Raw genomic sequence first — 542,097 nt, forward strand, 5'->3', positions numbered from 1 at the left:
TCCAGGGTAAGATAAGCTCTATGGAAATGATGTTGCCTCAAATCAAGAGAGGGAACAGCCCTGAGCAACGCTTTCTTTCATTCTTTGCCCATTCCTTCAGTGTTACCATAGCCACTTAGGGAGAGAAGAGGGAACGTGCAAAGCTGTTGTCAAGATGTCAGATATGAAGCCCCTCAGCCCCACACCAATATTAGGTGGAGAAGGAGGGACAGGTGTTTCAGATGTAATACCAGTATGGGAGCAAAGTTTGCTCCCACTGCTTAGCACTCAGACATGCAAGGTGATGTTTGCCCACTAGTGCCTTGCACTTTTCCTGCTGCAAGAGGTAATGGCAATAAAATTGGAGGCAGTAAAGGGACAGAGTTGCAGACAGACCGGTGCTTTGATTACTTCCTCATAGCTGCTTGTCCTCTGCAGCACCGCTTTATTACCAGACGGGCAAACCAAGACGACTGAAAAGCAATACAAAAATCAGCTATATCCTTGTATGACAAACATTGTCTGTGCTGTTATCAAACATCCTGTTTTGTACGAATCTGTTCATGAGAACCATGGGAGAGAAAAATAAGGAAGGAAACCGTCACACTTGCTGTTCCAAGGCAGCTCTTAGCCAGTGCCCAGCCAGTCTCAGGACTGCAGTGCTTCTCTGCAGGGGTAATGGGACCTAACAGAGCCCTCCAATAGACTGGGACAGTTCTCAGGTCCATGCTTTTTACCATGATCCTTTCCTTAGCTTTTATACTGACCTCTGTAAATCTTTACATGATTGCCAGATACTCGTGCAAGAGGTTTGTGTTCCCCAACTCCTGTGGTCTGCTCTGCATGGGCTCCCCCCCACAGCCTCCCATCAGTTCCAGATAAGCGCTGGTGCTGCTGAGAAACACCTGGGAAGCAAAGCCACCTTATGCCTGAAGGCTGGGAGGAGTAGAGCATGCACTTCTTCAGCATCCTTTTGTGTCAGCCAGGCCTGGGGATACCAGTGGCAGAACAAGGAGGAGAGGAGCGAGTGGACACAGTATACACCACAGGCCGAGAGCCTTACAGTCCAGATCTTGCAAGCCCATGATGTGCACTGAAGCCTTTCTGCCTAGACTGTCTGGCAATAATCTTGCATTTTAAATCCTGTTAGACACAAGTAAGCTGCAGGACAGTAATCCAGGGAAGAGTCAGTGCAAAACCCTCCAACGTCAGGCATTATAAACCTCCCCAATCCTCTGCGCTTCCTACCACATCTGTATGCCAAGAACTGTCTCTTGTTAAGCACCTTACATTCATGCCCCACAGGCTATCTACAGCCTGTTGTCCTGAACGAGGAGCAGCCTTTCTTTATGAGTGTGTATGAGGCCAAGTACAAATGAGGCCCAGGACCTGCCAGGCTTGCTGTTGTCAAACAAATAATCACTGTGATGCAGTTTTTAGAGGGTTTGGAAACAGAAGGAGAGTTGCAGGACAGCTACTGGTGACTGGTCCTGGATTGGCACATCCTTTGCTCTTTAGAGCTGCTCACAGAGGAACCTGACTGAATGGGGATAAATGTGAAATTCTCGGTCTGCTGGAGGGATTTCTGGGGCTTCCAGTGGCTGAGGGGAGAAGGCAAAAAGCACGTGTAATGTCAATTTGAATACGGAAAAAAAATGTAAAATAATCACCTTAGGTGAGATATATACAAATGTCTTGTGCTATCGGAAGGTATGATACAAAAGATTAATGAAATAGATGTTCGTGGTCTGAGTTTCTTTTGCACTAGTTATTCTCCTAGTCCTGCTTGCTGCATATTTTCCTTGACACAATCAGGAGGAAAACAGCTAATCTGATACAAACTCATTGTATCAGAAGTCATCTCTGCTTTAAAACGTGTGTCATATGACTAAACACCCTACTCCTGGTACAATGCACCCCACAGTAAAATTGGATGGAGCTCATCTTCAAATGCCCTGCCAAAAATACTCCTAACAAAGGGCAACAAGAAAACATAATTCAAATGAGGGACATCTGTTCTCAAATGTTTGCAGATAATGACTGGATCAAGTGTCTGCATAAAGGATAATTATTTTCTGCAGATGGTTTGATCTGGTATTTTAAACATCGTAAAAAAAATGTTGTCCTAGCCACTTAGTGAAGTACGTGGGGTTTTGCTGCAAAAGACCTTTTTCCTATCCTCTGCTACATTTTCTAAATGCAAAGATAAGTAAAACTATAAACAATTAAATCATAAAATGTAGGTATTAAAGAAAAATAATCAGTTTGAACACAGACAACATACATTTTAAACTTCCGGTCTTCTATTTCTTATATTACACTGCTGGATACCCAAATAATTCTCAGGGTGACGTTTTTTTACAGGAGAATGGCAACAGAAAGTAGTTGTGTGTTGTGCGAAGGGATCTCCGGCAGATTTCAGGAGGAAGGTCAGTTCCAAAAATGACAGCACAATATGATTTGTAATACGTATTAATGCTACTGCCTGTCCTCAAGACAGAGGGATACAAACCAACTGTGAGCAAAATGTTCCTATCAAATCAGCCCTGTGACACCCCCTTGCAGTGCATTACTAGCCCCAGAATAATGCTACTTTTTTGAAACTGATCCTTGCAGAAAGAGTGGGGCCATGGGTGGGTGCCTGTGGAATGAAGGATCCTGGCGACCCCCACACTCAATGCACCATAGGGCTGGAAGGACATGGTGGGGTGGAGGAAGCAGGGCAGGAAAGGAGGATGATGGCTCAAACAGCCTCTGAAGCATGATCCTTCCCTCAGAAAGCTGGTGACTGCAGGGAGTCCAATGATGTAATGATCACTCTTCCATGACACAAAGTTTATAATTAATGTACATCCCCAAAGCATGCAATCACCCCCAGGAGATCTGCGCCTGTAAACATCTAAGCACCTAAGCAGGTGCTGCTGCTCAGGTGAAATCAGTGAAGACGACCCCTGCCCAGTCTCACACAACCTTTGGAAATGCTGCACCTCAGTGGTTTGCGTGGACAGGTTTCCGCTTTGCCTCTTTAAAATAGTTAGGATGGTTTACACCTCACAGAGGTGTGGTGTCAGGCTGTCTGTGGGTATGGGTACAGTCGGGTGTCTTCTGGCCTCATGGAGCTAGTAGTTGGTTGGTTATTTTGCAACTAGAGGAAACCGAAAAATGAAAGATTTTGAGTAAAAAAGGAGATTCTGAAGCACAAGGTGCAAACAGTAGCAGAAGGGCAAGTGAGGAGGCAACTAGCTTGCGTCCAATGTCCAGGACTCCAGGACTCTCCCAGGGTGCCAGAAGTGCTCAGAGGAACAGTGATTTCCATGCGGGAGTGGCTTGGGACATTGCCTGGTGGAGCTCCAGGCTTTGGTCAGCCTTACAAATCGACACATTTTGCCTTGCACAGGGAAAGGGGTGGATAAAAACACCCCAGTGCCAGTGCCACCTCTGGAGCCTTGCCATGGAGTGTTCCCCAGGGAGCCCGTGGTGTAGCGAGAACCGAAGGGCCAAGGCCCAGTCCCAGATAGTAGAATCCCCCAGGAGGGGGAGGAATAACCTTGGACCAATTAATACCAAAAATGCTGGCAAATGAAACTCTCTAAGACTCATTTTGGAGCTTTAGAAATTAAGTATCCTTTACCAGGCCTGGGCAACACCAGGGAGTGTTCCCCATCAATCACGTACAACCAGCCAAGAGCCAGTTACAGAATATATTTCCCACTTATATCCATAAGTACAAATTTTCCAAGAAATCTTATGCATAATCTGTTACTTTCCAAGGCCTGATTTTAATGTTATTATGAAACTTTGCAACAGTCAAAACTCTTGCTAATTTGGGGCTGGGTCTAGCTCTGCCTGACCTTGCCTTTGAGATAAATACTGCAAACAGAGGGGATCACAGAAGACACATCTGTTCGGCACAGATGATGCTGAACACAAGACGTTATCGTATTCAAAGAATGAACAATGTCTGGAAAAACACTGTTTTAAAGAAAACATGCTGTCAGAAGGACATTCTGTCTAACTTCCAGAGAATGCAAGGTGAAACTTAACTCTTTAGATTAAATAAATACACTTTTTGTAATCGTAACTTACAGTATCAGTGCAAACCACCCCAGCGCCCCTCAGGGGCGTGACACGGAGCATCCCCCAGGGAGCCCCGAAGCGCGGAGGCCCAGTCCCAGCCGGTGCAATCCCCCAGGAGGGGGCGAATAACGCCGGGCCAGCACCCTGCGGGATTGGGCGCGCCGGGACGCCCTCAGGCACTGACCGGACTACATCTCCCAGCGTGCCCTGGGCGGGGAGGCGGGGTCGCTTCCGGGTTGGCGGCCGCCCGCACCGTGTGTTTACTTCCGGCCGCCCCAGTGCGCGAGTGTCAGGCGGCGCGGGGAGCCGGTGGCCGCCCCGCCCGCGTCTCGCAGACGGAGACGGAGGCGGTGGCGGCGGCGGAGGAGGAGGGAGCCCGCGAGCGACCGAACAGCCCGGCCCCTATGAGCGGGCGCTGAGCGGCGAGCCGGCGGCCGAGGGAGCTTCCTGGCGCGGCGGGACCAGCCATGGACTGGCTGATGGGGTGAGTGGGGCGGCGCGGGTGCCGAGCGGCCCTGCCCGCGGCGGTGCGGGCCCGTCCTGGGGTGACAGCGGGAGGGAGCGCCGGAGAGCGCAGCGGCGGCTTCTCTGGGTGTAGCCAGAGCGGAGAAAGAGGCGCAGGGGAGCCCTCGCCTCGTCCCGAGCGGTCGCTCTCTGAAAAAGTAACTTTTCCTTCCTTTTTCGGGTGGTCCAGGCGTTGCAGGTCCCCGTGCTTTCCGTCAGTACAGCGTAGGACTAATACCTTTGCAACAGAACATTACTTTAAACCGAAAGGCTGGCCGGGGTTTAAATGTCTTGCTTTAGAGAGAAAGAAGAGACCTCGGCAGAGATTAAAGCCAAATCAGAGCCACGACAGGGGGCTTGGACAGCCTGGGATTAATAGTGCTAATTACATCGGGACAGAAGGCAGAAAGCGCTTTGCTGCTGGTTTTAGGTCTGAAAACCTCGATGCAGGAGAGGGAGATGCAGCTGATGGAAGTGACCTGATATGCTACCAGCATCCTAGGCAAGATAAACTTGGTTACTTCTTGCATGAATTATGCTGGTGACCTGCACTCAGGTGAACTGTGAACAATTATGCTTCAAAACCGCATGAGCATTAGGTTTATGTTTCTGCAAAAGCCCTATTGGAGTGATAACTTCCTGCCCTTCGTTTCTTCACAGTAGCTTGATCTGGTTCCTGAATTGTGATCTTTAACATTTAAGTTGCCTCTTTGTCTAATGCCAATAAACTATTTTGTCACAGTTGCTAGGTGTGGTGTTTTAGAAAGGTTACTTGTGTCCGTTTTGCCTTTAGTCAAAGTACAGCATGTGTTACTTATCTTCAAACTAGACGTGGTTGACTCTTGGGCCAGTTGTCAAAACAAGATATATTTTACTATAAGTTTGACGTATCAATCTGATGGAGTGAGTACTGAATCTGTGGGGCGGGTACTGATGCTTGGGTTTTTGTCCAGCAGGCTGGGCAGTGGAAATGCAGTTTTTGTGGCGTGTGAAGGGCTCTGTATGCCATGTACTGCAACCTTTGTGGCTCAAAATGCTTCACTTATTCAGTTGTACTTATTTTGTGTGAGTTATGTTGTAAAGCAGAAAAAGTTTATCAAGGTTTAGTTTAGCCACATTCCTGTTATGTTTAAATGGTGATTTTCTCATGAAAAATATTTTGGACTGTTTGAAGTTTCTGTGGAAAAAATGGCATTTATTCTGTACAATTTTATCTGGGGGGTTGGGTCTGTCCATGTGTCGAAAAAGGCTTGCCTAGTTTCCCCTTTGGCATGGGCATGGATCCCGAGTCATTTTGTATGTTACTCCTTGTTCTATAGCTGTTTCCTGATACGTTTCTCATCTGACCAAGCCCAGTATTGTCCCACTGGTGTTCTTAATGTTTTCTCCTTTAAAACTCTAAAAGTTCTATTTGTCTGAATTTGGGGGTGAAGGGGTACGGGTGCAGGTTATGGCAGGAAGGAAGAGCATTGTTATTTTGAAGGGAGAAAGGGTAGAAGGCCTGAGGGACCCTTCCTTATCCTGCCCAACTTATGGCTGCTGTTACCAAGTATGTATCTAAGTGGAAACATCCTTTTGGCTGTTTGAGAAAGAAACGGAAGGATGTTTGCCTTCCAGGGCAGGATTTTGGGTAATGTCACTTGCTTAGCCTTTCTTTCAGTGCAGACTTCAGCTTTTTGGGCTCCTTATGTGCCAAGGAAAGGCCTGCAGAAATAGTAGGAAAACAGGTCTCTCTCAGTTAACATGTCAGTTTGCCACGATGCCCCTGGAGAGCAAATGATGTTGATCTGCTCCTCGGTGTTGTCACTCTTTCCAGAATAAGTGTCACCACTAAGAAAAGTGCTGTGATCTTTCTTGTTCCTAAATGCTTTGGGAACCTGCTGGTTTGCAGTTGCAGCTTTCCATGAGCTTCTTGTATGTCTCATGTAATGGGTTATGCTTTCTTGATGTGTTGATGTGAGAAATGCACTCTGTGTTTTAACTTTGTTTTACTAAGAAATTAACCTTCAAGTGCAAGTATATTAAATTAGGCAGCAGTTAACAATTGCTTCTGTTCTAGATCTTCTACCCTTCAAGCTCGTGTTGCCTTTATCGGATAGATGATTTAGAGTGAGATTTGCTTTATTCCTTGCTGGTCCTCCCATTCACTTGTGGTCTCTTGGAATGTGAGGGAAGGGTAAGTTCTAATCACACCACAAAGGCAGCAGCCCGAGTGTCTCTGATCGCCTCAGAGTGCTTAATATACAACAAACAGAAGCTGAAGCTTATAAACAATAGTGAATTTATTAAGGATTAACAAACAACTATAGGCTTACATGGTCACACAGCAAACCTCTGGGTGCTGCCTTCTGTTCAGTCAAGTGCTTCAAAAATCCAGTTAAGTACTAGAGAAGAAAGCTAAAAAAAAAATGAGCTGTTGGCATGTTACAGTACTCAGTGAAGCACCAAAGTAAACCCAAATTCTTTTCTGTGGTTGGTTGGTATCTTGCCCTTTTACTGAATGTAACCTTAATACTAATACAAGTGAAACACTATTGTTCCTTCAGTGCATTCTCTTAAATAAATAAATAAAAAAGCTTCTTTATTGTACATAGGATATGTTTTCAGTTCAACTTTGACTAGAGATCGGTGCTATCTCATTGCTTTGCTCACCAACATCTGAAAGATATCTAGATTACCCTCTTTGGAAGAGATTCCAAACTTATGTGTTATGAATAGCATTGATCTGCTCTTGAAGTTCAAAGTAGCAATAAAGACATTGTTCCTTCAGTTATGAGACTTGCTTTTTAATTTATTTTAGAAATCATGGTTAGAAAGGAGTAAAATGTATTAATGGTAATGGTAAAACTGACATGGTGTCAGTTATTTTTAATCTTCAGCTGTGATGTCTGATGCTGCAACATATTTTTTTTCTAGTAGAGAAGGATTCTTTTCTGTAGGCTTTTTCTTTTCGTGAACTGTTATGTAAAAAGGGGAGAGATAAACAAATTATTTTACCAGTTACCAAAACCACAAAATAATCTAGGGCTACATCTGTACTGTGAACTCTGTAGTTTGGCAAGTTAATAGACGATGCCAATTGCACCTAAGAAAACTGCAACAGTTTTAATGCAGTTGTGATAGCAAACCACCTGTGCAGATGCACCTTAAACTAGGAAACCCCCCTACCTTTGCAAAAATGAGCTTGAGAGCTTCATAGAGACTATTTGAAAAGCCTTCAACATGTAAGCCAGCCCTGTAAAAATGCACTCTTAGTGAAGGAAATGGGGCGAGGGTGAGAGAGCTTTTCATTTTTTCCTTTGCAAGAAAGCTTCTGTTTCTGTAAACTGAGAGCATTCCCTCTCAACTCTTACTTGAGTGCTTCTGTGCACAAGAAAAACTCTGCATCCTCAAGAAGTTAAATGTTGCCTCTAAACTCTTCAATGAAGATTATTTTCTGGTGAATGCATATTGCTATTTTCTCTACATCAGAGGGCTGTGTTATTCCAGGATCAGTGTAAGCAGCTCTTGTACTTGCGAGCTGCAGTGTCCACTCCTTTCACAGGCACTTCTGGTACCACTAAAATGTTAGTGCCCCTGTCCATGTGGCTTGGCTTTGCTGTGGCACTAAGGAGGTGTTTTGTTTGTTTGTTTGTTTTTCTGAGGGAAGACAGCAGCACCTAGCAGCTTGTTAAAATTTTTTTTTTTTCCGGTTTTAAAACTTCTTTTAAGTAATAAAACTTTTTTTTTTTCTTCTGGACAGCAGGGAGTCTAGCTCTTGTGAGGGGATTTGTAACAGTAAGAAATAAGTTGTGGGAGCGTGCTAACTTTAGAGAAGTGTATCTTCTCTCTGCCTTTCTGTGCCTTAGAGTGACTTGTGAAAAGATGAAGAGCTCCTCTCCCAGACTTGGAGTGTAAGTGGAGTAAATGAGAAGGGGCTGTGTGCAATAGGGATTCCTTCTGTCTTTCGTTTTTAAGCTATAGGTCATATTATCCATATTGTCATATCATCCACTGCTCAATTTTTTGTTCCTTCATATGCTGCCCTGGTGGCTTGGAAAGGATGGCCTAAAAATGATTGAAGGCTATCCTTTTCTCATATCTCACATCTTCAGCCTTGAGAACAATTAGGAAAGCAATGGCCTAGAAAGACCAGGAAAATACAGATGGCAGAAAAAGGAAGCAAACTCCTGATCAAAATATTTGTCTCTGAAAACAGCACAAGATAGGTTCTGTCTAGTCAGGTGCGCTTTGATCTGCAAGACAGAGCAAGTGGCTACAGCTGAAACTGGAGATTGTCTAATCCAGTGTAATAGCCTTCACACTTGCAATGTTTAAGGAATGCCAGTTAATCCACTACAAACACCACACGTATGTGCTGCCTTGCATAGTCTCTATCTGACCAAAATAGGTAGGTGGAAAGTATGCTGCATTGAGACAGCACAGTAACTAATCAAATTCAGTCTTTTTGATTAGCTACTATACTGATTATTTTTAAGAAATGGTGCAGGAGAGCTTCTTGAGGTCTGCATGCTGCAGTTTGTCTAGTACAGAAGACCTGTGTGTCATGCATTTATTTTATTTAGCTATAACTGTCAGGAGCTTAAAATAAAGCTAGCAGGTTTTCTGCATGTTTTGGATGTAGGATTTTGCCCCATTGTTGTCCCAAGCAGTGATTTTGAAGGCTAGAAGAAAAGTAACACGTGCTGCTGTTTTGTTGTCTTCCGTTCTGCACTTATGGAAGTGTCTTTAAGAAATTTCCTCGTGACACCTTAAGACACTGTTCAGTTCAAGATACAGTATGGTGAAATATGGGTAACATTGTTATCCAGAGAAGTCCTAGACTTGGGCTAGAATAGCTGAGGACTAGATGTGAAAAAAGCACACTAGTGTTCTAGTTATGAGTCAGTGAAAATACAGGATGCTAATTTTCCAGGTGTTACACTAAATCTATTGCTTTTGAGCTGGGTGCATTATCATAAAATCATAGACTATCTCAAGTTGGAAGGGACCCATAAAGATCATCAAATCCGTTAATTGTAAGGAATGTGTCTTATAGTGGAAACTGAGAAATCATGCGGCATGCTTAGCTATCAGCTGGGCTGCTGCATACATAATACAGTTGAACTCTGCCTTACATACAAGGTAGCTAATGACTTTTATTCTAGGTACTGTTTGAAATTTCCTAATTATAGCAAATATTTCCATAAAAAGAAAGAAGAACTGAAGTTCTTCAGCTACCGTAACTAAGGAATGCTTTCCCCTTTCTTCCATTTAGTCATCTTCAGGGAAGAGTCTCCTGCCTTTGTAAGGCAGTCTTCCCCCTAGAAACTCTGCCCCAACCTCTCATCTTTCACAGCTTGTGTGGTGTGTATAATTTGTTCTGTTTTTTAACTGACCTCACAACAGGTGTTTCCCTTGCATTACATTCCCTGCAAGTTCTTGGCTTCACAGGCAGTTTTCCCTGCTTTGAGGGAGCTGAAAATAACTCGGAACCAGTAAACCAGACATGACCAGTCCTGTTGGACAGGAAATATTCACGTGTTCCTTATTTATTTCCATTTATAGATGTAACATTACCTATAGGGTCCCAGGTTGTTCTCCCGAGATAAATATAGGTCTGTCTGCAAGCCACTTGCACTCCATTCGAAGCTTATTTGCGCAATGTCAATATTATTTAATACACTCACCAGACATGAGTGGTACCTCTGCTAAACTATAAGCTAGCTGTGAAAACAACTAATCTAAAATAGTCTGTGCGTAAAAGAATATCTCCATTAAATATTAACTTGTAGTATTCATTAGTATGGTAGTGGAAAGGTGCTGTTAGTTTGAAATGTGAGTTTCCAGGGCTATCATAATTGTAGAAAAGGAGTCGGGACTGGATGAGAGCAATTTAAACTTTTCAGGCATGTTGTTCCCTTATGTGTCTCTGGTTCTGAAAGTACTTGGTTATATTATGGCTTTTCTGCTGTAATGCAAACCAAACTAAAAAATAACTGCAGAGCCTTGCTCCCTGAAGTGTCCTGCTATAGATATTTATTGTTTTCTTGGGAGAAAAATCCCCAAAATCTTGCATTTTGAAACCTGCATTACTTTAGCAAACCACAGAATTTGTATCAGTGAGGCAGTTACTTTCCTTTGGTCAGTACAATGCATGTGAATTCTGGTTTGTTCTTACAAGAACATTCTCTTTCCAAGAAGGGTTTTATTGAGGGACAATAAGAGTAGATCAATCTCCAGGTCCCTAAGGTAAACTGAACTATTACTTTCCTTAGAAAAAGAGTTGAGCATTCTAGAAGAGTAGCAATATTCCTTTCTTTTGTCTCTTCTCCTTTGTGTCAGCATGAGCATTCAGGAAAGCTGATGTTTTAAGATACTAATCTGACTGAAAACTAATGTGTTTTTTTTTTTTTTACCCTTTTTCCTCTTTTAAGGTTAATTTTCAGCTAAATGAGTTTCTGCAGCCTGTTTGTATAGCTATGTGAATAATATTAAAAACACTGTGAAGCTAGTGAGAACATAAATCTTAGGAAACACTCTTTTTTGGTGGCAGCAAGGACTTAAATCAATTTAATGTAATCATGTAGTAATATGATTATTAGTGGTAGTTACTCTACAAATAATTAGCAGTTTTCTGATGGTACATCCTTCTGCTTGAACTGTTTGGAAGAACTGCAGAATGTCTGAAAACAGGAGATGCTCTGACTAGGCTGATATCTTGGAGCAGGTAATGGCCTCAGAGTTGCAGTTGCTGTCTTCCTGTATTATTCAGTTTATGGCTAAGCTATACTCGTAGTGAAATGGGTATTTATGAAAAACTCAGAATTTATAATTTGCATTCAATCGTTTCTCATCTACCTGAGAGAAGTCCTGGCTCTGTCATGGTGTGAATGTGAAGGTAGGTGGTGTTTTAGATGTCTGGCTGAATACAGCAGTCTGATTCAAGAGAGTTTTCTGGAAGCTTGGTTCACACATGATGGCCTACATAGCTTTGACATATTTCACTGGCAGTTTCCATCTGTTACATCTACTGGATTTGGACAGAGAGCAAGCATACTTGAAGGAGTAAAATTGATAAGAGACTGCAATTTTTAGATAGCTGTGTATACAAGTTTGAACTTGGTTTTGTCAGATCTGCATATTCTGCAATCATTGCTGACCTATTAACTTTAATGTGGGTTTCTGGTAGTGGAATACTACTGAAATATTCTTGTGTGTTATTTGTAGCCTGTGTTTAACCTTCTACAATCAGTGGTAAGGTTGTGAAGTCGTACTTGCTAGGTTCAGTTTTTTAACGACCTGCTTACCAGTTTTCCACTGATCTTGTGCTGTAGTGTAAAAAAAAAAAGTGTGCCCTTTACTGTACTAAGCTTTATAATGAATAAATGTGATTTTGTAAAAATTATTTTTGTAATCATATTCTTTATAATATTACTGGACACTATTACATCAGTGAGGACACTTAAGGAAGAACTGTTGCTTCACAACTTTGTTCCAGTATTTCAAACAGTTGTACTCTAGGAGTTTCCTTGCTCCTGAGACAGTGCACAATAATTTTGAATTATTTAGTTTTGGAGTTAGAGCGATGAGTATAACTGTAAGTGGCTGAACAGCAGTACTAAAATTTTAACATTTGGAGGGGAAAAATCGGCAATTTTGTCTGAAGTTAGTTTTCTTTTATTCTACCAGCCAAGAGAAACTGGTCAGGGTGCATGTTCTTCACACAGTTCACAGAGCTCTGTTTCTGACTGCAGAAAAGCAGAATCAAACAGACATTTAAAATGCAAAAAGGCCAAAACAAAACCCCAAACAAACAAAAGCCCAACTCCGAATTTGGATACAATTTTCAAGGCCCTGAAGAATGTCAGAAATTAAACTGGAATCAAGACAGGAATGACTGTCATAGATCCTTCTTACTCTGAACATTCAATGAGTAAATCCATTGAGCTAGAATGTAAGCATGTAGAAAACTATTTTTAAATGATCCGGGTCTGGTAACTCGAACTCTTCAGAATACAGCTGCATGCTCCTTCCCCTACCTTTTTCTTCACTGTTTGGGTTAGAAAGGTGTTAATGGAATATTTTTATCATCAGTGTTCAGTGATTGGATCACTACTGTTCCTTCTGTACCCTGAAACATATAGAGTTGTGACTTTTCCCTGAGAAGTCTCCTAGCATTTATACATAAAGCACTGAATTTTTGTGAAACAGATTGCATAGAGGTGACCTTGAGACAGTTGTGGGTTTTTTTAACCGCTTCATTTTTACAACCTTAATGTGCCTTCAGTCTGGAATTAGAGAACTTTTTTTTTGTGTGGCTCTTTGTAGAGCAGCAGGGAGTTGTTCAGGAAAGGCTTTGTTCTGTACAGTGTATCTTAACAGGTTATGCAAAACTGGGTAGAGGTGTTTTGTGTCGGCTTTATGGATGGGCTCAAGTTACAGAGTTAACTCTGTGGTTTCAGGTTTGTGTCAAGTGTGATAAATGATCTTTCTTGTCAATCAGTCTTCTGTCTCATACCCCATTATTGCTAGAATGACATCTATGATTGTCATGTCTCATGAAGCATTAGTTTGTAGAGAGTACTAATAACTTTTATTGGAGAAACAAATATACTTGGGGAAGAAAGAAAAAGCTTTTGGTCATACTTGTACCTCTTGGTTATGTTAATAGACTGTATCAAACAAAACCATGTTAGTATTATAGCTCTGTGTCAACTGGGTAAATCTCACTTGCTGATTTAGCAAGCAGATCATACCTTTCTAAGGAGCTGACCAGCCTACATTAAAAACACTACCTTTATTTAAGGTTATTTGAATCTCTTCCAGGAAAGGAAAGAGATTAGAAACGGGAGTATTTTCTGGTGCTGGTATAGGGTATCCACATCCTCAGATATACCTAATTCCCTGTGATGTCTCCTTTTCCTTTGTTCCATGGACCAGCTTTTCTGGGTTCACTTATAGTTCCTGGTTGGAGTGCATGTGCTAACCTGCAGTTCTAACATATTTATGGATCTAGTCTGTGTCTCCTTTTTGTTGTGGCCAGATAGTGCCATTTTCTGAATTAGCTGATTTTTGAGGTTTGGAAGAAGACTAACTGATGAGAGCTGAACAGAAGAAATAAGGAAGGGAATGCTTCAGCCTAATGACTATAGCTGTTTTTCTGTTCAGTTCTAGCCTTCATCTTGTAAGGTAGAGTGTCTTTTGGATGTCCATCTGCTGCTTGATGTTTTGGGTGTTTAGAAGTACTGTTTCTTCTGCACAGTATTCCTGGAAGGGCATGAAATAGTAGTTGGTGTTATTGTGTCCTTTCCTCACTTGATTATTGTGGTGCTGTTGGCTGAGCAGTTCTGGAAGACTAACCTGAAAATTCAGGTTTTTTTTAGATGTATTTATTAGTGTTTCTTATAAGGCATATGATAGGCTTTTACCACATGGTCTGGCATAAAACACAGTTTTTAGCTTTGAGTTACAGGTGAAAATGCTGAATTTGGTGATTTGAGTTCTTATAGCTTGAGTGTCTGTAATGAAGTTCTCTCTCCTGCCCCACCCTACTGAATACGAAGGTATTGGCCTGAGTCGCTTGGGCATGTTGAGGCTTGAGTTGGTGGAGTAAAATGCTATGAAAACTCATCTCTGAGTTTCTGTGAGAGAATTCTGGGAGATACTGTGTTAATGCTTGTAATACATAGCTAGATATTTAGGTGTAAGTTCATAGGCAATATGGTTAGTTTACTAGGTAGCTTTCCTGTTTTCACACAGTACTAGGAGGTGGTGGTTTTTATTTGCTTTTTTTTTTTTTTTCTTTAAATGTTTGTTTTCCAGGCTTGTTTCAGGGCAGGATGTGCTCAGTCATCCACTAGAATGTAGGCAGCTGTTGCTGTATGTAGTGTAACTTTCCAGGTGGGCAAAATATTTACATGTTCAGACTTGTATTTTCTCATTACTGTTGATAGAATCGGTGCTTTTGTTTTAAATCAACTTCATCTTGGGTTTAAGTGGAATGAAAACTTACTAGGTTGACTGGTTGGGAATACTTGAAATTAGAAGTTTTGTTAGTGGAGAAATATTTTCTGTAGTTCATGAAACACATGCAATATAATTATCCACTACCTTGCAGGACAAAATCACTTGCTGGTTTGTTTTTCAGTAAAAAAGTGTGTAGTCTCTTTTCTAAGTAAATAAGAAATATTCTTGCTTAGTAGATGTATTGAATTCCCATGTTCAAACATTCTGTCCCGAAACATGGGCTCTTTTAATTTTCTAGTTGGCAAAAATTCATTGAGAAGGAAGTAACTTTATTATAAAGACATTAATTTCAACACGTTGGTCCTACTTGTTCAGGGTGTGTCGGCTATCTGCAGTATTTCTGAGCTAAGCGAAAAATGCAAAAGTGTTAAATATTTCTGTGGGCATTATGATTTAAGCTGACATGGAGGTTGCTTAACTTCTGAATTATAACTTCCATGGAGGTTTTAATGTGTTTTAATAGATACAATTAAAATTCACTCTAATAACTTGATTTGACTTCCTGTGTAGAAAGGTGCTCTTGCAATGACAAACAGAAAAAATTAAACTTTTTTGGAAACAAACCTGAGAGTGCATGAGAGATCACCAAGTTGATGGTCCCCGGTGCTAAGAGCAGACATTGCTGTTAAAGTAAGCAGATAGAATTTGAGCGAGGAGGAAACGGGTACAGGAAGAAGGATGGTGCTTATACATGTAATAAAACTTTGCTAGCATGTACATAATCAACTCCTATCTGGGCGTAATAAAAGAGTAATAATTATTTTCCATTATTACTAGGACTGTGGTATTTTTACAAAATACCACACACAATTGTATCTATGTAGCATGACTTCTTGTAATTGAACTGTAGCTGTCAAAACAATCGCATGAAGAACTTGGATCTAGGGTTTTCCAGTACATGCTTGACCTAAAGGAGTAATTTATCATTCATCCAGATAATTTTCTATGGCCTGATTCATCGTGTGCACAGTTTGCAAATTGATGCCTGCAATATGCTACCCATGTACCACAGTGTGCTCTATGTGTGACTTCTCAGTAGCCTGTGGCTGCAAATATTATTGCCTGCCCTTAATCTTTGTCAATAGTTCTTGTCCTGTGGTTTGGATGTAATATTTTCTTCTACTTGTGGACTTAACGTACAAAAGGTGCGGTGTGAATGTGATTTTTTTTTTTGAGTCTATGACTTTACAGACAAAGGTTTTACTCCTAGTAAAAATGAGTGTATGTAGTTTGATGGTATCACAAGTCAGGCCCAAAGATTCTACTGATTAGTCTCAAAGGCTTAGACGGAGAAACACTCTCTTCTCAATGAAGTGAGATTTGAATTTGAGAGCACTTAACTACTACCTCAGTGAGCCCCTTCTGGACTACACCGTACCTGAGTGGGAAAGAACCTTTACTTTCTGGAGGGCTTGAGTTGATAGTGCAATGGAAAAGAAATCTGATTAGGCCTAGATGTGCAATCTTGTGCAAAGTTCTGTCCTCTTCATTTCATTTAATTTGAAACTAGATTTTAATAACCGCTCCATGTTTGCTGCTCTTATGTCAACCAAGTATTCTGGAAGTCAAACTAGACATCTGTTAAATGAGCAATGAAAAGTTTTCATTGCTAAGGCTTGGAGGAAGTCAAAGGCTGATGTAATGAGGGAGTCAGACTACATGTACAAACCAATCCACCCAGAGCATTTTGTTCCTAGCAAAGTGAAATGTGAAGATTACTCGTTTTGCCCTGTTCCTCTTAATTCTGTGATCCACTATCCAAATCTTATACTTTTTAAAAAACGGCACAGGAAGTTTTACTATTACTAGCTGGATGGAGGGAAAGTTCATTTCACCTGCTTGGTATTGGTGACCAATTGAGGAAGCAGATCTGGTCTGTATTAACTAAAAGAAGAGGTGTGGTGCATACTAGCTTTGGTATGTTTTGGACGAAAAATACTGCATCATTACGAAAGGATGTTGCCAAGATGAAGTTTGTCAGAGTCTAACTGAAATGGACTGTCCCCTTATCCTTTTGCTAGGATATGCCCGAGTATATGGATATTTTACATGCGAGAAAAAAGGCAGGACCAAACAGCTGTGGGAACAACTAATCCAAACTGTATCCATGTTCCCAATGGAAGTAATAATGTGGCTGCTTACAGTAACTATTCCTGTGTCTTGTTTCCTTAAGATCCCTGGAGACTACCGATGTGAGTGGAGGGCCCAGGACATGGAGTAAAAATATTGTGAGATAAACCTGTCCAAAAAGGAGTCTAATCTCCAAGGAAGACAATGGTTATCATATAGCCAGGGACTACTAATTAACTCAGGGTTCCTAAAACAAATATTATTCTTGACTGACAGCCAGCTAATAACATGAAATTTACTTACTTTTTAATCTCATTTTGGATTTGTTTCTTTGCACCAGCTTTTTTGCAATTAATAATAAAGTAATAAAATGGGAATGCATCACAGCAGGCACTGTCTTAGACCTCCAAAGAAAGAATGAATTCTCCAATATACTCTTGTAACGAAATCAAGTCCAGAAGAACTTCATATTAACTAGGTTTCAATAATTCCATCATGTGGAAAAGCAAGAGCGACTTCAGAAAGGGGGGTGGTATCAGGCAAAAGTGGGTTTAGAGACAATTCACTTGCTGGCATACTTCTACCATAGAGAACAATTTTGTCTTCTTGCTTAACAATATAAGGTTGGAACATTAATAACTGGTAAGAATTTTTCTGTACAGCCCATAGATGAGGTATGGGGTTTATATGGTATGATTCAGTAAGGTAAATAATACAGTTCTGTAAAGATTAACCACATTAGCAAGAGTACTAGGTGGGTTGATACTGGTTTTCATTCCATGCATCAAAGCCAAGCAGTCAGAGTCAGGAAGAAATTTCTCTTGCGATATGATGTTGGGCAATTAGCTGCTTTCCAGACATTCATAGAGTCTTCAGAATCACTTCAGTGTTGACTGTTTTCAGAAATGGAATATTTGTCTTGGTAGGCTGTTTTTTTTGCATTATGCATGGTCTGGTGATGCAGAGGTAGATATTCAGAACATATTAAACTTTACTGTGCTATGATGTTAATAGTTTCTTCTTTTTACAAACACCTCCCTTTTCAGTATACAGGAAGATAAAATATGTCAAAAATCTGATTGTTATAGAGGGACAAAAATGCAACTTCCTTCTAAAATAACTTGTAATCCAATATCTGTTTCTTCTTAGTAAAGTGCTAAATTTATTAGTTGATGATTCAGTTTTAACTTTGGAAAACTTGAGGAGGTACTAATGGAATGCTTTTCCTCCTGATTTTTAAGTCGGGGCTATTTGTGCATTTGCTGCTCTGTAAGTGTCTCACAGATTAAGAAATTGATATGCCTTCTTGCTTGTTTCAGAGTAATAGTTTTTGGACTAAAGTCAGCTTTTTTTTTAGATATATTATGCATGAAGTCAACTGTATTGTTAATTTCATTATTGTATTTGTTTAGAGGCCCTGAATTACAGCATCTGGCTCCTAAGGATGAAAAAGTCATTCTTGTTCAGGTATCTGCTGTTCCCTATAGTTGAAATATTGCCTTTGAGACTGTGACTGTCATTGGACATATGCTAATCCTTGCAGTAACTTTTAATGATATTGATAATAGAATGATAATGAGGGGAAAAGATTCATATGGTTCTCAGGGTAGAAGATTTGAAATTCCATATAATTAAAAGTATCTCAGGATGTTAGTATTGAATCATGGTGGTGCTTCTCCGTTATTACTAGTTTTCTAGAGGTGGAATACACCAGCTTTTTTGTTCCTTCCCCAAAAGGAAGTAAGAATTAAGGTGGAGTCTATTTTGACATCGACTAGAATAGAATTTAAGAATATAATTTAAATTGAGAAACAAGATCACTTGACTGTATATATGAGTTGTATTACTGATCTTCTGTAGTAGATCAACATACTTTTCTTAATTTTATGTTTCTCAAAAACAAGTATCTACTTGGATAGAGGTTGTGTTTTCAGAGATGCCAGATTGTTCGTTGGCTGTGGTCTTGAATCTGGAGTGTTTCCTGAATAATTTAAATACTTAAAACTTGCATATTCCTCTTGGCTACTCTGAGTGGAAGTTTCTGAAGTTTTAATAAACTTTTGTCACAGTCTGAAGAGTTGGTTTCAGTCTGTGGTAATTCGTGATTTCTTCCCCCTGCCCCCCAGCATTGCAGTATAATGTTAATGTGAAACATGGTTTGCTAATTACAATCATTCCATAGAAATTACTGTAGCATCCGGAAATATGAAACAAAAAGATCATGGATTGAAGGTACCTTCCCTAAATGCAGTTGCCACTTAAAACTGTGTAAACACTACGATGAATTTTCTCTACCCCAAATTGCTAATGGTGAGAATCTTTGATAGAAAAGATTACTGATTAGTTTTTTTGGTCTCATTAGGTCAGTGCTTTATTTGTTGGTGGTTTTTCTGTGGGGTTTTTTTTTTGTATATGCACAAGAGAGATCTTGCTGTGTCATCTAAATACACTGTGTTTTTATGGGTAGTAAAATGCTTATTTAATAATCTTAGCTTTATTTTATTTATGTAGTATAAATACAGGAGGAAAGTCTTGATTGGGAGACATAAATAGCAGCTAAGTATGTAGATGGAGAAAATATTATTCTGTTGAGTACTAAAGGAGTACTATATAAGCAAGCCACTTAAAGCAGCTGATAAGTTGAATGCTACCTCTGATTTGTTGGTGCCATGCTGAGAATAAATCAGGTTTGTGTAGTGACTGGAAATGGTCTTTTTATGTTGCTTTGAACCGTTTTTACTTTAGGCTTTTGAAAACCCACTGCTCTTCCCTGGCTTTGTTCTTTAGTAGGTTTTAAATGAAATTGTACAGAAACTTTGCATACACATTATTGTATATATAGATCTTAGGAGAATTTGCATTCCTTTCATGAACTCAGTTCAAAAGATAAAATATGACAGTGTCCAGTACTGCCAGTTTTGAGTTTTGTACCTCAGCTCTTCCTGGTGAGATTCTATTTCCTTAAAAATACAGTAGAACTTGACTTGTTTGGGTATTATATTCGCCAAAATCTCTTGAGAAAAGATTGTGTTTTATCATCTAAAGCATGACCTCATCATATGCCAAGGGAGCAAATGAGGCTGTAGCAGCTCTTGTGAGCTTTTATTATGAAAAGTTGTGTAGATTTTAAGTGCTGTGTCTTCTTGGTCCTTTGCTACACACTGTAGCAGCAGCATGTTTGTAACCTCCATGACAGATGAAACAGTATCATAAACAGTATGATACATCTTGTGGAAAGAAAAGCTATCTCAAGTTTTAGCATGGCTATGTCAAATGAGATTTCCTGTTTATAGGAGAGAACTGCTGCTTTCTATTACTCCAGTTTGTCCCTTCAGTAAGTTTACCGAGGGCAGTATTCTTCTTGCTGCACCTTGAAATATTATAAACCAGAGCTGATGTTTGCATGAACTAGGAATGTTACTGAAGACTGATTATCTTAAAAAAAAAAAAAAAAGCCCAAGCAAGTAATAATGTTGGTATTTTATATTGGTCTGTGTTAGACTACAGCTGTGAGTTTCTCAGTGTTTTGGGTGTTGCAGTAAATAAATTTGTGTTCAAAAATTGGAATGATTGTCCATATGCCACAGCAGCCTCTGCTTGCTTTAATTCTTATTACTGCACCTGTGAAGCGAGATATTTTTACCCAGTATCTGACAAGTGAATATGATTTTCTTTCATGTGTGTCATTGTCATAGCTTCTTTGTCAGAGCTTGATATTGTGAGAACAAAAGAAAGCTGGGGACCTTAGCGCGAATGTTAGAGAGGGATTAAGAGGGCCTTGTAGCTATGGAGTTAAGCTGGGCTTGTGTTTTCACTGCCAATGACATCTTGATTTATGCATAGTGGGGATGTTTTTAAACTCAGAAGCAGTAGCAAATAAGACAGTTTGCTTCTAGCCTATGTTTCCTGCAGGGCTTCTTGGCTTTGCCTTCTGGTTAGACAACAGTGTTCAGAGCATAATATTGTTGTTCCATCCTCCCTATTGCTGTTTATTTGTTTTGCTGGTTATGTAAAGCTCTGGGCTTGAATCTGTTCTCCTCTTGCCCAAGTCTTCCTTGAAGATGTAAGTTAGGAATGTGCATGCAAAAAATCTCTTGTGCACATCCTGTTTTCAGATCGTGTTATTTCCTTCTGTCTTGTGCTCCTGCTGAGAATGTGGCTTGAAGGATGGCTTGTACTTGGATCTGAGCAAGTTGGTGAATGCTAAGGATAGAAGTGCCTATGTTCATAAATGGTGTAAAAATTGAATGATTAGCAAGGTTGTTATAACTAATGGATGAATTTCTAGCTTTTTAGAAGTATTTTGTGATGATGCAGATATGAGTCTAAATTGTGGTTCAAGTATTTTTTTTGTTCCTCAAGATGCATATTAAGAAAAAAAGTAGTCTGATAGCAGTTTGAATATTCATACTGTCCTTATGGAACAGTGTAGCCACAGATGAACTTGCACAAGTACTGAAAGCAGCAGCCTGGAACAGAAATATAAACTTCTCCCTTCCTTCTGCTTTATTTATTGCAAATGTGCGGATTGCTGAGATAAGCAGGTCTGAGATGGGTTATCAATAACCTAAGTGTTAACTACAGTGAAAACAAGCCTTCTGTCAATTACCAAGCATTACCAAGCGGCTGCTTGCTGGTCACTTGCTAAAAGGTAACATAATTTCTGGTTCTAACAATGTAACAGCCTATTCATGGCACACAGAAATACCGTTTTCAACGTATCCTCACTAGAAATATATTGATATGATTTTCCTTATGTGTTTAATACAAAGCAGAATGACTGGTGCACATAAAGTATTACAAAAGGAGGAGCTTTCAGAATGTATCAAAGAAGTTTAAGATGATGACTGATATTCACATCTAGCGCTGTCTCAGTGGTCTTTGGTATTAAACCGCTAATACAAGGATAGTCCCATTTAGTGAAATTTTATTGCTTCATCTTCTTTTATAGGCTATTGTAAAACAACCTCTTAACCTAATATATTTACAGTGTTGATAATAAATATAATATGCCTTCATATGTATAAAAGAACATGTGAGTGCAGCAACTTTCCTGTTCCTTTTTAGTGCCGTAAAATAATAAGACTGTTTTGCTACACATACAGGGAATTTAACCACAATTCTGCAGTATAGATTTCATAATTTAGCCTTTCCGCGGTGTTTGTCACTCATTTCTAATAGTGTACCTAGACTTTGTGTCGTACCGCATAGAAACTGTGGTATGTCTTATATTTGAGCTATGTTAAAATTTAGGTAAGTTTTTATTTTAACGGTGATTGAAGGTGGACATAGTTATATGGCAAATGCATAGATTTTTTTGTTTAATTTTCTTAATTTTTTTCCTATTAGAATTCCCCCCCCCCCCCATTTCTCCTGTTGAGAATATTTTGCATCATTATACAAGATAAATGGTGCTAATGTTTGTTTTGTCATATAATGAATAAATCTGGTTTGGAAAGTTCCCCTCTCTAATTCCTATCTTTAAGTCTTTGTTATGGTTCTAGTTAGTAGATATTAGCATATGTATCAAAATGCAGAATGTGCAAGTACTATTTGGAAAATTAAATGCTAGGTTTAGCTTGTCATTTTGTATCATTTGGGTTTATTTTGAACAAAATATCACCACACTGAAGTATGAAAACTATAAAATTACGGTATAAAATCAGCATCAATGAAATTCTGTTTTATACATGGCTTTTCCTCTCCTAGTATTCAAGCAGCTGGGCAAAAAAACCCAAGCAATATAACAAATGTGTTTGTGCTCTTCATGACTGAGACTGGGGAAGGTAAATGTATTATCAATGTGGAGTTGAAGATGTAAAAGCATTAAAGTCCTTTCATAGTCTTGAGAAAGAGGAAATGGGGTGGAGGAAATGGTGAAGAGGAGAATTTTCCTCTTGAGGCAAAAGCAAGCATGTGTGTTTTGCCATTTGCAACAATGAGCCAACCCAGCATAAATGTTGACACCACTAGGTCTGTAATAACCACAACTGTAGGGCCCGAAGAATAGGTTGCAGCCCCTGTCAGCTCTGGCTACATTTGGATTTGTGCCCAATGACTTCTGTTGTGACCCTTCCTCTGTTTTTGAAAACTCCAGTTCTGGAGAAGTGAGAAGAGAGGTATTGGCTGCTGTGAAACCTTAATTCTGTTAGGCTTGGAATAAATATCTCGTGTTTGGTGCCTTGTTCTGATCACTATGCTCTACATCTCTTGATTTTGTTTTTTTTCTTATTTCATAATATATAAATCATAGAATCCTAGGAGGGACCTTAAAGATTATCTAGTTCCAACACCCATGGCATAGGCAGGGATACCTTCCACTGGACAAGGTTGCTCAAAGCCCTTTCATCGCGGCCTTGAATGCATCCACAGCTTCTCTGGACAACCTGTTTCAGTGCCTCACCACCGTCCCAGTAAAAATCTTCTTTCCAATATCTAATCTAAACCTCCCCTTTCAGCTTAAAACCATTACCCTTCATCCTATCACGACACAATCTGATAAAGAGCCCCCTCCCCAGCTTTCCTGTAGGCCCCTTGTAAATACTGGAAGGCTGCTATAAGTTAGGGTTACTGATCCTTTTTAGGCTAAATGAGACCAATTCTCAACTCTCTCTGTGTATATATGTGACCTTTTCTCTAGAAGAGGATTTTAGCAACAACTGAAGGACGTGTAAAGGCAACCTTGAAGACTTTTCTGTGGAACTGACCTTAAAATGTACAAATCTGGAAAGAGTGACAGATCTTTATAAATAGCACCACAGTATCCCATAACAAAAATCTTGATATCACACAAAGACTATGTATTTTATGTCATAGTACCCTGAGCACTTTGGGCCAACTGGACTGTTTTGATGTTTCTCACTACTCCAGCTGTTTATTCCCTTTTCTTTTCCCAGGTCAGGTGCTTGAGGGATCTCATTAGGAATTGGATCCAGCTAGTAATGTGACTTAAAACTAATGGAAAGAAAACAGCATTTTGGTTTAACTAGGATCAGTTCCTGACCCAATATACTGTTGCACAAATACCTCTGCATAGGAGAGGCCCAGAGGGAGGATTGAGAGACCAGGAATGATGGAGGGGGAGCAGAATCATTTACATTCAGCTGGTCATCATTTACATAGTGGTGGTAGTGACAGTTTGCAGGTATTTGTGAAACAGTGACATTGGATGCTGTGGTTTCTCACAGTCTTATGTACTAGACAAGATTAAACACTTTCTATAAAGCAGACTAAAAAAAAAATAATCAATTTTCAGTTAAGTAATATGCCCTCTGAGAAATAAGTAATTGTTCAAATGTCTGTAGAGTTATTCCTGCCATTTGATACAACTGTGCATTCAGAAATGTCACTGTGACCAGAATATGCTTCTTTTTGGAGGAAGAAAAGTAACTTCAAATCTGATGACAGAGTGCAATGAGTCAGGATGGTAAAAGCAGACTGCCCTGGTGAACAGAAGAGTAGAGGACCAGGGCAATTGCAGAAGCAAGCTGTCTGTTGGCTTGCCAGCTATCCTGTTTTAATTGCTGCAGATCTCGTAAGGGCTTGTGGTGATGGTGTATACAAACATATGCAAATTTTAGGGGAAATGCGATTAGGTTGCTATGTTTTAATAGATGCTTTAGCACACTTTCTGTAAATGTAGTTTTTAGGTGAGATTTAGCCTTTCTAACTTGATTAACATTGTTGGAAAAATACTTCGTACAGCTTATTTTCTGCTAAGATTAGACTAGCTCTTTTATATTCATGTTGCTTTGCTACAGCACAGTGAATGCAAATCAGATGCATCCTGTATAGTTTCTTTTGTATTCTGTCACCCTTTATGGTAACAGCCAGCAAAAAGCTCAACCCCAAGTCAAGTGGGAGGTGTCCATGCTCATGACAGGGATGTTGGAACCAGATGATCTTTAAGGTCTATTCCAAACCATTCTACGATTCTATGTCTCTTTGCTAGTTTTTAGTGATGACATACACAGCACCCCAGCTACGGAGTGTTATCCTGGGGTCAGAAATGGATTCGTTTTGTGGGAAGTCAGGTGTAGCCTTCTGTTAAAGGACTGAATTTTATACAACAAATTGTCCGTTGCTGGATGCAGCTGTTATGCATTAAATCTTGTTTATTGAATATGCAATTATAGAATAGTAATGATAATTGTCCTCCCTGTCTCTTAGTGCCACAAACTCGTGCTGGTCAGGGGACCAAAGAGAAGTTGGGAAGTAGGATGTGTGTCATATTCTATCTGTTGCCACATATTCCCAGACAGATGTTTTGTGATGTGAAAACTGAGCATGTAATTTACAAAACAATAGTACACTTTAATACGAAATGACATGAAGTTCTTGACTAAAATAAATTATAATGGAACATTCTTACTTTGCTTTCTTTGGAAGTTGTACTTTCTGTGTTGAGTCGCTGAACATGACTGTAATGTTCTTCAACCTAAAGTTACCTGATGTTCAGAGTACATTCATTCTTGTGACTCAGCAACTCAGCTCTTAAAACTTCTGATTTATTGCACTTTTTCCCAGTAATATTTGTGCTTCTATGATACAAGGGGCAGTGTGTCAGTGCACTTGTTACAGGACCAAGCATGCTGTGCTTGGACACAGTGCTTTAGAGATTTCCAGCATATTGTGAAATGCAGCTATGTAGGTTTATCAGGAACAGCTGTTTTTGTTCTGTAGATAGATCCATCTGGGGTGGAGGGGTGAGAGAGAGCATGTGCTGGTGGCTTTTAGAGATTAGGTGGTGTCAGTTTTGTTTGGAGAGTATATCAAGTTTTAGCAGAGCTACTGTAACAGAGATAGGAGGTGAAAAAGGACGATGAAAAAACATAAGCTCTTCTAATCTTTGTGTCCAAAGAAGCCTTCAGGATTTGGTTTTCTGCATGTGGCTTTAATTGCAGCCTTGATTAGAGGAGTACCTAACACTTCCTACTTCAGTAAAGATCTGGCTGAGCTTTTACAGATGACATTTGGACGTACAAGGCCTAGATGAGGAGTCTGAGCAGCTGTGTCCTTGTGCGGGCAGGAGGGAGGCTGGCTGGTTTATTGGATTACCACTTGTCAGATCATGGCAATGCATGCTGCTTAAGTCTTTTGGGGTAGGGAGGGAGTGTTGAAGAAGGGATGGCTTATTTTAGGTTAACTGATTTAGACAGCAGTCCATTTTTGTGTTCCTTTTAAGCTGAGAAATGTTGGAACTTTTCACAAAAGGGTAACGTTCAGTCTTCAAAATGTTCACATCTGGTGTTGTGGTATTTTGTGGGCAGAAGCTTCATGGCAGGTGTGAACTGGGCAGATGACCTACAGCAACTTGATCAGTTTCTGTGACTTTTGTTTAACTTCAGGGAGTAGTGGGTGAGTGCTTGCTTTTGATGCTATTCCTACTCTCTTGCTTCTCTGCTCATCTGTTTTCCAAAGCTTGTGCAGATTAAGGGTTGACAGTAAGAATTGTTTGGCTTACTGCTTCCTTTTGTATTAAATGGTAACTGTGAAGTCTTTACACAATGAGACAGCAATGGAAGGTTTCTGGATTTAATTTTTGGGTTGGAACCTCATATTTGCAGAAAGTGGTATGAGTTTTGTGGGATTGTTAGCACTTTGTAGACTAATGTGGACTTATTACTATGCTCAGGTCTTCTGTCATTTGCTTAATGTATGAAGCAAATGCTGTGCTCTCCAACTGCGCAGAATGGACTTGAGAATAATGCTTTTCAAACAAGTGCCATATTTTAGTTAATTATGTTTGGAAGGACAGCCTTGCTCCTGCATGTCAAATTGTAGTTATCTACTGTCCCTTGCTGTGCTTGGAGAACTCCTAGTTACTACACAGGAATGGATTACTCTTTCTTACAAAGGAAAGCCCCATGTCTTTTGCAGCTTAGACCCTGCTGTTAAAACACTGGCTGATCTGAGAAGTGGGAGAATGATAGATGTATTTTGAGACCATAAGTTAGACATAAAAGGCAAGTCAGCATATATAATCTTTTCAGAGGAAAACATGCAGGGTGGACATAGAACAACTGTGTTGGAAATGAGTAAGAGCTTGTCCTCTGCATCTACTGTCTATGACTGTGACAGACAGCTTGGTGTCCAGAGTTTTGTAAGTGTTACAACTGGAGTACTACTTCTTGTCTTTAAGCATAGTGGGTGCTTGCTTGAAAATGCTTTAAAGTAGTGTGCACCCTTGGAGCACAGTGATACAAATAGGCTTATTGAAGCTGTGGTGCCACTGAGGAAAAGGTGAGTAAGATCTTCCTGAATCTCTTTGAGATACTGCACCAACAATTTTTGTCTGCACTCAGTGAGTGGGGGCAAGAACTTTGTAGGATAAAGGAGGGAGTTAATGGGGAACAGAGAGATACAGGCATGCCTTTTAATGCTGATGATAACAAACTGATCATCATTTGTAGAAAATAATTAATAAATCATCTATAACTGCATAGTCCCAGATACAGACATAAAACTGAAAAGTTTTGGAAGCTGTTAGGAAGGAGTTTGTAGAGGATCGCTTAGTGAAGAAGCTTATAGCACTTGGATGATTCTTTCATTTAACAAAATACTTCTTTGAAAATTGGAAGAAACAATTTGAACAAGTGATCTGTGTGAATTTGAGCAAAAAAGATGGGCTATATACAGTTCTCAGCAGTTTCCTAAAATCAAGACTTTAAAGTTCTGTAGTTTCATTGTAAACTTTACAGGTTCTTCTTCTCCTCACCGTAGCACTCTACTCAGTGTAAACTGGGTCCTTTTACAGTGGTAATGAACTTGGCAGGAGAAGAGCCCTTTGCCTGCTGCCAGGATAAAGCAAATAAACAAATAAGAAAAACAAAAGAAGATCCCTCCCTGTCCTCTCGGCGGGTTGCAGGAGCGGCTGGCACCGCTGGCCATGCGGGCGGAAGGGTGGAATGTCCTGCCATGCATTCCACACAGATGGCCTGGACCCCAGCCACCCCAGCAAAGCAGAAAATGCCATGCTCTTGGCCATGCCGCTTGTGATTTAATGGAACTGAAGCTAACTTTAAAAAGTAGTGCATCATCAATTAAAACTGTTTTCCTGTGTTTCCAAAAATTACACAATAGTTTTAATCTCCTTGTTTGTTCAGGAGAAGCTGAATTCTTCCATCAGACACACAGACATTAGTGGGCTCTTCATCTTAAAGATAACATCTTTTGGTTTTGGGGCCTGTTGCTGCTAAAAGAGTCCCAGAATCCCCATCTGAAGAGAGCAAAAGCATCACCTGGAGAGATTATAATCTCTTCTGATTGTCAGCAAAATATTGGCTTTCTGCTTTAAAGAAAGGTGAAATAATGCTTCTTGTGTAGCAGATACCAGTGTTATTGCTCAGGAGCATTTGGGACAGCTGGTTGTACTTCCACACTCATTTGTATATATACTTGCGATGATCAGTACTAACTCTAGATAAAAGTGAATACGACTTGTAGTACTTCTGCCGGAACTTGCAAACACTGACTTGCACAAACTCTGAACTGTAGTCTCAGTTTTTATGTATTAAGATTGAGTGCAGAAGAAACGTGCTGCTTCTTGCAAGACTGGGTACACATCTGAGCTATCTTGCATTTTGCTGTCTATAACACTGACTACAATAACAGCTTCTTACCATTTATCAGATCTGCACATAGCATGAGAGAGGAATGACACTTTCCTGTATTTTACCTATTATTGTTTGGTCAGTCACCATTAAGGAAGCAAGACACTGTAACTTTAATAAAATAATGATGCTATGTAGTTATTTAGCAGGCAAAATCTGACGCCATTAAGGAAGTAGAACACCGTGTCCTTAATTGAAGGATGTGATAATTATGTTTTGTAGCTGTGCAGTAGTTAAAACCTGATTAGTGTCATGTATGTTTTTAGAATCTGGAGAAAGAATAACTAATGTTGTGGGATTAAATAATTTTAGGAAGAATATGGCAAATTACTCTGCCGAATTCTACAAGTGCAGCCTTTACACTGTGAAAAGCAGAGTAGTAGTTCAGTGCCTCCTCATGTTTGGTAATAAATTGTTCCTTACAACTGATGGAAGTATAAAAGCTGGGGTATGACTTCCACTAAGCCTTTAATGACTGGGGTGACAGCGATGTTTAGAAAGCTAAGTAGTCTGTTTCCAGCAAAATATTTCAGGAATGCCTATGCAAATCTGTATTTTAGAATAACAAACCACAAATCAGATTGTCTTACTAGGGCTGCCAGTTGACATGACATAGTTGAAGGCCAATGCTACTCAGCCATTGAAAGCCTTTAAAACAGGGACACACCTAGTGTGCGGGTACCTATTCTCTGCATGCCCTCAGTGCAAGAGTGTGGAGGGAACGGTCAATTCTTAATGAATTCTTTGGTTTGCAAGATTGCATCGTGGCCTGATGCACTGTTTCATGGGGACTGTGCTGCTGTGAAAGAACATAACTGTAAGCTGGAGGTATTTCCATGTGATGGAAACGGGCAGCAATTGTGCGTTGCTTTCCCAGTATTTGTATTTCAACCTGCAGATCTTGAATTCTAACTGATAACATTTTACAAACCTTGACAAGACTAGAGGTTGTACAGATAAGTTTGCTTCGCTTTTACATGAGCATGGTTTAATTGTAAAAGTTTCGTGCTAATGTTGGCTATGACTACACTAGGCCTCTAATTTACTATGAAATGTTTTTTCCTCAGTTTAATATTGCTTTCAGATACAAACAAGAGGACAGATTACTTGCAGTGCCAGATAGTTTTTTCATCAGCCAAGTACATATCTATCTTTTTGATTTTTTTTCTTATGTTTTTCATAATGTCTGTTTTTCTAGGGTGTCTATAGACAGTTACCAAAAGCAAATCAATGCTGGAGAATTATAAGAGAAATGTACTGCCTGGAGCCACTGATTCTAGTATCACCTTCTGGCTAACAACAATTAAAGGAAAAAAAATACATTAGTTACTTGAAAAGGTCAGCGGCCCCTATTTTAATAAGCCTTGTAGCTTTTTTTCCAGTGTTCTCAGCACTCCTTGGCTTGCTCGCTCAAGAGAGAAACCTGGAAGTACATTCTGCATCTGTGTTGTGAATGGCTATTTCTTCATTAGCTAGTGTTCTTCACCAGGGTTTATCATTATGGTGCTGTGAATTCTGTTAACTAGTGAATTTTGGATTCTCTTTAGTTTAACTTTTCTTCTTGATGATGAATCAGTTTATTTCTGGCCTCCAGTTGCTTGGAGGAATGTCTATACATCTATTCCACCAATACCCTCCAGAAGAAACTAGTCTCTGAGCTCTCTTCTTTGGGATGGACCTGATGGCTGTGGGCATGGTAGCTGACAGCTTCAAACCATGGTGATGTCCACTGAGCAGATGAAGCTGCTGCCACCAGTGCAAGCTTCAGCCAGCAGGCCTTGGAAGACCAGCAGTAGTGGGGCTGTCTGATTACTTCAAGGAAATCCTCAAGGAGTAGGGATTTTTCATTTTTTTTGTGTGACAGTTTAGCAAGTGTTACTTGATATTTTTTGGCACAAGCAAATTTCTGAACTTTGCTTTTAAAGGTAAAAGAAATGGAAAAACATACTATCCATAAACACAAATGTGACAGCATGCACTGCAGCCCTCACTGGAAAAGAAGAGCACATGTACCATGGTATATAATATTCCATTCTATTAATGGCTGGGAGATGTTTCTGCACCAGTGTACATGTGTATTTGAGGAAACACAGGCTGTTCCAAAATATACCATAGTTTTCAATATTGTGTTGTGTAATAGTTTACCAGTTCATTTTCTTGACAAGCCTAGTGGTCTTAAGTTCTTGAAATAACTTGCCCATGTAACTAAACAAAAGATGAAGTAATTTGCAACAGTATTTTCATCAGGGTTTTCTTATAAAGATGTATAAAATAAGTAGTAACGAAGTAACATGAACTATTAAAGTTTGGGATTTGGCTTTTTTTTCTAATTCTTAAGTGCAGGATCTCTCTTTCAACCATGTTCTTAAATAACTGAAAATTAAAAAAAGGATAAATATTTCATATTCAAAACATACACTATCTCCAAAGTAATTTCCAAAGCACTTTGATCCTCGGATAAAAAAATGGGAAGGTGAGACATGGATTAATGCTGCTAAAAAAGAAGAATGCCTTTTTGTCACAACCTTAAATAGCTGTTCTTCCATCCCCTCATCCTCAGTAGCTATTTGATTGGCTTTACATATTATAATGTGTCAGGGACAGAGAGCACTATGAAAGAGAAATGGGGAGCACTGTTGGTGCCAGAGTGCTCTCTGATTTGCAGGCAGGACTCTGGCAAGCTGTGGCCTGTCTGTTTTTGGGGAATTACTGAGTAAGAAAACGTAAGGAAGTATTTTGTAGAATATTGGACAGTATTCACTTCATTCAGCATAACTAAAAAACCCCAATAAACACTGGTGCACCTGGGAGTCATCGAATTCATGACTCTACAGGCTGAATTAGATACAAAGCAGGTATCTCACAGGTGGCACAAAATGTAATCTGCATTTGGTCATGCTGAGCAGGTACCATAGACCTATCACAGAGAAATTAGTGTGAAAAGTTATCTAGATAGCCAGCTTCACTGAATCCATGAGGAACCATTTCTGATGATAAAAATACTTCTAAACTTGCTCCTTGCAAGTAAATCTCCTTATATTATTTCAGAGGAAGAGAGGAAGAGAATTCTGCCCCTTTGATTATAAGTATTTGCTGGGAGAATTTACTAAGAAATGATGGTGAATATGAAGTAAAATACTCTTTTTAGAAGCAGAGCCGCTCCTGTTCTGACTAACTGGATTTCAGATTTTCTTGCGGTGGCTAGAGAGTGCTAGTTTAGGGCTCTAAGAGATCTGGATTTTTACTTTGAATTTTGCCATGAGTATGCTAGGTCTTTCACTTACTAGCTCTGAAATGGTTAAGTCCCAGATAAGTCATTGAGATTTGCTGATAAAGCTAATTTTTAAAATACTTGGACATGGTTATATCCTTGAGATATTTAGTGTGCGTCTTTTTAAGATAATAAGAGCTTATATTGGTTGAGTGTATTTAAACATCTGGATACGCAGAAGGACAAATGAGATTTTTTTCTTTTGTTCCCCCCCTCCCCCCGAGTATTACACAAACTATGGTACCAGAAAATGCAGCATGTCATTAATGTTAGTAAAGTGATGCTACCAGTAACTCTAGACTGTGGTTGAATTTCATACTGTGTCTGCCTTCCCCAGTGTTAAGACTGGGCAGCATAGGTTGCAGTTTCTTTCCAGGGAATCATTATGGATATAGTCGTTTATACGAGCTTTGCTCTATCCTGTTGATTTTGGTGAAACTTTGGTTCTAAAGTGGTTGCTTGCACACCACCCAAGTAATAAACCTACACTTACCGTTGTAGCGGCATTGTTGTAGGTCTGAGGAAGAAGCAGTCGTCAGAAGAATAACGTAATTTTCAGGTGCTAGAAAGAATCTTGCAAATTACATCAAAACTATGTTTTAAAAGTGGCTGTTCGGTGTACATTCTATAATCTTCAGTCCAACAGGTAAATTTTGTTTGGGTAACACCCTAATTTGCAGAAGCAATGTAGTACGCTGCAGTGAAGAATGCTATCACTGTTGGATTCCAGCCAAATGCAAACCATTTGAAGAAACAAGCTGAAATTTCTGTATTGTCCAGATATATTTGTGTGGGTTTCTGGAAAATTATATTTTAAAAATGGAATCTTTTCCCTGAAATAGTGTGGCTTAGGAAAAAGTCAGGTTTTTGCTATTAAAGAAGCTTATATTTTGATTAATTGGATAATAAGAAATCACTGTAGCCTGTGAAATAAGTGATAGTGAAAAGAAAGTTTTGAAACACAATGATTTCGGTTCAGCTTGGCTTGTTTATACACTTAAAAAAGTAAGCAAGAGTTGGCAATAGAGTTACTGTTGTATATTTTTTCCAAATTATCCGTGAAACACTACCAGGAATTTAAGATACATCTGGCATTACAATAAGCTGAATGAGTTCTGGCAGCATTTACGATTGAAAGCTCTAAGAAGTGTTTTGAGTACTTAATTTTTCAGGGTAGAGAAATCTCTTCCTTGCACTACATTTTCAATGGAGTCTCTGAAGAAGGCAGTGATGCAGCAGGTTTGTCAAATGCATACTTTACCATCGTGGATGGATTTTTTTTTTTCCCTAGAATATCTGCAGGCCTGAGTCAGAGAAGGAAATGTAACACTCTCAGGTCCTGTGGCTTCAGCTTAGATTTCCATCTATGTTGTTGCTCAGGCTTTGAGTTTCTTGTTGTTTTGCTGGTGACATAACTATGAACACATTTTTCTATAATAATGTTTTCACGGTAATCTGGGACATGCTTGTCTGAAAAGATGGTTATAACAGCAAACGTCAGATCTAAAATTAGTCTTAAGTGACTTATGTTTATCTTCAGAAAATGTAGTACCCTAGTTTTCATTAGATACATCTCATCTTCACTGTCAACTCTTAAATCTGTAATGCATTTGCCTGAGAGATAAGACATGATTTCAATGTGTTGCACATGACTGAGGGTCTTCAAGGGCGATTTCCCTCTGCTGTGGGCTACTGCATCTTCACAACCATCTACTGCAGTCCCTGAGAAGGTAATTCTTTGAAAGATTCCAATATCTAAAGAAGTGGTTTCTATCAGAAAGGAAAGTGATTTTGGGATGAGAACTTTCAAGAGGAAGACCACCACTAATATTAAGGATCTGAACTATTAATTTGTCTCTTCCTGACCTATAGATGAATTGCGCTTCAGTTTTTTCATTTAAAGCCGTCTTTCTGCTTGTCAAGTAGGAATACCACCTGGTGTACAAGGTGCTTCTCATTAGATGTGAGATTTCTGTGAGAGAACAGAGTCCTTTGTGAGGAGGAAACTCTTCTCTCACCTTTTGCTTTACTGCTGCTGTCTTTAAGCAGCTGCCCTAAATTGACAGCTATGCAGAGCTGTATAGCTTCTTAAGCTTAGCAAGTTATAAATGGTATTCCTCATAATGCCCTTGGGAGGTGAATATTGTTTTTCCCAGGCATGCACAGAGAAGATGGAGTGTGTTGTGGTTTCGGTCTCTCAGTGACATATTTCCAAAGGAGCATTGCGCAGCCTCCAGCAAACCAAGAAGATATATGTTCACATGAAGGATGCTGCTGCCGCTATCGCAAGTATAATTCTGGAAGTGTAATGACAATGAGAGGAAGTGGAGGACTTCCTGCATTAGTTTTTGTGGCCGGGCCTTTTTGTTTTAGGGGCTCTCTAAATTGCAGCTGTGTTACACAACTGATAAAAGTTGTTAGGCTCAGATAAGCCTCTTGAGATGCAAACAGTATATCTTTTTGTGCTGCATGCGTCGTTGAATTTTGCGTCGTTGAATTTTTATTAACCTGGAAATAAGAACAACAGTAATAATGACAGAGTATGCTACTTGTCTCTCTATTTTACCGTAGGTCTATTGTTTTCCCATGACATATATTAGTGCTAGGCTTAAAATACTGTTTACCCATTTGGGAAAAACTTCCACAGTAAACTTAAGTACCTAGAATGTGAGTAAAGGGTCTGAGTAAGGTGGGAGAAAGAAAAGGCTGATGAGGTCCTTTAACATAGTGGTGAGATATCCCTAAGCAAGAAAGGGAGAAATACTACATGGGAAAGGATTCATTGTATTTGAAAAAAAGCTCAGGATATATGTGATGTGCTGAGGAAAGATACTTTAAGTCCTTTCTGAAACATCCAAACTACTTTATCCGATTTCTTGATTTTTGGATTGCACTTAAAGCTGTACTGGATAAGACTACTTGATTAATGATTGTATCTGCCTCTTGCACTATGGATTTATGAATTGAATCGATGAAATGTTACTAAATGTATTTTTTTTATGATTTTGGTGGTGACTCGTGAAGTGTAAATCTTGTCCACCTGTTTGTTTTGTTTTACAATATCTTTACAGTGGCTTTAGTGAGTGTTTTTCTATCTACTCAAAACTCAACTTAGTGTTTGTTTCTTTTTCTACTTGCAAGTTTTCCCGTGAGACCATTTTTCTGTTTTTTTTATTAAAGTATTCGACCTTGATGAACTTTACTTACAGGGTTGAAGGGTGATTTTGAGGACAGTATGTGAGGCATTTATTTAATGCATAAGGATAAATGAAGGCTATTTCTCTTCTGCCTTTGACCTCTGTGCTTTTGTAGGGGTGTGGTTTTGCACACTATATGTCGCAGAGGAAGTGCTTTGGGAACTGCAGGGTTAGGAGAGTTTTTTTTTTATATATATATCTATGAATGAGAAGTATTACTGTACTGGTCAGCTGGTCAGCGAGAGAGCTTTTCAGAAAGAGTAAATCATACCAGATCTAATTAGCTCAACCTTGTTTGATGCTGATTATTCTTGTTTTGGCTTTTTTTTTTTGAGTAATCATAAGGATCACTTCTGAAATAATTTTCAGAATAAAATATACTGTAGCCATATTGGGGTGGGGGAGGAACCATACGTTAAAATGAGTTGTCGCTTCTGGGTATTTTTAATCAGAGAAAAGAATACCTTAAGAAAACCAACTTGATTTTCCTGTCATTGTGCTCTCCTGCACTCTCCTGCAGGTGTGGATATCCTGTATTAAACCAGGCAAAATAGAACAGTACTGGTTCCCAGCAACCCGAAGGGTGTGTTTGCCTCCAATAACTGCAGTATGTTTAACATCATGTATTCAAAGATAATTGACAAGTCCTCTACTTCCAATGCAGATAAGATAGATTAGGTCATTCTCTGTTAAGCATATTATGCTGAAATAGCTAATTAGCTAGACACAAAAGATTTTATGATGAGATAACTGATCTTGTGTTTTAAGTTACTGTAAAAAAAAAAAAAAGGTAGAAGAATCTTTTAAAGCAGAGACCAAAGGCAACAATGGCAGTCGCGCTATAAAAGCTGGTCCATTATGCAACATTAGGTTGAAAAGCAGCAAGGAGAAACTGAGCTTCTAGAGTCCAGCTGCATCTCTGTGTGGAGTGCTGTAGGTATACAGGAAATTATTAATATAAATGTAATTAGAAAGGAATGCTTAAATTTTCCAAATGCATAAGAAGGCTGCACATTTTTTTATATTTATTGCAGGCTACATGTTCACCTTTTTATGTGCGTGTTGATGTCTTTCTCTACAGGTTACCTAGTGAACCAAAATATAGAATTCCTTTTCTTAAAGAGTCTTACTCAGGAGTTGCCCCTTCCTCATAGCCTGTATTGGGTGGGAGAACTAAGTTTACTATCTGTTCTTCTTTGGCAGGCTTTAAGGTTTAAATTGTTTTATCTAAGTAGATGTGAAAGTTCAAAACATGGACTAGTCTGCCTGTTGAACTGCATGCGTCGAATTCTTCTGTAACATTGGCAGAGGACAGTGTTCCAGAATGTCAGTCTTCTCGAGCTTCATAGAAAAGATCTCAAAGGTCAGATAAACATGCTAATTAAGAAGAAAAATGTTTTCTTTCCATTCTTTCATATATCAGTAGTAAATTCAGAAATACTTTCCATTAATTTGGATTTATTACATCAGTATTACTTTACAAGGAAGTGACTGACTGAAACCACTAGTTAGTACTTTACCCAAATAGTTTTCTTTTACAAAGCCTCTTTTGATTGGCTGTTTTAAATTGTAGTAGTCAAATTCTGTCACAGTATTACAAGCAAGGGTTTGGGTTGTTTTAACATAACCTCCTTTGCTGGAATAGTGTTTGATTCATATATTCCTTTTTTTTTATAGCCAAGAGCTGCAGACACCATAAGCATAACTGCACCTTGCATAAAATGTCAGGCGAGGGGTATGAGTCAGAATACTGGCAAGGGAATTTTTCAATGTCTTTGGTTACTAAATGTATGAAACTGATGTAATGCATAAAAAGACTCCTCAGTGAGGCTCATGTAGTTTGTCATTGCAGTCCACACTCTAGCCTGACTTCCTTTTAAACATACATAAGAGGCATACATGGATTAAAGGTCACGGTATGTGTATTACTGTCAGAGTGCATCATTATGGCAAATTGATGCATTTTGTTCTGTGCCTGGAGTCTCTCTGGGCTGTAATTTCTGTGAAAGGAGGAGGTGAATAAACTTGTTCGTTATATTATTGTAAGGTGAAACAAGCATGAATTTCATGTAGTTCTGAGCTTTTTCATGCTCTGGGTGAATTATCTGCCCTGAACACTCTTCTTGTAATCATATAATTTGCACATAGTTCTCTGTATAGCCTGGTATCCTGGACCCAGCTTTATTCTTATTACGTTTTGCTGTTTTAACTATTCATGATGTAGAGGACGTGCTGAAAAGTGCATTTAGAATATGCTTCTGTTGATAGCCAGGTCTCTGCTGTGGTTTCTTGCAGAGATCTTAGGAATTTAACAAATTTTTATTCGCTAGGATTTTAAATTGAATCGAAGTTGTGGATTTCAAAAATTATATGCTAGTTCCTGCTAGCCCTTTCATGCAATGGATGCTTTTCTTACACTTGCAGAAAAAGTGGTTCAGCAAGCATAATATCTCCCAGCCAAAGAAACTAAGCATATGGTAGCTGAAGTAAGAGGATGATAAAGCATAGCGAGACTGCCAAGTATAAAGATACTGCTATAGTGACAAAGCTTGTGGCAGCACTCAGGGCTTGCAGAGGGATAATCTTACTGCCATGCTTTTGATTTCTAAGAAAGAAATTGCTGGAAGCATGATGCAGTTCTATCTCAACAAGACTGACTTGGACTAGGCTAGCTGTGTTGTTGCTTCCACTTCTGCAGGAACTGTTGGCTGCTTCTGTTTTTTTAAAGGATATATATATATATAGCCGTTCCAAAAAAAAAAAAAAAATTACTAAAGATGCTTCTTTTCTCAGCTTCAGTGTGTTGCTTTAGGTCTGTGGTAGTGTAGTGTACCTTTCCGTAAGTGAAATGTGGTCTGTCCTTGAGTGCAGTGATTAGTGCTGCAAGTAAACTAATCCAAATCACTACATCTGATTTGTGCACACAAGCATAGCGGAGGCAAAGTAGAGGGGCAAAAGGAGATCATGCACTTTATTGTTGATAATACACAAATAGGCTTTTGGCCTCGTGTCTATACGTGTTTTGTTATTGACAATTTTGGTCCTGCTACGGAAAATGAGATATACTTCTGCATTTTGGAATAAATACAGTTTGAGTGAGTTGTTGTTTTTTTTCTTTTTTTTTTTTTTTTCATTTTTGTAAGGACCTTATGGTTTCATCTTGAAGACCACAGTGTGGAAAAGTGAAGTAAATTAGTTCATGTTATGTCATGGTATATATTTAATCTTTTCTGTTTAAAATCTATAAATGTAGTGTTTAAAATGTATAGTTTTAAATTTCTGTTTAAAATCTATAAGTTAAATTTATTTTTTTTTCAGGTGATAGCCATCAGCAGTGAAAAGTATAGAGGACTTCATAGAAGCTGTGAACCTTTTTTTTTCCGCAGTAAAAGGCTTCACGGGCTTCCCCACTAATTTGTTTTGGGTTTTTTTTCGGGGGGTGTTTATTTTGTATTAAAAGAGGCAACCAGGATCTGCCTTTAGCAACCTAGGATGTGTTTAATTATTTAAAAGAGAAAGTCTGTCCTTCCCACAGAAGCATTGTGTGAAGTGACAGGTCATTCAGAGTTTGAGCTAGTATAGCTTAGCGAACAGGAAGAATAAATTTTCAGTGTTACTTAAGAGAAGTACTTCTTTTAATGTGTGGCAGTTAAAATGCTCTAAGAAATAAGATTTGAATGTTGCCATGCAGCATCGGGTTTCCTTGCTGGGTAAGTTATCGCTCTTTTTTTATTCCTGCTATGATCATTTCTGAAAATTTGGCTCTGATAATTGTGCGTGATGTGATGGTCATTGCCTTTTCAGGGAAGGGGACCTGACTGCCAGCCTAGCCATGATCTCTCTCTGCACTTGCTCCATGCTAGAGCTCCCATGGCAGCTGGTGCACCATGGTGAGATTGGAGCGTTCTGGATGATTTTGAGAGAGTGGAGTTAATCTCAGTCTATGGAAACTTGCTGACTTGCACACAATATCTGCACAGTAACTTTGAAAATCTCCCGGGGACTGCTGCCAGTTGGGGATTTGCAGCTAAGATACAGGCTCCCCCAGTCCCTGGGCATAAGAAAAGTGACGTGCTTCTGAAGTGATGGACTTCCCTCTATCTTGAGGAGCATGCTTATATCTTTTCCACAGGTCCAGGGACCCTGCATTCCACCAGTTCAAACTTGTGCTCCTTGATGTTCCAAGCCAATGTGTTGTTCAGGCAAATTATTTACGTTGCTGAAAGTATGCCACTTTCAGTTTTTATGCAGTATTTCAATCCCGAAGTTATTCAGAGTTTCAGGTTGTTGTCAATGTCTGAATATCAAGTGGAGCAACTGATTGCAGATGGAAACGTTACAGGGTTTATATTGGAGAAAGTAATGCGATTACTTTTGATTAGTTGTTGTGATTAGTAACATGATTACTGAATGTAATAAACTACAAATTATAGTATATTTGTTAATTCAAAGTATTGAATCAATATGGGTAGATGTTCTTTAGTATCTTGGATTTACTGTACAAGAAAATCTCATGACACTGCTGTATGCCTGGTGTACTGCAGGTGACAAAGGAAAATTTTAAATTAGTTTTCCTGGGATTGTTTTTGAGCACCTCACTTTCTATTCTTTTTTATTTGTTTATATGCTCTTATGTTGCTAAAAACAAGAGCTGTGTCTACAGTGCTTTACTGCTGCAACTTGATTTCTGGAGTCTGTATGGACTGGTATGGTATTATAGTATACACTTAAAAACATATCTGCTGTGTTTGTAGCCCTCATGGGGAAGAAGAAGCAGGAAAAAAAACATGATGGAGCAGAACCTTAATGTTGTAAAGCCTTACAGAGAAGAGGGAAGACCAAGGAAAAACGAGGTACATAAATGAAGCAGAAAACCACAGTAGAATGGTGTAAAAGTTGCTACAATTTTCACGTGCAGGCTCTTCTTTCAGTAGAGGGCAGCACTGGTTCCACTTTCTTCTGAAGTCTGGTAGATACATAGGCAGCAGACGGTTGTTCTATGCTGTTCTCAACACAAGCTTTTAGCAGTGGTTGAATGCAGACATTGAGTAGAGTTTGTTTGTAATAGGCTGGATGAGGTTTATGAATAGCTTTCAGAATATCTATGTAAAATTACAGTGAATCTAGTATCACAAAATGAAGTTTGGTTAGTTATTTATGTGTTCATAATGGCAGGGTTGACATATTCTTTGCTTGTCTCCCTACTGTCCCACTAAACCTGCCTGTGATTCCCTGTTATTCTGCTTATGGACAGAATAAGTCCAGCATGCAGAAACTAGTAAACATGTTGAAAGCGAGACCTGCTTTGGAGTGCTGTGGGTACTATCTGCTGGTTCGATGCAGGATAACTCGTCTATTGCCACAAAATAAACCCAGCTTTTCATTTGACTGGTAATCACCCACTGCTTGTTCTACTACTGGGGCAGAATGCATCAAAGAGGCTATCTTACTGTATAACTGATGTCGAAGTGTAAATGTCAAACGTTATTAATTGTAAGCCCAGCTTGAAGTTCTTTTCCCTCTGGAGCCTATTTGTAAATTATAGGCATCTTCCACAAGGTGGAGCTTTAAAGCTCTACAGCTTGGAATTTTCTCCCTTGACTAATAACAGAAAGATGAATGGAGCTTATGAAATCTCTTTAAACGAGTATAAAACGACCATTTAAATGCTTTTCAAGAACGTGGGTGGGTCTTAGAAAAAAAAATTAGACTCAACAGATATTTGGGACTCTTTAATATGTCTGAGTCACTGAAATTAAAATTATAAAAGAGGAAAGGAGAGATTGGAACAAATAGTTCTCATTACTTATTTATTCTTTTGGAGTTACTCTTCCTTTGCTTCCAAATTGACTTAAAAGGTAGGCAGAACGAGATACAGAAAAGCATTATCAAAATGCTTACTAAATCTTCATTAATTGGGAGGAGTAGGTTGTTTTTTTTTTTTTTTAGAATAGTCCTACCCTAAGAGGACAAAACTTTAGATAACAGCTATAACATAAAAGAAAGGCAGAAAGCATTTTCCTTTCTTTTGTGCAGCTGTCTTTTCAAGAATGAAGTATGAATGCCCTCTCTCTAGAAAAGAACCTTTTCCTATTTTCACTTTGTGTGTCAGAAGTTGCATTTTGCTGAATTCTGGAAAAATGCTACCAGTATTTCAGGCCATGTTTCAGTAATAGGTTATCTTGAGCTTCCCACGTTTATTTGAGTATCCAAACTGTGTACTCTATTGCCATCTTGGTGGAAATCCCCTGCTCTTAATTTTGTTGGAATGGAATTCATCATCTGCTCACTGTGTTGCTACTGGTAAGACAATTTTATACATCAGCTAGCAGAGACGTGTGTGGACATGAGCTGGTACTGTGAAGGCAAAAACTGGGAAACAGCTTAGCTGGAGAGGGGGAAGAAGGTCTGGATTGGGGGTAGCAGCAGGGAAGGAGGAACTGAAGTCTTGAGTGTGTTTCCTTTCCTCAAGCTAGCTTTTTCTGATGGTAACAAATGTTAGTAATGTATGTTTGCGACATCTCTTTATATGAAAGAAAATTTGAGGATAGAAGCAGTTTAATGAGAACTGTTTACAAGTACTCTTCTTCTTGCCTTTCTTCATTAAACTCTCATGTTACTCCCAGTATGTTTAGACCAAGAGACTTTATTAGTATTTTCTGCAGGGTCTATGTTGTCACTTTGTGCTTGACTTCAGGAGTTGCAGTTGAAGATTATGAAACATTTTCTCAAACTAAATTATTTGTGCTGTGCCTTTCGTGCTTTGCAGGTGGTGTGCTAGTAAGCCAGAGATAAAAATTGTTTATGGTTTTTCATTTTGTGGTTCAGGAGTCTCCCTAGGTTAACAAGTAGGACTTTAAGAACTTGGAACAGAAATTCCATATCAGAAATCCACTTTCTCCCTTTCTATTGTTGCCACCCCCCTATCTGATGGTTCTCTCCAGTTTTAGGTACAGAAAATAGCATATGGCAAATGCAGTAAAAAGAAGGTATTTTTTATGCCTTATTACAATGAACTAAGAGTCTCTGCACAGACTCACTACTACTGATTTCTAGGCTTCATGTAGGCCAGTGGCTGAACCACCCTGTAATGCTTCTGCATCTTACTGAATCTGCTGCAGATCCAGGTTAAGAGCTCTTCTTTAAACTTCAGTTTCCCTCTAATGCTATTGTAGCTATGACATGTTAAGAACTGTCTCAAGTTATTTTTCCTTTGGATCAACCTCCGATTTTTCTTTGTGTATCCCTGACATGCAATCCGATTAAGTATCAATCATATCGTCACTAACTCAGTAGATATCTGTTTGTACAGAAGATGTGGTAGGCCATTTGGACAGTTTTATGAGGAGCCCTTCCCTGTAATATAACATTAGGTTAGATTTTGAACCACAACCTCAGAGTAGATATCTGGCTTGCACAAAAAAAAATAAAGTAATACGAGCAGGGTTTTGTAGTGAGCTTGAAATCATGGCGTTTTTTTTCAGAGATCTTATGGGACATGCGGCTGTGTATGGGCAAGAATTCTTGCCCTTCCCTCCTACTGCTTCTGCCAACGTGAATGTCCAGTTTCCAAGAACTCTCAAAGTACTCAACCCTTCCTGTTTCCTAGCACTAGCAGAAAATACCTTGCTTTTCTGAAAGCAACGGCAGTATTAATTACTCTAAAATATTATAGATGCAAGCTGTTGCATAATACTTAAGTTCCTCAACAGTGAGTGGTTCTATAGCTGTTGGTTCCAAACTCCAGTTATGGTTTGTAAAGTTGGGTAAAGAATTACTCATTTCCAGAGAGTTTAACGGTGAATGGAGATGAAAATAATAAAGTAAAGGAAACTGAGAGTGTATTTACTAAGAATAATTTTTTTTTTGTATTACACAGACCAATGCCCTATTGATAATAAGTCCTCAACAGACCATTTGGAGGCATTGCTGTTGGTACCTGAATACAGTTGTCTCTGAGCAAAGATTTTTCTTAGCACTTACTAGCCAAAAGATCTGAGTTGCTATATTTAAATTTTGGTGTGAAGATACCAAAATAGCAACCGAAACCAGATGCTTCCAAGGAACACACATGGAAGGGGGCTAAGTGTCGAGAATGGAATAGGCAGTTGGTGACTATTTAGCTGGATTCCCTTATGGTCCTTTTTCTCTGCAAGTCCTGTTTTCAGAATAGAAGGTGAAAGAAATGTAGCATAGCCATTTATTTAGCTTTGAATCAGTGCAAAAAATCCCCGTGCAGCTTACAAACAGAAGAGCGATACAGTGAGTTTTTAAGATGATAGTAGAAAATGTCATGACTGGGAAGATAGATGCTGTTTATGATAAAGCTGCCTGTGGCTTCAGCTCTTTTCAAGTTTGCTAATGTATAGGATTACTGTCCGTTCTTCTGTATGATTATCTTGCATTATTTTTCTTGCTGCTGGTAGACCTAGACGCTCATAACAGAGAGACTTGCAATATAAACTTTACCCTTTTGTTCCTGCTCTTAGTGTGCTCTTGTCCTGGGCTATTGAGAGTTGTTCCTGCTGAATTCCAGCATAACTCTTTGCTATGACGAAGGGGAATGGTCATTACACCGTAAGTGCTAGACTGATCTTAGCTTTAAAACCAGAATTGAAATGGAGTATGAAGAAGTAATGCTTAAGTTCCAATGCAGCAGCCTTTTGTATTTCCCACTACTGTGCCAAAACCAGTTAGTGCTAAATCGTTTGTCTGTTCATTCAGCTCTAAGTATGTTACAGCTTAGCTGTAACTGCTGGACCAGCCGTATGCTCTTCCATCGGACTTGAAAAGAAACAACATATAGAATTCAACAGATAAAGCAGCCTTTAATAATAATAATAATACACGTTCTTCATATTTGTTAGTTTGCTTTGTTAGCATATCCTAACAGATTATGAAATATCTTTTCGGCAGCTACTGCAGTTGTTATCTTTTGTTTTCTACTTTCTTGCAGTCATTTTTCTCCCTTAACCTTCTTTGTACACTTAAAACTCTGGCTTTTTCCCCTAGGTTTTCTTCAAAGCATGACTAATTGCATGAGTTCTAATAGGATTATTATATATCTTTTTTCATTCCACACTGTCATACTCTTAGAAAGCTTTGCAGACACCTGCTGGCTGGAAAGCAAGCAGGGAAAGGTCAGTGTGAAGGCTCAGTGCAGAGAGTGTTATTGGATGGCATGGCTTCAGATCAGAGCCCAAATGTCTCGCACTATACATGCTGGATTTCAGTCTGCTTTCTGTGACTTATTCTCACAAGTGTCTAGCTTTTATTGAGTGTCTGGTTAGTAAAGCATTGACTTAAGTAAAGAGAATGCATATTTTCAGTGGTGAAGGATTGAGTGTCTTGTGTCATAATGGTTTACTGTGTCACCTTATGTTGCATTAACTTTATAGCTGATGGACTTAATTTTCTGTGATTTGAGTACCTAGATTATTCACTAGCTTATTTTAGCTAAGATTTATAGGTGGTCTGTAACTGATTTCAGTTTTTAGCGACATAATTTTTGGATCAGCTTTTCAGTTCGTGGAGCTGAGTGGTGTCCTAGTAGTAGCCAGCCATTGGTTGTGGATGTGTAAACTGGATTGAAATAACTTCTGATGGAGGTACATCTTTTTTTTTTTATCTGTTAAGCAACTAAAGAAGGGAGGAGATAAAACAGGAACTTAAAACTAGTTCATCAGCAACAGCTATTGCACAGTAAATGACTGTAAATCACACAGTAGACATTTCATAAGAGCAGATAAATCTCAAGTAGACAATCCCAAATGTTTCTGGGAGGAGCAGTGGATATCATCATGCAGTTAGTATATTACCCTAACAAGCAAATAGATCACACCCCTCAAGTGAAGGGAGTTATCTGAAAAGAGTTTGAACTATTTGAAATTAGTTATGAATCTTTCATAGTTGGTTTCTAACACCATACCAATGTTAAGGAGAAAACAAAAATATAGTATACGTGATAAAAATCTGGCCAGGGTACCAAATATAGCTTGTTTATAGCATTTGGTTTTCAAACTACCCCCTAAAGGAATGGTTACCTTTCTTCAAGTTACTTCTTGTATGATTTTAGGTCAAAATGAGACCAAGAATACCTTCTCACGGGTATTGTTAAGAGAAATGTAAATGTTGAAAGGGACAGAAGGAGATAATCGACTAACTTAAAGTCAGTGGTAAACCCTAAAGAACAAGCATTTGACTGAAAAAACTCCATCACAAGTGTGGTAGTGCCAGTGCAGTACATAATATTGCCCCTAGATTGTCTTGCTTTTCCCACCAAGGAAGATGCTTTTTTTTTTTTAATCAACCTTCATAGATCAAGGCCATGTTTTGCTTAATTTTCCCATCACTGCATTGTTCTGAACAGTACCTTTGAGATGCTGGATTTTTGAAGTTCTTCCTAAAACTGAGAAGCTTTCTGTGCTACTGGAGCTTCTCTGTAATTTTTGCTTTCCTGGTTGAGTTGGATTTCACTGCAATTTGTTCTTTCTCTTGCATTTCATTTCCTAAATTAATCTTTCTAGCCAAGAGCTACGTTGTCTTCCTAATAGCTCTAGTCTTTATATAGGGAACTGGCCCTGCTTGCTGCATTTGATTTCAGAATAGTTTATGCCTAAATATATTCTACTCTGAAGCATCTAGCTTTATTTTAGATTTAAACCCTTTTGTTTCTTGGAAGTGGTTTCATTTATATGTATAATAAATCAAGTAATCTAATAGCTTTTGATGTGAATAGGTTTAAAGGAATCCTAAATAAACCTTAGTAAAACTTAGGAAACCCTTACTCAGTGAAGCTTCAGTTGGAAATAGGAGGGTTTTTTGTGTTTTTCTGCTTACTTTGGCAAAATTTTGACTTTTTCAAACAAGACATATTTACCCTTCTCTGAAGCCTGTATACGAATGTATAGTGTTGGTGATAACACTGTTGGTCTTTAAGACGGACTAGTTAATGGGCAGAGTCATAGTTTGAAAATAGTTCATTGTAAGGTGATAGTCCTAATTGAATTTTTGAGCATGTAAATGACTTGCTGTTGTGTTTCAGAAATCTCTCACAGATGACAGAGATCGAAGGAACTGAAATCTCTTGCCCACCTTTTTCTTCTGCATCTGTTTGTCAAAATAGCATCTGCTTTACGCAGTAAACAGCGAGGCTCTGGTCATCCATTACAGCGTTAAGACCCCTTTCCCTTGTCCTTTTATTGGCTTTCTGCAGCTTTGTAGGGAGTAGATTGTATAAAGCTGTTAAAAGATTTAAGACAAATTTGTTTGAGGACAAAGAGGACATTGAAGAAAACTGCAGAGAGGGATTGAAGGGTTTTTGCAGTGCAACAGAGGCTTGTCTGTGCAAGACTCGGCCTGCCTCTAAGTTGAGAAGCCTGCCAAGAAAAGAGTCTCCAAGACCCTGTTCCCTTCATCTGAAGTCTGCCATCTGGACAGAGGATGGCTAGAGGGTTCCTGGAACATATAGAAAGGAATCTTGAGGGCTGAAAATAAATGCCAGCGGAGACAGGAAGTGTCTGAGACATCGAGGGTTGGAGGAGGGGAGCTGCTTAGCATCTCTGCCCTGTAGGTCACAGTACTGGTAAGGGTGAGCAGCAGATAAGGAGAGCTTCTGTCCTTCCCTCAGAGGTGCACAGCCTTTTTTCCAAGGCCTAAGCCCCTGTCCGTGTACCGCTTTCTGTGTGTGAGGGCGTTTTAGCTGTTTGCTACTGGGGGTCATTTTAGTGATTTGAATCTTATTCTCTTGTAGGAAGGGGTGCATAAATTTGTGGCTCTTGGCTTACTAAGGATTTTTGAAATAGAAAATGTTTATAGAAAGACTGGTGCCAGCTGGTCTTAAGTTTTGTCTTGATGCTGCTGTGTTTGAGTTGTTGTGAAGCCATGTGTTACTTGAGCATGGTTGTTGATGGGGTCTGTTGTAGTCAGGGTAGATGATGTTCTGAGTGGACTATGCTGCTCTCCGTGAATTTTCGCATGTTGTGAAGCCAGTGAATATTTTATTCCTTTGGTGTGCTTTAGTAGGTGTTATATTACTGGAGAACAATATTTTTCCTTTCTGGGTTATGACCAGCCAACTGAAAAAGCCAACCATATCCTGGGCCGCATCAAAAGAAGCGTGGCCAGCAGGTCAAGGGAGGTGATTCTTCCCCTCTACTCTGCTCTCATGAGACTCTATCTGGAGTAATACATCGAGTTCCGGAATCCCCAACATGAGAAGAATGGGTCCAGAGGGAGGCTACAGAGGCAATCGGAGGGCTGGAGTGCCTCTGCTATGAGGACAGGATGAGAAAGTTGGGATTGTTCAGCCTGGAGAAGTCTCTGCGGAGACCTTATAGCTGCTTTCCAGTGCCTGATGGAGGCATACGAGAAAGCTGGGGAGGGACAAGGGCATGTAGTGATAGGACAAGGGGGAATTACTTTAAACCTGAGGGGGAAGGTTTAGGAAGACGTTAGGAAGAAATTCTTCACAATGCGAGTGGTGAGACACCAGCATAGGTTGCCCAGTGAAGTTGTGGATGCCCCCTTCCTGAAAGTGTTCTAAGCCAGGTTGGATGGAGCCTTGAGCAGCCTGATCCAATGGAAGGCGTCCCTGCCTGCGGCAGAGGGTTGGAACAAGATGATCTTTAAGGTCTCTTCCAACCATTCTATGATTCTATGAGGGTGGCACTGTCTTTGTATGCTTCTCAGAATGGAAATACAACTGATTGTACCACCCATCTTTTCTTCCTGCAAGAGCCTCTTGAATCTTGAGAGAAGTCTTGCAATGAAAATTCTCTGTATTGCCTATGGTGCCTTTAACCAGCCAGATAATGGTGAATATTTCTGCTCTGTGTGCTGTCCTGTAAGTACTAAGTTGAATCAAGGTAAGTTTTCACTTCTCAAGATATTTCAAGGAATGTAGTCATGAAGCAGATCCTTCCTGTTAGTGAGCTTTTCAATACGTACAGTAAGCAAGATTGTACAAGATTCCTTTTCTAAAGAATGCTCTTAGAAGGCCAAGACATTGATTCTACGGAATGTTAGACTACTGTATGCATAACACCTATTTTCTTTCACTTAATCCTTCTGAAAAATGAAGGTTATCCTCAAATGCTTACTGTATATCCCATGTGAAGGTGTTGGTACATTTCTTATTCCTGGCCTTGGAAGTGGAGTGCGTGTTAAGTGGCAGCACTCACTGGCTTGCTAGAATGGAGCAGTAGCAAAAGGCCTTTCCTGGGTGAGAGGAGATTTCCAGATTTTTTATCAGGTATATGCACTGGCAGCTTTCTTGGGGAGATTACCACAGATAGTTTATGATTTGATTAAAATTTAATGAGGTAATGAGGTCATGATACCTAAGAGTAGAAGGCGGAGGTTTGGAATGAGGATTGTGTCAATAAAGTAACAGGAATTTTCAGATTCCTCACTGTACTTGTTTGGTGAATTAGCCTCTTAGCCTCATGTTTTAATATAGTTCCCTGGTAGGATTATGTAGCCATCATATATAACATATATATAACTGACGCAAATCTTAGTCTAGAAATTCTAATTTACGTGTTAATCATAACTCCAAATCTGAAAACAGTATGATTACTGTAAACTCCTTGCAATGGAAAAAGCAGATCCTTCCACAGCAACGTCTCTACTGCTGGAAGGTTTGTCTTGTTGCTGTTTCCCTCTAAATAACTCAATATATCATCATTTACAGTGTATTAGCAAGAACTGTCATAATTTCAGAGGCTTCACACACAGCGACCATTTGGATCTGTGATTAGGGGAAGTGCAGGTTATCTGTGCTCGGGGTAAATTGTTCTCCAGCTGTGGTATTTATTTCAGACTCCCTAGCACAAAGTATGACTGCTTAGTGTTGTGAAGTAAAATACAAATTAACAAGTTTAAATGCATCTTGCTTTTGAGGAAGAGATGAAAATAGTGGATAACATGATCTCTGTGCCAGGTCATTACCTTACATATAGTTGATTAGCAGTAAGCTGGATTCTCTGTAATTTCTCAAATTTCCTTAGTGCTTTCATAGAGCAGTAGCTTGCCAGAACTACTTTGTTGATGTTTAAATGAGTCATCACTGATTTTTTACTAAAAGTAAGTCGTGCTTTTTCCTATTGTACATATATTTTGTCGTGGTAAAGGCCAGGATTTAAAGTTAATGTTGGTTCTGCAGCAGTAATATCAGAAATGTTGTAACCTTTCTTGGCTTGTGGCATATGTGAAAAGAGCACAGTGCAATATGACAATGTGCAGAGAGCAAATCTTTCTTTAGACAGGAGGAAAGCACACAGAAGTGCTTTAGAATAATCCTGGCTTCTCAGAAACTTGTTGAGTTTATGGCAGTGTTTTTCACTGTTCTGTCACAAGGAAATATACAGAAGAGACCTTTTAAACAGAATCTTTTTGCACTGTATAGAGAAGGACAAAACCAGCTTAAAGAGTGACAAGTGTTTCTAATATACTTAGTCAAAACTCCCTGCAGTCACTTTTCCTCTCTGAGCACTTGCTGTTGTGCTTTCATGGAGTTTGCAAAATCTGTCATAGAGATTTAGAGGTGCAAAGTGATGGAATTTGATAAAATACCTGCAGGTGAAAGGTGGAATTATGTAAAAAGATTCTTGTAGAAATGCTTGTATATGCTTTCCTTGCAGGACATTATTGCTTGATGCCTGACCCATAGGATGAACCATCTCTGTCATGGATTCTCTGCAATAGCAGAGTTGCTTGTCAGTGATACACATAAGGGAAGCAATTTTTTGTGTGATTGTGCCAAAATATATGCACTAGTAGGTGGAAGAGAAGAAAAGGCAGCCTTGAAAATAAGCGTGATTCTGTTGTGAGTGTGTGGAAAACTTTGTAGTATGTGGACTTAAATTTAAATTTGTTATTAATAGTATGAAATATTAATAAAGAATATAATTTAATAAAATCTGTATTAACAGATGTCCAAGTGTCGTAGTGACATTTCCTAAATCTGATCATAAGTATAAAATATAAGTTGCTTTTTAGGAAATGGGGTAAACTGGAAGAGGCAGAAATGGTAAAGGGTTGAGGCAAAGGGACTCTGGCCTTGAATTTAAAGTGTTTTATGGGTGTTTCAATAATCATTTGAGACTTGCAACTTCAGAGGTAGGGATAATCCATCTCACTTGATTATCCAAATTCTTCGGTATGTAGCATTACTTTAATGCATTCTATGAGGAAAATGAATTGCTAAAAGAAAAAAATAAATGTTTTCAACCTGCAACAAAGCTTTATAAAACCTGTTCTGCCTGGTATAGGACCAAAACTGGCTTGTGGACTGGTAATGATGCATAGAAAACTGCAGAGCCTCGGTTTATTTACTACCTACAAAGAATAAAGCTTTTTATCACTTAAACTTGAACTGGCTATGTTTTCAAAGGTTAACAGCAGAAGTACAGTAACATTACTTTGTAGCTTTCACTGTCCTGAGCTGAGCTTTACCTTATTTTATGGCAGTGTAATGAGTTCTGTTTCTGAAGCAAGCAGATAATCCATTGTTGTACTAGGATGTGGAGAGCCTGATGGTATATATCAACAGAGTATAATTTTAATTGAGTTAGAAGGAACAAACAGAACAGGTATGATTTTTTTGAACGATCTATATGTTTTAAACATATAGATCATCATGATAAATAACTATGTTTTAAAATAAGAAACAGGGTTTCTGCTGTATGTGCAAGGTGATTTATAGGGTAAAGTATGATGCTCATTTGATGCTCTGAATGGGACTGTAAACAGCTGTTCTGGGAATTCAGCAATCAGCTCAATATCTGTTCTGGTGAGTCCCTAGGTCAGAATTTAGTCAGAAATGGAGAGCTCTGCTAACCTTTTTGAAGATTTTTCTTAAGAAATTTGGAGTAGCAGTAAAAAAAAAGAGGTGAAGGGTACAAGTTGGAGCAAAAGGCAGGTCAAAGCTGATGAAGCCATGCCCAGTTAAGTTTGCTTTGTACTGCTTCTTCATAGGCCGTTTCAGTTGCCAGATGGGGACCGAAAAAAACTGAAGGATCCTGTGCTTGATGCAGGAGCTTGAAGTATAGATGAGAAGAGTGCAATGTAAAGGTTAAGTACAATCACAGAGTGAGTATGTGTGCAAATTACAGATAAGGAGAAAGCTGGATAAGTAGGGGAGGAAATGCCATCTCTACCGGAGGTGGAAGGCAGTTAGAGATTTCCTTCTTCCATCTGCCGGAGCTGAACCTGGCAGTGCTCTGCCTAGCTTGCTTGTCTAGGCTAGCAGAGCAAATGCCATTGTAAAGATGCTCACATCTGGTACTGAAACTGAGCGTGATAGCAGTACCTGCTCAGGTTGCAGTGGTCTGCCATGGATCCAGAACTGCAGACTTATGTACGCTTCCAGGATTGGAAGATGATAGTTTTGCAATATAGAAATTACTTGTTAATGTTCTATAGGAAACAGTTGTATGATACCTATTCCTTTTTTATGAAAGAAAGAGAATAGTATGATAACTAGCACTGGAAAGAATGGTTTACAATATACGCAACAAGGCTGCTTTAAGGCCTGCAGTTGTCAGTTGTTGTGTGTTGAAGCTTGAGTACTTGACGTTGCATGCTGAAGATTGCTTTAGTATACATGTTTTTGGATATGTACCATGCAGCTAAAATACCAGGGGCGGAGGGGAACTTTATTTATTTAACTGGTGATATCACTTCAAATGTGCTCTGACTGTGTGCTTTTTATAGTTTTGATCATTGAACCAGAAGCAGTTTTAGGAGAGCCTGTACTGCGTGTTAGTATTTGATTGGTTTTGCTTTTAGATGTGATAGATATAGGTGCTGCTTTTTCATACTTTTAAAATTATGTGACTGCAAAGATACAGACAGACATTTTTTCCTAATTGGTTCTTTACTTTTTTTAAGGTAGATAAATGAGATTTATTTATAGTATAAATGAGTGTTAACATTTCTTGGTAGATAAGCTTGCTCTCTTTAAACATCTGACAGAAAATGGTGTCAGCTGGGCAAGGGCATAGTGTGAGAATGGCCCATTATGAGCTACTCAAGCTACTGGAGAGTTTAAATTCTTACTCAGCAACACACTGTACTATTTGACCCTAAGCAATTTAATCCATTTTTGTCTCATTTCACTGTCTAAAATTGGAGACTCCCTCACACTGCAGAGATGTAAATGGCTTGGATAATGATGTGATAACTGACCTTTGAAAATTGTCTGCTAATTGTATAGGTTTTGCTTGCATCCTGTTCACAGCACTGTAGGCAAGACTGGTTTTATGGTGGTGGCTTAGTAACTTTAAGTAAAATTACATGAGCTTGGGGTTAAAAAACCAAGCAAAATAAAGAGGATAATGTCGTCATTGACAAGTATAAAGCATTAGATAAATAGATATTACAGAACAGCATGTAAGGAGAATCCCCTTTCTCAGTTTGCTGTGCAGGCGTTCTTTTGTTTGTTTTTTTTTTTTTTTTTTTCCCCCATCTGCCATGAATCTAAGATGTTGTTTGGAGTGGGTGTAATAATTGGCCTTTGAATAAATTATTCCGAATCATGAATCTGTGGTTGTGACCCCAAAAAGTGTGCTTTATGCACCCAAGATTTAGGTTCAGTCCTTGGTGTCTAAGCTGAAATCCTATAAAAAGGGCATGTGCATAGAGGTAATGACTCAAACAGGTACCCAGACTCCTCTTGAAAATAAGTTCCAAATCTCTGTGATTGTCTGGCCTGTGTTTCACCCACTGCGGTTAATGACGCTGTGCTGTAGTAGAAGTATATGTGTAAGAAGAACTAGACAGGTTAAAACATATGACTGTAGTCATAGTATTCCCTTTAAATCCTGGAAGAAGTAAAGATGGAATCTATGAAGAAGAGAAGTGTAGCACAAGTGCCCTCTTAAGCAAGCTAGATCATAGAATCACCAGGTTGGAAAAGACCTCTTGGATCATCATCAAGTCCAACCATTCCTATCTGCTACTAAACCGTGTCCTTGAGCACCTCATCTACCTGTCTTTTAAATACCTCCAGGGATGGTGACTCAACCACCTCCCTGGGCAGCCTGTTCCAGGGCCTGATGAGCCTTTCTGTGAAATTTTTTTTTTCTGATATCCAGTCTGAACCTCCCCTGGTGCAGCTTGAGGCCATTCCCCCTCGTCCTGTCCCCTGTCACTTGGGAGGAGAGGCCAGCACAGTCCTCTCTACAACCTCCTTTCAGGTAGTTGTAGAGAGCAGTAAGGTCTCCCCTCAGCCTTCTCTGCTCCAGGCTAAACAACCCCAGTTCCCTCAGCCACTCCCCTTAAGGCTTGTTCTCCAACCCTTCTCCAGCTTTGTTGCTCCTCTAAATAAGTTAGTAGAAGAGAATTCTTGTGAGGAAAGTGTGGGTTTATGAGATATGTACTCTTAGATATGCTTAAAGGAAAAAAAAAGAGTATTTGACAGTCATATGTGCATGTGAGGGTGTGTATTGGGGGGCTAAACCAATAATGGATAAAATCTTCTAGGAAGGTTCAGGAGCCTTTCAAATGAAAGAGTGATACCAACTGAAAACCATGATGGTTTTTCAGGCAACTCTAACCTGTCATATGGAGTTTTGAGACTTCATTAATCTGGCAGTCAGTTTGTCAAATTAGCACTGAGTTGCTTCTTGTTTATTCAAGTTTTCAGCCAAAAACTTGTTCTCTCATCTAACGCGGGTCTTGCAGCCTGATCAGTTACTCCTCTTAAGTTGTTCTTCTGCGTAGTGGCACAATAGAAGTGTAAAAATTCTGGTGGTAGCTTACAAATTCTGGTTTTAATGTTGAGTTACTCCATCTTTTGCCAGGAAGATGTTGTTTCATTCCCAAAATAGGATTATTTTGCTTCGTTCTCCCAGATTATCAGTTGGCTAGTGAAGAAGTATATTGCTATATCTGTGTAGGCACTTAAGATCAATTTTCTAGGCTGAACACTTTCAGGACATTAGACTGCATGTGGGGATGGGATAAATTATGAAAATAAAGTGTTAGGGATTGCCTTGGATTATAGGTTTTTCCACTGGGTAAGCTAGATGGACTACTTTTGAATGAACTAGAATTGTGGTCAGGCAGCAAAGCTTGGATGAAATTTACTGGTGGGGGGTACAATTTTTGAATTCGATTTTCCTACTTGAGAGCGTAGCATATAAAGTAAGAATCTAGTAATGACGCTTTGTCTATGATTTTGCTGTGAGAGCTGAGCTCTCTGTTCAACAAAAATCTTTAGAGACTAAAGTCTGCGTGTGTGCATGGATGAGAGACAGAAGGGCAGATTCTTTCACATAAAAGTTATTTTGAAAGGCATGAAGTGTAAGCAGCAAGGTTTGAATTGAGAGCCAAGAACTTTGAATTGTTGCTTTGCTATACATGAGTATAGCAAACACACAGTCACTTCAAACTGTAGACTTTGTTATCTTAGTTTCTGGCTGTCCAAGTGCTTCCCAAAGTGTTGTCATTACCATTTTAGACTTTTGGAGAAGGTGATACCAAAGTACAAAATGTGAGCTAAACAGTAGATGTAGCAGATTCTTCATTCCTAGCCTTACACCATTTAAGTATTGGGGAGGCTAGGATTTATAGCTAACAGCTATCTAATACTGAAAGTCCAGTATTCTGGTATTACTAGATTTTTACTTCACATTCACTGCTTTGCCTTGGCTAATATTATACCATGAAAATGCAACAGTACAGACTGCATATCTTATCCTCTGTAATGCATAAAGACAGAAAATCTAAGGTCTTGCAAAAACATGAGTAGCAGCAGCTGAAGTCCAATTTGGCAAGGGCTACATTGGGATCACCTATAAAGCCAGTGTTCTGGTGATTTATGTTACTGTTTTTGCCATTGACACACAGTATTTTTTCACTTTGCATTTAATTTCAGAGAAGCTGTTTCATTATGTCCATTAGTTTAGAAGTACAGAATAATCTGCAAAAATAATAATGTAGTTATTTGTTTTGAGATAGTAAATTAATTTTGTTCTCTCTGAAGTTATATAAAACATGTCTGTGCAAATGCAGAATAATTTTTATGATCAGAATTTATTCTGAAATGTTTAATTTTCTGCTTCTCTCCTGTTTTCATACCAGTCAGCAACAGATAGATTAGTTTAAAGCTTCTGATTATAGTCTTTGTGTAATATCTGTTCAGCTTTATAGGTTTTTAACTAATCTTTGGTGTCCCTCACCCCAACTACTCATAAGCCCCATTTCCCACACATAATCCCTTTGGTCGAAACCGACTATATTCAATGTCTGCAGAGATGTCTTTTTAGGTTTGTACTGGATACTGAACTGCAGAGAGTTGAACACTGTTTCCCTTCCCAAGTAAGCATTTTTGCACAGATCTTTCAGACCCATCTGAATTAGGAACTGCAAGAGAACAACATGGTGGCTTGCAGAATTGTCTTCTTTTGCAGATGTAAATGTTAAACTTCTTAAACTTTAAAGCTATTTACTTGTAATAATTGGCAATAAGAATCTGCAGTCTGAACTTGGAACTTAAGTGTATTTCCTTTATGCTAGTGGAAGAGGAGCATTCTAGAGTCCCATCAGTACATGGAGTGGCAAGGACAGTAATGGCAGAGATGAATGAATGTTTGAGGACGTTGGTGAAGATGTGCAAGAGGAAGCTCATAATCACATTTAAAAAGATAGAGAGTAGTAAGAGCCTGACACTGTAAATAAAATAAATAAATTTTTCAAATAAAAAATATTTTAGTGACCAAGCACAGTCATTGTCTATCTTACTGCATATTGTACTCACTAACCTATAGAAGACATGCAGTCTGTCTTGTAAAACTAATTTGTTCTGTATTTGACCAAAATTACAGCCCTTTTAAAATATTGAAAGACTTTTGTTTCGTCTAGCAAAGGAGAGAAAGAAAAAGTTCTACTTCTGGAGTGCCATTCTGAACTGGAATCTGGGTAGTACTTCATTACTAACAAACTCAGTGTAGATTAAAACTTTTTATTTTAGTAGAAACACACCTTAGTGTGACACCACTTAGCTAAATTTCAGAGAAAAAAAAAAGGAAAGCAGTGCAGTAGAAAACTACTACTTCTTTCTGCTTGTTTTATAGGCTTTATGGATTCATACATGCCTGGTCGTGTATAGTTAATTTTAGCTAAAGTCTTTTTCTGAGAAATTTCTCTCCCGTTCTCCCTCTGTGATGCTTCCAGACTTCTCCTGGATTGTATCATTAGCTAAATTTTGCAGCAGAGACTTTTTATACTGACTGGGACTTATTGGGTGGGGCATTTTGGTAAGGCGTACAGTTCTTTCCTGTTCTTGGACTGAGGGGCAGTGCCTGCTGTAAATTACCTGCTTGCTGCTCTTGCCAAGAACATCAATCTTCTCTTAATATTTGTGTTACTTTAGGAGCCTTCCTTTGAGATGGACAAAGTTTTGGGTGTTGATCTGAATGGGTGTCTTCATGCTCTACAGCTCCATTCTATAAATAACTGTTGTCCACGTGGCTGGTCGTAATGCAGATCTGCATGAAGGAGAGCAGCTTTCACCTGTCACTGAAAAATTTATTTTGCCACAGCACTTTGTTAATCCTGTGTAAGGAACTCTCTTTAGCGCTGAAAATAACTTAGATTCTCTCTAGCTGCTTCTGTTTTTAAAAACTATAAATCATTTAGGTTAAGTTAGAAATAATGCAAATGAGCACTGTGAAATCTGATACTAAACTTGCATCACATTAAGTCTTTTGGACAGCCCTTCCAAAGAGTGATATATCCATGTTCATTTGCTCCAAATCTATCTTCAGGAAACTGCCCAAAGTGGGGGATCAAAGCAGGCAGTGTGCCAAAGATTTGTGTTTCAGACAGTCTGGCACACCATGAAAGATTGGTCTTTCTTGTACTAAGCTGTGGGCAGATGTCCATTAAGAATGAATAGGCAAAATTTATATAAAGGCCTTGTAAAATGTTGTGTGGTTTTGGTGGTGGTGGGTTTTTTTTCTTGTCATGTCCTGTCCCTGTCTGTTCCATCCGCTCCCCAATGCACACACTTGAGAAGTTTTGTGTGGGTGTGTATTTCTTCCTACATTTATAAACCTTGGCTTTTGCCCTTGTCCGGTAGAGACTGCTCACCCACCCTTTTCCGTTTCCAGGCGGATTGCTTTTCTGTTATTTCAGTTCTGCAACTTTCTCCAACGTTGTCCTGTTTTGCTTATTATGAAGTGCTTGCAGTAACCCTTTCAGTGCTGCTGTCATCTTTGCCTTAAATGAGAACTGGCTGTTGTATTAATTAAGAGATTATTTTTTAAAAAGCAAACTAAATGCTTCTAATGTGTTAGAAGTTTGTTTGTAAATGGGGAATGTGATATGGCTTTCATTTGTGTATTGAACATTAGTGTCCCCACACAGGGTTTTTCCTTCTTTTCAATACTAAGCCAAAATCACCAGTGAAATGGGATTTCTTTACACCTTTAACAAAGACATCTCTTAAGCTCTGAAGCTGAGGCAGCACCATCTTCATGTGCAGAATGAATCATCAGAATTTGGGGAAAACACTTATTTGCAGCTGGGTCTCAGGGTCTATTTTCCTGTTCTTCTTGTCCTCTTTTACTTTTTCATTCCCTGTCCAGCAATGATTGACAGTTAAGCTCCTTGTTTCTCTAATATCTGTGTTTAAATTAAGCCTAAGTTAGCCAAGTCATTAAGTAGAAATAAGGTAAACCTGACTGTACCCACTGTTTGGAGCCCTGTGTGATACAAAGCCTGTACCCACACCAGAAGAGCAGACACAAATTTGTTTCTTGTTTCAGTGTTTTTTGTTTCAGTATTTCATTATTTATCTTGGGGAATTAACTTGTCCCACCCTTAAGTGCATGTTATCTTGCAAGACAGTAGAAAACAAGTTTAAGCAGTAGGTTAGTGGGTATTTCCCAGAGGAAAAGGAGTAAATTGTTCCCTACAATAGTGGAATAAATTCAAGTAGATCCTCAAACATTTGAGGGAATAGGTCAAAGATACACGTATAACACTAAATGCTGTAGAAGTAACCTTAACGCTTGTGAAGAAGCTATGCCTTTGGAAAATAGGGTACATATGGGCACACTGTCTCATCTTCCCTGACCAGATGTGGAGAACTGAGATTGATAGTGTTTCTTTTTATATGTAGAAAGGGGTTACATTCATAAGCAAAACTCCCCTGGATGAATAATTATGCTCTGAATGTACTGTAAGTCTTTCCAGGTAGTAGTGAACTAGCCATTCCCTTCTGTACCCAGCTTTTTACCTAACAGTATGTTTCCTTGTTAAGTGAAGGTTTTTTTTGTTTAACAGTAATTGAAACAGAGATTTCTTAACAGCTGTTTTCAAAGTACGGAGCGGCTAGGAGAGGGCTGAAAATCATTGATACTAATCTCTGTTATCTAAAGAACTTTAAGCTAATGTCCGGAATAACTGGGCCAAATGGTCCTGTTGCAATTCGCCACAGAAGCAGAGCAGTGACTGGATGAACATTTAGCCTGGAAGCAAATAATCCAGGCTAAAGTTTATGGATTCTGCTTGGGGAAAGGAATAAAAGAGATGCGGTCTGTAAAAATGCTTCATTTGACAGAAGGGATCTTAAGGAGATGTAAAGATGTTTTCCTGATTCCCATGTGTTTTTACCACAGTAATGATGATTCAGCTTGTGTATGCTCTCTGGAATGCGTACGTATAGGGATTCCTTTAGGAGCAGCTAATTGAAAATACTGTAGGAGATAATGTGTATAGCATATTGCCTCACCGCAGAGTTGCCTACTGCAGTGAGTTTGTCTTTATTTTAATGTTGACTAAAAATAAGTGGTGTTTTATCTTTGCTAACCAAACACATTTCTCCAGAAGACCTCTCTGAAGCAGGAATTCATTGGTTCTGATGCAGTTGTGTTGGCAAGTAGGCTTTTGCTGTATTTCTTGTGGTAAGTTCTTTTGTCCATGATAGCAGTTTAAAATTGCATCATCAACGTGGCTGGCTCTGCCTCTGATTGGACAGTTTATATTTAGTTGCTGGTTTCCTATAATAGTTTTCAGATGGAGAAGTTAAAGAACGCATACTCTTGTGCTGCTGTAATCCCTGAAAGAGTATGGGGAAGTGAAAAAGAAAAAAAAAAGTGTTCATGTCTTTTGACAGAAATATTTTTTTTTTAAAAAAAAGCAGCTGCTTGCAGCAACAGAAGGCTGAAACTTATTTTTAAGAAATTAGGTAGCCAGTAAAAGCAAAATGCTTAGAAAATCTGTGGACATATCGCTTGCATTTTGCATCTAGAAAGGAGCTTAAAAAAATGTGGAAAGGTCTACTTTCTTTAGATTACAGAATTTGTGATTGTCAAGTTTACAATGGTACTTGATTGCTGTTAAGTAATGGTCACCAGGCACCACCTCAGGATAGCTCCTGTGTTCCATATGGCTGGTGGACTTCCAATGCAAAACAGTAGCTAACCAAAAAAACCCAATGTTGTTTGCTTTTAAGTATATTGTCAGATGCATCTGAGCCTGGGTTTAAGACCACCTCTCAGGAAACATTCCCCTAAGAGTCTTTGCTTCCAGGAAGAAAACTGAGTTCAAATTTTCATTTCATTCTGGTTTGCAGATTGTTTAGAAATGATCTTTACGTAAAATTTTTGTTTTATTAGACTTAACTATTTTTTCTTCTCAGTTTTATTAATGAAATAAATGATCCAGGTTTTCCTTGATAAGGTTTCAAGAGTGTGTGTCTCTGCCTGGTGCTGATAGGTAGCTGCCTGCAGGGACCTAATTTCTAGGTCATCTGTAGCTGTAGAGAATCTTCACTCACTCCTGAGGGACAGCAGGGCTTGGCTATAGCAGCTGGAATAATTGGCCCCTGGTGCCAGCCAGCACGTAGGTAGGATCTTTGTAAAAGTTGATGGTTGAGAAGAACACAAAGTATAATTGTTTCCCATTATGTATATGATAAAAGCAGAGTGCTGGTACTACTGTGATGCTAATGCATTGGACCTATTTGCAGTCCTGGCCAGTATAACTTATTTTGGGGAAAAAAAAACGTATTGCATGATGTAGTCTGGTTTGACTTGAGCTAAGTTGCTTCCCAATCACAGAAATGAAAGAGACCTATAGAAGTCACCTAGTCAGATGCCAGCTCTGGATCAAGATGGACAGAAAGGCCTGCAATAATGTAGACTCTGTATTCCCTTCCTGTTCTTATAAAACAAACAAACCCATCTAATTCTAACCCGATTTATTTCTTGCATAGTTTCAAGTCCTTTTGTGATAGAACAGGAAGAACATTTTGTTTCCTTTCTCTTTACAGCTGTGTCCTACATTCTTGGAAGGTGTTTCCCTCCCTGACTTCTCTTATCTGTGAGGTAGATAATATTCTTCTTGGTGCTTACTGGACTCCAGCTAATTCTACATGTGTCTTTGAGAAGGGTGCTAAGGGTTGGGTACAGTACTCCAGATCAGGCCTGATAGATGCTGGGAATTACTTTCTGTCTTAGATATTTGTACAGCTTTGTCTCATTGCCTCACTGCCTTTTATAAATGGTTCGTTGTAACCCTTTTTTTCCTCTCAACACTTGTGATCCAGTTAGTCCCTACAGGTCTACTTGGTTACATCTAACTCTATAAACCCAGGCACTTAGGAAGAAATTAAGCAATTATCCTATTTTTCTTTAGGCTGTTTTTCTGTAACTGTTGAATTTTCAGATGACATATCTGAAAGAACAGTGTAAAGATGGGGTCAAGATGAAAAATCAGCTTCACAAACATGCTGTCTTTAGACATTTAGATACAGAATAGACCATTAGATACAGAATAATGTACTCAAGCCAGCCATTGCTTCCCTCTGACATAGGGAATATTTTATCTTTATATGTGGCTAATGTAAGTTTACCCATTGGCCTAGTTTTACCTAGACTACAAGTGACTGTCATTTCAATATTCATTGTTAATATTTTGTGTGTTGTTTGTTAGTTGAATCAGTGTTGATTTGCTCACCGAGAGTAAATGATCAACAATTTGGAGTATTTTTTGCTCTGTGTGATTCACTCTTCTGGTCCAGACATAAAGCTGTGCAGCTGCTTGGTTCATGGCTATCAGGGAATAGTAGGGTGAACAGGAAGGGAAGGAAAACAGCCTCATTTGAGACAGTGTGATTGTGTGATTTATGCAGGGCAGCCTGCCCAAGACCAGCCTGATAGAGGATATCATTTTTCTCTGCAGCGTTCAGGCATGACTTCAGATCTGCCCTTTTTTTAACTTTCTACAAGGCAAATAACCCTTCTAGCCAGTAATTGTGTGTTCCTTTCCACATGTATAGGTTCCAACTTCATATTGGGGAGGGGAGAGAAGGGGAAAAAGCCTGAGTATTCTTGTTTAGTTGCCTTGTGCTCTAAGGGTAGTACTGAATACTATCTGCTGTGATAGTCACAGCAGAACTAGTGAGAACGGAGGAAGAGATCTGAAGCTGCTTTCAGACTTAAGTGGAAGAAGAGTGGTTCGGCAATAAAATATAGCTTTCTGGAAGATTTATTTTTGCACGTGCAAGGAGGAGTTAAGGTATTCTATAAAAAAACTCTCTGTGAATTTTTGCTGCTTTTTCTTGGTGGGCTCCAAGATATTGTCAGACGTGTATTGAGGAGATTTTACACCTCCAGATTCTTGTTTGGCTGCAGGCAGCTTCCTCTGGGCTTCCTGCAAAGTGGCTTTGGTGGCAGTTTTGCATTGTTCCTCACTGATGACTCAGAGAAACAGGAAAGTGATCCCGTGGTGAGCAAAACACGCAACCACCAAACAGGTACCTGCATTCTGGTCTAGCAGAGGACAAACCACCTCATTCTGGATTTTTTCCTACGGTTCTTATCTGCAAGGATGAGACTCAAGAGGAATGGTTCATATACGCTGAATGGGTAAGAAAGAGCCTGTATCCTCCTTTGAATCTTCATCACAAGAGCTGTGATAGGGTACATGAAATAATGACCACGTCTTTTCTCTTGCAGAAGGATTGCAGCATATGAAATATGCAGCTTATTTAGCATGCTTTCTTCTGCAATTTGTTAGATTTGCTTTTAAAGTATGTGCATTTGGTGGGGGTGGGTTAGAGTTGTCTGTGTGTTAAAACAAAGTGGATCTGCTCAGTAAAACCACCAAAGCAGTAGGAATTGTGTGATTCCCAGAGGTGCCTGTGATAATTATTTTAAGCATTCGCCAGCAAACACCCCATGCTTTTGATATGAACATGAGCTAAAATCATTAAATGTGATGCTCCCTGGTAGGGAATACAAATGACTTTAAATTTAGTCAGTCTAAAAGATTAATTTAAGTAGTTTCAAGTACTTAAAACTACTGAGTTACTTCACTAGTTTTGCGAGTTTAAAAATAATGATTTTTTTTCTCTCCACCTTGCTGTTAAAACCTCTCAGTTACAGCAAATGTACCATTACTGTAAAGAAGATAACTAGCTAGATATTTCTTGTTTAGAGAAGCTTTCTGTAGTAATTAAAAATAGTTTTCAAGTGAGTTTTTTTTGTAATTGGAATTTCACTGAAGTAGATTCTTGTATGTCTTCATACGATGGAAGTTTTATTTCTCAGCAGAGCATACATGAACTGAAGAGGACTTGTATTTCTGCGGCACTGGTAACTGTTTTAGTACCAAACAAGGTGACTTTACAAATGAAGAAAGTTGTTCATCTTGGAGTGTCATTTTCCTTTGCTGCTTTTAACCTTCTGTACTGACTAAACATTGTGATAAGTGCTTCGTGGTGTAGTTGGCTTAATGCTGCATTCCTGAAAAGTCCAGATATATTTCAGAGTACAAGTGTGCAGACTACCTCAAAACCGCCTAGTTCTTTTAAAGTCATGCTTCATTGCACAATTGTTTTGCAGTCTCTGCACAGAAGGGGTATATAGCAGTACAAGCAGATCAGAGCGGAAATACTTTGGTAGTGTTGTTCAGCCAGTCTGCACTGTCTTTGCCTGCACTGGCTTGCACGGTGCCACTTAGATGAGGGTGCTTTGTTTTGCCAACATTTGGTTTAAAAAAAAAAAGTTAGGTTTCATTTTAATGTTGAAGTAGATGGTTGCTAACATCTTCCTGGCTTATCCTTAACTCCTTTTTGTAACTGTAGTAATTCCATTGTCTTGACTGCATGCAAAATTAAACATAAATGAAAGTTACTGTCTTACAGTATTTGATTTTAAGCTGTAAAATGAATTTGTCACTCAGTGGGATTGAGTTTGTAGTAGGTAGAAGTTAAGAATATATAAGCATTAACTTATGTTTTTTGGCAAAGGTTTTTGACCCTTTGAGACATTGTCTTAATTTAGAGGCAATTAAGAAATTGTGCTGAAATGCAAAACATAGTAGATATTGTTTATGTTAAAGTATTTTTTAGATTTGAGTTACTGAAGAACTATGTCTGATTTGAAGATTATTAAAAATGAATGCATGGTATAGAACTTCAGGGAAATAAGTTGTGCAGTATAACACTGTGTATCTGTTCTGCCTTGTTATAACTTGCAAGATGCTGCATAATGATTTTAAGGAATTTCACTTGTCATGGCCCAGTGTTGTATTACAGTGAGTAAAACCAGTGGTGCCCAAATGCTTGAAAAAGAAGCTACCACTGCGAGTTTGTGGGAGATGCCAGTATTATCTGACACGCTGATGTGCTTTGCTCTGTTAAACAACAGGTGCTGAGGAGTGAATTCATCTAATTAAATTCCTTTTATGTTTATCTCTTGCCTAGATGGTTTAATAATGCAAAGTAATGGGAAAAGAGCTTTAAGTATGTTTTCCTGTTTAGCCTAAACTTTTGGCATGTCAGCAGAAAGGCTTATTTTGATCTTTAGTGTTTTTTGTTTGCGACAGCATGTTCCAGCTGTCAGGTAGAATGACAGCTTGTTGCACGGGTCACTTGAGGAGAGGAGAGTGCGTTGAGGTGAAATGTAGGGCAAACAGGGACATTGCTGCAGCAGGTAGCTACAGAGCGAAGACACAGTAACTCTGGGATTGCTGTTCAGTGTGTTACATGAAAACTGGGCTTCTTTTATTTACCAAAAGAACAAAACAGTGGTGGCTTGTACAGCTAAGCGTGAGTGTCTTAAGATAATTGGCATGTTCAGAGATGTAGCTGCAGAGTATGGCAATAAACTTCCCAAGTATACTCTGAATCAGACAAGGTGATGTTCTGCTAAATGCTGAAAAATAAAACATAGAAGTTGTGCATCAAGAGCAATGTGAAGGAATTCTTTACATTAAAAGTCACTTTGTGTGGCACTTTCCTACTGTACTGAATCTTATTTTATAAACTGGAGCTATTGGATTTGCAGGAAGTTCATACTGCGGGATGTAATGTAGCATCTGTGAGGGAGAACAAGAATTCTGTTTAAACCCTCAATTTTTAAAATGAAAGTGCAACTTCTTATTCTCCTTCCATACTGTATCCAGATGTTCTTGAAAGGTAAATAAACCATGCCTAAGTCGTTAAGTTATTGCATGTTGGTTTATCAAGCTCTTGTTTTAGACAGTGCTGGTGTTGTGAATGGAGAAGCCCAGTCTTTAGGATACGGGGATTATGTGAGGACCTTTGTCTTTCACATAAAGATGCTCACTTTTCCTTTGAATAGTTCTGTCTTTGACATCGCTAAGCACTCCCCAGAACTGCAGATATTTGAACCAGTTTTCAGGAAAAATCGTGTTTCTTGTTTTTAATTTTGCTTCTAAAGATGGAACTGCAGCATCATCACAATAATTAGTTTTTTCTTTGGGTATGATTTGGTCACGCTAGGACTGCACTTCTAAGCTCATAGCGGAGGAGGAAGACTGCAAGGAGAGCTAACATATGTTTTCAAACCTATTGCCAGCAAAAAGCTCAGTCTGCCTAGCCTTTCTCCTGTCCATTGTACCTCAGTTGATACTAGTGTGAAAATTGTATGCATCTAAAATCCAGAGTTTCACTTAGAAACACTGATTTATAGGTATTCTTTGAGCAGGTCTCACCGGACATGGGCATGTTTGCTCTTGCTTTTTAAAGTGGATAATGGTTACACGTTTATGGAGACGGTGGGATCTGGTGCTGAGGTTCATCAAGGAGCTCTGATTTAGGAGACCTACCTTACCTTGCTGAGACTGAGGTAGTAATCTTACCTGCCTGCATGTCTTTGATATTAAGTCAGCTTTGCTATTATGTGCTAACCTGCAATGTGCTGGTTATATTTCTTTGCATCGCAAAGTTTTTTTTTCTACGTGATCTCTTCTGAAGGTCATCTTAACTTGGAAGGTACCCGTTTATTTGCTTGGTGCTGTGTTTATTGACAGTAAAAAACGCACTGGCACTGTAATCGTTTCAGCATAGTTTCTTCTCTTTGCAAATGCTACTTTTTTGTCTCGTCCCTTTTGCATTTGGAATTACTCATAGTCAGTATAAGTCTGTGCACTCTGGTAAGGTGTTAAATAACAAATATTGTTTATTACATATTCATTTCCTCTTTTTCTCCTAATGACTTAAGTTTAAGGAAGGGTATAAATCCAAGCGTGCATTTCACAACATATGACCTCAGCCCACACGAAACAAATATGCAGCTTGAACTTTGGTGTGATTTAAGCTTCCTGTGCCTATGCATTCCTTTGTAGTAGTGCAGACAGAACTGTGCCTCTGCTGGTTTGCCTTCACAATGGCCATGCCCACTTTAGGAAAGCTTTGCTGCAGCGTTAAATAGATCATGCAATTGAAGAAGTGAAGAGCTCCTTTGGACAGCTGGCAACTTGCTGACCTTGCTTCAAATATCATAGGATGTACTGATAAACAGTCTACTAGGTAAAATTGCACCCAAATTGGGCTTGGTCAGTGAGCCATATGATGCCTCATCCCTCTTCTGCTTGGCATTGCAATTTTGACAAGGCTATGCAGCATATACTTGGCCTGCAGTATTTTCTGAACCAGTGCAGGTTCAGAAACAACTGCCTAAAGATGCCTGTTAAAACTGAGCAATGATCTCTGCATAGCAGCCATCCTAACCTCATGGTCGTGGAAACTGAGGAGCCTATACAAGATTTTAGTTGTTGAAACAAATATGTAGCACAAAGTAAAATGTTTAAATATTGATGAAATTATTTTTATCTCCTCATTTCTGTACCTGACTGTACTGTTGTCTAGCATGTTTTCCTGGGACATCTTCAAGTGCCAAAGGAACCTAACTAGATTGTACATTCAGAAGTATGACAGGGCTGAAAGCTTTGAAAATGCAGTGTTTTCAACTAGCATCTCATGTCAGTGCCTTTGTTGAGGAGTGCTTGCTCGATCTTCTTGAAAAGTTTGTGTGCAACTTGAGTGATGTCAACTTGAGTGATGTCAATGTTTCAACTGAGGATTCAAATAGTTGGACGTGTCCAATCTCCTGCTCAGCGCTGCCCTGGGTCCTTCTGAAAACGGTCTGTTCTGCACAGAGATACTTTTTTTTTTTTTCTGCATTCATCTTGGGAATGTGTGTACATGCAGGTGATTATCTATGATCAAAGGCCAAAGTAAACGATGTCTTGAAACAAATTTAAGCTGGACAGGGCAAAATATTTGGGAATATCTTAGTGATTAATGGATGCTCAACCAATGCTGATAAAATATTGTTGGCCCCAAGATCTGTTTCCTCTGCTCCAAGCCACTGCTTTAAACTAATGAGTCTTGATTTTGAGCCAAGCACTGAAATTGAAGAAGAAATTATTTTTCTTGTGTGCTTCGATCTTGTACTTACACAAAGCAAGCCAAGGAGAAAAAGTAATATCATCTGTTTTGCCCAAAAAAGCAGAAATTGGAAAGGACATAATAAATCTGCTTTAGAGGACTTTTTTATTAAGTACTGTTGCATCTGCAGGAAAAATAGCATTAAAGGATGTGACAAACAACTCATGAAAGCCTGTTGAAATGGCTCATCTGGCAGACAGAAGTAGTATGAACACCCAAATATCTTATCTGAGGAGAAGCAGCTGCTTGAACTGCCAAATTACCACAGTTTCTATTATGAAAAAAAAAGGGAACATCTAAGGGTAGCAATGCAGACTGTTATCCTTGGAAAGCACAGCACGGAATTATCAAATTAAGGCAAAAAATGTAGATTATCCACCTCGTTTTTGTTGGATTGGGAATCCATTTTTGAAGAGTCTTCTTTAGAATGCTTTTATACTGTCAGAAAATGTAAGCCAAGATGAAATATGCCAGGACTGCTGACTGAACGCTGCCTGATTGAGGTGATCTTAGTACTTTCTTGGTCAGCTATAGCCCTTTGTGCTTATTTGTATCTTAGTTATAGGTTTGCTCTTCCATTTGCTGAAGCTGACAGTGATTTTCATTCAGTATGCTTCATTACAAAGTGAGGCATGTCACTAAAATGCCCTTTATTTTGTTCTTTTTTTGGAGCATGAGGATTACTGCAGTGCATGCAGGGATGACATTTCAGTAGTGCGTTTGGATGTAGGCCGAGATCTGTGGATGTTTTGACTGCTGAGTGTGTGTAGCGGGACAGCAGCCTCTGAGGACTAGCAAAATGTGGCAAATATTGACAAACAGCAGAAGTTTCCTTTACTTTTCTCCAATTGTCCTACCCCACTCTCCTGCATCTCATGTTTGCTGTCATGTTACTGCTTGGTGACATGGGCTGAAGTCTTATCCTGATCATTCAGCTAACACCTATACCCACACGCAGCAAGCAGTGGAGCCAGGAAGAGCTGCTTGGGTTTTGTGACCACTGTTGCATGCTCTGTGCCTTGGAGGTTCATTGTTGCAATTACTGGTTGTTGTGTCCTTCCCAGTGCTCTGCCTGAGAAAGACCCCTCTTACCTTCCTGTTGGCTTTGCTGTAGGAACTGTGTTGAGGGGTATGGAGCCATCAAAAGCTGGAGAACAACAGTGATGATGAATGCAGAGACCTTGAAAGTGAGCAGTAGGGCTGACCCTCATCTCATGCTCTGGTGACAAGAATTTAACATTTGCAGTAATTCCATCACATTTTGGCATTATTTATGTATCCTAAGCAGCCCTGCTACTGTCTGCCTTGCATGACAAGGTGACAATATGTTTGCCAAGTAGAGGGAAATGGAAACATGGTGCAAAATGCTGAACCGCTTCTAGAATTGTAATTCTGAGTATTTTGAGTTAACCATCACCACCTTCAGGAATGGAACTTCTTTTGCAGAGTTTGTGGGTATCATTTTTGTAACTTCTGTCCTCTCTATTCAGTCTAGCTGTTCCAGTGGCATTTATCCTACAGCATGAGATTTATAATCCTACGTGTGTTTCCTTTGGGAGTTTTTTGCATGTGTGAACAGAAAAGAGTAGCTTAAGCATTTTTATGTTCATTAACAGTGTATGTGTAAAGATCTAAACTGTAAGCCTTACATGGGGAAAGTATTATAAGCATAATGCTTCTCAATAGAAGATTTCATTATAACTTGCTCTGTGAGTCATTGTTGTTATATTAATAGAGCTGTTCCCAAATATGGATTTGGAACTGGGCCTTCTTTGTGGTGAATGTTGCAAATGCATACAGAAAATGCTTACAGAAAATAAGTATTTAAATACAAAATGTTTTTTGGGGGGTAACCTCATGATCAGCCAGATAATCAGGTCAGTGAGGCATACAGTATAGAATGATCTTGTAATGTAATTCTGAAAGTGTAGTTCTTTATAGCAGATGATATTCGAGTTGGAAAAACTTTTGTTGTTTTTATGTGCAAAACTGGTTAAGAAAAAAAAATTAAGAAAAAATATTAAGAAAATATTAAGAAATAAAAATATTATTTTAGTACATACTCTTAAAACTGACCTGATCAGTTAGTTTCCTACCCTTTGGGAATATTTAAATCAAAAAATAACCTGTAGGAATAGATGTTTATTCTCATACCTTATCTATGTGCAGCAAACAGCAACTCTGTACAATACTTTATTAGTCTCTACCAGAGGCAAAGATTTAATTCAGAACTCCAGAATGTGCTGTTGCATGTCTTAGATGTTTGTGTATGCTTCTCTCCCTCCTTCTTTACCCCTCTCCCCACTCTCCTCTTTTTGTTTCCCCTCCCCCCCCCCCTTCACTTACTTACTGGAAATGTCTTACTTCTTGATATAAAACAATGTTGTGGCACAAGCTCCCAGAAACTGTCATCCTTGCTCTTACACAGAATCTCGGGCAGTGATAAATGCTCATATTAGGATTTGAGAATTACCAAGATGTTGTTCTGTTAACAATGTGGGGCCAGAACAGGGAACAACAGAACACTTCAGACACTTTTTACTTTTTTTTTTTGGCACCTTCTATGCAACCTCCCTCCCCACAGGTAAACAGCTTTGTGGAGTGTGCAGTGTGATCAGGGTTTATAATGAGGCTAGTATACACGAAGGATACGAGCTGCCCACTAAAAGTAGCCATATAATTTTTCTGTTGTACGCCAGAAATAGTAGTGCCCCAATTTATAGCTCATTAATAATAATTAGGGGCAGTAAATAAAGTCACTACAAACTTTTACACCAGTTACTGTGAATTGCAGATTCAGTAGTTCGGTATGATATAAAGAGTTTATTTTTGCTTCTTCCCCTTAAGATGCTCTGAGGACTAGAGCTTTTTAGTGGGATATTACTGTGAAAGCATAATGAACAAATGCATAAAACATAGCCATTCTAAAAGCTTATTTTAGTGAATTCAAGCTTACCATTAAAATAGAATAGGAGCTTGTCTTCTTCCCTTATCTGCTGTCAAACCATGCCTACAATAATGATGATGTAAAATAAGGTTTCTTTCCTCATAGCTATATTGAGAGAACTATTGATTATGGTCCACTCTACAGCTAAGAAAAAAAAAATCATTAACAGGTTCTACTTTATTTTTCTATCTTCCTTTTCCAAATCTCTGTCCTACCAGTGATGCAGGATGAACCACCACTTTGCTCAGTGTTGCTTGCTCAGCTAAAAGAAAATGTGAATTCTTTAACTTATTCTGTATGGGAGAGAACAGCAGCAATGCTGATGGATGCTAAAGATAATAAAGTGTCATGCATTGGCAGGAAAGATCCTAATGCTGAGTGTTAGGTAGCTGACAAGACCATGCTGATTTTATGTGCATGTCAGATTTTATTGGTTTGGGAGCTTTATGGCAGTCATGCAGCTGTGTTACTCAAAGGTGTTGAGCCTGTTCTTTTTGAAGTCTTTGCTTTACCGTTCAGTTCTAATTACAAGCAAATTCTTGATTAATTGCCCTCGGAAGACTGCTATGTTACTCTAATAATTTTTTCATTATAATCTGATTTTGTGGAACTTGTTGCGGGATTTTTGTAATGAGTGATGGCTCAGAATACTGAAAAAGAACTACACTGACTATGTATTTAAGTATTTTTATGGTGTTAAATGCTGTGTTTTGTAATATGCTCTGGACTCTCACTGCACTTAAGGTTGTTAAAAAACCCTTTTTTTTTTTTTTAGCTCTAAAAGACTGTGCAGTCTGACCTCAACAAGCTTAAATTAAGGTAGCTGTTCAGGAACTGAAATAAATCAGATTTTTTGCAGATTCAGTCCATCTCTTTACCAAAATAATTTGATTTCTCAGTGATGGGAACATGGCTTTTTGCAAGAGATTGACTCCTATCCAATTCAGCACTTGTTGGATGGTCTTTTCATGCTTGGAGACTCCTGGAATGATCAGAGTTTCCAGTGTGTGGGGAAGAGAGGGAACCTGGCAGAAAATACATGTCAGGGTACACATGTGGACTACACTGGCAGGAACTGGAAGACGTTATGTGTGCTATGATGGAAGAATGTGATATAGGCATATTATACAGATTTATGTTGGAGGCACATGTTTTTACCAAGATGTCATGTGATGAAAAACTTTCAAAAAGCCCTAAGCCTAAATTCAATTTGAAATGTGTTACAAAGAATAATCTCATGCAAATTTTTGCATGTTAAAAGTAAGCTGGGGCATCCCATATAAAAAAAAAAAAGGCAAACTTGGTACTCGCTCTGAAGACAGTCATGACTGTATTCCTTCAGTGTCTTCTGTGTCATCCACAGCTGCTCCCATGGTTCAGTTTTTTGGGTTTTTGCCTGAGCCTTGTTTTTTTTCCTCCACTGTGAAGGGCAGTTAGAAAGGACTTCTACAGGGCTTATAAAACAGGTTCTTTGTTATGTAGGTGGTCACAGAAACTTTCAGACTGTGGCTAGTGAAAAAAAACCGCTGTCATATAGAAATGTAACTTTTGGATTTAATAAGTTATTTTAGGAATTTTTTTTCCTAGCTCAAACACAAGTAGCTTCAAACGAGCATCTCAGTTTTTTTCAGTGGAGAGCTTTCTTTGTGTTCATTCTGTTTTATTTCTCTGTAATAGTTTTTAATATGAGTTCAGGGAATACATAAGATCAACAAGATCTGTCCTTCCAGACATACAAGTTACAATTATGAAGCGACTGACATTCGTAGAAAGCCCACATACTCTTCTGTCCCCCTCAGCTAACAACAATATTGCTACGTAGCTTAAGGTTTCTGAAGTGGAAGTGTAGAATGTGTGCTCTGGGGAGCTGTGTTGGCACTTGAAACAGTGTAGTGTGATTTAGAAAATAGAGATAAAAATGTCTAACCACTTTATAAGGAGCTTAAGAACAAATCAGCTTGTACAGTTACAGAAAAAGGTGCATTTCTTTGCATTTGTTGCCTTTACGTAAAGGTAAATGAAGTCTGTGCAAGGGTCTAACCACCTGAAAACTCAGGTAAAAACAACTGACTTAAATTTATGGGTGAGTCTGTGTGAATTATAAATACATTTGAAAACAGCAGCACCAGAGTGAGTAAACATTACTAATCCCAGCCATCCTGTCGCTTAGGGTAGAATAATTACTGGTCTGCATTTGAAGAACGAATCTTAGTGTTGCCAAACTCCACCTTTTTCCTCCCCAGTCTGTATGTGGGAGAGTCTTTAAGAATCTATTTCCTGTTTCCCAGACAAGGGAGGAGAGAAATGTGTTTTCTCCTTGTTCTGAAAAACAAAAGACAGGCAGTGAATATGTACCCTGCATCAGCTGCCAGCCTAAGTGTCAGTGTGCAAACAGCTGAAGGCTACAGTGAGTTCCTTACCTCGACTCTCGGCAAAACACTACTGCAGTTTGTTTCATCTGGACTTGATGAGCGAAACTGGCTGAAAGGTGATAACAAAGAGCTGGACAAGTAATTTTTATTATATCAACTTGACCCAGTTTTTGAAATATAGAAAAATTTTTAGTATCTCCCCCTTTTCCTTACAGAATTTCTTCCCAAAGCCCTTATTTTCAGTTTCATGGATCTGTTTATTGCTTTGAAGACCGAGTTTTGCAGGAACAGAGGACACAGTGGCAAGGAACGAATGCATGCTTTAGCGACTTACAAAGTAACTGTAGCCCTTTCCAGGCGCTATGTTAATTAATGCGTAACAGCAGTAAAAATGTACTTGAAAGGGAATCAGCGTAGGTGTGGCAGCTTTATTTCTCTAAGACCAAGTCTATTTGTTAGATTCTGATGGCTATTACAATTGTGTGTGAACAAGAGTAGCTCCAGCTTTTTCCCACTATAAACTTAGAATGTTATTCATAGTTGTGCATCCTGATTTAAAAGGTGTTTTAAAGTCAACTCCACTGGTACAGGTTATAAAAATAAATCTTACTTTTTGCAGAGGCTGCTTAAAACAATTTAAAGTTCATGTCTCCTCTTTATGCTCTCCTTTTAAGGAAAGAAACCAATACTTTTGCCCTCTGTGAGGGAAGTTTGCAGCCAATAATGCAGTGCATGGTCAATAGTGGAATCACAGTGCTCGGATACAGGCCAAGCAGTAGTGCATCACTGTGTATTAGAAAGGTCTAGGAATACGTAACAGCTCTCCTAAAGTGGTTCAAGAACGAAAAGAAAGGGTTTGGGGCTTTCAGAAAATGCCTGTGGAATTATCAGTTCCCTTTCCTGTGCCGCTGAGGAAAGGTGTTACGTTGTGTCTAAGTTTGCTGCTTTTGCTCTGTCCATCAGCTTGCACTCTGACTGCAGTGTTTCTGAAAGGCATTTGATGGGAGGGAGAGAATTTCTTACTGTTTCAGAGAAAAGTGGACTGAATAAACAAATTGAGCTTTTGATATTTCACATGTATTGAAAATATAGAGTAAGTTTCAACTTCACTGCCACGATGCTGCTAATAGGAAATAATAGGTGTGAATTTCCAGTTATGTATGTGCGAGATAGTGTATCAAAATAAATCTCCCCTGTAGTATGAGAAAGTATGATAATAACCAGGCAGTTTCTGCATTACCAACTATATTGCAATACAAGTTAAGTATTTTTCTTGTCATGTTCTTGAAAAATGAGGCAGTTTGTTCCCCTTTTAGTACATACTGGAATATGGAAATGCAATTTCAAATAGATCAATCTCTGAGGATTGAAAAAAGATTTATAAACCAGGTGTTTCTTTAAGAGCATGCTTCATCTTATCCTAAGGAAAGTAATTCCCTTTTTGCCCAAAATCCATACTTCAAGCTTCATACACCCTTCAAGACTCAGACATAATGCTCAGGTTTGATTTTCTTTATTGTTATTGTTTAGTGATCCTTCAAAAGGTGGTCAGCAAACTACAAAATTGGGAGGAAATTATTGCCTACTGGTAGTCTACATCTGTGGTCCTTGAGTTGCTCTCTGACACATGAGTGTGTGCCAAACAGTTCCACTTGGATTGCCTCTCTGGTCTCGAGTCCAACTCCCCTCTTTCCAAGTGTTTTCCTGTGTTCTGGAGCACTTCTGACTTCCTCCTACAGCAGTATTTAACACCACGTCCTGGCAACCTGGAACAATGAAACAAGTGTATTTTTTCTCTGTATACAGTCTCAATCAGTCTTATTCATGGCAACTGGCATGGTTACACACGCTAGGCATAACTGTCTGCAAGCACACGTGTGAAGCTGTTAGCATAAGCATGCTGTTCAACTGTACAGCTAAGCCACTATAGTGGCAAACCTCCCATGAAAGGGACTCTCTGTCCCTAGCTGGATTTCTGCTGTTTGTTAAATATGCATGGACTCTGAAATTCCTCCATGGAATGGAGGTTAAACTAGCTGGTTAAACTAGCTGAAAACGAATGCTATGAAAATGCACCATTTCCAGTTGGTTTGGCCATGGAGGAATGAATGGGAATAATCTTCTCTGAAGAAAGTAGCTGATAGAGTGGTTTAGCTGTGTCACCAAAAGATGCCTTCGGAGGATTTCAGAAGATCCTAGCAGCTTTTTATATTGGTAGACTACTAAAGACGACTTGAGAGAGGGGTTGATTGATGACCTTTATTTGTTGACGGTGTAAGCGTTGTTTAAGTATCAGTTTATTGTAAATGTCTAAATGTGTCTTTAGAAATAAAAAAAATTCAGTTTGACATTCAGATACTCTTAAAACTTGTATTTAGTATATCTTTTCTATATCCATTCAGCCAATTTTTAAACAATGTTTTAGCTTTTAGCTTATCTAATATTTGTATTCCTACAGAGCAGCCATTTTTTTCCTTCATGGAAATGCTAGGCTGTTTGTGAAGGGTTACACAAGTAGGACAAACACCAATCTGCTGATCTTTTTGTCATTGCCAGTCTGTTTCTTGTTTTGTTTTTTTTTTTTTTTTTTTCTAAGCAACAATCTGCTAATAGAAGTTGAGGTACAAAAGCAGATGTGTACAGTACAGGAGGACAATCTGGCTTCCTTTGTGGTACAGTGAGAGAGCATAGGCTTTCTAGTTCTCTTGAAAGTTGATATCTGGAATTAGAAATGAGGCAGTAAAGGAAGACCCAGAGAGGATAAACTGCAGCTTTTTCTTTCGGTGTTGAAGCTGGGAAATGTCTGCAAGTTCTGACTTGCATAATGGCAATCTGTTAAGTCTTGGGTTTCTCATCCATCAAGCAACCCAACAATCCTTGTAGTATAGTATATGGAGCGTATTTATGGAGAAGGTGAGGGTGGGTGATGTTTTTCAGTGAGTTCAGGTATGGATGGATATTTTTTCTGTTGAGTTCTGTGCGTTAATAGGAACACTGTTAAAGCGACACAAAGGACAGTATTGAGGGAGTCGGGGTGGCGCAGTTTGTTTTGGAGTTTTTCATTGACACTGAATATGTTCCTTGCAAAGGATGGGAGGAGGCATTTAAGGTATAAGGGGGGGAGAATGAGGAGGGTGTTGGAGACAGTGGGCAGTAAAGTGGAACTGAGCAGCTTTCCACAGTAACGGTTTTATAAGCAGATGATAAGACATATTCATTCAGGTTTTAGACTGTATCATCTCCCCCACCCCTTTCTACACAGTCCCTTGGTTCAGATAATTTGTCTCAAATCAGTACTGCTCTTTGCTCAAGGGTATTCAAGGATTACAGTGGAAGCAACACAGTGATAAGGATTTATGTGGAAGAGGACGTAACGCCTTGGCCACGTGCTCTCCATTTGTTTCTTACAACTTAATTTTGAATTATCACGCTGTGGCTTCCCCGCCCCCTGATTGTGAGTGAGAAAGTGAAGAAAATGCATTACAAGAAAAACAAGGTCCTTTTTTCCTCCTTGAGTTTTTTAATCAAAGGTGTAGCACAACCGTTGTGGGATGAAATGATCTTAATTGTTACAAAGCTGGTTAAATATTTATAAAACAAGGCCTACATTATATTTGTAGCTCTTCTGTATGGAGAATGTAAATAAATTGATTTTATGGATCTTTCATTATTTGAGCATGGAAAGAGTACTAGAGTTCTTTCTGTTGCCTTAGGATGCAATATTATTTAAATTTCTGAGTGTTAGAAACTTCAATATTTTTGACTTGCAGCTTTATTAAATTTTTTTAATTAATTTTTTTTGGAAATGAAGATCCATATAAAGTTGTGTGTGCTTGTTCATCCCTATGAAGATTTTGAGACCAGTTCCAGATCTTTTGATCAGTTGTGTTTATATCCTCTTGGTAGGAACTTGGATCCTTTCTAAACTGGAAAGACAGAAAAGACCTATGGTATTTAAAGGCTGTAAAAAGATTTCTAATACTGAGACATGAGATTCTTTTTTCAGTTTCACATAAGGTCAAGATATAAATATGATACCTAACTAATGAAGTTTTTTAAAGAAAGGGGGAAAGAAGAAATCAATAATCTAAGGGTAACAATCATGATTGGAAACATACATGGATGTTGAAGCTTGGAGGTTTCAACTATTCAAAGGATTTGCATTTAACAATGAACGTTGAACCAAATTACTGAGTGACATAATTGATTTCTTTCTTGTCAGATATACAAGTTAAAACCAGATGCTTTTCTGGAAGGTGTGCTTTAGGTTAATTAAGCTTTGGGTTCGCTACAGGGGTAACTAGATGGAAGACAGACAAGAACTGCTGAGGACTGATTCTGTCCTCGGAGCCTACCACTTTGGTTACTGTGGTGTGCTGGTATACAGCGTATCCTGAGCATCTTGGATCTGGTAGCTCATTCTGTGGCCGGTGCCTAATTGCTCCTGGTTCCTGGAGGGCCCCTGGAAGGGAGCTCTGGACAGGGGCAGCCACCCTGCCTTGGCTGCTGTCTCATGTTGACTTGCAAACGGGAGGTAGGTGGCTACGTTGTGCCCTCACGTGCAGTGCCTTTGATTTGTGCAATCCCAGTAAATCAGGCTTTTCAGGGAAGTGTTGGATAGGTACTGTGGTATACAAGCCTAGCCTGCCACTGGAGGAAACGTGTGAATCACCCAGTGGAAAAACGGGGCGTTACCCGTGTATGTTTTGTCTCAGCTCCAAATGTCTCCTAGCGTTGGTTGGAGTATGAAGGAAGGTTTTTGAGAGTACACCTGCACTGGAAGAAAGTGTAGTTATAGGCAAAATGTGTTTTTACCAGTATAGCTTGTTTGACTTGGACAGCTCAGAGGCATGGGTGAAAGGTGGCTTCTAAACTGTGTGCACAAAGCACAGGTTTCATGGAAGTGCTGGATCTTCAGTAGCAACTGCTCTTTGCTGATGCGCTGTATTTGTGTAGGCAAAATATCTTCTCGGATCAAAGAAGCGCACGTTTTCATTGTGAAACAATTAGAATATGTAAGCTATGAAAACCATGCTGAGGACACAACTGTTTAGTTTATCTACAAGGTTAAAATAGATGAAGTCAGCCCCAGGAAGGGTGTGCAATGCTGATTGTACCTAACTGGCCAAACTTGTCTCTGTGTAAATTTTAAGCTGTGATAAGTATTACATGTTTTGTCTTGTCTTTAAAACTACTGTCCCCCAACAAACCATTATTAGTGAACAAAAAGCAATAGTCCCATGAGGCAAAAGATAAGAGGAGCTGTGCATAACCTGCATGTTGCCAACAGCTGAATTTATGCCGATTTATTCCTTCTCCAACTGCTTATTTAAAAGACAGAGTTTTATCTGAGGAGGCTTGTTTCTTTGAAGGACTTAATGAATCCTCAGGTGGTGAAGTACAGTTTCTTGTCCCTTTTCTTTTCACTTAGGAAGGAGTCATTAAGCGCCCGCCATGCCCTAGGTCTTCCCTCCTCCTTTAGGCAGACCAGAAGGACTGCATGGGCTGCAGCGCTGTTGAGAGAGGCCTGGGATTACAGGGCAATGGGTGTCTGTTACTGCTCAGCTGATTGATAGCCAGGCCTCACTTCCCAGTGGTATTATTTCTGTATCTACTTTGTTTTGACATGCACCCAAATTGTGATGGATAAGGATATTGACTTCAATTAGGTGGATTTTTACCAGTTTCCTTATAAATTTGGTCATAAGGAAAGGCAAGCAGAAAGATACTTCGCTGAAGAATAGTTAGTCAGCAGATGCATAAGCAGCAGTGCTAGCAGTATAGCTTTGATCAGGTTCCAAATATGCATGAACAGTTGCACATGCAAACAAAATGAAGCTTAATTAGTGGAGTAAAATATTTTATTACTTTCAGAAACAGTAATAGCATTTTGTTTTGAATGTTGTCTCATGAAAAACAACTGTACATTTTTATGACGAAACGATTTGTTTCAGAGTTTGCATTTAACTGGCCATGTGTTCATTGTACAAATGTAGAACATGTATTGTGAAGAAAATTAAGATCGTCTTCTGCCTTGTAGAGCTAAAATACCACGTCCTCATCCCCTCTGCCCCATGGCCCTCTGTATTGTATTGAGTGCAGTTCTGAAAAAGGTTAAGATCCAACTTCTTGATTTCCAATTTAATATAGCAGTTGAACACACACCAATTCTTTTGAAGCTGATCAGTTTTATATGCAACTCAAACAGCCTGATTGGGTTGGGAAGGTTGGAACTTGATCCTTAACAGCATTCACACATTCTTTTAGACTTAGCACTCAGCATGTATAAGAGCAAACAGGAGCAGAATCTATATTCTGTATTTGGCAGTCCTCCAGCCAAAGAAATGAAAAACTTAATTCTGAAGTATAATCAGAAGCTTGAATACATAACATAAATTGATATACCAAGGTTAGCTTTTGAGCGCTTAGTTTCTTAGCTCTTCTGTGTCTTCTTTTAACATGACTGTTACTCAGGTGTGGTTACCCTGAGCTGGCTTACTCCTTGATAGAGATATGCATGCGAGTAAAATGATAGAAGCCTGCATTGGTTCAGGAGAATTTTGCATGGCTCATACTTCTGGCCAACCTATGGAAGAACTTGTAAAGTTCAGATGATACTTTCAGTAATCTGCTATATTTTGTTCCCAGTGCTTCTGGTTAATTAGAAATGCATCCTGATTCTTCTTTTGTCATGTGTGCATCTATCCATTTTATGAGAACATCAGGAGAAACTCCTTGACAACCCCTTTTTCTGTTGAGTACACATTTAGAAGTTAATTCTTTTACTGAATTTTTAAGGATGTTTTGGAATCAGCATGCCAGTTATTTTTATTCCTGCTTTACGGTCTTGTCTTACAGAAAGTTAGGGCAACTGTGGTAAAGACAAGGGAAGAATAATAGTGAAGATAGCTGAAGGAGGAAAGTTAATACCTGTTTAACACTAACAAAAATAAAGCTACAGAAATGAAAAAATTGTTCCTTTAATAAAGTAAAAACAATGAAAAGATTTATGGTGCTGCCCTTGTGTGGGTGTGTATGTGTTTATGTAATGTGGGAAAAATTTTCTAACAAAGTAAGAATAGTGGGTAAATGGGTACTACCCACTCTGGGTAGTGTCCTAGTTGTGATGCAATTCTCAGCAAAATGTTCTATAATTGTACAGGGAAGTTGCTATTTGCATAGTGGAACACAATGTATTTTCCCTAGTTTCAAACCATTTTTAGAGCAGAATGTCAGAAGAGAAATGTTCATTTATTATGTATTGGAGCACACTTGCTTGATGCAAATAACGTACCTTCAAAATCCAGAAGTAGTTCAAGATGCAGAATGAATATATATGCTAGCATTTGTTTTCAACTCCACAATAAGAAACCTAGAAGAACGCTAAACTACATGAAGTAATGTGTATCACTGAATTACAATAAAATTTGATACTTAAGATTTGATATATACTTACATTGCTTTAGAGAGGGGCTCAATTTCACTTGCAGCTCAGAGAAAGTAGTGGCAGAGTTGGACTTCTGAGAGATCTGGAGTTGTTCTTGCCATGTTCTGGTATCACACAGTATTTGTTTCTGACAGTCGCCTGCCTGTGCACCGTTGTGGTGCAGCTTCAGGACCTTTCCCGAGTCATAAAGAGGTTTTCATCAAGCATCTGAAAAAGATGCCTTTGCCATGTTCACGGTAATGGTGTTTCTCAGTAGCTAAGTAGGAATTACGATAGTATGACATTATCACCCACTGATCCTAGTCTCAGTACATATTGATATGGACAAAGTCAGTAATAAAAATACCTGTGTCCTGCAAAGCATAATCTAGCCATACTTTGGAAAGCAATTCTGATATAAGTGAACCTTTTCATTATGTTTGTATGCTTTCAGGAGGGGCTTTTTAAAAAAACTGCTTTCCAATATTCTAGGCCTAAAAAGAAAACCTCTGATGGTTTGAGTTAATTCAAGTATTTATGTACAGAGATGTGATGTAGGCTTTCTTATTTCTAGCGTGATTTCACTCAATGACTAGCTTAACTTGCTTTTGAAGACATGTTAGTTAGAAACAATGAATGTGATAGAAAACCAACAACCCTATGTCAACAAGCTTTTTTCAATCCACTGGTTCCTTATTGAACTATACCAGTGTGCTTCCAGCATATGTTAGTACAGTGTCTGAAAAAATATATGGTAATCTTAATCTTAAATTGTGTTATCGTGCTGTTTTTTTATCTAAATCTGTACAGAATTTGTAGGAGAGGGTTGAGCTCAAGATCATAGGATCATGTTGGGCTTTGTAAGATGCTTGAAGTTTTCTACTATCAAAATGTGAAATTCAAATCAAATGGGTAAGTGAATACTCTTAAGCAATATCCTTTATCAGAAAATCAAAGCATGAAAACTGGCTATATTTTTAAACGAATTTTAGGAAAGTTACAAGCAGGTTACTAATGTGATGGAGTTTTATGTGGCTGTGCGTGCGTAAGTCTGTCCCACATGCAGCAGAGCTCTCACACAGGCAAGACTGGAAGCACAGTGAAGCCCCAAGACAGCACTGCTCTGAGAATATTGTAGGTTCTTGTGTGTAACATCTTAAATATAACCAAGTGCCAAGAAGTGTCCTGTAAATTGTCAATTTTTTTTTCCAGTGAATTTACAAATCTGTTAGGTTTGATCACTCCTCAAAGGCAAGATCCTCATGCTTTTACTTCTGTGCCAGTTTGAAATGCAGCCATGTAACTTCAGCAGAGGCAAATGCCTGTGACAAACTACTTGTTAGTGTCTTTCTGTAGCCTTGTGTCCATCGCTGCTGTGCACCTTGACATCCACACTGACCTGACCAAACAGGTTTTACTTCAGTGCTGTGAAGTGCTCTGGGCTGAGCTGGCACAATGCAAACAGTATTTGCACAGCTTTGCAAGGCTTAATGACTGCTGGAATTTTTTTTCACATTTCATAAATTAGAACTATTTCAAGTTTTAAGTTAGATAATTTATGGCATCATTTGCATGGCAGAAGTTATTGGCATCCTGTCCCTGTGATCTGTGCTGAGTCTGTGAAAGAAATCAAATTAGCTGGTATGAAGCATGCATGTTTTGAGTTGTATGTGGAATGCAAATGTATACTGGTCTGGGTGTGAACCAAGTTAATTTTGTGACTACCGGATTTTGTGGTCCTCTTTAGCAGTAGTAGCTAAAGAATTATTCTGTAAGTGCCAGGAATTACAATGAATAGTTTTCCCTGTTTAATCTTACATAATGTAAACTCTGTGTGTTATATTTTGTAATGCACACTTGGAGAAAAATCTCCTAGAATAAATTTCACGCTTATTTCATTAATTGTCTTTCCCTCATGCTGTCATCTAAATGTGACATTGCCAGATAAAATCATTTGCTGTACTGAAATGAAGACATTCTTAGCACCAAGAAAGAGGGAAGCTTGTATTTCCTTAGTGGCTCTGCATCTGTCTGGAAAAAGTCTGCAAGTTCACTGCCAACATTTCTTTTTCCTTCTATGCCTTTCCCACCCAACATAGATAGTCCTGATCAATAACAGCGCTGACACAGATACTCTCCTTTCCTGTGCTGGTTGCACCTTTCACTCCTTAGTCTAGAGTTTTGTGCCAATTTGCAATTAGGGTTTTGTTTTCCATGCTGTATTTACCCAAGCCTGTGAAAACAGTAGCTGTGTTGTAGGACTTAACAGGGAGAGTTCTGTATATATGTAGCAAGTAGCTCTGAATATGTTAAACAGTCTTTGGGGAGAACTTCTTAGACAAATTTTAGAAGTTTTACCTCTTTATATGAAGCTTGAGGTCCTGTGTATTTGGAGGAGGGAAGGAGAAGAACAGAAGTCTTTAATTTTAGTTTTTCTGTACAAAATGCATACTGTACTAATGTTTCCCTGGAGTGCAGCCTAGTTAAACTTCAAAATTAGGGCAAGAAAAAAACGGATTGGTAAAATGTGAGATGAAATTCTCACTTGTATTATCTCTTGTAAGGAACTAATAGCAGCTGCAGTGGTGTAAATTGAGCATGTCAGTCTTTACAGTACACACCCCATGCAGCCTGTCAGCAGGTACTCTGCTTAATAAGACTTATTTCTCTGACTTGATCTGAGAGGAGTGTGTCGAGAGACATCCTTTTGGGCACTCACAATGATAACTGCATTAGCTTCACTGGCACATCTTTACTTGTTTGTGTTTACTTATGTCCTCATCCTTCAGTTGAAGGAACGTTTTTTCAGCCTTTTGCCCAGCAATGTTTGTCTATATAGAAGACAGTTTTGTGAGAGTGTTAGATTCAAGGTGCTTACTTGTAAATATTTTCCAGTTTATGGTTCCTATATATAGTGGTGGCAAGCATATTGTTTTGCAGACTAGAAAGAGGAAAACTCTGCCTCCTAAGGCTGTGTTGTCATGAGGTTTTATTTTTTTGGAATGAACTAAGAAAGAAGGGTACTGTATAGGGACAGCTTCATTTGTCACTGAAATAGGGTGCTGTATAATCATATACAACACCTTAGTACAGAAAGCAAAGAGCCTTTTCAGTTGGAAGGAGGGGGATCTTTAAGCAGAATGCAGTAATCTCGGAACTTGCCTGGGATCCAGAATAATAACTTTTAAAACCAGAATTTTTGTAACAGTAGTAGGTTTTTCAGGGATACTGCAAACTGAGTTCTGAATCTGATGTTTCTCTCCACCTCCATGGCAGTTCATTGACTCAGAATCTACTTGCCACACTTGCCTGAAACAGCTGCTCACGAAACAAGTGTCCTGCCAGGTATTTTGCAGAGACCTTCTCTCACTTGAGATGAATGGGCTGACTAAGGAGGGCTGATTCAAATGCAGGTGATAAAAATCAACTCTGCAGTCTATTTCACATCACCTCTCCATATAGAGTCGAATCTCATTCTTTCTAATAGTTCTTGGGTACTTGTTCAATGCTTGTAGAGTCAAATAGCTCCTGCTGAGCTGCTGCTTCCTTCAACACATTCGTGTTTGTCAGCTCTCATCTATACACACTTCTTTGTGAACCTTTCTTGACATTTCTGGAAAATACAGTATTTTTTTGGTTGGGTTTTTTTTTTTAGTAAAGTGATACTTGATGAACTCTTGGTTCTTCTCGTTTTGTGCATCCTTTCTAAGATGCTGCAATATAAACTCTTAAGAGCTCCTGGAGAAGCTTTACTAGTATTTTGAGGTATTTTGTTTCTCATGTTATGGATTAGATGAGAATATCACATACCATTTTTTTCTCTCTGCCTATTGCAGAAAAAACCCTCACAGTATTGATGAAGCCAAAGATGTTGAACTGTTGTTACCAGAGTTCTCAAAAAAAAGCAGCAAATGCAGGCACCTTATCACTTACAAATATGCTGCTTTTCAGCTCAATCTTATGCATAAGCTTCCTGCAACATGTGTGGCCACTGTTGATAAGGCTGGTATCACAACACTCTGTGTGGTCAGGAAGACTGATTTCTCCTGCTGTTATCTCAAGAGCAGAGCTGAAGGTATACCCCTGAAATCTTTTATTTCTCCCTTTGCTATGACTACCTCCAAACTATGTTTTGATACCAAGACACCTTTTGCTTCAGTCTGTCTTCTGTCCCAAATCCATGCCTTTACTGTCTGTATGGGGTGGAGGTGCTCATGTCATCTTTGCTGCTGTGTGAGGATGACAAAAATGAGAGCAAATATGATCTCTGTGTAAATACTGCTTAGAGGATAAAATATATGCTAAAAGATAAAATATTTTCTTTGCTGATTTTAAGTGGTTCCAGAAACCTGGGGATGCGCTGGGAGGTAACTGGGAAGGGGACTTGGCTAGGTGGTACCAGAGCACAGTAAAGTTAAAGAAAGGGCTAATTAGCTAGCAAAATTGAAATGTATGTCAGACAGGGACACATAATAAACTTCAGTTTAATTTAAAACAGAACTTTACAATCTGATGTTACAAGGCCTCATTTCTGTATATATAAATGCTGAATTGTACCTTAATCAAAGTAATAGTTACGATTTTTTTTTTCCTGATTGTTTGTCTGGGTTGATATGACTTGCTGTCTTTGTCTCTTTGCCAAACCTCTGGGTGCTAGTATACATATCTGCGGTGGCTGCTTTGCATGTAATTTTTATGGAACCCTAAGAAGGACAAATAAATTTGTAATTGTATAACTGCTGCTTATAACATCATTATAAATACAAAGCATTATTCATTGGATTTATAAATATCATTCCTTGGTTTGTTAGTTGGAATCAATGTAGAAAACCTTCTGTCAGTGTACCTATAGTAATGTGTCAGTGGTGGGAAATGGGGCTCCCCTCTTCCCAGCATCCAGTTTTGTGCCTTTACTCTCTGCTGATGGTGATACTGTTTTGCTGTGTAGGATCAGCAGAAGTCATAAAGCTGTTGATAGGTCCATTCACAGATATTTCTGTTAATGTTTTAGCCATGATTTCAATATACAGTGTTGTGATCTTTCAGGCCTGGTTGGTGGGTAAGGGATATGCTAGAAGCAGTATGTCACTGCACACCTGTGCTGTGGTCTGATCCAACAGTTGTTACATACAGAGGCTGTTAAGGAAGCAAGTGAAAAAGAAGCTACTGGTGGATTTAAATAGGCAGGATATCAGATGGCTGTAAGACACACCCTTGAGGAAGTGCTTATATGCATCCTTCAGAATATGCATATATAGAGAGATCAGACCAGCTTCTCTGTTCAAATAAAGACATGGCTTCTAGATGGAGTACTGCTGTTTCTGGATGCAGCAGCTGTCAAGTAAGCCCATTGGTGTTTGCACATATGCTCTAAATCTTGTTAAGTTCTGAGAATCCATACTGCATGTGTGTTTTGAAATACATAGGCTGATGCCATATAAATAACCTGTATGTGCTTAGCTAATGCTACCTATAATAACCTTGTTTCATTGTTATTATTTTGGAACATTAAAATTGACTTTGAGATGCTAGGCTTTCCCACAACTTGTATAAAACCTAGCACTACAGGTAAGCTGTAGCATGCAGTTGTTCCAAAAGAGGGTATTGCTTGAATGAAGAAAAGGGTGGAAAGTGTGCTGTGGAGATATATGGCTGAGGAAAAGGAAGTCCAGTTTGGTGCAGAAGCTAACAGAATAGAGAAATGGGTCATTTATCTGGGTCAAAGCAAAAAGATAACAGGTTTAAAAATTTTATTTCAGTTGATCTATCAGTTTTAACACCAAAGCATCAGTTCCTAACCTGTGTGAGATCATTGAAAGTCGGTCTCTGAACAGCGAATGTTAAGCCATCAGAGTCACAGAGGGGCCAGCTTTCCTAATACAACTGTAACACTGCAGAGGTGTATTTATTTTGGTTTGACCCTTGGATTTTTCTTTAATTTACTTTGGATAGAGAGACTTTTATTAAAACATAAGCTGCTTTATATCACAGAGTTGTTGGTTTTAGGGTGGCTTTTTAATAAACAAAATTCTCTCTGTGCTGATTTCACTGCTGAACGAAATGAGGGCAACTGCCCTCTTGGCAGGTGTCCTTTCTCCCTTTGCCAAGGCTGTTGCTCATTAATGTTACTGTGACAAGTCAGTGTTACTTGGGGGAAAAGATTGAGGGAGTATCAGGTTTTTCAAGGATTGGATTATCTTCTGTATGAAGCACTGGACTGCAGAGTGGAAAACTGAGCTGTGTTCAACTGCAGGCTTCCTGTGTGCTATCAGTGAAGTCATTAAAACTCCGCCTTAAATGGATTGCTTGGAGAGTGGGAATAAAAGTACCTCCTGCTTCACAAGGGTGTGGAGGTCAGTTTGGAGGTGCGACTGAAAGACAGTGCGTAACTGACAAACATCACTGCCTGAGTAGGTGTTTGGGACTGAGAGTAGCACATTATTCTTCCAAGTTGTGTCACATGGCTGTGGTTTCTTGGGTTTGTGCAAACGGCAGCCACGTTCCCACCCGCTTTGACCAAGTGATGCTGGGTTGGTGACAGCTGCAATGGCATTATTTATTAGGTTTAATTCAAAAAATGTATTGGCCTTCTGTTTACAGGGGAAGTTGCCTGTTTAGTAAATGAACTGGAGAGCTTGGCAATACCTGCCTGAGGAACTGCCCCTTCCTACTGCAGATGGTGTTGCAGGTGTACATAAATGGCAAAACCACTGTTTTCTCAAAGATGTCATGGGTCAGGTTTTAGCATGTCAGAATAAGTGATGTCCTCAGGGATGGCTTTGTGTTCTAGGTCATATTAAGCCACACCTATCACATTTTTTGTTATGATTTGGGTCTAAATGCTACATGAGCAAGCCATGGGCACAGCTGCCTGTCCAAAAGGGGGGTATGGAGTGGTAGTTAAGTGATATGGCAAAGGAGCTAGACACACAGTGTCTTTCTAAGGTCTGTTGGGAAAACTCATGGTAAAGTGGTTTTCTCTGTGTAAAACTGCTGGTGTGCCACAAAGCTTACATCTAAGGATGCTGCTTCATCACTCCTCCTCTGAGGATCATTACCCAAGTGCCTGCTCTTAACTCTGGTCATAATGGCAGGGGTCTCTTGCTGTTTATGGTTTGACTCTTCTTTACCCTTTGTCTGTTTGAAACTCACTGCTGAAGGTTTTGATGTTGTTGCTGGGCTGATGTTCACTATGTAAAACTGTTTCTGGCAGAAGGTGTCTATCTCTGCTCTTGGACTAGCCCAGGCCCTTGTTTGTCAGAGTCCTGAGAGTGCAAAGCAAAGCCTTGTTTATGAAAGGCCTTGCTATTCCCATTTCTCACCAGGAGTCCAGTGTGGCCCCTTTAGGGATGGAGCCTGCCCTGCAACAGCAGCATGTTTGCTCCATGTCTTGCGGCATCACTGTCCTTCAACCAAAAGCCAAAACAACCAACCGCACTCTTCCTGGTTCGGTATGCCATTAGCATTACTAACAAAGTGGAATCTTTACAGGTATTTTTCAAGCGTGTAGTGATTTGTCTTCAGTGATAGTGCGATAATGATGGCTTCAGCCAGGTATTGAGCAAACTGGTGTTTTTTTCCTGGATAGTGCTAAGTGTCTTTACGTCCAGCACTTAAAGATCTTTTAAGAATTAAATTCCTTATTTGTTCCTCAAATAATTCATAACAAGATCAGAAAGAAACCAGGTTAATTTTGACATTAGATTTTGTTTTACAAGTAATCATTCCAAGTTATCATAACCATATTTGTGAAATGTGATGTAGGTGAGTAGAGGCAGAGAGTGTTTGCTTTAGCTGTCACCTCTCTGCTGCCTTGACTCTTAATGCTGAAGATAGCTGTTGTCCATGAAGCTTCTGTGTATTGAGAGGACTAAAGCAAATATTTAAAAAAATGATGCTGTTTTATCCTAATTGAGATAGGAATATTTAATTATTTAATTTTTTAATATTTAATTATTTAATAATTGAGATAGCCCTACAGTATTAGAAAGTAATCAGGAAGAGCCTTGTTTAACATTTAACGTTGAAAAATTCTGAGAAGTTCCTTCTCTGTTCCTCAAATAATTCATGGCAAGATCAGAAAGTAACCAGGTTAATTTTGGCTTTGGATTCTGTTTTATTCAATCGGTGGCCGCCCAGAGCAGCGGAGGGGGGTTTGGCACCGGGGCGGTGCTCGCTCGGGGTCCCGGTGCCGCTGCCCTGCCCGGGGAGGTGCTGGGGCGGTGCTGGGGCGGCGGGGGCGGCCCCGGGCGGGGCGGAGAGAGCCCTGGCCGAGTGGCGGCAGCTCCCGCCGTGTTCCCCGCGCCCTACCATGGTCGGGGATCACTGCAGCCTCCCCGGTGAACGGCCCGTCCTCGCCCAGAGCCCCAAACCCGGGCTGAGCTGCAAGATGGTCCTGCAGGCGGTGGGCAAAGTGCTGCGGTAAGGACGGCGGGACGGGGAATGCGAGAGGGGAGCCGGAGGGAGGCTGCTCCGAGCTCCTTCCGGATCCCGTGGGGCGATCGGGGAGGGTGGAAAGTGAAATAGCACTCGCCGCTTGGAGAGAAACATCGGTCCGCCCGAAATTCGCGGTCAAGTTCTGTTTGTGCTTCCCGAGAACTAAATTTCTGGGGCGGGAGCAGACGGCGAAGGTCCTGATTTTCCCGAATAAGGAGTCTGACCAAGACGCTACATATGCTTTGGCATGTTTTCTACAGAAATGTCGTAAGATGAGTGGAAAAAGTTGCTCATGTAGCTCAGAAGGACTCGAGTGAACACTGAGACGTATGTGACTACTGAGACCAAAACCAGACTCTTTGGCAAAGGATGCGCAGTAATTTGATTCAGAGGAATTTTGACCTATTCTGGTTTGCAAGGGAAAACGTCACCACAAATATTAGGATTAGCAGCCTTGCTCTTTAACAACTGCAGCTTTTTGTTTTGGTGAAGCATGTTCAGATATTTTTCTGGGTTCTGTGAAGAATGGTAGTGCTGCTCCAAAAAGGAGCCTTGTTCCTCCAGCTTAACTTTATTTGGCAAGCTTTCCCTTGTCCCTGTTTCCTACTATTGGTTGCCAGTTGTTAAATGTTTGTCAACAGAAACATCCCTCTCTTCCTCTGTTGACTCATATCTCCTCTCTCCCCAGGCGAGTTTAGGAGAGCCATTTATTAAAGCAGAGCGTTCTGATCATAAAGTGGCTGAGCTCTGGCTGTGACTTAAACTAGAGAAGTTCACTGGGCTTAAAGAGAACTGCCTAGAGTTGCTCTTAAAGAAATGCTCTATTGCAGTACTTTTTGGTTCCCACCCATTAAAAATACTTTCCTGTAGAAAACATTAGTTTAAGGAGTTCAGGTTTCTTTTTCAAATTTTAAGAAGCTTAACATCCCTTCTTTGTCTTTTTTTGGGTCGTGGGGTGGTGGTGGGGTGATGTCTATAATTCAGTATGGTGTTACACAGCTGGTCATATAATAAAATCCTTTGGCCATCAGCTTGCTATTCATGCTGTGAACTCTTTGAAGTTTTTGGTAGCTGTTCTGTTGGCAGCGCTCCCAGATGTAAATAGATGGGTGCCTCTGTAGGGAAGAGTTGCCAAACCTTTTGTTCAGCATCTGTGGCAGCTTATTTTAAAGTATAGGTAACTTCCTGTGACTTACCAATGAAACATATATTTTTGATTTGTTCAGTGCATGCTTTTGGAAAAGTATAACATTAACCTTGTCCTTTCTTCTCCAACTGGAGCGTGTGCAGAAACTGTGCATAATTTTATTTACTTTTTCCCCCCCTGAGTTTTATTTTCTGCGTATACTATAAAACTGTTGTGAAAGCAGGAAAAAGTTGTTGTCATATATGAAATACTTTGGGCTCCAGAATTAATCATGTAGCTTTACTTTCCTGAGCTGTAACTAGATGCCTACTCACTTAGGCTAAAAAAGGTTGCCTTTGGTGACAACCGTGGTGGGGTTTCTTTGAGCATAGGTATCCATAGCTGAGCTCTGTCCTCTTTATTGTTGGTTGAGAGAAACAGGGAGCTTAAAGATGTGGTTGAATGCAGAGGTGCCATGCTAGCTTGACAGAGTGAACAGCTCACTTCTTAGCACTTATGTTGTAGTCGTATGAGATGAATCCCACAATACTGTAATGGTTTACCATGTGTTTCAGAGTAAGTGTAGAACAAAGGATATCAAATACCACTTTTAAAGCCCCCCCCCCCAACACTACTGATTGCATTTTCCATAGTCTACACGGAAGATGCATCGATTACTTTGGATGAAGTAATTTTTCTTCTGTTGATCAGGCCTACAAATGACTTGGTGATGAGAATAAAGGATATCTTGCTTGTGCATAGCCTGGCATTAGGAATAGCCTGCTGCATTTTAGGTTTTTTCTCTGGCATAACTGGGAACCATCATCAAGTTCCCTCCTTGCCAAGGACTTGTAGAAAATAACAATGGACAAGAGATAGAGTGCCCATCTTTTCTCTAAATTGTCATCAACTTCTTTCTCTCCCTGGTTGTGAATTATAAAGCTCACTTGTTCTAGAATGATACTTAATCAGTATGGTTTTTCTCCGTAGCAAATTTGTCGTACGTTATTCACATGAGTGGTACTTACAAAATAGCTCAGTCTTATGAAGCTTTTAATGTGCATGCTGTTTTCATTAGTTGGTGGGTCTGAGTCCTCCTGGCTGCTGAGTCCAAGTAGTGTCCGTGTCACTAATAATAATGGCTGCCAAATGAAAAATCAGTAGAGGAAGGAAACAGGGAGTGAAGTGTGAGGAAGCAGAAAGGCCTGAGAAGTAGAAGCAGCAGTCCTGAGAACCCGAGGAGAGTTTAAAAGAGCGTGGGGAAAGACAACTAAACCAGAAAGGAGGGAAAATGTAACAAAAGCAACAGATGTGCTCTCAGCCTTTCTAATTAATTTTTTATGAAAGCTACTGTTAGGTTTATTACTCTTCTAAATTATTAGTGATTCAACTATGAACAACTCTAGAGATGCTTGTATCTTTCATCATAAGGGTTAGTAAACTGTGTTTAATACTTCAGGGACCAAGACTACACATGTATAATGATTTTAAAAAATTAAAATACCATTAGAGAAGTGTCATCTCCCCTTTAAAGTAATAATTGCATAGCTGAGATGAAGTTATATGTATTCCTTAGCACAGTGTTAAATTAGGGCTTTTGTTCCACTTCAGATGTTTTTGAAATATGGTAATCTTATTTTTCTCCTCTCCTGTAACTGTGTAATTATTTAGTCCATGGTTAGGGAGTGAACAAAAGCAAAATGGATGCAGTTTTTCTAGGTTTCTTTTTTGTTGTAGTTTTTGTTTTCTACAAGATAGTGATTCTACAGAGAGATAGAAAGGAAAGGGAAAAAATGCAATGTAAAAGAGTGGAATGTAGTTCTGCTTTGAAATATTAATTGATTAATTGTTTGAACTTTTTGTGAAGCAACTGATCACTGGTAGCTTCTTTGGAGAGATGTCCTTCTCACTGCCCTTGAGCAGCATGAGTGGAAGGTGGACTCCAGTACATGAGAGATCTCCCCTCTTTGGTCCTAGTGGATAACTGAGCTGGCTGTAAGCATTCCTCAGAGCCACATGCTGCTGGCTTCAGGACACAGTGTTCACTGACTGCCAGTGCTTGAATCGCAACTCAGATGCATCAGCATGGCTCAGAACTGCACCACGTTTGCTGTGCTGTGGCGCTCTGGGTCCTGCGCAGGAGGTTTTCAGAGCAGCATTATCATTATCCTCATGGAGCATTATCATTATCAGTGCACTTCTTTTGAAGTCTCCAGTGAAATGGAGTCCCTCTGGGATAGCTGACCAATAATCAGTGATGTGGTGTCAGGAAAGAGGAATGATGGGGGCTACAGAGTTGTGATGTCACTGTGTAGTGACTTTAGATACAAAGTATGGTGCAGTTTATATGTACACATAGTCCAGGATGAGTGTGGGAATGGATAACTTAAAACTCTTCTTTCTTGTAAGAGCCTCCTTTCTTACAGCGATGAGCAGGGATTGCTTTGGATACCAACCAAAAAATCAAAACAACCAACCCCATTCTTCCTGGGTCTGTGTGCCATTGGCATTAGTAACAAAGTGGAATTTTTACAAGTATTTTTCAAGAGTGTATTGATTTGTCTTCACTGATAGTGCAATATGATGGCTTCAGCTAGGTATTAGCAGGCTCACATTGGTGTCCTGGGTAGTGCTAAGTGTATTTACATCCAGCACTTAGAGATTTTTGAAGAAATAAATTCCATACCTGTTCCTGAAATAATTCATAACAAAATCAGAAAGAATCCAGGTTAATTTTGACATTAGATTGTGTTTTGCAAGTAATCATTCAAAGTTGTCATTACTGTATTAATGAAACGGGATGTAGGTGGGTAGAAGCAGAGCATGGTTGATGTAGCTGTCTCTTCTCTACTGCCTTGACTCTTAATGCTGAAGATTGCTGTTGTCCATGAAGCTTGTTTGTATTGAGAGGACTGAAGTAAATATTTAAAAAATCAATGCTGTTTTATCCTGATTTAGATAGGAATATTTTTTAATAATTTAATCAGGCCTACAGTATTAGAAAGTAATTAGGAGGAGCCTTGTTTAACATTAGCTAATCTGATTAATGCAGAAGTCTGAGGACAGGCAGAAGAGCAGGGAGGGCAGTGTGCAGGGAAGGGGCTTATAGGCAAAATGCTCTTCAGAACCACATCAGTTATTTTTATCCTGTTCTTTTTCTTTCTCCCTCCCGCAACTTTCCAGTGTACCAAAATAGTTTAAAATGTCTATGTTCAGGGAAACTGACATCACTAATTGTTGCACTCTGCCTTGCTGTAACAGGAGCTGATTCCTTGTTCAGTAACAGCCTTTCAGAACTCTCACTCAACTACTTGGAAAGGACTGGTGATGCTATGGGGTACTAACATCTGGTGCTCTGTCAGAGTGTGACAAGGCAGGAGAGGCAGCTCTTATGTGTGTATGAAAGCATAGGTGTGCTTGTGGAGATTATTCTTTGACATGGGTGTCCTGTCCAAAGAACAGCGTAGGTTGCAGTGGAGGTAGGCCTGAGTGGCATTGCCAGCCTGGTGGAATCATTGGGCTGAGATGTCCTTCCAGAGAGGTGGCTCTTCCAGCTTGTGCACGCGGGTGTTTCCCAACATGCTCGGGTAGCAAAGTCTCTTCTGATCGTGGCTGCAAAACTTGTAGTGCTTTCCTTCACATTCAGCCCCACTAGGAGTTGTTTGATGCTTCTGACAAAGCCATGTAACAATTTGGTCTCCTGGAGCTCAGGACTTGAAGCTGTGCTCTTGAAAGATGTTGTGTCTTGCTGGCAGCCCACTGAGCTGTGCACTCCTCCATTTCTTCGGGATAGTGATCTATTTGTTCACTTCTGTGTACTACAAGAGTGTCATGACCCTGGTGAGTTTATTAAAGTAGGTGAACCATGTGCAGTATATTAACTTAATGAAGAAGTCCGTGTCTTTCTTCAGAGGTGTTTACTACATTAAGCTATATTTTTTTTTTCAATGTATTCTACAGTCTGTGAAGCAATAGCCAGAGGGGGAGGACTGCTAAAATTCTTCTGTGTGTTGAAATAACTCTGTAAGGTGTCTCCAGAGCTAGTATAGGAAGGGCACCTGCCCCTGTGTTTAACACCATTTTCTTCTGTGTGAGAGGAAAAAGTATGCTGCTTTTTTGGTTTTTTTTTTTTTTTTTTTCTGAAGATCTCTTGTGGACACTCTAAGAACAACAGATTTGATTGAAATTTCAAACTTCTAAAATTCCTTGCCTTTCTTTTATCTTGTTTCCTTTTTATGCATCTGTTTCACTGTAGGATTTACTCCAGGTTTTGGCTGCTTGTTTGTGCCTCGAAGATGATTATGATTTATGTAAGTGCAAAGTATCAGTATGCAATATATGTCCTTCTGGGAATTCACTACGAATCCTGCTTTGCCTCTTTGCTTCCTGTGTTGTAATAGCCCATTTTTCTGGTGCTACCCTTTATGGAGAAAGTATGTATTTCACATTTAATTTCTATCCATTGTTCTCTAGTGTTTCAAACCATCTGTGCATCCCAAAGTCTTTACCATGTAGATTTATAGGCAAAAAAATCCTGTAGAAGAGCTTTTCTCTTTCTGCCGTTGATGATCTTTGATGAAGATGTGTGGGTGTTAGGAATGTGGTCTCCCATCAGTTGTTGCCCTGTCTCTAATACGGCTAAGACAAAATGTATCTGTTCCCCAATTGTACATCTTTCCCTGTGACCACACCAAAACTGATAATGTTCTTTTATTGTTCTTTTTTTAATCGTTTCTCTTAATCCTGGATTCTGTGAGGCTTAACAGAATCTTAACTAAAACCTCAGCAAATTACTTTTAGAGAAGATGAGATTTTTGCTTTTCTTCTAAGAGCTGCGGGCACAGAAAGAGAAGGGTATTGGATGTATGGCTTAACCCTTTCTTCCGGTTTTCTGAAGAAAAAACCCACTTCTTGGAGTCCATTAGCACTGGAGCTACATTATTTGAGCTTGTCAGAAAATGCTGCTTTAATTTTCCAGGTTCATTTCTGTCTGTTGCTGAAATAAGTTTAGAAGTGTTCTTGCTCAGACAGCAGGGACTGGTGATGGCACATGCTCCCCAGGTGAAAGGAACATTGTGGATGTCTGTGTAATTCCTTTTATTTTTAAAAAAGAAGGAATCAGCAGTGAGCACAGCTGTCCTCAGAATAGCAGGTAGTGACAGAATATTAAAAAATTTTAAGACAGGTTAATACCTGAAAAAAACCCTAATTTTGGCGCACCATACGAAGGACAGGAGTTAATGAAGAAAGAAGGCTTGGGTTTCTTCATGGTGATCTGCGAAAATTCACGCAGAGGAGAGGTGACATTAGGTGCACCATTCACACTTTAGATGCCCAGATCTGCTTTTCAGTCCAATGTGACCACAGATCCCAGATTTGGTACACCAGAGCCTTAGAGGGACAAGTGATGACAATCAGCAGGGTACATTTGGCAAGAAGTGATAAATCAGGTTTTGCTGATTCTTCATTTTATAAAGTCCTCGATTTTCATGTGACTGCCTTATTTCTAAAGTACAAACCTGTGCAGAGGAAAAGATAAAGCTGGGCTCCTGGGAACACCATCTGTATGAGACAGAGGGGAGGGAAACTGTATCCTGTCTCAACTGAAGTATTTATTTTTCTCTTATTTTTCAGTATTCAAAGCTTTTTTTGTGTGTGTAGACATCATTCAAATATACAAAAAGTTTTGTCACATAGTTTGTTGGGTTCTTTTGACCCACACCTTTCAGTTGTCAAGGTAATTAATCTGTTAAGTGATTTCAGTTACAGGCTTTCAGAGAAGAATTCCTATTTATTTTTGAAGTGGAGACTTAAATACTGAGAAGTAACTGGGTCACCCAACAGTGGTAGTAAACTACCCTCTCTCAAAAGACTTCTCTCGCCTGGTTAGGGACCATCTTTCATTTCTTCACAGTGAAACTACTAGTGCAGCTGTGCACAAGTGGTATGTTTCATCTCTGCAAAACCAGTATGAACTTTTGGTCGCAGCCAGGAATTGAAACGGGGCTTCTCAGGCGAGTGATGCAGGCTAGGTTTGGAGAGAGCTGGACATAACCATGGCTTGTTTAGAAGTGTCATATTGGGGTGCAAAAGCTAGTGTGAAATCATGACTTCACACCGTGTTTTGAGGATTAATTGCAAATCCACACAAACAGTTAAAGATGCTGCTTGTAATTTGCACATGCTACCCAGGGAATGAAACAAATTCAGCACACAACTCTACATCTAATTCTTATATTTCTTATTTAGAAATTACTAGAATGTGTTACTTCCGTAAGACATTTCTTAGCTTCTTAATTAAAAGAATGAATATATATTTCAGCAAGTCCTTGGCGATAACTCTGGTATCTGTGTTTTGGGTGTTTTCTCATTACTAATGGATCAGTATGTGTCTGTAAAGGTGCCTCTACTTAAGCTTCTTAGTCTCCCTTGGTGTATCCTGAAAAATAACAAATTAGGGTGGGAATTGCTGCTGTCTCATGAGCTAATTAACAGTGTCTAATCTAACTGTACCAGTAATTAAACTATTATGCACTCTACTGTCTTTTTTCATTGTCATTCACAGATTCTATACTTTGACCCATGATTCCACAGTGTCTGTATTTTAGGTAGATTTTTTTTCCTCTGTGGTACAAAAAGCTGTTTTCTAGGAAATACTGAAACAATTGTGTGCTATTGATGACAAAACCAAATGAATAGCACTACATCATTTTGTCACAAAGTTTAAAAATTAACTACGTAGTTAGATCAGTGGATGTTTTGCACATATAATTTCTTAATGAAAGTTACCTAATTAAGATAATGCTTTGATTCCTTTAACCTTCTGATGTGTGAAAGCAGACAAGGGGGGCTGGGAGTATTCGTTAGAGCTTGGTGTTGTTCGCCTTGAAGACCTTGGAAGTTGATATTGAAGGAGCCAGCTAGCAGCAGTTAACTCTGTTATCCTGTGAGGAGACAGTTTGTGCCTTCTAACTATGGATTTCAGTTTTTTTGTTCAACAAAGTAGTTCATACTAAGACCGACAGGCACCATTTCTCATCGTGGGACCCTGATCTAAGCCATGCCAGGAGAGATGGAACTTCCCCAAATGATCTTTGCTCTAAATTAAAGCCAAAATATTAAGATAAGAAAGGTCAAGGTTTGGTCCTCAAAGCTGCCATTGAGAAAACACTGACCTTGACCCACAGTCATTTCTAGTAAATAAATATCTTTCTAATTAAAATGCTGTGGTTAATATAAAATATGAGACGTGTGGAGCTTGATACAGTGGATGGACATTTCAGGTGGAGCTTCTTCACCACTGGTATTTCTTTGCCCAGCCTGTTCAATAACTGACTGGGTAGGTAATGGAATTCCTCACAGCTGTGTCTCTCAGTGCAACAAGATGTACATGTATGTGCTAGTACAAATGCTTTAAAAGTGAGTTTACAGGTGCAGGCATGCAGAATTGCTTATGCATAGTGAAAACAACTTCTTTTTTTTTCCCCATGCTATCTATCTAATAGAGTTGATACTGTTTACTGAAGTTCCTAGAAAAAGCTGTGATGTTTGAAGTATCTATATCTGTTTCTATGTACACTCTCAGTTCTAGTATGCCCTAGCACTTTTCTGTCCTGTTTAAACTACACTTTTTAGATGTAAACCAGACTCTGTTTATGTGAAGGATTTAGCTGTTCAAGTCCTGCCTACTTTGTGATTACATATAGGTTGCATTTTCAAAGATGGTACTGTAGTTGCAAGGTAGGTGACTTGTTTTCACTCTCTTCCCAACAAAACTGACTTATCCTTTCGATGCAAGGCATTCTCTGTGCCTAAATAGTTATAGTTTTCCCAGTCTTGCCAGAAATAAAAAAAAAGACAGTCCTTTGCTGTTTCTTGCCTCTGGGGAGCTGAGGAGAGACAACTACAACAGAGCTCAGCTGCAAGCTGACATGTTGCACCATGTTGAAAAATGTTTATCTAATGAGAGCGCAGACTGTCAGAGTGAGTATTCTCATTAACTGTTTGGGGACTGTCACACAGTCTATATTGCCTTGTTTCATACTGGACAGTATAATCATAAAATATATTTTAAACATTTTTGTAGACTTTTAAGAGTTCTGAGTTGTAAAATTCAGATTACAAGTACATTAGACATTATATGTGCCTGTCCTCCAAAACACAATATTGCAGGTGAGGTGGGGAGCTTGGCCTACGTATCTGATGTATTTCCTTTGTTGCAGGTTTTCTTTAGGCTACAGTACTACTTAAAACTAGTTAGTATTTCTTTGTACAATGAAAAACATTTATCTAACAATAGAGCTTCCAAGGAAAAAGGCAGTGAGGAAACGAAAACCAGGTTTTACACAGGTAAAAAGGCAAACCTGTGTGCACCCTGGTAGTCTCTGAGCAAAGTAGGCTGTCTGCATTTGTATGTTTTGGTCTATATAGCAAGAATTCTGACTGCTGAAACCCAGTTTCCATGGTGAAATAATTCCAAGCAATCAAAGCACAGTTCTATCCTGAAAAGTAGCTCTATGCAAGCTGTGTTGTGAAATCCCACAGTTGTGACGCCATGAGGTTTCCAAATCAGTTTTGGTTGGTTTAGAAATAAAAAGATAGCTTTACAAACTGCTAGCTCTACGAACTTCATAAGGGTCGGAAGATAACAAACATGGTCTAGAGTAGTTTATGTGCTCTGGTGCTGAACTCCCTTTCCACGAACGTGGACCAAAGCGTACTGCACCTACTCTTCTAGAAAGATAAGAGGGCTGCATCAGAATAAACAGGAGGAGCAGTTGCTGTCAGAACTTGAATTTAATCATGATGCAGAAGTCAAAATAACTCTTAAGTGTGTTCCAGTAGAAGATTGCTGGATAGTATATAAACAAAAAAAACCACTGCTTAAGTTAATAGACTTGTCTGAAAAAACATGGGGAATAGGTATGTGAAGTACATTCCTGTGTTTTCAGTAAAGTAGATTTACATTTTCTTTTAATTTGTAGAGTTTAAAAACCTTTCCAGAGAGATACAGACATTTTTTCCAATTATGTTCTTTTTGCTTTTCATTTGTTCCTTGCAAGCATATTTTTCTGGTCTCCAAAATTTCAAATCATGTGTGGGAAAAACACTATCCTCAATATTGTAATAATAAGCCTGACGGGCCTATACTTGCCTTCCCTGATATGAAAAAGGTGTTAAAAGCTACCCCAAAACCTACTCACTTTCAAGTCTTGGTGCAGATGACTTGTTCTCATGGCTCTGTCGTGTGGGAGATCTCCCCACTGCAATGTGCAGCATCTGATAAGAGCACTGGGCTCAGCAGCTCTGCCGTTGTCTTCTCTCAGTTGATAGCTGCTTTTCTCTTTTGCCTGTGTGTTTTAATTAAAGAATTTAAGGGATACTGTAGATCTCTGCCTTGGACTGAATTATTTTCCAGTATAGAGAAAAAACTGTTTACCTCTGCTGCCTTCAGAAGGTCCTTAGGGAGACAGATAAGATATAAATATTTACATATGCAAGTATCGTGGCTAGGTGAAACGAACGCTGTTCATACTGTCTAGCTGTAGTAGGGGAGTATATTTAGCAGTGGAGTATCATGAGGAAGCGTTTATGTTGCTAGAATACAAATGACATTTTTCCTCTGAGAGGTAAGGATACTGGAAGAACCTGTCCAATCCAAACCATTCTGTTATTCTATACAGGAGCATCCTTATCTTGGTATTGTGTCATACCTGAAGGGTTTGGAGTGAGCACAGCTGGGGCTAAGAGGAGCTTCATGTTAACAGGACAAATGCTAGAACACAACTCCAGCTGATGAACTGATGAATGGCTGGGCAGAAACGCCACAGAGTGTTAACATGGCACAGTCTCTCTTGTTCCTTTTGTGCCCTCCACCAGGGTCTGCTCCGAGGATGCCGTTCTAAGGGTGGAGGAATTGCAAGCAGGACAGGATATACTCTGAGACACACTCACAAGCAGGGATTCGCTCTCTTTCTGCTCAGTTTTTGCCTTCGTCAGACAGCCAGTTTGCCTACAGCTGAAGACTTGACAACAACAAAAACAAACCCAAGAACCACCACCCCGTGTCTGTCACAGGCTCAGGACTTGGGCACCCTATGATGCAGGGTTCTGCGTGTTGTATAAATTAATTATTGCAACACTGTTAATCTATGACCTACTGAATCTCTTACCACAGGTCTAGTTTGGCTCCACCTAGAGCTCTTGAAAATAAACATTAGGAAAGATTTGTGTCCTTTTTCTTTCCTAATACCCAGATTACTAAAAGTCTGGACTGTAGCAAATTACTTAGTAAAAGAATCTTGCTGAGGCCTCATGTTGGCGTCTCCGTTGGGAAATGAGGGCTTTATGGCACAGAGGCAAAAGAGAACATTTCAAAATTAGGAACAGGGTATTTGCTTGGGTAACGTAATGTTCTGTGTTTTTACTAGTGAATGGTTCCTTTAAAATTGCATCACTAGCTCCTAGAAAGAAATAATCTGTTAGTCTCCCATCTGACATCCCATCCCTTGTGTTCCTAAGGCTCTGTCCCACTCAGCCCCTCCCAAGTGTGTTGACTGGAGGGGTACCTGAACCAGTGCAGTGATTATATGGACAGAAGACCCTCCCCAAAGACAACTAGAGAGGCTGGATACCTCCTCTCAGTCTGAGGGAGGAGTTCTGGCGGTAATGCCCAGAGAAGAAGGGAAAATCTAGTCCAGCATGTTTTACCACAAAAATGCACTCCGCACATTTTTGTAGCATTAACTGAACTGTTTGCATGTCTGGCCTTGCCTCTGTAGCCATTCTTCCCAGAGCTGCATGGAGGATGATGGGGGATCCTAAGCCGAATAGAAGAAGCAGCAGCAGTGGTACCTGGCCACTAGCAAATACCTGGGAATTTCAGGCAATTAATATGCAGCTGATACACCACTATGGACAAACAGTATGTCAAACACTGAGCTAACACTGGGAGGTGACGTGCAAGGGGAGAGAGAAGGATGGAGAGAAGTAGAATCATAGAACAATTTAAGTTGGAAAAGACCTTTAAGGTCATCAAGTCAAATTGTTAACCTAACAATGCTAATTCCATCACTAAACGATGTCCTTAAGTGCCACATCTACACATATTTTAAACACCTCCAGGGATGATGACTCAACCGCTTCCCTGGGCAAGCCTGTTCCAGTGCTTGACAACCAGTTCCAATGAGACCCTTTTCCTAATATCTAATCTAAACTTTCCCTGGTGCAACTTGAGGTCATTTCCCCTCATTTTATCACTTGTTAATTGGGAGAAGAGACTAGCGCCCACCTTGCTACGATCCTCTTTCAGGTAGTTGTAAAGAGCAATACAATCTCCACGCAGCCTCCTTTTCTCCCGACTAAACTCTGGTTCCCTCAGCTGCTCCTCATGAGACTTGCACTCCCAACCCTTCACTGGTAGATGGATGGGGACTTCTACAAAAGGGAATGGAAAGGCCCGATGTACCGGAGACAGAGATGTAGTGTGTGTGGGTGCCCCATGTTCTCTTTGCCCTGCCAGCAGCACCAGCTGGAACTCAGTTTGGAATGTTTTGGGCTTTCTGTTGAGGAGCAGCATTATGAAATAATGTTATGGCACTTGTCACCCTTAACATGCCTGCCATGCCTTGGCACCACTGTTTACAGCAGAGCATCCGGAGGCCAAACAAAGATTCCCTTTTAAGGCAAAGAATTGCTATGAGAATCCAGAAGAAAAAGTTTCCCTGGCATGTAGGGTACATTCTTCTTTCCTCCTCCTCTTAAATAAACTATTAGTAACTTTTAAAAACAGAACAAAAATGAAGAAGCATGGCCAGAAATGCTGCCAAAGACATTTCATTCTGTGCAGCCCCCTTAGATCTGCACAGCAGCTGAGCCCTGGAGCTAACCCTGGGCAGGAGAGGGGAAGAAAGAAACTGAGGTCTTGAGGTCTGTTAGAGACCTGGGGCAAGAGGAAATCAGAATGGAGGTGGTCTTAAAAAGCCTAGTCTTCTTCCTTTCCCTAGGCCCTGGAGAACCACTCTGACCGCAGCAATCCATGAACAATTGTACTGTATGCTGTATTGGGATTTGAGCTTGCTTTCCAAAACCTTACGATGCTTCCCTTCCTGTGCTGATGTTCTTTTCTATTCTTTCCCGATTCTGAATGTGTATATGTACATCTAGGGTTTATGTTCTGGGTATGCTGTCACATGGCACTTTCACCTGAGGATTCAGCGATGATCGGGGTTAAAACAGGACATGGGATTGCAGAAAAGTCTCCACAGAGGTGGTAATCTTGTATGGTGTTAAAGAAAGAGGAAAAAATAAATACCATTCCTTGCTTTTTCTCAAAGGAAGGGGACTATACTGATGTTCAAATGAAACTTGTTATTCCCCTTTTCTTGATTGCTATACAAATAAAGACATTGAATTACCAAGAAGTAGTTTTTTTTTTTTAAAGCTGCTAGTGCCTCTAAGCTTCCCGTCCTTGTACTTAACTGCAAGGAAAAGACTGTGGGATGCTGGGGTAGAAAACTGGACAGTCTTCAGGTTTGTTCCTGTCCTGTAAAAACTGGCATAACTTGCTTCATTGTTCTTGGTGAGAGTTTGTCACTATGAGTCATAAAATTTAGGTCATAAAACTGTTTCCTTCTTGCTGTGAATGGGTTCAGGGCTTCCATACTTATGCAGATCATTTCTAACTAGAAATTAACTGATAACTTTCCAGTAAAAGTGTCACAGAAGAAAAAAGAAAAGTAACAAGGACATCTGTGAGCAGCTGAACTGATTTTCCTTACAAAACTGTAGGCTTCCATAGATGGCTGAAATCTTTGAATTTTTCCCTTCTGTAAAGGAGTACATCAGAGGGAGAGAGCTTGCATATTTAAATTTTTTACCTTGGTGTGTTTTATTCTCTCTTCTATTCCACTCTTAGAATGGTTTGGGTTGGAAGGGACCTTAAAGCCCGTAGAGTTCCAACCTCCCTGCCATGGGCAGGGACACCTCCCACTAGACCAGGCTGGTCGAAGCCCCATCCAGCGGGGACTTGAACACTTCCAGGGATGGGGCAGCCGTTCCCTCTCATTCTATCACTGGATGCCCTTGTAAACAGTCCCTCCCCAGCTTTCAGGTACTGAAAGGTTGCTATAAAGTCTCCCCAGAGCCTTCTCTTCTCCAGGCTGAACAAACCCAACTCTTTCAGCCTGTCCTCATAGCTGAGGTGTTCCAGCAGTCCAGTAGTCTTTGTAGCCCTCCTCTGGACCTGTTTCAACAGTTCCATATCCTTCTTATGTTTGAGATTCCAGAACTGGATGCATTACTCCAGATGGGTCTCACGGGAGCAAAGTAGATGGGGAGAACCACCTCCCTTAACCTGCTGGCCATGCTTCTTTTGATACACCCGAAGATATGGTTGGCCTTCTGAGCTGCAGGCACGTGTTGCCAGCTTATGTCAAGCTTCTCATCAGCTAGCACCCTGAATTCCTTTTCTGCAGGGCTGCTCTCAGTCATGTTGTTCTCCCAGCCTGTACTGAAACCACAGATTGCCCTAACCTAGGTGTAGGACCTTGCACTTGGCCTTGTTGAACCTCACAAAGTTCACACAGGCCTAGCTTGTCCAGGTCCCTCTGGATGACATCCTGTCCTTTCTGTTGTGATAACTGTACCATTCACTTGGTGTCATCCACAGACTTGCTGAGGGTACACTTGATCTCACTGTCTGTATCACAGATGAAAATACTGAACAGCACTGGTCCCAATACAGACCCTTGAGGGACACCACTTGTTGCGGATCTCCATCTAGGCATTGACTACTCTCTGAATGCGACCATCTGACCAATTCCTTATCCACTGAACAGTTCGCCCATCAAATCCTTATCTCCAGCTTTAAGGGAAAGGAAGTTGTGGGGGACCATGTCAGAGGCTTTACAGAAATGCAGATGGATTACGTGCAGTGCTTTTCCCGTGTCCACTGATATGGTCACCGCATCATAGAAAACCACTACGTTGGTCAGGCAGCACTTGCCCTTGATGAACCCATGCTGGCTGTCTCAAATCATGTCCCTGTCCTCCATGTGCTTTAGCATTGCTTCTCATATCCCATTTGACTCCTTACCCAAAGAAGGGGAGAAAAGCTAAAATGGAAATACGCAGTATATCTTCTAATTGTAAACGCTTATTCACTGGAAAATATAAAAACATGAAAGTGTTCATAAAGATTGGTTTAAGAGATGCTGTTAAAATGTTGGCTTATTGCCCTTCTAATTCTGTGTTGGCTTATGTTTTAAGATGCTAACCCCCATCCTCAGATTACCAAGAAAGATGGCTTTGGCAAGAATACCTCACTCTGTAATGCTTCATCAGTGGAGGATATTTTAAAACATGACACTTGAAAAAGAAAGGAAAAAATTACAGGATGCAAATTAAAGGCCAAGATAGGTTGATATATCCAGCAGTTCAGTAGGGTAGGGGTACACCTGAGTGAGGTGGAATACGGTGTTGCTGTTGGAGACTGAAAGTTTTCCACATAAATGTTTTGGTTGGGAGTGCACCATTTCAACCCCAAAATATTCCAGATTATGAACTACACAAGTTATAAGGTGCAAGCTAGGTTACTTGAAAGTAAACTCCAAAACCTCAAGTGACTTTTTAAATATTATCTGATAACATTTCTGTGGGCATTTTATTTTTTGATCTTCCTTAAAATATATTTTTCTTTTTGTGCTGCTTTTCGATGTGTTGCAATGAACCGTGAGGCTTTTACTGTCCTGTTGCCAACACTGACAGAACACATCGCAGCTGGATTGTCAAAGTCAAGATGTGCTCTGTTCTAAATTTGCTAGGATTATATCACTTAACTTCAGGGAAGAACTAGGGTCAGTTTCTAAAAAAATTAAATATTATTAATCATGGAATAAGCATCTTCGTCCAGTAGGGTTCATAATCTGTGGCAGTTTTGTTCTCGCAGATTTGAGATGGCTTGAGAGTTTCGAGGTTTGCAAACAGGGAGACAAATTTGCTATGTAAAGCCTGTTGGATCTGTTCTGTCAATTTTCAAATGGAAATCAGTGTGTTTGAGGCTGGTCTGGAGTCTGAAACTGATGTGTGATCCAGAGAGCGCAAAGTGTTAGGAGTTTTTGCCTGCAGGTCTGCTCCTCATCACTACAGGTTTTTTTCCTGTGCTTTTTTAGCTTTCTGAAATCATTCTTTTATCTGGTACTAAAACCACTTCAATACGTGATGTTAAAAAGAGGAAAGCTACTGGTTACTTGTAGTTAAAAAAGAAAAAACGAACAGCTACTTACCCCAAGGATAGTTGGGTGTGAAGGACAGGAGATGGTGATTGAAGTATCATTGTTTCCTCAAAGAGACATCTGTTTCAGATGCAGTGTAAGAAACTGCACAGCTTGCTGGAGATAGCAAGAAATTGTTATAGCTGTACTGGTTCCCACTGGTAAAAAGAATCCTGAACTGGCAGAGACAATCTTAAACTACATGATCAGTTTAGGGAAGTTTGATGTTTAATTAATAGTATTCCCTCTGTATGATCAGCCTTGTAATCGGATTCTCATGACCAGAACTGCGGATGCCTGGTACTATTCCAAAAGGGTGTGAACTACATCAGGTTATGAAGCGTCCACGTAGTGGGCAAGGCATCTTTCATACTTCTTCAGTTCAGTCAGATAGCTTTGCATGTGTTTCTTTCCAAACAAACCGTATCAGTTAGAACTGAGGCATACCTTTTGTAGTTTAGGCTTTACAGCCAGTTTCTGCTATGAAATAGGAATAATACTTATCTCGTATGGTTTTAAAACTAAATTAATACCTGGATGGTGCTATGAAGATTCTCCAAAAGTGTGGGGTGTTTTTAAAATCAAGAAACTACTGGGCATCTGATCAAGAAGGAAATGAGAGAGAGGTATTAGAAGAGTATCTTTGTTAACTGAGGTGGGATAAGAAAACAAGCTCGGAAATTGGCAGTTTAACTTGATCTTAACAGAGCAGTTAGACCAGGGAATAAAGTCAGCACAGCCCTGTGGGCCTGTCACTTGGTGGAGTGTCTTATACATCTCTTTCTCCAGTGAAGTCTAGGCAAAATTCCAGCTGCTGTGTTTTCTCAGGTGAACACAAGTCTGAGTATGGAAGCCCTGCTACAAGCATTAGTGAATGTAGTGGCTTTGACTGGAGATAGTTTGTTGAACTTTCTTCTAAGATGTTAGACAAGTGAGCTCTCTTCTGCTGTCTTCTATCACTTTGCCCTCTTTGAAAGTGCAGTGACTTGGTCTGTGGCATCACATTCCATTGAGTGCCTAAAACCGAACAAACACAAACCTGTACTGGGGGTTATTTAAAAAATTAGTTTGTACTCTGGTTTGCCTGTCAATAAAAACTTCAGAGTGCCATCTCCTTGGATTCCCTAAAGATGTTTCTTTCCTTAATAAGTGGTTAAGCATCAATAGACAGCTTTTGGTCTAACCTCTTGATAGACCTTTACCAAACTGTTGTAGAACAGTTATTCCTCCAGCTGCTTTGGTGATACAGTTGATCTGATAGCGATGTGTTAAGACACATTTACCAGAATTCTCTTATTTTTTTAAGAGAGACACAGGTAAACAGGAATCAGGACTTCAATTTGTTTCAGGGTGCCTATAGCAGTGTTTTGAAAGGTATTGCCTTTTTTATGGTCTTACATTTAGTTATGCTTTTCTGACAGTAATCATCTACAGGTCATGGATTTTGGTGTTTCCTAAATAGAACAGTGAAACTATACTGTTCTTTCACTGAAAGCAGACAGAATGAGCTGTTGCTGAATGTGCTGCTTTATGTTTAGTGCTATAGTTTTCACTTACTAAGGGTGTTCTGAGGCATCTCAGAAATGACTACACATAATTTTTTGTATTTGTGTACTTTAAACATTAAAAATTGAGGAAGGTATCTTGAATGGGAACAGCTCACAACAAGCAAAATAATGTACACTTTGCACTTTTGGAGTTGGTTTCGAGTAAGTGATCTTTTACAAATCTTTGAAACAGCAGTGAACTTTGAGGCAGGGGAGAGCAGAAGAATGGAAGCTGACTTCTAAACCTAGGCTATTTGGTAATTCTCATAATTGTGAAGGTATGAGCTTTGGTTTATCTAGAATGTAGGGTTCTTATTTACTGCTTTTTTAATCATGTATAATCATGTTTCTAAAACTGTTTTCTCTGTGCTGTCGTATGCTCTAGCTTTGTAAGTCTGTAAAGAAAATGCTTTAGTATTGACTAGTGTTGACAGTTTCCAAACTAAACCCACAATTTTACAGCCTAGACTGAGCTTGACTCAGTTACAAGTAAGTCTGAGTTTATAACCTAAGTTCTGCTTAATAGAGGGAAGATGTGTGGTCCAGTTTAAAACTCCACATTTTAAGACTGGAAATTTTTCTAATTTATACTTTCAATATTCAGGCCGTGTGGTATCCCAGCTGCGCTCCATGCAGGTCATGAGAATCTGCTGGTAGAAGCAATTTCTGTGGCCTTCATTTAGCTCTCAGCAGCTGTAAAAGGTTAAAAATACTGCACATAGTGATTTGATGTTTAAATTTTGGTAGTGTGAATAAATCTTTTGGTAACAGTGATTATGGGCATTTTGCAGGTTCAGTGATGATACCCATGAGTCAGGTTCTTTTTTAAACTGAGCCAAAGCTTTGGAAAGGTGCAGAGCATGGGGTCCTTCAGGAAGCTTCTGTGCGAAATGCTCCAGTTCCAGCACAAGGCAGTTGTGGAAAAGACTTAAGAAAACCTGTTGAAAAGATGCAGTGGCTGCATTTACTGATCTAACAGAGAACTGACATTTGTGTGGAAATGAGGGGGTTTGAGTTTTGTAAAAGGACAATATGTAGTCGTTTGCATTAGCAAACTTGTGAAATATATTTAGTGTTGATTTTTTATTTCTTTTCTTGAAATGGGGAGAAGATGCTGAAGTGGGAATGAGATACACCCTATCTATTTCCATTCAACAGAAGGCTTGCCTCAGCCATGTATGTCTGGCTTCCTTCTGTGGTTTCCCTCCACAGACAGGCTCTATGACAGACTGTCTTTGACCTCTTCGTCTCTCTCTCCCCTCCTCCACCTCTCAGAAGACTGCTTTTAGCTGACGTGGCACAGCCCTAACCTGGGACATTCAGTCCTCAAGTAAAGCAAAGACACAAACTCTGTTCTCTCCAAACTACTTCTCACTGATAACTTTTCTCCCCAAGTGTGGTTAATAACATTTGTCAAGATAGTCTCTGAAGCTGAAGGTGTTTTCTGTATGAGTTACTGGAACTATAATTTTCTTAAAAAATCAACTATCCTTGAACTCCTGAATCCTGCCCCTCACAAACGAAACCCAAAAACCACTAAATCCAACCAGCTGAAAAAAACTCTAAAGAGTGTATTCAGAATATAGACCTTGCAATTGTCTGTTAGAGGCCCAGCAGGTGTGAAGGTGCTGTATGGAGCGTGCCAGGCTTGGTTTCAGCAGCATAGGAGTAAGGCAGCCTGTGCTAGGAATTAAGCAAATCAGTGGCCTGGAGTGGTGTTTTTTTCAGCTCAGGGCCAAGTGCATCGTTTCTGAATTTATGCCGTTGACTCTCAGGGTAAGGTAGCGTCAAGTCTTAACATGTTATTCCTGCAAAAGGAAGAGGACAAACATTGCTTTATCTGCCATAAAGTCAGGTTACAGACTATTGAACAAGACTATTGTTTTATGCTATTACTTTTTCCTTGAATATCATCTCAAGTTCTCTGCAACTCTGAAGTCTCAGGCCCAAGCATAAATTAAGTATACCTTTCTTAGCTTCTTTAAATCCCTCTAAGGCCCTCCTATGGTTCTTGGTTTCATGGACTTTTCTTTCTTATCTGCATCTTATTTTTACATTCAAGTGAGATCTGTCAAGTGTAAGGGTTTGAAGATAGGAATGCTTAGCTGACAACCAGGAGCTGTTGGTCTAACAGAGTAACCCCTCTGTATTAAGGGCCTTGCACTGAGGAACATCTGACTTTGCATGACCTAAAACATCTGTTTGTGAAACAGGTACAAGAATTAGTCCACGTTAATTCATTAAATAAATGCAAGGGACAAATCTTGGAGGTTTCATTTGAACTGGAATGCACTGCAGTGGAAAAAGGAGACGGTGAGAAATGTGCTGGAGTGGCTATGTGCCAAGTTCATCTTTGTGTATATTGGTTTTAATTTATTCTCATACTGCATTTGTATTCTTTAAAGATTAGTTCTGTGTCAGTCATCTTCTTTCTAACTATGAAATCCCCCTTTCTCATTAACATATGGAAATGAGGTGTGACCATCTTTTTCCTATCAGAGATGCTTTTTGCACACCTATGATTTGCAAATATATTGTGACTGTATAAGTGTTATTGTGCTGCTGTCACTAAGTTTTCCTTAATTTTTCCTTGATTATAGCCTTCCTGATGTTTTAAAGACTCCTCAGTCTTAAAATACTGGTTAGGGAGAAGTTGCAAGACTCAGTGAAAGCTCAAGATAGTAAACAGTGGCAGTGCTGGTGACTGACTTGGTAGTAAGTTATGGTGTTCCTTTCTTCTGGAGAGTGAATCTTGATCACCCAGCTGCAGTCCTGACAATGTGGACGATGAGTCATTCTGAAGATGTGTTTTAATGAACACCAGTAAGGAGCTCATAAAGAGAGAAACCTGAATAATCATACTTTCTTTGGGGAGGCACAGACACTTCAAACACTATTTGAGGAAAGATGTGCATCCCAACCTCACAGCAAAAATCAAGTCTGCATATATCTTGGTGAGGGGCACAGTTAGGAGATTAAAGTTAAGAGCCAGAGTGTGAGGTCGGTTTCTTTTGGATGGGATCTGGATGAGTTTCAACAGAAAACTTAATGCAGTCATCTGTACAGGCACGCTTGTCTTAGCTTTACAGATCCCTAAAAACCTCTTTAACCAAGAAAACCTGACATTAAAAAATCCTGGCGTATCCTCCTTGTATTTCTGCGATAGTGCACATCAAGTATTGTCTTCTGCACCTGTCCTTAACCATTAAATACATCTTCTGTCTCTGGTTTGGTGGATTTTTTTAACTGTAGAAATATATAGATATGCAGCTTTTTGACCACATAGCCTAAAAGACGAAAGTGCTGACTCGCCATCCTTCCTCAGAAGTCCTTAGTGAACCCTTGGGCCAGGAATATGGGTTGGGTTGATAGTCTGGTTTGAGGATGTTGAAAAAAGAGTAGGAGGAAAACTCTACTGATTACAACAGACACTGTAGAAATGGGAGATCACAGTATGCCATGGACATAAATTAATTTTAGGGAATGTGGTTTGTCTGCTTTTATAAATCCAAATGGAAGGTTGTTTCATAATGCATTGGATTTTAAAGGATTTTCAGGAAAACAAACTATGATCTTTCTCACAAGTATCTCAGGAACTGAGAAAGCAGGTGTTCTTGTAGGCAGTTATCAGTGGTTCTGGCTGGAGTCATGGATGCTCACTTTCAGAAGGCTCCTAGTATCTCAGAGGATGTAGGGCTAGAGAAGAAAGAGATGCTGTAGCACTGAATAAGCAGTGCCAGCACATTGTGTGGAAAGAGCATTTTTCCAACTGAGAGCTATCTTTTTGCAGCAGTCTGCTTTTGGTGTTTCCCAAACACTCTTTTTGCAGGTGACAGTTAACTGTATGATGCAGTAGACTGTTAGTTTACTTGCATTAGAATAGCTCCTTCAGACACAGTGCCATCCATTCTGCTGTCATGTCTGTTCACAGGTGTAAAGAGACTAGTTCGCCCAGTAATTTGCAGTCTAATCTGATAAAAGGGGTCATGGAGATGGAGCAGTTCAGTCTCAAGTTTCTTAATACCATTCAAAACTTCCAGTGCTACTCGAAAAAAGTGACTGAGTTCAAATACGCTTTTTAAGAAACTATCATTTGCTTTAATAACAAAAGAATTAAGCTAAGGGGTGAGAAGGCAGGGGGAGCAGTGTAAACACAAGTACAGGAGTTTGGATAAAACAGCTTCTTTCAGGTATCTGTAGCTGTTCATCAACAGTAAAGGTAACCTTTCTCCTCTTTTTAATCTTTTGCAGGAAGTCCAAGGGAAAGCCAAATGGTAAAAAGCCAGCACCTGAAGAGAAGAAACTTTACCTAGAGCCAGAGTACACAAAATCCAGAATTACGGACTTCGAATTTAAGGAGCTAGTGATGTTACCACGAGAAATAGATCTCAACGAGTGGCTAGCCAGCAACAGTGAGTATTGCAATTATACAGCTCTGAGCTGTCCACACCAGGAAGGCATTTGTTCACTCAATTTCTTTTACTGTTTTCAGGGCTTAGAAAAACATTTGATGAGTATTTATGCTTACTGCATAATGCATGTCATTATACCTTAAATAGTAATTAAGTTGTCACATACAAACCAACTGTGCTCAGCAGCATGAAAGCCTTGATGTGTTTCCTCCTTCCCGCTTCCTCACAGTGGCACTGAGGGCATTGAAATTTTTGATGCTGTTTTGAGGGCCATCAGATTCCCTTTGACCATTTGCTAAAGTGACTGGTTCAGCACATTCCTGACTGCAGCTGTTCGTCTTCCAGAGGCATTGTAAAAATCGTAGTTAATATATTAAGAATTGTATATAAAGCAAGTTATACTTAAAGCCAGTGTTTTCAATGGATTTCTTCTCCGCTCTCCTTCCAAGCTTTGGTGGAATTACTGTGAATTTAAACTGTAGTCAGGCCAGAACTCAGAAATATGACTGGCTACTGTGACTGAATGCTGTATGTGTGCATCTCAGTTCTGATTTACAGTACTTTCCTGTGCTGCTTCTTCATCTGCCAGCCCTAACCTGCAGCTATAACCCAGTCTTGTTTACATTTTCAACAGTATGTGGTAGTAACAAGAAACTACTTTAAATGGCACACTGGGAAATTTTATAGAGACTCATTAAGAAAAAGTGAGGTGCCCCCTGAGGGGTATTAAGAGGTTAAATTATCTCAGGAGATTTTTGAAAAGTAGAAATGTACTAGTTTTCATGCTGTTATTTTTTCTAAGGAGATAGGTCATGAGAACTATTAATGCTAAGAACTATTAATTTCAAGTCTGACTTGAAATTATACAAAGAGTATAGCAAATTGTTTGCTGTCAGCTTGTAGTAGAGTTTTCTACTGTCAAGGTGAGGCTGATGATGGAGACACTTCCCAGTCTTGCTGCTTAGTGAGTAATAAGACCTGATGCATCATGGTGCTTTCATCTTAAATCAAAACAAGAGCTTTCATTCTATATACTTCTTTGCTTTGCAGTTCATCATTATACTCATTTAACTAAATCATGTTTAAATTTGTATGCAAGCTCAAGACTCTTATGTCTCTTCACTTGCTCTATTTAAATAATTGTCTGGAGGATAACCAGTGTTTGAAAAGATTTAATTCTGAATTCCTTTCCTTTGTGTTTATTTTTCAGCAACAACCTTCTTTCATCACATCAACTTACAGTATAGTACAATCTCAGAATTCTGTACAGGAGAGTCATGTCAAACCATGGCAGTGTGCAATACGTAAGTCGATACTTAAAATTACAGGCTTTCCGTGAAGTGTTCAGAGTGGCTTGGCGGGGGGAGGACGTCGGTTTTAGATGATATCGGGCACATGTTTTACAGCAGGTCTCTGCGTAGTGAGGATGTGGCAGCTGTTACCCTCTTCTCTTCCCTCAGCAGTGAAGGAAGGTGGTGGAAATCTGTTTTTGTGGAGGACTAGAAGGACAAGAATCTGATGGTTCTAAGCTGGTTTTATAAGGTCAGATCAAAGTGATAAATTACCACATATGTAGCTTGCAGGGAGAGGAGAAGAAGAGCAAGACAAAATTGTCCTTACTGGTAGTAGTGCCTGGATTCCATAGAAGGCTGGGAAGGATAAACGAATTGCGAAAACCTCAGAGGGCGCATTTGATAGCTGGAATGCTGACTGAGCATCAGGCTGCTGACGGATAACCTCTAGCCTGACATGAGCCACTGGCTTTCTGCCTGAGCCCTTGGGCACAGAAGACTCAAGTGGCAGCTTTGCAAGAGTAAGGAAAACGTTTTGGTTTGGCACTTTCCCCCGGTAGGACTTCACAGTAGACTTCTTTAACATTGACTAGCTGTCACTTATGAAAGAAAGCTTTGTAGTTCTACTGTGTACGGTGAATATAAGAAATAGTTACCATAAACTCCTTCTCTTGATTAGCACAGTCCAGCATGATGGAATATGAGATCCAGTTGAGTATGAATAAGCCTGTTGTGTTGTGGGTTTTTTTCTCCAGCACATGTGTTGATCTTTTCTTCCCTCCTCTTTCATTTCCTGGGTTTAATTTAGTTGAGAAGGATTTTAAAGCGGAAGACTGAGTAGTTAATGTTAATAGTACATCAAACAAACATCCCAGAGAATGTATGCAACAGAATCAGAGCAATTTATTCTATCTCTGACAATAATTATGTAGTGCTTGGAAAGGAATCCTTGCTTAATGCACTGAGCTGTCTTGTACACTTGAAATGAATATCAGAAGCTTTCTTTGAAAGCACTGTGAAGAATGCAAAGTGTGTTTCTGCAGGTAGAAGTTTGAAAGATAACTGTCATTAGAGAATTAAAGGCTGTGCTAGGGACTTTGAAAGCAGGCTGAAACAGAAAGTAATAAATCTGTTTTGGACCCAGATTTTATCAAAGGGAGACAGCATGTCTCTAAACGAGAAATGGTGATCAGTAAGGTGAGTATTTAGTTGACTCTTGCTGCCAAGCTTTATCCTGTTTTAATCCCTGGTGTAGCACTGGTTGTCCAAAGAACTGAGTTTAGCTGTTTATCCACTTGGCTGATGGGAAATGGTGGCTAAAAGGAAGGGGGTAGTAGGGAACCTCTGCAAGCGTTGTTCCATTCTACTCTAGTTAGTCTTAAACAAAAGTTCTGTGTAAGCAGTTTATGCTACAGAATAAAGAAAGGAAGTCCCTGTAGGCGTCTCCACCTGTAGGCATCTCCACCTGTAGCCTATATTTTTAGGGGTGAGGACTGATAGGAGAACGTTCCTATCCATTGTTTTGAAAAACTGAAAAATTGTGCTATTTGGAAATAGCAGGAACCATGTCTGCACTTGGGTGAAGCACTTGAAACAGCTTGTGTTTAGCTAAACTGTAACAACTTAAGTCTTCCTGTACTTGTGGGCAGATGACTGATTCATGTTTGCAAACTGTAAGCTGTGTATTTCATTCTTCTATCAAGTGTGCGGGTCTTTAAAAAAAAAACACAGAGGTGAGATTGTCTGCCTACACACCTCAGTACAGTTCAGCTTTGAAGGCCCTGTTCATAATCGTGTTCTTCAGATATCTCTATGACAATTTTTTATAATCCTTATGTTCCACCTTTCCTCACTTCCCCTTTGGAAGAGATATGCCTAAATGAAACATGGAGAACTACCTCAAAGATGCTAATTTGTTCATATTTACTTATGAATGTGACAAAGCTGTATGTCAGTTCCCCCTCTTTTTTTTTTTTTTTTCTGAAATCTTACCCTGATGAAGTAAGGTAAGGACATGCTTAATGTGTTGGAGAAACACCATGATTTACTGTGCTTCTGACCTGTCTCCATAGATCAAGAGTATCACCTAAACATTGCAGTCAGCAAACTCGAGGTTTGATATTCTATGGCTGTGATGTGTTTGTTCAGGTACTTCGGAATAAACTAGCATCCGTCTATATTATATTGCCACAGAATTACAGTACCTTGGAATAGGGTGCAGTTTGCAGCTTTTTTCAGTGCTGATTTCTTAAGTAGTAGTTCAGTATGAACATCTGTGTTCTGTTCCTCTCTTATTTTTCCTGCCCAGTTTTCTGAGGCATGTTTTGGATCACATCATTCTGGTCATATTTAAGACAGGCTTTTTGTATTTAATGGGTAGATGTTGAATTAACTATTAAGAACAGGTTGCTTGTTAAGTTATTTTGCATTCAAATGCACTGAAAATACTCAGAATCCTAAGTTTAGAGGATTTGCTGCCAAAATAAAAACCAGTTGCGGTTAAATATTTGATGTAAGGTTATAACATCTCAGAAAAGCTCCAGCCAGCTGACAGACTGCAGACAGATGTAGCTTTCAGCCCTCTGTCAGATATGTGAGATAGTACAGCCATCTGCACACAATGAGGAAGGGAATTTCTGCTTAGGGTTACTAAGAGACATCTGACCAAAACTTAGATAGAAGCGTTTGTTGGCAAGGTGAGATAATGCCAAGAGGAATACCAGAATGGCTAGTTATTCTCAAAATTTAATGAGGGTGGCATGAAGGTAACTTTGGGAATTGCTCAATTTTTCTCATTTGTATGTTTATCACTTACTGTAAAGCAGGTACTGTATTCTTAACGTGGGTGTTTAGAGTTTCAATTTAGTTATGTTTTATAGCTTTAGTTTAGTTCAATATAATTATGTTTTATAGTACACAAACTAGCTGTAAAGCACCATGAGCTGTAAACTGGTTTTCTAGCTGACAGTTGGGCAAAACTTTAAAAGTGCTGAAGTATGTGAATTAACTAAGAGTTTGTATAAGTGCTGTTCATGATGCTGATATTACTAAACTCCTGAGACAGAAATCAAGGATGGATGCAAATTTCTAGGCAGCGCACAGATGAGAGTGAAAGGTCTTATTTTGGTCTAGTGAAACTCCTTAATTCATAATTCCTTATCACTCATTTTTTCTAATCTTGTAATCTCCTTTGTCTTGTCTACCTTACCCTTAGTGTCTCTGCATATGGAGGGCATTTCCTTTTAGAAATCTTAACTCAAACTTGCAATGTTTTGTGTTTTCTTATATTTAAGTTCCTTGAGCTTTATGCTTCTAAGTGGTGGCTCCTTCCCCACCTCCCTGCCCCACCTAAATGTTGCTTTGCCCCTATCAAACCATCAAATTTATTCCAAGTTGTTGACAAGCGCTATATTACTGCTCTTGCATTTGATACAATTTGCTGTCCTGCTTTCTTCATAACCCATCTTTGGTATTTCTAGCAGGACCGTCTCTCCTTCCTTTTCAGACCAGACAATTTCCACAGCATTTGCCTTTCCCTCCTTCCAAAAGAGTTTCTTACATACCAATGTAACTTCTGTTCTGCTTTGGCTTCTGTCGTGAGCACAAGCCCAGGATGTTTTACAGGAAAAGGGATAAAATATGTGCGTGTATTAAAATGCAGCACCATGACTTCATATATGTTATGCATTATTATTATTTACATCATAGGCTTTTCTCTGTTAAACCCATAATTATTTCTCCCTGGGATTTAGAATGGAGCCATAAATTCCTCATGCTCTTCATGCTGGGGAAGTTGAAGTCTGTCAGAATTTTACATAGGAACTAAAATAATCAAAATCTGTATCATGTGAGCACTTTTTGAGAAGTTCCTTTAAGTGTTGTCGTCTTGTCCTTTCTGCTTCTCATCTGTTGCCTAATTTGGGACTGTGCTGTCACAGTGCCAGAGGTGGAATGCAGTTAGGCTTCTGCGCCCAACTGAGCCCTTCGATGGCCCCAACCTGCTTCCTATCTTGTTAACAGAGATAACTCCAGCACAGGTGGGAGCTGTGTGCCAGGTGTGAGGTGAGCTCTCTTCCTCCAAGACCTGTGAAGAATCTGTTCACAGCACTTGAAACATGAGGAGGATGCAGTTCTTATCAAAAGGACAATCCTTGTGGTTGTTCTTAATGATTCATCTTTTAAATTCCTATTTTGCATAATTAGCCTAATTTTCAAGGAAAGGCAAAAAGAGTATGCAGTGGGATGTTACAGCACATGTATTCACTTATATTTTCATGCAAGTGAACTTGTATGGTTGTCGAACTGTTTCTTTTAAGTAAAATCCAATTATTCAGATTCATTTTTGCGCCTAAGGCAACTCCTAAACTATGCTTTCTATCTTGCCATTGAGGATTTCTGTGGCATGAGAAAAGTGCTGAGATACAGACAGTCTAGTCTGCTCTTGGCAACAGGCATTGTCTTAAGACCCAATATCAGTCTGGGTTGCCTAGAACTGTCTTGCTTCAGCTTCTTATAGCAGGACTAGACAAACGAGGTGGCTTGTGTTAGTGCACTACGTTGTAGAATTCCTATATGTGGATTGTATAAAAGAAGCAGGCATGAAAATCAGTCTACGCCTAAGGCCTCAAATGCTACTTGTGATGCCTGACATAGCTCTGCAAAGAGCTTTAGACTCCTGCTGTTTTCATCCCCTTGGTCATGTTTTTATACCCTTTTGCAGTCAATCCTGCTCTGTCCAGTACATAACAGTGACCAAGCCCCACATGCTGAAAATGAGGTGACACATTAAGTGTCTGCAGAAGTAGTTTTCAGATGCCCTTTCTGTCTCAAAGTCTGACCTGCTCATTTCTGCAGGTTTGTCTTGTTTTCATACAGCTTGAGGCTTGGAACAGTGCCATGTCTTCACCTCATTGTCCTCAGGTCCCTGAGAATCTTTCAGGGCAGTGAAGACACATTGTAAATTAAAACATTTCATTTGCTCTTATTTTTCTTGAGTTGCTTCAGAACTGTTCTGCTGGTCAGAATGCATAAAACTTCAGTTTCCAAGTGGCATACATAGATCCTAGCAGTTCAGTGCAGTCTAGTCCTGTTAGTCACAGAAAAAACATGCAATCTTTATCTTCCATGCCAAAAAAAAGTGACCACAGTTGGCTAAATGTCACACTGAAGTGGTCTTTTGTCTGGCGCTACAATGAGGCTTGTTTAATGTTTTGTATGAGGAATGTCAGCTAACAGATCATTAGCCATCAGCAGCAGAGTTGGAGCTGAACTGACAGGCAAAAACTGATACCCTGGTTTTATGTGCTTATGTGTTGAGGTGTCCTTCTAGCCAAGTTCTGATGCTCCAACCTTGCTTCCAAAGGTAGTTAGCAGATTTCACCTATGCTGTGTTCTGGGAATAACAATAGAGTGGATTTCTTATCAGTGGCATAATAATATAGGACTGCACTTGGAGTTTAGACTGTTTAAAAGAGGAGTTCAGGAACTGGAACTCAAAACACCTCTAATGTGATGTAGCCAAGAAAAAAAAAAACTTGAATCATAGAATGGGTTGGGTTGGAAGGGACCGTAATGATCATCCGGTTCCAACCCCCCTGCCATGGGCAGGGACAACCTCCCCCCAGACCAAGCTGCTCAAGGCCCATCCAGCCTGGCCTTGAACACTTCTGGGACGGTTGCATCCACAACTTCCCTGGGCAACCTGTGCCAGTGCCTCACCATTGAAAAGTGATTTGCCAGATTCCTTATCTGTAAAACATTTCTCACTATGTGTGCCTAACATGATAGATAGCTGCTCCTGTTAACAGTTAGAGGTGCATAATTAACCATGCATTAATAATAATAAAAAAAGGAACAAACATTCCGTGCTTTTGTAGCCTGCAGATTCTCCCTCAAGTGAGGGATGGCTGTAGATAATCAAGATGATTATGGCTAACTGCCGGAATTACAGTTGTTTTGAAGAACGAGGCAATATGCTAATGTCTCTTGTTCCTTAAGATCCAACAGATTAATCATTGGTGGCAGTCAAATGTAATTTCAGATGTTTTGTGGCGTCTGCAACTGAAGAAACAGAGTTCTAAGTCACATTGGTAGGAATACATAGAAGAGTCTTGAAAACTTTCCCCAGATTGGATTTGGAACAGCATCCCTAGTGCTTAAAAACACTGCAAGCACTGGAGAGCACCAGTCTGAAAAAGCTGGTGTTTTGGAGCCACCTTCTGTCTGTTTAATAATATTACACTACAAACTAAATTTCTGTTCTGTGATGTTAAGCATCAGAAGATGACCAGTTTATCACTGTGCAATGTTGCTGCCCTTTAAAAACAGTTATATAATGCTTTCCTGTACAGTCCTGTAGGCTGTAAATAAACTCTCAGTCTGTTGTGGATAGGGAGTTATCACTGCCTCAGCAGAGGTCTTCTCCATGGAGACTTGTCAGCAGGCTTTCTGTGCTTAGTACTATTACCAAATTGCTAGGGAGGAAGAAAACTGGCTAACAGAAATTCAAGGGTTTTGAAAGAAGACATACCCCAAAATTAATTTCTTCTGTAGGAGCTATGATGTATTTTGGTAATGTTGCAGCTGGTTCATGTTATTTAGACACTCACCTCTTAAAGGAGTTGATAATGTGGTGATACTGTTGATTCTTTCCACAGACAGTACTACTGGTATGATGAGCGGGGAAAGAAGATCAAGTGCACTGCTCCTCAGTATGTCGACTTTGTCATGAGTTCAGTGCAGAAACTAGTGACAGATGAGGACGTCTTTCCAACGAAATACGGTAAGTCTGCTTTTGGACACTGGCTCTTTCCAGATGCCATAAATAAGGTGAAAGTTTGCATATGGTTGGTGGGCTTACTCACTAAAAGCAGCTGGTTTCTTGCACTCCTTCAACAGATTATTGGGGAACTAGGACATCACAAGGTAGGAAACGTTAAGCTAGTAGCCTTTGCCTACAAGCCTCTTAATTCGGAAAGAGGCAGTGTCTACTAAGCCAGCTGCGGTTGACTTTTTTGTTGTTTTTAATATGCTTGTTCAAGGGCAATGAGGGCCTTTCATGCAAGTGATCTGTCCATGTGGCCAAGATGCACTTTAGGACAGAAACATACATTGTATTGTGCATCATGCACAGGGTGGCAGGTGTTGCTTTTTTGCTTGCCTCAGTTTTAGCATTGCCAGTTGTCCAATAATCATTTTTACTAGGTAGGCACAGTACTGCTCCAGCAAGCACAATTTCATCTGCACCTGACAGAAGGCACACGGTATTTCCTTTCATTTCTTTTCTCATCTGATAGAATTTCAGTGATTAAAGTAGGGAGGTCGTTACACATTAATCAAACTGCTGCACACTACCAAGGCCCCTGTATTAGGTTAGGGCAAAAATAATTGCCATTTTTAGTCATCAACTTTAAAAGCACTGTATCTCAACTCAGAATAAAATTTAATAATTGAAATAAGAACCACTAGAATCTACACATTTTTGCCAACTAGAAGCAAATCTATTTATTCCAGTAGTGTAGAATTCTGGAGTCTTGGAACTGATGAATTCTTTGAAGCTGCTGCTTCGTTGTGGAAAACCTTCTCTTGCAGAAGTTGTCAAGATGCTTGAAAATGTGGTAATCAGTGGGAGAGAGATCTGGTGAATAAGCTGGGTGAGGTAGTTTCATAGTCCAGTTCGTGCGAGTTCTGTAGAGTCATTTGTGAGAGTGTTGGTTGGATGTTTTCATGGAAAAGAATTGTTCGATTGACCAAAGTTAGACATAAACATTGCAGTTCTGGGTCAGCATTTTGTCAATTACTTGGCAGGATTCAAGAAGTTGTAGTGAATGATTTCACTTGCTCACCACCAAACCATGACCATAACCTTCTTATGATGCAGCTTTGGTTTGGGGAAGTGTTTTGGTGCTTCACCTTGGTATGGGCACTGCACAGAACGCCATCAGTTGTTGTATAGAATCCACTTTGTCATATGCTGTAATTGCGATCAAGAAATGGATTGTTTTTGTTGTGCAAAAGAAGCACAGAACAGTTTTTGTAATGGTGACTTTTTTTAAATTTTTGTTCAACTCCTGTGGCACCTATTTGTTGAGCTTTTTTGATTTTCCAGTTTGGTGCAAATGCAGAACAACTGTTGACTGGCCAACATTTAGTTCTTCTGCAACATCTTGAGTTGTTTTGTGTGAATCTGCTTTAGTTACAGCCCTTAATTGATTGTTGTCTGTCACAGGAGCACACTGCGACCCTCCTTATTTTCAAGGTTTTCTTTTCCGTTACGAAACTTTTGGAATGGATGTGGAGCTGTACATCCATTAATGGTCCCCATGCCAAATGCTTCGTTGATATTGCAGCAGTTTTCGCTGCTGCATGTCCCCTTTTGTACTCATAATACAAAATTGCTTGAATTTTCTTTTTTTAATCTTTAATTTGACAGTGTAAAATAGAAAAGAATAAACAGTGTAAACAAAACCACTAGGACAAATAGGTAAAGTTTCAAAATAAATAGATATTTCAAACTTTAAAGTGGAGTACTACATGAACACAGTTAAATGATTGTTTAATAGAAAATAAGCATCAGAGTTTACAATGACAAAGTGGCAGTTATTTTTGCACCAACCTAATACCTTAGCTTCCGCTTCAGGATCTGTGAATTAGTCTCCCAAGCATTATGTACTTCCAGGGGAAAAATCTGCTACTCCTGGACAAACTAGATAAGCATCCAGAAGAACCTCCCATCATTTTTTCAGCCAGAAACAAAAATGTGTTGTGGTTTTAAAGAATGATTACACTTGCTTCCTGATTTTTTTTGAACCCCTAGGGTTTAAAACTTAGGTTCAAATGAAAGTGCTTAAAACCTACTTAGATTCTTCCCCTGAATTTCTGTAAAAGAAACCAAGATGAGAGCATGATACAGGGCCCACAGGCTGTCTGCTGTATAAGGTAGGCTGAGTTGTCCTCTGCCACAGTTCAGCCTGTACAAATGTTGCTACTTGGGCTGAAGATGAGCAGCTGGAGTTATCATGGTGTTTCTTGCATCTTCCTTTCAGGCAAGGAATTCCCAAACTCATTTGAGTCTCTAGTGAAGAAGATCTGCAAGTACCTGTTCCATGTGCTGGCCCATATCTACTCCTCACACTTTAAGGAGACTTTAGCACTGGAGCTGCACGGACATTTAAACACGCTCTACACACACTTTATCCTATTCATCAGGGAGTTCAACCTCGTGGACCCTAAAGAGACCACCGTCATGGACGACCTCACAGAGGTCCTCTGCAGCAGCAGTGGGAGCAGCAGTAATGGGAGTGGCAATGGGAGCAGCAACAGCGCAGAAGCACAGAACCACGTGAAGGAGAGATGAGCCCCCCTGCAGGATCAAAACTAACATTAAAAACAATATTATATATTCTCTGTGTATGTGTATGTATATGTTCAGATATACATACAGACATATACAGCAATGAAAGAAATTCTGCTGCCACCACAGGACGTGTAGTCATACAGGACTGTATGGAGTTTTGGTTTAATGCACCACATGGCGAGAAGTTGCACCAGTTTTATTTTATTTTCTGTCCACTCCTCCTTTCACCTATTCAGACGGATGATGAGTGCTGTTTTTAGAAAAGAGCCAAGCTTGAGTGGGGCAACTCTTGGTTTTTTTGTTTGGTTTTTTTTGTTTGTTTGTTTGTTCGGTTGGTTGGTTGGTTTATTGATTTTCTCTCTTTGGTCTTGAGTGCAAGCCCTTTGTCTTTCTAGGACGGTGGTCCTGCCATTTAAAAATTATCTATTCTATTGTAAGAAGTGACTTTTACTTTGAAGTGGCTTAAAATGCAGATTTGTTTGGGTTTTTTTTGGGGATGGGGTGGGGTGGTTTTTTGGTTTGATTTTTACATAGACTGCCCCTTACCTTGCCAAAAACTCCCCAGTTGAGTGCATCTTGCCCTTTGTTAGCTTGGAATGGGAAGAAACTCCTGGCTTGACTGAAGTAGCAACTAGAGGCTTGCTACGTGTTGAAAGTGGGCATGATTCTCCAGTTGTCCCATCTACCTGTTCACAACATGTGAACATGCAAGAGGGTCCGCAGGCCTTTCTGCTTATTGCTCCTACAACATATATACTCTTTTCTCTGCTCTTCCACCTCCTTTTTTCCCAGGCGCACCTCTACAAGTAAAGAGAGTAAGATTACTGGAGTCCAAAACCCATGTGAAAGAGCCACCATCGTTTGCTTCCCATTGAACAGAGGCCCAGGGAGGGAGGAGAAGGGTACATTGAGTCAGTCACTGCCTGTGCTAGAAAGATGGCTGTTGGCATAAAATTATATTGTTGGCTTATTTTAGTTCATCTGTTCTATAATAATAAAAACAAATCTATCAGCCATAAGCTTTGGTTTTGTGTTTGCAGCATCAGAAGTCAGTGGAATACACCCATACAGCTTCCCTTTTACCACTGAATGTTGTTGCCCCTGCTGTCAACCGGCTTTGTAAATAATTGTTTGTATTCCACCCTGTTATCTTATGTTTACAATCAATTCCTTGGATTTTCTGGTGGTGCTAGGAACCTCCTTCCCCAGGTAATCCGAAGATAAGCAAGCACTCAAAAAATAAGCAACACATGGAAAGGAAGAAGTTTCTTCATACTTGAATTCTGCAAATGCAGTGGTCTCCTGGATGTTTGAGGAAATATTATATCACACTATCTGTGGATACAGTATTGTATCAATATAGTGTCTGGACAGTGATAATATTCTTTCCTTCACATTTCTACTGAATTCTTACAGTCAACACTTCCAACTGAGAAAATGCCAAATTTGCTTGCAATTGTGCTTCTATCAAATCTGTGGCAGTGTCTGAGAATTGCTTGTTACTAGTTTTAGTCATTATCCTGAGGTATAGACATCATTAATAAGTGACCTGGCATCAATCCTAGAAACTTTTCTTTAATGAGATCTGCAATTGTAGTAAAAGTCAATAGAGAGAAGAAAAGGAAAGCAAGTGCAAAGAAAAAGGAGAAGGGGAAGCATGAGCAGGAAAGGAGGGCAAAAACCAAAAAGCATCAGCAAGAAAAAGGCTTGTGAAGAAGTGTGCAAGAGCAACAACGGGTAAAGTAAGGAAAATGTGCAAGTGAGAAAAAAAAGAGCAAAAAGGGACAAGCACAGGAGAAGGGAAGTGGAGGAACGAGTAAGGGAAAACGACCTCAAACTTTGTGAGCCCAGACTTGTCCAATGTTTGTTTCCAGATTGTGGGTTCCTTGTGAACCTGCAGGCAAATGCGCTGGAGTCGCAGTGACCTGCTCATCTGAGTGCTGTTAACACAGGCTCTTGAAGAGCACTCCTTCCTCACCACTCCTCCTGCTATGGTCTCCATAGCCAGACAGATATTCCCATTCAGTCTCCATTCACGTACTGATGTGACCCTTTGCACCACAGTTCCCCACACTAATGTCTGAAGGGAAAACCGGAGGTCAGCAGCAGTGGTGCCGTTCATAAGGCTGCTGTCCTACTTGCAACAAAAGCATACAGCGGAGTTTAAAGTAAGAAAGTAATAGCAAGGACAACCACACAAATGCCAGTATTTCTGGTGGTCTGCTTGCAAAGATGCATTTGCAATCTTAATTCTAAAATATCATTTAGAAATGATAGATGTTTGGGAAAGGTTTGACTTGAACAGGAGGCAGTTCAGCTCTCTCTGAAACAACTCTTTAAGTTTCAGATCACAACACAGTGACTGTAGTTCAGCTTCCCAGGAGAACTGACAACCTTGTACAAAGTCTGAGAACCATTTGTTGATGCAAAGCAGCAAACCTTTATTCAGCTACCAGGAGAACAGTGAAGTACCATGTTACCCATGCTTGCTGTTGTTCATGGCAGCTGTCCCAGGTTTATTCTGCGGACATCGGATATTCCTGAGACCACAGGCACTTCATCTAGCAGGGTAATATTTTATATTTTTACAGTACAAATAATTAATCCATCTTCAGTGTAGCTGCTCTTGTTAGTTTTAGCAGTGGCAATAAGGAAAAAAACACTGAAATTGTGCCAAAACTAATGTTCTTGTTAGGAGTAAATGCTACTGTAAAGCTCAGGATAAAGGCATATTTTAGAGGTCACTGAATTATGGTGTAGTTACACCAGATACAGAAGTGCTACTAAGTCTTCAAACTCTGTGTGGCTGATGCCATTGAAGCCTGTCACTGACTATCTGCACTATAAGCACTGAACCTGAATCTCCCTGTGTCTAAAAGGCAGGCTTAGGTCTTCTAATATGGAGGAAATTATCATACTGCTGCTTTGAATGTGTTTTGTAAATTGCTTAAAGTGGCGTCAGAACAATAGAGGCAGCTTAATAATGCTGCATTCAAACATCACCACTCCCCACCTTAAAGATCATGAGGGACTGTACCGTGGTTTAAGGGTTGCTAAATAAATAGAAGTAAATAAAAAACACAGAACGCCCCAGAGAAAATGATTGAACACTGCTAGAAGACACCTCCTGAACTATCTACACCCCTCATCATACATGCCTTTGCAGGCCTTACCTTGCTTGGCTCTCGGCTTTACGTGTGCCACTGCAGAAGCTCTAACCAATGTTCAGGCCTAAAACAATGGCAATGAGCACAAGCTGTCAGAGGGCTACAGTCTTTCCCTTAAACCCAACAACAGCCACATGGATGTTTTGTGGGATTGCATTTGTGATAGTTGGTGCTCTGGAGACAAATGATGTGCTGAAGAGCTGAGGTTGCATAAATTGATAGCAATGGGGTGAAATGTTACAGCAAGCTGAAACTTCTCTCCGCCTCCTCTCTTTGTCATTATCAGTAAGGCTTTGAAGATGCAGTGCCCTTAGGGAATCCCAGCATAAGCTCCCTTAAGTGAAAACAGGAGGAAAATAGATTTCATCATACATGCCATCTGGAATAAATACCAGCAGCGGGTAAGCAGGCACCAAGGTCAGTAGCTTCTCTCTGCTACATGGGCTGCCTCTGGCTGTTCGTGGGAACAGGACACATGAACAGTGCCACCAAGTCTTTCACACAGCCACATTTAGCTTTGACCTCAAAGCAACAGAGCTGCATAGAGATCATAGGACCCACTTCGCCCTAACCCTAAGAAAGGTCCTGAAGTGGTAAGCTGTAAATCAAGTCAGCTGTCTTCTACTTGAGCTTAGTAAAATTGGAGCCATGCCATCCTTTCTTGCCTGAGGAAGGAAAGATAACTTCTTGCAGGAAGTTATCAAGTCTGAGATCCTGGAGAGCCCACTCATTTTAGATATGAACATCAACCTTTTTTAATCACGAATTTTAAGAAAATTGTCCTTGTTTCTCATAGAACGCTTTCCTGATGAAAAGGTTTGAGGAGGGAGAAAGATGTGTTCTAGCTTTGAGGTACCTCCAGTTCTGGCCAACCATGCACATACTGAGGTGCTCCTGGAAGGGATCAGAGGCTAAACGTGGGTGCTGTCAGGTAACAATTAGCTCCTGTACCTGAGCAGAAAACTTAGACTGTCACCAGAAAAAGTAATCCCACAAAAGAACAAGCCAACTTTATGAGCACTTTCTAAGTATGCTGATCTCATACAAAGCCATGCTTCACCAAACAAGCCCTTACTCACATCTGTCATGTAACTTGTCCCAGCCAATCCTTAGCTCACCATTTCAGCTGTTAACAAAGACTCAAACCCAGAAATACTCTTCCGTCATCTAAACTCAGGACAGAAGAACAGGTTGTAGTTTTATTCTGTTTGAACTTACTGAAACCAATGTTTCACATCTCCAGCACAAATGGCAACTATCAGACAGTTTAAATCTATCGCCTGGGCAGTATTTATAGCCCAGAGTTCAGTATGGCTAAGTCATCCATGCTGCTGTGGCAATTCTAGTGCCTAAATACAAGCTCAGTTCCTGAAGGATTTAAAGACAGATCTGGTATCTTTACATGATATAGCTGTATGCAGTACAGACAATTCCCAATATTCCCAATGGACGAAGAGAAAAAACACCAAACAGCTGGCAGCCCTGCTCAGTGTGCTAATGGTGTCTCCATTCTTCTCATGGACAGAAGAACTGTTCTGGTTGTGACAGCTGACATGAACAATAAGACTTTTCAAAGCTAGTTTAGCATGTGACTTGGAGAAAACAGAAATTGTTGTGGTCAGGCACTCAGATGAGAGAAAATTCAGAGAGCTTCGTCTATCCTAAATAAATTTAAAAGAAAAAGGACTAGCCTCGGTTCTGTGTGTGTCATCATCTTGCAGTTCTTTTCATTATATCTGAAATAGGTGTTAAAATACTCTTGACACTTTTTCATACACCAGCACAGATAGTTAACATTCTCTCACAAAGTGCCGCAACTCACTTACATAAAACTTCTTCTTTTAACAGTCTCTGAGATAATTCAAAAGAAAGGGTACAAAGAGCCTGGGCTAGACAGCCTTTCTGCTCAGTGGAGAGCAACCCTCTGCATTATTAGCTCAGATAGATACAGAAAGGTCAAATGCCATCTCACAAAGGATGTCTACTTCTGTGAAACCACTCCTTCATCTGACATCAGTAAGGTTTAGAAGACAGTTGCCCTGAAGCAAGTGCTGCCCTCAAGGACTGCAAAAGGAAAACAAACCGGTCCCTGGCTCCAGTCACTAATTTAGCCACAACACTGAACCAATGAAATGGCCCAGGATTCCCTGAGAAGGGCTTTCATGCAGATGTACAAGGAGTTGAAGGTGAATCCTCAGTCTAATAAAGAAAAGCGGAGCTGTGCAGCTCTGTAGCACTGCATATTCATTGGACTCCAACAAGGCCACACAGTGGCTGCAGAGTACCATTCTGCTACTTTCTGCATGGACTGAATTGCTTCAGGAGGGACTTGCACTTGAAAGCTCTATTTCCAAGCAGATGATATTTCCTATATCCCATATCCCCCCTCCTACCCCCGCTCCCTTAATTGTACTTGACTGAGTATCAAACACAAAAACTGGCTTCCATAGAATTCATTCTCAAAAATCATCCCAAGGAATATTCTTTCTGTTACTAAGCATCAAAGCTTACAGAGTAGCTTGGCTAGAAGAGCTAACTCTCTCATATAAAGCCCGGTAGACGATGAAATAGCTATTAATACAGAAATTTGTCTCAATTTTCTGTCTTGACCAGCCTGGGGTGTTTGGTTTCATTGCAAGCTAATACTAGAGTCTTGACTGTCTCTGTCATGACAGAGTGCAGAGAGGCAGACAGTATGTCTGGTTTTGGATGACTAAATGTAAGATAATTTTACTTTGCAAGGTGGAACTACATTGATTTTTATAGTCTTCTGTAACAAATTTGGGGACAGTGGTACTGCAGACAACCAGAATAATTACATCTGCTTATTAAAAGAATTTACTTTTATGAATAAGGAGAACCCTGTGCTTGGCTCCACTTAAGAAGGATAATCCAGAACAGAGCTGGAAATTGACATTGTGTAATCCAAGATTTTTAGTCATGTGAAATATACATAAAACCTGTAACAGAAAGAACTCTTAATCCTTTTCAGCCAGGTTTACTGGCATTCAACAATTCAACAGTAGACAGCAGGAAGGTAGTCAGGCACAGCAAACCAGCATTTGATAGCTTCCTGCTGCCAAACAGAAATCACAGTTTAAAGCTCAGACACTTGGGAAAACCAGATGACAAGGAAGCTGGACAGGTAAGGCTCCTTCCATGTGAGATTTTAAACTACAAAGCCACTACTTCAGTTCAGGGCTTAAGCCATATCAGTTCAAGCTCACATAAAGCTCAGCGCTGAGGCACCTCAGAGGACTACACAGTGTCACCTAAATCACAGAACCTGTCTCCTTGCAATTGCAAGCAATTCCGCAATGGACATTCAGCACAGAGATCCAGGGCACATTTGTATCCTGCACTCCCAGCCCCGAACTCCCCATTGCACACTGTGATGGACTGAAGGTCAAGAGCCACACTTTTGACATGCTGCAGGAAGGCACAGGAGATGCTCAGGGACTGATCAGTACCTGCCCTTCTCCAAATCAAGCAGAGCAGAGTCTGAATCTCCTTGTAGAGCTGCTACTGGGCTACCTAGTAAAGGGAACTGTGCTGTGTTGTGCATGCAGATAAAGTAGCTCAAGTGGGGCCACCGAAGAGGGAATGTGCATTTTGCAGACCTTCAGAGGAAGGCATCCTGAGATAGGCTGCAGCTGCTCTTTGCCACTCACAGTCTCATTGATCTGTTTTGAGTATAGGAGCCAAATCACAACCGCCAGGAACCTGTGGGTGCTGGTAGGTCTGGATAGGAGATGAGTGCTGGTTTTGTGGACTCCCGCTGGCGCCTGGCTGAGGGTTGGTTTGATGTCTTTACAAACTTGGCCTGCCACATGGATGTTCATGGACCATTGTGTGGAAATCAAGTACCCTGGAATTGCCATCCTGCTGCCTACATCAAACCACTAGGCTGAATTTATTAACAAGATGGCAACCCTCTGTAGGAAGTTCATCTTGTGCCATCACCACTGCTTAAATGTGAAAGCACAACAAATACTCCAATCCATCAAGGAATTTTGATTGGATTAGAAACCCTCTGTGTTTCATTATAATCTCATTGCTGAAGGCAAGAAGCAAAACTACAGCTGGAGAAGGGAGATTAAAAACCCCATTATAACAGTTTAATTATCTGTTATTACTGGATTAACATTTATTTCTGATCCAGGTGCTCCTCATGCAAATAGCTCAGGTGGCTTATAAGATTGTTGTTCTATTTTGCAGTGAAAGATTTCTGACCCATGAATTGAAAATGGGCTTTTTTTTTTAAAGCCAGATATCCAAAATGAAGAAAGGTTAAGCTAGACTCCATCTGTCTGTCCCTTTTTCTTGCTTACCCTAAAGTTTTGAACTGCTGGCTGATTTCAATGAACCTGTAAGACAGGTTGGAGTCTCAATGCAATTAGAAAGTTTTTACAATTTTGCAGAAACAACCAGCCGTTGGAAGTGAAGAGAGAGACTGTAAATAAACCCTTAAGTTTCCTCAGCAAGGAAATAATTGCAACTTACTACATGCCAAAGAACCTGCACAAGAACACAGACGCTCACAGAAGTCCCTAAACAAAAAAGGACAGAATTGCTCAGAACTGACCACAAATAAATGTGGGCACTTGTTGCACTGCTTGCACAAGTGGGACAGTCTGTGTGATCCAGAGTTCCCCTGCTCTCAGTTTGCAGATACCATGCTGGATCTTAGTGCTGTACTACAAGAGAGAGAAGGAATGCCCCAAAACCTTCTCTTTCATTATCAAAGAAAAATGTAACATTTGCATCTGAAACTCTAAAGCAATGTGCTGAAAGAAACTGTCTTTAGGGACAGGCCACCAAGGTGGTTTGCAGACCAGGTTGAGATTTATATTCAAGTTCCAGCCCAAGCCACAGAGTTTGTGCAAGTAACTGAATCGCCGAATTGCTCTTCATCTCAACTCCTGACTCTGCATAATGTGGATAACAGATATTTTTTTTCCTTCTCCTCATTCATCACACCTACAAGGACAAAGCTGTCCCTTGCTGCACTATCCAAGAATGTAATGGAAGAGACTCGTAGCTTTCACGTGCTACTGAAAGAAGCCTCAATAATGTTCCACAGTATTTACCTGTCCAGGCTCCTGTGATACCAGGCTCTACTTCTACAAGGTTACACACAGTCCTTCCCTTCATGCAAACAGACTCTGATGCTTAGCTCTGATCCTGTCACACTGAGACTGAATGCTGTCATGTCTCCGCAAAGCTACATAGAAGCTACACAGCCCAGAGAGAGGCATATCCACACCTCTCATCCTCTCCTGCCTCTGCACAGCACAACTGACAGCAGGCACATGATACAGCTTGTAGAAGACTTTAGGAAGTGAAAAGACAGTGTCTCTGCTACACAGTTCCCTGCGAGGAAGGTCCTGTGTTCTAGACATTGTTCTCCTTACTAGCTAATCAGCTGGACACTGTACAAGGCCCAGCAGAAAGCACCATAGCATAACTGATCCCCAGCTGCTTCCCATAACATCTAATGGGTGACACCACGTTTGACATTTCTGCAGGATTTCTGTGTGCTTCAAAGGGTCATCTTGTTCCTCCACCCCTCTCTTGTGGAGAGAAGAACAGCAGCAGCTCTGCTTCACAGGCAGACTGGGAAGTTTACCTTCATGCAAAACACATCAGTAACATGGAAAACACACATTCTGTACTTGCAGGTGACATCAGGACAATTGGTTCTACTCATTACCACTCAAGCCTCAAGGGCTGCAATAACCTTTCATACCAGACATAGCCAGTGCTGATCTACAGATTCTGTCTGACTCCATTCTACTGCAGCCCATCTCCCCAAGAGATGGAGCAGGCAAGTCCAAGCAGAAACTGCACGTGAACACAGCCTGGGGCAAACCAAACAGAGACCAAGCACAAACTACACATACGGCTCCACATATAGTTAGCTCTTTCTATTAAAGGACAGTATAAATTCAGGGGACAAAAGCTGTCTATCCCCTTTTCCTGAATTAGATTGTTTGGCAGCAATCCCCTTCATTCATCCTCTTCATGAGGCCTTGGGCAGCCTGATCTACTGGGACATATCCCTGCCCATGGCAGGGGGGATGGAACTAGATGATCTTTAAGGTCCCTTCCAACCCAAACTATTCTATGGTTCTATGATTCTGGCTTACAGATTCTATCAGGCTCTCCTTTTTTTCCCCCATTTTTCTAAAGCAAATTTGCAATGTAACTCCACTGAAACTGGAGATCAGGTTTCTATCTGCTTTCACACCTCTATGATCCTGCAGCCCACGTACTTGCAAACGTATCTGGTAGAATAACTTTTAGAACTACTTTTTTAATGGCTTGTAACTGGCCCTTCGTAAGGTCACTTAATGAAAACCAAACCCCACAACATGATGAATATCTAGAGCTAATATGTCAAACAATTAAAACTGCACTTCTTAGTTTAAAATGCTCCAGTGTAAAATGCTCAGGGTAGACCGTGATATAAACTGAGCTGCAGTTTACTGGTTTAAAGCAGGCCCACCTTTATTTATGGCACTCTTCATTTCATGATCAGAAGGGAACACTGCAAGCCGCTGCTCTGAACTCCCAGGTATCATAAGTCACAATAGTCCCAAAGACTCCTGTATTTTAAAACATTGCTGAGGGTATTCTTCCTGAGCAATATCATTTCATTCTCTGCTTCCTGTTGACAGCTAAGCCAAAATCCAAACATTTTCCCTTGAACTATTTGATAATCTAGTACTCTGAACTGAGCTGAGCACACAACATAGCAAAAGAGAAGACAGCAAGGCAGAAGTAGAATCTGGAACCAGAATTATTACTATTTCAGAGTCGATTTACAACTAGTTTAACCCAACGAGGCCAATGGCCTTGTACGGATTTCTGTCAGCTGAAGCAAGAGCTATCAATCTGTCTTGAAATATATCTTACTGTTCCCTTTCTGTGTCTTAATACCATTTCCACATTAATTTGACCAACTAAATCTACTCTGTCTTTTCTAATGCATAAATCACCGTCCTCTTCTAAATATCAAGCAGTACAAATATGAATTCCTCCTTCCCTCCATGTTGACTTCTATCTCAATTGGTTGAATTGACACACAGCACCCTACCAAGGCAGCGGCTACAGGAAAGTGTGCTGCTACTTAAAATGACTACCTCTTCCTAGGACAGGGCACACAGTCTCCATGTGCCCCTTGAAAGGATGGCCTAGCCCTGGCCTAAGACTGTAGGTTTTTCCAATCTCTTTTAAACCATCACCCTGCCAGATGCATTTCCCCAGTATAAGAGAGGTGCGGTATGCTGTGTGGGAATGCACTCCGCAGAACACACTGAGTCAGGGGAACTTGTCTGCACACTGGTAAGAAGAGGCTGCAGAGACAAGTACTGCATTCCTGCTGCATTGCAGGATCGAGGCCAAGCCAGAGTGTGGCTTGGTTGGGTATTGCACAGGCATGGCAAGATCTATACTCAAGTCAAACTCTCTTTGTAATCGTCCTCTTCTCCCTCACTGACTTGTGGATCAGGCAAACCTGAGTTCAGGGCTTCATTCAGCTCCTACAAGCACTACAGTAACATGGGATTTTTAGAGAGTTTGAGGGTTGCTTAACTATGCTCCCACAGAACAGCAGGAAAAAGTCAAGTCAGCACTTAAAAAATCTCAGCCACACTACCTGAGCTAACTACTGAACTACTTCCTTGCAAGGTGCTGCAAGTTCAAAGTTGTTGGAAATCCAAATAGTTCTTTCACACCACCTGATACATAAACAAGGACTGGTGTACCATTACCACCCTCAATGATTCAACTCAAGTGGAGATACCGTGTGGTAAGTACACAGAGTGCTATGCAGCGGGACAGCTTGTAGTCACGCCACCTTAAACCCTAATGGGGTGGGAGGAACCTTCATCAGAGAGAGAACTTGCTAGTTCTGTCTTTACCCAAGTGCCTCCCTGTTTGTGACCAGGATGCAAACCTTACGTATGCCAGGATTTTATAGGGAACAAGAAGTAGAAAATGACCATCTTCTCAGACTTGCAAATACCCCTACTGACCCACACTCCCGTTTGGTCTAGGATTCTTATTTTAAATTATCTTAGGGTAAAGTGAAAGATTGATTAAAATTTACACAACCAAGAAGATACACACAACCAAGCCAAGAAGTATGTCTGTGCTATCTCAAATAGTACACAGAAACGTCAGCTCCTGGGAACTCTGAAGCAGTAGTGAATGAATTGCTCCTGTCTGCATCACACAGTGATATTTGAAGCACCTGCAGATAAGCTGGTTGGGTGTTGGATCCAGTTGAGCTGCATTACCCTGGAGCTGTGCCAGCTAACACAGCTCAACCATTTCCCGCACACAAACTAGCTCACTTACAACAAGCTCGGGCACCTCTACGCAGAGTGTTGTTTCCAGCCTCTCAGCAGACACGTGTCTGCACTCTCCGCTTTTGGCACCTATGGGAAAAGCAGCAAGCTGCCTCTTCCTACTACAAGAAAAAGAGTTACTAGACTCACCACAAGGTTTACTATCAGAAGTTCAGGCTTGCTTCTTCATTGCTTAGTGCAGCAATAAGAAATAAGAGATATTTTGCAATGTTTATTTAGGTAACAGGAGCATTTAAAAGCTGTATCAAGGCCAATGCCAAACATCTTTCCCAGATTTAATTCGTAATTCTCCTGCTGAAGGCCTTACAGACCAGCTGACAAGCCAGCTGAAGGACACAACATACAGAGGATTGATAGAAACAAAAAGGTTTAAGTGGCCTGGCCAAAGTCACCAAGCTTAAGAGTTTTAGGCAAAAAACCCAGCTCTTCCACAGACCTTCTTCTTCAACTGTGATATCTGACGAAGCAGAAGCGCAGAATACGCGCACTGCAAACACTGTCCTTAAAATAAGAAGTACAAACTTATTAACATCCTTTTATCAGAAACATAATGAGCACAATCCCCCTCTCTATGAAAGGTCCTGGCTCTCCAGCTCCATCCCCACAGAGGTCCCACACTCCTGCAGGCATGTTTCTGGGGCTGGCACGGAGGCTGCTGTCCCCAGAGCTCCAGCACTCAATCACACTGCTATGCCCCATCCCTGGAGGTGTTCAAGGCCAGGTTGGATGGGGCCTTGGGCAACCTGATCTAGTGGGATGTCCCTGCCCATGGCAGGGGGATTGGACCTAGATGATCTTTAAGGTTCCTTCCAACCCTTAACTATTCTATGATTCTATAACAGGATGAAGCCTCAAGGGCTGCTCCTACTTCCTACTCTTACTGCCAGATCAGAAGTCATCTCATTGATGTATGCCTGCTCTAGATGCAGAGGACAGTGCAGAGGACAGTATCAACTCAGTCAGACACTGCTGAGTCATTATTTGTAAAAGAATGATAGGAAAAGCAGAGAATCAGGGAAAGCAGGTAAAATGCAGCATAACCAGTATAACAGCTGAGGAAAAATTGAGGGGGTGAATAACGTAATCTTGTGCTAGAAAGTCACCTATGTGACATGCCATGTTAACATCAATGTACAGAAGCAGGGTTACCCTGGTAAGCAAAACACATGCTAAGCAGGGCAGTAGAATAACCAAAGCTGAAGAACCTGGCTTCCCAGAGTAGTCAGCGCCAGCACACCATGTGTGAGCGTAGCAAGTCTGCCCTACCTGTGCTCTCCCACACCTGCTCCCATGCCACTCTGCAGCTCAGCACCAGGATGGCAGCCTCCACAGGTCATCCTTCCCAGTGCAGAGATCCATCGCTTCGTGGGTGAAAAACGCAGTTGCAGAAGAAAACAATGCATAGGGAGCTTAACAGAATGGCAAACAGATCCCACATTGGCCAGGTCTCACCACCATCACAGTGTGGCTGAAGCAACACTTGAGTCTCAAATTGAGCACTGACCCTTCCACTGCTGGCTGAGCACCAAGACCTAGCAACCTATATTGAAACTAAACGCAGAAACAAGGACACAGCAGCAAGGACCTTTACCTCCTTTTTTAAAATGCAATTCTTAAAACAGGCCTCTGCCAGATGTGGCTGCTGTGGCCCTCCATGGCTCTGTTACACCCAAGAGTAGTGCTGCTACCACCAGGAAAACCACCATCTTTGATGTCAGGTAGAAAGCACAGAGTCTATTTTATAGCTGTAACTCACGAACTATTTAGCCCCCTTTCCACACTTACCAGGTTATACAACCAACAGAAGGCAAAGGGATGAGAAGGGAAGAGAGTTGTGTGCTTTTCTTCTCAAATACCTGCTCGCACAACCTCAGCAGAGCAAGAGGAATCCTTCTCTACTGCTCTTATCTAGCTCAATTAAGATTTCAGTCATCCGCTCTGTAAAGAGCTATTGTGCCAAGTATCTGTCAAATAAGCACCTCCACACTGAATGGTTAAGGTTAATTGCTATTTGAATTTACATTTGGATTCCCTGTAGGAGAATAAACTTCAGAAATTTAAGACCAGGGCCTACTAAGCCACACCATGTCCCACAGACCCCTGTGCTGCGTCCAGGTCTCCTCTCCACAGGGTCACTACAGAGACATTTCTGAGCTATCTTGGTGCAAGCAAAAGAAAATTCTGACTCTCACACATATATGCAATATATGTTATACAAGTATAACAGCATCTGAATAGATCTCACTGGCATATCTCTATTAGGAGCCAGCAACTTCAGGGACCCATGGCAAACTTGTGTTTGAGATAAAAGTCAGTTTCCCTTTCAATGCCCACTTTCTGCTCCTCCAGTGCTGTAAATCAGAAATAGTCCAACGAAATTACTTACTACTTGTACCACAGTTTTAACAGTGATCCTCAAGCAAAGGAGGTGCTGCTGCCTTTGTCAGCTTCATTATCTCTGCAGTGGTAAGGAAGGGGAGTTGCCCACTGCCACACAGCAAGCAAAAGCCAAAGCCAGGACACATTGCAGCCCTGACCCAGTCCTCTCTTCACTATCCAATGCAGAGGCCCTGCTGCAGAAAGATATCACAGCCTACCAAAACACTGGCCTAGAGCTCAGAAACAGGGACTAGAGTTTGGAACCAGACTTCAAGTCCCAAGGCTATTTTTAAAGCTTTTCTGTAAACACAAGCTCTACCAGTATACCCCCATTTCTGCTCTCATTGTGCAAATCAGTGCTAAAACTGAAGGCTCTTGGGCAGAGAGAAAAAACTTCCTATACTGCATTTGTGTACAAGAGTATAGATTAGGAACCCCATGTGAACTGGAGCTCATGAACGCTCCCATAAATTGATGGGCTGTCTCAGTCAGGAGTCCATGGCTTTTCACATATCTTCAAAGCATCCCTAACATATGTAGTTCCAATGCCTTCCCTGATGCATTCGTGCACCTAATTGTGAGACACATGATTCAATAAACTACATCAGAACCATGGAAGTAATTTGCTTCAGACAAGAGAGAAATCACTATTCCAGAGTACTATTTATATAAACAACAAGATTTGACTGAGCCAATTGTCGCGAACAGCATAGTACTGGAACCTAATTCCAGGTAACTCCAGTGTGCACGCCCTGCTAATGAGTCAGGAGTGCCTTGTTCCAGCTTAGTTCTATCAATTCTGAAACCTGATTTTACTTTAAGAACAACGATGCCCCACAGAGGAACTATCCAGAACAGACACTGCAATTTGAAGCCACTTCCTCAATCTGAATATTTTTCAAGAGCAAGTGAGACTTTACTATAAACACAGCTGCTTTATTCTGACAGTTCTTCTAGCTGGAAGTTCTTCCTATACCAAGGCTTGCTATTTCCCTAGAACAACCTGTTGCCTTCAGTTCTGGAGAGCATGGAGAGAAATGTGCCATGCTACCAGAGCTGGACCTGTACTGCCTTCTAGTCTCAGGTATATCCATACAAGAGATAATACTTAGCAGGAGTAAAAAAGCAAAATAAATTTCTCTTCTCTCCCCAGCTGCCGTTTCTGGAACAGGCTGTCCAGAGAAGTTGTGTAGTGTCCACTTCCCAGACACTGAGAACTCATCTGGACAGTGAGGAATCTGTTTTGAGTAGGTCTCCAGGGATCCCTTCCAGCTTCAACTGTTGTGTGGTTCCATGATCCACATGTAGACCCCTCTGCCAGACACAGGTCCTGACTACACCAGCTACTGAAACATTCAGCCTGACTGCAAGTAAATTCCTTCTGCTAATGCTGTTGATGAAAGCTTGTGTCTTCCCTGACCTTGAAGCTGCATTATCTGCTTTGGCTGCGAGAAGTCGATAATAGCTCCTGACAATGGCAAGAGTCAGCTCTGAGCCGGTGGAACAGGAAATCCCATTTCTCAAGCCCTTCAAAGCCTGCCAGCCTGCCTGGCACAGTTTCTCTCAGCAGCACTCAGTGAGATTACAGCACTAAAAATAACCCACACAGTAAGTCGTGCATTTAGAAGAAGAAAGGACTTGCCCTCAACGTGGGTTTCCCTTCCACTAGTGGCCTCAAGTATCCCCAGACAGTTGAACTGCTAGGGTTTTGTTCTCCAAGTTAAACAGGAGCTGCAGCTGTTGAAAAGGTTTTAAATAAAGTAAGGAGATTAAAGGGTACAACAAAGAGCTAAGACACTCCACTTTTTAAACAAGCATCTCCCACCCCTCTCTGTTGTTTTCTATAATAAGAAACTTGGAGCTAAATCTGCCTCCTTACCAAACACTCTGCCCTTCTGTCACAAGCTCATACACTCTTGGTTGTACACAGCTGCAATGAAACAAAGGTAGGGAGACCAGTCCTGCAGACTTCCATGCAGAAAACAATCCCTGTAGGCATTATGTTACAGTATTTAAGATGTCTGCCTGTTGGGTGAAATGCACTGTCAGAATCAGCAGGAAAAAAGGCATCCCTCCTAGCAGTAGGCACAAGGATTAGCACTACTTATAGGCCTCAGTGGAAGTTTCCCTTTCTTTACAAACAATAATTTGTAGGCAAGGCCTATACCTAGTATGAACCATTAAAACTCAGTCATTTGTATCTGACTACTTCCATTAAAGCCAGCATGACTACTGAGGAAATTTTCATGGATCACTTGCATGGCTTGGACAATTTGCATTAGTGCTCTCAAACACAGCTGACTCCTTTCTCAGCTCTCAGACTGCACACTGATATGTGGCAATGAGAATTACCTTCGTGGCTATGGGCTCAGCTGCTCATTTGTTGCCTATACACAAGCTGTTGCTTACATAGCACGTGTCAGGTACTGGCTCAATTAACAACAGTTCACCTTGAGCACAAATACATTTTTCATGTATGCGTGTATCTAAACAAAATTAGCACTCACATGCATGCAGAAAAACTATAGCATCTTAAGCACTTGCCTTGTCTTCATGTTACACTCAGAAGGTTGGATGATGTGTTCTTTAACCCACCCACAGAAAATCAGACAGATGAATGTTAAGCTAGTAAATTTTTTACGTACTGAGTCGAGGAGCTGTGCTCTCCAAGAGAACCAAAGAATTGCAGAGCTCAGAATCACATCAAATGAGGGGGACATCATGTCACAGCTCATGGCATCTAAGTAGCCATCAGCTGGTAATGGGTTTGGATGAGGACAATAGCCACCACCTGACAGCAGAGATAATCCAACTACCTCAACCACAGAGACATACCAAAATCCTCTGCTGTATTTGCTGCTTGCCTATGGATTAAGCTACAAAATAGGAAGGGTGTTTTGCAAGACAGTTTAAATATAAACTCAATTCACTCAGAAGCAGTCACTCCTGTGCAGTACAGTGAGAATACAACGCTAGGTAGATAGGGACTGTTACAACATGGCCAACAAGAAAGCAGAAAAAATGTTGGTAGGCCCCAAGCACGAGGTCCTTCACTTTGCAAACTCATTATTTTCTCCTTACAGCTTTGGGAGACCATGCTTAGCAACGCTGGGGACCCTAACTGTGCATACTACTGGAGACATAAAAAGCTGAGATAAGTTTATGAACGTCTGAAAACATAGGGAGAGAAAGAAACACGTCTAGAAGCAGCATGCACCTGCAGCCACATGCTGTTAAGTCCCATTTCCTGTATCTACACTCCAGCCCAGCACATACTTTCATTTTCAGAGCTGCAAATAATACACAGCTAGTTCCCAGTGTTAGAGGCCAAATCCTGCAACACTGGTGATTTTCCTCATCTTTTCATCTTTGTTAGGTTGTCCACTCTCCTCAGGCTCCTGCTCTTCCCTGTCCTCTGGTTTTAGCAGACCAATACATACCCTAAAGGCCTTAAAAACACTCTGGCTTTTTCCTAGATAAAAGTGTGTTTTGTATGAATAACATGCATGATCTTGAAGCAACTGCACTCCTGCCCCTTTACCCCTCCATCACAAACACCTTTGGGACTTCCACTGCATCTGTGTCTCTCCTGCACCCACAGGGGATGGATGCCATCTGCAGCATGAGCCTTCACACTCTACCACTGCAGCAGGTACTAACACTACACCACCCCCCTGAGACACTGCCTGCCAGAACCACAGCCTCCAAGGACACCGACACCTCCAAGGACACAGACTCCAAGGACACTCCAGGTGGCCAAGAAGGCCAATGGCATCTTGGCTTGTATCAGAAATGGGGTCACCAGCAGGTCCAGGGAGGTGATTCTCCCTCTGTACTCAGCACTGGTGAGACCGCACCTTGAATACTGTGTTCAGTTCTGGGCCCCTCACCACAAGAAGGATGTTGAGGCTCTGGAGCGTGTCCAGAGAAGAGCAACAAAGCTGGTGAGGGGGCTGGAGAACAAGTCTTACAAGGAGCGGCTGAGAGAGCTGGGGTTGTTTAGCCTGGAGAAGAGGAGGCTGAGGGGAGACCTTATTGCTCTCTACAACTACCTGAAAGGAGGTTGTGGAGAGGAGGGAGCTGGCCTCTTCTCCCAAGTGACAGGGGACAGGACTAGAGGGAATGGCCTGAAGCTCCGTCAGGGGAGGTTCAGGTTGGATATCAGAAAAAAATTCTTCACAGTAAGAGTCATTGGGTACTGGCACAGGCTGCCCAGGGAGGTGGTCGAGTCACCTTCCCTGGAGGTGTTTAAGGAACGGGTGGATGAAGTGCTTAGGGACATGGTTTAGGGAGTGTTAGGAATGGTCGGACTCGATGATCCAATGGGTCCTTTCCAACCTTGTGATTCTGTGATTCTGTGACTGCTACAGCTGTGAGTCCCATTCCCTGCTGAGAACTTACTGCAGCAGGGATGCCCTTGTGAGGCATGGCCTCTGTCACCCCTGTCTGTCATGTGCACTACTCCTACACAGTCCTCCAGAGGCTGTGGAAGGTGCCACAGGCCACAAGCATCCCCGTGATGCCCCTGGAAGATGACAGCTACCACAATGCCCCTAGCGCCTCTAATGTACCTGTTTCCCCCCAGTGTACGTGCCCTCCCTGCACACCACTAACTGCAAGACTGCTCAGTGGGAGAGGTTGCCGCCTGCAAGCCTGGGAAACAAACCCTTGGGGATCAATGCCAGCTGCACCCTGCAGAGACGGGCTACTGCCTTAAACGGTGGCCACCCCAACAAGGAGGTGGTGAGGTGGCAACTGGTCCCCTTGCTTTCTGCAACACGGTGTGCAAAAGGACACCACACCTTGCCCTGGTGGGAAAGCAGCTGCCGGGACCATTCGTCATGCTGGGAGGCCTCGTGGGCCGTGCTGATGGGTCCCCAGGCACAGCCCTGCTGACCTTGCAGGAGCTCCTGGGGCAGCACCATGGAACCCTCCAGACGGCACTTTGCCACGATGCCCTCCATTCACCCAGTGACAGCGCTACCCCAGCACGGCCCTGCCAGACCCTCACTCTCCCATGGGCCTCCCCGCTCCGTGCCGGGCTATGCCCCAGGAGCATCCTCTGCACTTGCTCTCTGTCACCAGCAACTCCCCAACGCTTGTGTTTGATGGCTGCGGTGACTCAGCCCTGGGCAGCAGCTGTCCCTCGCTGACTCCTGTTTGGGCAGCTCTGCTGGGGCTTCCACCGTGCAGGCTGGGAAGGGACTCTGCTGCAGGCGGCTGAGGTGCAGGGAGGGCAGTGTCGGGTCCCAAATACCTGTAGGGCTGGTGCCACAGACCTGCTGCGGGCTGGGGCTCGCCACGCTTACCCCAGCTCAGGGCACGGACCAGCCAAACCTCCGAGTCCAAGAGGTGAACTGCCAGCCTCTCAGGGTAACCTGGAAGAAGTTACAAATCCAATGTAAAGGTGAACACCCAAAAGCTGAGCGATGTGTGACAGGCCAGCAGCCACACAAACCAATAGACCACATCGGAAAAAATCCCCAAACCCAGCACAAGCCAGGGACATACCTGATGAGCTTTTTCAAATGTATGTGACTTGGAGTGTTTCAGGCGGGGAAGGTGGAGAAATCCTTCCTATGCTTAATCTGGAAGCAATGTGAGAATCTCAGGTTAGAGAATGACCGCAAGCAGCAACAGTTAATGGTACAGTGGTTTCCATCCAGATCAGATTCAGGCTGTGTGCGATTGCTCTGTGATTTGGATTAACTTTTTTCAACACGTTACTGTGGAATACCAGGCGTACAGGGTCGAACCGTTCTTGATCCTTGCCTGTATGTGGCAAGTCTGTGCTGTGAGGGTGGAGCACGCTGGCCACAGCGCCATGGAACCCAGCGCTGTAGGAGACAGGGTCAATTCCATGACCAGGAGGATGCTGCCTTGCACACCAGCCATCTTCAGCTCCTCTGGTGTAGGAAGCCACATCACAGTACTTAACTGGTCTGGCAGTGGCAAGAAGTAGTTCACTTTCATGCACATAAACAGGACACTCAACAGCTAGTATCTTTACTGAATGAATTTATTGGTTTTTGAACTAAAGTTGCTCACAGTTATTTAACAAGGGATACATCAGATTTTTTTGTCCATTTTAAACCATTAAATAATGTCAGTTTGTGTCTGTATATGTGTGTGTGTGCGTGTGTGTGTCTTCAAAGTACAAAATAGGAAGGATAACAAGAGGTATTGCTTTCATTTATTCTTATATCTTGTGTAAGTAATCCCCTTCCTGCTTGTACCACATGGTTTTCGCTGATATAGGTATTTTTAAATTATTATTATTATTTTGTATTGAAATCCCAGCCTTTTGTAGAGGTACAATGTAACAGAAGCATCAAAATCTATACACAAGGGAAGAGAAAAGAGGGAAAAGAAGGACGGAGGTGATGGGAGGGGAGCTCGGAGGAGAAGTAGAGAGAGGGCGGAGGCAGGAAAGACAACGAAAGCAAAAGAGACTAATTTACAGCAATGTCATGCAATTAAAACTGCCCCCCTCTCCTGCACCCTTGCCTCCCCCCCTCCCCAGCCATCACCCCTGGTGTCTGACATGCACACAGCAATACAAGAGAGAAAAGTTTTTAAGAGTAGGGAAAAATAAATAAATAAATAGAACAAAACCAAAAAAATAAATCCCTCCCATTTGGGAGAATGGGGAAAGAGGCAAAAGCCAAAGGACTTTGCCCCAGTTGTGTCTTTAAAAATTCTTTTAATCTTCAAACCTATGTACAAGTAAAACTGGTCCAAGAAGGGGAAAAATGATTAAAAAAAACAACAACGACAACAACAACAAAAAATAACTCATCCAACATTATCATTAAAAAAAAAATAATCTTGCAATACAACATACACCCATAGGAACCCAACGAGCAGCAATCGAAGGTCATAAAAGAGCTGAACACTAATGCTAAGCCTACATTCTTAAAATCTCAGTCAAGAAGTACTTCTCACTGTGTTTTGTCTTCCACGTCTAAAACCACGGTTTTTTTTTTTTTGTTTGTTTAACCTTTGAGCTTGGGCCAGAATAAGTTACACTTGGTCACATAACTTGAGGAGGAGGAAAAAAGGCAGCGATTCTTCTTTCTCAAAGTCACAAGATGAACACTTACAGGGTTTCTGTGTCTTTTTTCCCCCTCCTCCCCAAAATAAATAAGAATCAGTGTTGCCTCTACACAGTTATTAAACAGAAGATATATCTAACAGCTTATTTTTTTAAATATATATATATGTATATATAAATAACCAAGACCTAATAACCGAAACACAAAAAAAAAAGGTCCCCATCCACCCAATCCCACCCTCCTCCCCTTCAAACCAAACCAAACTGAACCAAAAACTTTATAAAAATATCTTGCAGTAATTTTTAAAGTTTACAGTAGCTTTGTGATTAAGTCTCCCATTGCCCTGACTCCACCTTGTCTTGCTCTGATGAACTAAGTGCCAGTGATTTGCACACACACACACAGAGGAAATAAAACCCAAGATAAGTCTCTTTTGTTCCTCCTCTTCATCTTCTTTTTTTTTTTTTTTTTTTTTTAGAAAAAAAATCACTCAAGTCAATAAATGAAACTGGTAACTTAAAGAAATAATAATACTGATATCAATGCAGCACTAGCAACACAATAATTGCCTCTAAATGCAGGGTGTGGTGGAGGATCCAGCTGGTCGAAGAAGGTCCCAGCGCGGTGGCACAGTGGCAGGGAGTTGACAGGTGGGGAGGAAGGTGTTGAAGGAGGAGTAGCAGTAGCAGCAGCAGCAACTGTGCCTGGTGGCGGGAGAGACAGTCCTTGGCAGAGTCTTGTCCCTCTGCTTTGCTACCAGAAGTTGCCTTTTCCCTAAGTTTTAATCTTTTGTTTGTATGTGTTTACTCATTGAACCCCCTCTCCCTCCTAAGTTTACTCCTTTCGCCTTCCAGCAGGTCAAAAAGGAAAATGATACAGTATAACGAAACCAATTGTTTTGCATATACATATATATGTATGCATGTATGTATATTTATATATAAATATGCACACATAAATACATGTATATATATATAAAGGGGGCAAAAGAAAAGGAAAAGGTGGTGGGGAGAAAAAGAAGGTTAAGAAAAATCCCATAATGAAGCTCCCCAATATTGTCTTGGTTCAACGCTTAGTTTTGAGCTGCTCCTGGCTGGTTTCTGATGAGAATGCGCTCTGGATTCATGAAACACTGCTCTCCCGCTACACCCATCTCCTTCCCCACACCCTCCCCTCTGAGTTCACCTGCATGGAGAGAAGTTGCCAAGGGTAAAGGTTTCACTCCAACAATTTGCAACATCCTTTCAGCCCAGACTCTGCAATCCCACAACTGAGCAGATCTCTCTTGTGGAGCACAGAAAAAAGAAAAAGAGAGGAAAAAAAAATATGGCGTGCACTGGGGAGGTGTCTGGGGAGAAGTGGGGGAGAAACCCACTTCCTGAAGGGAGAGGGGAGGCTGGGAACCTCAAACAGGACTGGTCCTTGGACAGTCTACATCGGTTGCCTTCCGTCAACAAGTGTCCGCAGAGCACAGAAGGTGAAGCCGTGGCTGACATGTTAACTTTTCGGGATAATTCCTGGTAGCAGAGCGGAAACAAGTGGTGTCGTCAGAAACACAGAGAGAGCATGAACAGAACAAGAAACAAAACAAAAGAAAACAAAAAAAGAATAAAAATAGTAATAAACCCAAAAAATCAGGAAGGAGAAAAAAAGCAAAACATTCAAAAAAAGGGAGAAAAAAAAACAATTGAAAAAAAATCACAACCCAAGATCTGGTGAACTGGGTTTGTCATCTGTGCTACCTTTTCTTTTCTTTCTTTTCTTTTCATTCTTTCATTCATTTGTTTTTGTGTTTGTTTCTGAGATATATATTATATATCATATATAAATATATATATGTATATATATACAGTCATTCCTTCATACAAAATTTGTCTATAGACAGTTTTGTACTGTTGTGGCAAGGTATATACATCCTTCTAGTTTAGAGGCTAGCTTGCTAAGGAATATTCTTTCATTCTTTCTTGGTTTTTTTTTTTTTTTCTAAGTTATTTAATTTTTCATGTGTTTATTTAAGGTTGGTCTTGTAGGCCGACTGATGAGACCATCTTTGCCTTGTCTTTGCCAGCAGGGTACTTATTGTCTCCTCTAGACCCATAGTCATTAGAACTGGAATCGCTCCGCTTGCTGTTTGCGCTATGCTTGGTTGGCGTGCCGGGGGGATGGCTCACCTGCCCGTTCTTCTCGTCTGAAAAAAGTTGTTTAATTACGTCAAAGAAGTTACTCAATGGGCTGCCTGGGTACACAAAACAGAGGAGACAAAAAAAGAAAGAAAGAAAGAAAGAAAGAAAGAAAGAAAGAAAGAAAGAAAGAAAGAAAGAAAGAAAGAAAGAAAGAAAGAAAGAAAAATGAGAGGGAAAGAGAGAAAAAGAGGAGAGAAAGAGAGAGAACAAACAAACAAATGAACAATGGGGTTTTTAACAAGAAGAACATGATGAGGAGATCCAGAGCCACGTGCTTGGGGGTGTGTGGGGGATGAAGACAATGAGGAGGAAGAGTGTTTAGGATGGAACACCTACAGAAATAAAGAGGCTGGGAGCATAAAGCACCTAGGGGGAAGGTCCTAGTTTTCTGCTGAGTTGGGGAGCATTGCCGCCTCACCTAGCAGGAGGACACAGAACTCTGTGGCTGAAATAGTTGTCTATTAATTGGAGTCACTTGGCCACTTTGCAAACATCAGTGAATATAAGACTGGGTACAGGCAAATCGCATCACTGCTGCTGTACAAACAGGTATTTATATGTGGTTGCCAACTGTTGCACTGCTTTGCAGCCTTGTGAATTTCTGGATGCATCAGGCATTAGGCTTTCTTTGCCCTCATTTTCATTATGAGTATCTCCTTGCTCTTCTTTCAGTCACTAAGTCTGAAGCACCTGAGTGCTCCAAGGGCATTTGAAAAATGAGCTAGGGCTGACATGAGCATTGCCATTTGCATGTGTGGTTTGTACTTGCAAGATTCTAAGCACCTTCAGATCCTTCTTACAATAGGTACCTGGAAATGAAGATGCTGAATGCATCATGGAAGCAGTTACACATCTAACTAATTCTGGGACCTACCAGGGTCAAGAACTACTTCCTCATTATCCTGAATTTATGTTTTCTCTACAATGCAGCCTCCACGGCATTGACATTCAGTGGAGGTAGGAGCCAGAGAGGGGTGTGGGGTAGCATGCCAGTAGAACACGTATCTCAGTAAGTCAGCCACTAGAGCAGGTGACAGTATTAACACAGGTTGGGCACTGTGCACACACAAATGTTTCATGCCATTTGGACCTCCAGGCAGCAGAGTTGCATGCTGTTAATCCAGTCCAACATCAGGGGATGTGTGGAAGACCATACTCGAGGAAGGGCTCTGGGATGCTACTGAGGGAAAGGGACCAGCTACTACTGGAAAGGTAGCCTTTTTTTTGGCATTTATAATCCTGTTAATTTTCTTGGATTGGGTGATTAACCTTAATCAGACACAGAAGGGGGTCATACTAAATTCTCTGAACATGGATATTGAAGGGGTTTTTAATCTAACATACACCATGAAGGTGATGACTGTTCATGATCATTAAAAACCTCATGATACTTCTCTCAATATTGGGACTGTTGGCTCCGTTTTTCTAACAAATTCAAATAATATATAACCTAGGTAATTTCATTTTTTCAGCTCCCAGAAAGAAGTAGGCTCCTTGTATCTGCCTTCCAATGCTGTGGTATGCGGTGAAGAATAGAACCTTTCATCCCCGAGATGGGAACATTCAGTCAGGAGCAAAGAGGTTTCTATAAAGAAAAGATTGCTATTTATCCACAGTTGGTGGACACCGGTGGCTTTGTAATATTATATTTCCCTTCATTCTCATTACAAACAAGCAAACCAGTTACTACAGCAGGCGAACACTTTCTGTGCACAGCAACTTGTCTGAAGAGCTTGTTGAGTACTTTCTTATTCTCTAATGGAAAGTGCTAGATGAACATCAATTGTGCTTACACAAAGAAAGAGGAAATATGTAATGTTTGTAGTATATGACCCCTGAGTATGTTACTCTTTTTTTTTTCCTGACACTGCTAACCAGGTAGTTGCTATTTTCTTCTGCATGTTGACAGGCATTTAGAAAAATCAAATAGCTGGTATACACAGTGGAGGATCTCAATCTTATTAATCTAATTTCCCGTCTTCTACTCGCTGCTTAGTAGTTAGCTTACTGCTGGCCCTGGTTCTGTCTGCGAATTCAGTTACACCAATGCCAAAAGCAAATGGCTTTTAGTCTCTGGAAGGGCATCGTTCACCTAAGTGACTGAAACCTTAGAGATGGGCCCAAACGAACAGCCAGGTAAAGCATGTATTTCAATTTCTGGCTAAGATGAGAAGGGCTATCAAACTGTTAGTCATTCTGGGATCAGACCTCTGTGAGCTCCACCTGCTTCCTTCCACATGCATCCAAATGCTTTGGAAGGGGGATATCTGTTCCACATCTACGACTTCTATTTCAGACATCTCCCTAAGCCTTCATAAAAGTTTTTGAAGTTCATGGGCATATGCTCTGCTCAGACTAATTTCTGCTTCTTTTAGGTGTATCCTCTTTTTCAAGGAAAAGAAAGAAAAAAAGAAGGCAAACACTCAGCCTTGAATGTAGGAATGAGGGCAGATCTAGTTCTCATGTGGCTTTGGACCTCTCATCTTCATAAGCAAATGGAGTCAGCAGAGAGAATGAAAGAGAGCACTGAAAAAAATGCTGGAGAGGGAAAGACTGCTAGGTTGGGAGAAAAGGGCAGGGGAATATCTCTAGTTATTCAGCTGAGCAGTTACTCAACAAGCATAGAGGAAAAGAAGAGGGCTGAGTAAGCAGGGCTCTGCAGGAATCGGGGAAGATTTTTGTTTTCATGTAGACAGGAACAGTAGACAAAGTACAATTTGCAAGAATGGAGCAATAAAACATTTTTGAAATTATATTTATATACCTTGTATTTACTGAGTCCTGATACAGTATTTTTAATCATCCTATTAAAATATGCAGCCCCTGTTTAATCCACCCTTTCTCCTCCCCATGCTCTACAAGTTTTCAAGTGCCTTGAGATTTATTAAAGCAAAAGTATTTAACAGCCTGCTCTTCTTTGCTTGTATCACTACTGGATTCCTCATAATCAGCATTTTCAGGTAAAATTTTAATGGAAGGTAAGAAATCCTTAGGGATGTTTAAAGAGAGCTACTGAAAAATAAAATAGGCCATTTCACTAACCTCTGTCTTTTGTAGTAACTACACTTGTAACTAAATACTAGGTAATAATGGTCTCCTATCCTGCAGTCAATAAAGACCCGATACCACACCAAACAATACAGACAACCATTGCATCGATGTTGTCTACACAACAGCTTGTTAGCCCACTCTTAGGCTGGTTTAGATACTGGTCTTTGGATAGACAGAGTCCTCATATTTTTCTCTGGAGATATGTAAACCTTGGTCAGCTATGCTGGAAGCATTAAAATGGTATGTGATGTTGCTCCTCTTAGTTCTCAATTACCCTTGGGTCTCCACATTCAGTAAAACAAGACTTGAAAATGCAAGTGATGATGGATTAGAATACAATTTTCAGCAATATTCCACTCCTGGCTTTCAGTGCAATATGTGTGTGATAGGCCCTTACACCTTTAAGTCCAACTAGAGGCCTCAAAAAGGCTGCCTCTCTCATTTCAGAAAGTGAGGTGACATCCCATTTCCTCTGGACAGGGATGAAGGTTTGGCTCATTGATTCTTCAAAACTTCCCTGGTGTTTCATGCACCTGTAACTAAGGTTTTCATTCCTCTTGAGAGTAAATGTTCATCAACACATAGCAAAGAAGGTATGAAGGGTAGCAAGGGTGAGAAACCATGAGAAGGATCAGAGGCAGGAGGGAAGGTTCAGAACATTAGGTTTATATCTGTTAGGAGGAGATGAATATGTGCATTTTTGAGTTAGACCAAGGAGCTGTATGCTGCAAGATAGGGAAGGGGAATGGGTTGAAAACAAGCACTGAAGTTTACGAATGGGTCATGTGTTGAAGGGATGCTAGAGAATGTATTTATGGAGAAGGCACTGGTTTATGGCACCTGTGTGCAGCACTGCCAAGGCCAAAGATCATGAAAGAAGTCAAAACTGTGAATGCATTAAAGGCACTAAAAGGAAGAAACAGGGCTGGAGATCAAAACAAAAATGTAAAAGGAAGCTGGGCACGTGGCTTGTATCAGCTCTCACAGTCCTCAGTACTTCATCTGCTTTTCTTAGGAAGCCTGACATTCACCTAACCCCAGTGGTGTCAGGTTTGAGAAACAAAGTGGACGTGGAGCACACAGGTAGAAGAGGGAAGACGAAATGAGGTGATTCACTTCAGGCACCAGAAGTGACACCAGGAAAGGATGCACCTTGTAAAGACCCTGCTCTGACCTTGTGAAAACTCTGCCCTGACCTTGCGATGACCCTGAGAGTCCTCCATAGAAAGTAAAAGGAGATGGTGAACAAGCATTTTCAGGACAAGCCTGGAGGCTTCAGTCGCTGATTAGAGTCTGCTGTTTTGCAACATTTTAAGACAGTCAGATAAGGACTTGGTTGGCTTCTCATTGAAGCAAATAGCAACATTCCCATTGACTTAATTGAGGCAAACCCTGAGGCACTCCCTTCTGTGAAACCATCTCTCTCAAGTCTATATATTTTTAAAGCACTAATCCTTGAGGTGCTGAACACAAAGTTGCACAAAACAAATATGCCATCTGTGCGATCATCCTCTCCCTTTCCTTTCTGTATAGCCTGAGAAATGTGGAATTCCTGCATTTTTTGCTTAGGCTTTCGGAGAAAATGAATGGGAAAAGATAGATCTCCACTGGAAAAAGACACACCCTTTGACAATGTGACTTCCCATGTTGCTTCCATTGTTGCTTTCTCACCTTTTCTGTCTTCTGCCTGCCTCTGATACTGAGGTTTTCTGCCTGTACTGATTCCTTTCTCTTTACCCTTTTCTTTTTCATCCCTAGCTTTCTCTGTATTTCAATAGCAGCTGTGGTTTCAGTGAACCATGTACGAAAAATCCAACTCCTTTCACATAATGTATTGAAACACTCTCTTGATGGGTGATAATCCATTCCCTTTCAAACCCATCTTGCTTCTTCGACAGAGTTCTAGTCTTCTTTGTTAAGACTAGGCTTTTTTTGCCTATTTACTTGGCTTCTGTTGGCAAGGTCCCTTCTGCCTTTGAAAACAGATTTAGAATACAGAATCCGCTCTACAGAACCCGGAGATATATATATATGTAACTATATATACAGAACCACTGAAGAAGGGTACAGAAAGAATATTTTGCTTGTTTAATGGCTGGATGTATGAGGCTTCCCTCTAGCCTGGAGAAAGGTGACAGAAAGGCCATTGCAATGTTTTGCTGGAGGCTATCACATGGAACTTCCTCCTAGTCTATGAACCTATCCTAGGCCACTTGAAGTGAGCTGAAGAAACTGCAGAAGTCCCAAGATGTGAACTTTCTAAAAATACAGGACATAGAAAACATTTCAAGAGAGCTGGATGTGTTTTTTACTCAATTTAGAAATTGTCACAACAGACTGACCAAAATAAGTTTTCCCATATATTTTTTCCCCCAGTTAAGTTACAGTTGTTTTGACTTCATTTCGGTTTAGGGCTAGAAAATTAAGACAGTTCACAGAACAACTGCAGTTTCCTAGCAGGACACCTGAATTGCAACTGGGAAAGGTGACCTGCCAAGGTAACAACAAAGCTTATTTTCCAACGAGTCTCTAGACTCTGCCAGTAAAAATGCCAATTAAAAACAGTATTTGCAGAAACAGACTGCTGGTAGGAACCACTCAGACTATCACACACTGTTAGCACAGGTGTCTGTGCTACCAGCACAAAGTGGGAACTTTCAGTTGCTACACACCTGGGAAGATCTGAACAACCAACCTGACGTTTAAATGCTCTATAACCCATCCTTGTTCTTATTCCCCTAAAACATTCCATCTCCTTGGCAGGAGGGTGGCCCAAGGAGATTGTCACCAGGCAGATGCATCCAGATGGCCATTCTCCTCTATCTTGCACATTTTTTTTTTCTCTAGCTCTCATACACACACAAAAAAGCTGAGACCCAGTTCAGCCATTCCTGTCACAGACAATATGACAGAGAGGTAGCTCTTGGGTAAGAAGACAGAGAATGGTGAACACAGGCAGCAAAGACCCAAGTAGGTAAAGAATCAGAAAACAAATGTGTCTATTACTGATGAATAACTCTGGCCAGTCTAGCACCACCACATAACATTCAAAAAAGGAGATGATGACAGAGAAGGGGGAATCATACATTTGTTTGGACAGCTGGTGGCACTGAAAGAACAGACAAGATAGTGGTGGGATGAAGAGATGCCAGACTCTGTTGTGGAATCATGCTGTTCTGGCACATTGGTTGGTAAAGGACTCAGCCCAAGAATTCTTTGCATCTGCCTTTCCTTTTACAAAGATCTGCCTGCACAACTATGCACTGAGAGGGGAAGGTGATGACCTATGCTTGCAAAGCCACTGCAGATGACAGTATTGCTGCTACCCATTCTCTTCAGAGACTTCTGCTGCTGCTTAATTCCAATTTTTTTCCCTACAAAAATATCAGAAATGTATTGGCACTTAATAATATGGTTTTGTCCTTTCCTGCCAGATGAATGTTCAAGTTTGATCTTATGCATTTAAGCTCTTTGGTCTGTTAATAAGGAGAGAAATGACTTGTGTATGCTGGTGAAATGCTGCCTCCTCATTTCCCCTGAATCAATCCCTTCAAAATCTTTACTTAATATTTTGATTTAATGTTTGGATTTAATATTCTGGGGAGGCCATCTCAAATTTAGCTTAGTACAGCCAAGCAAATACTCACATGGAGTATCCGGAAGCACTGCTTGCCATAAATAAAGTACTGCGATCTTAATTAAGAGAGAGGTAATCTGTGTTTTCTGCATTTGATATTTATAGAATCACAGAATGGTTTGAGTTGGAAGGGACCTTAAAGACCAATATTATTACAGAGAAAGAGGAAAAGATCTTGTATTGGACAGTAAAAATCTAGCCATAGGTATCAAAGCATGATTTGATGTATACCAATGTTCCAGACATCTGGATTCATCTTTAGTGCCAAGTTGCCAGTTTTGTTGCTACCTTCTTCTACAGAGCAAAAACATGAGTTATGAATTGGAAAAGAAATATCTTCCCAACACAACACTTGAATGAAGAGCTATGACAGTATCAGGAGAGTCAGCCATCCATTTGGACAGCAAAGAATACCAGTGGAATAGGCAAGAATAACTGGGAAACCTGGCTTGAACTCTTTGGCAAATGTGACTTATCTTACTTATTGTGAGCTGCTCATTATGAATCTGATCTTTCAGGTGGGTTGTCTTCCTTTTATCTCTAATTTGGGTCACAACTTAGAGAGAAGAATCAGCTGTGCTTAGAAAGACCAGTAGCCAGCACATGTTTTCAGAAATGCTAATAAAAAAATTACCGTTCTGACTACCTCACAGCGTAAAAGTGGTGAGAAGAATCTTTCAGCTGGGAAGGCATTTTTTCTGCAGGTTTCAGCATCAGTGGTCCTGTCATCAGTTACGACTTTATGAATTCAGATTACCAACATCCTCTTCCATCAAACAGATACTTTGTGAGGGGCAGAATTCCTCTAATTAATGCCAATATGGATCAGGATCACTTCCACGGCACCAAACCCAGATGCTAGTAACACCAACAGTCTCTAAATTAGCACTCAGAAAGCTACGTGCTGCAAGTGCAACCCAAATGTGATGTAATGTACTGTAACCAGTTTTAAACTACAAAACGTCTCCTAATGTCTCAAATAGCCTGGGATGCTATTGACATGGGCTTGCATCTGTATGAATCAAACTGATTACAAGAAGCTGTGAAGAGAAGTCTCTACTGCAGTGCAATCACTCTGTGTGCGTGGACAAAGACTGGCTATATGGGACAGGCCAGACGGCTCTTAATAGGAAGCTATGTTAGGTCCTAAACACTGGAAACAAGGGATTGAGTGAGATACATTGGAAAGATAGGAAAGGCAACTAGATTTGCTTTGCTTCTGCTTTGATTAGATAATTTTGGTGATAGCCAATGTTACACACAAGGATCCGTAAAGCTTTTGGTTTAACTCTGGTGCCAAGAATCAAGGTTTTGAATCATAAGCAGCAATACAGGGTGTTTAAGAATAAACATGAAGTGTTCCGGCCACCTTGTTGTCACACGGTTATGGTCTAAGACTCAGCAGGAATGTATGTTTGTGCAGTGACCAACATGATAGCACGAATTTACCATACTAATTATATGTACTAACATTTTCCTTCTCTTATCCTCACCCAGTTGCATGGAAGTGCCACTGATGTAACTGAAGACTTTCCTGAGAGTCATGCGGGATGAAAAGCAACAAGTAAAGATTGTCTTACTTGGACATAAAATTCAGCCCTAGACAGCCACAGTGTGGTGACTGCAAACAGGCTCCCTGGTAAGTGTTGATCAGAAGGTAAAGTCAAGAATAAGGCAGGCTATTCAGAGCTTTCTGCTGGCAGCCAGCACCCTGGTGAAACATATTAACTAAGGACTCAAAAAAAATGGGGATGGCTGGAAAGAGAAGCTAACAAAGGCTACATGTCAGCTTTACTACTGAGTCAACTACCCATGGAAATTCTCAGTTCACTATTTAAAGAACATGAACTTGTTAAAATCTGTGAAGATAGACTCTTTTCTGAACAAGGACCACTGACATGGCACTGTGAGCTTCTGTGTGGTGAATACCAATGGCTCCAGATCCAATGTGCTCAATCTACAATGATACTTCCTTTCTGATCCCCAGCTTTGTCGTTGACTCTGTAGGGCTTTCCAGTTTGTATATTATTTAGACTTTTTTTTTTTTTTAATGTAAAGTCTCTGCAGAACCTATGAGAACCTCATTGTCAATCATACAACTTATTCTTCAGTGAGATAGACAAAAATACCAGGTCAGATGGTAGTAAATAATTCTCTCAATCCTACCTCAAAAGAAACAGAATACGGCTAATTCTTTTATAGCCATGTTGATTTTATAAGGCTTAATGGCAGCACATAAAGGGGTAAAGCTTATTTGTCACTAAACTGATTGGGCTCTTTCTATAAGTTAAATTTAATCTTATAAACAGATACGAAAGACTTCATGGAAACCAGTTTAGTCTTTCTGAAAATAGAATGACCCATTCACCTGCTGAAATGGGTGGAAATGCAAAATGAAATATTCCACCTCAATGTGATTATCAACTTTATTATAAGCCAAGTTATCTTCTTCTGCTGTGAAATATTAAGAGTTGGCAGCAGTTTTCTAGTGTGCACAGGTAGGGTTAATACAGCAGCTCTTATGTCATTTGGATACTGGCAGCTCCTCTGACATACTTCAGCTGTTCGACATTAACTCATTTTTCAATGCCAATGGCTATATGCAAAATCATTTCTCAGATTGATGACCAATGCAAGCAGAAGATGAGATAACATTTAAAGGATTAAATAAATTTGCCTTGCTGTTAATTATGACATTCAATGGTTTATAGTGGGTGAAAAGATATTCCTCATTCCCACCAGAGCTTTCACATGGCTGAGCCAGGCACAAAGCATCTAATTAGCTTTTCCTGCTTCAGTGTCAACCTTCTGGCAAAAACTCGACAACCAGTGTTCACTCTCAGAATATGGAACAATGACGAGGCCAAAAAGACACATAGTATAGTTGTTCTTACTCTATTTGATGCTACTAGGTGAACATTATGGCAACTTCACAGGGAGTTCCCTCTCCTCGAAGTCACAGAGGACATTTTGCTCAGAACTGGCTGAATGCTGGCATAATTCTCTTTCACTTCCCTGTCTAAACTGTTGGTGAGTTCTCTGGCACATGAAATAGCTCTTCACTCATACAGGAAGGTGGAATTCAGTGTGGGGCAGCCACCACTGCTTATGTTGTGCATACGTGTGATTTAAAGGTAGCAGCTCCATTAAACCCCTATAACCCATCCTTTCTCTTCTCTGGATCTAGCTATGTGCTCTGTCTGTGTGCTAGCTGCCACAAAATAGTCTCCCTACTGGCCTTCACTTCATCCTCTTCATTCCTTGTTGGATTGATGCTGACCCTGTGACAGCTGGAGGACCTGTCTGAGCTGAGAGTGAGCAGTAAATGCCCTTTATGTAGAGAACGCAGAGTACTGGCTGGTTATCTGTATAGATCAATTAATTTGCAAGCAATTAGCAGAATCAGCATTTCAATATTCTCATATGATGTGAATGCCAGATCCAGGCAAGATACAAAGGCTTGAGGAAGAAGATGGATTTGCTGTTTGATGCTTCAAGAAGAAGCTGGAGGTCTGCCCAAAACTTGAATGACTCTTCATGAGGAAAAGAAAACAGTATAACCCAGAAAACTAAAATAAGAAATCAAGCGAGCTCCTTTCAGAGCAAAGGAAGAACTCCCACCAGCAAAGCTGCAACATAAGGGAAAGAGATCATCTGAAATACAGGAAATGGGCCAAATTCTGCCTCAGTCATGCACACATAAACCTCCAACATGACAATTTTCCTTTGTTGTTACAAGCTTCACAACAACTCCAGAACAACTTGCCTCCGTTTACAAAGAGATGATGCAGGAGTTACAGGTCCGGCTGGACAGCAGTACTAGCTCAGTGATCACTTCCTCAACAGCTTGTGTTCCCTTTCACAGAGATATCAGAACTCAACCTAGACACTAGAAAGGAAATACAAAGAGAACAGAGTTCTCTTGCACAGAACCTTTCTGGACAAGATATAAGTAACAGGACAAAAACCTCTCACTTTACAGTAATTGGGAATTTCCACTATTGTATTTGGAGGATTCACTAGGGGCGCAAAGAAAGAAAGTTAGGATTCACTAGGTAAAGAAAGAAAGAATACAGTCCATATCTGCATATAGGGGAAAGAAGACAAGTTAACCAAAATTCATGAAACCTCAAGCAAGTTGAGCTCCACGTTTTGCAGGAAACTTTTATTTCCCCTCATTCCTAGCAAAATTTTGAATCTCCAGTAGGTTCCCGGCTTGTCCAGCTACAGACACAACATCCTTCCCCAAGACCAGAGTGGAGCTGTGACAATTTACACTTGCAAAGTGTCTGACAGATAATATGCAGTGTGTCTTAAGGAAGACTGAAGAGGATCTTACCCCAAGGATATCCAGGGAAGAAGGGAGAGGATGCAAAAGAGAACTAAATAGCAGCAGTCCTCTCTCAATAAATAGCAAGAAACCAAGGGAGATAGCAGCTAGCAGGGCAGCATTCAGCTTCACCGCAGAAAAGGGACTGAAGAATTGTGAATAAAAGGCAGTAAGTAAACAACAGAGGGAAAAAAAAAACAGGAAAGAAAAAGAAAAACACTGGCCTGGGTTACAGTGAGGGAGGGAATTGTAAGTGCAACACCACACGTTTGTGCTATGAAGGGTAAAGCCGTGGTGGAGCCTGTGCATCTGTGCATGGATGGGGAGGAACAGAATAAGGGGTATATGCTTGTGTCCACCAGGTAAGTGAAAGACGCAGTGGGCTGTTAAGGGGTAGGTAGCCTTGAAAAGAGCATGGGAGAGCAGGGATAGGGAAGGGGAACAGGTGAAAGGGACAGGACGGCGCGTTATTATGTTGCTCAGCGGGGGCTGGGGAAGGAGAAAAGGCAGAAGGGAAGGAAGTTCTTACCACATTTGGAAAGTCTGCCAGTCATCAACTCCATACAGTTAGTGGTGTCTGGATCATAGAATGGAAAGAGGAGGGAGGGAGGGAAAAACATAAAAAAGGGTTTCCATACCTCCGTGCATAAAGTAGAAACTTAGCACATTATTACCTGAAGCAGGAAACATATACACATCTTGGTCTTAGCACAACCCAGGCCAAATTCTGCCACCCACTGTATGCCAGTGCAAACCTGGCCCTGTGACTGAGTGGATGCTGCTTCTGTCTCGCTGCTTCCACTTACCTCTTTATCATAGTACTTATGAGATATGAGTATTTATAAGTATTTATGAGATGTGGGAAAAATTCTGCCACCACTTCAGCAAACTAAAAGCCTTGAATACATTGTTTCACCTGGCCAGATTTGCAATTTACCCTGCAACAGCCAGGAAAAGACCAGACAGCTGATACATGTACATCAAAAACCTGGTGAGATGAAGGAAATGCAGCTTTTTCTATTGGACATGGAATGAGAAAGCTACTTACATAGCTCAAAACCACTGTTTAGACCCTAAAGGATAATGTCCAAGCCCTCAACATAACTCCAAGTCTCTGATTCACGTGTAGTCTCTTACTCCTCTTGCTTTCAATGCCACTATTCACAGACAATAGAATTACTTCTGGAAAGGATGGCAGAATTTGGCCTGGAGACATTACTGTCCAGTTTGGGTATAGCTCCCATTGCCACAGCCCTGAGTGCTTCTTACTCAGGTGCAATAAGCAGAAGGACCTCCGTATGTCAGCTTTAGAGAAGAAAGGACCAGTGGTACTGGACACTTCCATGTGGAATCTGCTGGCTGTCAGCCAAAACTGCTGCTGTCAGCCAGGATTCCCTTGTGTTTGGAATCTAAATCATTGTGTCCATGAGTGCTGGGCAATGTGGAACACCCACTCGCTGCTGAGCAAGTGGCTCAAAGTTAAAGCACTCAGTTCAGTGTCAGATCTTCTCTTGCCTGGCCTCTCAATGGACACTCCAGTATTTAAGAAATAGGCTTCCTGGAAACAGGCACACATATGATGAAAATTCCTAACTGCTAGGAAGCTCTATCTACTCCCTATCTGCTGAAAAGTCTGCAGGAGAGAGGGAAGGAGAGGGAAGTATAATTTCTTGGTATTCCTCCCCTTAAATACCAAGAAAAGTAATTTCAAAAAAGGGGGAAGGGGTGCTGGATATGCTTGAGTAAGCTGAATCCATGCTAGAAGAACACGGATATGTATGTTTTCTGATGCAGGCAGGCCTGCGCTGCATAGATCATCTGGAAAAGCCTGGACAAGAGAGGGGGGTTGCTGCAGAGAGGGCAGGCAGTTGGTCCAGTGACACTGGTCAAAGCAGCCAAGCAGTAGTTCTATGCTCTCCATCCCCAGGGTTAGAGGTGGGATGGCAGAGGTCAACGGGTGATGATACTCACGGAAGGTCTCTCAGAAAAGCACAAGACTGAGAGAAAGAGAAGGAGGTGAAGGAGAAGAGAGGATTCAAGAACTGGAAAAAGGCATCAGAGCTATCAGAAAGGCCAGGAGTTTACTGGTCGTAGACATCCTTTGGCTTGTCTGACTGAGTGAAGGCAGATCAAATTCCCAAAATACATTTCTCCTTGAAGATGCCTAACAGGTTTAAGAAGTGCCTACAGCTGATGATTAAGCCAATGACCAGAAGTCACAGTCACAAATTTGCATCACTTATTTTCTTAAAGAACTTCACAGTATAGAATCATAGTATCATAGAATGGTTTGGGTTGGAAGGGATCTTGAAGACCATCTAGTTCCAGCCCCCCTGCCATGGGCAGGGACATCACCCACTGTATCAGGCTGCTCAAAGCCTCATCCAACCTGATCTTGAACACCAGCAGGGATGGGGCATTCATGATGTCTCTGCGCAACCAATTCCTCAACGTCCTCACATTTAAAAAAATCTCCCTAGTATCTAACCTAAATCTTCCCTCTTTCAGCTCAAAACCATTACCACTTGTCCTGTCCCTGCACTCCCTGATAATGAGTCCCTCCCCAGTTATTCTATATGCCCCCCCTTTAAGTACTGGAAGGCTGCAATAAGGTCCCATCAGAACCTTCTCTTCTCCAGGCTAAATGAGCCAAAGTCTCTCAGCCTGTCCTCATATGGGAGGTGCTCCAGTCCTCTGATCATCTTTGTAACCCTCCTCTGGACTTGCTCTAACAGATCCTTGCTGTTCCTGTGCTGATATGTCCAGAACTGAATGTAGTACTTAGAGAAGTTTGTCATCTCATGTCTTTTATTTGTTCCTGTCCAGCCCCCTCTGAGTTTTAATGCAGTGTAGTAGAGATCTACAGTTGCAGAGCTTAGAGCATTCACTCAATGATTAGCAGAATTCATGCTTTGAAAGAAACACATAAGAGCAAGGAAAGTCTCAAATATGACCTACAGATTGTTTCTGACTCCCACCTTTGACACCTGGGATTTTCCCCTCAAGTGTATCCAGACTAAGTGGCCACACAGTAACTAACTAGCAGTCTGGAAACAAAGAAAGTAGTACTTGGATTATGTAGAGGAAGTGAAGATTGTAATTGGTTTACTAAGATTCACCTGAAATTGTTATTACTGTTTCCTTGTTAATTTTAACAAATTAAAAATAATCATGTCTCCTGAAATAAATACTTCAAAATGCTGTCTTTCTTTTCTAAGTCATTTGCAGTCAGCATAGCTCTTTTTAGTATTTCATTTAAAGCCAATTGTGTAACATGGCTACATATATTAATCATGTGATTAGAATACAAACTGGCAGATCTATAAAAGGAAAAAAGGACTGTAACACAGGCTTCTTGATAGCATAATGTCTTGGACTCTGTACCTCATTTTGCCCCTAAAAACCTAAATTTGAAGGATATAGAACTGGTTTTGAAGGACAAGAAAAAATAGAAACACTATTTTGAAACATAAAACCATGGAAAAATGTCAAAGGAACACTAATAAAACCTCTAATTTATCTTTCTTAAAACGTTTATGCACAACTATAATTTGCATTCTTTACATTGCCATGGCCAGTCCCAGGAACTGCACAGGAATTTATTTTTATTTTTAATCTCTTTCCAAGACACCATCAGATTGTTTTTCCCCTACACCTAAGGCATATCAAACATGAGCACACCAGAAGCAGCAGCTCCTAGCGCATCTCTTGAAAGACTAACAGAGTTAATAAGCCTTCAGCTTCTCTGTTATAATAATTACTTTTATACGTCTTTCATTTCCATCATGTTGTAATATCTGCTTTACTAAATATTCTATGTGATAAAATATTTCATCATTTTAAAGTAGAATTCTTTTCTAATTAGAAAGCCTTAGATTCTCAGCAGTCAACTTCTGCTGACGGATAGTAATTCACAACCCAGTGACTGTGGGATCCAGGTGTTATGTGAGGTGAATAAAAGCAGGGTCCAGCCTTTTGCTGTCTAAGAAGTGTTGATGTGTCATGTACCTGCATTTTTAATGTGTGCTGCTTTTTAATTGAAGCATAGTGGCAGAGTCAGTTCTCAGTCCTTCTGATGATAAGGCAATTCCTTATTTCATAGAGGTTGCTGGCACTCAGTCACACTTTGGATTTGACTGATATTCTTTAATAAATGACATCCATTTAATAAATGACTGCTGATTTTTCTTTCCTGATTTTCTTTTTTCTCTAATTTCTGTGTTTCTATCTTACACAAGTTTGACAACCAAGCCACCTGATTTGTAATGTGTCCAACATCTCTCAGACTGAGAGTTGTCCCAGCCCAGGAAATCTCACCCAAACAGCCGCTCCTCTGAGATCTCCAAATCCAGTGCTGGGTCCCAAAAAGCATTGAGCATCTCCTGCCAGATGCTCATAGTCCTCAATAAACATTTCCATTAAGGGATATGATGTCAAGGGTGCTGCCAGCTTCTTTCGTCTGTCCAAGGCAGTTGTCATTTACATTGGAATTCCCCAGTGTTTAGGTGCTTATTTGAAATGCGTTGCTCTCCTATCAAAACTCTGGAGAGCTTGGACTTTGTTCTACATGCTTTATTTCAGGACCACTCAGTGAATTTTAAAGAGATCTATTCAGTAACAATACTAAAGCCGTTTAGCAAAAAATAGTGCTCTGCCAATCCAACTGGCCATTACACAGCACTTTTTGGATGTAGGAACTAAGATAGCAAGGTGAACTGATTGCCCCAGATGCTACAAAAGCGGTAAGACTTAAAGGATCATGTAAGAATGCAGGAAACAAGATAAACCTTGGACCTCAATGAGCCCTGGATAAAATTGACTTGTGGTCCAACTCTGGCATTTGTACAGCACAGCTGGAAGTTTACCTTGCAAAGCGTCTCATTTGCTCCTTGCACTATTTTTTCTCTTGATGTGAAAATCCTTAGCACATTTGGAAATTCTAAGTTTCTTACTTACTTTTCGTAGCAAATTAGCCAACCTACAGCTCTTGTGAGCCATAAAGACAAAACCCCAGAATTCACGTATCAATACAGTAGCAAAGTTTGCTGAGTGACATGAACACATTTTGTTTTTTGAGATGTGCACCAGCACAATAACAGAGTTTGGGTGCACATACAGAAGATACACACAATGAGCAAGAATTTGCACTGGACATGAAGTTGGATATGGTCTCTAAACACTTGTTTATACTGATGAAAGGCATTTCCAGCAGTGATGCTGAAATGCTCTTTACTTTGAGATGCCAATGGTTAAAATCTGACATGAAGCCAATAAATAGAATAAAGAAACAGAAAACCTATTACAAAGAAGTTATAAAGGCTACTTCAGTACTGCTGATTGCCCAGAGCATGGGAAAATGGGTAAAAATAAGAATATGCAGCTCCCCATGCTTAAACCCAAAGCGGGAAGAAAATATTAGGAAAATAAAAATTGATACCTTGTGAATGACCACAGATGGTTTTCACATGTCCCTATTCACCAGCTGTTTCTACTACTTTTCTTTGCAAGGCATTGGAGGATAAGAGATTATGATTTAATGCAAAGAGTACTGGGTTGAAACAAAGGCACAAAGGCACAAGGCGATCCTTTTATCCCACCAAAGGGCAGTACTACCCAGGGATTACCTAAGCAGAGATTCTGAGTATAAGGCTCTAGGACAGAGCCATACATGGAAAAAAGTCAAGGCCAGCTGCTCTCATACACAGCAATCTTGATCCAAAACAGACTGTCCTTCCACGTCCTCACTGGGTTTAACGGATTTTGTGAAACCAGTAACAAGAACAGCTATTCTGGTGCAGGTCAAAGGCCAAACCCTTTTGGTGTTTTGTCTCCATCATCAGCCACACATAAATAAAGCGTGTAATTGCAGGCCAAGCATACAGAACACTTCCTCCTAACACTACCTCACTCTCTTGCCTCTTTCAGGTCACAGATTTCCTGACCCTGCTGTGGTTTCTCTTTTTAACAATCCTCATGAAGACGTCTCTTCCAGGAACTTGTCCAGCCTCCCTCAGAGTAAGAAGTACTCAGAGGAAGATTAGCATTTGCAAGCTCCTCACGTTTAGAGCCTGCTTCAGCAAGGAGTTCCACAGGTCTAACACTACATGAAGACACACCTTCCAGTATTTTTTTTGGTACATGGCTTCCACCAGTTTTATATGATGACCTCTAGTTTTCTCATTGGGAATGAAAAATGAACAATCAATCCCTAGCTACTTGTTCTATGCCAGCCACGGGTCTGTAGACCTGGTATTGTCTCAGCAGTTACAGCAGAGAGGATTTAATGTCCTGAAACATTAAGGGAGAAGGCTGATGTGTTGCACTATATTTGGGCAGCTGAACAGTGGATTTCAGAAGTATTACATTAGCTTTTAGGATAGATTTCATTTATTTACACACTTATTCATGTAAAGGAGGGAAGCAATTTCCCTGCTTCAGAGTATGTCAGAAGAAATAAGCACAGCCAGTCTTACAAAGGAAAAAATGGAAGTGAATGGAGGGGAGGGATGTCCAGGGGGAGGGTGCTCAAGTGTGACACAGAAACATATCTGCCTAGATCACATACATATCAGGCTCACATACACACACAGAGAGATGCATGGGCAACACAACATCTACAAATACTGTTGTGAGCTGGAGGAAATGAGAAAGAAAAAAGTGTGTTCTGAAACCCAGGCAAGCCGGCTTAGTGGGCTCGCATGCTGCATAACAGATCAAAGAGGGGCGGGAGAATGACAATCAGTGCCATATGCTTATTAGGTTTTGCTGTTCTGCTTTATACTGTGCTCATAGAATCTTCCTCTTCTGCAAGTCTCACTTTACACGCATGCACCTTTCACAGAAGGTTTTCGTCATCCCACCTGTAATGGCATTTGAACTAAAAGGCAGGGGAGACAACTACACAGAGGATATGTCTGTGCACAATGAGCTAGGAACATCTCCAGTGCTGGGCAAGTACTGCTGGTCAGAGCTAGCAGTATCCTTAAAACCATGGAGGGGAAGAGTCAAAGTGAACTGTGAGCTCTTTCTGTTGCAGCAGTGGACTGCCTACAGAGAATTCGTAAGCCATGAACCCAAATAGAAGTCCAACCACAATGCCCGTGAGGTGTTCAGAGGTGGCAATATGGGAGAGGAAAAAAAACACACAAGAATTTGCCTTGTTTCTAATAAGAAATGCCAAGTAATTCCATGGCAATTTCTAGGAAGCTCTGGCATGCATCTTCCCAACCACAGCCACCAAGCGAAGCAAGGTGCTGAACTTGAACTCTTGCTGTCCTTTTATTTCCCCTTACTATCTCAGTGGCTGGGGATGTGAACCACATGACCTCTCTACTGTGATGCACAGGTTGTTTCTTCTTGGTAACAATCATTTTTTTTCCTTTCCTTTTCTCTTTTCCCTGTATTCTGTTCCAACCTAACTTTTTCAGGTTGGATTACTTGCCTTTTTCAAGACTTGCATACTCCTGATCAGGTCAGGTGATATGATACAGGATACCTTGGCACTCTGTCTCTTGTGAGCTGTCTTGCCTGGACAACTCCCTGACTGAGGGAATTATTACTTTTATGTTTCAAGACACCTTTCATTTTAGTTTTGGTCCATTTGGAGTTATTTGTTCAACTTTGGTGTTAAAGATCAGGCTGGGTTTTCACTGCTAGAACAACATGCTCTCATGTAGCTTTAGGCAGTAGAAAGAGATTCTGTGTCTACAATACTATTTTTCTGTGTTCCAGAACCAGATCAAAACTGTAAGTCAGATGATACATTTCTCACAGTACAGTTTGCCTTAAACATCTCCCTGAGCCTTAGTCAGATGAATGGTTTTTATTCCTGCTGTAATATGACTTCCTTTAGGAGATATCCTACTTGACACAAAAGTGTGCAACAGCGTCCAAATCTTTCTAGAAAGCCTCAGTAGCAAGTGCATGTTAAGGTGAAGAAGTTAAGAGATATCACCATGTTATTTATTTTTTAACAGTTTTTTTCTCACCAGAAAGAAAGGGTATGCTTCTCTCCCTAAGAAACAAGGAATGCTTGAACACTGTTCACACAGCAGAGGTAATATGAACTATGCTATTCTATCCAATTCCCCTCACTCCCACTTGGCTCTAGCATTTCCCCAGAGGAAGAGCTGGCAGAAAATTCTGGCTGCTTCCTAGAGTTTTATTTAGTTTCAGAAGTCCAAACAGCAAAAACCTGAATCAACCCTAGTTCTAGTATTCTCACCTTTCTTATTTCCTAACAGAATAACCGATGTGCAATCCAGCACGAAGAAGGTCAGGCAGCGCCGGAGGAGAAAAGCAAAGTGAAAATCAGTATTTCCTAAACTGAGTATGGAGTATACTTCTCTGTCATGCAGTGAGCATACAATCCTTTGGATTGAGTTATTTTATCTCCAGCCACGCTGTTAGACCAGAAGGATGTAACACGTATGTGCAATGAGCCAAGGACACCTGGTATTTTACTGCAAGGTGCAATGCCGACTTCATTTCTCCACTTTTGTCTTGGCTGGTTCACACAAAGGTCATGTATAGAATTTGGCTTTTATGTATAATATTTAGTTAATACCTTTTCATGATCATGCAATAGGAAAATTCTTCCCACTCCTCCTGCCTCTTTGTCTTCTTCCTGCATCCTTTGCTCTCTGCCTTGTTCCTATTCCTTCCCTGTGCCTGTACATTCCTTCTGCTTCTCCCATTTTTCGTTCCTTGAAGCACTTCTGATAGCTAAACTTCCTTATTTTTTCAGTTTTCACCTTCTTGCTTTGTTCTGTCCTTTTAAAGGATAGAAGAGTTAAGGCTGATATGTTATGTATGTGTGTGTTCAGAGAGAACATTTGCTACATAATGGTGGGATGAGGCCAGTTTCTGTATTATCAATTCAGACTGCCTGCAGAATCAGATTGATGTCATTGCACAGGGTCACACACATAAGGCTTTCTTTACCACGAGTAGTTGAAATTTACTTTAAAAATAGATAAAATATACTTCCTGCAGAACCTTAGTATATGAGTTGTGCTATCACAGTACTGGGCCAAGAATTTGACCACACTACTGGAAACTATTAGCCACTTTCTGACCATCTGAAAATGCTGCTGCTAATGGCTAAGTTAAAAGCAGCTCTCAGTTTTGTTCTGTGACTGTCTATAGTCAGATGTTTCTAAAGCATGCCTCAAGGATTTGAAAATGGGGTCTCTTCTACAGTATGTCCCTGTTCTGGAAGATTTTGGAGTTGGAGAAGATTTAGAAGATCTGTTTATGATGTGGCTTTTGATGGAGAAGTGGGCAAATGGCTCTTTGGGTGGGAAGAGGGCAGAAGCTGTTCAACTGGGGAATGCACTGGGAGCACTGGAGTGGGAATGAGAGAAGGAGGAGTAGGGTGGGTGCAAGGAGTTACTGCTCTGTCTGAATGGAGCTTGTTTTTTGCTGTTATCGAGGGATGGTGTCCCTCAGCCTCCTAGTATGGAGAGGCATTTCACCTTCCTCTCCCTGCTGAAGGTGCTGAACAGTAGAAACTACTTACCTGATAACTGCTGCACTGAAGGCTGGTCATGTGTGCTTAACAACTGTGCCTGAATGGTTTCTACTACCCTCTTAAAACGACGGCTTGGACCTGTGAGGAGAGAAGAGGCACAAATAGCTGTGACAGGAGTGGGAGGCAAATCCTCATAAAACACAAGCTGGAGGGGAAGGATCACAAGCAGCTCCCCTTCAGTCATGTCTCCAAGAGCGTACTGACAGTCTATCTACCCTTCAGCCAAAGGCATGACATTGAGGAACTAGTATGTACTCCCCCAGCAACAGAGGCTGAGGTGTGCTGGACCTAATAGGAGGAAGCATGGCTTATGGCCTCCTTTTGTAAATACAGGAAAAACTCTGTTTGTTTCAACCCCTGCGGGGACCATATGACCAATGAGAAGAAAAGAGTGCATGTTTCACTCAGAAGGAAGAAATCAGTGGCTTCATAGTGCCCAGCTGAGACACAGAGACTTTAGAGTAAAAAAAAGGAGATAGGACAGGGAAGATAATTCAAATCTGATGCACGGAGCAGCCCTACTAATCATGGTGGTGGCAACTTCACCTCTTTGTGAATCTTCTTCCTTCCCAGCATTTCTATCACACCATTTTTCTTCCCGATATCCTCCCTGGCCCTGTCTGAACTTTCCCCCGAGGTCAAGACAGTTATATTCTTTCATCTGGCTTGCACCTATTTTACAGCTTTGCCATGGTTACCTGATAAAAGTGTGAAAGTGACAGAATAGATCCCATTCTCCTTCTGCGCTTCTCCCCCTTCTGTGTATGTTATGTCCACCTGGAACTTCACTGGCTTCTGGAAGACAGCAGGACCTCCTGTGGACTTATATTCTGCACGGAAACTTGTCTGTGAGATGACACTGTGACTGAGGCTTGGAATCTGGAAAAGGCCAGTGGAAGGGGATAGTAGAACCAGAGCAAAAGGTAACAAAATTGCAAAATTTGATTTAGAACAATATACATTTCCACAGTTGGTAATATTTGCTGGATTTGCTTCTGGATTTGGTTTTGTAATGTTCTTGTGAAATTGGTAAAGAGTGTAGGTTGCTTCATACTGCAGAAGAGCGCACTGCTCCTTACAGACTGACCTGAATTTAAAGGCTGCATATCAGTGGAATACCCAGTGTGCTTACATGATGTGCACATGATGCACAACTTCATACATTCAGTTTTTCTTTCCCTGCTCATCTACCAGTTTTGAGAAATGCCTTTTGCTGAGTAAAAACTGATATTAAAGAAGAGTGCACAAAACTCAGTGGGATATAAGACTGGATATAAAAACCACCTGAACAGCCTGCTCTGATGTCATAGCTGATCTTGTTTTCAGTAGGAGAACTCATGAAGTCCTTTCCAACCTCAATTGTTTGGTGATTCTAGGATATCAAATAGACATCACAGCGCAGAGCAAACACAAAGAGAAGTGCCTGGGACATCCACAGGGAAAGCATGACTACAAATAACTTAACCAAACCACAACCCCTATCAATATGTAAAAGGGCTTTGAGAAGTTTTCTGGTATCATCCAATATCTGGATCTTCAGACCTGTGCTAAAATTTCATAACTGCTTAATTTTGAAGTGGTTACCATTCACAGTTCCCACCAAAATCTAACATACTGGCATTCTATTTATGGCTTCGCAAAAGACCAGGTAAAAAAATAAAAAATCACTTCGAAATCTGGCCTGTAATTTGGGAGGAAAAATGAAGATGAGTTCATCGAAAAGCTGACCTTAAGGACTTACTTAGCAGGCTGTGACAATGCATTTAACAAGGCATCCAGTCACCAGAGGAAATTACCCTTCTTTCAGCCAGACAGCATTGAAGAGGAGATTTATAGTAACAAATGTGGATGTGAGACAGGATTTTTGTCTGACTAAAGTGGCAGAGCACATACCCAGCAGAGGGAGACCCAATCTGATGCCCAGATGGCTACTGCAAGATTAGTTTGACAAAGCAGCAAACCACTGTCTTGATACCTTGATACTGCGAGACCACTGTGCTCTAACTGCAGTGACTTTCCTCACAACCTGCATATCCTGCCAAGAAGGCTGAAATCTTTTCTCACCTAAGAGAGCATTATCTAGAGTTAGAAATTCAGTCAGAGTCTAGTGGAGGCCTGAATCATAGAATCACCACGTTGGAAAGTACCCACTGGATCATCAAGTCCAACCATTCCCAACACTCCCTTAAACCATGTCCCTAAGCACTTCATCAACCCGCTCCTTAAACACCTCCAGGGAAGGTGACTCAACCACCCCCCTGGGCAGCCTGTTCCAGTGCCCAATGACTCTTTCTGTGAAGAATTTTTTTCTGATATCCAGCCTGAACCTCCCCTGGCGGAGCTTCAGGCCATTCCCTCTTGTCCTGTCCTCAGTCACCTGGGAGAAGAGGCCAGCTCCATCCTCTCCACAACCTCCTTTCAGGTAGTTGTAGGGAGCAATAAGGTCTCCCCTCAGCCTCCTCTTCTCCAGGCTAAACAACCCCAGCTCTCTCAGCCACTCCTCATAAGACTTGTTCTCCAGGCCCCTCACCAGCTGTGTTGCTCCTCTGGACACGCTCCAGAGCCTCAACATCCTTCTTGTGGTGAGGGGCCCAGAACTGAACACAGTACTCAAGGTGTGGTCTCACCAGTGCCGAGTACAGAGAGAGAATCACCTCCCTGGACCTGCTGGTCATGCCATTTCTGATACAAGCCAAGATGCCATTGGCCTTCTTGGCCACCTGGGCACACTGCTGGCTCATGTTCAGCCGGCTGTCAACCATTACCCCCAGGTCTTTCTCCTCTGTACAGCTCTCCAGCCACTCTTCCCCCAGTCTGTAGCACTGCATAGGGTTGTTGTGCCCCAAGTGCAGGACCCGGCATTTGGCCTTGTTGAACCTCATGCCATTGCTCTCAGCCCAGCGGTCCAGCCTGTTCAGATCCCTTTGCAGAGCCTCCCTACCCTCCAGCATCCGCAAACTTGCTGAGGGTGCACTCAATGCCTTCATCCAGGTCATTGATAAAGACATTGAACCGGGCTGGACCCAGTACCGAGCCCTGAGGAACCCCACTTGTGACTGGCCTCCAGCTGGAGTTAACTCCATTTACCACCACTCTCTGGGCCCGGCCACCCAACCAGTTTTAAACCCAGGAGAGTGTGCGCCCATCCAGGCCAGAGGCAGACAGTTTCTGAAGCAGAATCAACAGGTCACATAAATTAAATCCACAGAGGATACATTGAAGGAGCAGAGACCCTGCCCGATAACATGGCAAAAGGAGTCCTGGAACTGACTAGTGAGCAATGCGTCTAAGAGGCAGCTGGGGTGACTTACCGAGAGGAAAGCATGAACAATATCAGCCTTAATGGAGCTTAGTGGTTTGTCCTTAATGACCACAAAAATCTGCTCTTCTTTCTCCAGGTTAATGAAGTTACCGAACCAGGATTTTTTGGCAAGCCTGATGTCATGAAAAGAAGGAGATGGTTAAGAATATTGAGCACTATTCTTTACTAGAAAAAATATAAAAAACACACAAGGAAGTTTCAGTAACACCCCAGATGTGATATTATTACTAATAGTAAGTGGAAAACAGTGTCAGAGAACATCCAGAACAACATTTCACTTAGTGCAATCTGTTAAAATGATGGACCACACAGTGTTAGCCTAGCAGTATGCGCGAAAAAAAATGACAACTAGTACTGTATATATAAAGTGCGTATAAGCCAGGAGACACATTTCTGGCTTGTCTCCAGGGATCTCTCAATTTCTTGTGACAATATGTGGATGCTGGTAACACAGGAGTTTAAGTTCCTTCCCACTCAATTTCAACCCCCTTGGTGTTCCAGGACTTGGGAAATTTCTTTTCTGAAGGTGTCCTCTTGGTCACCTTCAGGACCAATCACAGGATCTTGCTTTTTAAAGCAAACTGTAGGTTTCACTGGACCTCCAATCTGTCAGTGAGTGAAATCTACTCTTACGCAGAGGGCCAGGACAAAGACTGTCCCATTCATTAGTCCCATTTGGGGTGTCTATATAATCAGTGAACTCTGGTTATCCTATAAAGGAATGAATTTTCTGTATGAAGAGAGAAGATATCTACACAATGCAAAACACAGTTCAGGCTTTCCACTGACAGCAGTTCAGCTTTCACAGTTCCTTTCAGCATCAGATGATGGTTTGATCACAAAATGAAGTTGCTGTGTTTTTTTTCATATCTATCAGCAAATATTTGATCTTGCTTATTGTCTCACCATCTCAATACACTTTGTTGACATTCCCTCTTAAGTTAAACAAGATAAGGGAAAAATGCGGGACCTGAGTGTTGGACACTACCCAGAAGCTGGAGTACGGAGCACCTCTGACAAGTGTGGTTTTGAGGGAGAGAAGCTGCTGTCAGCCATGAGACAACTAAAGAATTGACAGACCGACCTAAACCCAGAGAATATTCTACTGAAATCAGATGTATTCTAGTAGGGAAGAATTTAGCATGAAAAAGTAAAACACAAAAAGACCTGCCACCAAGAGACTGCAGGTCTTTTCTTCTACAGGATACTTTATAATGCCATGACAAGTCCAATTTGTGAAATGGCAAGCAATAGTCTTTCACTGGTTTGGGCAGACATTCACCACTCAGTGGAAGAGTACAACCTCTCCAGACAAGGAAAGCCATCTGCAAAAAGGATTACTCTACATCAGCTTTCCAGCAAAGCATTGAACATCTGGAGAGAGTTATTAGTAGATTCACTTTCCACAGAAAACACACACACTGAGGCAGATTGAGGAAAGTCAGAGACGAGGAGAAAGAGGAGCGAACTAGGAAACTAATTGGAAGTCTAGATTTTCAGAATAAAGAACAATGCTTGACCTCAGCAGCATCCAGCAATTTACACTCATTCCTCATTCTAGAGTGCTCCATGGATCACACAACTGTCATCTCACTGCCCATTTAATGCACACAGTAGAAAACTCACAACTGAAAGATAGCACAGCTGTGCAAATAATAATTTGCTTCTACCTACTGCAGGCAACGAAAAGTAAGAGTACAGAAAGATTCATTTGCAATTTCGTAAACCAGTGCCCCCCACTCAATTAAAGTGGGCTGGAAAATCATCACTCCCTAAAATATTCATAGGCAGCTATAACTAAGCCAGTGAGCCAGAGATTAGCACAGGGAGCAGTAAAGAGAAAGGGCTCCTCATTTAAACGGGTCGTTAAGGAGCCAGGGTTAGAGTGTGAAAGGAAATTACATACTAATTAGCTCATGTGTCTCATACACACCATAACAACTCCACAAGCCCCTGGAGAGCTGGGGCAATAGCTCCCTGCATGTAAAGGGTCTATGCTCATTAGTAAATTAGCACCTGGTTATCCATCTAAAACGGCTGGTTGTCTTAGGCTTGTAAGCATCGTAATCTAAACCAGGGCTGTCTTTATGGACTCCAGGGGCCCAATGTATGTCATGCATGGAAGCTGGGCCTGGAAAAAGTGTGCTTATTCAGTTGCATGTCTGCTGTGTTAAAAGATGGCTTTTCCGTTTTGCATTTTCATTAATGGTTGTGTTGGTCCTTCATTTATAGACCCCAACAATGACTGGTTAAAAGGGCCTCAGAACATAGGGAGTTTTTCTCCTGTTCAGCTTGGAAACTTGGCCTGGAGTCTCCAGAACCCAGCTAGGCTTTTTTCTTCAGCAAGGTCACCACCAGTAATACAGACTCCAGAAGATTCACTGACAGGTTGGGCTACACTCCAGCTTGTAAATCACTGGAAGTCACTAAATAATTTTGCTGTTGTCACTGGAATAGATGCCAGTGGACTTTCCTATTTCTGGAATGAACAGAATCAAGACATAGCATGCATGCATGGCTTTTCTCTCTGAAATCAGCAGAACTAGCTGTGGTCATACCCTCAGGGAAAAGGCCTGAAGAAGAGGATGCAGCTTTGGAGCAGAACGACATAATTAAGGTTTCCTTCCTCTTAGAGGGTGTTAAGTGCTACTAACTTGATTTAAAATGGGTATGAATCATGAATCGTCAGCATACTAAATGAGAGCATCTCACAAGATCAGGCTGTAAGCACTAAAAAATGTACTAAAATTAACAATCTTCTCTTTTTGTGGCAAACCTCCTAAGAGGGAGGGAGATAGAAGATATGTGTGGCAGGCTGAGTACATAGATTACTCTAGGGATTCAAATCAGATGTCCAGCAAATAGATTAGCATGAAAATGGAGGATGCTGCTTTATCACTTCACACCAAATTTCTCACTGCTATCATGTTGCTCCTCATCCTACTTTTGGAGTGTCTGACTCCATCACCTTCTGGGCAGCCCCACTGTCTTCTCTATTTGTCTCCGAGTGCATGGATCTGTAAACTCCATAGGTTTACCTGCTTGGCACAAATAACAGCATTTCTACTCAAGCAAATGCAGCTTTTCAGGTTTAAAGCAGCTGGAGATATGTTTCTTTAAATGCCATCCCTAACACATTTTCTAGGACTTTTTCATATGAGAAAGAATAGCATCACCCAGACAAGTCAAAGCGTACAACCTCATCATCACGTTTGTTAAATGAATGGCAGTTGTTAAAGAATGCTGTACCAGAACAAGGACCTGTATTTTTATTGCTCAGCCCACGAGGTCAATACAGCTCTTGATAAGGATATCTTATTTCTTAAACAAAGGAAGAAAATACCAGAAAAAATAAGGAATGTGGAAGTGGGCACTGAGCAACAAGACATCTATTGTTAAAATGTAATCCAGTTCATTATTTTTTATGACTTTTATTATGTTTACTGCAGGGTGCAGTCCAATTGAACTCATTAATTTGGCAATTACACAGAAAAAGAAAAAAAGGGCCTTAGGGTTTGACATGCATCCAAATTGCCTCAAATGACAGGCGCTACTTCTCTATACCAGCTTTGAAGCAGAGAAGGCAATAAATTAACAGAAAAACTTCCACCAACAGACCTGTACGAAAGGAAGGGAAGGAAGGAAAAGATGAAACTTAATTCTGAAGGTTTTCTGCTTCAACGACCTTAAAAATATTTGAGATGAGTATCATATATTTTTTTGATAAATAGGTTTTCTTATTATGAAATTCTCTCATGTCTCCCTATTAGTAAATGCTCCAGACATGTTGAAAACACAATTTATTCCATTTTTCTTCCTGGATTTCTCTCACTAACCTTTACTGTTCCCTACTTCTCCTTCTCCTGATGCCTTTATCCTTCCGCAGCGCTAGGTATAGAGCACCCATCTTATACCAGATAAATGGCAGGTCTGGGAAAAGTTGTTAAGGCAATACTATTGTCACCAATTACAAAACTTTGGGCCTAGAATTTCCATCTTTGACTCATGAATATTTTACACAAGTATCTTGACAAAAGGCCAAATTGTCTTGTTGGCAGGGTAAGTCTATGGGCATTGGGTGCACAAACACAAGCTGTGAAAATAAAAAGGAATAATTTGGCATCTGTTGCATATATTAGGAAGTGTTTGGAACAGCATTCTCTGGCAGGGACTTCCAAACCTGCCATGCAGTGACGCACATTTGTGTAGCGAAATGGTTGAAATGTACACTTTCAGGATTTAGTCTGGTGAATATGGAATAGCTTCTGCATGTTCCCCCAATGCTGCTGCCAAGAATTAACACTGTGTTTATTATTGCAGCCAAAGTTTCCTCTGAATTATCTTAGAGGCTTCTGCATGTCATCCTGAGGATGTAAACTCTACTGTACTAAGAGGAAGACTTCTTAGTGCATAGTTAGTGCCAGTATAAGCCATTGATTATCACCTCCTCTCCCCAAGAGTCATCTGCTTGACAACCAGATGAAAGAAGAGAGAAGGAACATGTTATAAACCTAGTAAATTCAGCAAGTCATGAGAAAATGAGGTGGTTACTGGAAGACCGTTTAATCATCTGCTGACTCCACTGCCATTACTGAGGTGTAGATTTTATCCAGGGTCTTTAGCAGAAGAACCATTTCACATCTCCATCCCACTCACAGGAGAAGAAGTTACAGTCATATACTGATCCAGAACAGGAATATGCCATCCAGTGACATTCAGGCAAGGAAAAGACATTGGTATGTGGTGGAAAAAGTAGTGTACTGCCAAATTACTTACTCTGGGGATGACTCCGGGGTTAAATTTGACATCTCCTCTGGTGTAGGTACTGCCCATGCACGCACGGCCGAAGAGAGGGAGGGAGAAAAAAATTTGATGATTCAGTATAGCTTCCATTCCCTTCTTGCACTCCAATGAAAGAAATCTGGCATTACACCCTCTTGCATTTGCCCACTTCCTCTGTAGACTAGTTCTGACATTTGAACATTGGTCATATGTCTCTAGATCACTGTATCTAATCAAGTGATGCATTTGAAGGCTCTCCCAACCCTTCCTTAACTCATAACGTAGTCTTGCACTGGTTTCAGTGGTTTCTGGTTCAGGCCCAAACACCATGCCACTCTGACAGCTTTACAATTGCTTCAAAGCCCAGTTGTATGCAGCTCAGTCACCACAGCCATTCTCTGCACTTCTTTGACCACCTCAGAGACAAGGTCTGACTATCACAGTTCAAAATCTAACTCTTCCATGGCTGCAATCCTCCCTTCCTGTAACTGCACACGCCACAACCCTGTAAAACCACAGGGTGCTGGGACAGATACTGATGACATCTGAGGATAATGAATGTGACTTTGGGAACCCTTTGCCCGAATGCAAAAAGCCACCTAGAGCTTGAATAAGAAAATTTTGCACATCTCAGTGCTCTAGAGACTCTGAAAACTGAAACAGGTCAGTGGATACGAAACCACTGGTTGTATTAAGTAGATTAACAGCAGTTACCAAAGGAGGTAAAAAAAGCATTAACTAAGATTAAACAAAGCGTGCTTCAGAAGACAATGTCAGCCTATTGTCACTGGCTATCTTTTTTTTTTTCAGCAGAAGGCTCAGCCTGTGGCTACAGAAAGGCAGCAGAGTACAGCCACAGGGAAAATGGCAGAGCTCTCGGTTCGCTGACAAAATGAGTGGAAAAGCTGAAGATAAAATTTTCATGTGTTCTCAGAGTCACAACAGGGATAGTAAAAGCTGTACGGCTAGAGTGTGAAGAGGGCTTAGGAGATGGTGTTGGAATGACACAGCCTACTCACACATGCATTGGTTAGGGCTGGCTGGTGCTATTGCTCTCATTTTAAATACCAATATTCACTCCTAAGTACATTAAATTTGCAGAGCTACAGACAGGTGTCAACCTGCTGCTGACTGGCTGCCCAAGTTAAAAATACTGCATACATCTAGGTGAGTACTCACCTTGCAATTTCCGGCGATGGAAACGAGGAGACCCCAGGAAACTATTCTTGATTGAGTTGAGTCGTGTCCTCCATGGCATTCCTCCAATGCTGGGGCTGGATGGTGGTGTTGGGTTGGGTGTGCCTGCTGGGCTCTCCTTTGGCGTATGGACAGGTGTCCCCTTGGGGGTAGGGAGGGGACTTCCCCTTGGAGAGGGGTGAGGGGTGACCTGTATGATGGGGATAGATTTGGTGCTTGGGTCAGTACTAGAAGGGAGCAATCTAACAGGAGACATAGGGTTGATCTGCAGTTTAGGAACAGCCAGCTGTGGGTTAAAGCTGGCAACAGGTGAGCGGCCCTGAGCATTCTGCACAGGGGTGTTCTGGGAAGAGGGGGCGCTGGTATTGCTGGTAGGGAGTGGGTTGGATTTAGTAGACTGGAGCGGTTTTTCGGCCAATTTGCTCTTGGATGGCAAAGTCTGCGTCTTTGGGTTGGGCTGAAGTGCTGGCTTTGGTTGGAGTACATGTCCAGGCCTGGAGGCGTTCCTACAAGCATCAGGGTCCAAGGAAACTTGGGGTCGGGGAGAGAAAGGGAGGTCGGAGGTCTGAGGGGGGATGAAGAACTTTCTGATAGGCTACGAGACAGACATAGAGTGTCCATGCACATCAAAAACAGTGAAATACGCATAGAGCGGGCGAGCAGAGAAAGGAAAGTCAGAAAAAAATCCATCCGAGTCACAAAGATGCACCATGTCACAAGGAGACACAAGTGATGGAGGTGAAGGGGCAGTGGGGGGGAGGGATTTTGCAAAGAAACAAAAACGAACAAACAAACAAAAAAACAAAAAAAAGACATGCAGTTAGCTGGGAACACAGCATAATTAACAACAGCAGCAGCGGCAGCAGCAAGAACAACAGTGTCATAACAGGCTTCATCGTATTAACCAACCACATGTCAGCAAAGGAAAACAACAGAAAAAAAAAACAAATAAAGGAAAAGTAAAAAAAACCAACCAAAATGAAAGAAAGTAACCAAGAAAAAAGAAGAGAGAAATGTTGTCTCTCTGGGATTGTTCTGATTGCCCTGCAGTGAGAGAAGCACAATGCTGTAGGGAGGTGAGGAAGGGGAAGAAGAACCACTGAAACCACAGACAGATTGAGATGTGCCAAGAATGGGACCACCTCTCTCAGCTCCAAGTGCCCATATGCAAAGCCAGCAGAGAGATGAAATTCAAAACAGGTGTGTGATACATACGGAGTGGTAGGTGATACACACAGGTTACTGCACACACCAGTCAGAACCTCTTTCCTTCCTCTTTAACCCCGACTTTGGCTACTGTGCCCCCTCTTGCGGGCACCCATTGAGGAAAGAGGGGGAAAATGCAGAGAGATGCCATGTGGGCATCCACTCTTCTCCTGTGGCTTGGAAGGTTAAACTGCTCAGCATTCACTTGAAGGCTTCTAAGCAGACACCACCACAAGAAAAACAGGAACTCAGGCTGGTGTTTGATTTGTAAAGAGCTACAGTAAAAACTTCAGAGAGGCCTGGCAAATTTGTTTATCTGGGAAGAGATGATACTTCCCACCAGACTTTATGCTTCTCCTGCAACATCCCTCATCACATTGAAGGACAGCTTGTTAATTGGAATTTCTGTCATAAAGTCACAGCAATACTTGCCATTAAGTCCCAGTTCTGTGGGGGTGGGATGAACCATTGTTTTGTAAGATACAGTTTAAAAATAAAAACACAACCAAAGCTCATAATCCATCACTGCATTATCAAAATGGGATTATGATTTTTTTTTTCCCAAACAAGAACATTTACACCTTGGAGGCATTTGGGGAAACCATCCATATGTCGACAGCAAACAGCCATACACAGACTTGGGGGCACAGAAGTCTGTTAAAGGGATACTAGCAAGCTTAAAATGACATTTAAAACAAAATGAATATTCTAATAAAACACTGCTAATAACCTGTCAGAACTGTAAAAATAGAAATCACTACTCAAGATCTTTAGTTTTGGTCTGCACTCAGATTTTGATTTCTATAAATCATTGTCTATTATAAATTATTTATCACCATTGTTATTATCCATTCTTAACACATAAAAGCTGTAATCAAGCACTGTCCAGACATACAATGTGCAGATAACCATGCCTCAAATCTCAGTCCCAGTTAAGCACACTCACTAATGAGTTTACTTTCTGGGTTTGATGGATTAGCACAATGTTGCCTGTTTAAAATAATGCAATTCCTACAAGTGTTTGCATAAAAGTTTTGTTATTACTTTAAAGAACTTACGGTTAAGCCACTAAAATGAAAAGAAAATCACCACATCAAAACATTTGGTTTATTAGTAGGATGGTAAAGTAACTTCTCATCACCAATGAGAAAAGAAGGGGAAAAGATGAGGAAAGTGGTTAATTTGTGGAAGTCACTATCATCATCTGACTATTAACCATTTGCAAATGACAACAATGGATAAAAGTCAAAGACTGTTGATTGCAAATATTTCCTTGCAGTTTTTGTATCTTCTGTGTGTATGACAGTTTGTGAAACAAATTTGAAAGAAATCAAATTCAACTCCTACTTAAGCCATTAAGAATCTGAAGGGTAATTAAGAATCTTAAGTACTGCATTTTTAATAATGAAATAAAGAACAAGATTAGGTCCGCATTTCAGCTGGTGCAATGGAGAACACCATTATCAAGACAATGGGCATTTATCATGGCCAGCAGGACTCAGCACTGGTGAGGCTGTACCTCAAATACTGTGTTCAGTTTTGGGCCCCTCACTACAAGAAAGACATAGAGTTGCTGGAGTGTGTTCAGAAAAGGGCCACAAAGCTGGTGAAGAATCTGGTGCACAAGTCTTATGAGGACCGGCCGAGGGAACTGGGGTTGTTTTGACTGGAGAAAAGGAGGCTGAGGGGAGACTCTTATAGCTCTCTACAACTACCTGAAAGGAGATTGTAGCAAGGTGGGTGTTGATCTCTTCTCCCAAGTAGCAAGTGAAAGGATGAGAGGAAATGGCCTCAAGTTGTGCCACAGAAAGTTTAGATTGGATATTAGGAAAAATTTCTTCACTGAAAGGGTTGTCAAGCACTGAAACAGGCTGCCCAGGGAAGCTGTGGAGTCACCATCCCTGAAGGTGTTTGAAAGTTGTATAGATGTGGTGCTTAGGTAGATGGTTTAGTGGTAGAATTGGCAGTGCTAGGTTAAGGGTTGGACCCAATGATATTAAAGGTCTTCTCTTCTCTTCTCTTCTCTTCTCTTCTCTTCTCTTCTCTTCTCTTCTCTTCTCTTCTCTTCTCTTCTCTTCTCTTCTCTTCTCTTCTCTTCTCTTCTCTTAACAATCCCAACTCTCTCTGCCTCACTTTATAGGGAAGGTGTTCCAGACCTTTGATCATTTTAGTGGCCCTCCTCTGGAACTGTTGAACAGGTCCATGTCTCTCCTGTGTTGAGGGCTCCAGTGCTGGACTCAGTGTTCCAGGTTTGGTCCCACCAGAGCAGAGTAGAGGGGCAGAATTGCCTTCCTCAACCTGCTGGCCATACTTCTTTCAACGCAGCCCAGGATATGGTTGGCCTTCTGGACTTCTCATTCACTGGGACCCCCAGGTCCTTTTCTGTAGGGCTACTCTCAATCTCTTCATTCCCCAGACTGTACTGACACTGAGGGTTGCCTTGACTCAGGTGCAGGACCTTGCACTTTGCCTTGTTGAACATCATGAGGTTTTCACAAGCCCACTTCTCCAGCTTGGCAAGGTCCCTCTGGATGGCAGCCTGTCCTTCAGGGGCGTCAACCTCATTGCTCAGCCTGGTGTCATAACCTGGACTGCCATAGCCCTACCGGCATCTTGATGAAGTCTAGACTTCTATAAGGACTGTAACTTGAAGTGACTAAGCTGACACTTAGGAACACTTACACTTGTCCTTAAATAAGTTACCAAGGAGAGGGATGCCTCTGTCATTGCACTTAGAAACTGTAATAACTTTGGAACAGATGTATTATCAAGCATATTTTGTACTAGCTGAGTATCAGTATTAGTTGAGCAATGGTACTTAGTTGACTGGATGTTGAACAGGAGCACATGAATGCATACATGAATACTTATAGGAGTTTGAGTGTTCTTTTCTCATCTTAATTAGTCAACTTCTTAGTTTCCTTTTAAATATGCTAGCCCTCAAATTTGTATAATTTATTTTCTCTGACTTTCTAATACAAGCTGTTCTGAAGCAAACAGAATCAAGCTGGTTGTAACTGGCATGGTTTGGTGCTCTACTGTGACCTGATTGAAAGTAGCTGTCAAATGGTTTCTGATATTTGGTCTGAAACCATGCTATATACAGACCTCAGCTGGATATGGCAGTGCTTAGTCATAGCAGTGTTATTCTATGTGCTTATGAGACTGAAAAAGGGCAGGGAGATGGTGAGATCCCTGTTAACAGTGCAGGAAAAGTATATGAGAAATTATCTGCTTGCATTTTTAAATAACATTTCCCTCACTACCCATGAAAATTTACAAGCTGCCAAGGAAAAACAAAACATCCCAGCTAAGAGCTACAGCTTTGCAGCAACAGATGTTGAAAAGCATCAAGCATGTCTGTGAGTGAGTTGGACCAACAGATCTTAAAGCAGGACCACTTACCCTTGGACTGCTGAGAGGACTGGTGGAGAGTCCAGATGATGCTCCGCTGATTGACCGAGACCTGAATGGACACAATAAGGAAAATAGCCCTCAGAAAACTTGGACAAGTAATAATCCTGAACACCAGCCACTGCAGGCACAGGCATGAAGAGAGGAGGAGGAGGAGGAGGGAGGCTGTCTCTGGAAAAACACATGACTCTCCTTCCACTACTGTCACATTTTTCAGCTGTCCCACCCTCAAAACAAAGAAATGCTCTTGCTCAGGGAGGATATCTATTTTCATTAAGGGAGCTGCTACCTTCTTTTTGGTCATTAAGGCACATGGAAGCTACTATGTCTGACCTGTGCAAGCAGAACTGCTGAATTAAAAAAGAACTATCAAGACATTCATGTTGGTGCTGAGAATTCTCTTCTGTGCAGCGCTAGTAGACACAGAATGAGACATCTCTGTCACAAGCAACATGAAAAAACACCATATGTAGAAGGCAAAGGTAGGGGAGTCTTCCAGATACTAAGAAAAAAGACAAGTCTCCTTCACCCAGGCACATAATCATTTCCTATGTGATGACTTCCCATTGAAATCAAAGCTTACATTGGCTTAACCCTTTCCAGCTTCTCATTGATAGATGTCACATCTTTGCTCTCCAGTAAGATTACTTACTGTTGCATTAAACGATAATGAGTTCTGCTGTTGTTTATGACTTTACTGATATCAAGATAAAAGCCCACATTCCCTCAGAAAGAGGCCAGCCAAGGGAGAATAAACTGTCCTTCTATTTGCTGACAAGGTCACCTGCACTGTAATGCTTTTATGCTCTCCAGCAAAGGCCACCTATGAAAAAAGTCAGCTGTAGACAATAAAGCATACAAATGTGCTATGCTAAACACGCTGAAGGGGCAGACATGCCAAATACACAAACATTTCATCAGCAGAAGTTTCCAGGGGGAGGGCTGACAACAGAAAGAAAAACCCTCCTTGTGACTGTAAACGAGTAAGTCCCAGATGCAGCTCCTTTCTTTCCTTTTTAAACAGAAAGCAAGCTGTCTTGTAGACTGAAACATCTTATAGGATAGGACTGGGCTAAGAACCTAGTTGTTCAACAACCACCATGCAACATGTCAATATAGCAAACCTACCAATGTTACACATATATTAAGAACAATGAAAGCAATTACTTGCCTTCAGGTAACAAACATGAAACGGTAAAATTCTGTAGATGCTTGGAAAACAGAGTGCACGTGTGTATGTGTATCCATATGTGTCTATGACTGTGTGTACATGTATATATTTAAAATTCATATAGGTCAGGTAATTAATGTCAGCTTATACAAGAGAGAATATAAACCAAAATTATACCATGAACTATCGAGTTTACTCTTTTCTACTACTATAGAAAAATAAAATTAAAAAATCAGTTTCTAAAGTGTTGTCCCAGACATATATTAGTTAATAAATTGGAGTGGTAGAATTAATAAAAAATATGTGAACTGCAAAAGAGGAAATATTTCCAAGGAAAGAGTAAGCTACAACTGAACACAAAGACAGTTTCTACTTTTTCTATTTGTACCCTCTGTAGAAACTAGTCATTGATTGTTTTCTTTGGACAAACTGCAGTTTGCCCATCATTGTAAGTAGGTGAAACCCAGAAGACCAGTCTCAGCATGCTGTTTTTTGCCAGACTTAATCTAAATTTGTACAATAAAATTTGGGGATGCTCATTCTATGCAGAAATTCCCCACTTATATTTCAACTTGTATCCTCCTGCAGACTGCCCATCACAGTACAACAGTCAAAAACTAGAAGCTCAGTCTTAGCATTCTTTTGACCGAGATTAAACCTAATTTGTACCATCACGATATGGGACACTCAGAAAGGTTTATGCAAAGCAGTTTTAAAGGGAGAGGCATCTGTTCCACTTTTGAAAGGCTGTTTTATGCGTCTCTCCTATAATTGAAGTAGCTGAGTGCCACACAGATGTGTCATGCATATGGGAAGGCCATGAGTCCTTGCATGAGTCATCAGAAGATTCTTCCAAACCATAAATTGCAAAAGGAGCCTACAGATTATCTTGGGCAAATGTGGAAGGCATTTAGGTGCTCAGAGATGCAGTTAAGCACCTGCTTGGGAGTTAAAACTTCCACTAGGAGCTGTTCCCACCAACTCTTAATTGTGGTGGGAAAGTCCTCTCTGACACTCACCTGAATTCCAGGATACATGATTAAAAGTCACAATCTGCTATTTCCTCTTTGCAATCAGGTGTTTCCACAGTTCCTGACACCCTTGCCTCGTAATTTTTTACAAAAATGATTGTATGCATGGAGGCCAAAATATTGCAGGCCCCACCTCCCACCTCCCATTCCTTATTAGAAGCAATATTTGAAAAAGAGTTGTTGTGTACTGTGTTTTTATCCAGCCTTGGAGCCTGAGGTAGGGGACAGAAGAGAGAGTTAGTGTGAAATCCTCCTGGAAATGCATTCAGTACCCACATGATTCTATCAAACAAGCTTTATTTCTGCTGCTCATTTACATGCAAAACATGTAAGAAGTAGGCCTTATAGCAAGTTTTAGTTTGTCCACACTGGAAATTGCATATAGAAGCAGTGAAAAGAGCTTTAAGAAACTCGGGTTAATGTTTAGTGTTGGGGTTAAAAGAGAGCTGTACATTTTCAAAACTATTTCCTTTTACAAGAAAGTGCTGGTATGGGATATGATACCCAGCCTGAGAACTGTCTTGCACCTTCTCCAATTTAATAAATCTCCCATAATTTACCTTTATGAATGGGATATGGTTCCCAAGCTGGCTAGAAAACTCAGTACAGTGGCAGGTTCTATACTCCAGTACAAAAATGCTAACAAGCAAGATTGACAGATTTGTCCCTCCCATCAAGATCATCACAGCTGGGAAATGCTAGAATTCAGCTTCTTAAGAAAGGCCCACTTGAACTGCTCCTGTATCTCAGAGTCAGGTGGACAGAACTGGGACAGGGCCAAAAAGAAAGTAACGAAAACATTGCATTATACTGAAATGCTGTAATGAAAGAACAGAGAAAATTTAGATTTTTATCCTTCCAAACAGAAACTGAAAGTATGAGGCCCTACAGGCAGTACATTAATATGGCAAGCCCTGGATGATCTGATATGTCGAAAGAGGAGAGAAATACGACATCATCTTATCTCTGTGGCTATTTTATTTAGTGGGAAACATCTATTAGTGAATATTCTCCTATGAGTGTCTACAGGCATTAAATGTCACTAGAAGTATTAAAGCTATAGTTATTCCTATAACTTAATACTAAATGCAACGATCTAGGGAACTACGAACACTGTGTACATCTCACTTTGCGCTATGTTTTGCATTGCTGTAAGCTTGGACACTAACTCAATGGAAGCTAACAAAATGTTGTTGAAAATACAAGCAGGAAAGTTAATGCAGTTTCTCAGTTAAAGAGCATTCCCTCAAACAAAATTGCCAGTTTTAGAGACCCAAGAAGAGACTCTTTAGTCCCTTCCAAAGTGACAGAGTTGTTTTGCCAAGGTCAGTGGGAGGAATTAAATAAAAAAAGCATAAGGGAGCTAGACCCAAGATTTAGGAGGGGAAGATGTAGAGGGCTTTCCAAACACATAGTGGGCACTGAGACCACTGCAAGCCACTCCTCCCAGCTCACAGTCTGAAAATAATCTGGAGATCTCTGAGCTGTGAAAGAGCCAAGGATTGAAAAGAAATGTGCATGTGTGGGCTGTAGTTTGTAGATGAGATGATCTCTATTTTATTCAATTTATTTGAGACTTCAAAGTGTCAAAGTTAAAAGGTGCTTTGTTTTGAAGGAACTTTTACTCTTTTTAGCCAGCTGCTGTCAAAGCAGAAGCCATGTGAGGCCAAATTCATGTTAGACCAGGGATCTCTTACTGGTGAAACTGAGGAGCTGGAATGCAGTTTCCATCTGGTTTCACAGAAATGCAGAATTTCTTGAGAGTTGTAAGAGGTGAAGGTCTGAAGCCTCACCCTTCTGAGGTGTAGGCAGAGAGAAATACAAGAAGGAAAAGCACAGCTGACCTAGTAACCATACTACACATATAGAACAAACATATATAGCCCTTCACTCAGATCAATTTTCCAGTTGTTTAAACAGCACATCTGATAGTATACACCACTAGAGTCTAAAGGCTTCACAGCCAGCATCAAACATTTGGCATTTGTTTCTTCTTTGAACAGCTATCTCACAGACATTTTTCTTACAACAGAAGGGAATCTGGTACCTTGTTGCAGTCCCAGCAGAACTTGCTTTCATAGCACAGTTTTACCAGGATGCTGAATGCAGCCTCTTAGCTGGTCAAGCTGGAGACATGCTTCCAAGAAGGGGAGGCTGCAGCATGCATGCAGCGTGCAGTAATGCATAAGATTGGTGAAATGCCTTAGAAATTCAGAATTGGTTTGATTCCATGTATAGTTTTGAAACTCATTTCCAAAATATCCAGCCAACCTCTTATTTGCTTCAATTTGATAGTCCTCTTTGCATGCTCACTCAAATAAAACAAAAAAATTCTAAACTGCATTTCAGGGTATGAGACCCCTGAAAATGACCTGAATTAATATGCAATACTTCAGCAGTGAGGCAAATGTTGTGTGTTATAACATTTCATCACTATTACTCTTGGGTGTCCAAAAGATACAAACAGTTCCTCCTCGTTCCCAGATCTAGAGAATATGAATAGAGTATATTTCATGCTCCACTGTCTTACACTCCCAACTATGCAAATAGTATTAACTATAACACCTCCTACTGGGAATAATTATGCTTAATTCAGAAGGTCTACTAATGGTACTAACTGCTTACTTTGTACTTGAAGCTTTACAAAGAGTACAGAGAAAGGACCACAGGTGTTGGTAACAGACCTCTTCTCCCTTTCAGCACATGCACAGGGTGATGTTAAAGACCACCACTCGCCTTAAATGGCTAATAATACTAAAGTTCCATTTATAAATGGTTTAGAAAGAATTAATAAATAGTAAAGCACGCTACAAACATGAGAAGCAAATGTTATTGGTGTTAATTTTCCCAGTACCTTCTCAATAAGTTTTTGCTGTAGTCTGTAGTGATCAATTGCAGCGTTTTTATTAAATAATCTATTAATAAAATACTCTTCTTCTGTTAAGTATTTGTAAATGGAACTTTAATTTGAAGCATGACTGCATTCCTAGTTGTAACTATATCCTCTTTATTGAAAACAAAGAGCTTTGAAGACATATCTGTCTCTAGGGCCACCTGTTCACCTCTTAAAAAAACATATGCTAAAAAGAGAGGCAACACCTAGCATTTTTTAATAACATAGATGGGATTCAGCTTAATCTTAAAAAAAAGAAGAATCAAAAAAAGATAAATTAGGATTAAAATTAACTTGAGGGTACAAAACAGACACAAAAAGCGCTAAAGAGAGAAGGAGGTTTCATTCTCATAAGTTTTCCTAGCACCTGCACAGTGTCTGAGGATAGTTCTCTGTGCCCACAGACATTGAAACAGAGAGACAAACAAGGACAGAAAGACCTCCAAATTAAAGTATATGGAGTGTGACTCCAACATAAAAGCACACAAACACACACAAAAGCACCAAAATTGCTTCTTCCCACATCTCTCTCTCTCTCTCCTGCTGTAAAGCCTCGTTCACTGAAGTATATCAGTCTGTATTGTCTTTGTAAAGTGCAAATGAAAAGTTTCTCTACAAGATACAATAGATCTCACAACAGGAATAATCCAAAACTAGAGCTTACCCCAATGGATCAGCACTCGCCATCCTCGGAAAGAGAAAATGAAGAGAGAGGGAGAGAGAGAAAGAAAGAGAGAGGGATGTGGAGGCAGGTGGAGAGAAGAGTAGGAAAAGCAGAGTGAAATACTGTTCGGAGAACTGAACGGTCATAATTGTTGCCACCGGTGCCTATGTCTTCAGAGACCAGGATCACTAGGGGGACAGTTTAATTTACCAGAAAATAATTTTTGTCCTGCTCACAATACTGCAGATGCATCCAGCTTTGGCACTGGGGAATATGGAAAGGGATATAATAAGCTGTAAAAAAGATTCCCAGCCAAATCCCAATAAAAGCAGTCAGCAGAGCAATAGGATTGATACTTCATGCTGCATTTCTTTTCTGCCTCTTACATAAGGCACAGTTAAATCAGACTGTTATCAAGGAAATTGTTCTTTTTGTCCCCAGTTTGCTCAGTGTCGTGTCCCTCTGTCCCCCAAGCTGGCCTGGTAAGTAGTACTTTTTTGCCACGAATGAACTGTGAAACGTATTGGTTATTAAAGCATGCATTTCTGAGCCAGCTTGGGAGCCCAGGGTACAAGATCGTAGCTCAAGCTGTGAATCTGCTTTGATACTCGTTTATTAGTCATGATGGTCTTATAGTTAGGAATTCAGATCAGCTAGAACATACCAGCTTAGCAACCCAGCACTTATCTCTGTGGATGCCATCTTGTGCTCCAGGATCTCATTTTTCATTTAAAATAAATTCAGTCTCTTGGTCTTAAAGGTTGCAAAGAAAATCTTTCAAATGTGAATGAAGAATAAATCAATGCTGTGTAAGAAACAGCAGCTCTAAAAGCAGAATGAATCTTTGGCACATTTGACTTTAAAGCCTAGTGACAATCAAAACTTCTGTATTCCTAACGTTTCACTACTAACCCAAGCATTAAAAATCAGAAAGAATAGTCAGTTATTAAGTTTCCAGAGGTGCAGGTAAGCAAACTCAGGAAAATGTCACCACCTCTTCACATCAACAAAGATTAGAAATAATAAAAAAAAAAAATATGGTGTGTTATTAAGCCAAATTATTTTCAAGTTGGATGTAGAGGTTTTTTTTACCTCTGTCTCATTCTCTCCATTTTCGATAACTGGCTCCCAAGCTGCCAGAGCTACCTCTGGCTGGGTTAGGAAAATCCATTCTCCACAAGATGGTCACCAACAGAAATACCAGATTTAATAAATGCCCAGTAGATTTCACAGTTTACTGCTCAGTGCAACTAGCCATGCTTTGGGTTACATCAACATCGCAAATGCTGGGCTGGGTAATGCAAGGCAGTTTTGAGAAAAGTTAAAATTAAAATATCATTAGAATAGAAAGAAAAAGCTGTTGTGCTATGCATTGGTAGAGAAGTTGAGAGAAGCATTACAGCAAGTTCTTTTTTATGTGTTTGAGTGACACTCCATTAGTATTTCGGCCTGGAGCGCAAATTTGAGTAAAATCTAATTCACACATACACAAATACATATATGTGTTTGTATTTAGGGACAAACACTGTCCTCAATTGTACCCATACAAATCTATCTACAGTGATGTAACTGAGAAGAGCAAATTAACACCCACTGTTTATTGGAATATGTTTGTGTATTTATACAGAAAATACACCCATATTTGCACATGCAGTATATTAAAATGTAAATAGAATGGGTGTAAGAAGATTAATTTTTCTTTCAAGTCATTTTCCCAACAGGGAAGACACTGAAGAGGTTAATAAAGAGAATGGAAAGCAAATTGACAATGGGGAAAAGGAAGAGGGAAATGAGGTTTAAAAAAAATGAACAACCCCAGGACAAAATAGACCCAGAAGCGCAGACAAGTGCATTCCCTACAATACTGAAGCAAGTGAACTACGGAGCTGCAGCAACCCAGATACAGAGGAGGAGAAGTACTGAAAGAGGGGGTGAAAGAGAAAGTCAGAAAGAAAGAAAAAAGAGAAAGGGACAGTGGCCTCAGCTACTAAGACAACCATGTGCATCTAGAGGGAAGGGACCCTTAAAGATGCAGTATTCCTTTAAAAAAAGACATCATCAAGTTGGATAGTTAAACACTGGTAAAAAATTTAATGGCCCATGATTAGCTGGCACCATTTTACTAGGGTTCTCTTTGCTGCCTATGCCTTTCTTTCATTTGGCTGTGCACAGATACAGGTTCCAAGTCCTCTCACTTTACCACCATTGATATCCTTCATCCTAGCTCTTTGAAGCGGGAGAGAGGTAAGACCATAGTGAATGTGATCCTCCAAAACTCAGCCCAGTTCTTCAAGGAGAAGGATCCTGAGTGATCCTTGTGTGGTGCTCTAACCTCTTCAAGTACTTTGAAAAATATCACCTTTGAGAGGGAACACAAAATGCCCATGGGTATTAAAGAAATTCCCTCAGCAGTTACGGAAAGGTCATTTCCTCTGCTCTGAACACAGCTGTAGCAGCTCCTAGAGAAAAACAGGGGGACAATGAACGGTGCTGGGAACATCTGCTAGAAGACCCTTCTCCTGTTACAGATAAAATTTCTGCACTTCTCTTACTAGACTTGACCTTCAGTTACTGTGGAAAAGCTCATCTTTGGAGAAGTTTCAGACTAACTTTTAATGCAAGAAATGCCACATGTTCAAGAACAGAACTTACGTATAAGGGGAATCAGGGAAAGGAACAGGAATTTCCATGTCAGTGGGTAACAGTCCAGGAAAGCCTAGACACTTAAGACTGTATAACCATTGCTTATTCAAGGCTGTGAGAATTAAAAGGCTTTTAACAGTTTGGGTCCAATGCTTGTTCCTATCTTGGCATCTTAAAGAGGGTGCTTTACACACCACATGAGGCACAATCTCTCCTGCAAGATGCATGATGTTCTTCATTGTGGCAAGTTCAAGGCTTGAAACACTGACCACAAAGGACTGCCTTAGCCTGCAAAAGATGAAAACAGGGGCTGTCTGCCACACATCTTACAAGTCTCCTGAGGCTTACGGACCACATTTATCTTTAAATAGAAAGGTTTCTATTAAAAGGCCAAATGGAAAGATGAATGGTTTGCCAAGTCCATAGGTTCCTTTAGAGAACATACAGCTTCCCCCTTTTTGAATCATATATAGAACACTCCTAAACTTTGGGTAAGCTAAGTGATTGTCCAAAATGTATAAGGATTACATTTTGAAGAATTATCCATTGAGATGCCAGCTTTTAACATTAGACAAAAATTCTCTTCTTCTGAGACCAAAATTTTAGGACAACATGTTCACTAAGAACTTTCCCAGAAGTCTAAAATTAATTTTCTCTTCATGGGCCCACAAGTCCATTTACACTCTCTAAATCCGGTAGCCTGCATATCTTCAAAGCTGGGAGTTTCCCTTTTTGTTATTCTTCACCATCTGTCACTTGAACGACTAGATTGGAATCACCCTCCAAAAACTCTATCTTCAATTATCTTTTCCTTTTGTGTTCTCTGGTGCAGACAAGGTAGTCTTAAGGAGTTTGTCTGTTACCTACAGGCACTTAACATTTTGCTCTGTCAGACAGGATTTCCAAAGTTTCCTACCGCTGTTTTCACTGACTGAGTTGTGCTGCTGTTTCTAGTGCTGGGAGTGGAGCACTCTGGGCTTTCCTACTGTTTTATATTCCAATCCTTCCCAAAGTAGTCTTAGCAAATATGTCTTCTACCCTGAGAATCTTCACTCTTGGTAGAACTGAACTAGAAGCAGCAGCAGGATCAAGTTTTAGTGGGGAAAACATTGGTACAGGCATAGGCTCTATTGGGGATAGGCTCAAAAAAATGGCACTGCACAAAAAATATACGTAGTGTGGGACTGTCAATATCCCACTCTCTTTGCTTCTCTCTAAAGAGAGAACAGCTATGTCCCCACATGGAGAAGGTAAGTACTGCATCTTTAAGGTCTCAGCAGTGAGGTAGAGGAGAAGAACATATTGTCAGTATTTATACCTTTCTTCTTTGTTGAATTTGGGATTGGCTTCAGAGATATCCAGGCTTTTACTGAACATTGTTTTACTATGGCAGGAACAAAGCGAGAAAACAGAGTTACTAGTGTGGACATTTATAAAAGAGTCACCTGAAGCAATGCTGGACACCCAGCCCCCCAACCCATCCTCCCATTTTTAAGCAGTACTCTGAAAAACCTTTCTTTTACTTTCCAGCTATGGCTCAAGCCTACACAGTGCTGAAGTCCATTATCTCCTCTTGACTTCTGAGGTCTAAGATGACTTCTCCCATAAATACTTGTAAGCCTTGCTCTCCTTTATCCAATTGAAATGCCAGGTACCACCTACTTTGTCATATGGTTCAGGGAAAATAAAACATGCCTGAAGGCACAAATTGCGAAGTGTTCATTACTCAGACTTTTCTAGATGACCTTAACACTAAGCACAATCTGGGAAAAGGTTAAAATCAGACCGCAGAGCCTCTCGGAGGAACAGCAATCCATTTCGTATTCTAGGGTCCATTTGTAGGGTCCATTACCACTTACTCCCAACTCTCTTCTCTGCATTCACTGTACAAAGAAATGTTCTCCTTTATCATCTTGGGGCTGAATCCCTGAAGCCTAGAAGCAAAATTCCCTATGCTTTGCTAAAGGGGCAGTTCTCTGTAATATGTTTCACTGGTAATACTCTTCACCGTTTCACAGAACGCTGCTTCCTACTGTTAGCTGATCTTTCATGCAAGCCATCCACTGGACTCCTACAGCAGAGCTGCTGAAAATTTCTGGCATATTCCCAAGAGATTCTGCCTCCCATGGAACTCTTCCTAATCCATGTGATTTTGGCACAAGGGACAAATCAGCTGGTGTTAAACTAAGCTCAGAACCTACCTCTTTTCTTTTGATATTTCAAGGAAATAGCAGATAACCTGAGACGTGTAGAGACCACAACAGCAGAAGCAATTAAGACATTATTACGAACCTGTTTAGTTGGTAACTAGTAGGGAAAACCAAGAATTAACAAAATTTAGTCACCAATTTTAGGGTGGGTGGTGTCTGTGCATACTAACTTTACCATATACAAAGACCCAATGGGAAACACTGGAAGAGGTCAGCACAAGCATTTCAAGCTCAACAAGCAGCCTTTGTGCTGAGTTCCCCTCCTCCATTATCCAAAACTAAGTCACTTCAGGACTACATGTCACCTAGTATTTTGTTTTGTCACCTAATAATATGTTTTTCGTTTCATACTTTCTCAGCCTGTAGGGTTGAAGGCTGCCAAGTTTCAAATCTTGATGGAAAGGTACACCCTTAAACAAGCCAAGACCAGACACTTTTAGGGTCCCCACATGATTTCCAAAAGCACAGTTCATCACACAGACAAATAAACCAGAGGTTATAACATAAATCTCCTTTATGCAAGCAAACATCTCTTTACTATAGGGAAAGAAGACAATAGGACTATATCACAGGACACATGGGTGTGTTCTGCCCACTGGTTAGAAGAGTATCTCTGCCAGCTTAAGAAAGAAGCTCTGTGTTTCTGGACGTTTATACAAGTCATCCGTGTCTAAACAGGAGGCCTGTTTCCCTGGTCTACCTCCCTGTCTTCCTAGTATTGCAGGATAAAAGCACTGAATAGTCATCTGCTGAGGCAAAAAATGACATTCTTAAAAAAAAAATCCACCTCTGGGATCTAAGCCCCATTGCTGTAAAATCCACTGTCAGTGGGTCATTTAATGGACTATAATATGCAACTAGCCATTAAAAATCCCTCACTCTTGGTGGAAGGCACTTGTCATTTTGTTACTGACTGCTCTGACAGCTGGTGCCCCATCAGCAATGCATGGTCCCCAGACAATCCCCATGCAGTGTTGTTCATTAATGAAGCCAGTTCATGTTATAAGCGACTGTGCTGCCAGCGACAAAAAATGTGCCATTGTCATCTGTGGATGTGGATGGTATGAATTATGAAAGCTCACACATGGAGTAAAATAACATCTTCCCTTTAACCCCTTCCAAAACAAACACTGCCAAGCCCATAATAATGGTGTTACTGCATCCCTTTCTCTACCCTTAATCACACCTTTACATCCAGTCCTGCATTGTGGTATGCATTGCCCTGTATCTCTTCCACGTGTGGCAGGTTTTGCTTCCTCCTTAAGCTAAAGCTCTTCTTTACTGATATGTAGGTTGGATATGTCTCTGCTCTGAACTCATCTCAGACCTTTTGACTTCAATTGTTCCCTCGTACAGAACTGAGTGAGACATTTAAAAGCAAAAGAAATATTTTGGATAGCAAGATACAGCTTTGCCCCTTCAGGCTTTGGAATCCAAAGTCAAAGCTGGAGCTGGAAGAGGTTTCAGCTCCCAGAAAACTTTGTGATCAATCTAAAACCTCCTATTTGCTCTGCCCAATCATCCATTTACTGTAATCAGCTGCTGAGTACTGTACACAGGCAGTTTTGGGGTGGGGGAAAGTGATTATCCTCTGCCTGGTTCTGGGAGCTTCATGGCCCATGCATCTACCAGGTACCAGATTAAATACTGTAAGCTGAATAAGTAGTGAGCAACTGTTTGCCAGTGTTGCCTTCATTCTTATAATCTTGAGGCTAATGAGGAACACTGAGCATACCCTGTCCAGAACATTTCCTTCACCCTGTCCTCACATCAGAGCAAACCATATTCAAGAGAGGTTTCCAAGCTACACTAGAATGAAAAATCTTTATGGCAGTGTATCTCAAGGCCACATAGCCAGTTTTAAACAAATTCTAGCAGATTCCGGAAATGACTACTTTTTCCTTGCTGTATATAGAACTGTAACAAATGCCAGCAAAACATTAAAGCAATTTTAGGGACCTGAAATTATTTTATATTCTTCATCCAGTTCTCAGTGAGCAAAGGAAGTTTCTGGGCATAGTAGGCTCTTTCTGAGCACATCTTAACAGCTGAACAAAAAAATCATGTCATGAAGCTACAGCATCACCAGCATACATACATGTGAAATGTTCTTTTTTATTGATTGATTTATGCAAGTCTGATTCCAAATGCATGTGCTTCCCTTAGGCTAGTCATAGGGTCTGAGGAAGCAGTTTCTGTGGTTCATATAAGTGGACTTCCACAGTTCACTTACTTTCCCAGAACCTGCCTTGAAGAGACACTATTTTCCTCTGCTGTTTCTCCACAAGACTGACATTTTCTTTGATAGAAAAGAGGCAATATTATACATATTCCTTCACTTTACAGGCATGTGGTAATTTATGAGATCAGATGCATGCTGGCTCTGACAGCACCTTTTAGAGGCATCTACAGATGCCTGGACAGGGCTTTCCAGATTCAAGCTGTTCTGATGACATGGAAGGTGGGGCTAATATTTAAATTTGGGTGCCCAAAAGCTAGGCACCTAATCCAAGACTGTCATCTAGATTCCTGCTGTAAGCTATGGAGACACAGAGGAACAACCAGAGGGTAATTTATCCCACCTAAGATTGCTGGAACAGAGGACATATGTATTTGAGACTTCCCAAAGCCCTTGTCTGTCCCCATTGCCTAGAGTGACAGCCTGTATCACAAGCTCAGACTGAATTCTCAACAATTAAAAGGAGGTGAGATGAATCTTGCCCAGAGGTTTCCTGAGCAATAGTTGCAAGCAAACAGAACTTTAAGCCCCTGGAAGGACTTCCGGTCCTGCATGCGTAAGTGCTGCTGGCTGCCAGATCATGTTGCAGATGTGCTTGGAAGTTGTAATGAATGCTGGTGCAAATAGAAAAGCTCTACAGCTCCTTTGTATGTATAATATAAAAGAGGGTAGCAAACCCAGACAGGCAGGGCTCCTGGGTAAAGGAAAGACCCACCTCTGTCCATGTTGTGCCATTTCAATAGCTCTGCGAGCAGGGACTGGGGAGCCGCCATCTGTCACACTGAGAACCTCCATCGACTTCCTTTCTGGCCGTCGCTTCCCATGCCTGTTCAGCATTGGGGAGTCCACACGCTTCCTGGGGGGATCTTTATGAAAAGAAAATGCTGTCAGCTGAATTCTGCTCTGACTTACCTCATACAAGTTGGTTAAACCCTCTCTCAACACTATCACACCTCCCCTACAGAGACAGATATCTTTCTGATGGAGATGAACATGTGTAGTCTTTCCCTTCTTCCAAATCTGCAAACATTAAGACATAACTTGCAATCCATCTACAGAGAGAATGAGCACTGATGCTTCCTTGAATGCAGTGTAAAATAAAGGTACAACTATAGCATAGCTTGCCGAAATTACCTTACAAAGGTGGTAACAGTAATAAGAAGACGACAACATGGGCTCTCGCACAAGCTGTTAGCCAGAACATAAGCCACCTAGGGTCCTGTACATGTACTCAGATTGCTAGAGCTTGCCTTCAATGCCCCTGCTAGCTAGAATAAACGTGACATAGGGACATGAGCACACTCTGAAGTCAAAATTGCATTCTCCTCTGAAAACATACCTCCTTTTTTTTTGGATCTTTAAGATTAGATTTCGAGTTTCATCCACTCCTTTATATTTTTCCACCTTCAGCATTACAAATTAAACATATAAGCCTACCCGAGATGAATCTCCAACGAGAGATACTCAAATTTATCTGAGGTCATCATACAGCTTTTACTATTACAGTAACTGAAGTGCTTTACGCTTTTTATTGTGTAACATTTCTATGAGGTATTGAAGTGCTACTTTCAATTTGCAGAGTGAAAACTGAGGTTTAAGAATGAGATATTTAAAGGCAATTCATTTCTAAAGGTGCTGACAAGCACTTACAGAGTTTTTGAGGAGCACCTAAGTTACTCTGAAAAGACTCTTTGGATACCAAACAGCATTGCAGAAGGTGACTTGCCTTGCCAAACCATACACACTTCCACGGTGAAACAGGGAACCAAATGCAGATATGCTGAGATGTTTTATAACTAACACCTCTTATGGCATCAAAACAGTAAAAAGCAGGAAGGCAGAAAAAAAAAACCAGAAGGATTTTTTTTCCTTTGGCTGGGCTGTTTCAGTTCCCTGCCTCTACTTATAGACACATTTTTACTTTTATTGGAGAGTGACCACTTGTAAAAGAAGGCATTCTTCACCTGTGCAGTTAGAAAGAAGCTTACAGTGCCCAGCCTCTAAGGCTTCTTCCTGTGCCAGGATTCCTTTGTGAAACCACAGATATGGTATTTGACAATTATACCTCCACTGCCTAGTCTCATAGTAGTATCATAGTATCATAGTATAGTTAGGGTTGGAAGGGACCTTAAAGATCATCTAGTTCCAACACCCTGTGCCATGGGCAGGGACATCCCACTAAATCAGGCTGGCCAAGGCCCCATTCAATCTGGCCTTGAACACCTCCAGGGATGGGGCATCCACAACCTCCCTGGGCAACCTGTGCCAGTGTCTCATCACTCCCACAGTGAAGAAATTCTTCCTAATGTCTAGTTTAAATCTGCCCCTCTCCATTTTATACCCATTCCTCCTGGACCTACCCTCTCAAGCCTTTACAAACAGCCCCTCTCCAGCTTTCCTGTAGGCCCCCTTCAGGCCCTAGAAGGTCGCTATAAGATCTCCTCTGAGCCTTCTCTTCTCCAGGCTGAACTGGCCCAACTCTCTCAGCCAGTCCTCGTAGCGAAGGTGCTCCAGCCCTCCAACCATCTCTGTAGCCCTCCTCTGGACGCGTTCCAACAGATCCATATCCTTCTTACATTGAGGATTCCAGAACTGGACACATTATTCCAGCTGAGGTCACACAAGAGAGGAATAGAGGTGCAGAATCACTTCCTTTGACCTGCTGGCCATGCTTCTTTTGATGCAGCCCAGGATACGCTTGGCCTCCTGGGCTGTGAGCGCATACTGCAGGCTCATAGAATCATAGAATCACCAGGTTGGAAAGGACCCACTGGATCATCGAGTCCAACCATTCCTAACACTCCCTAAACCATGCCCCTAAGCACTTCATCCACCCGCTCCTTAAACATCTCCAGGGAAGGTGACTTGATCACCTCCCTGGGCAGCCTGTTCCAGTGCCCAGTGACTCTTTCCGTGAAATTTTTTTTTTTTCTGATATCCAGCCTGAACCTCCCCTGGCGGAGCTTCAGGCCATTCCCCCTTGTCCTGTCCTCAGTCACCTGGGAGAAAAGGCCAGCTCCATCCTCTCCACAACCTCCTTTCAGGTAGTTGTAGAGAGTAATAAGGTCTCCCCTCAGCCTCCTCTTCTCCAGGCTAAACAACCCCAGCTCTCTCAGCCACTCCTCATAAGACTTGTCCTCCAGCCCCCTCACCAGCTTTGTTGCTCTTCTCTGGACACGCTCCAGAGCCTCAACATCCTTCTTGTGGTGAGGGGCCCAGAACTGAACACAGTACTCAAGGTGTGGTCTCACCAGTGCCGAGTACAGAGGGAGGATCACCTCCCTGGACCTGCTGGTCACACCATTTCTGATACAAGCCAAGATGCCATTGGCCTTCTTGGCCACCTGAGCACACTGCTGGCTCATGTTCAGTCGGCTGTCAACCATTACCCCCAGGTTCTTCTCCTCTGTACAGCTTTCCAGCCACTCTTCCCCCAGTCTGTAGCACTGCATAGGGTTGTTGTGCCCCAAGTGCAGGACCAGGCGTTTGGCCTTGTTAAACCTCATGCCATTGGCCTCAGCCCAGCAGTCCAGCCTGTTCAGATCCCTTTGCAGAGCCTCCCTACCCTCCAGCAGATCCACACTTCCGAGCTTTTCATCGACCAGCGTCCTCATGTCCTTCTCTGCAGGGCTGCTCTCAAGCACGTCACCCCCTATCGTGTAGTGAAAACGGGAATTGCCCCAACCCAGATGCAGGACCTTACACTTGGTCTTGTTGAACCTCATGAGCTTCTCAGAGCCCCACTTCTCCGGTCTGTCCAGGTCACTCTGGATGACATCCCGTCCTTCCGGTGTGACAACTACACCATTCAGCTTTATGTCATCTGCAAACTTGCTGAGGGTGCACTCAATCTCACTGTCAATATCATTGATGAAGATATTAAACAGCACTGGTCCCAGTACGGACCTCTGAGGGACACCACTTGTGACGGATCTCCATCTGAACTTTGAGCCATTGACCACTACTCTCTGAATACGACCATCCAGCCAGTTTCTTATCCACCTTACCATCCACCTATCAAATCCATATCTTTCCAATTTAGAGAGAAGACTGTTGTGGGGGACTGAGTCAAAGGCTTTACAGAAGTCTAGATAGATCACATCCGTCGGTTTACTTGTGTCTATTACCCCATCACAGAAAGCCACCAAGTTGGTCAGGCAGGACTTGCCCCTGGTGAAGCCATGATGGCTGCCGTTAATCACCTCCCTGCTCTCCATGTGCTTTAGCATAGCTTCTAGGAGGATCCATTCCATGATCTTCCCAGGCACAGAGGTGAGGCTGACAGGTCAGTAGTTCTCAGGGTCATCTTTTATACCCTTTTCAAAAATGGGCACAATGTTACCCTTCTTCCAGTCACCAGGGACTCCTCCTGACTGCCATGGCTTTTCAAATATCATGGAGAGTGGCTTGGCAACCACATCTGCCAATTCCCTCAGGACTCTGGCATGCATCTCATCAGGCCCCGTGGACTTATATATGTTCAGGTTCCTCAGGTGTTCATGAACCTGATCCTCCTCTACTGTGGGAGGGGGTCTAGTCCCCTGGTCACCATCTTGCTGTCCCATGACCCAGGAGGGGCGAGGAGAGCAGTTATCAATGAAGACTGAGGCAAAACCTTGTTGAGTACCTCAGCCTTTTCCTCATCTGTTGATACATGATCCCCATTTCCAGTCATCAGCGGGGGTACGTTCTCTTTGATCTTCCTCTTTCAACTGATGTACCTGTAAAAGCCCTTCTTGTTGGTCTTTACTTCCCTTGCCAAGTTCAGGTCCAGCTGTGCCTTGGCCTTCCTGGCTTCATCCCTACACAACCAGGCAACGTCCCAGGTTATTTGTCCCTGCTTGCACTGCCTGTGCAGTTCCCTCTTCTTTTTTTAGTTTAACCAGCAGGTCTCGACTCAGCCATGCCAGACTCTTCCCTTTCCTGCCTGATTTTCTACATGCCGGGACTGAACGTTCTTGCACCCTGTGGAAAGCTTCCTCAAATATTTTCCAGCTCTGCTCTGCTACTTTGTCTCGGAGGACCAAGTCCCAGGGGGTCTTACCGAGTAATTCCTTAAAGAGCTGGAAGTCTGCTTTCTTGAAATTTAGTGTCCTGACTATACTCCTCAACTATCCCATATCCCTCTGGATCTGGAAGTCCACCAGTGCACGATCACTGCAGCCCAGGCTGCCACTGATCCTAATGTCACTGATGAGTTGACTTGTATTTGTGACCATAAGGTCCAGTATTGCATCTCTTTGGCTGGGGGTCTCTATCAGCTGGACTAAGAAATTATCCTCGATGCACTCCAGGAGTCTCCTGGATTGCCTACAGCTTGCTGTGCTACTTCTACAGCATATGTCTGGGTGGTTGAAGTCCCCGAGCAGCATGAGAGCTTGCAAGCGCAAAGCCTCCTGTGGCTGAGGGAAGAAGGCTTCATCAGTTGCCTCACCTTGATCGGGTGGCCTGTAGTATACACCAATTACAAGGTTCCCGTTGATTCTTCCACCATTAATTTTTACCCACAACCTTTCAACCTGTTCATGGCTATTCTTCAATGACAGCTCTTCACATTCTATCTCTTTCCTGAGATAGAAGGCAATGCCTCCACTCCTCCTTCCCGGTCTGTCTCTCCTGAACAGCCTGTAGCCATCAATAGCCACGTTCCAGTCACGGGACTCATCCCACCACATTTCCGTGATGGCAACCAGATCATAGCTTTCAAGTAGCACAGTAGCTTCCAGCTCCTCCTGCTTGTTACCCAAGCTTTGTGCGTTAGTGTAAAGGCACTTCAGCTGGGCTGCTGGTTGCATCACCTTTCCAGTGGACCTCCTTTTGCCTATAAGGTGTTTTGGAGAAGTCTCCTCCCTAACACCTGACCCTTGGCACCTGTCCTTCCCCCTTTTGTTAAGGGCTAGCTTGGTGTTAACCCCCTTCCCCTTTGTATGTAGTTTAAAGCCCTATCTACAAGCACTGCAAGTTCCCAGGCAAAGATCCTCCTCCCCCTCTGAGAAAGGTGGCTCCCATCCAAAGCCTGTAACCCCAGTGCCATGCAGACCATCCCATCATCAGAAAACTCAAAGTTATTGTTGTGACACCAGCCACAGAGCCATGTATCAATGGACTGGATCCATCTGAGCTGTTATATGTCACCATCTGTTACTGGGAGGAGGGAAGAAAAAATAACCTGGGCCCCTGATTCCCTCAGTAGCCATCCCAAGGCCTTAAAATCACTTTTAACCTTCCTTGGGCTCCTTACAGCTGCTTCATGGCCTCCCACATGGAGCAGCAGTAACGAGTAATAGTCAGCTGTTCTCACCAGGCTGGGAAGTTTCTTGGTTACATCCCTTACCCAGGCTCCTGGGACGCAGCAGACTTCCCTGTGAGTGGGGTCTGCTCGACATATCAGACCCTCTGTCCCCTTCAATAGAGAGTCTCCTGCAACTATGACTCTCCTATTGGTCCTTGTGCCGGTCGTCGCAATGGCGTGTTTACATTGTTTTGGTCTCTAACCCTGCTCTGATGTGGGTGCATCTTCCTCTATGTTTTCCTCTGGTCTGTCCTCCACATTGAGAGCCTCAAAGCTGTTGTGGAGCAGCACCTGAGGTGGTGTGGGCAAGGAGGGGGTTGATTTTCTGCCCCATCGGTGGACTTGCTTCCACTCCCTATCTCCTTTTGAGCCTTCACCCACAATCTTAGATGGGGAAGATGCCTGATCCTTTTCTTCCTGGGCTCTTACCTGTGTATGTCTTCTTCTCTTTTGCTTTGGAGCTGAGGGTGTGATCCCATCGGTCTATTACCATCTCACAGTCCCTGATGCTACTCAGGCTCTCTACTTCCTCCTTCAGCTCTGCTACCAGGCGGAGGAGGAAGTCTACCTGTTTGCATCTTAACGCACCTTAGTCTGATGGTATTATTTTTATTATCCTGCTCTCCTCACACCCCTCATCTATTTATTGTTTCTTCTTTCTCTCACATCATGTTTTTTTAGCATAAGATCCCTTTAAGGCAGAGCTTATTCTTGAAACAATGAGTATGAACAAAGATGCCTTAAACGCAAGTGGGCTAGTGACAACAACTGACCCCATCACTGATTCTTTGTAGCCACAGTTATAATGTTCCGGCTAAAAAATAATTTGAAAAAGCACTCCATTTCAAAACTCCATCCAGTAATAAAAACACAGTAGAAAATACTAGTAGGGATAGCAACCTTCAGATTAGGAAAAATGTATAGTGCATAAGGCTGAGGCAAAGCCAAATGGAGATACACCTAACAAATCAGTTACACTGGATGACTTCAGCTGCACACACGTAAGTGGTCAAAAGTAAGTAGGGACAAAGTTTAAACATTTGACATTCAAACTCCAGCATCTTCAAACAAGTTCAAAGAATGAGAAAAGATTAATCCCACAGGACAACTGCTGGTATCAGAAGAGTAACTAAAGCCAAGCAATATGCAGAATAACAATGTAATTATGTTTTGTATCTACAACAGAGCTGATATCTGTTTGCAGAGGGATATCAGGCATTAGAAAGGAAGGTGGAAGAATGCAGTTTAAAACAAAAGAAAAAGAAAGAAAACGGAAGAAGGCAGCTTATGTGAAAAGAATGGAGATGAATAAGCTCAGACTGCATCAATATTAGTTAATAATAAGAGTCTAGACAAGAAAGATGGAAAAAGTCATGAAAAACATTTTATCAGAGGAGGAAAAAGTCATGAAAAACAAATCAGAAGAGCCCACAAGAAAGGGGACTTTGTGATAGGAGTCTGTTACAGACCACCCAGCCAAGAAGAAGCTGCTGATGAACTCTTCTATAAACAGCTGGGGACAGTCTCTAAATCTCTGCCTCTTGTCCTTGTGGGAGACTTTAACTTTCCGGATGTCTGCTGGGAGTACAATACAGCAGAAAGGAAACAGTCTAGGAGGTTCCTGGAGTGCATCGAAGACAACTTCCTTGCACAACTGGTTAGCGAACCAACAAGGGAGGGTGCCTTCCTAGACCTGCTGTTTGTGAATAGAGAAGGTCTTGTTGGGGATTTGACGGTTGGAGGACGCCTGGGATTAAGTGATCATGAGATGATAGGGTTTCCAGTTCTAGGTGGGATTAAGAAGGGGGTTAGCAAAACAGTCACATTAAACTTCCAGAGGGCAGACTTTGGCCTGTTCAGAAGGTTGATTAGCAAAGTCCCGTGGGAAACAGTCCTCCAGGGCAAGGGAGCCCATGAGGGTTGGGCGCTCTTGAAAAATGAAATCCTAGCAGCTCAAGAGCAGGCCATCCCTGTGTTCCGGAAAAGGAGCCGGCGGGGGGAAAAGCCAGCTTGGTGGAGCAGGGAGATCTCAAGATGCGTCAATAAGAAGAAGAAGCTCTATGTGCTCTGGAGGAAAGGACAGGCATCTTGGGTGGACTACAGGGACGAAGTGAGATCGTGCAGGGAAAAAATCAGGAGGGCCAAGGCCCGACTAGAATTAAAACTCGATAAGTCTGTGAAAGACAACAAAAAGTCTTTCTACAAGTACATTAACAGGAAAAGGAGGACGAGGGAGAATATCCAGTCTCTAGTGGATGCAGAAGGAATAACAGTGACAGGGGATAAGGACAAGGCTGAGGTACTTAATGCCTTCTTCGCCTCAGTCTTTAATAGCAAAGAAAGTTGTTCCTTCTGTTTACAAATCCAAGAGTTAGAGGGGCAGATTGAGGCTCCCGTGATCCAAGAGGAGGCGGTTAGAGACTTGCTTGCCCAGCTAGACTCCCCCAAGTCTATGGGGCCGGATGGGATCCACCCAAGAGTATTGAAGGAGCTGGTGGATGTCCTTTCCAAACCCCTATCCATCATCTTCCAGAGGTCCTGGCTGACTGGGGAAGTTCCACTGGACTGGAGGCTGGCTGATGTTGTGCCCATATACAAGAAGGGTTGCAGAGAGGATCCGGGGAACTACAGGCCTGTCAGTCTCACCTCAGTGCCAGGGAAAGTCATGGAACAGGTAATCTTGAGTGCTATCATGAAGCACATGCAAGAGAACCGGGTGATCAGGCCCAGTCAACATGGGTTTACAAAAGGCAGATCTTGCCAAACTAACCTGATCACCTTCTATGACAAAATCACTCGACTACTGGATGGGGGAAAGGCTGTGGATGTAGTCTTCTTGGACTTCAGTAAAGCCTTTGACACAGTTTCTCACAGCATTCTGCTGCAGAAACTGTCAGCCCCTGGCCTGGACAGGCGCACACTCTCCTGGGTTGAAAACTGGTTGGATGGCCGGGCCCAGGGAGTGGTGGTCAACGGAGTTAACTCCAGCTGGAGGCCATTCACAAGTGGAGTTCCTCAGGGCTCAGTACTGGGTCCAGCTCTGTTCAATGTCTTTATCAATGACCTGGATGAAGGCATCGAGTGCACCCTCAGCAAGTTTGCAGATGACACTAAGCTGGGAGGAAGTGTCGATCTGCTGGAGGGTAGGGAGGCTCTGCAAAGGGATCTGAACAGGCTGGACTGCTGGGCCGACACCAATGGGATGAGGTTTAACAAGGCCAAATGCCGGGTCCTGCACTTGGGGCACAACAACCCTATGCAGCGCTACAGACTGGGGGAAGAATGGCTGGAGAGTTGCACGGAAGAGAAGGACCTGGGGGTGCTGGTTGACAGCCGACTGAACATGAGCCAGCAGTGAGCCCAGGTGGCCAAGAAGGCCAATGGCATCTTGGCTTGTATCAGAAATGGGGTCACCAGCAGGTCCAGGGAGGTGATTCTCCCTCTGTACTCAGCACTGGTGAGACCGCACCTTGAGTACTGTGTTCAGTTCTGGACCCCTCACCACAAGAAGGATGTTGAGGCTCTGGAGCGTGTCCAGAGAAGAGCAACAAAGCTGGTGAGGGGGCTGGAGAACAAGTCTTATGAGGAGCGGCTGAGAGAGCTGGGGTTGTTTAGCCTGGAGAAGAGGAGGCTGAGGGGAGACCTTATTACTCTCTACAACTACCTGAAAGGAGGTTGTGGAGAGGATGGAGCTGGCCTTTTCTCCCAGGTGACTGAGGACAGGACAAGGGGGAATGGCCTGAAGCTCCGCCAGGGGAGGTTCAGGTTGGATATCAGAAAAAAATTCTTCACAGTAAGAGTCATTGGGTACTGGAACAGGCTGCCCAGGGAGGTGGTCGAGTCGCCTTCCTTGGAGGTGTTTAAGGAACGGGTTGATGAAGTGCTTAGGGACATGGTTTAGGGAGTGTTAGGAATGGTTGGACTCGATGATCCAATGGGTCCTTTCCAACTTTGTGATTCTGTGATTCTGTGATTCTGTGATTTTAAAAAAGCAATTTAACCCATTCATGTTCAAAACAGAGAACTTTAGTAAAGAAATTCAGCTGAGTGACACTTAAAAAAGTGACAGGCCAAATATAAGGTGGACATTAAAAGACAGTGAAGAAGACATGTGAAGAGAAATTAACTGAAGAGTCAAATAACAGTGTTTTGTACAGCCATCAGAAACAGAATGCTTGAGAGAAGGACAGTAGCCAGAGGGACCAGGAGGGAATCAGCAGAACAATTAAGAAGGAAAAGGATATTGCTAACAAGCTAAATGGTTCTTTTATAGCAGTCCTTTCTGCTCAAGATGCTGGAAGATATTGATTTCCAATCTACATTTTAAATGATCAAAGAGAGAGACTATCAAAAAAGAGCAGGTGGAGAAACACACCAATACATTCAACAACAGCAGTTCACAGAAGTCAGAAGTTTGATGGAAAATAAATCCAGAAGGTTAAATGAACATGATTGGGCTTCTAATAAAAGTATTTGATTCCTCTTTACGATCCTACGATCCTATATTATACACGGCTGACGACAGCACATATTGTACATATTTTTTAACAGGGTATGAGTAAGAAATGACATTGCGCTGAGTCTGTCATCACTGTCAAGTCTAAAGATACTAAATACACAGCCATCCTGCCAAAAAAAACTACAGTGGTGTCATATAAAAGCGGAGGAAGAGTTTGCAAAAGCACAGTATCTAAAAATAGGAAAAATTCCAGTGTTTCTCCTTCTTTTCTTGACTCTAAATATTTTACATGGGAAAAACCAATCAAGTACTAGTCTGGATCTGTGATAGTTTTGAGGACCCCTTTTCCTTGTATTTCACATCAGAAAAGTGAAACCATCCCTAAGGACTTTTACAGAGGAAGAGAGATCATATAGGTAAAGATCCACTTAATAAAGGCATTCATCTGGAATGTGGAAAATAAAGGTTCCACTTCTGAGTTTGGATGAGGCACCTCTATCCTATATGGCTATTTTGGCCCATTCTCTTGTTCTCTGTTTTATTAATTAACTCCACCCCACAAAAGGCTATTCCTCAAGGAGACATTAATTGACATTCACTCATTTTACTGAGAAGTTTCTCATTTTTATGTTTTCAAGTCAAGAAACTGGAGCTGGAATTGAAAGAAGGTGGCCCTTCCCTGGCCCTTTGAGAAATCTTCATGTAGCCGAAACAGACAGAAGGGGCACCAGAAGACAGCGCTAATCTGTCTGTTTTCACTTGCATCCATTCTTTCTGAGACCTAACAGGCAAAGAAAGAGACAAAACCAAAATACTCAGAGATGCACTTTTTTTTTTTTTTTGTCAAGAGCTTTAGCAATGCACAACTGTCATAAATGTCAGTTCTTCAAGCTGCCATATTAAATCTGTTACTTTTTCCCTGCTCTTCACTGTTCGTGCAAGGCCACTGCCGATGGCTAATGATGAGATACTCATCAGAAGCATGACTCCTCTAAATTAAATCTTGCCCTGTGTTATCAGAGATACTGCTGGAAACAGGGGAGGTGGAAACTTCCCATGGAAGAGGAAATACAACTTACAAACACCTGAAGAAAAATGCTCAAAGAGCCTAAACTGTGCCAATCAGACACAATGATACATTCAGAGTAGTGTTTCCCTGTTGGGGAACATTTTCACTCCTTGTACAAAAAAAAATTAAATAAAAAATGTGGAGCATAATATTTCATAATTCAGCATAATTCAGTGGAGCATAATTCAAACCATGACAATAGTTTGGTATGTGGGGATGTATTTAGGGCACACATACACATTCACTTACATTCTAGAGTCACCTTGCTTCTTTTCTTGTGACAAAAGCATTTCTAAAACAAGATGATGGTGTCCTTACATGGCAGGATAATCTGTTTGAGTCAAAAGCTGATTAGTATAGTGCTAGATGACAAACTGCATTGAGCAAGGCACTTTTGACCACAGAACCTGCAGCTGGCACATCTACCCATCTTCCATGCTAACGTTCTCTGTAGCTCCATCCAGGTAAGAGTTTAAAAACTGCCATCTCTTCTCCTATGGAAGAGATTTACCTGTGAAATTATGGGGCCTGAAGCCTGGAAACTGGATAAGGTAATAACTCAATGGAGTATCAACAAACTTACAGTTCAGTGTAACACTACCCTGTAGGCCTGGGAGATTCCTGGCTTTCCAGAGAAAGTAAAGAGCACTTTGTTTCCAGCCGTCAAAGTGCTGAAATAAGATACCTGAAAATCATAGTACTACTATGTAAAAATGCTATTTCAGGTCATTGATTGAAGTGACTAATCCCTTATTAGTTAAACTTTTGTCACTCTGCACACCAAGAGTCATGTAGGACTTTCTCCTTAGGAAAGCATTTTTCCTATTATCTAGATTAGTGAAGTCCTTGCTGATCTGAAGTAACTCTTCAGGAATAAAGTAATATCACAAGAGCTTTATAAGATATATAATATCACTTCCTATTAAGCTTTTAAAATCTTTCTAAGATAGTCTAAAAACATGGCAGTTTGATGTATGTACTATAAATAGGTAAGTGATGTTATTAAGTGATGTTACTTTCAACAGTGTATATATTTACCTATAGAAGTGACAATGCAATGCTACAGTCTCTTACTAGCTTAAGTCCAGAAGCAGTATTACTGCAATACTGCACATAGAATCATAGACTAGTTTGGGTTGGAAGGGACCTTAAAGATCATCTAGAAAATTCTGCCACTGGACTACACTGCTTATAAACCTCATCTGCTTGCATAAAGTCAGCTTGTGGGCCCACATGATTTTTTTTAACATCTGGTTCAAGAACAAGTTGGATGCTTCTGCACTGTGAGACAGACATCCTGAAAAATGAAGTCAGGGTTTGGTTATATATTAAAAAAAAGAGAAGTGAAGAGAAACTAGTTTAGACAGATTCATGGTGACAGAGGTCATATCTGTAGTACCTATTTCATTTCTAGGGGGAAGATCCTCATCTTCATGACTAGGATACCGTTCCTTCCGGTCAAGCAGAAGAAAATAAATCATCTTCTCTTGATTTTCTCTGAAAAAAAAGAAAAAATCTGTAAATTTGAAGAGAAAGAAGCATCAACATGTAGATAAACCCTTCTTATCAAGCAAACGGTTTCGGTTATTCTAAAAAGGCTGGAAACAGCCATGTACCTGCCAGCTATACACACAAGCCACAGAGTTTTTTAGAAACTTGCTGTCTCCAACAAGCACCTAGTGAGAAAATGAAATGACTCCCATGTAACACCCAGAAGAGAGGCATAGAACAGATGAGGTAATGTGTCCACAGGAAGTCCAAACCAAGAGTGGCAGCAAGACTGGAGTCCGGATCCTCTAAGTGCACTTTCCACTATGTGCCCCTCTTAACACCTCAGGAAATACACAGGCATAAGCTTGAAATAAATACAAATTTGCCAACAAAGGCACCTCCAACACAAATAACAGCAATGATACCTCCTCATCCAGACTGCATGACCCATCTTTTCATGAAGTGACCTTGCCTGACGGCAAGGGAAGAGACAGCATCATGTCTCCATTGCTGGTCAGGCTGTGAGCTCCTGACACATGGTGCAAGAAAGGCTCAGTGCTTGTTCCCAACACCTCACTAGCAAATGAGCAGCCAGATGGTGAGAAGATGTTGCTGGTCCCCCTCTGCGAGCAACATGTTCAAGCAATCTCTAATTCTCCCCAGGTTTATAACCATCCCAGCCCATGAACACCCACTGATATGAAGACTGAGCAAGTGCTTACTCTTCTGACAACAAGTCCTGTAAGAGTTTATTTCGGTCACGGAAGCAGCCTAATGAATGCATGCTATCTAACACGTCTGGATCAATATCCTCCAAGGAAGGGAGAGAACGAATCTGCACCTTTCGAGGGATTGGTTGCTCTGGTTCTGGCTCATTCTTACCCCCTCTGCAGAGGAAAGAAAATGAGAGAGAGAAAAGGGGCAGGGAAAGAAGGAGAGAAAAGAAATATGAGTCACAAATGAACCCGTACTCTGAAACACAGCCTGCAGCAACAGATGAAAATAGCTTGTTAAATTCCCACTGAGACACCAGAGCTCACACCCAGACAGATATTCTTTTCAGTAGAAAACGCCGTGTAGGCTGAGTGACCAGCACCTTCTGGATTTTGGTCTTTAATGAGAAATGTCTGTGTTCGGTCAGAAAGACAGTAGGAACTTCACTTACCAATGCCCTCATAGTTTAAGCAGATGTTCAGCATCCTAATGCCAAACATTTATAAAACACTCTGCCGTTCTAGAGATCCTGTCTCATCAGCAGGCAGACCACAGGGTATCAGGCTGAAAAGTGCAAGCTGAATGATTCTCTTTCAAAGAAGGAGCTGTGAACAAACAATCGCTGTTTTTCACCAATTTTGATTATAACTGGCATCACAGCTTATTTCTTTCTTTAAAGCTTCCAATGCAATTAAGAGACCTCAGTGTTCAGGTCTCCACTTCAGATACTTCAAAGGTTTTCTGGGGAAACCAGGTTCTCTATTTACTTGACCAAATATGACAATATCTGCTTCTATTCAGACATGAAAATTTGAAAATTGTGGCCCGAGGTCAGCAGCAGACCTAGGAACACACCATTAGAAGTAGAGCACATTAGTCTTTTAAAAGTAGTTAACACAAGCTCTCTGCATAATCATCTAATCCCATTCACTAGCCTCAGGAAATACTATTATTTACTGCAATTAAAGGCCCTGACTGTAAGAAACAGGTCAGGTGTCATGGTGTCTATAACTGACTCAATGATATATATTGCAGGCATGCTGAATGTCCTCTGATTTTGTTTAGGCAGGCAGGAAGCAATTTATGTAAACTCTACCCATCCAAAGAGGTGGGTTTAAAGGTGGTGGTATTTTGGTTGGAGAAACTGTCTATCCTGAATCTTCCTTGGATGATTCCAGTCTTCCAACGCATGCTTTGTGTGATGTTGGGGTTTTCCTACTCTGTGGGTGAGGTCCTCCCTCCCCTTATGTGATGTAAATGTGTGGCTGTTGGGTCCAGCTTCTCAGGGTGGGCAACAGGAATTGGGAATATTTAAACTGCATCAGATGTCAGCATTTGCTGTTTACAGGGCTGTGCTTGGGCAAGAGATTCTTCCTTTTGATGTTGGCAGAAACAGGGTGAACAGAACTTGTGAATTTAATCACACAGCTTAAAATACTCTGGGCTCACATGTTAGCTATCCAAGTACCTACACAGAAAAAGGACCTGCATTTAAAATGCCCCTAATTTTTCTTGGCTAGGTTAGAAAGCAACTCTGGTGGGATCATACATATCAGCTCAAAGTCTCAGAGAATTTACCAAAAATAAAGCCAATGCAGATTATCTCCTCCAAGGTAAGAAGGCAATACTAAGTCACCACAGGCAGGGCTCTGTTGCTAGGACAGCACAGTGACATGCTACGCCATAATGAAAGGAGATTGCTAGGTGCTACTTGCAATTTATTTTTAAGCAAGTTGAAAAGCAGTTGTGAGGCATCTGCTTTGTTAACCATGTTTGTGGGCCATCACTTGCAGAAAGACTCCTTGGAAATTTTCATTTTATCTCCTCTTGAAGCAGTGAAAATGTGCTCAGCCTTTCCTGGATACATGTTACAGAGTCAGACTCTGGTGTGTGTTACATGGATCATGGCAACACAGGTCTGATCCCACATCTCTTACACTCAAACATCCCTCACTCAGTTGTACTCAGTTTAGGAGTCTGGAAGCAGAATATACAGGACAGAGAAAGAATCTGCTCCTTGGGAGTATTCTTGTGTGTCAAACCAGTAAAACACAGCTTCTAAAAACCCCTTCTTAGAGTCTTGCAGAAGTGTCTATGCCTTCTGCAATAAAAGTATGGTCTTGAATCTAAGGGCTAGATTAAAAAATCCTTCTTCAACTACAGAAGCATCCTATTCCTTGAGTGTTCTTTCTTTAAGAGGTAGCTACTCCTGCTTCACAGTATCAGGATCTAGCCCTCAGCAAGTAATAAGAAATGATTAGACCATAACCTTTGATTATTAAAGCCAGTGATGACCTTGTCATTTCGATAAATTCTTGCAGGATGGACAATAACTGCGTGGTTTTGGCTTTTAATGATCTGCAGTTCACTTTTAAAAAGTATTGACTTAATTGATTAGTCATTACATTACAAGCAGATGTCCTTAAGGTAATTTAAAGAGATTAGAAAAGAATTACTGTGTTTGAAAATTTCCAGAAAAACTGCATTTCTTACTAGTTGCCCTAGTCTACAGAAGGTATCACCTGAAAGCTTCTGTATCAATCAGTGTAGGAGCCATTTCTAGAGAGCACAGCTTGCCATCTTCCGTGTAAAAAAAAGTGGCTTTTCCTTATGTCCTGCATCTGGTCAGCCTCAGACACAGTCAGGAATTTTCACACCTCCTCCTCAGTTACAAGTAAAGAGGTAAAGAGGTGCCTCATCATCTGCCAGTGCAATTCAGTCTTCAGGAAATGAAAATCATCGGGTCTGGGCTATGACTGGCATGATTGTATTGCCTGTTCCATTCTCAGTCTGGTAAAGAGTGACAAATTCGTTGCATTTCAGCCCACATAGACATCAAACAATGTCACACAATGAATACTGCAGCTCACGTCTATTTTTTAAAAGCCCATATGAATGTAATTGCTGCTTCAAACCCATATGCTTTTGTGAGGATCAGTGCATTTAATGGCTGTGATTCCAGACCAGCGCAGGCTTTTTCAGCCTATCTCTAAGATTCCCTCATGAATCTCAACAAGATGCACATTTGCATCCCTGCAAAGCAAAGTAGAACGACTACAGTTTTCATTTTACTGATTTTTAGTAAATTTAGTACCTTTGCAATTAGGGCAATAACTCAGTGTTATAAGAGCATGTATTTACTATAATAGCTAATTTTATTTGCCCTCTTGCTTTATTTAAAAAATGTGAAAATAACTACTATTTGCTGATTTACGATAACTTATGCTTGAGGTAAAAATAAAGATTTCAATTAAAAAGGCTTAAAAAACCCTCACTGAATTAATTTGGGTGGAGACCAAGAAGAACTGGAGGTTGGTGATGAAAGGTTTATCTTTGGTTTCTTTTTCCCTTTTTTCCGGATTGTGAATCACGACTTCAAATTTCAAGACCTTTTCATCTGCCTAGTCTACAATTAAATCTATTTCTCACTTTTGCTTAATATTTGAAGAATTAAGTGAAATCACTTACATCTTTTGAGTATAAATTTCAGGTCAGTAACCTATAAGAATTAAGATTTTACGTAGAATAATAGTGTGACATGAAATAAAGAAAAAGTGAAAGACGTGAGCAAAAAAGACAGAGAGTAACACACTTTTAACCCCTCCTTCTCTGTCAGCATTAATATTTCCAGGCAAAATCAATGCAAACAGACTGCAAAACATTACCAGATGGAAGTAGTTGAGTTTTGGAGGTGGCAGGGTTATTAACAGGCTAAATTTAGCCAAAGGAGGTTAACCTCCTTAGGTTAATCCATGGCCACTACAGAGAAAATGAGAAAGAGACTCATTAAAAAAGCTATTTTGAGCAGAAACTTCATTTTAGGTGATCTGAACGGACTTCTGGAAGAGTCTTTCTCTTTCTGCATTGACTACACTGGGAGACTACAGGAGACTTGCTTTTGCAAAACTCAGTTTCTACTTCTGAAAATAGCTTTAGAAGCTACTTCCATTGAGGTAAAAAAATATTTGCTGTGTCAGTCATCAGAGAGTCTGATCTTCATTGAGAAGTACAGGTCAATTTTCAAATGCTTATTTCTGCAGAGAAGAAAAATCTTCAAATCCTGAACTAGAACAAAGTCATGATATAACATTTGCCTAATTGTGCATTTGACTGTGGGACAATAGTCCTCCGACAGGTGAAAACTTCCAGGCAAAAATCTTGAGGAGGGTAAGAATAATAATATAAGTGATCAATGACATTTCAGTTTATATCCTATTCCAGTTCTAATCAAAGCACAGTGAAAGTCAGTTGATTTCACTCCATGAAGAAACAAAGGGGATCAGCTGTCCAGTCTGATGTAAACAGCATTTACTTCTGGAATTGCTAGCAAGACATTATAGGAGCGGTATTCCAGAGACTACAATTTGAGATTTCCTCCCTACATTGTCCTACGTTTATCCATGAGAGTTTTTTTAAAAATACCCTCAGCAAACAACACTCCAGTCCTTCTTTGATTTAAAAAGGTGCCATGTGAATTGGTAACTGTAGAGAACATGAAAAAGCCATGGGCAGAGTGCTGCCACCATTTCTGGTGAACATGCTCTTCAACAAACTGCTGAATGTCCTCAGGTCCCACCCAGGTCAGATTATAGAGAAGTGAACAATGCCCATAAGATAGAATTAAAGAAAACAAAACAAATCAAGTAAAAGTTGCATTTTTTTCCTGCTAACAGGATTAAATACCCATTTGTATCATCCTCAAGTATTTCCCAAGAGCAATATGAAAGCAGGACTTTCCTTATCACCCACCTGGGGAACCTGTAGGTACGCTGACGCCAAGAAGTGTGTATCAAAGCATCATTCCTTTGTTTACTATGTGAAATATTCTCCCTAGTTTGATTAGGTTATCATCAGCTTTAAAAAAATGTTATTTATTTATGTTTCCCGCAATACTATAAAGGCTACACAAAGTGCAAGGTCACTTTCAAATGCCATCAATCTTCTTTATACCCAAACCACTAGACAGACACATACGTTTCTCACAGACCTGTTTCACTGTCAAGGCTGCTGCTTCTAATCAAGTCACAGAACTACTCTCACATCAACAGGTTACAAGGTCAGAAGGAGCTTCTTTGCTTTCTGTGAAGGAGTAGGGACTATGAGGCAGAAAAGCTCTTGTTCACAGGTGCTTACTTATCAATATCATCATTTTTGTTTCTACTTAAGAGAAAAGCCAAGATGCGAGGAAGGAACAAACAAAAGCTTTCTTGTCAAGAAGGTATTACAAGGGATTGTCTGTAGCACTTGGATAGCAACTAAATACGACTGTTAGTTGGGGTTTTTTGCTGTTCACTTGCAGGTATCTTTTTAACACAGTGAGATGCTGGAATGAACGTCTTATTTCAAACAACTGTTAGCAACTGTACAAAAAGTTCCTGGCTTGACTTATATATATGAAATTATGTGAGTAGCAAAGGGTAAAAAAACCCCAAAACTTTAGATGCCTTTCTATCCTCTGCCGATTTCTCCACCTGTTTGAAAGCTGCTTTCAAACTCCAGTTTCTCTCCTCAGAGATCATTAGTATATCAGCTCCTGTAATTGAACCAATAACGAATATATGTGAAAGTGAAGTAAAAAAGTGTTACTTACATATACCATATGTGTTTCTGAATATGTTCTAGCTGTAAAGGAAAAGAAAACAAGGAATTAGTGCTGTAAAACAGAATAGTAACTCCACAAGACATCCTTATCCAAGTCTTACTTAAGTTCAGTCCAACGTTCTAGAGATGGGTCTGCACAAACAATAGGTACTTTATGCTGCATAAAGTGCATGTTTATCCTCACACACTCCACTTGAAATGAGACTATGTCCAGACATAAGGAATTGGTCAGGAGCAAATCCCAGGAAAATGTGTAAGTACAATGTTTTGCAGGCAAGTATTTTAACTATTTAAGTTTTTTCCTTCCTAAGCCTTTCCCCTCTATAACCTAACTGAAGGTAACAAACGGCTCCTCTTTTTATGTGCACAGTAGCAGATTCTTCACACCTGAAGCTCATTTCTAGATTTGTTTTGGAAAAAAACAGAGGGAGAGAGAGGGAAATAGAAACAGATTCAAAAAGATAACATGAATAAACAAAATAAATTGTGCATATGTGATAAGACCTTCTCTCAGGACACATTCTTGATTGACTTCACATTTGTCATTAAAATCTAAAGACCAAGTAGAATGAGGTCCTATATCGAAATAACACCATTTATTGTTCCAGTAACTGAACACCAGGCTGCAAATTAATTTTACTTCCCTCTTTCCTGTTTCACACATGAGCATTTTACAATGTAATGAAGGACGAAACAGAAAGCTGATCAAAGCTGAATGGTGGCCTTGTCCACCTACCGAAGGCAGATTCCAGCAAATGTTACACAATGACCATGCTTTCTACAAACACAATGAAAAGAAAGTAACACAGTTTTCCCAAGAGAAACTCTCAACAGTAGAGAGAACAAACTGTTCATATGACATACTTACAGCAGAATCTTCCTAATCTGTTTTTTTTTTTTGAAGCATCATCACAGCAGAAAAGAACTTTGCATAGATGCCCAGAGATTATTCATTATGTGGAGAATATTTCTTATATTCTTCTTTATGAAGCACTTTTGTACATGCAGAACAATATGCACACTCACTGCACACAGGCTTCCATTTGTGCAACATGCAGGTGAGAGGCAGGGGAGAGCCAGAAGGAAATTCAAGTATTAACAGTTACAAGATGAAATCACAGACCCATTAAACCGGTCAGGAAGAATGGAGAGAGCTGTCCTGCTCTTATTACTTTCCACTTCAATTCCAAACAAATAAGAATCAGAGAGAGGAAAAAAAAAAAAAAAAAGAGAAAAGGACAAACAAAAAAATCTCAGAGATGGAAAGTAGGTGTTTGCTACAGACAGCAAGGAATCAGAGACCTCTGTGCTATTGAACAACAGCTCCGTGCCTGGGAAACCACGAAGATCTGAGGTCAGCTCTATATGAGACCATTTTTTAAGTAAGACAGGGCTTTTCCTGAAAACAAAGAAACAAGGGAATGCAGCTTAGGAAAGCATGACAGGAGGCTGGAGAGTTCAGTATGACAAACAGCCTTCTTTAAAATTGAGACTGTTTCAACACTGCAATCAGAGGTGCAGCTGGTACTTGCATACCTAGCTGTCTTCTAAGCAGCCCACATGCTGGGAACACCAATGGCACCAGCACACCCACCCATGGGCCCTGGCAGACTTGCACAGCTTCCAGCTGTGGCCTCAGCTCTGCCATAATAATCCCACTTCATCACAATTCCCTTGCATTAGGTAGCCCTTTCATCCCTGAACTATTAAAGAAAGGTGGCGTATTCCCAACATAATGCAATCTTCCACGACCAGTTTAGCTCAAGGAGGTAGGATAAACATTATAGGTCTTCCCCTATTAGCCTGAAGATGCAGTCCTTGTCCTTGTGATTCTTTGCAAGCTGAGGTACAAACACAGAACATTGCAAGAGCCTATTTTGTACAGTTTTGATGGGACAGGTTTTAGCATGGTTACATGTCAGGTCCATAGTACTGAGTGGATCTGCTAAGGAGTGTACTGTACCTCCTCTGCTTGGTAAAACCACACTATGAGAAGCATATCTACTCGTTATTTCATGTACACCACATAGAGTGGGTGAGACATTAATGATTTCAGACAAGATGCAGATGATACAGCTAAGCTATGTCCAAGCCTGTTTCATGCTTGCTTCTCCTGCTGCATATTGTCTCCATGGGTCACATTGTTCTTTTGTGCCGTGATACAGAGAAATGCTGTAGTGAACCAGACAACAGCACTTCATTTTCTGAGTCAGAGAGGGGGAAGAAAGGAGGCTCACTAGTTCATGTCTTAGTCACAGAACCTCTGGGCTCCTTCAGAGAAGACGTCAAAGAGGGATGCTGATCAACCTCCTTCAAACTAATAAACTCACAGCATTTTTCTAAAAGAGCAGCCCATAGCACCCTTATATATACTCAAAGATGTACGAGAGCTCTCATAGCTGCTGTTTACCTACACATCTGCCATTCAATCCACGACACAACTATTGCTGTGAAGTACACTGGGATATCCCAGATATGAAAAGTATTCTATGAAACCAATTTCTATTCTGATTCAAACGTAATTGCATTGAAATGCCATTACAAGTGTGCTTGCTGCTGCCAACATCTTCACTGCTTTTTTAAAGGTAATTAATTAATGCTTTATTGCTTTTTATCTGTATTAAAGTGACAGAAGGGTTATGGGAGGGCGATTGGTTTTGACAGGGAGAAATCTGTATGCTTTTTACTATGCAATGCAGGGGAGGGAGATACACAGTGGGAGCTAATCTCACTCCTTCTGCTTTCATTTAAACACAATGTTTAAAGGCATTTAAGTGATGAAGGCATTTAACAACCCTTCCCAGAGGGTTCTTTTTGCTGTTTGCATGAGTTTTCCAGATTTAATGCCATTTTATGGTAGTTGTAAAAACACTGCTTCCTAATATCTCCTAGCCACCGCAGGCAATTGTCTCATGACGTCATCTCTGAAACAGCAAAACATGCTCAGATCTGTTGCACATGTGCAGTCAGAGAAGAGACTTCTGCAAGCTAAAATGCTGTAAGGGAAGGAGAGGGGAAATTCCTTTATCATGGTTTTATGTAAAATTAATTCCAATATACATTAAACTGGTATACCGAAGTATACAGATGAGAGACCCATTGTGATACAGAGCTGTACAAGCACATAAAAAAAATGAGGTCTCCTCCCCCAGGGAGCTTACATCTGAATTCTACGGCAACAGATGGAGACAGGCAGGCAGGTGGAAGACAGCACTGTCTATATCCTCAGCACTGATCTCGACAGAGTGGTTGCCAAGCTAAAAAGTTCTGACCTGAAAAAAAACTTTCTTGAAGTCTGTGGATACAGATGAGGGCTTCTGAGCTTGAACTCACAGCAAATTTCAAACTTCTCTGTCCAGAAAGGGAACAGTATAGAACTCATCTGTACACTAAATTGACCCACACCTCAGAAGAATCTTCATCATTCAGAAGATTCTCTAGTTTGAGCTTTAACCCTACTGTATAATGTCAAGATAAAGGCCATGCCTGTCCAAAGGATTCAAGGTTGCAGTGCAAACAGCACTGGTAGAAACATGACCTGTGTCAGTAGTAGCAACCATACTATAACAGCCTCCAAGGACCTTGACAAGGGCAAGGTATCACTGTGCTACATGCACGGTGCATGAATAGGCCCTTGGCAGCCAAAAGCTTACAGCCTACATACATCAACTGGAAAATTACCTCCATTCTATAGCTGATAAAGTGAGATAAGTTAAATGATGTAATACGCACCTTACCATATGACCTTCTAGAAAAACGCAGAAGGAATCAGGTGAGATTACCCTTGTTCATTTTTTTAGCATACATTAGATGCTATGGTCAATCACTAGCATACATTAGATCCAAGAAAAAACAAAATGAAACAGAAAGCAGATAGGAGATTCTGAAAACGTGTGTAATTTAAGTTGGATAATATCCAGGGCCAGGTATTTCAGACTATGTGGACACCCAACATATAAGACAAGTCATTCTACTCCGGAATAAAACGTCAACACTGGAACAATAACAGCTTTATCAGAGTAGCTTATTCTGCAATATCTGCTCTGATCCACCTTGCCCTACAGACAAGGTTTTGATAATGCTTATCTATCTTTAAAAGAAGAGTGGACCAAAAGCTGTTTACTCTTCCCCCCTTTGCCTTTGTGTTTCTGTAGAAGAAAATATCAGCTGAGAATGCAAATGGATTCCACTACAGGAGCTGTAATTCTCTGCTGTAGAGACGTTGAATCACTGGAAACCTTCAAGGAAAAGAATATTCCATTTCCAAAGAGCATATAACTAAGAAAAACCTCATTCTTTTTCATAAACCTTCTGAAGCTTAAAATTAGTTCTCTTTTTTTCCTCCTGACACTACTCCTACTTCAGCTGTCCCAGAACCCTGCTAATATGCCTGAAATGCTTCTTCTAACTTCTAACCTGCTTTCATGAAAGTCCCTTTGATAAACATGTTTTTCTGCCAGTATCTTCCTCTAGTTTAAATAATGCTTCTCTTCCTAATAATTACCTCTAATTAATATGCAGATGACCAGTACAACCTCTGTTAGACATCACCTTGTAGACTACATGATGCTTTTTCAGGCTGTGCTGTTCAGACAGGCTCTCTGAAACGCTGACCACCTCAGTATTCATTCTTCATTTGATTTCAAATTTCATGAATACGGTTGGTCAGAAATATCACTACCAGCAGCTAGGATCAACTTTGGCAGTCTACTGAAAGGAAAACATGGATTCCTTTACTTTAAAGCATGTTTAGTAAAAGAGGCCTAGTAAAGGAAAGCAGTCAAGGACATCCCACTAACCATATCTGAGGCTATGTGATATATTTCCACTAAGAAATATTGAAGTCCTCTTTCCATAAATTAATCATATACAAAGAAAGATAATGCCTATCTCTTAAAGCAGAAAAGGGCCAGCAACAATAATCTCCTTTCCATTAATCCTCTCAAGCCCTAACACTGAAGCTGAATGATGACAGTTAAACGTGAATGCTAGTTGTTTTTGTTGATCATTTTAACAGATGTACTGGGGAACGTATGGGCATGCTGTGAAATGGCAATTACTTCAGGAAGGGAAATATAGTTGCATGGGAAGGGAAAGGGGAAAAGGAAAGGGGAAAAGGAAAGAGGAAAAGAAAAGGGGAATAGGGAAAGGAAAGGAAAGGAAAGGAAAGGAAAGGAAAGGAAAGGAAAGGAAAGGAAAGGAAAGGAAAGGAAAGGAAAGGAAAGGAAAGGAAAAAGGGGAAAGGAAGAGGAAGAAGAAAAAGGAAGAGGAAGAGGGATGCAAGTCAGAAAATAGGAACAAAGCAGAGAGGGAAAGGGAAAAACGAAAGAAAAAAAATTCTAGTGACCTTATATTTGACTATATTTTTGTGCTGAATTCATCATCGAGATATTGAGAAAACGGTCAGTAATGGTTACAATAACATCTGTACTTATTGTACCCAAGCCGCAATTTCACTCAGATCTTTGTATGAATATCAGATTGATTCAAGTGATTTATTTTCTAGGAATAGATGTTGCCAAATAAACTCATATTTATACGCGTTTTCACAGGACACAGCTAAAATGGGATTCAGATCTCTCCTCAGAATGAACTATGTATTTCCAGTTCCTGTGCAGTAAACAAGAAGCTCCTTTCTGCCTGGCAATCTAAGCAACCGGCATGCTAACAGCATGAAAGTGCGACAGTAGCAGAGACAGCAAACTGAGAGATCCTAAAATAATGAAAATGAGATTGCAGCTAATAATAAAGAGCTATTGTTTTTTCCTCCTGGCTCTCAGCTCTTCAATATGTTATATTTCAAATTCTAATTCAGAATTCATGGGTCAGTGTTTGCCAATAACTATGCAATCTGTTTTTTTTTTTTTCCCTCCCTAAGGAAATTAAAGCTTAATTTTGATCAAGAAAAGGAGGTGAGGAGGGGTGTCCCTCTGGGACCTTAGTTTACCTTAACTGTTTTCTCACTTATGCGTGTACATTCTCTGCTGTATTGCACAATTCAAAACATTTAGGGAATATGCTTTTTGGAAAAGTTCTGAATAATTTTAAGAAGATCTAATATCCAATGATGTGCTCCCTGGCATATCCAAATCAATAGCACTAAGATATTTGAGAGAAGAAAAAACAACAGAAAAACCATTACATTTACATTAAGGAAAGGAAACTAAAGAGAGTGGCATGGTGACTTTCCCGGTCATAGAGAACAGGTGTTTCATGTCTCAGGGTATGGCCCTAAACTCTGCAGTGTTCTTTCCATGAAAATATTCTTTCTTTCTTTAAAAATCTGTCTAAAAAAGGCTTTTAAAAGTGTTTATAGTTTTTTTCCTCCCAATCAGTTGCTACTTACGCACTGCAAACATGATGGCTACCGGGTTTGCAAAAACAGGGATACTAGTAATAGCATAAAGAACTTTTCACATACGTCACTGAATAAGAGCATGACCTGGTTTCGTAAAGAATGAAATTAAACCCCAGCTGCAGCTGCCAGGTAGTACTGTAAAGAGAACTGTGAGAAGAGTTTCAGTTCACTTCTTAGCAGACAGGTGTCTGCATCCCAAAAGCAGCATCACAGCTGGCACAGGCTGATGCTGTTGTTAGCAGTCTCGGCAGAGAGGCCAAGCAGTGATCTGAGAGTTTATTTATAAATATTTCAGCAGACTGAAGAACCAGGAGGAGTTTTAAATTTACATTCTTTTATACATACTCCCACTCAGAATCTGTGAGCTTAGTAAATCTGTATAAAATCGTCACCACAGCCTGACAATAGAATTTACAAGGGCAATCTACTCATAAAGGCAGAAGCCTCTACTGACAAGCAGGCTATCTTGTTTTCCAAAATGATTTTAATTGCTAATTTTTTTTTTATTCCTCAAAATGTTAACACAGTATTAATGAAGGAGACGATCACTACACATTGCTCACCCTTGCAGAGTCTCTGTTGTAGTGATGGGGTGCATCCTAGATGCAAAGACTCAGTGCTGAATGTCAGGAGCTCAACACTGTGGGCCTAATCATGCTCAGGAGCACAGGGCACAAGATGAAAGAGCAGACTGGAAGACACTTGCTCTGAAGGCTGCTAGAGGATAATGCAGAGCAAATGCAGGACAGAATACAATGCACATTGCATAGCATGAAATGAGAAGCCATCACTTTTGTCAGAAATGTGAGAAAAACATACTCTGATTAATAGAAAGCCTCATAAAACAGTCCTAATAGGTTCGACCTTCAGTGATATCTCATCCCCGACAAACTGCTGTACCAGCGAGGAGAGCTAGACAACTCAGACTCCAAAATGTGCTAATGGGTCAGTAGCACTGAGAAGACATTGTAAGGGTATTTCTTCTAAATGCCCACTGCCACATCATGAAGCTAGAGAAAACACATAAAGGAAATCTGCACTAATGATTGAACACAGAAGGTAGCTAACTTCTTCCTGGAGACTTCACCAACTCCACTCATTCTTTGCTCAGGAGGAAACGCACAGGACTGGTAGTAAATCAAAGTTACCTTAGTTATTCAACTGTTAACTGCAACAAGGGGACAAATAAAGCCTTGCTCACATAACTCGCAGCAAATGCCTTCTTACCGTGAGGCGTTTCGAGGCATCCACTTCAATCATCCCCCGCAAAAGGTTCTGACAGTCCGGGGGGATAAAATGTGGCATGTGGAACACTCCACGTTTCACCTTCTCCAACAGTTGCCGCAAGTTGTCATCATCGAAAGGCAGGGCACCCTGCAGAGATGTGACAGTGTGGCGGATGGAAGAAAAAGGCAAAAGGAGAAAAGCCAGGACAAATATGGTCAAAGAATGGAAAGATGAAGTCAACTCATAATGAATTATTACAATAAGTGAAAAGACCCTTTTTATCCATCGAAAACAAAGAATTTCTTAGTGCTGCTGTTTTTTCTCCAACATAAGAAACAAAATGGAGGATACAGGTTTTTTTTAATTAGACAACTACCAGTATAAAACGTAATACAAAATATAAAATTGCTTTTCCAGGCAAAATTCACCAAAGATGTATGGATTCGCTTAAATTCAGCTCAAGCTTTTGATCTGGTATTCCTCCTGGGCATACTTTCACAGCAGCAATGTTTATCGTCTCCTTGTTTTTAATCTTTCTGAGACACATTTATTGCAGCCATTGAAAAGGAGGTGGACAGCATTTGAGAGACTTTCAGTCTTTCCGATGGACCAGTGAAATAACACAGCTGAAAGAAACCCTAACCCACATTAGCCTTCATAAGCAGCAGACGTTCTACCTGTTTAATATACTCCATCCAGCTCCCATGTTGTGGTCAGGCCACCAGTTCCTATTGCTTCCCTACTGTAGTTTGCTCACATGAATGGCTTGAGATTTTTTTAGCTGAAATTGCATTTTGAGTAGATTGTCAGCTTTCCACAAAAAGCAACAAAAGACCTATCCTTGCAGCAAGGACAGAAAGGAAGAAAAGAAGTTGAAATCCTTAGGATAACTCCACTGACTGAAGCCAATACCCTTTTATAGCAAGTCCACACATTCCTAGATATTCTCACTTCCTTCTTTCACCACCTAATTCTAGTAGGTGCCCAGATTCCTTGATTTCCAGGATGGTTTGTGGGAAGCTGCAAGCTGTCAGCTGCTGTGATGATGAAGCTTTAAGTTGTCAACTCTGGCACTGCTCTTACTACAGAGAGTAGGGCATCTGTATAAGCAACCCTGTGTCTATGGTTTATGGAGACCAACAGTTCCATTTACAGAAGCCTGACAAAGCCCACGTGATGGCAAGCGCTACTGGGCACTATTTACTGTTGTTTGTCCATTCAAGTGGCCTTGAAGAGAGAGGGCCTCCCTGTCTTCTGTAACCAGTCTCCCGAGTTACCTACTTTTTTTCCTAACCATTCCAGACTTAAAGGAAAATCAATTCTGATAGTTCAGTAATTTGGCTAACACAATTTAAGCCATGATGAAGTCAGCAAGGCTGCTTTGTGGCATTTCTTGAAGGTAACAACTACAGCTCTTTTATTGCTACCACCTGCTACTATAGTTTGAGACTTTTTGTAGGGTTTGTCTTGACAAAATTAACTGGAGAGCTCTGCCCTCTCCTTCCATGATATTTCAATCATTTTGCGGGCTCATGTTTAAATGTAGGAACAAGTGAAGATACAGCAACAGAGAGATACCAATTCTTGCCAAAGAATCCCCCTGAAAATGAAAAGCCCACTTCTACAATTCCTAACCATCTTGACACATTCTTTTTTCGATTCTTACAAACTCAAGAACTTATAGTAAGAACTCATTATACAGTTCTATTTTATGAGCCACGAAAATAGCTGCTAGGTGCAATAGTTGATGCTATCCAATGAGACATTTTAGTTCTTCATTAGTAACATCATGATAAAAAATTTGAAACTTCAAAAACATCAGTGAATTGTAATAACTAAACAGAAAAGGGAAAGATTGGTTAAGCTGAATTAAAGCATCATACTGAGATCACTTCAAGGTATTTTGATTCAGGCCATTAAGAAAAATCAGCATATATTTTGAAACAAAACACCTTTATAATATTCAAGTATTTTAACTAAAAATGATGTGCAGAATCTAATTCTGATTGTACACTGCAAAAATGCTTTTGTTAAAATAAAACATTTAAATGAAGTCATTAGGTTTACTAATAAATGTACAAGGACATCAGAATGTGACTTTGAGCTTGTTATTTTTATAAGTGTAGATGATCATCTGAACTATTATAGATATAAAAAACCATTACAGATATAATTACACAGATAAATAAATATAAAATATAAAATATTATAGATATACATGAACCTTAACATGCACATAAAATCTATTCTAGTGTACATCTGCACATGCTATACGATTACATGAACATAAACTATATTATCCTACAGTATACCATGGAAATAAATGCCAAGCCTATGTGCCTTCAGCTGGACATCCAACTATTGTATGTTTACGGGTATCACACAACCACTGCAAATCAGAATAAATACTACGGAGAATTAAAACTTTGACCAAAAGAAGGATAAGTTACAAAATACCAATTTTGAATACTAAAGAAAGTATTACTGAGATAGACAGAAACTAATTTAAACTTTGTACCACTGGCTCAGTTTTATACTCCCAAATGTACCAAATTAAAATGTAGCTCTATACTTACACGAAAGGAAATTATCGTACTCAAATCATCTCTTGATAAAACACTGCAGTCAATATATGCATATACCTACTGAAACACACATACGCATGTGTGAAAAAAACAAACACTTCCTAAACTCTGCCATATTTTGGTCCTGTATAGGATAACTTATATGACACTCCCTGTATCCTGCAGTTGAAACACCGCACATCTTTTCCAGTCAAAAAAAGTGCTGCAACATCATAACACAGGAAAGAGCATTTACGGAGACAAATTTTTGACACTTGCCTATGCACTCTTGTGCAGGTAGGCAGCATTTCAAAGAAAAATGAAGTATTCCTCATGCTCTTCCTTTGGGACTGATGTAGAAATAAGAGGAAAAGGATGCAACTGAGAGATACTAAAATAGAAGAACTAAAAAAACCCCAATCTGTACATGATCTCAATAGAACCGCCATTAAATACAGCAGCATTTTTTGATTTTTCATTTTTAAGGGATAGCTCGAGGAAGATGACTCACCACTAGCAATGCAAATAAAATGACTCCACAGCTCCAGACGTCTGCTTTCCTTCCATCATATTTTTCTCCCTGCGCAGCAATGACAAAGAGGTTCAAAAGACCGCTTGCTAGCAAATGAATTACTTATCCTTGAAGACCAAAAGAAGGGAGAATGGGAAACCCCACTTTTCAATTCAGCCACCTGCTTACCACGGTGGCCTTCCCAACCAGGAGACCAGGACACAATCCCCTAACTGATTTTTTTATGAATGTCAGTTTACAGTCTTAGCTGGGATTTGTGAGAACATGTTCAGAACTGGAGAGGAGGGCAGGAATGGTCAACAATTCACAAATGATTAAACCTGGCACTTAAATAGTGTCAGATGTGCATTAAGGATGTCAAGAATGTGTTTTTCTCTTCCCTGGTTCTTCAGGCAGCTTGTCACCAGTTGCATTATGTATGAACCCATAGTACTGTCTGGACATTGTCTTCTCTATGCTTCTTTCTTGGCTTTACGTTAAAGATATGCTTTAAAAGAGGGGAATCTTGTCCACTGAATATTGGATACTTATTTTCAGAGAACAAAGGCAGAGCAGAGGGAAAGGACAGTTCAATTGTTTAACTGAAACCAACATTGCTGACAGCCACCCCCAGATTTTCTACTGAAATAACAGCTACAACAGAGACAGGAAAGCGTAGAGGACTGCCCTCCCTGAGTAGAAACATCAAGTTAAATGAGGCTACTGTATTTCTGCCTGATCACACTGCACGAAGTATCATTTCCCTCATATAGTTAATATGGCTTGATTTGGGACTGAGCCAAACAAACAAAATTGTAGTTCTGCTCCTTGTGTTCTTTCTAACTCTATCTGTCTTGGACAAATCTCCTGTACAAAGGGTCTACCTACATACTTGCAATGAATGACACTTCAAAAAATATATTTACACACAGTGATGTTAACCAACTTACCCGGATGACTTCAGGGCAAGCATAATGTGGTGATCTGAAACACAAAATAAAATCAAATGAGCATGTTACAGTCTGATATTCATGGATCAACTGCATATTCACTTCGTTTAGCAGAATCATAATTGCCTCACTTACACACAATGCATGCATGCAAATCCAGCAGTTTTTTCCTTACCTCAATGAGAACACATTTCTAAGAAATTCAGAAAATGGTCAAGAACTAGCGTAATTCATCATTCCATGGCCCTACTACGATTTTCTTAAAAGTGAGGAATAAAGAGAACACCATGTGTATTCTGTAACTACATACAATTCCAGCCCTCTAATTCCACCCTTTAACGGAGATTTCTATCTGATTAGGAGGAAGGACTCACGCTGGCTAGCCTTTTATGAGAAAAAAGACAGAATAATGTTTTCAGACCAAACACATGCATCCCTAAATCTCCTCTGCTAAGATTGCTCTCAATTACTCCACCAGTCATAAAAGCTGCCAATACATGATTTCAACACACATTTTTTTTCTTTTAAAAAACTAAAAAGGATGGACAGTAGCACTATCACCTAGTGAGCTAATATATTCTTTTTGCATCCTCCTACCCATATATCTCTGGTTTGATTCCTGTCTGAGAATAGTTAATTACTCCAACTTGCCACGTAATCATTTTTATTCCTAAAGATTATAGCCATGGCTATTTATTTTACAGCCCTCACTAAAGTAACCTGACAAGTAAAAAGGAGGCAAACTGTCTGAGATCTGTGTGCAAATCCTGCTATTGTTTATACTGACACTTCCCAGCAGTCCCTGAGCCTGTCTTCATTTGTGCATTTGTTTCTTGTGACAAATGCAATCATGGCTGGGCAATACCTGTCTCACAAAGTAATGAGCAAAACAGAAGCACAGTGAGGTTAGCTTTGTGCCAAGATGCTGCATTAATGCCCAGTGAGACAGCTCATTAATTGGATTTCCATACACACTACACTTTTCATATGGCAAAATATCACCCCATGGGCATGGAACACCCTGATTTGGTATCACAGCTTTTGGCAGATCATAATAAACTCAGGGTACACTTGGGACTGCAGTTACCTTGACAGTGAGGCTTAAGCAAGGAGAGAGAAATGCAGTTTATCCCTTGAAAATTCTAGGAAAGGTGGAATTCAGAAATTTAGTACACAGTTTCATACACCTCCCACCTCCACTTCAAAGGTTATCACAGGGATTCTAATGAGGTCTATCTGCTCAGTACCATCTTAATTTAGACTGGATTTCATAAAGCTCTGTTTGAGAGTCAAAACAGTAATGCAAACCATAGCCTTCCCTCAGAGAGCTGGCCAGAGTTGGCCCTTGGGAGAACAAAAAAGAATGGAGTCATGCCTAGTGGGCAGGGCAGACTACCTAGGCTCTCTTGGCAGCTCTGTTTCTGGCAGTCATATGGACATTAACAATGTTACTGAACATTTTTAAAAGCTGGAGCTGGCCACAGCTTGAAAAAGGTGACCAGAACCTCACCATGAGTCTAGTCTTCTGACCAAAACAAGAGCAACGCCACCACAGCGTTCGTTCCTCACAGAAGTTTGCATGACTGAATTCTCTGGGATTTGTACAAGGCTTTAACCTTTTAGGGCAAAAGCTTCTATAACAACAAAAAGCGTGATAGCAACAATAATGAAATAAAGTTGAATTAGTAAATAATGTTAATAAAATTGTGGCTCTTTGACTAAGCGAGGCTCATCTGGTGGACTTGCAGCATATTGCTGGCCACTGCTGGAAAGAAAGTGAGGCCAGAGTAAGACGCTGAATTGCTTGATGTTATGTATGTGTTTCCAGTCACCCAATGTGTATTGTTCCCTGTGAATTTGCTTCTTTATAGCAATCCAACAGCTACTCTACACTTGTCTTTTTTAACACCCTAAAGTCTTAACAACTAAACAGCTACTCCACTGGACTAATGCATGATTTTACAACCTTTTAGAAGATAAGTTACATTATTTTTGCCAGTATGCTTGACTAGGGTGGTGTCTTTTTTTTTTTTTTCCTACATAAAATCAGTGTAGAGTGTACAGGCTATCCCTATTTGTGTACACACAAATCAGAATTAAGTAGTAGCACCAGAATTGGGACTGCAACCCAGGACTGTACAACACAGCCTACTGTCACCAGTGCCAGATTCCTTAGACAGAGTTGTGGAAGAGGGCAGTATGGGAGCTGTAGGAAAGGCAGTAATGGAATTATAATTTGGGTAAAAAAGCCATGCTAGCAAAAAGAATCTAGGAATTATATCAGATCATGGACATTCACTCATTTTAGTCACCCCGGAATAGAAAGACCAGTTCTAATGTGTTCTATATAAGTGAGTCCTATCAGGTTTACTGGTAAATGTACCAGGAGTAACAAAGGAGAGAATCTAGGTAACTAGATCTAGGTAACTGTTGAGCTCTTGTCAATTAGCGTGTCTGAGTTCCTCACCTTGCATGCATTTAACTTCTGTCAGGTGCTGTGCTACCATTGCCTCCCCTGCAGAAGATGAGTCCTGAAGACATGCAGGACATTAAATGGCTGCTACAGAGGGTGTCTGTGCCTGGGGTAGAAACTTAAGCCAGACTTCTCAAATCCTGCATAGTATCCTGTACAGTTCAGCATCATCCTTCAGCACAATACTTTCTGGGTGGCCACGCCATCTTGGGTGCACTGAAATAGTCAATATCTCAATTTGCAGAGTACTTCTGATTTTTTATTTGTATGACTCCAACAAAGATTTCAGAACTCTTAGTCATGGATGCTGAGCAATGTAATCACCTGGGAAGTCTTCTGTGCTAACATCCTTAAAAAGAAGAATGTAAGTGTTGTGAAGAACCAAAGATAGGTACGCATCTATTTGTGTCCTACCAGCAAATGGATTTAAAGCATTTACCTCCTTGAGGTCAGCTGGAGTGCAGTGGAATCTGATAAGTGTCTTACACTGCTGAAATTCCACTAAAATCTAGGAGAATGAGTGGAGATCATGCTACAATAAAACCTTTGAATAAGTTAGATTGATTTGATCATTCAACAGGTGCACTGCAACTGCCCAGAGAGCACAAGGTTTTGGCATAGCCATTCTGAATTCTTGCCAGCACATACTAGCTAGATATCTTGGCTAACAGCTCTAAAAGGGATCCTCTGGCCAGCCAGAAGCCATAGAAAACCCATTTCCATGCTGCCAATCACAGAACAACTTCAAGTGTTTTATAGAGAAAAGTCAAATTTAATAAAAAAATCTATTTATCTTTCTACAGACACGAATATTTCTTTAGCTCTTAAAACTAATTATCCAATATACACGTATCAAGAGCAACATTCCCTGTCATCATTCAGCTACATCTCCCTGCAGCAAAAGCCACAATCTGCCCTTGATAAAAAATAAATTTATTGCTCAGCAAGATCAAGAAGCAGTTGCTGCCTGGGGATACTGCTTTTTAAAAAGCCACCGACATCGGCAGAGTTTATTTCAAGGGTGATGTGTGTTTTCCCAGGCTAGTCTGCCTGGGGTAGGAAGGGCTCTCTGAATGGTCATTCACAGCTATGACTCTAGGACACAGTAATCTTAAGGATCTTGGGGACCTTAGCAAAGCATTTATGTGGATTTCAAACAGTGGATATAAGCCAGAGTGCAATGGTGAAATCTAGGACAGCCCTGGGCAGGTAAGTCAGGCACTCAGAAAGAAATGTGTAAATCCTTGATGTATCTATCCTGAATTTCGTCTGAAGAACTAGAAAAGTAGTTCTTGGTCTGTGCATATCAAGATACGGTGCGGCTACAGTACATCTGAGGCAAGCAGGGCCTATCTTCAGTGCAGATGTGATGTGGCTGCAACCTACAGGTCTCATTATGTAGGTACAAGAGATCTGCACTGTGCACACACAAATCGACTACCCACATAAGGCTTATGTGGGGTAATAAAGTAACAGCTTTTCCTGAGGAGTTGGTTTATCAAGAAGTACATAGAAAACTGTGATTCTCCTCCACAGTGTGACAAATTATGTGTTACATTGTCTGATGGGTTCCCAAGTCCCATCACAGATGAATGTCTATGCCTGGGTCCTTTGGTCCCACACTTCAAGATGGTACTATTTGGGGAAAACAAAAAAGCTTCTTTTGGGTGCCATTCTTTAGGCCTCAAAGCTGGTGGCAGACTTTTGGCAGAGAGGGAGGAACAAGAAGTCTCCTTTGCTCTGGTCTTCTTATGCATGAAGTTACCTTGATGCAGGAGGTTGTACAGGTGCACTGAAGTTCTCCCATGTCTGGTTGTTTTTGCTGTTGCTTGGATGCTAGAGTCCGTTCCTCCTCACCTGTTAATCACCATGTGCAGGCTGGCTTTCACAGACAGCAGTTACTCACTAATGCAAAAGGCTACCTAAGCTTTCCTCCCATGCTGGGTAGCAAAGTGCTAAGACGAAGCGGAACGCTAGAGGAGTTGCAAAATAGATGAAGGGAATTCTTCAGAAGAACATATATTAGAGCACCCTGAGAGGAGAAAGTGATGGCTGCAGATCACACAGGAAAGTAAGACAGGGAGAGACTGAAGAAATGGTTCCAGTAGAAATGGATAGTTAAGGCTGCAGTGAAGGCAGTAGCTGTAGGTAAGGCTGCAATTAAGATAGTAGCTGTAGTTAAACCTATGTGCTATTTTACCATTACAGCTTCATCTCAGTCACTTAGCTTTATATGAGAAAACTCAGTATCTAGCCCTCAGTCTTCTTACAGCTGTGTACTGCTTGAGAGCAATGATATTTTTGGGAAATCTGCAAAACAGGTCATTCATTAATATATAAGTTCAAATTATTAAGACTTGAAATCATTAAGAAATCTTATTTTAAAAAATGAAAAAGACCCCTGTATTAAAAGGCATAAAGATTGCAAAGTTGAGAAATCAAAAGTTAAGAATTGCTAAAATAAAGCTTCAAGAGGTTACAGTGTACTCTGCGGGTAAGTCAGGGTGCGGCAGTGTTGGTGTGGTGTTGTCCCCAATGCTTCTATTTCACTTGGGGCCTAAGCTGGAAAGTCTGTAGCAATGAGAGGAAAGTTTGTGCATGGGCTGAAACATTTCCACTAAGTCTAGCATAAATTAAATGGGTTTTTTTTTCCATAAAAAAGGAAAATTTCTAGTATCCTTTACTAAAAAGGGAAAAGTTGAATATTTGTTTGCATTCTCTAGACAGGTTTATGAAACTGCAGTTTGCATTTATTAGCAGAAACTCTAAATCTAGAGCATCGTGATCAAAATTCTACCTGTATTTGCAACACTTCACAGAAGATTTTTTTTCTACCTGAAATTGATACTATGAGCTGCCCTGTCTGGATTTAACACAACATAACAAACCAAACCAAAGTGAGAGCAAACCCAACGGGAAACAGATCTGGGACTGACAACAACTGACCAGGACAACCAGGGAGCGGAAACTAGAGCCAATACAGATGTAAAGGACTCGAAGCTAGATGATATCTGCTAGTACTTCTAACATAAGCACAGTGCATCAGTTGTTACGGTTAGAGCCAGTAATCAAGTCTTAATGAGAATATGTGCCTTTTTTTTTGGATAGATCTAGGCAATCTATGGGTCTGCATAGATTCTGCTGAGAGCAGAAAAACTGACTGTGCTGGAACTGGAAGTTGCTCTTTTCCTCCATTATGTCACCGACGGGCACAAGGCTCTCTTCTCACTCTCAATAAAATCATAATCAGCATCACTCTTCCCACATGCACACAGCTTTCTGGATCAGGCCAGGGGTTCCATATGAGGACACCAATATGGGGGAACTGCTGCATACAGCAGTTGTGGGACTGTCAGCAGTGGTGTCAGTGTCCATACGAACTGCCTCTTCAAAGACTGGGTCTCATGCTGGTGTGAGCTACATTTACACGTCCTACCCTGCCCTGGCTTTTGGTTGGGATAGATTTGGAGACAGGCAGCACACAGACAAGCAGTGCCGTGGGTTCTCAGTTACCTGGCAGCTTGCAGCCATCTCCATCCAGTAGAACTCAGTGTTCTAGGGCTATGTTGAGTGAAATGGAAAGAAGTGAAGAGACGGCAACAATTTACTTTGCCAGGTTTTTGCAAGAAGCAATGGCAAATTAGGAATGATCTTTAAAAGCTCCCAACAACAGTAACTCGAAAGTATTCTCTTTCAATACTTTACTTTAGCCATAAGATCTCTTAGCTTAAGAAAAGGGAATAAGGTCTAGGGAATGCCCCAACCCTTCCTACTTTTCCAAGACTCCTATAGAAATGACTGCAATTTATGTTCAGAGCAACTTGGGCACCGCAATGATGCAGAACTGAAGCAGAGAAAGGAAATGCATCTTGTCAAGACCACCCCAAATGCCTTCATCAGAGACAGAAATCAAGCTCAGATCACCTGGGTCTCAATTGTAAGGTTTAATCATAAGGCACTCACTCTTCTTGCCTAGTGGCAGTTCAGGATGGATTGGACAATATCTACCATTCTGAAACAGTGAGAGGCAGCATGCTGGGAACAACTGATGTGAAAAGAGAGTGGAGTGTCTCTGCATGCCATTGCCTGGATGGGTAAAAGGACGAAGAGCCGAAGAGATCTAAAATAACAGAAGCAGCATTCTATCACATCTTCCACTTCCTTCCTTGTCTGCTGTTTGTTCCGAGACATCCTCTGCTCTTGGAGGAATGCAGAGACTCTCTGTGTTACTTCAGCATTTCAGAGACCATCTCTCCATGAGACTGCCTGGCTGTGTAATTTCTGCAGTAAGCAGAATTATTCCTGCAGACCCTGCACACAGCTACTCTTCCCCTCAAGAGTCTAAAGACATGTCATAAGACCACAGCTTATTCCTCTGTGCTGTGTATATGCAAGATTGCAAAATACACGTTTTCAGTAATGGGGATTCATTACAATCAAGGCCCAATGCGTAGTCTGTCAGTGACAACTTACGTCAGTGAAACAGCAAGTCCACCTTTCCTCCCTCTCCTAAAGAAACACAACTGGATTGAACTTGTATTGTTTTCTCCAGGTAGTCATCAGTGCTACAGAAAACCATGCAGATCTAAGGAGAAGCTCCCAAAACCACTGACTCTGAGGTATGCAATACAACATACTTCAGGTTACATGATTATCTTTGTGAGGTCAGTCAAAGTTCTGTGGTGACTTAAAACCTACCCAAACTCTGGACTAAACTTAGCAGTTCACTTGTGACAGCAAAAACTTTTGACTGCACTCTAACCGCTATGTTGTAGTGACAAAGTTAGCTGCACAACACGGCTGAACCCCATCTGATCCTCCCACTCTGACTAACAGAAATACCTGGAGACTCCTTGTGTGACTGTCAGTGAATATGTTACAGTTTCATCTCATTATCAGTGTTCACAGCACAGATAAAACCATTCTGGAAATTAACTTCTGGGTGCACAGAGGAACATCTCATTAAAACTCTGTATCTCAGGCATGACTCACTCTGTTATGTTCCTTTTCATGCTGGCTGAAAGTACCAACTACACAAGCAGGTAAAACTGCTGCCTTGAAAAGCTCTGAGGTTGGTTACTGTGTGTGCTCCAAGGGAAAGGGTGTATAAATGGGTTGACTTTCTTTGTGAACAGTGTGGTATATTGTTATATACTCCCTACTTCCTTCCTCCCTTCACCCTCCAAACCAGAGAGATCACAAGACACCAGTATCAGCCATGCTGGGCTCCATGCCAAGAAAACTAATGAAGTGGTGTAATAGCTCACATGGAGGCCTAGTGATTGGCACCACACTTAAAATGCATCTGCAAGGCAGGAGATCATAGCTTTGCTGCTGTGTGCTGTTTATTACAGGCACGTCTCTTCCGTTCCATTGATTTCTTTATTAGTGCGTTTTAAGGCCGCTGTGTGGGGGCTGGCTCTGCTTGAAGCATGGAGGTTTGAATTCCAGCACAGCTTAGGGAAAGGAAGTCTCCCTTTTGAGACTCTAGACCTGGATGACAGATCCTGGTGCTAACAAGAACAGGAACCCTACTGAGAAGTTCCTGAGGAGTTCGAAAAATCCCACAGAGCAATGTGAGACTGGGTTGGTTTGGAAGGAGGGGAATTACACCTAAAGAATATAGAGGCTTTGTGGTAACCGCAGGGAGGACTTAATTTCCTAATCTAGAGCGGAGGTTTTAAAGCACATGCAAGCAACAGATATGCAGACTCATAGTTCCTTGCTTTTCATCTGTACTGTTAAGAAGTCAGATGTGGACTTAACATGGACAGGAAGGAATGGGTGGGTCTCGGTGTACTCATCAACCATCATTTGATCATATCATAGACTTTGAATAATTTTGCCATCTGTTATTCATGACTTGGAAAGCAGAATCATCCAACTGAGATGTCAGTGTCCGCTCTGTACACAGAATCAGGATGGCTGCACACCTACTCTGAATTGTCTTGGCTCAGAGCACAGACTGAAAAAGCATGGACTGTAAGTGGCTGAGGATGGGGCTGGGCTGGAGTCATCAGATTCACACAACCAAAGGCCAGGAAGAGTAAGTCTGTATGGGAGGAGATGGAAATCTGCTGCAACTGTCTGCAAATTCAGTTGCTGAGCTCACTGTTTTAACAAATTCAGACACAGCTAAAAGCTGGCGTAGCGGTGCCAGGGTGCAGCAGCTCGATGCAGCTGCTGCCCTTGCCACAGCTCACTGCGACAGCTCCCTGCACAGTCACCACAGACCCAAGCCATAGCTATGGCAGGTTTAGGGGAAATGGTACAGTGGTGTCCCTAGAGGCAAGGGTGATGAGAGGGCACTGTCCCTGGAAAGCACATCCTGTTCTTGGCCAGGCATCCAGGCTTTGCCCAGCTGTTAGGCTGTCTCTCTTGGAAAATCCTAGGAAGTTCTTGCTGGCAACTGAACTGCCATGGAAAAGTTTTTAGATTGCCCCTGAAATATTCCTCTAGGCAGCTTCCTTGTATTCATGCCCCACTTGTAATTGCAAAGGACCCTGCTGTCTCCCTGTCAATACTGGATGTAAGACGACACGAAGCAGTGTGGAACATGAACACGAAGAGCCACAAGCAGGCAGCCTAATCAGGACATGCAAATTCCATTTCAGAAGCCCTAGGTTCTTTTTTTCCCACCTCCTAATATTTTAAAGCCTCTATTTAAGACCAACCAATATTGCTGTTTTCAGTTCCTAGAAGTATCATGGCTAATGAAAGGAAACACACACTAGCATATGCAGATAATCCAAACCTGAAAGCCTTGATTTTTATATCCATATGTGACACTTACAGAGGCCTGCTTTTCACTGTGAAGCATTTTAAAAATCCTTTAAGGTACCTTATATACTACATGCATCATATTAATTTATTATCTTACTGGGAGATAACAATGCACAGTCTAAGTCTACAGATCTTTACTGAAACCCTCACTATAGACAACTTTTACATCTGGAATCTGTCACTGATTTTTGCAACATGTTCTGAGACACTCACCCACAACTGGTTTCTAACAAGCTGTCCCCAACCTGCAGTGATGCCATCCCGAAGTCTGCTATCCGGATGTTGTTCTTTTCATCCAGCAGTAGGTTTTCTGGTTTTAAGTCCCTGTGACTGTAAAGAGAGGATAAAAATGTGAGTTAGATTATCCATGACAGCCTTCTTACTCCAAATCTTGTTCTTTATCCAGGAGAGCATCCAATCTCTTATATTTTAATTGATTTAATGTTTTTTCCTGTCCTAGGCAGGAGAACACGCTTATCCAAGATGCAATCTTTGCAATACTCTAGACTGTATCGCAAATGCCCACTTCTGATTAATGTGAGGCTTAAGCCTGCAGTACCCCGATAGGAAATGAACATCTTCAACTTCCAGTGATACAAACATAATCTGAGGGAGAGATGGGAGACAAAATGAATGACATTTAGAGAAAAAAATCCATTGTTAGTGTAAATGTTACTGCAAAAAGCCTCTATGAGACATACGGCTTCAAAATAATTTTGGGTAGTTAGTTCTGATGGAGAAATCACTTCAACACAGTACTGCTTACAACTAATGGTAGCAGCAGTGGGGAGGAAAAGAGAGGATTCCCTTCTTTCCATCAAAGCTCAATTCTCTTATTATTGGGCAACCCGGGTAAAGCCAAGAAGCCATAGTCTTCAGGATGGCAACTCCTGCTTTAAGTAAAAGTTACCATATATTGACTAATTTATTAATCTCCATTACCCACAGTCAACACCACTGTGCACCCGTATCTGCTTGTTAGTACTCAAGTCCTTTTGTACAACTGTTACATTCACCCGATTTCATACCCAAACACAAAAATCTTGACAAAATTTGTGATGACTTTGCTTTTTTTAATTTTTATTTGCAGCTTTTGATGAGTGACATAGATGAGAGAAGCACTTTAGACAGACTAAAGAGGCAGCTCTTTTCTTCTTTTTGCTTATAAGTAGGCAAAACGAGTCTTTGATGTCTTGCCAACAAAAGACTCACAGACAAGCTCTCAAACCTTGCAGGCAGAATGGCCAGGTTTGGTGCCCAGTCAGACCTGTGGGAAACAGCCAGCTGGCAACACATGCAAATAACAGTCAGGCAAATAACAGTCATTTGCAACAACAGTTTGCTGAAACCACTTACCCTAACCATACACTGAACTCAGCAAAAGAACCAGCATTACGATAGTCCAGTCCAGTGACACCCATAATGGAAGGCAGCCATATCTCATGCCATTTCCTCTTTAATTTTTTAAGATATTCCTTTAGCACTTCTCATGCACACAAGTGTAATTCTACCTCTATACCACTGTAAAGAAGCACAGACTAACCGCTCAAAGGAACATGAGAGACACGGTAATGTCTTGGAAATTATCACCTCTGATCTGAAGAGAAGTCAGGAATGATCAGTTAGAGACAAATGTAAATAATGCAGGTCAGTTCTATGCAAAACTAGAGCCTGTAGAAATAGGACACCTGGGAAGTGTAACAGGTATTTCCAAACTTCCAACAAAATAGCGCGCATTAAAAGCAGATACTGGCCATTTACCTTATCACTGAATTTTCCGCCTCACTTTTTAAAGAGCATGGAATTTGGTCTCCAATCTTGTGTAACCATGATGAACAGCACTGTGCCTTGAATACTGTGTTCAATTTTGGGCCCTTCACTACAGGAAAGACATTGAGTTGCTTGAGCGTGTTCAGAAAAGCGCAACAAAGCTGCTGAAGCATCTGGAGTATGAGCCTTATGAGGAGCAGCTGAGGGAACTGGGGTTGTTCTGTCTAGAGAAGAGGAGGCTTAGGTGAGACCTTATCGTTCTCTGAAACTAATTGAAAAGAGGTTGTAGCGAGGCAGGTGCCGGTCTCCTCTTTCAAGTAACAAGTGATAGGACAGGAGGAAATGGCCTCAGGTTGCACCAGGGAAGGGTCGAATAGGATGTTAGGAAATATTACTTCACCAAAAGGGTTGTTGACCACTGGAACAGGCTGCCCAGGGAAGTGGTTGAGTCATCATCCATGGAGGTGTTTAAAAGATGAGGAGATGTGGTACTTAGGGACATGGTTTAGTGGTGGACTTGGCAGCGTGAGGTTTACACCTGGACTGGAGGATCTTAAGGCCTTTTCCAGCCAAATCTATCCTGTGAAATTATGCATGTTAAAGTGGTCTTGTTAAGCATAGGCAAACAGTCCAGTAGATAATGGAACTGCATTTGTGCATATTTTCATCTTACAAAGCAAAAGGTGCTTTATCAAATCTACCTTTCTCATAGAAATCAAAAATTAGTCATTAAATGGAGACAGAAGATTTATTAGCATATAATAATTCTCAAGATAGTCAAATCCACTTAAAAAAGCAAGAGATGAGTGACAATGAAATATTTCAGAGGCAGCAAATGACCAGTTAATGGCTATGAAAAGAATGCCTGAATGCCATCATCAAGGACAGCAGTGCTGGACAAATACAAGCCTGTTAATATCTGCCAAATCTGAACGTGCTCCAGCTCCAGCAGTTAAATGGAGTGAAGAGCCTGCAGTCCTAATGCAAGCTAGATAAGCTGGACACTAATGAGACATTAGTGTGTGATTTAATCTTTCCTCCAGCAGACAGCCTGGACAGTTCTTATTTTACAACTGGTTTCATTAACGGGGTGCTGGGAAGACCACATTCAACTGGGGAGATGCACTGCAGTTCTCCTGTCTAAGGACTAGGACTCTAGTCTGTTTGATGCCATGAAACAAGAAATCTCCCCATACCTCAACCATAGTTGAGTGTCCTTCTACTGTGCATGGATTTTCAGTGGCTATTCTTGTTTTTCAGTCTTGGCAAATGCTCTTGGTTGACTGCTGAACAGATACAAGCTGCAGAAGCTGAGGTTGCTGCTGTCTGTGTCTGTTCAGCTGACATTTGTGCACTGGCTAATATCGTTCATACAGTCTATAACAAAAATTGAAATTCCTTGCTTACCCTAAAATTGTGTCATTTTTTTACAAGGGAACTTGAAAGAACAGTCAAGGCACAGCATGACCTAAACACAGGACATTCACAAGTGTTTCTCCAGCCTGGATGTGTGCCCACTACAAAACATCTCAGGTTATTTTAGGAAAATGGTGCAGCTAAAGGAAAAGTACAAATGTTCCCCTTCCATTCCCCAAAGTTAGTGGCCTTGGCAGATCTACCACAGGCCCTGGCTGGAGAAAAATCTACACGAACATCGAACCAGCCCCTCTCCCAGACCACTGAGAGGCAGTGAAAGAGAAGGGACACCACCTTGAAAATGAGTACAGTATTCACTGGTGGCAAGAAGTCTCATTCTCCTTATTTCATCCTGCTTTCCTGTGAGGATCCAGAACACAGACAGTTTCAGGCCTGGGATTTTAGGGAGGATCAAGTGGGAAATAAAGTGAGAAATATATTCATGTCTTGTTTTGTAAAGCCACTGCAAGAGAGAGAGGGAAAAGTGAGTGCCACTATCCACATTCCAGACATGGAGTAATCATCACCTCAGTGTGCTAAGCAGTGCTTTTCCATTACCCTACAGGAGCTAATGGCATTTTTTAGGCAGAGGTCCTGATCCATCTCCTAGAGCACTTTGAAAGCCTTAAGTTGTGAACTCAGGATTCATGAGACTGGGATAGTATGAGAGAAAGGAAGTCTGGAATGGCAACAGACCTCACAGCTTTTTTTTTTTTATTTTTTTTCTCCAGACACTCACCAAAATAAAACCAAGAAAAATTATCAGCTCTTCACTACAGCCCACTGAGCAGAGAGGAGAGCATGGACTCTGTCAAGAACCGTTGCACCTATTGCTGATTGGACTCTAAAACACAAGAACTGCATATGACAGTTTCGCATCTCTCTGACCGTTCTCCATCCGTCTTCCAACACAGTCCTAGTGCCCATTAAGAATGGTTAGCACAGGAAATTTCATGGTAGCCTGAGTATTGTTTTGCTATTGTGGCAGCGCTCCCCTCAGAGACCAGGGTGCAAGTGGGATCAGGCAATGCTTGCACACGCAACTACGAGAGAATTTTATGCCCCAGTGAAAATTTTTTTCTAGTTGGAACATTTCTCTGCAATCCATCTCTGGACCACTCTGAATTTGCCGAGGCAGCATCCTGGGGATAGAAGTCAGGCCAGGACCCTATAAGAGAGTGGTAGAACCAGTACCACTGCCACTGCAATGAGACTTCCTCTTTGCATTTGCATTTCCTATCTTTGTATCACCAGCTTTTCAAATGCCAGAAGGAAGGGAGAAGAACATACGGGAACAGGGAAGGCTTGTTATAATTTACCTAAGAGCCCAGCAGCCCGGACAGCCTCATGTATACATATTTGGAAAGAATTCTCTTGTGCCAAAATGAAACAGAACAAAACCAAAGCAAAAATCCCACTGTATGTGGTAATTACTCTGCATTAATGGAACATTGCAGAGTAAATGCATTTAATTTGGTCTCATTCCAGCTGATCTCTCTAGCTCTCCATGTCTAATATGACTGCATCAACTCCTATCTCTGCAGGTGAATACAGGACTTGTTCCCCTTTTGTTGTTTAAAGGCTCTAAAGCTGTAGGGGCTTTATCACATGGCTGGAAAATCAGAAGAGAAGAAAACAGCTTCTTCAGTGACAAGCACAGCAAACTCTCCTATACAGCCCTGAATATGCTGAGAAATAATATGAAAGATGAATGCTACGCAGCAGCAGAAGTCAGTGTAACCCTGATCAGGGGTGGCCACAGACTGCCCAGGGCTCCTCAATCAAGACAATGGAGTGATAAGTTAGCTGCAGGAGCCTGCATACAGCAGGCTTTTGAAGGGAGAGCGTGTGAGTGAAAGAGAGCCATCAAACAAGCAGGAGAGGGGAAGCACGCACTGACAGACCTCTCTACAATATCCTTCTTTTACAGATTACAAGAAAGGCTTTACAATTCCCTTGCAGCACAAGATGGATACAGAGAGAAGTCTGCAAGAAATATCCCATGGAAATGGGTACAGTTCTTGGAGGCGGTGCGCAGAAAATGAAAGGCACACATGCATTAACATGTTTCAGCATCCCACTTACACAATAGCCATGCTTGCTTGCTGGTTGCTCCCAGTGATACTATTCAGGCTGCTCCTCTAGCTCCCTCCATTGCCTTTCTAGTCTGTTCTCCTGCTCTGGCAATATCCCTGTATTTTTACTGCAGGCAATTGCAGCATACATAAAGAAGAGAAGCAAAACATTCTCTCCTGGTTACTCAGGGCTGGCAGAAGATTTTTGGCATAGGGACAGACTCCAGATCTTGGATTCAAAGGAGCTATTTCACCTGGCACGAGGCGACGAACTAGCACATTATTTTAAAGTGATTTTTGAGCTGAAACATTCATAACAGTTTCTATGACAACTCATGGTAGGTCACAGATTTCTAACCCAAGAAACCTCCTAATTGGAGTAGTTGCAGGTCATTTGTACTAATCAAATTGTTGGCTACTTTGCAAACGCTTTTCTTACTGACCCCAAAATCCCAGAAGGGCCAGATGACAGAATAATTGTTCTGCAGTATGTCTTTTAAAAGTGCCTGGTGTGATGCAAATAATTTATCAGTAATAATGAATACTATGAGAAGCAATATTTTTAATCTCTGAGCAGAAAAAGCCTTTCATGTTATTTTCTCTTGCTTCTGCAAATCAGAGCCTAACATGTAACTTGTATCTACCTACAGAAGAATCTTTGTTTAGAGCTGTGGTTGCTATGCTCCAATTCAGTAAGTTTTCCCAGAATTTTGCAGAACAAATAAATATAGTTATAGCTGGGAAAAAGGACAACATCTACAAAGATATCAGGAGCTCTGAAGAAGAGTTTGCATGCATAAAACCTTTCTTGCTTTTTAATAATTACTTCCATTGATCTATCAAAATATCTCTTCCCGACCAACCTTGCCACCAAACATATATTCATGTATTTCAAAGCCAGAACAGACTGTCATGTCTAAACACCACTTTTATACTTGCCGGAGAATGTTACCTGGTTATGTTTACAGAAAGATCATGCCAATTTTGAGTTTCCAGTGGCTTATATAAAGAAGTAAACTTACAAAAATACATGTCCTCTGACTTTAGCTGAGCTATTAACTATGCCTTTGGCATTGCAGCTGCTGTACTAGATGGGTTTTCTCTGGTTCCCTGTACAAACAAAATCTGAAAATTCCTCACTGTTTTGGAGTAAGACTCCATCACAGATCTGAAACTCCTAGTTTCAGGAAGTGATTGCTGAGTGTCAGCTCTCAACAGGGAAAAAGGCACCTTCCTCGCTTCTGATGGTCTGAAAGAAAACTCGAAAATCCTAAAGACTTAAAGACCAGAAAGAAAATCCTAACCAAACAGAAGCCAACCTTATTAAATCTCACAATTTCTAGACCAGTTTCACATTTGGAGCCTTGCACCATAATTTTAAAAGTGTCCACCTGCTGCAGTCTTAAGTGTCTCACAGACCATCCCTGCAGAACACTGTGGTACATGCCCTATGAACGAAGCAAGGCAGAACAGGAGTCATTAGGAGGGTGGCACTATCTGACAGATCATGGCGTCTGGCATTCTTCCATGCTCTGTTTCTTGAAGACTTCCCAACTTTCTCCCTAAAAGCATGCTTCCTTTTCTGACAGTGCTCTACAGCTTCTGCCTGCAAGCATATACCAGAGATTTTGGCACTACTGCTGCGAAATCTTGAAGTGCTATTTCATAAGGAGCTGTTTCCCTTACTGCACTGATGGAAAGAACACAACGTAAAGTCAAACAAAGCTCTTATTCATTGCCTCAGATTTATAAGTCACACATCCCCGTGCCTACGCATGCACACACAGACACACTTCAGCAAGAGCCTTGTGTGTACTCAAGCAGGCACAGCCCCAGGCAATGAAAGGAGAAAGGGCCCTCATAATTGTCATTTATCAATATTCATAAAGAACCTGCCTTAACCCCCCTTCTTGCATGCTCGGGAAAAAAACACAAAATGAAACCCAACCAAAATAAAAATAAAATGAAATAATCATCTTGCTTCTCATTACCGCAGGGGATTTCCTCTCAATGTCACCACTGCCCTGTGCAGTAATTGGCATTATCTGTTATCTCTGAAGCCGTAATAAGGTTTGCCACAGGGCATTTTCTGTAATCATATTTTTATTTGTCAGCTTGTGAGATACAGACACCAAATACGAGCTTGACCAAAGCAAAACCCCAACACACACAAAATATGCACACCACCAATCCCAGCTCTCGCTGGTGATGTCACACCCAGCCAATGAGGTGCACGCCAGCTCCCCTCACCCAGCTCCCACCCTCTGTTGGCGCTGCAGCATTCTCTCACTGGAGATAAAAGAGACTCTTCCAGAGGAAAGCAAGGATTTGCGACCTGCCCCAGTACGTGCTCCTACATTGTTTCCAATAGAAAATACAGCCAGCACTGAATTACCTGAGAGCTCTCCCACAGTACAGAGTCAGGGTATTCAAAAGGGACTATTGATTTGGCGCATGCAGCTGAGACACCTTACAGGCCCTGAATTTAGCAGAGCAGACCCCCAGCACTAAGTGAATGGCAGCTTAGGAGAGAAACATCAGTTATGTCCAAAGAAAACTTCCTAGGCTTCCTTGTCTTATACTGATGTCCAAGGAACCCCAGGTTCCTCTGCCATTTCTTGCACCACTGCTGAGTGCGTCTGCGCTGGGCACTGCAGTGTGGTGCAGAGCCCTCAGAGCGAGCACAGAGGAAGAGCTGGATGCAGAAGCAATAATGCTGCATCACTGAGCTAACCTCCCTGCTTGCCAGCTCAGGCAAAGCAGCAAGGTAACACAAATACACTGTTTGCAGGCTCCCGCATAAAACCTCTGCATGGTGTTCACACTGTAGTTGCCTGTGTGTCCCTAGCACGGCACAGTGCTACGTACACAGAAGAGTCCTTAAAGAACACTTTAGGTTACCTATAACCTTTCCCCAATGGCTGACCTGTACCATAAAATCCTGTAAGTGACTGCACCTCGGACTGAGGTACATCAAATCTTCCCCCACTGCTCCTATTAAATAAAATAAGAAGAGAAAGCACATTCTTCTTTAAAACAATACAAAGCCAGACTCAAGTTCCAAGCCTATTCTGTTTCCTTGTCTGAGCCACTTGTTTGAAAACACCTCCCAGACACAGGCGATCTCTCCACACCGTAGCAGCAGAAGCCTTTCAGTGATGGGAGGATTGAGCAATCCTTTCTGATTCTTTGATCTGAGAATCCTGGTGCATCAATACATTTTGAGCAGTGAAGGCTGAATGTGGTTACATACTGCTGTGAAAGTCAGCCACAAATGTTTTGCAGTGTTTTGGGAGGTACAGGAAGGAGATGGGACAATGATATGGGTCTGGGGACACCAGGCTATCAATCAACTCTGCCAGTAGGTTAGAGGCACAGACATTTAGTCATTAACCAAAGCAGAAGCCTTCATTTTTCAGCGTGGTCATAACTGGATAACCTGGCTGATGAGATGATTTATCATTTCACTGCCCCATGACAGGACAAGGTCAGGCTTCATTGCTTAGGAAAGCACATTAACTTTTATACATACACACATGCAAAACACATCTATTTATGCATGCTCTGATTTTCAAAAAGGATTTAATGATAACTGTCCAAAATACAACACAGAGTCTAATATAACACAGACTACACAAGTCTCAGAGTGACCGGTAGGGAGGGAGAGCTTATGATTTACTGCTGACTTATTCCGCACTAGATGCTAGTTGAGTGGGAGCTGGCAAAGAGACAAGGGATTTACTTCTAAACAAGACTACTGCCCACAATCCAATATGTTTACCAGAGGAAAATGGATTTCTCAAGAGAGACACACTCTTTGCCTTGGAAATTCCATGTACTGTTAAACCTGCAGAGATGCTTGTCTGTCTGACAGCCTCACCACAATCCTCACCCAGTATATTAAAGGCTGCCATGACACGAGGTATCCATCACAAGCCCGAAGGACTAGTATGTATGTGTATACATGCATGCTTTCACAGAAACTTCTGTCCCGACAGAGATTGGTATTTCTCTGGAATATTTATTTGGAAGAGTAAATAATTTCTCTTTGGTTGTACTTAAACATTTTTGAGTCTTCTTGGATTGGGACTCATAAGCATTTAGCCAAGCAGGGAATGGAAACACATTTTGCATGCAAGTGGTTAGGCTGCCAAGTGTACACAAAAAATAACAGCTGTACAACTGACCAAGGATTATGCTGATTATAAGAAGGTCAAGATCACTCAACCAAGTTGATTAGCAGAGAGGAAAAATTGTGGAATTCACAGAACAAAACTTGTCAGAGGTCTCTGCCAACAGAGAAAACTTCTCTCGAGCTCGGACATGCAACCTACTCTAGGCATCTCTGGCAGTTTCTCTGACTACTGTGCCAGGGAGGCATTGTCCTCAGGACCTTCTCACCCAGATGCACCACCTCTGAAATGCCTCTTCTGCTAACAGTATATTCTTCCTAATATAACCTCAGGAAAGACTCTTATTTCGCTTTCCATTTACTAGACGTGTTCTCTTTCAGATTAATACTTCCCATAGAAATGAGTCAGAGAGGTAGAGGCAGAGGGCTAGAAGAGCAAGTTAAGTATTTAGGCATCCATTTTCACTGATATCATTTATGCTGTGGATGTTCGATTTGCAATTTCTCAGCACAAAACTAGAGGTACAGAAAATCACTGTATGGTTACTGAGAAGTAACCAGGTACCACAGTATCTATCACTGACCCTTGGACCACTGGAGGGGGGAACCTACGGCTGCCTGTGGCTATGGAGAAGCAGCCACACAGACATAATGTAAATGGTGTCCCCCAGCCAACCTAGCTGCGAGGAACTGAATTTCTGAGAAACAACCAGGCAGTTATGGGTCAGCAGCTATACAGAAACTCTGTGCTCTGACTGGTTTAAACAACTTGACTTCAGCATAATTACCTAAACTTGCTTAAGATGAAGGAGAAACTGGTCCAATTTAAAACATCATCTGAAAGCAAATGTTAAACAACACTAGATGGTTAAATTACTTGATGGAGCTAGTGAGTATCAATAGCAGTCAGATCAAGGAAATTTTCCCCACTGGAAAGAATAAAATTAAAGGCAACAGTGACTCAAATGCCCAGAAGGGACTTGGTGAAAGTTGCCAAAAGCCAGCAGGTTTCCAAAAACTGAAGGAAGCCACAAAATGACTTTGCTGTATTCATAATGGTCCCAAGTTTCTTCAGGGATTCATTTTGATATAGTGTATGTAATTTTCAGTTATTAGCAAGTGTATTTGCTAATAATATGGAATGATGGAAATTAAACTGCTTTTCCTTGGCGTTTTTGGTTTTCCTGGTTAAAGCATTCCCTGTGAAGGAATTCTTCACCAATGAGAAATGATGGACAAGCCCCTCCATGAAAAGTCTGTCTGTGACTGGTGCACTGTACCATAACAGCCAAGAATTAAAAAATACATCAGAACTTACTGCAATGCTTTTAGAACCTAACATCAGTTGTAAATAGTAATAGTAACTAAATGTAGTAAAATAGTAAAATTACCAGTATTACTAAAAATATGAAGTAAAAGTATCAAGAAATAATGTCCCTTTATTCTGTGCTTTTGTGTAACAGGTAGCTCCTGTAGGAAAGGGCTATACTCACCATATTGAATGACTATGGCAGAAGTCTAAAGCAGAGATGATTTGACGGAAGAACTTCCTGGCTTCTTTTGGTGTCAGTCTTCCCTTTTTTACGAGATAGTCGAAGAGCTCCCCACCTGACACATGTTCTAGCACCAAATACCTAGAAAATAACAAAGCCAGGATTTTGTAAGCACATTATCACCCCACCCTCCACCCAGCCCTCTCCCAGATATATACAAACTCCTCTATTTACATATGGTCAAGGAGAACACTTCTAGAAAGAACAATGCAAGAGAATCAGAATTTTAAAATCAGGAATGGTTAATATTTTTAAGAGGGGTTCTGCAGACTTCAGACAAGCCACTGTTGAATTCAATGTTTGTTATAATACTGAAAGATAATGTGGAAGCCAAAAATGACACAAAAGACCAGGAGAGTTAAAAAAAAGAATAATTGAATATAGGCTTTCACAACAGCTCTTAAAGCTACTGTGGAGTCAGACTGTGTACTAGGAAGCTTCAGGTCTCTTAATCAAGCTGACACTTCCTTTATAAAACAGCTGTGGCAAAGCCGCACTCACATGCTCTTCTGTCTTGGACAACAGAGAACCAGACAGATGTCAACAAACTATAGGGAATTTAAAAAAAAAAAACAAACAAAAAAGGGGAATAGTTTAAATTATGAAAAAGATAAAAGAACTAAATGTACAACCTACATAAGGGCTTCAGCTTTTGCTGCTGAACAGCACTGATTTGACGAAGTAGCTGCCCTCCCTTGGAACTCACACATGAAAAATGTGACTCTGAGTGAATAAATGTGACACAGCAAGGACACTGGAGCAAAGAAGAAGCCCCAGACCTCACACAGCACTCCTGGCAGTTATAAAAAGAGAAGTGAAATTTTGTGGAAGGAAAGAACTTGCTATGGATTGACCGTCTTGTTGTTTTAAGTAGGGGAAATGAAAGGCAGTCAAGCAGAGGAAAACTTCGTGCAAATCTCTGGAAATGTTGCCTAATAGTGGGAATGAAATAGTTTCCCCAGGGAAGTGGCAGGAACACCGTCAACTGAACCATTTAAAAATAAACCTGATATAATATGGACCAAGCAATAGACTGCTATTGGCAAGAGGATTGTTTGAAACCTCTATGGACTTTTTACATCTCCATTGCGATTTTGTGCTCTACTGTCTCCTTGCTTGTTTGCCCAGCGTGTACCATTCTAATACACAATGAAGAAATTATGCAGTGGTATTATTTATTCAGAGGATGTTATGACAAGTATAAACAAAAAAATACTGTTATTTTTACTGAAATCTCCTTTGTTCTTTGGTCTTTCAGCTAGTTTAAAGCATGTAAGAGGCAGAAACCCATACTCCTCCCTTACTGCCTAACTCCTTTCATGGCTGCACACCAAAGCATGTGATTTGAAAGGTGGTTTCTGTAAAGCAACAATGCAAGGGTGAACAGGGCATTCAAGCCTTTGGCAGTTTGTTTGAGAGATATCACTGGAAAACTTGCCAACAAGAATGAAATATTTTCCTAATTTTGAGTGCACTCCTCTGCCCACTCCTCCCAACAGCGCAGCAGCCCAGGTCGAATGGTGTGTGCAGTATGATCCCCATCTCTCAATGCTTTGCTTTACAGCAAGCTAGTTTTATTAACAGTATGAATCTAACTCTTCAAATTTGAGTGGACATTGAAAATAATTAATCTAGGATACTGTCTTTTCTGTATCTCCAGCAGCATTATCTTGGAGGACATTTCTAAATTTGAAATGCAAAGAGGAGAAGATTATTATAAATATTTCTGTTTCCAATGTTGCCAAAAAGATGGAACAATAGAGATGTTAAAGCTGTTCTGAGAAAAGTAAAATTGGCTTAAAGATAGTGGCATTAGCCTTGAAGTTGCAAAAGTAGGTCCATCACCAGCTCTTTTGCAACTTCCGTGTGTCAGCTCCCAGCCAGCACAAGGAGAAAGCATTTCCCTGCCTTACAGAAATGCAGCAGAGAAAGCAGTAAGAGATGGACATTAATATTATCTTGCCAGCTAAAGTAAGTAGTACAAAAGAACAAGAAGGTGGACAACAAAATAAAATTCTAAAATTTAAGGAATGAAAATGGTGTTTTCTGCAATTTTTATCAAAATAGAAATAGTCACAAGAAATATGGTAATATTGTTTTTTTTTTTCATTAACATCAGTAAAAAAGTGAAGCCTCTCAACTTGAAAATCACATTTGGGATTTGTGGATTACTCCAAGAAGAGATGAGTAGTCACCAGACTGTCTACTGATTACATCCTGGAAATATGAAGACCACCATTTATCCACACTACATTTTTTGAGGAAAGACATTACATCACTGAGAAGAAAGTCAATGTGCAGTAGCCATGGGCACTGGAATGTACACATTTTGAAGTGGAAATCCTCACTTTCCAAGCCTTGGCTAACAAACACTCTGGTAAGAGAGTTTGCAATATAATTCATTCTTCCTCTCATACTAGAGACAGATCTGGCTAACTATCCCATATGGCAGACCCAAGCTTGGCACGAAATCAGTCCTGAAATTCTCCTTGACAGCTCTCTCTCTCACTGTGCCCAGCAGAAGCTGGATACAGCAGTGCATCTTGCCCTCAAAATTCAAATTGATAGCTGCTTTCTTTTCCTGGGAGGTATTTTATGAAGATGATTGCAGTTACAGGCATACAGAACACCCTCCACACTGGTTTCAAATGCACAGTTTTGGAAAATAACAGACCCAGCATTTCTGTCACCCACAGCAGGAACTGCAAAGCAATTTATTTTCATCAACTTCATCTTATTAAAAACACTCAACAAAAATGCACTGACACATTGTATGAAAAGTAAAACAAATTGAAAGACAGGGAGCATTTACAAGGTTATTTATTTCTGCTTGCCACCAAGAAGCACCACATATAATAATGGAAATGAGCAGGGGAGAACATTTGAAAAAGATCTGCGCCTATGACAAGTCAAGGGACACAGAGAAGCACAGTGACGATGTATTCTGATCTGACAAAGCCCTCAACGTGACAGGAGTGAGAAGGATGACAAACACATTCCCCAATGGTCAAATGCAACAAATAAATGCTGCAGGGATTATTCCACAAGTACTGCGTGATTATGTCGCAGCTACAATCTCTTGAGTTCAGATTTGCAGCTGGCCACTTGCCAACCCTATCCCCTCCAGTCTGATGTGAGGTTTTTTTTTAGGATAGCCCCCAACTAGGAGATTTTCGATTAAACAAGGGCATAATTCAACACCTGCCTCCATCTCTGTGCAAGCCAATGTTTTGCTGGCGCATTACATGGCACAGTACTAGTACGCATGTTATTTTCAAACAGGCTGACAAGAGGGGCTTAGACATTTCCAAGTGTTGCACTAGTTCTATCTACCACTGTGTGGCTTATGCAATCCCCACTAAATGCTGCGTATCTGTATCTATCCATCTATTTATGTATGTGCAAGTGTGTCTGAATGACTCCATAAAAGAAGAGAATACACACTCTGAAAAGTGAAACAGAAAATGTAAAACAAAGAAAGAACATTACTCCAGAAGATGGAAAATAAGGCACACAGACATTGCATCCTTCCTGAGTGTGTGGCGCAGAAGAGAATCCAGATTTCCCGAGTCTACATCACCATCTAAAATCCTTTACTTTAGCAAAGTGCTTTAGGATTGGAAGTATGCCAGCGTTAGCTCTCCGAAGATCTAGAAGAGGGTAAATAGCACATAGCCTGCAGGGGAGAAAAACACTAAGAAGTATTTTCCCAAGATTCCTCTTCCCTTTTACCTTTCCCAGATATGACAGGTGCTCATCTCACTATAATGCTACTTTTCCCATTTATTCTAAGAAAGGCAGTGAATTCTAAAAATCCTCAGACAGTAGCCAAACTAGTTTCCTATTACATTTGGAGACAAGAAGTAACTTACTGGTGAAAGAAGCTTTTTTTCCCCACTGCAAAAACACAGTAAACCCTGCTCTGGAATGGCCATCGCAAGGAGGTTCAAGAAAAGGGGAGACCCAGGCTCCAGCTGGCAGCATGCATTCTACCTGTTGTTGTAATACAGAAAGGAGCTCTATTAGGACAAAAGACTCTGTAGGAGCACTTAGCTCTTACATCTTGGATGCTCTGGCCACACACCAGCTCTTCTAATCCTTGCATTTCACATGACAGAAGCATTACAAGTATTAACTTCCTGTTCTTTACTGATGGGGAACTGCCAAGCAAAGTGACTTGCCCAGGGTTGCAGTCACCCAGTATCAGAGCTGGTATTAGCACCTGTGATCCTTTGTGCCTTGCTATCCCCACCACCAATTTTCTCTCTGCTTGCTAGGACACCACAAAGACAAGAAAACAAGAGGGCCTGCAACTCAATATTAAACCAAGTGCACGTGACATTAAAAATAAATTCTCAACTACTTCCTTAGTAGACATATTTTTTCGGAGGCTGCAAAGTTTTCACAGGCCAGAGCCTGGTGTCATAAAGATTCCACGGTCTTGCATGTTATTTCATGTCCCTGCTACAAGCCAAGATATGAAACAAAACATCTCCTCTTAAGTTTCAGAGCTTGAAGAAGACAAGACTTTGGTCTTTAAAGACAAAGAAGCTGAACGTTTAATACAAGAATAATTTCATCTGCTAGAAAGAAGCGGAAAGATTGCAAACAGCAGCATTCTATCTGTTCCCTTCACCATTTTTTCCATCTGCATCCCATCATCACCTCCCCGATAAAAGCTGTAAGGTCCTAAATGACCCTCTACATATCATATCGGAGACGTGCATGCAGCTTATAAAAGTAAGCTTAGAGTAATCCTAGGCTCTTTTCTTCCTTTCTTTTTGTTTCATTTTATTTACTCTTTCAGGAACCAATATAGTAAAGAAGTAATAACAAAACCTAAACAATATAGTAAAGGAGCAATATTTTGTTATGTGAAAGAGATGAGCAGCCAAGATGAAAGTAGAGAAATGTCATCTTAAACCATCTTTGTGCCTTGCAGATTCTGCATATACCAGTAACCAGCACAGACCCTAGAGCTCTCTAATTCACAGTGGTTGAACCCCATGGTTGACCATGGCTTGTTCTGCAGCTTAGACTGGAAATGTAACAAAAAAAGCACTATGCCTCTCCTCATTACGCAAACTTGCTTGTATTCTGAAAATCACAATATATGACAGCGCACCAGTTATATATCATTCCTGCACCTGACACACTATCCATAAAGTCATTTTAGTATTTTCGAAATCTCACGTCAGGACTCTCATAAACACAAAGTATGGTCTGTTTTCCCCTGGGAATGACCAATAAATATCTGATAATCATCCACAATTTTGTCTATAATCATCATAGTTTTTGGTGGTAACCAACCATGCCAATGACCTGACAGGGCTGTGAGGATTTATGATGGCACTAACAGAAGGTTTTTTTTCTAAAGAAAAAAGCTGTGACTTTTGTCCCAAAACACACAAAAAATTTTGCAAAATTTAGGCACTCAGATGAAAATAACAGTGCTGTTTTCTACCCTTTCTCCTGAATTAGCTAAAATCTTGGGTTTCATCTCTAACTTCTTTGGCTGTCCTATCATCAGCTCAAACACAACAACACTGAACTAGAACTCCTAGCCTCTCCATCCCCTTCTAGTTCTTCCTTTCTCTACCACTAGGGACAACATTACTTGGCTGATTATGATTCAGACTTGTAGTGCGGGTATTATATTCGATTCAGGCTTTCCTCTGGTTCCGACAACTTGTTCGAACAGGTATTTTCTTGATGTTTTCTCCATTATACTTAATGTCTCTCCTATCCACTCATGTGGCTAAAGTTTCTTGTCTAATTTTAGCTATGTATCTTGTATCTAAATTAATTCATCACAATCTGTTTCACTATGATAAATACATTCTTGCCACACTACTGGCAGTTCAAAATAGGTATCAGATCATCACTGCAAAATAATTTTCTTAGTTTTCCACTTTGACCGCTCCTTCCATGCCTCCATTGCCTCCTTTTTTTATATTATATGGAACATGAACTAGTTGTCTTCACTTCTAAATAGCTTGTAACCTTTCTGTAACCAATCCAGGATCTATTCCTGGCCTCTGAAGTTGACTTCTGTCTCTGACCAGCCTTCAAAGCTAGATTCCACCATTCACTTGTTTAATAACCAGGCAAGCAATTCTGTGCTATCACATCACCCTCTGTACAAGTGGAAATGCATCGTTAGTGACAGAGCTACATCATTATTTTTCTTCAGCCTCCTCCCGAAGACTGTTCTTTGCTGTGATGCTTGACAACAGCTTGGACTTCCCCATCACAGTGTTTCCAGCAGTTGCATTGTAGTCTGGATTGTAAGATGACTAGGACATAGGCTGTTTGTCCCATTCTTTTCCAATGCCAGCACAGCAAGGTCTTCTCCACAACAAGATTGCCTTTGCACTACAGACTATGAAGACATCACTTAAAATAGCAACTAAGACAATTCTAGTGATGATTTCTCCTTCCCATTTGGTGGACTACACTACAACGTATTAAATGGTGCCTTTGCCTAAGCCCTAAGGAGCTTTGAGGAATAACTCACAGAGCTCTTACTGAGATGAGTCAGCTACATGCTACCTCCAAAGCAGGAGTGCAAAAAAGGAAGTGTCTGGCCCTGAGCAATGTCTAGAAAAATGCTGTTAAAGAAAGACTAACTGGCACAGAGACTACTAGGACAATGCATTACCAGATATTTATGGCAAAATAACAAAGAGCCTCCAAACAAACACAGCAGTTACAATCTGTAAAGAATGAAAACCTGTCTTGAATTAGCAGGAATGGTGTGAAATACTAAAATTCTTGCCAGATGGGATTTGCCACAGCATTTCATTACGATACATCCCAGTGTGGTTATGCAGCTTCTGTTTTCTCAGCCTTCTAGATGAAGACAATTTATGAGACATTCACAGCTACACCAAGTAGGTCCTCTGGGGCAATACAAATGTATTTATTATTATAAAAACATTAAATAAATAGAGATCTTTAGATGAAAGGTCACACTGAAACACAAGGTATTTCAGCTAAGTATTATAAATGCAAAAAAACTTAAGAATAACAAGAAATACTCCCTGGTGCTCTAGGAATGGTAGTCAATTCACACAGCTTCTTGTTTTGGTCAGGCAACAGAAGGCTTGTTCATTGGAGCATGCAACTGTCTGTCTGTTAAGGAGTCAGTTAATCATTCATTCTTTATTAAATGGCACAATATTTACACATACGATGCCCAACCTTGCTTAAACCTAAACAAGTAGGGTGGTTGTCTGCGTAAGCCTGAATGTACAGCTGGGTACCATCACACATCACTGGCTGATGTTCTAGAACTTTTACTATGCCAGAAGTTAGACTGGATATTCATGTGACACTGGCTGGCTTTTAAAATGGGCAACTTCAGGTGTACAGTCCAGCAAGGTGCAAAGCCCAGATGCAGTTGCACAGAAAGAAACACACACAAAGACAAGAAAAATCAGGAGAGCTCCTGCTTGGAACTCTATGCTCAAGAGTTTACTGTTTTGTGATGCATATGGGTAAGACTTTTCATGAAATGATCACGCTTGCTGAAAAACTCAACTACTCTGTTTTATCACTTAATCGCTGCTTATTATATGAAAATAATGAACATAATAATAAAACTGGACAACATGGCATGCATGGGTCAAGACACTTCAGAGTTGATGCAGATGTCTAAGCAATTACTGAGGCCAGGGACACAACTCACATGGGAATCTCCTTTACAAAGACAGATACCCCTTTAGTTCTTTTCTGTGCTTATGTTTATTAGTGCCCACATCTGTAAAAACCTCTTGAAGTTTGTCCACATTATGAAACACAAATGGAAACAACTGCATGACAAATAGCATTGCTAGGCACTGTCACCGATCCTGATGAACTCCGAACCATCTCACAGTAACTCTGAATCCCCAGCAGATCATTTGTGAGAAACTAACTACTCCTTTTGACCAATTCAGCCAGAAAACTTGTCGCATTTCAATGTTCCAGTGAATCAGCAAGGGATCTGTCTTGAATGGCAGACTGCCAAAAAAAAAATAGCAGGGAACAGGTTAAAAGCTGCCCAGCCCAGACTGACAAGTTCTAGTTCTTTGATGGCTGCTTCACAGCATTGTTTTCTATTGATTAAATAATCTCTATTAGACATTAAGCCCCTTGATATTGGCACATATAAATTATTAGGAAGTTACATAAATTCTTATGGTGGGCATGAATTTTTAAACCCTAATTTGGGACCAGGCCAAGGACCCTTTTTAAAATTTTTTCTTCCTGTCCTGTAAGAAAAGGTGTATGTGTTAGATTTTTTTTTTTTTCAAAAGAGAATTTCAACTCTAGGATGCTTGTTTGACTGGAGATTGTATTTGATTGCTCATTACATTTAGACACGGACAGGTTGAGGCTTTTGAGGACTAGGAAGATGGTAGGAGATTATGCTGCTGCACTCTGTACCTTTGATTTATTGGGGATGAAAGGTGTTTTGAGCAGTGCCTTCATGGCATGCAGTCATGCATGCTAAGGCACTGGAGCAGTCACCCTGTTTGGGCACATGATATAGAATGGATCCAGCCAGGGGGATTCTCAGCACAGGATGGGCAGAGCTGAGACAACACCCATCAACTCACTGCTGTAATTCTTTTAGTGACCATAGACTTTTTGGTTTTATTCTTCAGAGCTAGGTGGCCTTTCCCTTTACAGTTAGGGCCCAGACACACACATTGTTGTCTATTGAAGCCTGCAAGATAAACTAAGTTTGTAAATATACTGTGGCTCTGAAGCCACACCTTTGCTCACATCACAGAATTGCTCCACCATGGGCCTGTTTTCTCCCAAGCCCAGCATCATGGCCTGGAATGTGTGCAAGCACACATCAGGCAGTGAACAGAAGATACAGTCAGGCTTTTGGGTACAGCTCATTAAGACTGTGTTGCCCAGGATGTAGTGTTAATCACCACTACCACCTCTGCGCAAGCCCTGCTTTGTGCCAGGCTAGCATCCCTCTTGCATGCAGTGGCACCGGTCCATGGCACAGCACTGCCTCTACCTACCAGTCCTCTAGCCAGCTCCTCAACTCCAGGCCCACCCTTGACTTGAAACCTCACATGTGCTCCTCCTCTGCTCCAACAGCTTACTGGCTTTCCTTTGCCTACAGGTGTCTAATTCATGACAGTACTAAATCAAGTCAACAGCAGAAGAGGGGTCAAAAAAGCTGGTTATGAATATTTCTCTTCATTCTAATCAAGGCTCAGGTAGAACATAGTTTTGTCTTCCAATCCTGTTCTATTTTCTCGTACTGTATCCACAGCATCTGAGACCCCACAACCAGAGCACCAAGAAGTGTACCTACCACAAAATTAATTTTCAGTGCTGAGCCCTTGGAGATGCTCCAACTTACAGAACCCTCCTTCTGCCTTTAGGCAGGTTTCCTCACAGATGGATCAAATGTCAAAGGGATACCAGTAACAGAAGAACCTTTTTTCTCTTTCTTGCATCTTCTGGCACCTCACAATTAGTTTTCAACAAAAATAAACAGAATTACAGAAAAACTCTGCAGGAAAGCACTGACAGCGTGAACGCCTCTGTAGACACTACCAGAGCTATAAGTCTTTGACTCCTGCTGTCAGCTGATCTTCTATAAACCAGAAATAAGAGTTGTGCATGGGTAGGAGGACATTTTAATTTTGTTATCTGGCTCACTGGGAAGCACCTTCACCTCTGAAATTAGAAGGCAGTGTTTTGTGTACACTGCAATGAGGCTTGGGCACTTGCCCAGTGATATCTCTGTACTGCTGAATCACCAGAAAGGGACTTGTGCTTGGAAAAAGAGCTGATGAATCCATGGCACATTACATGGGTTGGAAGTAGATGATCTTTAAGGTCCCTTCCCACTCAAACCACTCTATGATTCTATGATTCTATGATATTCTGCTACCCATTCCTCTCAAAACAGATTCTTATTCACAATGCTGATAAGTTGGACAACATAGATATTTAAAATAAATGCTCCAATATAATTTGAAAACTTAAGTTAGAAGATTTTAAAATTAATCAATATAAATCTACACAATCATATATATACATATCTTTAAGCATCTATAAACAGAAATTTACAGATATACATATATACACAGACATTGATGGAAAATTAATTGAGACATTCTAGTATAAACACCTGAAAGAAAAGGGCATGGAGTGGCCCTAGGTTGTCTTTATCCCATCTCATTTCCACTCCCTGCCAACCCCCCGACAATTTAAACTAAATAGCTAATCAAATGAGATCAAATAGATAATGTGACTGCTATTGTGAGCTCTTCAGCAAAAATGTATCAGTCAGCTTTAATCCCTCTGGAAAAGGAATGTCCGTCTACTGTGGACTATATGATGGCACTTAAGTTGCCATGCTAAGAGCTTCTCCAACAGTGGGACAATTGCTTTTCTAAGATCAAAAGGAAAGCTGAATTTACTGCATAAAATTCAGTAAATATACAGATCAGAAACTTAATAATAAAACACAAGATTACCTCCTAGAAAAAAAATCCAATCCAACCACTTAGTCAGGAAGGACTGGGCTTCATATGTTTTCTCTTTTTAAATCCTATACAAGTTTGCTACTGAGAAGCTCTTGCTCCTTCACAGCAGTAGAACTACTAATCGTGTGTAAACGTCACCTTCATCTCCAGTTGCTATACAAACTCCATCTAGGGCTAATTCAGGAAAGACCTTTTCAATACATCGCACAGGGAAAAGAAGACCATCACATAGGTTCATATAGTCCATTTGCAATGCAGAAACCATATGACCAAAAGAGTGTTTCCCCTCCAATATTCATTACAGTACACACCAAAACTTTATCAGCTTTGTTATTATCTTGCTCATTCCCTTAGTTTATTTACATGTCCCTAAAATTCCTGACTGTCCGAACTTGGTTAGTCAAAATGATTGGTCTACACATAAAGTATGGTAGCTCATTGATCACTCCCCATTATGAATCAGCAATATAAGTTCTTACACAACTCTGGGCTTATTCCAGGGTACTTTAATCCATTTTTGATCTCTAAAACGGGAAGATGATCCTGTCTGCTTGGCTGTCTTGTCTATTAACACTATGTGATGAGAGAAAGGGAGGCATAGATTGTCTGTAGCTATTTCTAAATTACCAATTACTGTGGACTCCCAACTTGTTTGAAGGCTGTCAGTGATCATACAACAAATAAAAAATAACTCCACTGTCTGTCAGTAACATTGCTAAGTTTAGACAAAATAATATATATGTGGGTGGTATATCTGCACACATGCACAGGGTCTTGGTGCAGCTGTATTGTCACCTATGCACCTAGAATTGTAGTCCATAGTCTTACTAGATAAGACAACTCAAAATGCTTGATAAAGAGCTGGAAGTCTTCACGCTCACAGCCGTTCCCCATCACTGCAACTATCTTAGTAAAAAACCCATCAAAACAAAGAGAAAAAGAGTGCTATGCTAACCCAGATATGCTAACAGATTTTTATTGTTATTTTTTGAAACTCATTTTCAGTGTTAAATAAACTGTGGGAAAAGGATTTGATTCATGGTTGTATTAAAAATCTGCTCAACCAAAGCCCCTTGTCACAAATTAAATAATAAACCAAAAGTCAAACATGATTTGTGAAATTTACATTTGCTGAGGAAATGCTCCCTAGCGCTGGATCAGGATTAGTCTCTGGCATCTGAAATATCACCCACAATTCACAAGCTCCTCTGAAACCATGCCGCTATGGTTACTGCTGAGACGGCAGGCATGATGGAAAGGTGCTGCCACAACCAGAGAGCAATCCCTTTTTGGATGCTGGTGAGAACTAGAGTTCACTGTGTCTTAGTATTTGGGAAAGTACATGCATACACACGACTCTGCTCCCACACACTTGTAGCACTTCACCCCTCCACAGGCACTCTCTTCCACCCCGTAGATTTATCCAAGGCCATGACTGTTTCTAATTTTGAACACAGAGACTTGGCAGAAACTGCATTTTGCCCTGTGTTTAAAATAGTGTCTAATAAAAAAAGAAACATAATTAACAGTCATTGGCAGAGTCAGTGTCTTTAAGAAGAGGGATTCAGTGCCTCTGCATGGAGATGCGGACAGCTCAGTCTTACAGCCAGAAGGGCTACAGCACAGAGATGACTTAGTGATCGTTAAAGGCTAAACGGTCACTGGCAAAGCCCGTTTTGGAGCCTACCAGGGTTTAGACGACAGGATATCCAGATACATCTTAAAGATATGAGATACTTCCCTTTTCAAGGTGATTTTCAAGAGACAGATATTTTCCTGCCAAGGATGGTGGTAACTTCTACGAAATCTTAGTGTTAGACCATCCCCACCTCTCTGAGAACTAGATACTCTCCACATGGAGCCAAATAACTCCCCAGACTTCTGGGGTAAAGAAGGAGAGCTCAGCTCAGCTGCTGGCTTCACAGGCATTCAGAACAAGAAGAAAGACTCAACACTTCTATAACCCATCCTCACACCCCAAATGACGATCATGGCCTTTCTTCTTCATGTATTCATGTCTCCATTGCCCAAGTATACTACACCTGTCTGGAACCCATCAGCTGTAGGATGTGTTTATCCAAGCATGTGTTTGTTTGTGTGTCTGTATACCTAAGATCACACAACACACAAATAAAGAAGGATCACAAAGAAGAATATTCCCCATCTTTTAACCAAAAGAAACCCTGGGGCTATCTTCTAGCCTCCTGTAAACCAGGATACAGCAGAATGTACTTTTACAAATGGTGCCTCTCTTATTAGCATTAAAGGAGAACTCATTGGCTGTAAAGTCTCGTTCCCCTTTGCTACCCTTCTCCTGCACTCAGCAGGCTGCATCACATTTGGGCCTCTGTCATCAGCTGGGGCAAAGTGGTCTTCATGCAACTGTGACCATTTATCCCACTGAGGATAAAGCACTCAGAATGCAGCTCAGAGAACATCTGAGCCAGCCTCCACCGAGTGCCTGCACAAGCTTGCTCTAGCAACCACATTTCACAGTGGCTGGCAGACTCTGCCCCAAAGGAGGATGAGGAATTCAGAAGTTTATGCCTGCTCTACTAAGCTAACCCTTAGGCACAGAGGCCTCGCTTCTGGTATCAGGAATTCATTGCTGAATAGTCCATAGGGACAGTTACCTCCATTCAACAAGCTTTCTTAGGGTAAACAGTCATTCCCTTCTTGTGTTGTGAAACTACGGAGAGGTCACCAGTGGAGATTGGTTTTTAGAAATGGTTTAATTTTTTTTCTTAACCACTCACTTCTACTGGCAATAACCTGTTAAAAAGCTGAAAATAACACTGAGTTCCCTGCTGGATTGCCCTTTTCCACTTGGAGAACATTGATTTTTTTTTTTCCTGTTGTGCCAAGATTAATATGGCCTGTTTGACAACAGATTCAACATATCTAGTGCCCTGTCGAGCTACAATGACTCTGTCTGTGGACAACATTCCTGTCTGGCATTGGCAATCATCTGGGGAGAGAGAAGAGAGGAAAAAAAAGGCTTTGCTATTTAACTGTTACTGCAGAACCACCAGGAGATTTCAGCAGCCCTTAAAACCAATAATTGTTATTGATGTGGCAAATTTAAAATATGTTTAGTGAGAGTCAAGAGCTTCAATGAAAAATGTTAGGCAAGGGAGGTTAACCAAATTATCCACTGTAACAGTCTTCTACAGTTTTGATTTGAAATAGTTCCAGACCTCATAGGTACAAATGTGCCTCCCCTCTTTCTGTTTGATAGAAAATGTTTTGTCTCCTCTCCTCCATTTTAAGTAGGAAAAGAAACAGCACATAAGTAAAGCACAGAGGGGAAAATGAGAAAAGCCAATGAAACAAGGAGTGTTCCTTTCTCATCCAGGTACCTGATATAACATGGACACCAGCTGAGGGTGAAAACACATCCTGCACTGTTCTTTCAGAAATGTTACCAAGTTCCAAACCCCTCCTCTCCCTTCTTTCCTCCTTCCCTTCCCCTTTCTCTGGCAAAAGCCAGTAATACCTACAAATATTTTTTATTTTCGTAAACATCATGCAGCTTTAAAACGTGGGGATGTTCTATCAACTTCAGGATGGCTATTTCCCGCTCCACCTGGAAGAAACAAAAAGAAACAGAGATTATAATCTTGATTGTAGAATACATTAGATATCATCCCACATTTTCTTCCAATTTATCCATTTTCCACTCATTTTTATGTGCAGAAGATACACCAATTTATAACAATCTATCATATTTAGCACTCACATAATTTAAGAAAAATTCAATTTATGCAGCCTCAGCAGTCCTTGCCCTGCAGGACAGAAAACTCACAAAATTCCAGGGCTGAAAGAAAAGTCCCAAATCTAGCAACGTGAATTAGCTGTAGGAGTTATATGAGCAGTCAAGGCTGTTACTTCCTCACAATCCAAAGCCAATGACATATTATCAAAGTACAGAAACTCTAAGATGTCACTTAGTGCTTTCCTGACCTCCCACAGGCACAAGTACACAGTATGTATTGCATACTTGACTCATATTAGAAAATCCCCATCCTGAAGAACTTGCAGTGTATGCAGGGCAAACAAAGAATGGAAGACAGACAGCAATGACATTTTATAGCTGCAGAACTGAGGCACCGAAAGGGAAAGAAATAAAAAAAGTGACATAAGTACATGACACAACAAGAAATTAAACACAATTACTGGAGATGCAGTGCTCAAAGCCTTAAGTGTAAGACGCTGCTTTCTCTCAATTCTCAGTCTGCCTGAACATGGCTACTTCTTAAAGCATGTCTTCAACATGGAGTTACTAAGTTGTGACTAAGTCCCTGTAATTAGCGCAAGACGTGTTCTCACCCAAAATTCCTATCATGACCGTTGTGGTTCTTTTAACTTGAATTTACTAAGTCATTAGAGATGGAGTCAGTGCAATTCTTCAGCTACTGGCAAAATTGCTCTGGGCTGCTCAAAGCCACACCATAATCACTCTGATTTGACCTAGGCTAACTTGAAGGGAGTTAATGTGGCACTATGGAGACTGTGGATGATGGAAATAAACTCTGGAACAAGATGCAGTCTAGGCATTGCACAGTTGGGCATAATAAATTTCCAGGAATTTTAAAAGACCTAAAGAAGCAAACAAGGACAACTAGGTAGGGTCCGTCCCCTCCACTCCCATCCCAGTCCTTAAAACAGCTGATTGTTCTGGAGCTGCTACACTAATAAACAAAACATGAAGAAACTACAAAACCATCCCTTAACATTCACCTTGCAAGGATCAGAGAAGTAATTAGTAACTTGCCCCAGTATAACTTCAGTTCTTCATGTCCTCTGATTTCCTGAAATACCACTCTCTGCTAAGCCTGAACACAACTTCCCCTGAATACCAGTAAGACACTCACCAGGAAATTAGAAAGTGGTAGTTTTTCAGCACCGTGCAGAGGATGAGGATTTCCCAGCATGTTAGTTATCACCACCCAGATCTCTCTTTCTCTACACCACCACCACAAAACAGCAAAAGCACCTCTCACACCACATTGCCCTTGGCTTTCCTCGCATAGCAGGCTGGAGGAAAGGGTGTTTGTACATGTGTCAGTCTTAGTCTTTCAAAGACATTTCTTCCTCTCTCCAGAGACAAAAGTTGTCTGAAAGATCCACTTCTGTGCTTGGGAACTCTGGAAACAGCTCTTTCAGAGAACGGAGTGACATCAGTGAAGGAGGCACGTAAACATGTATGTACACAGTTCAGGACTTCCAGAACTGCTATGAACTCAGCAACTGTATTTGACAGTGACAGCTCTGTAGGCGTAACTTACTCATGACTGGAATTTAGATGAAAGCCACCTATACAAATAGGAAATGAAAGTTGGGTAGATTACAACTGTACAGCTATTCCACCAAAAAAAACCCCAAAACCCCAAACCAACAGTGGGAGAGCTAGTTTATTCCATTTTTGACTCCTCTTTAAAAAGACCTGTTACCTGTTACTGGTATTTGCAGAGGGCTTGTTCTGCCCTATAATTGGTAAAAGTTGGATTTGCTTCAAGAATGAGGAGAAACAAAACAGAACACTCCCATAACACTCTTCCAGTAGTACTGAGGTTGACCATCAACACCATGTACTGCAGTTGCTCAGAAACTGGAACTCTAGCAAAGTTCCCTTTAGATGGGGAGAACAGGTATTTCATGTGGAATGTGACCATTGCACCAGTTATGGTATAGACCATCCAACCCTGTCCTCCCTCCTGGGGGATATCCTGCCTGTGAAAGATGAAATTCTCTGCAGATGAGTGGTCTAACTGCATAGGTGACTTACTTCTGAAAAACCTCCTGCGGGATGTTGTGGCAATGTACGTTCAGGCCAAATGAGTGATGGATGACAGCATCCAGTCAGGGTCCTCCTTGGTTTCTGTCCTAAAGCACGAGAAGCGGCAGTGATTTATGACTACCACTTGGAGGAGGGGATTTAGTTACAGCACTGCATGGCCTGTGTTCAATAAGAGAAAATCAGACCAGAAAGCAAAGATCTACTTTTTTTAAGAGAAAAAGAAATAACCTGAGTTGCTTTACTTTAATCTTTTTAAGTCTGTGAGTATTGAAAGTTCTGTGCATGTTTTTAATTCACTGGGAACTAAATCTTGAGAGGGAATACAGTTTCTGTGGTCTTGATTTTAACCCCAGGGATGTAGAAAGCATCCTGCTTGATGTGCTGTGCAGTATTTCACTTCAGTTCAATGGTGTGTTGCACCACTCCAGTGCAGGCAGCAGGCAGCTTTCCACAGTTTGCTACCTCTTCTATCTGGACACCAAGGACAAAACTAATCTACTGATCTCAGTAAGACTTTGTATAATCCTTCAGTGGACAAAGGCTATATGAAGAAAAAGTATCATTACTGTACTTCTCATAGTCCACGTCTTGGCCCCATGTAGAGAAGCAAGACACTAATGGCTGTATTACTTCAAGAACTAGAGATTCTCAGCTCTCTAAACAGCAGTCTGATACAGATCATCCTCAAAAAATCTTACAGCAGTGTCCTGCCTCTTTTACCTTCCACAGAGAAGCATCAGTTCACAAAAATGTGCAATGGATCGCCTTCTCAAAATTACTACTGTGATAATTTCTGACTGGTGACTCTCTTGGATCATCTTTTATATCCCCACAGAGAAGCCAGTAATTGGTACACTTTGGACATGGACTGTAGATCTCAATAGTGATTTTACTGATGCATGGCTCAGTAGGACCTAGCAGCCACCATGTCATTAGCAAAGGAGAGGTAGTTGAGCTCACTGGCAAAACAAAAGAGGCCTGAAATAGCATGCAGCTTCGTCTCCTTCCCCAGAGCTTTGCCAGTCCTTGGCATGCCTTTTTTGCACATCCCTGTGCTTGCAAGCCACAGTGCTGTCCAGCACAGAGCTGGCAAGGGCAGAGGAACTGAGAAACCCTGCAGGGGTATTTGCTTTCCTGCAGATGCAATTATCAGAAAACAGGCCAGGCTCAGAATAGCCTGTCTAGGGAGGCTCAGACTCTGTGATAAACAGGAAACATGGAGAAGTATTTGCATAACAGTTAAAAGAGAAAGGAAAGGAGTGAACTGTCACACAAACATTGGGTCACAGGGTCCCAACTACAACCTGGCTTGCCTCATATCACTGTAGGCTACCGGCTGTGCAGCATCCCAGTACCTTGGAGCAGGGGGAAAGAGCTGTGAAAGGCTGTAGAGGGCAAATGGAAACACACTGCTAACTCACAACCTTGCAGGTGCCAATTAGAGGTTTTAAAAATCTATGCAGGAGGCTGATTTGACAGGATGCTCCACTAATTCAGCTGATGACAAAGTGCAACACTGGGGCAATGTGACCCTTAGTGGAATAATGCAAAGCTGTGCTTCCCGTTCCTCCACCTCTACCTCACCCTCCTTTTCCCCCAGAGGAAATTGCATTTCTCTGGTTTAAACCCTTCTCCTCGGCAGTTTTTGCAGGCAACAATTGTTCTGCTCTTCTACATACAAATTCCCAGGCACACAGGATGCTAATTCACCTAGAAGGCAATGAGGGCAGGTCAAGGGAGCCTGAAGGTCTGTCTCAGTGATAAAGAAAGTTTCTTTTTCTCTTGTGTTCATCTGCTCAATAACAACTGGGTCACCCATCACCCATGTGGTGCCATGAGAACTTAAAAAATGAGGTGGACAGTTGTCTTATACTTACCATGCAGGAACTATGCAATGGTCACTAAAAGCAGGCAGCAAATGTGTTGTGCTACTTTTCCTTCTCACAGAAAATGTGTGTTTGTGTGTGGTAGGTTTTCTTGTGAAAATCAAGCTTTCTAATATTGACCCTGTTTTGCTTTGAAGCAATTAATGAAAGAAATTTGAGAACTCATGGCTGACCCTCAGTTGCTTCAAACCTGGACATGAACTTGCTCTGAGTTCAGAATAATTTATACTTGGGATGAACTTCAAAGTATGCAGAGATTTGGATGCTCATCTAACTCCTCAGGCTAGGATTCGGTACCCTGTACCAAAGTGCCTACTTTCTCCAGTGTCTGGCCTGCTTTGTGATAATTTGCATTTCCATGATCAGAGCACAGAAAGCAGAAAGTAAATCCCTGTGATACTTCACTGAATCAAAGTGGCAAAACCAGAGGTACAGGATAGGAAGAAATTAATCTCACATTCTCTGGAAAGTCTGTATTCCTGCTGTAACAGAAATATTGCACGAACCAACTCTGGGTATTTATTAATTTGGTATTTTTGCTTTGATATTACATGGGATTGAAAGTTAAGAATGGTGAAAAATGACTGGCTTTGGTGAAGACCATCTAGACCACCTGTTCACTCTATCCTATAATCACAAAATAAATAAACAGGCTACTCTTAAAATCAGAAGAGAACAGCACTAAAGCAGAAGTGGCATTATTGGCAAGTAACTGTAGGCCCAGTAAGTCCTGAAGGCTCATCACTACTGTGGGGATATTCTTTGAACAAACTTAAGCCATTACCAAATCTAAGCAACACCACATTAGATCTGTTGTATCCTTGATTTCAATGGGAGCATAAACGGAGTACAAGTGGAAAGAAATCAGGTTTTAAATGATTAAACATTAAAGTGTCTTCCTCTGCAGCTCTGAATTTAGTTGATTTTTCATTTAAAGTGGCCTTTCATTACATTTATCCAAAACGTCTTCAGCAGGCCATTATGGAAGCAAATGGAGAACCACAGAAGTTGTCTATCTACACTGAGTACTTCCTGCTGCTATTGTAGCCATTAGCTTCACATTTCTGAATATACTGAACCAGATTCAAAATGTATTAAAGTCAACAAAAGGCATCAATTGCCTTAAGTGGGCTTTGAATCAGACCTTCTAATGATCATTATGTGGTACCTGGAAGAAATCTTCTATTACACAATTTTGACTAATTAATGCTTTAACATGGACTCATGTTTTCTGTTAAGTACTAGTAATTACAAGAAGATTCTCTAAAAAGTGGATAAATGAGTGGAGAAACCAGACTTAGATCTCCACAGAATCAGGCAGGTAGATAATGCTGTACTAACTACTTACAAACAAACAGACAAAAGTACTGGAAAGGTAAGCAATTCCTCATTGAATTGAAAGCTCTATTATGGGCTCATTCCACCACAATTTTTGTTTGCGTATGTGCTTCTCAAGGCTATAACTCCATAAATTAAAATGAAAATAGGTATGAGTGAGAAGCAAATGAGTTGCATATCTGATGTTAAAATTTGCATGTGCAAACTTCTATACAGTGAAGCCTCAGTAGGGAAATGTGTTTTCCACAAACTATTATTGTAACATAATGTCAGTTTATATTAGCCTTTATTGAAACAAGTATTTTCCATAGTCTTTTTGAAACTACAATTCTAAAGCTCCACTAAATTTCCATTTTTGGCATAAAGTATGAAGGTATGAAGTCAGCCAAGAAGATACTGTGAGAATTTTCTTCGAAATCATTTCTGCTGGTGCCAATGCACCTCTATAAGATGACTCCTGACCTGGCCTGGCACAACAATTCCAAAGCCTTGAAGTGATGGGGATTTGATTGTACAGGTTATTTAACTGTAGAAACTTCATGGTTTAGCTCAGTAAGAACTGCAGTGTTCCTCAGTACTCTGCCATAGGCTACAGCGGAAATATGGCACTTAGACTTATCTGCACCGTATGCTCCTTTAAGAAGCATCAGGGCTTCATGCAGGAGAGACTGATGGGAGCTGACAAGGAGTGGATTTATTCATTCAGCACACGAGATTATATGCTGCCCAGTGGTACACAGCCAGTGACTGACATGCAAGCCTCTGCCAGGAGTCAGCAGAATTGGCCCCTCACACCAGAAGGCAAATAGCCTCCCGTGCCTCCTGTTACCTTCAGCGAGTGCCACATCCTGGCTGCCATCACCAAGTAGTACAGGACAGAGGATATAGACCAGTGGCTGCTCTTCAGGAGAAATAACCTGATTTTGACTTGCTTTTCTTTTTCCTTCCTCATCCTGGTTTTTAATGGTAATGCACTCTGTGCTTTCTTTGACCCAAGCTGAATGTTTTCTGGAGGAAAAAAACGAACTCACATGCATTCAGCCCAGTGTTTATGAGGAATGTGCCATCCCAAATCAGCAGCCATAGTCAAGCCTATGGGAACACTGATATCTGCAGCTCCAAAGCACAACAATCAGTCCCTCTCATGCGAACCATGACAGACCTTCAGTGCTCACTCCAAACTTAGAAAGTTAAGTCTAGCCCTGGCAAGCCACACTGTAGGCAGTACTCACCTGCAGCTTTTTCCCTGTGAAGGACCAATACACATGCCTGGCTTTTTTCAGGGAGGTATGTGTTAAAAATGCAGGAGTTAGGAAGCCAATAGGCCCTGTGCAGGAGCACAGGAAAGGAGTGCAATTCATAACTCATTCTCCCCCCATATGAGTTACTTCTGAAGACAGACGTATTGAATTCAAGAACATTTAATGCCTTGTGGGCTGCTGTGCTCAACTACAGAAAAAAATCACTACACACAGAGGAGAAACAAGCTGCAAAATTGAGGGGTATGGAGAGTTTGACTTCAAATAACCCAAGTGCAGAGCTCCTTGTATTATTTGAGACATTATAGATTTAATACAAGCAGTACCAAATACAACATTGGAATGTCTGAGCCAAAGAGTGGGTGGAGGATGCAGGAGATTCTGAATCCCATTACGGGAATATGGGCAAGCACAAAGGAGGTGATATAGCACAGAACAGCATAACGTTCTGCCAAAATTGTAGTGTAGAGCTTCTAAGGGCACTGGTTGAGGATAAAATAAGGCAGAAGGTTTCCCAAGAGCATCCAGGAATGGGACTGAGACAGTGAAATGATGCTGACTGTACCATGGACTGAATCCTTAAGAGAGTCCGCCATCAGCAGGAAAAGAAATTTAAAAGCACAGTTTTGGAAAAGCTTCAAAGGATAAACTCTCCACCATTTCCTATGTGTCTCAGCTAGTCTCTTCCCTCCTTTTCCTCTTTTCCTCCATTAGTCACACTGGCCTTGTTTAGCTCTTTGGCATTGTCTTACACAAATGTCCTTTGCATTTTCTCCTTAAAGCTCTTCCAGAAGCAATCAATAGGATTGCCTCTGTTTCTTTTTCTACATCTTTCCTTAATGGCCATCTCTGCTTCACTAAGGAATAAGACTAGTAACAAATGCTCCAGGAGAGGGCAGAATAACTAGAACTTTGCAGAAACGAGGCAGAATGCCAGGCTCTGTCCCTGCCTTGCTCTGTTCCACAACAAGCCCGATGACATCAGTCATTTCAAAGAGTGGAAAATAGATAATACGATTTTTGTTTCTCTACTATATTCTCCCGTCCTTCACTTTTAGGTACCTCTTTAGATGGATAGTTGAATGTACTTGTATATTAGGATCTTATTTCAGCTGAGTTAGTAAACTCAGCAAGATACAAATGGTTGGTATCTAGAAGGGATACTCCATCCCAATAGTTCCTCACAGCTGGCAATGATGGAAGCAGAGACTGAAGCAACCCACAGATCTTCCCTTTGCTTCCATTTTCTAAATATAATGTTGAAGCACAACTGCACCTCCCAGAGGGATGTGGTCCCAGAGAAACAGCAACATGGACCTCATCCAGCAACTGTGAGAAGGCCAAGGGCAACACAGACTCACAAAGTTCATGTTTGCACTTCACTGCCTGCAAGACAGAGCCTTGAGGGGAGGCCTGGCAGCTGCAGGCAGAGGAATCAACAGCCGACTTTCTGCCAAACTGCAAAGCCAGCAGCTGTGTACTCTGAAAGGCCAAGGAACCGTTCAGTCCAGCTCTTCTACTACAGCAAGTCAGCAACAGCTTCTTTTGCACTGCAGTATGAACAGCAGCTCCCACCTGTCATGGCCCAGCTCTACGTTAGCACTGCTATGTCCATCCCATCTTAGGCACATTGATCCCAAGAACTAATTATTCCTACCCATGATGCTAAAATTAGTCTGCTTTGTCCATAAAATAAGTGCTATTAGTACAGTCTGTGTCTGAGGAACACGTTTGTCCAAGGTCTCTATAATGACAAGACCACAACTGATATATCTCTATGAGATTAACCAGCACTTCATTTCCAAACATCCCTGCCCAACTCATCTATATGAAGGATTATAACTTTTAAATGCAGACCCACCTCAGCCACAAGAATGTCTTTTCATATCTTGCAAGATTGGACTGAATAGCACGAGAAATCAGCAATGACCTCTCCATATCTTCATCTCTGGGCTACCAGTTTGGATCTAGCTGACAGCAGATGGGCTCAAATCCTGTTCCTCTCAGCGCTTTGGTGACTCACACAGCAAAATTACCTTTGTAGACTCAGCCTCGGTTCCAGGTCAGGAGTAAGATCCTGGTGGACAGTTAAACAGCTATGGTAAAACTGTCCGTCCCTTCAACTACTGCACGTCAGTGTTGAGAAATGACACAAGCTTCCAAGATGATGCTGGCCCTGACACAGCAGTTTTGCCCGTGATGCCTGCCACTTCTTCCTTCCGCATCAGGGATGCAGCAAAGATAGCAAAGATAAGCTGGGAGCTTTCCATGGGGTTTTAATCAGCAAAAGAGTGGTTAACTAACCTGATCGCCTTCTGTGACAAAGTGACTCGACTACTGGATGAGGGAAAGGCTGTGGATGTAGTCTTCTTGGACTTCAGTAAAGCCTTTGACACAGTTTCTCACAGCATTCTGCTTCAGAAACTGTCAGCCTCTGGCCTGGACAGGCACACACTCTCCTGGGTTGAAAACTGGTTGGATGGCCGGGCCCAGAGACTGGTGGTAAATGGAGTTAACTCCAGCTGGAGGTCAGTTGCAGGTGGGGTTCCCCAGGGCTTGGTACTGGGTCCAGCCCTGTTCAATGTCGTTATCAATTTCTTCATCAATCTGGATGAAGGCATCGAGTGCACCCTTAGCAAGTTTGCAGATGACACTAAGCTGGGTGGAAGCGTGGATCTGCTGGAGGGTAGGGAGGCTCTGCAAAGGGATCTGAACAGGCTGGACTGCTGGGCCGAGACCAATGGCATGAGGTTTAACAAGGCCAAATGCTGGGTCCTGCGCTTGGGGCACAACAACCCTATGCGGTGCTACAGACTAGAAGAAATCTGACTAGAAAGCTGCCTGGAGGAGAAGTACCTGGAGGTGTTAGTTGGCAGCCGACTGAACATGAGCCAGCAGTGAGCCCAGGTGGCCAAGAAGGCCAATGGCATCTTGGCTTGTATCAGAAATGGGGTCACCAGCAGGTCCAGGGAGGTTATTCTCCCTCTGTACTCAGCACTGGCAAGACCACACCTTGAGTACTGTGTTCAGTTCTGGACCCCTCACCACAAGAAGGATGTTGAGGCTCTGGAGCGTGTCCAGAGAAGAGCATCAAAGCTGGTGGGGGGCCTGGAGAACAGGTCTTATGAGGAGTGGCTGAGAGAGCTGGGGTTGTTTAGCCTAGAGAAGAGGAGAGACCTTATTGCTCCCTACAACTACCTGAAAGGAGGTTGTGGAGAGGAGGGAGCTGGCCTCTTCTCCTGAGTGACAGAGGACAGGACAAGGGGGAATGGCCTCAAGCTCTGCCAGGGGAGGTTCAGACTGGACATCAGGAAAAAATTTTTCACGGAAAGGCTCATTGGGCATTGGAACAGGCTGCCCAGGGAGGTGGTTGAGTCACCTTCCCTGGAGGTGTTTAAGGGACAGGTGGATGAGGTGCTGAGGGGCATGGTTTAGGGAGGTTAGGAATGGTTGGACTCGATGATCCAGTGGGTCCTTTCCAACCTAGTGATTCTATGATTCTAATAAGGCAGGAATTGTAGTACAAAGCAAGAGGCAGAGAGATGAGAGGAAGAAGTAAAATTTCCCTCAGTCTTGAGGTTGCCTGTGCTTATTCCCTGTCTCCCCTCAGGTTGAACGTGCCACAGAAGACATTACAGCAAGAGTTGTACTCCCCTCAGTGACGACAACGACTTCCTCTGCTTTGTACAAGCAACAGAAGGAGCAGAAAATAAGTCAATTGCTTCCATGAGCATCCAGGATCTCTCACAGCTGGGAGTTAAGAGATCAAAGACAGCAATGGAGGAACATTTTGTTTTTCAGTTATTTTATCTCTGCTCTTCTCATATCCTTCCTATCACACACTAGTCCTCTCTTGCTGGAGGTGCTGATGACATCTTGCAGCCTATCAACATAAATATCAGGATCAAGAAAACTCTTGGCAACGGAGGTTTATAAACAACATTGTAAAGACAGGCTCTTGAGCATCTCAGTAAAGGTGATGGGGATAAGCGAAGTCATTCCTTCCCCACATTTCCCAAATCTCCTTGAGAAAGGAGGGCTCAGACACGTCTGAACCTTCCCGTGTCCTAATGGCGAGTTCTTCAGCTCCTTAATACTAAACCACAGTCAAAGGCATCCCCTGTCCTAAAAGAGATCTTCTTTTCTTCATAGTGACAATCACTTCTGCACTACAGAAAACTTCTCGCTTGAATTACCTGTCACTCCAAAGAAACCTGTATGTCTATGACAAGTGGTAGACTGCAGTGCCGATGCACCCACCAATGCAGTATTATTGCACAGAGACCAGGAAGAGTAAAGAAATAGAGGCAGCATTTTCATTATTTCTGAAGGTGTTGTTGCAGATCATGCATCTTCAGAATAGTCATCTTTAAGCATCATTGCTTTCTGGAGTTTCTTCCCATTCCTCTGTATCTGCCCTTACGCAACACATCTAATACAGAGTTCAAAGCTATTTGTCCTTTGATAAGCACCAAAGGCAGGATGCAACACTTTGTTATGTCAGGTGATAATGCATCACTAAAGAAAGTGCTAATGACTCAAAAAAGAAATAAAGGAAGCAATAGGAAAGTCCCAACGATAAGCAAATTAGCTAAAATCTCTCAAAAGAATGGCTCTGCCTGGACATGCTTACTCCAGCTATTCCTTGAAGTGGCAGAGCCAGCATTCCAAAACCAGAAGAAAATCTGAGAATTGGCATTCACTTTTATCATACCACCATAGGCCTGTAAACGTTGGGATTCTTTGGCACATACACAGGCGCCCTCCTTTTCACAATCTAATTAAAAATCCCTTGCACTTGCCAAATACTTATGGTAACACGTACACATGCAGATTTAAAAGTGCTCACAATCAATTTTCTAAGAAAATGGCAAGCTAAATTTGAAACCAGTAATATCTGAAATGGACAGCTGGGATAGATTTATTCTCCTCCTTCCCCAGCTTTTCAGCATTTTCTGTCAGAGACCACATTAATCAGTCAGCTGAACCTTGTTCCCAGATGTTTGGAATACACAAAAACCAACCTGTGAATTGGGGAGTTTTCCAAGACTCAGCAATACAGTCACAACAGAGTTTTAGAATGAAAAGGCAAGGGCTGCTGTTCATATCATCCTCTCTCTACAGAAAAGAAAACAAATTACATCTCTTTATAGGAGACATAATTAACTGCCTTCTTTCCAATGGAGAAAACTTTTTTCTCCATGGAAAGCTTATACCGTCTCCCACGCAAACATGGGACAGACAACAACCCCACCAAAATATTGCTGTGGCAGATGCTCTGTTGAAGAAACCCAGCAGTAGCCCAACAGTAGCTCCAGACAGGAGGAAACAGTGCTTGCACTTGTAAGGCTTACAAGCTGAATCTTGACTTATGCACAGGTATTTTGAAGGAAGGCACCATAGAGGTGCTCTCCTTGTACTGTACAGAACTCTGGATGTAAAACCTCAAGATATTTGGGGTAGCTGATCATTACATTAACATATGTTTTACACTAGGGATTAGAGTATATCCTAATGTTGTATAATATGGATTTGTGAGTGAGTCAGAAGTTTCATTTGTGTACTGGCTTCCTACCCTGGTTCATACCTGCACCAAAACATAAATAACTGTTATTCAAAGTCCCTCTTCTGAGCAGGAAATGTTCAATCCAGGTAAAGGATTTGCCTCCTCTGCTTTGTTGCTAGACACCATGGGACAGCAGGGCAGCACTTTCTTTTAGCTGCTCTGTGCTGGACACGTTTGGCCAGGTCCAAAGAGCCAAGGTGAACTAAAGACTTCTGCAAAGCATTCTTGCAGGGTTCTCAAGAAAGATTGATGGAAGTTTGCCCCAAGCTCATCCCACAATTTGTTTGCCAGAGGAACACAGTAACATTGAAAAGTCCCTTTTGTTTCTGCGAGTCCTAAAATTATTGCTGGGTGCTGTTCAGTGAGAAAGGCTGGGAAAAGCAGCTGCTAAGGAATCATGGTGACCTTAGGAGGCCAGCCCTCTTCTCTGCAGAGATCTGTGTAACTGTTAAACAGAGTTGAGGCAATTTTACCTCCCTTGATAACAGTCTTACTTCATCCCAACTGGACGACTTAAGGGTTATCTAGAGTTTTGTCATGTCATTTAGTATCATTCTGCTGCCTACATGTTGCTGTATTTAGAGCAGGGTAATGTTACACATCCAAACTGGGAGCCTGTTCTTTATTTTGGAGTGGATTCCTTATGCCACCACAGAACTCACTCAAGAACAACATTCCATGAAATTCTATAAACTGTAAGACCTGTTTTCTGACTATTCGTCTTCTTGTTTTCCATTCTATGAATGGAAATGAAAATGGACTATGAAGACGATTCAAGGGCTGGAGCACCTCTGCTATGAGGAGAGGCTGAGAATGTTGGGGTTGTTCAGCCTGGAGAAGAAAAGCCTGCAGGGAGACCTTATAGCAGCCTTCCAGTATCTGAAGGGGCATATGAGAAAGCTGAGGGGGGGACTTTTTACAAGGGCACGTAGTGATGGGATGAGGAAGAAGAGCTTTAAATTGTAGAGGATAAGATTTAGAGTAGACATTAGGAAGAAAGTCTTCATGATGAGGGTGGTGAGACACTGGACAGAGGTTGCCCAGGGAAGTTGTGGATGCCCCATCCCTGGAAGTGTTCAAGGCCAGGCTGGATGGGGCCTTGAGTAGCCTGGTCTAGTGGGAGGTGTCCCTGCCCATGATATTGGGGTTGGAACCAGATATCTTAAAGGTCCTTCATGACCCAAACTGTTCTATGATTCTATGATTCTGCAATTCCTCATCCTTTTCCACGTGCATATTCTCCAAGCCTCCAGATGACAGTCAGCACCTCTATGCAGTTCTTCAGTGGGATCACTTTGCAGATCTCCTTTAGACCTCAGGAAAGCACCCGGTTTGCAGCAGGCTTCCTTCTTCTAGGACAAGTCTCTGATATTACAAGAAAACCCAGGACCTCAGAGGTGAAACAGGACTGCAAGAATCTATGGTGGGTTTACATGAATGAATGAGTTCGATTTTCAAATTTAGGCCAGAAGCACCATGCCCAGCCTAAATTTTTCTCCCTCATACTGTTTATTCAACCAAACAGGATTGCCTTCATGGATGAGTGTGCATTTTACCAGAAGTCCTACTTGGCAGAATGACTTTTATTATAAGCATTTTAGTTTTGTTGCCCCTGCTGCACAATGCTTTTCTTGGCTTTCAGACTGTGTCCAAGTCCTGTGCAAACTTCCCTTTCACAACACACCTGGAATCCAGCAGATGTATAGACTATGTAGCTGAATGACCACTTAATGCCTCAAGCACTGCCAAACAGTTTATTGTGCTGCTTAGGAAGGCATACATATACTGCTGTTCTGCTACAGAAAACCATTGTGCCTTTCTAGAAATGCCCTCATTTTGCTCAAAACACCAGCTACATTTTACAGCAGTGAACCTAAACCAGTAGAATGAATCTGGCAAAGGGTTAAAATAGGATACGTATTTTATTTTTACCCAGGACTGGAGAACTTTATTCTTTCCTTTTTCTCTTCTTCTTGTGACACTTCTTTAAATAGAGATGCTTTTTCCTGTCCCAAACCCACCTAATACCAAGGGGTCAAGCTATCTTCCTCAAGCCCTTTGTTCACCACAGAAGTATGGGGGCGCGAGATAAGTCTTTGTCAAAGCTACCAACTATGAAGACATCAGCACCATTAAAAGCAGCTGCCTTCTGTGTAGTCAGGTCTCTGTAAGCCACCCCCAGCTCTCTGCCCTATTGGAGCAGCCTGCCTCTCCTTGGGGATCCCCATAGCCAGCTCTAAAAAGCGGGTTGTGCTCTGCTCCTCACATCCAGCCTGCTTGCCCATTAATTATTTGGGATGCAACTGCTACTGCCACTGCCACAGACACCCAAAGACTGAAGATGTTGTCTCCTCCTTGCTACGCAAGGCTTTTCTCCTTCTCCCTCCCCCAACTGTTTTTAAAGGGAAACATTTTTTTTTTTGTCTCTGTTCTGTGACAGAGGAATATCAATTCTGATATTAAAAGCAGGAAAAAGACCTGTACTGCAGTTGTCATGGTGGCTGCATCTGGCTCCCTGTTACACTCATGTTACAACAGAATCAGGGCATTAAAATGTATGCATGGGAGCAAACTCTCATGCAAAAGGCCATTGTAATCATTACAGAGTTGGACTAAAGACTCTGTGACAGTTTCCCACCCAGATATGTCACGGACACATGAAAGTGCCAGCCGGTGGGTGAAGCACAGCTGCTATTCTCCCTTAGTCCCTGAGGTACACACCTTCGGGAACCAAAACAAGTCAGAGCATTTCTGAGGCTATTCTAGCTCACCCTTACAGACAGGCATCTTTATCTCTACCACCTCTAATGCAGCACAAAGACTTGGGAAATCAGGCTGTGCCCTTCAAGCAACTGACAAACATAACTGCTTGACAAAATGCAGTATGTAATACCAAAAGGGAAACCCTCTTTCTCTAATAGCTTTTCCAAACCGAAGGCCAGTCAGCAGCCACAACAGGATCGCCAAGTATTTCTACAATGTAAGACTCATTGCTATTTTTCAATTAATCAACAGAAAAATTAGGGAGCTGCACATGACCTGATGTGCTGGTACAAAACAGATGCAATGATGTCAGAGCTCCTATTCCCTCTGCAGCACTGGCTGAGCACAAACAACAACAACTCCTTCACTGTCACGGATTACCCTTACAATGTGGGGTATTTTGTCGTGCAAGACAAATACAAAGAAGCAGGAATGCACAGAGAAATGAAGAAAACTAATTGCTTTCCACAGACAGCTTTCCTAGGGCAGCTCTGATGCACTCAGTGTGCTTCTTCCACTTTCACACAGGACTTTGTGTGTACAACAGCTACACTCAAACCCAGCGAGAGAGGATTTAATGTTTCTTTGGTGGTAACTTCCACCTGCATCCATCTCTTTCCCTCCAGTGATACCCATGCGCCCTCCCCCTCCCCTGCTGCGCACATGTGAGTGGGCAGGCTGTATTAGAAAGCAACAGCATCGAAGACCTCATTGGCACATCCTTCTCACTAGGGACTGCTATCAGTCACTGTAGTGCAGCCTCCTGGTGCAACATAACTTGGGTCAGGCCCTTGATATGTGCTAGCAGCCCATTCATTCTCAAGAAAAAACTTTCTTCAGATTGGAGCACAGTCAATTTTCTTACATTAGGATTAAAGAGCATTCAGACTCTTCGCAAATGAGTTTTTTTTTTTCCAGAAGTGCAATCATTATACTTCTAAAAAGATCACCACTGAGAAACACTAAAAAGCTTTCTCTAATACTGCTCGCTGTTAGTATTTGTTTCCGTCTGGGAATTCAGGTAGCGCCTATGAGAGCTTCATCAGATGCTGACTACTGCCCCCATCAGGAATCCCCTTAAGGAAGGATGTTTCCCCTCTGGGAACTCTCCTGTGGGTGGCAACAGCAGGTAATACCCACATTTTCAAAAAGTTCAGTAATTTTGGGTTCTCTGCACTTAAGCACTCCTGAGACAGGTTTTGGCTGCTGAACTACCAGTGGCAAAGATTTTAAAAGGAATCCTCTTTCTAATTAGGCATGATATAAAACTTGGATTTTCAAGTTAGACACTTTAGTTGGCTGGGTCTAATGAAAATCTCGCCTAACAAAGGAAGCTGAGCCTCTCTGAGCAGCCTAGGCCTAAGCCCTAAATTTTGGAGGTGCTGAGGGGCTGCTGTGAGATCCCACTGGGGGTGGGAGTAGTCAGTCTTATTACAGTGTTTTCTACATGTTCCTCAAGAAGGGCATCCCAAATACTGCACACATACATACTGTTTGGCATAAGTCATAGAATTAAAGCATGGTTTGGGTTGGAAGGGACTGTAAAGATGATCTAGTTCCAATCCCCCTGCCATGGGCAGGAACACCTCCCAGTAGATCAGGTTGCTCAAAGGCCCATCCAACCTGGCCTTGAAAACCTCCAATGATGGGGCATCCACAACTTCTCTGGGCAACCTGTTCCAGTGCCTCGCCACCCTCACATTAAAAAACTTCCTAATGCCTAATGTAAATCTCCCCTCTTTCAGCTTAAAACCATTACCCCTCATCCTATCACACCACTCCCTAATAAAGAGCCACTCACCAGCTTTCCCATAGGCTCCCTCTAAGTACTGGAAGGCTGCTATAAGGTCTCCCTGGAGTCTTCTCTTCTGTAGGCTAAACAACCCCAGCTCTCAGCCTGTCCTCATAAGGGAGGTGCTTCAGCCCTCTGACCATCTTTGTGGCCCTGCTCTGGACTTACTGTGAAATATCTGGGAAGGCCAGGTTGGATGAGGCTATAAGCAACCTGATCTAGTGGAAAGCGTCCCTGCCACAGCATAGGGGCTGGGAATAATCTTTAAGGTCCCTTCCAACGTAAACCATCCTATGATTCTATGATCTATGTCCTTCCTGTGCAGAGGGTTCCAGAACTGAATGCAGTACTCCAGGTGAGGGCTCACAAGAGTGGAAGGAATCGCCTCCCTTGATCTGCTGGTCACATGCAGCCCAGGATATGGTTGGCCTTCTGGGCTGCAAGTGCACATCGCCAGCCTATATCGAGCTTCTCATCCACCTTCACCTCCAAGTCCTCCTCTTCAGGGCTACTCTCAATCTCTTCTCCACCTGGCCTGTAATTGTGCTTGGAATTACCCTGACCCAGGTGCAGGACCTTGCACCTGGCCATATTGAATTTAATGAAGTTTGCACTGGCCCACCTCTCAAGTCTGTGCAAGTCCCTCCAGATGGCATCCCTTTCCTCCGGTGTGTCAACAGCATCACACAGCTTGGTATCATTGGCAAATTTGCTGAGGCTGCCCTCAATCCCACTGTCCATGTCTGTGACAAAGATGTTAAACAACACTGGACATAGTATTGACCCAGATGGAATGCCACTCACCATTGGTCTCCACTTGGACATAAAGCCATTTACCACAACTCTTTGAGTGCGACCATCTAGCCAATTCCTTATCCACTGAGTGGCCCATTCATCAAATCCATGTCTCTCCAATTTAGAGACAAGAATGTCATGTGGGACAGTGCTGAATGCTTTGCACATATAAAGCAGAGAGAATATTAAAATGAAATAAAAGATGTTATACCTTTTCTTACATGTATATATGTAACCAAACTTTGGCATATCTCTAAACAAAATGATGACCACCTAAAACCTGGAAGTTTCATGGAGTAGGATTAAAGTTGGAATGATTATCTGAAATGATATCCAGAGGAAGGCACAATGTTGTCTAAGGATCTCCTAACTTAGCCTGGATTCACTGGGTCTGGAAAGACTCTGGCAAACCTTTCTGGAATACATGGAATCAATACTTGCTTGCTCTGACACGGTATACAAGGGAGGACATGAGGCTGAGGCACTCATCTGGGACTCAAAAAGTCTGGTTTCACTTTTCCCATTTTCTCGTTAGCTTCTTTTGCCCTGGATGGGTTACTTAATCTAGATGTGCCTTAGTCTGGTATTTAGAGAATGGAGACAGTAAGATAGTTGAGTCTTCCCACATTTTTCTGCTCTTTTATACGTTGCCTCTCTAGACTGTAAATGCCTCAGGTCAGAGACAGTCCTTTGCTTTATTTTTAAACACAGCTACAGTGCCTAGTATACCAGGGCACGTGCTAGGACACACCCTCTGACAAACAGAGGCAAAAAATGACGTTTCAGTTGTCAACACTTAACTCGACTTACAGCCTGCAGAGAATGGAGCACTGGGGGGGGGGGGAATTCTGCAGTACGTCATATGGAGCAAAATATAAGTTCAAAGCACACTGTCATGGCTGAGCACCTGACTGCAGTTGCTGCTGGTGCTCTTCTCTATCACTCTGACTCCACACAAGGAATCAAGGGTTAGCAACTGTCCTCATGTAAGCCAGAAGTAAGCAGAGACACTATACACCTGCTAGCACAGCAAAAAAACAGTGTCTCATAAGCTGGGCGGGAGGACAAGCAGCATTACAGGCAAACCAGAAATATCAGAGCAAGCTTCATGCTGAAAAGCAGGGAATCCTTGTCACAACAGAGTGAGCTGTTAAACTGTACAAGCACAGGGAATGTAAAGACAGGCAGTATTCTGGGACTCCTGCTCTCTGCAGGGAGGAAATGGCAGGATTGCAGCAGTGAATGATTATGTATAACAGTTTCTAAAGCAGGAGCTAGTGATTTTGTTTGTTTGTCACTTTTTATTTAATCCAATGCTCTAGCTCCTTTTGCAAGATTTTTTTTTATTTATTATTGTTTCTCCTTGAAGCACAGACTGCAAATGCTGTGATAAGTAGACTGAAAGGTTCACTTAGTTTCAGCGGCAGTTTCCCTGAGTGCTTCTGTGTCCCCCGCTGAACTGCTGTTTTGTAACACTGTAGAGGTGAAGCAGGCTTTAGGGATATTCCACAGTTCTCCTCTTGCTTCCACCACTCTACCCTTCACCTTTCTGTTCCTGTAAGTGGAACAGAACCACCAAGGAAGAAAGATCTGCCTTCAGCTTCTTCAGGCCTTTTTGCAGCAACCAAAATCTTTCAAATCTAAAGCACTGACTAAGCAGTTTCATGCTTTGCTCCTGCCCCACACCCTTCAGGGTGTGCAAACACAGTTTGCTGCAGACTAACAATCCACGCAGCAAATGCTTCACATTGTGGACTAACATTGGAGAGGCAGAGGATCTAAAGCTGCAGCTCAGTGGTCTGAAGGAAAAGCTCTGCCAGTTTGTGCCCCTTATTAATGGGCAGTGAGCATGGAGGGCAAGCGTGACTAGGTAGGAGAAAAGACTCTATCTAGGGAATCATGCAATACAATTGCTGGGCTTTGCAGTCCTTAACAAGGTTGAGTCAGACTCTGAATTGCTGTGCTGCTATCTTGGTTACTGTAGATGCTAATTCAGCTGGTCAGTAAAGTGTGCTTTTAGGAGGCTAATAGAAGCAAGCATATTGAGGCTCTGGGACTTTTCCAAGCTTCAGAGCTGTTCCGCCTATCCTAAAGGGAAAAAGGACTTGTGAAACACAAATCCACAGCAGTGTCTGGGATACCGGCCTCCTTCAGAGTTTGCTGGGCTGGGGGATAACACAAGATTCTGAGGTGTTTGGCAGATTAGTGGGGCAGAGACATCGGGGTATGAAAGGTCTCTATTTCAAGCAGGCACCTTCCACCAGCTTCATAAAAACATACATGGAAACGTTTAAAAGAAGAGCCCAGCGGGATTTGAGGGTTTTCTCTAATGGACAAAGAGCACAACCTAAAGCCTACTTCAATGAGCTCAAAGGACTCTGACACTGGAGGGTACTGGATCAGGACCTAGGAGGCTTTTGGACTTGCACTGCCACACCTGCAAACCCTTCATGAAGGGGGGGTGGGAGGTAATAAAGAGGGGTAAGACTCAGTGCCTCCCCTTTCCTGAAGGGACACTTGACATTCAGTGAGTCAAAACACTTGACACGCCAGGCAGTCCTCTGGGTGCTGATGCATGAGGTAGAACAGACACAGCTCTTCCCTTCACTAGCTACACAGACCTGCAGTGCTGACTGTAACAACAGCTTGTTGTTGTCAGATAATGAAGCAGCTATGATGATGGCAGTGTGCTGAGAGCAGGGTGCCATTTTTAGGGTTATTTTATTCTGACTGGAACCATGCTCCAGCCCCTTGGGAGCTGACCCTTTTCACCGAGCTTTCTGGAGGGAGCAAATGAGTGGAGGTGAGATTCTCAGCCGAGACATCAGAGCCAAGCTGTTCTCTGAACCACTCTTTGTTGCTGTCTCTTTGCAAGCCTGCAGCCCCCACTCCCTCCTCCCCTCCCCAAAAATAAAGCTCCGTGATGTAAAAACATTCCTTTGGGGCTGGAGGTGGAAAAACTAGGACACCACAGTTCGGAAAACGCTCAGCACTGCATGAAATATTCACTATCAACCGAAACAGGTTTACCCGGAGGAGGGTATGATGAAAAGGGAATGGGGAATCAATTTCACTGTCCTATGGTTTGTTATTCTGGCTCCTTCTTCTCTTCTCCAAATAAGCTAAGCTTTTTGGAAGCTTCTGTCTGACCCAATTCTCATTCCCTCACTTTTTTTGTCCCTCTATCCTTCCTGTTTTATGAGCAAATAAACATGCATCCTAAAGGCTTCCTTGCCCAATCCTAAATACTGCTGCCCTCCAGAAAAGGGCTAATAATGTAATGATGCATCAGAGAGAGAAAAAGAGCGCATGTGCAGCTGAGTGATCCATCATCTGTGCACCAGGGGGATGTGAAGGCACTGAGTAGTGTCTCCCCAGCCCCTGTAAAGGGACTTCCGTTCCTTTTGCAGAAAGGCAAGAACAAAACAAAGGCTGCATGAACAAAACAAAAATTACAAGAATGGCTAGTTCTTTCCTCTCTGCTCCTCAAATGTTTCACTTCAGGATCAGGAGTGTATCCAAATACTTCTCTCTGTAACTGAGTACCAAGACAAATAACGGGAAGAAGCCTGGACAATAGGGAAAGCAGGAGAAAAGGCTATGGTGGAGTATTGGCCTCACGTGTTTGCATTCTACCCATTGCAGTTATAGGTTTCAGTGCAGGCTGAGCCCGAAGCAAAACTCACTAGGTGACTTTGTGTCCGGGCATACAAGAGGTTCAGTCACATCATCAGAGACAGAACATCCCAAGCAATAACGAAGTGTTCAGATAGTGAAATGGGAAAATGGAGAAGATCAGGAGAGGTGATGAGAGGGATGACTTGAAATAAATCTATGGTTCCGTGTGAATATCCTGGGATGGGAGATGAAGGCAAAGCCAAAATGCCCTGGCAGAGCTGCAAGGGAGGAGGACAACGTTTGTCTTCCTGGGATTCAACCCCCTAACGCTTATAATGCCTGACGAGAACTTAACTCCCCTAGGATTTTCAGCATTCAGTGCACTCAGACAACACATATGGGAAATCACATAATTTTTTCAATGAGCTCTCAAAGACAATGGGGCTTATACACAAAACCCATCTCCCATACATCCACAGCTTAAAAAAAAGCTATGACTGAAAGCTAATCTGCAATGACTACATTTTCTGCTCAACCTAACTCCAAAAACATGTTATCAAACAAAGGAGCTCATTAAATGATCACCTGCTCCAAAGGGCATTTTCCTAATGGCAAAGAGCATGCACACTCAATACATCTTCCACTACAACTGAACTAAGAGCTGTATCACTGTACCATAACAGGGAAACCACAAGGAAGCTATGTTCAGCTCACTTGATGCATGGTACCTTCTCCTTCCCTTACAGCTGGAGCTACTTTGCTTGCTCATGTTGTACACTTGATGGGATATCCCAGTGCATCCCTCTGAGACTTCTGAACAGGCAAAACAGGCCTAAGGCTATGGCTAAACAGAGCAGTAGTATGTGTAATCTGAATGTGAAATGTCAGTCCCAAATTTATAAATGCCATACAAAAATTAGGATTTATTCACTCAGTTGACTCTAGTCTTATAATTTAATTATTTGTGCTGATAAAATATTTCATTTTTAATTATTTATCAACTATCATTTAAGTATTCGTAATTTGCTAAGGCCCCATTTAACATTATGCCTTTGTTTTGATACCTGTAAGTAAAAAAATACACAGTTCAAGCCTCACTGAGACCGGGAAAACAGAGAGAGGTGGATCTTGGACTAAGGGTCTGTTAGTACAGAGGTTTCTCAAGAGATGCCAGCAGCCACTGCTTACAGAAACACAGTAACAAACACAGCAACTAAAGAGTGAGTTTTCCCTGATTTATCTACCCCTTTTAGCTCCTGTCAGTTGGTAAGGACCACTTGACCTGAAACATCTAACCAACAGGTTCTCTTTAATTCTTGAACCTATACGTACATGTTTTAGGCTCCAATTATTTTGCAGTTTCAGGAGATAGTCTTTGTTCATTTTAAACCCTCTACCTGATCATTCTGGAAGGTCATTCCCTACTCGCATCTCAAAACCGATGTTCTCATGATAGGCCCATTCTGTCCTGTCAACAGTAGCCAGGACAAGGATTAAGATTTTGAAGAGTATTTGGTAAATGAGATAAAGGCTATCTCCCAGTAGCTCATGAGTTTGTACACTTCAAGGATTCCACTCACTGAAAGCAGCCATGTCTTCTGCTCTGTTATGTGAAACTACAAAATAAATGATTTAATGTTTGTCTTTCTTTTTTCTCTGTAAGGACAAAGAAATCTTTTTCTATTCATAGGAAGTTCCTAAATGATAACGTGCTAGCTCTCTTCACTGATGCTTTTCTAGAGAAGTAATCATTGGAAAGAAAAGAAGGTTCAGTAATCAGTAGCAGATTACAATGGAGTGAACGAATGGATAACAGGTAACTGCTGTGCCTAGTTGAGATGGAGGAAGAGGACTGGTAGAAAAAAGTCACCGATGAGCTCATGTCTATACCAGTGAATTAGGTTGATAAATATTTATTACCTAGAATGCTTTGCCATAAAGATCTAGTTCCTTTTACTACCTGCTGCTTGTATCTGCTTTTAGGAATAAAGTTGGCCTTTATGATCTGAAAATTTGCTCTTGACTTGAATTAAAATATATGAGAATGGTTTTTAAAGAGGTGCTCAATTTGAAAAAGGTCAGTTCTATGCTCTGCCCCTAGAGGGCTGCAGCGGGAGGTGCTATTGGTGATAGCATCAAGGAAGACGACCAGCTGAATAGTATTAGTGTATTTGAAGAATTGCACATCTTTGCTGTAAAGGCAGACCTATTCAGACTAGGCTTCTCAACAGAGGATGGTGTATTTGCTCTCTATGCAATGTCAGGAATATGAAGAAGTCAGATGGCTACTGTTCCATTCAAAATTACAGTCTCTGCTGGATATAAACAAGCAAAGCCTTCCGAACTGCATGAACCGCTACGCAGATTGGTTCTGGTGGCTCCTGCTAGAAAAATAAAAAATGCTCCAAGGGGTTTACAAACTGCTTAAAGAGACAGTGTGTAATTCCTACATACTCTGCAGGGCTTATTAAAATCCTCCAGGAGACGGCCACAAGCTCAATTAGAGCTGGTTTCAGTACTACACAGCTGCATACTCCGATAAGCAGGGCATTGAGAGCATGGCAACAAAATTTAACTAAGCCAAAACTGCTATCAGAGGGACTGATCATCACTACCTTCCCTTCTACTTGTGGTATGCTGTCACTGTGCTGGCAGCAACAGACTTCATAGGGAATAAGTACACCTGGGACAGGGCAGAATTTGGCAGGCACTTGGAACATAGCAGATGTCAGATGTTTTATGTAGCATGCATTTTCCCTGGCAAGTCAGTCCATTTGGATAAACATTCACTGATATAAATAGAGGCACCAACCCCGCTTTCTTCCACCTGCTAGCTGTATTGTTTGTGAAGGCCTGGCCACCATTTATTTATTTATGAGGAATCTTCTTTGCTAGAGTATCTACACCCTTTTGTTTCTGAGCAGAAGTCATCACTGCATGTTTCTTCAGTGACAGCGAGTGGTTTGCCTTCATCCATTAAGAGCAGATACAGAGGCCAAGTTGAGCTGCCTACCTCAAATTTAGGGTTCTAGTGACATTTCACTAGTCAAAATGCCTGAAGTCTTTTGGGCTCTTGTGCAGCCTAAAACTATAAGAGTTTGGGTTTTCTGGGGCAGAAACAAGAAGACAGAAGGTGAGCAGAAGAAAAATCAGCCTCAGTCTCAGGGAAATTTTCAGTGGATGCACGATTTCATTCGAGTTACATGGGCCGCACCAGATCTATATATCCTAGTTGCTAGGCTCCTTGTACTCTCTAGTGACAAGGTAGTTTTCCACGTAAGGAAGAACACATTAAATGTGAATAATAACAGTCTATTGCTGATTGAATTCTTCCACATGGAAAAAAGGAATGGTAGGTCTGGCATAATCTAATAATATTTTAAGTAATACTTGAAAGGGATTTGAAATGAAAACATTGGGAGTTCATTTCCTATTTACCCTTGTGTTAGCAACCTGTGCCTTGATACAAATTGAGAACAATAATACTTAATTCGTAAGACTTTCTTTCATTAATTGTCACTGGGATTCTGGTGGAGATTCATTCATAACTCCTTCCAAAGCACTGAAAGTCTAGTGAGAAGCAGTGCTCACACAACATGATACACGGGAACGGCATTACACCACAAGCAAGACTTGGTGTCTTCTCTACCTCTGCCATTTACCTTCCATGCGGTGCCAGGTACATCACTTCACTTGATCTATCCTTTAATTGACTACTAAGATGGTTAACTTATGGAATAAGGATTGCCTATGCAATCTATATCTGTTTGTACAATACCGTGTCCATGCTTCAGCTAAGTCAATGTGAAATGACACAACAGTTTCAAAGACTATTGTCTGTCCTGTATCATTCTTTCTGTTAATGTGTTTTAGGTAGAAAAGATACTGGATTAGTAGATGTCTATAAGAAATACAAAAGGCCAGGCTCTCTGCCACTGCCCAAGGAGATAAATAGCTCAGCTATTTCTAACTGGCACATATTGTTCTATGGGATTATTAATGCTTGCTGCAAACTCGGCCTCCAGTGGGTGCCTTCTCTGGGATCAGTGGGTGTTCAAAAAGCTTTTCCTTTGCAGAAGGTGTTAACAGCACTGCTTACAAGTAATATCCCCAGTGTCTGTATTGTCATGGGGATTTCTGCAGATGGCTCACAGTGATGACTGTTAGTAAATTATTACCATTCCTTGCTCTTCTTCCTTCTTTTCTCTCTACGCAGGCTCTTTCTAATATTGGCTTGCCTTTCCTTTATCCGTAGCAGATAACCTGCAAGTAGCCTTGGCAAAGGGAGGATGCTAGTCCAAATGAGATGGACAGAGCACCTCGGACAGGTGCACAGCTTAGGTGCAAGTGACAGCACAGCCTTAAGCCAAGTGCGTCATCCCTGGATTAGATAAACTGGCAGCCCGCCACTGAGATAAAGGGCCTGCCACTGAATTCAGCAATGTCAATTGTCACAAAGTTAAAAAGGAATGGAGAGAAGGATGATACATGCTAAACATATGCCCCTACTGCAAGCTCTGTCTTGCTTACCTTGGCCAACAATTAATTTTACTTTAGAGCACATTCAGGTCTGCTCTTAATATTAATCCCACAGGACTGGAATTGGGAAAAATGCCACTCAGGCTGCATGGGACAGTCTGTGAGGGGTGGAATCAATCTTTACTGCCTTTTAAATAATTTCATTTCTAGAGGAAGTCTATGCCTGAATTTGATGCTGTGCAGCTTTCTTTCTCTGGATTGGCCAACACACCTCCCTACTGCAAAACCAAACAGCATGTGAGTCAGTCATCCTGCTTGAAGAAAGTGGAGGTAAATGAGAGAGGAACCGTTCAAACATGCAAGATCTTTTCTTACCTGTTATTCTTCCTAACAGGTTAAGATGCATCTACCAAGCTATCTGCAAGATGCAAAGAGCCCATGTCTTAATTTACCAGAAAAATTTGCATGGCATGAGTTGTTGGGAGATTGAGGACTTCAGTGAGAAGAAGGGAAGGACTGCAGTAGGCTGGTAAGCAGCAACATGTAGCTACAGGACTGAAGGCACAGAGACGTTCCTGACCCAGAGCTTGATGCAAGGCCGTAAGAGAAGCTGCTTGGACACAATTTGGGCATCTCCAGACTACAGTGTGCCTAGCTCAAGATGACCAAACCTACCAGAGTATTTCAAAGGAAATCGCAGGCACTGGGTCTGAAACTGTCTTTTTACTTTCTTTTCTTCCTGAGATTTGCTTCCGCACACCCACAGTTGTACTATATACTCCCTTCCCCTTCTCTCTCCTCTTTCCTTTTTTACTTCACAGTTACAGGTAAATCATAGAGAACTGAGTCTGTGGACTTCTGCCCAAAATATTCCTAACTCATCTCACAGCCTTCCAATATTCAATTAAAATAAGGGATGATCCAAATAGGAAAGATCAAATCTTTAAGGAATACACCAAGAAAAAACATCCCAGCATGAGCATAGCAGTCATTCATTGTATTCTAGTCAAAACTGGGCACTAGATCTCTTGCAAACATAGCATGTGCCTGGCCTGAGACAAAATCTGAGTGTGTTCTTCCCTAGGGAGTGCTGCCATCAATTTCTGTTACCATTCTCTACATGCACCTGGGCACCAGCTACTTAAAACCAGTTGGCACTTCCAGTCATCCAAATATATCACATAATTCATAAGCCTAAAGTAGTAAACACCCACATTCCTGCCATTTATCTCTTTCCCCTGGAGAACTCAGCTCAGATACAGCATTAAGGCTTCTGCTTTTTACCCAATTTTCCAGCTGGGTTAACTGAGGCATGCTGAGGTCAAGTGACTCGCCCAAGGCCACATAGTCAGCTGCTTAGCCAGCACTTGGATCCCAGGCGCTGCCAGTCCTGCAGACATTTGCGCCAGCTGCCGGACTGTGAGGCTTCTCTCTGAACTGTCATATGGCACACATAACATCTACAGGCTGGAGGAATCTTTGTGTTTGACTTCCAACTAGAAGAGGCACAGGAAGGGAAGGAAGTGAGCAGGAGGCAGTATGGTGGGGATGTAGCTGTAATGAGAGCAGGCGCAGGTGTGGGAATTCTCATTTAGAAGACAAACAGCTGCTCTTGGTGACAGAGCCTATAACTGATTAACTTTAATAAGAATGATACTTAAGTATGCATCAGAGCCTTGGACAGGAAGATCCATGTTACTTGCTAAAGATGTGTGACTCTTGCAGTCTCTGGAAACAGTGAGCATCAATGAGAAATTGGGTTTAGACTGTGCTGGAAACTCCTCAAATGGCTGACATCAGTTCACAGGAAAAGCTGCTCCCACAGAGAAGAGAGAAATATAGAAACTGCAGCTATGGGTCTTATTAGCAACAGGAATATTGGAGGAGAAAACATCACAGACTGTGCTCAGAGACCTCTCCTGCCTCTTGGGAGAAGACCAGCTAAATACATTTCTCCATTTATTTAAAATACATAGAGCAAAATGTATCAAATAAATAAGAGGAAAGGCGGCAAAAAAAATTAAAGCCAAACCTGCTCTGCTCCAAGAAGCACTCCCCCATACCTTATTCACTGTCCCTGAGCCATGCTACAGATTACAGGAAGCAGTCTATTCTCTCCTTGGATAAATAACCTTGCAGCTCAAAACCAGGAGTAGATTTACTAGGGGCTGTAAATGGAACTGCAGTCCTAACATTTACCTTTATTTGATTAGCACTGAGCAGTGTGCTTTCTGTGCTCCCAGGCACATGATGTAGTTACAGTCACATAGTTGCACTTATAATGAACTGGGAAGGTTGACAAGATCAGGCTCTGAAACTTATCATAAAAGGCCAGTCATTTGCAATTGGAAGCGTTTACGCTCCTGTACATTTCAGTTTGCCTTTGACTTCTTATGAGGGTTCAATTTAGTTTTGCAAAGTAGGTTTCTTTCTTCTTTGGAGCTCACAGGGCAAAATACATTCCCCTCACATCTATCTGTCTACTTTCTTCTCTACATAAGAAGGCAAATTTTAAAAGAATAGGTATTTTCAAATTGCTCTGCACAAGGAGTAAACTAAATCCTGTCTTTTCTCATTCAGCAGAAGTTTGAAAGAGTATTAAATTCTATGACAAAAACTAAACTATTGGCCCAGAGCGAGATGTCCAAATCACGGAGCTATTTTGAGGTGCTGCAAGAAGTTCATGTTTCAACAGCTATTCCAGCTAGTTTCCTTACCTACACAAGTCCTTTTGTGAAGGTAACTTCACAACATTTCAAACAATCTACAAGAGAAAAACTATTCTTGCCTGCTACTATGCGATACTGGTGATTAAAATATAGTCCTGATAACCAAGACTCTAGATGGATTTCATTTTTGGCCTTCAGAAAGGTCAGCACCCCCCCCCAAACTTCCTCAAACCAGCTACCATTGAGAGTCATAACACGATTAGGCTGCTAGCACCTGCCTCTTACCTTAACTGGTCTGTCAACTGTACTTGGGTCCATGTACCCGCTTTACTACTTGTCTTCTTCAAGCTCTGCAATGGCAACACTAATAACCAGTAAAACGATGTTAGTATCATAAACCACTGCAGCTGCATGCGTAGCGATGCAGGAGGCCAGAGCCCCTAGTCCCACTCGGTGGGGACAGTGAGGAGCAGGCTCTGACTCCTGTCTGGTAGACCGGATTATCAGTAACAATTCTGGAAATTGTTCCTTTAGTCTTATACTCAGCCTCTCTGTCCTGGGCCTAATATCCTCAAAAAAACCCCATACATTGATTTGGCACATTATGGATCCATGGGAGAAAGAGAAGAGCTAAGAAGCAGAAGTTTAAGACACCATGCTAAAGCCAAATGCCACCAGAAAGCATGTGACTGCAAGAGAAGGGATCTTCGCTCTTTCTAATCTGTGCAGTTCATGACTACTACCTTCATCCTTCACACTACAAGGCTTTTTCTGCATCTTCAGTCATTATTTCACTCAGTGTTGCCTGCTATACAGTGAAAATAAAAGAAACAATTGAAAAAGAAGGGAGACCAGGACTACAACTTAGGGGTTTAAATCAGCAAGATGGGACCTCGGTGATTAGGCAACAACCCCTACCTGAATCTGTTACAGCACCTCTGACTCACTATTTATATGTCTTGTTCCACAGGTACTTGTTAACACAGGTACAACCTCCATTACAGTAAACCGTACTGAGAGTGGAAGTGGATTCCCAATGAGCCAGGCAGGAATGCAACATTACCACTGTAATCATGTGCTTTACAGTAGCCTTTCCATCTCCACCAAGACTGTGCATGCTTCTTATTCATGCTTTTTATTTGTTTGGTTGTTTATTTCATTATGAGAGAGTTTCCAGTGAGTGATATGCAACTTAACTATTATGTAGGAATAAAGTAGTCAAACAAAGCCTGTGCAGAACCTACTGATCACTTAGTTCACTACATATGTGCCCCTTCTGTCTGGTCTTTCTAGAGACCTCCAGGCAAAGATGTTTTCTCATTGTCCAAGGGATGACATTATCTTCTGTGGATACCTGCTACTTCCGTGAGAAGATGGGCACATACTGTTCCTTATTTACCATGACAACCTCTTCTCTGGCCTCCTTTAAAAGGTTGCAGTCAGCTTAATGAGGTGGTAACCCATGTAACCAAGATAACAAGGGACACAAACTAGAAACAGTGACTATAAACCACCAACTAATATGAATGTTTTTGCTAATAACATATATCTGAAAAACTGCTTAATCCCCAACGAGTCACTGAAATACTGACAAATGGATTCATGGAAGCTTCAGTAAGTTCACAAACTAGCATTCTGATCATGAACTTCGATGCAGAAAACAGACCTAAGTTTACTATCAAATTCAATTGAAATGAATTTCATAACCAAATTTGCTGAAGAATATACTTCAGGGAACTTTGTATTTAGGTCAGTGGGAAAGATGAGACATTAAAAAGACATTTCCCATTTCACAGTTTTTCTACCACCAACACAACTTAAAGGCATAGGTATACCTACCCTACCTAAATGCTACAGAAGGTGTACGACAGCAAAAGTAATGCATCGTTTGTATCTCACTGATTGCCACACAAGGAGGAGATTCTGTTGTACAAACCCCTCTAATACCAAGCAGTAGATCTCTGAAATGAAATGGAAACCAGAAAGGAAAGTCTCACTGAGGGAAGGCAGAAATGCATTTCCTGGAAGCTGGGTGCTGGCAGGAAGGGTCCTCAGTAGTGCATTCAAGACTGCTCACAATAACCTGGAGAATGTAACTGGATGGAGTGATTTACAGGCCAGCACAGTAGTGGGTGCAATTACAGTTGTCCTGATAGAGGCAGAGTAACTCCTGGAAATGAGATGCCAGCCAGTACACAGCAAAAACAGATGAGGTCATCTAAAGTGCTTCAGATTGGAAATTACAACCTCCTCTGCTGCATGAATAATTGTTTGCCTTCCATTCGGAATCCTCTCCATTTCTATCACTGTTTTGTTGATGTACAAACAATTATTTTTCAACAATACAGGCAGTTCCTCTCTCCCCTAGTGGTCTTGGTTTACCTTGGTTTCAATAAGCAAGACATTTCCTGCCTGCTGGTTGTGAAGGCAAGAGGGGACAGTTAATAATAAAATGGAGTAGTGGACATGGCTGAAACAGAATGAAAAGGCTTTTGAAATCGGCTCCTTCCCATGCATAGTGTATAATACTTCACTTTACAACAGTTTCTATCTCAAGAGCTCAAAGCACAGTATTTTCAGAAAAGCATATTTTAGTTCCTGAGGCTCTTTGAAATTAAGAAATGTAAAATTTCTGTAGACACTCTGCAAGCAAAAGCTGCAAAGAATCTAAGTCAGAAGCTTGGAGCACACTCATTCAACTGATTAGTAATTTTAATGCCACCTATTTAAGTGCTCAGCCACGAGATACTGCAGTATCCCTCAAGATTAGCCAGCCTTGGACAAACAACCTAGCCTAGGACAAACAACCTATTTAAGAAGGCAATACTGTGAATCTGTGTTGGAGCAGAGCATCTGACTACTGTATTTAAACCCCTAATCTGAGATCTCATTGAAGAAGGCAGTTTTTGGACTAGATGACTGAAACATAAGACTCAACCACTTCTGTAGAGATGGCTGAACTCAATGGAGAAAGGTATGCTTCCATCTGAGGTTTCTCCCTTTCAATCTCAAGGCTACAGGAGGATAAAAGTTAGTCAACCATATTTGGTTCACTTGTGGCTGAAGATGACATGTAGGTAGGAAAAGAGGTAGAGCAGGCCTCCGTAGACAAACTTCCTACCTTCAATATATTTTTCCTTACCATCAGCTACTGTGGTGCAGAGCCAGCTGCCATGGTAAGGGCCTGTGCCATAATGCATATACAGTCAGGGAATTGTTAGAATGCCTCTGCACTGACTATAAAGTCCACTTGCATGGAAAGGTGGCTGCTGGATTCTCATTCAGGCTTTGCTTTCTGATGCTGCATTGCGGTTCATGGCTGCCATGGCTAATCCAAAGACATCAGAAATTTACTACAAAGAGACTAATTTTTCTTTGTATGTACTGAGAGACAAAGATGAGTACTGCAAAACTTCCTCTGATACCAATCGGAGCTGAGCTTACTGGCCAATTATTTTATTCCTGCCCAGGTCAATGGAATTAGAACTTCTGCCCAGGTGCACGAATAGATTTATAAAATGCTAAAACCAATTATTAAACTACATTTCCAAAGCTCCAAAAGACAGTGAAACACAGGTCCTAAGCAGAATCATTCACTACCAACAAGTCAAATTTTATTCAAACTTCATTCAAACTTCAGAGACAGAGGGATGACAAACGCTACTTTTATAGGAAGATTTTTTCAACGGAGGCCAAGTAAAAAAAATAAATGAAACTAACCATCAACATCATTTGTTCACTCAGTGTGGTCAGAATGAAGAAGATAGAAAGAAATTAAAAGTAAATTTCAAGACTATAAATTAAAAGGTTCCATAGAAGGTATGCAAATTGCACAACACAAGGTCTTGTTTTTTGTTTACAAAGAATGTGTTTTCAGTTTGATGGAGAGGCATCATTACAGAGGGAATCTGAGGCATTTTAAATAGCAGAAGCACTCATTAAGAATTCATTTTTAACAGGAAGACTAGAAAAAAATTAAAATTAATGAGCAAGATGAAGTGGGGGGTAGAACTTTGAAGATGACATCTTCTTGCTGAAAAAAAAGACACACTTGATATTAATCATGAGCAGTTCACATACATGCATTACTCCTAACTCCACTGCCACAATCTCCAGTACTAATTCAGAGCTGCTGCATGTTCGCTTCGTGATAGGCTACTTGACAAAGCAGGCAAAGCATGATGTGGTCCCTCAGGTGCTGTGGTAATAAATATGAGGAATAAATCACCAGGCAAAGGACATCGCGTGGTTTGTTTTACATCTATGTGATCCAATATTCCTGCAGTAGCAACTACAGCAGACCCTCAAGAAGATGTACAACTGCAGTCTATGCCAAACACTCAAACTGACTACAGCAGTTTCTGAGTAAGTAAAGCACAAGTATTCTTGCTGCACCACTACCTTGTTTTTTCTGTAAAGAAATTAAATTTGTCTGGGCCAGTTTGTAGCTGGCACACGAAAACACTACAGCACCTTTTAATTGTCTTCAAAAATCTGCCTGGTTTAGGATCTCATGATCTGGATATCAGAGAGATTGTTTCAAACATCCTTTCCTATTCCTTAGTCTTAAAAGGAGGAAAAAAACAAGTCTTGTTTCTTTAAACACACACACAGGCCAGGCTGCTTAACTGATGCACAAGTTTTAGACAATTTAGTGTTATGAAACAATCACTTCATTCTTCAATACTCACAGAGTAAAATAGAGTTTAGATTACTCCTCCTGTAATAAAATTTTGCCTGTTTCTTTTAAATGCTTGATGAAGGGCTTGGGGGAGAGGGGCAGGAGTGCTCTGTTTCAGGCTTGCTATGAAAAGTGGTTATTACAAAGAGGAGACATGGGCAAGCCTTTACTCTCTCTGGATCTCGTAGTTCAGATTTAAAAACCTAAAAAAAGTAGGTCTGGAAGAGAACAGACTAATCCAAGCTGAACTGACCCTGGTGGTCATAACATGAAGCGCATCCTGGGGAAGTGTGAAACGCCTGGGAGAGAGAGGAGCAGAAGCAGCAAAGCAAAAGTTAGTGGAGTGAAGCAGGAATAATGAGAGTTACATAAAGACATTTGAGGAAATGAGCATTTGACTTTGGTCTCATTTCACACAGAGAAGGTGCCAGAAAACCACTTCACACTAAGCATCTTTCTTACTAATGTGCTGCTTTTTCAGTGTGATACTGCTCTGTACTTAACCGTCCCCACTGTCCTCAGCAAGTTGGTTTTATTTCCATCTGACACTGCAGAACACCAGGCAGAAGAGGTGTTCTGCATGGCAGACACGAGTACAACCCTACTGAGAGACAACTTTCTGAAAAAGATGTCCATGTCTGTTTCAAAGCGCTCCAAAATCAGTGGAAAGACTTTCACCAAATTTAGTGAGTTATGGATCAGGCCTAGATAAATCCTAAGCACATTTGGAGGAGAACTAAGAAACTTCCACGCTGGGCAGAGATGTCTCAGGTAGCTTCAAACAAACTGCCTAATGGCCCCAAGCTGAGTGCTGCCCTGATGCGGCTATAATGTTTCTGTGTTTCTGTCCCCATGTGGACAAGTTCAGAGCTAACTTAGGTGTCTCTGCAAGACCCTGTATTGCATCGTGTAGATATATCCTAGCTGCTTTGTTGTTTTGCTTTTGAAATGACAGCAGCAGCAACAAAACAGCTAGTTTACAATTAGAGTATTATTTCTTATTAATTTTTGCCCCTTTAAGATCTGGCATCTTCAACAAGCATGAAAATGGGTTGAAATGACTGCATGAAAATTCTCCTTTAGGACTCAGCTGACCCAAATACACAGTTCTTTTGCACTGAATTCCCCTCTACAGTGCAGGGAGACGAATTGCTCTGCTTTCTCTCTCCTGCTCATCTTTTTTTTTTTTTTTTTCCCTCCATAATGCTGCATTGCAGGACCAAATTTCTGATTATCATGCAGTATCTTATTTTGATTGTCCTTTCTCCAAATTAAATGATTCTGGTGCTCTCAAGACAATCAGGGAAGATCTGTCTCCTGCTCAGAGGGGGTTGGTGGTGCCTTTCTGTAATAGGTAAGCTTAAAAGCACACATACAGTCAGAAAAGTGGTTGCACTTCAGGGTGCTGCCAACATGACTATATCAGACAGTGACATGACAACATGTGATTAAAAAAAAACCATGACCACAGCAACTCCTACTGTCAATGCAGTGACAGCATGAAAACACAATTTTCACTGGTTTAGTTTGCCTTGCATAGGGTAAGAGTAACTAGTAAGGCTGTATTCCCAACAGCAGTGCTGTGCTGGTATTGCATAAGCATTTTGACAGTGCAGTTGGCACAGCTTTCAAAAAAGCCTCCTCTTGCTCCCTATTGTGTATTTGTAGATGATTCTGCATAGCCAGAATTATACAAACAAGGTTTTAGCAGTTCTCATCCCTGCAGACTAAGCACAGCTATGACAGAAGGAGTAGTATCTACTTTGGTTCCTGTATCATCAATAAAGCTAATCAATCAGCCTTTAGAAGCTTCCTTTACCAAGCGATTTTGTGAAACTGGCATTAGAAAATAGACTTACTTTATCTACAAGCCATGGAGAGAAAAAACAAACAGGAAAACCTAAAATACCATTTTTTTTTTACAAACATTTAGAAGCAGAGTCACAGGGCAAAACTAGCTTTTCCTGTTCCTTGGGGAATTTGCACGAGCATTTAACAATTGTGAGAACATTCAAGGTCAAAGGCAAGCTCCTTTTGGAGGTAAGTTGCCTTCTAGCTATAGTGCTAAACTCTGCAGACTAGAGCCTGTATTGCAGATGGGATGACTGAGAGATCTGTAAATCAAACAGGAAGCTCTATGAACAAAGTACATAAATAAGAGCTTTATTGAGCCCTGTGTCTGAAATTCATACAGGAGAAATGGAATGGGAAAGCTGGCCATTGCTGTGCTTTGATGAATCACTATACGTCAGCACCAAGCCTACTCTTCTTACTTCAGCAAAGCACACTCACTCTAGCTTTCAAGACCCCAAAGCAACTGAGGGACAGGAAAGAACACAAAACAGAAAAGAAGGAAAAGGTGGTACTGATTATAGTTTACTTTCACCAAGCTAATTGTTTGCTAGCTCCTTATTGCAACAGTTTTACCAAAATGCCAGAAGAGCCTGAGGAGAGCAGTCCTTAACGCTGTGGATACTGCTCACGTACCCATGTGACTCTGGCCAAAACTCCTGAAGCCCCATCTCAGAATGTTTCAGGATTGGTGAAAAGGCAGAAGGTATCTGAGAGGTAAAAGCTGTAAGGTCTCCAAAGTGCTGGGCTGATGTCTCATAGTGGTACAGTGTACCGCTCCTTCTCCAGCTCCAGCTCAGGACTCCACTGAACAGAAAATACTCTCCTACAATACATAAAGGGTAGCTGTAGACAGCGAGAAGCTCTACAGATAAAAAAAGCCAACAACTTTTATTTGGTATCTGCTTTATTTAATTACCCTATGAAAAGATATATTGGGCCAGACGGCAAATTATGCAACCTGCAGTTACCCAGCTGTCCACTGGCTTCAGCCGAAAACATCCACAGCAGAGACTTCCCAAGTTACTTAACATCATGCAGAAACAGAGCCTTGGGATACAACAGAATGGAAGAAGGGATTGGCCTGAGGCTAGTAAATGAGGAGGGAAAGCAACAAATTAAAGAAAATTCACTACATGTAAAGAAATGCTAATGAAACCTCAGAAAAGCATAGTTTTCTACAACACAAGAGTCTTAGCTGAGACACAACTACTACAGGATGAACCTCAGGATGGAAAAAAAAGGCTTGTGGCAGCCCAGTCACTCACACTATTTCTGACATTGTTGTAACATTAACTGCTTGGAAAGTCTGATCTGTTATTTGTACAAAAAAACCCCAAAACAGAGTAAGGCTAGCAGAAAAGGCTGAAACAGTCAATTAAGTACATAATTTGTTCAAATTGTAATGGAAGGAGAATGAAAAGGAAGATCATGGAAATTAGCTGTGGATGTGCTATCAGACTATAAGCAGATCCCAGGGTGAGACCGGAAGCAGATTTGGCCTCCTTTTCCACTCATGCTTATTCATCATCATAGGGAATAACAAAGAAAAGATATGCAGTGCACTTGCAGGTACTCAAGACAAATTTGATTGCTGGACTGAGGAAATGCAAAAGCATGGGAAGGCAAAGACACAGAGAGCAATAAGGTTCAGAGGTTAAACTGTTTCAGGAAGAAGAAAGTTTAGCCTTTGTCTATGATTAAATGATTTATTCTACAAAGCCAGGCAGGTATCAAGAACTGGTTAATTGAGGGCAAGAGAGAGTTAGAGTACAAAGTGAAAACAGAGCAGCCAAGGGGAGAAAAACAGCTGACATGAAGTCTGTTTTCCCTTAAGGTTTCTAGTTATCATTTGAAGATAAATATACTTTTCAACTAACCTGTTCTGTGGAGCTAATTCCCTGCAAGTGCAGGGAATCCACTGACACTGTTGCCTAGTATGTCCAGGATTTGGTGGGTCTGTACCTGTGTAGTGTCCTTTCAGTTTTTGTACCTAATAAGCACCAAAATAACACAGCAGTGACAAAAGCATTGTATACATGTATTTACTCATCCCTCACAGCAGATGGCTAGTAGACAACCTAAAGAAAGTGCTAGACTTAGCGGGATGTGTGTAACAGCGGAGAGGAACTAAAGGCAGGTTCCTATACAAAGAGGGGAAAAACCCGCCACCTTAGATTTTGCAGCTGTGGATGGCTGAAGTACAACAGCCCCTCTGATAAAATAAGGTGATCTTTGCCACCTCCAAAGTTTGCTTTTGACAAGGCAGCCACACATCCTCCCCAGAAACTGAAGCTATATAGACAGCATCAGGTATAATATGCAGAGTATGTTTTATACAGTAATATATTTTAGGAGTCAAAGTACTGTCCATGTTACCTGCATACTGCTTTTTCAAAGGCATAATTTCTGAAGTACACATACATGCACACATGCTTACAACCAACCAATTAAAACTTATTCCAGTTCTGCTCTGGTTCCCTGATGTACACAATTTTGTGACTGCACTGTACCAGCAGACCCTTTGGGTGAAATCAAGTGTATGGGAAGAGACTAACTTACAAACCCATACAGTCCATGCCCTTTGGTGCTCTGAGTGAGACGTCAAGATCTCACAGATTCCTCTGTGTTTCTTCTCACATCACTGTGGCATGCACAGAGAGGGAGGTGCCCAGAAGCAAAGAACATTTAGCATAATGACTCAGATGGGTGGTCAGCAGTTTAAACCAGCCACTTGATGTTACTGTAATGAGGATTCGGTTTAATAGTTGTTCTGTATGCACAGAAATACTGCCCCCCTTCCCAAGGAAATAAATCACTTAAAAATAAAAATGAACAAAGATCAAATCATCTGTTTGAGGAGGAGCTTATGGCTTGGAAAATGCACATAATAGGTGGAGCAAAAATGCCCGTGGGTGAGTAAAAATTATTTCTCATAGCAAGGGGATCAGGGAGCCTCTGAGCTTTATCTCAGGGATGACACAGTATAAATAGAACTCCAGGGACAAATTCAGACTCGTAGAAAATAGCTGCAGTTCTGCTGAATCCAACAAGAGTAGGATCCTCTTACGATAACACTGAGCTTAGGCCAGTATGATTTATACACATTTTGAGCCACGGAGGTCTTGCTTGACTAAAGGTTTAACTGAGGTCTGAGGACTACCAAAGGGGTTATAACTACAGTACTTTTAAAGAAGGAGGGCTGTCTGAAGAGGTACACAGAGGACCCAGAATCAAAGCAGGAGAAGACAATCACATTAGCAGAAGTAGCAGATGGTTATACCGATGGGGAGGAAGAAATTAAGGATGATGTGAATGTTATTGCTGTTCTATAAAAATAATGGGAGAGGACCAAGCACTTCTAACTGGATCTGCACCTGGAAAATAAGTGAGAGAGAAATAGAAACTGTAATGAAAGGGATAGCTGGAGAGATAGTATCAGGGGATGGAGGTCAAGGCTCTGTAAGAACCAGAAATTTGAAAGAGTGAGAAATGAAAGAGTCAGAAATCACTAAAACCTCTTTAGAAGTGCAGTGAAGGTATGTCAATATATTCATTATCTCATCTATCATCTGCTAGTTGTTCCTCAAACTATAGTTACAGAACTTTATATTTAAAATTCAATTTATATCTAACACTTAAATCACGGAAATGCAGTAATGATGTCCTTATTCCAGCCCTCATACGCTCATCTGTGATCCCACTTCCAGTGTTCCCTCCCACAGATCACTGAGATCTCCTCTCCAGACTCCAGGCAGGCTATAAGAAAGCATTTCTTCTCTGCCTGCTAATGTAGTTGCTCTCTTGTTGGTATTCAAGCCACAAACAAGATGTGATCATTACCATGAGTTCGTTTTAGGTTACTTAAGCTCAGAACCCCCTCAGTAAAGCAGCCTTTGAACCAGAATCCTAAATCCTCTGCACGCTACTGCTGTAATGTTTATTTTCACCTGCTGAGATACTCATTCTTTTATGCTAGTCTGTTGCTTCTCTATTTTACTCATCAATTTTGTTTCTGCTGTCTCTTTTCATGCTAAATTTTCCTGACATGGCTCTTAATTTCACTGACTGGTTGTTCCTACCATGAATCTGCAGCATTCAGTACTGCTTCCCTGAGGCATTAAGTTTTTCTTCTAGCTTGTAGAGATTATTTTTTTTAATTGCTCCACGTCTTTATTTGACGGCTGACACAAATGTATTCATTACTGGACGCAACTCCAGTGATAGCTGGCCCATCTCTCTCCTCAAATCTGCACTGAGGTTCAGGTTAGACTTAAAGGGTGAATTAAATCACTAAGAGTGTAACGTAGCGCTGAAACAGGCTGTCCAAAGAGGCTGATCAATCTCAATTGCTTAAGGTTTTCAAAATCAAGCTAGACATGGGCTGACCCATGTCAACAGCAGTCCTTGTTTGAGTGGGAGAACGGACTGTGCAAACCCCCAGAGGTTCCTTCCAACCCTTATTTCTATGATTTTACACATTTGTCCAGTATTTCAATGCTGTACCCTATAAAAATCTGGCTTAGCTTTCTTAGTCCTTGATATCTTCCTTCTTACTCAAGCAGTATGTCATCAGCTCCAGTCTTGACATTTGAGAGTCCGAATGCTGGTTCAGTTTATATTGTGATGCATCTGCAGCTCAACAGATGCAAAGAGAGATTGAATTAATAGTATCTGCCAAAAAACAGGTGATAGACTGCAGGTGGCAGGATGGCTCAATAAACTATCTGCCCTCTTGGTATAAAAGCTGCAAGTGAATGTTAGTCAGCACCAAGCAGACACTATATCTTCACTTGCTGGTAACTGCTACTGCCCTCTCCTCAATACTAAGTAAAGTATTTTTCAGCAGTGGTTTCACTTAAAAGTGTGCTTACTGCTACTGGCCTTACTCAGTGATGCAGGAGGGCAAGGGCACTTTTCTTTAAAAAATGAAGGCTTTAAGGTTAACAGATCTGTGAGGGTTTTTTTACTGTTAAGGACATTGCTTAGATATGCTTCTACCTGTTGCTGGACTTCCATGTCAGTCCCTTTGAAACACATTCTTTATTCTGCTAGGCTAGCAGCCAGAGCTCAGATGCCTTGTCTCTTATATTTGGGATATTCTGGTAGTACAGAGCAATCAAATATATGATTTTCACTGCACTGCTGCCCAGAGGAGTTTGGCACTCTTAGGTATCCCCATAAGATAACTCAGGTTCCTCTGTGGCTGCTAAACTCACAACTATACACCCCTATATGAAAAACAAGTGAAAACGTGACCCCAGGTGAGTGTGAGAACAGCTGTGGGACACTGTCCAGTGCCCAATGATCTTACCCATTTGTTCTTAAGTAAATGTTATTATTTATTGCATTTGATAAACCAGGGATTGATTTAAGAGGTGTAAATGAGGATAAAATGAATCCGTAAAACCTAGAGGATAATATACACTTATGTACTGTGTGCGTCTTTTCTTTCAGCTTTGAGAACGCTGCAGTGGACGGTGACAGACAATAGGAGGTTAGTAAAGGACAGAAGGGATTTAGGAAGGAAATTCAGGGACAGCTGAGGGAGCAGGAATGAAGAGAGAAAATTCATCAAAGAAAGGACGTAAGAACATTAAACTGAGGGGATTTAGTTCAGTGTATTAGGAAGGAAGTATAAGAAGAAAAATCTCTAAAAAATAACTTTATGCTAAAGTATTTCACAGCTGGGGGAAATTTTTCAGCCTCTATTGATATCAAGTTCTTTCTGCTGGAACATCTCCACACACACAAATCTAGACATGCACACCAGATTTTTTTCCCACAGAGCAATAGTAAATTCTAGCCTATTACAAGGATCCATGGTGACAAGTTTCTGACAGACAGTGTGCCTGGACTTTCAGAACACCATGAAATATAATCTATCAGCAAGTCTTACAGGACAACATGTGTGTATCACGACTCTCTTGAAAATCTGCTTCAGATACAATGGGGAAAACTTGTAACATTCCCCACTTCCTGGTATGTTTCTAATTCCAATTTTGCATATTCTAGTGGCTCTTCTTCATTTTGAATCTTTAGACTTAGTTACTTAGCTATATACAGCTGTACTGAAGAGTACAGCAAGCTATTAAGAACTAGAAACGTAAGCTGAAGTACACACACTGTTAAAAAAAAAAAGGAGCATAAGACAACAAAAAGTCTTTCTACAAATACATTGACAGGAAAAGGAGGACGAGGGAGAATATCCAGTCTCTATTGGATGCAGAAGGAATAACAGTGACAGGGGATAAGGACAAGGCTGAGGTACTTAATGCCTTCTTCGCCTCAGTCTTTAATAGCAAAGAAAGTTGTTTACAAATCCAAGAGTTAGAGGGGCAGAATGAGGCTCCCATGATCCAAGAGGAGGCGGTTAGAGACTTGCTTGCCCAGCTAGACTCCCACAAATCTATGGGGCCGGATGGGATCCACCCAAGAGTATTGAAGGAGCTGGCAGATGTTCTTTCAAAACCCCTTTCCATCATCTCCCAGTGGTCCTGGCTGACTGGGGAAGTTCCACTAGACTGGAGGCTGGCTGATGTTGTGCCCATCTACAAGAAGGGTTGCAGGGAGGATCCGGGGAACTACAGGCCTGTCAATCTGCCCTCAGTGCCAGGGAAAGTCATGGAACAGGTAATCTTGAGTGCTATCATGAAGCACATGCAAGAGAACCGGATGATCAGGCCCAGTCAACATGGGTTTACAAAAGGCAGATCTTGCCAAACTAACCTGATCACCTTCTATGACAAAATCACTCGACTACTGGATGGGGGAAAGGCTGTGGATGTAGTCTTCTTGGACTTCAGTAAAGCCTTTGACACAGTTTCTCACAGCATTCTGCTGCAGAAACTGTCAGCCTCTGGCCTGGACAGGCGCACACTCTCCTGGGTTGAAAACTGGTTGGACGGCCGGGCCCAGAGAGTGGTGGTCAATGGAGTTAACTCCGGCTGGAGGCCAGTCACAAGTGGAGTTCCTCAGGGCTCAGTACTGGGTCCAGCTCTGTTCAATGTCTTTATCAATGACCTGGATGAAGGCATTGAGTGCACCCTCAGCAAGTTTGCAGATGACACTAAGCTGGGAGGAAGTGTGGATCTGCTGGAGGGTAGGGAGGCTCTGCAAAGGGATCTGAACAGGCTGGACCGCTGGGCCGAGACCAGTGGCATGAGGTTTAACAAGACCAAATGCCGGGTCCTGCACTTGGGGCACAACAACCCTATGCAGTGCTACAGACTGGGGGAGGAATGGCTGGAGAGCTGCACGGAAGAGAAGGACCTGGGGGTGCTGGTTGACAGCCGACTGAACATGAGCCAGCAGTGTGCCCAGGTGGCCAGGAAGGCCAACGGCATCTTGGCTTGTATCAGAAATGGGGTCACCAGCAGATCCAGGGAGGTTATTCTCCCTCTGTACTCGGCACTGGTGAGACCGCACCTTGAGTACTGTGTTCAGTTCTGGACCCCTCACCACAAGAAGGATGTTGAGGCTCTGGAGCGTGTCCAGAGAAGAGCAACGAAGCTGGTGAAGGGGCTGGAGAACAAGTCTTATGAGGAGCGGCTGAGAGAGCTGGGGTTGTTTAGCCTGGAGAAGAGGAGGCTGAGGGGAGACCTTATTACTCTCTACAACTACCTGAAAGGAGGTTGTGGAGAGGAGGGAGCTGGCCTCTTCTCCCAAGTGACAGGGGACAGGACAAGAGGGAATGACCTGAAGCTATACATGTTGCTATTATTTAGTTCCTGTATTTTAGCCTGCATCTGAGAGACATTGATGAGTCTCCTGGAGCAATAGGAAATTTAAAAGTAGAGAAAACTACAGAGCTGCACTCTCTTGTGTTACGCTTTACACCGCAGTGGAGTTACTTGTTGTGAGAGCTGCAAGTGATATAAAAATGTTTTTGCCTATGGTATACACCAGGAACAAGTGATCATATTTCTTAGGCCAGATCCTTCTCGAGCGTTGACAGCTGTTTGCTCTTGCCTTAACAAAATATTCTAAAACAAGACTCTGAATGTGTTAATTTTAGCATAATCTGGAGCATCACTTCCAAATTTCCAGAGAGGATAATTATTTTGGTTGCCTGAGTTTTCAATGAGAATTCTTGAAAAAATCACCCTGCACCCCAGAATTTCTTGCTGCTTTCAGAAAGCCCTATTTCTACCAGAGGCAATGTGTGTAATAGCATAACAGAGATGTTTCTGAGCAATCGTTACACACTGAAAAACTGCAGCAGATGCAGAAATTCAGGCTTAAATGCAATTTCTGCTTCCCTATGGTTTGCAGAGGGTTAAGGTAACATCTCCATTATCCCTCACAGCACCAAGCCATTGCTGCTGCCTCCCTGTGCAGCGGCCAAGCACACCGTATTATATTACACCGCAAGGTTCAAGTATACCAGTGTTCTGACAAAGTAGTGAACATTCTCCCACATTGGAGCAAAATCAACCATGCCATGACTGCAATTTTGTCACTGTGTGGTAGCTGGACCACTAGATCATGGGCTCAAGCTCTCTTAGTATTAGTGCACCTGGAAGATTCTCTTGGAGTTGGACAAGAAACATCAACTTGAACTAAAACTCTGGATTCTCCTCTATGGGTGGTGTGTGCATCCACAGGAGGACAGCAGGAAACAACAGTTTTTTGCTATGGGACTGCTCTTCATGCACTGACCAGCACATTAAATATATGCTAACCGTGGACTTTGCATCTCAGGATGCCAGCAGGCAAAGCAGCGAGTTCAAAGATAGCATCTGTTCAAAGATAACATCTGGTAAAAGAGGAAATGCCTAACTACCTAAAAGCTTACCACTAGACAGATCAACGTTCTCTAGAGCAGCACACCAAACCCATGTCCTATTGTATCCAGCTTCATCTGACAGCTTTGGAACTAACAGATACTTGCACTGGGATTGAGCCTTCTCTTCCTGAATTCATGCCAACTACTTAATAGCATAAACTGCAGGGACAGACTGGCTTCCACTTAACAAATGATCAGCAAAATGTTCATGTTGGATAAAGGAATGCAAAACGATCAAAAAGAGCCTGCATCCCCTAGCTTGACAGTGCAATGCCAGGCCTTGGCTCGCATTTGTACTAGTTAAATACTCACTAGGTAACACATTTTTTTCTGAGCTGGGAAACTCATAGGCTATACAGGGCTAAGAAATGCTTCATAACAGAAAGGTAATGCCAGTATACAAAGCACTACCCAGTTGTTTCAGTAAAATTTTAAGATAATCTTTGAACAAAGACTTTGCTGAAATGGCTTGCCTGCTATACGCAGGGTTGGACTACATTCCTTATGGGATGAATCTGTAAAATGATATTTATGGTCCTTATTCTAAATGATAGATGCTGGGTCAAATACATGAGACAATTCTGATCTCAGTCAATCTACTTAAGGATTCCTGTCCCATCACTGCTAGAGCTATTCTGATATAACACTGGTTCTCTTTCCAGAAGAAAAGAAAAGATAATTAAAAGGTTTCCAGACAAGATTCTGCAGTATGAAATACAAACTAATGTAAAATGGAGTCACAAGTCTTTTCATCTGCAACCCAGGAAACAAGAGTTTAATACAGAAAATGTAGAACCAAGTTACCCTTGGTCCCTAATGAAATTAGCCTGCAAAGCACATACTGTGTTGCAGCACTGAGATCCCAGCATCTTTCTCCTCCTAAATGGTTTACAAGCTTGTGCAATGACACTGAGCAAACACTGGCATGGCAGAATCATGAAAATAGGATATAATAGTTTCTAAAAAACCTAGACTATATCTTGGCACAACAGATACTCATCCAGTTCCAGCATGGGGGTGGGGAGAGGAAATATTTAAAAAACCTCTGCTGTTTCTCTGGTGCTTATAGATACAGGTTTCAAATGGTTTGGTCAATATTGCATTCACGCAGCTGACTGCATCTGTGTTTCAGTCCGAGTTTTGTTCTCAATAAAGGAAGACATTGTGTGAGCAAAGAAAATTATTTTTCATACAGAGCTGTGTAACTTAAAAATCTCTCTATTGCTCAGGTTAGAAACCATGCTCCCGTAGCAACTTTTTAGCTTAAAAGGTTTAGGAAGTGATTTTATCCATAATCTAAAACACATTACCTATCTGCAAAGGTGGCCAGTTCTACCTATGGCTCAACCAGAACCCACTCTCCTGTGGCATCCTCTACTCTCTGAAGACTGGGATAGGTTTCGTCTTGCACCTCTTCAGACTGATTAATTAACCAAAGAACAGAGCTGCTTGAAGCACTGGTAGAAAGAGTCAATTAAAAGAGGTTTTAGCTTAAGTCAGGTCAAGAATCCAATGCTTTTTAGCAGTTTTCATCAACCTCTAGAGAGTCAGGAGAAAAAAAAAAAAAAAAAAAGAAGAAAAGTTTTGAATGCACCAAAGAGCCTGCAGCTCCAGATTGAAAAGAAAAAAACCCAATCTCTCCAGACCCATGGTTTGCATCTGGAATTAACAGAGACTCCATCTGCAGATGGCTCTGCTACAGAGGCAGAGGGAGAGACAGAGGGAGTCTGAAACTTCAGGTTCCCAGACTAACTGGGTGTTTGGCCAGCTAGAAATTCTGGAAATACTGTGGAATCAGACCAGGAGTTACAATCTCTGTATGTCAGCCTCAAGATTTTCACACTCTGCACCGCAACCCTGCAATACTGAGCCTGGAAATGAACCTTCACCTGGGGTTCCCATTGTCTTTCAGAATAACTCCTACTGGTTGTCCTTTCCAAGCAACTGAGCATCAAGCTGGAAAACAGCTGAGGATTCCAGTCTTTCTGCCACTCCCTCATGTAGCAATGCTTTGTAGGGTCAAATCTCTCTAGCTGGGGATACTGGGTCTGCTCCACTCTTGGAGCCTGTCTCAAGACTTCCTATGTCTTGGCCATGAGAGTCCCTGCAGAGGCAGAGCTTTCAGGGCCTTTGCATTGGAGACGGCAAGCAAGACTCCCTAGCGGCCTGCTACAAATTCAAAGAGATCAAAAGAAACCTAGTCTGACACATTTGGAGTTCACTGAATCAAAGTTATTTCAGACAAAATATTTAGTGAATCAGCTTATTTTGATAAAACTAAGTTTTGGCAAAGGAAGAGAATTGCCACAAGCTTCAGTAAGGAAAGCAATGTAAAATCAACTTATGGTCTGTCTCACCCCGAATGGAAGCCCGGTACAATTACAGTGGAAACAGCTGGAGTTGAAGAGACAGCTGAACAGAAAGGGCTTTTACAGGCTAATTATTGACAGCAGCTTCACAGGTAGATGAGGACTGGATAGTAGACCACATTCAGACATCTCATCTCTGGGAGCAGTTAACAGTAATCTCCATCCAGGCATTATGGTTATGATCAAGTGAAATGAATGCAAAAAAGCATTCCTTGACTTCAACCAGCTCTAGCTGTGGTTCATTTATTGCTGTATAACCAAGGCACCACACGAGGATGGCACACTGCCTGTATCGATGTGTTCACACATACAGGCTGCAGATAGGGCATGTTTTGTACGACAGAGGTTTGAGCCAGACTCCTATAAACACAAGTCTCTGGAATTAAAAACAGGGTGGAAGAAACGGGGCTGGTTATCATACTAACTCTAGAAAGCAAAAGGCACTGTGCACACTTGACAAGTTTTCTCCTCTGACAGGTACATCATGTGCTTATGATTCCTGTTTAATTTCCTTCTTTAAGAATATCTCAAACTGTGTTCCTTGTGGGTGTGGTAGAAAGTGGAGGTGGAAAGTGATTCTTCTCTGAAGGAAAATACAATTACTCAAGTTCTTTAACTGCTCAAACAGATGACAAGTGAACAGGCTTGCAATGTTCCCCACCAGCTCCAGTTTAAAACAAACCACTCTGCATTACATATTCAGTAACAGATCCCTACTCTCAAACTCCCTATAGTAGAAAAGAGACTGGAAAAAAAAGCTTCTTTCATTTTCCGCGTGTTTTTCATATTGCAAGGTGCTTTTTTATGTCTTTGAACTCAGAAGAGACACTTGCACACACGAAGCTGTGCTGTGCTAACTGGGTTGCGACTGGAATACAAACTAGGGTCACAGAGGCGGGGCATGAGTGTGTGTTTGTGCACTCATGCTCTTTGATAAGTGCCAACCATTCCTGCAGTTTGTTCACCACCTACACACTGTCAAATATACACACAGACATGCATATACTTCTAATCTAGTCTCTTCCAGTGCTAAAAGTATACAAGTGTGTGGTAATTCTCTGGGTTAAAGATAAACTACAATGAGGTTGAGAGTATTTTTAACAAGCACATGCAGTGAATGTGCAAGGGACAATCCATGTAAGTATAAATATACTAATTTGTGCCTTGCAACCTGCATGTCCAACAGCAAATAAAAATAGAAGTACCAGGTATGCACATGTTTTGGAGAGATTTAATTTCCTTTATCCTTTCATCTTTTTTTGCCATGAATACAAGGTCCTCTGGGTTATTCTCTTCTTGCAGCAATATGCCAATCAATCAGAAGAATAATAGATGAGTACCAGCAAGTTAGCTCAGTATTTCTTAATCGAGGAGTCCTAGAAAGTCTGATGAACACTTTAAAACCCTTTCTGTGGGACTTCTGTCTAATAAAGGGAAATACTTTCCCTCCTATTTGCTATTTTTAATATGACCATCTCCAAAATCTTGTGTGCCAGTATCCTAGATTAATTTAAACATATTTCACTGGTGAAATTAAATGTTCTCATTTCTTTTTTCATTTGTACCCAATGGTAGGGGTATTCAGTGGGATTCAGCAGCAGCTTAACGCCACTTCTACAGCAAACAACAGTAAAACACCTAAATACTGCAGCTGGATAACAATTAAGCTGCTATGGAAACATAAGAAAAAAATCTGATGTGGTAAAATTCAGATTTGGTGTTGGTGAGTTTGGCTTCGCTGTCAGGCAAACTGCCCTTGTTATGATCAAAGCAGAATTCAAAGCAAGCGACAATATTCAGTCTGATTCTGTCTCTGTCTCAGATTTAGCTTCTCCCTGACACTCTTCTGATATTCTGGTAATGATTTCTGTAGACCAGGCCTCCAGTCAGCAGCTGAGGACAGCTAGGTCAGCCAATATCACAGTCTTCTGTTTGAAAAGTCTGAAAATGAGGTATCCCAAAGTGAAGATGTTCCCTCCTTTAACTTTGCTTGGGAAAGCCTAAATTTCTGCTTCTGCAGTTACCTTGTACAAGCACCTCTCCTTACGCTCCAGACAGAGATAAGAGACTTCTTACAGATTTCAAGTGTGTGATTAGAAATTCATAGCATTTAAGGCTGTTGCATTAATCTAGTCAGAGCTAATGCACAGCACAGGAAACCACCTTCAACTATTTCCCGCTGCAAGTCCAGCAGCTGAAGCTGAACTAGGATCTAGGTTTAGGAAAGCACACGCCAGTTTAAAATGAAGTTCAGGGGAAACTTCAGCAGAAAAGATCGCCAGAGCTTTGTGGGGCTTGTTCCAATTAGCAACTTCATCCAGTGGTCAAACAGACCTAGTATTTCTACATTTGATCCGCCTACCTACAGCTTACAACTATTGGTTTCCAATAAGCTTTTTGCTTCCAGAACCATAATATTGTCTATCATCAAATGCCTGTCCCATTTATCACTATTTACAGACTATAAATTATGTCTTAACATTCTCTTTATTAAACTAGGTACCTTGTTCAATCTAGGAACCCTACTTCAATCCCAAGATGCTCCCTGTAAGGCACTCCTTTCTGAATCTCTCTGCTAACGTATACTAGAGCAAGCTAGAAGTACCGTGGGCGGCAGGACTCTGCATCAGTGGAGGTTACCACAGTGCAGCTGAAGAAACCCAGCTGAAGCTTTTTTACCAGTTGTGTGAAAGCTGAAGCAAGAACAGAACCAGCCCTTCTGTTCTCATCTGTGAAATTACATTTGTAGCTTTGCCCCAAAACCAGGCTCCCAAACAGCGCCAGGCTGGAGCTGGGAAAGGAACACTGCTCCCTATCCTGTGCTTAGTAAGGGCATGACAAAGCAAAAGGTTCACATGGGCACTGAGCAGCCCTGTCCTCTGACAGGGCAGCAAGTGCTTGGATGATACATTTACTGCAGCTTGTGCTGCATCGTGCCTGCCTGTGCATCGTCTCCATAGCAGCAGTTCTGCTAATTGAGACCAGCTGCTTCAATTCCAAATTCTTCTCTCCAGAAATTTCGATCCTACAACATTATGATTAGAAAGCACTTTACCAAATGCCTCTCAATTCTGCACAGCTCAGATGAAGAGCAGCTGCCGAAAGAAGGGAGAGTTCCCTGAATGAGCAGAATAAAACACTGCAAAAACACTGGAGAAATGAAGGCTACAAGAAGCAAGTCAAAATAGAATAGTGATGGCAGAGAAAGTGGCCTGCTGGATATGCTTGTGCCTGTCATTTTAGATGTTGAAAGGACTTCGAGCAGACTTCTTCCTTATGCTCTAGGATAAATGGCCACAGCACTGCAGCATTACAGCTTCATGCAGCAGGTGTGTGCATTTGTCAGATTCAGTTTTTCTGTCCAAGTACGGATTAAAGCAAAATCCATCAATCTAGGCCTGGCTTGGGAGAGTTGCTGTGGTCTTGAATCATTTGGCTTCAGGGACTGTTCTGTATAGCCCACTGGCAAAGAAAGTGACTGGAACTGATAAGCTAGTGGGAAGATTTGCAAAGTAAGAATGCCACCACACCACCATGACTTGGCATCACTGTTGGCTGTTTGCCTGTGGCTGCTGACTCTGTGCAGCAAGCTGTCAGCTGGATGTTTGGCAATGGTCACACTGGGATTGCCAAAAGCTGCAAGTATTTTTCCCCTTGGGCCAGGCTGGATTAAGCTGGCTAACAGTACAGTCAATTCCAAATTCACTCAGAAGTCTCAGACCACCAGACACAGACCATTCCTGAAAAGACATCTGGTTAATGAGTTTATGCAAGAACTGGGCAAACTACTTCAACCCCACCTGTTGTTCCAATCTCTTGAGCATAGAGAACAGAATCCTTGAAAGAGAAAATCTCATCAGGGATAGTCTGAAAATGAGAATCACAATACAATGTGTGCTCCTGTCCTGAGAAAGATGCTGTACAATTTTACACAAAACATGGCACGTTTCAGCATGCGTCTGTGTAAACAAGGGCCTAACACTCTATTTCACTACTCAGATTTGATGCTACAAACAAGATATCGCAACACAACTAAAGCAGAGAGATCACTTTGCTATGTTAAGTGATTTGCCTCCAACTCTGAAAATCAATGAGGTAAATAAAAGGCTTTATACAAATATCAGACAGCAAACAAGATGCTAATGTTTTTAAAAAATATTCCTACTACATTACTCAGGAAAATATTTAAAGTGTTTAGAGATTCATTCAGATTTTACCATTTACATACTTTGTTTGCTTTCATTGCGTTCTGTTCATCTGCTGAAACTCCCTTTGAAGTTGCAATTCTCTTACCTATTTCACTTTCTAACATTCAGTCTATATTAGAACAGTGTTTGAATCCACAGTACTGCAGGAGAGGAAATACTTCCGTGAAATTCCAGAAAAATAAGTCTGAACACATTACAATTGAATCTAAACTTCAAGATTCCTTCTCTGAAAAAATAAAATGCTATTGTATGCGTAACATTCACTGACTGCACATTCCTTTAATCTCCAATTTCTTTCTGCTCCTAGTAAGGTTGCCATACTTTCTTGTGTCAGAAAACAGCTGACAGATACAAGAAACACCAGTGTAGCCCTGTGTGCTTATAAGGAAGTTACCTCAATAAGGTGCTCTGCTCTGCATGCATACCTGTTAGTGTTACTTGCAGATGACAGCTTGACGGGATTATGTGGATTGCAGTGCTGTTGTGTTCCCTCCCATCAAGCTGAATTTAGTCTTTCTAGTCACCAAATCACATGAATAAACTTTATGCATATATTTGTTTTATTTTTAGGTTTCCAAGATCAAACAATGACACTCATGCAGGGATACAGATTTCAAAACGCTAGGTAAAAAAATGAATTAAGCTCTTCTGAACACTAAAGTCATTGAGACCACTAGGACAGACACTTTAACGGCTTCCAGTGGCACAGCTCTGTGGACTGTTAACAGAATTATAACAGTCACAGATCTTAGTGCATGAGATCATAACAAACCCATGCAGTAGACCAAGCAGTAGGAATGTTCAAAAAATGGATTCATCAGGCTCTCATAAATCTCTTCTTATTGACATTTCTATACCTCACTCTGCAATGTACCACAACCATTATGCACCGCTGCTGCAGTAGATGCCCAACACAATTCTGCCCCAGCAGAGAAGCAGCAGCTCCGCAGCTGACCATTTATTTTGTTCAGGAAGCATAGGCATACTCCCATTTAATTTCAGCTGCCCTAGCCTCCACCATAACTAAATTATTGTTATTACGCTCTGCATAATCCTAGTACTGACAGGGATGTTTGTTATATGTAATTAAAGATATTAATTTTGCATGGAACAGAAGACACAGAGCCAAGAACTTAATTTTTTTTTAAAATCTCCCATTAGAAAATTACCTTCATTAGCACCGACTCGCTGAGTTTCTCTCTGTTGACAATTTTTATCGCGACCTTCTGACATGTGACACAGTGAACCCCCAACTTCACAAGCCCTGCAGGAGAAACAGAGGAAAATAGAAAGGAATAATCGATTAGAGATAGTCACTGTTGAGATTTTTGCTATTAGTATGCCACCCAGCAGTTAGCTACTGATATGCAAACAAATTTCCACTCATTCCTCCTCCAGCCAGGTAAGGCCCTGTGAGTAATCAAGATCCTGCAGCTCACATTGTGACCATTTGGCAGTAAATCTGCCAATATCCTTAATGCTGCTTCTGCTGCCATCATTAAAACTGTGGGTTTGTAGTATTCCAGCTCTCGCTGCTCAAAGTGTATTCTACCACTATGAAGTAAACTTCTGCTAATGTAACTGTACTAGGCTAAAGGCTTTTGCTGACACTTAACATCAATAAAAGCTCAGAAATCAAGAGAACAGTCAAGTGTCTGCAGCGTACACATGGGCTCTCCATTCTCCTAGCTCCTTCCAAAGCTTTCATAATCATAATAATAAGGTACTTAATTATGCTTTCCCTTACTGATTTAATAGACCTGTGACAAATGCCATTGTGGCATGGAGGAACACCAACATATGCTGATACAATTCTAAGTTCTTATTTGTAAGAATTTACTATATCCTTGTCCTAGAATAATTTAGAGTGCTGTTAAACGATCATATTAGCAAAAGGATATGGATATCCCTGACAGGATCAGGATGTCTAGGCTATCACCAAAATAAGGAACAAGACTCCAAGAATTAAAAGAAAGAGATAAGTAACATCCCTGAATCATTATCTTTTGCTAATTTTTTATCTAAATCTGTTGACTTGCATGAAAGTACACTGAGATATTTCCCACCAGTGAGCTTTAGATAGTCCCCTCAACTCTCAACTCTATCACCATCAAGAAAATTTGTACCCAGAAAAACTGTACTTTGTAGGTCTATTCAAGTGAGATATTGTTTGCTTCAGCTTTTGACAAACATGCACATGCAGCACAACAACTGAGAGGCTAGATACTATCCCACTCCACACCAGGTATACCAAATTATTGTAACTGAAGTATGAAGAAATGGCATCTCCCCGGTGTCACCGAGACCCATGGGGCTTTGACGAACATTTATGAACAATGACATCACACATTGCCCACCCTTGGCTCATGGCTCCTAGGGTGGGCTGCAGATAAGATCCCAACCTCATCTCCTGATGCAAACCACAAAGCCAATCACATTGCTTTATCTGTAAATTGAATGCAACAGTTCTGCAATCCAGTGAAACAATGAACGTGGAACTTCACACTTGTTTATTATGGGACTCTTGTCTTACTGCAGACTGTCCCAAGTGAAGTGAACTGGAGCTTCATCAGGACCCCAGCAATCTCCTGAAGACACTTGTGAATCTTTTTGCTACATAGTTAATCATAAATTAGGAAACATTAATCACTGATTATTATGATGAGAAATAAAACTCTCAAGTCACTTCCAGTCACATCTCTTTTAGGGCAGGCTCAAGTGTTCTGGATATTTCTCATCACATAATTTCTCAGTCTCGTCTGGTCAAATGCTGACATCATTTCAGCGATGGCATAAACAAGTTGCAAAAATTAAGAATGTAGCACACTGACAAATCCATTTGAAACTGTGTATAGCAATAGCCTCTCCTCTGCCTGAGGCAGCTGAGAAGCACAGCTTGGAGAAGATGCTGTGATGTCCAGCCAATCCTCTCTCTTATGTCTGAATTTTTTCTGTTCAGTAGATTTTTAATGTTATCCATAGCACTATTGGCTCTATGTTCACTATTCATAGCATCTGCAGCCTTACTTCTTCTCTTTGGCTTTGTTCTGTGTTTGGATAGCAGCTACTTGATATCGTCTTGCTGAAAGTGTGCACAGTTTAAATCTCTGCCAATTATTTCCTTTCTACTTGCAGAACGAATCACAGCTCTACACCACTCTTGCAACACAACCACATCACTCTTCACATCACTCTTAGTTACACTTTCAAATCTCTGCAGAACTTCTTGCTCACTCCTTTCTATCTAGACTCCCATGATCTGTGCACAGCACACTACTGTAACATGCTGCAGACAAATTATGTTCAGAGGTCAATAAAGGTAACAAACGACTGCTCTCTGTAACTGGTCCTTCATCCCAAAGAAAACATAAAGCCTCCTGGTATCTCTCACTTCAGGGTTTGATTTCAAATGTTTTGCTCTCAAATCAAGACATCTGTCCCAATGAACTTGGCTGATCTATAAACTTTTTTTCCTTTGTCCTCCCTTAAGTATCCTGTCATTGAGTCATAGAAAGTCTTTAATCATGAACTTTTGGGACAACACCATGCTGTACAGCCAATCTTCACAGCGTCCTTTGTCCTTCTGGCTACTAACCTACCACAGAAACTCAAAAATTAAGATTAAACCATTATTTTGTTTACTCCAATAAAAAAAGTTATTCAATGGTTGGAAGACACTGCACACCTTGCAAAAATCTCAGTGCAATCTCACACTAATTTTATATTGAATCAATTCCATTGACCTCAAGAAGTTGTTCTTTATTTACTGTATGGTACGAGAGGGCAGAATGAGAAAACACATGTGAGATTTAATGCATTTTTCTTCTTCTCCTGATTCACATTTTAAAAATCAAGAGAAAAATGCATTGTCATCACTGTTTTATGGAGACAGAACTTTACTACAACACTCTAAACAGCCCAAGACAGAACTTTTCACTGTATTAAATTCACGAACATAATTTTAGGGTAAAACCAAAACATGCCATTCTGCCTTTCCTCCTCTCCTTTCCTCATGCCACTCCTTTTGCCATTTGCATATCCACTTACCAAAAATAAAATCCCTCTTAGTAAGTCCATCCATAGGATAAGGTCCTCCTGCTACTACAAGGAAATCCTAATTCAGCTTGGGCCAGAAGGGCTTGTATTCAGGACTTATGTTTCTGTCCTCTAATTCCAGTCTAGTGTATAACTACTCAGAGATGACTTACATGAGGATTTGAACTGCTGTGAGCTTCTGATGCTTGGGAAGCCCTTTTATTGACATAGAGAGCACAAACCATTCAAGATATATGATATGGCTGCATAATAACAGACCCTTAGAGAGAATAAGAAGCAACTATGTGAGTAAAATGCCGAGCTATTATTGAAATGGAAGTGGCAGAAATGCCTGCTTAGAAACAAATGTCCAAAGTGGGTTTACAGGGCTGTGGAAGAGGCTGTGGATCTTCCAGTTTTTCCTCTCCTGTCAATGCAGCTGTTAACAAGCACCTCAAATCTATAGCAAAACTCCAATACAAATGTGTCAATAGAATCATAGAATCCCTAGGTTGGAAAAGACGTTTGAGATCATCAGCTCCAATTGTACCTGTCTACTACTAAATCGCATCCCTAAGCACTTCATCTACCCATGTTTTAAATACCTCCAGGGATGGTTACTTAGCCACCTTCCTGGGCAGCATGTTCCAGTGCTTCCCCTTCAGGGAAGTTTTTCCTAATGTCCAGTCTGAACCTCCCCTAGCACAGCTCGAGGTCATTGACTCTCAATCTATCACTTTGGCAGAGAGACCAACACCCACTCCTCTACAACCTCCTTTCAGGTGGTTGTATACAGTGATAAGGTCTCCCCTTGGCCTCCTTTTCCATAGGCTAAATAACCCCAGTTCCCTCAGCCACTCCTCATAAGACTTGTTCTCCAGCCCCTTCACCAGCTTTGTTGCTCTTCTCTGGACATGCTCCAGGACCTCAATGTCTTTCTTATAGTGAGGGCCCCAAAACTAAACACAGGATCTGAGGTGCAGCCTCACCAGTGCTGAGTACAAGGGCAGGATCTGTTCCCCGATCCTGCTGGCCACGCTGTTTCTGATATAAACCAAGATGCCCCTGGCCTTCTTGGCCACCTGGGCACACTGCTGTCTCATACTCAGCCAGCTGTCAACCAACACACCCAGGTCTTTCTCTGCCAGGCAGCTTTACAGCCACTCTATCCCAAGCCTGTAGCACTGCATGGGGTTGTTGTGTCCCAAGTGCACCATCCTGCACTTGGCCTTGTTAAACTTCATCCTGCTTGTCTCAGCCCAGCGATCCAGCCTCTTCAGATCCCTTTGCAGAGCCTCCCTACCCTCAAGCAGATTGACACATTCTCCCAGTTTAGTGTCATCTGCAAACTTGCTAAAGGTACATTCAATCCCCTCATCCCGGTCATTGATAAAGATACTGAACAGAACTGGACCCAGCACTGAGTCCTGGGCGACACCACTTGTGACTGGCCTTTTACTAGGTTTAACTCCATTTAGCATGGCTCTTTGGGCGCAGCTATCCAGACAGTTTTTTACTCAGCAGAGGGTGCCCCTATCCAGGTCAATGGAAGACAGTTTCTCAAGTATAATACTGTGAGAAATGGTGTCATAGGCTTTACTGAAGTCCAAGCATACCACATCTGCAGCCTTTCCCTCACCCATTAAACAGGTCATCTTGTCATAGAAGGTGATCAGGTTAGTTTGACAGGACTTGCCTTGCATAAACCCATGCTGAGTGGGCCTGATCACCCCGTTGTCTTGCACGTGCTGTGTGATAACACTCAAGATGACCTGTTTCATGATCTTCCCTGGCACCAGGGAAGCTTATTGATACATTAAGTCCAGCATAGGTAACTGTCTGGTCCCAAAGGAAAACAAACGAGGCTGCCACTACAAGGATATTTTGTACTGGTTTGGCTTAAAGCCAGTCTGCCAGCCAACACACGGTTAACAGAGTTTGAGCTTGTCAACTTCATGAGTAACCCCTCAAACGCAGGCAAGTAACCTTCCTAATTGTTAAAGTTAACTCTGGTCAGTCCCAGCAGAGAATCTAAAATGCTATGGGAACCAAGCACTTGAAATGTCCCCTAACCACCCACGTAGCTGTCGCACACGCTTACTCCTTCAGGCACATTTCAGATTTCCATCCATAGGTGGGACTTTCAAGTATGCCGTTACATCCTGGGAGCTGCAACCACTGGTCTGCTCCAGCCCTATAATTTCAGGTTTGGGAGAAATCTTTTTAATTTATAATTAAAAGCCACAATTTGAAAACCAGTGAGTGTGAGGAACACCAGATGGCACATGGGAAAGATGCCATTCAAGGAAGAAGAGCAAAGGAAAGTGTAGAGGCCTGATACAGCCTAATGCTGCACTGACCTGCTAACAACCACGCCTGCGCATTTTGCTGCTTGTGAATTCCCACTCTGCAGATGCTTAAAGATACACAGATCTTTTCTGAAAAGGACAGGAGCTTATGTGATGAGCAGATTTAGATCAGTTGGACAGGTGCATATGCCATCCTGGAGCAGTCAGAGAAGAATCCTTTATTTTACCCAAGAATGTACCGTGGGGATGGAGAGACAAAAGCTTCCCTCCAACTGAGACAATGTATTCACCGTCAATTCCCAGTCACAGCAAGTCATCTCTGTGGCCTATATTGTAACTGGCAATCACCACCATGACTTTGCAGCAAAGGACAGGATTTCAGAAAAGGCTGATTTACTTTTGTCTTGCATTTTGTGTAGCAATTTTCTCTAAGACAGACTGAAAAAAACACTAAGAGTTTGGAGCTGGTGCTATTTCATATCCACTTCACAGCTGTGTAAATAGCAGCATGAGAGAACACAACCGTGGACAGCAACACCTTACTAATGATCCCCGTACCTCAACTTTTTATTAGAGGAAGAAACATTCTGGAAACGAGAAAACTGTTTTTCAAGCCTATCCAAACTTGGAGTCTGCCAAAGACATTGTTCTGAAACAAATTATCATTCTGAGAGAGAGCACCTAATAAATAGTAAAACAACTTTGTGGCTTAAATACAGCACTTTTGCTATAGTCATTGTTAATGAGTAATGCTTTCACAATCTTTCGGAAATGTTGAACACAAGTAACTCATTATCCTACTTTTTAACCTTAAGGCCAATAATTACTTCAAGAAGTGGAATGAAAAATTAGGCACATTTGCTACATTTAATGCATATGATTTTTCCAGTGGAAAATAGAAGTTTTTCATTTTCTTTTAAAATAAAATCAACCCAATGCAGTATTTGTAAGTGTTAATAAATTTATGTAGCAGGGAAACTAGCCACTGACTTCAGAAGACCATCTGCATGTTGCACATTGCTCACTCTTTTTATCATTTCACAGTGCACTGTCAAAAAACTTCCTGAAAAATCTGAGCAGAAAGCCCTGGTTTGGCCAAGAGTATCTATTTTGGCTGAATGAGCAATTAAAGGAATTTCTAGAGAGAAATATCACTTCGCCTTTAACTTGAGTTAGATAATTGCCAATTACAAGTCAATGAATACTCTGCAAACGTTAATCTAGGCACTGCGGGACACAAACTTTTCTTGAGGAATGATGAGATCCATGTCCCTCTTCAGACTTCATTAATAGTTTGTCAGGAGATGACCAAAGATGGCCACTTTCAGGTACAGCAAGAAGCCAGCAGAGTCCTGTCTATCCAGCCTAAGATACCTTTCAGAAAATACGTCGCTGTAATTAGGTAGCATCTGGGCAACGAGCCATATAACAACCCTGCTTGGTCCAGTGATCCACTGATGCACAACCAAGGGAGGAACAATGCACAGCAGAGAAAGAGGAGGTGAGGAAGGAGGAGGGGAAACAGCAGATAAACTGCTCTTCATATATGCTTTCAGCTGATATTAATCCCATTTTCTATGCTCATTTCTGACATCTCCCCTTCTTCACCACACTTTTCCACCTCCCTCCATCAGGAAATCTTCACACCCTTTTGACCCACTCATCAGCCAAGATTGTTTCAGCTAGAGTATATGTATATTAAGAACTTAATTAAGAAGAGGGGTTACCATGGAAAACCTTTATACAGAAGACAGAGGTCATGCTCTTCACAAGATTAGGCTCACCACAGAACACTTAATCTACCCAGCTCAGTGCTGATACAGCTTACTCTGCCCTCTGACACCTCTTAATCACCCACTGACAGATTCCTAACAGGATTTTCACTGACTGCCGATATGCTGCACTTCAGTAACGGCTCAAGAAGCGATTTGGATTAACTATTCTTGCACTCATGCTATGAACAAGGCACCAAACAGCAAGTCACAAGCACATGCAGTGCATCCCAATTCCCATGAATTCCAGAAGGGCTTGTTGATGGCAGTGGGGTACAGCCCATACACAGCCAGAGGAGAAATGTGTTGGATGGCCACTACATACACTGTTCTACATCTACAGATTTTTTTTCCAATGATAAATTGTTCTGTACCCAGCAAAACTAATAGGGGCTAATCTCTAAATTTCATTTCATTGTCAACCACAAAACCCTGGATCCTCCTCATGTTCCCTTATGAGATCTCCAATCCCATCCCAACAGATCATCACCACATCTGCGGACATCCTACTTCCCCCGCCACATCATAACACCTACAATTTCCTTCAATACGTTTACCTCCACGGTCATTAGGTTCTTATGTCTCCTTGCACAGTCTCCTGCATTAACACTCTCTGCAGTTTTATCCTTCTGTTCTGTGGTTCACTTACGACTAAGTTTTCTTCCACAAAGCTTACTCTCTTCTTTCTCCTCTGCAGAAGACAACACATGCTGCAGCCAGTCCACACCTGTGAGCACATTGTCTTGTTGGTCAACCAGCATCTACCAAACAGTATATCTAACATCGAAGTTGTATTTCCCTCTTGGATTTGGTTCTTCCTCCAGCAGTCAGTCAACAGCATCTAACAAAGCCTGAAAGGACTTAATTATCTTGGGAAGATTTTTGAGATTCTGAGATCTTTATGTTAATGTCATTCAATTTATTTACACAGAGACACTCTTACTATATGCTATGTGTTATCACATACAAGAAGATAATTAGGCCAGGGTTCGGGAAAGAGTACAACAGGGATGTCTCATCTTCCCTGTTCTGTACTTGACTCCTATGGTATGGTCTTAATGATGCTGAGGCCTCCCAAGAGGGCAGTGGGCTTTGGAATTTAAATCCTGTTGAGTTAATGCCTAAGTTCAAATTTCTCTGAATTGGTAATGCAATTCCTCTTACTATAGTTTCAGACTTCTTGAGTTCCTGTTCAAAGCATGACATCTGGATTATTTATTTAAAAAAAAAATATTGGGGCTTCCTAGTGAAAAAAGATTAATACAGACACCTTGCATGTCTGGCTGTCCACACACCCTCCATGTCCAACAAGTTTGGATCCCACTGGCCAACAACCACTAAATTCAACAGTGAGCCCTCAGTAACAGGTCATACAAAATTCAGCAGCTAGCTACAGACAGACCTTGTAAGTCACCCAGGTACAGGAAAAGTAAGGATAGAGATTAGTGTTCAGTCATTCAGTCTGGCTAAGAGAAAATGCCTTGTTGGTCAGCCAGCATGAGAATGAAATCCTGAGCAGAGCCCTACTGTACTGCCTTGGCTACAAGCTAGACAAGGGAACAGGGGAGGTGATGGAGAGAGAGCAGCACTGAGGCTATTGGAGGGGCAAGAGGTCAGGGTGGAAGGCCTGGAGTCTTGTAATAGGAGACTTATGGGCCTACAGAACACAGCGCCATAGGATAAAATGGAAAGAAATAGAAAGAAATTATTTTAATAAGATTCTGGTGTTTTCACATGACTCCTAGAGCCCTACACATGGGCCTATGTAGTCTCAATTTGAGTGCTCAAAGTGCTTCCTGTCCTCCCTAAAGGATTGCAGACATTATAAAACTGAGGGCAAAGTTCTCATGACACAATTGTAACAGACTGCTTTTCCTATTTTGCAATATGTTCCTCTGTAAAAAGTCTAGGAAATACTACATTTTCTCATTTATACTGCATATGAGAAACCCCAAGCCTTAGGCTTAGGACAATGGGAAAAAAGACCATCTGAAAACCAATTTCTGGCTTACGAAAAGAAAAGTCACAGCAAAAGAATTAAAGGTCAGGAAAAATAGACTATTATCATTTTAATGGACAGAAACAGGCATATTAAAAAAACAATTTTCCAAAGTATTTCCTTTAATGTGAGAATAATGGCTCAGGTCACAGCACGGAGCTGAAAGGATTTATCGACTTCTACACCAAGAATAACAGGAGCTGCCTGCTCATGTAGTACAACTTCCCTACAGCTGGTTCATTGTGTTCCTTACAGAGAGGAAAGAAAGCAGGGGTTCATAGTCAATACACTGTTCTAAAAAAAAAGGCCCAAGCACCTCATTAATTTAAGGTAAATATTATGAGAAACAATGTAGTACCTAGACAGTGTGGTCAGATGTGCCTCTACAAAAAAAAAAAAAGAAAGAAAATAAAGTGAACCTAATTTTCTTTCAGAAGAATGGCTGTTGAATAAATACAAACATGCACACCACAACCCACCTTCTGCTACCCAGCTTTATCACTTAGAAACTCATAGCACAGTGGCTGAAGTTAAGTATGTCCTGGAATAGAGTTCAATTTCAAACTCAGGCAGGAACCAGTGATTATAGAAAGGCATTGGCATGAGAACTGTGCTGTCAAAACACATCTTTGTGTCATGCTTCTGTTCCACGATTTCTATGCAACAATCCCTGCCTGGTTTCCTGGAAGATCCCACAGTGCATTTTTCTTTTCTAAAAGAATTCACTGAAGAGGATGACGAACAACCCCATGCGTCTGACCTAAAGCCCACTGAACTCAATGCAAAGGCCCAACTGTTTCAAGTATAGGCGGACTAATTTCTTCATCATCAGCTTATGGCTATCCAAAGCTTGCTCCCTCTAATGAGTGTTACTGTAGAGAATGAGATGGAAGTGCTGAAAGATCTGGCTGTAGAACAGCTTGTATGCTAGAACCAGCTGTTCTCAAAGTTTATAACTCCCTGTATGTATTAACTATCACTAAGGCAAAATAAAACTGCAGGCATCGTTGTTCTTGAACCTATGGCACCTTTTACTGCACCACGCCCACACACAGGAAATGTTCTGCCTTTATTCAGACTGGTAATTTCTTAGTAGCAGAATAAAACCCTTAAATCAAGCCCCTCACAAACACTAATTCAAGGCCAAAACCACTATAAAAGAAGGATAAAGAGTGGGTGAGTTTTCTCGATGTCACCAGAGAATGTCATCCCTAGGTTTATCTCTGAATGCTTTCTATTCTATCAATAATTGTATTTCTTGGCCCCACACATTTAGCATGAGGTGTCAGAAGACTCAGGAAGGTTCAGTCAAAAAAATCACTTAGGTAGAAGGACAAGTTTTAAGTCTGGACAATTACATAGGAATACACAGAAGAGCAACACGCACCCCTCTCCTTATGAGCTACAAAGTCTGGGCCAAAGTTAAAAACACCATTCCCCAAGAACAAGACTCCCACATGAGGACCTGGTTTTCCCTGCATGTACACTAGTGTGATCTCACTGGCTTCCCTGGAATTACTCCCAATTCCCACTGACTGAGAAAAGCCACATTCCTACCAGCCTCTCAAAGGAGGTGACACAACACAGTGCAGTTTACAAACAATGGCCACAGAGGAGCTCAGTGTTGACTCAAGAGCTGCTCATGCTCAGAAGAGAAGGCAGCTCAGAAATAATTGAGATTGCTGTGCCTGTTCAGTGTCCCGACATACACAGGGGATAAACGTGCTAAGACAATAAAGTACTACCCAGCAATAATGGCATTAAACAAATCACATATCACTTCCTGCAAAGCCACTGGCCTTAAGGGATACTGCCTGTAAAGAGCACAAGAATATATTGTCTTGTTGTTATGAACATTACACACACTTACATTCTTTGGCTTTGTATTATGAGCTCCTAAATGACTACAAACTGCTGTGATATTCTTTACTTGTACTGTGGGGTCAGGCTACTCACACATAAAGGCAATGACCAAGTTGCCCAGGGTGGGGTATGTAAGAGTCTCTTCTGAACACAAGAATCATCAGTAGCTGAATAGCATTTATCTGGCAGGACAGGTATCCCACAGAAACACTATATGAGTGTGATCCTCTCTGCTTAAGATACTAAAGGTTAGAGGTTGCAGTTCAAATCTTATTAGGGGAATAATTTAAAAAAAACTCTCAGGAAGGATCTCTTCCCTTTCACCGTGACTGAAGCCTCAGCAAACACCAGCAGACAGAGAAACACAGAAAGAGAAGGTTGTTTGTCTAAACAGATGCTTATAGTCATAGCTGCAGTTGAGAAAACCAGAACTGAGAAAGACCAATGGAAACTAAGGCAAATCTGTGGCCTTGTGTAATTACAAACTGACAAATATAAAGGAGAGTCCCCCAGCCCACAGCACCAAATGTAAATATCAACAACTATGTGAACAAGCCTGAAGTGAAGGTACTTTTAAAAACCTTTGTCTCTCTTCTCTGCAGTATACTCCTCTCAAAATCTACCTCTGCAGCTGTATGTGAATGGTATTGTGTACTGTACCTAATGCTGTCCTAGGAGAGGAAGGTGCCCTGTGAAACCACAAAGGAACCAGGTGAGTGAATACTATAGCAGGAATGTCCAGAATGCACTTGGTAGCAGCACACTCAAAACAGCATAAGGAAATAAATCAAGTCTTCTCCAAACATACCACTTAATTAGAGCTGGTGGTCCAGAATCCACTGCTGAGGAGAAAAAGCAAAAACAATGTTGAATCTGCTGTTGGTTAGACAGCCATAGAATCACACAGGCTGGGCAGGACCTCTCAAAATCATCTAGTTCAAGCCCCTGCTCAAGCAGGGCCAGCTAAAGCAGGTTGCCTAAGACCACATCCAGCTGGGTTTTGAATATTTCCACAGATGGAGTCTCTACAACCTCTCTGGGTATCCGTTCCACTGTTTGACCACCCTCCCAATAAGTAACTGTCTTCTCGTGTTCAGATTGAATTGCATTTTAATTTGCGCCCACTGCCTATTGTTCTCTCAGCAGGCACTACTGAGAAGAATCAGCTCCTTCTTCATTCCCTCCCATCGTGTATTTATGCACATTGTTGAGAAACTCTCGAGCTTTTTCATCAGCCTGAACAGTCCCAGCTCTCCTCTTACATTCCCTTAATCTTGTGGTCCTGTCTCGGATTCACTCCATTAAGTCCATATGCGTCTTGTACTGGGGAACGCAGAAGTGGCTTCAGTTCTCCAGCTGTGGCCTTATCAGTTCTGAGTAGAGGGGAAGGATCAACTCCCCTGATCTAGTCAGTCCTGCAGCCTAGGATACTGTTGGCCACCTTTGCTACAAGGGTACATGGCTGGCTTATGGTCAGGTTTTTTTGTCCACCAGGACTCCAAGGTCCTTCTTTGCAGATCTGCCTTACAGTTGGCTGGTTCTCTGCATGTAGTGGTGTCCGGGGCTACTCCTCCCCAAGTGCAAGACTTTATATTTCCCCTTGCTGAACTCCATGACATTCCTGCCTGCCCAGTTCTTCAGTGTCTCAAAGCACTTCTGGATGGCAGCACAATGGTGTAACAGCCATTCCTCCTGGGTTTGGTCTCAAAAATACAATATATTAAATTTGGTTAATTCAGTGGTTTCTTTCCATTCAGTCTTGCGAGCAACCAATAAGCAAGGAACAACTACAGAGTGTTTTAAGGATGTATAATCAAAGAACAATGTTTCTTTGTAGCAGTTTTAAAGAATGTTACCTTAATTACTCTCAAAAACTCTTCATGTTTTCTACATATTTTATCCTATAATAAAAACTTCCCACTAAAGTTTTCTACCTAGTACAAGATAATCCAAAGAAACCTAAACCAGAAGCTGTACAAACAAGAGGGAGTGGGAAAGAGATGTGAACGAGCTATTTATTTCTTTTCAACCATGCCAGAGTCCATTTACAGGAGCCCTCCTATCAGGAGAGATCTTTGTGACTTACAGATAACTTCACATCCTTCTGCTCTGACGACAGGCAATGACATGAATGGCCCGCTGCTGTGGTAAATCCATAATTTTATTAGCTGGATGTGTGAAACAGCATCTCTTACCTTACCCCAACCTTCCCCCTGATTCTTTCAGCTTAGAAGCCCTCACAAGACGCTGAGCCATACGAATTGCTCTCCGCTTCTTTCCACACAGCAGGAAAGAGCACTGCTGGAGTATTTTCTGACAATAACAGCAGCTTACTCCTTTCCTACACCAGTGAAGTTTATTTGCCAACCGTACTTCTACCTCAGACACTGTCAATCCATCAATTTTTTTCTGGAATCATTGAAAGGAAGAAGAGTAACAACACATATAATTGAAACTAAGACTTCCTCCTCCAGAGACCTTGCTTCAAGGTGTGGTTGGTCTCACATTAATTTCAGATGGGGATTGCTGCAGATCCCAGTGCAACACAATCTGTTTTCCAGAGGCCAGAAACATCAGGCAAGCAGTGAAGCGGGCTGGGAAGCCAGCAGAGAGAGCTCTGTATAGTGTCTGCCTTAAAGTACCTCACATGTTGTTGTAACTGTTTAAACCAAACTGTTTTAAAATCTTTTTTTCTCCTTTATGCTTATTTTCAAACGGAACCAGCACACCTAGATAATAAATGATGATTTTAAATTTTTAAAAATCGATTCAATTTCACTTCAATTTCCAAACCAAACAGAAGTTGAAGCAAATTGCCTATAAAGAATATATGCCCATTTACAGTGAGCACAAAATGCCAGCCATCAATATATAACCTAGCAAAAAATTTTAAAGAAAGGATGCAACTAAATGCACATTAACTACATTATGACTTCAACAAATGGGCAGTGGGGTAAAGAACGTGTTCCTAACCACAGGAAAGAAATACTAAATTTTGTATAAAGAGGTTTTTTGCAAATCAACATACCTGGATGGCCACTAATTTGAAAAATTGACCTCTTTTTAGGAAAAGAACTAAAATACACAAATGACAAGTAAGTATGGAAACAATAAATGAAATTTATTGTTAAAAGTAAGGTTTTGCCCTTACTGTTTTAAACCATAATGAAAAGCCACAATCTAAATTACATTAATTTAAACATAAATGATATAAAACCATCAAACCTGTTTTTCAGATAACAATTCTCTTCATAGCTAGGAGACCAGCACCATGTCAGAAATGAAAAAGTGCACATTGCTGCCAAACCCCACCTCCTTGGCAGCACCTGCACTTAAATTACTGATGTCTAGAGCCTTCTTCTGTAGTTTGAAACATGTATTTCCTAATCTTCCTAATGTCGAATGTGGGAACTCGCCTATTCCAAGACGGAGAAATAGGGGTGCTGTGGGAAGTATGTCAGTACTTGAGATGGGTTCCAGCTTTAAGCAGAGCTTAATCTTTAAGACAAAGCCAGAGAACTGCCCACAAAGTAATGGAGCTACTGAGGTGAACCAGGTAGATTCAACGTGAATCAAGAAGCAAAGATATTGATATTTACATATGTATTGGAATTTGCACTCTCTCTCCTGCCCACATATAAGCACACAAAGAATGAGGTAATATCGGCGCTGCTACTGGGAAAGACCAACTGTATGACAGCTTTAATACAATAAGAACTGGATGCTACGCAAAATAATTATTTCCTCCAGTCATTTCCAAGGCTGATGAAGTTTTCAGGACCATGGACAAAGCTTCTTAAAAAAAATACGTAACACAACAGAGAATTAATTGTATGAACGAGAGCCCTATGAAATTATTATTGCTGTTTATATTTGAAGACTAAACCCAAGACTAGGACCCTACTGGGACAAACATTGTGTATACATGTAATAGCTGCTAGGTGCTGCCCTGGGTAGATGGTTATGATCCAAGGCCATCAAAGAGTACACCCAATTCTACACTATTTTTCTGTTTGAAGATAAAGACTTTAGGCATGAGGAAATTGGGGAGCTTGCTGAAGGTCACAGGGAAACCCTGTGGTAGAACTGGAAACCAAGCATATGTCACAATTATATTTTAAGTTGGTGGGAACAGGTAAAAGCCTGAAAATCATTCTTAATGTATTTTCAACTACAAACAACATGCAAGAGCAGAAATAGCTGGCCAGCAGACTATAATTTTTATTAAATTCCAGATAAACTTCACACTCATTCCCCACTATAGCAGTGTAAAAGGAGAGTAATTCCACTTGCACCACTAGATCTGTTCCTGACCTATAGCAGAAAAATCTGAGAGTAGAAGTGGCTCGTGTGGTGAGATAGTTTTCAAGTTTATGATCCATTTAATGAAAAAAACAATAATGAGATTTCAACACTGTGTTTTGGATAGGAGAAAGGATGCTGGTTTCTGGAATTAACAACAGAAGAAAAGAAAAAAAGATTTTCCTTTATATGAAGGAAAACCTCTCTCCTCTTACCTATCATTTTACTCACTCTGCTCTAGGTTCACTTTAGGACGGGTTTGCAGCAGTATCAGTAGACCGAGCTGTTCAAATGGAAAGGGTTAAGCTGGTCAAAAGACTGTGTTAGGGAGGGATGTGATAATCATCTGGTGCTCATATCATGATCCTAGCAGCAGAATGGCTGCCACAGCTCGGTTTCTGCTTGTTTAGATTGGTTAAGTGTCTGCTCATATCAGCGGCAGGGCTAAGGCAGGTTCATTGTGCTGTGTGTGCTTTGGGACAAGGAGGGCTGACGGAGATGATAAGTGCCGCTCTGCAGAGCAGCAGGAGTACCGACTGGCACATGTGGGGAGGTACAGTACAATAATCTCCCATCTGCATGATACAGCTTTGAATCCCTTCCTTTACAGCTCAATAGGTGCATCTGCTGCCCCTCTGCTAATCCTCAACATTGTTTAAAATGCAGATCAGTGGAGATCCTGCTTCTTCTTTCCCATTACAGGCCACAGCCTAATAAAAGAGCTTTAATCACACAGACAATATTCTATCTCTTGCAGGGTGTGCTGCTTCATTCTTTCCTCTTCGCCTTTGTTTGGAAGCCAGATCTTTGTCAGGCACTAGCAGGAGCAGAATTTAATTTTGGAATACAAGGTTTGAAGGCAGTCAAAGAGACTAGCCTTTCCCCAAACTGTGGCATAGTAATTAGAAGACTGTGACTGCAAAAGGTAAACAGCAGGGAACTTGGGTCATAGAACCCCCTGAGAAAATGCATCCTAACCCCCTGGATATGTTGCATGATTTTTAAATGTAAAAAACAGCATCAGCAGACTTCCTTACTTGTCTTTGTCTCCTTAGCATTAATGCACTATGACATTTTTTCAGATGTCAGAAAGTACAACAGCTACAGAGGAAAGCTACAATTGGTTATGTGAATGTAGGCCGAGAAAAATGACTTAATTTACCTCACATTAAGAACATATTTCACGTATGCATGAAATATGCATGAAATATGCATGTGTAAATACTAACCTGAAATAACTAGCTCTTTTCAGGCATTTCTACACCCGAATGAATGACCCAGTAAGCTGGAAAGCCGTTCTTGCTGTGATGAGAGGGTGACTGTCATTGTAAAAACAAGATGCTAAGATCCACCGTGGTTAAGCCCTGATGCAGCTCTGAATCTTCCAAGAAATAAGTGACATCCCAGACTCCTCCTTTCTATGGCTATCACCATCGGTGCATTTCAGAGGGAAGGACCAGCCTAGAATTCTTCTCATATATGCTTATCCTTAGATTAATTTTCTTCTCCACCAAACTTAACTCCTGCAAATAACTGTAAAGCAGAATAAAATAAACTTCATCTCTCCCTGAATCCTTCCTGTGTTCTTATTTTCCAAGAAACGCATTCAAAGCATGATGATAAAACATAGCATACCACAAGGGATGTGATACAGATAACGAAGGAATAAAAACCACAAGGGATGTGACTAAGAGGGATGTAGTCCTTGTCATTAATACTTTCTGAGTTACCGTATCCCCACGAGACTGAATGGGGACAAATCACTGCTTGCAAGACTTACAGATACTACTTGGAACTTGGCAAGCCCCACACTTTCACTTGTTGAAATAACAGCTGCTCTGCAGGGACCCTCTGCTGTAGCACAGTCAACTGGACATCACAAAGGGTCTTGAATGGCCCAATCCTACAGGCAGACACAGGTCAAAACCATTCAAGACATTCCTCTGTTCAAGTCACATGCTCTGTTCCTTTATGAAGTCTAGGCAGATGCTATGCTAGCCACTGAGTTCCTTGACAGCAGGAAACCCAACATGTTCTGTCCAACTTACACATCTGTACAGAAATTGTTGGAAGCAGGAGTCGTATCCTTTGCAGCCTCTTTTATTCGAACTCATGGGAGTCCTTAACAGTAGCTCTATGTCAGTTAGATTCGCTGATCAAGGACAGCCCAGCACATGGTCTTCTTTTGCCTGTTGTTATTGTAGCAAGTAAAGAGGAAAAGACTATGGGATGAGTCATTTCATCAGTACCCAAACGCATACATTATTTGTCTCATTACATAGATACAATGTGATTTTCAATTAGCTGTCCAACCGTATGATCGAACACAAGATACTTTAATTATGTCTTTCATGGACATGCTTCAAAGGTACCATTTCAGTCTCAAAATAATTAACTGCATGCACAGGCAACTTCAAGAGTTCCAGAGGGCCCGTGGTTACTTTCCTTTTTAAAGATGCAGAAGAGTTATTTGAGTTTCCTGAACTGCAAAGGCCTCCTGGTTGCAAGATAACTGCACTGAATTTATCTGTCCAGAATTACAGCTGCCTGTGCATGTGTATATGGTTGGGCTCCTAAAGAAACATGGAAAGTGGTCAATAGCTGCCATATGAGATACTTAATACTTCAGAAGAAGCCCTCTGTGAATATTAGGTCTTGCAAGAGTGTCTTTGATGAAGCACCACAGGGTTTGTACCACCTCCGAAAGGTGTGCACAGACCGCCACACAGACTACCCAAACGAAACCCAGGAAAGTGGTAGTGAAGCAGGGCTGAGGAGGGAAAAAGCTGGGAATAGGCTGGAAATGAACCAACAAAGCTGAGTTACATTCACTACTTCTTTCACCAAGTAGCAAGTGCTGACCTACAGTAGCAGTGTCTCGTTTGGTGTTTGTATAAGCAGTAGTAAATTACTACCTCCTGGTGAAAAAGGTGAGGAAGACACTATGAAACAAGTTTTCTCTAATTAACAAAGACTCCCAGGACCATTTATACACTGTCCCTTCCTAACAAGGGCAGCCAAAGTCACAATCCAGTTCTCCTCTATATTTAATGTCTGTAATTACTAGCATACAACAGTATGCCTTAACAAACGGCACTATTCAGAGCATCAGACATTTAGATCGGCACTTCTGTGTATATTAGATACAAAGCACAAAAATTTCATAGCAAAAAAAATCTTTTTTCTTTTTTTTTTTTCTTATAGGAATACTGAACTTCCATTTCAACTGCTGGCTAAAGTGTTTGAATACTCCTAACGGTCTAGAGAGAACAGTAAATTTGGCAGCTCTTATTATGAACAGCAGTGTCTTGAAAGATGCCCGCCTGCCAGTGATCTCTACCAAGGTGACCAGATGACAAATACTGCAATTTATCTAGACTAGCTATTCCGGAGTTGCTGAAGATAGTGCCAAAAGGAATTTGGACCATTAACTTAAAGGGGAAAAAATGGCAAGTACAAATGTTGCCAAAAGATACTTATTGTTCCCACAACAGCAGTGGATCTGCTGGAGGGTAGGGAGGCTCTGCAAAGGGATCTGAACAGGCTGGACCACTGGGCCAAGGCCAATGGCATGAGGTTCAACAAGGCCAAATGCCAGGTCCTGCACTTGGGGCACAACAACCCTATGCAGTGCTACAGACTAGGGGAAAAGTGGCTGGAGAGCTGCCTGGAGGAGAAGGACCTGGGGGTAATGGTTGACAGCCGACTGAACATGAGCCAGCAGTGAGCCCAGGTGGCCAAGAAGGCCAATGGCATCTTGGCTTGTATCAGAAACGGTGTGACCAGCAGGTCCAGGGAGGTTATTCTTCCTCTGTACTCGGCACTGGTGAGACCGCACCTTGAATACTGTGTTCAGTTCTGGGCCCCTCACCACAAGAAGGATGTTGAGGCTCTGGAGCATATCCAGAGAAGAGCAACGAAGCTGGTGAGGGGGTGGGAGAACAAGTCTTACGAGGAGCGGTTGAGAGAGCTGGGGTTGTTTAGCCTGGAGAAGAGGAGGCTGAGGGGAGACCTTATTACTCTCTATAACTACCTAAAAGGAGGTTGTGGAGAGGAGAGAGCTGGCCTCTTCTCCCAAGTGACAGAGGATAGGACAAGGGGGAATGACTTGAACCTCCACCAGGGGAGGTTCAGGCTGGATATCAGAAAAAAAAATCTTCACGGAAAGAGTCATCGGGCACTGGAACAGGCTGCCCAGGGAGGTGGTTTAGTCACCTTCCCTGGAGGTGTATAAGGAACGGGTGGATGAAGTGCTTAGAGACATGGTTTAAGAGAGTGTTAGGAATGGTTGGACTCGATGACCCAGTGGGTCCTTTCCAACCTGGTGATTCTATGATTCTATGAAAAATTTTGGATGTATAGAGGCATCTTTTGTAATTACAGGTTTTGGTTGTTTTTCCTGTAGGTATTTGTAAGAAGTTAATTTGTTTGTTTGTGAAGCTACTAAGCTCTCTGGAATCATTTCAAAATTGTTTCTGCTTCAGATTCAGAGATTTTTCCACCGCCGAGTTCTCTGTAAATTATCACATAGGGAATGAAAGGAGATAGAGCATGTACCTTCAGAACATGTGAGATGGTGATGGGTACCACACAGGCAGAAAACTAAAGTTTCCTTGTGCATCTCTGCTCTCTGCCAGCAGGACTGGCTGGGTGATCCTCAGCAGCAGCAAAAATGCCAGTGGATCTTACCGACCTTAAGTGCCCGTTTCCACGGAGAGTGGGTACTTCAGTACACAATACACGTATAAAAGCAGAGAAAAAACTGTTTAGCAACCCCAAACTTTGGACAGGGTCACGTGTTGTAGTTTTACATACGCTCTAACCTCACAGAAGCTAATGCTAATGCTACAAGCGGCAGTGAAATCTTTTCACGTCACCTGCAAGTGGACAAATTCTTGTCCATGCAGTAAGTCAGCTCAGAGAACAGATACAGGTGAAAGAACACCCAGGAACTAAAAAGATTTAACTAATTCAAGTCTGTCCCCAAACTCAGCACACGGAAGAACCACACAACCTGCAGGGGAAGAGAGGTCACTTCCCCTAACAGCAATGCCAGCTCAGCCACACTGACACGTACATACACAATTCTACAAGTACACCTCTAGAATGTCCAAAATCAAGTCCTTTTTCTGTTACAAACTCCCTTCACATCACTGATCAATCACTGTTTTTTCCAAGCCACAATTCCCCATCAGTGACACGAGGTGATGTTATTTCCTTTGAGCTTTCCCTGTACTCAGAGTGTAGGGGATTTAGTGCCAGGGCAACAGGTTGGTACAGTTTGTACACCAACAAGTACAAAACATTTCCAATTCTGACCAAGAAGTGTAGGCACTGCTGTATTACAATTAAGATACAACTGTAGAAGAAGGAGAACTACCTTTTAATAACTGAAGCTATATTAACTCCACAAATGTGATACTAGTTCTTTTGGAATACGACTGACAAAGCTGTCTTGCATGCTTTGTTCTGGAATCAAATAAGAGAAGGTGCTTGTCTGGACTACGGCTGACAACAAATGAGAAGATGGAGGATGGGAATTGAAAAGACCTATATTATCAACCTTATGGAAACTGTCCCATGGGACCAGTCATTTCAGTGCATTGGTGAACATGGACCCAAGTACCTCCATGTCCTTTTGAATCTGGGCCTCAGCCTACTTATGTCTTTGTTTTTTTCCATTAGTAATATTAACCTGCCACACAAAAATACTAGGGTTTAAGGTACTTGGGTGGTAAAATGCCAGAAGTAATTATAAAGTGTTTTTATAAAGCCTTCATTTCTTCCTCCTTAGAACTGAGCAGGAAAGATAATTTACTGAACTTGGTATTTCTAACAATTCTACAGTGGCAGATGTACTGAACTCACCAGTTCTCACTGACCAGTCTGTACTTGTAACATGTCCACCTCAAATTCATATTTCAGTCTTTACACAACACACCCTCCAGAAAGTATTGTGCCCCTTAACACTTGAGTGGATCAAACTGAATAAGCACACGGATCTCCTTGCAAAACTCATACCTCCACTTAATCAACTTACTCTTCTTCCCCTTACAGAGGTACAGCTAGATTAAGCATGGCTAAGTCAGTTCTAATCACACATGTGCCATTTGTAATTGCTTGAATTGATGTATTGTTTGCTTTAGTGATTTCTTTTCAAAGTTGCTTGTTGAAAATAAGCATGTATTTCATAAACAGTCTGTGCTTGGCTGCATGTATGAGCAAGTACTATTGTGAGATAGAAATGCCTTCTTCCTTCATCCTTCAGACACAGCTCAGAGTTCCCTAGTTATACAAACCACAACCACACTGTGCAACTTACTATGACAGCAAATTTTCTCCTTGTTTCTCCTTTCCCATGTATTCCTCTTTTCCATATTAGGAGTCCTTCACCATCATATTGGGAAATTGACAAACAATTCCTTCCTAAATAGCACACCAGAATTTCCAGCTACGCATTGAGGGATGTATCAGACCTCATAACCTACGTGTTTATGTTGGAGACACTGACAGCAGTAAAACAAGTTCAAGTAAATAAACAAAATAAATGTGACTCAAAAAATACGTCACCTGATCTTGGTTAAAAGCATGTGAATAAGAAGGCTAATTGAGATTAGAACTACTTATGAGTTAAATCATTACAAAAAAGGGAGGACTACAATCACGCATTGGAAGCAACGGAGAACACTGACAGTACCGCCATACTGATTGACAAGTTGGTAACTCCTCTTCTGAGTGGAAGGAAACTATGCCAAAGATTTTATCCAACTGAGAAAGCCGAGGGGTTAAAAGGTGTATATATGCCATTCACCTACAGAATGGGAAATCCAGTTTTAGACCTATTCTTCCTGCTGCTTGGTCTACAGATTTATTTTAAACTTATTTTGACTTTAAAAAATCCCAAGAAAATTCATCAGTCTACAAAGCAGGAAGGTATTACCAATTAATATCTGGGATCCCCTTACTGGAGACAGGCTCTAAGCTCTCTGTGAAAGCTATGGAGTACATACACACACAAAAGAGATTATGCAAATCAAAAAACCATCAGATTATGCAAACAAAAATTGTTCTGCTACACACAGGCTCACGTTAGGCTTTATGACAGCCACACATCACGGCAAGTCCAGTTTCTCATCAAATTATAAAGCAAGATTTCATCATCCTTGAGATGTTAAAGAAGGTTCCATGGCTTCACATCCATCTCAATCACCTTGAAAACACAGCTCTAAAGGCCATTTATCCCTAAGCAGCCTGGCACAATTTTCACCAGAACTGCAATCAAACATACGGCAATAAGGGCCAAAATATGCTATGAATGACAGCAGTGTAAAGCAAAATAACTCCAATCACTCCAGTCAGGCTTACATAAGTTTGCAGAAGAGCAGCATTGAACCTATTCAATACCTACGGTATCACACATTTCCCTATTTCCTCCCACTGATTATCATATCAAGTTTTATTCAATTTATAACACAAGGAATAGTATACATTGTATTGTTACCAATGGTCTTCATTTTGGGGGAAGGTCTGGGGAAGGTTCTTCAGCTTGTCAGCACGCAAGCCATTTGTCCAATTTTATGTCTCTTTAAAGTAGACAGACTGGTTTCTTATTGACTAATACAGTAAAGATCTTAACTGCCCGTGCCAACTGTCTCAAGTCTCGGGTACCATGAAGTTTCAGTTACATGGTCCCAATGAAAGTAGCTGCAGTTGTTCACAAACTGGCTTCTTAAAGGGCCCCAAAGTATATTACTGAGCTCACAGCATTTTCATGCAGGATTTCCCTTCATTAAGCCACTTCTTTATTATTGGCTGTCATAGCCAAGACCTTTAAGAATTAGGATGAGCCTTCTTCACTGACTTCAAAAGCACCTGGCCTCATGGAAGGAATGAGGTCCCTGCAGGGAAGTGGCTCGGGCCAGTGGCTCTGTCTCAAATCTGACAAAATCAGGCAGTACTCCTGTGAATTTTCTCAGGATCCACCAGAGACAACATCTTGAGTGCAAGCTAGATGAACCCAAGGCCCATACAGTGAGATTCGCTAACTAGTATAGCATCAGAGAACAGAATCATAGAATCATTAAGGTTGGAAAAGATCTGTAAGATCATCAAGCCCAATCATCAGCCCAACACCACCATGTCTACTAACTGGTGCCCCAAGTGTCATGTCTAAATGCTTTTAAATACCTCTATGGATGGAGACTCCATCACTTCCCTGGGCAGCCTGTTCCAATGCTTCACCACTCTTTCAGCGAAGTATTTTTTCCCAATATTCTATCTAAACCTTTCCTGGTGCAACTTGAGGCCATTTCCTCTCATCCTATCACTTGTTACTTGGGAGAAGAGATCAACACTCACCTTGATACAACCCCCTTTCAGGTAATTGTTGACAGTGATAAAGTCCCCCCTCAGCCTTCTCTTCTCCAGACTAAACAACTCCAGTTCCCTCAGCTGCTCCTCATAATATTTGTGGTCCAGACCTTTCACCAGCTTCCTTGCCCTTCTCTAGACACATTCCAAGACCTCAATATCCTTGTATTCCCAGTGCAGCCTGGTCAGCACCGAGTACAGGGACGCGATCACTTCCCAACTCCTGCTGGCCACACCATTTCTGATACAGGCCAGGATGCCATTGACCTTCTTGGCCACTTGAACACACCAGTTCACATTCAGCTGGCTATTGATCAAGACCTCCGGGTCCTTTTTTGCCCGGCAGCTGCCAAGCTGCTCTTCTCCAAGCTTGTAGCACTGCATGGGCCTGTTTTGACCAAAACACAGAACCCAGCACTTGGCCTTGTGTATCACTGGGCATCAAGAATCTAAATTGCAGCAGAGAAGAATTAGCACTTTCTCACTGATGTACCCTGTCTGGATTTCAGAAAGCAGAATTCAGCCCAGCTCCATCTGATTTTGCTGAGAAAATAAACAATCCCACACAATGAACAGCATTTGAAAGCAAGCATTATATGAGAGCACCCATAAAAATAATAATTATAAAGAAACAGTTGAACTTCCCACTTCTAATTGAGCTTGCTGATGAAGGTTACCCTCAAAACTAATGCCACACCTGAATCATTTCACTATTCTGGATACCACCTAATTCTTCATCAATTCTCTAACTTCAGCTCAGTTTAAAAAAATGCTTACATAAAAAAAAAAAAAAAAGGAAAGGAAAAAAATTCTGAATCTTTGGCAATGCCTTACTTGTCAAGCACCTGGAACGACTACCAGAAATTAAAATAACTTAGATGAGCTCCATTTGACCTTCATATCATATCATATCATACAAGCATTGCTAGATCTCTCTATGTCCAATTCAAGGAAATCACACTGATGGGAAACCTCCCCTTCGGGCAAAGACTGCTAAAAGACTTCAGCAACGCTCAGCATCTTTTGGCCAATCTTTTGGCACAACGTTTTCTGTATAAAAGTACAGAAATAATAAAAGCCAGCGAGTAGGCCAAAGGGCCAGCTATGAAAACAGTATCCACAGCAAAGAGCATGAAAAACGGTCCAGGACTCACAACTCCACTTTTCCTTGTTCTTAACTGGAGGCTGCACACCTGTACTTCCTTTAGCAGGACTGGATTTTTCTGTCCCCCCCTCCCTAACTACTACAAGTACAAACATGTAACAATTCCAGTCTTCCCCACTATGCTTTGACACTAGTCATAGAACGATAGAATCACTAGGTTGGAAAAGACCTTTGAGATCATCAAGCCCAAGCATACCTGTCCACTACTAAATCATATCCCTAAGCACTTCATCTACCAATCTTTTAAATACCTCCCTTTGACCCACTTATACTTTGGATACCTTCAGAGAAGCTTAAAAGCTGCTTTGAAAGAAATGTGAAATAATAACTTAAGGTTCTAAATCACCAATAAATTAAAGTGGTGCTGCAGACCATAATGAAGAGAAGCAGAATACATTGCCTCAAACTCAAATTTCTTCAAGACAAGGCAGAAATAAGGATTTGTCTCTGGGAAGGAAGCAGGGCATCCGTTCCACTACCTGCTACGTAACAGGACTATAATCTCACCTATTTACAAATCTCACCATACACATGCTCCATGAAACCAAAGTAATCAACAGAGAGTGAAGCAGAAAGAAATAACCTAGTTCAGTTTTCCAGGGAGATGAATGGCCAACTGAGCCATTTTTCAGGATTTTACTTTCCAAATTAAAAAAGCAGTTTCAAGGGCTGGAGAAGAAAAAAAAAAAAAAAAAAAAAGAAAAAAATTCAGCTCAGCAGTAGCTGTTCAAAGAGATATCTTAAAATCTCTTATGAATAAAAGTTATTTTTGTCTAAAAAGAGGATGTTCTTTTTCTATTGCCTTCCAGCCTCCTCCCAAATATGCTGACAAAGATGAACGGGAACTACAGTATCAGTCCTACAAGGACTTGAGTTTCACAAGTGGTGATGCAAGATCGAGGAACAAAGCGGTCAAATCATCACATTATTTACTTGAATCAAACATCAGATTATAGATTCTCTTTCTGGACCTAGTGCCTAGAAACCCTAATATGAGGTAGAGGTGATGGATAATTGCAGATCAACATCCTCAATCTTTTTCCTGTTCTGACCTAACATTAACAAAAATGACCAATGAATAAATGTGAGCTCAACTCAGTGATGCACTTAACCCAATTTCAATCAATGGTACTTAGAGATAAGCAGCCCTTTCAGTGAATAGATTTGCTTTTCTACAATCAGAACAAAGGAGATCTATAGCTTGAGATAGATAGCACATTTCAGTTGAGATTATATTTCACAATCCAATGTGTAGATTTGGTAACAATAAGATATTTTCAGATTTGCATCCTTCTGCCAAACAATTCAGAACATATCTAGAACAATAAATTGAAAAGCATGTTCTTTCTGAATCCTATTTTTGCAATTCTTTTTGCCCAGTACATACTCGTCAGTGCCACTGACTTTTCACAAGACATTTTAAAATGTCTAATTTTCCTACTTTTCCATCATTTTTGCTTTCTGCTCTGACTGACGAATCTAAAGAATAGCAGATGTGCCAGTAGAGAAAATAAATCTATGCTGCTAGGACAGAGTCTGATAAAATAAATCCAACTCTGATTGCAGGTCTCTTTTCTACCCTATAGCATGCAATAAGATTAACATTCTCCCTAGAAAGATGCGGTTTTCTTCTAGGCCACAGGGCCATCGGACTCAAATTTGACTCAAAAACACCCCCACCAACCACTGACCACCTCACGATATAGTAGTGGAAAATATCTAGGTCACACAGTCCCGTCTCATCTAATTCGGATGCAGTTCTTCCAAGGATATAAATTCATTAGAGAGACAGATTGTAAACAAACATATACACACACAAGAAAAAAATACACAGACAGATTCTGCCTGCTTACTCTGCATAAATATGACTACTTGACCCAGAAACCAAAGGTATCACCATCTAGTCACTGGGTTATAGTCATTCACATATAACTAACTAATGTAGCCTCTCTACCACTTTACAGAACAGTGCATTGCATTTCAGAGGAGATTGTGGCTTCCTCCTATAAAAAACCAAGCTGCTGATGAATTAGTGTTTCACCCCACTGAGAGCCCCAGAGGTTTCATGGGGACATCTCTTGAAGTATGGTGGTAAGCAGGCAGTACTGGACACAGCACCGGCACTGAATTATTTCTATATAAATCTATTATTTATATATAATATATAAATTATTATAATTTCTTGAATAATTATTATAATTATTTCTATAATTATTTCTTAGATATTTTTAGTAACTCCACAGAGATTAAAAATAATTTGGAGCATGTACTGGGTACACAATACACAAAACACAGATACTGGTTAGTTGTGACTATCTTAAGAGTCGGATCTCATCAATCTATCTCCTCTAAAAGAATAATTTGCTTCCCTTAACCAGCTGAGCACAGCTTTCAAAATTAGAAGGGCTTAAGGCAATGTCTGGGCCTTTGGACCTCTCACAGAAAGCTACTACTTCGTGAAGAAATAGGCAACAATGCCATGTTAGAGATTTAAAAGTACTTTCAACCTTTTCTGCTCTTAGCCACCTGCCCCTTGCCCAAGATATGAACTGTAAAAAACACTGAGCTATAAGATGATGTTGTCAACCAAAAAGAGAACACAGATCAGGTTTCCTTCTTGCAACTTTCAACAAAAATCACTTTGCGTACCCAGACAGTTGCAGCTACAAGGGTATTTTCATATGGCTGGCAAGTCCATTAAATTTCTTCTGTGGCAGGGCTCTGAGGGAGCCTCGATCCAACCACTGTACCATGCACAACTCTGCCATGTTAGACCATCCCAGGTGGATTACTGAATTTACTGGTTTGTCATTGCTACAATCAGAGACACAAAGTAATTAATTTGACATACAAAGCACTCTTGCTTATGCTGCTGTCTAGCACAATTACTACCAATGCTAGGTTTGGAAAAGTTGATCATCCCTCTCTTACCTGTCCCACAGGAAGCATATCATTCAGTAAATAATTCTGAACAAACACAGGAAGCCTGCAAGGTAAATGTTCTGCAGTCTGACACATTTTCATTCAAGATAACAAAAAAGAAAGAAAAAAGTAAAAATCAAAGCTCATAAACATGTCTACACTGGTTTAAAAGCCAAGAAATAATTTAGCTGAAGAGAAATAGACGTATTTCCTTAGTACATGCAGTACTTTCTCATATTTCCCATAAAGAATTCCTGCAACCTACAAGTATTGATGTTTATTAAATCCAACTTCTATTTTGTTATCCAAAACAAATGCCACTTCTCTGCCATATGCTCAAGGAACACAGGGAATCCTACATTGCCAAAATTAGGCATTCATCCGTTGTTGCAGTAAGTCTGAGAGATCACAGGATGCACTCCCATCTGCTTTTGAATTTTGCTTCAACTAGCAAGGCTAATACATTCCCCAATTCTTTTGCCCCATAGTTTCCCTTAGGAGCAGTATGCATGTCAAATCCAACCTGAACAGCATTTTCTCTCCACAAAGACAGCGCAGAACAGCAGGAGTGTAAGGATGGATTGGAAGCGCCCAACTTACCTGATCAGAAGACAACTCACTTTGCAATATTTACAGTCCTAGTCAGAAACTCTAAGAAAATGACTCAGAGGGATGACACTGGGGACAGTGGACCCTGCAAGCCCCAGTAACTTTGGGACTGACCTGTACCGGTAAGACCTCTTTGGGTAAGGGACAGCATTGGTTGAGCCACTTTGGGCCAATGAACCAACCGTGATTAAGAGAATAACTACTGTTTTCCTCAATTTCCCCTGCTCTGACAAGAACAACTGGAAATTCATACCAAGTACAGTGACCTTTTCCTTGTAAGCATCTGGGTGGGGTGCAGACTATATTCACCTTCTCTGTATTGACAGTGCATAAGATCTCCAAGCACTTGAAAGAATGCCAACCTGCTACGTACAAAATTAAAAATATAGTTTCTATTGAAAAGAAGCTCACAGTGAGCTTCACATCACAGTTGCTTCTTTTCTTACACATGAACAAACTGCATTTATATATAAAATATACATACACATGTATATAATTGCTCTGTCTTCACTTTTGTATTACTAGACAGATTCAATTTTGCTGGATTTAACCCCAAAAAGATTCTAGAAACATAAAATAAAGTAATGAACATAGCACAGTCCATAACATTCAAAGGAACTCTTCAAACCGCAATTTTTGTATGCTTTCCTAAATGCAATTAAAAATAAAATAAATGCATTTTTTTTTCTTTATAGTAATTAATACACTGCGGACTTAAGGACCTTTGTTATCACTGTGAGAATTTATGTTTGTGGTAGCACTGTTGTTCTTTTTTCCTCTTCAAAACGATATTCACAGATTCGAGGAGAAACTCTTTGAAGTATGCGGTAGGGACTTCTGCCCACTCCTTATGCATAACTTTTCCAACATGATATGACCAAGATGCAGTTTTCCCCCTCCAGCGCTCAGCAGCATGAATCTTGCATCAGTCAGATGTAGGGGATCTCACAGCCATGCACCTTAGATCCACTGGAGTAAGAGATGAGAGAATTGAAGCTCTCCAAGGGGCCTCAGCAATGAGCAGCCTCCCTGCGTCACAGGTAGCTGACAGCAGAGTTCAGCACATCATGCAATTTGACTATGACAAATCACAGGGCTTTTCTTGACACAAGGTACATACACATGAACTAAACTGGCAACAAAAAGGCAGTGAAGTGACGGAAGATTTTAAGTTTTCAATTTAACTTTCATTGTAAATAATCTAGTTCAGAGGCAGAAGAGGTCACATCTGGGTGGCGCTTTACATAAGCCACTGAAACTGGGTGGCAAAGGAGTCCACATAAACTATTCAGGTATACACAGACATGGGGGAAACAGAGATGGGAAGTCATTTCTGGAAACAATGCTAAGCATCTGAATTGCAAATTTTAAAGTTTATGAGTGACAGGCACTTTAAGATCTGAGATCCTGGCCCAGCAGAGCCAGAAAGAATTCAGGCCCTGACCCAGCAAAACATCTAGGTGTGTTTACCGACGAACACCTGCAAGTCCATGGCCATGAAACAACCTGAGTGAACAATCACCTTTGATCCCTCAATGCTTCTGAAGTCAGAATAACACATTAACTAGGACGATTTGGGGCAGTCATTACAAAAAACAACTTCAGATTTGATTTTATGAACTGTCTTGCATTTCTTCTGTCAGAGAGACGAGTGGCATTTGTGTATGTACTCAGGACAGACTGATGGCTTCAGTTTAAATGAAAGGAAACAGAGGGATCCACACAGAAAAATGAAGGAATCAAAAACAAATCTAAGAGATGCAAAGGGTCTTGATTTTCTAACTTGGTTCAGAAGGGGTATGTGTGCGAGACTATTCTAGTGGAATGTCTACCCATTATTGTCTATTTTGTTCTGATCAAATGTGACTGGTTTGGAGGCTTTCACAAAGTCTGCTCCTTTGACTGCCACATGAATCTAGTTGGAAGCCTGGAGCCAGCGGTGTTCCCCAGGGGTCAGTAGTGGGCTCAGTCTTGTTCAGCATGTTCCTCTATGGCCTGTATGAGGGGACAGAGTACACCCTCAGCAAGTTTGCCGATGACACAAAACTGGAAGGAGTGGCTGATACACCAAAAGGCTGTGCTGTCATTCAGTGAGACTTGGACAGGCTGGAAATCTGAATGGAGAGGAACCTAATGAAGTTCAACAAAGGCAAGTGAAGAGTCTTGCACTTAGGGAGGAACAAATCCATGCACCAGTACAGATTGGGGGGTGACTTGCTGGAAAGCAGCTCTGTAGAGAAGGACCTGGAAGTTCTAGCGGACAACAAATTACCCATGAGCCAGCAATGTGCCCTCATGGCCAAAAAGACCAGTGATATGTGGAGGGGCATTAAGAAGAATGTGGCCAGCATGGTGGCCAGCAGGTCGAAGGCATTCTGTGAGTGAACCTCAATCAAGGTCCTCCACAGGTAGAGGTCTGAGATCATGTGCTTAAACAACTCGTAGAACACAGTGATGTTAAGCTAACAAAAGTATCCAATTATACACATTGGGGTGGTAAGAAAGCTTCAGCCTATCCCATTCGTCTTTACTCTCCATTTCCACCTAGCAAATCCAGGGGACACTTTCTCCATGTCCTAGGGACCAGTGGTAGACAGAAAAGGAAGAGGTCCAAAGCAGCATCAGAGCTGCTTTTCAACAAACAAAACCAAAATGAAAACAAAACAAAAGGTAGCAGCTTAGTCTACATTATTTCTATTGCAACATCTTTTTCATGTCATGCAAAAATCCCCTCCTGTGAAGAAAAAACCCTTCTGCTGGCAGAACAGCTCTTCTTTCTACCATGTCTCCTGTTATCTCAAAAGGTGAGCACTGCTTCCTGTAGAGTTCTTGCAGCTCCTGCAGGACACAACAGTAGGTCTCCCGAACAGATATTTGAAATCTGAGATCTCCAAGTCTTGATCGGCAATTATGATTTGCAATCTCAAATTATTTTTCACTTGTCCTTGGGCTATTTGGCAATGAAATATGAAGCAGAAAGACAGAAGCCCAGTTCTTTTAAGCCAGGTGGTGCTTCAGGGCTGAGAGAAGCAGAAAGTAGTTTTGACAAGTTAGCCATGCAAATATTATGCGTCACTCATTGAGCAAGTATCTCTGTGCAGCTCTCCTGTGTCACTGTCACAAAGACTGATGCACTGTGACAAGTTTCATACCCAGAGTGTATCTAAACTCATTTCAATTGTGCTTTAAAATAAACAAAATTAACACCAAACTCCTAACACTTTAGCAACATAAATACTAACAGTTAAGAGAAGCAATACATTTACAAGCAAATCCAGATAGCCACTGAAGTATTAATCCCAAATCTGTCTGTTCACCCACACTAAGCCCGCCCCATGGAGTCCTCATCAGTCCAATACAGAGCTTTAACCTGCCTTTCTGTATGTGCCAAGACCACGTGCGGGTAAAATGCTACAGAACTTCAATGTAGGCTATGACTAAACAGGAACAGGGACAATTAATATCCATACAACACCTAGCATAACACATCACTGCTTTCTCCCTATGAATGTTTAGGTGCCAGCATACTATAAAAAAAAATACTTTAGCAGTCAACTAGAAACAGGAATAAGAATCCTGCATCAGATGTACCAGTTTTCATGCTACAAATAGCCACACATAGTTTAAATAAAATCCTGATTAATTAACATTTGCCAGAGGACTTCACCTCTCGATCCTTTTCCAGCCAATGCTGAAATCACATAGCTGTTAGTTTGAGAATGAAATAGGTCATTTGGATGATGTTTCCTCACAGAATGGAACATCATTATGGAAAAAAAAAAACCAAAAAAAACCCCACCCAAATACAAACAATGGTTTCAGTGGTTCAAAATCCTGTACAGAAAGCTGAGGTCACATCACAGCCTCTCCAGTTTCCACCACAGGTCTTTGTGTGAATGAAGTTATAAGATTAATACCTTGAGTTTTTTGCACTTCTCCAAGTCCTGGCTGTTTAGCCATGGAAATAGCTGTTATACTTCTCACAGCCTTACACACTTTAAGTACTTTGTTTCAAGCCACAGAGGCACATGCCACATTTGGAAGGCCAGCATGGAGACTCAGCTGGATGCATTGAATTTTATGTGCTTCAGAGACAAGGCTGAAATCCACCATCCCCATTTCACTCTGTGATAGAGGGCAGATAAGCAGCCATAGCCAGAGATCAGGCAGGCTCCCTCTCTGAGTCTTAATGACAGGGACTTAAACCCATTTTGTTCAAAATGGAAAACAACTTGATCCTATGGCTTCCTCCTTGAAATGGTAACATGATGGTTAATACAATGATGTCAACGCTCCCATCTGTGAGATAGAAATATAAAGAAGCCAGAGCCAGGGAAGAAGGTTTCCAAAGGAAACACTATTTCTCATTAATGTATTTATGTTTTATTTACTTTCTAGTTTTTACCAATGGGAAACTGAAACACTTGCAGAAGAACTAACTGTAGTGAAGTTTGAATTGAAAGCTTTCCATCCTGAGCTGATTATAAACAAAGCGTAGTGAAAAGAGCTTTAAAAAGACAGCTTTTATCAAATACGAAACAAGGAAACATCTTCATACCATCAGAAGTTTCCATCTACAGTTCTAGCAGGACAGGAGGAAGCCAACAGCCGTGGGCACAGTGGAAAGCTGCCTTGACTTACTGCCCAGTATCTGTTTGTGATAGACAGATTGATACTCTCTGTCCAATATCCTGTTTATACAGAAAAAATGCTACCCACAAAACATCACTAGCAGCAATATCACAAATACATAAAATTTTTGGGCAGACAAGAAATTATTTTACACTCTATGGTATATTCTTCCTAGCCCAACAGCTTAACTTTTCAACAGGTGTAAAAAGTAGAAAGTTTCAAAGGGAACAAAGACGTATGATAGGTACTATTCAAGGAAAGAGAGGAGAGGGATGAAGACCAACAATTTCCAGTCACATTAACCCCCTTCTGCTTCAAGGATCTTTATTTTAAACTGTTGTGGTGTATTAGAAAGCTCCAGCTTGGTTTCCCATTACATTCTCCCTGTGTCATTGCACCTAATAACACAGAAGGCTTAAGAAATGTTTCCACTTTCATTATTTTCTCCTACTGGATGCCTAGTTGTTTAATAACTTTATCATTTTACAGTTATTTGTATTCAAAATAATCTGTAAATCAAATTCAAATATAGCAGCACAAAGTAGGGGCAGAGGAAAATAATTATTTAGGATGGTCTGGAGTAATAACTCAGTTTAGTGTGATAGAATTCAGCACAAGAAAATGTAGGTTAAGTACCAGGAACAATTTCCTAACAGCAATATCAATCAGACTGAAAAAACAACCTCCCTGCTGAGAAGGGGGCATCTCTTTTACCTGCTTTTGAAACAGGACAGGTGATGGCAGTGGAGCATATAACATAAGGAACCACCTGCAAAAGGAGGGTGACCTGAAACAACTCCCTTTTCTATCCTCTTAGAGTGATCCATAATCCAAAAAGACAAAACTGTTTCAGGAATATATTCTATCCCACCTCAACCAATTGGAAACCCGACCACTGGTGAACCAATAATCATGAAACTTGTACTTTACTTCGCTCTGTTCCTGCTTTAGAGGACTCCACCTGGGAAACTACCTAGGCCATGAACAGATTCAAGGATCTGATTCAAATTTACTGGAATTGCAATTGTTTACTCACATATTCATCTTACAATTGTTTCTAATTTCTACGCCAAATAGAGAGAAATTTCCAGGTGTGCTCTCCTGAACTGGGGCCCTTCCATATAAGAGGCTTACAGAATGATGAACTTACTATGTATATATATATGTAATAAACGTATATATCATTAAATTATATGCATTTATTAACAATTTATTATTAAATTATATATTGTTTATTTGCTGTAGGTGATGCTTTTCTGATTCACTGAAGGACAGTGTCTACTTAAAACACTTTTTGTTCCCGAACTCTATGATATTTCATTAAATGAACAAACACGTCTAAAATGAAGAATACAATGTACTAGTCTCCCAGAGCAAAATAATATTCTACTGTGCGTTGAAAATTATTTATTAAAATTCATCAACAGATTTGAACTAATTCCACAATAACTATATGAATTTTCACTTTCATTTTGCAGGTGAGAAGGCTCAGGCTCAGAAAGATTAGATGCCTTTCCTAAGCCCATCCTCTAAAAGCTAGCAACAAAGATTCATGTGTGGTTAGAAGCATACGTAATTTATTTCTATCTATGTTTTTATTACACTCAGGAGCATGGTATTTCAGTTCTTTACAGTACTCGCAATCAATAAATCCTTGTATTTTTCTTGTCAGAAGGGATTTGTGACTTTTGCCATTAGAGGAGCCGAGAAATGAAGACACTGAGGTTTATGCTGACTTGGCCAAAGCAAGTGCCCAGGGGAGTCAACACCCGAGGCAAGAACAGAATCCAGACCCCTGGAGTCCCAGATCTTGCCTTCATGTTCCTCCTTTTCTATGAAATGTCTTTCTTCCATTTTCTCTTGTTCTCTTTTTCTCTCTTAAGTGGGTCAGTCTAGTAGTCAATGAGATTTTCTCGGACATTGTACTTTTCACCAAAAAGGCATCAATATGTACAACAAGAATGAAATAAAATTGATATCTGATAAAATTGTGCAAATACAGTCTTGATCCATGAGGTAACACCACCAGAAAGGGGAGAAGGGGAATGCTACAGCCAAAATACAGCTCCACAGGCTATCAGCAGAATAAACCAATTTATGCTGAAGCTTTCTCCCTCACCACTGTAAACAAGATAAAATAATACAGTGTGTAATAGCTATACGTTGTAGTTACTGAATTGCTCTGTGACCAAAGCAGCAGGAACAGGTAAGAGGTAATTTAAGACCTTTTTCCAAGTGGCTTATGTAAACCTGTCATTCCACTCAGCCACTTTCTACAGTTCAAGGGGAAATGAAACCCAGGCTACCACGTTTTGCATGACTCGTGCATTGTTATATCATGAAGTGTTGCATGTAAACAAACCCTTTAATCAAGCTGACTTGCACTCCCACAGTTTCTCTTTATTTGTCTTGTAGGGTAAGCAGAGATAACTTTGTCACAGACAGAGAAGTCTCTGCTTGCTACTGTAGAGTGCCTCAGACACCTCTTCTAGCCTCCAGGTAATAAAATACAGAGCAAGAAAATTACTAAAAAATATCGCAATATTAAAACTCAATGCCCCCCCCCTTTTTTTTAAAGCCTTTTAGTCTAGCAAGTAGCTCACAGGGCACCAAACAGTTTGATGTTTTAATGTTGCGATATATATCCCACAGCACAAGCTGAGTTTAGGGAACTAGCTACAGCTTCACTCCGCACTCAGCACAGTAATCAACCTTAAGTAACTTCGTGTTGTAACAATGGCACAGAAACAGCATTGAGATGTAGCCAGAGGTGCATTTTCCCAACTGCTGATGAAAGGAGAAAGACCCACAGCCAGCTTCTGGAAATGCCTGCAGGGACGGCCATACATCACCTTCTCAGAAGTGTGTGTAGCCAGGTTATGTGACGCACAGCTGTTACTGTGGGAATGAACTGCCATCTTATACCTCTCTTTTAACACATCACCCCTTTTAACACCCCCCCCAATCAGCTCCTCTGCATGGGGAAACGCAAGGAACTGCTACTTCTCTGCTGTTTTAAACCTCACGCTACAACAAGTATTTCCACAAAGCTGTAAGTGACAATGTTGTGGTGAGTGGCCCCTGAAACTTCCAGGCATGTTTTCAGCTCTAGCTTGCCCTATCGTCTGGTGTCTCACAATTCTCACAGTTATTGTACAATTGGTCACTCAGCAGTTGGCATCCACAACAGACCATCTACCAGGAACACTATTCCCAATTTAAAACAAATGCAAGCTGAGCAGTCACAGTCCTTCACCCTGTAATCAACCCACACAACCCTTCTAAATGAAAACACATCACCAACAGGCAAAACTCACTAAGTTTTGCATGAGGAAAGAGAGATGAAGTAACAGGACCTGCAATAGAAGTGGACTTGAAAAACTTATTTATAAAACATCATTTAAAACACAGGGATTTTTTTTTTTGCTGTCACAATGACACACTTCAGTAAGGATGTGAATCTGGAGATTTCTCAGTCACTTGGTAAAAGAGTTAGTACACTGCATTGAAAATTCTTATCTTGGCGTAAAAAAGTACTAACAACACCCTGCTTTCAGGACCTGTACATGGTAAACTTTTAGCAGGGATGGGCATTTCAGTTTCTGAATATTCCATAATTAAGAAAACTCCAAATGAAATATAACATCAACATTCTGTACTGGTTTAGCATCCTCCTTTGAAACAGAAGCTTTAACTAGCCGTTTTCTTTCCTCTTTTTTTTTTTTTTTTAAATCTATGGTCATTTAGCCAAAATTTAATAATTTTCTTTTAATCACTGGCATAAACTCTGAAGAGCAATATATTCTTGAAATTTCTTCTTCGATTGGTAGCTAAGCTGCTCTCATGCTGAGAGCCTCTGTTGGTGGTTAGTTACCTGCTCTAATTGTGTACTACAGATGACGGCAAGATATCAAACTCTTTAACTGCTATGGTCCCTGATGGGCTGAAGCTCACTTATGACATTAGGGTTTTATTTGTAATGCAATATTTTCATTACACATTTCCAAACCACAAAACAAGTTAACTATAAAACTGTCATGATAAGAAACCTGTATTTTTAAAATTGCTTTCTGCTACAACCATCACATTACACTATCAAAATGGAAAAACTATTAAGGTTAAATTATGCTTTACCATTTTCTTGCTGCTAGTTGATTATTTCTCATTTTTCCCCTCAATTTAGAGAACAGAAGTAGGCAGTTACATTCATGTTTATACCATACTAAACTTTAAGCACTATGCTGTTTTTCCAGCTTCACAGAGGAAGACTAAAATCTCCTGAATTCTTTCAATTTTGTGTAACTGTCTCCCACTTCCAAATGCATGAAAAAATGCAGCCAACGTTACCGCACGTTTATTGAAATTCTTACTATGCAAGGTCAATCCAATCTTGAATTTGATTGTATAATACAAAGTTTGGTGGTTAACAAACAGGAGCAGGGCTTTGAAGATCTTGTTCTGAAGCTCTGTTTACTTTCTTTGGTACTACGGCCAAGTACGTAATTCTGCAGTGCTTTGATTTCCCATTTACACAAGGAGGGTCATGTTTCTTTTGTCACCTCCCTGGCCTGTTCTCAACAAGTTCATGACAAATACCGTGGGACAATGACCACATTTCATTTTACATTAAATGGTCCTAACTGGGTGTCTCCAGTACCTGTATATTTTAAATGTCTTAAAAGCTATAAACACCTTTTCTTACATAAGCCTAACAGTGCTCCAGAAATTCTTACATGAACAATTCCACGTATTACTTGTATTCTAAACCTTAAATTCCCTAAAATCTATAAAAAAATCCCTCTCACAAAACTCTAAATAAACAGTTATCAGTTTAGAAGTTATTAAAGCACTACTTGCCTTTCTGTCACACGTTACCAGACTCTCTAACTGTGCTGTCTTGGACCCTCTTCCAATGCCAAAATAATACTGCAAATCTCAGAATATTAACTAACACAATTTAAGTAACATACAAAATTTTTCTATGCTTTTTTTTTTTTGTCTTTTTTTTTTTCTTTCATGTTCTGCACCCTTCCGGCTTAAATCTGATGTTTAAAATCAAGGGAGAATAAAGCTTACTTGTGACATTTGCCAGATCAGCAATTTGTTTAAATCATTGTCATTGCAGAACAAAATATTAATTCTACGGTATATTAGCATTTACAAGCTAAAATTAGGATTTTTGCTTTCACCAAAGAGAAAGTACTTTTCCAAGTCTTAAAAAGAAATAAAAATACAAGACATGAATTCACCTTTTTGCTGAGAAGAATAGTAGAATTCCAGGACATCAAAGCATTTGTTCTAGATTGGCTGAAGCCACAGAACCTACAGATTCAGAATTAAGATGCCAACTCAAGCATAACCATAATGAAAACCTATAATAATTAGATATGTTCAATCTAGAAAAGATACAAATGGCAAAGTGTGAAGCAGATAGAGAAACATTCTGAAAAGCAACCAAGAAAATAAAATCAAGCCAAGGATTATTGTTGTTTGTAAAGTCTATTCCAGCGAGAAACTGAACCATGACCTATGAATCCAAAAGCAGTGAGGGAACTTATTGAATTAAGATAAACATGCTCTTTTTTTTGCTGGCAAGAGATCTATCTGAGACCTGTAAACAAGCGAGTAGGAACAAAAGCTACACATACGAACAGACTCCTTTTTAAACCTTACACATTTCTTATTCAAGTACTGCCTAGACCATACATTGCTTTTCTTTTGTAACTAATACAAACCAGAGATGCTCAAACCACAGCCTCTTCTTTCAAACACTCCTGTGCTCCTGCCTTTCACTTGCAGATGTCCGCACTTGTCATGCATCAACATCCCAGCAGACAACACATAAGTGGTAGAGCCTAGCTGTTAAAGACTAACCACAGCACTTCAAGTACTGAGACAAGGCAGATCTGTAAGTATGTAATCTGGCTGCATGAAGTTCTTTGATCCAAAATTCTGTTAGGTCAAACTACTTTGCCCTTCTCCGTTTGCCCCCTGCCTCTTTCTACCTATTCCATGACAAACTTATTTGTAAAAGGAAAAATTTTGCTAGGCTTTGGTAGGTACTAATGCTAAGACTTCATTCAGCACAGCACTTCAACTCAGTCCATATGCCAACAGTGGTCCTGTTAAATGAAGGTTTCAAAAGCTGCTGAAAATAATCTAAAGAGAAGTAGACCAGTTCTTTCATATGTATATCTCAGTTTAAGAAAGGCATGCTCCATCCCAAAGATGAAAGTGGCAAGCACATATGGGAACAAGGCTTCCTGCGTACTTTTACTCTCAGCCTCTTCTGGCTCAGCAGCTGAAGCAACTTTCACGTGTATGCAAAACCTCGATTTTTGGTACAAAATGCTGGTAGCAGGGGCAGTGCAGAGGAACTACTTACTCACTCCTGTATGTGTGTATGGCTGCACAGCACCAGGCAATATCTGTCTCTGAGCAATTTTCAAATGTATTAACAGAAAGGAAGGGTGTTTTCATCTTCTTTCAGAATTACAATTTTGACATTTTCTGAGTTAGTCAAACCCTTCCATGAGGAGAGGGGGGAATCACTCAAAGAAATTACCAATCCTATTTTTTTAGAAAAACAAGTTTCTCACCTATGTAGACCCCTACTTCTTGGAAGAAAGCAAATATGGAGATTTCAGCTTGAAAGGTATTGTTCTGGGAAAGCTGTAAATGACAGAGAATATCAGGCTGCCGATGAAAATGCCATCTCAACCTTAAATATAGAATTGGCTGTAGCAAGACTATAATGAAATGATAAAGTGGCTGCTGGCTGAGGAGAGACAGAGGATTGAGTCAGGTAGAAATGACACATGAAAAGTCATTTCTTTGCTATTCAAAGATTTGAAAAAAGACCCAAAGCATTATTTCTCCACATGAAAGAATTTTTGCCCTCACGTAATAAATTTCAAAAGGGAAATGTCACTACAACGAGTACTTAATGCAGCCTCCAGTTATATTTAAAAAGAATGGCATTAAGTGCTTGCATTGCGTGTTTGTTAGAGCAGGAACTATGGCAATTTACTAGTTACTTACAGGCTGGATGTAGCACATTAACAATGCTCATCATTTTGGATTCCAGAAGTGTTAGCATGCCAATAATAGTGTGGTAAAACCCAGCAGGATACAGACTCTGTCATTAACACTATTAGACATGCTACATGCACTAATAAAGAATTGTTGCTTTCTGCACTGTAAAGTTGCCTTGGCTCACCATACAGCTGTGTGACACACTTTGAAGCTCTTGTCTAATTTTTGCTTGCTCATATTTAAAAATCTCTATCCCCAGCGTACATAAGTTTGACCACACTATTTAATTTGGAAATATTTTTCCTTTACATTAAGACTAACAGTTGAGGCTGGAAAGTAGCAAGGAAAACTTAATGGAAATAAGAAACATTTTAATAGGGAAGTGGCAATTGCTGCCAACACAGTACTCCGCAGTCAAATATGAAGCTTCCAGAGAGATTTACAAAGACTTTCCTCACTTGAAAAAGGACCCGAAATACACTTCTTGACAATGTGTGTATAGTTTTCTAAGTGAAAGAAGAGAGCATGCAGTGTCAGAACCCTCCTGCAATTCAATATCAGCAAACACCCCCCTTTGATCTGCCCTCCTGAAGCCGTGAATTCTGACTTGCATTGCAATGTCAGGAATTCCCACTGCTACAGGCCTTATGCTGTTTAAGTGCTCTGGATTATTTACAAAATATTCCCTATGAAACAGTACTGTACTTGCACACCATGAGGAGCACAGAAAATCAAATGGACTACATTGGGTCAACCTGCTCTTAGATGAGGGAAGGAGAAGAGTAGATAATTGCACAAGAGACTAGGACTATGCTGCTTAGGCAGAGCAAGGACTCCAGTTCACAGCAGCAGCTACTGGCACAGTCCTATTTAAATGTAAAACTGCTTCATACTAAACAGCACAAAGGCTTAACAATTACTTTATTTCATAGTTACATAAGACTACTTCAAGAATGTTTGCTATACTGCCAGAAGTTCAGAGGACTCCTAGAGCTTAGGTAAGGGGACGTTACTGATGGCATATAGGTGTCCAGTGACATAGGTGTGCTCATTGTCTTGCAAAGATGCATAGCAGCTGTATCCCAATGCCAGTTTTTCATTTCAGCTCTTGGTGTGAAAACTCATGGTATATTTCCTGCTTTTCTCTGGAGAGGAAAAGCATGTTTTTCTTATTTTGTATATTCCTCTACTCATTTCTTCCCAAGTCTTTCCACAGTGGGCTTCCATTACTACAACAGGATGTTTTAAAAATTTTGATAAAAATAAAAATTTATTAAGGACATCTCGGTGTCTCTATTTTTAGGATACTTAAGGCACAAGTTTCCCTCAAAATACTTCAGCATATCTTCAAATGTTAATAAATTTGATAGGCTAGTATTATGAAATAACAATGAACAGTAAAGAAATAAGAGCACAGATAATGTTTAAAATCACATAAGGAAAGATGGTAAATAAGATTCCAGAATAGTTTTCCAATAGCTCTGTCATGGACAAACCACCAAGTAAGCAAATGGCTGTCAAGTTCAAGCTTGATACATCTTTGGAAAACAAGTAGACGGCATTGTCTGAAAAAGCAGAGGAACAACTTCAGTTGCTGGAGGATTTCAGGGTATGATACTGTGATGGCTATGGGGTGCTGTAAAAACAGTTGTTCTAATTTGAGCTAAAGTAGAATTAATTTTCTAACTTTTCAGCTAACCCTCATTTAAGTAGCTTTGTTTTCTGAAAGTTAACTACATGTTTTCAGACAGTGTCAGTCTCTAGAAGTCATAAGGCTTATAATTTATGACTATCACCAAAGTAACAGGACATTGGAATGCAGAAGGGCCATTGCTTATATTTGTTTCTATGGAAAATGAAGGCCATCCTCAAGCTGCTGGAATACCCTCAAGTCAAAGGTGCAAAAAAGCGTTGCGCCTGCAAAGACAGGCAGACAGGACAGGTGACCCCAAACTGACCAAGAGTATTCCATCTCATATACATCATACTCAGAATAAAACTGGGGAATCACGAGAGATAAGCCCTCTTCTTAGATGGTCAGAGTCTAATATGGACCTTGCCTGCTTTTTGCCCCTGATTTGATCTGTGCGTTCCTGAATCCAGTCCCTGAGTTCAGCTTCCATCAACTACCAAGTCCAGCCCAGGATCTTTCCCTGTGCCTGCTCTGCAACATCTGTGGTGACATATAGCCATCAGGGTGTTCTATTTCATGTTTATATATATATAAGTTGTTGTTGTTGTTGTCATTGTTATTATTTCATTAAAGCTCTTTTAGTTTTCAACCCACAAATGTCTCTCTCATTTCTCTTTTCCCCTTTCCCTGTGGTGGAGGGAAACTGGGACCATAACTGCCTGCATTTAGTTGCTGATCAAGCTAAACTATGACAACAGTAAGCTTGAAAACGTAGTTCTCTCCTTGCTCTGCAAGACCCATACTGCAAAAATTCTAGAGGAACTTCTGCGATAACCAGAATACAGGCTTAATTCTGTCCACATGCTGACATTCTCCAAAGACAGGCATTTTCTGGATTTCTGCTGAAAATCATCAATAGGGACATTTTTTTATATTATCCGCCTACTGTTCAGCTACTTTGAGCTTAAAGCAGGCTGTGTGTGCATTCTCTAAGGTGAAGGACAAAGCATACATTAATTACATTGGGTGGAATTCATAATTAATATCAGCGTAAAGATTTGAAGAGGCACAGTCAGAAAGAAGATCCAACCAAAAGGGTAAGAGAATTTCTAGCCCTGTCAGCTCCATGCACAGACAGAAGACAGCGCTCAGCACCAGTCGGGGGCTGCAGTGCTGGCTGAGGAATGAATTGCCAGTTAAGCCCATGCTTCAAACCAAAGAGAAACCTACATATAAAACCTGCTGGTTATAAACTTATTTGCAAATGCCATAGTTTGATGCCAAAATCATAAACACATCCTAAAATCCAAGTTACCATGCCCTTAGGAAACACATTGGAGCTGGGATTCACTACTACTTTATAACTATTTTATTTAAGTTGCTTGACACACAAATCTCTTCTCCGTAGGCAACAAATGCAGAGACAGTGAGGGCTGTTATTTTTAGATGTATTTGCTTGACTACAGAAAACACTTTTTCTTGTGTTTTCTTCTGTAAAAGAAAGGGAACTGGAAGCTACAGAGACAGAGAATTCTGAGTTCATCACTCCTCTTGGCTTGTTACTGTAAAATCCAGCTTCCAAAATTAGGGAGCGTAGGGTCAAAAATAGAACCTTATTTTTGAACTTCATAAATTCACAATAATTGACTGAGATAAAAGGTTCAGACTCAAGAGAGCATTAACAGCTTCTGGCATATGCAAGCAAGAGGGACTGTGAAAAATCCAGCTGAGCTTGCTTTAAGATATGATGCTTTGAGGACTATTAAAACTACTGCTAATCATTCTTCTGCACACAGATAGGCAGTAATAGGAAAGGAGGGCCATTCTGTGTTGGGAGGTTAACAATTGAAATGTTTTAAGCAACATGAGACATCAAGAAGCAGGATAGATTAGCTTGGGCCTTGGTCCTGTGCGGCTTCCCTCCATCCCTAATTTATTCATTCAGGCAACCTGAAAAACATGTTATTTTCTAAGATGCTCTCCTAAAATCACAAATAAAGTACCTGTAAACAAATGAGAAGGACAGGACTTACTTTTTGGTTGTAATGAACTGGACTGTCAGTGGTAAACTAAATGTTACTATTACTCTACTACTTCTGTGCGTTTACACCACAGATTTATTAAACCTACTGTAGGGAGAAATAAGAGCATGGGATGATACTAAATGCTACTTTCAATAGATGATGCCTCAATGATAAGGCATCCAAATAATCTGCTTGGAATATCCAATTCATTTCATGCAGTCAGTTTTATCTCCTCAACCCAAATAACTGATCAATGGTAGGATCATGGGTTTTCATTGGTTGGTTGGTTTTGTTTTCACCTGTGTTACACAAATGTTAGTCAAACAATTTCTAATAACTGGAAAGATAAAGCCTTGAATGGCAAATTTGATATGTTTTTCAGGAGAACATAACCATCATATCCTTCAAATAGAGGAAAAACACAAATGGAAGATTAATGGTGGAGACAAATACTTTCTCCTGCTGCTTGCTAAATCTTAAGGAATGTAATTAATCACACAACAACCACATGAGTGAACTTACCATCTTTAATAAGGATACAAGAGTATCACAAAGAACTTAAGTCTGAACATTACAAACTCATATCTCTATACCCCACTACAAAGCACATTGTTATTGAGGGACCTTTACTGCAGAATGACCAAGCTGAACTTATGAAGTAAAAATAATCATTGTCCACAATCATCAGTTTGTTCTCATAGGCACAGAAATTATTTCCACCTTCAAAGGCTTTCTTTTCTTTCTTTTCCCAGACTTACTAGCATCGCTTTTAAATCTGTAACCCTCTATCGCATTAAAACCAAGGAAGTCTATTCCTGAAAAAGTACAGACCATTACTTCTTTGTTTTCCATTAAGAGAAAATAAAATCAAACTGTGCTCATTCAAGTGTGTGGAATAAGAGAGTACAAAATCAAGGCAGAAAACACAACACCTCCTGCTCTTTATAGCTGGTGAGGTTCCTGATACAGCTCTTTTATATTTATTATCTTTCAAATGAACTCTTGTTCTAAAGTTAGCTTCTTTCTCTCTCTCTCTTTCTTTCTCTCTTTTTTTTTTTTCTTTCTTTCTTTCTTTCTTTCTTAGCCCTGAGGCTTCTAAACACCAGCTGGCGCAACACAACCTGTCTCCATCCCCAACACCACACAGACAGAAAGCCACTCCTTTCCCTTATAGTTTAATAAAAATAAACTTGCTAAGATATACAAATAGGCACAAAATCTAGACAACAGTGCCAGGTATTGGCCGCAGTAGTTGACATCTTGACTAATATCGCAAAGCCAGTGCCTGGCAGATTTAATCATGATACTAGACTCAAGGGGCAACAGAGGTGTGAATAAAAGTAGTTGTGGCCATAGTTCATTCCATCAGTTAGGCTTTGACCAGCTGACACAGATGATCACTACTCTTTCTTGACCCCAGTAGAAGGTATTCATATATCATGAAACCCTGCTGTGCTGTTCTTGTACTGAGAGCAGTTCTAGCGGAAACAATGACATTAACTACTCTTAAACAGAGGTTTCTCTCTCCAATGTTTCTATCCCCCATTTACCGCATTAATCTGGTATATTGTATTAGCTTCTTTTTTTACAATCTAAATGACTGAGATGCTACAGCATCCCATAGCTGTTTTTTAATTGAATCAAACCTGACATAGTAATAGATGTTACAAAGTTGTAATGATTTAGGAGCTCTCCAGCTCCAGCACGCTGTACTGGGAATGCAGTGTTAGTCTCTTGGAAGTATGCATCTGCTTTTACACAGCTTAAAACTTGAAAGCATTGCTGAACATACACAAAGTTCCTTTGATTTATAGTCTGTTCAAAACCACATATGCCAAGAAAGTTACATGAAGTATGTGTCACTAAGGATCTGATCCTACAGTGTCCACAGACAACAACAGGAGAGTTTCCACACACTTAGTACAGGGATAAATCCAGAAACACAGTGGTGTCTATTGAAAAGTGGCAAAATCCATCTGGCTGCCAGAAAAAGCCACAATGCTTCAGCTTTCATTCCCTAACATTAGCAGCACAGACAGGGAATCAACATTTCATTAAACAGAAAAAGTGTTAGATGCTACACAGGGACTTTTTCATAGGAAGCTAGAGGCTATTCATATATATTGAGAAATATTTGGATATTATTTGACCTGTGCCCTAGAATGCTGCAAGTTGCTTTTGGTTTATCATTTATGACACATAATGCCAAAATAGATCCTCTACTCTGCACAGTGAAATAAAAGTACACTACACTCTACTCAAACCCTATTCAAACATTCTCTTTTCTCTAACAGTGCGAGAGAAGAAAAAGCCAGGATGATAATTAAAAATTGGTAATGAAAATAATATTAAAAAACTCTATAGGGTCTGGATCACAGTGCAACTTCAAATATAGCACTAAAAGTGAGGAGGAGAGAGATGTAAAGGAACTATAACTATGAATAAATAAAAACAAGCACTCGCTCCACTTGCTACTTGTAGATAGGGAAAGGGTGCTGCTATACTACATCCAGATTCACTAGTGTTTGTGTAATTACTTGGAGGTTGAACCTTTGCAGTGGTTTCTAACATGTACTATTCAGGATACTCATCATATTAGGAGATACAGTGAATGAAGATGTCGTGATGTGCGATGGGGCATTAGAAAAGTCAAGGAGGAAGGGCACAGGAAAGAGATATAAGTGTGTTCACCACAGACTCAGGTCTGATGGCTTCCAACCCTGCTGCTGGTGCATCCAGCAGTTAAGAAGCATCCCACATTAGTAGAACTGACATCACAAAATATACCAGACCGCAGCAGGGCATGAGAAGGCTTCAGCACCACAGAAAAGGTAACTGCTGCCCAGCTCTGACACGGCAACTACTGCACACCTTCACTCAGTCCACCCGCTGCCAGCGCACAGAGCATGGGGAGCCAGAGCTCAGTAAAGCCACCTGCCAGGTACCAGCTCTGCCATGATTAGTACAGAGATAGACATCTGCTGACTGACAAGGAGCCACTGATCCTAAACACTGTGTGTTAAGTCATTCATCTTCTTTACTCTCTTCTGACAAACAGGACAAGCATCCAAACAAAGACTTAGTCCAGGTCTGCCAGTCTGCTTTGCACCCCAGGCAACACAGCAGCAGTTTGCAAGTGCTGATATATGTGAGAACTAAAATTCAAGCTCCAGTGCTTGACACTGACAGCACCTCTTTGAGAAACTGGTGTATTAATGCCTTCAAAATTGTTTGCTTGCTCACATTCCAGACAGCCTTGGAATAAGGGGTGCTGTTAATAGTAGTCTCAAAACCCTAAGATTATAAGAAGCTAGGAGGAAACATAAAGGAGAAGGAGAGGTGATATATTCAGGCAAACTTGTTTCATTCAGCTAACACAAAGGAGCTAGACCATATGAGTAAATATATCTTAAAGTCTTATCTAATAACTTTGACAGAAAGATAAGGAAATGCTGACTAGTCTATCAAATTCCCTAAACCTGACAGGAGAAAAATGCCTTCCCTATGCACTTCATAGGAAAGGGATACAGACTCACAAAACTGAAACTGGCACCTATTCATTCTTACCTGTTGAATTCTTCACACTTACACAACGCCTCTTGTGAGGAAAGGCATGAAAGCTGAACCACAGAAAACTAATATGTGTGGCAGCAATCCTAAGAAGCACATTATTGCCATTTAACACAAAAATGAGACTAGAGAAACCAAAACCGACACCCTTATCTTCTCCCACCTATCCTTTATCATGGGCAGCAAGATGGAACATGCAGCCCCTAAAGAATATTATGAAATAAGATGAAACACCAGAAAAGTAAGGGAATACAATCTACAGCTTTCCTTGCAAAAGGATCTAGGATTTCCTCCCTTCTATTTTCCATGAAAAGCAAGTAAACATCTTATGACATTTACAACTCTTCCTCTATGCCAAGCAGCTGAGTGAAATAAAAGTTATCTTTGTATACAAATAACAAAAATACAATGCTGAACTAAGCTTCTATTACAAACTGAAACCAATAAAATAAAATGTGCTAGAAGAATTTAAAAAATCACATATAGTTGAAATCCATTGGACATGAAATTGGATGCAAGAGTTTGCAGTAGCAAGAACAGGAAAACCTTATGAACCATGAAAATAAACAAGGTAACATACTTCAGAAGTGTTGTGTGATCTCTGATGGCTTTTTCTGATGCTGTTAAGCAAAAAGCAATTGTGTATTTCAAAGAAAAGAAGTTGTGCTCATTCACAAAATTTCAGGAAACAAATTCCTACATCACCTTGTTTTGTTAACATTTCTATGTTACTTTTGACTCCAATGAAGTCAACTACTCAAATCAGTAAAAATCTGCCTATCTCAGGGCCTGCAGAAGAATTCAGGCACTGTGGCAACTGGCAATCTTATCAAAATGTTTACAAAGAGACTGCAAAAATTAGTAAAGGTCTAGACCTATACAGGTTCTTCAAAATAAGTCAACTAAAGTACTTGTGGCTTTCTCTCCTTGTGAACTGCCTTTAATAATAAAATACTGAATATATTTCCTATATAAAATCACGCTTGAGTTTATTCAGAATATAGATCTTGCACTGCATAGTATCAGAACAGAAGACAGTGAAAATGACTGAGCAATAAGTACAGCATCTCGCACAATTCTCAAAACTGACCAAGAAAAAAAAAACACACATGGAGTACACACGTGGCTCACAGAACAAACTGAAATGACAGACTAGCGATCAGTTCACTTTTTGCAGTAGTCCACAGCTAGCAAATCTCAAGCGCCTAAGCAGTAACAGACAATACTGACAAAAGCTCCTGCATAGACACACAGGAATGTTTGAGAGCACTTCCCTGCTCTTCATCTCACTGCTATGTTTTGTTTGTTTGTCTTTATTCTAGAATTTCCGCTAGGTTCCAGCCTACAGAACACGTGTAGCAAAGGAAATGGAGCCCACAACCCATGGCATTGCACAGGAAAGCTCCCTGACATCTTAAGTGCTTGATCTCAACAGGAAGAGAAGCCAAAGGAGGAGTACAATGAGTATAATGGACCAATACAATTTATAGGCTGTATTAATAACTAAATGCTGAGTGTCCTATTAGCACCTTTCTCTACATCACCACCCATAGGTTCTTCAATCATCCAACATCAGGAGACTTGTACTTTGAGGTATTTGTTCTCAGTCCTTCAGAGCATAAATTGTTGCCCTGCCCTGCAGTGCTAAAGTCTGATTTCTTCAGTGTGGTGAAATTCTTTTTGTGCTGATGTTGTAGTTTTGTTTTTTAAAAGAAGAAGAATCTTTCTATGTGGCCATACATGCAGGAAAGAGGAGAGCTTACAGCTTTTTGTGAAAGAAAATAAGAGACATGAGCAAACAATGTCAATACAGAATGGGGAATTGAGCCAAGAGAGACTTGGAGTTCTGACCCTCCAGAGTAAAACAGGCAATAGCCATTTGACAAGCAAAATTCACTGCTCCAGAGAGATGAAAAGCGGTTCAGACCAACATATTTCATTACCTTCAAGGCTACTAGTGACCACTTCCCAAACAAGGAAATCACCAGCTTGATTAGGCTCCTCCAAACCTTAAAAATGGAGCTATTCGTTCTTTTTCCACACATGCAGCAGACACATAAAGCACTTTCTGCAAGTCTGACAATGAAGGTGTTTGGCTTTGTGAGGCACAGCAAGAAGCCATCTGCAGCCCGGGAAGACACAGGGCAGAGCCTGATTAGCAATTCTGTACAGGTTTCCTATCTTCTATCACTGTTCACCCCTCCTCCTTTGCATCCCCTAGGGAGACTAGTTCCATATTCAAAGCAGCCTAGGGTCTCCAAGTGGAGAAATGTGCATGATTTGTACTTGGCATTAAAGCAGGGAAAGAACTCCGAAACTACAGCAGCTGCATTCAGCCCGTGAGACAGCCTAGCACCGATAAGGGCTTCAGAGGGTCACATAATTCATTTCACCTGCAGCAGTAGCATCAGGGGAGGTTAAATATGTCACTCCATCACACTGAGGCAATGGGTTGGGGGAAGCCTTCATCACTCATACTGTCAGCTCTGCACCTCCCTTCGCCTCACATCAGTGGGGGAAATGGGGAAGATTTTCTGTAAGCATATGAACAACACAGTGGGGGACACAATGACCTTATGAAATTCCCCTTCTAATTTGTGAATTAATTGTCAACACCTGCCTTGTTCTACCAGCTCCACTCCCTGCACTCCATCTTTCTCCCAGAACAAAGGGCCAGATCCTGCAATGCTAACTCCTGCATGTAAGCTCAGTGCCCTCCTGGGACCACATGTGCAAACGACATTGCAAAAAGGTCAGTATTGCAGGACAGGATGCTCTGTCCAAATACAACAAATCATATTTAACAGCATAAGGACTCTTGTTCCAGGACACCTACAACTCTCTTATTTGTCTTCCTTGAAGACAAAGTTATTTTCTCACTATTTTTACTTTTGTTGAAACATTGTTGATTCTTGTAAATTTGAGCCTGGTCTTTCATAAAGAAAATTTTCTAAGCAGATCTTCACTACATTTCCACATAGGCCTAACACTACTCTACTCTTCTTTTTGTTGCATATTTTACCAGAATTCAATTGTGAGTACTTCAGGACAGGACGTCTGTCTTCATGTAGTGCACAAGTTCACAGCTGTTTGTCCTCATGTACAATAAATAACAGCTTGCTTGTGACAAGGTCTTTGGGAATTCATTGACCTCACCTCAGGATTTTATCTTGAAAATTCTGGTTTTGAGGTACTTTTGTGACATGTCAGTTGTCCATAATCATCGTGCAATAAATGCAGAAATGATACCAAAACAGAGAAAGAACAAACACAACATCTAAGTTTGCTGAGAAGATGCCATGTCTTAAGGCCTGCCGTCACAACAATCTATTTGATACATAGCACCGATAATCTTCCTTTAAAACAACAATGGTGTCTAATTTTGTATATCTTATTTCATAAAAACAGCATAAGCCACAGAAGGATTTGATAACAAAACACAAGCACTTAGATGCTTCAATTTCTGGTATATATAAGTACACAGAAAAGGAGCAAATTTAGAACCTAAGAGGCATATTTTAATTTTGAGTATATAATTAAAGCACAGCAAAACCCAAAAGCATCAAATGAAATAAGTGCAAAATTAAATATTATTAACAGTCCAAGATTAAAAATGAGTAAGAGTTAAAGCCTTAAACTTCTTTTCCTTCTGTCCTATCCCATATATACAGGGCTTTATAAACAAATCAAAGTATTAAGAGATGTGCTCAAGCAATTCCTGTATCTACAGTTTATATATTCCAGCATTCCTGAAAAATGAAGAGCTTGATTTATTTCTGTCCAGAAGCTACGCTCTTAAGGAAAGAAGTGGTCCACTAGCCTCTTGCACAAAAACTCAGTAGAAGGTATTTTTTGATGTCCTGACCAATGTAAAATTCAGTCTCATTTGGTGCTTTTAAAATAATAAAAAAAAAATATAAATGTTTCAGGAAGTTGCTTTTCATGCCTTAAAGCCACATCTTTGACTGGTTCTCACTGTACTTTATCCACTTGCTAACACTGGTAGCCATGGTTCTCTGGTAATTTGTCTGCTCCACCATTGGTGTTACTCCGAACACCACAGGCAACTGTAGGATAAAGAGAGGGTTCATAACCAAATGTATACTGAGAAAAATGTTTTTTTTTTGCTTCTGCCAACTATCTACAGTTCATGCACACATATCCATTAACAAAATGATAAATCAACAGGGCAGTAACTCAAAGCATTCTTTACTTCTCAAAACACTTCTCACAACGAGACTACAGATCATGAGGCAACCTGAACCTGATCACCAGCAGAGTAAGTTTAAATCTACAGAGGCGGACAGAGGGAAGAATAAATTCATCCTTCAGAAACTACTTCAGCCAAGGACTGGATTGGTGCTCTTATTTATGACACCAGTTTTGCTCATACAGCATCTATGACTCATAGCTGGGAGTTGTTTGTGAATTCCAATGGGATTTCCATAAGGCCAATGTGGAAAATGAGCTCACATCTGTTTGATGGCATGTATAACTTTAGCAGGTCCAGACTGGCAAGCAATGACTTTAGCTGTATTATATAACTATTTTACAGCATAAAATGACTTTTACTCTTTTACAGAAAACCTTAAATTACATTCCAAAAACATATGTGGCTGCCCAGGACTCAGCTACACACAGCACAGTGGAGTCACGAATTGCAAAATCATAGTAGGTGGCACGAATGGAAGTATCACCTGTAAGCCATACTCTTTAAGTCAGCGATCATTAGTCACGCCTGTGTACTTTACACTCTCAAGGACTCAGCAGCATCACGTATGACACTACAGGAAGGTTATGGGTAAACTAGAGAGAATTCAAAAGAGTATAAAAGAATCACAAAAGATATTTAAAAGGTTTTAAATTGCAGCAGGGAAGTTTCAGTCCAGGAAAACTTTTCTAATGGGGAGATCAGTTAAATATTGGAAAAGTCATAGAATCTCCACATCTGGGAGACTTCCAGGCCCCCCTTCACAAGCACTGAAGTTTAAGACATTTCGAGTTGTATTGATTTCATTCTGATTCAAATGGAATAGAAAAACTGTAGCCAACCAAATCCAAAGTAGCTGATGAACAACCACATAGCAGGGAATCAAGTTTTATTTTTCTCATTATCCATTGGAAGTGATGAATCATGTAATTTCTTGGAGCACTGCATGCACTGCTAGTGTTGTCCTACAGCCTCGCCTCCAGTGCAAGGACTGACTATTCTCCACTAAGCACCCCAAATGACACTGTTTTCACACACACCCCCCCAAGCATCTCCTTGACAAACTGGAAAAATTCCAAAGAAAAATCCCACTATGTGCGAAAACCACAGCTATAGTTTATTTAGGGTTCTAGAAGGTCACATGCACACCTACATTCATGAGCATTCTTGAAAATCCCAGGCTAAAAATATACAGTAGTATCAATACCTATAATTTATGTCGTTAAGTTCAAGCTTCCTAATTGGGATGAAGACCTCACTATTAAAGGCTGAAAAGCACAGGCCACTGACTCTAGAAATTCAGAACTGAATCACAAAACAAATTAAAATAAAATACTTGGATAGAGACAGAGAGTCAAGTCAAAAATAAGGATAAGGCTATCTAGATCAGCTAATCACAATCAACTGGATGTTTTGTCTTCCACAAGGAGCATGAATAAATAAATACCATTAGCAAGCCCTAGTCTGCTGTTAAACCTAGCCATCATTAGCAAGATGATTGCTTCCGGACACTAAGCAGGAGTCAGTTTTAAGGATCTCTTAAAGGAGGGGAGACGATGTCAGCTGAGCAATTGTGCATAAAGGATACCGTGCCACAGGCAGTGAAGATACAGGGACCAAAGCTGGGGTGAGAGAGCTGTTTAGAAAGATCAGAGAGAAAAAGGTTTCTGTGATTAACAAGGGGTAAGGCTAAGGGGATAGAAAACAGGGCTACGATTTTAACAATGCAGACAGATACTTGGAGTTAAGCTTGCAGCTGAAAGACAGAAGCTATTCTTCAGAGTTCAGTTACCTGGATTTGCCTAATTATATTCTCCAGTGAGAAACACTGGGCATTTTAAAGATTTTCCCTACATTAGGACCTCCTCATCACCTTAAGAAATCTTAAGAAAGGCAAAACCAAAACCTAAAATCAATGTTAGGCACATTACAAGTGCTAGTAGAGTGGTCTACCTCAGGCTCCATTGGTTCCTAACCCAGTGTGTGCACAGAAATCAGAAAAACTGTAATGTTGAGTTTTGCAGTAATCAGCATGTACCACGGACACCTGAGATAGACATAAGAGGGGAAAAGTTACTTTGAATAATCTCTTAAGACAAATTATTACAAGAGTCCAGTGAGGTCTGTTTCTGACTGCCTCTCTTGATTTGATAGTGTCTTTATTGCTTCTTCATTTTAGAAGTACTTACTATACTATATACTATTTACTACAAGTGCAGCAGAACCTTGAGTTTCAGACTTGGTGTGTTGAAAGACATTACACACCTTTATCAGATGCTGTAAAATATCCATGGGAAACAGCATTTCAACAGGCATAGAATAGTTGGTTGCGTCATTGGGTTGAGCCCACTAGAAAAACTTCCATTGTGCTAAAGTTTCTGAATGCAAACAACAATCAAATACCCAAAAAGGCAAAAGAAATCCAAAATGGAGTGACCAATGTGAATTTTGATCTTTTATCTCTCAAAAGCACTATGCTTATGCATTTGATGAATTGAAGCAAACTTACCGTTAGCCATTACCATTAAAATCACTTAGCTCAGTGATTTTAAGTGTCTTGTCTAGACATGTGTCTGAGACTGTTGGATGGCATCTCTTTGTTTTTAAACCCCTCTTTTTCTTCTTTCTGAAACTCATCTCTGAATGTCATGCTCACAATCATCTATGTATCCAACCGTGACCATGGATCTTCTGCACTGAGAGGTTGTTCAGCCTCCTTTAACACTGCTGATGGGATGGCATTTAAACAAAATAGGAAAAAAATACCAGTGCACACGAGCAGACAGATTCCAACAATAAAGCAGCCAGTTCACCCGTACAACCTCAGCCAATGTGCCTGCAGACATATTCCTCTTGCTTTTCTCAAGAAGGAAAGCAAATGCCAGATACCGGACAGTCACAAGCCAACAATGATTTTAATCCCACCATGAGGACTTTTTACTAACACATTCAAAGGAAAGCAAAGTCTACAATCTCTTCTACAGTAAAGAAAATTAAGGACCCAACATGAAATTAACAGTCTCGGCCTGGAAAGCCACAGCAGGAGGTTTTGCACAGTTTGAAGCTTTAGGCGATATCTGATGTAGAAAAGTAGCAAAGTTCCTTGCTCTGTGGGAAGAAGGCGGCTGCTCAAAACACACTGGGGCTTACGCTCAGAATCAGATAGCCCAGTCCACACTGCTATCAGACAGGAGAACACAACTACAGCAGAAAAGTTGTAGTCCGTGTGACTTCACTGCTTCCAATAGTTGAACTAGATGGATTACAGCCAGCTTGTTAGGCCTGCCCGCACTACAACCTTGCCGCAGATTTCAGTGTGTGCAAGACTCAAGGGCAGGAGGAAAAAATCCAAGGATTGAGGACTAGCAAAGCAGGAGAACAGAAAAACCAGAAGAGCTGGAATCATAGTGCAGCTGCGTACAGCTTCAGAAATAAATGTATGAAGCATGAATTACTTGTAGAAGAAAGAAAGAATATTCAAGGTCTGTGGTCCTCTCCGTGCAGAGGTTATATATGTAGGTATACACTGCACTGTTCAAGAGTGTGCCCTGAGCCCACTGCCCTCATGGTTAATGAAAGAGTATAAAAGATGTTTTCCTCAATCTCCTCTCTATGACTTACACCCTGTCTGTCCAGTCTACCATGTAGGGACTCCAAAGCACTATAAGAAATCACTTTTCAGAAGGTCTGTTACAGCACAGTGGTCCATCACAAGTCCATCTAAATCTGTGGAATTAAACAATGAAAGAACATAGCATATATTATTACAGGACTAAAAGTAAAAAGCACCCTTAGCTTCAAAATACATGCATAGAAGCAGTTAGAAGCATCTGACTGAATTGTCAGTCCCACTGTAGTGCAAACAGCGATTATCATTTGTTCCTCCAACATATTACCCTTAACAAGAGCTCACGGGTTCTCATGGCAATGCAGGCCACCATGGAAAGACTGAACCTGACAGGAAGTCCTCTAAACTGGCACAGCGTCAGACAGAGTTGCTTCAGCAGTCCCAAAAATATACTGCAGCACATAGCCTTCCACGAGCAGGACTTTGACTAGATGACTTAATCGAAATACACTTCATCACCAGTTTCTCTGAATTAATGCCTGATTTGCACTACAGCTCCAAAATTCAAGAAACCAAAAGCCATTTGTAGGGAGCATAGCAACAATGACAATAGAAGAGGTTATTCAGTGGCTTCTTGCTACACAGCAAACTCTAGTAACATTAAGATTTTAATTCTTATCTCATGCCTATTGACAGCAAACTAAAGCCCAGTAAGAAGTACTTGTGATCAAACACATATGTATATGACTCAAAGCTGAGAGATGTTACACAAGAACCATCAGTTTCAAAAGGGACAAGATCTAGGCTTGACATACTGACACGAGTTGAAATCAATTCTCTGCTCCTATCCCTCATGCACCCAGGAGTGGGTCTATTCTACCTGAAGTTCTCCGAGAAGCTCTTCGTCATTTTTGTTTATACATGCCAGAGGTTTTAATTTTAGCACAGGCCTTCTAATTCTGAGTTTAATACAATTTCCTGGTATTCTAAAGATGTGTGAGATACAACTATTAGTGGTATCTTGCCTGTGTTTCACATCATTAGAAGCACTGGCTATCAAAATTAAGTGAAATCTTAAAGAGGTATAACAACTACAAAACCCATTCTATCTCATTCTAGTACCTTTACGCATTTTTGGTAATCTACATAACTTCTTTACAGCCCCAACACAGGAGCAGTTTACAGTATTAAATCTGCTTTGGAAGTAGTCCTTCAGAAAGACTAAAGGAGCCAGAGCTTAGAACTGTGAAAGGTCTTCCTTGGTGTCAGTAATGGAAAAGGGTGGCAGATGTCAGGAAACAACTACAAAAATCATTCCTTTCTTTATCTAAGGCCACATGGATCCATTGATTTTCCTAATCGACAAAGCTTAACTCACTAAAACAAAAAGCCATGAAATATGGTTTCTGCCTTCTCCCCACACAACTCAGAAGAAGCAAAAAGTAGTTTAAAAGATTTAAACTGCTCTCCGAAGTGTTATTCTAAATCATATTTCAGATCTATTCATACCTACTTCAAAACTCTTGGGCTTGGTTTTTTTTTCCCCATCTCCTCTTTCCTTTTCCCAAAGCCTCTGGAAATATAAAATCAAACATAATAAAATATCCATACCTATTAAATCAAATCAAAAGTTCTGTTTGGCTGGGATTTGGATCTTGATGAACCAGGACCTTCTAAGACCTTCACTTTGATGTTTTCAGAAACATCAAAAGATTAGGCTTGTTATCAACATCATTAGTGCAGCCTGAAGATGTCTAATACTCCAGCACATGCAGAAAATGCAGCACAGAATCCCCCAATGGACTTCGCCTTGTTTTTATTCTTTCTTTTTTAATTTTGTTTTTAAATGTGTTTTGCATTTCTCATTCCAAGCCACTTGCCTCTCTCCCATCCTGCCCTGTCCTTTCATTAATTCACCAGAAGGGCTTTCTGGTGCCAACCTACTTCCCCCTTCCTATAGGGAATTTTATGAACTTCAACATGACAGCAGTTCTGCAAGTGCACACTGACATACACACAAAAATGGCACATCTCTTCATTTATTTTGCTGAAATGAGTCAGAAGAGGTTTGTGGTTTGTTTTGTTTCAACTCTTTGTTGTTCTTTTTTTTTTAATAAAGGTATAATTTTCCAGAAAGACCTAAAGGGGAAATGAGGGAAAAAGTAGAACGTGAAATCCTCCAGAGGATGAAGCAGCAAACCTGTGGTGCTTCACCTACTAATTTTGGGAAATCTGCTTCTACATCATATTTTAATGACAATAATTAGTGTAGCCCAAACAGAAAGTTTATATATGAACAGAAGCTCAGCTGCTGAACCCAGACACACACTTGCAATGATTGTTGTTGTTGTTACAAAATGCAGGGAGTGCTCATAACACCTGACTCTGCACTTTACACACACTTCAGTGTGCGAGATGGTGTGCTTGTTTCACTGTCTGTGTACAGCACATGGGTCTCTCGACTATAAACTTCCCTACCAGACTCCATAGGACTACACAGACCTACTGCATAACAAGCTTGTAGCTAGGTTACACTCCAGATCACCACCAGGTATCTCCACAGCCAGTACAGATGTCATGACAGAGACTGAAACGTTCTTTCTAAGCAAAGCCTCTTGCTTAGGCGCTCTCTGGGCTTCATACTTCATACATACAGAGCAGGCACCAACAACCTAACTGGTTTCTTTCTTTCTGAAACTGCCACATTTTGCCGAGCAGGGAGCACCTTACACACAAATGCATGAATGATGCCAACTAAACTGTGTGTTCCGATTTAAAATGTTGGCATAAAACTGAGCTTGTAGTTTGAAGATAACTTACTTTTGTCCTTCCTATCAACTACAAGAATCAAGCAATATTCTTTGAGAATTGGTCAAGCAGAGAGATTTACTCTAACATTATCAGGCTTCTTTTACTGCAAGCAACATCATTACAAAAATATCACTGCATGAAAGGATCTACCAGTTGCAAAAACTGTACAGGCTAACTCTGCTCTGCTCAATTAAACAGTCTCATGTAATCTTCTGAAAGAACTAATGCCTTCTGTACTCCTTTGCCATGAACAATGTATTCTATCTGATTCTTTTTGATAAAGCTATCAACATCTATTTGTTTATAATATGCACATTTGTATAAGTCTATAACTGCTTAAAGGATAAAACAGAATAAGTCGTCATCATGCATCAAGCAAGACTTCACAGAGATAGAAAAGGGTGATAACAAATAAGCAAATGGATTCAAGCCATTTGATTTTGTAGTCTACAATATCTCGCTGTTCTGTCTAGATCTACTGTTGCTAAATTTACATAAAATAATTAAAGTATGACTGTAGCACAATCCACACCACCATATGCTGGTTACCCCACTAGCCCCCGCAGGTATGCTGAGGCTGGCATGGACATACTAGCACTGCATACTATTTGTTGCCTACACCAGTACGGCTCAGTGACAAAAGCAGAACCCCTGAAATATACGAAAACTAAATGTTTTCTTTTCCATCTTTTGTTATAGAAAACTTGGATTCAAACTTGCCATAGGAAACAATTCAAACACAACTAGAAGGCCTGACCTGGAGCCTGGAAGGTGCATACATATCATAGAATGGTTTGGGTTGGAAGGGATCTTTAAAGGTCACCTAGCGCAATGCCCCTGCAAAGACCTGTATATATTCTGTGTGTGTACATCCATCTATCCATCCATCTTTCCCAAAGAAGCATTACCTACTTCAGTGTGAAACTAGTTATTCCTACAGAGCAGAAAGGCACAGACTGGATAACAAGAAGGGATCTTGTAGGTCCAGAGGGCAGTACAGATTTCATAGAACTGCATGCAGAGAAACTTGCACAGTAGTTGCCCTCAGGAGTACACACCTGACCTTGAAAAGACATACAGCAAATATTTTCACTCAGAATTATCCCTCAGACAACAAAATTCAACCACAATGCTTCAAGAAGTACAAAAGAAAAGATGTACGGGACACAGTTTTTATTAAGTAGAAGAAGTTATCATTGCAGAATCCATCTCTGTCGCATGCTTTTAATAGGAGAGTAGCCAAGACTGGTAGCTTCCAGAAACCCTATGCTAATATGGGTGTAGCTCTCTGATATACACAGATCATCTTATAATATGCCCGGACTCTGCCCTTTAATCAAGTATTCTTCCTACTACTTGATACACTTAGTTTAATAGCACATTGTCCAGACTCACTGAAGAATTGGATGACTGCCATTCTTCACACCTTGTACAGCTACTTTTGGCTGACAGTGCTGCTCTGCTACTCAAGAGGATGGACCAAATTGAGAGCTTTTTTTAGGCTGATGTACACACTCTGTTGATCTCTGTGGAGTCATGTGCCTGCATCCTGGAATCTGGGGCAGAGTTTAGGCACACACCAGCTTCAAAAGCAATGCCGAGACATATGTATCCATCCCAATACCAAAGTGAATGTATCAGAAAGGAGTATACTAGTGGCTGAACTGCTTGTGACAGTGGTTAAGAACATACATATCCAAGCTACAGTAAAATATATCTTATAACCCTTCTAGTTTTATACTCTCACCTTCAGCACAGCAATGTGGCACTATCAGTAGGCCACAGGATGTGAGGTATCAGACCTAAGCTTTATTCATGCTTGTGTCAGTGGCTTGCTGCATCATCTTTGCAATTCACTTCCTTTCCATAATTCAATTTCTCCATCTGCAGAATGGAATTAAAAGTATTTGCTTTCCTTATTGAATGCTTTGAGAACTGCCTTTTACAGCTGCTACATAAAACCATTACTATTAAAGTCATTGTTCTGAGTATATTTAGGAACTCTGTGTGAAGTGCTGAAGCACATTTCTAAAGTCAGCAGGATATTAGAGGACCCCTTGTCTCACTGGAACAGTTTTAATGAGCTACTGGAAGTAGCTCAGTACATGTTTCTACTGCCACAGTGCTGCACAACTTGTCCATAAATCAAACAGTCTTGCAATATTTACCTTCTTTTCTCTGAATCCTCTTGGCTGCAAAGATACAAAGGCTATTTATATGACTGGCAATGTACCAGTATGAAAATCCAGCAGCCTAACAACTTCCTACAAGACTTGTGAAGATAAGGTGTCATAGAGACAATAGGAGGCGAATTAAATTCCCCAAACTCCATCTTTCTCGAACTGGAAATTAAAGAATTAACATTTTGTTGTGCAACCTCTTTCCACATCAAAGATTACATGGAGTCACAGGTTCCTACTGCATTCTTTGCTATCGGTTGTCATAGCTTGATGAAAAGATTAAGCAGTAAGAGTAGCCAAGATTGTTACTATAGTATCAGAAATTTGGATTCTGCTAAAGCAATTCTTTATTGCTGCAAGAACTAGTGAGGCTGGGTGGGAAAAGAGGACACTTCTGTGACAATGCTGCACTTCCATTGCAGAAAGAAAATACTCTTACCTGTTCCTATGCCTCTTTATAGGGCATTCCTGCTTTGATACCTCAGGAATGTTTAGGGTAAAGTAGGCACTTAGGGAATATGTGAAGGCTACAGGAATTTCTCAATCCATTCTAAGAAAACCCAGATGAAAACAATCCAGGAGACTTCCTCCCATGTTACGACATGCAAGGAACAAAGCACCAGCAGTGCTTTCAGATAGATTTCCAGTTCCTGACATCTCACAGTTTCTTTTTATACATCCTCACCACCTGAACACACACATCTATGAATACACCCTCAAGCAAGATAAATGGTTGGTTGCTATGTCAACAGCATCTAACCAGGAGGGAGAAACAGGTACCAAAGGGAAGAGGGGAGGCAGAAGACATAATTAGCAACTTCCTCCTTTGAATGCATCTAAGGTGGAACTGTTTACTTATAAGACTCAGAAATTAAACAAAACCCCTTTCACTAACATTCAAAGACATATGAAACCCGAAAATGTCTTTGCAAAGCCTGTCAGTACTAACTAACCACCTCCATCTGTGCTAGGCGAAAAACACATGGACATGAGAGGGGCAAACACAAATCGGATCCTTTCTGCAGGAGCCTGCAAGGGGAAGGGAAGAGAAACAGTCATGTCTGCCCTGTAGATGGTTGCAAAGACTGATTCAAAGGCAGTATGCCTGCAGGTTCTCTCCCTCTAAAAGAAACCTTAGGGAAATTCTTGAATCTAAACAAAATTCACCCTTCCAAGCTGTTCAAACAATACTAGCAGAGAGAAAGCAAAAAAATGGTACCAAAATAAACACACAAATTAAATAGAAATTACCTTGAGGAAAGTTAACTGAAAATCAGACAAGAGATAAGTGGTAAAATCAAACCCACCAACTTCTGAGAAATTACACCAGCACAGACCAGCTGTGACATAGATCCAAGTGTGGAGAGAATTTACAGTTAGGCTGGAGCAGACTAACAGCATGTTTTATGGGGTGGAGGAAGGACAGAAGGGAATATTTCTGACAATACATTTTATCCCCAGGATCTCCCTAGTTTAGTCGCTCTTACCTCCAGAATTTAAACTTTCTGCTCATCCATTTGTAATCTGGAGAATGTAACAGCTTTATAAAACTCTTCAAAAACTACAGATAAAAACACAAATGCACATGTAAGGAATTAATATTATTGCTATTTTTAAGGATACTGTAAGATCCCCTGCTGAGTTTTTAAGAAAACCAATCCTGTTCTTGACTCCATTTAAGACTTTGTGCTTAAGCTTTCATTCCTAGCTATTTTTGCAGGAAACATGATGCAATACAGTATCTGCAATCTAAGGAGAAGCACAATTATTTTATAATTTCTTGTAAAGAAAAACAGATTCTTAACTAATCATAGCAACTACAATTTGAAAATATGACAAAGTTCACTCCAAGCTACAGATTTGGGTCACCCATACAATTCTGTCACCACATGACAATGCAACACCATCAAAATTAGCGGATTCACACAAGCATTAACAGGATTAACATGCTGGTTTATCAGCCACTACACACACAATTCCCTAGACAACAAAGGGTTTCCATCACTGCGATGAAGCATAGCAATTATTTAACTGTGCTGCAATACAACATGGTCATTTAAAAACTGGGATCAAAGGCCACTACATGCAGGAAACTGAGGGAGGGAGTCCGACCAGGCAGAGCTGATTCCCTTTGGACACTGAAATCAGTAACTCACCAGTAAAGTTTCGCTGCCTTTTGATGCCCATGAATAGACAGTACCTTAGCTCGACCTGTCATTTGAAGTACTGTCGTTCCTGTATCAGACTGTCACACTGAATCTGTGTAAAAAGTGCTGCCTTCTGATTCACTGACCTCACTCTCAAAGTAGTTTTCTTTGATGATAGATACTCTAAGCCATTGCTGACCTCAACCAACCTCACTTAACATACAAATTTTAAAATCTGAGGCTGCCTGCTCTCAATAATTTGAGACCACAATAATTCAAACACTAAAATGCCACCAGAATCCAAAGCCATCCTGTCATCTCATATAAGGACCACTGCAAACAGAGGGAGGAGTCCTATATTATTCAAAAGGATTTTGGTTAAGCTCCATGCAAGTGAAGCATGGCCGATGCTAAAACCAAGATCCCATTTCGTATATACAATCATGACCACCACAAGCCTGCTTGGTGCACAGGAGAGATTGTAGCTTGATTTCACCTCACATCTGTCCTAAACTTAAACCTCTCCAGCCTCTCCACACCAGAAAGAAAGCTCACTTCCACTCCTGTGTTCTTGCACCAAGTAGCTCTCTCCCTAAGCCTCAAGAAAAGGCATTCCTTTCCTTATAAGTTCACATTCCTGCCAGCAGTGTTTATTGGAAGAGCTCACAGAACCACTTCCTTCCCACCTTCCTAGATCCGGCTTCTCAGAGGCAAGGGATGGAGTTGGTGGGGTGGGCTAAGCAAAGAAAAGGTAAGAGCAGTCAAGCAAGAACAGAAAGAAGTGAGTGGAACAGAGACGACAGTGCTGTCTGATGAAAGCCAAGGGAAAAACACAGTAAACTGGGAAGGGAGGAGGAAGAAATCCTGATACAATTATATGTCAAATAGTAAGGGAGAGAGAACATGTAAGAATCGTGCTGTTAATAAGAGGAAGAACAGAGTTAACATTATTACTCCAGCCTTCCTCACATTTAATATCCAACTACTGGAAAAGAATCCAAGGCTTCTTCCCAGGGGCTGATTCCTAATCCTGCCCGTGTAATCAAGAAACATGCACTAATGGGGTTTTTACACTTTCTATTATTTCTTCTGGAGAAAAATCAAGAATAGTGCTTACTGGATTATAGTCACCTCTGCTTATTAATCCAGTAACGTGCATACATATTTACTATCCCACCACCCCCTCCCTACAAAAAAAGCCCAAAAATCAAACAACCAAACAGCAAAACCAAAGGACCCATGGATCAGCTTCATATGCACTACAGCAAACTGCTTCCTAACCTGGCAAGCTATGGTACAAATCAATCAATTTTGTCAGCAGAAAGCTGACAGAACTGCAAACTCCTAGTGCTTAGGACAATAGGGAAAACACCAGAATTCACATTGTTCCAGGGTTGTGACAGTAAACCAAGTATGAGCAGAGACAGATTTCAGTAAGCTTTTAGGGGTTAGGATTCCAGGTCACTGCGCATGCTCACCTGGCATTTCTGCTCGAATTTGAAATGGGCAGCAGAGAGAAATGAAAAGTGGGTATTTTGACTCTGAACGCCTTGGTAATAATTGTCAGGTAGCAACAACTACTGATGTCACATTAAACCTTAAGGTTAGCACTGGGGTTTTGGAAAGTAAGAACTATAAACCTGAAGTGATTCTTTCCCTTTGTACAATACAAAACAGTAAGTGAAGAACTGATGTTAGCAGATTTGAATAACAAATTTGGGTCAGCTATTGCAATTCGAATTTATGTTCAGAAATTTACAGTTCAGGTTTGGAACCAGGTACTGTAGAGTGTGATTTAGTAAATTACTAAGTTTTCCCAGGTTCTCAGAAGGAAGATGAGGACAGGTGTCATGGTATTGGTTTTACACCTGACCATTAATTTTGGATAATTAGGCTGTTATCTAGCTTATACTCACACCTACTATTAAGGGTCAGTACGGCAGGGCACAACAACTGAAATTACCGTTCATTTCAGAAGGTGCAAAGATGTAATCTGTACATCATATTTTCTATGTCTGAGCACTAGTTTGTTTATGCTGACAGGTGAAGCAAGGAATAGGCTATGATAGTAAGATTAAAAGGTCTAAGACACGTATATGTTGTTGTTAAGTTTTAACAGTAAGCCAAGGACTAATATAAAATCATTTACATAAATTTTATCCCAAGTTTTAGGCATCAAAATATTTTTTCTACAAATTCAAGACTAGAGTTAAAGAGTCAGGGAACGAGACAGTAGTGGTTCGAGTGTCTAAACTCTTTACTTTGCAAACATCACAAAAAAAATAGGTATCTACTAGCATCACTGAATTTTCATATGGTACTTGAATCTAGAATGCAATAAGTACTTTCTCTCTACAAAATTAATTCACCATTACAGTCCAATGTAGTTAAAATTGACATAGGTCCACTGATGGTATACCTATACCTATAAAATCAATGAGAAGATATTAGTTCACATAATGGAATTCGGTTCTGTGCTTTCAAACCCGTGGATCTTCGTTCAAGCTTTACTTTGTCCATTATGGAAAGTGATTTTCAAATATTTTATTCTCATCATAATATTCAAGTTTTTTTCTGCTCAAGAGATCCTTTTCAGATATTGCAATGAAGCTACAGAAAGGTGTCAAGCAGGAGTGAAACGGGTGCTGGAAAGGACTGAAGCAAAGTAAAGATTATGTGACTGACCACTGCTTCTGTAGGTATTGAGAAATTGAATTCTGCACAAAACTACAGGAGTGCTCTAAGACATTTCAACTGCCTTTGCACATGAGAGGATAATGGGGGAGATGACAGCATAGCACTTCTTTAGTTCCTTTATACACCAAACTACTACAAAATATTTCAGGGGAAAAAAATCCTGAAAAGCAAGTAAACCTAAACTCTAGGCAACTTAGGAAGAGAACAGAAAATGAATGAAAAATGTTCTGAGAGCAAATGAGGTCATACTCTTTGAAACACCAATTAAAGTCTTCAAAAGCTAAACCAAGGGTGTTCTGCTAAGTGCTAATCCTTCTGCCGAAGAGGAAGAAGGCTGAGGGTTAAGGATGTTTAAATTATTAATATGACCCCATGCTAGTCTGCTTCATTGGAACAATGAGATGAATTACAGTGAGGGCAATGCTATTCTAAATTACTCTCAGCAAGGTATCGAGCACTTACTCCTTTTCCATGGGCTGATGTTTTCATGTGTCCATGATTCCTCTCCTACTTCTTCTGCATATATCTTTTAATCTAACTAAAAATACATTTTCTATGTCCAAAAGAAAAAGTTAATTACTGAAAGAGCAGATTCACCTGAGGAAAAAAATACACTTTTTCCTGGAATAGCATTGTTACAAAAAGGCTACAGTTCATAAGTCCTCCAGGCAAAGCCCTGTATGACAGGAGACAGTGAACTGCTATGAAGGATGGCTTAGTGAATGAGACATGGGGTTAGGATCCAGGACACCTGGGTTCAAGCCCTCTTCAATTAATGGTTCTCTGTGTGACTTCGAACAAGTTGCTTAATTTATTACATCTTTTACTTTCTTCTTTGTGTAATGCAGATAATGGCTTCCCATCGCACAGCATGGTGAGTGTAAGATCTAATGTTTCAATGATTCCAAGGCAATCAGACACCACAGACACTATGAATTATTGCCAATTTTGTTACGTTAAAGAGGCTTGCAATTGCCGAATGACTCTTACAGAAACACTGCCCTGGGAATGCAATTTCTGTCACAATTTCTACCAACATGCTTTGCATTCCTTGCTATTTCTTCTGCAAACATCTCTCCAAACAGCAAAAAAATTCTTTTGTGAAGGACAAGATGCTGGCTGAAATTCTTCAGGTTTGTATTGATGTAGGTGAGAGAAAGATCTATTTCCAACTTGAAACACTATGAAAGGGCAGATATATACTGAAAGAAGATCAAATACTAAACTGCAGCAGCCACTGCAAGATGTGGTACACGATGTGTCAGACTATAAACTGAGACTAAATGAGTGTACGTTCTCCTCCAGTTGCTATTTAAGTTAGAGTACAGTCTAAGCAATGAAAATAAATGATATTAAGTACAGACTGGGTCTCATGGGATCTACATTCCTCTTGTGATTCTGCCATTGGTGACTTCAGGCAAGTCACCGATATTTCACATCTGCGCTCTCCCCAGATCATCTTCCACCTTTTAGTAATGTTATGCTTTTATTGGGTGGTAGAGTACGTTGTCTTGCAGGCGGGCATACACAAAGCACAACTATTTGAACCCCCAATAAAGCCTGACATTTGGCTTTTTCTACTTCTATCATATGAGCTGACTGTAACACAAATGAGCACTCCCCTTCAGCTTGGATCCACATCAGCTGACTCCACTTCCAAGGAAATTAGCTTTGCTGGCCCCATCTCTTCAAAATACAGTAAACTGTTGCAGTAAAAGAAAAAGCTGTATGACCTGATGGAAGAAAGAGCTGATAAAGCACTATATATGTGGAGTATACTGTTCTTGGGAAGTACACACATTAGAAATAATAATGTCTAAAAGTTATTTCTAAAATAGCAACTTTTCAACAAAACCACTCAATTAGAAACACAGAAGACAGCCCGCGCAAATGCCTGCATTCATGCACTGCTGCTTGGGCAGAGCAATGACAGATCTTCCACACAGCCTCTACTGCATCGTAGAAACATGTAATTACATATTCTTTAGATCAGGTCCCATGGTTGTTCCTGGAAACATCTACAGTCCCCCAGGATGGAGGAGGTCCAGGAAACATCACTGCTGCTACAACTGTAGCTCAAGGTATTTTAATATGTTTCCTTTTGCTCTTCCTCAGTCTTTCAACTGCCAGCACATAATGCAAAGATCAAAACCAGCAATAGTCAGGCTGTGAATACACTTTTAACAACAGTGAAAAGGCATCTCGGCTAGGATCTATCCTGCACAGCTATTCTTCTCAGCTCTCTTTCACACAGACACACACATATGTATGGGTGCACACATGTACATTTGATTTTACAGTTTTTGCCAGTGCAGCACATAGCTGTGTAGCCTGCTTCTTTTGCCAGAACACATATTGGCCTTCTAGTGCTCCAAGCACGTTCTTTTTGACAGTTTTTACATTTTTGGTACAGTGCAATGGGTGTTAAGGTCTGAGTCACATTCTGTACATAAAACATAATGTTCTCATCATTCTTCATCCAAACCAATGGAGATTAGAAATTTGCAACTTTTTGTTTGTTTTCATCTGCAGTTCTCTGTTCTATCACTATTTATCTCTTCATCTCAACCTAAAAGAAAACTCTAAAACAGAGGCCATTAGCTACAGGAAAACATGATTTCTTATCAATTTCCAAGTCTGGATACAAAAAAATACCAACCATCTTCAAAACGCAAAATATTGAAGCGAAGTATTTGCTTTGATTTCTCTTTTAGTATTTATTTAAAAGAAACACATTTCTAAAATATTCATAGAAATTTTGTCTCTCTCCTTCATTATTATTTTTACTTTTACAAACCCTGAACATCTGCCAATGTGAAAACATGAGGTTTCAATCTATTACTTCATGGACTAGTTTAGGGACTGTTAGGAATGGTTGGACTTGATGACCCAGTGGGTCCCTTCCAACCTAGTGATTCTATGATTCTGTGACTGAAAGGCACCCCAAATCATCATGGACTCTTCTGTCAATCCTGAAAACAGAGGCCTGTTATCCAATGCATTCAGGACTGCATCAATTCTAAGAATAAAAACTGAAAAGAAAAATGTGCATTAAACTATAAAGCAATGTCAGAAAAATAACAAAATTTGTCATGATTTTGTTGCCATTTATTCCCTAAAACATGCAAAAACATTCCAAATTGTCCCCAGATTTAGTATGACTCCTCTACTAGTGGGACAGCTAGGAGCAAGGCAGTCCACAGCAGCAGCTACTGAGTCAGCCATGGCAGCCACAGACAACTTAGCAGCTACAAAGTTCTGCTCCCCACAGTTCACTGTGGGGCATCTTGAAAGGAATGAGTCCTGCCTGAAGAGTTCAGACTTGCACACAAACATGCACAGGGCTCACACACCTAAACCCATGTTTCTTTGTATTCCACTGGAATCTCAAGAGGGTTGTTCTCTCCAGCTCAACAATAGAGGAATCGCTCCTTGCCATGTCCATAATTGCTGCCTTAAGGTGGGATTTGCCTTAAAGAATGAGTTTTTTTCTGTATCTCCATCAAAATTGACTCTCTTTTAAGAACACTCAATAACTACCCAGATAGTACTTCAACAGGAGACCTAAAATCCAAGGCTTGCATAGGGCAGAGGCATTCTGTACAACAGACATCACTATTCAGATTACAGATCTGTATTTTAACGAAATACACACCTGGAATCCTGCCTGGCTTTTCTTCACTTCTGTTTCTCTCAAGGATCATGGTCAGTCTATAGACAATATAGGAAATTCAGCCTATCTTTATAATGTCTCTCCTATTATTTACCCTGTTTCCTCTTTTCTCCTAAAACCCTGGGTAGAATTAACGGAAACTTAATAACCGCCATTTTACATTACTTGGTAAAGAAATGTCTGTTTGAGAAACATCATAGAAGTGTTCTCTGGAATTGTACCAAGCAACAGCAAACTCCTTCCTGCACCTAAAGGTGTGAACTTTATTCATTGCAACTATATTTACAGCAAAATATGGGAAAATATGCTGGCCTCAAAAAAGAATGCATATTTTGAAAAACATTCCTCCAATTGTTCCAATATTTTTTTAATGCACTATGCATTCAGCCCTTTCCCCTACCCTCAATAACAACACTTTTGAGTAGATGCTCTCAAGCAAATCCATTTAGCCTCTTAGTCTCAACTTTCACTTGTGTAAAGCAAGAAACAATTTGGACTAGCTTTGGAACTAAGAGTTTCTGGTTTGAAAGAAAAGTTGGCTACAGCTGACTAGATTTCCTGCTTGACCGAGATGAACATCCTAGAAAGCACTGACAGTCAGCACCCTTAAAAAATGCATTTTAGTATGTACCTAGATTTCTCACTGCAGCTGCACAAGCAAAATGCAGTACAGGGACAAAGCAGAAGCCTCATATGCAGAAAAGGCCTGCCATTTCCAAGTATTTAAGGTATGACAGTCAAATTAAATATGGACCACACACCTGAATGCTGTTCAACTACACTAAATATAAAGCAACAAAGTGCAGTGTGGTTCCAGTAAAACAAGAAAACTTCCACTTGCTTTAAATCCTACACAATGTTATTCAGTTGAACCATCTTTCCCACTCCATATTAATTAACTACTACTCTCATATAAAACACATTGTCTCTTTTGGGCAACAATATTCTTAAGGAGATAATAGTCACATTAAATCCACCAGTTCAAGAGGAGCACTTTACCAAACGAGCCATGAAATTCATTTTACTCTTCTGCCACTAGTATGTCAGAAACTCTGTGTCGCCTTTGATAAACTTGTCCAAATGAGCATGCTGATATCTGAACAACATGACATTTCTAACAGTGAGAAGGCAGAAAACCAGAAACAATTATATCAAGAAACAAGCAAGCTGGAAGTATCTTGCTTCAAGTAAAATATCATTAAGTGAGGATCTTGCACTCTTCTCAGGGAAAAAGAGGACTCCTAGGTCATGTGACCCCCCCGATAATACAGGTCAGGACTGAAGTGTGAACCAAGCAGTGTATCACCACCTGGAAGACCAGAAAAAATAGTGTAAAGAAGTGAAAGCGATAAAGGTACTTGTTTAAGATATTTGGTAACATTCTTCCTCAATGAATTTGCTTGCAAGTTTACAAGAAAAAAAATCATTCATATTGAAAAAAACTGTAACAAAAGGAATCTGCCACTTTCTTTGAATGGAAAATTCCAAGTTGGATTCTTCATAGTATCATAGTATAGTTAGGGTTGGAAGGGACCTTAAAGATCATCTAGTTCCAACACCCTGTGCCACGGGCAGGGACATCCCACTAAATCAGGCTGCCCAAGGCCCCATCCAACCTGGCCTTGAACACCTCCAGGGATGGGGCATCCACAACCTCCCTGGGCAACCTGTGCAAGTGTCTCACCACTCTCATGGTGAAGAAATCTGCCCCTCTCCAGTTTACACCCATTCCCCCGGTCTTATCCCCCCAGGCCTTTACAAATAGCCCCTCTCCAGCTTTCCTGTAGCCCCCTTCAGGTACTGGAAGGTTGCTAAAAGATCTCCTTTGAGACTTGTCTTCTCCAGGCTGAGCAAGCCCAACTCTCTCAGCCTGTCCTTGTAGGGAAGGTGCTCCAGCCCTCCAATCATCTTTGTAGCCCTTCCCATCATTTTGGTCACAGATATTCTCTATTCCTTCATATTCTCTTTTACGTCAGTAAAAATAAAAAAGGAAACCTGAAGAAGAAAATAGAAGTGTCAAATTTGCCACAGAGCATAAAGGAAAATAGGAAATGTAAAAGTTAATAAAAAACAAAATAAAAACTTTGGGAACAAGTGGATGTAAATCGAAGTAGGTATTTTCAGCTGGTTGATTTCCTTCTTTGCCATTTTCTGTTTTTCAGTCCGCATTACTTCTTGGCTGGAGAATTCAATGAGGCTCTGACAATTTATAGTAGCTAAGGATCTGGCATATCATATTAAGTATTTCCCAGTGTGATCATCTCTCTAGGTTAAATAATTAAAATATTTCATGCAAATAGGGACAGAATCTATATTTCAGTTTCTTGACTGATCCCAGCACAGCCAAAAGGGCTCCAATTTTCTCAAATGAGATGAATTGGAACATTTATTTGCACACTGAGAGTTGTAATGCCATACCCATGGTGCCTAGATACTTTTGCAGACTAACTCTCAAAATACAATGGGAAGCGCTAACTTAATCCATAACTGTGTCTACTTTTTATAAAGTCATGTAAACTTCTAATCAAGCAGCCTTCCCCACCAAAAGACAATGCAGGTTATAGAACCCAAAAGACCAGACTAATTCTATACAATATAACACTTTGCTCCAAAGGTTTCATTTTTACCTGCCTGATATTGAAAAGCATTTTCCATTGTGGGAAGGGAATTACAATAGCACAAGAGGTGATATGACCGGTACCTTGATTATCACCAGTCAGCTGCACTTCAGTGGACTGAAGTGATTAAATGAAGCATTCAGAGTTGAATTTCACTGTAAAAAGAAAGAGGGTAGGGGAAGTAAATGCATATTTCCAATTTTCATTCTATTTTTGCTTGCTTCAATTCTGTCATGACTGTCATTAAAGCTATAAGAACAAAGCTTTAAATTCTATTTCAGACTCTCTCTTAACCACTGGATATACTCATGCATTCTCACCTAGAACAAAAACTTTGTCTCTCTGTCAAACTTTTTGAACATATTACAAATGGAAAATCCATTACAGATCTATCACGTGAAACAGACTCTCCCAAGTCTTGCCTGGATAAGAGAGCCCTCACTTTGGGTCTGAAAAGGAAAACGAAGATTTATTTAAAACAAAAATTAGTAGACCACTATTTTGTATTTCATCCTAAGCCACAGGAATCAACAGAATTCTCTTCATTCTTTGACCCATGCAGCCCTGGATCTAGCTCTTTATGAGATGGATCTTTGATGAACATTATATATTCAAATCTTGCTCTGTCCTCTTACCTGTCAGAAACTTTTACAAAACAACTACTTAAGCACTCCAAACGAAGGAAATTGTAAACAGTGAAACATAAAACTCCTCCTAAAGGTGACTGAAAGGAGAGGAAAGAATATCATCATAAAAGTAACAGTGAAGGAGGAAAAATTAAAGAAACTAATTTTTCTTAGGAAAGAAAAAAATCTGCATCTGATAGCAAGTTAACAAATATTTCTACTTCAGTTCATATTGGAAGCAATTTATTTTCCCAGTGCGTCCCCTTGGCTTTAATAACTTCATGTCTCAAGAGGTTTTCTTATTCTACCCACAGCAAACTCTGGTAAACTGTTTGACCACAGGAAATTTGTAAAACAACATCAAGTCATTCAGAAGCACAAAATAAGATGGAGAGAATAACTTATATAAACTCAGTCAAGGATTATAAATTACAAGAAGCATAAAGACAGAAGAATGCATTCCCCACCCCAATGTGTGAGGAAAAGACCATCAGGCGACTCAAAAGTAGCATCTCCAGGCTGGAGACCCCTGACCTCTTGCTGTTCAAGTAAGATATCCGAGGCCATAAAGAACCATTCTAATTACCTTTTCCAATCTCCTGCATAACAATCCTGCAAAATATGGTCAAGTCTACAGTACATAATTGAAAAGGTATCCGGTCTTCACTTATAAGAGAGAAAGTCCTTAACAATTTGTACCATTGAAAAAATGTAATAACTGTAAAAAGAAATAAAAATAAATACTGCAGCTTATTCCTAGTTCATGATTTTCCAACTCATTCATCATGCCTTTGGCATTAAGACAGAACAAGGATAACCAGCATGCCGCCTGTCCTAACCACAGTAACAAGTTTATTACAAAAATGTAGCAAAATGAAAGCTTTCACCTGAATCCCCATAAATATTGGTGATTAATACTAAATAAGACCTGAATTCAAACCAAAAATTAAGATATTGCTTACTCTTTGGGGTAGCTTCTAGGAGGCACATAAGAAGGCTGGAGACAGCTGACATGGGACAAGACAGTCTCTGCTTATTTTATGGCTGGACGAATTCTGCTGCCATTGCCCACACTGCAGGGACATCACTGATGCAGAGCCAGTAACAACTGCCACCCAAGGGCAGCTTGTGACAATAAAATATCTGTACTTTGCTTTGAAAAAATGATTTTGAATCTTCATCTTCAAGGAAGGAAGGAGGAAAACCCAAGACTAATCAAAGATACTGCATACTGCTTGGTCTGCTGCAGTCCAGCCAAAGCGAATTGTTTATAGAGATATCAGGTTTCAGTTACTCAGAGATCTTTGCTGTGCAGATCTGGTGAATGAAATAAACTCTTAAATGCCTCCACAATTTAACAAAGATACTGTTCACCATTAATACTATTGCTGTAGAAATAGACAGATGGGTTGAGTTTAAAATCTACAAAAGCCTCTTTTTCAATGCCTTTGTGATTGAGCCTATTTACATATGGAAATAAATGTTCACAGTGCATAAAAGTAAAACACCGAGTTAGGGCCCTTCTGAAATTCTGGCTGTGGAATGCAATTACACCTCTTATACATGAAGTGTGTCACCATCAACTCATCAGTAAAGTCGGCGTAGACACTGAGAGCTAACTCCAAGGCAAAACGGCAGGGCAGAATTTGCCTTTATGCACTCCACATAACCTCAGTAAGTTTTATAAACTTCTGACTCTATACAAGGCTGCCAGATCTCCCACAGATGCTGGCAACCAAGCCACTGAAAAGAAAAGGCATGTCAGGAGATTGCTGTGAGAGGACACTGTCATCACTATATATTCTTCTACAGTGAAAAGTAAACTAGGAGAGAGATAGAGAGGGATAGGAAGAAAAAAGAACCATGTGAAACGCAAATGGGAGGCAGAAAAAGGCATAACTGTATTTCTGAGAGAAACAAGAGACTAGCATTCCATACACAGAATCAGAAACGCACTGTATTTTGTGGTGAAAAAAATGAGGCCAAGGAGGAAAATGCTGGATTCATCAATTTATTCCCATCTTTGTCATTGATAAAATTTTGTCTCCAGTTTTGATCACATGGCCCTGTGTTACAGCATACCCACCAATAACACATATAAGGTCTGAATTTCAGAAGTGCTCAGCACTAATTCCAAATTCAAAAATTCAGGCAGTAGTTGCCTCAAGTACTCAAATGCTCGGGGTGGGGGTGGGGAAAAGGAGGGGAAAAAAACCAGAAACCACGTCTCTAATGCTTACCTAAGCTCTCTGGGATGTTGTGAGGATTAATTAACTAATGCCTGTAAAACGTTTAGTGATTCTCAGATAAAACGCTGTAGACGTCAGAACAATAATTTAAATCAAATGTCATATAATCACTGAATGTGTTTTGGGGATAAGACCATGCTTGCAAACTATGAAGAAACAGCACGCTGGCTAAAAGTAAAGGAGAAAAGTAGACAATCAAATGCTACAGAATTTTTTTAGCAATGAGACAAAAGAAAAGCTGAGCTATAAAGATGACTTAGCATGTTTAAAAAAATGAAAGACATTCTCCCCAGCTTTTGAAGTCAAAGTTAATAAAAAATTAGAGGAATAAGACTTCTACAGGAAACAGACTTTACTTGCCATCATGGCACACAAGCAAGACAAAAGCAGGACCCCAAGAGATGACAGCAGTACCAGCTGCCCACCTTTTCCACCCCCACCCCCTTCCACACACATCCGCATGCACACGCAGACATAGATTGCCATCTTTCACCCGATTAATCCTCTCCCAGGACAGATTAACGCTTATCTGCTCAATATCCATCTGCTTTGTGATTTCAGTAGATTGTAACCAATCCCAAGGCCTTATCAGCCCTTTTCCCCCCATAGGCAGATGGGAAAAAATGGAAATCATCGTGTTCTATTAGCAATGGCAGTGACAATAGGATAACACAGCTGCCTCTTTCCCATGTTTCCTCATTCAGGTTTAGAACAGAAAGACTGCAGTATGGCAACACAGGCAAAGCCACTTTCTCTCTCTGCTTGCTATTCACCTGAATTAATGAGTTTACAGGGGCAGCATCTGCTAACCTCTCCTTCCAAAATAGGTTTACTACAGAAATGTTGCTGTCTCTGCCCCAGCTAAAAGATCAGAATGGATTACAAAGACAGGAAGCAGAAAGAATAGCCTTATACTACTAAGATTTAGACATTTCGAATATCTGTGGATATGCAATGCAGAAACCAGCAAACAGAACTGCTACAGCAGAATGCTATTCTCTGATCATCCACTCCTTTAAGTGAAACAACACAGACACATCCTCTGGATATCCCTAGCTGCAGGTTTCTTTCTTCAGCACTTCGGGGCTGCATCCACCCTTTAATTCAAAACAACTACTGGCAAAGTGGGAAAACAATACATCACGTTGCCCAGTTTATTTGCAAAGGAAGCATGTCTTTGGCTGTACACCCAAATGGAGCTATGTCCTTTACATCCACACAAATGAAAGAAATTGATTTCTGCCCTTACATGTTCCTCACCCTTTTGTGTTCAGCCTGTAAAAAGAGTACAGTAATGATTTGCAGAAATCTAAAGCAGAGAAACGAAGGGACACAAACATTTTTAAAGGAAAATAATCACATTAAAAATCTCACTGCTGTTTAAAAATATCTTAGACAATATTGCTTGAAGTAATATTCCAGCCTCCAGTAAACCCAAAGATACAGGAAACATGAGGATGAAATAAAATACTCTCTTTTTTTCCCCTGATTTATTTTCCCTTCACTGTTTGAGGGTCCTATAAGTTCTCCCGGTAGTGTGTATTGAAAAGTACCCAAGTAAAATTTAAAAAATGGATCAGATTTTGAACACTGAATACTTGCATCAAATTGCTCACAATCCAAGAGACAAAGTAATGATTCTTATCATGCAAACACAACCATTCATACTGAACATTGTTCAGCTGCCCACTAGCAACTAATTAACAGGAACATCTACAATCCCAGGACACAGACATGGCAATAATTAAAACCTACATAAATATATTCTTAGTCAGCGAAAAAAAAGATTTTAAATCCAGTAGGATGTGTGAGCCTGAAGTCACCTGGCACCTCTTCCTGGAAACACGACAAGTCTCCTAATTTGAAGGAAAAGCAGTTAAACAAACCACTACAGAGACAAAACACATATTTATATGAGAGCCATCTGAGCAAATCCCAAAGCACTTTTCGAAAGGTGAATATTGGACTATTTTTTTCTGTCATTGAAATGCAGTGTCTTTTATGGTGAAATGTGACAACTATTTAGTAGTAGTACAAAACTGCTTAAGACACAGAGTGAAAGGCATGATATTTAAGTAGATGCAGAGAAGAAAGTAACCAAGCGAAAAAAATGGTTTCCCAGCATGGAGTTCTGTCCAGAAAACTGGGCCTACAATCTATTCTTTCATTAAATGAGTCGATGGGCACTTTAATAATTCCAATCAGGTGAGACCTCATCTTCAGGTACAAAAACCTCAGTGGTAAATAAACCCCAAAACAAACCCCAAAAAACAATCCCCCCCCAAAAAAAAACAAACCAAAAAAACAACAAAAAGGAATCAAACAAAAAGAACACAACATTCTCTGTACATAAACCAGACATGCACTGTCTGAAGAAGCAAAAGAGGCATAAGAATATATTATTATTTTCTAAAAATGTCTTCTGGACACATACAGAAAAGCTCTTTTTCCAAAAGATCATCTGCATTCTGCATCCAAACAGCAAAGCTCACAAAATATAGGAAATGCTGTTTTTAATAATGTAGGAGGTCACAGTATAGCAGGTGAACAATCCATTAACTCTTCTGACAGTCTACTCTTCCAGTACTTTATCCCTGTCACTGCTAGCGTAATAGAGTGCCTTACAATCTTTAGTATAATTATGGTAATAATAAATACAAAATAGTATTTACTTATTCCTTCACAGATGAGGAATTGGGTGTTTTAAGCAGCTGGATCTCACTGTTTAACATGGGTGACAGACACTTAAATCTCTTTCAAGGTCTGAGATTTTGTGAATAAGAGGAAAAAAAAAAAATTGCTAAAGGATCTGCTGGAGACCAGGGAGTGCACACCCTGCAGCTCTCACCTGCTCCTTACCAGCCAGTGCAGCCTGAGAATGAAGTACGTACACTATCTCCTTCCCTGTAACCACAGATCCAAGGAGCAACAAGATGACCACTAAGGAATTGAAAAGTAAGTCCAAAGACCTCTTCAGAATCCCACATTGTGAGTAAACTTTTTCAGAAGCATAAGTCATGATGGAAGGAATCCTATGAAATCTAGCCTGAGTGGCTTTACCTCATGTGACATGGTGTACAAAAGGGTGGAGGAGGGAGGTATAATTTTTTCACTATGGAAGAGAAGTAAGCTAGACATTGTCTATGTGTCTAGGAAGAACACAACCCTAATGGTAATTCTGTGAAAGAAATCTAGATCCCTTGCATGAATAAAGAAATTGTGTATGAAGTTCTTTTGATTTAGGAAGAAATACTTCAGTCTTCCCCTCTTTGTGAGTGCTGACCAACTTCTGTTCCCAAATGAAAATGTGCAGCTCCTTAAAACATCAGCCTAAAAGGCAAAGAGCTACGAGACTTTTTATTCCTTCCTAACATCTTCCCTCTATCACATAGGGGGAAAACCACAGTCTCATGGTGGGACACTGCTGCTCTCAGAACAAGTGTACATTATAAAAGACTGATTTAAGGAGTTTCAGTAGAGGACATCCTCTACAACAAAATCACCAGATAAGCTTCCTCACTATCTATCAACATTTCCATTGCTCCCCAATTCAAAGCTTGTAAAACAATCATAAATATTAAGTAAACATATTAATACCTTTTTAAAACAGCCTGAAAAAGGTAGCGATTTAATAGAATACAAGAAGAATGATTAATCTTTAACTCTTGCCAACTACTTCTGAATGAAGGAGGTGATTCTGCCCCTCCACTCTGATCACACGTGGTCCAGCTCTGGAGCCCTCAACACTGGAGGGACACAGACTTGTTGGAGTGGGTCCAGAGGAGGGCCACAAAAATGATCAGAGGCCTGGAACACCTTTCCTATGAAGAGACACTGAGAGAGTTGGGGATCAGCTTGGAGAAGGCTCTGAGAAGACCTTATAAGAAAGGTGGGGAAAAACCTTTTAGCAGGGCCTGTAGCAATAGGACAAGAGGTAATGCTTTTAAACTAAAAGAGGAGAAGTTTAGGTTAGATGCTAGGAAGAAATTTTTTACGCTGATGCTGGTGAGACACTGGCACATTTTGCCCAGAGATGTGGCAAATGCCCCATGCCTGGAAACATTCAAGGTGAGGCTGGATGGGGCTCTGAGCAACCTGATCTAGTTGAAGATGCCCCTGATCATAGCAGGGTGGTTGGACTACATACATGACCTTCATGGTCTCTTTCAACCCAAACCATACTATATGATTCTATGACATTCAAAAGAAAGATTGAGCTGAAAGATAAAACTTCTCGCCTAGAGGTTTGTTTTCTAGGCTAAAATGCTTTATGTTGGCCATCATACCCCATTGCTTTAAGGTAATATCCCAGCCTTTCCCTAGTCTAAAACTTAGTTTCTGATGTAGCTTTGGCAATCGTCATTGCAGGCACTTGCAGGTTATTATTAAGTCATGTCATGTTATGATCGGTTTATGTCAGGCTGACATGTAAATGTCCTGTCAGCTTTCGCTTACTAGCTCATTGGCAAACAAATCTAGTTTAAGGTTCTTTTCCACCCTACAGTCAAGCTTTAGTTATGGAGAATTATCAGCCTTTCATCTCTACATAGGTGAAGTGGAACACTTATAACAACATCTGCACAGGGGTTTTGGGGTTTTGTTCTTAGTTAGTTTGAAATTTTCAGAAACATGGTTGATGGATTTTTTTTTTTACCATACTTTACTGACAATTGTTCCACAGGTCTGTCAATGGTCTCACTAAGAGATGCATTACACGATCTAATGTGGTCCCTCTCTAACAGTACTCTACCTTTTTGTCTGCTTCACATGGAAACATCTACCAGCTACAGATTCAGATGCTGCAACCTAGTATAAGCAAGCAGACAGTGTTATGGATTACATCATGTCTAGAAAATAATCCCATGGCAAAAGCTATTTCACACCTTCAGTGAGCTGTTTCAATTTGCTTCTCAGACTGTATGTTCTCCTTGCTCTGGTAATTGACTATACACTGGCAAAGTTCATGTAGCATAATATGGCTGATGCACTGAAGTCCTTGATTATAACTTTTAGTACCTGCATGATTCATCATTCATCTGGAATGAGAATTTCAAACCTCCTCAGTGCACTTCAGACTCTCTAGAGAACCTTGAAAAGACAGTGGTCAGTGCCGTAGGGAAGCAGTGGCTTGAATTAGGACCATACTTGCCTTTTGCAATAGTTTTTTCCCCCCCTTTTTTTTCCCCCTCCAGATGTATGTCCAGTCATCTAGATTGATGTATTCTTCTTCAAAGGTACTGACAAAGAATATGCCATGCAATAACTACTGTTCCATAAATACCTGACATCTGACAACAGTTAAACCATGCCTTCTTGTAAAGCTCTTGCCTATCCTGCATCTCTCACCTCCTTTCCTCACACTTCCTTTCTTCCATTCCATCTTGTACAGCACAGCTTGTTAAAAGTATAGGTAGTTGTCACACACTGGGTTCTTCTTCCATCTCTGTTTTCTTAACAAATGTCTCAAAATGTAACCAGCCCAGCAAAGACTTCTAACATCAGTAACCGCAAACACTGAGGCTGTAACTGCAGTAACATCTGCAGGCTGTAACATCAGTAACTGCAAACACATATAGCTGTTGCCTCAACTCACATCTTCAGTCTGTCGTCTTCTCACAGCCTTTCTCCATCACATTATATCTACCACCTCTTTACACAGCTAATAACACTGCAAGCAAAAACACTGCTCTCTTTATTCTCACCTTCAATTCACAAATTTCCAAGATGCACAGTCTGGTGCACTGCAGGATTTGTCAAGTCTTCCAGGTCACAAGAGTGTCCTGATTACAGATTCTACAAATTGGGCATCTGTCAAATTTCTACAGTCATCAGAGTAAGACTTTCTGTTGTTTTTCAAAAAGCATATAAGATTTTTGAGATTATAAACTTTACATAATGATATTGTATGACAGGGGATTTTAGATCGTTTCATCCACTGGTTATTATACTGAGCATTATTTGGTGGCTTTGTCTACAAGGAACCTTACTCTTGCTGACTTCACACAGTTTTTTTGGCATAGAAATTGAGCTACAGTCATTGGTCCATATTTCCTACTCTCTCTGAGAACAGTTTGTACTTTTCCATCTGCTCGTCTGAGTAGATGGATGTCTAGGAATAGTAATGGTTCTGACTCCCTTGCCCATGTCCTACATATTTTAAGGTTTCACTGGGAACAAATGATGCCATTTTGTACTATTTGTTTCACAAAGCACTACACCAAGGATAGGGTCAAAATATGGCAAGGTGGCAGCTGGCTAGGCTCTTCAGTTTGGCTGCACTATTTCATCCCTCTTCTCAGAAAGTGCTGAATGTAGATTTTTACTTCCACAGGGGAGGACCTGATAATCCCCTAGTGGACAACACCATCTGTCCATTCAGAAACACATCCTTACACCGGAGATACGCAGAATGGTATGATACACAATGAGTTACAGGCTCCAAGAGAGCCCTCACCACTGGGCATCAACCCTATAAGGAATAGGCATGCTTATAGTCACTGTCTTATTTTCTAGTAGTAAAACAATTTAAAGGAATTGAGTTTGTTCCAATGCACTGAAGTCAACAAGGTGGTAGTGATCCACACTAATTCAAGTATGGGCTAGCTAATTTCTAGACTGATGTAGAGTTGGGCCCCAGACAGCAAGTCCTTGAGGGGTCCTTCTGGAGAAATGCCATTCTAATATAGTTCATGAGGTGAGGAACTGGAGCTTGGAAGAGACGCTCAGAGAAAAGGTGAGGGCAAGGAGGAGGAAAGGAGATTAACATTCTGCAATGGCGGCTACTAGATCTTTCTTTCCCAATGGATGTTTTCAAGTGTATGTTTAACTGATGTTCTTACACGCCTCCAGCTAAAGCACTTCCTACTTTATTCCATTAGGACTCCTGCTTTACAGCATTACAGTATATGAAAAGATGAAACAGGTAGAATTCAGAAGCAATGAAATAAACTATTCCCTGCCCTCCTACCTACACATGATAACACAGATCTTGTTTTTCTGTTGCAGGCAGTACATCACATGACATTCTTTGGACATTCTAAGTAACTTTTGGAGAAGAAAAATAAACTTTTCTTTACCACGGAACACCAAGATAAAATGTTGTTTAGCTTCTTCATGAGGAAAAGCAATCAATAAACATATTGCAACAGAAACATTCACAAAAGTCTAATCACTAGAACTTTTAAAGTACAAACTGCAGGCAAGTTTGGACCAGTAAAGGCTTTTTGCATAACTGGCAAAAGAGCTCTTTAATAGTGGCCTTCCCTGACAGAACCAAACATGAGTTGGATCTGCATCACATGAGTTTCCTCAAGCACTGGATAGCTGCTCAAAGTGCAGGAGCTGTTAGCCAGATTACTATTTTGATTACTCTGCATTGCCATGAGAGGCTGCGTCAGGGAAAGCAGGCCAGCAGGACCTGCTTCCATTTTCAAGGGCAAGAGAAAAAGAACACAGCCTAAGGAAGCTGTAAGGAATAGCTGCATCCAGCAGCACTTCCATCTTCTTCATAGCAACTAGGGACACACAAGGTGCATTGGGGAAAAGGCAAGTGGAGAAGAAAGAAAAGATGTAATAACTTTTCACCCTGCTAAGGTCACGGCAACCTTGAATGCTCCTCTAAGAAAAGAAACAGCTTCCTTTCTTCAAGAGAATTACGCATATCACAAGGGTCTATTTGCAGCTAACTCTATGAAAGCATGCTGTCACCCAACACTAGTCACTACAGTACTGTACAATTTGCATGAGAGAAGGGAACAGAGGTAATGAGGAAGGGTAACATGAGGAACAAACATCTAACTCATTTTTCAAACATGTTCAGTAGCAACAAACTCCACTGATACAAGCTCCAGCTCAAAGTCTGGAAAGCCCCAGCTCCTGCTGCTATCATCTGTGCTGGGTTGTCTGCCTGCACGAAAACAAAGCCAGGGATCAATGCTGCAGATCCAGGAGAAGCTAAGTGCTACTGTGTAAAATCGCTTTGCAATGCACGTGTCCTGCTCAAAGCAGACTCTGCTCCCTGCACCTTGAGCATCAGCAGGGATTTAATTTCCCTGCGAGAGTCCATGAGAAATGAACAATACAATGTGCACAGTGGGCATAATCCTTGACTCTTGTTGACGCCACACAGAAATCCATTCTGTCTTCTTCTAATCCTTGCGCAGAGAGGAAGCTTGCATGATGAAGCTAAAGGGACAGGAGCTATTTATAGCCTTTAATTTCATCCTGCATCAGTGGATTTTCAGGCAAAGGAAACAGAGCTTTTAGCTTGTTTCCCTTTTAACCTGTTCAGTGCTCACAGCTTGAAGAAGTCAAAATAGTTTCATTTCAGAGTCATTTAGTGGTTTCAAGGAAATAAATATCCAAAAAAGGTCAAAAACACTAAGAGTTCAAACTCATTACCAATTATACTCAGATGACATGAGCAATGCAGGGTTTCTCACTGTTGCCTCTACAGTTCTGCAGATGTAGCATAACAAGGGAATATGCAAAACAGCGTAGATTATCACAGTTTCAAGGGCTACACAAGCAAGCTTCAAACAGAAGGGCGTACCTCTCTCCCATACCCTGCTTGGCCCTCAATTCCCATTTTCTGGTTTGTTTTCCATTTTGCTCATTTCAGCTGTAAAGTCAGCGTTTCTCTCCTGCTCCACCAGCACCCCTTTTAATGTGGTCAGACCACTACAGCAGATGAGTTTCATGCAGGTACACAAAGGAGATACAGAGCTGCCTGCATGAGATAACAGGCTTCCAGAGAGACCGGAGCCTCTTAAGAGCCCTAATCCACAAGGCACACAACATTAGCCTCTTGTGAACAGAGCCGAGTGAAAAACTCAAAGCAGCTAAGACATTTCAAGAAGTGCATCCTGTAATTTTTACAAGGTTATTATTACCTGTTCAGCGGGTTCTGCTCATTAATTTTGTTTCCTGTGATTTGACATCCCAAATCTAGGATGTCATCTGTTTTGCTTTGTTAGATGTGACCGAACCAGACACAAGGAATAATTTTTTTTTCTTCCCATGCACAGAGCAATAAATTTTGTGAACATATTTCTGATAAAGGCTGTTGCTGAATATGATTTTTTTCACCTTCGTCTACAAGTACCCATTCCAGTACAACTCAATAGCATAATGGGCATTTGTAACGCATATGCAAAAAAAACCCAAAAAACCAAACCCACAAAAAGTTAAAAGGCAAGAACAAATGCTGACAAACATTCATTAAACCATCAATAATTTGAAACCAACACACACCAGGAAGAAAATAAAAGAAGAAGAAATAAGTAATAAAAATCACATGGTTAAACTGGTTAACATGTTGTTGATTTAGCTGTGCAAGTTAATACTTCTATAAATAAGTAACATATCTATCCCAATGATCACTCTACACAGTGATCGCTGGTTGGCTGCTTCCATGCAGTTGATCTGGAAGCAGAGTTAGCACAGGGGTGATTGTTAACAATCTGAGTTTAAAAAACAAGCTTCAACACATCTGAAAGCATGACAAGTCAAATGGTCTACTGAACTATTTACACAGTGCACAGAAATCCCAATAGCACTGTGGTAATGCTTGGCAGGTGGGTGGGAATCAGTAACAGAAACCAAATCATGAGGCAAATACAAATACAAATCCTTTTAGCAGAAGGCCAGCAGCACAACATCATGATAAGCAACATTCAGAAAGCCAAAAAACCACAGGTGGGAAACAGGTGTGCAATAAACTAGTTGTATTTCTGCATTTTGGCTACAAGACCAGACCAGTGCTTTTCTAAAATCCCCAAAAAAACTGGAGGCCAGTCTTCAGGACCTCACTGTCTATACTGAAAAAAATTTCAAGCTTTTTTGTATTTTCCTTTTTGTTATTTTCCAGCCAAGTGGTAGCTAATTCTAATGTCTGAAAAATGCCAACATATCCTTTCTTCTTTTCTTCCTTCTTCCTTTACACTTCCCCTCTCCTCAATCTACTCTTAACTTCTTTAATTTTAAAACTTTAATTTCTTAATTTTAAAACTAAACTTTCTAAGTCAAATGACTGAGGCTATAAATCACTGCAGCTCCACTGAAATTCAAAAAACTTTACCGGATTGTATTGAAGTATGTTATTCCTCTTTTTTTCTGCTCTTTCCTAAGTTTTCAATCAAATATCTTTTAATGAAGATTACAAATTCACTCTTATTCCATATCCAAATGTTAATATTTATAATGGGATAAGATCTTTTAAATTAGTTTAAGAAAATGAAGTATCCTATGGCCAGTGTCCTTCACTAACAACTGATACCTCACTCCCTCAGGAGCTTAAAAAATCCCATCGGTAATCAAATCCTTCTCTTAATTACACTGGTAAAGCAGCAGAGTTATTCACAGGGCTTCTGCTGATATGCACCGATGCAGTGAGTACAGATTTAATTTCCAGAGAGCAACACATACAATATACATTTCCTGACATACAATATTTGAGGAAGCATTGATCAGCTTAAACTACTGGAATGGAAATAAGAGAGGATTCTGAAGGAGATATACGCAATCATACACATATAAATCTAAAGCCATAAAAAAATACATCATATTTACAGGTACAATACTATGTCATATACACAGCAACGCACCTCAACACCACTGTTCTGATGTTTAATTAACTTGGAACACACAGTTTATATGGAAGAAAACTTGTGTATTGGTTCTGTATCCCACATCAATGTGGGCTGCTGTGATTCCTACATATTCCTCACCACTCACCCCCCAAATAGAGGACTGGTTTATACACAGAATAAAAAAAAGCAAGGAGTTCCACGAATCCATAGAAGGAAAAGTGTTCTAATACAGACGAAAGTCAAAAGGGATGAACCTGTTCGGAAAGAGTGAGGGGAGTGAGATCGATAGACATATATACACAGTCCATGACCAGAATTGAAAAATAAATAAAAACCAATTTTATTTAAGCTTAAGCAATTTTAAGCTTCTTGTCGGAGTTTGTAGTCAACTCTTCTGTGAAAGATTCAATAAAATATAGATAAAGGTTTAGACTTCAATAAAGACTTTTCTCTCTCCTCGTCTACCTGCCCTATTAATGCAGTCTTTTCCCTCCTGGCAGATCTGCAAAGAGGTCATAATCTTCTAGTTGCAGACATCAGCACCTGTTGCTGTAGGGAATGGTTGGCAATATCACTAATACAAAATTCTGGTCAGCAACTGCCATGAATGCCAGAGCAAGCACACAGATGTGGGGAAATGATTTTGAGCTGCATCTAAATGCTTGCTACTATTCAAGCTTCCCACTGGAATAACAGACCACATAGGGCTGTGGGGAGACAGTGCTTCCCTGCAGGACTAGCCATTCCATCAGCTGAATCAACACAGGTAGCTGAAATCCTGCATGGTTTCTCCATTCAATCTCTTTTCAGAAGAAAGTCTAGGCAGCTCAGCTTGCTGTCCTTTTTGCAAGGCTTCCTGAGGGTCTGTTGCAAGTCTCTGCCCGGCCTCTCCTCATAATTACCCTTGTTTTCCTATCCAATACCTGCATACCTGAAAACAGATGGATTCCATGAAAGCCACTCCTTCCTTCAGGATATGTTCACAGCTTTACTGACACATTTATAAAACAAGACATCGGGGGGGAACAGAACAGAGAAGTTTTTCTGACACAGAACAAGGCCCGCTGAGTTCACAATTTATGCTCCAAGATGCTGTATTTTTGCCTGTTACTGTAAACCTGTCCAAGACAATGAATAATTAAAAGATGCTAGATTACTTGGTATATCACATTAGTGACCAGAAAACAGGGCTTTGTATCATCTGCCCATTTCACTCCTTCATCACATATAACATTGCTGACCCCAGTCACTCTCTGAGTGCTGCTCCCATTTAACCAACTTTCTACAGCTTGAAGCAAAAAAGGGTAATGACATACAGCTTAAAATGGAGGTCATCAGCAATGTCAGCAGTGTTCTGCAGTTACGAACTGCAACAATACCTTTGTAGCTGCACCTTCCCCAGTAACTATACAAAGTCTGAAAAGGGCATTTCTCAAGTTTTTCACAACGGTGTGGTCCTTGACACAGACCTGTGGAGGAAAACTTAATCCCAAAGATAACACATCCCATCAGTCTGTGGAAGTGCAGTAAGAACAAAAACTTGATTTGCAAGCCCGCAATCTGAGTTTATCTTCTTTTCTGAAGATAGTCATTGAAGAACAGCATCAGCCATCAGCATCAGCAACAACATCAAAGAGTTGCCAGAGAAGAAAGGATGAAAAGTGGAGCAACTTTCAGTCTTGGGGCATATCAGAACTTATATTTGCTGTGGGATAGTATACACAGTATCTATAGTAAAGAATTCAGCCTAAAGTTAGTTAAGCCCCCATTAGTTAGTTTGGGTAGTATTCAAGTACGATGCCAATAAGAGGAATATGCTACTGTGAGAAAAATTAGTAAGACAAATAGCTTAAAAACTGTTTATGGGAAACAGATTTTTATCTTGTTTCTAGTGCATGGCAGCCTTTCCTCGACGGCTCCTTCCCCATTTTCTCAGGCTATATATCAACAAAAGCCAAAAATATCACAGACTGTAATTTCAACTATTTACATGATAGCAAATCACACACACAAAAAAACATGTATCCTGCACATCTGCCACCATCCTGACGGCAAAAGAAAAAAAGAAAGGATCTAAGACATGCAACAAAGGTCTCCAGCACGTGAGTTGCAGTGATGTATTTGTAACACAGCATCATGGCTACAAGCAGCCCTACAGGGGCACAAGCAGATGGCTTGATATTATTCTTCAGACTCTGGATCGCCAAGTGTTAATAGGTTTGTAAATCACTGTTGTTAAAAATCAGAGACTGGAAGCATAACTGTGTGGGTTTATTTCTGTAACAAAATGTTCATAGTATATCTATATTGGTATCCATTGTTCAAATATTTTCTTCTTTAAGTTCTTCATTAAATATTTTGCCTTCACAACTGGCCAGCCTCCAGTAGTCCAGAGAAGTAGTATTTGGTTGCAGTAACAGAAGTACAATCAACACTTCAGAAGAAAGAGACTGGAGATGGATTCAAATTCTCTAAATGTTGAATGAAATAGTCCAAGATCACATCAGCTCTCAAACTATCGTTAACCTATGAGATCACTTCCTAAGAAATACAGTAGAGGAAATTTTACTTTCTCTCCACTTCTCAATACAATGAAATCTCTTCCTAATTCCTAAAGCCTTCACTGCTTATACAACAGTTCAGGTTATAACTAACTTCAGACTCTCACCTCTGTCAAATACCACTTTGCTAGCTTGTTTTTGCCTGCTCCAAAGACCACTGAAGTCAGTCAAACACTATCTGTTCAGAACGAACAGATGTGGATCAGGATTTGTAGACTCCAGAGAAACTGTACTCAAGCTCAGATCTGGTATTTTACTTCAGGTCTTCCCTAGATTAATTCAGACCTCTGAATCTGAGAGGTTTTAGATAACACTGATGTTAATTGGTGGGGGGAGGAAGGGAGATGCAGCACTGAATACTTACATTTAAGTACCCTACTAAAAGATTAATTATTCCATCTCTATCTTGTTATAAAACACAGGATAGAATGAAAATGGACTGATTTCAATAGGTGTTGCTCATAATACTTCAGAACTGAAAATATTAAGCTACAGAAATAATTTTTTCCAAGTAGGTTATGGGGGGGCAAAAAGCATGATGTGGAACAATAAAGAACTTAAAAAGACAACTTCATCACAAACAGAGCCAACTTTTGAAGGGGCGAGGGGAAAGAAAACACTCTTTCTACCAGCTAGAACCACTCTACCCAGCTAGAAAGATGACAATATTATTTAACACAGGAAAAAATGAGACCCAAATTCAGAGTTCTTGTAATTGTTGACATAGATGTCCCAAACGTATATTACCTTTCCTTTTTATTCTCACTTCCTTGCCAAGAGCTATAAATGTCACCTTCACTTCCTTCTCTGCCTAAAAAAGGTCAGGGTGCTTTACACTCTTCTTCCTGGGATAACTCCAAAATCTGCCTGTTCAGCACACTGCCACATAGAGAATATCGATCTGTGCTGTTGTATTAAAGTCAAAAAGCCAGCAGAAAAGAAAGTACTATAGGCTTTCAATAGCCCTCTGGAAGAGAGTTAATTGGTGAAGCCTGCTCAACTGAAGTAACATAGGTAAAATACTGAAAATGAGATTATGGAAGGGGTTTAGAAAAATCATTCACTAGAATAATTTTGGGAAAGAATGATGCAAACCAAAAAAAACGCATACTGTTGTGGTGGTGATTAATTCAAGGGAAAGAGATTAATAAACAATTCAGTCAACATCCAACTTGTCTCCAGGTTAGCCAAACAAAGGATGAGAATGTATGTATTTTGGTATGGGTATTGTAAGAAGCTGAATGCCTCCAAAGAATGGAAAACGATAACACTGTAAGGCTGGAGGATAAGCTTCTAATAGCCAGTACTTAAATCTGTTTCCTAATCATGCCTTATTAGCAGGTTGGTTTTTGGAAGTCTAATAACTTAGACTTACTAAGATTTAAAATACTAGGCTTGAATGAAAGATGTTGGAAGATATTCTTTGTTTTTAAGTCTATAAATAGGCTCAACATTTAGCCTGGTTTTTAATTCTCCCTGATATATCAAGCAAGAAAATTAAGGTATTCTTGCAAATAAAACAGGTTTTTTAAACACAAGCATAGACATCGAAATCTCCAGTCAGTACATAGCTGCTTTGCTAGCACATTCAGCTCAGGAGTTAGGAACAATTGCTTCCATGAATTTTACCTAGCTTAGTCCTTGTATTTTTCAGAAAAATTAATGATTAAATGAATGCTCTAAATTAAATGCGTTTACGGTGTTGCATTATAAACTCAAAGTAAACATGAAGAAGGAAATATAAGAACCACTGACATTTAGAATCACAAGTACCATGTTTCACTGAAATCAATGTAAGCGTGAATCTGTGAGAATCAGTCAATGAATCAATTAAGTGAACGGCTGGATAAATCTTCCCAATAAAACATTCAGGACCTCTGTAACAATACAGCACTCTGATTTCCTTTAGTAAACAAAGGGAAGAGGTGAAAGGTAAGAGCTGTAGGTAAGGGTAAGTTTAGGCTAGAAGTGAATGGGAAATTTAGATTTCCCACATTGTCACAACAAAAAAGACAGCTCAAACCTGACTTATTCCTTGTGTTCTTGCATAGATGACGCTGTGCTACTAAACAACAGTCAAGGGTATCATGTTGCACTTGGAACTAGGCCTACCCAATTGTATTAAAATTCTGATTCAGAACATTTAAGATTAGATTTATAACCCATCCAAATTGACTACAGATACCCTGTCAAAATAAAACTAGAGGCTTTGACATAGCTCTACTAATAAGAGCACAAGAGCAATAGCGGTTCCGTATCAGATAACAAACGTGACATTTTTCAGGAGAGGAGAAGAGAATGAATAGTCACATCCATGCTTGCCTGAGCAGACAGGCAGGCGCACACACAAAGACACAAATCTATCCTTGTGCCAGCAGTCACAGCTCTGTCTTCCTGTGGAAGCTACTCTCATGCTCATTTGCTCTGCATTTGCTCTGTAGATACTTTAAGAACCAGATCAACCTCTGCAAATCCGTAGAACCTTACTAAAACCCAGTGGAGCAGTGCCAGTTTGCAGCAGAGGAGAATCTGAACCTTGTCATACCTTTGGAGCCTGTTTGACTGAAGAGGTGTTCAAGGGAGGGAATTCCTTTTCTTTCAGCTTATTTAAATGACCTACTGTTACTATGGTTACTCTTCAGGCATTTGAAATCTGCCTGCATGATGCAATTGGCGAAATGACAAGGCACAAAAACTGATGTTCCTGTGAAACAGGCTGTTCACCCAGGACAGAAAACGAAAGGTTGTAAATAGCTAATGCTGCGGATCTCATATTTAACCCATTGGCTCCACCTCAAACACTTCCAGTGTTATCAAATTAGCATTTCCACTGTAGTTCTCTCATGACACTGGGCACAAGTGCTTTTGTTTCAACAAAGCCTACTGTGTTAAGTTCACTCCACTGAGGCTTTAAGACAATAGAGAGATGTCATTCAGAGAGCAGGAAACAATGAGCTATTATCTCTCTCATTTATCTGTCCTATCATTCAGACAGGGAGCAAGAAAATCTTGTTCCTTTAACAAATTACGTCATAAACTGCAAAAGAGGCCGCAAATGCTTTCCCTTCTCACCCTGCTACAGCTGCATTAGCTGAGCGTTAAGGACACTTTCTATGAGTGTTTGTGCTTGCCCATTTTCACCTCATATGCCGTATCAAAATACCTCTACCAGCACTGTAACAAAAGCCATGTTAAGCTGTAAGGAGTTAATGAATATAATATGGTGATACAGAAGCAACCAGTCATCTTTCTCCAGCACAGCTATTTATACAAACGCCAGTGTAGACATATTCAGCCCAATAAAACCTGTTATTTTAACAATACAGAAACTGTTGGTGTAACTCACCTTCCCCCAGCATCTTAATTCACTAACCTGCCACAGGCTGACTGCTCAATATCTTACCATCCTTAGCCTGGTACCATATGTGACAATGAAATAAGAAAAAGGGTGGAGGGAGAAGAAAATGTTTGTTAAATAAAATCTAAATGATGGATTTGTACAGATGTTTTCCATTTTTAAAAGGAAGGAAAGTGTTACTTTTCCAAACTACACACATACAATACTGATTTCAACAAACACAAACCGCATGCAAAACAGAAAGACAGTCCTGCTTCTTTTATCCAATAACTAAGAACTAGGTTTAGGATGCCCGCTTTTTGCACAGTAGCAGAGGCTGACATGATGACACCCCCAGCAAGGCAGGGAATTGCCATTTCAGGCCCTGATCCTACACTACTGATGCCTCTGATAGCTGGACCAGTGACTTCACAGGTCTAAGGATCAAGCTTTAAGGTGTAAGCACAGTTGCTACATACCACAGAAGAAATACCACCTGATGGTTTCTAGCAGCAAGGAACGCTGAAGTTCATGGTTAAAAGCTCCTCACTCAGCCTTCTAAAGCTTCCACTTTGATATTGCCTCTCAAGAGCTGTATCACGTGTCAGTGCTTGCAAACACATTTGATATCAACATGGTATCCACTGTCCTTCCTGAACATAAAGCAAAATTTTGGAATCACACCAAAAGAACTCCCAAAAGAAAGATGATTCAATGCTACACTGCATGTAAATAAAAATCATGCCATCTTCAGGATTCAGAAGCTGCACTCCAAATGACAGGTGATCCTTTTTGACTCATCATCTCCAGTACATGTCCTTATTTCACTAAATGCCTTTTAATCTGATACTTTCAGCATTAACAGCTGCTTCTTGCTAAACCTACTGCAGTTATCCCCTCTAAAGTTATCTACTTACATCAACATTGGTTTAGAGCTTTGTTTGTAAAAACTCTGTCTCTACCACCATGCTTGCAGGACTAGAGGCACCTATTTGTTTTTTACAGCACCTACAGCAACAGCAATAGCAAGGCCAGAATCCACAGACAAAAGCCTTCTGTTCCACCAGTCTCTACAGTGCCAAGAAACATTTGTACTACTTGGTTTCATCAGATATTTACAGCTGCATATAATGAAAAGCAAAATGCACTCCAGCCATGCCTTTGGACTGCTGATTTGGCATGTAACAACATCCTGAACTAGGCAGCAAAGCATCAACCACATCCTTAGACACGTTTCCCACTTCTAATGGTTAGCAAGGCCCAAACTCTGCATATTTAATGTGGAGATCTTCATCTTTACATATGCAGGTCATGTAAAGACAGCAAGAAAGACAAAGTGAAGGGACCCTAAACACTTCTTCAAGCTTTTGCATAACATGCTGTATTGTTAGGCAGCAGCAGGAATATGAATACCCTGGATGTACAGCCTCTGTTTGTGTTTCAGTAGGCAAAAGACGGCTGCAGATCAAGCAACAGGAAGCCTTGCTTTGCCAGTCCAGTCTTATTTTACAGAAAAGGAGATGAGGAGGAGCTCTCTCCATTCTCTGTGCCCTCCAGGTTAGTGCAATGTGAAGACTGCTCTCACCAGTACACAGCCTGAGTGATTCTGCTCTGGAGGGCAGATGGCCAAATGGCAGGCCAGAAAGATAAAGAAGCGTTCAGGGAGATGATCACAGAATGAAATCCTGTTTCTAATTAAAAAAAAATATGGCATATTAAGCAACTGTTACATCACTCTCCTGTACTAAGGGACTCACTCTGATTCTCTGCATTTGCATTTCTTCTGGCTTACAAAAGTTGAAGTCATTTTTTGGTGCAAAAATAAGAACCATATTTCCCAACGGACTTGGCAAACCACTGTTGTAAACACAAGTATTTTCAATTACATAAGTGTTAGCTACAGTGTAATCTCTCCTGCATTCTAGTCTATAAAACTTGCCATCCAGACCCACAAGCTCTTCCTCAAGACCGTTATGTTAGAGCATCAAAGAAAAATAGAAAGGATGCAAAGGAAGGACAGAAAAATCTCCACTAAAAAAATATACTGCAGAATCCTAGTTCAGCAGCTATCAAACAGCAGAATTAAGAGAACCGATTTAGGGATGTGTGCTGGTTGTGGCTGGGATAGTCAATTTTCTTCACAGCAGCAAGTATGGTGCTGTGTTTTGGATTTGTGCTGAAAATCGTGTTGACTGACAATTCCAGGACATTTTAGTTATTTCTGAGCTGTGCTTACACAGAGTCAAGGCCTTTTCTGCTTCTCACACCAAACCACCAGCGAGGAGGCTGAGGGTGCGCAAGAAGTTGTGAGGAGCCACAGCCCAGACAGTTGACCCCAAACTGGACAAAGGGAGATTCCCTACCATACGAAATCATGCTCAGCCTATGAAGCTGGAGGGAGTTGGCTGGCAGGTGCCATGGATCAGGGGTTGGCTGGGCATTGTCAGTGGTTGGTGAGGAATTTTATTGTATATTTTTTGGTCAGTTCAGGCCAGCTGTCCCAGCTGTACCCCCTCCTAGCTTCTTGTGCACCCTCAGTCTCCTCACTGGGAGGGCAGTATGAGAACCTGAAAAGCTTTGACTTTAGTGTAGGTACTGTTTAGCAACAACTAAAACATCAGTGTTATTACCAACATTATCCTCATACTAAATCCAAAACACAGCACTATACCCAGCTGCTAGGATAAAAATTAACCTATAACAGCCAAAACCAGAACATGTACATATTTACAGAAGATTAGAGTCAAAATTTCTTGCTTTCCTAAGAAATATTTGGTAATTTGAGAGCTGAAGATGCTACTTTTGCAACTCAGACCAGCCATACCACTGTTATACTTTAGATTCTATGTTTCCTTCACCGCAGTTTTATGGCTAGGGCTCCAGGATACAATGGGAAGGCTACAGCATTTACTGAAAACAGCTGAACCTATTCATTCAAGGTGCTGGAAATTAAATGACTCATCAACCATCAAGCAGAATGTTTCAGAGGGGTTTGTACCAGTGAACGCGAATATTGATGCTGCCAAACTGTATGCATACTGTACTTCTACATCTGTATATGGTTCTCAAACTGTAAGAAGAGTGGATAACCTATCGTATCAGATACATTTCCGATGAAACATTTTTTAAAGAAACAATTGTACGCACCACTGGAGCCACCAAAATGGGAAAACAGAATAGAGCTGTGTTCCATTTGCTTCTTTCCTTGTAGTTATTTTTTTAAATTAAAGTAGTATTTCTTCCCACAGGCCATGTACTTTCATCTCATGTTCCACAAATCTCTCCTCATATGCTGCTTGCTCATGTGCTTATCAGATTCACTCTGTTTATTCTGGCAAAACTCATGTTGGCATAACTGGAAGTTAAACTCACACACTGTATACAAGCTTAAGTTCAAGATCTGAAAGATTTTTCACTGGTATTACTGAAAAATAAAGACCCAACTGTTCATGGAAATTAATTTTCAGGGAGTTACATCAGCAGAGGATATTTTAGTATTATCCTGAAAATAAGAGAGCAAAGGACACTGACCCACTAAAAGGCAGGGTGCGGATGTGGAAGGGAACTGGTAAATCTACTCAGTCAAAAAAATCAGGACTTTTACAACAATTTCATCCCTCAGTCATCTTAATTTGCCCAAAGGTCTAATCCCTTAATTATGTTACAAACATTAGCTTATATTTCAATATCTCAATTAATTAACAAGTCTCATGAAGATGGGACATAAGGTAAAGACAGTATTAAGTATGCTTCTGTGCTAATACTCATCCACTTTTAGATGAAGTTAGAAACCTGAGAATATTTGAATTGGGAGAATTCTATTGCAGCAGTTTTGGAAAGACATGGAAAGCAAAGGTTCTTTTCATCCCTTTCTTAGAAAGCCTTACAGTTAACTTAAATCCCGCTGGACTAATACATATGTCATAGATATAGATTGTATTAGACATACATTTTCATAATATATACAAACCAGATATCCATTAATTTATCTGTAACTACATGAGCTCCCTAATACTACACCACGGGTGCTGAAGAAATGACCATGGACACAGCACCAAAAACTTTATGGAAATATAATAACTACAAATGAGAATCAAAATATTACTTAACATGTTGTCTTTTCTTCTGACCCAGTATAAAAGAGATCAAACTCCATCCTTCCACATATGCATGTATAGGCACATGCAGACACTTTTCCTTGCCTGTCAATAATAAAGAGATACGTCTCAAGGAGGGCCTTTCATTACCCTGACAGCTTTGACAGCCATTGTCATTACAGCTTATCAAAAAGAGGACATAGCATGATTCTAGTACATTAAAATCCCTTTTCTCACTTCTGCCCTTTCCTTGATATTTCTTATAATTTGCTGCCAACAGTTCTTTACATTGTAGGACTATTATTGACACACCATTTCAGAGTAAAATTTATAACAAATTAACGACTTTGTTCTCTTCTATCGTCTATTAATTCAGAGAAGCATGAGTTTCATAAAAGCACAAAATTCACTAAAGGTCACACCCACTGTCCAAGGAAGTCAACACTGTATTTCCAATAAAATAAAGTCTGATGAGTCTGGACAAGACGCTAAAATTATAATAGGAAATATATTTCACTGAGACCACTTAAGAATATCATGATCCACTTCCAGTATTAATTTGAAAGATCTTTTATTTTAAAAGGAACTTTACGGTACAACTATTTTTAGTAGTAAGTCGGGTGGTGGTCCCTTTGAGAGATTTTTGTCTCTTGCATTTTACCTTGCAAGCTGCAATGACAGAAGTTACAGAGAAAATACAAGCTGAGTAGCTTTCTAGGAGTAGTTTAGAGAACTAGAAAAGTGCTAACAAGGGAAACAGTACTTTTCACAGGTTCTAAACAAAGTTTTCCTGGATTTGGTTTTCAGTCTGGTTTGATCTGAATTGATCTTTTAATTCCCCCTTAATTCTACCCTCAGCCCTAGCTTTTTTGTCCAAGTGCAAATGAAGACCTAGAGAGGATCCATTTTTGAGGGCCCTGCAGTTATTATTTATTTTCATTATTATTCATTTTCACCTGCAGTGAAAATGAATAATCAAGCATTAACAAGCCACCAAACCTGCTTAATTTCGACCAGTTACCAACATCTTTAACTCCACAGTAAATCAAGTATTGAAATATAGGCATAGATACCTAGCTGTTAGCCTAGAAACACTCAAATGTTGACAAGGTGTAGCTGGGTAAGGTGAGACCATCTCCGGCAGCAGCATCAACATCACACACCTCAACTGCACAGTGATCCAACATAGCACTAATAAAATACTCAGAAAGTTTGACTCTTAATTTATGTGCTGCTTCAGGAATTTTAAAACTTATTTCGAGCAATTCTTGATCATCTCCAGTAGAAGCTGTTTTAACAAAAGGATGTTCTGACCTACCCTACTCTTCCTCACAAAAATTAGTTTGTTAGAGGCTTGGTTTTGGGATTTTTTTGTAATTTTTGTAGGTTTTTAAACAATTTCTTTTCCATTTCAGGTCAAATCATGACCATAAAGTGATGATTATTCTTCATTTCCCTTTCAAAAGCCTCAGTTTACAGAGATTTGCCTCTTCAAACAAAACCCAATTCATTTAACTGACCTTGGAGCCAACTTGGGTAGTGGAAGCCTTTTAGCACAATTAACAGTCTTTGGAAGTACCCGAATAAAAGCAAATACCAGGACCTTGATTCTTTCTTTGTAATTATACACAGAGTTAAATATACATTGACTTGCCGTGACAGAGAAAGACATGGCAAAGCTAACACAAACTTTCATGTTTACAGATACAGAAGAGGGTCACTGGGTTATGATTCCCACTCAACATCCTGCCATCACTAGAATTCCCCTTCTGCATCATACACATATGGCATGTTCAGAGCAATGAATGCATCCAGAGCAGGAAGGCACGCATTTCCACTGGCTACTGGAGAAAAAAAAAACAACTTTGGAGATTCCCACAGGACTTCAAGGTGTATTAAACAGCTTCAATAAAATAGGAAACACCCTGGATACAATCTAACTCCAGATATTTTTTCAGGTCTAACAACAGTCTCCTTGCTACAGAGACTTTGTAAATCATAGTGATATTCTCATGACAGAATGAAACACTCATCTCTTACTAGGAAAGTGCCCAAACCCTTCAAACACTGGATGCCATTCTCTTCAGATTCTAAGGAGTCAAATTACTGACTTCACTATTTCCTATATATCTCAAATATACTTGCACATTCAGTTACATCAAAATTGTGTTTGATAGAGAGGATTTAGTAAGAAAAACATCTACTCTCTAGTCCATGTATGATATTACAGCCAGTCTGGCACACAGATGCTTCAGTGACGAACACTTCCCCAGAAAAATAATTGTAGAATCTGGTCATTAAAACACCATACTGAGATGCAGAAACCTGGAGTTCAGCTCACAGCTATGACACAGATTTCATCAGCAAGTCTGAGGTGTCATTTAATTCCTTTATGACCAACATATTCAATGAAGTTTATCATGATTTTCTTTATACTATCTGTTTGAAATAAAAACATCTATGCACTTACTGAATCTAGCAAAACAGGGCTTCAATCCCATACTACCACTATAGTATTGAGTTCTGACACTTGCCCTTCAGCATGGGAAGTCAGCTGGGAAAGGAAGCTGTGGCTGAAAAACACATCTGCAAGTGTCTTTCCAGAAAAGCAGTTAAAAACTAGCTGTCCTATCAATAAGAAAGGGATATACTCAGGTCTGCTGAACAATTCCCTCATACAATGAATCCCTGCAGCCAAACAAGGTAAAATTCACGATGCTAGCACCATGTATATAGTGTAATTCACGAAGTGCTGCTAGAATGACAGTTCTGCAAGACCTAAAGGCATGGAGTCTGTCAGGCAATATACCAGCCATCAAGCAACAAGACAACAAACCAATAAACAGCGAGAAAAGCACATAATTTCAACCAGCCATCCAAAAAGCATTGTCTCCTCCATGGCATATCACAGTTCAGAAGATTACAGCATGAGAAGAGATTAATTCTCTAAAACCACCGCAAAGGCAAAACAAAGACAATCTTAATGCTTTGATTCTGCATAAGCTTGGTCCCAATGGCAAAGCTGTAGTAATGAAATGCCTCTGATATTCACATAGATGTTGCACTGATTTCCACAAGCAGAGCTCTTTTCCAGGGATGCTAAGCAGTGGGCTGATGGCAAAACAAGTAAAACCATAAAAAAGGAAATAATGAAATCAGGTTTCCTATGGGTTTGTATGCCAGCTGGTTTCCATCAAAGTGCCAACCTGAACTTCAAATCTCCTTTAAGTTGCAGGTTTCACAGCAGAGCTTTTACACTTGTAGCCTCTAGTGCCTAGTAAGGTTATACCTGTGATGTTTTCTGACTAGCACACTAAGGGTACTCCCTCTCCTGCACTGTGGAAGCTGTCAGCTTTCTTGTCAGACTTGGTTTAAACTGGCCAACAGGTCCACAGCTGGAAGGGGGGAAAGAGGGAAGATAAGCAAGGATGGTAAAATCGCTCATGATCACATAAGCCTCAATCCCTCACAAACCTAGGTTAAAGATACCATGAACTTGCAGCTATTTTAGCCCAGTAATCTTAACCTTTTCATAAAGCCTCCAAGGTACCCAAAGATGGTTCAATTAATCAAGAGACACACATGCACACAAAAGGTAAAAGCGGAAAATGAACAGCAGAGAGAGATGATGGGAGAGGCTTCTATATAAGCACAGAATTAGTGCTCTGTACTATTTCTGCCTTAATGCGTTAACCTTTCTCTCTGTGTCCTCCATTTCCCTTTAGTTTCTCACCATGAAAAAAGTCTTCTAATTGCTAAAGCCATCTTTCTGGCAGATTGACCAAGAAGGCCAAGTTGCTGTCTAGGGAGTAGAGGCACTTTGATGACAGTATTAATTCTAGTCAGAGTGGAGAAGTGAATAAATAATTCTTGCAGAAGTTGTTACTGACCCTGGGAGAAGAGATGCAATCTCTATTCACTAGATTTGTTAATTTTTATTTTTATTAGTTTTAAAGTTTCAGATACAGAACAAAGAAGTAAAAGGAAAAAAAAAGTAAAGAGTGAGAGACGTTCCAGAAAGGCGGGAAGTGCAAAGCTCAGCCTTCAATGACCAAGTCCAGAACATTCAATTTCTGTTGCTTGACAGACCTAATGCTGACTCACCTGAGGCAGAGCTGCATTGCATGTACTTCAGGATACTGACCCAAGCTTCAATAAGGCAATAACATACAACCTGTCTTCTTCCATTGTCCTTGTGGGTTTTGTTTTTTCTTGACAATAAATGAATTTCCATTCGTCAAATTAGATTTTGGGTTTTCCAGGTTTAGAGAAATGTTCTTTAGAGAGTCTGAAAATATTTTTATTTAATTAGCTATTATTATTTTACTGGAAATGTGCTACTTTATAGTAGGTAAGGCATTCGGTCAGAGTGCAAATAAAAGCCGGTTCATCACAAGACTCTCTCCCTATATTTCTCTTTGTGGTCTTTGATGACATTGGCTGTTACACCTCCAGTCTGCTTAATATTCACATTCACACTGTGGAACTACACCGACCTCTGTGAGATCATATTTCTAACTGATGGAATATGTGAGCTTTCAACTTTATTTTCTGTTTTCATAAAGAGGTTTTAAAGTAATGCTTTCCATCAAAACAGGGAATTTGATGGAAAGCATGAAAATGTCAGAAAAGCAGGAAATGAAGAAGTAATGACCACACAGTTTGAAGCAAATGCTGAGAGGAATTCAACCCCGTCCTTTGAACACAACAGGTTACATTCAAGAGGCTGAAAATGTGCACAACAATATGAGCATTTGTTCCACTCACACATGCTTCACAAATCTGAAGTCAATGGTCTTCAGGTGAAAATGAGTAATCACTAGACTGAAAACTCCCAGCAATTTTCATGACAGCATTATTTCACAAGCAGCAGCTACCTACTGCCTTTTACAAGCAATTCTACCTTGCTGGGCATACCTGTACAAAATGCTATAGGATGGTACGCCTGTACAACTAGGTTGCTGGTATTCCAGTTTGTGCAGCATGCATGAAACAGTCTTCATCAACAGGTTTGGTAGTACAGCTTTCCAAGGCCAGGTAAAGTATTCTCAAGATGCTATCAACTTAATACAACTTAAAAACGACAAGACTCCTTCAGAGATGCCAGTAACATTTTGTATACATGAAAACTAGTGTGTTGTGACATAATTTTATACTTGCACTGCATTTATTTTGGATAGTTGTCTCTAAGTTTCCCTTTGACTAATACAAATTTCAGTGCTGGTTTCACTGGAAACAGAAATAAGCCCTTTATGAACAAAGATCCCAATCCACCTTTGTACGGTGTAAAAGGAACAACTGAAGCAAGGGTGATTCTCAGCACACAAGATTTAGCTATAAAGGACAAATGCAGCAGCTAACAGTAGTTATTACTCTAATCCTACATTGTTTTACTTGAGAGAAAGATTACTTCTCCACTGCTCTGGGCATATCTAAATAAAAAATTACAATGGTGTGTCCAAGTCACAGCAGAGGTAAAGAAAACAAACCCAGCACATACACGCTTTATTATCGCTTCACTTCATCATCAACTAGAACACCAGAAAATCAATAAGAATCCTGTACGAACACATCCACCATAATAAAATATGTGGCTTACATATATCAAATACTAACAAATGTGCTTGCATGCTCAGTGGAGAAAATCACTTCATAAAAAAATCCCAGGAGAGAACTAAAAAATGAAAAAGGTGTCTAATGAAGGGACAAAACTGAATGATGTATCCAGAGGATAAATAGGTAACAATAAGAACTCTTCATCAATATACTGGACTTGACAGACCAATGCTTTTATCCATTATTCTAAGTCTTAGTTAACTTCACACCTACAGAGAGCCATACACTTTTTTGTCTATGCTGGAATCAGGGGATTAAAGTGACTAGTGTCTATTTCTATCCCTCTAATCAATTCAATTCCTTACAGATACAATCCATGTTAAAGAGAAATTAATCAAGACCCAAACACGTAGCAACTCCTCTGTAAGGAGAGGGAGTGCACTGCATCACAGTGCCCGCTTCAGGAATTGCCCTGGGAAGTATGCTTCCCTGCAGCTGAAAATTTTTAAGAAAATCTCTGTCCACATTTAAAGTCCTGCTCATCTCCAGTCATTCACTAAGACAAGTCAGGTTCTCTTATACAATTTAGGTTAAGGAAATGTATGTAATAAAACCTAAAGTTTGCCACAGTGGTTTCCAATTATTCTGATTTGCCATGTTAGTAATAATTTGCTCAGTGTCCTGTACAACGTGAATTTCAATTTATCTGAAAAGAGATTTCTCTGATTTTTAAAGGTAGAATTTTGACTGTTTTTCTATGTTAAAGTCTAGTATTCTAACTCAGCATCAGTCTCAAGTGGTTATCTATAATCTCCTCCAGATATAGCTTCTTCTGACCTTCAGTAAACAAGCCAAGATTTTAATAAAGAACTCAATCAATTTGAAAATCACATTACCCCAGGAACATTAAGAACCTATTACTGTAATTATTAAGATTATTGACCAGGAGAAAGTAGACAAGGTATATTTTGGTGGTGATTTTAACATTTCTCTTATTGTCTTCTCTTTTATTCTTCAGTTTATTTGTTTGGCATGTTTAGCAACTTTTTCTGTGTATCCAATTTCACCATTTTCTTTGGTACTGTGTTTCTTTTCCTAGACATCAGAAAACCATTTAGTAAAAAAATACTACCAGCATAACTGAGACAAAAGATGTTTCAGCAAGAAAGACACAATGAAGAAAAAGAACAAAGAATAGGCCTGAGAATTGTCTTGGCACTGTGGCTTACATGGCTTTCGAAGAGACCCAGCATAAAAGAGGAAAAAATTATAATAGTAACTAAATAAATAAAATTCTACCATCAAACTGCCCTTTACTATCACATTGTTTTCCTAATCAGTTAGAATGCAAATTCAGAGTGAGAGTACACCTACTCCAATTCCCATGATCTTGGCTACTGCCTATTACTCCAGACTGCTTTTACAACATGCTTTTATTGAGCTTTCTTTTCATTGCTGTTCCATATGGCCAGAGACACTTCTCAAATCAATTCTCGATGCACCTGAAACAATTTCTGAAGCTCACCATATCAAGGGAGAAACCTTATTTGAGACTAGAGCTGGTCACGTCAGTGTCTAATATGTAAATTTCTTCTGCAATTCAGTGTCAAGCTTCAAGCCAGTGCAGACAGTAGATATAACTTAAGCTTGTAAAACAGAGTAGGGTATGAACCTGCATTACAGGTATTATAGCACACATTTGACACAACAGTTCCCTTCTATTGTGAAAACAACAATTTCTCAGCAAGACCCTGACATTTGGGCCTAATTTCTCACAAAGCACAAGCCTATGAATTAGTTCTACATCACAGAAAGGACTTGAAACTTTGATAATGGTATTTAAAGATAAAGCACAAACCTCACTGGTTTCTTGGATTCAGGACAAGCTTCCGAAATCCACAGGATTAACTACTGTACCCAGGAACATGACCTTGTTTCTGTCACTTTAAAAGGGGGAATATAATATAATTTATTATCAAAAGAAGTCTAGAGAAACTCACCAAATGCTGTATCTCTGTGAGAACATCCTAGGATCTGCATGGGGCATATTCACATCTCATTCAGGATCTCTGCTCTCCAAGGAGCAAGCTTTCAAAGGCCATTAGTCCCACTCTCAAAATTCTCACCTCTCCAATAAGAAGATCAAATGATGGTGATTTTGTTTCCTCCTGACACTACTTTCTTAGTGTCTACTCTGTGGATGCTCGCTCCTGAATATGCTATTATTCATTTTCAGCGTTCTCAACAGAAGTCATATTTTTGACATATTTACTATAACATCCTCAATAGTTTAGAAAATGTATCATTTCCCTCTTTCCTAGAGCACTTAATTGTAAGGTTCGGCAGTCCTTACTCATGTATTACCACAACAGAAGTGTCATTTGTATATCCAACTAAGAAAGAACATACTGCAAACTACTGAACAGAAACTTTAATTACACACAGCTTTGAAATATTTTTCTACTCTACACAGATCTAATCTTCTTAAATGCACTGCTCACTAATAATTTCATGTGGACAAATTAGCACATTCTTATTACTGTCATGTTATTTATAAAATAAGCTGAGGGTCTGTAAACATAGCAAATTACTCCTGATTTCTGCTCAAATTTTGGACACTGTTCATAAGTCACATGCCTCAAACCAGTATTTAATTAAAAATACTTTAAAAAGTTAAGATTTCCTTGAGCTTTTTATGTTAGATGAATGTGTTTAGTTACATATCTGGATTTTGTGTATGCATACACATTTAAATATACAAATATGTACACATATACTTAGGTTCTCATCTACAGGAAAGAGAGAAATAGGGAAAGAGGCAAATAGATAACGACCTCTTATTTCTTTCTCATACATTTGTAGCACCAGGCTCAAATGCAATGAAAAATGAGCTTCTAAAACATGGCTGGGATGAAAGTTAGTGTAAAGTTGATGCCTGCAGAGACCTGGACAAACTTCAAAGCATGAAAGTCCACTTCTAATCTAGCATAAGGGTACAGCTAAAAGTGTATCATTACATCTCCACAGTTAAGCACAACAATCACTACTTCCTAATCTTCATGACTCCATGAAGCGATGTTATCACTCAACAGTCCGTACTTCTCACTTCAAAAACTTGTCACATTTTGTAAGCAGCCAGTGAGGCAACATTTCATAATTTAGCTGTCCTCAGTTTTTGTAATGATGTTTATTTTCCTACTTCTTTTCACACAAAAGTAGCATTATTACCTCCACCTCCTGAGAAGCTTCACACTTCACTCGCTCTCAATAGATTAAGTCCCGTGAAGAAGGCTTATAGCACAGAACTGGTGATACACTCCACACAGAAGAGTAGTTACCTTGATTTGTCAAACACCTCCCTAACATCCTAAGGTTGTTTTCTAAGTTATAGCTGGGAGCCAATCAATCACAGCAGAGTAAAAAGTTACCTTCTTCCTCTTAAGGCAGCTTATACTGACATCAGTCATTGGCTATGGATTTCTCCTTTCTCTATGTGAGTAAACTCCAAACCCAAACAGGGTGGGAGGATATCTGCAGTAGAAACACATATAGAGAGCAATATATTGGGGCTTAGAGAGTTTTACAGCCCAGGGAAGCAGGGGAAAAAATTTAGATGACACTCTTGGCCAAAAGTGACACAGACACAGTGGTGGGCAGCCACATTACAATCTTTTTATTACTGTTAGTACCGTAAGTCTCTGAACAAATCCTATGGCAAACTCTAGTTGACATGAAAGTTTTTACTTCCAGAAAGAGTTTCAGCTCCTGTGCCACTGCCCTGCTCCTTCTACTTTGACAGAAAAAAAAAAAGGGATGATGCCTAAATGAATATGTGCAGAAAAATATGTCGATAGCTACTGGCTTGTTCTTCTAATGGTCTGTGTCATGGTACCACAAATGCAAGGGGACACAAACAGCAGGAAAAATGGTGGCTAAGAAGGTGACTTGAGGAAGAAAAATTGTATTTCTCACTCCAGGTATGTAGCACTAATTCCATCTCAGGCTAGCTGGCTTAAGCTCAGAACTCCAAATGTCCTTCCAAACTATGTCACATCCACTTCCTTGTATTGTTCTGTTTCAATACTTACAAATACACTAGGATTTTAACTCATGCAGTCACTCAAACATTTCTGCAGGCACTAAGATGTCAGTTAGTGTCAATGTACGCAGTATTGCAGTCATACTAATTTGGAAAAACAGGACAGTCGCAACTGGAGAATACTATAGTACCCTAAACAAAAATTAAAGTTCCCTAAATCTCCTCCTCCAATGAAATCCTGAAACTTTTATCCACATCCAATATTCATTATGCACAAAATCCTGAAGAATTCATGCTTAAGCTCCACATACCCCAGTGACCCCAGAATCAGGCCCAGGAGAATATGCAAAGGCAGCAACTTCCTTTTTCCACACTCAGTTACAGTCTCGGATGTTTTAAAATAAGCAACCACAGCATGGACAGAGATCTTCTTATACGCAAAAAAAAGTATACAGAGAGATATAAATATGCAATCCCAACCAATGGCTACTCCAGAGCTACAGAATAATTCCTGAACATTTTAGCAAGCAAACATATCATTCAAAGTAATGTAGGAACTTCACCAAAGGCCAGCCCTGCAGTACATTTCTTGCTGTGGTCTTACAAGCACAGAGAAATCCAGTAACCCAAATGGGGCTCTGGACATAACAGGGTCTTCCCACAAACAAAGGGGACTGCATAACTCAGGACTAACTTTAGGAGAAGTTGCATGCATCAAAGCAGGGGATGTCAGGGAGACTACTGAAAATATATACCATAAAACCTCAGTTTCATTGTACAAGTGCATTATACTTACAGTGCCATAAATGTGTTTAGTGTATTAAAAAGAACTGATAATTCCCCTGCCTCTTGGAGCTTATGTTCCAGGTTGAATAAGGTGATAAAACTTCTTAGAAGCATTAAATTTACTATAGCTATTTCAAGAAGTAAAGAAGTCTTAAAGAGGAAGACTACAGAACAGAACCTTGCAGTGATTCAAAATATAATAAGACATCAATTCTTCTTGGCAAAGCTGAAGGCTCCTGTTAAAATAAAAAATAATTAGCACTTCACCAAGTGTCTAAAAGCTCTGCAAAAAATCAGTGCTGCATATGCAATAGGCATTTCATTTGTTACCAACAAGAGAAATGTTACTGTGTTCAAAGCAGTACCTGACAGCTATTCAGTAACATGACATTATACAATTTATTTTGATCTGTTTATTTTTAAGGGCAGATGTTGGGAACTTGGTCACAATTACAAAACCAAATCTACGGGTTTGAGCAAAAATCCACTGGAAGCTTTTGTTCACCAACATCCATAAGCAGCAGGCTTTTAAGGTGAAATAATGCACCAAACCCCATCAAATAAGAAATAATTTAAAAGGAATGGAGGAAGGAAAAGCAGATAGGAATTAAGGAGACAGCTGAGTATCTCAGTTAAAGGTTAAGGGCGACATTTATGTGCCCCACTGCTATGGGAGACAGTCAACAACAAACCAGACACAGATCTCCAACGTTACTACTAGCAGTAGTAACAACTGCATTAATTCTTGCAGTTCCTAAAGTTAACTAAAAAATGGTTATGGTGCCTGCTGACAGTGCTAGGCACTCTGCAAGTAGGGAAATGGAGCTGGGATCTCTCTCTTCCAAAGTCTAACTGGAGGAGACAGCACAACAGAGGAAAGGCTGAAGATATACACAATGAGCACAAGGGCTTGTAACTTGTCTTGACAGTCTGAGGAATACGACGGTGTGGAGGGGTGGGGGTGCATACGGGTGAAGCAGAGGGGATGGTATAGGTGCTTTGACGAGGACACCTAACCACAAACCCAAGCGAAGGGAGAAGCCTGGAATAAGACGATACAGTGTGAGAAGGGTAAAACCAGACAGGATGGAGGAAGAGAAACTGAGATAAGTTTTGAGTGCATCACCAGTGAGCACAGAGCAGCAAATGCCTTGGCCAGAAGCACGGGCCACTCTGCATGACCTTCAGCCTTTGCTGAGCTGCCTTTGCAGGTGTTGGTACCAGCTGGTGTCTCTGTCTGGGTGCTTCCTGAAGCTGTTTCCTCAGGCCAAAGGGCCAGGTTGTGAGGGGAGGAGGTATAACCATGGTCCCATGCTACCTAGGTTGCTGTGTCCTCGGGCTGCAAGTGCTACAGAGACTGGCAACACAGCCCAGTGGAGCCTGTGTTTGACTCTGCCTCGCATCTTTCATCTGCTTCCAGTCACTCCATTCCCAAGAGAGATATTGGCACAACTTGAAGGATATCAGTTATGGAAAATTGTATCTATTTGGAAGGACTATTCGGCAGATATTTAAAATTAATGAAAAAACAAACAAACAAACAAACAAACAAACAAGACTGGCTATTCAGAGCTTGCCTAGTAGTAAATACATAAAGAAATGATAAAAAATATCATATATATAGGAAAACATACATACTAATGGAATTATTTACTGTAGCAAATGCAAGTACAAATGACAGTTAAAGAAAAAAAAAATAAAATGTGACGATGCAGACAATTGTAACAACCAGGAAAGAAACAGAAATTGCAAAACAGTTCCCAGAGGAAAAAACAAAGTTCCAATATTCAAAATACCTAAAATCAAGTGTGGGCAAAAATATGTTTAAATAACTGAAAGAAACATCTCAATGTACAACAGGCAACAATCCTCCAATGACAGAATGTTGTCTGGATAACCGAAGGCAGCTTCTCTAACACCTATTTTCAACCAAACTGTATTTAGCAAATTAGCATTACAGTTTACACAAATGCAACTGAACATCAGTATTTGCTAAAGACTTGGGTTAATCCCTCTTCCCTCTTACCAATAATTATGTTGGATAACCTCAGAACTTCAAAATATCTATATACAGGAAACTGGAGGACTCTAAAATGAAAATACACTTACGTTCCATATTTCAAAGTTTAGAACACAATTCCAAAGAGGAAAAATGGTGCTGCTGCTACCAGTACTACTGCTATATTAATTCGAAGTTCCTAATTTGATGTTTCCCACGTAACGAACTTACTGGAATTTTACAAAGTTCCTTAAAATGGGTGGATGTAAATGGGCAGAATTTATGCTATAGACCCTAAAACTTACTTCAATATCAATATCTATTTCTTTTACAACATAGTTTGATTAAATATGTAGAAGATTAAAAAGGAAAGACAAAAATGAAATCAAGCTCTACAGTAGAAAGGCTGATACTGGGGCATTTTTTTCCTAACATAATGAGATCATACCACTAAGGCTCCACTGCTTGCAACTTACAAGTAATTTTCTTGCTTTATGGGATATTGTCCTTCATTCATACACACATTCCATTATGCATTACAGATAATGTATATAAGAGACTAAATGGAAGAAATTGGAATAAGCATTTCACACAAGATAATGAAATGGATATATGAGATAAGGGAGACTCAGCATGGATGAAGAAATCCACTTATCAGGCCCTCCACAGTATTCCAGCTATTTATGTAAAGTATAAACATTGTTACCTGTAGAAGGAGGAACTCACAGAGGAACAAGGTTATTAATTTGCTTTAGTAAGCCTGTGTGATAAACTATTACTCACATTCCCCACATCCATAACTTTCAAAGATTTACCATTAAGAATATGCAGCTGATGCCATTACTACATAACACTGTAAAGGTACAGGACAGAACTGGAAACAGTAGTGTGAAATTTTTAAAGGATACATACATGGAAGCAAAAACATTTTACCATTACAAAAGCCACAGTTCCATTAAGATTTCTCTTTACTGTCAGCTGTTGATGACTCCAAATTGAAGTTCTATTGCTAAGTAATAAATAAGGAAACTTCCTCTTGGGAACAATACATACTATTCAGCTTTTCTCATTGTGGAAGAAGTTTAATCCAAATCAAACCACTTTGGATCTCCAGTCCTTCCACTGAATTTAATAAGATCTGGATCAGGTTTCTGAAATTTAATGTAATCTCACAGATTTAGCTAAGACAAGAGCCACCTTTGTGCATGAGTTACTGCTCAAGGGAAATTTTCCTAGATTAGATTCTGGACTAGGGGTCTCTTCCATCAGATTTTCATTTCCCCTATAATTCCCAATTCTTCAGTCTGTAATTTTCAAAGAGGTCTTCAATATTGAAACAATTTGTGGGGATGAAGTGAATCCACAAGTGAAAAGCAGAATACTAAAGCTCTCACCTGTTTTACCTGACAAGAACTTCAGCAGGAGACAACTCTACACACAGATGTTCCCACTTTTCACTACACTTCTCTCAGTAGCATCCTGGTCACAAAACTCCATACGGAAACTTTCAAAGCAATGGCAAAATAAGGTAGATGACTGCTTGGAAATCAGATTTAGCGTATTGCTCTCAACAGGGCTTCACAACTTATAGAAAATAGCATTTCTCAAACACTGACTGTCAGCATCTCTGTTTTTAACACCTAGTATATGATCTTCACAGTCACATTGACACATAAGTCGTCCAGTGTCCAAAATGCAGGAATATATTCTATGTAGAACCAGTTCTGTTCACTGAGGAGTTTTGCTACAGATATCAATAGCACTAGTTTACAAGCCTCTTTAATCAGTAGCGGTCCTCCACAGTCCTTTTTATAAGTATTGTCAAGTACAGGCAAGTTTAAGGAGGTTCATTATGCCAACTCTGCTCCACGCTCAGGTTTTTGATCACAATGCATTAACAAAGTACACTGCAACTACAACAAAATTCCTTGAAAAGTGCAGTGATAATACCCTACCCCGGTATATATTCCTTCTGGAATAAAGAGATGTTGTATTTCACAAGAAGTCATCTTTTAAAAGCAAAGAAATTGCCTGTTAGGTTCAGTGTCACAGATCCTGAAAAAAGGTGAAAAAAGGTAGTTACACAAAAGAGACAGACTGCAATTGAAAAAGACCTTTGTCATTTTCTAGCACCCATGCAAGACTTCCCTCACTGGAAAGCCAAATCCCTTATGGTGGCAACAAACCAACAACTAGAAGTAGGTTAACTAAACCCCGAGAGATTATTTTGCTTTCAATCTTACTTGTCATTCCTTTTTTTTTAAAAAAATAAGTCTTAAATATAGGTGCAATTAGAATTAAAAGCAATGGCAATCAAGACTTAGCAAAAGATACTTACTTTCTTTAACTATAATCTTTATGTCTGGAATTTGTGTTCCAACTTATCTAACCCTCCAAGGACATGATCTTCAAAAGCATTTACAGTGCTTTCTTTCAAAATTTTCAGCTTTCAGAAGGTTCTGTTTTTAAAATGGTTTTGTAAGTGATCTATAAAGGTGCAAACTCCAATACTTGTGTGTACCCCAAAACAGCTCTAGAGCTTTATTTTAAATAGTCAGTGTACTTGGAGATAATGATCTGAAAATACTAAGCCTAGAGGAAGGTCACAGTCTTGCATATACAAGCTTTGTCAATTTACAAACTGAAGACAATACTGCTTCTTGTTTTTTTTCCCCTAGCCCACTACGAAGCTACCTGTTTTATCTCTCAAGGCAAGGTGATCAAAATATGGGACTGGTGGAAACAAGGAAGATCAATAAGTATCACCAGATGCCTTTTAGGATTTCCCATGCAACTCAGCATTTCTGAGCCAAAAGGCAATGTCATTCTGACCTGCACACTGAGTTGGAGGTGAACGAAGAGTTACAACCTGGAGCAGGCAAGCCAACAGCAGAACCTGAAAGCCAAAATGTGACTCAATTTGTGTCAGAAGAATACCATGACTAGTCTTAGATCTTTCTGTTGCTATATAAAAGGAAACAATAAACAGAAACATCACAAGGAAAAAGATGCAGATTGGGTGTCTCCCCTGTCACCACTTAAATCAAAAAGAGCCAAGGGGAATGCCACTCAGCATGAAGATGACTATCACAAGATCTATTTTTTAATAGCTTCAGCATAAATTACCACGTTTGGCTCCTCAGAAATTATCTGCAGATTCAACACACAATCATCCATAGCATGGACTGAGTATCTAGGAGCAGACAGGAGATTACTTGCATACAAAGACTTACCCCTCCACTCCATCCTTTCTCTCCACTACAAGGTAAACAGTAGTCACTCTGAGTATAGTGTGTGAAACCACACCATTCACAGTATTACTCTAACAGGTAAGTAAAGAGATAAAAGACCCAATCAGTGATATGGGGGGAAAAGAATGAGTATTTCTGATGCTATGCCAGAACAGTGAACAGGCCAACTTCTGTCACAACAAAAAGAAATAGTGTCGTACAGATTTGCATCTCTCAGGAGACTGCTCCCTTGTCAAATACCCTTCATGCAGTATTGCAGCACAGCACTAGCAAGAATGATCTTATCAGATGTGACCTCAGAGACTACCAAATAAAGGCAAATCCAGGAATAAAATGTCTCCTGCCAAACTAGCTGGCCCATAGCTGATCACTTACATTCCAATGTCCATACCAACTTCTTTAATTTTACCCTTTCTCAAATTTTTTTTCCCCTCAATTTTGGTTCTCTCTTAAATAAAGTAAAAACCAAACCAAAAAACCATATTAATGCAGCATTAATAATTCAAAAAATCTTGTTAAAACCCCTCCATACTTTATGAAAGAAACTATTTACCAGACCTTTCAAAGACTGAATAATGCAGGGTGTGAAGCCATCTGTGAAAGGTGCGACAATTTAAAATTTATTCGCTAGCATAGCAAGCAAACAAGACAACGTCAGATTGCCAAGCCTTTGTGCCTTCACATATTCTGAGATTTCTGACGCAAATAATTTCTTTGTTTTCCAATCACCAGGCACTAAAAGATTAGATATGACATATTTTGTTTAGGTTATCTCACCTCACGTATTACTTACTTACTTACTGAAAGAAAGAAAGAAAGAAAAAATAAAAAAAGTACTGCTACTACAACATGGCTGAATTAAAAATAGAAGTTTTCTGTGTTTCTTGATGGACAAGGAGTAGAAGGACAAAACCACCAGCTACTCCAGGTTGTTACTTATAAAAAAAACCAGGAACATAGCAAAAAAAAAAAATCAGAATGAATCCAAAAGGCTGCAACAGTGTAAGCCTGCTCACACTACCCCCTCCTATCGGCAGCTCAAAATAGCTTCAGCCAGGTGAAGGACAGAGCCTTCTATAGTTTCTCATTATGTGATATTTACTTCCTACAGCTCCCACATCAGGCACAATAAAACCACATATCCAATTCAAAAGCATTTTGGGTTGAGACAGCCGTCTCATCTTAATAGCACTTCATGAATAATTACTACTTTGTAGTTACCCTTACTGTGTATTTCTGTAGATCACACAAATCTGTAGCTCACTCACAGGTCACACAACTTTTGCTTCTCTCCTTCCAAGCAGGCTGGCATGCTCTTACTCAACACCTCTGAGTATTTGAAAATTTAAAATCTTATACATTACCTTACCTCGTTTTGAAGAAAAGTAGCACATTACAACAGCTAACCTGCTTGACAAAAAACTGCAGTGTTATTCCTTCCTTAAGAAAAAAAAGGAGAAATATCTGAAATAAATGGATACTTATTAGCTAGTAATGGATATCTAATAGCTAGATTAGATAATGTATCTTTAATAAAACGCATTTATGGTAGTGATATATAGCAGAAAGGGATAAAGAATTTTCAGGAGGATTAAAATATCCCCAAAATTACATACCCTAAGGGTTATCCAAAATAACAGAGCAGATTATCCTTGCCTAAATACCATAAATACTTTCCTGCTATTTGAATAAACAGCTCTAAGGACAGTTTTCAAAACAATGCCTTTTAATAGTCTGCATTTGTTTTAAATAATTAGAATTGGAAAATGGGGATATTTTAAAGATAGTGAAATATAACTTCTGTGGTGATTCACATTGTTTCAAGGATGGCTGTTAGAGCACTTAGTAGTGACTGAGATTCATTTCAAAAATACCACTAAATCTCATTTCTACCAGTAAGATATAGAAAAGCACCATGTTTAAAGCATTCATTACAGACCTTAGGGTCTCAATGGCTTTCCACAGTCTCCTATAACTGCTGTAAGTAAGGTTTTACACCTGGGGCTGCAACTTCTGAATCCTTCTCTACCACAAAGCAAAGTTTGGCCTCCATTTTTATTTTAAGTTTTTTTTTTTTTAAATCATATATCTACATATAAACAGAAAGTCAAAATAATCCCCCTGCAATCCCTCAAACGTGACAATACAGATTATACTATGCTTCCCAATCCTGCTCCCCAGGGAATTATTTTAGTAATAAAGATATTTTACAGAGAATATCTAACTCCAGCAGATTTAAGTCTTGATGGCAAGGCTTGACTAAAGAATAAAAACCTGGACAAAATAGCAAAACACAGCCAAATCCTTCAAAGCAGTACTTGGTTACAGAAAAGTTAGCTTTATGTGTGTGAAATGCAATTACCAGAAACTCACATGAAACCAGTTGTACTGGATAAATGCATCAGTTTTCAATTTAGTCACTAAAGTCTGAATGCGTGACTGAAACAGAAATCTTACTTAGCGTATGAAAAGAAAGACACATCCAGGGCTCCAGTATTCACATTTCACTGAGGGAGATGGAGAGATCAGAACAGGAGACAGATTCAGGCAGTGGGGGCTGTACATCTTCCCTCCCCATCTCCTACAGTAACTCTGGGTGATGTGAGTCAGGTTAGGCTACAATAACATTTCCAAATAAACTGATGCAACAGGAATACATCACTGGATCAAAGCAGTTAAGACCAAGTCCCTGACGTCTAAACTACACAGACAATCCAGGCTTTTTATATCACCATCTCAGTGAGAACCCTGAAACAACTGTCATAGTATCATAGTATAGTTGCGGTTGGAAGGGACCTTAAAGATCATCTAGTTCCAAGCCCCCTGCCATGGGCAGGGACAACCCACTAAAGCAGGCTGCCCAAGGCCCCATCCAATCTGGCCATGACCACCTCCAGGGATGGGGCATCCACAACCTCCCTGGGTAACCTGTGCCAGTGTCTCACCACTCTCACGGTGAAGAAATTCTTCCTAATGTCTAGTCTAAATCCGCCCACTCCCCCTGGTCCTATCCCCACAAGCCTTTACAAACAGCCCCTCTCCAGCTTTCCTGTAGGCCCCCTTCAGGTACTGGAAGGTCACTATAAGATCTCTTCTTGCCTTCTCTTCTCGAGGCTGAACAAGCCCAACTCTCTTAGCCTGTCCTTATAGGGAAGGTGCTCCAGCCCTCCGATCATCTTTGTAACCCTCCTCTGGACCCATTCCAACAGCTCCATATCCTTCTTACGATGAGGATTCCAGAACTGGACACAGTATTCCAGATGAGGTCTCACAAGAGAGGAACAGAGGGGCGGAATCACTTCCCTCGCCCTGCTGGCCACACTTCTTTTGATGCAGCCCAGGATACAGTTGGCCTTCTGGGCTGCGAGCACACATTGCCGGCTCATGTTGAGCTTCTCATTGACCAGCACCCCCAAGTCCTTCTCTGCAGGGCTGCTCTCAAGCACGTCATCTCCTATCATGTACTGAAAATGGGGATTGCCCCGACCCTGGTGCAGGACCTTAGACTTGGCTTTGCTGAACCTCATGAGCTTCTCACAGGCCCACTTCTCCAGTCTGTCCAGGTCCCTCTGGATGACATTTCATCCTTCCAGTGTGACAACTACACCACTCTGCTTGGTGTCATCCACAAACTTGCTGAGGCTGCACTCAATCTCTCTGTCAATATCATTGATAAAGATATTAAACAGCACTGGTCCCTGAGGGGGCACCACTTGTCACAGACCTCCATCTGGACGTTGAGCCATTGACCATTACTCTCTGAATACGACCATCGAACCAGTTTCTTATCCACCCTACCATCCATCCATCAAGTCCATATCTCTCCAATTAGGGAGAAGGATGTTGTGGGGGACTGTGTCAAAGGCTTTACAGAAGTCTAGATAGATCACATCCATCAGTTTACCCGTGTCCACTGCTGCGGTTACCCCATCATAGAAAGCCACCAAGTTGGTCATACAGGACTTGCCCCTGGTGAAGCCATGAAGGCTGCCAATCACCTCCCTGTCCTCCATGTGCTTTAGCATAGCTTCTAGAAGGATCTGTTCCGCACCTGTTCACATCACCTACACTCAAATGGTTTGCAGCTCTCTGCAAGATCAGCCGTTGATTCAGATCCCATTAACAGTTGCAGAATGGACTTAAGCAATAGCTCCTTTGTGCCTAAAATATGTAACATTATTGAAGGAAAAGTGCTAATCAGTCCTGTGGTCACACACATATGATTACATTTAATATTATTCTATATTCTAATAATACTTAAGTGGTGGGTAGGAACAAATGTGAACATTTATAGTAAGATCATGACTTTTTAAACATGCACACCCTCAAGAAAAATCAGCATATACGTGTTCAGATCATTTATGTACAAGAATTACATCAAAAGGTCAGTTGGCTTTCTGCTTCAGAGAATGCTTTCAGTATAAAAAAACCTTGGCATTCTGGGCATATACATAGACCTAAACAAATCACTCCCAAACAAAATTTCCATACCAGGCAAAGCTTACGGTTCCAGAACCTGATTTTATAATTTAGGCCTGCTGTAAGCTAAAGAGACTGATGCCCAATTTCACAGAGCAGTCGTGATGAAATGAGATAAATTTCACAGTTTTATTCTGAAAACAAGGAGCAAAGAGAAAGAGGTTTACTAGGTTGTTTTATTTTTCAAATCCACTCACACACGTAGTACTGATTTCTTCTGCAACTGTTTTAAGGTGCAGTGAAGAGAGCAGAGGGTAAAATAACCTTGTGGATGCAGAAAGCACACAGCAACAAGGTGACTTCTTTGGGGACATATTAAATTAGGTCAGAGGTCCAGTCTGACAGCAGCCAGTCTCCCGATCAGATCAAGCAGCTAAAAACATTTATTCAGCATACTCGTCTCAATTCTCCTGTATTTGGCTTTGTCCTGTCACCCATTATTTCAGCATCTGAACACATTCCATGTCTTCTGTATATGTTAGCAACATAAATCTCTTGGAGACTTCAAGGATGCAACAGATAAAGGATGGTATATGTGGTTTTGACTAAAGAGGATAGAGGACTAAATGATACTGTAAGCACTATGGTGGTAGAAAAGCTTTAGCAGAGTGGAAAGGTTTTGCAGCCCTTCCTAAGAATAGTTATACCGAATTGGTATAATCTCCTATATGAATCTGTCCACCGCCACATATACAGATGAAAAGATTGCTTTAGTATTTTATTCTAGTTCTTGTTAACTGCAATTTGCCAGAGAAGAACAAACATAGACTGCTCTGTAAACCTCACCCTATAACAGACATCTGTCCTATCTGTCCTGTTAGGCTGGAGAGGGCAAAGAAGATCTCATAAACCCAGTGAAGAGCTGGAACACATCTGTGTAGCCTGTACAGTGGAGAAAGTATTGCTTTGCATCAGCAAGAACTTAAGTACACATTCACTTCCCTCAAACACAGCACATACTCCCAAAACCAACAGACAAGAAGTCTTCAACAATGGAGTTTCTTAGGCCAAAAGTAAGCTTTTAGCTTGAAGGTTACCCCTCATCACCCACCCCAAATGTCACAGAAGTCGATTGCTTTGCTCTCTTCCAGTGCAAACTTCCATCTTTGCACTCAGAAGCATCCCTTAGCCTTAGTGTTTTATGGTGTCAGTATTCTGTACTAAGGGAAGTAGTACTGAATTAAAGGCAACTGTTTTGATGGGGCTTTTTTAAATTTTGTTTTGCTTTTTTGTTTTTGGTTGTGGGGTTTGTTTTTTTTTTTTTGAAGATGAACAAGCCCAACCACCACAGGGAGCCACTGGCAGTGAAGATGCCAAGAAACAGATTTCCTATTTCATGATTCCTGCCAAAGTATATTTGCACACTATGCCTGCCACAGCTGACTTGGAGCTGCAAAGATCTTTTTCCTTTGGCATTTCAAAGTTTGATTGCTACTTCCCATATGAAAACTTAACAGGAAGCTAGGCTTCTTGTGGCAGTTCTTGGAGACAATGGTAAACCTGCTCACTGAAACCCTGCATCAGTGGGAAACTCCTACAGGGCCACAGTTACAATAGCGATGTTGACTCTTTGAAGATCTTCATGAAGAATTTATTTCTCCTAATTATTTTAGGGAACTGTAGCTGGTTTAAAATAATTTTTTTTCTGTAGTCAGCCAAGAACAGAAACTGCAACCACCAAGCCTCAAAGGATAAGTCAGAAATATGTAAGTGGTAAGAGATGATTTTTCTGAACTCTCCCTGCTTGTCTCCAAATGTGCAAGCTATCTGTGTAGTTCCTTAGGAGTCTCCGGTGGATAACTACATGTTTGAATACAGTAACATGTCACAGCCAAGAGCAGCTGCTGATCTTCCTTCATCAAAAATTTAAGTTATGTTTGGACACTATTCAACAGGCACAACTCACAACCTTCAGTTAAACAAAATAAAGCTTGTATATGGCATTTCTGTGTTACAGATAGTGGGCATTCCTAACTAATCCCAGCATCTTTCTTCAGGACCTCATTCTCCTTTGATCCAACATGATACAATCAGATAAACTAAGCAGTTAATACCTTGGAAAACTCTGCCTGAATGTTTGCAGAGTTGGGTCAGGTGCTATAATGGATCACATTGAACTGTCAGCATCTGCCCACTGCTGGATAAAAAGTAGTTATGTCAGCAGCACAACTGAAGAAGTTTGGTCTCCTGCAGATATTCAGTACTTACCATATTCTTTGGTTTATGAAGCAGGCAAGCTCACATCAGACTCTTCTGTAGTTGAGCTGTATGAAGCATCTCATATCTGAGAATCCATAAGATTCTCTGGTATCCAGAAAAGGCTGAGCTTCCAGTACAGTATCTCCTTGAAATGGAGTGCTAACCTGGTTTCTTTCCTCTAACCAAGAGTCTGTTTTCAACAAACTAGAAATGCAGTATTAATGACACTACTACCTCTTTGTCCTCTCTTTCCAATTAGCCAACATGTTTATAACTCAGAGGCACACAGAAAGCTGTATTTCCCACACTGAACCAGAGGAAAGTATTTCAGAGATGTTACAGAAGTCCTGGACCAAGTACTGATCTCAGACTGAGTACTACAACTACACTAACTGACAAATAGGTTACAAATGACAGGAACAAGATGACAGGACAAGAAATTTTGAAACCCACAAAATTATACTGGGAAAAAACAGCTGAAGTGCTATTTTTACTACGGTAGCAACAGGCATTTCCAGATGTCACTATCCTTACAAGTCTTTGCTTAGAAACCACTAAGAGACAACAAATAAATTTTTATCACAGGCACAATCACCTTATTTCAGCAGCACAAAAGATTAATTTGATCCAACATTGTAACACAGCTCATGCTAAGGTGACAGTAATAATATGCAGCTACTCGAGTCAACAGCCAAGTATCATCCATACCGTTACATTAAGGTGCAAAACTTCACCACTGACATCCCGAAATGTTACACTGACTGATAAAGCCTCTCAAATGCCAGTGCACAGAGTAAGCAACATAAATTGAATGCTGTGCTGTCAACCGGGTAGTACTAAATAGGGTGTGTAATTAAGCAGCATGCAAGTGCACTAACATGAAAAGTATTCCTGAACTGTTCCTTTCCAACACTGATTCATTCCATTTGTTAATGACACTAAAAAATAATCCTTCTGCTCTATAAAAAACATGAAGCTGGTTAAGAGTCCCAGTTTTTTAAATACCTAGGAAAGCAGCAGCTTTGTAAAAGACAGGGCAGGCCCATTCGAACACTCACTGGCTAGCAGCTATTAACAGTCAACTCAACTCCTCCAAATCCTTCCAAACATTCAAATTTCATTTGAATCCTCCTCCTCCTGTTTCTCCAGATACCTATACACTTCAAAATATAGAGGAATTTGGGGTTTATTGTTTTCTTTTTTTTTTTTACTGGCCTCTATACACTCTGCCAGAAGCTGAAATAAAACCCCCTATCATTGTGCTCTGCATCTCAAAGCTGTCCTGGGAACTATGTACAAGCATCTCGCTAAACACCATAAAAACGAAGATGAATTGTAGAATTCTGTTCTCCATTTCCCTGGCTTCATCTTCAATAAGAAGTGAGGGAATGGGACAAAAGAAGCAAGGAAAAGGAAGAGGGAGGAAAGAAGCATTTTACAGAGAACTTTTGAAGAATCCAAAATTGAAGAAACCCTGTCTTCTTCCTGCAGGAAAAAAGCAGCAAGATACTGCTCAGTAAAAAGTGTGATTTGTAAGCCTCCAGAATCATGACTAGTGAAAGGTGCAAAACAAGATCCAGAAAGGATTCATTAGCTTCTTTCTTAGATTCGTCCTCCTCCATGTATTTCATTACAATATGTGTTTTGACACTATAAAAGCTTTAGTCAAGATCAAGTTTTCTTTCCCGTGGTCACTGAGAAAACACACAAGCAAGAGAAAGGAAGCTTCATTTATTTTCATTTTACAGACCAGAAGCTAAGATGCACAGAATGGCAGACAAACACAGTGTGTGGAAGAGACAGAAATCTGAATGTAGATCTCTTGAGAGAATCAAAAGAAATGCTGTACTTCCAATCTCTGCAGGAAGTAGAAAGAGTTTTGGAAAAGCAAGAAACACTTTGCGTCCACGGATATCACTTGTGCACTAGAAAGAAATTATTTCTTTGGCCACCATACGTATTACTGTCACTTAAAAAAGTTAAAAGAGTTTCTTTCATTAGTATGGTTGGTTTTAGTTTGTTGGGCAGCTGTTGGGAGGTGGAAGAAATAAGTGAGGAGAACAGAGTTAAATCCATTTCAGTTCAGAAAAATGTAGAACGCCTCATGACAGAAGAATGCTTGGTTTTGTGAATAAAATGCTGCAAAGGAACTAGAAATCTGTGATATAATCCAAACACTTTCAACAGGCTTTAGATCAAATATTCAGGTAACATTCCTAATGCTGCCACCATGAACTTTTGCACAGTCTTTCCAATTCAGTTTCCCCACCTGCAAATTATGAATAATTATAGGCACTCTGAGTGCTATTATGAAACTAAGACTAATTTCTAAAGCACTTTGAGATCCCCGAGTAGAAGTTGCTATAGAAACATACCTAGTATATTTTTAATTGCGATTAAGAAACTGAAAATGTAACAACTAAGTATTCATGCACAGAGTGGGAAATCCTTATTTGAACTCAGTAACAGTATAGAAATAAATTAACTTCAAATGCACTTGTATTCATGTAAGATATATATGATCCACTGATGATACCTTAAAGCGTGAGTCTGTAGCAGTAAACTAAATACTGTAATCTACTGTACTTTGACTATATTCAGAACATTAAAACTCTAGAAACCTGCCTTTTGCTCAAAAAACTATGGCAGCCACAGACTACTGATTTCTCTCACTTTTATCAAAGTAGCCATCACTACAAACTGGTTTAAGTCCCAATTATGGCTGGCATTTCTATACAGAAAACTGATCACTGTAAAACAGTTAGTCTCTCCTTCATTTCAGTGTATGGGCGGACCCAAGAATTCAGTCATTAATGCTTAGAACTCCTAGTGCTACACCAAAGAGCTGAAATTAAAAACATCTCTGTTGCCATTAATAGCTGCCAGCTTACTCACAGGATGAAAAATCTCAGATTATAACAGCATGGATGTGGTGACATTCAAGTGTATTTGGCAGCAAACTCAAAGAGCAAAAGAAGTGGAGAGGAAAAACACAGAGACACGATTCAAAGTGTACTCTGTCATTTTTATAAATTAAGTACTGGACACTTCTGTTACGACAATCGCAAAACATTTTTCTGTTCTCACTTTAGTAATCCAGCACACAGGCAAGGTAGATGAAAATAACTATCATATATATGGAGACACATCAGGCACATTTTTCATAGTATATTACTTGCATTTGTTTAATTCTACATACAAGTGCTCAAAAGGCAATCAAACAATGTTAATGGGATATGAACTCCTGTGCCTGAGGGCTTTTGAAACATCAAAGTAAGTTAACAGCAGAGAGAAGAATAAAACCCCAAGTCTAACTTTCTGGATCCTTATTCTTCCTTGCTTCCTTGGCTTGGAGGCTGAAGTCCCAGTTAGAGCACAAACACTGGAATGGCTGTACAGGCAAACATAAATGGTTAAATACAGCTTTGTATTGAGATTCCTCCCTATCAGCTCAGATACTAGCAGAACACAGTGAAAAAATATCAACACCAAACTGGCAATAGATAATCCAAACCAGAAGAGTAGAGTGGACACAACCCTTCTCCTAACAAAGCCAACTATAAAAGGTGCCACTTAATTCCAGAACAATAGCAAGTGACCAAATGATTACACAATCTATGTTTACCATATTGTTTAAGACATTTTTGGTTAAACATTTCTGGCTTAAGACCAAATTTATTTTTTTTTTTCTGTCAAAGTCCAAAAATGTACACCACAATATTCCTTAGACACTTCAAAAAAAGAAATAATACAGTCAAACCTGCAAAATTGACCTGGAAGTGCCAGATCCCACACCAGTGTCTGGATCATGCTGAGAATTAGAATTTTTTGAAAAATGAGTGCTTTTTTGTGGTTAAGTATGGATTTGTAAGCCCAAGATTCTACACACAGTGGAAGAGCATGCTACTAGTATTACATATGTGAAGAACCCTCTAGTCTTAATCCTAGCATCTCTGTCCCTTTATATTATGTAAACATGGTACAACACAATATTAAGGGCATTTATTATACAGCTACTGCTGAAGCGTACACCTTTCTTTTATGCATTACATAACAACTGTGGCATCCTACGTTATTTAAATTTAAAATGAAATAGTTTAACAAGTTTTCATATTTACAATAAAGAAAAAAATTCCCACTGCAATAGAAGACATTTTAAAAGTAATGCAAATTTGGAATACTATAACATTTATTTCTCCCCCTTTACTTGGAAGTAACTTTTCAGGCCATGTATTGAATCAAAATGAAGTCTTACTTAACTTTTTATGAGTCCTGACAATGGGGTAGAAGTTTTGTAGAAAGACAAGGTCATAAATTACCTGACTAGTGAGGCTGACAACAGAAACTTACTGGCATTTCTGGTTCAGCCATTAGAATTAGTATAAAAATACAAAAGTTAATTCTAATACATTGCAGTTATGTGTTGTGCTACTATCAAACAGTGGAAGGGGCTTCTGCATAACTAGAGAAGCAGCGGTAATTAGCAGAACATTTTTTTTGGTTCACTAATTAAAATAGCAGTGTTCTAAAAGATGGTGTCCCATATGGAACTGCAAAAGGTTTTCTAAGAAGTGAACAGAAAACTGGCATACAACACTCAGCATCTTTCCAAAAAATGTTTTTGGTGTGTTTTTTTTTGTTTGTTTTGTTTTGGTTGCTCCTTGGGTTTTGGTTTTGTTTTGGGTTTTGGTTTTTGGTTTTTTTTTCAGGGAGGGGGTGGTTTGTTGTTTGTTTGGAGGGGGCAGGGGAGGGGTGTTCACGGTTTTGTTTTTGTTTTTTTTTTTTCTAAATTCTTTTAAGGCTTTTATTATGTATGTATGAGTAATGAGTATCAAAATTTCCATTCCCTAGCTGCACATTTGTGTAGCAAAGACCCCTGAAAGTCTTTGTATTATTGTGACCTAAACCAGGCAGAATGCAATCTTAGCTAACCCACTCCTCCAGGCAATAGGCTACATCTATAAATCAGCTTTCTGCCCCCACCCCCTACAGATCAATGACACAAGCAACTATCTCGAGAGCAGCAGGGAAGCCAAGCTGGTGACCATGTTCAAACACTCCAATAGGTTATTGAGCAGTGGTGTTAGGTACCACAGTCCAACAAATCTGTTACGCTTTCCCCTATGTAAATCAGAGTGCATCAGACTGGTTCATCGCGAAAACAACAGTATGAGGCTGCTTTCACATCACCTTACTTCAGAAATAACTACTCAGAGGTCAGCAAGTCAGAAAAGCAAGAGTCAAAACAAAGAGAGAAAGAAAAGGAAGAAAAAGTTACCAGTATATGATGTATAAATGGGAAAGAATATCAAACCCTTCTCAAATAAACACTCTATGGTCTCTAATCAGTTTGTTAGAGAGTCAGGCACTGTTTTCACATGAGTAAAATAATTAAAATTCCCTCTTCCTTTTTTTGGTGTGTAATGCAATTAGATCAGTTGATCTAATTACTCATTCACTCAAGTCTCACAAGAAGGATAGTCAGAAAAATATGAGGAGAAAATGGGACAAACATTGCAGCTAATGCTGCTGAGCCAGAGAAGGCAATAAGGAAAGATTTGATAGGTCTACTATCAATAACTGATAAAACAAAAATATACTTCAGTTTCATTCATAAGACGTAACATAGACCCTAATACACTCAAGTGGGAAAATTTTTATAGATTTCAGCTGGCTTCTGATCAGGCTCAGGGTGATGTTAGATCAAGGATGCATTCCCTAATTACAGAGCATGCTGAGCTCTACCTGCAAATCACTGTCAAGTGATTTGCCAGTGATTTCCAGTGACTTCCAGTGACATCAGTGGAAACAGCAGATTCTTAGAACCCCATAAAGGTACTCCTATGTATGAAGCTGATGAAAAGGTCTAGCAGAATGACTCTATGAATCAACTTTGACTCATAAAAACATAGCTTGTACATCCTAAAGATAAGGAAAACACACCTTTGGCATGTCTGCTACGAAAACACCCTTCCTTCCTGGTAAGAAATGTAAGCTGATCTAAGGAAACAGTAATAACTTCCCACTACTGCACTGTTTCAAGCACCTCTTCTGAAGCCTGGTGAACCTTGCTGGCCTTGCAGCAATTGTAGAGGTTTGTGCTTGCGTTTCCTCTGGCTTGGCTCAGTCCAATGCACAGGCGGTGCTGCTTAATGCTCTGCGAGAGGCTTTCAGTTCTTACTTAACAAAGCTTTCCTCCCACATGTCATATGTATTCAGGCTACAGTCTGTTTATCTAATATCTCCTACTCTTTCCCCCTCCCCCTCCTTCCCACCCCCTCGTCCCCAGAAGAGAATAACCATAATGTGCCTATCGCTTGCAGAAACAGACAGCTCAGCTCCCCCTTGCCATCTGGTCATACTTCGGTCTCTCAGCTGTCGTCGACATACGAATCCTGTTGTTTTGACTAGTGGGGTCCCAAGAAAAAAAAGCAACAGTGCAGATTGCAGGGAATCAGGATGCCCTTTTCTCCCTTCCTTCAACCCACAACTAGAAAGTGAAAGAGTGTTTGTGAAATGCAATAGAAGGTACAATCCTCCCATCTTTGTTCATGTGATGGGGATTCTGCCAGCCACACCAGGCTATTCTGTAACTCAGAAAATTAACACAATTATATATTAACGTAACTTCAAGACACATTTTGCTGTCTTCATCACCAGCACATCGGCATCCTGTCCTGCTTATTCCTTAACTATTTGCCTCTTTAAAAACAATAAACAAATATCAAATTCCCACCAAAAGCAAAGCTAAATATTTACACCCTTCATCTATACTAATCTATCTTACAAAGATAGAAGATTTTAAAAAATAGCTCCAAGTTTGTACTGATCAGTAGAATGGGTGGGGATGAGATTTAATAAAGAAAAAAATAAAAATCCTACAATTTAGCTTATGAAATACAGAAATTTCCACAAAAGGGAAATGGTCAGCGTTATTTCTAGGCTAAAACAGTATTAAAAGTTCATGATGCATGTTGATAATACAATTAAAACGCAATTTTTTTTTATGTGCAAAGAACCAGGGTTGCTTCATCACACTGTATGCCTGAAATGTAGTGGAAGCAGCTGGCCCTGAACCATTTGGCAGCACTAAGAAACAGGACCACACCAAGGTCTCAGCAAAATGACCCGCTCACGCACCCTCTCTTGCCAAAATGGAGTCGGTGAAACTCCCAACAAAGAAGCACAAAATGAATCTTAATGCTTTGATTGGGAAGAAAGCATAACTTCAGAAAACACATTTATAAACTCGTATCAGTGTCTTAGTAGTAAAATCAAAAGACTGCTTCGTTTTTCCGTAATTCATCTGGGATATCTTTGTAAAAGCTTCCTTTCTGATTTGTATGCTTTTCAAAATTCAAGTTTATTTAAACAAAGTTGCTGTTCTCCCACTGTTTTCACTAAAATTATTCACCTTGTGATGTTTTATTCAGACAGGAGTGTGTCTCGTGCTCCAATAGTTCAACATGTGCAGATTCCTTAGCCTAGCAACCATTATAAACTTGTGTGTACGTTATAAGGTATTATATCACAAACCATGTAAATAGAGAAACAAAGCACAAATATAATTTTAAATTATATTAACATAAAACACTTCATTTACTCTCGTGATGGGTGCAAACAGAAAGATATAATGAATCTTTGCCAGAACAGCAGCTGGATGCCACAACAGGTCTCCCTCCAAAGATTCAGTACCATCTGAGCCCTTTGTCTCTCACACCTATGCCTACACAACCAAATGTATCATTACAGGTAGCTCTTTGTCAGCTTCCAGGATTCAAAATGTGGTCAGAGTTCAACTTTAACAAGTAACATCATAAGGCTTGCATTCTGCATCTATATTGTGGCAAGTATCTGCTTACCTCAACACAATTACAACAGGTCTGAAATGACAAACTCTACAGATTGTTGACCTAGTAAGAGGAAAGACAGTTTAAGGATGTGTACAGACTTAAGCCATAGCTCCTATGGCATGGCAGATGCACTACATATTGCAGAAAAAGCACTAAAATTTGCAGGAGAGAAAAGGCAATGGAGACTACAGGAAGGGAAGCAACCTTAAAAATGGTCTGAGTTGTTTTTTTTATTGGATTTTGGTTTGCTTGCTCCAATATATTAGCAGGGTATCACAAAAATCTTTATACTACCACTGCCCATATAACACTTACTTCAGAACTAAGATGAATTCACTGAACAACTGTCACAGCCATTATGAGGTAAAACATGAAAACTTAAAAACCATATCAAGTGTTATCTTCTCCTTCACTAAGTACAACAACATGTAGAGCAAAAATATGTATCTTCTGAATTCCAACACTGCCTAGGTTTGTCTGAGGTCTGATGTAATTTACAGTAGCCCAGACTTCTGGCGATTTCCTCCCACAGATCAGCCTGGCATTGGAAGAAGTCACACCATTCAGCACGCTGCCCATGCAATGTCCTTCACTAGTACAAGCAGAATGACGTTTAATTCACATAAAATATATATTTATGTACATTTACTAGCATTCATTTATATACAACATATTATATCTTACTATAATATTTTTCAGAGTCTTTTCTTAATCTATGCTGGTTTATGATTAGCTGTAAATCCCCTAGGATTTTTTGATCTCAATTAAATACACCACAAGTCTGAGAGGAACACTCTGTCTCCTTACAGATAAAACAGCACATAACCCCACTTCTTATCTGCCCGGTACAGCAGCCTCTCCCTTCAGTACAATCAGAAAATATATTTCTTATCTGTGCAAAGTCAAGCATCTGACAAGGTTCTTCTCCTTTCAAATGTCACCGTGGTCCGAACCACCTTTTTCTGTTTTCCCCTCCTTGCCCCTTGTCATTTGCTAAGGAAATATTCAAAAACTGTTGTGATCCAAAATTATATTCTTGGGTAGCACTGTCCTCTGCTTTTAGGGGTTCCTGACTTTCTCACCAGTATCAAATAGTAATGCACAATAAAGAACTATCAGTCATTCTGGCTTCTGTGCTAACTGGTGGGTGGCAATAGTGACACAGTATAACTAGCTATTTTCACATAATCTGCTCATATTAATCATGATATTTAGGTTCACAACTCTTCATTAAGACATCCTTAAATAAGCAGCCAGTTTGCCTCTCAGACTGCTTTGGTATAAACCAACATTTTACTGCAGGGGGTAGAAAACACATTTATTTCCAATGGAACTCATAACATGAAAATTTAATAACAAAGCAACACATGCAATTCAGAATGACTGGAAGGCTATTCTCAAAATACACCAAGGATCAAAATGTGTAAACCAAGCTACTCGTTCTAAAATAAGACAAGCAAAAATGGGCTCATCCTGCTTCAGAGAATGTGGTGCATTTGGCAGAGCACTGATGGAAACTTTGCTTTTCCAGCTGGCTGCATGACACCTGGCTCAGATGAGTTAAGTGGGAAGGAGGATAAGGTTCTAGTTTCCAAAACCACCTTTAACCGTTCAGGACGACAACTCATCACACGTTTTTGAGCACTCATAAGACTTTTCCCCACCCAGCTGTAACACTGCAAGGAAGTGACTAATTGAATATAACACACAGTAGTTCTATAATACCTAACTACGCTGCAATACAGCTCTCACTCTTAAATCCCTCTTCTTCTATCCTTTAGCCTCTACAGCACTTGTTAAAAAATGACAGTAATGAAAATTTAGATATCACAACAATTAATATCTACATAATGAGAGACTGTTGGCTGGGCAGGCTGGGACACTCAAGGTTAGGTACTGTTGAAAGATATTATAAAGTAAGAACAAGTTTTCCAGGAGCAATATACATTGCAGCCTGCACACCAATAGTCACAAAGTAGACTTGCCAGCAAGTACTATTTTGCACTGGGGATGTCTGTACCCTTTTTGCAAACAAAATGATATTAAGTGCAGAGATCCAATTGTAATATGGATCTCATATAAAAATACGACTGTGTTAGTGATAAACTTATCTCCCCCACTGTTGCATAGGTCAACACAGAGCTCAGATGACTCCTGCAGAAGCATATCTTCCTGAGTTACATTATTCAGAGACTGTTGCTTTAAACTAAATTATAGAGCGAGGACATTTCTGCTATACAGCTCAGATCCAAATTTGATACAGCCTCATATACCTCAGCTTTGCGGCCTGTAAGAAAGATGTCTGTAGACCTTTAAGGACTATTTTGCAGAGTCATTCTGAGCTAACAGCTAGTGGTACACTCTCTTCTCCTATGATAGCTCTTTTGTAACTGGCTGATGAGAATCAGCTGCAAAGGAGGGAGATGATTTTACGTCTCATTAATTCTGAAATTTTTAATATGTTTTTTGATACAAAGCAAGTCAATAATCTGAGTATTATGCCTCTCTTCTCCTTTCCTTTCATCCTTACTGATATTCTCAGCTGTGCTATAATTTAGACACAATCCTTTGTTATTTAGCCTGATTACCTCCATGCATCACAGTTTATCATTGCTGTTAAAACCAATTTTCTTCATTTCGTATCCTTTCATAAACTCAGAGGGTTTTGGAGGTTTCACGAGAAAATCAGAAGTTTAAAGATTGCACCATTTTTGCACTGCATATGCAAGAATTAGGCTACAAACAGCATCTGTCTTAGTGACTATCTGCAGTCTCGTTCACCATACATACAGACATATGAACACACACACACTCTATATAAAAAAAAAATTTACAGATGAGAGGCTTTTAAAGCACTGAAGGACAACATTAAAAGCCACTTCAAGTTTATCAGTGTTTCAATACGTTCAGCTTGGAAAATCCTGGACAGCTCCTTTTGTTTGCCAGAACTAATGATTTGCCACTTCCATACGGAGTAAACTCTACTCCTGTAGAAAAATATTATATAGATGGGTCAATTCCTCACAGAGATCAAGAATATCACCAGGGAACTGTGAGCTAAGCAAATGCAGTGTGACCCATCACTGTGCTAAGAATCCTTGTATGGTGTCACCCTGTACATTTAAGTCAGTTTCAAATAAATGCAAGTATACAATCAGTATTAATGCTCTATGTGTATCCAACATGGACTGACACACAGAAACAAAAAGTCTACTAAAGGATATATAGCCTATGAAAAATCGTGAAAAAAAATCGTGTTGCTGCAATTCATAAACAATTATTACTGGATAATGTCTTACAATAAAAGTTTTATGGTAATATCTGTAAGTTGAAAAAAAACACAAAAAACATTCAGCATACACATGCAATTTTCTAATGCATCTTTCAGCATACTGACAACCCTGTTTCAAAATATGTGAAATGAGTCAGTGAAGGAAGCTAGTTTAAAATTGTCAGTTATTTGCATTATGGAAATATTTAGTAGAGCAGGGCATCAATATTCAAGGATGTTGGGGTTTTAATATATGTTTTGCAAGGATAAAAAATACATTTCTTTTTTAATGACTTTTTTTGGCCCTTGGCAGTACTTAATATCCACGAAGCTTAATATTCACTATGTGGGTTTCTCAGGGTAGCAACTGCTCAGCAAGGATGAAGCTCCCTAAGAGGGTGATTCCCAAGGTATTTATACAATTTGAAAACAGTAACAATAATCATCAAACATTTTTCTCAGCTTACTGAATTGATTCTAGATCTCTGCTTCTTGAACAGACGAGAAAATAGGAAGAGTTCAAGAACAACGTTAGAAATGAAGTACGGGCTTGCACTAGCGCCTGTGCCAGAGACAATCCATAGCGCTGATAATCACGTATTCAATTTCACAATGTGATTTGCTATGACCCTTCTATAAATGGCATAAAGATGGTAGGAATTTTATTATAATCACATTACAGAGCTGTGCTCTTGCCATGTTAAAACCAGGTGTCCAATCGTTCAATTTCTGATATTCCCAGAATACCAAATAACTCCTACTTCTGAAAGAGTTATATACATAGAGCAAAGGGAAGAATTGGCCCCAGGCTTGTAAAACACTTCAGTATTATAATTTCAACATGGCTTGCTCCTATCAAGAGGGGAGCAAAAATAAAGTTGCCCAGAATGGCAAAAATACAAGCAAGTCTTCATCTACCACTGGAAGCATGACTTCTCGGTCTTACAAAATTCTCCTCCACGTATTTACTCTGTTTTCAAGACATCTATTCCTCCTGATCCATGACATATACTGGAAAGCAGAATCTCTCCTCTGGCTATACAAACTGGATGGAAGCATGGTTTCATTTTTAGGAATCTTCATAAGACTTCCTCCATCATTTAAAATTAAGTGAAAAAAGTCAACCTGTCTTCCACCAACTCCTGCTATGATAACAAGTAAATGCTAGCTAACAAAAAGGGCCTCAATTCAAGAACTAGATGTAATTACAAGTTTCACAGTTACTCCCATGAACTTCAGACAACAAAGACAACATGGTCAACAAGCCTGGCTTTTGTCCTATAAAAAAAAAAGGCAAATCTCTACAAGGGACTGTTGGTATAAGTGTCAGACTGGAACAGGCATTCTGATGGCTCCATTAGATTCACAATGCCATGAAGAGGGAAGACTTAAGAGGAATCTGAATTTATGCAACAAAAAGAGAATTAACTAGAAAGATAACATGAAGTTTCTATAGTAGTATATAATAAAGAAAAAATATTTAGAGTAACTTAAGATTCCGATGTTATTTAGCAGTTATAAGACTTCTAAAAGTGGCATAAAGAAACTGAAGAGCAGAACTGTCCTTCCAAGAAAGTTCCTTCTGTATTAACCCTCATCTGTGAAAGGAGCATCCACTTGCAGTGGATGCAAATGGTGCATTGTAACTGAATACCTTAATGACAGAAACCAAACCATGTTAATATAAAACAGTAAGCTGGTCAGAAGATTCTCACCTATCAACATGCAAAATTACTCACCAGCTGCCATTTACCCAACTTTGCTTTCTCTCATGTTTGGCAAGTCCCAAACCCAAAGAAGCCAAGCAACAAGGCATATTCTGTTTTGACTGTCAGTATGTCTTCTGGTATAGTTCTAAGACTACTATATTTCTAAGTTCATAGATAAAAAGCTACAAAGATAGTTCCTCAGTCTTTCCATCTCACAGATCAAGAGTTAGAGATTTAATTGGCAATACTTAGCATTTTTAACTAGACTGTGCATTTTTCACCACTGCAAAATACTGGTTGTCATAGCCACTTTCTTCTTCAGATCACAACTCTAAACAACGGAAGTGTGCATAGCAGAATAAGTAAGAATGCGCTACAGCTGATCAGATCACCATCCAGTTTAAGCCAACACTAACAGAGCTACACTAAATTTATGTCAAATACATGGCTTATGGCTTCCCTTCTCGTTAGAACTCATCATGCAACTAAATCCTCACTCACCTTCTGACTTTATTTTTTATATTTCCCCCCTCTGTCTTCTCACTAATTTCCCAACACGTGATTGTGTACAGAAGAGAACAGAGGGAAACTTGCAGGAAAGTAAAAAATCCAATTTTGTATTATAATAAAAACATTTGCAAGATAAGGATTATTCTTGAACAAAATGACCGATTCAGTCAACTTTCCCTACCACACAAGCAACTTTCCCCGCTACACAATAAAGCAAAGCTTTATTTGGCAAAGCCGATCATCATTATTGAAACTACACAAGTGTCTGTCTTGAAGGTCAACTTGCCTATTGCGGCTTACCTCTGCTTAGAGTTAAAAACAAGCCACACAGAGAAGTCAACTACAGCTCCCTTCCTGTGTTAATCAGACTGTGATCATGTAGGCAAGAGCAGGAATCATTCTCACATACGTCATTAAATCTCTGGGGGACCTTGTATTAATGAATGACTGCCATGCTAGAGTTCTGCTTCAGCATATTTTTTCATTCTACAACACAATACTCTGCCAAAGCAAATAACAAGGCTTGCACAGGAGCCACCTCCAGTAGTAGGATACCACTACTGGAAAAAGACACTTCTTACTACCACAGGGAATTTCCTGTTGACCAAAGAGAACTGAAATCGTACTACTTGAGTTTTGGGTGCTTCTTGAATACCTCTCTTCCTGAGCTCACTTGCTGTATATAGCTTTTACACAGGCCTCCTGTTTCCACTTCACCAGCCACCCATCCGATTCCTGTAAGGCATCCCAGTGAAGCTTGGAGACATTTTCTAGAAGCAACAGCCTTTTCAGTCCTTGCAAAATCTGGAGGTTCAACTCTGACACATAATGAAGACCTATTTCAGGCTTCATTTCAGGGTTTCATTCCAAAGGTGAAGCATGATCAGGACAAAGCTTTACAGGGCAACACTGGAAAACAACTACAGTAAATTGTACCACATTCTCATTATAAGTGACTGCATCATTTGAAAGAACAAGCCTTAGAGATATTGTTTTTCCAACCTTAAATCTCTAGATACAAAGTAGTATTCCTGAGCATTTGCCTGTAATGCAGATGTTGCTGTTCTCCACTGCTGAACCTAAATCATCATCTTCAGTTCTGATGACACAACCATTCCCCCTCAGTAGCTGCTTGTGATGTCAGTGCAAATGAGCAAGATCTGTTTTGACAAGCTGGAGAAAAAGCTGACTTTGGAAACTGATATGCAACTTTCATTTGGCTCCCCATCCAGCACCATAAATAAAATTAGTATAAAAATGTGACTATAAGTAAGACAAATGTTGGTTAATTATAATAGCTTAAGACATAAGTGATTTACTGGGTCCGGAACTCTGTTTGCAAGGTTCTGAACGGGCTTCATATCAGACTTCTTGAATTCCACATACTGCCCTAACAGAGTCAAGTAACAGCACAGCCACAGACTGCTCTAACTAGCACACAAACAGCTATTTCCTTTCAGCCACAATTTTTTTCTTATTCTCTAGAAAGATATATCCATTTTTATTTTCTTCCTAAACATGACAAGGGGATAAAGAGACTGTAGGAGCCTCAGACGCAGCACTTACTGGTTTTGTGCTGTTTCACCAGAATGTTTAACTCATGATGATGTGCAAGATAGCCAAAGACCTTCTGATATACAAGGTCATTCCTGAACCACACATGTTATTATCAAGAGCCTTAAAGTCCCTAAAATGTCATGTCAGAAGGCATCTGTCACTACTTAAGAGGAGCTGTAGATTGTCATTTAAAGGTCCTGCTTCTTCCCCTCCCCCACTCCAATTTCAACAGAGATTAAAAAATAAAGACTCATAAATAAATCAGAACAACACACAATGGCCAGGGTGGGCAGTGGGTAAACAGACTAAGCTCTGTCTTACATAGATCTCAAAGTCAGCCCTTTTAGGGGTGGGGAGTAAAAAATAAGCAGGAAAGAAAGGAGGAGGTTGCTCATTAAATAATTATGGGGTTTAGTCTAAATTGCTAAGTAAAACAGTCACTGAATGTTTAGCAGATGCTACCGTGTAAAACTAAATCCACTAAAATACCAGCATGTTCATTTCATTTTCTCCCTGACAAGAATCCACAGAACAGCTGGGCACAGTTTGCCAATTTTACAGCAACTGAATCCATTAAGTTCTCTTCCCAAACCAGAAGCACCAAAATAATAATAATAAGCTTGAAGTGATGAAAAAAATTCTCACATCTGTTCACATTTCAACACCCCTTATACTTCAGTTTTATTTTGTTTGAGTATTTTTGGGAAGTAGGCAGAAGAATCATCTTCATAGTTTTACAATATCCCTGTCATTTGGGGGATACGGAAGAGAGTAATTTTATTTGATTTCTCACTTTGCTGACATTTTTGGTGAGCAAAAGAAAGGCAAGTCACACATCAGCAAACCCTGTTACGTATTATAATACATCACCCTTCAAAAAAAATCTCTAGCTTTTATAGAACACTGAGTCTGCAACTCCTTGAAGTATTTTGTGTATGGAACATTATCAAAATTATAGGTGACTAAACATAAGTGTCAAGAAACAAATCTCAAAATCAGAGATCATGAAGGAAATCAAACCTCCTAAGCCTGAGTCCAGCCACCCATCTAGAAAATCTTTCATGAAATAGCAAAGAAGAACCAGATTTTACTTTTAATAAAAGCAAATAGATAAATGGGCATAAATCAGTCACTTCAAAATTCCACTTAGCGTTTTAGGCGTTGGAGGAACCTTTACAGACTTGCTTTGGAGAGGAGAAAAAAAAAAACAAAACAAAAAAAAACCCGCTACATAACAAATAGAAGGAGCAACAGAAACAAAACAAAACACAAATGTCTCAACAGGTGGATACACTAGTTGTGACCTTTTCAACCTTAGGGTATCCTCAGGTATCCAGTGGATTGCTACTTCTCTATTTCCCCCATGGCTGTACTTGGACAGATCACCAGAACTACAGATCATAATACATTAGGCTGTGGTGCACATTCTAGATATGGCAACAACACTTAATTCAGTTCTGAAGGGGTTAATAGGGAAGTTTGATCCTTTATCTTGCCCTAGGAAACACACAGTACATCCCTGATTAATGTGACAGGATGCATCAGCTCATAAAGGGTGAAATTTACCCTCGTAGAGCACGCTAGCACAAGACTAGTGTATTACTTAAGTCTCACTTAAGCACTTGAAACAATGAAATATCAAAGTTTAGTGGATGGACAGCATGACTATATGTGAAATTCAGTGTTGACAAATGCATACTAGAAAGAATAATGCGAGTTAGCAATGTACATTTCTGACTCCTCAGTTAACTGGAGTAATTTGTGAAAAGATTTACTATTACTTCAGATAGCAAAATAAAAATATCAACTCGATGTGCAGAGGTAATCAAAAGTGACAAAAAAATGTTGAACAAAGAGATTGAAAATTATACTTGAGAATGACATAATGACAATATATAAATCAATGATATATCCTCAGTTGTAATAAAGACCTCGAAAATGCATAGCAGAAACAGGTAACATCATGAGACAATGATGGCTGCCTGAGGATCATATCAGAGCAGAACGAAAATAATACAGACTGCCAGTTTTGAAGACCTGCATAAAAAGAGACATATGAAATAATGTTAGAGAAACACAGGATGATGAAAGGTATAAAGACAAGATACATCAAGAATGCCCCCTATTTTAATACCAGGATGCATGTATCATCTCAATCAAGTAAAAGGAACAAAGTTTTAGACAGAGAAGGAAGTAAAGGAGAAAAGGATTTTTATGCTTCTTTTCATTCATTTGGCGGTTTGTACAATATTACAGTCACATATATCTGAAAAACAGGTGGATGTTAGGAATAGATTCATATCCCTATATTAGAATAAAACCTAACCAATAGATAAGCTTTGACACATTCAGATAGAAGGCACTTACTAACAAACAGGTACTGAGGGAGAAAAAAAAATTCTTCTGCTGGCGATTCTCAAGTCAGCTGCTGAAATATGTCTAAAACTGTCCACTGAATGAACATCTAGTACACCATGCTGCAACAAGAGAGAACACTGGTCTGATAGAAAAACCACTGTTTTATCATAACATGCCTGTTGTGCCCAACAAGAACTAAGCTGTCTAAAACTGACAGCCATGTAGAGCAGAGATAACCAAGATACTTTTGAATCAGCAAATTCAGGTATCAGCCTGACTCATCACAGCAGTCTGGAGCCCTCCTTCTTGCCTGGCTAGTAACTGCAGTGTTACACACAAAGTTGAACGAGGATGATGTTTGGGCTTGACAGTGCCAAATGGCATGAGATTTAGGAAAAGCTCCAAAATCATTCTAAAAGACAGTTGTATAGTTTTGCATCTTACTCAGATAAAAAGCAAGCATGTGGTTTGTTCAGTTCTAGAACAAAAAAGCACTTTTCCTACAAGTATTCTCCTGAAATTCAAACATGTTTAGACCTCAGATTTAAAATTTTGCCTGTAACTAACAGCATCTCTGTTTAAATCTCTGTTTAACTATGCATGTTTCACGTACATTACTATTTTTTGTCAACTAGTATTAACACAAATTAAACAACTTCTAGGCCTTCTAATCAAAAGAAAAGGAAGAGCAAAAATTATGAAGTCTGACGAGGAACAAGCTAAGCAGTGGGAAGCAAACCACTGAGTAAACCTCAAATGAAGGATTCTTCCTATTTTCTCTAGAAAATAATTCCAGCCAGGAACTGAACTAGCGACCCTTCTGTCCTTACCACCTCCTGCTGCCAACAGTCAAATAAAATAAACATAGTCATAAAGATTTTTATCAAGATCACTCAAGAGAGAAACAAGTAATTTCTGGACTATAGGTCAAATATAGGAATTTTAAGCCCAAACATCAGTTTTCTCAGAGAACTAAGTAGTTGTGGATAGATTAGAACAGAGGCAATATACAATCTCTGTCTATTCTACCAACATAGAAATTCACTTGCTATAAATTCAGAGAGCATTTACTTACAGAAAGAGAGTGAAGGAAAAGGCAAAGATTACTGAAAGTCATTTTCAAAGACAGAAATATGCACCTCCCTGCAGAAAGCATGTGATACCTAAAACTTCAGACATCAAAGCCTTTCAGAATGTGTGTAGTTTTGTATTTCTCTCAAGTAACAATATTTGAAAAGAAAGAAGCAAAAATCTAGAAGCTTTCCCAAATTTAAATAGTCATTGCCTTTTCACATAGGTCAAATCCATAACCAGGTTAAGTCAGCCCAGCAGCACCAAGTTCAAGGCTCTTAACCAAATAGCACCAGTTGAGGATCTAGCCCATAGTCACAGAATCTAACTTTTCTTTCAGTTACACTGGATAAAATAAATCAACTCCAATTAAGGTGACGGGATAAAAATTCAGACTGTTTCCAATAATACATGGTCAAATTGTGTTTTCTGTGCAGCAGTCTAAATCTAAAGTAAGGCTTGACAGCCTCAGAAAGATCATGTCATTTTTACAAAAGCATAAACAAAGCACTAATTTGCCTGTGGAGAGAGGCAGACTCTGGGCTTCTTCATGATCCTGCATGTCCCACTTTCACAGCCTGCCATTACACTAAAAACCCTTCAGATTTTTTATAATGGTGCGTGAGCTTTCAGTTAATCACACTCCATGGTGCTGAGCCTGCAAAAGCAGCATGGCTCAAGATCTATCCATTCCCTTTGAAATCCAAGTCTGGATTGTTCTAGCTTGTTTTTCAATAAACCAGTTTTTTTCAAATGCTACAGTTCAATTTTACAGTGCTGCTGGCAAGGTTGGGAATCAAGCTAAATCCAGATACATTCAGCAGGGAAAGTTGCCACAGGGAAAGAGTGAAAAAATCAAAGAGCAAGCAGTAAGATGATCCTATACCACCGACCTGCTGAATGCCAAAGAATAAACGTTTAACGGAGCATCGGAGGAATAAGAAAACCAAGAAGTTATTTCCAATACTCTTAATAGTTGTTACTATAAGACTCAGAGATAGGGTTTTTTGAAAACACAAAACTGGACGAAAAGAATGCTGATGCATATGTATTGCTTCTTATTCACCCGTTTACATTTGAATTACTAAATGCTTCTCTTCAGCGGTAAATGTCATTTTAAATAAACATCACAGTTGACAGTAAGAGAATACATCAAGGGATTTTTTTGGTACAGCTTATAATCAAATAGTATTTGACTAATACTTCCATCTATACCCCTTAACGCTTATTGTCTAGTCTTTGCTGAAGCTCTTTAGCCTACATGTAATTCAGGCGCAGCAACTACAAAATAGTTTCACTTCAAACAGCCTTCTGGCAGCGCACATTTGCTGACTTTAGGACAGTGACTTTTACACGGATGCATGGAACACAGTAAGGTCCACAGTAAGACATTGTATTGCCTTGCTTATGTCAAACTACAATAAATCCAAAGAAATGTCAATGAAGCACTGGAGTAGCAACAGCAAAAGGGAAAAATAAAAACAACAAGTGTAGCAAGAACAAAAATCTGACCCATTATTATGGGAGAATTCTCATCTAAAACACAATCTCTGAACAAAAGACAAATAGTACAAATTTGATGACCACGGAGAAGTTTAGAAGTTCATATATTATAAAACAGCCTGTTATAACCAGGGGAATCCAAAGACTCCAGGACAGCACTGTATCAGTTTAAAACAGATATTTAAATATTATTTTGCATATGAACTGGCTCACATTATACTACTTTGTAGTGAAATAGCACATCCATACAACTTTACAGCAGAACAAACATTAGGATGGCAAAAAATGCAAAGTTCACATTAACAAATACATCCAGGAAAATAACAGAGCCAGTAAGAAGGTAAAAGAATTTTAAAACAACTTCTTTTCCAAGTTCAGTACTCTGCAGGTTAGGAGATATCAGGAAACCAAAGAAAATGTGCATTTGAGGCAGGCTACTAACATTATAATCATAGCTGCTTCTCTGTCAAGGTTAGGGAACAAAGTCTTGGAGATTTAATTCTTCCTAGGATACATGTACAGCCACACTGGGATTAACCCAAAATCTTCTCAAGTTCAACACTTTACCTCCAGAAGTCACCATAAACCACCAGAAATCATTTTTAGACTGGAAATAAACTTTGAGATTTTCACTAGAAGGAAAGGGGTGGGGGGGGGGAAAGAGGGAAGGCGGCACATGGCTTTTCCAGTTGCAATATAACTTACTTTCACCTCATACCCAGTCTAGCATCCCAATTGTAAAAAAACCTTTTAAAGCCTTGAATTTGCTTTGTGGCAAAACTTTGTTCTGAAATACATGGATCTGAAATTGATCGGAATTGGGCTAGCACTTGCTTCCAAATCAGGTGTGTTTTGCCCAAGGTTTATTACATTAGCATAAAAGACTAGAGAAAAAAACAACTGAAAACTCTCATTTAAAACAGCTCTCAGCTCACTGGAAGATAGCAGTAAGCTCTACAAAACTGCATGACTTGTTCATGCCTGTTCACACAGCAGTAACTCACCAATGTTTCTGTGTGGAGAAAAGGCAAATTCAGTTTTTTAAAAAGTGAATTCCCTTATCCTATTTTTTGCATTGCCATCACTTTTGGGGATTTACTTTAAAAGCTTGTAAACCTCTCCACAGAACAGCAGAAAGTGGTTTTGCTTAGGCCTCTCAACACCCACTTGACAAGGATGTTTAGGAAAAAGGATAAAATGGGCCTAAGCTCTTTCCTTTTTTTCTTTTTCTTTTCTTTTTTATTAAGCTATGCTTGACTTGGTAACAATCCATTTTTATTTTGCTTCCAAAAATGATCAGCAACCTACTGTTACAATGTTGTGTGTTTTTAACCACAATGCAGAATATGAATAAGCAAAAATAAAATAATGTTTTAGAGACTGTGGGTTATTCAAGAACTAGTGATGCCTTGACCTCTATTATGATGCTCCATTCATTTTTCAAAAAACAACTCTAAGGTGAGAAAAGCTTTGAATCTTAAACATTTAATGGTACCAAATCCCCTATTTGTTCATCTTATTTCTACACCAACGTATCTCCACTCCGTTCATTGGATTTACTCCCAAACTTATTTCTTTAGAATTAAGAGCAGGAAAATCTCAGGTAAGCCATCACTTTCAAGATCAGCGACAGAGCCACTGTGTGGGGAATTGTCTTCTTTCTAAGTTTCCCCTTTCAATTCACTCCCTATGTTAACCACAAGAATTAAAAGTCAGAACTTGACAACCCAGAAGTATCAGGGCTGAAAGAACACCTTTGTAACATGTGTCTAAGTTGGCACAAATGTCCAATGATAATTTTTAGTAATTATATCACAAGAGACCTAACGCATTACACAGTAAGGCCACAAATTTCTATTATCTGCTGTCCACAGCGTGAAGCTCAACCAAGTACACAGAAGCTCATAAGCTACAACCACTATCTATCATTCACAGTAATAGAATTTATTCCTTATCTTAATGCTTTCTATTTCCCCATCCCATTAGCCTTCTTTTAAACAAACAAATAAAAAAAAAAAAAAACAAAGAAAACAAACCTAGTCAGTAACTTTTGTTTCACTTTGCAGACACACAGTAGGTTTCAAACATCACAGTCAAAAATCAGTGCATTTTAAAACAACTAATTTTAACTAGAATTATTTGCCCTAGAACTTGAAATTGCAGAAATTATTACTTCTGTACAGCTTCAGTTATATAAAAGGCTACCTTATTTTTTTTATTCCTTCCCTAATGTTTTAAAAAAAAAAATTCAGGCTTCAATCATAAAAAAATTGTGTGTCTTCCTACAGAGTATTTATGTAGTAACATAGTTGCAGATACAGCATGATTTGACATTTACTGTGATCCCGCAAATGGAACAAGCCAAATGCATCTCTGGCACAGCTTTAATAATTTCAAAAAATATTTGCAAGTAACTCTGGCTTACCATCTCAAAAATTCTAAGGAGTAATGCTTTGTTTTATCTAACATTCCTAACTCTAATTTTTATCTCCCAGTACATAACCTAATAGTTCAAAACAGGTCTTAAGTGGGACTGAAGTGATAGCTAAATCTCATACTAGAAAAAGGGTAAATTTCATTCTTAGGGCGCTGATGAGAAGATTCCCCTCCTCTGCTAGCCAAAACATTTTTTCCCAGGCAGTAAGTTGCAATATAACTATCATTAACACCCATATAACAGACTAGTAAGGTCAACCCTTAAAAAACTCTGATATTTGATTTTTCAAGTTTAACAGCAGTCTCCTCAGAAATGCCTGGATTCCTAACAATTCAGCCAGTCTTTAGAATAACCCATTAGCTTCACCACCCACTTCACACTGACCTATACCCTTTCCAGACAATAGTTCTGGAAGCTGAAACCTACTGAAGCAGCATTTGGTAAATACCATTTTGCCAAATAAGACTGTTGGTATTATCAACTGGGTGCATTTATTAACCTTGCTTTGCCTTTTACATTCCATTCCCAAATTTAGGTGGGGGTGGTGATACAGTGAGGACTGGAAAAGAAAATAGAGGAGGCATGGGACTGTGTGGCAGTTGAACTAGAGGCATTTTTAAAGGCTTCTCCATCAGTCTGTCAGAATTTCCAAAGATGACTTAAAAAAAAAAAAAAAAAAAAAAAGAGAGAGAGAGAAGAAAAACCACACACCACCAGAGGGCTGTTGCCTGCAGGAAAATGAAACTGCTACATTTTAACGCTGCAGTATAATTCCACTAACTCCACAGGAGCATAAATAAAAGTGACCAAGTTATAAATCTCCCATAAGTAGAAGACACAGCATCATACAAACACAGCTTCACTCAGTGACATTTTGTTTGAGATACTGGGGACAGATGTCCTTAAGGAAAGAAACAACAAAAGTCAGCCTAGCCACAAATTGTCAAAAGAGAAACATCAAAGCTATTTTTTCTATTTTATTAGATAGTTAAAACAAGTTCAGTTTTAAATTGCAGCCACAGAGAGTTCAGCATTAATTTATCAATATTACATTAATCAAAAGGAGACGTCATGAAAAGAGTATCATCACTTGGGCAGACCAGGCTGTATGGTCTGGTCTGTTCTCAGGAGATGAAAATGCCCAGTTACATTAAATAAAATGAACTTAGCAAAAATGAACACTAGTAAAAAACCCTAAAATAAACAAAAAACATCACTAGGCCTAAACAGTAGGGTTATCCTAGTAGGGTTATTCCATGCTGCTTTTTATTTCTGAAAAAAGTTATCAATACTAGCTGGCTAATCCTATCAATCCCAAAATGGAAGTCAAGCATTATCTTAGTTTTACAGCAGGGTACCGCAAAAAAAAAGAAGAGATAAATTAACTTGCCAAAGGCTCCACTCCAAGTCAATGGCTGAGCCTGTCAAGGCCAGTGAAGACTACATAGTTATTGTTTCTTAACAATCTGCCTTATAACTGCATAATAACATCAACAGAGTCTGTTTTGTACGTCTCTACTACTCTTCGCCCCAAAAACGACCCAGCTAGGACTCTGTAGCATTTTAGAAACTGTAAGAACTGTAAGAACACAAACAGGAATCCAATCTATTCAGAAGTTGGATCTAACAGGACTTGTGCGTATAGAATAATCTTTAACACCAGAATTAGAGCTCCACAGGATCAAGCACAAGGTTGGTATTTTACATACACAGAAAAACCCAACCCTGAAATGAAGCATACTGCGTATTTGTATACATTATGAATTGCTTATCCACATCTGACATACCACATTGATTTGTAGCTGATGCAGGGTGTATAAAGAAAGCAAAACAAAGGAAAACCTGTACAAGTAAGTAATGAGGTAAAGAACGGGAAGACTGAACTTCTACACAGGGCAAGGTTCTTGGGTGCTCTGGTATGTTTTGAAAACTGATGCAGCCTGTACAGCCGTATTTTCACTGCTGTTTGTGACAGGAGACAATGATGTTACCCACCAGTGCCAGTTTCGCCTCTGATTGCAAGGTAGACATACCCTTTGATCAGGATCCTTTGTCTTGCCATGTTTTCAATTCCCACCATTTCCATGAGAAGAAAAAGGCCTACGACACACGTTTTTCCTCTTTGGTGGGCTCCTCAGAAATTTGCAGTAGAGAAGTAGAGACTTTAACAGTAAATATGATGTTAAGCTGGCTATTCTAATCAATATTTTTACGAATTCTTGATAAGCAGTCTACAGACCACCTGGTTCCACAGAGCCACAGGCACCAAAACATTGAGAATATAAAACAAGTACTGGTGAAGATGAAGAGGCTCTCAGCTATAACTCATCTGATTCAATGGTGATAAAAGTAATGGCAATGACAAGCATTATGACACATATCTAGAAACTATGCCTATTTTTGCATATTTTCTTCGAGCAGGAAGAACCGCCTGGTAATAAGATGGCAACTATCACAACCATGCTAGTAGCCTTGCTGTTGCTTTCCCTTGCAAAAATAGTTCTGATAACGGTATGGTTATTTTCTACGTCCTGAAATATAATGAAAACTGGTCAGGTGATCTCAGTACATATGCACATGTAGTACACTAAAGAGGAATTACTGCTAAAAGTATTAAAATTTTTGCTTGCCTTAATTTGTCTGTTAGCTGAGCAGACAGACTTCTGCTTTAAGGATGAAAGATTTGTAAAATGCTGGGCCTGTATTTTCAGTTTGAATTGAATTCGCTTGCACTATCATTCCACTTTGTGCTCTAATTTGCTTGAATATTCACTGCAGAGGAGATGAACTTATAGGCTGCTCTTAACTAGAACACTGCCAGAGGTGAGAAGCTTGCTCATGGGTCAAACTTCCCTCTCAGATAAATTTAAGCAAGGCCTTGAAGTCACTGGGGCTATGTAGATGTAACTGAGTGGGGAATTTGACTAAGTAATGTCTTCAGGAAGCAACCAGAAGCAAAAGAGATGAGATTTCACAAATGCGAGCAAAGAAATAAACCACAGGCCTAGAACAAAAGCAGCACAAAACCCCAGAAACACTAGGACGGATCTTTCTTTGTTGTCAATGATTACAGACTTTAATCAAGCTTTACTGATTTATAGGACTGGGAAGTTTGGAAATAAAGTGTAGATTTAACTAGCTTCAAAAGCTAATGAAAAACTGCTGAAGTCTGGTGCTTGCTAAGTATAAGGAATCTTAAAAGCTGTGCCACTCATAGCCACGTCTTTTCAACAAAACAAATGCCCGTGCTTAATAGGACTATAGAGCTTGTGTCATTGCCAAGTTCTAATATAATACTTGGCTTTGTGGTTGGTGACAATTTTTGTACAGACAGGCATTGCAAACACACAAGCAGCTCTCAGTCTTCCTCTTAGCTTTCTGTAGGAAAGGACTACTTCAAATACTGCCACTGTACCAAAATGGATTAGACAGACAGGATAAAATTAACACGGTTTTGGTCCAGATCAGTTTGCTTCTCCTAGAAACCAGATCTTCCACTATTTTTCTTCTAGTCCACAGTGCTTTTAATAACTAAATGACAAGGGTAGTCAGTTTATGACACATAAGGCTGAGCACACTGCAAAAGCTTGTTAATATGTATGTAATATAGACATTATTACAAACACACACATTATCACACTGATTTTTTTAATCCCACATTAAGAACATACTGCAAAAGATAGCAAATCAAAATTGCAAGAGCCTGAGGATATAAAGAAAGCACATTGTTTTATAAGTAGAAGCAGGCAGCCAGAAGACCACTTACTAAATGGATGCCTGAAAACCGTTTTCCATCTTTTTTTTATTTTTTCAAGTTAAGCACTTCACTGGAAAAATTATCATGCCTATAGTTCCCCATATAGTATTAGAACACTAAAACAAAGAAGAGATAGTACTTGTACACCCTAAGCCGCTTTATGCTGGTTTCTCTCCCCAGTCCCTCCCTGCAACCTGTATTAAGCCATTTACCGTGAGTTGATGTTGTAAATCTCGGCACAAAGGTTTTACCAGCAATAATCTCCTTTTGTTAGTAACTGGCAAGGCAACTACTTTTCCCAAACTCCTTAATTATCATATTACTGATTATCAGTGTGTAGGCGTTTTAGATAAGAAACTGAAGAGCAGTCTGTTATCAGTGGTAAGCTACACAAGGAATGGTTCCTTCCAATCTAACCTCACTCCTTCCACCACCCCAAAATGAAAATATTTATTTGAAAGGAATTTTAAAAAATCCCATTGTTTTCCTTTTAAGTATACAATAATCTCTATGCAAGGATGCCAGAGTAGGAACAGCAGACGTCTAAAAGGAAGAAACTGCCTGGCACAGCCATGGCGGGCAAAACAGTTAAGTTCAGTCGTTAAAACTTTGTAAGAGAGTCATCTAGGACAGCTTTAGGTCTACTTTAATTTATGTCAGTTGACAATGATCTCTTTGGCCTTCAGGATATAATAAAATAATTTTCTAAAAATAAAACAGAGAGCTGACAACTCAAGATAAGTTGTTCTGCCCTACCCAATTCAGCACTGAATGACCATCCTTCAGCGACCTGCACCAGGAACTCTGCACTACTCTGAAGGCATGAAGGCAACAGCACCATTTACAAGAGACTGTTTCTAGATTTTGCTTAAACACCATGATTTACTTTCTTGATCCATATTGCTCTTCATCCTCAGTCTCATGACACACTTCCATATATTATTCTTTAAAAACTGTGTCCCAAGGTCATTGCAAAAAAACCAAACCCAGTATATTCCTATTTATATCGGACAATGGCAGTCTCACAGGCATCTCTGCCACAAATGATGCATTCAAGAAAAAAATGCTTGCAGCTACATCAATAGCCAGTAATACACTTTTATGAAAGGAACCAATACAATTTCCTCTATTCCACCTAAATTCCATTTAAAGCTAATTTTCAAAAGCTATGAAGTAATGAAAAAAAAAATCTTGTTTTTTTCCAGAATTTTATCAGTAATGTTTCTAGTCTGTAAACAGAACTAAAGGAATTAATAAAAATGTTATATCCCTATTCAAAATTAAATGCAGAATAAGAAAAATAAAAGTGGGTGAACACTACTAATATGTTCCAAAAGCAGGCATTTGAAATTAAATAAGATTGGTTTGGTCACATTTGTGCACCTTTTAAAAAAATCCTTATGGAAAACTACACACCTTCCACCAGCGGTGCTAATGGGAATCATGTCCAAACTTTCCAGTAAAACTAAATTCTCAGTTTGCACTTGCAAACATTTACAATGCAAATGCTTGCATTTGCATCCAAGTAGAGCGTAATACTCTTATGCAATATATCCAACAGGCTGCATCCCAGAGTACAATTCAAACCTTGGAATATTAATTAAGTGCAACCAGTCCATAAGTGAGGTAAAGCGTTGGGGAAAGGAGGCAAAAACAGTTGTTTACCAGAAAATCTGAAACGAGTAAGGACTTAAAGGAAATCACTCTGCACTTACAGACACTGCAGATGAAGACAGTTCAAGTTCATTAAGAACATTATTTACAACAAATTACTCCTGTTACTCTTCAGATCAGTATGGACATTTTGTAGCAAAACAGTACTGTTTATGGATAAACTGAAAATGGAACAATCTCCTCATTTTCCGTAAGAGGAACTAACGGCACTATTGACCAGGATTGTTAAACATCTTGGGTTTGTTTAAAACAAAACCAGAAAATTTCTTTGGGATATTTCTTAAAAAAACAATCCATGTTTGCATTCCGTCCTTATCTATTTACCATTGGCCTGATGATCTTCCTACTGATGTCAGGTCAACTTAAAACACTGACTAACTTCACGAGCAGTTTACAGTATCTCAGCATTTGAAGAGAAGCACTCCTTGAGCATTCATTTATGTCTCTGCTTTTACTCTATCTGCATGGAAATCTATACCCAAACTTTCGCCTCTTCTTATTTTGACTGTTCTTCTAGGCGCATAACAAATTCCTCATGCAACATCTCTTACTTCAGAGGGCATACTTCCACATTTCTCAGTGTCTTTCAAATTTTTTTCTGAAAGCTGGAATTCTTTCACCACTACTTTTGTTCTGTATTATCTACCTACTAATTCTGAAGTCGCTATCAGCGTTTATCATCATCATTGCAATTACTGTTCAACTCTCTAAAGCATACAGTATCAAAGACTGCCTAAAATATAATGTAGGGAGTAAATCTATAGTATACTGAAAAATATTGCAGCACTGGAGAATCCAAAACATACGCTGGCTGCTCTGCTTAATTTACAAAAGGAATTGCAACAACACACTTAAAATACTGCATCTGCTCTTCTCATGGAGTCACAATTTTTCTAGACATCGTGAAGAATTCCTCTCAAGAAGTAAATACTATCGAAAACCTTTTTAAGTTCTCCAACATCCCTCATCATTCTAATGCAGTCCTTCCCACAACATAGGCACAAAATGACATTAAAGCAGTCACAGAAATTAGAAAAGTGCTTGAGCAGTGCAAGAAATCTATTTGTGAAATCACTGCTTCCGTAGTTCCTGCTGATGTCTGAAATGTAGGTATATAAATAGACATACAGTCCTACTCATTTGACAGTATCTGAATTTTAACAGCTCTTGGGTGAGAAAGCTTACTGTGCCTTACAATGAAGGACAATCATTCAGAACATGCTCCTGTTTCAACAAGTTCATAATAATTCTGCTACTGATAGTAGGGTAAAAGACTAATGGTGTGCCTCAACAAAGCTTGCAGAAGGATGGAAGATAAAAATTTTTATTGTGGTTAGTAAACAGAAATTTGCTCTAAAAAAACCAAAAAAGTGAGAGTCATAAACTGATATCCGAACTTTGCAGTTCAGACATACAACATGTAATAAGAGTTTTACTTCAGTCAATAATGCAGGCAAACAGTATTTTGAACCACCAGATCAAAGGAATATAAAGTTAAGAAAGACCAAATCATGACTTGAAAATCCATGAAGTCTCTATGATATAACCTTTCTTGGCAAAATTCCATTCTTAAGACCTTTACTGCCCACATTATTGCTTCCACTATTTTATTTCTATCATTACTAGTCTACCATTGAAGTCTTCACAGATTATCATGTCAACGGGTGCAGATTCACCATTTTAAAACAAGCTTTTTTTAAGGAAAGTAAAATATGTATATGAAAACATTAACAGAATATATACTGGTTTGGCATTTGTTTGTTTAAAAAGGTCGTGGAGAAACTACAATGATTTACACCTCTATAATGACATATTCACCTAGACAGCGAAATGAATAAATATGTACTCTTTAGAGTCTCTCTAGATCCAACACACTAGGTCAGAAAAAAAAAAAAATTACAGCAGTAGTATGAATCATGGAATCATAGAACGGTTTGGGTTGGAAAGGACCTTAATCTAGATACAACCCCCCTGCCATGGGCAAGGACACCCTCCACTAGACCAGGTTGCTCAAAGTCCCATCCAATCTGGCCTTGAACACCTCCTCGGATGGGGGATCCACAACTTCTCTGGACAACCCTGTTCCAGTGCCTCATATTCTTTGTTTAGCCTACTTACCTAAGGAAACCAAGCTTCTGAGATCATGGCTACCATAGGTCTGGAGCTTTCAATTTCAACCAAATTCGACAAATAAACTCAACTAATTTCAGTTTCTGCCAGTGTCACAGAAGGAAGTGGTTAAGACTGTAAAGAAACATCCTGTTTACACCCTCACTGAGTAAAAGGCTATCAACTTTGCTAAGACCCAAATGTTATGATTTCTGTTCTTACATAACACAATAGCATACTGCTGAATACTTCCTCAATGGCTCAACGTTATACACCGAAATAACTGTAGGTTACATGGTATACAATGCAGAAAATGGACCCACAACACTTTTTGCAAAGGTTAAAGGCCATGAGTTTCAATTGGTATTCTTTGTATCAGATATCTGCAGAATGAGGCTTAAAATGGAATGAAACACAACAAAATGGATCAGCAACATTGAACTTTTCATCACGTTTATCTCAAAGAGAACAGGGTAAGTCCCACTTAGAGTCAATGTTTTATTGCTTGTGGACCAAGCAGCAGCATTTCGGAAACTTCAACTGTATGTTGAACTGGTGCCATGGCAAACAATGATGCTGTGGCCTATATAATGACTGTCAAATGAACCACACACAAAACCCCTCCAAAACACGGAAGCCCTTCACAAGAAGTACTTCAGTTCCTCATCTTTGCACTGATTAATAAATATTCACTACAGTTGACCTGAATTACTCTTAAGACTTTCAAGGGTTAATGAGGCCAAAAAAAACTTATGAACAAACATATCTGTGTAATTAAAAAAAAAAAAAAAAAAAAAAAGCAAGGAATACAAAAGAAGCTGGTTTCACACAGAATTAGTGCCAAACAGAGAAATGCCCCCGTCTGATCTAAAACTAAAATAGCGCTTCATGATCAGGTATGACTGGGGTTTCTCAAGGCACACTGTTTCCACGTGTGTTATTGCAACATGACACACATCTTTTGCTCATTACCGTTAATTACAATGAAAACCTCCTATAATTAACTGTGGAAGAATGTATCAATGAAACTTATATAAACCAACCCTTCCCCATACACTCATATCCATAGTAATGAACCTTTGCATTGACATTTCTGTAAAATATTTTTTTCAGTACAATAATTAAGATTATGCTGCTTCTTGCAAAACCATTCAAATACAGATTCTATGAGCTATTCCTCCAGCTGCAATAAACAAAAGATGCTCTGAATTCAACCTATTACAAAAGAAAACCATCTTACTACAGCACTGAAATTATACATTGAATTTGCATGCTACATTATTAAAAATAACTTTCCTTAGCTTGTCTATCATTCCCAGTACCAGCAAAGAGCTAAGCACATTTTTCAGCACTGCCCCATGTAGACCTTTTCCAACTTCTCTAAGAGCCCTAATCCTCTCTTTGTGGCATCAGTCACCCTCCACAAGCCTGATGCGCCAGCACAGAAGGCCGCTCAGGACAAATTTTGCATACCTGATTTTGAATTCTAATCAACACTTCCAACAATGGTTGTTACCCAGCAATTTGAACTGAAAGCATTTCCCTGTCAGTTTTGCCCACCCACAGCCAGATGTCATAAGGTCCCACTAACATGACAGACAGGCAACTAGGGCTCTCTGCAGGGACCAGTAGGCAGGCTGCTGTTGGTAAACAATTTGTTTTGGGTATTAAGGTGGCAATTAGTGAGAACTTCATGGTGAACCAGCGAGAGTTCTACTTACCATTATGTTCTCCCTCCTTGGCATTTTTTCCAAGTCTGCCTTGAACTATGAACCCATACTCCTTTCCCTAATCCCCTTCTTTTGATCTCAGTAGAAGCAGGTGAGAATGATTAATACATGTGTATAACAGTAATGTATCTGGTAGTAAAGCAAAACCTGCCTATCTGAAATAACTTTATAAATTCGAAATAAAGATTATGGATATGAAGATCACTGCAAAATGGATAGGACTTTGCAACAAAACTTACACTTTCTTTCCATTCATATTACATTTTGCCAGATTTTCTCAGTCTCCCCCATTCCCTTAAAAAAAAAATATATTTCAAGCCATTACCTCTTGATCTTCCAAGCTTTAAAGTCAAGTGCTAAAGGAATGCCTACAACTATCATCTTCTTCAGCCGTGTGCTACTGCAACCCAAATTAAAAGTTACACACCATGACAACACAGTATGGTGAATCAGGTCCTCATACTGCACTTGTTGACCTCTCCCTAAAATGCTGCAGGTTGCCTGCTTACCCTCCAAAACAAGCAGGGTGAGGACTAGCTACGTACCACACAGTGTTCATGCCATTCTGCATGCTCCCAAATGTGATTAGCACAGAAAATGCGAGAAGACCAGAAGGCATCTTTCCATATTTAGCCATGTATATTTAATACCAAGTTAGATTTCACCTCAGTGCATTATTCTGTTCATCAAGGGTGGGTATAGCAAGGAAGACACAGACTGACATCAGGTACTTTTAAGATTTCTCTTCCTCTTCCCCCCACCTCCAGCTTCTATGACACCATGCATTGTGCATTGTATGTGCATTCATGTGTGCAAACAGCAGAGACCTATCTATAAAGATCAGTTATGTGGCAAAACTGCAAAAGGAAACTTTCACCCTTGTCCAGCTGGTTGAATAACTGCAGAGGCCAACAGCAGCAAGCCTCTAAATACATCCTCTTCTTGTCCCTCCACCCCCACGTCTCTAATCACTTAGGAGGAAGATAGGAAGATTAGCAGAGAGGAAAAAAATAACCAAAGCTGCAGATAACCCTTTAGGACCACATTGTCAGGCTATGAGACATGGAGCAAAAGGTTAATGCAGCTGTATTTTCAGGAATCTCATAGACAATTGCACTTAAAGTGGAGGGAGAGGTGCTGAGAAGGTGAAAGGGAGAAAAAAGGAAATGGTGATGAAGACAAAAATGAATGTCATCTACAGCTGGTTCTTTGATCACCTGGACTATCCAGGAAAGGATTATCAGCAGAAATAGGCCAGTTTTATTACCACCAAGCTGCAATTTTTTTTTGTATTTCCATTATCATTATCAGAAAATATTTTTAATAAGAATATAGCTGCAGAAGTAATGGCTTATTGAGCTATGCAAAGAATAAAGGTGGTAACCAAAACAGAGACAGAGAGCTACATTTAGCAGCTGATACACTGAAGAGATTTGGAAAAAAAATAAATACAAATAAAAGTCACTTTCACTAGAAGACAATGTCATCTTCATCCATGTCTCTGAACGGTTGCTATGGGGTTGTGAAGAGAAGGGGGAAGGACGGGGGGGGAAGGATGGGGAGGGGGTTAAAAATCAATCATCTCAGAAGAGCATTGCTTCTTACAGAGAAAGATCTGGATTTTGACTGTGTCCCTAAGAAAATTGCGGACTGCAGAGCTGCTGCCACGCAGGGCAGTGAGGATGCAGGCAGAGCAGAGGCAGCAGCTGGGGATGGAAACGCCTATTAAATCCTTTAGACAACAGATGGGCAAAGCTCGGCTGGGTTATAAAAAAAAAAAAAAACAAAACCACCACCACAATGCATCATGTTTTATTGTCCCACCATAATGAACAACACTTAACATCCACATGCCCAAAGAAGCCCCTCTATGGCTGATCTTCCCCTTTTGCTAAATTACAACCTCAAGTTTCAAACCAGTTTTGGGGGGCTTCCCACATAATCAATTTGCCAGATCCCACTGCTTATTGCACCTGATACCAAAAAAAAAAAAAAAAAAAAAAAAAAAAGGAAAAAATTAAATAAGGAAGATATTTGGGCATCTGTTTAATGGTTTTTCTTCCAATTAATACTCCCCCTGCCCTTGAAGTGAATACACTATCCAAGCAAGCAACAGTAAGTCCAGGTCTTGAATGTATTTAGGGGATCTAATTATGTCATGTAGGGCAGAAGCACCTGCTCTCTTCCAATTCCCTCCACTCGCTTTCCTCTTTTTAATATTTCTTACCATTGTTCCATTCAGGAAAATCTGCTGGGGGCGAGTTTCATAAACAAGCTTTAAGAAAAATAATTAAATAACCTCCCCTCCCCCCCAAATCCCTCCTACAAAAACACAGCATAATCAGAACGAATTCTGGTACCGATACTATATTCTTCTTTTATTTCAGACCCTACCCACAAAACCCACTAGCTCATCCATCCATATTTGCTAAATACCCATAGCAGTTAGTGTGAGGGACATACTGTACAGATTTCCACCCCCCCAAACTGCACCTTAAGGACTACACCCTTTTCAATCATGATGTCATGAAATACTGCTGGTGACTCCCCCACTACCACCACCACCACCTCTTTGGTATTACAGGCTGTGAACCCTTCATTTCAATATAATTTGATTAAAAAGAAAAATGCTCCTAAGTAGGGCAGTGAAAAAATCAGTGTGAAAATTCAGCACCAGAAGATCATCTATTTTTTTCCTCTGCATGCACTCTGGCTGTCATCAGAACAACACCCATTAGCAGGAGTAATGAACAGAGAGCATCCTAGCTTTCTTTCAAAAAAAGAAAAGGAAGAAAGGAAAGAATTAAAATGAGAAATAAAAATAAATAAAGGCAAAAATCCCCTATGGATATTATCTCCACTAAAACACCAAATGAGAAAACTGGAGCCCTTAAATACCCTATCCCCAACACCTCACTGGCTGCTACAGCACCTTCCCCTAGCGCCAGTGCTGCTGCAAAAGAACCAACCTGTCTGTCCTTTTCCTAGGGTTTTTTCCAAACGATAGGGTCCAACATATTGTGCATGTTGAGCTCCGCTGCCTTCTTTCCCTGTTGATGTCATCTCTACCTGGATCTGTAATTCTGCAATGTGTATGTGCTGATGAGCCGGAATTTCTCTCTCTGCAGTTCTTTAAATTCCCACTTCGCAGCTGTGCAAGCAAAGCACTCTTTCTCTTTGCTTTAGTCCAGTTGGTTGCTGATTTTTCTCTTCTTCCTCTTCCTTCCCCCTCTCTCTCACGTATGCGTTTTCTCGCTGGGTCTGCCTGAGACGCTGATGGACGAAGGAGTTATTTTAATGTTCAAAGAGGGGGGATCTACGAGCCAAGCCCAAGGAGCATGATGCTGGTGATCTGAGCTCCGCACGCCTTCTTCTCTCTAGGAGCTGTTCAAGGGAGAGCCAGAGCTAGAGCAGCGGAAGAGCTGGGGGGCCGCAGCTGTGATTGACATGCAAAACAGCCAATCGCCTCGTCTCATACCTCCTTCTCCCCCCCCTCCTTCCACTACCTTTTCTTTTCCATCAGCAGCAGTTACTGCCTGTGTCTGCAACGGAGCATCATGATCAATGGAAACAGAAAACACCTAAGTTTATCAATCTATCGATAAGGCATAATTAAATCAGTTTAATTTGTATTTTATTTCAAGGCCCAAACATACCCGTTTTGGGTTTTTTTCCTCTAAATTATACTTCACCATGCAGCTATATTTCAGAGTACTACAAAAAGGTTGAGATTGTGGCAGGAAACTGGAAAAGAAAAAAATAAAACAACACAACCCTACCTCTGAAAATGAGCTTGAAAAATTCATTGGTTCTGTTTCATTCTGGAGGACTTACATCTGGGTTTTACCCTTTAAAGAGATCCTTCATTGGGGCAGAGGGGAGTGAAGAGAAAAAAAGGAAAAAAACAGCCAATCCTGTAACCACTTAACTCGGTGATAGACCTGATTTTTGAGTTTGATGGGAGCAAATAGACATCAGGTCCTTACATGAGAAGATCAAAAATGGCATGGCCACTATGTTAATTAGAAACACAGCAGAAAATCCAGGGATTAGAAGGCCACAGTAACTGAATCCCAGATCCACAAGCCCCGTACTAGCAGCGTAAGAAAACTTCTGCTTTTGACTAGAGTACTTATGCCTGTGATTAACCTTCAGAGCTTAAGGAGTTGGATGAAATAGAAGGTTCTCCAGATATACTTCAAGCTGGGCACAAGCCCATATATTTTTTGGATTCAGAACCAAACAGTTTCAGCCAGATTCCAAGGCTATCAAGCTGAAATCATTACCACACGAGTCCAGTTTTCATAGAATCATAAAGTGGTTTGTGTTGGAGGGGACTGTAAAGATCATCTAGTTCCAACACCCCTGCCATGGGCAGGGACACTTCCCACCAAACCAGGCTGCTCAAGGCCCCATCCAACCCGGCCTTGAATGTCCCCAGGCATGGGGCATCCACGACTTCCCTGGGTAACCTGTTCCAGTGTCTCACCAGCCTCATCATGAAGAATTTCCTCCTAACGTCTAATCTAAATCTTCCCCCTCCCAATTTAAAGCCATGCCTCCTCATCCTGTCACTACACGCTCTTGTAAAAAGTCGCTCCCCAGCTTTCTTGTAGGCCCCCTTCTGGTACTGGAAGGTTGTTGTAGGTTCTCCCTGAAGCCATCTGGCATGACAACTGCACCACAGCTTGGTGTCGTCTGCAAACTTGCTGAGAGTGCACTCGATCTCACTATCTGTATCATCAATGAAAATATTAAACAGCAGTCAGCCCAGTATGGACCCGTGAGGGACACTGCTTGTCCCAGATCTCCATCTAGACATTGATCTCTTGACCACTACTCTCTGAATGCGACCATCCAACCAGTTCCTTATCCACTGAACAGTCCACCCATCAAATCCATATCTCTCCAATACAGAGAGAAGGGTGTTGTGGGGGACTGTGTCAAAGGGTTTACAGAAATCCAGGTAGATTACCTCCATTGCTTTTGCCACATCCACTGCTGTAGTCACCCCATCATAGAAAGCCGCTAGGTTAGTCAGGCAGGACTTGCCCTTGGTGAACACACATTGGCTGTCTCGAACCACTTTCCTGTCCTCCATGTGCTTTAACGTAGCTTCTAAGAGGATTCTAGGAGGATTTTTTACCCTCTCTTCTCTGCTCCACTTCAGACAGAAAACTTACCAAGATATTCTGGTCAAGTTGCAACTGAGACACAACACACAGCAAGGATTCTTCAATCAGAGAAGAAAGAGAAAGGGAGGGTAAGGAGAGGGAAAAACTTGAACAAGCCTTTTCATTATCCATTGCTCATTGAGAAAAATTATTATTTCAGGTTTGTTGGATTTGGGGATTTTTAAAGATGAAAGTTTACATTTATTTGATACTTGTCTCTACAGACAGTAAATGTTGATGCAAATTGGAATAAAACTAGAAGTTGGCTCTTTACCTGTATCACAGACAACACAACTCTACCCAACAGACCGCAGAGGAGTAACAAGATGAGGAGGTGGGAGGAAACCAGGCCAGTGGACTGAAACCTTAAACCAGTTTGAAAGTATCCTCCTGTCTGCTCAGGAAACAAACCTTGAGACTGGCTTTCACCTTCCCCTGCTTTGCTCTTTATGATTCATCTTTACTCATTTCCAGGCTGCGCTGCTACAGCAACATTTCAGCAAACTCCACAACACTCTAAATTATCCGCATTCCTCTGCTTCTCCCTCCAGACCTGTGTGATCATCAGGACTCCCTCCCTACTGAGAGAACTACTTCCACCTATTGCCAGCAGCAAGCTCTGCTCCCTCCAGCCCCACAGGTGTTGACTTTCTTCACCTACAAAACTCAACTCCAAATTGCTGTTTCTCACAGCTCCCTCCCCCAGATCATTCATTCAGCGTTGTTCTTCCCCCACCTCACTGCAACCCCAACAGCAGCTCCTATTTAATCCTTGCTCCCTTCACACTCCCACTTGTCTCTCTCTGGAGAGCTGTTGGGTAGGCTGTAAGGACTGATGGCTAAATTGGGGGCTGACGTGGCCGAGGAATGAGGCGCAGCATCATATGATGTGAACCTGCCCCGGATGTGGCACAGGACTTGGACCTGGCAGCGCTGACCAACCCAACGGCTCCAAAACCCAACTGCAAGGCCCAGCAATGTCAAGGTGGATTGGTACATCGTTGAAAAAATGTCTCTGGAACTTGAGGCAGAAGGTACCTTCCATACATGCCATCCTGCAGGATCTCTCCTTTCCCTATGGCTTACAAGTCATAGAATCATATAGTAGAATCATAAAATGGTTTGAGTTGGAAGGGACCTTAAAAATTGTCCATTCCAACCTCCCTGCCATGGGCAGGGAGATCAGGTCAGGTGGGGTGGTTCAAGGTGGGGCATTGTGGTGGGAGAAGCACTGTCCTGGCTGGACTCTCAGCCACAGAAATCATGTAGGAGAAATAAAAATATATTGTGTTTTCAGATATCTAACTCCCCTTTAAACACGGCATCCTGGGTTGAAAACTGGTTGGATGGCCGGGCCCAGAGAGTGGTGGTCAACGGAGTTAACTCCAGCTGGAGGCCAGTCACAAGTGGAGTTCCTCAGGGCTCAGTACTGGGTCCAGCTCTGTTCAATGTCTTTATCAATGACCTGGATGAAGGCATCGAGTGCACCCTCAGCAAGTTTGCAGATGACACTAAGCTGGGAGGAAGTGTCGATCTGCTGGAGGGTAGGGAGGCTCTGCAAAGCGATCTGAACAGGCTGGACTGCTGGGCCGAGACCAATGGGATGAGGTTTAACAAGGCCAAATGCCGGGTCCTGCACTTGGGGCACAACAACCCTATGCAGCGCTACAGACTGGGGGAAGAATGGCTGGAGAGCTGCACGGAAGAGAAGGACCTGGGGGTGCTGGTTGACAGCCGACGGAACATGAGCCAGCAGTGAGCCCAGGTGGCCAAGAAGGCCAACGGCATTTTGGCTTGTATCAGAAATGGGGTCACCAGCAGGTCCAGGGAGGTGATTCTCCCTCTGTACTCAGCACTGGTGAGACCGCACCTTGAATACTGTGTTCAGTTCTGGACCCCTCACCACAAGAAGGATGTTGAGGCTCTGGAGCGTGTCCAGAGAAGAGCAACGAAGCTGGTGAGGGGGCTGGAGAACAAGTCTTACGAGGAGCGGCTGAGAGAGCTGGGGTTGTTTAGCCTGGAGAAGAGGAGGCTGAGGGGAGACCTTATTGCTCTCTACAACTACCTGAAAGGAGGTTGTGGAGAGGAGGGAGCTGGCCTCTTCTCCCAGGTGACAGGGGACAGGACAAGAGGGAATGGCCTGAAGCTCCGTCAGGGGAGGTTTAGGTTGGATATCAGAAAAAAATTCTTCACAGTAAGAGTCATTGGGTACTGGAACAGGCTGCCCAGGGAGGTGGTCGAGCCGCCTTCCCTGGAGGTGTTTAAGGAACGGGTGGATGAAGTGCTTAGGGACATGGTTTAGGGAGTGTTAGGAATGGTTGGACTTGATGATCCAATGGGTCCTTTCCAACCTTGTGATTCTGTGATTCTGTGATCTGTCTTCTCCCCTGCCACCCCCACTATTAGAAGGTCCCTGGACGGTAAGGAGCAATACTGAATTGCAGGAATGTGAGCATAACTTGCAGAAAATGGATTAGACTTTGTCTAAATTAGCAAATTAGCCACACTACCCTTTTAACAATGCAGTGGATGAATATCAGCATAGATCTGTACACTTAACATCTTTTTAAATTCCATTATTTGCATTCTAAGGTCATTTAATATGAGATTTTGATGTATGTATTTAGATAAACTATATGTGGGTCATGGTAGTAATAGAAAGATGAACAATCAGACAATATTGTCCATCCAAGACCCAACTTGTGTATTTTACAGTTTGAGGAAAATGAGTTACGGAGCCATGGATGTTACAAATCCCCATCTTGCACCACAAAATATGTGTCAGTATTATGGCTCGTAATAAGATAAAAAAAAAATTGGTAAAAGTCATATGATTCTGACTAGAAGATCAGTGAATTTTTAACACAAAATGAAAAAGCCAACAAACTCAAAAAAAAGCCCCACAAAAAATAAAACAAACAAAACACCACCAAAACCACCAAAACCAGCCAAACAAAAATACCCTGCTGCAGCTTTTTGTATCATTTAGTTATTTGTTATATTTTTTTGATTCCATAGGAATATTCTTATGTGTGGCCTATTGCAACAATTTTGACCTTTCGTCCTAAAATCTTTTTTAAAATATGTTTGGACACTTCTTGATTCCCGAATAATCAAATGCAGCTTATTTGTTTATATAGAGCAAAATCCCATTTATCTGTACCCCTTTGATCTGAAACTCACTCCTTTGAATCTAGGTTATGTCCCTCTAGTGTGATTTACTTATACAATAACTCCCTCAATTATTTGAAGCCCTGTTTATCCAAATGTTTTGATGTTCCAAAAGTGTTTTGAATAAACAGGGCTCTGCTGTCATTAGATTTATCAGATATCTTTGGGGATGCATAGAGGATGATTTCCCCTGACCTTATTCTGTATTATCTTGTGCTTAAATGAACAGGCAGTGTAAACTTAAGTGTATAGTTGTATATTGGCACCATCTTCTGTACTCTTATTTCTTTCGTCATTAATTATTTTTCTTTATTTTTCTCATTAAAGGACTAAATCCCAGAAATTTCACCCAGGAAAGACTCAATGTAGGTGCCAGCAGAAATTTTTCTTGAGTAAGGAGTGAATAAAAATGTAATTATCTAGAATTTTTTTCAGTTTTATCATACTTCTGAAAGAAAGCAGAGCAAAATCATCTGCATTTTTTTACATTTACATTTTTTTGCCCACTCCCATGGACACTACCTCATGTCTAATGAAAGTCCTCATGTTCATTTAGATGCTTGGCATTCCCTTTCTTCTAATTCCCATGAGAATCTCAAGGGTCGAAATGGAGCATGAAATGACGCAAGAAGCTAGAGAAAAAAACAGGTCCGTTTTTAAAATATTTTTCACTCTTGTTCATTTGAATGTATTTGTGGAATTAATAATGAAAAAAAAGGAAGTGTCAGGCTTCCAGGAAAAGGCACCAATAAACTTGTGTACTTAGCATAGAATGAATCAATAGTTGTCACGTGGGAAGAAGAATTTCACATAAACTAGGGATTTGTCTCCAGTTAGAATAAGCTAATAGCTAATACCAAAGATAAGGACATATTAAAGACAAAAGGGGCAAAAATATTGAGTGTTTGCAATGTCAGAATCCATTATCACATCCTGAATTACATATTCCATCCACATACCTATGGACACGATACCCCTTTGATAAGTGGTATTGGGAATAAAATAGTTTGGGAATTAACCTCATTGTTTAAATGCTCTATAATAGACTGAGTCAGGCATTTGAGGGACATTTAGGCATCGATACTGTTGACAAACTGATAAAACCTATACTGAAAATAATTATATCAATCTGCAACATCTCCAAACAGATGTTAATAGCTAAAATTGAGAATTTTTCCCTTTTGTGTTACTATCTACCATCTTCCTAAAAAGTACAAAGAAAAGAAAGAAAAGGGATTTTAATAAGTGGATCGTGTTTCAAATTCTTAGAACACCCTCAAAGTTCAGACAGTTTTTTACTAGCAACCAGATGTTGAGGAACTTGAACTAGTTAACACTGGTTCTCAGAAGACAGTGCTTCCACAGACTCCCACTTTAGAGCATCCTAAACTGGTCCACATCACTCAGCAGAGGTATACCATGCTGGTATTTAGATAGACAGTTCAGAAATTTTTCTGTCATTATTACTTATTACTGTTATTATCAATATGTATTTAGCTATTATTGTTAGGATTCTTAGCGTTATATATATTCTAGTACCTTCCTTTTAAGGTTCAACCAGAAAAATTAACTACATATCATCTTTATTTCAAGCCAGGTTAAGGTAGAAGCTTGTAAAATGTTTAATAATAAAATAGATAACTGCTTTCACAGTATTACTTGTTCTGGACTGTGGACTTCCTTTACCCCTTTGGAAATATTAACGTCCTTTTCTCAAGCCTGCTGCTGTCACTGCCTGTGCCTCACAGACCTGTTAAACAGTTTAGGGATAAAAGAACTTTCCAGCTTAATAAGACAATGAGAAAACCTCTGTTAGAGGGGGTTTTTTTGTACACTGAGCTTTGTATTTCATAAAAATATGAATACTGTATGCAGACACATTCATAGGTTCAATATGTAAAGCTTTTGGCTGAGTCTTGGCGGAAACCAAACTTGAAAGTAGTGAGACACTTCAGGGTGAGTGTATATGATTCTTCCCTGCAGTACACTCTCAGGTTCCAATTGTTTTCAGCTCAAGGACTTTGTAAGTCAAAAGTTGTTTCTGTGAATGTTGTAGTCCTCAATAGATTTCTTTTTCCATCAGTTTGTTTTTGTCTTCCTTTAAAAACTTGACACCATGACAGACAACCAACTATCTCTACAGATTATGTGCACACTTCTAAGACAGTGAATCCCTGAGATAAGTAACATACATTGATCAGTGCTCAAGAACCCCAAAAAGCATAGAAAATTATGAGTAAGGCACCATTCTTGAAATCCTGCAGTGGTATAGGGCAATTCCAACTGCAAAGTTACTGCTCAAGATGCCTAGAAACAGTAGAGCTGAGAAATCAGAGCATTTGGTGGTTAAGAGGTAGAAAGTAAGTATGTAGAAACAGAAACACAGTTTCTGGCTACGCTTTTCTGTTATAAAGCAATTCCAGCCTTTCATCTTCTGCCACAAAATGGTGTGTGCAGCCTGATCAGAAGCTGATGGATTGTATCGTAAAAACGTGACATGCTACACATGTGTTAGCAGCTATGGTGAACATTTTATTGGCACTCCTAACAATATGCAGTGAAGGTGTATGATGTCAAATATACCGAATAAAGCAAATTTTCTAGATTTTATTACAGGTGGTTCAGTGGAACATTCAGTCAACATCCTAGAATATTCCTGCACTCTCTTTAGAGATTTCATGTAGCCTATGAAGTTTTGACCAGGATGAACAAGTCAAAATACTACTTCTCTAGACCACAGGGGAACTTTTACCAGAGGAAGTAAGACATGCAGTGTGAGTTAAACATGCACAATTGTTTTAGCTATATGTGCAACATGAGGTTTTGATGAAAAAGAGATCTGGAGATACTGCACAACTGGGTATGAATGCATGGGTGGATGCATGCTTCATGCATGTGCAAAGGAGTATTCATGAGATAAACCTGGGAATGCATCTGTTGGGCTGACAGTAATGCACAGTTGAACTGGAGCGATGCAGTATGTGTATGTTAGAGGAAAACATATCATGCTCAATCCAACAGCCTGAGAGGGGCAAGGCTGTTGCTGTTCCATATACCCGTGTCCATCTGTTACCAAGGCTGAAGATATATTGCAAGCAGACGTACATGCATAAAGCACAGATATCCACTACACATCTACATATGTACACATAAACACTACATATCTGCATGGATGGATATGTGGTTCCTAGATGGACATGCAGAACATTCACGTGAGCATAGGCAGCACTGATGGCCTTACCCTTCTCCCCTCTCCATCCCAGCAGGATGGAAGTCCATTATTAAGAAAATATACATATATATGTATGTGCACTAGGTGGGTACCTGCACAGCAGCTGGCCCCTGGATCCCAGTCTGCTCAGTTGCTGGCACCAGTGAAGTCTATGCTCCCACTCCATGCCCTCACTCCCATGCTACCTTCCTTAGAGATACACAGGTCCTGTCATACTCAGGGCTGGCCCGTAAAGACACCCTCACCCCCTTGCTCCCAGGTCACTTCACATACTCACCAGCTGGTTTGGCTTGATCTTTGCTAGCTATCACACACTCCCACACTCAGTTACTGCACCACAGACACACGGGCCCTTCAGCCGTTGGTCTGTCTTCAGTTGCTGGACTCACACCCCCCAGAACAGAGACCCCTCACCCAGGAAAGAATTGGGAAAGAGTTTAGTAAGAACACAGGACAGACTGCGCTGACCAGGCACAGGACACAGCCAGACAGGCCACCATGCACCAGTGAGCAGTTCTGTATCTATTCATCAAATTGCCACACATAGTAGTTGCAACTGCAAAATGTAAGCTTTCAAGGAAGACAGATCATGTGAGGTAGTTCCTGACCTAGGACAGTGGTTGTGATGAAAACTGTAAGACAGGTGTATGTTAGCAACAGTGAGCACAGGTGACTGGGGAATCAAGCATAAAGCATAGGAAGAGTTTCATCTGATGAAAGAAGGTAAAGAACTGAAGAACAATTTGAGCACTTTCCTTGCCTCCTCAAAGAGCAAAGAATTGTAGGAGGGGGGATTTCAGATGATTTCAAAATCTCTGAAACCTATGTTTTAATGACTTTTCTTTTTTAAAAAAGAGGAAGTTCTGAAGTTTCTGAACAATTCAAGCACCAGAAGGTCACAGTTCCTAGCTCATGGTTTAACCCAAGCTGGCAACCAAGCACCATGCAGTTGACTGTTCACCTTCCGTTACTGCCCCTGCAGAGGAATGGGGAGGAGAATGAAAATAAAATAAAATTCATGGGTTGAGGTAAAGACAGTTTAATAGGACAACAAAAGAGAGAGATGATGATGATAATGACAATAACAATGATGATGATAATAATGGAATATACAAACCAAGTGATGAACAATACAATTGCTCACCACACAATGACCAATTACAAGCCCACCCCTGAGCAGTGACCCCTTGGCCAGCTACACAGTTTATATGCTGGGCATGATATTGTCTGGTATGGAATATCCCTTTGACCAGCTTGGGTCAGCTGTCCTATCTATATGCCCTTCCAGCTTTTCAGATAAAATGCCAGCATGTTGGGAAAGCCTCTAGCAAAATAAAACAACACGCAGAAGAATGTTATGAGGGTGACTAAAAAGGAGAAAGCAAAGTGCTTTTTAGATATCCACCTGCTGGCAGTATAAAAAGCTGAAACAAACTGTAGCATTGTAGTGATTAAATGATTGAGCAGGAACAGGAAGAAAGTATTATAAACCGGTTGAGTAAACAAACTTTGGAAAATAGGACTCTGTCCTGTTACACAGGTTTACTTTTGATTTACTGCATGAGCTTGGGCAAGTCACTCTGACCAAGAATTGCCAAACCAACCAATGAGTTTATGTGTCACTGATATTTGCCACAGCACTGGCAGAGGCCCAGTTACCAAAAAGTGTAGAGCCACCGCCCTTCTAAACATTGGTATTATTAAAAATAGCTAAAAATTGGGCAGCACAAAGTAGAAATGTCTAAAATACCATTACTGCTCTTAGCTTCCCATTCTTTGTTTCATTCCTTTTCAGAAAATATTTCCAAGTCACCTGCTTTCTATGATGTACTTGGAGATCCTTAAAAAGGATCCTTGAAAAGACTGAGATTCTTGAAAAGTTTTATCAGAAATTAATTCTTTGCATATTTTTTAGGGGGTTTTGCCTGCTTAGAAATGAGAATGGACACTCCAACAGCAGCACTGAAGCACTGACTTTTTTTAGTATGACCAGTTTGCACTGACCTTTTCCACAGTTTAATATCTTCATAAGTGACCCGGATGTTGGGATGAAGATCACCCTGATGAAGTTTGCAGATGGCACCAAGTTGAGTGAGGAGGTTGAGACTTCAGAGGGAAGAGCTACCTTCCAGGATGACCTGGACAGACTGGAAGAGTGGGGTAGCAGGAACCACATGAAGTTCAGTGGAGATAAGTATATGATCTTCCACTCGGAAATACATAACCCCAGAATGCAGCTCAGACTGGGTTCTACCTGGCTAGAGAGCTGTTCTATGGAGAAAGACCTGGGATCTTGGTGGACAATAGGCTGAACATAAGTGAACAGTGTGCTGCAGCAGCAAAGGCGGCCAACAGAATGCTGGGGTGCATCAAGAAGGGCATCACCAGCAGAGATAAATGAGTCATTATCTCATTCTGCTCAGTGCTTGTCAAGCTGCACGCAGAGTACTGCACCCAGTTTTGGTCCCCGCTATACAAAAAAGATGCAGAAAGGCTGGAGAGGATCCAGAGAAGGACCACTAGATCAGAGGGCTAGGAAACCTACCATATGAAGTAAGGCAGAGAACTTGATTTGTTCAGCCTAGAGAAGAGAAGGCTTACTACCATGTACATAAAGGGTGTCTACCAAGAGGATGGAGAATCACTTTTTACGAGGAGTCACCTGGGAAAGAGAAGGGGTAGTGGGTATAAACTGCTCCTGGGGAGATTCCAACTGGATTCCAGAAGAACATTTTTCACCATGAGAACAGTTAAACACTGGAACAATCTCCCCAGGGAAGTGGTGAATTCCTCTATGTTGGACACTTTTAAGGCTCAGCTTGACAGGGTTCTGGGCCATCTCATTTAAGCTATGTATTAACTGAAAGGTTGGACCAGATGATCCCTGATGTCCTTTCCAACCTGGCATTCTGTGATACTGTGAACAGTTTTGCTGAAAAGCTGGGACACAACTGCTCTGAAGAGCAGTCCGTGAACCCCATGGGAATAGCAGCACACAAATTAGCATGAGTGCCTTCTTCAAATTTCTCCTGCCAAGGCAAAAGTTATTCTCTGAGAAAAGCAGTAAATCAGATCACCTGCTCTTTCTTTTCACTGTGGTTAGTAGGTCACATACAGTTAAGGATAGATTGTGCCCTCTAGGCGTGGGCTTGCCTCGGATACAGTACAGTGTGTGCTATATGAGGAGAGTCCCAGAAGCCTTCTTTGTTTCTCTGCTTTTTCCATCATGATCTTTTTACATCTTTCTTTCATGTTACCCTTTTTTCGAATGTTCAGAATCTGAGGAAATGCTAAGAAGATAGCTTCAATAGATACAATGTTGTTCTTTTGAGAGCTTCATAAGAGCAAAATTCTGAATGCCATCTTTACTTTTTATACACAAAAATGTGACTAAGAAAATGTCTAGGCGGTAATTCACTATTAAACTCTCAGATAAAAGTCTATGGAATTTCCATAGTTTGCCATCATCTGGGAGATCTTCGTTTCCTTCACCTCTTCTCTTTGCACAGCCCCTGACACAAAGCTAGTTGATTTCAGAATGGCAAATTTGTGAAATACAAAATGAAAAAAATATATCCTGGAGAAATCCCAAAATGTTTGCTAAATCTACCGTGTTCGTTATTCCTAGGCAGAAAATAAATCTTAAGGGCTTCCCTCATCACAAGACTGGCATGGCACTTGCTAATAAAGAAAAGAAGATTTTGAATTAAATGTATGCCCTCATCAGCTCACACACATAATTCCCATTAATGTTGATGAAAACTACAGGGGTGCACCAGTGGGACAGTAGATCCCTGGTTGAGTTAGAAGTGTCTACAGGAAAAGATCAGCAAATGGTAGTGTCTGTACAAAGTTATCTCTCCTTCCCAGTGCTCCAAAAGATGTTTTTTAAATACCCTAACTCAACGGCAGTCTTGTGCTTTTTTTTACTGATGGGAATTTTCAAACCCCAAGTTATTTCATTAGATAATACCATTGGTATTTAAAATGTCAGACTTAAACTATATTTCCTGGTGTGAAAGCTGAATACTAGTGCCCAAAGGAAAGTTTTATAGCATCGATTAACTGCAACCATTTGTGGAACTGACAAAGAGCTGCATAAAAGGTTTATTCTGACTTTTAGATGTGAATATTGTGCATCATTTTTATAACATGCAAGCAAACAATTACGTACTTTGTTACTGCAGGTCAGAACAACTTCAGCCCAGCAGATAAATCACAGAGACTGACATTAGCAATCCCAGAATTTGCAAGGAATGAGATGAGAGTGGCCATACAGGAAGTATTTCATTTGGTTTTCCATTCATCCAACTTCTGTTAAAAAAAGCAAAATATACCTAAAATGAAGAACTAGCATCAACACTGTTTCCGTTCTGGTGATAATTTTTGCAAAAAAAAAGAACGTATTTTTTTAAATGGGAATTCCTGCTGCACATGTGTTGTTCATGTCAGCGTTTACAAATTATTCAATTTTATGTTACACTTTAGTGTAGAGATCCAACCGTGAGTAACAGCTGTGTCTTAAGAAGCACTGATCTGACATAAATATATGACAATCCCTCTTCCAGTGATGACTGTCCCCAGTTCACAGACAGACTTGTGGTACAGAGAGATAAAATAATTTATCAAGCAACATTTAGGAGGTCTGCAACTGAAACAGGGTTGAAAACAACTCTGGAGCCCCAATTTAGCAGCCATGAGGCAGGTTTTTTGTCTCTTTCTTGCCAAAGCCATGAAACCTTGGGACACTCAAAAGTAAAAAACCCCAAAATACTTTCTGCTAAAGTTTAACAACTTCGCATGTGTCGTGAACTGCATCTGGTTATTGATGATGTGAAATCAAGCTGACTGTCTGAAAGGAGGCAAGTAGAGTAGAAACAATTTTGCTTGCAAAACAGAGAATCATAAAGAGCTGAAAACCAAAGGGTCAAGGTACTATTCTTGTCCCCTCCATAGCAAAAATTGTGCTATTAGTAACAACCGTTGAAGATACTTGTTACTCATAGGCACTCTGGGTAGAGCTCTAGCGGCATGAACAGGGACATGCACAGTAAGACAAATGAGAATAAAATATATAAAGACAGGAAAATATTTAGGTCTCTTGGCAAACTACATTGAGTCCTTGAGCTATTCTGCAAAAATGTACCTGTTTATACAGAGCAGACTTATGACTAGCTTTTTGACAGAAACTCAGTTCTGTGTGAATCTAAGTCAGGTGTGTGAGTACCAAAATCATTTAAATAAATTTCCACCCCACCTGTATAAATTTGGATAATTACAAGTCAAAAAATTCTCACCCTCTCATGCGGAAATCATGCTGGTGTCTCTGCTAGCATTAGTAATGATGCAATGCATTTGAGCCATTCCTGACTACCTATACAACTGTGTAAAATAATGTAGCATGTTATCTTTGTATTCTGCATTGTCTAAGGCAAGGTCTTGAAAACAAATATGCTCATGGCTCACTTGAAACACAGAATTTCATAGATGGTTCTCCCAGCTAGCCAATAATTTGTGATCTTACAGATTCACAGTAGTGAATTATTGTTTAAACAGTGACACGTGTGGAGGGCAAAACATACTCATATTGGTGAGGTCTGGCACCTCCGCTCTGTACACCACATTTCCTTTCTACCTTCTTTCACGTCTTACTCCATTCTCCTATTCATAAGGTAGCGAGTGCAAATGTATGTTACTACCCTCTAGTGGTCAACGTGGCAAAGTTTAGAGTTCTGCTGAAGACAGGTGGGGCAAGGGGCCCTGATCTCAGCTTACAGACAAGTTTTGCAGCTAGTACTATTAGGATCCACCCCAAAACCACATTTGGCTGACAGAATCGAAGCCCATAAGCATGTGAACGGATCCGTTACACACATGTGGGTTGTCCTAGCCTGCAATTGAGTAGAGTCGAGTTACAGGTAATAACTGTAATGCTATAAGAGGCCACTAAGTTCTCCTTGCTTACATCTGTGGCTCCTCAGAGAATGGAACCCCTGTGAATGGCGTCTTCAAAATTCTTCTGGGCCTTCTATGTTGATTGCTTAGGTATTTGCACAACAGATCCCTATGGCTGCTTCTAATCATAACTCACCGTCAATCAGTTTTCAGCATTGCCAGCAGTCCTTTTCTATTATCACTTCTAAATCCTTTAAGTATTAGTGTAATAAATAACATGGCATGGATACTGTAGGGGTCTGGAAATATAAACAGACAAGCTCAGATCTTCAGCTAGTGTAAATTAGTACCAGTACCGCTGACCTCATGGGTCATATTATTTGGAAAGAAATCTGATTAAGCCTCCTGTGTCTTTTTACTGGAAGAAACATCCATGTCCAGTGAACTTTTAACTTTCTCTTTAAGGAAATCTGCCAGTAAATTGACACGTTTTCTTAATTTTTTTTAAATTTTGGTGGCTATTACCTGCAGTTCCCTGAAATACTTCAACAGCACAATTAAGACTCCTTTTATCAATAACTGGTTAATCATGTGAAAAACACACTACAGAAGACTTGAACAGAGCTTTCTTGACTGGGCTAATGCCAAAGCTACAAACCAATATCTTGGTGCTGAAAGCTATAAACAGCTATGTGAGTGGCTTAGGATTCCATCTTAAGAATAATTTGTATGTATTACTCTGCATAACTGTACATTTGGTGATAATAGAAAACATGGTGCATGAACAGGCACAGCTAGGGCTACAGACAATAAATTCAGGCCTTTTCTATATTGAGGCTTTTGTGGTTCCCTCTAACAGCCAGACTAAGCTGGTATAAAAAGGCACTAACAGAGCTTTCTAGGGCAGACAATGAGTCAAGAGCCACTAACAAATTGGCTTTACAAGTTTGGGGAGGAATGGATAAAGACCATGGGACAAAATAGCATCTGTGGGCTCTCTCACTTGCCTTCAACTCCTATTATCTGCAAGCAACAACATTTTAGCTTTCACTGTCACTGTGGAGACTATGGTTCCCTCAGCTGTAAAATGCAGCCTGGTACCCACCTTTGTGAAACCAAAGAGGAAGTATCCCTTTGAGCTTGACAAACCCACAGTGTGGTTTGCAACATGAGACAAAGAGCCAAAGAAATAACCACTGGAAAACAATTGCAGTAGTACGATTTTTATCCTCTAGTATCCGTTTCTAGTAGTAGAAAAAGAAGTCTCTCACCATGACATTAACCTCATGAGTTCCCATTGCTGACAAAGGTATTTTATCCATAGAAATAAAGAACTAGATGATCTTTAAGGTCCCTTCCAATCCAAACTCTTCTATGATTCTATCATTCTATGATTCTATGAAATAATGGGAGAGTTTGCCTTTATCAATACAGTGCTTAATGATAATCTTTTCATCATTTTGCCTTTTTTAAGTAAACTCATTCTTCAGTTATGTAGTGTCTTAGATTTCAGAGTACCTTTCACTCAATATATATGTAATTTGTCTCACAGGCAGAATCTAATATATTTCCCCATAGAGATAATGGACTTGAGTGAGTTCTGCAGACATAGGTATCCCATTGATTTAGTGCTAGTATACAAATTGAAGAATTAAACTTTACATCTTTATGAAGTAATGCAGCCACTGTTCCCACTTACAGGAATTTTGACTTGTGGATTAGAATTTATCTGTAAAAACATCCATTTGTTATTTATTCTGTGTTACAGCACTGTATTCCCATTCATTTCTGATGGCAGAAATTACCTAAGCACTAAGGCTTCTGTTTTTGCTACATGGGAGAACGATACTTTCAGCTCCAGTCCATAAACAGATACCAAAACATCTTCCTTGTGGGAAGTTAAACTGACAGACACAAGGATATTGTCATTGTATTCAATGTGACTGCTGCCAGGTGCCTGCAAGTATAGCCTTCATACTCCAGCGTCACTTGTGGGCACACCTGTGGCCAACAAGTCAGTGATGAACAGGAAGAAACGCCCTACTTCTCCCCTGCAGCTGTCAATATGAAACTACATATGAGTTCACTTTATGCAAAAATCTCCTCTCCAAAATCTCAAATAATGAAAAGTATTACTTACCTGCCCTACTTTTCCCCTCATTCCCTTCCCCTTCCTCCAACACGTGAACAAAGGACTTTTTCTACAGCCTCAGATTTGGCAATGGTGTCTCCCTGCAGCATTAGAGAATGAGGCATGTTCCACCTCTTTGCTCAATACAGCAGCTTAGCCACAAAGTCATGACACAGAGTGAGTGTTTGTAAGTCTTTACGAAGACTTACAGATGGAAGATGCACCATGGAAAGAGCGAAGAGACAACAGGGAATACATAAAGAAAACTGGAGACATTTGTCCTTTCTAGAAAGAGTGTCATCTTCTCTCTGATTTTGCCTAAAGGCACCTTAATGAGCAAGAGGCTGAGAAGAGTGAAGTTAGACAAAAATTTTGAGGATGAGAAAGGACTCAGGATCCAGACAATCACAGGCACAAATTCAGTCATGCATTTAAGTACAAGCTTAGCATTAAGTGGTTGGAGTGCTTACTTAGAGCAATTTACAGACAAGGACACTAGTGAGACGTCGCTCTTGGGACATTCAATTTGGACATAGTGCTTAACCTAGGTTTTTCCTTCTTCAGCGTACTTTGAGGAAGCCTGCTTTACTCCCAAGTCTTCTGGGAATATAGAAAAGAGAATATGAGGATATTGGTGTGAGGAGCTGTCAGTCTCTTAGGCTGCACTTTTGTTTTAATTCCATAGTCGCAGAGTTTTCCATGTCCTGATAGACACTATTCAGCTTAATCATCCTTTAAACTGCCATTTCATTACTCTCATGAATCTTCATGCCAGCTAACAGTTTTAGAGTTGCTTTTCCATAATCAGACTAAGAAATTCAGACACCTTCTTCATTCTCCTTTGCTTGATCTCCACAAATGCTGACACATGCTAACTTGACTCAAGCCTGTCGCAAGTCATAACAATTGCTAAACACCATTTAATGTCTTCAAAGAGGAGATTTTGGTAGTTATTTTGCTCTCTGAAAAGTTGGATGTGTCTGTGTTATTTGTCAGGAAGGTCATTCAAGTCCAATTCAAAAGTGTCAGAGATGACAGATCTCTGTTAGGATGCTGTTAATTTAACTTAATCTACTTAATAGATTTACTTGTAAGTTATCTGAAAATTAATTCCGAGCTTATATGCTATAAGTTTGGGGATAATACATGGAATCTTTTCAAATACTGCATAGAGGCTGATCCCTTGTTTTGTTTTGGGTTGTTTTTTTTTAAACAATGTTTTGGATTTGGTTCAGCAGCGATTTTGCTGGTTTTCAAATTAATAACTCTAGCTTCATCACTAAGATTACGAAGCCAGACAACTTTAAATTTGAGAAGTCCCCAAGTCTAAGCTGACAGTAGTGCAACACAATCTCACATCAGGATTTTTTTTCAGGTGACTACCCTTTTTCATGCAAGAGTGTTTAATTGTAGAGAATGAAAATTAATTTCATTATCATTGCTAACTGTTCGGTTAGCAAATCTCACTTATTTACTCAATATTAATCATGTCCTTATAAAAAGACCATTATTAATTGCCCTGTGGATTTTCTTGCAGCAGTCATCACTGTGATGTGCCATTACTTCACACTTTTTTCAATGCAACATTCTTGTTAGATTAGTTATTTTTATTCACATATTCCAGATGGAAATTGAGACAGTGATTTAGACGCAGATTGTTTATTCACTTTGTGTTGGGCATTATAAACGAAATAGTTCTCATTGATGCTAATTTTAGCTGCATATTCTTAGCACATCTGATGGGATAGTTAAGGAGAAGGAAACAATTAATGGACCCATGTCAAATACATGACTTCTTATCTTGCAGCATGTTATCTGAAGACTATCACAGTGGCAGGGAAAGGCTACATTTTCTCAGGGTATCAGTAATTACCTTGAGCACAAGCCAATCCTGTCCTCTTCTTAACAAATATCCTTAATTCTATTTGCTACTCACCTTCCAGCCTTCTCAAAAATGGGAGCATATCATACAGAACCAAGAAACAGCCATGAAATTCAAACTGGTATGTATAGACAGGATGAAAGAATTGGCATTTAGTTGTAAAAAGCCCAGAGGGATTACTTATTAAAGTTTTTAAAACCAGACAGACTTATTAACTCCCCAGTTACTTCATAAACTATCCAATAGCTGTGTTGCGAAAAAGGGGCCAAATCTCTGCTTGAATAGGTATACAATTGGTATAAAATATCCTTTGAAACAGAAACATTGATTTATGCAACCTTTAGGTTTGTGCTGACAGTGAGAATCTGGCCCAGGAATACTCAGCTCCTGACTTTCGGAACACTCTCTGAGGACTACTAAATGCATAGGAAGGCAATGTCTGGCATTAAGGCTCTCTATGGCTAACTGGAGAAGAAAGATGGAGCCAGGTTGCTCTGTTGCCAAGACAATAGAAATCATAAGTCAGTTAAAACTAGAAAAGATCTATATAAAATAAACATAAGTTCAACTAATTTAAAGAAACATAAGTAAAATACTCTAATAGTGAAGGGAGGGGTGAGGTCTGCTTGGTTTCTTTTCTACTTTTCCTGTGAATTCACCAAAAAAGAATAGATGAAGAAAAGAACTGTGGCAAAAGCAATTGGGAATAAATTAAATGGGACTGTGTATACTTCTCTCATTAACCAGGGTTTACATCAAAACCTAATATTGTTTAGACTCAAGTCAATTTGTCTTGTTCTTCCAGTATTTATATGACTATCTTTGTATTTACTTGTTTAATGAAATATAGATCTTGACACCTTTCCAGTGCTCCTTCTTCTGAAGAAACTCTGTGAAGTAGAAGGTGATAATTTATTTTTGGGTTTAATTATTTTTTTTTTTTAGTATTTAAAAATCAGAAGTATATTACATCCCAAAAGTTATATGAAACGCAACACATGGAGGTTCAAATAGTCAAAAACTCTTTAAATGGAAGTAATGAAAGAAATTGAACCATTATGCAAAACATTCAAAATTTATCCAATTTATTGCACGGAGATCATACCTCTGTAACTGTCTGCTTTACAAAAAACATTATTATTCTATATAGAAGTTGTTAACATTTAACTAGCTTGGATTTCTTGTAAGGGCTTTTGCTATGGCTGTTCCTTTTAATAGATCTGATTTAGAACCACTGAAACTAAATGGGATTTTTTCAAGTGGCAATGCTTTGCATCAGAAGAGTATTACTCTGCTTCTTGCCCTAAAAGCACTAAGTACATCGCAGTAATTAAATGGATCTGAGTTCATAAAAGCCCTTGTGCAGAGGAGGCTCATGCTTCGCTGCTCATTCCTACTCTATGAATCTCAGATATATGCAATTTGTAGTAAAATAGCACTAACCATTCTTGGGACTAACTATTCCTTTCTCCTTTACAAAATACAGATCTCATCCAAGTATCTCCAGACCTTACCGTGCCCCTGTGAAAAGCATTCTGTCTGTGACCTCTTTGTTTTATAACCAGATTATTCCCACTGAAATGCCTTAGAAATCTCAGCCAGTACAGTTGTGAGGGAATCAAGAGGCAATCCCTCTGGTAACTATATTTTATAAATTTAGGGAATTACAGATTGATCCTAGTATTTTAAACTCTATTTAGATACCTATTCGCAGCTGCTACAGACCCAGAAATATAGGTGTAATAATAATTTTGTCATGATGCTGCTGTGGAAATTGGTCGTAGAATTGTTTCTCATCTTGAGTTTCCCAGGGGTGTTAAGGTAAAGTGTAATGCAGTTAAATGATGTTGAAGTGATAGAAGTAGGGCTTACTCTGACAGGGATAACCCTTGGAAGAGTCATCCTCTTCTCACCAGATGCAAATGAGAATATTGATATTAAGTCTGACTGAGAAAAGCTTTACCATCCCTCTGTTCTATCTAAGCAGTAGAATTGAGTTAACACTTTTCTACGCTAATGAGACCACCACATAGGACACTTTTGTGACAGCTGTGCAGCACTACAGAATTTAGCTCAGTCTTTAGCTGGTGTAAATCATCTTTGCTATCGTCTCACTAAACTGGCAAATACTGTCATTTCCAAAGCCTCCAATAGCTTCAGGATTCAAGATACCATCCTTAACTTTATATGTCTGCTTCAGGACAAAATGAAAGTGCTTCTCTTAATCCCTAGAAATCCCCTGTCCTCACCCCACTCAGTATTACATCTGAAATTCAGCCAAAATGCTTAAGTAACTGAAGAATAATCTCTGGAGATTAAGAGATCTGCAACAAAAACAATAGGTAAGTGATCCCTAGAGTAGGGGGCTTTATGACTCTTTTGCTTGTGCAAGTCCACAGCAGCTACACAGAAGTGAGAGCAGCAGAAGAATCAAATGACTAGAGCATCCAGCCCTACAATTATTGCTAATTACATCTTTAAAAAGGAGGATTTGCCAATGTAGAAAGGAATTTGAAAGCGGATGGAAAGGCTTATATGAGTTTTCTCACAAAGGCTCTTATCTTTTGGACCCTTTCTTTTTTATTGTTGTCATTTTGTTGTGGTTTTTTTTAAGTAGACTTCTGTAAAACATAGAAATGATGGACATATGTTTGTGAATCTACATAGTGGACATAGATTTTTCTTCCCTATAGATTGGAAGCTTCTTTACCTGTTTTACTTTACCTATCTCTGAAACTGTTTGTTAAAGGACTGTTTCTATTCATACACAATTGGTTTCCCCTTTCTTGGCAGTCAGTCATTTCACTATAGTGCTGGGCTGAGGGACACATAGGTCTTGGATTTGCCCAGGCCAGAGATTAGATCACGTTTAAGTGGCACTGCAATTATACCATCTTCTTCTCTTCCTCCTTCTCATCTTCCAGGTTTGCTCCACACATGGCCTTCTTTAGCCTCCAGAGTCTTTAGTTCTTTAGTTCCAAAGCATCCTCCTTTCCACAACATTTTTCATTCCTAAGCTGACAGATAATTTTTCCCCTCTGGGTCTTTTCCAGTCTTTACAATTTTCTGCATTGTACCTTTCAGCCAGTCCTCCTGACAAATCTTCTGCTGCTGTGCTCCCAAAAACCTGGCTTTTGATCCAGTGTTTGGCCATTTCACCTCTGGGCTTCCAGTCCCATGACTTGCAAGATAGAGCAATACAGCAAGCACCAGTAAAACTAATCCCTGAAATGGACTAGGTAATCCTCTTTTGTATTCTGCCCCAAGGCAAACACATCGACATTTTGAGTTAAGTTATATTCTGGTTACAGAAAAAGAAACCGAAGCTTACCTACAAAGTTTCTAATGGGTAGTACTTAGAACATCTCAAAAGGCAAAAAACTGGGGCAGAACTTGCTGCAAATTCATAGTAAACTTCTCTGCGTAATGGCAGGGAAATCAATCTTTCTCTATATAAGTAAATGATACCGTGCTTCGGCACTCTTAGGAAAGCTGATAATCCCAGGCCTGATCTGTTTTATACTAGCGTAAATAAGAAAGGAATCCTCTAAAGTCAGAGGAGTTACAAAAATGCACTAAAAAATCTTTTAATTATTACTAAAGCCAGGAACCCTTTTATGAAAATAGGGACTAAGCCTCTACCTCCATGCATCTGGCATCTCTAAACTTGCTAACATGAGGAGCAATGTGATCTAGAAGACAAAGCACAGAAATAAGAGCTGTGAGGCCTTGACTGTTTCTGGCTCTGACAGTGACATATTAGGTGACGATGAGCAGATCTTTTTACTTCTGTAAGCTAACACTTCCCATTTCACCTTCGTTCTTGTTGATCTGTAAATTCTTTAATCTCAACAGGACCTTCTAAGTATTGTCACAATGTAAACAGTAACAAACTGACCCTTGCAAAGACTAATCCTTAAAAAATATTAAATGGGATTTAAATACACTGAAGTTACTTAAGAATCATGGAAATAACATACCAAGGTATTATTCATTAGGTTTGGAATTATACATAACTCCAGAGCAATGAGGCTATTTTGTTACTCTAACCCTAATTTGTCACCCAACAGTCAGAATGTTTTCTTAAGATTACAAGAGTCTATCTAACTTGCAATCAGGGATAAAAAAAAAAAGCTTAATAAAAAGATCTGACATTAATTTAAACAATTAACACTGTGGCAAAAAGCAAACATAGTGTATTTTCAGTTTAATTAAAATGCCACAATTACAATGTAAATAATTGTGTTTTATTAATCATCGTCATTCAAGCTTAAGACTGGAGTAGTACTAAAGATAATTAAGTTGCTGGTGCTGAGTATGGTGCCTTAATAATTACACAGTAGTTAATACAGAATGCTATCTAAAACTAGGCAGTTCTACATAGCAATTATGTTATCCAAGGCTGCTAATTAGTTATGTTAATTTAGCACTACTTTAGTTTCCTGTGTAAACTGGGCTTGTTAAACTGCAAGTCCCTATTGTTGTATGTGTCATACGCAACAGAGCCAGTGTTCTCTTTCCCTTTGTATTGAAGTTTATACAATGATGTTTCACATCATCGAGGTGGTCTTTAAAGCAGACAGATCCTGCAGAATCTCATATTATATTTATTAGTTATTTGTCTGTCATATGCAGGTAGCAGCATGTTTATAGCTCAGTGTGCTTAATCATGACAAAGAACCTTCTGACAGTTAATGTCAAGGTGGAGTCCACTTTTTAAAGTCATTCTTATTAGTCCTATTTCACAGACAGAAAAAATAAGGTTATTTTAAGGGGTATGAAGAGAATGAGGACAAGAAACTAAGCTGGTCCAGAGACAGACCAGAGTAATAATAAAAAAGACATAGGTAATTCCTGCTTGCTGTCATAATATTGAGGACTATGCTTGGTCTGGGCTCCTGTGTCAAGATATAGGCAAGGAGCTGTGAAGCCTGAAATTCCAAATCAGTCGAGCTGAATATAGTGTAAAGTAGAAGTGTCAAATAGCTTGAGTGCACAAGGTCTCAAAGGTAAAAAGGATTGAGAAAATACCCTGCAGGGGAAAGTGAACTGGTCGAGAGACCTCACTTGTTGAGTTAAAATTCTCCAGAAATATAGAAATCAAATGGAGGAAGATTAATTAGTATTTCCCCTGCATCTACAAGGAATGGCTGTCAGAAAAAAAGGAAGGCAGAGGTGCAGTCTTCTTTCAAACAAACCTTGAGTAGCTGGGAGTCAGTAACCTTATGTCCCCATCTCGGTTTATCACCCCAGGCAGGGTGATTTCCCTAGTTTGAGAACAGGAGGAATTTCTCTTTACACTCTCCCATTAGGCACATAACCATAAGATCTCCTCTTTGCCTTTTCTTCATAAGACTAAAAAACTTTCTAGCAGCTTTTATGTATATATATATGCTAAAATTCACAAGGACACTTGAGTGCTCAGCTCAGTCATGTAAGTACCTTTATGCATCATGGCCTGACTTCTGAACACCAGACAATCTCCTCTTTGTTTCTTAGAGAAGAAAAAACCTTTTGTGAGGGTGTGCCCTTGTGAGGGTGTGTCCTTACACTCACTGGAGAGCAAGCCTTCTTTGCCTGATCCTTCCATTCCCTGCCTTTTTGATCTGAATAGGGAGAAATACATACTCCCCAGGTATTCACACTGTCACTTAAGGTATAGGAGGCAATGGCAACAAGTTCCTGCCTGGCACAGCAGATGCATCTCCTCGATGACTACCACCCCTTCCCAGGTGTCCTTGTATATACAAGTAGAAAGAAACAAGGGCAATGGTTCATCTAGGTTGGAGGTGTTGCCAAAATTAAGTCAGCCTATGCACTGTGTCAAAACCACTTAAATAAAAAAGATGAGTTATTGTCATAGGAGACCCTCTTGAGGGGAACAGAAGGTCAATTTTACTGACCTGACCCATTTTTTAAGGAAGTCTGCTGCCATCCTAAGGCCCAGATTAAAGATCTGACAAAGAAACTTCCTACTCCGTACAGTCCTTGGATTATTATCAATTAACGCTTTTTCATATAGGCAGCGAAGCAGCTGCAATAAGAAGTCCAATGGCAATAAACAGAGACTTCAGGGCCTTGGGACGACTGGTTAAACAATGAGGAGCACAAGTAGTGTCTTCTGCTATCCTTACAGTTGCAGGGAATGAGGAAGGAAGAAACAACAAGATCAATAACTGAATCTGAGGCTGGTGTCACTGCCAGAATTGAGAGGGCTCATTGAGAGGGTTTTAAACTAGCTTCAAAGGGGGAAGAGGATATAACCAAGCTCAGTAGAGATGAGTCATGGGGTGGCATATCAAAGCTGGGGCTGTAAACGAAAACCCAGCTCAAGTGCATCTATACCAATGCACACAGCATGGGCAACAAACAGGAAGAATCGCAAGCCATTATGCAACAGGTTAGCTATGACTTAGTCACCATTGCAGAAACATGATGGGACGACTCTCATGACTGGAATACTGCAATGGATGGTTATAAGCTCTTCAGAAGGGACAAGAGAGGCAGTGGGGTGGCTCTGTATATTAGGGAAGGTTTCAGTTGTATAGAGCTCGAGGATTGTGATGATAAGGTCGAGTGCTTACGGGTATGGGTAAGAGGGAAGTTCAACAAGGCAGATATCATGGTAGGGGTCAGTTATAGACCACCCATCCAAGATGAAGAGGAAAATGAAGCATTCTACAAGTGTCTGGCAGAAGTCTCACAATCCCTAGCTCTTGCTCTCATGGGGGACTTCAACTTACCAGATGTCTGCTGGAAATACAGTACAGCAGAGAGTAAGCTATCTACGAGGTTCCTGGAGTGTGTGGAAGACAACTTCCTGACGCAGCTAGTGATTGAGCCATCTAGAGAAGATGCTCCGCTGGACCTGTTATTTGCAAAGAGAGAGGGACTTGTGGGTGATGTGATGTTTGGAGGCCATCTTGGGCACAGCAATCATGAAATAGTAGAGTTTTCAGTTCTTGGAGAGGTAAGGAGCACAGCTAGCAGATCTGCCACCTTGGACTTCCAGGGGGCAAACTTTGGCTTGTTTAGGGGAATGGTTGACAGAGTCCATTGAGAGGCAGTCCTGAAGGCCAAAAGAGTCCAGGAAGGCTGGACGTTCTTCCAGAAGGAAATCTTAAAGGCACAGGAGCAATGCCCCTGTGTGCCAAAAGATGGGCCAGCAGCGAAGAAGACTTGCCTGGCTGAACAGAGAGGTTTGTCTGGAACCCAGGAACAAAAAGAGAGTTTATGAGCTTTGGAAGAAGGGGCAGGCTACTCAGAAGGACTTCAAGGATGTCTTGAGGTTATACAGGGAGAGAATTAGAAGGGCCAAAGATCAACTAGAACTTAATCTGGCTACTGCAATAAAAGACAATATAAAAGTTTCTATACATACATTAAAAACAAAAGGGGGACTAAGGAGCATGTCCATCCTTTATTGGATGTGGAAAGGAACACAATGACAAAGGATGAGCAAAAGACTGAGGTACTTAACATCTTCTTTGCCTCAGTCTTTAATAGTAAGACTATTGTTCTCAGGGTACCCAGTCCCCAGAGCTGGAAGGCAGGGAAAGGGTGCAGAATGGAGCCCAAATAATCCAAGAGAAGAGGGTTAGCAATTTACTACACCACTTAGACAAACACAGGTCTATGGGGTCAGATAAGATCCACTCAAAGATACTGAGGTTGCTCAGTGAGAAGTGAGAAGTGCTCACCAAGCCACTTTCCATCATTTATCAGCAGTCCTGGCTAACCAGGGAGGTCCCAGGTGACTGGAGGCTTGCCAGTGTGATGGCCATCTACAAGAAAGGCCAGGAGGAGGATCCGGAGAACTACAGGCAAATCAGTCTGACCTCAGTGCCGGGAAGTTTACACAGGAGATCATCTTGAGTGCCACCACATGGCATGTACAGGATAACTAGGTGATCAGGTTCAGTCAGCATGAGTTCATGAAAGGTAGGTCCTACTTTACTAACCTGATCTCCTATGACAAGGCCACCTGCTTAGTGGATGAGGGAAAGACTGTGGATATGTTTCACCTGGACTTTTTGTAAAGACTTTGACACCATTTCTCAAGCTCCTCAAGGAACTGGCTGCTCATGGCTTGGATAGACATACTCTTCACTGGGTAAAAAAACTGGTGGGATGGCCAGATCCAAAGAGTTGTAGTGAATGCAGTTAAATACAGTTGGAATTACTGGTTACAAGTAGTGTTCACCAGGGTTCAGTACTGGGGCCAGTCCTGCTTAATATCTTTATCTATGATCTGGATGGGGGAGTTGAGTGCACTCTCAATAAGTTTGCAGATGAGAGTGTGAATGTGGATCCGCTTGAGGGAAGGAAGACTCTACCAAGGGATCTGGACAGGCTGGATCGATGGGCTGAGGCCAGTTGTATGGGGTTCAACGAGGTCAAGTGATGAGTCTTGCACTTTGGTCATAACAACCTCATGCAATACAGCAGGCTTGAGGAAGCTGGAATGCTGCCTAGTGGAAAAGAACCTGAGGGTGCTGTTTTACACCTGGCTGAACATGAGACAGCAGTGTGCCTAGCTGGCCAACGTGGCCAACAACATCCTGGCTTGTATCAGAAATAGTGTGGCCAGCGGTGATTTCCGCCTGTACTTGGCACTGCTGCAGTCACACTTCAAATACTGTGTACAGTTTTGGGCCCCTTACTAAAGAAAGACTTTGCAGCTGGAGCAAGTCCAGAGGGGGGCAACAAAGATGCTGAAGTGTCTGGAGCACAAGTCTTATGAGACACAGCTGAGGAAACTGGGGTTGTTTAGCCTGGTGAAGAGGAGGCTGAGGGGAGACCTTATCACCCTCTTCAATTACCTGAAAGGAGGTTGTAGTGAGGTGGGCCTTTGTCTCTCCTCCCAAGTAACAAGTGATAAGATGAGAGGAAATGGCCTCAGGTTGTGCCAAGGGAGGTTTAGATTGGATATCAGGAAAAATTTCTTCACTGAAAGGGTTGTCAAGCACTGGAACAGGCTGCCCAGGGTAGTTATGGAGTCACCATCCCTGGAGGTATTTAAAAAAATGTGTAGATGTGGCTCTTAAAGACACGGTTTAGTGGTGAACTTGGCAGTATTAGGTTTCTGGTTGGACTCGGTGATCTTAAGAGTCTTTTTCAACCTTAATGATTCTATAATTCTATTCCTTCATTTCGTTAGAGAAACAGTCAGAGCTTGGCCATCATAGAATTGCAGGGAATGTGCCTTTTTCCTTCCTCCTTCCTACTGGCAGACTAAGATATATGAAACAAGATTTTGTGCTAATGGAACGGCAACATCAAGAGCTTCAAAATCTGATCTTTTGTTTTCTAACACATATTCATCTTCTAAGTCATCTAAGGACTTCTTCCTTATATTGTGAGGAAAAGTCCCTAACTAATGTTCAAACATGTTGCTCTGAATTGTTTGAAAAGGCACTGAGGCTATGGAGAATCTCCAGAGACAATGGAACAAAAGAGAGGAATGCCCCCTGCTTCACACAGACCTTATGCATGCAAGAGCTATTTTTAATGTTACAAATTAATACATATGGGAAAACAGATCCTCTCAGCAATAGTGTCAGCAGCATCTGAGACTGAAAGATGCACAGAAGCAGGGCTGACAGCTCTAAGAGCTCTTGCCCCAGGCAAAGCAGCAAAATCTCCCATGTGGTATCACCCACACATTTTTACTGGACAGTTAGCTGTCCCTAAGGTTTTGCTGCTCTTACTAGCTCTGTTGATAGGGCTGGCCTTGCAAAGAAGTTAAATAGATCAGAATAGCTCGGTGACACTCTTCATCCCACAACTAGCAGTTCCTTCACAGCTCAGAGCCGTGCTTATTAGGTGTTGAAGGCATGGCTGCTTTTATTTACTAGTTTTCCTTGGTCACTTTATTAGATTGTGATCTAGATCTGAAGTTCATTGTTTGTGTCTGTATATTTTCACAAAATATCTGATTGAGGACCAAATTCTGCTCCAATTACTCCTATACAATATAATCCAAAAGTGTTACATGGGAATGGATTAATATAACTCCATGTGGGGGATCTAGCTTAGGGCCTCATTATAAACTTTGGAGTCCAGATAGGAAATCATCAGGGCTACAAAATAATTATTTTTATCTTCCTCAGAAAGCCACTTAAGCGGAGATGTGAAACTTAATTCTACAATTATTTTCATAATTTTTTTTCTAAACTTGTTTTTCACTGATGTAAAATTATTTTTCAAGGAGCAAACACAATTCAGACAGACAGACAGACTTGTTTTCAGTGAATAACTTTTCATAGTTATCCATAACTCCAGAGGCATTGAGGCCAATCATTCAACCTGCTTGCTATTTTTTACTACCCCAGTTTTACAGAACATGCAGCTATAAGACAGACTGAGAAACTCACACATTCTGTTCCATACAAAAACCACTCCTTACACGTCATGGGTCACTAACACCCCTTAGAGTATCACAAAGCATTTTGTAAACATCAGCTAATTACATTGCCCCAGGATGGGTATCTCAACTGCAAATTTACAAACAAGGAAACCCAGACTCAGAAGCATACATAGCTTGGTTAACAGGAAGTTTGTGGTTAAGACATAGACTCCAGAAATCTTTACCAAGTTTCTCATGCTCTAATTACTGCACTGCATTTCTGAAGGGATTCTCCCCTGAAGCGCTGCTACTATACAACTCCTCTCCTGACTATCTGCTGCAGACTGCCCAGGTCTGATTGAATTTGTTTGGTTATTTTCATTCACTGTGGCATTGTTGGCAGAGGCAATTTATCTCTTTGTTCTGCATGCAAAAGCAGGAGGATCTCTTCTAGGAAACTGTCACACATCACTTGCTAGTTGCACTTGTACCACCATAGATATGAGCACTTCTGTCCATGAAAGTTCGAGGTAAGCCACTTAACAAGCTGCCTCTGGATGGAAGCTTTGCCTAGAAAGCTGGAATGCAAAACACTCCAAGGCCTGAGCTTCCTCTAACAAATGAGTTGTTTCCAAGTGCTTTTTATGTACCAAAAGGTAAGAGCAAATAGCACAGCCCAGCTGATGTGCAGCAAGTTCATGTGTCCCTTGTTTCAGTATCTTCAGCCCTAACATCCCAGCAGAGCATGCACCAGACCATTTTGAAAATTTGGGCTTCTGTCTGAAGACAGGTCAGCCTGCATCTGCTTCCCCTTCAAATCTCCCCCAAAGTACAGACATCTGGACTTTTTTGAAAGGCACTGAAGGCAATTTGGCATGTAGCTCCAAATGTTTCCCAAAATCTTCCCCACGAACCCTTAGAAATACAGACCCTTGTGCTGATGCTGTTCTCCATGTGCTGAAATAAGTGGAATTACACCACTGTAAGATAGAAGTGAGGGGAGGAAATGGCCCTGTGAGAGGCTCTTCTGGATAGCAATGGTGAAAATGAAGCTGTTAATCATCATACTGTGTGGTGATGAGACTCCGTTGCCAGACTAATAAATACTCTGATCCAGCATGGTATGGATGTGCAACCAGATGTGTTCTTGTCTGCAAAGGCAGCACAGGGATTTCAAGGTCTGCAGTGGGTCTGCTAGAGACAGAGGAATTATTAACAGTGTTAGCAATCTGAATAGTTAAATTGATGAGGGGTTCAGGGAAAATGTCAGTAAATTAGAAATCATTAGAGACATTTTGAAAAGTATTAAGGTTGAGAATTTTGTTAAAGGACATGTTTATTACAAAGATGACCGAACCTTGTTAGAAATAAAAAGACACTTTGTAATATTACTTGACTGAAAGAAAACGGGCATACACACTGGCGAGCTTTTAAAAAAGCAGTTTCAGACAAACAAAAATGAGAGGAAAAAATTGAACAGGATGGGGAGTTGAAACAGAAGCTTTTAATTGCTTCCTGATTGCTTAGGTCAAGTGTTGAATATGATAAAAGGGAAAGCAGAACAACATGATTTTCTGTTTGATTCTCCCTCCTGCTGTTCTCTGAATGGAAGTGGTAAAGCACTGAGGAGGGCCGTAGGGGAGACAAGGTCTGGAGAGAGGAGAGAAAGGAAAAGCTTCTCAAGACTTTCTAGTTTTGTGTGTGAAAAGTTTGAAATAGGAGAAATGCACTGATGTATTGTCTGAATGTCATAAATACTTTTTTAAAATCACAATCAGCAGAAATCACCCATCTCTATAATGCTTTCTAACCTCTTAATTAGCACAAAGTTAATTTGGTGCTTATCAGTCCAAAGCAAGGGGAGCATGAAATTAAATTAGGGCCAAATCTTCATTTCCTTCCTTCGCCAAGTTCCTTTTGACATAAGCAGTCATTTTGTTGAATAAGAAATCAGCTTAAAATTCATGAAGAGTTTATGATTTCAACTATTTTGGAGTATTTCCATGCTATTCAACATGACATTTTTCTTTTGTATATTTTATTTCTTCCTCCCCTGAAACCTTCTGAATACTCCCTTAAATACAGCAGGCCCGGTTTGGGTCTGATGTAACTCTCTAGCTTTCCAACATCCCTTCAAATAGAAAATTAGAAATTCAGACTTCTGTTCTAGGAATATCAAAACATGAATTTGTGTTGAATGTAGATATTTATTGTCCAGTTTTATGACAAGCCACAGTATAGAAGAAGTACCTTATTTTGATTTTGAAGACTGGACCTTTTTATCTACCTCAAACTGTAATATTCCTACACAGGAATTTGACTTTCTCTACTGCATCAATATATAACACAGGCAGGGAGGCTGCACTTCTGAAATAGACATATGGAGTCTTCAAGAGGCAGCCTGAAGACACCCGAGGAGTCATCAGCAGGGTTTTTCAGTGATTATCACTCTCCTTAGTCTCCTTTGGTTTTGTGCAGCTGGTGGAGTGCTGCTTTGAATGGATCCTGTATGGGTTAAAATAAGTTGGGACATAACGTCATATCCTACTAACAAGGTTTTCTTTCCACAGAAATTCGTTGTACCTTTCTGAATCTTCTTCTCTCTTCCCTTTTTACTTCTTAGTAAAGTATATTTTAAAAAGACATTGTTCAAAGATATTTTCATAGACGTGAGCTATACATAGAGCTGCTACACATCCCAAACTTATTAAAAACTGAACACATTGAAAATGAGGCTAATAAGCTCAAAGTTTACAATGCAAAACATCACAATCTTTATTGCCCCTTCTCTTTCCGTTTTCCCTACAAGATTTATGGATGTTCCCATTCAAACAACATTTTAAAAGGGCAGGTTTTTGAGGCCACTTGGAATTGCATTTCTTGATACACCTGATAACCCTACAGAAATCTAATTTGAAGTATGGGGCTTTGTAATTTCATGCTAGAACAGCATAAAATGGAAGAACAACTCATCCAGAAGGAGGAGATTATGTTACAGTAGTGAAGGAGAATCAGAGGCAGTGAAGATCCTTTGGAAAGTGATGTTGATGGTTCTGCAATGCCATACACCTGCTAGTTGGTTTCAAACATTAGGGAGATATGTTGCCAACAGGTGGAAGGAAAGAGGGAGAAAAAAAAGCTTAGTATTAATACAGCTCACCTAAGTTCACTCAGACAAAAAGTTTTATTGCAGCTGAATAAAATCCTCCTCCAGGTTCCATGTCATGAGTGCCTGCTTTTTTTTTCTCCTTTCCTTTCCTATAGTATTACAGACTGTGACAAAAACAGTATCTTCTGTGTCACTGGTGTATTTCACCCATTGAGAATGAAGAACGAGGAGATGCGCACAGTCTGTTACAGGTCACATCAAACAGGAGCATTAAAGTTGAGATCTGGGAGAGGCACAACAAACCACATAAAGGATTTGGTATGAGAGTTGAGGGCTCTGTCCCAGAAAGGACACTCGTTAACAAAGCAAAAGTACTGCTGACTGAAACACTGAAGAAATTTTGAAGATTGATGAGCTGGACTAGGAAGCCTCATTAATTATTCCAATATATGGATGATCTAAAGTAGCCACAGATCTCATCCTGGCATTGGAGTACGTAAGGATGGGTTTACTGTGAGAACAGCAATGACGCTCAGTGCTGTACCCAGCTATTCTAGGCTGCTTTTTAACTTTAAAATAGCCACAGCAGAGTCACAGAAAAAAATGTTACCAACCAAGAGAAAGGGTACACTAACACAGGCTGAGGCTGGAGAAAAACTAAGTAAGAAAATTGCTGTGGATAGGAGCAGGAGGTGGGTGGAAGAGCCAAGGAGAGAGGGGTAGAGGAGCTCTGTTGCAAGAATGCCCTGTAGGTCTTTGTTCAACTTATCATTTTTTTTCAATCCAGTATGTATTGTCTCTGCTGCCTACTAATGGTATGGGGATTGTTGTTTTATTGATCTATCCACTGTGATTTCTACCTTTACCTACTACATGTTTACCATTATCTATGAATCTGGTGTACAACTCAGCGGGAATTGCTCTAACATGCAGTATTTTTTATCTACAAAAAATGTACACAACATCTTTCTAGGTGACTTTTAAATTTCTTTGTTTTCATGATATTACAAAACGCTATGTCATGCATTCATAAAAATGGCCTCACTTCACAATTCATAACAGTTCTCTGAACATTCATTCCGTAAATATACCAAAAGCATCAGTCCTAGCATGGTGCCTTTCGCCGCTCTCAGTTAGTACTTACCTGCTTTGAAAACTTATCTATTTCTGCTCACTGTTTAACTCTTAAGTAATTTCTAATGAAAGAATTCTAGACTGAAGGTCTTAACCTTCTTAATAACACCTTCTGATATTTTTTATCACAACATCTTGCAAGCCACAGCCATCCAGTGGGAGCCGGCAGCCGAAAACCATGGAATTGTGACACCCACACTATGTCATGATTAGGCAGGTTGGAAGCTTTCAGAGCATGGCATTGTCCTCTCACATTGACTATACTTTCTCCCTCCAACATGACAACATCTCTGGTGAATAATCTGTGTCTGACAGATGAATACTTACAATAGCAAATATGGCAGCTCAGAGAAACACTAGCAGAGCTGGATATCGAAACCCCGGATTTACTGAAAGAAAGTGAAGATTTGAGAGATGGGTTCAGGGGACTGCAGGCCAGTGCAAGATGTTTGAAGACATGAGTAGGAGACCTACACAGAGAAGTGTGTGATGCCAGGGACACATTGAAAGACAAAGAAAACAAAACCAAACAGTTAGAACTACAGAATAAAAATTTAGAAGAAGTCAGTGAACAACTGATGGCAGAGATCATGGAATGTCCTGTCAGATTTCTGCTTACTGGGATAATAAAATTTATCAAAAGATAGGTGTGTTAGAAGTGAGGAATATGTTTGAAAATGAGAGGCATTTGAAATGACGGCAAATCACATCAGAACTGAAGGAGTAACTGAGCAAGAAAAGCTCCGAGCCATGGAGCCAAGTTAGGGAATATATTAGAAGAAACTTGACAGGCTCAGGGAAATTCAGAGGAATTGCACTATTGTGCAGATCAAAGGACAACTAGAAGAATTAGCTGAGAAAGCTGCACTGTTGACAGTAAACTGAATGTGCTCCTCCTTATTGCATAAGTCTGCTGAGCCCAGACTTGTGAAGGTCTCTCTCCCTTTCCTTAAACCCCAAATTTCCTCTGTTACATTTGGAATATCTTAAAGCTCTTGCTGTTAGTAACAGTTTGCTTTGGACTTCTCAGTTACTGTTTTATCAGCAACAACATTCCACTACTGTTTAGTGGCAGTATATTTGATATACTGGTGCAAATCTTGTAATTATTTTTTTAAAAAAACTTAAGCAGTATTACCATTTTAAAAACAGCTATAAAGACTCTGCAGAGCTGTCCACATCAAGCTAGTAATCTTCTCCTGTACTGTTTTTTGCTATGATAGTTAAATTTCTTTAAAAAAAAGGGTTTTTTTAAATTAACCATGAATATATTTTATAGTAGATAGCTGCATGTAGTAAAAACCCATCAGAGAACACACTTCCTCAGACAAAGGAGACAAAAATATTGCAGTTTGTGTTAATCTGACTGAAAGTGGCCGTGTGCGGTTCTTGACCCTGGGATCAGCTTCCTTACTATACTACCATCTTCTAAGTTTTTTCACCTATGCAGAGTATATGTTTTCTCCAGATTTTGAGGAAAAGCACTGAGGAATTCAAAGATGTGGAGGTTTTAATATGTTAGTTGAGGTAAGTTAAGAAGGGCTTTCATTAGCGGACATTAATTCAAACAGTGCATATTTGCAAATGGCTAAAATCTTTTGTTTGCGCATCTCAAGACAACAGGCACAGGCATTTTTTAAATACAAATAAATAAATATCATTTTGTGGATGGAAAGTTAAATCCTAAAGACCAACATGGCAGCTGGCCTACTGGTAGCCATGCTGAGCCTTCAGAATTATCCCTGACATTTATGCACAAAGCAAGTAGACAAAGCTTGCCAGGTTGGAGCTAGCAAACAAACAGTACAGGGAAAAAAGAGGAAACTGTGATTTCAGGACATAATTTTCACTGTAGCTTGTAGCAGTGGCAGTGGAGAAAAATTCCAGAGATGAAAAGGCTAGAACAACCCCTTAATCTCCTTCGTGTCTGTCCTGTGTGACAAGTCACCTTTTGAAATCAGAAGAGATACAGTCTAGAAGAGGAAAGTTCGAGCATAAAGAGATCGAGCAATGCTCAGAGGTAAGGTGAAGTCAGAACAAAGAAGGTTTCTATTTAAAATGCTGAACTGTGACTCAGAGAAACTAAATTTTCTTCCTGCATCCTTCCTCTTTTCCTCTAGCAAGTCACTTAATCTCTCCGTATCTCGGCTTCTGAATTGAATAATGATATTCACTGGAATGAATAGTGATATTAAAGAATGTGTTTCTTTTCATACTTGAGACCATTTGCTTGTTTGTTTGTTTGTTTAAAACTAGAATAATTTTACAGAACTGAGGGAGGAATGATAAGATAAATGCCTGAAAGAGCAAGGCGGAGGGGGCAAAAGAAAAGGTGTTGTGGCAAAGGCTGAGGGTAGGAATCTCTTACCCTGAATCAACATCAGTTGGAACAATTCATATACACATAAAAATGGTTTAATGCCTGGTACAATTAGGACCCAATCTAAATAGAAACCTTTAAGCACTACTGCTATTGAGTTGTCTATAACAGGGTATTTGTGCCAAAGTAGTCTGAACTGTATTACCTGGCAACTCCTTGGCAATTGCAGCTGTGCAAAGGCAGAGTGATGTTACTTGATTCTTCTTGCCCAGTGTCACAGGAAAAGCCATGAGAAAAACAAATGTTCAGTGGAGTCAAAGTTAAAAAGGCAACATGGTCGCAAGGAACTAGTTTCAGAAATATGTCCTAAAAAGAGCAAAGAAGATAACTCTGCAATGGTGTAGCTAGCTTTGTTGCCCTTAACGGATCTTCTTGACCAGCTTCAGCTGCTGTCCTGCATGCATAACACGTGAAATCTGAGGGTAGCTTGCATAAAACTTCAGCAGCTTATCTAGGAGCCAGTGGCAGCATTACAGCTTGCAAATGTATTTACAGTATATAACTGTCACTCCACATAGCACATAAATACGTGGGGAATTCTGCAAAGAGAGAAAACAAATCTCTCTCTGTTTTTGATAAACTATTTCAATACCAGCATTTACAGGTCATATAAAACCCAAGTTTTTTCTGTATAAACTAGGGACAAAGAACCAAAATGAGGCAAAAAAAAATCACATATACAGCAGTGTCCTTTCTACAGTCTGCCGTCTTTATGAATGATGTATAGAAGACTCAGGTAATCCTAAGATGTTTCTACCTTTCCCATCTCTATTTTAGGGGGCAAAAAAGAAAAAGAAGAACATTATGTACTTGGTTATCAAAAAAAAAAAATGCTAAGTCGTATTTTTCATATTTTGAATATAGCTATAGGGCTGAATTTTTGCAGGGGAAATTTGTACAATTACAGCCAGGTGACACCACCTTCCCATTGAAGACACCACACATGCCACAGAGTGCTTCCCAATCCTATAAGCAGCAGAAAGCAAGCTGAGCAACAAGTGATTTGAAACAGGTATGTGAGCATATGTGTTACACAGATACGTTATATATCTCTGTTATAAAAACTTATTCCATCTTTACAGTTTATTTAAACTTCAGCTAAAACCACATTTACAGGAACAACTCTTCTAAACAGCCATTTTCTTAATCTAAAAACTTTGCATCTGAAGATGATGCAAACTAGCTTTTCTTACTTGCCTTTTTTCATTTTCACGCTTTGATTTGATTCATTACTTTTTCTAGCATTCTTTCTTTCCAAGTGCATTGTTGCAGTCAACTTGAGGTGTAGATGAAGTCTCATGAGGGTTCACATGCACACATCCTTCTGCAGTTTTTCTAACAAGAAGACTGTTGTATGTTAACAAGCTAGTGATATACAGAACAATTAACCTGAGAAGGCATAGGGTTGTATTCTGCAGTACATTCACCTTGGCATTCAGGCCTGTGGAGTGCTGCATATACTCTTTGGCCACATGGGAAACCTAGCCTGCTAATTGTAATTCAGGAGCCTGTTGGCAACTCCCATGTGGCACCAGTGATTGCACCACCCACACGTCCTGTATTTTAAAACACATTTATATTTTTCTAAGTCTTTCTCCAATCTGCCAGAAAGGAATTAAGCCTGCTCTTTAAATACTAGGTTTCTAATTTCTACGTGTAAATTACAGTTTGTAATTTCTGCGTGTAAACATGTACATTACATATTACAGTAAGTGCTGAAGACCTTGACCAAAAAGACCTTTTGAGCTACACTCCCTGTGGATGCATATTGACACAGCAACCCTGCCCTTGAGCATGCAGAATTGTAACACACAACAAGTGTGTTAATATAGCCCCGTTTGGAAGCAGAGTGGCAGTGTGGCAAGATCAGACTAGTTATTGAGATAAAAGAGCCTGTGGAAACTGAACTTATATCTTCAGCTAGTCTAACAAGATGAACACTGCTCTTGCGTTTAAATTAGACATTAGCTTTAAACACAAGACCAATAATTTATTAGAAGTTTCCATTGTAAGGAGAAAAATATTTTTCCTCTTTACGTGACTGAACGCTAAGGTCACACCTCATATGGTGACACCTGATGATCAGTGAAGAGAAGAAATAGTTGCGAATGCTTGAAATATTTGCCTGCAGATGTAGAATTATCCAGTCTACAGATCTGAGAATTCTGAAGCTACAGTTGACTCAGTATCTAGTTGCTTTTCCTCAGCCCTGTCCCTAGTACCCTAACACCTCTGAGACTGTTGGAAAAAACCTACCTGCTAAAAACTTCCCAAATGTGCTGCATTTTCAGAAGTGCTGCGCTCCTGCCACTCCTGTTGACTTCCCTGAGGCTGAGCTAAGGCAGCTCTGCAGAGAAGCAAAACTCCTGTCCCTCACTGGTCAGAGGTCTTAGACCCTCTTTCTACATAGATGCTGGCTTCAAAGGAGTCTGAGCATCCGACCACAAAGAAACCATAGATATTACATATAAGAATCCTTTCACTGAAGGCACCAAGTGTATTTATGTATGTAACTTATCCTGTTCCCCATAACCTGTCACATCCAGCAAGAAAGGCTCTGGAGGAAAGACTGAAATAGTTAATTGGGCTGTTGTATTATTTGAAAATAATCTTTTCCAGATGGAATATAGGCTAGGGGCTTTTAGGAAGATGAGACTTCAGAGCTGACAAATGTATCTAGCATGTCATTGTCTTAATCAAGTTAGTTCTGCACTGTTTGGAAAACAGCAAATTGCAAGGTTTGTGATTAAACATCTAAGAGAAAATAATGGTTTCCTTGCAGGCACTTAGGCACCAAACATAAAGACACAGAGGGAGAGCCAACCAGGGGAAGAGCCTGCTAAATATCACTATTGAAAACCATTATTATTGCAGAGTCCTCGTAAGATTCACTGTTAATTATAAAACCTAATATCTATAAAATTGAAGTAACCAGTGGGAGAAAGTATGACATTTAACTTGCAGAATTCATTTGCCCTTCAATCCTTTTACACATACAAAGAAAAAGGTGCTTATTCTGTAAAAGACAAAAGCTAGAGAGAGAGGAGAGAGAGAGCATATAGATTTGCATGTATATCTTGTTATCAAGAAGGAGCCATGAATGAGCTAATTACAAAGGAGGAAAACTGTTTTGCTGCATATAAGCAAAGATTTCTACAATGAACTTGAGTAAGTAGAAGAGCAATGTTTGCTTGTCTGGGGATTGAGTGGGAGAGAAAGAATTTCTGCCCATTGTACCTTACCTGAACCACTGGGAAATGTTTATTATATTGAGCAAAGAATCACCTTTGTACTACTTGTGCCTACAAAAATATTGGGTCAAATGCGAAATGTATGAACAAAGTGATTATGAACTATTTGGAAGAAATCTGAAAAAAATCCTGCCTTTGTTAGTGTTACTCTATTATTATACCCTTAAGTTCTTAAAGGAATTTGTTGCTTTTCACTGTGCCATCTCACTCTTATTTTTTATCATTTCTCCTTTGTGTCTTAGTTTATATTTTGGTAAGGGTAAGTTTTATGAGCAGACAAAGCCAATTCCTTCATTTTTTTCATATTTATTTTATTTTCTGAGAAAAAGGGAAAGGGAAAGGGAAGGGGAGGGGAAATGGAGAGAAAGAGAAAGAGAAAGAGAAAGAGAAAGAGAAAGAGAAAGAGAAAGAGAAAGAGAAAGAGAAAGAGAAAAAAGAGAAAGAGAAAAAAGAGAAAGAGAAAAAAGGGAAGAGGAACCAAATACATAGAAAATCAAGCAATACATGAACAGGATTCCTACAATATCTACACACAGACTGGCATCCTATAATAGTAGGTACAAATAAGGATATCAAAACTGAGAATGCTTCATGTCCTCCTCCTGTGAGACTACAGTGCCAAAATCTAAGTTGTCTTAGTACTTATTTTCAAATAATGATTTCTGAATTCTGTCTTTTTAAATATGAGGCAGCAGGGAATTCTCGTATTTGAAAAATAATCTAGATAAAAAAGGATAATCTGATTCAATAAAAAGACGTGAAGATTTCACTGGCTAGACTTCCCTCTAGAGAAGAGAGCAGCTTCTTTTTAAATAAACAAACATGTTGATTTAGTTACAATTACTGTGAGTAGGCATTTTTACCCATCAAACATAACAGGTATACATTGTAGAACAACTTCAGGAGGAGCTGAGAGGATGCAAATAAGTAAAACAAACAGGTCACCACACTTAGGCAAGAATAATGAACTGAAAAAACATAAGGCAAGGAAGGACAAGATAAGTAACAGCACAGCAGAAAAAGATTTGGATGTTAACATAGATCATAGGCTGAACAGGAGTAAACAATGTTATGCTGCTGTAAAATAGGCAAACCCTTACTGCAATTTATAGCCAGTGTTATCACCTACAGAACATTCAGTAATTCTTCAGCTGTCCTTGGAGCTGTCCGTGCCCGAGCTGAGGTGCTGTGTCCAATTTTGGATATTTCAAAGATGGTAAGGTCTATTGGGGAAAAAAAAACAGAGGAAGATAACAAAAATTATCAGGCTTCATAAAAACATAAGGAATATAAGGAAAGTCTCAAAGAATTGGGTTGTTTAGACTGACATCCATCTAAATAGCTGAACTTCAGAGAAAAGAAATCTAAGAAGTAAAATAATAGCAGTTTTCAAATACATAAAAGGTAATTTCAATGAGAGGAACAAGTGGTTTTCTGTGTCCTTTGTGTGTGGACAGGACAGACATTTTTCTTTCGTCACTGTTTGCTCATCTATTTTGAAGCACTGCCTGGAAATCAAGATGTTACCCAATGAACAGTAAATGCAGCATTTGAACTGCTACAGTTTTCCTTGTGCATTAAAAATACACTTAAGAAACACAATTTGGGAAAAGCATGACAGAATTGGAGAAAAGGGAAACATCTTCTGATGACTGCAGATATCTCTCCTCCTCTGAAGCAGCTGCTGTCTGAAATTGTTTTCAAAGAACCTTCTCCTTATCCCTGTGCTGAATGAGCCTACAGAAAAACCTAGCACAAGCTTGATTTGAAATTAAATAACTCCCATTTTGGAGTGGACTACGTGATGAAGATGTAGTTATAAAATAAATAATGATTTAGCTCTAACTTGCAATTTTGTCCTTATTAAGTTGCTCAACCAGGTGTTGAAGCCAATAGAATTTGCTTTTCCTCTGTTGGAAAGCTATTTTGAGTGCAGCGTGACTGAAGAACAGCCACTTACTAGCTGCTCGGCAGTGCTCTCAGCTTTTCTGCTAGAATCCCCCGCAATTTCTTGAACAACAGTTTTGCCAATACTCATCTAGCTTAATCAGTAGCTATAACACTGGGTATGAAATTATGCAGTGGTTGTGACGGTGGTAAGTTGCCTGCTGTTTAGCATCTCTGTTTCATGGCCCAGTGTCAGGAGGGATGCAACACTGATTTTGAGCTTCAGTTTGTATGTAATTCTTTCTCTCCAGTCTATCCAATTGAATTCTTTTATTGTTAGAGTGCAGGATGCATCCTGGCTGAAATTCCTGGATAATGCTGTTGTGTGCTGTTACAGATTTGCCATGTTTCGTGATGGAGCTGTCTTTCCCTCATGATGAGGGATGTAATCCTTCTGCATCCCAACTGGACTGTAAGGATTAATTAAAGCTTGCTGTGCACTGCGAGTACCTTGCATGCTATTGAAGTGGAAATTATTGTTTGTTACAGCCAGTCTGAATGCCATCTGGGATTTCCATGTCCTTGTTTCAGCTCTGTTGTACACCAATCTTGAGCTGGTAGCATGAACAAAAGACTAGCACTGCACTCTGTTGTGTGTTCAGTGCTGTGTCCAGTGCCTGTATAAGGCCACTTACATCCTGAGAAGCTGTGCTCAGCACACTAGGATTCCAACGGCTTTTCTGTAGCTTGAACCTTGTAACATCCCTTTCCTTTTTCTGCATGTTCACTCTTGTATGGACAAGTCACAGAGCAGTGGATCCCTTGTCCATTGTCACCCTTGCCTGCTATCTTTCAAGTCCTCTTTGAGAGGCTGTGTAAGAAATGAGGATCAAATTGGGCTGTGCATTTTGCAAAAGATGCCTTTTCCCACACAACAAAATTGTACCTTTGGGTGGCATCTGAAGTACAGGAACACTGTGAAAAGGGCTGATCTTTCCTGAGACCTAAACTGTTTAACTGATGCATAGCCATTCCACAATATTCTTATATGCTTACAACATCTACAAAATTTAACCCAAAGCCTGTTTCACTAGTTTACTGTGAGATCCTTTTTCAACTTCTGCAGATCCAGATTAATATCTCAGAACTAAACAAACCACAGCCATGATTTGTTACTCTGCTTTTATGCACCGGCTATAGTTCAGCTAAGAGTGCATTTTACAATCCATTAAATAACTGAGGGAACTTCCCCCGTATCATGACAGATACTCATTATTGACAGAAAAAAATGGCATAAAATGTAACCACCTAATTAAGTTGTGAGCTTCCCCTGGGAAAGAGATCAGCTTACAAACAGTTTGAAGTTTTCTTCCTCACTGAAGGGCTTTATTATGTATCTTACCTAAAAAAACTGGGAAGCTTGACCTTCCGTAAAGAGAAGAGGCACAAAGATAGTCCTGTTACCACTGCTGTTCACATTTTTATAGAGCTGACAGGTTTCCAGTGGTGAATGCTAAATAAATACCAACCAGAAGTTAGATGCTGTCCCACTAAACTTCATGTTTCCTCCCTCCTCTGATGGCATTGGACTCTTCTCAGCCTTTGAAGCGTCCCTCTGGTCTTGTGAGCAAGCACAAAATTAATTTGGCAGAAATTCTGCTGTAACTGCTCTTCAATGAGGACAGCATCATGTGCATTACTCTCCTTCTCTCCTCCTACCCCTCATGAGACATTAGTTCCTGTTTTTATGAAGAAAAGCAGAGGTGGTATCCACACTTTCAGGTTCTGGAGCCAGTCTAGGGAGTAATGCCTGTTTGATAATTTTCAAGCAACTATACTATGTGGATACTTTGTCTCTACACATCTCTGACCTGCTGTCCAATTTCAAACTGTCTTTACTTAATGTCTTCAGAGATATTAAACTCTTGGAAATTTCATAAAAACAGGCAACTAGTTACAGAAAATAAACCCTATTAATGACTCCATCAGGCAAAGGTTTCAACAAAGGTAATAGTCATCTTCGGCATTCAGACTGGTACTGAGGAAGCAGCACAGAGAGCTCAGAAAAATGCACTGCCTGATACCCAGTCAGTAGCTGGGAAAAACTAGATGAGCTTCTAAAAATATAAACAGAAAGCTCTGGGTAAACTTTCAAGGGATATGTAGCTTACAACAAAGCTGTAGGAAGCAAAATTAAATAGAAAAATGTATGAGATGAAACAGAATGTAATAGCAAAAGAGAGGGATGGAGAGGAGAAGCAAAAGAGGTCGAAGAATATACGGAAGAACAGATGGGGCATGGAAAAAAGGGGCAGATTTAGGGAAAGGAAATTTGGAGAGGAACAGATGAAGAACTGGGAAGAACAGAGACGAGACTGGGAACCAGACTGAAAGAATGCTGCAGGAGAAAGTGATGCCTAAATTTTTATTGCAAGATAAATACAATTTATTGTCATTATAGCTTCTTTAATTACATTTTAACTTTTTTTAATGATGCCCATATGTTGCAAATAACAGGGTTTTATGACTTTTTTTCTCTCATCTTTCCCATGGCTTACATTCCCACTTTAATTACTATATTACTACATTGTCTCGCCCAATAGTGCTCCCTATTTGTTGTTATGATGCACTCGAAGAAACAAACCCACCTGCCTCCCCAGGTCGAAGGCTACTTGCTGTTCCTGTGGATGTCCACCAGATGGCAAAGTCGGCGTTTCTGTAGAGTTTGCAGGCCGCCTTCAGGTACTAATTTAAGCAAGGGAGAGTGGGGTCTTGTTTGACGACATATCCTTTACTGCATAGGTTATAAATGGTGATTAAAAATAAGTGATTAGATTCTATGTGGATTTCCTGGGAAGAGTAATAAAACAGGAAAATAAAAGATGTGGTTAGAAAATGGTGGTGCTGTCAGGCAGGCACAATGTGCACTCTATTCACAGTCTATCTCTGTACAGCGAAATCAAATCTCAAGAATCTGTGAGTTAATATTACTACTTTTTTCTTTTGATATATATTTTGTACAGACAATAAGGTTTTCTCATGTCTAATCTCTTTGAAATTGTTGTGACTAGACTAGGTCTGAGAATGAAATCCACTGTAAGTAAAATTTTAACTTAGCTAAACTTAATTTCCTAGCTTGTGTGGTTATAGATGTAAAAGTATCAGCGAGGCTTATTAAGACTCTTGTCCCTCCAACTTGCCCTCGTGATGTCAAAATTGTAATTACGGAAATCAGCACTGATCTTCCCTCGAGGGCTTTACTTTTTTAACCATGTTGGCTCAAGAAACTTCTATCATTTAATCCTTGGCTGTACACATATATAGTACAAAGAAATGAAGAGTTTCCTGAGGGAGGCTACATCTGGATAGCATTTGTTATAAAAATAATGTAATGGTATCACTACACAAGCTTTGTTCAGACAGGGCATATATCTGACATCATAAGACACTGAATGTTTTTAATCGGGTAGCTTAGTTTTAAACTGCATTGCTCCTTTATACAGTGCACTCTCTCTGCTGAATGGGTTATACAAGAGGTAGTGAAAAAAAAAAATACAACCTTTAGCTTCCTCTGAGAAACTTCACTCCTTCTCCCTGCAAAAAAAAAAAAAAAACTCAGACTTTAACTAAAAAAAAACCCAAACCACAGAAAAAAGAAGAGTATGAATTTACTCTTTGTTTTTAAGGAAAAAAATCCTTGTCTTTTCAGGTCTGGTTTCTTTTCTAGTGGCAGGAACAAGGGAAGGATGATTTGCTTAATATTTTGTGGGTTGACCTGAATTCTGCTTCCAGCAAAGGAACTGTGTGTGATATGGCCCCTCTCTTCAGCTGGTTGGTGTACAGCTGGCATCAGCTATCTTGGTGCCATGGCTCCAAATCAATTATATTCTGGGCTGCTCATTTTTCCGAGTATCAAGACACAAGTGAAAAGATGAGGCCGTTTCCAAGTAGATGCTAAGGGTAGCGTGGAAGAAAAGCTTGAGCTATATTTGGAGCATTCCTAATGGCACTGTTCTATTTCCAGCTGCCGAAATCTGCGCTAGAATTTTAATTAAGGGCTAAATTGGTGCAGCAGCTCCTAACAACAGGAAACAGTTATGTTATTTAAATAGGCTTTGAAGTGATCAGATTTTATCTCCCAAGGCAGCGCTGGGATGAATATTAAAGCCGCTTTTGTTCTCTCTGAGAGGGCTGCGATGGCTCGGGAGGGGAGGGAAGGGGAAAGGGAAGGGGAAGGGGGAGCGAAGGGAAGGAAAGAGGGGGTTCCGGGGTGCTGCCCGGCCAGGGGAGGCACAAAGGCGACTCCTCGCGACCCGGAGCGCGCTGCGCCGCCTCGCACGCAGACCCCGCCCGGGCCGCCGGGGGGCGCTGCGCCGCCGCAGGGATTGGCGCCCCCTGCCGGCTGCGTCCCCCCCTCACTGCGGCGGCCGCAGAGCGGAAGTGCGCATGCACGGGCACAGGCGTGTGTGTCGGGTCTGCTCCCCCCGGCCCTTGCCCCGGCGCGTGCGCACAGCGCGACTTTGGGAGGAGGCGGGGGGGGTGGGAGGGGGAGAAGGAGGAGGAGGAATGCATCGCTGCGGGCGCGCGCGGCGCCGGGGCGGGGCCGGGTCAGCTGACGGGAGCCTCGCGCTGGGCGCGGCGCCATGGCGACCACCGTCACTACTCAGCGCGGCCCGGTGAGTGCGGCCCGGCCCCTCCCGCCCCGCGCCCCCCGGGCTGGCCTGGGCTGGCTCCTCCCGCCCAGCGCCCCCCGGGCTGGCCCGGCTTGGCCCCTCCCGCCCCGCGCCCCCAGAGCTCGCCGGGCCCGGGCCCTCCCGCCCTGCGCCTTGCGGAGTGGCGTGGGAAGTGCCCGGTGAGAGGCCCCTTCAGCTTCCGAGGCGGCGAGCGGCTGAAGCCGAACCAAAACTGCGCCTTTTCTTCTTTTAAGCAGAGAGGATCTGTGTTGCTGTGGTGGTGCCGGGTTAGCCGGCTTTGAGATGGCCGCCCGAACGCTGGAGCGTGAGGCGTGCGGCAAAACCGCGCTCCGTGGTAGCGGGGAGGCGTGTGTGGAAGTGGAGGGTGCGGTGTGGAGAAACGATTTAGCCGTCTTCTGGGAGTTTTTGTTGGTAGTTTGTTGGGAATCTGCGACTAGTTAGACTTCCCCTGCGATAATCTTGCCACGCAGTCCTACCGCATGGTGTGTAAGTGCGGTACAGCATCAGCTCTCGACTGAGGCGCTGTTCCTGTCTGGAAGGATCTGGCAGTAATTGACAATACGATATTGCTCTTCGGATGAAGTAAGACTATTAAACGATCGGTTTAAACTTTTCTTTTTACTTCTACTTACTTCTAAAAGCAGCTGCGTTTTTTGTGTGGCTATGCAGCCTCGATGAAAGACCAGAAGAGTGAATTATTAAACTGCTAATCTTGAAGAGCTGCGTCTGTTGTTATTTCGCAACAGTAATATTACACGGGTGTCAAATTTAGTGAATTCGTTAAAATACCTTATTTGTTCAGTCTTCCAGAACAGATTCCTTTTGCAATGGATTGTGATGATGGTTGTTATTGGAATAAGTTTTAGGTGGAGAATTAAGGTAAATAAGGATTTTGTTTTCTCTCTTAGTGCATCTAAAGTGATGGCCGTTGTTCACGTTGAATCTGTGGTGAATTAGGTAGTTTCTGTCCCCAAAGGCTTGTTTGAGAGTTGGTGCTGTGATTTTTCCTAAGTAGAATTTTGTCACTACCTAACAGGTTTTATTCTAGAATAGCTCAAAATACCGTAGATGCCTTAAAAATAGTAAGCGTTTCTTTAAAAGTGACTTCACTTTTAGTTATCTTTGTGTTTGGAGAAGTTCGGTGGGAATTGATGTGGGAGTAAGTATAGAAATAACTGGTAACAAACTGAATGGTGTGGCTGAAGATGAACAGTAGGCCTCACTGCAACACTGATCTGGAGAGGAGAAATTATGCAGCTATTTCTTTCTCCGAAATGGAATGGCATTTCTTTTCAAGAGAAACTTTAATTTCCTGTGGTGCTCAACACCTCTTTGGTATTGAATAGAGGTACTTTCAACATCTGCTTGTTTTAAGTGGTGAAATCCACTTTCTGTGTTGAGATAAAATTTTAGTGAGAACCTTCTTGGACATGGCTGTAATCTTGCAGCTGTTTGAATATCATAACTGCCTAATTTTTTAAAATGTTTTAAAGGAACTGCAACTCAATGCTTAGAAATCTGTACTTCTGAATGTCTTATTTCAGAATTAGCGAGGTAGTCCTGTAATCTTGGCAATCTTTTGTTACTTGATGGCTTTAAGCCTGACAAATGGAGAGGTGTATGTTGGTTTATGTAGTACAACTTCGGGTTTCTGGTTTTCTTTGTGCATGTGTGTGTCATCCTAACGCTGTTGTGCATGCTTTTCTTCGTTGTCTTAACCACTTCAGAGAGTTGAATGTTTTCAAATGAATGAATAATGCGAACATTCGGCATCCTCACCTGCGAATGGCAGTTTACGTGGTGCTTGCCAGCCTTTCTTTATTCTATGTAGAGCGCAAAATAGAATTCTAATTGTTTCCATATATACAGATGCATTACAAATGAGTAGCCGCTAAATGGTGCTAAAGATTCGGGACATATTTTCTCTTTAGTGCTGCGGTTCCGTTTCTTTCACTTTGAACGGACACAATATTCAAGGTTGTTTCATCCGGGTAAGAAAATTAAGCGCGTTACAGTTTTTTTGAGAGCAATTAAAGTATCTGATTGCTGCTTAGTTTTCCAGATGAAACAGAGATGGAATTTGTCCTGTCTGTTACTGGTAAATATTCTGCCAGAATATAGATTTCTCTGGTTGTTTTCAGGATGTTATGTTTTCACGTTTTTGTCTTTTTTTTTTTTTTTTTTTTCTTTTTGGAGAACAAAGCGGCTTTTGAAATCTAAGCTATGGCTGAATAAGTAAGGGCTGCTAAATGATGCTTTTTCCAAGTGAGGTATTAATGAACGATTTCATTAGGCTTCAGGTTAAGCCTGAGAAACTAAACCCTTTTATTTGTGATCCCTTACCTAGCCAAACATGCGCCCCTTTCCCCCCCTAAATGAACATCTGTGATTATTCAGCATTCTGACAAATATGTCAGGGCCTCCAAAATTAGATCAAGTACAAAGCTAGGACTGTTTAGATTTCTGATCCTCATTTCCCTGATAATCACTAATCCGATGATTGGAAATCTTTTAATGGGCAGGCTGTATTTATGATTACTTCTCTTTTCTCGTCCTGAAGCTGTCATTTAACTATCTAAGTCGTCTTGTCTCTGATTTTTACTTGTTTTGTTTTGAGACTTCAAAACTGTCGTATTTCTTTTGAACGAAGGTGACAAAGGAGCAATTCATGTTTGCATTGTCCAGTATCAATATATGTTATGCTGGCACATGAGCAACTTCGAATACAAAGTTCCATCACAAAAATAATTGTGTTGATAGTTCTGGGTATAATTGAGTATTTTATTAGATATTTTGTTTCTTACTAGAGCCAGGGTATATTTCTTTCTTAAATTCTAGTCTGTGAAGGTGGAAATTTCATAATGGCACATTGTTGCAATCACTTTGGATTTCAGAAGCTGCTTAAAGAGTTGAGGGAATAAGACGTCTAAGCAAAATATAAATTAATTTTTAAGTGTTGTGATCTGGTCTCTGGAGCATATTCCTTTGACAGAAAATGTTGAGGGCAGCATTGGTAGTGCTTTGAAGTTCTTGCTCTCTAACAGATAAGAGAAGTCCCTTAAGGCATTAAGTGGCCTATTTTCTGTTGGATCCAATGACATTTTCTTTTAATGAAAACTTGGAGGAAAGAAAGATTAGTATTGGTGTGTGTAGTGGTAGTATAGAAAAAAATCAGAAGCCTGTTCATGGGATTGATGACCATTATCTTTCTTAATGCTAATCCCAATGTGAATTCATGAGTTTATTTATTTTGAGCTGTTTCTGTGGCTTTTCCCCGTCTTATTTCTCAGTTATATTGAGTGTAGACCAAATCTCCATAGCTCATATATGCCGCAAATGCTTCTTGGATTTGGAATATCTATGGACACTCATTGTATCTTTAATTTTTAACTCGTGTCTGAGTACAATAGTTCCTGCCATACTTAGTAGGAATTCAAATCATTGTTTTAGTGATTGTAATCAATGGTTCATATTGATTTCTTCTTCTGTAAAACCAAACTTTTTTCCTTTATTAATGGCTGTGCTTTTGCATTGTGGAATGTATTTTGCAAATATTTAAATGTTAATGTCTTGGACAAATTTGTGTGTCCTGGGAAAATACAGAGGCAGTAGCTAGTGGCAAAATACTTTAGTCAAGAATAAGTGGTATACTTGGGGGAAAGGGAAAGCAATAATAAGGTGATTACTATACAGTTATCAAGCCTTTACAGGTAGACATATGGAAGCAACAAAGTAGATGGGAAACTTCTGGCAACAGGAAAATAGAGAAGAACAGGAGAAGAAATGTCTGGTACCTTGCGGTTCATGGCCCTTTATTTTATTTTGCTGACATTAAAAAAAAAAACCACAAAAAATACCAAATTAAAAAAAAGGCCCAAATAGCAAAAAATCTTTCAATATAATAAGCTTAATTGTTGTCATATTCTTTCCTTTGTTCATCTCTAAATTGAAATTCTGAAGGACAGCCTTTGACTACAGTTTTACAGGAGTTTTAACTGTGGATGTGTTATGCTATAATGTGAGTTCTGTGGAATCACAGAATAGTTCAGGTTAAAGATGTTAGGAGACTGTGTAGTTCAACCTCTTGCTAAAAGCATGGTCAATTTTTAATTCAGATCAGCTTGTTCAGGGCTTTGTCGAGCAGACCATTGAAATCTCTGAGGTGATTTTCCTGGGCAGTTTGTTGCTCTTCGCGATTGTCCTCGTGCCGATTCTGTTCCCCACCCCCTTCCCCACACAACTGAGATCTGGTCTCCAAGCTGCTATGGGGTGCATCCTAAGTTTCTTCTACTCTAAACAGGTCCTCAGCCTGTCCTCACAAGTCTTGTGCTACAGCTCTTTTCATGGGCCATCTTGCTGGGCTCACTCAAGTTGATAATTTTTCATGTACTGCTCGATCCCAGGCAGATTGCAGTGTTCCAGATGTGGTCTACTAAGTGCTGAGTGAATGGAAACAATTGCTTTTCTCAGCTTACTGACTAGGCTTTTGTTGATTGAATATAGTATGCTTCATTGTTGTGAGAGCGCTCTGCTCACTTGTGCTTCCTTTCCACCAGGATCTGCGTGTTTTCCTCTGTAGAGCTGCAATCCTGATCGTTGTTTTCTAATCTGTACAGGTACTAAGGGTTTTTGTGTCGAAAGTACAGAACTTGTTGAATTTCATGAGATTTTGTGGCAGTGAATACTTATGGCTCTCTGGTTGTTTGTTCTGTCCTCAACTATGCCAGTCATTCTTCCCCAAATTTGATGTCCTCCTCAGCACTGCTGGGGGTAAATTCTGTCACTGAGAAGGAAAAATATTAGACATACAACTTAGTCTCAGTACAGACCTCTGAGAAACTTTGCTTTTAACCAGTCTCCAGGGTCCTTAACTGCTGAACTTCAACTTCGGAGCTCGATGAGCAAGCTAATTTTTCATCCATCCAGTGGTCCACCCGTTTGTATTATAAAATTTGTAATTTGTATTGTAAAAGCTTTTAGTACCTTCCACTTATTCACAGATTCTAATAATTGTATTGTAGAAAGCAGGTTGGCTCATTAGGTTTGGATTTTTTTTTTTTCCAACGCTTGGTGAACGCTGGCTAGTCCTAGTCCCTGATTTTTCCTGTTTCTAGAAATGGTTTCCAGAAGGACTTGGTCTGTGAGTTTCTTAGCAGCTGAAGTGCTTGTTGATCCTCAGTTCGTCCTTCTTACCCTTTTAAAAAATGGATATGACATTTGTCTTTCTCCAGTTATAGAGGACTTCCTCTAATCTCTGTGACCTTTCAAAGCTGATAGAGAGTAGCCTTTAATAAAATATCAGCTAGCTCTTTCAGGACCTCTGGATGCATCTTATCTGGTCCCAATTTAGCGTGTAGAACAGTAGTTAAAAATTCTCTCACATTCACTTACTTTTTCTTGTTAAAACAGTAAAACCATTTAAAGGACAATAGAACTCACTCTTTGGAGTAGCTACCTCTTTAGCATCTTTAACTTCTCTGAAATCTGGTATCAGGTTTTCTTGGTAGCTGCTAGTGTAGACCTTGGTAAGGGTTTCCTGAATGTTTTATATCTCAGCCTCTGGTAAGTCAGGGCATTTATGGTTGTCCTTGGCTCTGTGGTCTCTTTTCCTCCCTTACGTAGGTACCAATGCTCACATCATGGGTTAGTGAGGTGAGGGTTCTAATGGCTTCCCCTCCTTTTCCTTTTGCTTCCAACCCTTGTTTCATTTTCTTCTGGTCAGCCATCTGCACTAATGTACTTTACAATTGCCTTGGCACCATTTAATGTTGCACAAGAAATGGGGGTGAGAATAAACAGGAGGGTGAGACTGAAACAGCCCAATCCTGAATTGGCTCGAATAGCTGTAGAACATCACACTGCCTTCAGGTTGAAAGAGTTGAGATGCAGGTTATGTACCTGCAGTTTCACTTTGAAGATCTTCAAAACTAGCTTTTAGGTGGTTTTAGCCAGAGAGGGCAGTATTGTTCTATTTCTAGATAAATCTTTTTTTTGATATGCAATGCTGTAAAAGTTTATTACAAAATAATTATTATACAAGGCAGTTTATTTTTGTGAAAGCCTGCTCCACATTTGTCTCCTGAATTGCAGTTCTGTCATAGCACTGTCATTTTGCTGTCTTGCTTGAAAAGTGTATTGTAATAAAATTCAAATACTAAGTGGAAATAAATTTTTTGTTTTACAGTTAATGGTTGAATTTCACATTCTTCCATAAATATTGTTATAATGCACTCCTTGTAAAGTGGGTGTTGAGTAGTATCAGTGAAAAAAGCTTGTCACTTCTGTGCTCCTTGCTTTAAAAGTGAAAACTGCAGTTGAGCTCTAGTTATGTAACTGTTTCTGTTTCAGGTTTGGAGGTGGCATTTATGTGCCTACTTTTAAATGCTTTGAGGAAGAATTAATAAGCTTGTTTTCTTTACAGCTAAAAATATTGCACGCTACTGATTTATATCCATTAATATGGAACCTACTGATAATTGCGTAAGGACTTACTGAGTAGTGTGTTTTCCTCAATAAGCATCTTTCCTAGATATTTTGCTGAATATACCAGGACTTGTACCAGATCTCATCAGAGCTGAACATTTAAGATGGTGGCATATGCATCCCGTGTTTCCCACTCTTTCTTTTGAAGAAGTTTGCCACTTGCGTCTTTTGAGAGTTTAGTTACACTGACTTTTTTTCAGTTTCTGTGTACATCTCCTTTGCAATTACAGAATGAGAACATAGCTTCATGTGAGATAACCAAATGGCTTAAAATCAGCTTAGATGCTGTAGTAAAGCTTTGGTTTCCGTTAAGAATTTTCTTTTTCCCTTTTGGACCTACAGAAAGCAGGTTATATATTTTATTTTGGAGCAGTATTTGAGTGACTTAAATAAATACACCTGTCACTTGTTGTGAATGAATTAAGATTGCCAATGTCCGTGTTAAGATGGTTGAGACAAAATATGTTGTCTTCTTTTCTGAGAAGTTGACATTATGCATATGAGAATGTAATTTCAGGGCTGCAGTCACCACTTCTTACTATGGGAAATTTTTATAACGGTTGTTCTTAGATAAGCTAATAATATAATACCAGATTTGAAACTTCCTGGAGATCAAGGTTTGGAGGGCACCGACTGTGTTGTAAATGCCATTGCCTTGCTAATTCTGGTGCCATTTCAAATCTACCTAAATGGATTATGTTTTATTTTAAAACTCCTTTCTTATAACATGTATTCTAAGGAGAAGGCTGTTACAAGACCCTGTCAAATATCTGGTCTAATATTAAAAAAACCTTTCTTTTAATATTAGCACTATCTTTTAGCTTGGTCTTCTCACTTACTGCCCCCATTTCCCCCATGCTGTTGACAACTTAAGCTACTTAAGATCTTAATCATAGAATTTTAAGATGCTTGTGAGCAAAACTGATTCCCTCTCTTCCCTCCCTCCCAAGAGCCTAGGAGCAGGCATTTGGTACTTCCTCCTTAGATTTTTTTTTATAAACTTCCTTTATGGCATATAATCTACCTACTATTGCCAGGAACCTGAGGCTCTTGGACAGATATCGCAGTCTTGCCAAATCACATTTTATATGACTGTTGCTATCTGCAAGATGTAGTCTTGGCGGATAAGTGCTGTCTGATCTATGCCCTAGAGGCCTGTTAAGGTATGTTCTGTAGGCATGTATGTGCCAGATACACAATTGAGTAATCCTGCCTGGAATAGCTACATGAGAAATTCACCTGTCTTTTTGTCTTGATGCAGTAGACAGGTCTGTATCAAATGTGTAAACAACTCTATAGACCACAGAAATGAGTACAGTTTAATTGTAAATATTCTATGCCACTTTATTTACTTTTTAACATTTATTGTTATAGAATACTTATTATTTTAGTGAGACAATCTCTCTAAATGTGTTACTGATAATGTTTGCTTAGCATTTAAAACTTAGAAATAACCTGCGTTGCTGAATTGGCAGTAATAAGATTGACAGGTAATAGGTAGAAACTTTCCCTTCTTTTACCGTAAAGCTAACAGAAAATACATGGTGACTGCTGATTCATGTTGGAGCATGTGACAGATTTCCTCTAAGATTTTTCAACTTTGAATTTTTTATAGTGGTTCATTCTCGTAATAGACCAGATTTTTTAATTCCTCCATTACTGTTTTGAGTACAGTGGAATTTAATCCCCAAATCATTCCTGTGGTCAGTTGCAGGCTGGCTGTACTTAACATTGGAAAAGTATTATGGCATCTTTGGTATGCTGAAGGATTCTTAGTTATGTTGAAGGATTTGATTCATTGGGGGCATTTTCTTTATGATCTGTATTGAAGGTGACTGAAAGTAACTCTTTCATTTGAAAACAGAGTGCTACATCTTGTCACGGCGTGGCTGTATGCAACATGGGTGATGAATAGGTGGAAGAGCTGGTTGCCATCAGATGTCATATGTGAATAGAATGTGAAGCTTGGTAGCTCTGACTTCTGTATGGGCTTCCTAAATGTTTAGGTGAAGAGCAGCCTTGGCTCTTTGTCCTACTTTTTTCAGAGGCTTATGATGGAAATTACCATTTTTGAAAGTGAAAAGAACGTTCTCTACATAAGTTTACAGTTTTGTTATTTAGTTAGTTCTTTGTTCATGCTGTCAAAACTAGACTAAACTCTGCTGTATGTTTTTGCTAAGCTTCGATTTATATTTGTCTGTCTTTTTCATTATTGAAGTGGAGGACTTAAGTTTGAAGTTTTTTTTCTTTTTCTGTTCCTTTTTAAGGTATATGTTGGTGAGCTTCCACAAGATTTTCTTCGCATTACCCCAACCCAGCAGCAACAGCAAATCCAGCTGGATGCCCAGGCAGCTCAGCAGCTACAGTATGGAGGACCAATGGGTACAGTAGGCAGACTCAGCATAACTGTAGTACAGGTATAAATTATACCATCTTTGTACAATTAAGTAATTGTAATTAATTGATATATCCAGTCTCTTTTGGTTGGTGGCAACTAAGATTTTTTGTTGGAATTTGAATTACTATGTTACTTGTTTATAGAGAATGAGTAATTTTTTCAAGTTTTTGTAGCTTCTTGTTGATGAAAATCAGCATCTTTTTCAGTTTTGTGTTTCATAGCCGCATCATGCATGGTGCAGCAGTTTCCTGTAAACCTTGCTATTATAGAACATAAGTGATCTCATGATTATTTTTTTTTTACAGTGAACAGTTTTCCATCCTCATTTCCTCTAATGCGTTTGCTGTTTTTTTAATTGCTTTCTGCAGTTTTTTTTTTTTATTAGTAACAAGTGTGTAGTCCTAGCTCTTAATTTTCTGCTTCCTCTTTTTCCCTTTCTTTTCTCTCTTGGCAATACTGTATCACTGCATTCATAAGACTTCAAGTTTTAAAACATCTGTCTTGACACAGTTCTGTTTGTCTACGTTAGCATACCAGCTGTCCTTCATCTTAACTTAACACACCTCATTTATTTAGAGGTGGTCTTTTCAAGTCATTCTATAAAAACATACCAAAGAGATATTTAGCCTTAAATTTAGCACAAAGCCCGGAATAGTGTGTGTATGGTTACGGCTTCCACAGTGAGACCCTTATTGGGGATTAAGCCTATATAGGGTCTTTCAGGAAAAGAGGCACTGATCCTTCCTTTCTATGTCTTTCAGTGGTGAGTTTGTTCCTTCACAGCCAGTATCCATCCTTTGAAAGATGGGGATAATGCTTTTTCAGTGTACTGCTTCTAAGGTGTAGACATTTGAATTCATTGCATTCAGTTGCGGGCCATTTTCTGTTTCTGATGAATTTCTCAGTTTTTATTTAGAAAGTGTAATGTTAGAAGCTTCTTCTGCAACTTTGAGCAGCAAAAAATGTTACTGCTTTTAGAGAATAGTGGTAGAAGCTTTAGTATCATTTTTTCCAGAGCTAGGAAAAGATGTTTCAGGTTAAGCCTCAGGCCTATGAGGAGACAAAACATTTATCAAACAACATGCCAGGTCTGTCTCAACTCTCTAGCAGTTTTCTGCTGACTTGTTTGCTACTCCTTAGGTTATTCATCTTTGTTTATTTGCTTGGACTTCTGAAAGTGCTTTTTGTTGATGTTGATCCAATCAGTATAGATGGTAGAAGTTCCTGCAGTAGATAAGGGGGCAGATAGTACAAGAAGTTTTGTATCTCACTCTGAGTGGCTATGTACAGAAACATCCAGATTCCTGTTTGGATGGCTGAACTGCTGGAGCTGATACAGGTCTTTATCAGATTCAATCCTTGCTAAGTTTTAGTTGCTTGTGCAGAACAGAAAAAAATACCTTGTTTCAAGAATAAGGCTTAATGGCTGTTCTGGATGCTGTGGCTGTAAGTAACCACTTATTATAGAAATCACAGGATAGTTGAGTTTAGAGGTGATGCCTGAAGTTTATTTTGTCCAAACCTCATCACACCCGTAACCGATATTCCCCTAGGAAGTCTCTTAATCGAGGATTAAGTAGACAAGGAAAGACTGCTAGGAAAGAGTGCTAGGGAACAGTCTTGAGGTGTCTTGTCAATGAGTAATCCCTGCCATCAGGTAGTTATGAGGAAGACAGTTTGGCTCTTGTCAGTTCTATCTAGAGGAAGGACAAGATGTGCAGTGAACACAAATTGAAATACGGCAAACTCTTGTTTGAATATATGAAAAACCTTTATACTGTGTGAGTTGTCAAACATCAGAACAGGTTGACTGAAGGGATTGTGGAGCTTCCATCCATGTCACTCAGAACTTGCCTGAGCATTTGACCTTGCTTTGCATAGGGACCTTGGACTAGACAATCTCTAGAGGTCCCATCCAACCTCAGTCATCCTGTGATCTGTGAAACTATTAATTGTTCTAGCAGCCCTTTGCTGGACTCGAAGACTGTGCATTTCCTAATGTAGCCCAAGATGCTGTCTGTCATCTTTGCTGCAAGGGTACATTACTGGCTTATTTCCAACTTGGTGTCCACCAAGACGCCCTGGTCCTTCTCTGCACAGGCACCAGCTGGCCCACAGCCTGTAGTGATACATGTAGTTACTCGTTCTTGGGGGCAGAAAGCTTTCAGAAAGCTTTGAGATTCTTGTCTGTGTACCTCTGCAGCCTCTTAGGGTCCCTTTGAATGGCATATAACCCTGTGATGTCCTGAGAGACAGTCTGCTGTACCTGTCCAACAGTTTATGCAAGAGTGCCGTGGGAATCTTGGGTGCATATTGAGGCATGGGGCATTCTAGATAGGAGACTTACTATAATTCAGCTGTGGAACAAGAAGCTGATTGAAGTCCATTGTATTTAAATATGTGTTGATTAAGTATACAGAGCAGCATGCCTTAGTTCTATTACTAATACACTGGTGGAAGATCAGAAAGTGGTTCTGGGGAGGTAATTTACTGCTTTTTTTTTTCCCTTTCAGATGTGTAAGGATGGTAGTGAGTTTGTCTAAGCATGGTTGATTGCATCCTCTTAAATTACTAGACAGACGATTTATATGCTTGCTTTCTTTTGGTGAAGTTTTATGGTAACCTATTTAGTTTCAGGACTTCAGAGTCTAGAGCGTGTAATTTAGGTACCAAATTTTTAACTTTAATTGTTAGGTGCACGTTTACAAGGAAAAGTTTGAAAAGTTTCTCATCAGCTATAATGTATGAATTAATGAACCAGCATGTGCCCTGAAGGCAAAAAGAGCTTTCCAGGCCAGAGCTGTAGCCATTGTGACTAAATCTTGCACAGGTCTCAACTGTTCCAGTTCTTTAAATGTCCTGTAGGTGGAAGGCATCCTAGGCATCATACTTTGTTATTTTCTTGGTATAAAAAGGTCTATAGGCTACTTACTCCAGGTCAGAGAAATAGCATGTCCAAGAAGTCTGATTTCGACTTTGGCATAGTTATGCCACAGTACTCAATGTTGTCTTCAGGACTGTCATCAACTTGTTTTGTTCTATCCTTCTGATGTTACAGCAAAAGTATATTGAATATCTTATGATTCTGTACAGCATCTCTTTTTATAGTAAGGTAGAACTTGAGCTGTCCATTGAATTAAGTAATATCAAGTATGGACTCTGAATTAAGTAAGCTTTTTAATGACTTTGGAAAGTATGAGCTACTAGATCTTACCTTAGCTGAACTGCTTTTGCAGTTTATACTTTTGTATTATGTGATATTCTTTAAGCTACTGGATTTTATTTCATCCTTTAAAAGTACTTAAATGAAAGAGGATAGGCAGGGTACCTGTCCTGTCAATATGATTGTACATAGGAGAGCAGATACCTAGGCAAAATTGAGCTTATTAGTATTTCCTTATAGTCACGTATCTTTTGGTTTGGTATGAGGTAACTTGTTTTACCTTGGTGAAGATCTGTATTTTCTGTAACAGACAGGTGAAAAAGAGGTTCCCTTTTCAAGGTTTTCCAGACACTTAATAGTGTCATTGGCTTTTCTGTGTTTTAATCTGAATGTGGGTTTTTTTTCATTTTGTTTTTCCTTCCTGTCTGCCTCATAATTTAACCTAGTCCTTTGTTCAATATCTGATTCTCTTTGTGAACTAATAGTAGTTAACTTCTCAAGTTAATGTAAATATTATACGCTTACAGGCTGTCTTTTCGTTCCAGGCAAAATTGGCAAAGAACTATGGAATGACACGCATGGATCCATATTGTCGAATACGGCTGGGGTATGCTGTGTATGAAACTCCAACAGCACATAATGGAGCCAAGAACCCTCGCTGGAACAAAGTTATTCAGTGCACTGTCCCCCCGGGTGTAGACTCTTTTTACCTAGAGATATTTGATGAGGTCAGAGATACTATATATTTTTTCCTCCTCCTTGTCTTGTGTTTGGACTCAGATTTCGGGGAAATGTTGCAAAAAAGGATTGAGTTAGCAAACGCTGTTTCTTAGCAGTGCTCTCTGGAGATATGAAAGTTTTCCAGAATCTCAAGAACAGCAATGCATAAGGCTTCACTCTCCCCCATGAGTGTCAGAGCTGTTACTTTTCCTTTGGTAGCTGTTAAGGGGTGTTAGCAGAGTTCTCTGCAAAGGAGGAGAAGCAAAAATGCCCCGAGTAGTGTTTAAGCTCCTCTTTGCTGTCAAAATACCCCGTTCCTACTAAAAATAGCTTGTTTATACAGTGCTGTTTTATTCAGAAATTCTCCTGTTGTTGTTCTAACCTAGGAAGAGCTTGGAAGCTTTCCTAAGCTCATAAATGCTGAAGATAAGACTGTTGAATATATATTGTGTATAGTCACTAGGTTTTATTAGGAGAAACATAATTTATACTTCCCTGAATTTCATTCTAAGTGGGCATGTAGGCATTTGTCTATGCTTTACTTAAGACACAGTAATAATAAATACCTAACTTCTGAACAGTTTCATTTTCTTAGGGGTTGAAGGGGTCTGATTAACAGCGCTGGTAGGTGGTCTGCTCTGCAAAGCTTTTCTAGCAGAGTACCATCTTGAATTGTAGTATAGTGTTCTGCTAGATGTTGTTATTGGCAGCAGAGAATGCGTGTCTGCATCTTGGCTGTTTCCAGTTCAGGATATTGACTTTGACTTAACACAAACATGTCTTCTTGAGCAATTTAAACTAAGAGGCTACAGCTGAGGCTAAAGTCTCTGGTTTGCCTTTTTTTTTCTGCCTATTTTACTGTGTGTAGTAAAACTTGACCCTGCACCAACTGTGAGGCTTTTGAATACTATTTCGTGAGCTTAGCTGATTGGTTAAAGTGTCTGTTTTTGTTGCTCCAGGTAGAGTGGCAGATCAGTACTTCTATTGGCTCGTGAATTACTGGAGTGTACAGCCTATTGTAGTAGCGTAAACAGAAGCTGTTTACATTCTTTTAGTGGTCTCTGATATGATGTCACTAGATTCACAGAGGCTATGTTGATATTGCTGTATTTCTAGAAGTGTTCTGCTTCACATTTTAAATTTATTATTATTAAATATCTGTAATCAATCTATAGTCCCCCTTAAAGCATCATTCTTCCTTGTTGGAAAGGAGGTGGCTAAAATATTTACCAACACTTAGTAATTTCAAAAGCAATACCTTAAAAATAAAATTGGCAGAATTAAATAGCTTAGAACTGAAGGAAGTGTTAGTCAGGAATAATTTTAAGATTTTTTTTTTTCTTAGGATAATTAAGTTGATAATATTTTTTTTTAATTACATTCCAGCGGGCCTTTTCAATGGATGACCGCATCGCATGGACACACATTACAATCCCTGAGTCTCTGAAACAAGGAAATGTGGAGGATGAATGGTATAGCCTGAGTGGAAGGCAGGGCGATGACAAGGAAGGAATGATAAATCTGGTTATGTCGTACACGGTAAGCCAGGTTTGGGTTGAGAGGAAGAAGGGACAGAAGCTTCTTGGGTAGTAGGAGGCACATATTTTAGATTGAAGTAGTAGTTCCATTGTACCTTAATGGGTGTTTGTGCATGTTAGCATTTAAAATAATCAGAAACTTTGGGAATAGCAATAAAAAAAATTAGTTTAGACAATGAATAGTTTTTGGTGAAGTGGTAGATGGGTATTTGTAACTGCATAACCAGGTAAATAAAAATTCAGCTTATTCCTGTGTGAACTGAAGTATAAAAAAGAAATCCTCACTCAAATGGTCCATTGTCATTTCTTATTTAATCTAACAATAACTGATCTTTTTCCTCAAAACGTTTAGAAAGCCATGTCAAATTAAAAGAAAAAATAATGGAAACTCTTCTATCTTTCCTGGATCATTTGAATGCTCTTTCTAATGGTTGTGTTTTACTTCCATTCTTGTTCTTTTGGTCCTTTTGCTCATGAACTGCTGACTCACGCTTGCCGATTTAGCAGATTGTGGACTATTCTGTCATCCATCACCAATGTCTTAAGTAGCGGTTGGGTAGTGTATGTAGCATGTGCAGCCATGAATGCTCCCCACTATGTTTGTATGTGATCAATAGTTCCGAGTTGCTTTTGAATGCACAACTAGGAACAGATATTCCTTGCTCTCTGAAATTCACATTCTGCCCCACATCTGAACAGTTGTTCAATTGCCTCTAGGAGAAATGAGTTTGTAATTAACCTTTAAAACTGTCTGCCTATGAATGTATTCTACATAGAATCTGACCTTTGTATACTTTTTCAGGATCAAACTGAACAGGAATTGTTGTAGTAAAAGGGAATGGAGTTAATTGGATATTTTGTTTAAAGTACTGTTTTACCGTAAAAATAATGGATTTGAACTAAAATGTGCTGCTAGGAACAGTGTACTACTTTTAATTAAATTTTGGGTTGCTCCAAGTTTTCATTTATGATACGTTGTATATTCATTTCACAAGAATAAGGCATGAAAGCTGATTAAAGCCATATTTTAAAATGTGCTTCTGTAACAAAATTTCAGTGGCAAATCTTATTGAACTGTTGCAAAGGGCTAATTTGACATGATGTTCATATTTATTGACAGGCAAATTAATTGTCATTAAAAAGGGTGATTGTTCAGTTGATTTGCCAGAGATTTTGCTTAATATAGATTAGCACTTAGTAGAGTTACACTGTAATATTGGACATGGGACATGGATTTAAAATGGGATAATCTTTTTGCAAGTACTGTTTTAATTACTTTAATTGCTAATTTGTTTATTTCTTTGGTAGTTCTAATCTGTCTGTTGTGCTTTGTGTCAAGTCTTTACCAGCTGCCATGATGATGCAGCCCCAGCCAGTAGTCCTGATGCCCACTATATATCAGCAAGGAGTTGGATATGTGCCTATAACAGGTATGTTTTCTCACCTTGAAGGCTCTTAAAACTTCCAGGTGACTGGAACTATCAAGTTTCTTCTTTTTTTTTTAATGTAAAGGAAGCTATTAATTATTTTGTTCATCGGTATTCTGTGATATATCCCTGGGAGAAGAGTTGGTGAGTTAGATGTAGGTCTGCTTTCAGTATTGTGCAATGTTCATGGGAGCTGCATGAGTTTGATTAAATGGATTAAAATTATTATCAGGTTGGAACAAGTATCTTGAAGGGTTCTCGTTTTGAGTATTTATTTTAGACTTATGCCAAGTCACTGAATAACTAAATATCTAGCAGGCTGCACTTTAGTGTAACTTGTGCTTATTTAAATGGTGACAATCCATGTGTTCAGACTTCAGAACGTGCACCAGATGACTCGTGCTATCAGTAGTGCAGCTTAAAGAGCTCTTCTGTGCTCTTTTGAAGATGCTTTGTTGGAAACTTGCTACGCAGTGTGTAAAGTCTGTAGCACAGTGAATGAAAAATGTTAGGGAGCTCTAAGGTAGTTACGTACATCAAGAACAGCTAAAATATAGGCAGTTCTCTTAGTCTGTGCAAAATAAGTTTTGGACTTCTACAGAAAGATATGTTAGCTTAGGTTTTGTAGTTTTTCTATGAAAAGCTTGAAGTATGTAAATACACTTGAATTTGCCCTACTTAGATAACATACATGAAGTTGTTATCCTTGGGGTGTTTCACTAACAGCTGTTAAAAGCTCCAGATTGTTGTAAGGACATTTATTCAGTCATATGTGTGCTTTTTAGGGAAACTAGAATATAAATGTACATATTTAGAATTTATTTGCATACAAGTGTATGAACAAGTGATAGTGTGTGGGAAATAGTTGCAGTGCTAAGGGCTGACTCAATAAATACACTACTTTCTTAAAACTCATTACCTGATTGAATCTAAAATTTCACTTTCAGTAAATACAAACCTCTTCAACAGAAGACTGGCTATGTAACTTCCTGTTTCATTTTTATAGAGTTAAGCTAGAGCAAAACATGGGAATGTTTGGTTATATACTGTATTCCCTGATGAAAACATGCAGTTTGCTTCATTTAAAGTGCTTCTCAGGATGTCTGTTGCAAAGTAGTTTCAGCTTGTGTGTGTATCCTGAAGTGCGATTCCATTGTGTAAGCCAGAATCCTATGTAGCTTTTCTATATTTGAAGTGGATGCCAGGTTCATCACATCCCCATATACTGAAGCAGTTGGTGAACTTCAAAGTTTTCTTGTGTGGTTGAAAGAAAAACAATAGCTGAGGTAGTACATATAGCAATGTAATAGAAGGTATTGCAGAATTTCTTGAGCAGGTCAAAATGAGAATATTCATGTAGCAGAATTACTGTGTCAGAGTACAAACAGGAAATGAAAAGGAGACTATTTTCTAATAGTGAAACTAGACAGAACCAGATACAACTAATACTAGGCCTTCAAAGTTGAAAAACCACGTACAGTGATGTGTCTTGATGTTCAGACCTTGGTGTTCTGTAAATTTTGTGTTTATCTTGAATTTTTTCTGTGTTATTTATTAAATCTACTTGGACGAGTGACAAAATAAGTAAATTTTTGCAAATGATAGTAATGCCTGACATTTTAGCATATAAAAATTTGCCCTAGTGTAATAATTTAATTGAGCTCTGTGTTGGAGCATCACCTTTCTCGATCTTTGCAGACGTTTTAGTTACTATTATGATAGTCTTCTATATTAAAAATTCTCCCTGAACCTATGACTTGTATTTTTAAAGCATTGCAAAGTCCTTCACCTTGATTTGAAGTTTTCTTTTGTTCTGGGAAAGCTTAAATGTGCTTCCTTGCCAAACTTAATACATCAAAGCTTGCTTGCATTTAGTTTTTTTTTATATTTTTGGGTTTTTTTTTTTTAATATTGCTGTGCTTTGTGTGTGCTGTTTTAGAATTTCTGTGGGTGTTGCATGAATTTCTCAAAGCATTGTGAGTTCTCAAGTTTTGCCTGTTAACTGTCAATGGCCTGCTCAGTTAGATGAATGGCTAGGTTTGGACTTTGAAATTGACTTGCCTTCAGAATCCTTTTACTCTTTCGTACATTTAATTGTATGGCTTAATAAAAGTAATTTCAAATTATAGAAAGAACCAACAGTGCGTCTTGGAAGACGTGGAGTATTGTCAGTTTTTATATGCTGAACTAGGTGCTTCTCCTGGGTTCTGCAAACTCTGTCAGAAAGATGTATGCAAACTACTGGCCTTCCCTGCCCAGCTGAATTGATTCTGTCATCTGGAGAAACTCTGTTCATACACTTTCATTGGAAAATTGTACAGGCTTTTCTTTCTTTTTGAGACTACTTCAAGAAGGGCATTGATGGGCCATCAGTATGCTCCACAGGAATGTTTGCCTTCTTCCCATCTTCTTCACTCATGTTTTTTACCTGTCTAGTTAAATGAGTGTAGTCAGTAAGCAGGTTCTATTTGTTTGCTTCAGAAGAGTTGAAGAGCAGCACTGAATCGTTTACTACATCTGGAATGGAAGAGTTTCTTCTGATGGGCAAGGCTGTTACAGTCTTAAGTTTTATCTATGATGGAAATACTATATGGTGGGCTAAAATGCTTGTCCAGACAATTTAACAGTTATTCATTAGCTGTCCAAATAGTTGGCTCTTTAAAGAGGAGTGGTGATAAGTCAAATTAGGCCAAGCTGTTTTTTCTGTAATGGAAAATTTCTGTGCAAAACTTAGTATACATAAGTAAGCTTCTAATTAAGGTCAAAACAACTAATTCCTTTTTCACTTATCTTTACCCTACAGAGATTAAAGGTAGTAGCAAGCAGTCCCTATGGTATGCAGATGAAGCTTAAAATGCCAACACAACTCATGCTTTTTTTCCCACACATTTGACAGTAGATGTTACAGAATTGTGACGAAAGCAGAAGTGGCCATAAACTATTCTTGCACCATATTAATTAATTTCAAAAGTTTTAAAAAACAGTAGCGCTAGTTGCTACAAACTATAGTTGCCATAGATGATATCTGTGGATTGGGTTTGCGGAAACTGGAATTTGTCAATCTTGCTGCTTTTGTGAAAGTTGAGTTTATCTACTATGTCTTCCTGTTTCTTTTCCTAAAGATTGTTTAATTTAGGCTGTAGACTAGTGTGGTATACTGGTTACTTGCATAGCTCATAAGTATTCATGGGACAAATAGGAAATCTATTTGTACTTAACCTACTTTTTACACAGGTGTTTGTAAGGTGAAAACCCATGTGTTTCAGAGCTCTGTCAGAGTCTGGAGTATTATTCTTCACTGAGGCCAAGTTGTGTGTATACGTATGCTACTCCTTTAGGTATTGTTGATATTTGTGCAGAAAACCATGGATAAATGTTGTCCTTTCTGGGCTATAAAATGTAATTGTTCCTCCAAACATGTGATGACTGATATCTTTTGAAAATGTTTCCTCTAGTTGTTAGTGCTATAAAAACAGCGCACTTGGGAAAGTTGTTCAGAGCCCTGAGACAAACTAGTGGAGAAACTGAATCCAAACAGCATTTAGTTCTTGGTATTAGGTAGTTTAAGTTTTACCCGCTTGCCTCAGTTTATCCAACTTTGACCTTTGGAAGCTAAATGTTTCATTTCCTTTTAAAAATAGATTAATGTTTCTTTCCCATGTCTTATTCCTTTCCCCTTGCCCCCTTCATTTTCACCTATCTTTAGGGCTTGAGTACTTTGCTCTGGGTAAGTTTCCAAGCTCTTTTCTCACTCCCATCCTCATTGACTCAAGAGTCTTTGCATGAGCTCATCTATACAGCTTTATGTGTTACAGCAGACTGTATCACAAGGTATTGCCACTTAAATGTTAGAGTAGAACAATTTAATGCCTCTCTTGGAAATTGTTAAAGTCCCTCTAACCTGTTGGAAAGTCTTTAAAGTTATATGCTCAGCTTCAAGCTATAATAGTTAAAGTAATTGATGATAATGGTGTTGATGTTAATCATGTGTATGTTAAACATAACACGTCACGTTAATATTCTGAAACTGTTGTATGTCAGTGAGCTCTTCTTGAGACTAGTACTGGTTTCCTAGGAAAGAAACTTTGTAATCTTGCAGTTGTTCTGCAAGGTTTGGTGAAGCGGGTAATGCCATGACTTTTGTAGACTTAAGAGCGAAGAGCTCGATTCTGTGGTGATGTTTAGAAGACAGACTACCAATTAATTGCCTTCTGTTAATCTTCAAATAAGACTAATTTCAAAAAAGATTAATGCTTTTTTTATCAGTGTGTGGACTTAATTTACTATGACAACTTTGATTTCTGATTGTGCAAAGATATTGTGACGTCCCTAACTTTGATAAAAACATTGTTCTTCAGTCAAGTATGTTCAGGAAATTCTAGAGTTATGCCTTGTGAGATAAAATGTCATTTCTGGATGCTCTGAATTTCAGATATAAATGTAAATAAAACTAATATGGTTGGTTGTTGCAACATATTTGGTTTATTCAGAGCAGTGGAATTGTAGAAATTTTATGTCAGTCCATACGCCTCACTTTTCTAGTACTTTGCAAAAGAGGCAAAGCTTAAAAAATGTTGTGATCATGGCAGGCGTATTTTAGCACTGATTTTCTTAGAAAATATCATTAACACCTATTTGTATATTTTTAAAAAGGTGATTTCTTCCTTTTAAATGAAAGAGTTCATGCTGACAAGGTTCCTGGCTTTACACTGAAAGGGTCTATGCATGAGAAAAAAATGAGTTAAGAAATTTACCATAGGCTGTTGACTGAACAAGTAAATAGAGTAAAAAGTGTGTAATGCCTTGTGTACAGTTAGAAAATATTTACCCTGTTAATGCTGCTTTGATGCTTCCATTGTTGCGCATAGCATTGACTTGCTATTGTACATACTTGTTTCATGTATTGGAATATCACTGTTTATGCCAGCATGTCTGCCATTGACATTTCACTGAATTGGAAAACACTACTCCATTCTTCTGGTTGTAACACTTACCTAACATCTGAGTGCAACCCAGGAGTCTGCACTTCCATTTACAGTGGATTCTTATGTGACTTGGTTTCAGTTTTCACCTGTTAGTGTAATGAGGTGCTTAATATGTGAAGCAGCTTTTTACTAAACATTCACAGTCCTGAAGTTTATTATCACTTTCTCTTATGACTTCATATATATGTATATTTCCTAAATTTTAATGCGTAGTTCTTTATGCTTACATCTTGTGTACTGTTTTGTAAATCAGAAATTATGGATGCTTTTAGCCTGAGTGTAGAACAAAGCAAAAAAAAAAAGATACTCTTTAAATTGGTATTAGCGTAGCTTGAATGTTGAGCTTTGTGAAAAGTAAGCATTTATCATGGAAATATTTATTAAAAATCACTGTGATACTAACTTCCATTTGTATATAGTGTTGCTGTAGCCAGCATAAACTAGTTATAGAGCTGTAAGAGCTGAGAAAATGGATTTTGAAAAGCGTTAGTGAAAAACAATACTATCAAGAAATTTCTTGTCTCTAAAGTGGAATATGTGGATTGAAAATGCTTTTTTTGATACTGCCTGTGCAGATGTCTGGCTTCATTATTGTCTTGTTTTGATCGAAGCAGTAAGAAATCTGTGTATTCGTCTTAATTTTTTAATGCTGACAGGGCACTGAAACTTTATTGTTAAGCTGTAGGATGCTGTGGTACCCAAACTGAGCCTCATGTTTCATTTGAATTTATTTTAAACTGACCTCTTGTATGGACAGTTCCTATGCGATTTAGGCTCATAGCTGGATAATCTTAGGGTGCTGTTGACTAACTGAAGAATATTAGGAAGCTTATGCTGGAAATGTAACTTCTACTGCTCTGTTCTTTCAGGTACTTTGCAACTTTATTTTTTGAGGCCATACCTCTTTGTTCATCTCTTAGAATCATAGAATGACTAGGGGACCCACTGGGTCATCGAGTCCAACCATTCGTAACACTCCCTAAACCATACCCCTCAGCACCTTGTCCACCTGTCCCTTAAACACCTCCAGGGAAGGTGACTCAACCACCTCCCTGGGCAGCCTGTTCCAGTGCCCAGTGACCCTATCCATGAAAATTTTTTTCCTGATGTCCAGAAAAGAAAAGGCCAGCTCCCTCTTCTCCACAACCTCCTTTTAGGTAGTTGTAGAGAGCAATAAGGTCTCCCCTTAGCTTCCTCTTCTCCAGGCTAAGCAACCCCAGCTCTCTCAGCTGCTCCTCATAAGACTTGTTCTCCAGCCTCCTCACCAGCTTTGTTGCTCTTCTCTGGACACGCTCCAGAGCCTCAACATCCTTCTTGTGGTGAGGGGCCCAGAACTGAACCCAGTACTCAAGGTGTGGTCTCACCAGTGCCGAGTACAGAGGGAAAATAACCTTCCTGGGCCTGCTGGTCATGCCGTTTCTGATACAAGCCAAGATGCCATTGGCCTTCTTGGCCACCTGGGCACACTGCTGGCTCATGTTCAGTCACTGTCAACCAACACCCCCAGGTCCTTCTCCTCCAGGTAGCTTTCTAGCCAGACTTCTCCTAGTCTGTAGCACTGCATAGGGTTGTTATGCCCCAGGTGCAGGACCCAGCATTTGGCCTTGTAAATGCCTAGATTGTTTTTGGGAAGCATGAGGAATGAGTTGAGGCTTGTTGAAGCCACAGAAGAGGCAATTTGAAATGTTCCTTGGAATTATTGTTGGGTACAGGGTGTATTTGCAGTGTCAGAGAGGACTGCACAGTGGTTTGCCTCCAGGGTGCACACATGGTCTAATTTGCCAGATGTTGAAACACATAGTGCCAGACAGAATTCCAGGGACCATGGTCCAAATGGCAGAAGAAGCTCTAGAGCTAAAGTTTAGGTTGTTATGGAGGAGGCATTAGATATCCTTGGTAGTGGTGTGATGCAAAGGGCTGGGCAGAAACATGGTTCCAGTGTATTGGTAATAAATTCATGGGGAAAGAGATATTTCTTTAGTTGCCAGCACGAACCTTTTCAAATAGATGCAGCCTGCACATTAGAGTTAAAGCATCTATGTTCCTTTTTTGCTTCTAATAAAACTTCAGATGATTACAAGGGGAATTTTAAAATCAGGATTAGAGTACATTGACAAGTATGGAAGTGCTTACTGTTCTGTAATGCATCCTTTCAGACAGGACAGAAGTCCAAGGTGGAGAAAGAAATAGCAAAGAGTGCATCACGTAAAATCAGGGTTGCAATGCACAGTCAAACTATACTAAATTACAGTACGGTGTCAGCCAGAGTTGATGTAAGTTAAGATGAGTTTACTTGATCCAACCTTGAATGTGAATTTTAGTATAGCATTTTTAAAGCTAATACAGAAAAGATTAACATGCTAAAATATTTGTGCAAGGAAAGAGTGAGCCACAGCCATTTGTGATAAAATAGTTACAGGCTGAAGAAAATCTTGAGATAAGCTAAATATTGAAATAGCCCTTTGCTTTTTTCTTTTTAAAGAAATGTTTAGTCTGAATAGAAGCAGTATAATATGATTTTGTTATGTTTGATTTTTCTAGCACTTTAGTCATTGTGTTAAGAGAGATGAGGCTGCAAAGAGGCACACCTGAAAAATGATGTCTGTAGTAGGTCTGCTTTATATTAATATGCTTTTTGAGCATTTAGTTGGAATTCAATAGAAGAGAAGCAGCTTTTGATCTGTTTCTGAGTAATATACGAAATTTGGTTCAAAAATAAGTTATTTTGGAGATATATAATAGTGGTGATGCAAATAGTTCATCCTTTGTTTGACTTCAAGAGAAGTAATTAAGGTCACAGAGAGCAAACTAAATGGGTGAACTAAAAATACGTAAAGTATAAAATATACAAAGTATGCTCGAAGTAAATGTATATCAAATTAGAGAGGGGAAAGAAAAAGACACTGGTGAATCCTAAAAAATCTCTTCAGTAAAGCAGGTTTCTGCCAAAAATCAGTAAGTCCCTCCAAATGAGGGAATGCAAGAGTTAAATTATGTTTGATCTAAACTGGCAATAAGTTGGCTTACAAAACCTTTGAAGATCAGATGGGTAAGCCGTTGAGAACTATCTATTTTAAGGAAGCAGACAACCTAGAATAATTTAGGTAGTTAAGGACTATAAAGATAGAAGATTATAAGGGAATACAAAAAAACCCCAATGGGAACATGAAATTGGGGGAGGAAGGGAGAAAGTGTTTGGTTTTGTCCTTTGTAGAAAGGAATACTTTTTTTATGGAGAGAGAGTCTCAGATTGTAATTTTAACACTAATTGTTAAGATCATCAGTAAGAAAATACAGGTACGACAACATTTCTTCCCAGTCTTATATTTTTGATTTTTTACCAAACACAGTTTTAACCTATTAGTTAACTAGCCTTTCAGAGGACTGGAGGATAGGAAACTGAATTTTTTAAAAAAACAATTCTGAAGCAACTGTTTTCCCTGTTGCATAAACTGATTAAAACCTATCAAGATTAGAATGAGATTATTTGAAACAAACAACTAACTAGGTAAAATTTAGGAGGAGGTGATATAGTTATGTAGGGAAAGTTCATATCTTAGAATCTGTAGGTATATGAGCACGTGGATGAGAATGATGTCGACTATGTGTATCACCTTGTCAGCTGCATTTTGAAAATGTTATTTGCTAAGGAAAAGCTGATGAACAGGCAAAGATAGTGATGTCGTCCCCTAATGGAGGAAGGCCTTTGGGGTGCATCACATTTTTAAGAAACTAATCTAGGGAAAAGGGCTAAAAAAAATTTGTCAAAACAAAAACTCATAGCAATTTTTGAAGTCTCTTGGACTGCAGCAGGTTGCAGAAGGATCTCATAGTAAATGGGAAATAAAATCACATGTTAAGGCTGGTGTTAAATTACTATGTGTAAAGAAAAGTCTTAATGCATATTTGATGATGATTTCTTGATTGTTCTAGTTAGTACATGAAAAAGCCTTTGAATTACTGTGGACTATTCTATGAAAATACCTGGTGAATAGTATTTGGAACAGTGGATAAAATGCTTGAAAGCAAATAGAGAACAAATACAAAAACTTGTTCATGCTGCTACATGAAGCAGTGCCATATTTGTATCTAGATGCAGGTAGTTTTCCTTGCCCTACCTTAGAAACAATATATTATAACTGGAAAAGTAACACAGTAAGATGTAGGACTAAGATATATCAGGATCTAGAACTACTTAGAGCAGTGGTGAAATACATGACTTTCAGAAGCGATAACAAAAGACTCTAGATGTATACTATACCAGGTTTCAATTTTGTAAAAACAAATGGTAGTTTTTTCAGCAATGGATCTGTGTTTTATTAATGATAAATTTTAAGTGATGAAAAGGGGCTTCCATCTAGTAATTCCCTTTAACATGAATTAGAAAACTTGTTTTCCAAAACTGTCTTTATAAAGTGACAGTGCTTTAATTTTACTGGGGAAAAACATATGCTTAAAATTTGCTAATGAGTATGATCCAGTCTCCTAGTAGACCTAAAATACTTTCCTTTCCTTTGAATGCAGTGGAGATTGCATTTATTGAATTTCTATATGTGAGTTATGTGTATTGCTGATGTAAAACCACCTTTTTCATCACAACATAAATACACTAGGAACTAAAACATGATTGGATTGGGGGGAAAAAAAACAACCACACCTTTCTGTGGTGCACTTAGTGTTTGATTAGTGACTAGTGTGTAAACCTGGTTAATGCAAGTCATACCTAATTTTGAGCGGTAGCTGTATTGTAGTTTACCAGTTCTGGAACATAATTTGGGCAGAGAACCTCTTGCATAAAAATGTATTCTGATTGTAACAGTGTGAGTATAACTTCTGCGATTTTTTTTTTTTTTTTTTTTTTCCTGGACTACATGTTAAAAGATAGAAAAAAATGCCAAAGTTGCTGGGTTGGGGCAAGTCATGAGCCACTTTCTTCCTCAAAATAATTGAATTTTTTAATCCCACCCCACCCTCCCCATGCTCAGTCATGTATGTGTTGGATTTTTTCTTGTGTTTTTTTTGCCTGCAGGGATGCCTGCTGTCTGCAATCCAAACATGGTACCAGTGGCAATACCACCTCCTGCGGTCAACCCTCAGCACCTGTGTAATGAAGAGGACCTGAAATCTATCCTGGACATGTTTCCAAACATGGACAAGGAAGTAATCCGCTCAGTGCTAGAAGCTCAGAGGGGGAACAAGGATGCAGCTATCAACTCCTTGCTTCAGATGGCTGAAGAGTCATAGATCATCACATCCTGCATAGTCTCTGTCCTCAATGCCACTTACTTTTACTTGCCAAGCCAGGGATTTAGCTAGAGGAAGAATTTCCCAACAGCTTTCTGTTAGTGCATCCTGTGTGAAAGATTATACCGCTTTTCTCCTTGAACGTTTCGATCTTTTTCACTTTCTTTCTCAGTCTGTACATACTCAGTTTAGCTTATATCCTGCAATATAGCATTGAAGCATCTTTACTATCAGCTATTTCCTGTGTGGCTGTATTCTGATGGGGTGGAGGGTAATGCTGCTGCTTCTTTCTCTCCTCCTTTTCATAAACTTGTTCTTACAAAGTAACTCTATGCAGAAAGGATTTACCTCTGTTAGATTGAAAAAATTTCTTTCCATGAAGAGCTAGCTCTTTAAACATAACTGATTTGTTGCAGTATTTAGATTTCATCAAGCAGGCTATTTCTGCCAGAAATTAAAAGAATGACCCTTTCCTTGTCCTGTGGTGTTTAGTTTTTGCTGTGATATATTCAACTGCTTTGGATTGAAGATTTTTAATGAGCTACATTTTTTAGGTTGCGCTGTTGGTATTTCTAATGAGCATCTTCTGTTCAATGTAGTCACCAAGCACCAAAGCAATATATTAATCTGATGTGCATTTAGGCCTTTATCCTCCCATATAGTATTGTTATGTATCTGTAAAATCTTAACAAGTAACTTTTTAAGTTGTACAGTATGTATTGCTGTAGCAGAGAACAGGACTGAGCCCTAATGTATTCCTACAGTTAACTGTACTCTTAACTACTGCTAATACTGCATTTCCGTGTCTATTGCAAAGGATAAGTGCATAAGGAAAGATTTTATATGTAGAAAATTACTGAATCCTTAAACTATTATTTAAGGTGTTATCTTACATTAAAAAAGCTGACATCTACTACCTGGTTATAAGGCTTCTTTCTTTACATGTATTTAAGCAAAATTATATTTTATATTAGTGGAAAAACTATTGTGGATTTTTTTTCCTGTAATCTGAAATAAGAAGCATGAAAAGTAGCTTCCGAATCTTTGAATAACATTGAGTTGCTCAGTGACTTGTTAGACTACAGTTGCTGTAGTCAATTTATTATTATTTGATGCAGATGAAAAATTTTTTGTGAGAGAAAATTTAACATATCTGAGTTATAGTCTGATCCTCAGATGATATGGGGGGTTGCTTGTATTTATTGTTAGTGTTATTTCTTCAGATAACTTGTTCATCTTGGAGCTGCAGAATCTTAGAGTATGCACCAGTTACCAGTTGGATAAATTTCTGCGGAGTCTGTTTTTGCAGATGGTAAAGTAATGCACTTTAAATAGTATGCACCAGTTTATTTTTCTAGTTATGTGCAATGTTGCTGTTTTATCTTTTTAATGTTTGATTTCAGATACGTTCTATAATAGCCATAGACCTTTTTATTTTCAAGAGTTGGAATGAATGTACACTTGAAATCCAGGCTCTTGAGTGGTTCATGAGAATTTTAAAGCCAGGCTTGGAACGGGGAAATGGGACCCATATTCTCCTTTTCCTCGTACTTTGTTTCATGTCCCAAGTTTAAAATATTTTATTATCTGATGAAAAGCTGATTTTATCCTCCCCCCTTCATTCAGGAAGCCTCTAGGTAGGACTGGCAGGTGAGCATCAATATTTATTTTTCTATGATTAAAAGTGATACTGAAACTCTTGAAATACAGCACCAAAAATCATCCCAGTTTTTAACCTTTTAAAAAGTCTTTTCATTATGTCCAGTTTTAAGTTTTGTTTTGAATCCCTTACCACTTTAAATTTACCATTGAAATCGTGTGTCCATATAAAGTTTATGCATTCCCCAATTGGCTTTTCAATAATGAGATTCAATACTATAGTTTGAGTACTTTAGTTGTAGAGTCACCACATTTTTATTTTCTAAAATAAAACAAATCTTAATCAAGAAACTAGTCTTGCCCCTTCCATACAATCATGGTAAATTTTGTGATTGAGTAGGTGTAGAAGCACTTCATTTTTATAGCTCACTGATTTGTAACATCATCACCCAAAAGTGTAAGTCTTTGTAAGGATTTAATGCTTAGACTCCAGGAAGAGTCCCTTGCTCTAACTTTTACACGAATAGCATGAATTGCTAGGGATGGAACAATTCAGGGAAAATGTATATATTTAAAATTTTATATTAAAACATTGGTATCCATAATACAGCTTTTTATAAAAGCAAGTGGTCATGGTTCAACGTAATGGCTGGTAAATTGTACTGCATCCTATTACAGCTCATTTCAACCACAAAATACCTTTCAGTCAAAACCACCAGGAGGGGTAAGTGCGAATATTAGATTAGACAGGTTTATTCATAAACTAGTCTCTGGGCCTGTGAGGGAGGCCCCTGTTAGAAATTTTTTTGTATGTTTTGTTCTAGATAAATGTTATACTAAACAAGGTAGATGTATGAGTTGAAGATGGGGTATGTAGGAGCAGTATGGCCAGTCAATAAATTTCAGTATTTTTCACTATATTTAAATATTGTTCTGGGGATTTTTTGTGTTGATTTAATTAAGCGTTATAGCTGAAACTCTTATGTTAAGATATGCTGCTTCTTAAAGAGAATAAAACACTGATTGTAAGCCTACTCAACTTTGCGGCATGCATATCCTTTTAGTCAAACTGTTCATTGTCAGGTTTGAATTGGAGAGAGATTAAAAAAAAAAGAGTTTAGTTATTCTAGAGTCTGTGAAAAGAAGACATTGGAACTGGAAGTCTCTTTCTTGATTTAAAACAAATAAATTGTCACTCACTATGATTGTATCTTTTGACAAAATGCTAATAGGATAATACTGTGTTTGATGCTGCTCTTAGGCTCAACAGCTTCAAGCAGCTTGGAGCCAAAGCCAGCTGTGTTAAGACTGGCATCTGCTAAAAGTTAGTGCTCTTTGTACTAGTTTGAGTCTTGCCAAGAGCCTAAATTTGCTAAAGGTAGGAACATTTTTTTGTCTAGCTGGATCCTTGCTACTTTCTTCTCTACTATTTGCATCTGCTGATGGTACTGAATGTTTTCCCTTACAAATGTTATTGCTTGTTTGATTAATATGTAATATCATGCAGAGGATTTTTTTTTTGCTGTAATTATTCTGAAGACATTGTTTCTCTGTATTGAGGTTCAGTGTCCAAATGTGTTTCTTGCACTCTGAAGTACCTTAACTTTTTCATTCTAATTTAATAAATGTGTCATCTAAATGAAAGTGTATTATGTCTCTGTTGGAGAACATTACAATTTTGAGTTCTTGTCTATAGACTGATCAACAATTAAGGTGTCAGTTACTGTCTTTTATTCAGCCTTGTCCTCTAGTTAATAAATTACACTGTTTTTTCATGTTATCATCTGTTGGGACAAGTACAGTAAACACTCAAAAGTATTTTAAGCATTCATCTCTAGATAGATGCCTTTTTCTAATTCTTCTAGGGGCTCCTTTCTTAAGAATACATTAACTGTATTGCCGGTCTAGAGAGCAGAATGAGGTAGTAGTGAGGTTGCATTGTTCAGATGACAATCTTGGAGGGCAAGGGAAGAGGGAAGAAGATTCTGTGCGTATGGAGGAAATGCTGTTCAGCGTGAAGGGAATGAGATCTCTAGATGAGAATGGTGTCCAAGTGAGGAGTTCTAAAATAGACCTTATGTGCTGTTTTACCTTCAATATGAACTAACTTTATCTGCTAATATATAATTAATGAATTTTAAAGATTTGGTTCATACAGCATCTGCAAAGCTGTTTTGAGTTCCTCTCTCACTTAACAGCATTGCTATGCTTAGTGATTATTAATCAACTGCTAGTCTGTAGTAGTAGTGTGCGATCAAATTAACATTTTAGGTTTTGTTGTCTGGTTCATAGAGTGTTGTTTATCAGGAATTAATTTGTTTTAACAAATGATAGTTGAGAGGAATCTTTCACAACTGAATTTTCTTTGATTTATTTCCTTAATGTACTTAGTATGTAATATGTAATTAAATTGTGTTAAAGTTGTGCTTCCATCTGGCTCTTGAACTTCAGTTTCTGTCCCAGTTTATGTTCTAAAGCATACAATTTGCTTTCACATTTCTCCTGTGCATTGTGAGAGAAGAAAACTGAGAATTCATTTACTTAAAGTAATATTGGTGTTCTTGTGGCTACTGAATCATCTATTTAGCATTTTAATATTTATTAGCTTTTTCATTTTGATGCTATCTGGGGATGGAAAGAGAAATCAGTGTAGTTTTAAATAATTTTTAATTATTAAAACATCTAAGTACATCAGTAAGAGCAGGGCCTCTAGGAAGACACACAGATATATGTGTTCTTAGAATAAGTAGGAAAAATTAAAACATATTTGAAATTTTCTCTGTTGCAGTTTTAAATTGTAGCGTACAGAGTACTTGAGTGTTCTCTCCCAGGTCGTCAGGAAGCTTCTTTAGAAACCCAAATTGACCTATTTTCATCCTGCAGTGTATTTTAGAAGGATTTTCTTTACAATCTCACCAAAGAGCATAATTTCATAAGAACAAGTAGAGGATACTTGTGGCATACCATAACTTCTGAAGTAGAATTTGCGTATACATGGGAAAAGTGAATTTGTGGAAAGCAAATAGATTGAAATTGATCTTAGCTCCATCTGTATTTCCATGTGTGGGAAAACTATGAAAGTAGTTTAGAGTATCCGAAGAATTCACTTATAACATATTTTTAAAACATTAAAGTGTGCTAATATGGAGTATGAAGAAGATGAGATACTAATGGATAACCTTTGTAATTTAATGCATTTATCATTGGAAGAGAAAGAAGGCTTGACTCAATTAATTTTAAAATTATTTCACATTACAAAATAACTGCAGTGAGTGAGTGCACTGGATTTGTCTTCAGTGTCTGTGCTGTCTACGTTTCTTTATGGATTAGATTCAGGAGCTTGTCACTATGTCACAGGACAATGTTTTTCCACCTTAAATGCATAATTTCTGTAATAATAGCTTAATGTGAGGCATTCAGGTTGATTTGAAATGTGTAGTGCTCTTAACAAATGAACCACTAAATAATCATTAAAATACACATAATGGGGGGAATGGCAACAGGTTCCTGCCCAGCACAGAGGCCACATCTCTGCGACTACCCCACTTTCCCAGGTGCCGTTGTACAATAGGGATACAAGACTCTGCAAGTGAAACCAAACAGTCCTGAGGACTATGGTTCCATCTGGGTTGGAGGGAGTTGCTAAGGTTAAGTTGGCCTAGGCTCTGTGGCCTAGACAATTTCATAAACTAAAAAGATGAGCTCTTGTCATAGGAGACTCTCTTGAGGGGAACAGAAGGTCCGGCTTGCTGACCTGACTAGTTTGTTAGGGAAGTCTACTGCCTTCCTGGGGCCCAGATCAAAGATGCAACAAGGAAACTTTCTACCCTATACAGCCTTTGGATTGTAAGAAATGACTGCTTTTTCATGTAGGCAGCGGTGAAAATGCAATATGAAGTCCAAGGGCATTGATAAGAGGCTTCAGGACGTTGATACAGCTAGTAAAGGGATTAGCAGCACAAGTAGCGTTTTCCACTATCCTTCTTGTTGCAGAGAATGATAAGGGGAGAAACAATAAGACCCAGCTGATCAATACCTGGTTCCACGACTGGTGTTACTGCCATAAATTGGGGGTTTTCTGATCGTGAGTCAGACTACTTGATACCAGGCCTGCTGCTGACAAATTGGGATACAGTTGTCTTAAAGGGGCAAAAGGATCTTTGTCCGAGAGTTAGCAAAGCTCATTGAAAGGTCTTTAAACTACATTTGAATGGGGAAAGAGATAAAATCAGGCTCACTAGACTTAAGCATGGGGGTGGCAATCCAGTCTTTGAGGGATGGTGTGCTAGCAGGGTCCTTTAGCCTGCTCCAAGATGTGCTGAATACTTGCGTTCCTTCCTACTAATGCACGCAGCATAAAGGGTAAACAAGAGGTGCTAGAAGCTTTGGCCCAGCCCCAGAGCTATGATATCATTGGTGTAAGCAAGACATGTTGGGATGTGTCCTGTGACTGGTGTGCTGTGATGGATGGTTGTAGGGTCCTCAGAAGGGATAGGCAGTGCAGGGGGGTGGTACCGTATGTAAGTGAGTGTTTGGATTCTATGATGCTTACGCTTTGTGACGATGTGGTTGAGAGCTTCCAGGTAAGGATGATGGGAAAAGCAAATAAAGTAGATGTTGTGGAGTTTGCTATTAACTGCTCAGCCAGGCTGATGACACCAATGAATTATTCTACGAGGAATTAAAGAGTATCTCTACATCATCTGCCTTTGTCCTTCTGGGTGATTTTAACTTCCCAGACATCAAACTGGGAATATCATACAGCAGATACAAACAGTTCCAGGAAATTCCTGAAGCACATCAAAGATAACTTCTTTGTACAGGCACTAAGGGAGCTGACTAGGAAAGGTGCCCTCTTAGGTTTGCTAGTTGTAAACAGAGAGGGACTCGTGGGTGAAGTGGCGATTGGTGGCTGTCTTTGTCACAGTGACCACAAAGGAGTTTCAAATCATTGGTGATAAGAGAAAAAACGCCAGTAAAACTTCCACCATATGGGAAGAGCAGGTTTGGGATGCTGAAGGAACTAGTTAGTAAGGTCCCCTGGGAATCTGCTTTTGAAATTTAGGGTCCATGAATGCTGATCACTTTTTAAGAGCCATCTCTTAAAAGTGTAGGAGCAGGCAATATCAAAGTGTCCAAAGTCAAGCAAGCAGGACAGGAGACTGACTTGGCTAAGCAGCGACCTCCTTCTGGAACTTAAGCAGAAAAGGAAAATGTACTGGAAATAAGGACACACAACATGGAAGGACTACTGAGATGCTGTTTGCTGCTGCAGAGAGAAAATTCATGTGGCCGAAGCTCTGTTACGAGTTCAGATTGGCCAGGACTGTGAAAGACAACAAAAAGGGAGTTTTAAAATATGCTAACAGCAAATGGAGAAGGATCAAAGATTATAACATTGGCCCATTGCTTGATAAGGTCAGTCACCTGATGGACAGGGCTATAGACAAAGGGAAGATGTTTAGTGCTTTCTTTGCCTCTGTCTTTGACACTGATGATGGGCCTTAGTACCCACGGAGCCCTGTGCTGGAACACCATGCCTTAGGTGATAAAATCCTAGCTGAATCTGAAACTTGCTGCTCCAGCCGGAGGCACAGAAGTCTATGGTACCTGGTAAAATTATGGAGAAGGTTATTCTGGCAAAAACATGTGAGAAACAATGTAGTCATTGGTCACAGCCAGCATGGAGTCACACGCTCGTGTCCAGACCTGACGGGGGGGGGGAGGGGTTGTTTATCTGTGCAGCGATATGGAGGCCGACAAGTTCACTCCCAGGGTGAAAATGAAATGCAATTTTTACTCTGCCTCTGGCAAACATAAACAGATCGAAATACTCAGGTGCACAGCTGAGACATGGGGATGCGACTTCCCAAAGTTACAGGAACAAATCGTAACCGGTTCAGATCACAATCTGATCCCTGAACACAACTGAGATCACTCAGATCTAATCTGACATGCACACCCTAAGGTAACAGGAGGGAGACAGAGAGAAAGGAGAGAAATCACCACATCGATAGGCAGCAGCAGCTTCTTCCAGGACGTGTGGTCCAGGCTGGTCCAATCAAATTGATGGTTGAGAGAGAGCGTGAGAGCCTATCCGCACGGCTCCTTGTGAGTTCTTTTATAAGGCCTGTTTGACCCCCATCAGCATGTGTTGATCAGCACGCTATGTAGAAAGGAGGTACTCTTTAGTTTGCAGGCAATTCCTTATAAAGTTCTAGATGTCAAGGCTCTGTATTATACTCGTACATCCGGCAAACCCTTTTGCACATAGCTCCTATTTTCAGGATTTCAGTAAGTGAACTTTATAGTGAAATTCTGTTGGGTACTCAAGCAGTATTTGCAGAGCCTAAAAAGCCAAATTACTGATTATGCTCCTGTTGGCAACATAATCTTGAGGCTCAGGAAATGAAAGTGTGAGAACTGGAGATATAAAAGTAAATGTTCTGGTGTAACTTATTGCCAGGAAGCACATTGCCTCTCGGAGAACACAATCTCTGCTCTCTCAACAGATGGAACTGCATTATGTGTAGTGGCAAAATTAACAATGCAGGAACTGTGTTGGAAGACAAATAGTTGACAGGAATGAACACATCAAACTCCTTAGACATAATGTTATTGTATTGAAAACATGGGAAGCTGTTCTTGCTATCAAATATCAAGAGTGGAAGTAAGGGAGGTGAATGAAAGTCAGAATCCCAAATCCACAAAATACATCCTTAAAACACTGCCGGAAGATGCTGTTTCAAAAGAAGAGGAAAAAGGAAAAGTTATGCTGAAAGGTGAGGAGGAGAGAGAAATATTGGTATAAAGGGAGAAGTGTCTGCCTTGTTATTTAGTATTTCTGTATCATGCAAATTTGTCAAAATATGCTTAAGACTGATAAATAAGGAGCTACTGTTCTCCAAAACTGTTGTGGTTAATAATTTTTTTTTTCACTATTTACAGAGTAATTAGTTTCATCTAATATTTCAAATTAATTTTAGGCTATTTGACTATTTTACAGTCCTCCACTTGATTGAACGTCATTGGTATTTTCTGTTTTGGAAAGCCTAGAGCAAGCATAGATCATTAATTTGAATTGGGAGGTAAAGGGCTTTGCATATGAATGTAGTATAGATATCTTGCCCGATTTAGTTTGTTCAGTGATATTAAAGTCTATCCTCCAACTGATGAACTCTGGGTATATATCACAGTTATTAATTAAAAACAAATGTCTTTCATGTGGTTAAGTATTACAGTTCCGCAACCGCACTGACTTCTACAGAAAAACATAACCTTCATATTTGCCCAATTTAAATCATTAGACAATAAAACCTATAAAATAGTTTTATATACAGTGGGATGCTTTATTCAATGAGCTGTTTAAGATTCTCAGTATGGTTGACAGATCTGCTTAAAAGGTGTTATGTTTACATGTCAATAAAATGCACGAACTTGGTAGTTTCACCATATACGTGCATATTACTACATAAGGTTCCCCAATGCAACAGTCCATGTAATGACTAGGTAGTGGAATAGAAAATGAGTGTTTTATTATCTGATGTAGGTGAGTGCTTTTCTATGGTAATTTTTGGTGAAGCATCAGTATATTTGATTATGGTAAATACCTTAGGATGAAAAGTCAGCACTTTCTGATTAATTTCATACCACATGGAAGTGACAAGAAAGAGCTCAGGATTCATTTTGCATTACATGCTGTTTGTTGTTTTAAATATTATTTGTTAATCTCTAGTTCTATAACTGGAATTATTTTGCTGCTGTGATTGTACATTTAACATATTTGGGAATTTTGCTATAAAATGAAGATGTACATGCGTTTTGTTATTTCAGGTTCTAAGGAGCTTGGTATAGTACCCAATAACTAGATATATTTTAACATAAATGAGATTTTCTTGCATATCAAACAAATGTATGTCTTCATGTTTTCCTATTTAGCTAATTTCTCTGCTTTAAATTAATTACTATAGGTTCCTTGGACTTTTAACTGTAGTATGGCATTTGTTCCAAAGAAAAATCTATGTGTTTGTTTCCTCCTGAATCCTGATTCCTTTAAGTACAACTCCCCTGGGTTTTCTTCTGTGTAGGCTTGAGAGAAAAAAAGTGCAGAAATAGATTTTCCTTTAAAATAAACTTGGAAACTGTAGTTTAAGGAGAACAGAGAAAATTCGGTGTTTCGTAGCCCTTTTGCAGTGGCCTGGTTTTCAATGAAAAACCAGAACAAAACAACCCAAACCCCAAAACTCCCACTAATCAAGATCATCTCTTCTAAGTGATGAATTGTGGTGCTGAGTATGTGAACACTGAGGGTTGCAAAGGCATCTAAATTAAAGGCATCTAAATTAAAGGCATGGATAACCAATCAGCTACTTTGAAGTAATGTGACGTTCAGCTTTCAGAAGTAGCCTCTATATCTTCTGTAATTTGGGAATTTAAAATAAAAATAAATCATTTTACGTGCTAATATAATGGATCTCTGATGGATGAACATGCTCTGCAAGGCTTAATATTTCTAGTAGAATTGGGAATAGTTCTATAGTTTTATTCAGATGAACAAATAATGACCGTTAGAGGGCAGCTTAAGACTTGAACTGGAATATTCTGCTGACATATTATACAGTGCTTAAAACTGTTGGAAAACCTGCAGACCAGAAAATGTTAGGGAAGCTTTGTAACTGGTGACCATGGTACTAAATACTCCAAATATAGAGACTAGGGAGTTAGAAGGGGGAAAAGCATGCAGATGTCACTGACTTCAGTCTTAATTCCAAGTGAACTTCAGAAGTGTTTACAGATGTTTGTTTTCTATGTGTTACCTAAGTGTCACTATGTTTTTGCACTCTGCACCTTGACCTATCAGCTCTACAGGCATCAGTTGGGCTAGCTTGGATTAATATTGCTAGCTCTGGATTATGACACCAGGTCTAACATGGCTGGTAAATACCTCTCACAAAAGAAGACTTCCTACAGCCAGCAGTGGGGGTTTTTTTTCACTGTCGTGCTCTTTTAGATCCTGTGTTCTTATGATGGCTATGCCCGAAGTGCTAAACCCTGTGGAAGCCAGAAACTTGGGAAGCTATGCTGAAGTCAAACTGCTTGACCCACTGGTCACTCTGTTCAGCACTTTTTGGGTACCTGGTGTTTAATGTCTTAGGATTCAGCGGTGAAATTGTAAAACTGGAGTTGCATGGCTAGTCTGGCTTCAGCCCAGGTTCCAGTGAAAAGTGGCTTATCACTGGGTCAGAGAGGGTGCAGGGAGCAGTGTAGCTGTCTGCTCCACTGGCATAGCTAGTAACCCTGCTGTGGGTCAAGCAAACCATGGATAATCAAGAGGTGAATGGAGTTCTGCAGTAAAATGTGAAGCTTAGAAGCCTGCCTACTTCTCCCCACTGGTTAATCCTAATATATCAAGTCATGCCAGTGAAAGCTCTAATGATTTCATTCAGGGATTGAATTTCACTAGTAAATAAGTTGTATAAAATTTTGATCAAACAGTTCCTTCTTTATTTTTATGCCAAGCCTTCAAGGTAGATTTCAGGCTTTATATTGTAACAGCTACTGATAAGGTAAATGCTCCAAACAGATCAGGTAAATATGATGAACTGTGGGAAAAGGCAGCTGATTTTCTCAGTGTGTAAATCCATTCAAATCTATTAGAATGCACAGTTTAAAAACACACCCTGAACTTATTTGTGAATAGTGTTACAATTAGGGGCAGAATAGTTTTCTGATTTTACCAAGTTCCTTGATTTCACTTTGAGTATTCTTCAACTGATTATACATGATTTCATTCATGTATAGATTTCTTTCATCAAATGAAGAAGCAATTGCTGATTTCTACAGCCAGGTACGTTTTGATCTAGAACATGAAATGGGTGTGATGAATAAAATTTTC

General features: G+C 40.3%; 3 protein-coding genes and 1 long non-coding RNA gene across 21 annotated transcripts; 2 read left to right on the plus strand and 2 right to left on the minus strand.

The window, feature by feature from the left end:
- Positions 1–4,319: 4,319 nt before the first annotated feature.
- MOB2 (MOB kinase activator 2) lies at positions 4,320–125,445 on the plus strand. 3 transcript variants are annotated; one of them, XM_054068113.1, is made up of 5 exons: positions 4,320–4,540; positions 109,810–109,970; positions 111,181–111,274; positions 117,919–118,043; positions 120,307–125,442. In XM_054068113.1, the coding sequence occupies exons 1-5, from the start codon at positions 4,524–4,526 to the stop codon at positions 120,615–120,617; spliced, it is 708 nt and encodes a 235-aa protein (XP_053924088.1). In that variant the 5' UTR covers positions 4,320–4,523; the 3' UTR covers positions 120,618–125,442. The 3 variants fall into 3 exon arrangements, with proteins under 3 accessions (XP_053924088.1, XP_053924087.1, XP_009570225.2); XM_054068112.1 differs by lacking the exon at positions 4,320–4,540 and adding an exon at positions 61,461–61,600 and having other exon boundaries at positions 120,307–125,445; XM_009571930.2 differs by lacking the exon at positions 4,320–4,540 and adding an exon at positions 87,418–87,598 and having other exon boundaries at positions 120,307–125,443.
- A 17,251-nt stretch (positions 125,446–142,696) lies between these two features.
- BRSK2 (BR serine/threonine kinase 2) lies at positions 142,697–459,781 on the minus strand. 14 transcript variants are annotated; one of them, XM_054068442.1, is made up of 23 exons: positions 459,327–459,781; positions 308,076–308,170; positions 256,545–256,630; positions 242,477–242,617; positions 231,804–231,920; positions 222,335–222,368; positions 221,385–221,453; positions 218,310–218,456; positions 210,714–210,745; positions 205,132–205,296; positions 204,318–204,415; positions 191,814–191,964; positions 187,968–188,033; positions 184,007–184,030; positions 178,239–178,299; positions 173,610–173,817; positions 172,425–172,473; positions 167,638–167,761; positions 165,025–165,205; positions 164,315–164,404; positions 155,324–155,371; positions 143,765–143,781; positions 142,697–143,110 (listed from the first exon to the last, which is right to left on the minus strand). In XM_054068442.1, exons 1-23 carry the CDS (start codon positions 459,418–459,420, stop codon positions 142,838–142,840), a joined length of 2,370 nt encoding a protein of 789 aa, XP_053924417.1. In that variant the 5' UTR covers positions 459,421–459,781; the 3' UTR covers positions 142,697–142,837. The 14 variants fall into 14 exon arrangements, with proteins under 14 accessions (XP_053924417.1, XP_053924419.1, XP_053924418.1 ...); XM_054068444.1 differs by lacking the exon at positions 184,007–184,030; XM_054068443.1 differs by lacking the exon at positions 155,324–155,371 and having other exon boundaries at positions 143,765–143,829.
- A 38,907-nt stretch (positions 459,782–498,688) lies between these two features.
- Positions 498,689–504,059, minus strand: LOC128852362 (uncharacterized). Its single transcript, XR_008450162.1, has 3 exons — positions 503,511–504,059; positions 502,600–502,801; positions 498,689–499,287 (listed from the first exon to the last, which is right to left on the minus strand). It is a non-coding gene; the product is annotated as an uncharacterized LOC128852362 (long non-coding RNA).
- Positions 504,060–504,497: 438 nt separating this feature from the next.
- TOLLIP (toll interacting protein) lies at positions 504,498–530,790 on the plus strand. 3 transcript variants are annotated; one of them, XM_054068244.1, is made up of 7 exons: positions 504,498–504,627; positions 513,396–513,545; positions 517,235–517,417; positions 518,796–518,948; positions 520,287–520,377; positions 524,081–524,101; positions 530,389–530,790. In XM_054068244.1, exons 1-7 carry the CDS (start codon positions 504,595–504,597, stop codon positions 530,601–530,603), a joined length of 846 nt encoding a protein of 281 aa, XP_053924219.1. In that variant the 5' UTR covers positions 504,498–504,594; the 3' UTR covers positions 530,604–530,790. The 3 variants fall into 3 exon arrangements, with proteins under 3 accessions (XP_053924219.1, XP_053924220.1, XP_053924221.1); XM_054068246.1 differs by lacking the exon at positions 504,498–504,627 and adding an exon at positions 505,000–505,227; XM_054068245.1 differs by lacking the exon at positions 524,081–524,101.
- Positions 530,791–542,097: the final 11,307 nt, after the last annotated feature.

This window comes from Cuculus canorus, chromosome 5, assembly GCF_017976375.1.
Source record: "Cuculus canorus isolate bCucCan1 chromosome 5, bCucCan1.pri, whole genome shotgun sequence".
Taxonomy (NCBI): Eukaryota; Metazoa; Chordata; class Aves; order Cuculiformes; family Cuculidae; genus Cuculus; species Cuculus canorus.

Excerpts from the sequence above, each read along its gene's own strand:
- MOB2 (XM_009571930.2), top strand. The coding sequence starts at position 87,489 with ATGGTCGGGGATCACTGCAGCCTCCCCGGTGAACGGCCCGTCCTCGCC. Across the intron at positions 111,275-117,918 it reads ACCATGGCAGTGTGCAATAC|ACAGTACTACTGGTATGATG; the intron begins GTAAGTCGATAC and ends TTCTTTCCACAG. Across the intron at positions 118,044-120,306 it reads CGTCTTTCCAACGAAATACG|GCAAGGAATTCCCAAACTCA; the intron begins GTAAGTCTGCTT and ends TCTTCCTTTCAG.
- BRSK2 (XM_054068439.1), bottom strand. The coding sequence starts at position 459,420 with ATGACATCAACAGGGAAAGAAGGCAGCGGAGCTCAACATGCACAATAT. Across the intron at positions 210,746-218,309 it reads ATGCCTCGAAACGCCTCACG|CTAGAACATATTCAGAAACA; the intron begins GTAAGAAGGCAT and ends TTTCCTTTACAG. Across the intron at positions 205,297-210,713 it reads CAGAAACACATATGGTATAT|AGGGGGTAAGAATGAGCCAG; the intron begins GTAAGTAACACT and ends TTTCCTCTGCAG.
- TOLLIP (XM_054068244.1), top strand. The coding sequence starts at position 504,595 with ATGGCGACCACCGTCACTACTCAGCGCGGCCCG. Across the intron at positions 517,418-518,795 it reads ACCTAGAGATATTTGATGAG|CGGGCCTTTTCAATGGATGA; the intron begins GTCAGAGATACT and ends ATTACATTCCAG. Across the intron at positions 518,949-520,286 it reads ATCTGGTTATGTCGTACACG|TCTTTACCAGCTGCCATGAT; the intron begins GTAAGCCAGGTT and ends CTTTGTGTCAAG.